Here is a 576,716-nt window from a genome sequence, read left to right as displayed (position 1 = left end):
TACCAGGGAATAAAACCCCGGGCCCAGATGATTTGGGAAATAGCTATTATAAAACATTCCGTGCACAGTTACTAGGGCCTCTGACCCGCCTCTTCAATGTCATCAGGGAGACGGGCTCGGTCTCAGTGGATATGGCGAGATCTCTGACTATCTTAATCCTAAAACCTGGGAAGGACCCCCAGAATGTTCCAGCTACCGCACAATTGCGCTCCTGAACATGGACGCGAAATTATATGCCAAAATAATCGCAAACAGGCTGTCGAGAGTTCTTCCAGACATTATCCACGAGGACCAAGCGGGGTGCATTAGAGGAAGACGCACCCAAGATAACGTAAGGAGGGCCATAGACATAATCGAATGGGGGGTAAGAATGGAACAGAAATTTACGAGTGCAGCCCTAGACGCAAAATGGGCATTCGATTAGCCTAGACTGGGAATTTCTAAGACTGGTCTTGGAAGGATTTGGATGTGGATCAGTATTAAGTAAAATGATCTTAGAAAATTTCCAACGCTCCCCCACATTCTTGTTGGTGAATGGCCAGAAATCCAAACAGGTAGACATCCGGAGAGGCACACGTTGAGGATGCCCATTATCCCCACTAATCTTTGCAATGGCGATGGAGCCCTTGGCAATCCAGTTCAGGAGAGATCCCGACATAAAAGGGGTACTAGCTGGGGCAGAAGATAGCACTGTATGCGGGCAACATTATGCTATACATGAGACACCAGGAACACACTACCGAAGGCCATAGAGAAACTAGGGGAGTTTGCTACCACCTCCGGATTTGCAATAAACTACTCTAAATTGAAAGCATTAAATATAACGGAGGAATCTGAAGTAATCGAAAATATGAGAGAGAGGTACCCCTGATCTGGGAAAAAGGCTCCTTGGAATACCTTGGGATACAGTTGGTGAGAGATCCTGAGAATTTATATAGAACAAATATCCCACCGCTCTGGAAACAACTAAAGGAAGACTTGCAAAGGTGGGACAATCAAGAACTGTCATGGTTCGCAAGGATCGCAGCAATAAAAATGACTCTCCTGCCCCGTCTGCTATATGTGGTAAGCTTGATACCCACTGAGATCCTGCCCCGTCTAATTAAAGAGCTTCAAAACGCAATCTTTAAACTCACATAGGGGGAAAAGCGACCCAGAATACAAAGGTGCATCCTGGCGCGTCCTCTGCTGCTGGGAGGTCTGGGGATCCCGGACATTGGGAGGTACATCATGGCTGCACAGTTGGCCCCAATGCTCAACTGGTCCAAACAAGGGAACACAAAAGGCTGGTGTAGGATCGACCAGGCAGCTACCCTGATCCCATTATTGGCGCTTCAGGCACTAAACCCAAAGCCCAAGAGCTGGAGAAGAAATTATTGGAAGCTACCAAGGTGTCCCTCCAATGCTGGGACAGTGCAGTGCAAACAAAGATCAGACGGGGGTTTAGGCCAATTCTCCCCAGTAGCACACAATATAGACTTCACCCCGGGCTTACAGCCGAAATTCTGGGCAGGATGGAAAGATGCGGAAGCCATGACCCTGGGAGAAATGTTTCAGAATGGAATCCCGATTCCCTTCACATAGTGTAAAAAGAAATTTGATATCAGTGAGCGAGAAAGGTTCAGGTACACCCAAATAAGACACTGGATCTCCCATCCAGCGGTGAAAAAAGCCGCTACAAGGACCCCAACAGGTCTCGAGCTAAATATGCAGGAGGGAGGAACAGTGAGAGGAATATCAAGACTATACAGGCTGCTTGACGGAGCTCAACCAGCAGACGACCTTCCATACAAAAGGAGTTGGGAAATGGATATTGGAGAATCCATCTCAGAAGTGGAGTGGTGCCAAATATGGCACAGAGCCCACAAATCCTCTAAATGCATGGCGATAAAAGAAGCAGCGTATAAACTTTGTTGCAGGTGGTACATGCCCTTTTACAGACTACATGAAATTAACCCTGAATATCCCCTGGACTGCTGGAGACGATGTGGGGGGGGAGGGGACATGTATCACATGTGGTGGACATGTCCTAGAGCAATGACCTTCTGGAAGGAAGTACTAGCGCACATCAAAGACATAACCAACAGAGAATTACCAATGTTGCCCAAGATAATCCTACTGGGGGCGCTTGCAGAGGGACTGTACGCAGCATCAGGTCACACCACCTCCCTGATTACGCATCTACTATCGGCGACAAGAATGACGCTGGCACAACGATGGAAGACGAAGGAGGGACCAACGACGCCATGGTGGTGGGTCAAGATATGGGGGGTCATGGCGATGGAGAAAGTAACCGCCATAAAAACAGGGAAATACCTGAAATTCTTGTCCATTTGGTCTACCTTTCGGGACTTTGTTAGAGAAAGGGACGCTCTATTCTACAGACCACAGTCTCTCATAAACATTCATGTCTGCTAACGGCCAGGAACACAAGAGAAGCAGGACTCCATATGGGGAAAATTAGAGGAGGAATGGGGAAACTCTGAGACTTAAAAGAAAGGGTGGGGGTGGGGCGGTGGGGAGGAAAGACCTAGAATAAAGGGGTAAAACTTGGGGGTTACAGTTGTACGACAGTCAACTAAGTTATAATATGTCATTTATGGGACACCCCGGCACTGCAGTAGGAATCAATAGATCCCTGGACAAAGGCAAGATGGCCACTGTAGCCTATTGGCTTCTATTGCCTTTACGCCTTGTTTCCCATAGTCCTGGGAAGCCCTGACTCTGTCCCTTTCTCCATGACTGGCTGTTGGGTGTTAAGACCATATACGTCTCTGGGGCTGCCTCCTGTCAGACTGACTGGAGCCTTCCTAGGGACTGTGTTTTGGGTACACCTTTGGGGTGGGACCTGTATGAATGGAGTATGAAGTCAACTCATATTCTGTTTTGTGGGTGTCCGGTTTTGGTTGTGTGACACAATGCATGGGCCAGCTCTGAATGAAACAAGTGAATGCAGTGTAGTTTTCTGAATGGCTGGGTGCTTACTCCAATCCACATTCTGTGTTAGGGGTGTTTGGTTTGGGAGAATTGCCTGAATGCCTGTGAGCCAGACTGGCTACCTACCTACCTGCATGAATGCACTTGTGTACGATTGGCTGACCGACCCTGGCTCAGATTGAATGAATGGGAAACAAATGTGTATAACTAGGGACCCCTTACTAATCAATTTGTTCTGAAGCAGTTGGGAAGAGGGTCAGGGTGGTTGTTCCAAACCCCCAAGTGTTTTTGGATTAGGCAGAGGCCTGGGAGTGTACGGTAGGGGCTTGGGGAGGGTACGTGTTGGTGTGGGGGTATCGCATGGGACTGTAGTGTGGGGAAGGTAGTGCTTGCTTTGGCTTTATAGTACATTGGAAATGAAACGCCATCTTAGATAATAGTAGCCATATTGAAATCAAGGCCTAACTTTGCACTGCAGCCAAGACTGCAGGCCTAGGCCACAAATATGGAAATAAATGTGTGCATGCGAAAATGGCCCGAGCGGGAGCCCATGTGGAAGAAGATGGACAGAAGAGGCTGGGACCAATAGCCTGGCATCCCCTATGGAGCAGCTAGCATATGTATAGGGTTTCACCAACCAGCCATTCGGATTTGTAATGTATGTAACTTACGTCACTGATGATGCTGTGTGTGTCTTAATGTGTTGTTCATGTTGATTCTGCAAGACCACTTCATGGCATTCGGGTTCTTTACTATTGCGTGCTTGTTTTTATGAGAATAAACCTTGTTCTCCTTGCAAGAGGTGTACTTGGCCTTTTTCCCCTAGTGGGTTGCATTTTTTCTGGTGTGAGCGTTGAAGGGCTTCTCAAACAAAGTTGAAACCTGAAGCTTGGATTCTGGGTCCAGTCAAAGGAAGGCGTCTGCAGCTGCATTTCTTCAAGGAATCCAAATATTACTGAGCTGACACAAGGATGGAATCAAGAGAGGACCTGGTTAGGACACCTCTTCCCGAGCTCCGAAGGGACCATTGTGCACCTGCTACTCTTTAGAAGTACCCTGGAAGCCAGTCATGTGTGCCTGCGATTCGAAGAAGGGGGTCTTCAAGATTCCAGAAGTGGAGTGCTTGGACATGTTGATCCAAAGAAGTCCAGTTGTGTCACCCAGGGTCTGCAGGTGTGTTTGTGACCGCTGGAAGCCAGATTGCCATGTATCGCCCAGAAGACTGAATACCCTGGCATAGTCTGGGACATCTCTGACATGACATCTGACCACTTTTTCTTACCGAAGAAGATCCCAGCTCACTGTGCGCAGATGAAGGTCTGCTGGTGGGTTTCCTGCCACCAAAAACTGAAGATGTCCCGAGGACCCAGCCTTGGTGAGGGTCTGTAGTCCAGTCTAGTGCTCGAGTCCAGGTCAGCAGAAGCCATCCAGATGTCCATCCTGCGGCTGCAGCATTGAAGATCCAAAGGTCAGTAAACCGAAAAATCCTGAAACCTGATGCCTGCTTCTGCCACTGCATCCATCGTCACCGAATGGCTGTAGAAGAGCTGGTGGACACATTTACCCTAGCTCCTCCCCCCTTACCACAGTCATACTGGAACAGCAGGAGAAGGGCTCTATGTGGGACTCCTTGTGCTATGCCCATAAAGTGTATGAGATGAGATGCACTCAGACAGCCGTATCAAATGTACTATCGCGCTGAAAGTGTGGAAGGATGCCGTACTGAAGGATGTCGGCATACTCCATTAGATATCATGGAGCGCTGAGTGAAATATGTTGTGGGTTAAGTGATGTCATAAAGAAGATATATGGTGCCATGCTAAAATGATAAGAAAATACAGAAGAGTGACGAGGTAACTGAAGCATTAAGAGAAACATGTACGAAACTATAAAGTAATCATGAATGGAAAAGAAGTTAAGGTAACTTACTGACCAATAAGTGTAAAGCCGCAGTAACACATGGTAGAAAAGATATATAGAAGCTTGCTATAAAGGAACATATAACATACAGGGATGGCCATTATTGGAAAAAGGACATCGGCTCGTGTAAATATTCAATTCAACTATCTCAGAAGCGGATCAGGGTTGGAGAGTCAGGAGACGCTGCAAGAACAACTTTGTGTGCAAAACAAAGGGCACTCTATGTTGGCTTGGGATCAGGGAGGCTATTTCCGAGGAATAGCTGCAAAGCACAAAGGGAGTCATGGACATGAGACCTATTTCTCTAAGATTAAGGAAGAAGAAAACATCTGCAAGAGCCATGTATTGGACAATTAAAAGTGTATAAAGTCTATGCAAGGTTGAGTGAGCAAGTCTCTAGAGGCCAAGAGGAGCAATGACACCCAGTATAATTAAATCATGTAGCAGTAAAAAAGAGGCTGAATTGGACACATTTGTGGTCTCTTCACATATGACCCAGAAGTGGAAAACAATGGCTATTCGTTAAGCCTCGAATGAAGATAGTGATGTGCTTTCACTCCTTTGAATGTCCTAGAACAGAGAACAGGCTACAAGGTCAACTACAGACAGGAAACTTTGGCTCATGGATGAACTGATGAGAGTAGGGAGAAATCTGACGTTATCCAAGCACATGGGTTTCAGTTTCCTTACATGCTGCTAGCCGAGTCGAAAGTCCAAGGTTGGGTGAGAATGCCAACCAGTGGGTGTATGGGGAAACCTGCTATACAATGTTGCATACACCAATCAGCTGCCATTTTGTTTGCTGTAATCAGTATTATATGTCTGCAGAGTTAGTTTGAGCGTTGTCTTACAGATAAGAGACAGTCAATGAAGTACTAACCCGTATGCCTTCTATAAGTAGATATGTTCCCCATATCAATCCCTCCTGTTGATAGGTTTTATGGTTTGCCACATAGGATGATGTCATAGGTGATGCATATTGGGGTATAAGACCCCTGTGTATCAAGTTTGTGTGTGAGTGTGCAAGCATCAGTCTGATGTTTGCTAGATAACCCTGCTTTATTAAATTAAGAATAAAGTAGTACTTTGCCATATTCCTTGAGTCTGTCCGGTTATTTGGTCGAAGATCTTTATTGGTAATACCATCTAGCACAAGTGACGCTTCAGGGTGCCAGAGCACAAGGCATTCAAGGACGCCAAGGGTTTTATCGTCTTCAGCCAGGCCTTTTCGGAGTCCACAGCAAGTTTCACCTTTGTGGGACATTCACATCCAGATTAACGTCCCGCCAAAGGAGATCACAGCGAAAACAAAGTGCTGCCTTTGGAACACTGCCTGGTTACTCTTTTTATCTTGGCCTCAACATCCCAGCGACTCCTTCTTGCAAAGGGGGTCCATCTTCTAGGGGTCCCATCGAGTAAAGCCAAGAACCTCCACCACTTTGCCTGCCAAGGCATGAAAGGTACTGTGATGAGGAAGAGCATCTTCCAGCCTCAGTAATCATCCAGATTTCCCAGATTCGTCATGGATCCTATTCCCCTGTGGCATCTCGGGTACTTTGGGGTGATGGAACCTGTAGAAATAAAGCAGAACATTATTGAACAATTATGGACTGGGCCGTAATAGATAAAATAAGGCACACCCTACCTTTTCCCTTACAGGTTGCCCAGCTGGAGCGGATCCTCACACAATATCACTATTTAAGTCTAAAGAAAGTATACTGCCTATGTTCTGAAACTAATCTGCCTTTCTTCCTTGATCTATGAAGTTACACCTTGCTTAGCAATTCACATGCTTTTTGAAAACTGTCAGCAGTTGGTACATTTTTGATAAATATTGTGTGGTACCACATAGAGTATATATATTATTGCCATTATTAGAATAGTATTGCCAGAGTACAAAGTGTTATTATGTATATATTCATCTGAACCTTATTTTATATAAAGAAGCTGTGTTATCACCTAACCTATTGTGTGGGCGTCTGGTGATTCACTGTACAAGAGCCAGCCTGCATCGCCCCCTGAGAGCTTAAGCCTTGGTTGCTTGTCCATAGCTAACATATAGAGAACGTTGGCTGGGGTGCTCTGTACCTCTACCTCAACCATATAGAGGGCAGATACCCCCCTCCAGCCTTGAAGAGCCTTGGAATGCCTAATCAAATATCAAAGGCAAGGGTATCAAACACATGATGTGGAATTTATTCTTCAGGTTCAACTATTCACATTTCTGAAAAATAACAGTATGATTTTCTAATCCTGTTGTTTTATTCTGATCCATCAGAGGCGAATACCATCTCAGTAGGCTTCTTCTCTTTTAACATAACCCCCATTGTCTAGAAACATGTGTGCAGCCATAAAATATCCTGCTACACTAGATTATTACAGGTTGAACATTTTTGTTATTATACTGCAAATTATTAAACTGAACTTCCACACAGGAATGCATTCAACAGTAATCGTCGGTGTCACATTTTGATTGGAAAGTCCTTCATTATTATTGAACCTTCTCAAAGCTTGACTTTAATCTTGTTTACCATGTTACAAAATATAAACTTGTGGAGCTTTAGCTGCTTCTCCTGAGCTGAAAGGGGTCCTCAAGTAGTTCCCAACTGCATAGTATGCTCAATACTCTGCACTTAACCTAGGCCCCTGACGGACTGGGCGCACTCGTCCCCCTCCCCCTCCCTTGCACGACCTTGAATGTACTAGGCCTTGCACGTTTCTGTCCTGTTCTCCCTCTGTCTCCCTTCCCTAGCTTGGTTGTGCCTGAAATACTTGTGCATAGGCGCATTAGTGATGACCAACCACCAATCATTCTGAATGTCACCAAGCCTAGTACGGTACTTCTCTGCATGTCCCTTTCCCTTGCCCTCCCTTCGCTCCCCACTATTTGTCATGCACTTTCACTATTTCACAGTTTGACTGTATGCTCTTGTCATCTCCCCACGTCCCCCTGCCCTCTCCCTTCTCTCATTCCTTGCTGTCATGCACTTGCACTAGCAGAAATGCCTCTGCCCTAGTATGCTAGTTATTTTGTTTGATTGCAAGGGGTAAGGCGTTTAATGTTGGGACAGGCTGGTCCCCTGCGCAACCGATCATCTGTGGTCAGGGTTTGCCCTGCGGCCTGATACAGGGTTATGTCGGGGAACCAAACTCTAAGGATCCCAGGGGGGTTTAGAAGGTCAGCATGGGTTGACAAAACCCTGTTAAATGCAGGCACTGGCAGGGAGTTGATGCTCCACTACTGTCGGTAGTTATTCACAGATCAGTCTTGAGTTGTGGTTGTGCATTGATATTTATTAGTTCAGGTGCAACATAACACTTGCGGCACATTGTGCCTGGGTGATGAAACAAAAAACAGCCGACGCGCGTTTCAACCGAAGTCTTTCTCAAGGCAATGGAGAGGCTATAAAATCCCTAAACTCTTCTTTTAATCGGAGATTCATCAATTAACTTCACCAATAGTTGTCTTAAAATGGACAATTTAAGCACTCTGTCTTACACCTCCCTTGAAAGTCTTACTCTGGCTTCAGCAAACACTGTTTAAAAGTATTCATGAAACAAATGATTTTGTAACAAAGGGCTACCATGCTATAACAACAGCGTGACCCAAATCATGGTACTGCTGCTTATTTGATCTTCGCTTGGTCATTTGACAACATCTTAAGGTTATGTTAGGGTAAACCCATCATTTCACAGGAGGATATTGTGGTAGGTCAGGAGAAGGAGAAAGGCCCATTTTTGGCATTCTTGCAAATGTTTTTATTGAAATAATAAGTAAAAAGACCTCACTGTGCCTAATCTGTGTATTTTCCTGCCGAACAAAACTAACTAGTGCTTGTCGTCGGTTGTGAAGTCCAAAGCAAACAGTTTGACCTCTGCCCAACACTAAGATGCACTGACCTGCCCACTAAGACAAAGCAACTAAAGCCCAGGAGAATTACTCCCTTCTTACACAAAGGCTCTCCCAGCCTTAGTATATAATTCTTAGATCGTTTTTGGTTATCTCTTGTATTGGCTTGTGCAGTTCCTTTAGGGGACTTTTCCAAATCTGTGATTCCCCTTTCTATTTACTTAGTAAACGTCTCCTCCTCTGTGTTCTTGGCCTTTGAATTTCTGTTATGTTTTTCTCAAGTGTCTCTGAAAGTCTCTTTCTCTGTTATCACTGGGGAAATAGAATCCCTCTTTACGCTGTTCATGCTCTCGATATTCCTATGTTTCTTTAGTTCTTCCTAAGTAAGATATCCAATATCAGGATTCTCTTTTTCTGGTATACTGATGTTTCTCCTTTGGGCAAGTATAATATACCCAATGGTTATTCTCATCTTCGTGACCAATTTGTGTATTACTGAGACTAGTAAGATGAGTCCTGTAATGATTCTCACTCTTGGTTCTCTTTCGTGTCATTGGGATGACTTGGGTAAGTCTCATGATGAGTCTCACTCTCTCTGTTCTTTCTCGTATCACTGTGATGAGTAGGATATTGGTACTTGTTATAGCCGTGTTCCCTCCCAAGTCTCCCGCCGTCCACGTTGCCTTTTTTCCCACTGGTATGCAGCACCAGACCTGCATGAAGGATAGGGACTTCTCTTTGTTTGGTCAGGACTGTTTGTACTCTCCCTCTGACTCTGCTTCTTGTGTGCGGCTCCGCAGGGGCCAACATTACAGCGGTCTTGGCATTGTCAAACTTCACAGTCCACCTCTCATGGGTCAGGTCACGCCATCACTCAGGACTGGCTCTCTCTCTTTAGGGTTTCTTCCCCGGCTCTCCTACTTTCTGCTCTCTGGGTTCTTCTAGCACACGCCAGCTGGTTGCTTCCTCCTGCGGAGGATCTCCAGGTCTCAGTCAGCTTCCACGATACTGCTGATTTAAAACTCTTGGGTTTGTTCTCTTTGACTGGTCCTTATTCCCCTTTTTTGATACATTCACTTGTGGAATATAGTTCTCTTTCTCTTCCAATTGAGCACTGCATTACTCACTCATTTCTCCTGGTCAAAGTATTGCTGTTTTCTGACCACTGAGCGATTGGTATTGCTTGCATACTCTTCTTCTTCGCAGTAATTTTACCAGATATTTCTTGAGGTGGGATCATGGATCTTATGTCACAATAACAAACCGTGGCTTGGTCGGCTGGGTCTAAAAAGGAGCATCTCTCAGTGAGGTCCCACCTGCCGCCACCCCTAGGGGGAATATTGCATAGCGGGCTCGCCACCCTAGCCTCACAAGGAAAGGCTCCCCCCTGGGGAGAAGTGACTGAATCCCATGATTTGTCACAATATGGCTGCAGTACATACAGCCTTATCACACAGATGCACAACAAACAGCTCTCTTATCACAGCAGGTACACAAAGGTACCTCATCTCCAAGAGATACATTCTCGTTTTATAGCCTTCTCACAGAGAGATACCACAGGCACCTTAACTGAGAAATTCACTCCAGGTATCGTGCATTTACAGAGAAATAAAGGCATAATCTACAGTTGTGTTGTCATAGAGAGATGCATGCTCACTTTGTAGACCTTCACAGAGAAGTGTACACAGTAGTTACAGTTGCCTTATCATACAGAAGATCCAGCCACCTAACCATAGGAAGGTGGACACTAGATGCAGCGTTCATATCACAGATAAGCCCGCACTAGGCATGACTGCTGTATTTTAAGCGATGGGCCCATTCATCAGGTGCAGTCAATTTATAGCTTACCAAACAAGTTGTATTTGTAGAGCAAACATTCTCCCTCATGGTGCCATTTTATATACTGCCTAAGGTTTTTTGAAGGGTTGTGTGTATCTGCCAGGATTCGAACCAGTGACCAGAAGGTCAAGCACGAATGCCTGCAGCGGGTCCATTAGCCCACTGAGCCACAGACCTTAACATAATTGGAGATGCGCATACACTATGTAGAGCCATCTTATCACAGAGAGAGAGGTACATGTGCTGATATAGGTGCCTTGTCAGAGAGTCTTACCATCTAGTGCTTGATCACAAGCAGTTTGAAATAATTTTAGAGCATTGAACAAAGGTTTTGTCTGTAACTAGACCTCTTGCAGCATCTGGCGGACTGCCTTAAGATGGGGCGGGAATCCCAGTATTAGTGAAACCTTTGTTTTGTAGAGTTATTGTGCATTTTGCTTGTAAATAACTCGAATCAGATAAGAGGGAGATTCCACACCACGCTGCCGTCAAGTAGCATTTTGCATGACCGATCAGATCGCTGAGTTTATAAGGTGTTTTTGTGAAATTATTTTTGAAAACAATGTTACCTATAGAAAAGACTCCCGTCCAGTTCATGCTGGATCGGCAAACACAAGAATTTGTGGTAATGAGAACATAATTGTTCTATATCTTCTTTTGGCCTGTGCTGCTTCATCACTGGGAAGCCTATGGGAAGTTACAGCCAAGTACTTTTTGGCCGCAAATATTTTGTGGATGAGTCCTTTAATTTAGAAACAGACTATTCTTTCCTGGAACGAAAACCGTGCACCACTTCTTGAGGGACTCTGCCCTTCAAGTTGCCATAAACTCTGGTTATTATGAAGGTCCTAGTCCCACCAGCAAATGTCAACTATGACCAACATCTTTGATTTGGGTGCCGTTAGCCCTGCAATATAACACAGCTGTTTCCAAGCAGTTAGCCTGGTAATCAGTTAAGACTGTGTTTTGTCTCAAACGAGAAGTGGGAAGAGCATGTAAGGTGGATTCTATTGATACCAAACCATCCAAAGTTTGCTGCTGTTGCAGGAAAGCTCCACATGTAATAATTTCCCACCTAAGGAATACGTTACGTAACTGGAACAGCTATTCGCCAGTATTTGTATGTTTCATAGATTCACATGCTGTATGAATATTCCCCGTCAGACCGGGAATCCTTGGTAACAGAGAGCAGTTTATATTTAAATTGTTAAACCGCAATCATTTCAGTGTTCACCTGGAGTTGTTTTGAATCATCTTACTGTGGATCCAATGGGCAAAATGCATCTCGGCTCCTCCCCTACAGGCTCACTTCCGATTAGCATAAAGCATGGGAAAGTGCCAAGATGGACCAAACCGAGCCTTAAGGGGGATAGGAGGGAGAGTTACATGTGGACCCATGAAAGATGCGAGTACTGGAGAACAGGAGCTACAGGTAATTAACTTATTCCTTCTCCAGCATTGGATCTTTCATAGATTCACATGCTGCATTATTAGATTACAAAGCAGTGCCCATAGAACCATAGAATACAAAATGACAGGAGGAAAGGGCTCATCTGCAGGAAAGCTCGCCTCTCAAGCGAAAAGATGGCAAACTAGAGCCTGTCCATCTTCTCTGCCGAGTATCTGTTGATGCAGTACAACCTTGTGAACGTATGTACCGATCTCCATGTCGCTGCACTGCAGATGTACTACATCGGGACCCCGGAGAGGAAATCCATGGTGGAAGAGGCGGCCCTGGTGGAGGGTGCCCTCTGCCGGCTCTGAACTGGTCTGTTGGCAATGCAATGGCAGTACAAAATGTAGGCAGACAACCATCTGGAAATTGAGGTGTTTGAAAGTGTGTTGCCCACTGCTGTGGGACCAAAAGCTATGAACAGCTGGGATGGCTTGCAAAAGTGTTGGTGTGGGCCACATAATATTTCAGAGCCCTGATAATGTCCAAAGAACATTCCGCCATAGTAGACAGTCAAAGAAAGTGGGCAGGACTAACAGCTTGTTAAGATTAAAGAACGAGGGAACCTTTGGCATGAAAGTAGGACTAGTGTGTAGCTTAACTTTAGATTTGTGCAGGACCAAGTACTGCAGTTTACAGGACCGAGCTTGGATCTCCCCCATTCTCCTGGCAGAGGGAATGGCAACCAAGACCGCTGTTTTCCAGCACAAGAATTTGATGTCTGCCTTGTTTAAGGGCTCAAAATTGGGCCCCGTAAGTGTAGAAAGAACCACATTGAGTTTCAAGGCAGAGACGGACATGCGCGCAGGTGGAAATGCACACAAAAAACCTTTGAGGAATTTCTTGAGTAGGCACTGCGACCACAGCGTGGGTGCACCCGAACCCGAGATGCAGATATATCTTGATATAGCAGCCAGGTGGACATTAATTGAGGAATGTACCAAGCCAGTGTGTGCCAGTGATAGCAGTTATGGCAGCATGTCCTGCAGCTGGAAGCACAAAGGATGAACATTGTTCTTTGCACACCATGTTGTAATTGTCCAGCACCCAATCTTTCTTCTTAAGTCTTTCCTTTTTGGGAGGAGCTGTGAAGGGATTCTTCATGGTCAGAAGGCCATCCTCCCAAATGTCGTCCAAAACAGGGATTGAGACAACAGCTTTTCTCACTTGTTCCCTCCACTGGTTTAGGAAACCTTCATTTCTTTGCTCCGTGGGAAGCAAATCGAACAGCCTGCTGGCTTTGGACATGATGGTATGGAAAGTACTGATTTAGTCAGGGGTCAGGCTCCTCCTCTGCTGGGATGAGGTCATCAAACTCATCTGTTGAAGTATGAAGGTATGCATCCCCTAACAAAGCATCCTCATTTGATTGAGTGCCCAGAACATCTGGAAGAGGGTGAGGAACTGTTACTAGGACACGGCCATGGTGCCTAGGAGGTGCAGGCAAAACCGGAGGCAGGTCTAGTGGGACCTCAATAGGTGGCATTAGAGGCACCCTGGACTGTATCGTTGGCACTAAGGTTTTTAAGGTCGATAACATTTCCATTGAACAATCAGGTGGAATGGGAGCAGATGGAGGTTGATGTGCGGTGGACGTAGCCTTGAGCCTATGGGCCATTGACTGTACCATTGCTGGAGATTTCGTCCATGAGTGCTTCACTGGTGGTGTTGTCGATGTGGCCTTAGATGATGCCGTCACTGTGACCATGACCACTGGTCATTTGAGTGGATTTTTAAATGATGCCCCGTTCCACAGGGGGAGCCTGAGGATGGGGGGAATCATCCTCATGAGACCTTGATATCTTGGAAGAGGGAGTACATTCTTGGGGTCTGTGATGAAGAAAGGCGTGATTCCAAATGGAAGCTATGTCTGAGGCAATGGTACTTTCATCTAGCCAAGGCAGTCACCTTTGACGGCGGTGCTTGAGGGTTTTGCTGGAGAAGGAGTCACAAATGGAGCAGGAATTCACATTGTGCTCTGGATACAGGCAGTATAAGCACTGCTCATGCTAGTCTTTCACATAATACATTTTCAAATGGCAGGTGGAGCAAGTTTTAAAAAGACACTTTTTTTTTTTAGCTTTTTGATCGGCCATGGTGTCAGAAGAGACTGCAGAGATCTATTGACTACGAAGCAGGTAGAATTTGGATTGAGACGTGCTTGAGTGGGCTCCCCTCAAGAAGATCTAGGACCCAGGTGCCTTTAAAAAAAGACACCAATAATCAGGATATATTAGATGACCAGCTATTGTGAAATTTCACAAGAATCCATCGGGTTGTCATTGAAAAAAACGTCAAAGAAACACAGAGAACTGGTACAGGACTCCCAACACTTGAACGTGTGGTAAAAATCTGAAGTGAGTCTCTAGGGGAGGAGCTGAGGTGCACACTGCACATTGGATGTAGGCAAGATGACCCAAACCAACTCAGGGGAAAAAACAGACCGTAATACGCAACATCAATAAACTTCAGCTTCAAGGCCTACTCCAGTTCCTTCAAGACCAAGCCCAGCCTTTCCTCTAGGAGGCATTCTAGTGCTTGAACACATCTAAATTGTGATGTGGTTGCGGACATTGACCCACCTCGATGTAGCAGGATTACAAATAAGGATCCTGAATCTTCCAGGCTTTCATCTTTAATCCAATTGAGACAGCGGTGCCCTTGACTTATCTACGGGAGATGTGGTTGCGTGATCAAGGCTACAGCTCTGTAAGAGAGCTTTTGTGGGGTGGTACCAGGAACAATGTCACTTGATAACCAAACTTAATAAATAGGAAGTCTGAGTGAGTGGTATTTATGTAAAACAGGGGTACCTCTGTAATCGCACATTCGTATGTGTACAGTACAAATAGGTGTCTAGGAAGAAAACCATAACCTCTGACTATTACAGAGTGCTGCGCAAAATAGACTATTGCAATCATCGGAACATATAGGGCCAAAACTATCCAATTGGGTATTGGGTACACATTTTCTGTTTTTCATTCCGAATTCCTCTTTCTACAGCGGACTAGGAACTTCCCTAAACGTGTGTGTGTGTTTGTGTGTCTGTGTCTCTATACAAAACCAAGATCAGGTTCAGTGGAGATGACAGTATTGAACCCTATGCCCAAGGCGCTTGCTTGGCTGCGGTGCAACCTTCCATGAAGAAGGAAGTAGTGGAACTGCTGAGGACATGAGTGTTTGATAATCCAGACGGAAGGCCCGAAGGACCTTACTAACTCTTCAAAAGGAACCTGAGTAGTCCCATGTGCAAGTCCTAAATCCTCCCTCATTGTAGCTGTAAAGCTCCAGGACCATTTCCTCTTGACCAATCACTACTAGGTCCATCTACCCCTTTTTATTGTATGAGATTCCTGTAATAGGCATTAGTTGAGCCAAGGAGAGCTAGAGTGATCCCCCACTGCCTTGGGCCTTACCTTAAGGCTCGTAGTAAAGCTATTAACACAATGCATAGTAAATTAAGTTAGACTGATGTTTTATTTGTGGTATGTTTTGGCATAATATTGCATTCCACTGTTTTGTGTCCATTAATTGGTTTAGACCCGAATGTAAGGAAGATGGTTAATGCTGGGCGTTCACAACCCGTTACTGATTTTTGTGAATACTGTGGTTTCCAATACTTTGCCATTTGGGGAAAGGGTATTCAGATCATTCCTGGCTTTCCTGGCCAATCCTACAGCAGTATTCCAATATTTCTGCTCGGGCTCTACCTCTGCTAGCCGGGGCTCCGTCACTCCAGGTTGATGCCTGTGGCTGAGGGCAAAGGTAGCCATACTGAAGGGACTGCATAGAGGACTGTAGCCACATTATTTGGTGGCTGTGGCGTTAACTTCTGACACTAATTTGCCTGATCACTGAGCTCCTGTGACTACCAGTTGATGACTGTAAGAAGACTGCTGTTACCAGTCTCCTGATCGGCTGCACCACATTACTTACATGTAGCTGTCATTTAGTGTGCACCATCTTATAGTCTAGGTATGGGGAATGCCTGGGATAGTTGTATACATCTGGATTGCAGTAACCCAATTCCTATGTGATACTAGGTACTGGACAATTTATTTTACCTGTGCTGTATTTCAGACCCTGTTCTGTCTTGGAAAGTGGGCCTCTGTATGGCTTGTGCGGCATTGGGTGCTCTGTGTTGGTATATTTGGGTGCCTGCATCATGGACATTGTTGTAATGGAGATTACTGACGTCTTGAGGGGCCTATTTTACCTACACCAAAGGTTATCTCTTATCTTTCCACAGGGTTTCATCCTTCCACCCATGTCAAGTTACGATACTGCGGTGCCTGCTGTACGTTGGACCTCCTTTACTAATTTGTGCCCAGTGAAGAATTATATTTGTGTGTGGTGGTAATGAGATAGCAAATCACCTTCTCAAATACAGCCTCAGTGACAAGGGTGGTAGTACTGTTCCTCTGGATAGGCTACTTGCCGAGGGACTTGGGAAGGCACAGGATGTGGTTGCCTGGTGCCTCTTTTTGATGTACATAACTGAGGTGCTTGGATACTGTTTGTAGGCTGCGGATAAGTTATCACTAATTTATATTGCTCTTATTGCCGGGCCCCATCAGCCTCTAGGAGCGTTAGCGAGGGTTGGACCTGTGTTGCACAGCATCAACTTTTCTCCAGGCAAGCATGTTGCCCCTGAGCTATCCCCTGGCCTTTCTTGCGGGTGATGGGGCATGTCTGTTACAGTCCTGTAATCTCCAGAGAGGCTGGCTTCACCGTCTTACATTGGCCTTTACAGCAGCTTGGTAGTCATCAGAATGATAACATCTACCTCCTGAGGAAGACGTTGTGACAACCACCACTACACATCGAAACCAGTTGAGATACATTTTACAGGGATGCGATCTTTGTGCTTTGTTCGTGTTTGATCCACCCTGACAATAGATTGTTTGTCAATTGATTCTATTGCTTGTGAACACGATAATAATGTTTGTCATTGTGGGGAACAGTTATGAATTCCTTTTCCCCATATGTTTTTAGTATGGGTTTCTTGTCTTTTAGCATTTTGGATGTTTGTCACTGTATGATGGGTTGTGTTTGAATGTTGCACCATGAATGGCAAGTATGTGTGATGTTTTAGCCTATTTTAGGCATATTGTAGCTGCTGTTTTGCTATGTTTAAGTGATTAGTGTTTAATAATTTGTGATTTAGTCACCATCTTTTCAATTTTGTATCACTTTAAATAAATTTGATACAGCACTAAATATTTCTTTCGCTGGACATATTTTTTCTGTTTATTGATGATATTATAATACTCTGGTCCAGAGGCTAGAGTTTTCCTGCTCCTTTCAGTTTTTTGCCTTAATCTGAACAGCCATGTAGCCCTGTTTCAAGTCTGGTAAAAGAGGTACAGGCCTGCTGAAAAACAAGTCTCACAACCAGCACCCTTGATTTACTTCTCCGGCATTCCTATAATGCGTAAAGCCAGGGCTTAGACGGTAGTTATGGCAGCATGTCCTGCAGCTGGAAGCACAAAGGATGAACATTGTTCTTTGCACACCATGTTGTAATTGTCCAGCACCCAATCTTTCTTCTTAAGTCTTTCCTTTTTGGGAGGAGCTGTGAAGGGATTCTTCATGGTCAGAAGGCCATCCTCCCAAATGTCGTCCAAAACAGGGATTGAGACAACAGCTTTTCTCACTTGTTCCCTCCACTGGTTTAGGAAACCTTCATTTCTTTGCTCCGTGGGAAGCAAATCGAACAGCCTGCTGGCTTCGGACATGATGATATGGAAAGTACTGATTTAGTCAGGGGTCAGGCTCCTCCTCTGCTGGGATGAGGTCATCAAACTCATCTGTTGAAGTATGAAGGTATGCATCCCCTAACAAAGCATCCTCATTTGATTGAGTGCCCAGAACATCTGGAAGAGGGTGAGGAACTGTTACTAGGACACGGCCATGGTGCCTAGGAGGTGCAGGCAAAACCGGAGGCAGGTCTAGTGGGACCTCAATAGGTGGCATTAGAGGCACCCTGGACTGTATCGTTGGCACTAAGGTTTTTAAGGTCGATAACATTTCCATTGAACAATCAGGTGGAATGGGAGCAGATGGAGGTTGATGTGCGGTGGACGTAGCCTTGAGCCTATGGGCCATTGACTGTACCATTGCTGGAGATTTCGTCCATGAGTGCTTCACTGGTGGTGTTGTCGACGTGGCCTTAGATGATGCCGTCACTGTGACCATGACCACTGGTCATTTGAGTGGATTTTTAAATGATGCCCCGTTCCACAGGGGGAGCCTGAGGATGGGGGGAAATCATCCTCATGAGACCTTGATATCTTGGAAGAGGGAGTACATTCTTGGGGTCTGTGATGAAGAAAGGCGTGATTCCAAATGGAAGCTATGTCTGAGGCAATGGTACTTTCATCTAGCCAAGGCAGTCACCTTTGACGGCGGTGCTTTAGGGTTTTGCTGGAGAAGGATTTACAAATGGAGCAGGAATTCACATTGTGCTCTGGATACAGGCAGTATAAGCACTGCTCATGCTAGTCTTTCACATAATACATTTTCAAATGGCAGGTGGAGCAAGTTTTAAAAAGACACTTTTTTTTTTTAGCTTTTTGATCGGCCATGGTGTCAGAAGAGACTGCAGAGATCTATTGACTACGAAGCAGGTAGAATTTGGATTGAGACGTGCTTGAGTGGGCTCCCCTCAAGAAGATCTAGGACCCAGGTGCCTTTAAAAAAAGACACCAATAATCAGGATATATTAGATGACCAGCTATTGTGAAATTTCACAAGAATCCATCGGGTTGTCATTGAAAAAAACGTCAAAGAAACACAGAGAACTGGTACAGGACTCCCAACACTTGAACGTGTGGTAAAAATCTGAAGTGAGTCTCTAGGGGAGGAGCTGAGGTGCACACTGCACATTGGATGTAGGCAAGATGACCCAAACCAACTCAGGGGAAAAAACAGACCGTAATACGCAACATCAATAAACTTCAGCTTCAAGGCCTACTCCAGTTCCTTCAAGACCAAGCCCAGCCTTTCCTCTAGGAGGCATTCTAGTGCTTGAACACATCTAAATTGTGATGTGGTTGCGGACATTGACCCACCTCGATGTAGCAGGATTACAAATAAGGATCCTAAATCTTCCAGGCTTTCATCTTTAATCCAATTGAGACAGCGGTGCCCTTGACTTATCTACGGGAGATGTGGTTGCGTGATCAAGGCTACAGCTCTGTAAGAGAGCTTTTGTGGGGTGGTACCAGGAACAATGTCACTTGATAACCAAACTTAATAAATAGGAAGTCTGAGTGAGTGGTATTTATGTAAAACAGGGGTACCTCTGTAATCGCACATTCGTATGTGTACAGTACAAATAGGTGTCTAGGAAGAAAACCATAACCTCTGACTATTACAGAGTGCTGCGCAAAATAGACTATTGCAATCATCGGAACATATAGGGCCAAAACTATCCAGTTGGGTATTGGGTACACATTTTCTGTTTTTCATTCCGAATTCCTCTTTCTACAGCGGACTAGGAACTTCCCTAAACGTGTGTGTGTGTTTGTGTGTCTGTGTCTCTATACAAAACCAAGATCAGGTTCAGTGGAGATGACAGTATTGAACCCTATGCCCAAGGCGCTTGCTTGGCTGCGGTGCAACCTTCCATGAAGAAGGAAGTAGTGGAACTGCTGAGGACATGAGTGTTTGATAATCCAGACGGAAGGCCCGAAGGACCTTACTAACTCTTCAAAAGGAACCTGAGTAGTCCCATGTGCAAGTCCTAAATCCTCCCTCATTGTAGCTGTAAAGCTCCAGGACCATTTCCTCTTGACCAATCACTACTAGGTCCATCTACCCCTTTTTATTGTATGAGATTCCTGTAATAGGCATTAGTTGAGCCAAGGAGAGCTAGAGTGATCCCCCACTGCCTTGGGCCTTACCTTAAGGCTCGTAGTAAAGCTATTAACACAATGCATAGTAAATTAAGTTAGACTGATGTTTTATTTGTGGTATGTTTTGGCATAATATTGCATTCCACTGTTTTGTGTCCATTAATTGGTTTAGACCCGAATGTAAGGAAGATGGTTAATGCTGGGCGTTCACAACCCGTTACTGATTTTTGTGAATACTGTGGTTTCCAATACTTTGCCATTTGGGGAAAGGGTATTCAGATCATTCCTGGCTTTCCTGGCCAATCCTACAGCAGTATTCCAATATTTCTGCTCGGGCTCTACCTCTGCTAGCCGGGGCTCCGTCACTCCAGGTTGATGCCTGTGGCTGAGGGCAAAGGTAGCCATACTGAAGGGACTGCATAGAGGACTGTAGCCACATTATTTGGTGGCTGTGGCGTTAACTTCTGACACTAATTTGCCTGATCACTGAGCTCCTGTGACTACCAGTTGATGACTGTAAGAAGACTGCTGTTACCAGTCTCCTGATCGGCTGCACCACATTACTTACATGTAGCTGTCATTTAGTGTGCACCATCTTATAGTCTAGGTATGGGGAATGCCTGGGATAGTTGTATACATCTGGATTGCAGTAACCCAATTCCTATGTGATACTAGGTACTGGACAATTTATTTTACCTGTGCTGTATTTCAGACCCTGTTCTGTCTTGGAAAGTGGGCCTCTGTATGGCTTGTGCGGCATTGGGTGCTCTGTGTTGGTATATTTGGGTGCCTGCATCATGGACATTGTTGTAATGGAGATTACTGACGTCTTGAGGGGCCTATTTTACCTACACCAAAGGTTATCTCTTATCTTTCCACAGGGTTTCATCCTTCCACCCATGTCAAGTTACGATACTGCGGTGCCTGCTGTACGTTGGACCGCCTTTACTAATTTGTGCCCAGTGAAGAATTATATTTGTGTGTGGTGGTAATGAGATAGCAAATCACCTTCTCAAATACAGCCTCAGTGACAAGGGTGGTAGTACTGTTCCTCTGGATAGGCTACTTGCCGAGGGACTTGGGAAGGCACAGGATGTGGTTGCCTGGTGCCTCATTTTGATGTACATAACTGAGGTGCTTGGATACTGTTTGTAGGCTGCGGATAAGTTATCACTAATTTATATTGCTCTTATTGCCGGGCCCCATCAGCCTCTAGGAGCGTTAGCGAGGGTTGGACCTGTGTTGCACAGCATCAACTTTTCTCCAGGCAAGCATGTTGCCCCTGAGCTATCCCCTGGCCTTTCTTGCGGGTGATGGGGCATGTCTGTTACAGTCCTGTAATCTCCAGAGAGGCTGGCTTCACCGTCTTACATTGGCCTTTACAGCAGCTTGGTAGTCATCAGAATGATAACATCTACCTCCTGAGGAAGACGTTGTGACAACCACCACTACACATCGAAACCGGTTGAGATACATTTTACAGGGATGCGATCTTTGTGCTTTGTTCGTGTTTGATCCACCCTGACAATAGATTGTTTGTCAATTGATTCTATTGCTTGTGAACACGATAATAATGTTTGTCATTGTGGGGAACAGTTATGAATTCCTTTTCCCCATATGTTTTTAGTATGGGTTTCTTGTCTTTTAGCATTTTGGATGTTTGTCACTGTATGATGGGTTGTGTTTGAATGTTGCACCATGAATGGCAAGTATGTGTGATGTTTTAGCCTATTTTAGGCATATTGTAGCTGCTGTTTTGCTATGTTTAAGTGATTAGTGTTTAATAATTTGTGATTTAGTCACCATCTTTTCAATTTTGTATCACTTTAAATAAATTTGATACAGCACTAAATATTTCTTTCGCTGGACATATTTTTTCTGTTTATTGATGATATTATAATACTCTGGTCCAGAGGCTAGAGTTTTCCTGCTCCTTTCAGTTTTTTGCCTTAATCTGAACAGCCATGTAGCCCTGTTTCAAGTCTGGTAAAAGAGGTACAGGCCTGCTGAAAAACAAGTCTCACTGATTTTTGGAGCTGATTAATCTTTGGGGCTGGTGTTATATGTCTTCCCGTTGGCTCCATTAAGGCGAATGCATTCTCCTTATTGGATCATGCTACTTGTGGAGTTGCCTTGCTTCTACTACACGCTGTAGATATCTGCTGTGACTGGGCTCTTAGACACATAATATCTCACCATATGGTATGACAGATAGTTGAATTATTTGGCAGAATTGTGCTTTTGGTGATAGAAGAATGTGGCTTGAGGCACATCTCATATATATTCTAAGGATAGTTTGAGGCTATAGGGCCATTGCAGATTTCCCTCAAGCAGTAATGGCGAATGCTTGATTTAAAAGGTTGCCTAAGAAATGTATCAATCTGCTGTATCGTAAGTTTGTGTCCAAATGGAATTGTGTTTGTTTGAAATTGTACTACAAATCCATGTGGTATATATTATCATGTGATATTATCTTATTTTCTTTCGAGGCCATGTCAGTGGCTATGATTCGCCATTCAGTGGATATTGTGTAGACAGAGATTCAAGCCCTTAATCCTGTGCAGGTGACAATCGTAACATTCAATCAGAAACTCTACTCATTAGCAAGACAAATCCACTGGAACTGACTAACAGATACATGTATTACAATGTGTAGTGGGCTCCATATTGAGATGGCAGTTCTCAAAGTACTTGGAAATCTTCTGGATCAAAGTGGGTGGACTGGAGTGCTTAATCGGGCTGGTGTTACCACAGCTGGAAAAGTTGATGCACTTTTAAAAGCGTCCCATGCAACATGCACCTGTAGGGCTCATGAAATCACAACCAGCACCCTTGATTTACTTCTCCGGCATTCCTATAATGCGTAAAGCCAGGGCTTAGACGGTAGAAGCTAAATACCAACACTAGAAAAGTGGTTCAGGAAAGAAGTGTTACATTACCCTAGTTCCTATTCTAGTACATCAATGTACACTTGGACCTTCTTTTTATATGACAGCAATACGAGGGTGAGATTTTATTTTATATATATAGAGGTGCTATCCAAAATCATTCCCTGGTTCTTTTCTTGGACCATTACCCACTATGCAAGAGGCATTCTTGCCCATTCGCCTGAAATTATTTCATTTAAAGTGCTCCACTGTAACACCCATAAGGAATTCATGCAAGGGAAGTGTATCATGAAGCAGTCAAAACATGCACATTCAGCTATTGTCATTGTTTGGGCCCATGAGCAGAATAATTCATCCGTCAAAGGTGACAGCGGAGTGTAGAGCTGACAGAAAACCCTGCAGCTCTGCATCGTTGGATCGTCTCTGGTCCTGAGATACCACGCTTTATTGAAGAATTTGCTAAATCAACTAACAATAGATGGGGCATGGATTAGCGTCACCATGAGGCCAAAACAAATTCACCGACGGTGTATGCAAAAGATACCAAGTCTCTTAACTGAGCAGTTGAAGAAATGGAAAACCCATTTAGTGAAACCAGCTGTGATCTTATTGCCCGTGGCAGTAGAAATGCCCTACATCCAGCAGTGGCAAACACAATGCACAAGATTGAGAAACCTGGAGTTGTCCAATATAAGACCTATGTCAGTGAGAGGCTTGTTAACCAAACTTATCACAGAGCCTAGAAGATGCACCAACCTCTATATCTTCAGCCATCCTCCAAGCATAGAAAGGTCGAGCAATCAGTTACAACTCACATCACTAAAGAATGACAGCTCACACTTTTCTAGATTTTACATTGTATTCTAGGTAGTCAATGGTGTTCTCGATGACTTCGTTCAGCATTACTATTGTGCCCAAACTCCAGCACTATCAAAGACGGGGAGTCTGAGAGCTGGAGCCAAGGCTGATTTATTGTGCTACCTGGATCAGCTCATATCCTGCAGAGAAAATATCTCTAGCCCCAGGATCCAGGTTGCCATCTTTGATGGTGCCATAGTCAACATGCTGCGACAAGGGTTTGCAAAATTATTCCGAGCTTATGTGACCAATGTTTTCATGCCCTTCATCAAATAATAGCTTCAATCTGTATCAAGATTAGAAATTGTCCGGGATCATGTGCATAGGCCTGAAAGCTTGAAGAGTGACACATGCAACAAAAGGGGAAATGGTGTTCGGAAACATGCTGAGGCAACAAGTCTGGTGCCAAAAAACTGGCAAGAGTTTTTTCAAGTTGATGAAAACAAGACTGAATAGTTCTACTTGGCAACAACTGCCATAGCCATTGCCACAAACAAGAAGGTGATTACCACAAATGATAACAATTGGTGAACATATTTGAAAAATGGCTGCCAATTTTTTTTACAGGAAAAATCTGTGATGGCCCTATTGTCACAAATCTTCAATAAGGCATAGTTAAAAAATGTGCCAAAATTCACGTTTCTCTCATCGAAGACACGATTGTTTCACCTACCTGCAGGACTTTCAAAACAATACATTGCCCCTTGTCTCTGGAAACATTTGGGGGCTGGTTTCTCCCACTCGGTAGAAGTTCTACCAAGGCCGGTGTGGCCTTCAGCTGAATGCGGATGAAATGTTTAAGCGTGCACATTCACGATCATTCATTAAATAATCTATTGATGCTACTCCAGGTCACTTGGTGAGAGTACTATTCTCGAAATTACCAAAAATCTTACATATGCAATGTGAAGCAACTACGGGCTAGTGATGTAAATTAATACTACAACATGCAATGGATCGTTACAATAGTGCATGAGGAACACAACAATTGCTGTCAATTTCTATACTGCAAAAACAGCTGAAGCAATATACTTATGACATTATTAAAAATAATCATACTCTAAAATGAAAGGCACACTGATAGTGAAAACGAGAAAAGAAAGACAGCAGGTTATGACTGTTCAGGAGCATGGCAAAACCGGAATTCTCAACACTGCACTATATAAATTGTTAATATTATAATTCGATATGGGACAACACTTTGTATTATCAAACCAAGTATGGCTGAGACTTTGTCTCTAACGTACAGTGAACTGACTCACTGTCGGGTGGTCAAAATGTTGGAAGTTAAGGGAAACAAGGCATTCAATAAGGATCAGATACGTGTCACCTGATAAAATGAGAAAAATGAAAATGTGGGCTCCGGTTTTCTGGTTGAGCAATTTACAATTTTGACAACAGAGTCGACTACATCTTTTCCTGTTTCATTTTTCAGTTTTATAACCAATTCTTTCTAGACAGTTGGCTTTTAAGGACTAAACAGGTATGTACTCTCCTGATTAAATGTGGCTCGCAAAGAACACACACTTACATGATAAATCGACCTACAAATATCTAAGAATCTTAGTAAAAAACAAGTTTGAACAAATAATGATTCAAACAAGTGCCGTAGCATTAAGGTTACACACAGAAATCAACAACAGTCACTCAACCTGTTGAGCTACGTTTACAGCTCTGTGCCGCACGCCTCATAATTCAACTTGTTGGCAATATCACTGCATTACCAACAGTGCAGTTCCTGTAGAGGACGTGAAAGCAAAATATTGTTTCATCTTCAGCAACACTGACAAGGCTTCAGCTCCATTTGGGATGTACAGTCAAAAAACAAAAAGTGTACATGTCTTTGTGAGGGCAAAGTGAGGTTCCAGCGACCACTGCTAAAGAGCAGAGGAGATTGTTGTCCCTTTTTCCCTATGCACCGCAGGGCCATGCACGGACGGTAAAATACATGGCTAGTGTGTGCAACACACTGTTTGGCCGTAAAAGTTCTCATTGGAGTGTTTGGGCTGCACACCTTGCGAGCATTCACACAGGAGCGAGCAGTGATGGTTGAACGTCACTGCTGGAGAATAATTCCCCAATTGATTTTCAGTCATGTTTTCATGTTCCGTGCTGTATGTACTTCATGCCCTACGACACCGAAGCTACATATTCCACGACCACACACACCACTCGCAGAATGGCATGGATTACATGATCAACCCTTTCACCAAATCAGGGTGAGCGTGAAGTGTGTGCACCAGCGGCAAATTGGCCATAATCACTCCAAGAAACACATCCAGGAAAAACGTATAAGGATACCAACTCTGTGGCAGTGGCCATATGCCAATCAGGTGGTACCGCTGTTCGACAATCACAGAACCCCTATTGCAAAAAACAGACGCACATCTGACGACTTTGCGAAGACAAATAACCAAATCTGAGGCGCGTCCAGTCCCCAGAAGCTCCCGGATAGTAATAACATCCCCTTCCGAAAGAGTGATAATGCCAAACCATCAAAGGATAGAAAACCAAATCTTCTCTGAGGATAAAAGGGTGTTTCCCAGACTTTTATGCCATGAGGATTGACATGATGATCATATGCCAAGCAGTTGGGGCCAATGATCTGCCCCGCTAATCAAGTCACAAAGAGGAGGATGTTTCCAATGTGAAAAAATTAAGAGTGGATTTTTGTGGTGGGCACGATAGTTCCTAGTTACTAGGACTGGTTGGCGACTTTTCTTGGTAGTCTGAAACTGAGCTAATCCACTCCACAGTAGCAGACATTGTGGTCAAAAATTGAAAATGTTATTGCCTGATATGGGATCCTGAAAGAGTTAAAGACGGATAGTAGACCACCTTTTGAAAGGGAGGAATTCTGGAACGGCACTTAATGGCTAGGGATAAAGCAGGTCAGCATAATGCTGTGCTGGTTCCAAGGATTTAGAGATGCAAATCATTTCATGCACAATCTAGACATAGTCATGGGATCTGCATTGGAAAGAAGAACACAACACACATCAGAGTGACTGCAGTCGGTGTTTCCTGTTACCTGCAAGTCTTTCTACTACCCTATTCGTTGTGCAAAGGAGGAGCCACTAACATTGTTACAAAACCTCACTGTGGCCGTGGAGTGAGGTAGCAGAGTGACTGCAGTCGGTGCAGTCAGTGCGAGCAGTGCAACCTTTCAGTATTGCTGCTCGCGTAAGACAATTATACAGCTGATTCTTGTACACATGAAACTGACTTTGAAACTATTGATAAGACTGTGCAGAAGGGAAACAAAGTCTATGAAGCTGCAGAGCATCGTGCCCCCCAGATGTCAGAATATCGAATTCTCCCACACATAATTTACTCTGGCATTTTGGCAAAGCATCTAGTACACAACACATTCACATGCTGCACTATGATATGTAGCTGTCCTTTTAACATTCTTGGATCCGTTAACCGGCCCAACAGTGCTTCACGCGGTTACTTGATCTTGACACCATACGAATAAATAGTGGAAAAATTCTAACCCAGACGGGGACTCTGGGCCCTCAGCCTTTGACCTGTGCTGCGGCATACCTCCTCTCACCAGACAAGCATCTGCTCGGAAATCAAACATCAGACACCATAAATCAGCCGAGGACTGCAGACAGAGGGCCTTTGACCCGTGCCGAGGTGCCTTTCTGCATCTCCAAAGCTCCCGAGTAACTGGAGTAAGTCGGGGTGTCTGAACCAAGCCCCATCTGTACTGAGAGCAGGAACGCAATATCTACCCTGGAAGGTGTGAGAGTAAGGCACAGGTCTCAAAAGGAGTTAGAAGGAACTGTGAAGGAGGTGTGGTTGTCATGTCTACAACAGGCCCTAGGACTTGCATCCAACGAAGAAAGTGGCTTATCTCTGAAGGTGCTATAGTCGATCAGCTGTCACCTGAAGCTGAAATCTGCCTGGAGAAAACCGGAAGAACCGAACTCAGCAATGAAGCAGAGACTGTGTCTAACTCACAGTTGAGCGCGAGTGTGCTCCCAGCTATGCCCGCTTCCTCCCCTATCTTTACTGCTCACGATACAACTACATTGAATGAGGAGTCCTGGGGCTCCAGTTTGGACATACAACAGGAGCCCGAATCACTGATCAGTCTTTGCTGCTCGGATAATTTCGGGATAGATAATTCCTCCTACCGACAGCCCCCTGTAGATGCTGAGATGGAACATTCAACTGCCACCATTAAAGAGAGAGACAATCATGCAGCCACCGTACATACCCACCCTGACCTCATGCCCTGCGTGAATTTACCCTTAAACTCTGTTGAGATGGCAGTCCCTCGAAGAAATACTCAGGGTGAGCTCAGACAATCATTGTTGACCCTATTTCCATTATCACTGGTGTGCCTATCACCCACATTGACTATGGATGTACATACTTTTGAGACAACAGTGCAATAAAGAATTGAACGATTCAATACAGCAAGCGGCTCACCTCTCATCTGGTATTACTGAGATTAAAGCATTGAAGAACAACAGAGAAAAAATAATGTCAGTATTTGGCAGCCTTGTTCGTAAGAGTTCAACAAAGATGCTGACACGGATGGCATCAGCAACTTTAACTCGCCAGGAGCAATCCTTTGATATAGTAGACTCTGATCTGAGCTGTTCAGAGATATCTTCTCACAGAATTGTAGCCCCCTCTAGGAGGTTGCAAACCTTTGTGGCTAATAAGCACAGCTTTGTAGAGATGCTTAGTATTGGGAGGACATCTACACATGTAACGTCACCAGAAAAGCCTGCTAAACAGACGCTTTCTCCTTCTATGAATACTATTGTGCTATCTCCATTGACGATGCCAAATAACATTGAAAGAACAAGTAAAGAGGTGCCTAACACAACCATCGGGCATGACCATGAAACACTGAGTTCCCCGCATCTGCCGACGACAATGATGGAATTACAAAACACCCTCATGGCAACGCTGACAGTCTCTCTAATACCGTTTCTTAAACTATATGAGACATAAAGTGATGCCATGAAAGATCAAGCCACGCTCTTTGCCCTAATACACACTAGACAAATCCATTTGGAGGCATTTATATCCAAATTAGAAGCAGAGCAGTCTGCGATTTGGCAATCAAGGCTTTTCAACCTGGTCAGAGGTGAACAAACAGAAAAATCCAACTTGATGACGGCCCTTTTGGAAACAATGAGAACTTTAAGACAAGACAATTCTGCGTTGAGATCTCAGAGGATCCATACCACGGCTATCCCTGATATGAACATAGAGATAGCTACAAAGGATTCACAAAAAAACAAAATAAAGATGAATATGCAAAGATTGGTGGATACTGATGCAGAACAGTCAATTGTCAACAAAAACATGACTGGAACAGAGCTAGCAGCCCTTAATTGCTTGAAGTCCTTTGGCCCTATCAACTGCCATATTTCTACTCAAATCTCACACCTTGAGATGAAATGGTCTGATCATCTGAATGATACTACACCTCAAACGATAACTACACTGCCAAGTCAGAATAAGAAAACATCAGGACCGCATGCTACAGCGAACTTGAATATTCTTACACCTGGACAGACTAGTGATGTTGGACTGCCTGCCTTAGATGAACAAACGGAAGTGATTAACGTTGCCCCTCATGCATGTGGATCGAGGAAACGAGCATATTCTACAACAAAGGACATGTTCTCAATTTTCCAAAAGCAACAGCCCTTACAGCACCCCACAGCCATTGGCCCTACAATGAAAAACGTGAAGAAAACGAAAAATCAAACAAAGGCCTTCAAATCACAGTAGAATGGATCTAGATCGTTTCATAGACATCTGAAACTTTTGGCCCCTACACCGAAAAAGTCTCTTCCTGAACGCAAATGTAGACCTTTGCCTGAAGTGACATTCACCGACCAGATGGTGCTGGCCTGCCCTGTTATGTAGCTTGAAACCGAAGAAGAGGATAACATCACTAAGACCCTATTGGAATTATCTGTCTATATGATACACAAGGCATCATTTAATACTCAGAAAACTTCCTATCATGACACCTTGTAATGCGAAGACATTTCTGATACAGATTTTGTAACATCTACCCAAGAGACAGAGGCTCCAGATAAAAATGTGCCATCTAATAATATTACAGCTGTATCTCGAGGCAAGCAGTCTTCTATAATAGCACCGAACCCGCCTCACACAAGAATACCTACTGCCAGTAGGGGGAAGAGAACAGAACATGATGCTTCAGATCTTGGAACTCAATATAAGATGCCAGACTTTGAGTACAACATGCGTGCTCGGCGCCAAAATACAGTGACGATAGAAAGAGTTTATAAAGCAGTAGATGGCCTGATTTTAAATCGAACAAAAATCATGAAACTCCTGCATGCGATTCCAAAGCGTCAATGGATCGATTCTAAAGACATAAAAATAGTGCAGTTCATGGAGGAAGACCAAGCGGATTGGGTCAGACTGCACTTAACATCAGAGAAAATTGAGGCCAAACTGCTTGAACATCGTGATGCATTTCTGCTTCTTGGATTTGATATAATTACAACTGCTCCAAATAAGAACAAAAAAGAGGCAAATTATAGACATGGCAAAAACACGATAGCCAATTCTGCCACTCGAGACAGAAACATTGAAAGAACAGTAATAAACCAACCAAATCAGGAAAGATCAAACAATCGATCTATAATCAGCCGCACAACTTATCGACGGCAAGTACAGCATCATCACTAGCAACTACCAACCAGAGCTTCAGTACCATGGAAATTGTGTTCTTGGAACACAAGAGGATTTGCCCACTTGTTCGAAAAAGACAATTCAATACTCTGTAACTACGATATAATAAGCCTTCAAGAGACGTGGCTAGGCTCACAGCCCCTCTGTGACAGCTACACAATTTTCCTAAACCCAGCCATAGCACGTACAATAGGTCGCCCCTCGGCAGGACTCCTGACTTTAATAAAACTAGGGAGTAATATTAACATTGAAGAAAACATCATTCAGAATCTTTTTACCCAGATCACTGTGATCAAGACCCTACAACTCAATGATTCAGCTGCAGAATACATTGCGATGTGTAATGTATATTGGAAACCGGAGCGGTGAACAATAGCGTCTTTATCGATACTGTCATCCAAGCCATCGATTGCTTAAATGATCGCTACCGAAGAATCAATTTCATCATATGTGGAGATCTAAACTTACACCTGTTTAAAATGCCAGGAATACCAATTGTAGACCGAGACCTTCCTCAGAAGGCGATTGTATGGCAAAAAGAACTGAAGGCTCGTCTTATCTTCTCATTAAATGGACAGCTAAAAGGAGACATATCACCTATTCCGAGCTGGCATGGGAGTAAGACACAGGCATACTTGGATTACATCTTTGTCTCGGCAGCCTTACTACCTGACTTGGACAATGTGCAAATAAGCAACACTGCAAAAAGCTACCATATGATATTATCTCTTTCCTGGAAACAACCACAAGAAAGTAGACGTCAGATAAGCCTCCCTAACATGCGACTAGAGAGCGGTCTCACTAGACTTCGAATTGACTCCTGAGATGTCCAGTCTATTTCATCTACCTTTCTTAATAGTGCAGGACTGGGACAAGAACAACTTAATTATAATTGGATACTCACTCCTTTCAGACGAGCAAGAAAGATCTCGCCAATTATGGATGCCAACTACGATCACGTATACCGTTATGAGCTGGTTGAAAAAAGGAAACTGAATTGTAACGAACTCAGGAAAGTTCTCTTTCTACCCCTAGAACAGCAGATGAATGAGCAAAAGAAAATCAAGCAGAGATGCAGAAACTGGCTATTGATGTCCAAAGCTGCCCGATACCAACACAATGCTGAATCTATGCTATTTGCTTTGGCAACCGGTCTTGATCTGCACTATGGTCGTTGCTAAGCGAGAAATCAAATCAAGCAATGTACTTAATCTCCGTGTTCCCTGAAACAACGTGGGGGAGACACTTTTCATTACTCTTTCAAAGCCTGACGCAGGAAAAACAAAACGAAACACTGCCTTTCAGACAACTTCCAAGGGACAAGCGACAACCGAAAGATGGAACCTCATGTGGGATAGAGAAACGATTGTCATGCAAATTAAGAATCTGAACGCCTCCCGAGCCCCTGGCCCTGATGGTTTATCGAACCACCATCTTAAAACCAATCCAGAAGCATGGGCCGAGTTCTGTCACACTATCCTCATAGCAACTGTGTCCAAAAACAAGTGCCGGACAAATGGAAAACGGCAATCTTAATCCCCATATACAAACAAGGGGACAGATCCCTACCTTCGAACTATAGGCCCATAGCTTTATTAGATCCCCCAGGGAAACTCTTTGCAGACATGCTGCTTAAAAATCTACTTAGCTGGATGAAATCTTTTCAATGTGGAGACCCCAGACAAACAGAATTTGTCAAAGGGGTGGGCCAAATGATAATCTATTCATCTTGAATCTCCTGAACCTTGAGGCAATAAAAAACAATTTGCATGTCATCTTCATAGACCTGAAACAGGCTTTTGATTCAGTGGATTGAGATATCTTATAGGACAAACTACAACAATGGGACTGTTCTACAGATACATTGTCAGCTATCAAAACAGTTTATTCTAACATGTCAGTGAGAGCGCGTCTGTCGGTGAAATGGTTACTAACAAGGAAAATAGACATACCGTTAGGATTGAAACATGGCTTTCGTCTCGCAGCAACACTCTTCACTTTCTACATATCGGATATTGCAATATCTCAAGAAGGGATCCATGCCTTTCCACCCATCTTGAATGGCACCCCTGTACCATGGCTGATTTATGCAGATGATTTGGTCCTGCTGAATAAAACTCAGATGGGTCTACAGAGACGACTGGCCGGATTTGCGATCTATGTGGAATGCAATAACCTGATGATTAACATCGATAAATCACAGGTTATGACCTTCTCTACTATGCAAGGCTGCAAACGGAAAAAAACATTCAGTGTATTTACAATCAACACGACTCACCCAGGTCCAGAAGTATCTAGGTATCCATCTCAACTCTAGTATCTGTGAAAGAAATTGGGAGAAGATCCTTAGAGCTAAAACGTTATCATTAGCTCGGCATGGAGTAATTCTACACCAAAAATATGGCAAATTCTCCATGCGACCCCTACAAAACATTTACAGACAAAAAGTGATTCCAGCTTATGCAATGGAGCAGAAACCATCTTAAAGCTGCGCTATAACATTTGGGATAAGTGCTGGCATTACCAACCTCATTTCCAATAGCCAGGATACGTTTTGAAATAGGTCTGAAACCCATACATGTGCACGTTTTATGTAACTCATTGGACTTATTTTGAAAAACAATAGTTGATGATGATATTCCTGCCAAAAAAATGTTGAGGCCACATCTACCCACCTCAAATAACCTCATGTTCAATAAATGGAAGACGATCTGTACAGGATTAATTCATGATCTGGAAAGCTCACTAAATACACTAAAACAAAATCCACTAGCAGTAAAGAAAAAGATCAACTAGCAGTAAAGAAAAATGATCGGCTGCAGCCAAAGGTTTACGTTTGGCTTGTATATCCCTGGTAATCCATAAATTAAAGCGTAGTCTTAGAATACCATTGTGAAGTTTGAGCGAGGGACACTGGCATGAGGGCAAAGATCATAGTTTTTTATGTGGGAAGCGACATCCCTCTATATCATGGTACGAGAGACACAATGTTCTAGTGGTTATCCAATCAAACTCAAACAATTTTTATTTAGCTTTATCTGGATTGTGTAATAATAATTCCAGTGAAACATCTGCCGAATTTAACACATGATAAACTTGATAAATTATTGATTAGTCGCAAAAATGTATTTTGTTAGAGTTTTCAACAAAACATTTAGAGTAGTCGAGACCAAACATTTCCTAAAAAACAAACACAAGCACCAGTTGTACATAGCCTGCATAGAAACTAAGCCTAGTTCATACCTTATCCAGGCGGCGGGTATGCAGTTCGGTAGATGTAATATACGCCGCCATTATTTTGCTTCCCATTTTGAAAATTGAAGGGGCGAATTGACATTTAGTGTTTCTAGACCATATAAGAGAGCCGGTATTATAATAATAATAATAATAATTTGGCATTTATATAGCTCTATGAACCCTCAGGTATCTGAGCGCTGCTTATTATTACCCACGGTGTGTGGTGCTCATTTATCAACCTCGGAAGGATGAAAGGCTGAGTTTGGCCCCGCTGGGATTCGAACCTGCGTTAGCAGGATCAGCACAGATGCCAAAGCGAGCGCTCTACTCGCTGTGCCACTTGACCAACTGTATTGTTTTTATGTTCCAGAAGTGCCATGCAGGCATAATTGAGAATTTCCCATATTTGTACATAATGATTCTGGCTTCTGAGATGGATGAAGTGAGCCTCGTTTCTAGTCGTGCTAAATGGCCTGTTGCATGGTAGGGGCCGTCAAACAATATACCAAGATATGTGTATTGAGGCACCATTTTTATGGGAGACTGATTGAAGGTCCAAACATATGATAAAGGACCGAGACGCCTAGGTGAATATGCGACAATTTGTGTTTTACTTATGTTGATTTTCAACATTTTTTTTGGGTATAAATAAAAAAAGCGTCCAAAAGGCGCTGCAATCCTAGTTGTGTTTTTGAGATGAGGACTAAATCATCTGCATACTTAAGTGTTTGGATGGGTTGATTGTTAAGTTTTGGAGAATACGACACCATATCAGTCAAAGCAAATCTGACATCTTGGATGAAATAGTTGAAGATTGCAGAGGCTAATATGCATCCTTGTTTTAGACCCCGTGAGGTGCTAATCTGGTCGGATAGTAAACCATCCAACGAGAGACGAACTCGGATGGAAGTATGGGAGTGTAACGAATGGATAACATCATCCAATGTTACAGGGCAAGGATCTTTACAAAGCTTTGATAGTGGGAGCAACCGACTCACTGAGTAGAAGGCAGCATTAAGATCGACAAAGGCAAAAAACACCTGCTGTTTATGCACATGACATTGCATTATGATGGAGTTAAGAGCAAATAGATTTATAGTTGTACCCATGCCTGCAACGAATCCTGTCTGGTGGGGGTCACGAAGCTGAGATTGTAGAGTCCAGGCATTGAATTCAGAAAGAATCAGTTTGGTAAAAACTTTCCCTGGCGCATCCAATAAGGCGATGGGCCGATAGTTGGCAGGCACACTACGATCACCCTTCTTGAAAATGGGAATGATTATTGAGGTTTTACAAGATAGAGGGATGGAGCGTGTTGTTAATATGTCCTCAAATATGGTATATAGAATGTTTGCCCATTCATCTGGGTGGGCTTTACACATGAAATTTGATAGCCCATCCGGACCCATCGCCTTAGAGGAACTAGCCTGCATGATGATAGCACAAATGATTTCCTCAGACATCTGTAAGTGCCATGGAGAACAGGATGTAGGTGTATACACTATTTTTGCAAAGGCTGGGTCGGCATACAAAGAAGAAAAAATGGGAAATCCAGGCTGATTCATGGACGCCGTTGATATGTGCGTCTCCCTGGAGATTACATCTACGGTCATTCAGCAATTGCCACATATCGGCAGAGTTTTTGTTGGGCATGGCGGTTTGCAGTGTCTCACTGTCGTGTTGAAATTGTGCTGCTTTCCTGTGCCTTAACCAATTTTTGTAACAGCATTTAGCTGTTTTTAAATGCTGCCAGCACAGAGGATCTTGTGATGATACTAACTTTTTAAACTCTACTTTTACACGGTGAGTATCTACATCAAAGGTGTGTGGGTGTCAAATTTGATTATGACGTGGAATGTTAATGGTCTTCATGAATGGTTTTAGAAGGTCAGAGTATTGCTCAGCATTGATTTGCAATGCATTATATTCCACTATATTTTTGAAAGTAGTTAATGTAACTGGGTTCCACCGGAGACGACTTCTTGCTGAGTTAACTGTCGCCTCTACTTGCACGACCGGTTTATCTCTAATTTTCATAAAGTTCCATTTGATATCTGCAACTAATAGTCTGTGGTCACTATGAGGTTGGTCACTGATGACAAATTATTTTACATTTTGGAACAATCGGGAACTCATGTAAATGTAATCGATGGTACTTGTACTCATCCCACAATGCCATGTGTAATTAGAGGGCAAATCCCCCTCAACGGAACCGTTGAGCATGTGAAAATTGCGATCTTGCATGATATTAATCCATCTCTGAGCATCACGAGTGTTACCAGACGGATTCCAGCAGTCCAAATTAAGATCACCCCCGATGATTGTGTCAGTGATTGCGTGGTTCACCAGTATCATGTCCAAAATCATGGTTAAGCCATCATAAAAGATGTCATCAGACATTATAGCAGTATTTCGATAAATATTAACTAATGCTATCACCTGGGTGTGACTAGTAATTTGCACTAGCTGGATCTGGGCCCCAACAGATGACCATGGCTTGACACTAAGGCCACTAGAAATGTGCACCGCCACAAGAAGGCCTGAAGATTGTCTGCTACCACTGGGGAGAGCTGGAAGCAAGGTGATGTCATAGCCTTCCCATAGTGGACAGGTGATAAGCCAGGTTTCTTGTAGTGCTATCAGATGATGGGTACCTGACAAGTTAGCAATAGATGAATGTAAATGGGAATTACCCCTGGTGTTCCAGCTAGCAATTTTCAGAATATCGAGGGCAGGTAATGTTGGTGGTTAATCTTAGCAACTGTGAAGCTACAAATGATAAAATGCATAAACGTGTTTGTTTGTTTTACTACGTATTGTCATATGACAATGCCTATTTTTGTGATTCATTGTAGTTATTTTAAATGTAAATAATATGATTTTATATTCAATAATTCTATGTATGAATTTTATGTATTTTCTATTTCAACCGTTGATTCAATTCAGCTAATACAATTTATTTAAAAAAACAAATAAAATAAAAAGATCCAAATTGAACATTGGATACAGACCCAAAATAAAAAGTCACTCTACCAGTTGTCCATTAATTGCCCCTTTGACGCTCGAAAGCTGAACCAACTTCCTCCATATCTTTATCTCTTGCCCTCTGCAAAACTATGTGATTTGTTCCTTCGATTGAGGCTTAACCTACTTCCTACACGTGGAGTCTTGGGTCAAATGAAACAGTTGTGAGGTTTACCAAACACCTGCCGGTTTTGCCATAACAACTCACAAGTGGAAACATTACACTATGTGGTGATGGCATGGGAGGACTTCAATGAGATAAGATACAGATTCATGCAGCGTCTATCTCGAGTCAGTACCAGGCCCAACCCTGAGGAGCGATGGAACTTTATACTGCTGGGCAAAGAAAAAACTGATTTTTGCAGTGCTCCAATTCTGGATTGTACTTTCGAAAGGGCTTGTAGACATCAATTGGAGCAATGGGATACTATTGCTTTGCCTGCATGTTCACTGACTGCCTTTTCTCATCTTTACGGGCACCTGCTTTCTCTCCTTCTCTTTTATATGTGAATGATGATAAAAATGAAAGTGTTTGTAATAAACTAAACTCATTATTAATAATAACAACAACACACATCAGTCACATGTTCTCCCTTGGCACAGCCACTGAACATCCAGTAGCAGTCCCCATTCCAACTCTCTTTGTGGGCATGATGAGAGACTAACTAAAGCTGATTGCTTAAAACACAATAACAAAGTGAGTCTGAAAAGATATGCCAGGAAACAAGCCATGGAAGCAGGCAACAGTGCTAATATGCATAATGGCACAAAGACAAGGGGCGACTATGACAGAAATTGGACCAGATGGGCAAGTGACCTAAAATTCAAGAATCCTCAAGCGGATCACAGGAAGCCCATTGGAAGAAGAGATAAATGAAATGGACCCAGACCAAAGTTGATTATTAGCAGATGATGACGATGACAGTGGGCTCAAAGGTCTAAATACCACTGTTCCAGTGATGGCCTAAAAGGGGATGGGAAGGAAACAAGTGAATAACTGGCCATCAGTGAATGGTGCTGAGGGTATCAGGTGCAAGAAACAAGTGTGATATCAGAAACACAGATGTCCTAATGGGTAGCAAAGGGGGATTCAACTCTGGAAGGGGCTCCACCCATCTGTTGGAGGTCAGCTGAGACCAGCATATTGGCCATATCAGGATGCTTTCTGGGATCACAAGACTAGATACAAACCAGGGCTTCAGTTTAAACCATTTACTAGGGGAAATTACAGAAAGTGGCAAAATAATAAAGAGCTTGGAGAAAGGGGTCTTTCCATCTTCCCAAAGGTTTTCCCTAACACCAAAGGACACTGTTTCTCAAAATAGACTCTGCTACCAAGCACCAAGGGATCTAGCTGTGGGCTTCCGTCGGGAGGTCCCAAATCCCCTTTTACTGTCCAATCCCTGTCAAAGAGCATCTCTCATATGAGGTCTAGGCAACTACCAGGTTCCAGGTTAGGACCGTAACTTGATGTTACAACTTCCCACTTTTGAGGTCACAGGGATGGAGGTGTCTGTGTCAGCATAATGAAGGCAGGGGTTACCAGGCCCAACCTGACAAACCTGTTAATCTGACCAGCCCTACCAACTGGAATCGTTTTTCCCTCTTCCATACCATGTTACATGTTTAGACATCGTCCCACTGTGGGTTCGACCCCTTCTGATCGGGGCCTCACCCCTAACCCAACATCGCCTCTACTTCAGATCTCTCTCTGTTTCCTTCTCTCTCAATGCCACCAACTTCTGTCTCACTTGAAATACCTGTCGCTCTCTTAAGTGCTACTGTACATCTTCTCTGCTCTTCACACACTTTCTACCACTCTAGAATTCCTTTGTCAAGCTCCACGTTGTTCTCCACCTCTGGCTTCTCTCTAGTCTCCTTATCACTGACTGTGTCCGCCTCTCCCTAAAACTTTATATCTTGGGTCCAATACCACTACTCACAATGCAACACCTCTGCCACATATTACACCTCGTTCCACATTTGTCAACAATCTTACTCCAGCTCCTGATAGCCGACCATCAACTCTGGTCTCTCTAAACAACCATCCCCCAACTCTTGATGACTAACCGCCTCCTCTTCTGATACAACCTCTTCAGCCTTCTCCTAACTACCACCAATCTCTTGCTCTGATGTTGTCAACAACCATATCACTTCCACCCTCTTCATCTGATGTTACCACCTCCTCAATTGTCCCACCTTCTATCACCTTCTCTACTGCCACTGTTTCCACCTCAACTGTACTACTTCATAACACCTCTGCCTTTCCCAGCTCCTCTAACTCTTTATAAGCAAAATGACAGTCACCCACCGTGGGCTACCCGTGTCTCCACCTAGCTTTATGGGTGATTGTCCTGCCCGCCAATCCACTCACTGCGCTATTGGGGTTCTCCCAGTGGCTTGTATGGCCCATTGACCTAGCTCCTATAACACCTCTCCCTAGTCACTTACCACTCATGTACCCCACTCTGCTTATCCAGTACCCCCGCCCCCTCTCATCTGCTCTAGTTTTCTCAGTGTCCAGCTCTTTCCAGAGGCCCCACTGTCTTCTTCTTCAACAACAGCCACGTTGTCTGGGGCTGCAGTTCCTTTTATGCGGACCACAATCTGCCCCCTTGGTGTGCTTCAATCTGTGAGCTTATAGAAGTGAAATCCCCAAGTCCTGACTTGATGATTTCTGCATGCTACATTTTGTAGTACTGTGGTCCTTTTAATTTTCTCTGACCCACTAGATCAAGAGATCATGTGATCTGAGCTGTATCCCTGTTGGCATGCTGCGTTCGCTCTCAAATGGTAAGATAAATACATTTATGAAGTGTTTTCCCTTGCTGCAATTGCTTTTGTGCAAGCCTGCTTTGATAGCATGTGAGGACTGCTGTCTAACGTGTGGTTCTCTTTCTGAGGTGCCAGGCTTCTGTGGATATTCTTCAGCGCAGAAGTTACTTTCTTGTGGTCTGGGAAAAACATTTGAAATTGCCCTCTGGTGCAACAAAGGCTTGGAATTACATTCTAGATACACCCAATGGAAATCCTCTGGAGCAACCACCTCATTATACCCTTCGGGATCCAACCACCATCAAGGATACCTGACATTTTCCCTAATAATTCACAAACCCAGCAAAGTTATTGGAGGACTATTAACAGTGTGGACCTAAACGGAGAACTGGAAACAACAAAACCATCACTTACTGACCTAAACGCAACCAGCATAGAAGAAAGGACCGATGAAATCCTGAAAAGGATCACAAAAACAATAGATGACATCACACCGGAAAAACCTTTCTATCCATCACGAAAGAAAAAAATGGCAAGATGGTTCATGCCCCATTTGAAAGCACTGAATAAAGCAAACAGGAAACTAGAAAAAGAATGGAGAAAAAACTATGACCAACATAAAGAAAATGCATACCAAAGACAGATTAGACTACAAAGCCGAAAATGCTCAAAGCCAAAAAGACATACTACAATTAATGGATTGCCAAAGCAGGCAACACCCAGAAGGAAATGTTCAAGATCATAAACAAGATGAGAAACCCATATAAGTGCAACAGCACACCGATCCCCACACATAAACTATGCGAAGACCTTGCTGACCACTTTAAGAACAAAATCACTAACATTCAGCTAATCCTACAAAGCAATCCAAAAAGTCCCACAGACCACCTCAGCCATCCACCATCAGAGCCAATGACCAGACTAAACCTCTTCCTGACAATCTCAACAGATACATTCAGCAACTTGGTGAGCAAAAGCAACAGAGCGGGTTCCACAGCAGATCCCTGCCCACCAGACATCTACAAAGCCATCCTTGCCCAGCGAACACCGGCACAATACTACTTCAACCTCTCACTAGCAACAGGATCAGTGCCACAAGCCTTCAAATGGGCCTACGTTAAACCACTCCTTAAAGATACCTTGGGAAACATGTAAAACCTTACCAATTATCAACCAATTTCAAATATACCATACCTGGCAAATCTACTAGAAAGCTACATCTACAAGCAAATCTTGGAATATGTGGAAAACAACCAGCTGCTGGATCAGGCACAAGTAGGCTTCAGGCCCATTAGAGGGACCTGAACTGCGCTACTATCTATCTGGGACGACCTAAAGACCAACGCAGACTCCAACAATAATTCTGCTTTAATACTACTCGATCTCTCAGCAGCATTCAACACAGTCATCCACGACACTCTCATCAAAAGACTAGAAAATATTGGAATCAGCAACACTGCTCTCCGCTGGTTAAAATCCTTCCTGACAGAAACAATCTGGCTAGAGCCATTCAAATCAGCACCTCAGAAAACAACATATGGAGTCCCACAGTGCTCATCGCTTTCACTGTTACTTTTTGACATCTACATGACCCCACTGATCAACCTATCAAAAACATGGCCTCATCTGCAACAACTATGTAGACACTCAAATAATCTATAAGATCAATGCCAGTGAAGAGCAAAACCCAACAATAACCAACTGCCTCATTGAACTAAATCAATGGATAAGCACCAACAGCCTTAAACTCAACCCAGACAAAACCGAAATCATGATTATGCCCAGCAACCTGGCAAACAACCAGCACGTCGCATGGTCCGCCAAACTAGGCAGATCACCAGAACCATCCACGGTGGTCAAAAATCTATGAATCCTAATGCACAATGAGCTTACACAAGAACCACAAGTAAACACAGTAGTTAACAAATGCTTTTTCGGATCTACTCACAATAATGAAAATACTTCCCCTTTTCTCCTACACACATAGAACCCTTGCCATCATATCGCTCATCATGTCAAGAACAGATTACACCAAAAGCATCTACATTGGAAAGTCAGAATACCTGTTGAGGAAGCTACAACGAATACAGAACGCAGCTGCAAAATTACTCCTTAAACTCACAAGAAGAGAACACATCGCACCAGCACTGAGAACGTTGCATTGGCTGCCAGTAAAAAAAATGCATCTTCTTCAAAACACTCTACATAACACACAGAGCGATCCACAGCCAAGGAGCGGAATGCATACAGGAGAAAATTACCATCTACAAACCAACATGAACACTAAGATCCAGCAACGACTTCTGCCTCGAACACAATACTCGGAACAAACATTTGGAGGACCAGCACTTTCTTAAATAGCAGTGAAACTCTGGAAATCGCTTCCAAACGAAATAAGAACAACAGAGGATCACCTCAGGTTTACAAATCTATTAAAAACATAGCTCTTTAACACGCAGAGCTCAAGAAAACTTCGGAGCAACAAAAATCCATCCACCACAATGCAAGAGAAATCCACAAGAATGCATCACCCAAATGTCAACCACGGACACACCAGGAACAAGACTAAGCGAACGGGCCAACCCATTGCAGCAAACCCAACTAGCTCAAAACAAACCCTACTAATAACTCTCTAACCCTCTAACATTCAGCACACCCACCACCTATTACATAACCGACTTCACAAAACCTCAGATACAAAACACCAAAATCACAAACTCCCCACAACACTCAACGCGCACAGGAAATATCTGCATACAACACACAAATTCCAATCTACCAAAATCATGCTAGCACACAGTGACTGTTTTCCCCGAACTGAAGCTACCAACAGCACATCAAAGCTCTCTTGTACTTTTCCCTCTCAACCCCACTAACCTCCACAACCCCCTTCTTTTTCAGATCCACCTAAGCACCTAGAGACCATGAACATTGGCAGCAGAGCGCGGTACAAGTTCCAATAACAACATGCGTAGATAATTCTCTCTTTTCAGTAAACAATGTTGCCTTTCACGTGACCGGTGTTTTCTTAGGCTACCAATGCTTTCCAGGGTAGCTAGAGCCGACTGTGTACCTGTGGCTTTTTGTATGTGTTCCCTTACAGCCCTTCTATTGATGGTAATGTTGCTCAGTGGAGGTACATGCATTGCGGTGCTTGTATGCAAATAATGCAGATTAAAGAGAAGTGTGCAGTGGTTTCCCTTTGCTAGAAGATATGTTGTAAAGGGGAGAAAATGTGTTTCCTTACTTCAGCTGTCTGCCTACGGGTCCATGCAGCCTGGGCACTTCAGGAGGGGTTGGGTGGTCACAAGTGAAAACGAGTCCAGCCAGAACTGAGCGACCTGTGATTATCCCCTGATGCAGAGGGGGTGCAATGGGGACTTCAGGGCAGGGGATCCACTATATAGCTCCTCTGGGACCACTACCCTATAGCTTGGGGGATCACTGATCCTATGGCCACAACAATGCTAGCCCCAGTGTCAAACAGGCGACCTCATTACAGCCATTGAAGAGAGCTGGGCTCACACCTAGATGGTCTACAGCATCAACGCCCTCCTGGGTTGGTCTCTGCTGTGTCAGGGTGGCCATGCTGCATGGGATCACTTTTCTCCTCCCTTCACTATCAGTCCAAAGGCTGCCTCAACAGCGACATAACAGAACAATCACGCATTCGCATAACTAAATGACCTGTGATACTTGCTGCAGCACCTCTCTCCTGAAGTCATCATAATAAATAGAGGGTTGGTTACTAGTCATCCAAATCTACACAGCTCATGTTCACTTGCAGGATAGATAACTTAATGGGGTTGGTCATAGTTGCTGAGATCTCTGTTAAACTACAAATCACATGTCCAGATCCAAGAAAGAAAAACTCAGCTTTTCATTCTTCGGGGGATGGTAAAATGTGTATCATTAACATGACTAATAATATATATTAGAAGTAGGGTAGCTGGCAGTATATAAAAATATACATTATTTTTTGTTCCGTTTACTTTTACCATCGCCCTTGCACATTGCCTTTGTGTATATTCTGATTTACAGCAAAGTGTTTCGGAGACATACAATTAATGTATTACCTGGTGACAGAGGAAGGATACCTATAGTTGTAGATGTTTTCTTTCTCTTTGGTACTGTTGCTGAGCAGAGAAACGTCCCCAGTGCTGTGCATGGAAGGGAATATTTTCAGCATTGTGAAACTGGGTTGCAGTCTCGAAATGCCTGTGATGCTGTTGGCTTCCAAGTCCTCCCATGGCTGAATGTGTGTTTTGTTGACTACACTATCTTTCTTACACTTCCCATGGAGCAGGGCCTATTCCCTAGCACCAGCCAACTAGGCCATGTCAACATAGGTCATGTATGTGTGGAGTTGGGCACAACATTCAGTGGGCACACACGTCCATAATTGGCAATCAGTTATATCAGTGGCGCCTTCGTGCATCATCAGCCCCTGACCCTCCTTTGCTGCCCAGCCCTGCCTTGGCCCCGATTCTCTGGGGAGTGTGAGGAACCTGAGGGCGTCCTCACTTCTTTCTCTGCAATATCCTCTGCTCAGATGGACAGGGAAGGGCTCTCGCTTTTGGATCCCGACACTGGGGGTGAATATGCGAGGGAGAATCACCTGGGTAGAGGAGATTTGGGGAAAGAAAGGGGGTTGTCCTTGGGTGAAATGTGGTATCCCCCATTTCCATTCCACGATAAACCTTCAATTCCAGCAGATTTTATGAGATATTGTTCCCCTTTTTCCTTTTCTTCCTTCCATGATAATCATAGAAAATGCCATAAAAATAGTGACACTAGGAAGAGGTTGAATATGAGGATGTCTGGGAGTGAGACATGGTATCCCCCTTTTCCTTGTGAGAACAACCCTTATCCCCCCCCTACCTTTGTAGGCTATTTGCAATCACGTCCTCTCACTTCCCCCCAGTCACACCATTCTATCACTGTTTTGAGGAAGAGGCAACTAGGAAGTATGCACACTAACATTCAGTTACACAACGATAGTACTGGGACGAAGAAGAAGCTTGGAAACTATTACCACGGTCAGGCATGTCCCAAGAACATAAGTAATTGGAGTAAGGCATTGAGTGGAAGAGCTCACACCTGCAACCTGTTAACAGGTCGCAGGTGCATAAAAGGTGAAGTCACCAGTGGAGAATGGGAGACCAGCAGAGAGAAGCCTGGTCGGGTGCTAAGGTCCAGAGAGAGAAGAAATTCAGGTATGAAGGAGGCTAACAAGGAGCGTCCTGCCTGGAGACCAGGTCAGCCCTCCCAGAGCCTCCTTTGTCATCTGCTCGGAGCCGGAGCTGTGTAGCACGTAAACCCCAGTGGCGCTGCATGCCACCGGTAGCCGCGAGTGAGAGGCGGAGCAACCCACAGCAAGACTGCCGAGGGGCGAGGGCTGCTCGCAAAGACACAGAGATGTGTGTGCGGAGCGACAAACAGAGAGAGAAGACACCTGGAGGAGCCGCTAAGGACTGGTGAGGGAATCAGCTGGAACACTCGTACTGGGGTGCTCATGGGTCTACTACAGGGCAGATGTTACTGCTGGATGAACAGAAATATATGTACAATTGAATGTGAACCCAAAGGAAGAGGTTTTATTGAACAAAGCAAGCAAGTTGCAAACAAGTTGAACTTTAAGTGAAAGAAGGTGAATAAATCATTATTGAATACGGAATTGTAGGAAAGCTTTGATGAGCATAAGAATGGAATGCCAATTTGGTTGAAAATCATGTAATGAATAATGAAAGACAACTAATCATACTGAATAACGTGGAAAACTAGTAATGGGCATTGTTAAAACTTGTAAAAAGTAAGGTGGTGAAAGAGAATGAGCACCGCAGAGGGAATTTTGTTTAAGGACACATTGTGGCAAAGTCAAGCCATAGCGTGAATTGTGTAGAAGAACACATTGTGGCAAAGCAAATAGACTGACAAAGAGAAACCAAAGTGAAGGTGAATCAGAGCATAGGTGTAGTGACAGAGCAACCTGGGGGGCAGGAAAGCCAAGTGTCATCGGTTGCATGACCTGTAGTGGGTGGACTGTGTGGTTCAACAACTGCACCTAGACCGAGGATACCCTGTCTGAAAAGCCAAGGAGAATGCAGATACCAAATCTTTACTGATTAAATATATTGCTAAAGTGAATACTGAAGATAGCAATCTGTGTAAAATAGTGAAGAGTTTGAATGCATTAAAAGTTGATCTGGAATTGGTTTTGAGTATTAAGAGACTGGAAATAATTGTGAGTTGGCAAGCTGTACAAGCTAAAGTCTTGGGAAAGGGAAACCCAACACCTTTTGAACTGTGTTGTTGCCTTGGGGAAGTGAACCACAAGGCCATCCTGGAACTGTGTTGTCTTCTTGGGGAAGGGAACCCCAAGGCCATCCTGAAACTGTGTAGTTGTCTTGGGGGAAGGGAACCCCAAGGCCATCCTGAAACTGTGTAGTCTTCTTGGGGGAAGGGAACCCCGAGCCTTTGTGGAACTGTTGTTTGAATTTGGGGTAGGGGAGCTGAAATGTAAACCAATAGCTGGAAGAAGCTCAGAACTTTATTTGGAACACTACTTATTTTGGTGTTGAGATGCCTACACAGTGTTTAGCTTTAGTTGTGACAGCAAGTATAGGGAAATCCCACCTTAGCATAGGGCAAGTTAGGCCTTACACCATCCTGACATTTAGGTTTATAAATACATTTTGTTTGAAATTTGAATCTGTTGTCTGTGTCTTGCTTCATGATGCCTTTACAGAGGCCAATCAGTACACAACTTAAAAAAATGACAGGCAGCAGCAGTGCACGTGTTGCACTACTGTAGCCAATCATCTCTCAGAGTTCTATCTGGCAGGTAATGCTTTAAGTGGGAGGCAGAATTGTGGGGAGGGCTCTAGTTAGGGTGTGTGGCCTAAGTAGGGGTGGATGGGATACTCCTCCCACCTCTACTCAGGCCACACTCCCTAACTAGAGCCCCCCCCTCACCTATGGGCGGTGAGGGCCTGGAAAATCCTTGGCTCCCAGCAGCAGAACTGGAGTGCACTGGTATCATACCTACGGTGCACCCAGCCTCTCCTTTTTTATCCTAAATCATGGGCACTGAGACCCGCTTGCAGGCTGCCTGTGGGGGGTCAGAGCCTGTGATTAAGAAACAAAAGTAGAAGCCAGGCACACCACAGGTAGTATACCAGTGTGCCCGAGCTCTCCTTTTGTTTGTTTCTTAATGAGAGGAGCTAATCACCAGCAGGCAGCCCTTTCATTCAAGGAGTCATGTGGTTAAAGGGCTGCCTGCGGGGTGATCATCCGATGATTCAAATGTCATAAATCATGATCCAAGTCAACAGGGTTTTTCTGAAAGTGGGGATGGCCCAGGCTGCGCAGTGGTGGTGCTTCCTGGAAAGACTGTACATTGGACTGTGTGCGAAATAAAAATGTTGCTGTGGAAATGGGTTCGGGAGAGAGCCTAGCTTGTTCTCACTTTGAGCAACTCCCAATGCTAAAAAATAATCCACCACTTGTGACTTTACCAAAACGTTATGATAATGTATATGGTCTGCTTTGTAAACACATTGTGCAAAGGGTTCACATCAAGTACAACATGTGTTTTACTAGTTTCTGAAGGCCTGTGATATGATGATATGATGTGGCATTTATAACACGCCTGTACACAAGTGTTTCTAGGCGTTACAAGACAAGGAGGGAGGACAAAATAACAATGTTACTAGGCCTTGTGTCAAACAGATTGCGCAAGTGCAGGGAAGGGGAGACGTGTCAGTGGAGTGACGAAGGGGGAATTGCAGTTAACTCACAAGTGCAGCTAGCGGTGGCACATAAATGCAGAGCGAAGGGACTGTAAGGTTGCAGATAAAGACCCTTAAGTGCTGGGGAGCCCAGGGGCAGTGCAAGGGCAACTGGGCATGCAGGAGCCTGGGTCTGAGTACAGAAGGTGACCAGTGCGCAGAGCAGTCAGGTGCTACAGCAGGGGAGAGGAAGAGCGGAAGCGGAAGCAAAATCTAAGGTCTTGAGTTGCTTTTGGAACCGGAGGTGGTTCTGCTCAAGTTTGAGAGAGGCAGGGAGGCTGTTCCAGAGGGAGGCCCCAGCCAAGGATATAGATCTGCCCCCAGCTCTCTGCTTGGAGAAGCGTCTTACCCTCAGAGAGTTGGAGGTGGATGAGCAGAGAGCTTGAGAAGGAAGATGTTTTGGAAGAGAAAGTTGGAGGTAGAGCGATTCCAGGCCCAAGAAAGCCACGTGGACAATGCAGAGGGTCTTGAACTTGATACTTGCAACCACTGAGCTAGTGAAGAGATTTCAGAGCTGGAGAGATACGATCCCTGGGCTTGAGGCCAAGGACAAGTCTCGCAGTCTTGTATGTAGTGCCTGTATGCTGTCCAGGAATTGTATAAGGGAAACTCAGAGCCGAGATTCAATTTTCATGCTCCCCACTCAGTGCAGTGCCCTTTTGTTTTAGGTCCTCATAGTGTTGTGGAGACTGAGCCCCACTTATGCCATTGCTGAGCTCCTGGGTAATTCTTGGTAGCAGATAAATCGACTTGTCTCAATTTAGCGTAAAAATAAAGAGAGGAAACATATCATTTCCTCATCAGCAAAGGATCACATTGAAGGCTGCCGGATAAGGAAGTGGCATGGCGTTTAGGAGGCGGGGGCATCAGAGGGGTCGGTGGAGGAGGCACGCATTTGGCAAGCAGGCAGGAGAGGCATATGTGATTAGCAGGTATGCTCTCAGTAGAAGAGGCAGACATAGCACAGGATATGTAGTTATTGGGCGTGCTGCCCTATTCCAGAATCACAATGATTCAAATGCAGTTCAGAGGTTTGCAATGCTTTCATTTCGTTTGCATGAGCAATGGGCAAAAGTGGTTGTTTCCCCAGCCCCAAAGAATCCCTTCCAGTGACCCAGATTGGAAATCATCAGCCGAAACCTTATTTATCTTTGAATATACTTTTTAAATGATGTTGTGAAGCAACACACTATGGTAAAGTGTGACTCCCGTTCCGAAGAAGTAGGTCAGTAAAAGACCAGGTAATGCACAATGACATCACCAAACAAATACAGACACAGCCAACCATAACAGAGACATGGGGAATGCAGGCCCCAGAGGGTCATTACCCATGTGGTAGCTGCTCTTGTTGTCAACCAACTAGAACGTCCACTGAAATAGAGCTAGGTCTAGAGAGCCAATGGAAACAAAGAAAGCTGACCAATTGTAATTCCAAATTTGTAGTGTATGTCATCTGGAGCCCCTGTAATAAAATCTATATAGGGAAGACTGAAAGAAAAGTTAAAACTCGGATCACGGAACATAAAAGCTGCATGAAGAATATAGTTCATTCAGCTCCCTTGGTAGGACACTTTATAGAGCGAACACATAAAGCAGAGGACCTCAGGTGGTCCATTGTCTATCAGGTCCAAACCAATAATAATATCAATCTGTCCCATGCGCTTGCGCGATCTGAATGACACCTGGCCTAGTAGGATCGTTGTTTGTCCTCCCATTGTTCCCTCCCTTGCCTCGTCGCGCCTTGAAACACTTGTGTATAGGCGCGTTATAAATGCCATATCATATCATATCTGGAAAGGAAAAGACTGATATTGAAAGAAAAAGAGCTGACCAAAAGTGCTGAACTGGGACTAAATAAAAGAACAGAATAAACCATATGTCTCCAATGTGGTCTGAAATACCAGAGACATAACTTAACAAAATGAATACCACACATATCATTCTGCCGGCAGTAAGCGATTAAACACAATGGATGGTAGGATGATGACTCTATATGACAAGCTCTAGATAAGAATTAGACCTAGAATGAAAGTGATGCCAACTAACTTAATAGTATACCAGTTATGTGAATCAAGAGAGTCATGTTGTATATACTAAACAATCTCCTGTAGACCTGTGGATCGTGTGGGTCATAATGATGCCATCTGTGTTAACGACCTAGGAGGTATATTTAAAAAAAAAATAATAATAAATACAGACAATGATCTCAGTGCTACTGGGAGATGCGAAGTGACGTTTAGTACCCCGAGTGTAATGGATTAAAAAACACACGGCACGGTATGTCATGTGTAACAACTGAGTTACTCACTGGTCTGAGAAAGTGTAGAGTCCCTGTAGCAAGTGTAGTCTACAGCAGTGAGCCTGTATGCCCACTATGTACCATCTTCGTTTGAGTTAATATTAAAAAGACCCGATCTGATTCACTTTAGAGTAAGGGACCCGGCAACATTATATGATCACGTGATTACGCGATCACGTGACATGGATGGTAATAGGAAGATGCCTTTAAAAGAGAGCCATCAAAATGGACTGCAGAAGCCAGTCAATATACGGACAGATTGGACAGCATTTGCCACTGCAGGAGTCTGTTGGAAGGCAGAGAGCACAGCCGCGAGGAGTTGGAATGACTCTTTATTAACAGAGCGCTCAGGTAAGCGAATAGAGCAACATTTGCTGATAGGGTAGAATAGTTTTAATATGCTAAAATCGATTCAGTGTTCCCGATGGTAGTAGCCACATGAGCCAGACCATTATGTTGTTTGTCTACTATCTTGAGCTGTAGAGCGTTAAAAGCGACTCTATGGGGGGTTTTCGATGGCAATTGCTACTCGAGCTAGACTGTTAATCTGTCCCTATTCTGTCTTCAGCTGCAGAGCGTCAAAAGTAATTCTATGTCTTCTAGATGGCAGTTGCAAGTCGAGTCAGATCATTAATTTTCCCTGATACTATTCTCAACTATAGAGTGTTGAAAGTGATTCTATGCGTAGTTCTAGGATAGTAGCCATCTGAGCCAGACCACTAATTTGCTCCTATACTCTTTTCAGTTGTAGAGTGCCTAAGATATTGCAGAAAGTGGGTCTCCAAGGCTAAAAGAGAGATTCGCTACCTGCTGTGGTCTCCAAACCGACAGAAAATTTGAGGTGTTTAGAAGGAATAGGCTCTGGCTAGCCTGATCACCAACTATAAACATCAAGGTAAGAAGCTTTGTTGCTGCTATGATATGCTACAACATATGACTTAAAAGCCATAGTAATGAAGTCTTATATATATTTAACAGCTGTATAGACCACGCGGTCTGGTTGAGTAGACATCGCTATTTAATATTGGTGGACTGATATACAGATGTAAGAAAACAAATGCCTCTGATCGGCTTCGGAGTTTGCACATTTAGACGCAAGGTAATCCTATAGTTTATGGACCTCCTAACAACAGGTTGCATGCTCCCTGTCCCTTAGAAGTAGCAGGATGACTAAGAAATGTTAATGTAGAGTAATGCAAAGTGGCCCCAACATTGTGGCTAACATTCAGAGAAATGTGCTTAGTATGGTGTTTAATTTATGCCTAGAGTGTTCTTCCCATGGGAAAATGAGTCTAAGGTACATTGGCAGGAAGGAGTTGTCAAGTTAATGGTTCCCTTCCGCTGTGATGTGATACATAGCATGTTGTATTTATGATATTACAACAGAGAGTGGTCAAATAATAAAACCATCTTCTCGAATACTTGCTTCCCACAGATACCTTTCAGTGTTTTTGCCTAGATGAAAGAAGAAAGGGTTTGGAACAGTTGACCATCCCCTTATGAATTTGAAAAGACAAGATTAGTGTGCACATTACAAATTGGTGTGGTACTCACCCCTGTAGAATTTCCTATTTAACTGTATAAAAATATAGGGAAAGAAACATGTTGGGTGTATCATGAATGTTGAATGAGAGGAGTGAATGAGTGTCGGATGCACGAAGTGTGAGAGGTATAGAGACTTGTGTAAAACACCATGATTATAGATGGAGTGACACAATAGATCTTTGATGAGAAATTTTTGCACGTACGAAATATTAACCAAGGAATTGGAGTTCCAGACAAATTGTTCTTGATGTGCTGCACGACTTTTGTATAAATCATAAAGTGTTTTTTAGAATTTTGTTGAATTATAAGATATGTGAAATGTGATATATCTTTTCTTTTACTGTGTTTTATAAAAAATATGAAATAAATTGATATTTTCTGAAAAAAATAAGGAAGTTGTATGTTGTAATTTAATAGAAATAGAGACATACTAGTGTGCCAAACCCGATTGGGTGTGGGGAAGCAAGTGACCCTTTGAACAAATTATATTGTTATTATTACTATTTCGAGAGGGCTGTTCTAAAGTGGTCCATCTGAAGATTACCTCTAGTCTCTCTGAGGTGTCTGAGTAAAGTGCGACTCCCATCATAGAGGCACATCTTGCACAATACAAGCACGAACACTGACCCTTGAATGCCACTGCTGCTCTTGTATGGACTCCACTCATGCATGGAGTCTGTCCCTTTTATTAAACATATGCGATGATGCTGGTCACATACATCATCATGTATGATATGGTGCATGCTTGCTTGCAATCAGACACCCCAAAACATAACATCCTTCCCAAAACCAACAGTTCAACTTGCCCATCTTCTTATCTATTGCACTTGATTGGTTCATACACTATAGAGTCCAGATATTTTCTCAGTAGACTCCTGGTGGTTCCCGTTGAGTATCTCACTTCATTAGACAATCGGGGTGAGTGTCTCGCTTTTTTTGCAGGGCTAGCTCCTGCCTTCTCCCAGTTTATTCCGAGTTCATCAGATAAGGCAATGCTTATGTCAGCCACTTCAACCAGTGGTTCACAGCCAGCCTCATTCTATCCATGGTTTTGTAAGGGGAGTTCTGCACCTGGCGTGCTCTTGACAAGCCTCTTGAGAAAACTGGAGTTCTTCATCGCTTGTTAGCTTCCATCATGCAGTGGGACCATATTTCCTTTGGGGGCTGCCACCATCCATAGAAGAGGTTAAAATGACACACAAAGTTTGTGGCTGGGATGACAATTTTGAATAGGAACCATGTCTCCAACGTGAAAGTCTATCCACCATCCTTGGCTCTCCTTGTTACTTGCCTGCAGTTGCCTTTGTTCGACCACTAATTCATCAATCACCAGAAGACTCTTCAATGGGTGTAACTGTAAATTCCCCTGAATATGAGGATTCATCACAGCTCATCCCATGGAAGAGTGAAGTGTGCTACAGTACTCCTAGAGGTATCCGAGGAGAGCTATTTCCATGCTTCCTTTTCATTGTGGGCAAGACGAAAGGTTTGTTCAAGTTTCATATGAACCATATCACATGCCATTGGCTCTCAGCGGGCCATGCCAGGGTAATCCATCTGTGAGAGATGTTCACGCTACACAAAAAGTCTTGAAAGTTCTTGCCTTGTAACTGGGGACCATCGGCCAACTGTACCGACTAGGAGATGACAGATCTTCTCAAGCATGGGAATGACTACACTTGTTGCAATGGAGGAGGCACATTCCAGTGGCACTCATCCACCACCACCAAGAGGTATCTATCCGAAAGGATTGTGCTACACTCCATGCTAACCCTCTACCAAGGGATTACACTGCATAGGGGCATTACAATCATGGGGGCAGCATACGTTTTCCTGCTGCTTGGCACCATAAGTCGTGGCCAGCAGCAATTCCAATATTTCCTCCAGATCTGAGAACCACACCTTTCACACAGCCATGCTTTTGCTTTTGCTATTCTTTGGTGGCCAACATGTACAAGCGCAATTACCACTTCCACACAGAAGTGTCTACTTCATAAACCCGGTTAAGCCTTTCATCATGGCTGCTCCGCTCGCCCATTGCCTCAGCTAATGTGAACCAGCCTTCGTTTTCACTGCCTGTTGTCCTGATTGGCTGGGCACTTAAATTTTCTCCAAAGCTAGGCCAGAGCCAGCAGGCAAACGCTGGCCCCCTCAAGGGCCGACCTACTTAAGGTGCTTGATTTCGCGCTCTTTCTTTCTTCATTGCCAGGTGCTGGGAGCACCTCCATTATCCTGGCCGCACTTCCACACAGAAGTGTCTACTTCATAGGCCTGGCGAGGCCTTTCATAATGTCCGCTCCACTCGCCCATTGCCTCAGCTGAGTGAATCAGCCCTCGTGTCACCTCCTGGTGCCCTGATTGGCTGGGCACTTTTATTTTCTCCAAAGATCAGCCAGAGCTGGCAGGCAAACGCCAGCTCCCTCATAGGGCCGCTGCTAAGGGCCATGTTGCTCCCTGTTAGACCCTGCCCGCGAGGCCCCGACCACTGCAACCTAGCTGATCACATTCTTGCTGCAGGGGTTGCCGGACCCACAGGTAAGCTGTCACATCCTGCATATGGTCTGCACATTTTCCTACTGCCTGTACTCTTGCCCTCCTCTTCACCTGCTATACTGCTCTATGTAACTGCTTTCTTGCTCCACCTGTTTCTATTCCGTTAGTAAGCACACCTCGTGTTCAGCTCTGTATACCCTTCCACCTCTGCCAATCTTCAAGGTCTTAGCCCCCTGCTGATCTCTGTGCCCTGGTTTGCTTTTACATCTGTGCATCTCCATTTTGTGCTGTACTTGTGCTCTCTGGCCAAACCGATTTTAGGGGTGCTTTTACATCTGTGCTTCTCCATTTTGTGCTGTACTTATTCTCTCTGGTCAATTCCCTCGTCTGCCCCCCCACCCCTTAGTCCCATTCCTTGAATGATTTCCATCGTCTCGGGAAGACAGCTCAGGTGCAACATGCTCACCTTGGAAGCAAGATGACACGGAGCAACACAGGTTCGATCCCCGGGTCAGCGCTTATAAACCTCTAGGTATTAAGCACGTTATAAATAACCTATCATATCATTTCCATTCCTTAATTGTGTGCTGTGTCCACTTGGCTCCCCACCCCTCTTGTTCCCCCTTCCACTGTGGTTACTATTGATACTGCCGTGTGTCTCCTGCCTTGTGCTCTTTTACTGCTCCTTTGTGTGACCCCCCCTTTGCACGGGGTTGTGCACCCCTCCTCCCTCTCTCTCTCCCATATCCTCTAACTTTCCTCCTCGCACCCTCTGTGGTGCTCTCCATTTCCCTCATCTTCTCAAACTGCTACTCTATCTCCTATCCTATCCCTCTCACTAAGTCTGGAAGGAAAAAGTTCAAGAGGGATATCCTGGTCTCCAACCCTGACCTCCCTATCACTGAGACCTACATAAGCGCTTCCTCGAGACAGACTCTCACCAGCATTCTCTTTGTCGTTCCCTCTCCAGACCTATGGAGCCCATATATGGTCTTGGCTCTCTCTCCTATCTCTTCCTCTCCTGTTAATGGTGGCACGTGGGATGAGGTCCTTTTGGCCTCCTTTCACTTCTCCAAGACCATCCTTAATGTCTATCTGAATGGCACCGTCTTGGTCCAGGGCCCTCAGCCCAATCTCCTCCTTTTTGATAGGCGTCTCCCGATTCTTATCAACTTCCTTCCTTATCCTGCTACTCCTACTAGTACCTCACTGGCTCCTCTGCCAATTCCTTCTTCCACCACCACTTCCTATCGGGCCCCTTTACCACTTCCGCTGGGTGTACCTCAAGCCTGTACCCCAAACAAGAAGTCTTTCAAATGTGGCAACCTGCTCCACGTCGCTTTTCTCAACTCTCGCTCTGCTGTCAAACACTCGTCTGACATTTGCAACCTCCTCGAAGAACTTGACCTGGATGTCCTCGCTCTTACCGAGACATGATTCGCGGCCAGCTCTGTCACAAGTTTTGACAATCTATTCCCTGAACACTACAAGATCCTCTCAGACGCCCTGAACTAACCGACCCTGAGGTGGAGTTGTCTGATCTATCTGAAGTGGATCCCTGCTTCTGTCATTCCTACGCAGGGCTACTCCTCCTTTGAATACCTGGTCTGCATGCTCTCTATCTCTGCTGGCCTCTCTGACTGTGGCCACCATCTACAGGCCACCATCCACAGGCCAGGTTGCCCTCTTCGTCTCAGAGTGGCAAGATATCTCCTCTCCTCTTCTCTCCTTGCCTCTACCTCTCAACTTCTCCTCCTCAGAGACTTCAACATCCACCTGGATGCTGCTAATCCCTCCTCTGGGCTCTTCTGCAACCTCTGCAACACCCTCTCTCTCTCTCCATTCTACCCTCTGGTCCGACACACTCGGCTGGATACACCTTGGATGTTCTCATCTCCTCAGACATCCCCCTCTCTAACCCTCTCACCACTCCTCTTTCTTGGACTGACCACTTTCTGCACTCCTCTCATCTGAAACTCTCTGTCCCGCAGGCTAAGCTCACCCCAGCACTGCCACCTACCTTCTCAGTCATTCGGCCCATGAAGTGTGTGTCAGTATATGCCTTTGTCTCTCCGCTACTCCTACTCCTCTGACTGACTCACACTCTGACACAGCCATCTCTAACCTGTATCTTGCTATCTCCAACACTCTGGACATCCTTGTCCCTGTCATCCTGAATCTGTCTGAAGCCCACCTCCAAGTGCAACTCTTGGTATGACTCAGACCATGCCGCCCTGAAACACAAGTGCAGGGTGGCTGAGAGGAGTGGAGGGCTTTGGGCGCACCCTCTGAGAAACTGGCCTTCCGCCTGCTCCAAATGCAATACATACTCTCTGTCCTGTCCAACAAGAGACTCCACATCCAAGCATGGGTCTCTGCAGCCTCTAACAACACAGCCAAACTCTATAAAGTCTGCAAGGAGCTGGCCAATCCGTCTGTAGTCTCTGCCTCTCTTGTCCCCTCCAAAGCCCTCTGTGCAGCTCTGGATTCTCATTTCACAACTAAAACTCAGGACATCCTGTCCTCGTTCTCCTCCTCCTCTCCCTCTCCCTCTCTTGGCACCCCCCTGGCCTCCTTTCCCTCTCCTCCTCCTTTCTCATCTTTCTCTCTGACAACACCTGTTGACATTTCTAGACAAGTCCAATCTATGAAAGTGTCTTCCACAACGGTGCTCCCTTGCTAGTCCAGAACCATCAAGGACCACATTGACACCCTCGCTCCAGCCTTGGGCAATTTCTGCAATCACTCTTTCACCAATGGATCTTTACCCTTTCTCCTCAAGCACTCCCTTGTGCACCCCCTTCTTAAAAACCTTCTGCTGCTCCTACCTGCCTGGAAAACTATCACCTGATCTCTATCACTCCTTTCCAGCGAAAACTCCTGGAAGATTTGGCCATCTCCCAGCTTACTCTCCACACAAATCTGTTGGTTGTCTCCATGACCATCAGTCCGGCTTCAGAGCATCCAGAGGCATGGAAACTGCTGTCCTGAACACTCGTGATGATCTGCTTGCAAATCAAGAGTCCAGTATTCTTTTTGTCCTTATCCTCCTTGACCTTTCCTCTGCTTTTGACACAATCACGCCATGCTGATCAATCGAGTACGTGAGAAGCTAGGCATCACGGATCAGGCCCTGGAATGGTTGACCTCCTTCCTTCTGCACCGTCCCTCCCAGGTCCAACTTGGGTCCTTTCTCTCCACCACCTCTCTCTCCACATGTGGTGTTCCACAGGGCTCTACCCTTTCACCCAGGCTCTTTAATGTCTACTTGAACCCTTGGACACACCTGATGTCTACCTTCTCCTCTAACTTTCAGTGTTATGCAGATGGCACTCGGCTCTCTTTCAGGCTCCCCTCGGCCTCCTCTACCCTCTCACTCATTCCTGACTGTCTATCCACGATTCAGGAGTGGTGCGCTTACAACAATCTCTGCCTTAATGCCAGTAAGAGTGAGATCCTTCTCTTTGGGACTCCTGTTCCAACTTTCCCTCTGCCACTCTGGCCGCCTTCCTTGGGCCCTCTTGCTTCGCCTTCCTGTGAGGCAAAAAACCTTAGTGTCATCTTTGATTGCACTTGTTCCTTCTCCCCTCACATCACTGACCTTGCCAAGAAGGCTCACTAGCAGCTGCATCTCATCAGAGGTATTCTTCTCTTCCTCAATTTCCCCCCAGAAGCTCACTGTCTCCAGATCCCTTGTTCTCTAAAGGCTGGACTGCTGCAACATCCTCTTTCTCAATCTGCCGTCCTCTACTCTCTGCCCTCTTCAACTAATCCAGAGCAGGACTGCAAGACTTATCCTTGGCCTCAAGCGCAGGGAGCATACCTCTCCAGCCCTGAAATCTCTACACTGGCTCCCGGGGGCTGCAAGGATGAAGTTTAAGACCCTCTGTATCATCTACAAGGATTTCTAGGGCCGGGGCCCACACTACATCCAACTCTCTCTTCCAAAATAACGTCCTTCCCGAGCCCTTTTGCTCAGCTACCGCCAACTCTCTACTGGTCAGATGCTGCTACAGGCAGAGAGTGGGGGGTAGACCTCTCCCCTCTGCATGTGACTGCCTCTGGAATGGTCTCCCTGTCTCTCGCAAACATGAGCTGGACCACCTTAAGTTTCGTAAACAGCTCAAGATCTTCCTTTTCTCCTGCTTTCTCTCTCTCCCCTGCTGACCTACCTGTTTGCTGCACCGACTGCTTGATGGCTACCCTCAGAGTCTCACGGGGTACCAGGCTCCTCCACGATCAGTCTCTTCTGCACTGCCTCCTGGGCTACAGTGCACTTAGGGGCTGTAACTGTAACCTCTACAGTCCTGTGCCTTCTTACACTTACACAGAGCTGAGCAGCCCTGACTGCACTTCCCCCTTCCCTCTCCCCTACACTTCTCCCTCTCCCTTGCCCTACTTTTTGGGCTGTCGCACTTGCACGATCTGAATGACACAAGGCCTAGTAAGATCGTTTGTCTTGTCTTGCTTCTGTCTTGCCGCTCCTTGAAACACTTGTGTACAGGCGCGTTATAAATGACATATCACATGTGCACTAGTAAGGGTGGCACCACTATGTGTGAGTCACCCAATATCAGTTCTTCCTATGATATGAGACTGTTAGTCTGCCCTCACCCTCCGCAGACCCTGAATTGTGGCTATAGTTGCTGCCGCTTTGTCCATGTTGCCTTAGCAGGTCTTTTCACAACCATGAATTTGTCAACTCTACCATCAATTGGAAGCATTCATCCACCTCGGTTGCATGCACCAGTTCATCCATTGTGATGGCGATTGACATTACAGCCATTGCTATCATTCTGACATCCTCCACCATGCGGTCCACCACACCATCAGTTGCATCTCCTGCTCCTGGGAGCTAGGGCAGACAGTCTGCTGGATTATCAATGCCTCATTGGTTCCATATTCCCACACTTGCAAGAGTCATCCTTCAACGTCCGCTGGAAGCCTGAGTTCTGTTCTCTGCATTATCAAGTCCAGTGCCTTGTTGTCCATGACTACCTTTTGGAATGTCCACATATGTTAATGTGGAAATAACAACATCCCACTCAATTTGGGTTGTACCCGAATTGTTCGTATTACAACTGTTCGAATGACAATTGACCTTTTCACAATTGACCGAATTGTGAAGGTCAATTGTAACATATATGCAGGAGGAACCCCCCGCAAACCCCCACCCAAACCAAACCCGCCCAAAACCCTATATATATATATATATATATATATATATATATATATATATATATATATATATATATATTACCAAAGCGCGATTTTATATATATATATATATATATATATATATATATATATATATGCTGTCAATTGTGAAAAGGTCAATTGTGACCCTTTAAGTTCGGTCAATTGTTCATTCGAACAATTGTAAACAAACTATTTGGGTAATACCAATTTACAATCATGCTGCAAGTATGCTTGTTGCTGTGTTGCAGTGAGCTCTCTGGTATGGGGAGAACTTGCACCAGTACCTAAACCATATAGAATGGCTTCTACCATAATTCCGCGTGTAGCAAGAGCTTAAAATAGGCCATTGTAGTTTCCGCAGCCAGCTTGTTTCCCTTAAATCTAGTGTCCTCAAGAGCTATCTTTGCCCATGGAGAGTCGTTTTTGTGAGATTCCTGATGGGTTCTGAGATGGTGGCCAGAGTGGGAATAAACTAGCTGTAGGAGGTGGCTGTTCACAGGAAATTCCGTACTTCAGACCGGGCGATAGGGACTGGAGCAACTTTGATGCGGCCAGTTTCTTTTGGTCAGCTGAGAGGCTGGACACCTGAAGCATGTACCCGAAGAGTTAGATCTATGACATGAGGAATTAGCATCTTGTTGTGTTCAGTATCAACTCTTCTGCACACAGCCTTTGCAAAGCCTTGTACTGTCGATTGCAATGTTTTATTTATTTATTTATTTATGTAAGCATCTGTTGCAGCGTGCTGAACCCTTGGGTATGTAGGCGCTAGTTACATTGTTAGACAAAAAATAAAATACAGAGTACAGCGAATGCAAGAAACAAACTAGAAAACACGATGGGGAGCGAGGAGTGCCATGATGTCTTAAGAGTCTCGGTTAGAAGAGCAGGGGGTTGAGGGGGAGACAGGCATCTGAATGTCTTAGTTAGCTAAGGGGATCTTTAGGTGAAAATCCACGTTTTTAGTTTTTTTCTGATGGTCCAGTAGGAGGGTTCCTTTCTCACAGTGATGGGGAGACTATTCCAGAGCTGGGCGGCCATGACAGGAAAGCTCTGTCTTTCTGGTGAAGGTGGGCACTCTGAGGAGATGGCTGTTTGCGTATCTTAGGGTGCAAGGGGCAGGAGTATTTCTCCACCCATTCAGATAGGTAGGCCGGGGCAGTGTTCGTGGTGCACCTGTGTATGATGGAGAGGGTTTCAAATTCAATCCTTTCACGGATTGGGAGCCAGTGGGTGTCTTTCCTGGCCTTTGAGACGTGATCGTGTTTGGACAACCTAGGACTGCTCGGAGGGCATTGTGTTGGATGGTTTGCAGCTTGCACAAGTTGCGTTTGGAGATTCCTACAAATAGAGCGTTAAAGTAATCCAATTTGGCTCTGGTGATGGCTGTGGCTTTGGTGAGTTACGACTCTGAAGTGGAATAAATCAAAATATTGTTGCTGACATTTAAAACTCCTGGCAGTTGAATATCATACGCTGGAATATCTCCACTGCTGAAGAGACTTTCATATCTCATTGATAGTAACCATTTTAATGATAGAGCCCGGTGGGCAAAGAAAAAGTGGTGGTGCACCTTGATCCAGGGTGGAGGGGAACCTGCTGATACCCTGCATTGAGGATAGATTTTATTGAAAATGATTTAAGCCTCTTTGAGGTCAGCAATAATGTCATCAATCGTTAGGGTAGTGCTGATCTCTTTTTACTGCTTATTTAGGAAGATGCATGTGAATACTTATGCAGGAATTGCAGGATAGCTCAGGGGCAATGTGTTTGTCTTGTAAGCAAGATAATGAAGAGCAACACAGGTTTGTGTCCCAGTCGTGATTTTAGAGACTGGCCTGTGTTTATAAAAGGTCAATTAATTAAGTGCGCAGAATCTGGTTGCTTCGGTTTGTCAGCCACAACTATAGGGGAGACCCAGGAAAGGGCATGATACCTTTTGCATGATACCACACCCCTCCAGCTTCTCACTTCCTGCTTCAGGTTTTTGCTCAAATGGAGCATGAAGATTGGAACCTTTGATTTTATTGGCCCAGGTCTTGGATTGATGATTAAGAAGTGTTCTTGTGTGCTCATGTTTACTGAGGCACCTGTGTCAAAAAGTATGAATACCTCCTTGTTTCTAATGCTTATTTTGCATCATGACTGTTTCCCCTTGTTCCACCCGACACTCAGTACTGTGGAAATTAAAATACCCCCCTCCTCCTCCTCTTCTTCTTCTTTTACATTCATGATTGCTGGGCATGTTCCGCTTGTTCCAATAGAGGTTCGGAAGAAACGGGACCGAGCGGTGGGCAGTCATGTGTTGCTTGAGTCTGTGATCTACACTTTCTGACATAGTGATTCACCTTTCAGAGCAGCTGGACGTTTGACCTTGGCCAGACATCATCCTTCGTGGTACCATTCCACTGCATTAACTACAGAGGCAGATCAAGGTCTTGCAGAATATGGAGTATTCTTCACCTTGGGGTATTGGGCCTTCTCAGAGTGCATTGAAGTCTTCCATCTTAATGTTAAGTAAAGGTTCTCCCATGTAGGTAGTGATTGACTCAGCCAGCTCATGAAAGCAACCCAACTCCATAATCTGTTGAAACGTGATTCCAGGTGCAGCAGAATTTGATAGTGAAGACACGCTAAGCAGCACCTTTGAATCAGTTGCCCTTGCCCTCATTTCAAAGTAGAAGTGATCTCCAGGTGGCCATCCGGGAATTCATTTACATCCTGTCACAACTGCAAACGTTTGCAATCCATGGTTACCCAAAGACTGAAATATGCTGTCAGAGCTGTAGTCACTGCAGTGCAAGAATGATCCATGGGGTCTTGAAGATCAGATCTTGTGGACTGTTAGTGTCTATAGATGTAATTATTCTATATCGACCACCTAAATACGATTCACTGCTCAGAGACAATGTCACTGATTTAGTCTTTCCTCAATCCAAAATTACAACCCTGCTTATTATCTTGGGAGATTTAAATCTGGATGTCCATGATGCAGAAGATGAAATGGCTCACCCACTTATATATGAACTGTCAGATTATGGATTCTCCTACAAGGATTTTCCACAAACTCACACAAAGGGGCGTTCATTGGACTGGATTCTGGCCTTAAATATACATTTGTCGGATCCTGAGATTAGATGGGTGGATTGGACTGACCACGCCAATCTCTTTTTTTCCTCACCAATGTCTTTCACAACTAGATGACTTTCTAATGACCAAAAAATATTTACTATTGGGACAAAAATAAATTCATGGCTAGCAACCTGAACCCAGGATATAAGAACATGGCCACAGGTTCCTTATGGTCGGGTGGCACAGACTTCTCAAGCCTGATTGAATTCTAAAATTCTACGGTCATATCTACCATTGTGATGTGATGTGATAGGTTATTTATAACACACTTAATACCCAGAGGTTTCTCAGTGCGGTGCCGGGGATCGTACTTGTGTTGCTCCATGTCATCTTGCTTCCAAGGCGAGCACGTAGCCGCTGAGTTATCCTCCCGAGACAATTAGAGTCGATTGCCCCTCTGAAAACTAAAACAAATGAAATAAAACACCTAGGTAATAGATGGTTTAATTCAGAGCTGAAAGAATATAAATCTAAACTCACTAGCGTAGATCGTAAGTGGAGGAGAGATCCCATCCAATCGAACTACAGACAATTGAGATGTTTGAGAGCGGAATATAGAAAATCCAAATTGGAAACAAAAAAAAAGGTTATAGCTGCTTCATCCCATTCATCAAAAATCCTTTTCAAGTTTGTACCTGAGCAAACTGATGCAGGCTTGAAATACGGGGTTTCTTTCTTTCATTAAAATGATCAATGCAAGCAAACGCAAACATATTTCAAGAACAGAATAAATATTATTAGGGAAAGTATCTCTGCACTGCCTTCTCTGTTAGGACCCATAAGCGATATATCATCTCTCGCACCTGATAGTCAATCAGCAACGTCATCTTCACTTTTATTCTAGGTCTATTACACTGACACAGATTCAACATCCAGTGGTAAGCAACACCACCCAGCCACACCAGAAATTGAACAGTTTCACCTGAAAGACTTATCAGTCATAAAGATCATGAGCATCATAACAAGCCTTAATCCAGCAAAATGTCCCAGCAAATGGTGTGACGTCAAGATAAATAAAAACAGCGCAGAGGTGCTGGCGCCTTTTATTGCAAAAATGATAAATACATCCTTCAAGTTTGCCAATTTCCCAGATAACCTGAAATTGGTATGGGTGATGTATTAAAAAAAAATTCCTACAGCCAGAGATCTGTCCCAACTACAGGCGCATCTCCAATGTTCCCTTTCTGCCAAAAATTACTAGACAAAACAGCCAAGCAGCAGCTGCAGACTCGTTTGGAAAACAAGACTCTGCTAGGTGATAGACAATCTGGCTTTCAACCATTTAGGAACAGAAATATGGCACTTTTAGATGTCAAAGACATCCTTGAAAATAGCCGATGAGGGACAATTTGGCATGTTGATGCAGTTGGGCCTCTCAGCTGCATTTCACACCATAGATCATAACATTCTGTTTACCCACCTTAGTAATTTGGTGCTCACCTCGGACACGGCCACCAGATGGTTCGGTTCTTCAGCATCAAAGCCAATGATTTTCCTTCCAATGAGGAAATTGAACCTGCAGGGTCCTGCAAGGCTCCTGTCTTTCACCCTTGCTTTTAATATGAATATATGAAGCCGCTTCATGACTTATTGATGACTAAGGGGATGCGCTTTCAAAACTATGTGGGTGTCATTGAGGGTGTTGGAGTTGTCCTCATAGTTACCTGTGAGTGGGAGTAGAATCTGGGTTTCGTCTGCATAATTGGTGTAGGCTGTGCCGCGAGAATGCAGGATGTTGAAAAGTGACCTTGTGAAGATGTTGTATGGTGTCAGGGATATGCAAGAGCCTTGAGGTACCCAACATGGAATGGGGGATGGAGAAGCACTGGCATTTTCTGCAAATATTCTTATGAATTTTCCTTCTAGAAAGGAAGTGATCCAGGCGGTAGCCATCGGGGAGAAGTTGGCAGAGGTAGTGAGGTGGTGGCCCAGAATTTTGTGATTGACCAGGTCGAATGCAGCAGACAGATCCAGAAGAAAGAGAAGTGCTGGCTTTCCATTATCCCTGATCTCATCCATCTGTTTTTTTAGGTCCAGCAGGGCTGATTCCGTGCCATGGCCTGGATGGATCCCGGACTGCTGCATGCCGAGGATGTGGATGGCTTCTAGGAAATGTTGGATTTACAGATAGGCTGCCCGATCTAGGATCTTTAGCATGATGGGGACAGTTGTGATGGACCTGTAGTTTGTGGGAATAGTGAGGTCTAATGAGTTTTTTTTTTAAAGAACAGGGAGTACCCAGGCTTCCTTAAAGCTGGCATGCACTGTGCTTGTTGAGAAGGAGGTGTTTATGAGTGTAGTAATAAGCAGGACTAGAGAACCTGAGCAGTCCTTGATAATGGAAGCATGGAAGCAGGAAATACATCTCCTTTACACCTGGAAGGTTTTAGCCTTTTGATGATGGTTAGGACTTCTGGTACCGAGATCCCTTTAAAGTGAAACTGGTGGATCAGGTAGTTAGGGTTGAGGTGGTCAGACGAGGAGGTGGAATGAGGAATGGGTGTGTGTGCGGAGGTCAGCTTGAATTGTTCACGATTTTAGTGTTCAGGGTGTCGGTTTTGTTGAGCATTGCTGATTGGATGCTTGTGCACCAAGTTTCATCCTCGCTAAAGGTGGAGATGGGGGGGTTGGGCGGGGGTCTAAAGTTCCTTGAAGATGGTGAAGATCACTCTGGTTTCTGACCTAGCATTGGAGATTCCGGTAGGATGTGGATTTTGCTAATATAATTGCTAGCTTATAGAGCTTGGCAATGTTGTTGAATTCAGCTTTCAGAGTGTCTGAATGATTTTTTGCCACATTAGTTCTGCCTGGCGTTTCTTGTTGCATAATTCTAGTAAGGGTGGGGTAAACCAGGAATTAGAGTGTCTGACTAGTTTAGCTTTGCGAATGACTAACGGGGCAATGGTGTTAACTGCCATTGATAAAGTTGAGGCAAATATGTCTGCTAGAACATTAGGGTCATTTGAGAATGGAGGCTTGAGGTTGGGTGTGTCCAGCCATGGCAGGATGCTTTCTTTCGTAAGCTTCCACGAACTGCGTGCGAGAGACAGTGGTAGAGGTACAGCAGTAAGCTTGGGTTTCCTGGGGTGAGGGATGGAAAATCGATAATGAGGTGGTCAGACCATGGGCAGGTAGTGTTGAATGCAACCTTGCAGTTAAGGTCCAGAATCCAGTCCAGAGTGCGGCCTTTTATGTACGTGGGGATGTTGATGCAATGTTTGAAGCCTAGGGTGTTGAGGGCCTTGGCATGTGAGGATGCATGGGGGGGGTCTTTCCGGTCGTTGAGGCGCAAGTTTAGGTCTCCCAAGATGATGATTTTTGATGAGGTTTTGATGTTATCCTCCAAGATGTGGAGGAGGTTAATTTCAAAGCTAAGTGTAGGGCCAGGTGGGGCGGTAAATGAGGTGGATAGTAATGGTACAGGTAGGTGTGGAGGACAACTTAATAGATAGAATGTCAGCATTCCCTTCAAGGGTGGTGTTAACCTGTCTAAGGGGACGGGAGTCTTTAGCTACAAGAGCGACACCACCTCCCTTGGAGGTAGGCTGGTCATCCCGGTAGATTGTATAGCCAGTGGGAATGGCTAGGAAAATGGCAAGCTCTGATGCATCGTGAAGCCAGGTTTCTGAGATGGTCAAGGCATCAAGGTTATGGGAAATGATAGCGTCATTGATCTCTAGGGCGTGAGCGGATAAGAAACAGGCATTGATGAGGGCACAGGCCAAATAGGGTTCCTTACCTATGGGGTTAGGGCCCGACTCTTTGTGGCTGGTCAGAGTGGGGGCTGCATGGGGTATCCTAGGCATAAGGGTGTGTAGATTATCAGGTAGGATGGCAGTGGGAGAGTTAGCCTTTGTGAGGGGATCATTGGGTGTAGGGGTCTTCCATTCTTTAGGAAGGTGCTGAAGACTCACCTTTTCAGATGAGAAATCGGGTGACGATGCCTTTAAGAGGTCTTCTGGTGGTTAGTAGACCCTCTTAAACGTCGTATGTTACGTAGTATCTGTTGTGTACGTTTAAGCGCCCTGATGCCCGTGGGCTACCGGCGCTCTACAAAAACTAAATACATACATACATACATACATACATAGCTTGGAGTCAGTGCTAGGGGTAGCCGTATTAATGATGGTCTAAGAACATGTTTATAACGACTGGCAGTTCTCCATAAATTCCTTTAAAATATGGGGCAGGTGGAGGGATGCATGAGCGTATTGATGTGGGTGTGGTGCAGGACAGCCTTGGAGATTGTTATAATCTGTGCTGGGATGGATTATGGCTATGAGTGTTGTGATGGTGGTGATGTCACTAACATTCTAGGTGGAGTGTTGGTGTGGTGATGTCACTGGGACTCTAGATGGAATGTTGATGTATGTTTGGTGTGCAGGGTTCTACTGGTGTCAGTTGGACCTAAGGTGCTGGCCTAGATGGATGTCCCAGTGCTTTCTCTACTTTACAACTAAGAGAAATAAACCTACATGTAAACTACATACCTTCTGGTGTACATGATTGGGAAGGAGGCTTAGTTTATATCACTGGCGACGAGGATGGTCCCGGTGCTGCTGGGAAGGGGCAACTGGTGAGAGGCGCTGCCTTCCAGGGTGACATCCATCAATCAGGAGGAGGCTGCAGGCCGGGTGGTGCAGTGGCGGTCCAGGTCAGTGTCCGGGTCCAGCAGAGGCATTCCGCAGGCTGGGTGCCAAATTCCGGGTTTGGTCCTGCGAGCCCGGTTTCCAGGGGGCCAAAAGTGTTGGCTGAGGTCATCTTGGCTCCGGATCGCCGGATTGTCAGAGGTCCATTGGTTGCCAGCTTTGTTTTGGCTGGAGGAGGTCAGCCTGCGTAGTGCCCAGTGAAGCTGGCTGGCATTGCTGGTGGACGCTCAATGGCTGGTGGGTGCTCTGCAGGTGAGCCGGAGGTGCTGTGCGGGGCGGCAGTGGCGGTCGCTGAAGTGGCCTTGGTGTGTCCCAGGGGCATGCTGGACGCTGGGGGGGTCCAGGTTGCGGTGGCCGGGCGGCACCGTATTGATGCGAGTGGTTCCGCAGTTGGGAGGTGCGGAGAGGACGCCGGACGAAGCGTTCTGTGGGATGAGGTTTCCTTTGCTGAAATAATGGATGTTGGGCCTCACGAGCGAGTGGAGTTGTCCATGCCTGCAGCGCTGGTGTTGGAGGCTGTGGAGCGTGCTGTGTGCTGGGCGGCGCAGCAGCGCGGAGACGGCACAATGGGCCACCTTTCGGTGCCCGTGGGTGACCCTTCTGGCAGGATGCCGGGTGCCGATATGGTGAAGGTGGCAGGAGGTGGGCCGACGTCAGTAGGAAGAGGACTGGTGTTCTAGCGGGTCCAGCTGGAGAGCAACGTTCCTCTGGAATGCAACGTTGGATGCGGTGGTGGCGTGCAACGGAAATGCAGGTTCCTATTGGTCTATGGAGACGAGGCGGAGCAATTCCAGGAAGCACATAATGCTGAGGAGTGCTTTTTGAACGACGCACTGTCAGTGGGGCTTGGAGACATTTGTTTATTTTACTGTGCAGTCTCTCTTGAGGATGGCGGATTTGGACACAAATGCTGTATTTTGGGATTACACTGGAGAGAGTTGGATCCAGATTCTTGGGGACACACACAAAGTGAAGGACTCATTGGATCGGAAGACTAATCTGAGATAGGCGTTGGGTGAGGCCAGTCATGCTGTTAATGCTGTTTGTTCTCATGTTGTGGCCTCTTGGTTAGTACTTATTTGGGTTTGGTCCTGGGTCAATGTTACTTGTTTAAGGCCTGTTATGTTTATATTACATTGTTGTGTTTATGTATGTGGCCTGCTGTTAGGACATGTCCAGGGGGTTTCAGTATAGACTCGTGGGTGTGGGGCCCATGGGACATTTTAATGTTGTTTATACAATGTTTGCTTTGCAGGTTGGCTGAAGTGGACATATGGGTGGGGGTATGGCGCAGGGACTTTAGCGCCATGTCACTTGCATCCATTTTTTTGCATTTACAATTACTTGCCATGCATTTTGGTTTTGCAGTTGAGGACATGTTGGGGTTTGGCGCAGGGACATTAGCGCCATGGACTTGATCTGGTTATCGCTTAATGTGGGGTTTTACATGTTGTCCTGCAGTGTTTTGTTTGTCGTGTTCGTAGGGGCATGTCCCCTGGTTATGGGGGGATGATGCCAGTGTTTTTAGGGGCAGTGAGGTGCTGTCTGGTCATGTTTTAGGGGCAGTGAGGTGCTGTCTGGGTCATTTTAGGGGGGCAGTGAGGTGCTGTCTGGGTTATTTTTGGGGGCAGTGAGGTGCTGTCTAGCGGGCAGTGAGGTGCTGTGTGGGTCGTTTTTGGGGGCAGTGAGGTGCTGTCTAGCGGGCAGTTAGGTGCTGTCTGGGTCATATTAAGGGGGCAGTGAGGTGCTGTCTAGCGGGCAGTGAGGTGCTGTCTGGGTCATTTTAAGGGGCAGTGAGGTGCTGTCTAGTGGGCAGTGAGGTGCTGTCTGGGTTTTTTAAGGAAAGTGAGGTGCTGTTTGAGTAAGTTATGGGGACAGTGTCTTATGGAATTTCGAAGTAGGATCAAAGTATTGGCTGGAGTTTTTATATTTGCGTTGGACACAGACATGATGGCCACATGTCTGTGTGGGGATTAGATGGTGAGTGGGTTAGTTTGGTTGGGTTGCAAGGGGTTTCCGTGGTGGAGGACTTATTGTTGCTTCTTCCATGGTTGTGGTTCATTCAGCGGGTTGTAGCTGAGTGAGTTTAGGTTCTGGGGAGAGCCTGTGCTTGAGTTATTTTTTTTTGTATTTCCCATTTAAGATCTTCGTTAGATGTTGGGGTTGTAGCCGTTCGGCTCAGGGGGAGTACAAAATGGTTTCAGAGCTGTTACTTTTCTGGTGATATTGCACTTGTGATGGGTCTCTACCATGGGTCTAGTGTTGTGTTGTTGAAGAGAGGGGCATATGTCATAATCTGTGCTGGGATGGATTATGGCTATGAGTGTTGTGATGGTGGTGATGTCACTAACATTCTAGGTGGAGTGTTAATGTGGTGATGTCACTGGGACTCTAGGTGGAATGTTGATGTATGTTTGGTGTGCAGGGTTCTATTAGTGTCAGTTGGACCTAAGGTGCTGGGCTAGATTGATGTCCCAGTGCTTTCTCTACTTTACAACTAAGAGAAATAAACCTACATGTAAACTACATACCTTCTGGTGTTCATGATTGGGAAGGAGGCTTAGTTTATATCAGAGATATGACGACTTAGTCGACCTGTTATGCATTGTGGACTGTTGCCTGTAACAACTCTTTTTGTATGTGAAAACAATAAAAACATATTTTATTTAAAATAAAGCAATACCGGGCAGGCACTGTGAGGGGATCCTCTTGGCAGAGCCAAGCTTTTACATGTCAAAAGCCAGGAGTTAAAATACGGCACCTGTGAGGTTCAGTTAACATCTACTGCACAAGTTTCCCCCTAGTAATGAAGGCATTTCCCATAATGTAACACCACTTTCCTAATTTACTGAAAGCTTAAGGAAACTGCACGCGCTGCCCCCACAATCAGCTTGTTGCATCTGAAAAGCATGCCATCACCCCTGCAGTATTTCCACCCACCTCAGAATGCTGAAACTGAGGGGGGAGTGTCAGCTTTCAACGCTGCTTTTAACACGAGCTCAGAGTCAGAATTCGGCATAACAAGCTTCAAGAAGGATACTTAGATAAAAGGAGATGCGCGAGACTGTCTCAGACAGATAGATCGGTTGTCCGGTCAGGAAAGCGCTTTTCATTTGTTTTTTCCGTCAGTCCTGCTTATCAGCAACTGCAGACCACTTTGAAACGCCAACACCGCTTTTTCAGGCGTTTTCGTCTCGCAAAATGCTACAAGTCACATGATGCGTCGCTTTCTATGATTGCCTGCATACCATAGGACGAAAATAAATACGCTTGGCACTTAAGCGCTAATACACATTTATAGGAGTTAATTCGGTTAATACGTTTAAACTCACATGTAAACCCTTCAGTCCAGTAAACATGTTTCATCATCTAGATATGATTATGTACTGACCGTACTAAGTATATTTTATACATATTTAAAGTGAACATGTATAGTCAACAATATCTATTATGAGCTGCAGAATCGTGCGAAGAAAACTTTTTTTTTTTAAATTTGGTATTTATTAAGTGCAAGACCGCCATCTAGTGCTGATTGAGTTTAAAAAAACAAGCTCAACCCTTAAAACACCTATTCACCGCAATCCCAGCAATTCACAATTATTCCCCAAATAAGCCCCATAATTGAATTAATTAATAAATAACCAACCAAAACAAATATTAAATAACCATCCCAACTTACCAACTCAGCCAATCACTCCAAACCAGAGGAATGTATTGCCTTGATGTTGTCTGGCTCAATAGAAGGCAACCCTTTTAAAGGCCCCATGGATGTTTGTTTTCAACACACGGCCACCAAATATATCCCAAGCCCAAAAACAGACACCCAGGGCCCGATTCTCAACGAGGTGTTAAGTACCAGAAAAGTCGTATACATGGTTTACGATATTTTCGGTACTTAACACCTATTCTGAAGTTGGTGTATTTTACTGAGGCCGTGGAAAAACCACCACTTTGGGAACCTGTGTGCCAGTTGCTAGGATTGGCTAGAAACCAACCTAGCAACCGGCATTTTCGGAAAAGGTTCTTCTATATGGCGATTCTGGTGGCACTCTTCCATAATAACAAAAGCCTTAAATTGGCGCACAGATACGGTACCTCTTTGATGGCGGTCTGTGTCGCTGTGGTGGAGGAGTGACACGGATTGTAGTGGTAAGTGTGTCCACATGCCACGAAGCATGGTGCCTTGGCATCAGCAAAAGGCGCAGTGAAGCATGCTCTTTAGCACGTCTGTCTCTGCGCCTTGATCAGAATCAGGGCCTGAGTCAGTGTCTTGAAGAATGGCTCCTGATTTAAAGGAGCACACCTTTTATTAATCGTTGTCTTTCTCGCTGCTGCTGGCCTCATCCCTGGGTAGTGCAGATCGCTCCAAACGTCTTCCTTCTTGTCCCCACGACTGAAGATGCAGGAACCGTGAGTCTGCAGGAACTACCAGGAACAACTGCCGTGGCACCAGCTTTTCTCCAACGGAATAAGGTACTGTGCATACTTGGTCTTTCTCTCCATCTGACCAGCCGAAATTGGGGTAAACCCTTTTCCTCCACGAAGATTTGTTCTTTCTTCTCTCCTTCTTATAACTTTTCCTTCCATTTGACAATCTTTACGAACTCTTGGCATCTCGAACCTCGAACTGTTCACCGTGTGATCCTCGGCAACTGAGCATCTGCTCCATTGACACTGGTGCAGGCCTATTGACTGTAATCTGTATCCTTGAACTGGTCCTCGAGTCTCCTTGCCTTGAAAAAGTATTGCTTTTGATTTTTATTCACTTTTCCCTTGTTTTAAATTCTTAAGTACAAAGTGTGTTTTAACTTCGTGAGCATTTCTATCTGCGGGTACGCGTTGTATGTATGTATATGTATGTATGTATTTATTTTTTGTATAGCGCCGATAGCCCGTGGGCATCGGGGCGCTTAGGCAAACAACGAAAAACAAAACAATACAATAGGAACGTCTGCGCTAGTCTGCGTTAGTATCGCAACACCGATCTGTCAAATCCTAATGTACTTACCTTGAATTTACTGGCACAAGTGGAATTGTTTATGTGTGGTGTATTTTACATGTGGTTTCTAATCTATAGACGTGAAGTGTTTTATAACAGATGGTTTAATAATAAATTTACTTATATTTTTTACCTGAAACCTTGAGTCAGTGTTTGCTTGAGTCACAGTAATTGTGGTCCTTTGTGTAATCTCTGCTACTGCTCAGATACTTTTGAGATAAATCTGGCTGCTCTACTACTGCTACCACTTTAACATAGTAGTACAGGCTTGTACCAAAGGTGAACTTGTATTACCACTTGTAGTCTTAATTGTGTGTAGTGGTCCCTAAGGGCACTGCACGGGATTCTGCCTAACAGTCTGCACCGCTCCCCGCAAACCCCATCGCCACACCCCCTCCCATGCACAATATAAACCGCAAATGCATGCAACTGCAGTTTAAGGGAATGTTCAGTGCACTGCACTGAAAGTGCAAGATTCAACTGCTTCCTACACTTTTATTTTAAAATTAAACCATTCCGGTACGGTTTCTTTTAAAAATAAAAGTATAGGAACGGTAAAACTTCATTAAAAGAAGTAGAGGAGCACCGCTCCCGACTGCTCCCGCCCACTTTGACCACTGGTTAGAAGCGGCTGTTTCAGTCACAGCACGGCTTGCCGATCGGACCAGACGTTGAGACGTTGAGAGTTTCTTTCCTCTAACGTACTCTGAACCAGCAATCAGATTCAGCAGAGCAGCTATGACTATGCAGGACTGTCATATCTAGGGATAGCCTTCGTCTTTGCATGCTGTATGGTGACTCTTAGTTTATTGCGAAGTCCAGACCTCTCCACGAAATGGCGGGGTACTCGTACCTAGGTGTGGTATACACACCTGTCCATTGTGTGCTGACACAGAGCCTACCGTGGGACCAGGACCTCTCCATGAAGAATCCGTGAAATCAAGGCATTTAAGCATCCTGTGAAGATTAGTTCCTAATCATATAACCCACTAACCAAAAAGCTCAAACTCTCCGCATACTTTACTCACTCAAAAAACTCACACAACTACTTCTCGCACCGCAAGCCGCATGCACCTCACCAGACTACAACAACACATAAGCCGCACCAACAGCACCGCGGACTGACATCGATCCGATACTCGCACCAAAGCTCAGCACACAGTGTATACTGAGCTGAAGTTGCCAACAGTACACCACCCCTCTCACTATCCTACTCCCTCTTTGCCTTACTAGCCCATCCCGCCTTCTCGTTTGCAGATCCGCCAGAGAGACTGGGGACCAACTCTGTTGGCGACATCGCACGGTACAAATACCTTTAACATTTAACAGTGTTTGCTAACATTAAACAGATTGCTGCTATAATCCGCATTGACCCTGTTTTCACAACGTTGTCCTCTACACGCTACAGCTAAAAAAACTTGGAGCGAAGTGGCAGTGAAGTGGTGATGGCAGTCAGCGTCAGCAGCCTGTGGGGAGAAGACCTGCTGCTGTTACCGGCCGACATGAGGGAAGAAAAGGTGGGTGCTGCGCACTGACTGCATAGAGAATTAGGAGGGGGAAAGCAGCCAGGAACGTGAGGGCTATCCCTGTGGAAGTGATTGGAACCCCCCTTAGCCCCTCCAAGAGCGGAGCACAGAAATGGCAAATCTTGACTTATTCAATGAAAATCTTTAAGATACGCTCCCATCTACGGAGTGAAGGCAGAGTCAAACTGGTGCCTGTAGACCAAATGAGCCCCGAACAGTCAGGCAAAAAGCTGCAAATGCCTAACAAAACAAAAATCTCAAGTTACTTCCCTCCACGACCAACAAAAACCTTCAGTGAAGTGGTCCATGCTAATAGCATGGAATGGGACCTGGACCTGTCAAGGCCCTCCCTCCTGCCCCCCCATTATAAATCAGTCTGTGAAATTTCGTGACCTGTACTAGGAGAAATTGAGCAGAGATCTCACCCCCCATTATTGGGGTGAGTTTGGAAAGAGAACTAGTCACTTGAAACACATTGACTGACAGACTGAGCATGTCTCCGGATCTGTTTGACACACTGGAATCGAACTGCATGCAGCAGTCAAGTGTCCTGGAACAAGAGGTCGGACAGGAGGGTCCCGCTGGGGAAGATCATTCCTCGCTTCCATTTCAAGGGGACGCCTCCTCATGCCAAGAGCAAAATGACTCCAGCTTGAGTCCCCTAGTCACGCTAAACTTATAGTGCGTCAGTCGTTTATTTGTCTTTATGACACTGTAGCCCACAAAGTCAACATAATTGAAGGAAATTCGTTAATTACTGCTGGCACTGAGCAGGGATTGTACAGGGCCTTCTGAGGAGACATCAGTGGTTGTGTTGAATGATGTTGTAAGGCCAGGCAATATAGTGCTCCACAAGGCCAACGTGATTTTGGAAGTCACTCCAAGTCAATGCAAGATCGGGACACTCTCTCCAAAAGATGACATCTCTGTACCCCTAGCTGGTACGGCTCTAGGGCCTATGAACAAATCTAAAAACATGAAAAGATCTACTCAGCAGAGGAACAGAGGGTCAAGGAAATGTTCGTGAACTATGTTCTGTGTGACTCAGAACCTACTCACTACCAAGTTGAGAAGTAAGAGGGCTGATGTGTCCTTAATTGTGCAAACGAACTAAATACCCCGGCCGACTCACCCGGAAAGTCAGAAAATCGATGTAGAGCTAACATAATACAAGCAAACCACACAAATCTAGCTGGTTCAAAGGAACTGGAATGGCAGGTAGTGAACAGGAAGAATTCCAAGTAAAAGGGAGGTGATTCCATACCAATTGTGGCTGAAGCGGACCTGGCATCTAGTACCAGAAATAGTCTGGGGAATTCAGGCACCATTTCCACCTCAGTGCCCAGTTCAGTAATTCCTGTGGTGATTTCAGCTATGTTTCACTGATCACAAAATCTTTCATGGGGAGATCAGGATGGCTCACGACTGAAAGAGAGAATCCATATTCCCGGTCGTTCTATGGCCTCTGATGCGAGGAGCAAAGAGTAAAATAACAGGAATCTCCTTCCTTACCCTCTGAAACTTCTACTCTTCGAATCTGTGTTTGAGGAGAAGCACAATGTCCCACTAAAGAGGGCAAGAATATTGTCTTTGCTCTCTTCAATTCCTGTTTGTCCATCTGTTTGACCAATCCTGTTTGGGTAAATGCGCTGTCCATTTCGCTTCCAAACTGATTGAAAACTTAGTCTACTTGCACCAAGAGGATATTTTGTTTCAAGGTTTTGAGAGCTACTATATTGACAATAGGTTGGAGCAGCATGATCATCCCCAGCATAATTTGACAGTGACCTGCCACTTTGAAATGATTGTCTGTGGCATATGATATAATATGACATTTATAACTTGCCTTTACACAAGTGTTTTTAGGTGCGACATACTTACAGAATCCAACCAGATGCCGGATGGGAGTGGCTTGCGAATACCCTATCACCAATCCCATCGTCCCGACTAGGTTTCCAGGGTGGAAATTTTGTGTTGAAACACCCAAGGGTATAACTAATTTGTGTACAGGGCCCAGTCACTGAGGCTGACAAAGTATGACATTATTCTGTTCCAAGAAACCTGGTTATCCGAGAGTCCAGTGATTGACAGCCGTGTTATAAATAATTAATCAGCAATAACATGTGTATGGGCCATCCACGGGGAGGCCTGCTAACAGCTGTAAATATTAGTCAGGGTCGCTCCCTAAGGAAATGGCAGTGTAAATTTGACGCCCTGTTGGCCACGGAATTAATCGATCATTCGGGCTTGTCCACATTACATATGATGATAGTGAATATTTATTTTAATTCAATTTGCTCTCCAATTGAAGAAGTGATCAACGAATTAGAAAATGTGATAATGAAGTGGCAAAATATTCATCCTAACACGCCAATTGTTGTAGAGGGCGACTTTAACTGTGACTACACAGTGGTTGAGGAGGAAGTTGGTTTTGGGAGGAAAGGGTGTCTATCATAGTTGATCCAACCTTGAGACCTGCGAAGAGGGGGTCATACGGTAGGTTAGGATCCTCCTTTCTTTATAGTTGGGGGTTTGTTCAATCCAACTTCCATTTTGGTGGCATATGGGCAAAAACGCCCACCTGGCAGAATTTAGGTGCTGAATCCATAATTGATTATTTGTTTGTGGGTAATGGTAACCAAGGAAATTTCTCCTCCTTTGAGGTACTGATGACACGTCCGAGTGATCACTCGATACGTTGACTTACTTTTAATGTGAGGGCATTTTCAGCAGCAGACAACCGTGGCCCCAAAAACCTAGTCATCACGGGGAAGAACAGCAGGGTGTGGCAAATTGGGAAGGTGTTAAGAGCTAACTCCAAATTGAATAACTGGTGGGCTACAATCTCTGATGAACTTAAGAATGAAGTGACACACCCAAAGACTTTGCCCACATGCTAATTAAATTGGGTATCCCTGGTTCTGAACCTAGTACACTCCATATGGTCCTGTTTACCCTGATTCATAAGAACACATTTGTCAAATCCATCAATGACAAAAAAGGCGAGAGTTATTGAGGCTGAATATGCAAAATATGGCAGGGTTTGTATAGGGGAAAAAACTCTTAAATTGGCATACAGTAAATGCCTGAAAACCCATAGACTTCAATTATACATCAATTATACATCAGAAAAAACGATGTATATTTAAGAGATTTGTTGACAAAGATACCAGCTCCATTTGGCAGCTTTTAAACGGAACCGATGGTCAGCAACCAATCTTGCAATCTTGCTGTGTACTGGAGGGAGCGTGGTGTGAGTATTTTGTTAAGAAATTCAACCAAATTTCGGAAGACACTATCCTGATTATAATGGATCCCCAGAGACAGGTACCTGGAAGTTTGTCTTCGATAAGACAGACATAAAGATGGCACGTAATAAACTGAACAATTCTAGAGCCAGTGGATCAGATGGGGTGTCTAATCAGTGTTATAAGGAAGATCCCACTTTATGGTCAGACTTTCTATTTAGATTGTTTGCCGATATTGCAGACGTGCAGATTGTACCTCTTTGCTAACAGCGACCTTAGTCCCATTTTTCATAAGTGGCGAATTATCAAACCCTGCTAACTAATGTTCAATTGTGCTGATAGATTCCGCAGCAAAAATGCTTGCCAACCTAGTCCTAAAAGATCAAACGAAATGGGTGGAGGAAAAGAGAACACTGAGCCCCCTACAAACGGGCTTCAGAAAGGGAGTGGGAACTCTGATGAGCGCGATGACACATCTTATAATACAAAAGGGAAAATGGAATAAAAAGTGTGTCGATACATTTCATTGATGAACGTTTTGAAAAATAAGCTCTGTGCATACTTACTACTGCAATTAATTGACCTGTATAAGTTAAAGATCACTGCAACGATATTATATGGGTGTGAGTAGATCCCTTTTTCCATATAAGATTCTTTGATCGAATGGAACGGAAAATCCGGAAGGCAGTTCTGGACCCTCCAAAGTCCACTCCTATTAGTGCAATTAGGCTGGAATTGGGTCTTACATCTTGGTGGGGACAATATATAAAAAAGATCCTTATCGCTCCTCACAAAAACTGGGGAGGATGGTAAGTATTCTCTGAGCACCTACCTGCATGATGACCTAACAGCCAGCTCGGACCGTAAGTCCTTTCTGTCCAAATTTCACACACATTGTGAGGACTATATGTATGTCATCTCAGTGGACAATAAAAATACGCCTTTGTAATAAAGCAAAAGATAAAACACTGGGATGGAAATATTGACTATGAATACTTGAATAGACTATAATTATACAAAATTAATCAACATCTATTTCTTCCCATGGTTAAGCCTAGACCATTCGTCCAAAAATGTCCATTGAAAAAAACACGGGGACCTATATCTCAAATCTGGTTTGAATGCCTTCCCTACTTTGGAACTATTAGGGCCAAAAATCTCCCTGCCTAAGGAATTGTGGGGGTGTCATGCGTGCGGGTTGGCCTCATATGAAGCCCTGTCTCACCTTGTTCTGAACTGCCTTCTTTCATGAACCAGAGAACTTGACTCTTGGGCGGGTTTATTCACTCATCTTCTCGGATCCTGACACAAAGTCTCTTGGTTTGGCTAATGACAACACCCAACCAGGCAGTGATAATAGCCCTGGCTAAATTGCTCAAGGAGATATTCGAGGTTCTGAATAACATAATGCAACAGCAGAGATGGCCTAGAAAGCAATCTGGGAACAAGTGATTCCATTTTCAACGTTGAGTTGGGGACGAACGTGTTTGAGTAAAGTCGTTCTGGGATCTCTGTATGTTACAAGGGCAGAATGACCTCCTAAAGAATCCGGAGCTAGAAATGTGCTCTAGATAGTTACCCTGTTTGCCCTGGTCTCTGGCCAACTATGTTTTTGAATATTGTGGTACTCATTATTGCTTATGTGTTCTCTTTTATCTGGTTATGGTGTAAAGGTGTATTGTAATCTGTAATACACTTTTAAATAACTTTAAAAAATGGGTTCTAGAATTCCAAGTAGCCCTCCTCAGAAAGGTGGGATGCTGCCTGCAGCAAGGTCCCAATGACAAGTCAGAGGGAAGCCCAAGACACAAACTTTCAACATTCATCCAAAACCAGACAAAAACAGTTCCAAGAGGAGCGCCAAACAGAATCACAACACAGACCGAAAGGCTGTGATGTCATTAAAAGGGAAGCAAGGAAAAGAAAAATCACACTAATCCCGTTGAGTTTTCAAAAATGTGATTTGCATGTTCAGTGGCATGAGAATTAAATATTGTGCAGCCAGCAGCTGGGGGCACCTTTAGGACAGCGGGCGACTGTATAGATGTTATAATAAATATACTCTTGATACTATGCAGGTAAAGGCGCATTTAATTGCTGCCGGGTAGATAGGCGCACCACTCGGATCACGTGATGTGGGCCCCTTCAAATCACGCTGTATAATTAATTCAGGCCTGTACGGTGTGTGTTTAATTTATGTATCCACCATGCCTTGTGGTTTAGAGATGCATTTACGTTTGTTGCATTCCCTGCCATCTCAAGCACCCACCATAGGATTTCATCCTGGGTATGTTGATTTTGGACGTAATGAGAGACCCCAGGGGCTGTCATGGTCCTAGATCTGATCCTCGACCTGTGCTCAGTGATTCTCTTGTGCACCGGTTGTGTTTTGTTGGCAAAACTACACAGCTGAGAAGCAAGAAACAACAGACCTACCAGGCCTCTTATCGCTCCATACTGCGTGGGTGCCTGTCAGTTCTGACAGTGCAGCGCGGTTTGTGTGTGTCCCATGACTCTGTAATGGACCTCTCTGTGATTCGCATGACCGTGATGCCTCAGCTGGAAAGCCAAGAGTAGTAGTACCTGCAAATGCTGCGTTGCTCCCAGATGCCACTGGAGACGCCAGTCTGTTTGCGGTGCACCAAGGATGATGTCTCTGCTATCAATTGCAAGCTTGTAACCAAATAAACATTTTTTTAAGGGAGTTTTGCTCTTTTTTATTTCTATTTATTTGTTTAACTATTTATTTACTACTTTCATTTTGTTTTTTGCATCACGATGACAGCTTTTGTTATACAATCTAGTTATGTCATGTTATGTCCTTTTATATTGTTTTGCATGAATGCCATGTTGCTCTGTACAAGGACACCACCTGCTTTGAAGCAGCTAAAAGGTAACAGGTAGCACCCAATAAAACACCAACATAAATAAATGATACACGTAAGTGACACCAAGTTGATGAAAATGGTAATATTTCCCAAAATAGACCTGTATATTAAGCTGGCATGCAGGCTCTATATTCCTGTTGGAGCTAAGATCTCAATGCTGTCCTCTTAACAGGGCAACATAAATGAGGCTTATGTTGAGAAGGATAGACAAGAGTGGATAATGCACATTAATTCCCAGAAGAGCCAGCCTCTGCACAAGAGGAGTTCAGCCACATACCCCACTAAACCAATCCCCATAAAGTTCCTAGTAGGCCTCAAGAACGTCAAGGAGACTTGGTCCAGGGCTTTGGTCCCAAAGGAGCCACTGTTCAAAATCCAACCTCATTTAAAAGTGTCAACATAATGAAGCCTTTTAGGGCCTGGTAAAGTAAGTGTAAATGCTTTGTGTAATGACGAGAGAACTCCTTAAGTGCCACAGGTAACTTTCATTAATCATGGAACCCAGGGCTCCTCCTGCATCTGCTCCTCAATCACGCACACAGCCAGCCTCTCCCGTCTCTCTCTCTCTAACGCTCAGCCCTATCTACAAACTCTCACCATTCAAACCGCAACATTCTAACACGCTGATGCAAGGCAATACATAACCATAAGTATACAACACCATCCTCCTCCTTAAAATAAAGAAAGCAACAACGTGAAGAAAAACAAAATGTAACAGCATAATGAACCAAAAAAATAACAAACATTTGTTTAAACTGAAACAAAAGTTAGTAGATCAATTCATTATATAGTCTTTAGACCACACAGGAGGTCTTTTAACTCTTCCCCTTTGTGACGAAAAACTATTAAGAAACATGTGCGTACTCTCATCGCTCTCATAGTTCTCATTCTCCTCCTGTGTGAAATTCCCAAAAGTGTGTACTTCCCTTTATTCATTCATCACCTCTCTTCTCTCACCAACAACCTCACTCACACTCCCTTCTCTTTAATCCACTTGAGTATCTTCATCAAACAGTTCAACAGCTTTCCTTCTCCTCCTTTCCGTTTCTCTGTCCACCATGCCATTTCCTGACCATCGCTATATGCTAACTCTATCCATATACCACACAGTACCATCCTGAATCCTGACTGTACGTCCAAATACCTCTTTCACTTTTACTGGGTCTGAATAATTGGATTTTCCCTTCCTTACCACATGCCCTTTCCTTATTCTTACTAAATCACCTGGGACAATCTTTAATCTATTTTCTTGAAACTGTCTTACATTTTTCCTATGACATTTCTTAACTCCTCTATAGTTAGCCCAACCAGGATTTAACAAAGTATTTGGAACTCTGCCTCTCATTAACTCAAAAGGAAATTTGCCTGAATTTCTTCTGATAGAAACTCTACTACTCCAAACCCTATCTCTCAGAGCATCTTCTACAGACATGTTGTTGTGCAAAGCCAACGCTATAGTTTCTGCTACACCTCTATTACACCTTTCGACAATCCCATTGGTTTGGGGATGATACAAAGATGAAAACTTCCATTCAATTCCTAAATGTTTAGCAAATTCCACCATTTCTTTGCTTCTGAATTGTACTCCATTATCACTTAATATTGACCTGTGGAAAACCTTCCCTTCTGAAAATCTGTAACAGAAATGTTATTATCTCTGCAGTATCAGTTTTATCCACCAGATTTACCTCCATCCTCTTGGAATTGTAATCCACCAGTACAATTACACATTTCATTCCTTTCATGAAATTTCCGTATGGTCCTATTATATAAATACCTAACTTTTCCCATGGACATTCCACACTAGGTATTTTGATGGGCACATTCTTGAAACTCTTGCAACTCTTATCGCTATTTTGGCATGGCCAACAATCTCTTACAAATCCCTCAACTGCTAAGTCTACTCCTGGCCACCAATATTTGGTTCTAACATTTACCTTGGTACCTGAAATGCCAGGATGTCCCTGATGCGCTTTTTCAATTAATTCCATCCGCAAGGTTTGGGGAGGAATTAATTTGTCACTTCTCAGTAATAATTCATCATCAATTGAGTACTCATCTCTCACTTCCCAGAATTTCAAACATTCTTCATCCAGCCTTTTCTTTTCCAGCCATCCTGACCTGGTATATTCAATGACTTTAGATAAAATTTGATCCTTTCTTAATTCTTCCAACCATTCCACTCTAGAAGTCACTTCAAATACCGTGGCTAATACCTCAATTTCTTCATTAGTCTCCTTAACAGAGCTCTCAACGGTAACCTTGATAGAAAATCTGCCACTGCATTCCTTTTTCCCGGAACATATCTCACTATGAAATTGTAATCTTGTAATTTAAGACGTAATCTGGCTAATCTTGGAGACGCCTTGCACATGCCCTTGACTGATAAAACCTCTACTAAGGGTTTGTGATCAGTTTGTACTACAAATTTGCTTCCCCATAGATATTTTCTAAAATATCCAATTGCCCATACACAGGCCAGCACTTCTCTCTCTATAACAGAGTATCTACTCTCTGTATCTGTGATCGCACGAGATGCATGATTTATAATTCTTTCTTGTCCTAAATCTGATATTTGAGATAGTACTGCACCTAACCCAGTACCACTTGCATCTACTGTGAGCTTAGTTCTCTTGCCAAAAACAAGACCTCCTAATTCTACTGTCTCACTGATACGTTTTCCTGATAAAATCAGCTGCATTTTTACATTGTTCATCCCGTATGAAGTTTACATCTTTTTTCATCAATCGCCTTAATGTTTCAGTTTTACTAGCAGAGTTTTGCACGAACCTATTGTAATACTCGCATAATCCTAAAAATGATCAAACTCATCCTAGTTAATTGGGTCAGGAGAATCTCTGATGGCTTTCATAGCCTCCACCTTGGGTTTGTATCCTTTTCCATTTACCATATGTCCCAAATATTCAACTTTACTAACTTTAAACTTGCATTTTTGCTTTTCAACAGTCAAACCCTTTTCACTCAATCTAAAACATCCTTCAGTCTGCCATCATGTTCCTCTGCACCTTTCCCAAACTCAATGATATCATCTTGATATACTGATGTTCCTTTCAGTATCTTCAAAATGTGTACCATAGTTCTTTTAAAAACAGCTGCTGCAGACGCTAATCAAAAAGGCATTTGTTTATATTGATATAAACCAAATGGTGTGATGAAAGCCGTAATGTCTCTGCAATCCTCTGTCAGTGCCATTTGATGGTAGGTGTTTGATAGATCTATTGTGGTGAAAGTGTCTGCACCTCCAATACAATTTAACATTTCTGAAATTATAGGCAACGGGTACGTGTCCACAAATATGTTCTTATTCACATCTCTTAAGTCTACGCATGGTCTCAATTTACTGTTCTTCTTCAAAGCTACTACCATGGGGCTTATCCATTGTGATGCCTCAATTTTCTCTATGACATCCTCACTTTCAAGTCTTTGCAATTCTTGTTCTACTTTGCTTCGTCAATTAAAGCAATTGGTATAGGCCTTGCTTTTTTTTGTGCCACTGGCAGTGCATCTCTTTTTAATTTTATTCTGTCCGCAAAATTCTTGAGTAATCCCAATTTTGTTTGGAATTAATCTCCTGGAACTTTATCTTCTCTTTTAATCTGTTAATTGCTGCTTTTTACTAATAGAATAGGCTCATCTTCACACAGGTCTAACCTGATTCGCAATGCCGCTTAATCTCTCCATCCAAATACATTCACTCCTTTCTCTGCTACATACACCTTTATTTGCGCCTGGCAACCTTTTAATTGCGCAATGCTGGTAAACCATCCCTTCATGTGGATTGTAAACCCTTCATATCCTCCTGGGTTTTTTATATATGGGTTCTGAAAGTACATTTCAAACCTTCACTCATTAATCTTTGCCACGTTCCTTTAGTGATGATTGTGTATGGCGAACAACTGTCCACCATGACCATTACTTTCCAATTATCCAGGATAACTTCACAACTTGGGCACATTAGTTCTTCTCCAGGAGGTTCACAGACCACTATAGCTCTGTCCTCATCTGATTCTTCCTCCTGTTGTACTATTGATATTATTTTCTTGCGTCTACACACAACTTCAAAATGTCCTTAAACTCCACAATTTCCACACTTTTGTCCAATCGCTAGACAATTTCTGGAATTCGAGTAGTGTCCCAACCTACCACAGTTGAAACATCTGTCTCCATCTTTGGAATGTGATGCGTATACTCTTGAGTCGGCTCCTTTGCCCATGGTTTGCTGAAATTTCCTCTAGTTTCTTTATGTTCATTTCCTGAACTCCAATTCTTAGTTCTGTTGAATTTGTTCGTACCTTCATCTGTCTTCTCCTTAACTCGTACTGCATTCACTAATCCTTGCTCTTCTGTTTCTACTGGCTGCTTGATGTTGTTTTGTGTGGTATTCTGGGATGCCTCCAACTTCTTTGCCTTCATTTCTTTTGAACACAAATGGCTGTGCTCTACTCTTTTTGCTATCGCCAAAGTCTCGTGTAATGATGGATTTCCCACCATCCATAATCTATCTTGGATTAATGGATCTTTAGCCTGGATTATAATTCGATCCCTTATCAATTGTTGCCATTCCCAAAACGACATGTTCGGGATAATGTCTTTAAAGCTGATACATATTCTTCAATACTCTCATGTTCCTTTTGTGCTCTCGTATAGAAATGGTACCTGTTGATGACTACATTGATTTCTGGTGTATAATATTTATCCAATTGTCTTAACGCCTTTTCATGTTCATTACTGTCTCCTGCTTCATCAACAGTTAATTCAGGAAGTTCTCTATACTTCCTTTGTCCTTCTAAACCCAATGCATTTAACAATAGCATTTTTTTCTTTTGAGGTGTTAATCCCTCTTGTTCCACAGTTTTTATATAATTCAGCCAAAACTCCCTCCATTCTGCCCAAGTAACTACTGGCTGGCCTGGGCAAGGCAGGAAGTTAGCTGGTGGCTGTATGCTTATTCCCTGAATTTTCCTTGTATTGCTCTATAATCTATGTGATCTGGCTATCTCTTGGGACCACTCTCCACCTGTATACACTTTCTATTGTGTCTTATTTACTTTTGTTTTCACATAGTTTGATAACTGTGAATTTTGTTTTCCACTGGGATAAGTAAGAAGAGGATTGATCCACATTTCACATGTCAATGCTTGACTTCCTCATTGTAATGTGTAAAATCACGTGATATAGTTGTATTTTTATGTCCTTTTCTCTAATTCATTATTAATTGGGCAATCTTGGTGTCCCCTTGCATGACTTGTGAGTGTCAATCATTTCGTTCCCTCCCTTCTCACTGTTTCCATTGGTTTTTCCAGTTCGCTTCCAGAACATCTTGGAAGAAATACGATCATTGATTTATCTGCACAGAGGAACAACAATGGCGTTCCTCCGGAGCTCCTGCTATCGTCTTCTCTGCATGGGTGCTGGCGCCGGGTATCCTCGTCGCCAAATGTAATGACGAGAGAACTCCTTAAGTGCCACAAGTAACTTTTATTAATCAAGGAACCCGGCGCTCCTCCTGCATCTGCTCTGCAATCACTCACACAGCCAGCCTCCCCGTCTCTCTCCCTCTAAAGCTTTGCCCGACCTACAAACTCTCACCATTCAAACCACAAAATTCTAACACGCGGATGCAGGGCAATAGGTAACCATAAGTATACAACACTTTGCTTTCTTGCTTCCTTGAATGTGATTTCAACATACTAATGCTCACAATGAAAGCTTGGCCATATGGAGGGCTTAAAAGCTTCACCACTCTTTAGCCAAAGACTGCCGGACTGTCACTGCACACAGAAGGCCTGTCTCTCTCTACCGACCCTATTGTCTGCTTTCCACATTCACCTTCCCTTGGCTAATAGGCTTGGTAGTCCCATCATTACTATTATCGAGTCTGGCTTGTGGAAGACATTTAACATAGTCCTGGGCACAGAAAGCCAACATGCTTCAGGGGGTTGTTTGAGCACATCTGAAATCCTTCACACAGCCATGCATTAAAATTTATAATATTCTATATTAAAACTCCCCTCAAGTACATTTTCCCTTATCTATAGTCATCTTTGAACTTACTCTTAGCATTTTGCCCAATTCTTTCATGTTCCAGGCTTTTTGGATCATGATGGATCCACACGTTCACATAGATTACACCTCTCTATTCAACCTATCAGTTTCTGCCCTTTCCTGTTTGTCTTTTATTTGTTACCCCTTTTTCCTCCTCCATCAGTCCCTTCCCTGTTCCCTTCTCTTGTTTAGTCTGAAAACCTCTGGTGGGGACACAGTGCACCAATTTTCAGACATGTTTAGGTGCTCTGAAGATACTTCAGTGATCATTTGGCACGGTATTAAAACTTTGTAACATAGCATAAAGGAAAAAGTAGAACATTTTGGCAAAATGAAAATTGAAAATTATGCTAATTGTTTAGGGAGTCATGATATTGAAAATTAATTTCCCTGGCATACAATCAATCACAACTGCTTTTAAAAGGGTTTCCAGGTGTACAAGGAGCTCTGATCAACAGTCCGTTTTGGAGCAAATTCACTTGTGTTTGGAGCACATTCTCTCGCCCTTTGTCCCTGAAAGAGTGTCCCAGTACTAAGGTCCTGAAGACTCCTCAGTACTGTATAAAAAGGAGATTGTTCAGTAAACTGAGCCATTCTCCCAAAGCCTACTGGGTGTGCCCTACTGCCACTTCTTATCCTAACTAGGCATTTGCAGCTCTGGGAAATGATAATAAAGGAGTTATTTATATGCAGATCAATCCCAGAGGAGACCAACGACGGCTTAAGAGGGGCTCAGTCTCCATAAAGCCCCAGGAAACCTGAACAGGTTTGCTGTCAGGACCCAATGCCTGCTCAGGCGGCAGCCTCAGGGCTGCATACTCAGCAGGGAAACTGCATTCAGAAAGCCCCCCTATCTTGGAGGCATCTTCAAGGTCACTCACTTATTCCTACTATTGAACTGGCCATGTTGGGGTTGAGGAGCCCTCAGTGCTGATTTTTGGACTTACTGGTGTTTACATTGTTGGTTTAAAGCCTAAAAGATTCCCCCCCTTCTCCTCAGTCCTCTGAAGTGGCCATTAAGTGGCAAAAAGCACTGTCAATCAATGACAGGACTCATGGTTACTAATTCCCTACTAATCCTAGACAAAAAGTAAACCATATAAACCAAAACAGTAGGGAAAGAAAGAAATCATAAAGAACAATATCATTTCTAGTAATGCAGGCTTCTGATTAGGCTAGACTTCATTCTAACATATACATAAATACTAGTTCATGGTGTAACTTATAACTTGTAAAACAGGTCTAAAAAACTGAAACATTTATCAATACCTCATCATAAAACAACAATGATAGTCTTGATTGATAAAAAGTACACTTGCAACAAGAAATGTGTGCAAAAAGACAACACAATATTAACAGACATGTTTTAAACCGATACATATATGAACAGTACAGATACAGTCAATTCCCAGTTCCCAACATGCTTCTGACCTCTATTCAACATTTTAGGACATTTGTGAAAGGGAATTAGTTGAATCTATGATGCTTTGTAAGAGTTTTTCTACCTTGATAGTCCGTGTGGGCCATCTCTTCTATTTGGGCTATGCGTATGTATGCCCTCGGGGGTCTTCTCCATGATAACAACCCAAACCTACCTGTCATTTATCACAAGAAATGCAATGTACCTAGTATAAAAGGAAACCTGATTTCCTAAGGTAAGTCATAGCCTTATATTGATCTGTATATTGTGGAAAGCAAAATGTATCATCCATTCAATGCCAAAACTCTTAGTGTTGGCCACCATTTAACTTAATGAGACAAACAAAAGACCAAATATAATTGTATAGTCATAGATATTGTAAAGGAGTTGTATTAGAAGCCACTGACTCTCATAATCTCTACCTTGTAGGTTATCATCGTCTGGGCTGTTGTCCAATAGTCACTGAGTGACTGGGCCTCATTCCGAGTCGGGCGGTAAGGGTTAACGGTCACCGGTAACGAGACCGGTGCCGTTAAACCCTTACCGCCCTATTCCGAGTTCCCTTTGCGGGTTGGAACTTAACACCTGCTTTTTAGGGTGCCGTAATTAGCACCTTCCCCATTCCCATTGAGCCCTATGGGGCATAAATGGGAATGGGGAAGGGCCCATGGTGAATGGGGAATTACCGCCCCCGCCAACCTTGGAATGGGGCGGTAATTCCGCCACTCACCATGGCGGAGTCGGAGTGATAACGGCGTCAACCAAGGCACTAATAGCGCCTTGTTTAACGCCAGGGTCGGAATGAGGCCCACTGTGTACATATAGTGTTGTTGGGCCCTGTAGTGTAATAAAGCCACCTAAAGTGGTGTTTAAAAGATATAAATACCACCAATTAGAATGGTCAAATCGAAAGAACAATCACAGTTAATCTAAAATTGAATTAAAAAGTACCAGTGGATACTAGAGGCATTTGTAGTGGTCCCAGAAATAGATCTGGCATGGATAGACTAGACACCAAATATTTGACCATGGGTCTCATCAGCTTATAAAAAGCATGCAGGACATAGGATTAAGTCCTCCCACAATCACATGTACTGATAAAGTCATGTCTCTGGGAAGACGTGGTGGCCATATTGAGAGTACTGCTACTTATACACATTTAGACTTCACTAGAATTAATGACAGTTGCTGAACTAAAATACGTGTCATATTAAGGTATAAACGTGTTGGTGTAAAGGTTGGACATAATTAGTAGTTTTACTGTATTTCTTTTTTTCCCTACTCTTTTGCTTTATACAAAGTGCAGTACAAGCAACATGCGGGTAAAGATCCCTATGGTAACAGTCATGTAACACACGCAGCCCCCAGCAATGTGCAGCAAATGCCGTCTCACAAAATATGTCATAAGAATGTCAACAAATTCCCCCTCTCGCATCCCAGGCTCGTAACATACTCTAGAATGTGCCCATAAATGTATTGCAGACGTACTAACCTTATGTTAAGCAACTATATTCATCTTTCGCACAGTCTATTTCAAACTAGGCCAAATGTGGTCTCACGTGTTGGCAGTCCCAAATTACTATTCAGGAGCTTGCCCTGTGGGCAATCTGAATCCCCCGAAAAAGCAACCTTGATTTAACTAAGTGGCTAGAGCGCATCTCGAGCACATAACACAACCAAACACTAAGTGATGTTACCCACCTATTGCCCCTATAAACTGATTCATATAGCTGATTCCTTGGATGCCACCACATTTAGAACATACCTTCCTTACTGCAATCCCAATCTGTGCTCTGTTTTAATGGATCCACATGCACACAGACGATCTAAAATTATTCCCTTTCCCCTTCTTCATCACCCCATTTTTACATCTGTTGTATTTCACCCACTTCCCATCCTCTTCTTCTTTTTGTATGCCTACTAAGGGCTGGATACCTCAGGAAGGTGCATAATATATCAACCTCTAGACAATCCCAGGCATTCTGGGACCACTATTCTGGTGATTTGGGCAGTATAAAGCTGCTGCAACTTAAAATGACATGACAGTTATTGGCTTATTCCAGTCAGGCCACTGACTTATTAGCAGAGGCCTTTTATTCCCCTTAAATAGGCACGCCCAACCCAGTAAAGAGACATCAAAACAGGGGTGGTTAATACCCATTAAAACGATTACCAGTGAGGGCTTCACAGACACCTGCAAGTCATTGGCTACTCTTGGAGTGTCCAGGGCTGGCACAGCCACCATCTTACTTTAATTCCATGAAGCTATAATTAAGACCCTTGATTTACTAGCTCTTTCAATTGCCAACAGAATTTTAAAAACCAGATAGGATGGTTTTCTAAAAAACCTCTCTGTACTAACAAGGGAAACTTCAATACATTTGTTTCGAAAAGAAACATAAATATGACATTCTCACTTGTTACGTTCAGAGTGTACCAGATAACTATCCATAAAATCATCTAATTCTTGAACATGGAAGGCCTAAATACATTGCTGCAGCTAATCAAAGCCTATCACAAATTAACCAAACTAGATGTAAACAAAGCCAACAACAGAACATCTAAAAGCTAGTCAATGATTTGGCATCCCACTTCAGAGGCAAAGGGGTATCTATTCAAGTGAATATTTATACTCAACCCAACCTCAACCCCCACCATTTGAAGGAAAACATCGAGACATATGCTTCTACAGCTTTACACCCATCAGTGACTCAATACTTACTAACTATTTTCAGGCCAAAGCTACCCTTGCCAATTCAGGCATGCTAAACAGCATATGTCTATTTTAACCCCAAGCATAATCATTTCTTTAATGCTACTGGCATATTAAGGAGTCATGCTGTATTCCTTGAAGTTATCAACTACTACAGCTAACAACCTCACCTCCAAACATGGCATATTACCACCCGGTGGCAAAAATGTCATAGAAGCCTAACTGAAATAGTTCCTCCCACTCAACTCCTGCCATTCATCATGGAAAACCGCGTGTACCAGGATAGCCACTTTGGCTTTAAACTTGCAGGGGAAATAAATCTTGGCTTGGAGTATAGCGAAGAGGAAATTCTACTGTCCCTTCACAAAAACTATCCATCCATACTCACTCTTTTTGATGTACTGGAAGTATCAGTGGCATATGATACAACTACTTTGCCTACAACAGTGAATGGGCATTGGGAGGACCAGTCCTGAAGTGACTACGTCTCTTCCTCCAGCATTGAACAGCACAAGTGAAAATTCAACATTACACATATTATCACCTCAGTCTATGATATGGAGGAACAGAAGGCTCAAAACATTTACTTTGGTTCTTTAATATCTATTTTTTGCCCCTTTCCTCTCTCTTCGAGGAATGTAATATTCCCTTTCACCTGCACAGTGACAATTACCAATTATGTTCAGCCTAGGAGAAGGAGGAAGAAATCGGGGGCAACCTGACCAGATGTCTGGTGAAAATGCAGTCCTCCTCTATGGCTTTTAAAGATGCCCCCTCTTACAATTTACCTCATCCACTATACTACCCTGATACCAACCAGCACCCACCAGTGGATAAATTTAGAAACATCAGGGTATGGGACTCAGAAACCTTCTACCCTCTGTTATTTTACATTGTTACTAGCCATTCCTGGCCTAAGATACACCGGTCTAGCAGATCTTAAAGGTCAATATTAGTCAGTAATTCATAGGGTCACTTCCATAGCCCTTTTTAAAGATTGGAATTACCACTGATCGCTTCCAGGAAGAGGCGTAGGTCCCTGTGACTTATTAATGGTCATTGAAAAGGCTAACATATAAGTAACTGTCTTCTTTTGAATTTGAAAGGCATATTTCTATCAGATGGGATGAGAGGCAAGCTTGATAAGAACAGTGTCTAATTATCACAGATTACACAGGCCTCTTTGATGTGTCTTTGTAGACGTCTAATTGTCAGCCTTGTTCTATTGCAGAGTCCCTGTGATGGCATAAAATTGCATACTAGCATAATGACAGCACCTACTTTCAGTTTTAGCTTGTGAGGAGGCATTCATTCCACTGCGGTTCGACCTTTAGAGACTGCAACGTTGAGCCAGTAATTAACTGTTCATTGACACTGGAACCGCTGTGCCCTGTGTGAAAAGTGGGGGTGGAAAGAAGTAATTTGAAATTATTCTGAATGTTTGCAATAGTGAAAAGTGAAGATGACCGCATAGAACTCTGCTCATTCTTTTTGTTAAAATGATAGCTGCTGTTGACGTGGAAGGGCAAACAGAGGTGCATTTTGCTATTTGGACAGCAGAGTGCAGCCTACTGCTGATGAATTGCATCAGCTGAGTATGCAAACATACCTAAGCAATTTATATATATCAATTGTTATATATTTTAATAGTGCAAACGTAGCTCATGATCAATGGAGCAATGTACTTACAGGTCATAGAGTAGAACATCAGTAGTAAGAATGTATCATCTCCCCAGTAACTTTCAAAACAAGGTGTGCATTGTTCAAGCACCCATCCTTTCTAAAATGGACTATTTCAACTGTTTTATGCCAGGTCACCTTAAATCACACACATTCCTCCAATATATCCGAAATACCCTGACCAGATGACCGCAGGGTTTAAGAAAAATGGCAACATCATAGGCACTTTGAAATCGCTTCATTAGCTCCATATCTAACAAATAGTGCAATTGAAATTCTGTGACTCTGTCAGAAAGCGTACCAGAGTTTTAGCCGGGAGTACTTCACCTATTGGATGGAACATGGAAATCCATCAAAGAAACCTGAACTCAAACCTTTTAATTCATCAAAAATCTGGCAACTACAGGAAACAGCATAACGATAGTGGACTGATGCCCCAAATTGGTTAATTTTACTTTACATTACTTTACGGAATTTGTATTGCGCAAACCATGGACCCTCGGGCATCATGTCGCAGAGAAGACATTAAACGAAAAACATAAGAAGCGTCAATAGGGATGAGTACTCAATCTGAAATTGCTCACAAAGATCAGGCAAATATCCAGGTTTTCAATTTCTTCTTGTAGGGCTCTATGGATTCCGGACATCTGCGGTCAAGGGGAGTTTATTCCAAGCTTTTGGATCTGCAATGAAGAAAGCTCCACTTTTGACCTTCTTAGACCTGCATCTGGAAAGTATCAGATAATTCTGATTACTAGATCCAAGAGATCTACTGTTTACTTTATTGGAGATGAGCTCTTGCAGATACGAGGGCATTAGTCTGATGCGACATTTGAAGATGATAACAAGGAGAGGAAAGAGGGCACGCGCCTCCACCGGGAGCAAGTGTAAGTATCGTTTGGCAACAGATACGTGGTCGCGGCGAAATAGTCCAATGACTACCCTAACTGCACCATTTTTAACCACTTGTAGTCAGTTGGTGTCAGCTTTAATAAGCCTGACCAAAAGGCTACTGCAGTAATCTATTTTTGATCTGATAAATGCTCTGGCAATTGTCTCGGCACTGGCCTGTGAGATAAAAGGCCTTAGGTAAGCCGCCGTTGAGACAAGGCTGCCAACATGCGCCTTCATAGTAAGGTGCTAGTCGAAAATCACCCCCAGCGTTTTAACTTTCTTTTGGGGGATTTCGTTTTACCTCACCAATTTGAAAGCTATCATAAGAAGGGCCAAGCTTGGTCAGCATTGAGAGAGAGCCCACCATAAGCAACTCCGTTTTATCTCTATTCAATGCTAAATTGTTTCATACTATCCAGTTCTCGACCAGGGTGTAAACTCTATTCAGTTCCTTTTCGTCCTGGGAGTGAGCACCTGATATAGGGACGACACACTGTGTGTCGTCTGTGTAATTGGTGAACAACACCCCCTCCTGCTCCAAAAGGGCAAAAAAGGGGGCCATGAAGATGTTATATAAGCAGGCGGACACGCAGGCGCCCTGCAGAACACCATAGATGGCAGTGATCAGCATGGCCTGCGCCTCCTCATAGAAGATTTGATTCTGGCCTATTGTCCAGGCAAGAGCAAATCCAGCGCACTGCAACTGGAAAGAAATTAGCTACCTCTTCCAGTATAGGAACCAAGATTGAATGGTCGACCAAGTTGAACGCGGCCGACAGATCTAATAACATTAACATAGAAGAAAAGCCCTTGTCCGTGCATTCCAAAAGCCTTGATTTTAATTCCAGAAGTGCAAAACCTTGTCTGTACACCTTGGAAACAGCCTCTGCCTGTATTCAAAAGTGAGAGATAACTCCTGAACTTCAATGAAGATTTGAATACACTATTGTTTCAAACTAGCCTCATTGACATGGTACACATGTTTTTGGACACAGATTTTCATCCATATCTTTTGACACATAGAGACAATGGAAGATGGCATCTTTTTAGCTTTTTAAGTTCTCTTCCCCTACCAATTCTCTCCTTTGCCCTCACTTGCACCTCTCTGACCCAAATCAGCTCTCTAAAAAGATGTTGCATGTTATATAACTCTCTGATCTACATGGTCATGTGCATCCAACATGTGTATCCAACTGAATTATACGCATCTACTAATTGGGACTCTTAAATCATTCATGTCTCTGGGAACTTCAAAAGCTGAGAGAGGAAAATCTCACAGTCTAGCTGCATTGATCATTCAAGAGTGTATCAGGGAAAAATAATCACCCCCCATGATTTGATAGGCAATGAGGAGCCCTCGATACCCTGCCCGTATATACCATCCCCATGTCTGTGAGTATGTCAGTGCCTAAATTGGTCAGATGCACCTTGGATACAGTGTACACCCCTTCAGATGGATTCTTCCACAGTTCTGCCCATTACCATGTCTAATGATGGGGACGTTGAAGGCATTCCTTTGCCGGATGGCTTCACTTTTACAGCCTCCCCCATGGGCAAGGTTAAGAACGCACCCATTGAATGAATTGCTAAATAACCAAAAAAGACTTGGACAGGAAAAGGACATCTATTGGATGTCATGCAGCAGATATTTAACCTCTAGGTTGGCATGATTTCTGTAGTATGCGTAATTTGTTTAAATGTGAGTTTATTGTTTCAAAGCATGGACCTAGCTCGAGAGCTGCAGAGTTCTGTATAGGGTGTGGGTAGCCATTGTTTGGGCTGACGTCTTTTAACTAGTGCAGTACTGTAAGTTGCGATCTGTGCATCGGTTTGTGCATCCATTTGAATTAGTCATTGGTCAGGTGTTGTTGAAAAAGCCATGTTTCGAGAGATTCATGAAATTGGAGAATTGTGTGGGCATTCTGAGCTGATACTGGGATTGAGTTCCTGAGGGTGGGTGTGTGACAAGTGAAGGAATGTTTGTGGGTATTCTCTTTCCGGACGAGTTGTGATCTGAGCCGGTTGGCCGGTTTGTTTCTTGAAGAGTGTGTGCCACCTGATATATGGTGCTTAGCCTCCAGGCATGCTGGCTTGCTACTCATGATTGCTTTGTAGATGATACTTGCAGTCTTGAACAGTATCCTGGCCTGGAGAGGATGCCAATATAGTTTGTGTAGGACGGGGTTTATTCAGTCAATTTTCTGCAATATAAAATGTAATATGATCTGCTGCTGTGGTGGACTGCTTTTAGGGGAGCCAAGTGAGTGGAAGGAAGGCATTTTCCCCATCAGTGTGTGAGACCACAAGGGCCTGTACTACGGTACTGAAGTCCTGCAGTGGGATGAAGGATTTGATTTTGTGAAGGGTGGAGATTTGGGGACATGCAGTTTAGGCCTTCTTTGCTATGTGTTGACAGGCTGCTGTCAATGGTGAAGCCTAATGATTTTTCTGAAACCATGAGTTGCAGATCAAATCATAGGCGCTTATCATTGAGCTGTTGCTGGATTAGTTTTTGTGTAGCGGAGGGACCAATTAGGATGAATTCGGTCTTGGAGGGGTTAAGCTTGAGATAGGCAGTCAACAGCCAGGATGGTATGATGGCTATATAATCACAGAGACTAAGGATTTCCTCTGGGCTTTTTAATTTCATGTGTAACTGAGTATCTTGATGGATGGCTATATTAGGATCCTTGAGGAGTGTGCCCAGAGACTCCATGTAAAGGTTGGAAAACATTGGTGAGAGCATTGAACCATGGGAGACTCTGTAGGAGACTGGGAGCTGGTTATAATACAACGTTTTCATCTGGACGGCCTAGTGTCTGCCCGAGAGGTAGGAGGGACACCAATTCAGGATAGTGCCAGAGAATCCCATCCTGTTGGCAAGGAGGAAGAGGAGGATGTGGTGATGGACAGTGTCGAATGCAGTCGAGAAGTCAAGGAGGACAAGGAGGTATGAGTCACCCTTAACCATGATTTGGTGGGCATCATCCACCACCTAGATGGTGGCTGTCTCAATGCTACACTTGGAGCTGAACCCCGATTGATAGTCATTTAGGAAGTGTAGGTGTTTGATTCTGGCAAGCAGTTGTGTAATAACTACTTTTTCCAAGATTTTGCAGATAAACGGGAGGTTCATAATAGGATGGTAGTTGGGCAGGTCATCTGAGTCTAGGGTCCGTTTTTTCAGAAGAGGTTGTATGAGACCCACCTTGAGAGTGTCCAGGAATTACCCCATGGAGAGGGAGGTATTAAGGAGGCAAGCAAGTGCATTGAGGACCTGGTGCATCAATTTTTTAATGACTAAGGCCAGAATGATAATGTTAGAGTAGAAGGTAGGTTTGAGGGAGATGAGTGTTGTTAGGAGGACTAGGGAGAGAGAAGAGAATTTAGTTCAAGTGGGCAGTGTGCATGCTGGAGTACATGGGGGCTAATGGTGTAGTAGGTTGATTCAATGATCTATCAGATTGTGAGGGTTTTGCTCCTGTTAGAGGCTATCACAATGGTGGTGAAGTATTAAACAGTTTTGGCTTTGGAAATCAGAATCCTATGTTTGGTGCAGAGAGATTCGAGGTTGATGAGATCTCCAGGGTTACGTTTTCTGCACCACAATTTCACTAGGGATCTGGTTGAGCATTTGTTGGAGGCACGCGTGAGGGTGTACCAAGGGGCATATGGTTTGGTTTTAGCATGGCTGTTTTTTAATGGGGCATGAGTGACTACCATGTTAATTGCCAAGTTGTTAAATAATTCTAGGAGTACTAAGGCATTCCCTGTGGAGGGGAAGTCTGTGAAGTTTGCCTCTAGACTGGTGACCGGAAAGGTTTTGAATGAACGACAAGTGAGGGGATGTTATGCCTGACCTCTGTGGCCTGTGGTTACGTGGGCGATTGACAGTGGGATGACGGTGTGGTCAGACAAGTCGAGTGAGATAGCGTCTGTGCAGGTGATGAGGGGAATGATGTAAAGGCCAAGTATAGGTTATTGCCTTTGTTGTGCATGGTGGAGAGCACAATTTGCTTAAGATCCATAGATCCGGTTAGTGCTAAAAGAAAGCTTTGAGTGTTGTTGCCAGTGTGATACCCTGAGCCATCAAAATGTCTGAGAAATACGTTATTAGTGTGTGCTAATTTGGCAGAGGAGAGTAAGTTGGAGATATCATCAATGCAAGAGCCACTCCTGTGAGGTGGTCTGTAGATGAGGTGAAAGGTGATGGTTTCCTTGCAAGCTAAAGCGTACCGGCAAGTGAGTGTTTCGAACACGCTTCTGGGAGAGGGGATGATTAAGCATTGCCAATCTCTCCTGTGGATAATTGCCACTCTGCCTTCTGCCCTCCATGGCCAGTCGGCATGTTGGATGCAATAGACTGGGGTGTATAAGGACATCACAAACAAGGGGGAACTATGGGGTAAGCCATGTTTCAGTGATGAAGAAGGCATCAAGATTGTTGTACAAGATGAGATGTGACTGCTCAGTGAGCATTGATCAGTGTGAACGGGTGTGTGGTCTGTGGGTGTTGTATGGGGGCAAGGGCAATATTGATGAGGTTCATTATGGTAGCTTTCTGGGAAAGGCCAGGGCGGTTGGCCATTCGAACCATAGCGAGGTTGGGGATAGATTGTGGAAGGCGGAGACACATGGTGATGTCTTTTGGCGAGTAGTATTAGTAGCAGTGACAACTTTGTAGGTGAAATGCAGGATAGCAGGTCTGGCCCTATCAGGCCCAAACAGGTGCAGCTCTTGTCCGCCCTTTGCTGTGGACGCCAGTGATGAGCACACCTAAGGAGGGCTGTTGAAATAGGTGATGGGCAGAGCAGCTGAGTGGCAGGTCCTGGTCACGTGACAAAAGCCTCCTCAATGTTCTCTGCCTGGAGCTGACCTGGAGTCCTGAAGAAGCTGCCTGGATGGCGCAAATATTGCTGGTGGGTGGAGCAGCTCAGTGGCAGGTGCTGGTCATGTGACCAGCAGCCTCCTCAATGCTGTCTGGAAGGCAAGAGGACTGTCCTGGGTGGAGCAGCGTAGTGGCATGGCATGGACCCGTGACCAGGAGCCAGCTGAATGCTGTCTGTCTGGAGCTGCCTGGAGTCCTCAAATATCTGCCTGGACGGCATGAAAACTGGTGGTTGGATGAGCAGCTAAGTGCTACAGGGCTCGAAATCGAGACTGGATAGGTAGGAGCTAAAATCAGCTCCTGGATATCCAACATTAACCAGTGACCAGGGGCTACCACTGGGGAACAAGGAGCTAGTACACAGCGCTCTGTAAATCTAACTTCCACATAAGATGCAAACATATCATTTTGTCCAATATATATGGCCCCACTATGCTTTAAATGTTGTATAGGTGTGTCATAATGTTTGTTTAGAAATTGCTCCAAATGCACACAATTAAATTCACATGTGTGTGTATGTTCGGCATCCATTGACCTGGGAAGCCAAAAGTATCTCCTGTTGGTTTCAAGCTAACCAGGCACTTCGACGCTACAAGCAGGAGCTAAATAGCTCCTAGCTCCTCTCACTTTCGAACCCTGGGCAGGCCATGGTCACGTGACCAGGAGCCAGCTCATTGCTGTCTGCCTGGAGCTGACAGTGAGTCCTTAAGTGAATGCATGGAAGGCAAGAAAACTGTTGGTGGGCGGAACAGCACAGTGGCAGTGCATTGTCACATGACCAGCAGCCTCCTTAATGCTGTCGGCCTGGTGCTGGTCTGGAATCCTTAAATAGAGGCCTGGAAGGCATGAAAACTGGTGGTTAACAGAGAAGCTGAGTGGCAGACTTGTCACGTGACCGGCAGACTCCACAATGCTATCTGCCCGGAGCTGGCCTGGTGTTGCCCAAAGATACTGGTGGTGGGCAGCGGAAGGTCTGTGGGGAGTGGGGAGCATTGAAAAATAAATGGTTGCAATTATGACGACCAAAAGTGCACCAGCAAAGTGCACACACGTTTAAAGCAATGTCTATAAAAATATGTAGAATCGTCTGATGGCTATTAGAATATTTTTATTTATGTATGCCTTCACATTTCAAATATCCAACACAATACAACCAAAAAATAATAAGATTGTATCAATGGTACTACTTTCACGTGGGTCAACATAACGTCTTTTATGTTAGAGCTGGTCTGGCACGCCCATAAATGAGGAAGAGGAGAAAAAAGAGGGACACGAGCAAGTCTACATTCTGATAGAGCAAGGGCAACCATTTCAATATATAGCAAACATAAGAAGAAATCATGCTCTTTCCTTCCTCTGTGTGGCCACCGAGGAGGGTGAATGGTGTATTGTCACTAATTCTCAGGACCCATATGTTGTAAGAGATGATATGCCCATTGAACTTGCGTTGACTGTTTACTGCACCCAGAGCATGCTATATCAGGTGAGCAGATACAGCGCTCACCACAACAACTGGCATACATGCCAACATTGTGACGTACCTGGGAGGGAGATTTCCCCAAGGAAACCGGGAGACATGCATTTTCCCATAGGAATGCATTGGGGCTGCGGATATTTTAGGCGGGAGAGCGTGAAAAATAGCAATATTTTTCACTGAAAAATCGGGACTCTCCCGCCTAAATCGGGAGGGTTGGCATGTATGAACTGGAGACGAGGTTGCTGTCCCTCATGGTTGTGAAGGAAGCGGCACATCCAGTGCTGAGGAAAGTGCGGGAAGGCGTGAGAGCCATTATGGCTCTCACAGGACCTCTACTGGAGCATTACCACACACACACAGCGTGGTTTGAACACGTGGATGTATCATTAAATAAAAAACAAATCACAAAGACCACAGAATAACGTTTTGCTTTTGACTTAAGCAATAAAGCTCAATTGGGAAAAGACACCTATGGTCAAGGACCCGCCACCTTCCGCCATGTAGTGGATGTTGTGTGCCCGTTTAAGGGCTAGCGTGACAAGTATGTCACATGTGGGTGTACGTAATAACCACTGCATTTGTTCATTTAGCCTTTCTTGCCAATTATTCCTTTGCGCATGCCCCCAGCTGTGCTTTATTACTTCCCACAATTAATTGGCATGACACAGTATTTCATATGGCAAACTTGACCGCAGTTTTATTTCCATCACAACAGAATTATTGTGCACATTTTGTGAACTTCCGTCTGCAAGTGTGGCGCTTGCTCCGTGCCGGATTTCCCTTGCTTCCCCCTATACTTTTGTATAGTAGACCCCCAACTCCCCCGACCCTTTGTACCTGAGCCTATCCTGCCCGTGCAGGTGTCGTGGGTGGGGAGAGCGCCGTTTTTTGGGGGAAGCTGAGCCTTATTCGTTACCACCAGACGCCCCTGCCGTTTAGGCCCCCAAGAGGCGCTGGTCCGGAAGAGCGAAGACCCATTCCGGTTTCCTTCTGGCTCATCCGGAGTCTATCCTTTGTGCTTGGTTGCCCAAACACTGCCAATACCACCGTACATCATCCTGACCGTCCTGTGACAGCGACGTCCAGGTGTCACCCTCCTTCCCTGCCCTTTCGTGGGTGGGTGGGTGGAAAACAAAATCCTTCTTCATGGCGAGTCAGCAGGGTCCCACTGCCAGAGCGAGATGTTCTGCAGTCGGACCCTGCTGCTTATAAGGCGGCTCGCCCCGCCCACTTTCTTTGTTCAGCCCTTTGCAGGCTTTTGGGTTGATTTGGTGCTTTGGCGCCGTTCCGCCCCTTGTCCTCCCCTTTCTCAGGGGGAGGGTAACCAGTTGCAGGGGCAATGACCCTGCAGCGGTTACCATGCTGCCTCCTCCATTTGTTTTTTGGTTTTCCGTCGTCAGCAACATAAATGTTGGACCCTGCTGGGCATGTGCCAATTGGATCATGGGACCCATCAGCAGCACTTCTGGTGTCGGTGTCTTCTATTTGCATGTATGGGGCCTCACCAGGACGAGGCCCATCACATTGGCAACGAGGGCGGAAGATCCTGCATGCGTGCCTTCTTGCAGGCGCTCTGTGCCTTCTTGCAGGTTTTCAGTTTGCCGGCCCGCACCGGCTGTCTCTGAGCTCCCCACCAGCAGAACGGGTGAGCACAGCCTCGCTCTCGCTCTCCCTCATTCTCACTCCTCCTCCCCCACCTGTCTCGCGGGCCGTGCTTTGACCGGCACCAGGGTGCGGTGAGGGCTGTTATCCCGCTTTGGCTCCCTGAGCGGGAGTTGGAAAAAAAAACATACATGAAGAGGGAGGGGCATCATCCCACTTCGGTTCCCCAAACGCGAGCTGGAAAAAAAAAGAAAAGAAAAGGAGCAGTGGATCAAATGACGACGCACACGGCAAAGCATGTGTCGGAATGCATCCATTTGTTTCCATACCCACTGACGCACGTGCTACGCAGCACCCCAGAATGGGAGTGTGAGCCAGCGGTGCTCTCTACATTACGTGCTACTGTGCACTTGGTAGGGTTGCAGCTCCTCAGTGGAGTGCTTGAGCGCCCAAACAGGCTGCTACGGCCCTGGTGGGTGGTAGCGTGAGGTCTCAAGTGGTTGCAGCTCCACAGGGGAGTGCTTGTGCGCCCTTGGACCTCACTAACGCTGGTGCACCAACACTGGCCCAGGCACCTGTTGTGCCCATACTGGACACGCCTGCTGTGCATCAGCGCGGCAGTGAGACATAGGGGAAGAAGATGAAGTGCCTGTCATTGCCAGGATTCCACTTCTGTCTACGCACCTTGCCCCACTATAGGAATTTGACATTGCTTAGGCCCCGTTGTTATTGGGACCCAGATGGAGTGCATGGGTGAAGAGACTGGATATGTTCTTCAAGGCCACAGGTGAGGACGATGATGAAACAATGACGTCCATCATGCTGTACTCAGATGGCCCGGGTGTTCACAATATTTTTGAGACTATGCGCCCCGCAGACAACTCGTTTGTTGCTGCCTAAGCAGCCCTTCAAGTATATTTTGTGCCCATGGCAAATGTGGACTATGTTGGTGGCGTGCGCCTGGCCTGATAGGGGAGCACAAAATACGTTAACAACTCATACAAGGCTGCTCGTCGGTCAAATTGAGACGCCAGATACTGCCCGAGCCTGGAATTACGCTGGCACACATTTTGGAGCTGGGGAGATCCCACGAGGTGGCGGGCCAACTCCGTGGGTGTCCCCCATTGTGGTTGCGAGGAAGCCCAAACAGCTTGATGCCATACACGTCTGTGTTGACATGCACCTCCCGAATAGGGCCATCCGACGGGAGAGACACATAATGCCCAACCTGTGTGACATCCTGGCAGACCTCCAGGGTGTGCGCTACTTTTCCAAGTTGAATCTCAGATATGGGTACTATCAGCTCGTGTTGGATCCCGAATCCCGCTACGCGACCACATTCACTACACACAGAGGCCTGTACAGGTATAAATGCCTGAACTTTGTCTCATCGCCCGCCATAGAGGTCTTCCAGAATACTATCAGGGGGGGCACTCGCTGGTCTGAAAGGAGCTATAAACATCAGCAACGATATAGTGGTGTGCGCTGACTCGGAACAGGAACACTTGGAGAGGCTAGAGAATGTCCTGAAGCGCATCCAGCACCTGGGTCTCACCCCACACCGCGACAGGTGTGCGTTCATGCAGCGGAAAATCACATTTTTTTGTTCCAAGAAGGAGGCCCAGACCCGGTGAAGGACATACGCAAGTCTTGTGACCCGGTGACTGCGTCGCAGGTGCGTAGTTTCCTGGGGATGGCCTCGTACTCATACAGAACCTGGCCACCTTGGCGGAATCGCTCAGGAGCCTCACAAAGAAGGAGAGTGCATGGAGGTGGACTGCACAGGAGCAAAGTACGTTCCATGACAGAAAAGGGGCCCTGACAGCAGATGACACAATGGCGTTTTTTGACCCGGAGGAAAAGTCGGAGATCAGCGTGGATGCCAGCCCATTTGGCCTGGGAGCGGTGCTAATGCGGTCCAATGAAAGTCGATCAGATCGCCAGTGGCATTCGCCAGCAGGGCACTGTAGGCGACCGAACAGCGTTATTCAGAAATTGAAAGGGAGGCCCTGGGGGTGCTATGGGGCTGCAAATATTTCTACCTGTACCTCTACTGCAAACCTGTGAAGGTCATCACTGATCATTAGCCCCTGATACCTGTCATGAGTAGGTCTTCCGTCAAGCCCCCAGCGAGGATCGAGAAGTGGCTAATCGCTTTGCAGGAATATGACATCGAGGAACACCAACGCAGCGGACTATCTGTCACACCACCCTAGTCAAGGATATGGGAGTATGGAAGAGGTGGAAACCGAAGAATATCTGCATAATCTGGCGGATTCAGTGACTCCGTCTCCATGTCTATTGATGACATTAGAGAGCCTTTGGCCGAGGACGAGTGTTTCAAGATACTCCACGTGGCTGGGACTAAAGGGGAGTGGCGGAGAGTCCTCAAGAAACTGGACAAGCGCATGATGGAGGTGAGGAAGGCGCTGGAGCATATGTGGAGAGTGAGGGGAGAGCTCATGGAAGATGGCTGGGTGTTAAGGAACTCAAAGATGGTAGCCTTGTGGAAAAGTCTTTTGAGCGAGCGCACAAATGTCAGCAAGGAGTCACCAAGACCAAGGTGCGCCTCCGACTAAAGGTATGGTTCCCGGGCCTGGAAGAGCGGGTGAAGGATTTTATCTGCAGCTGCGTGTGGTGCCAGGTGGCATTGGCACACCGACGGGAGCCACACATAGAGTCGATGGAAAGGAGCTGTGTGCCAATAGCGGCCATGCACATGGGCTTTAGATCAACTTGCCGAGACAATCATTTTGTGGTCTTGGTCAACCAGTGGTCGAGGTACCCTGTGGTCGAGTTTGTCAGCTCCACGTCTCTGGAGGATGTAATACCAGAGTTGGAGAAAGCATTTGCAACTCACGGCCTTATTGTTGGCAATATGCACCAACAATGGGCCCCCATTCCAGGAAATAACTGCGAGACCTCAGTATCGTGCACCGGAAGATCACGCCGCTGTGGCCAACGGCTAATGGAGAGACATGGAGAGGGAAAATGTGAGAAGAGAGCACTGTATCAGTTCCTGTCTGAGTATCGGACAACCTCTCATTGTTCCACTGGGTTGTCCCCTGCAGAGGCACTGTTCCAACGTTGCCCGCGAGGGGCTTTGCCAGAATACTCGCTACAAGCACCGGGAGTCATTGACGATGCCGTGTTGAAGGAAAGAATGAGAGCCAATGAAAGGGAAAGGGTCCGGAGGCGGTTGCAACATGAGTATCTGGAGATAGGGGACCGGATGCTAGTGAGAACCAGGAATGCGAGAGGAAAACTGTCTTTGCCACACAAACTGACCACACTCAGAGTGATGGATGCTAAGGGGCTGATGGTGACCGCATCAGATGGGAAAACGACCACGACGAGGAACTCCTGCTTCTTCCAGAAGATGGGACAGTCGCTGGAGTGGAACCCCGAGCGACACCGAGGCCGGTGCATCCGCCAAGGTGGCAGGGTCTGGGGAGAGAGGATGCCAGCCCAGAAGGGTCAGCAACCTGCAGTGAAGGAGAGGGCTGGACAGATGAATTAAAATAAACACATCATAGACTGGGAAGAGCTCACGAACTTGTAGCTACTCGAGCTGTGTGATCCTTGTGGACGAATGAACCATTTAACCAAAGTTTGTAGAGCGATATGTTTGTCAACCTCCTGTTAGAAACCAGGATCCCATTCAAATCAACAAGCCCCAGTGCCAGTCATCACACAGGACCAGGCTAGAGAACCAGTAGGTGATCTGCCAAGTAACATGACACCTTTCAAGTAATTTTTTTAGAATATTCCTTCAGATGTGACTATACAAAATATGTATTTGTTCAAGTTGAACTTAAAACATGTTGATTATTGTTATGTATAATATTAGCTTTTGATACAAACTGGCTTGTAGGCTTCATTTTCAATATCGATCATCTTTTACATGTAAATTGTTTTTGATGTTACATCTTTTTTATTACAATTACTGTTATATAGGCAGAGACTGGAATTTCAACCGCGTAATATTCTTCTACTGCAACCTGCCTGGAGGATGAGGTATGAGAAGTGATAATGTATTGATTTATACTAATAGTTATTGATTAAAAATATCTTTTTTACATTTAAGATAACTTATTTTTTTTATAATTTGCAAAACTGTCACCAAATTGCAAAGCATTTCATCAACAATCTTGATGCATTTATCGCACAAACACATGCAACAATGAATGTAAACCTTCAGAAAAATGTACTTTGTCACTGAATAACATAGACCGCCCTTATTGCTTGCTCGTCCTCCTCCCTGCGTGCTCCTTCCCTCACCAACCTGGCCAACTGTGACTTCCTCTGATCCCTCTCTGCAAACTTGCAAACTTGCATTGTTCCTGCTCTGCAATCTCTCTCCATCTCTCTGCCTTTTCCAGTTCTTTCTCCCTTTTCTCCCTCATCCCCCTTTCTGCTGTCTTCGGGTTGAGGGTTTCGATAATCCAGTGTTTGGGGATAGAAGTCACAATGCAATGATAATACTTTCCAGTTTCTACGAGCCTCTCTGGCTCTACAACCTATCAGGCGTGCTCTGTGCACCGCCCTCCTTCACAATCACTGCCTCCTCAGGCACACCCACAATCTTGCACACGCACCTTCCGCGCACCGCCACTGGTTGGCCTCATCTGCCAATCGCAAGTTCTCAATACTAGCTCCTCGCCGTCTCAAGCTCTCCGTGTTCTATATGCAATCTACGGTTGAAGTCACCAAGCTACCAGAACAACATAAGTAACTCAAATATCACACTGTAATAGCCCGTTGCTCCCAAACCCACACCAAACCCTGCAGCTGTCTTCCTGCACTCCAGCCAGACTATACCAGTATTCTCTTGTGATCGAACTGCAGCCACTGCATCACCTAACGTGTGAAACGTCTCACTCCAGGAGACTTAACCAGTTGATTCACCTTCCGCAATCTAGGCTAGCTCCCTTGCTAACCCTCACCGGGATACCATCATCTATGACCCGCAGGAACACATTATTTACATAACTTTTGTCATAACCTTTGTCATCCAAGCCCTTGAGCCAATAGTCTTTATTATTCACCAAACCTTTTACCTCTAAGACATAAAAAAGGACTTCTACCTCTGCTCCTGTTCATATCCACTATAACAATACTAGAAAATATATCACCAATACTCGACAACGCTAAACAGTACTCCACAATACTCAATACCCTCCCTCATACCCACAGTTGCCGTTAGACTGGGTCAATACTTACGTTCCGTGGTGTGCTGGTGCTGCTCAGCAGCTCGCTCCCCCTCAAGGCACTCACATCCCCGTCCTGGTCTGCCTGGACAACTCGCTAACTTCAGGCAGGATAATTCACAAGGGGCTCCTGATGACCTGTAAACGGGCACATGTTTTCCAATCTTCGCGAAATATGCGAGGGTCCCGCAGCTTCATAGGTTCAGCGGTGAAGGAGATGACCTGGTGATACCTCTGCTACCATCTTGTTGGGATAAACACCCAGGTATGCCAGAGGGCCACTAGGAGTTTTTAGACTCTCTGAAGGCCTAAAACCTTCCACAGTACAAACAGAGGAATCAGTCAAACGGCAAGTTCAAACTGCGGTTTATTACAGCAAAAACCAACAGTGATCAGCACAGGGACAAAAGAAGTCCATGGACGTCTCAACTTCTCCTGGCTCGCAGGCCAGTTTTGTACCCAACTTATGTCAGAGTGACGCTATAGCCTGGGCCCTTCTCCAGAAAACCTATCGGTCCACTATATTGGGTACTGAGTAATAGTCCACCTATAGAGGACACTATACAAGGTAATCTACTGATTCTCGCATGTCAGGTGGCTGGCCTGGTCCATCCCCAATTCCCTGTCCATAACAATGCTGCAGTGTGAGGGTCTTACCATTGGTTCTTGCCCTATTGCTACCCACCCCTAGGATACTAAACTGTGATTGTCTAGAGCTGACGTCCCCAAGCATGGGTTCCGGAAAGGTTCTCAGCTCTTGGTGTGCCTTCTCAAGGTAACACAAATGACTATGTGTCTGCATTGGAACCTGTGTGTACCACTTCAGTTTATGAGAGTGCTCTTTTGCTCAGTGCAACACTTGTCTCCCATTGTAGCATCTTTCGTTGCAAGCATCTATCTGGCGCCTGATCGGCTCCCTTTCCCAGCGCTGGTTGCTGTCCATTGTCTGAGTCGGCCAGGTCACGTGTTCAGAGACCATGATTTGGAGCTGTGCAGCTCTGAATTATGAAGAATTATTTGCATTTATTGCAGCTGGTGCTACTGTCGTTCAGGGAATGGAATGCCATCCGTCTCTTGTGGCCTTGGCAGCAGGTCCTGTCTCACACGTTTGCTCTCTGTTCAGTCTGAATTCAACTCAGCTCAGCTCTTGCTGAGAGGCTTGTGGACTGCTGTAATTTTCCTAAACCATTATGCGGTTCCTACAGAGTTCGTGCTATTCTATATTATCCGTAGGTTAGTCACACTTAGCTCTGTCTGGTCCCATAGGTCCTCCTCCAGTTACATAAGGTTATTTGCATGTAAGCATCTGCAAGCTTTACTCAGAATCTCTTGCTTCTTGTGGTTTCTGCGTTGCTGCATTTAGCTAATGGCAAAATAATAAAGTAATGATAGTATGTATATGTATCTGTCCTCCTCCTATAGAACTGTACGCTCCTGTTCTTCATGTATTCGAGTATGTGTTAATGTCCCGAAGAGCGGATGGCACATGTGCTTCATGTCTAACGCTGCTAAGTCGTGGTGTCTCTAATGACGTCAGCAACTTGGCTTCTTGGCGCTTTAGTCGATACTGTCAATTGATGTATCTTTGCTTGCAGCCTGGGCTCCTCATCCACTCTGGGGTAGACTTGTACCACTCTTGGGCTATAGGGCTGGCTGAGGGGGTACCTCTCGACATACTTATCAAGCATTGGAGCACTGGGAATTGGTCCAAAATAGTATGGGTGCTTGCGGTGTCTTCTGGCCTTCTTCTGTGTCATATATCTTATAGGAGGGGAAAGAGGGGGAAAACTTCCCCATCCCTCTTCACTGCTTGTACTTCCTGCTTATCCATTCCTAATTTCGAGCCCTGTTTGTAATGAATTTACAATAGTTTAAGAATATAAGAAGAACATTGGAGCAACAAACATATAGAAACTCAATGTCTCCAGAGCTCTGGTCCTCCCCAGGCTGGACTACTGCAACAGGCTGCCTAAATCCTCCCTTTGCCCCCTTCAACTAATCCAGAATAGGACTGCAACACTTATCCTTGGCCTCAAGCCTAGGGATCGCATCTCTCAATGCCAAACACATCTCTACTGACTCCCAGTGGCTGTAACTATCAAGTTAAGTCCCTCTGCATCAGTCACAAGGCTTTATGGGGCCAGGGACCCTGCTACATCTGACTCTTTCCCTAAATATCTCCCTCTTAGACACCTTTGGTCATCTAGCTGCAATCAATTTACTGCATATCAAATTCTATTCCAAGCAAAGAGTGTAGGGTAGATCGCTTGCCTCTGCAGGTTCACCCCTCTGTAATGACCGCCCTGCCCTACTCAGGCTTCTGCCTGTTCGCCTTAAGTTCCAGAAGATTCTCCAGACCCAACTTTTCTCGTCTTCATTCCCCTCCTCCCCCCTGCTAATGCCCCCCTCGGTTGCATTGAGTGGCTGCCTGGTTCCTTCTGAGCTCTACAGGGCACAAGGCCTTCTTCGACCAGTATACCCCAGCACCCTGTCTTCCTGCCCAACCTCCCCACAATAGGCACTTGCCCTTCTGGGCCCCTTTTCCCTGACAAATCTGGCAGGGTTGTGCATCCCTACCAGGCCTGGTCCACCCCCATCCTTCCGCTTTGCATGTGGTTCTCATGCCCTGCCCCCTCACTCCCACACTATTTTGTCTTGTGGCACCTTAAAACACAATTTTTTGTATAGGCACTTTACAAATAACCGATGAATAAAAAAATTCTAACCATGGCGGAAAGTAGGAATTATGTTAAGTGGGCGCAGATAGCAATAGAACAAAGGTTTATGTGCCACAGAGTTAGCTATCATTGCAATAACGAGCAAAGGAATATGTCTTGCCAATGTGCACTATGAACATGTGCATGTGGCCTTTGCACATTTACATCTTACTGTGGAGGCCCACATGTGGAGAACAACCAAGGGTGCATGTATCCAGGCAGAAATCAATATGATATCTGGAATAGACATACACAGAAGTCAGTAAGCCTTTCAAAACTGCACTCATACAAAGCATGCTAGAATGTTAGTGATGTACATTTATTTTGTTTTGATTGTTGACTATTGCACATGTTGCCCTGGCTGCAGCAGTCTAGCCAGCCTGGTGTGAAATTGCCTCTTTTCCCCACCTCCCTTCCCGGTCCGTTCATGCCGTCTCTATATATTAACCCACCACTTTTGTATTCGAATTCTGTTCATTTCAGAAAAGAAGTGGCCCACTTTGGCCCAAAAAATCTGCCCCATTTTCTGCCATTGTACTATTGAAGTATAGGGAAATCCAAGCCTGTCTGCACCTCACCTAGGGTCAGCTTTGAAAGAATACATACATGTTGTGGGACCAGGCGCATTGATACCATTGAAATGGAAGTAAATATTTTCATATGTGGGATAATTGAAATATTTTGTTGTTTTTCACTGCACAGATTGCCATAACCCTGTTCCATTTATTGGTATGTGTTCCCAAAACGAAACTCCCTCTGACAAGCTATACATGCTGGATGAAGGGTTGCATTGTTATGTGTCCTTGAATCTACTGCACTAACAATTTGAAGGCCAAAATGTGTCAAATATCCACAAAGAAGTGATAATATTCACGATATTGAAAGCTTACATAGGAATGTTATGTTTCCATTACTGAGATCTGTCGTTGGAAGCGGTTGGTCATCCATCAAATAGGGAGAATGGAAACACAAGACACAATGTAAGCAAAGGTTTAAATAATATTTAGACAAGTGAGGATGGTAAGTGTGCTGTATGCTACATGATTTACATTGTGATGGAGGAATGCTCAATTTTATGCAAATAATAGAGATCGTACATGTTAATTGTAACTTAAATTGATAGTTAACGTAAATATGTACTATGTTTATACAATTATAAATTGGGTACTGAAATATATTTTTGCATTCTCCATTTTCCATAGTTATATAATACCGCTGTGCACCTGTCATGGATACACTTTATCGGTTGACGGCTTCTTTAACCACAATTGGACAGTAATAATCAACAACACATCTGTGATAACCATTATCTGGAATGGTCGCCAGACACCAATCTGTTCTTTTACTATTGCAGTAATAAGGAGCAACATGGCAGCCTGTAGGTTCTGAAAACGTGCATATGTGAAAGTGTTACATTTGAAATTTAAACCACTAATTTCTTCTCTGTAATGGAACCCCATGATCCTCGATCAGAAATCGGTGATGGAAGATAATAACGTTCTTTGAAGAATGCAAAGACTGGCATTAATCGATTGATAAACAGAATTGGCATTCTAAGATCGCCGTGAGAACTATGCAATGTTCACTAGCTATGACCTCTATTGGACAAAGCTACCCATATTTTTGTGTTCTTGGACTTCTTTTCAGAGTTATGTCAAAATTATAAGTACTTGTTATGCTCCTGACTATTGCTGTTTTCTTCTAAATAAACTGTTTTTATTGTTTTGCATCTGTGTGTGTTTATGTTCCTGGTTCTGCGTTAGATAACATTATGACGTTGGTGATGACAGGGTACATTTGGCTATGCTGCCCACTAACGTTATTAAAATAGGTGGAGCTCATCGTGAGCGTATAGTGATGTCAGCATTAGGGGCGGGTAATCTGAACTAGTGCCGCGAGGGCTCTTGAATTTAGGGCGATGGATCAACGGATAAGTTTAGCACAAGATGGCGGTACCTGACCTGCCATTTTTTTCACATGTGTAAGAAAAACTTGGGTAAGTTGCATTGGAATTTTATTTAATAATGATGGATGTATGCTCTAAAATACACACCCGATCGATTAGGCCAGTAACATTTCTGACTGAACTACCCCTTTAAGTACCCGCCCAATTGTCAGAGATGGAGCCGGTTGACCACCATTGTTGATAGGCCTGGTTTCATCTTCCCACAGGTGTTGCACCATTAAAGCAGGTGGAAGATGATGATAGTCATGAGGGCTCTTTTAGCTGGAGCCCACGTCTCTGATACTTAAATAGCAATGCCCTCTTTCTGCCAGCCCTGGTTCTATGTGATATTAATTCTGCAAAAAAAGTTGGGTAAACAATATTTGCTTTCACCCACTAATCACCCTTTCCAACATACTCTAGGACTGTTATAATTATATAGACAAACTCCAGTCCTAGAATACGGGGGAAAGTTCTGTATTTCGTGATCAAATATATTCTCCCAACAATGTTATTTTTTTTTAAACAATACTATCACTTGCTAGCATCCAAAAGAGCCCTGTCTTACTAGAATAGCCCAATTGCAACGCTCCTGCTCATGTTTCCTGAGTTCTCCAAGTTTCCTCCTGACTAATTTTTGGCCTAGAAATGGGATGACATAGTAGGGATGCCTTTTGCAAAGTGTCCACTTTAAGCTATATAGATGAGAATTGTCTCCTTGCCGCAAACTTGGAGCCTGAGGCTAAATCTTGTAGCTGCCTTGATATAGGTGCACATGATCGAAAGGAATTGTTTTTCCATCATGGTGAGCTCTTCAGAGCAGTCAGAGCACTCATCCGCTGCTGCCCAAATGGATGGGAAATCATGAAGCATTGGCTGTGTTGTGTAAGTGGCATAGGTGGATGCCTTAACCGAGAAGTTCCTGGGTGCATAACTTTGCTTTAGGGATGTCTTAACCTCTTTGTCCGCTGCATAAAAGGGAGCTGCATCTTCAGAAGCCATTGTTACTTTTCCTGAAAAGGTTGGGGGATCAAACCGATTTTTCGTGCAGTGGAGTAGATCCCTTCAAAACCTTGTGAGGGTATAGTTTACACAGACATGTAGGTACCCTAGATCTGTCAGGGTTCTTCAACCTGGGTGTGAGACATTCTTTAATTTGGGAAGGTCTATGATCTACACTTGTGTCAGCCGAAGCATCCTATGCCCCTGGTGGGAGCTCACTTATTTATTTGTATTTATTTATATTGCGCATGAAAACAGGCCCGTATGCATAGTAGCGCAGACATGACAAACACAACATAAAACAAAATCATAAAGGTATCATATCAGAAGAAGAAGGGAATACCATGAATCCGAATAATAAAAGTGTCTTCAGGGCTTGTTTAAACTTAGGAAGAACTTCTGGCAGTACAGTCTCTGCAGCAACCTCAATGGTAATTGGACCTGGCTCCAGGGCACCATAACGAGGGTGGGTACTACTGGAGCCGGTTGAAGAGTTTTCTGGTGCGGCACCCTTTACATGTTTCCTTCAAAGGGTCCTACCCTTTATCCCTCTCTTCATGTCGTGGGAATTTCTTCACATTGAGGAATTGAGGACAAACATAGCATTTTTAATTTTGGATGATGGCAGAATCGCTTTCCACAACTGGGGGCGTAGCTTAGTCAATATTATTGGGGGTGGAGGAACTGTTTGGATTTTATGGATCCCAGTGATTTCATCGCTGCGAATAAACATTGAGGGCGAAATTATATTTTTTCTTTCAGCCTCTATCCAACACTTTCCCCAAATATTGTAGCACTGGAGTTTATTTATATAATTGCACCAGTCCTAAAATATGTTGCGAAGGGGGTTTAGAGGGCTGAAATAAATATCGTTTACCCCTCGATGTTTATTACCAGCGATTAAATCACATATAACAAATTCTACAAGCTATGTAGTGTACCCAATGAAAAGGAGAGTGCGGCGAGTTAGTTACTGGCACTTTATTATGCACTTTTAATAGAAACAATATCTATATACAGTTGTGACTGCTGGGCTTCAGATCTTTTTTTGTAATGCCTTTTATTTGCAGGATGTATATGTTTAGTCACATCATTTCATGTCTCCTATACAAAAATCTAATTTGTGTTCTCAAGCCCACACCCTAACCACCCTAACACCTGCATTACTTCCATTGTAGTATCATTTGTTTCACATAATCCATGAGGAAAGAACCATGGCTCAAAATTGGTGTAGCTATGACTGACATAAGAGTCATTTCAGTCTGTGAAATGTGTCATATACATAGTCAGTATTATTATGTATATTACAACACTGCAATCTGTTAAGCAAGGCATGATTGAGTCTCTGTTCAGTGCATACCTACAAGAATCACTTCAAGGCAATACCAGTTTTGTCAGATAGGAAAATTAAGGCACAGGGATCTAAAGGGATTTGGACAGGATCGATAAAAACTTTGGTCAAGTGGAGAAGCTGGGATTTTAGGCTAACTTTCCTGGTTGTATAGTTGGCAATTCACGCAGTAGACTATGGGGCAAGTGTAAGTATGGTAGTGCAGTAAATAAAAAGCAATAAGAAACGTATGCCTTTTTTACCACACCACAATACTATAGGTTTAGAGGTAAAGTAGTAGAAATACCTTCCGCAATCGACCAATGTATTTTTTTACTTTATTCTCAAAACCTGTAGCAATTACAGCAGGTGGAGTTACCACCTGGTGTAATTCCTCCAAGTCCCAAAAGTGGTCATGTGGGGCTCTATGACTTAGGACTATAACCATGTCACCACCACTCCTAATCAGACACTTTTACTGCTGATGTGAGTGACACCGTAACGGTAAATGAAAATGACAGTATCGCTATGGAAAATATTACCATACTTTTAATGACCCCCTATATTTCCTGCCATCCTTAGTTTTACATCAACGTTCATTACATTTTACATGACTGTCATTTGAAAGTTATACTAATACTATGTTTTCAAGAAAGCTGACTTGCAAAAAGGTACAAGAGGGGCTCGGTATCAGCAAAATAAATCCATGCAATTAAGCTTTATGTATTGCTAAGTGACCCCATGGCATGTATTCACAATGGTTATATTCAATTAATTTGATTTAGAACGGATCAAATTATTTATAACAAGCAGCATAAAACTAGACACAAACAGACTTAAACGTTATGCAAAAACAGCATACTTTTATAATGCATTTAATAAAAATACCAAAACCACACCATAAACATCATCTACTTACATTCATATATTTATACATTATACATACATACGATTCAACACATTAACAGGATACATTCTCAAAATGGCACTCATTTAATGTATATACATGTATGTCTGTTTGTGTCTAGTGTTATGCTGCCTGTTATCCATAATTTGATTAATCCTAAATCACAATAATTGAATGAGGCAATTGTGATCTTTTCCGTGTGCAACAATATTCTGCACATATTACGAGTTTCGTGTTGACACATGGGTGAAGGAAGACCTGCCCTTTCAGAATATACTCTATTGAATGCACCAGTCGTACCCAGTACATCTCTCTTCAAACCTCCAACTACTCTCCGTCGTCAGGGTCTGGGGTGCTGCAAACTCTCTCCTTTGGTCCAGCATGATCCGGCCACGGCATATTTGTGGGGAACTCGGAGTATTGTGGCGCTGAGAAACTGCAAGTGGTCATAAGCAAACCTGCTAGTGCTGGTAGAGTTTCTTCTTAAAGCCGTCCACCAAGTTCTGGTCCTTCTATACATGTTAGACATTTTGAGTGTTACCTTTGGCCTTGGCATAGCTGCATGTTAATGTTTAGAAGAAAAAAGTCACACCGTTATATGTTTAAAAATTCATATTTTGCAAGAGCCATTATGGTTTCAAATGTCTGCCTGTGTGGCTATCTCCAGAACCGGATCTGTGTGCCCAGCCTCCGATTGCACCAGCAGTGAAGCATCGCTTGATGAAACTAGCAGGATTTATTATTGAATATTCTCCAGTAAATGCCCCCTCAGGCTCTACCCCATACAGTCCCCAGTTGACCAGTGGTATCATGTCACCGATCAGTAGTTCTTCTCAGCCTGGAAGCAAACTGCCAAACACATCAGGAGAGTGTAGAGTAACCCTGCCACGGTCACACCAGATACAATACAACCCACTAGGTAAAAAGGCCCAGCACACCTCTTGCAAGGAGAACAAGGTTTAATCTCACAAAAATACAAGTACATGCCAGCAAAGAACTCTGCTGCCACAGAGCAGTCTGGCAAAAACAGCATGAGCAGTAGGTTATAAAGGTACACAGCGTCACAAGTAACATACATCACATAGGTTAAACATCCAGGTAGCTGGTTGGTGTGACCCCATACACATATACCCTGCTCCATAAGGGATGCCAAGTGATTGGTTCCAGAATCTTCTGTCCAACTTCTTCTTCCACATGGGGATCTTCTTCGTCTATCTTCGGGTACAAAGGCTCTAATTGGCAATATAGTTGCACAATTCTTTATTTTATAGCTTCTACAGTGCACCTTGTAACAAGAGCATGCGGGAGGCGGATACTTTGGAGGTTGAGATAACTTGTCAGAACTATGTGAACCCCCCGCTCCATTCCCAGACACGTTGGCACCTCCACAACTTTCCCACCCGCAGCTTAAATTTGTTACCCTTGCCCCTGCACCTCGCAGCACAAATCACTTGAATTGATGGTGGGGGCAGCCCGTCACTGCTCTCTGATCTTCCTGATTGATCGGCCACTTTACAGGTTTATGGTCAGGGGTCTTAGGCTGGTCAGTACACTTCTTAGTGGGTGTCAGGGACTTGGGGGTCCTGGGCCGTTATTACTTAAAGATATGGTCTTGGTGAAGGCCTAGAGTCTTAATCTCCTGCTCGTGGGATAGTTCTTCAAAGGACCCATTCCAGCCCCTTCTTGCCCTTGCAGGGCATATTCCTTAAGGGTTACATGCACTAACGATACGACACAATAAAAAACTCTGTGTGTTCACAAAATTATCGTTCTGCAGGGCTGTCAGGGCTGTGGGCAGAAGACACTGGCACACCCTTCTAATCCTCGGGACGGGATGTAAGTGTACTGGCATAAATGTGGCACTAGGCCTCCATTTCAAGATGGTGTCTAACTTCTAAAATGGAGTTCCCTCACACATGTGATACTAATACCAGAATTCACTACATTTCCACTATACTCCAGCTCTAAGGGTGTCCCCATGCCCCCCTCAATTCTGCCAGCTACCCTAGAACATCTTCTGCTATTGCCTCGTCCTAAATCGCAGAGGGGCTTGGGACATCCACCCCTGCTCCCAAAAGTTACCCCCTTTCATTAATTCTACATTAACAAACTCCCTTGCAATCCTCCTAGCCTCCTCATACCTCCATCTTCCTTTCTTGGGCACCGACACTCTACACTTTTCACCACTTAGCAAGCCCCGCCCACCTAGTGCCTTCCTGCTTGCCGCTCTTTTCCCTACTTAAGGAGCCCTCCAGCCTCTTTTCCTTTGCAGCTGGGGAGCAGTTGTAAGTGGACCTAGGTCACCTGGCCTAAGCCCTGCCCACCTAGTGCCTTCCTGCTTGCCAGCAGGTAAGCATGCACCAACATGTGTTTATACCCTCTGTCCCAACAGGCCATCCCCATCCTCTCTGGTCCGCCCGTGTTGTTCCCTTGTGCACCCCCCCCTTCCTGCACACAGGAGTCTGTCCTGATACATTCTGGTTTCACCATCACCGTCTTGTGGCCAATGCTGGATTTTACTTTTATGGATTTCATTGATTCACGGTGCGTCACCCTTTCTCAACTCTCATGCTGGGCTTCCTTTGCATCTTGTACTCATGGTGGCCCTGAATCATGCTGTTCCATCTTCATTTTGTATCCTGGCTTGCAACATTATGTGTTACTACTGACTTCTGCAATTGTATTCGCTCCCCTCTCTTGCTTCTCCACTCTTTTTGACTGCTTACTCTCTGTTCTCTCCTGCCCTCCCCTCTCCCTTTTCCTATCTCCTCCCCTCCTCCCCTTACTTTCTTCTATGCACTTACTCTATCAGAATTGTCCCTGGACCTACTATGATAGCAACCTCGTCTGTTGCTCCCCTATCCCCTTACTGTTGTCCCCCCTCCCTCCAGCACTATCTGAAACATTGTCAGGCCTAGTACGATAGCCACTTGTTTTGTTCCTCCCCTCCCTTTCTGCACCCCTCTCCCTCACCTTTTGTTTTCCTCCAGCTCTACCTAAAATGTCGTCAGGCCTAATACGGTAGTCGCCTGTCTGTTTCCATTTCCTTCTCACTCTCCCCATCCCTTCCTTATCTATGCCTTAGCACTTGCACTATCTGAAATGTCGTCAGGCCGAGTACGATAGTTAATTTCACATCCTTACTGTTCATGGTCTGTAAGAATGTCGTTGTATTTTCCCTTGTTCCCTTCCTTGCCTTGAAGCGCTTTGAAACACATTGTTTATAGGCGCTATATAAATAAACTATCATATCATATCATATCACATACCAAGGGCAAACCTTCCCCTTTTGGATGTACTGCTCTGGGGTGTAAGTAAGATATATACAGCCCCCATCTCCTTCTAAATCAACCCAGTGCTCCTCATAGTTTTCAGGATCTGGCGGTCTGTAGTGACTGTTCCAGGGGGCTCAATTCTTTGTCCTATTCTCACCATGCAGGGCATATTCGGGTCATCTGTTTGTTCCTGCCCATCTTTTGTGCCACGGGTTGTACTGCCAGATCACCAGTACGAACACCACCACTGGTACCAATATCTTCACAACTGCTCTCATCCACAACATTGCCCACCAGAAGAGCTCATCGAACCAATCACTCTTATGGATTCCTGCTTCCGTCTGCATATGTTCTCTGAGTGTATGCACAACCTATATTATCTGTGTCAGAGACCCATTCATGGCATCGTTAAAGGGTTTGTAATTACAGCAGAGTTCTTTTTTTTTTTTACAAACACCCTCTTGCATGGCTGTAAGTAGATCGTGCACATACTAGTCCGCAGTGTCAGTAACCGGATGGCTCTCAGTTGAACCTTGATTGTAATAAATCCTTGTTCAGTGTTGTTCGACAGTTGTATCAGCTCCCACCTAACTATTTGTGCAGCCATTTGGCATTGGCTGCTGTTTTTACTCCTGGTAGTAACAAAGAAGCAAAACATTTCTCTTCTTTATTGTACAGTCTATATTGATCAGGTATTTCTTCAAGCAATTCAGCTGAGTATTTCGACTGATAGTTGGATCTCTTTTTCCTCTTCAGAAGTATGTTTTCCTTTTTTCCTGGCAAGAGCCAGAAAACAGGGGCCTATAGTGGCGATGTAGAGGCGGTAGACTCTGGGGGTTGGGTGGGTGTAACCAAGATCCCTGGTCTCATAATTAGATGTGCTTCAGGGACCACGAGGAGAGCCAACTACAACGTGGTTAGCGAGCATGCGTGCCTCCATGAGGGTGGAAGGTGCAGTAGCGCCTGCTGGCCACAGACCCAGTACATGTCCATTACTGCTGTACCTTTCTTAAGATCTGGAATGTTTATCGTCACATTGCACTTTTCATTAGTCCCCAAAGAAACATTGCCTGCATTGGGGAAGCACAGTTGATATTCTTGTTTCTGCCCTTTCACTGCCTTCTTCTTTGCTTCAATCCATGTTAGCTTTACCACGTGCTTACCCAGTACTCTTAACATGCTTTGTTTACCCCCTGAATCACTTCTTTTATGTGTCAGATAAGTCCCCTTGCCATGCAGCTTATTACAGTCTCTTCCCGCTGATTGGGCTTAAACCTCACTCCTTCTAGCTACATGTATGGTCTTTGTAAGCACTACAGGCTTCTTGCACTACGGGCACATTAGTGTTCATCTGGATCCATCATCTCAAGGATGTGTGCTTGGAACATGCTTCACAACCTATATAGTGCTAGATGGACAAGACATTGAGCATCCAAAAGCAGAACCTCTTGCGGTATTAATACCTTGGGGGCTCCCGACACGTGTGGTATTAAGGCAAAAATATAGAAACTCACATTTACTCTCTGTTCCCCCACCAAGCTCATGTCCGCATACCAACTATTACTCCTCTCTGGATGGTGCACGTCCTCTATCATGTCAAAACCTAATCCTCGATATTTGTCATATTTTTTCTTAGTTTGTTTGTTTTAATGTGCTTGCATATGGCATTTACAACTTTGCATCTGTTAATATATCCATATTCATTTTTTGTGTCATCATTTTCCCATTTATTGGTGTGTTAGAGGGAATTCCCATTATAGTGTTATTGTCCGTATTCTAATATGTACCCCCACCCCTAGTACACCTCATCGGATATCCCCCACTCTTTTATATGTTCTACCCATATAAAATTAGACACTAAATAGATCCCTAAACCAAACATAAAAATCCAAAATATTTTCTATATAAAATGCATAACACACAAATACATATAGAAAAACCCAGCATTACCAAATCTGTGCTTAGCTTCATGTCGTACAGTAGTAACAGGCGCATCAACAAGTAATTGTACTCGCATTGTGAGATGAAAAGGAAACAGAGAAAAGAAGACAATTTGTCTGAAATAATAGGAATATACTAGTGCATAAAACAAAATGATAAATCAAAATGTTATTCAATACAAATTACCAATTTGTGAAATTCTATAGGTCCATCCAGTGAATTACTTTGCAAATTAATGTTCACTCTCAGTAGAGATTACTCATGTACTACTGTCGGGCTTGTCAATGGGGGGTGCGGCATTCAGAGCCCTTCGGATATCAGAAAGGTGCACCCAATATTGAAGCTCCCGGACCTTTACCGCAAACAGAGTGGCATATGCAACAGTAAAAGTCCCGTTGTACCTTGGTTCACTCGATCTCCGTAAGAAGTTCCTAACGAACACAAGATCAGCAGGGAACAATTGAAGTGGCTGTGATGTTGTCGAAGCAGATGCAGCGCTGGATGTTTCTTCAGATTGCTGTGGTGCTATCTGTTGAGAATTAAATGTAATCTATCTCGTCAAACAGTTAAGTAATCCTTAAATTCCTCATCCAGAATGGACACTGTCCTGTGAGAATCAGAGGCCTTTATTACAGAGATAGAGGCGTATTCATACGCTGGCCTGTCACCACCTCATGTGGAGATCAATGATGATCCTTACAGGGCTGCGTGCGCAAACTGAATAAAGCAAGAGGGAGACAATGCACCCAATTTCGCTTTAGGGTGGCACATAACTTAGATAATTTGGCCTTCAGCAATCCATTGATCCTCTCTACAATCCTGTTGGCCTGGGGGTGGTAAATTGTGCAAATCCGATGCTTGATGCCCAGTAATGAGGTCACTTCTTTAAAATGTTAGTTAAAGAAATGGGTGCCATTGTCTGACCACAGCACATCGCAAACACCAAAGCGAGGAAACACCACATTTGGCAGTGCATTTACCCACCAGGAGAAGGGATATACCACAACGATCGTATACCACAGAGATCATATACCTACTCCCATTGCACCTCTCTCCCATATCAGCATATTCTATGTGGCGCTGACGGAACAGCCCAGAGGGCGAGGCAGTGCACCTCTCATTGTTTGAAGGGTGTGGCCCGTACTGTAGGACTGGCATGTGGTGCAATTTATCACCATTTTAGTACACATTTTCTGCAGATTGGGGACAAACCAGCCCTCCTGTATATTTGCAGCAATGTTTTGTTTTGACAAATGAGACGGATGATGCAACTGGTCAAAGGTGACCAGCAACAGCTCATGTGGCATAACAACTTTACCTGTGCTTTCTTGTCACCACAACAAATCAGTGTACATCCTATTTTCTGTCATCCTTCTCCTCCTGTGGTGCTTGTTCTTGCAATACAATAATTTGTGCTATTAGAAGCGAAGTGTATGGAGTTGGCAATTGCTCTCTATTCAGAGATGTTAGGAACTGGAAGGTAAGCAGCCTGTTTGGCCGTCGCATACACAGCAATGTTGCTGAGTAAAACTTTGGAGGACTCAGAAAGAGCATCAATCAGTTTATCTAATAATGCTGCATGTTGAAACAGGGACTCGTCAGCCCTCCTAAACCCCAACCTTTTCTACCTTTGCAAGCCCAGAATGCACTGTTGTTGTCACATAGGCTGAATCAGAATAAATGCTCACCTGACACTCTTGAGATGCTAAAAGCACTCCAATAAGCACATTGAGCTCCGCTGCCTAAGCTGAATAATGCACAGGCAGCATTTTCTGCACCAGTACTTCATACTCACCAGCCACTAAGTGGACAACTGCTCCACCTGCATGTCTCAGGCCTGTCCACTGCTCAATAGTTGCTGAACCATCAACGAAAAGGATTCCCCCCACAAGTGGGCTATCTTTTGCTTTTGGTATGTCCTCCTCCTCAAAACCTACACAGTCTTGCCTAGCGAGGTCTTCCTCTGTACACAGTTCTGTCAGGAAAGTAGTAGGGTGTACTGTTTTGCACCACACTATATGAATATTTGAACTGAATAAAATGATAAAATGACCTCATACACAGATGCACACTGTATGGTTAACGTTGATTTGGAACGTTCCAGTATGGTAAATACGGCATGCTCCATGTACAATGTTACGGAACATCCTGTGGTAAACTCTTTTCTATTGCGAATGCAGCAACGGCACGCGCCTGCTCGGAAGGGAATTGTTCCTGTATCACAAGTTTAGTACCCCACTGTAATAGGCCAATGGCTTGTGGGCTATCATGCTTTCCTGAGTGAATGCTGCCATCATCATGTGGCCGTCAGAATGAGAGAACAAGTAAAACTCTTGGGTGTAGTCAGGGGTTGCCAATACTGGGGTAGTCGAAATAACCTCTTTCAGTTTGTTGAAGCTTGTGAGCATGTCCTCTGTCCATGTTATCTTATTGTCTGTCTTTTGTGCTTCTTGAAGGCCTTGCAATATGGGCCTAATTTAAGCAGCATACTCTAGGATCCACGCTCTGCAGTAATTATACAGCCTGAGGAACGTCTGCATTTCATTGACAGTTTTTGGCTTGGGAGCACTGCACACTGATGCAGCGTGTTCTGGTATTATTTCCTTCCCATTGACTATTTCAATTGGCCCAAATAAAGAACCCCCTGGAGACAATAATGTAATTTAGCTTTGTCCACTTTGTACCCCTTATGTTCTAACAGCTGTAAGAGTGTGACAGAGTCCCTTTGGCACTGTTGCTCATTGCCACTGCATACTAGCAAGTCATCCACGTAATGAATGATAGTGCTGGATACCTGAATGTTTCCCAAATCTGCATGTAATATTCTGTTCAAAATACTAGGGGATTCACGATACCCTTGTGGTAATCTCATGTGCTGGTACCACCTTCTGCCATGCGTAAACACAGTGAGATACTGAGATTCCTAGTGTAGGCGTATGGAAAAAAGGCATTTTTCAAATCTACAACAGTAAAATGTGTTGTTTGTTTTGTGATGCTGCACAGAATGGTTGCAGGGTTAGGAACTACTGGAAATTCTGCATGTACAGTGTTATTCAAGGGGCAGAGATCTTGGATCATTCTCCAACTTGACCCCTTTGCCTTTTTTATAGGTTATAAAGCCATATTACAAGGGGCAGTTGGAGGGCACGATAATTCCTTGATTTAGGATTGCGGAAATGGTATCTCTGATCTCCTCCTCTGCTTCTATGGACAGTGGATATTGTCTCACTCTGGGTAACACTACGCCTGGTTTAAGCATTATTCCAACAGGTGCCACTCCCTGTAAGAGGCCTACATGATGGGCACTGGTTGTCCATAATATCTCAGGAACCTGTGCTAGGTTGTTTGCATTGAAAGGGGGCACTGTTATAAGGGCCATCAAATAAAACTGCACTTTGCGGTATTGCGCCATTATCTCACAGGGTATGCAGATGGTCAGCACTATCTCTCTATCATCAACCCGATCCTCAAACAATTCTGCATCTGTTACTTCTCTTAAAGGTACTGTTGGCTCAATACATACTACTGTGCGCCATTCACAGCTGTCTGAATTGATTCCAACTACCACAATCCTGTTTTCCGACATCACCAACCCCTGCAAGTCCAGTGAAATCATTGTACCTCCCACAAGCTCCAGGGATAGAACAAGTAAAGATAAAATCAGATGGTACCTTCCAACACAGTTTTCCAACCTGGGGCGCTGCTTTAAGTAAAACTGTAATACGTACACAAACATATCAGGGAAAACAGGAATGCCATGAACCAACTCTTCACCACCTTTGGCATGTTTTATCATCATTGCTCTCAGGGCCACATTCTGGGGGAAGCACATACTATCCCGGTTATCTTTAAGGAAGATGGTCATATTAAGCTTGCTTAAGAGGTCCTTCCCTAACAAATGTACTGGTGAGGTTTTGGAATATAGTATGGGGCACGCAGCACCTTGCCTCCTATTTTGATGGATATGCCTTCTGTAAAAGGAACTATTGCCACAGACCCAGAGAAGCCCTGTGTGTCAGGCGTATCACCTGATAATGGGACGTTTCCTTCACTAATGCATGATTTAGTGGCTCTGTGTGTACCATAAAGATGAATTGTTTGTTTCCTATCTCAGCGCCCACAAAGGGGTCTTCATCTGGTTGGGTAGCCATAGAAAGGACTGGGCACGCAAGAGCTTTCTGTGGGCTGTCCTAGTCAGGATATGTGTTTGTACCTGGGAACAAGAAAGAGTTGCCTCCCATGACACTTACTCCTCGATAAGGGTGCACTGTTCCATTAGGAACAACACTGCTTCTGGGCATTTGGGCGCAATATGATTGGCCTGACGTTGCAGCTTGTGTTGAGATGCAGGGCAGTGCAGACAACTGCGTTTGAGGGGGTTGTGGTGGCATCTAGGTATACACCTGGTGTATCTCACATGGTACTGACGTGGGCATTAGGGGTGCCAGAAAGTGTTGCTGCTGTGATATTGGGCCTGCAGGAGTATACTGATTGTATCCTGCTCCTATCCTGCTTCTGCACTCTCTTACAAAATGACCCATCTTTAGGCATCCACAACATTGAACTGGTCCCTCTCCCCCGCTCAGCCCCATTCCTCAAAATCCACCTCTGCCTCCCCTTCTGCCTTGAAACCCTCCTCTTCCTCGCTGTTGACCCCCTTGGTACCGCTCAGGGTGCTGTGACTGAGACCCACCATTCCATTGCCCTCTGCCTGGCCAAAACACTGCTTTTCTTGGGTCCGTTCACACTACTGCCTGCTCTGCTGAGTCCGTTCCAGTTACTGCCATGACTGCTCCTTCAACTGCTATTTTTGCTACTTTCTTCTGCACTAGTTTCACTTCCTCAGCCTGCAGCCTTATCAGCATTTCCTTCTCTCTTTAGTTTAGTTTAGTTTTTTATTTGTAGAGCGCACCTAACCCTGAGGTATCTGGGCACTTAAACATAGAATAGTTGTTACAATTACAATGCAGTGGATGACGAGTGAAGAATCCTGATGACCAGGTTACAGATTGGTCAAGGTGGTCAAGGTTGGTCAAGGTGGCAATAGCAGGCATAGGGACCAGGTTACAGAGTAATCAGTATGTCTGCAACATGGCAGATGGTTGCAGATAGTAGCTCAACGATAGGAAACGTTAGGCTGGGAACAAGTGCTCCCCAGGCTGGTAAGCAGTGGTGATAGACATAGCAGTAGTGCAGGTACAGCTATTAAGGAGAAACGGGAAGAGCATTGAACGTAGAATGATGAGGAAGTTCGAATGTGATTGAGAGATGAGCTAATGTTGCTGGGCAAAGGGCAATTCTTTCACTTTGAATCTAAAAGACCAGTTGGTGGGTTTGGCTCTGATGACTGTAGGGAGAGTGTTCCAACACTTGGCTGATAACACCGGGAAGTTCGACCCCCCTGCCGTTTTTAGTTTATACTTGGGTATATTAAGGCAATGTATGTAGGGAGATCTGGTAGCTCTGGAGGAGCGGTACCTTGAGAATTTGTCAGTCAGATATTGGGGTGTATTAGACAAGCATTTGTGGGTGATGACAAGAGTGCGTAGTTTAATTCTGTTGCGTACTGGTAACCAATGTGAGTCCCGTCTAATGGTAGAGATGTTATTGGAGTGCGGTATGTTCAAGGCGCATCAAGGGCATTATTCTGGAGAGCTTGTAATTTATTCAAGTTGCGATCAGTACAGCCTAGGAATAGAGTGTTACAGTAATCCAGTTTGGACAAAATCAAGACCCTAGCTAGGGTGAGGCAGCTGTTTGTGGACAAAAAGGGTTTGTAGGCGTTGATTAATTTGTTGCTGTAAGCTGTGGTGGAGGCTGTGCAGTTTACTTGCTTTTTGAGGGAGGGGTTGGAGTCAAGATAAATGCCAAGGGTTTTGACCTCCTTGGCGACATTGTTGATATAACCATCAATGTTGAATGATTTGTATCGAGGGTCAAGTTTGTTTAGACAGACTTGGGTGCCAAAGATCAGAAATTCCATCTTGTCATCGTTTAGACAGAGGCTATGTGTGGCCATCCATGCCTGTATTTCAAGATAGATTTCGTTTAGCTTTACAGAATCTTTTTCATAGCAACCAGTGAGTGTAATGAGGACCTGGGTGCGATCTGCATAATTTGTGTAGGTGTCACCCAAATTATCAAGACGATCAAAGAGGAGCTCAGTAAAGATAATATAAAGCGTGGGTGAAACACAGGACCCTTGGGGGACTTCGCAATGGATGGGTACTGGCTCAGCAGCTGCAGTGAGAGCGAAGATCCTAGTTGTTCTATTTGAATAGAAGGATTGAATCCACCTGGCGGCATTCAGTGAGAATGCTGCAGCAGTGGAAAGGTGTTTAGTCAGGATTTGATGGTCGACAAGGTCAAATGCTGCTGATAAATCCAACAGGAGCAGGATGGCCAAGTTTCCCTTGTCTTTGGCTTGTCCTTTTTGGTTTTTAAATCCAAGAGGGCTGTTTCAGTACCATGCCTAGGTCTGAAGCCGGTTGTCGCAAGCCTAAAAGATGGTTGTCTTCCAGATGATTTTGAATTTGGAGATAGGCTACTCTATTTCAAATATCTTTAGGAGCAATGGGACTGTCGTAATGGGTCTGTAGTTTGTAGGTATGTTTGGGTCAAGGTTGGGTTTTTTGAGGGGAGGCATAACCCATGCTTCTTTAAGATTGTTGGGGACAGAGCAGTTCTTATTTTACATTTTTTTTCATTTTAAATCAAGGTAGGTTGACAAGCATACATCGTAAATAGTAGCAAAGATGTGTTAACCGCCAGCCCCCTCCCCTCGGGCCCGTCCCCTCCTCCCTCCACTCCCCTGCCAGGCCTCCACTCCCCGTGCCCTCCTCTCTGCGGCCTCATAGTTTATGTGTCCCCTTCGGGTTCCTCCTGGGCTCCCAGGGTCCATCGGGCATTGATAGGCTTATAGGTCAGGGTGGGAAATCGCTGGTCATATTCCAGTACCGGACTCCAAATGTTCTGGAACCTGTGAAGGACCCCGGCCTTTGCTGCCGTCACCTTTTCCGCTATCAGTATGTCCCCTAGTTTTGTCCACCAAGGAGCTAAACAGGGGCTGTCCGGGGACTTCCAGTAGCGGGCCAGCACCGATTTCCCGGCTAAAAGGCATTGGGTCAACAGTTTCGCCTTATTCCCGAAGCGTGGGTAGATCGCCGGGACTGGGATCCCCAGCAGAACGGGGCCTGGCTCCAGTGGGATCGTTGCCCCCGTGATTTGTGTAATTGTCCCCAGGCATTGTCTCCAAAATCGCTGGATTTTCGGGCACATCCACCACATGTGGAAAAAGGAGCCTGGGTGACCACATCCTCTCCAGCAGGAGGGGTCCACCCTGGGATTCATGTGATGGAGCCTAAGAGGGAGGTAGTACCACCTCAGCATGATTTTATATGCACATTCCCTATTGGTGACACAGGAGGACGAGGAGTGTGCTCGGGTCCAAATGTCTACCCATGTTTGGTCTTCTATCGGGTGCCCCAGGTCGGCCTCCCATTGGGCCATGCAGCGTGTTCTCTCGACCAGGAAATTGCCCAAAAAGCGTCTGTAAAAGGTAGATATCCTACCTCGAGATGGGGGGTCCTTGAGCGATAGTTCCATGAAGTTGGGGCGCGCGTTGCTGCTTGTAGGATTTGGGGCTGTGAGCACCAGTGGCGCAGCTGTATGTAGGTACATCTGTGCTTTTCCTAAAGTTGGAACTTCTCCTTGCATCGTTCGAACGTGCATTGGGCGTTCCCTTCGTACATCTGTTCCAGGGTCTCAAGGCCCCCCTTTATCCAGCGTTGAAAATTGCGCGGGTTGGATCCGGGTGAAAAAGCTGGATTGTGGAAAATCGGCGATTGCGGGTTCAGGCCTCTCGGGACGCCCTTCCGTTTTAGTGCCCAGTCCCAGGCACTCAGGGTGTGTTTGGTTGCCCGCAGGAGGTCTCCCCAATGTGTCCTGAGGGGGGCCGGGATGTGTGGCAGGAATCGCAGGGGTAGAGGCAGCCGTGACTGTTCCAGTTCTACCCATCTGGGGCGGTTTGTGAGTGTTTGCCATGCGTGAACGTGTGCCAATTGGGCCGCCACTCTGTAGGCCTGCAAGTCCTTGACTCCGAGCCCTCCCATTTTGGAGGCACCCAGTAGAGTTTTGTAAGGAATTTTAGGTTTTTTACCCCTCCATATAAACTTCACCATTTTCTTCTGTAGGTCTCGAAGGGCTGGTGCAGGGATTGCCACTGGGAGGGAGGAGCAGGCATAGAGAAACCTCGGGAGAAGGTTCATTTTGCAGGCTGTTATTCGCCCCATTAAGGAGATCTCCTGGGTCGTCCAACGTCTCAGGTCTCCCGCCAGTTCTTTAAATAGCCGGGGAAAGTTGGTCTGGTATGTTTCTTTTGGGTCCGCCGGGATGTAGACCCCCAAGTAGGGGATGGCTCTGTTTTCCCACTTGATCGGTCTCATCTTGATCAGTGTCTCCCGCTCCTCCGGGCGAGGCCAATGCTCAAGGCTGTTGATTTAGCGAAGTTAACTGAAAAGCCAGATACCTCACCGTAGCTGCTTATTTCCGCCAGGGCATGCTTCAGGGAGGAGCAGGGTTCTGAGATCATTAGCAGGACATCGTCAGCGTATAAGGCGATTTTGTGTTGGGAGGGGCCGACCTGCAGGCCTGTGATCTGGGTGTTTTGTCTTATTTTCTGGGCAAAGGGCTCCATGGTAAGTGCAAATAGCAGAGGTGATAATGGGCAGCCCTGCCTCGTACCACAGGACAGCGAGATCAGGGCCGAGATGGATCCGTTGGTCCTCAGGAATGTTTTGGGTCCTTTGTAGTTGGCCCAGACCATTGTCTGAAAAGCTGTTCCAAAGCCAAAGGCCCCCAGGGTGCGTTTCATGAATGGCCAGTCCACCTTGTCAAATGCCTTGGTGGCATCCAGTGCCATCAATACTCATTTTTGGGATTTTCGGGTGGCGATGTCCACCAAGTTTAGAGTTCTCCGGATACTGTCCCCTGCCGACCGATTCAGGATGAAGCCTGCTTCGTCTGGCCGGATTATCTCCGGTAGGATGCGACCCAGACGATTCGCAAGGACTTTGGAATACAGGTTTGCGTCTATGTTCAATAGTGCTATCGGTCTGTAGGAGGCTAGGTCTCTCGGGTCTTTCCCTGGCTTGCGTAGAAGAACAGTGGTTGATTCCTGCATCAAGGGGGTCACCGAGCCAGAGTTTCTGAAGGAGTTGAAGAGAGTTACTAAGGGGGGGTTAGCTGGTGCTTGAATAATTTGTAGTACCTTGTCGAGAATCCATCTGGGCCTGGTGCCCGTGTCTTGAGCGATTTGATGGCTTCCTCGACCTCTTCTTCTGTGATCAGTGCCTCCAGAGATTCCCTTGCCGAGGTGGAGAGTTGGGCAGTGCTGTGCTCTGCGGGTATTCCTTCTTTTTGAGCCGGTCTCGCGGAGTAGCCGTCATGACCTGCGTTAAGTGGGCTACCGCCAGTTGCTGTTTATTAGATTCTAAATATTGGACAACTCCCTGGGGATCGCGCAGGCCGGAGATAGTGTTAGTTTGTTTTATTTTGGCCAGTTTGGCTACCAAGAATTTGTTTGCCGTATTATTCTTTGCGTAGTAGGATTGTTTGGCCTTGGCCATTAATTGTGCGGTCTGTTCCGCGTAGTGGGCTTCCAGCTTCTTTCTGGCCATGCGTAGGGCTCGCTGTGTTTTGGGGGACTAGCCTTTTCCTTTGTGGATCTCCTCCGCCGCTTTCAGTCCTTCCTCCAAGGTTGTCCTGGTCTGCCGCCTGTTCCGATGATAGGCTACTCCCTGTGCAATCAGGACGCCTCTGATCACTGGCTTCATGGCATCCCAGTTATTCGCTGGGGAGGTATCAGAAGCTGGATTTTCTTCAAGAAAATTCTTGATCGCCGTCGTGATTCTGTCTCTCACTGACATGTCATTGAGGATCGGGTCGTATAATGACCATTTACGGGGAGCGTTAGGGATGGGGTTCTGGGCCTGGATCTCCATGATCACTGGAGCGTGGTCAGATAGAATTCTTGAACCAATGGACACTTCTTTGACGAAGGCGAGAGTTTGTGGGGACGCCAGGAGGAGGTCGATCCGCGAAAAGGTTCTGTGGACGTAGGAGTGAAAAGAGTAGTCTATTTCAGTGGGGTGTAGGACCCGCCATGAGTCCACTACTTCCAGGGATCTGAATAGGTGTAGGAGGCTCAGAGCCTGGGTGAGGTCGTTCGGTGTGACTTATCTCTTATCGGGTCTGGTACTCCGTTGAAGTCCCCTCCTATTATCACCTGGCCTTCTATGAAGTGTGAAAGAGACATGCTCAAAGAGTCGTAAAAGTTTGATTGGCCAGAGTTAGGCGCACATATGGAGACAAAGGTATATAAGTCACCAAGGAGGAGGCATTTGACTGCTATGAAACGGCCTACTGAGCACGTTTTAGTGTCCAGGATTTGAGGGTGTAGGACTCTCCTGAAGAGGATTGCAGTGCCTCCTTTTTTAGACTCTCCCGAGGCGAAGAATTGAAGTGGATACATCCGGGAGCGGAGACGCCCAACGTCTGCTCGTAGCAGGTGGGTCTCCTGCAGCATGGCCACCGCGGCCTCCTCATCTTGGAGTTTTTGCAGGATATTCTTCCATTTGGCGGGAGAGTTCAGCCCATTGACATTGAGGGAGAGGAGTCTTAGGTTTTGGTGATCCGGGGCCAGATTCTCCCCCGTTGACTGGATTGGGGGCAAAGGGTCAATGGCACCTGGGTCAACCGCCATCGCTTGTGAGAGATAAGAAGGGGTCAACCTGCACTTGGGATTTTAACACAGGCCCCCAACGGGGGGCCGTAACTTTAACTAGCGGGTGGGCCGACATTGTGTGAGTGGTCCCACCCTTGGCCAACGGGGCCAACAAGCAATACAGTACTGTGAATTTCCAAGGACTCAGAGTTGGAACGTCTCTTGGAACGGGCATGAGCTGTGGATATTGCTCGCTGCCGCAGTTAATGGCGCATGTTCCTTACCCCGAAGATGATGGTTCCTTACGGGGCAGGGTCAAGCGGTTGGTGAGAAATGTGTGGTGAGCGCCTATATCTTCAGTTATCTCTTCCGGTTGTTCCGCTGCACCTTTGACCATGATGGCCGCCTTGGCTTCGGGGGGGGGGGGTGGGCAGGTCTGGGCCTCCAGTCGGCTCTGAGTTTAGTGGGGGAGATTCTCTAGGTGAGGTTGGGTGCATGATTTTATTTGCATCTTCCAGGTGACTGACACGTCGCATCACGCCTTTGAATGAGAACTGCAAGGCCATTGGAAATAGCTATCGGTAACGCACCTTTTGGTCTTGGAGAAAGAGTGCCAGGGGTCGGAGCGCCCTTCTTTTCTGGAGGGTGAGCATTGAGAGATCTTGATAAATTTGGAGCGGAGAGCCCTGGAAAGAGAGTTTGTCCCTGGTACGGCTGATCGCCGAGATGGCCTCCTTAGTAGAGAAGAAATGGACCCTGGTGATGACGTCTGGGGGGAGGTCTGAGTCTATTCCCTGGCGTGGGCGCAGTCTATGGGTGCGGTCTAATACGAGTTGGGTTTCATCGAGATCTGGGAGCAAGGACCGAAAGAAATCTCTGACGTATTCCGCCAGGTGTTTGTCAGGTACAAAGGACGGAATTCCTTGGATCCGGAGGTTGTTCCGACGGGCCCTGTTTTCGAGGTCCTCTTGTTTATACTCTAGGATCTCGTATTTATCTTGTAGGGCTCTGATTGAGCGCTGCACCTCCCCTAGTGCGGTCGTATGTTCCAGTGAGCGATCTTCGACCTCGCTCAGCCTCTGCTCCACCTCAGTCACCCTCTGATTGGTCTGTTCCACTTTGGTGGAGAGTTCTGCTAGGCATGAGCGGAATTCGAACTTGATGTCCGCCATAAAAGCCACCGGGTTTGTTTGCGGGGTAAGACTGGGAGGGTCCTGTTTCTTACCCTTTTCTGTCATCGAGAACATAGTAGCTATGTCCGAGTTTTTGCCGGTCTTCGCTTGTTTCGTCATGGCGGCTGCGGCGGAGGTTCTGCAGGCAATGAAGTTGGGCAGGGATGTGGGCCGGGGCGCCCCAGGAAACTCACGGGAGGCAGGTCGCGGCGAGGTCGTTGGCTTACACCGGCGGTTTCGTTGTACAGACAGGGGGGCCTTATGTGGGACGCATGGTTTTAGGGCGCTCCCAGTCCGCAGGTGTGGGTCTGCAGCTGAGGGTTACCGCCCGCTGGAGCGGGGTCCTGGTGTCTTCCGGCGGAGTAGGCTGGTGGGGGAGGCCTGGGTTGTCTGTGTCCAGAGTCTTTGTTTTTTGGTGCCCTGCAGGGCTGGGGCAGGCGGCACCCGCCTCGCCGGCTCCAAGATGCTTATGGAGTGCGGGCTCGCCGCGGGCTCTTCTGCCGCGCGTAATGCTTGGGCGCCGGGGGTGCTCCCTCCGGCTAAAGCTCTGCCGGCCCCCTCACTGTTATGTTAAGTCTGGGTCACGATGTGCATTCGGCTTCGGGCTGCAGGCTGCACCCGGGCTCTCCTCTGTTTCGAGTCCTGGGTCAGCGTAGGATCCGCCTCCATTTCTTGGCTGCGTCTGAGCTCACGGTGGTGGCCGCCATCTTGCTTCTTCCGAGGGTTGCAGGGCGCTATGTTTCAGACGACGAATTCGGGCGCAGAGCTTCCTTGCAGGCTCTTCATCTTCGGACCGCTTATGCTCTGGCGGTTCCACTCCTTATTGCTAGTGTCGGCGAGTCATTTCAGCCAAGGGAACCGCATGAATTCTGCTGTGGCAGCGGGCGATCCACGGACGGCTTCAGCAGAGCTACCACATCGCTGGCGCTCCAAGCCACGCCCCGACAGAGCAGTTCTTAAAGGATTAGTTAATCAAGGCAGTGATGAATGGTGGCAATTCTTTTGTACCTTCCTTGATAACTGGAGCTGCGCAAGAGTCTCCTTGGCAGTTAGAAGGTTTGAGGCTCGAGATTATATTTGCAACTTCTTCCGTGGTTACTGGGGAAAAGTGGAATGGGAGACATGAAGGCAATTGTGGGATGGGCGGAATACGTGAATGGGCACTGGGAGTGAGGCTATTCTTTTTGGTCTCGCGTTTGGCTATCTTGTCTGATAAGGCTTTCTGGATGTTAGCACACCCAGGCCTTGACCTAAATGCAGTCTTCAGTAGGCGGTGCAGGAGACTCCAGTTCTTTTAGAATAGAAAAGAGTTCTTCAGTACCAGATTTAGCTTTCTGAATTCTAGTGTTGTAGATCTCTCTTTTAGTGTTGGTAATGGCAGCTTTGTAAGTAGCTGTAGCAGTGGACTTGTTGGGAATAGAGGGGGATTTTCTCCAGTTAGCTCCGGAGGTTCTTTTAATGTTGCCTAGTGCTTTTAATTCGTCAGAGAACCATTTATTTAAATGAGCTGCCGGTTTAGCCTTTCTCCATTTTAATGGTGCAATTTGATTTAGGGCTTGCTCTATGGTGACGTTGTATAGGTCAACCAAGGAGGATGGGTCCATGTCTGAGCTGTGGGGAAGATCAGTGATGGGTTGTTGTTACGATCCGCGCAGTACCGCCCACCTCCCAGCGCAGCACAACACCACCCACCTCCCAGCGCAGCGCAACACCACCCATCTCTCAGCGACATCTTACCTACGGCGGTGGCCTTGGCCGAGCACCCCCCTTCAGAGGCCATGGTGCCGGGCTCCCCGGAAGAGGAAGGCGGCGCGTGACAGCTTGGAGACTGTGGCCGCGATGGCGCTGGGGTGGATTGAGCCTCACCACCCCGGCGTCCTGGTCACCTAGGCAACGCCCACGTGTTGCCATAGGAGCGGCCCGCTCGTCCAATCATGTTGCTGCTCCCCGGTTGCGAGGGTCACGTGATACGCTGCGTCGCTCACGTAACCCGAACACCGGTTTAAAAGAACGCGGAAGCTGAGTCTCCGCGCTTCTCAGCTGTTTTCGGCGATTCGAGTGGCGTTGTGTTGGATCTTGGAACTCTGGTTTTTGAACTCTGGCTTCTGATTATTTCTGGACTGTCTTTGCCTGCTCCTTGGATTTGGTTGCTTGAACTATTGCTTACACGGATTTTGGAACTCTCTGGCGTGAATCACTGGACCTGCTTACGGATTTCGGACTTGGCTTTTGGAACTTTCAAAGATTGTCCCTGACTCAAGGGTGTTTTGGTTGGACTTCGGCTCAGCACCACGTACAGCCCCTAAATGTGGGGGTCCTGAACACCTACTTTCCCGGCTGTCTTCCCGTCCTGGTTACCCTTCCTGATTGGTAGGTCCCACTCCATTATCTTGATTATTGATTATTCCCATATTCTTTACCGTGTACTTACACTCACCTGCTTTTTCCTTTGCAGTACCTGGTGCCCGTATTCACGGCCCCTTCGCCGGAGCTTGGGGACGGAGGTACCCATAGACATCGCAGAGGTTCGTTGTAACAGACTGAGAAGCCATTTCTGCTTTGACTATGGATGCCGCCGCCGGGGACCAGGTAGCTGCTCTGGTACAAGCTATTACGGTTCTCAGAGCCGACATGTCTGCTGCCACGGCAGCTATTCATCAGCGGCTAGACACCATACAAAGCGAACGTCATGCACTCCCCCCTGATCCGGAATTCGGGGACAATATTCCCCAGATGATTCCACCAGCTCCTGCTCCGAATTCTACCCCGGTCTATGTTCCCACACCGTTTCCTTTGGCCCCCCCCGAAAAGTTTCATGGAGACCCCAGTAAATTCCGTACATTTATTAATCAATGTAAACTCCATTTCTTGCGCTGCCCCTTAGCCTTTCCCGATTCCACAACGAAGGCAGCATTCACGCTCTCACACCTGGGAGGCATAGCAGCCGCCTGGGCCAACCCACTGTTAGAAACAAACAGTCCCGTATTATATGATTTCGATTTGTTAATCACGGAAATTACAAGAGTGTTTGATACTAGGCACAAAGCACAAACCCGGGACCTAGAATTATTAGAATTGGTTCAGGGTAAGAGTTCATTAGTGGATTACATTACTCGCTTTAACCAATTATCAGTAGAGACGGCATGGCTGGAAAATAAAAAGGCTGTGGTGTTTTATCGCGGCCTAAATGAGGCAATGAAGGATGCACTAGCAGTAGTTCCTTCCCTGCCAGCTCAATATCCCGAACTCGTGGATCTGACACTTCAGGTCGATGCTCGAAGGGCTGAGAGAAGAGTTGAGGCTAAAAGACCCGTTCCCTTTTCAAATCCCAATACCAGCGATTCTCCTCCTGAACCTATGCAAATAGGTGGGGTACGTAGTCCCATTACGGCTACCGAAAGGGAACGCCGTCGGACCTCCAACGCATGTTTTTACTGCGGGTTGAATGGGCATTATGTCCGGGAATGTCCTCGACGTCCTAAATCTAAGGCGGAGGATTTTCGGAAAGCCCGTCCCTAAATGAGGGGGTTCGGACGGGTCCTCCCTTTTCTTCCTCCTCGCCTGCAACATTTGCGGGACCCATGCATATTCAGGCCCTTCTCTTTTTCCCTGGCAGCACTCCCCATCAGGTGTGCTTGGCAATCGATTCAGGAGCCACGGGGAACTACATTGACATCGCCCTCGCTGCCTCGCTTAACTTACCCATCCTGAACAAACGACGACCGGAACCTGTGCAAGCCGTTGATGGTTCATCACTCATTTTGGGCCCCATTAAGCAACAGACAGCTCTTTTAACCCTGGTCATCCACGAAAAACACAAAGAAACCTTGTCATTTGATCTTATCACGACACCACAGTACGGTCTCATCTTGGGTCTTCCGTGGTTGCGAACCCACAACCCTATCATTGATTGGACCCAGAGTAAAGTGTTCTTCGAATCCCCCTACTGTCAAGATCATTGTTTGGTATACCCAGAATCGGTGACCTCTCCTTCCCAAGTGCTGGGTGCTTTGGCTCACTTGCAGCTCACGGATGTGCAGGATATGGAGTCAGATCCTCCTAACCATGTCATAGGAGTCACCGCTTCTGGCATACCTGCAGAATACAGGGATTACCTGGACGTTTTTGATAAAGGAAAGGCTGAAGAACTCCCGCCCCACAGACCTTATGATTGCCCCATCGACCTCATCTCGGAGGCCGCAATTCCTTGTGGTCGGATCTATTCCTTGTCACCCACGGAAGATCAGGCTCTCAAGGACTACTTACAGACCGCCTTAAGAATAGGCCACATTCGGCCATCACAGTCCCCTGCTGCCAGTCCTATCTTTTTCGTTCCTAAGAGGGAAGGGGACCTACGTCCTTGTGTAGATTACCCGATTCCTTTAATAAACCCCCTTTTAGACAATCTTACTCACGCGGTACTGTTTACCAAGCTCGATCTCAGGGGGGCCTACAATCTTATCCGAATTAGAAAAGGGGACGAGTGGAAAACCGCTTTTTGCACCCGACATGGACTCTATGAATATACCGTTATGCCTTTCGGACTCTGCAATGCCCCGGCGACATTTCAGAGATTCATAAATGACATCTTCCATGATATCCTAGATATATTCGTCATAGTCTATCTAGACGACATTCTGATATACTCCTCTTCTTTTTCTTTACACGTAACTCACGTTAGAGAAGAACTCCATAGACTCAGGACCAACGCCTTATTCGCCAAACCTGAAAAATGCCTCTTTCATGTCTCCGAAGTGGATTTCTTGGGGTTTCACATCACTCCTAAAGGCCTTTCCATGAATGCCACCAAGGTTGATGTTGTCTTGAAATGGCCTGTACCCACGACACTCAAGGCTTTGCAATCAATTCTCGGGTTCGCAAATTTTTATAGGAGATTTATTGCGGGGTTTTCCTCCATAGCTGCACCACTTACCCGCCTGACCAGCCCTCGAGAACCATACACTTGGGCGAAAGCACAGGATCTGGCCTTCGAGACATTAAAGGCAGCCTTCACTTCCGCTCCCATTCTGCAACACCCAAACCCGGAGCTGCCTTTTATAGTGGAGGCAGACGCCTCGTCATTCGCATTAGGTGCGGTGTTGTCGCAAAATTGTCCCATCTCGGGGTTATTACACCCCGTTGCCTATCACTCCCGCAAGTTCACCGCTACCGAACTACATTACACTGTAACCGAAAAGGAGTTGCTCGCTGTCAAAGACGCATTTCAGGTTTGGAGACACCATCTGTTGGGAGCAAAAGACCAAATTGTTGTTTATTCTGACCATCGCAACCTGCAAGATCTGGCGAACCTGAAATGCGTAAACAGTCGACAAGTCCGTTGGCACCTATTTTTCTCCGCCTATGACTTTGTCATACGACACCGTCCTGGCATTGGTCATGGTAAAGCAGATGCTCTCTCACGCCTACAAGGTGGAGAGTCTCTTCCTGTGTTTCCTGAACACATCTTAGAAAAAAATCATGTCATCTGTCTATGTACCCCTTCAATCGACCTAGTCAGTGCCATTCGCACTTGGGCTTCTACGCACTCCGATGAAATGAGTGACTGGGATTTAGAATATCGTGAAGGGTTACCCTTCATGCAAGGCCTCTTGTTTCTCCCCACCACGGACACACGCATTCAGGCTCTTGAATGGTCTCATGACGCCCCAGTCAACGGACATCCGGGACAACAAAAGACCCTCACACTATTAAGGAGATGGTGTTGGTGGCCGTCCATGCGTCGAGATGTAACCAACTATGTTCTAAACTGTCCAATTTGTGCCCAATGTAAAAATACTAGAGGACGCCCGTTGGGTCTGCTTCAACCATTGCCCATTCCTCCCCGTCCCTGGCACACTGTAACCATGGATTTTATAACTGATCTGCCGAGGATCCAGGGTCATGATACCATCTGGGTTGTGGTGGATGCATTCAACAAAATGGCACGTTTCGTTCCATGCACCGGCATCCCATCAGCACCAACACTAGCCAGATTGTTTTTCCAATCAATATTCTGTCTCTTCGGATTACCTTCAGTAATCATTTCCGATAGGGGCTCCCAATTCACCTCTAGGTTTTGGCGGTCCCTCACTTGCCTCTTGGGAATTGATGCTCGTTTCTCGTCTTCATATCACCCCGAGACTGATGGCCAGACCGAACGCTGTAACCAGACACTAGAACAGTATCTCCGCTGCCTTTCTCTCCAACATCAATATACCTGGTTCCAAGTTTTGCACCTTGCAGAATTCGCATATAACAACGCACCTCATTCTGCCACTGGTTTCTCTCCGTTTTATTCCATGTATGGGCAACATCCCCGAGTCTTTCCCATTCCTGACTTCTCCAATACATTAACTCCTGCGGCTGCTGACTGCATTAGGGATCTGAAAAGCGTACATGCTCAGACCCTGGTGCATTTAAAGGACGCCCAGACTGCCATGTGCCGTGCGGCCAATAGACATCGTGCCCCGAGCCCTTGTTACTCGGTTGGGGATAAGGTGTGGTTGTCCACCCGTCACCTAAGGATACCTGGTTGCCGTAAGCTCCTTCCCCGTTTTGTTGGCCCGTACCGTATTTCGAGGGTCATTAACCAAGTGGCCTTTCGTCTAACCATTCCTTCCTCTTGGCGCATTCACCCGGTGTTTCATACTTCCCTGTTGAAACCTTGCCGACCCCTCACGAGACCACTACTACCGCCGGCTCCTCTTGTGCAAGGGTCCTCCGATGAATATGAGGTGAAGGACATATTGGGTTCGCGCCTTCGTAATGGGGTCTTGTACTACCTGATTGATTGGGCTGGCTTCGGCCCGGAAGAGAGGTCTTGGGAGCCTGCGTCTCATGTTCATGCCCCCCTGCTTGTATCACGATTCCATCGAGAGCATCCGTCCTGCCCACGTGGACGTGGGCCTTTGGGTGGGGGTTCTGTTACGATCCGCGCAGTACCGCCCACCTCCCAGCGCAGCACAACACCACCCACCTCCCAGCGCAGCGCAACACCGCCCATCTCTCAGCGACATCTTACCTACGGCGGTGGCCTTGGCCGAGCGCCCCCCTTCAGAGGCCATGGTGCCGGGCTCCCCGGAAGAAGAAGGCGGCGCGTGACAGCTTGGAGACTGTGGCCGCGATGGCGCTGGGGTGGATTGAGCCTCACCACCCCGGCGTCCTGGTCACCTAGGCAACGCCCACGTGTTGCCGTAGGAGCGGCCCGCTCGTCCAATCATGTTGCTGCTCCCCGGTTGCGAGGGTCACGTGATACGCTGCGTCGCTCACGTAACCCGAACACCGGTTTAAAAGAACGCGGAAGCTGAGTCTCCGCGCTTCTCAGCTGTTTTCGGCGATTCGAGTGGCGTTGTGTTGGATCTTGGAACTCTGGTTTTTGAACTCTGGCTTCTGATTATTTCTGGACTGTCTTTGCCTGCTCCTTGGATTTGGTTGCTTGAACTATTGCTTACACGGATTTTGGAACTCTCTGGCGTGAATCATTGGACCTGCTTACGGATTTCGGACTTGGCTTTTGGAACTTTCAAAGATTGTCCCTGACTCAAGGGTGTTTTGGTTGGACTTCGGCTCAGCACCACGTACAGCCCCTAAATGTGGGGGTCCTGAACACCTACTTTCCCGGCTGTCTTCCCGTCCTGGTTACCCTTCCTGATTGGTAGGTCCCACTCCATTATCTTGATTATTGATTATTCCCATATTCTTTACCGTGTACTTACACTCACCTGCTTTTTCCTTTGCAGTACCTGGTGCCCGTATTCACGGCCCCTTCGCCGGAGCTTGGGGACGGAGGTACCCATAGACATCGCAGAGGTTCATTGTAACAGTTGTAGCAGTGGTAAAAGGTTATCTAAGGTTATGTTGCGTTTGTTCCTGGACAGGGATTGTGGTGCAAGGGCAGCATGGGCGTTGTTGTGAATGCCTTTCGGTAGGGTGAAGGTGATGAAATGGTGGTCTGACCAAGCATAGGCTCCATTATTGAGGATTGTAACGGAGCAATTGAAGTCAGCCAACCAGTCCAGCATTCTACCTTTGGAGTGGGTAGGCTCGTTAATGCGTTGTATGAAACATCATTGAGTGATAGTGTTGTCCAACGTAGAGGCGTTAGAATCGTTTGTGTCATGGAGACCTAGATTGAGGTCACCCAATAAAATGATTTGCGAGCCCGGTTTGGTATTTTGGGTTAAGCGATGGGTAATGTCTTCCTCAAAGGAGGAGATGGCTCCTGGGGGTCGATAGATGAGGTGAAGTAGGAGGGTGCGAGTGTCAGAGAGTGGGAGTTTAACCGAGAGGAGTTCTGCTGTAGGGAGGCCAGTATTTGAGAATTCTCTGAGGTTCAGGTGAGATTTGGCTGTGAAGGCCACTCTGCCACCTTTACCAATGCCTCTGTCTGATCGGATGATTGAGTAGTTGTCAGGAATGGCTAGTGAAAGGGTGGGACCTGCGGCAAGGTGTATTCAAATTTCTAAGGCGAGAAAGTCCAGTTGGTTGGTAGTAATAAGGAGAGGCAAAAGAAAAGGTCAAAGTGGTCATACAGGGGTCTAGCAAAATCCTCTATTCAGTCCAAAGTCTTTGACCAACAAATCATTGGAAAGTTAATGGAGGAATACCTTTTAGTGAGAAAGGAGAAGGAACTGTGTGGTTGGCAAGAGTGAACCAGACGGAGAGATGCTGACAGGAAGGGGCGAGGCATGATGCCCTAAAGAACAGTGTGATGACAAGAGTGAACCCGACAGAGGGGTGTCCACAGTGCATGGTTTAAAAAGACATTAAGACTTCTTAATGTAACAGGTGCAAGTGTTTTTGTGAAAAGTCGTAGCGAACCCATTGGAGGGAGGCTAACTGTTCAGAAGGGTCTGAGCCCAGAAGAGGGGGATCCAGCGGTGAAAGGCCATCACCCACCGACCTGTGAATGCAACAAAGAAAATCTTTCGAATATAAGCCAGAATGAACCCAACGGAGGGAGGCTAATAATCGAGAGGGGTCTGAGCCCGGAAGAGGGGGACCTAGGGATGAAGAATTATCCCCCAGGTGCCATCTGGCCCTCAGAAGCAAGAAACGTAACTACCGAAGGTCCTGATATCACTAGGAACTTTTTGTGGATCTGAGCCTGGGAGAGGGTGATTCAGGGATGAAAAGGCATCACCTATGTGCAAGCAGAAATGAACTTTTGTTTATTATTCTGAACACATCAGGCCCTCGGAGGCAAGAGACGTTTGGTGGAAAAGAGGCTCAACCGCCGAAAGTCCTAATAGCTGAGAGTGGAACTGTTGTCTTGTGCTGTGAAAGCTTGAGCGTGTGCCGTGCTCAGGAGTCCTGCCTTGATCCTGTGTTGAAAACATAGGGAGAGGGACCCCTGGCTATCACATCCTGACTTATCATGCGTGACCACTTCTTTCTTTCTTGAGCACCTTATTCTACACTCTTTTTGTATTTAGATGTAAGGATTGGCAAGAGTTCTTTTTTAGTATAAGCCCTTTTTATTTGACAAGACGCCACTGGGACTGCCTTATTATTATTTGATGGTCGTAGCTTGCTCCCATCTTTGATTTAGGTTTAGATTAGGCATTTTTCCAACCTACCTATACAGTTTAATAAACACCCTTCAACTGTGATCACTTGTGTCTGTCTTTATTGTTGCCACCATGAGATCCCTATAAAGGTAAGCACAGCATTATAGCAACACAGTAAATCACTGCACTTACATTTGCCCTTTAAATAAACAATGTTTCAATAACATCTGCTGTCTATGGGCCTCATTACACGGATGGCGGAGAACCATGGCGCTGTTAGCGCCATGGTTCATGCCGGTAAAATACCGGCACCGCCTTGGCGGAAAGGGAAATTACCGCCCCATTCCAAGGTTGGCGGGGCGGTAATTCCCCCTTCCACCATGGCCCTTCCCCATTCCCATTTTTGCCCCATAGGGATCAATGGGAATGGGGAAGGCGCTAATTACGGTACCGCAAATTGCGGTACCGTAATTAGCTCCTTGGGTCCCTTTGCGGGTTGGTTTTTAACGCCTGCAAAAAGCAGGCATTAAATCCCCCAACCCGCAAAGGGACCTCGTAGTAAGGCGGTAAGGATTTACTGGTACCGGTATTTTACTGGTACCGGTAAATCCTTACCGCCATCCGTGTAATGAGGCCTTATGTCTTTATTTCTTCCCATTACTGATGTTAAAATGGCACATAACCCCCAACTAGCTGTGCCCTAATTTAGCCCAGGATTACACACAGCAGAACGGCAATCCTGTGTTTCTCTGGAGATCTGAACAGGGCGATGGTCAGAATTTTGTACATCAGGAGAATTTTTGTTAAACAAATACGAGACACAGCAAACTCCTCAGGGTTTAGGACTTGTCGTTGCGCAATTCCACAGGTTTATGATCTCTAGAGAAACAATGGTCTCCTTTGGTATATGTTAGGAAAGATTCTCTTTACTGCACCTTTTCTTCCATCTTTATGGAACCCCTAAACGTTTTGCTTTTATTTTTGATCCTGACTTGTACTTTTTTGCAATACAGTGAAGCCTTAAGCTTCACTGCACTGGCCTTTGCTCACATGTTATGGGGAAACTGATATGTCCTTGAGGCTATCAGCACTGGGAAACAGTGTTTCCCTTAGTCGTGTTACTATGTTGCTACTAGTGGTTACTTTTGTATCACTTGTGGTAACTTTTTATCATTGCACAAATCAGCTTACACTGCAGTACAATGGGGTGTATTTTAGTTTTGCCCTAGACTAACACTGAGACGATTTCTGGTTACTCTAGATGTGCTTAAAAGATGGGCTGGTGGCAGCAGTGACTTTTCCCCACTTTTTGGGGAATTTTGTTTTAGCTTTACCGCATTTACCGCGTTTGGCTACTGACTACGGCTACTGGTCAAACATGGCCGTGCCACAAGATTTCTACCTGTTCTTTTTGTCATATTGTTGTTTAGCCTTCTTGATGGCCTCAGAATCCAGGAAGATACTTGTAAGGACTTCCAGTGCTTGGGAAAGCAGCAGCTTTTGGCAGGCTACTGGAGGGCCTCGTGTGTTTGCAGGCAGGATGGGGGCTGGGTCAGTCTGACCCTAATTCACATCTTGGTTTCTGTGTGTCTGAGTGGTATGCATGAGTGTTCCCGCCAGCTGTCCTGATTGGACCACTGTGGTGTGTGTGTGTGGGCTAGTTCTGCTATTGGCTAATGGGAGTTTCGACTCCTACCAGGCTTTTAGGATAAGAAGAGGACCCATGCATGCATTCTTCAGAGATCCGGGTTTCTGCCTGAAACCTGGCACACCCTCAGCTACCACTGCAACAACACCCTCTGCAAAATGTCGGCGTCCTAGCACAAAGGGGACCCGAAAAAGACCGGAAAGTCCGACCTCAGCTACTGAGTCCTGTTGCATCGGTGTGCGTGGCATGCACCGTCCGAAACCTTCTTGCTTGACACGAGTCCGGTCCCGAGAGGGGTGCTGCATTGTTTGTTTTTGCATTCCTCGACTGAGGGTCCTTGCACCAGCAAAAGATCCCAACCAGAGTGAAGCTCGAACCTGCCATCCCTGAAAATCGAGGACCACAGATTTTGGTGAGAAACGCATACCAGGACACCCTTCCTTTGTCCTACCAAGATTTGGGAAGATTCAGAGTAAGGGGTTAAGTTACAGAGCATTTAACCTACCCCTATACTTCCATTATAAGTCAATGGGCTTATTTTTCTTTATTTTTATTTTTTAATTGAATTAGCGGAATTAAATCAACTTTTCAATAACAAAACGATATTACAAGTGAAGTAAATGAACAAAAATAAAAAAACAATTCACACCTAATTTACAAGAACATCAGCAGCAATTATAATCTTAAATAAAGTAAAACAGAATATATCTAAAATAAGTCTGACAATTAGTTGATTAACAACATGAAATCTATACATCCAATTTCAACAGAGCCAGAAAATTGACCATTGCTATTTGTATAGAAACATTGTTAGTACGGAGTAAGGTAATCCATCGTTCCTCGATGTCTGACATTCCTAAGTAGATACAATGGTGTCTAAAAGATTTAGAACGTTCAGATATTAATGCTGGACACATTGACAGTAAATGCTCTAAGGTTTATTTCGTTGATTCATTTAAGCAAATCCGACAGTAGTGTAATTCTTTGGGAATCACTTTACACCTCACAAGGATTTCTCTGGTAAGCCAGAGGTTGAAGCGCAAGCGAAGAATCCCAGAATGTATTTTGGCTGAAGGACATTTTAAGAGATATGGTTCTGGACACCCAAGGTTTTTGTGTCTAAACCTCTGGAGCATTGCATCTTTATATTCTAGGCATGCAGTTCTTGTATTGATCCAATCATAATGATAGATTAAAGCCTTGGTTTTGTCAGGGTTAGTAATTAGGACCTCAAGAGACACATCAGCACATAACAGAATGGAATAAACACCTTTCAACCAGTTTTAACAAATGTGTGATTGGTGGCAAAGACATAGTTTGATAAATATTTCAACAAGTTATTATTGTCAGTGGGCAGAAGACATTTATGAAAACAAAGCACAAACTTTCCATTTATATTGTGCATGTAAAGAGGTTAGCCCTATTTCATAGCGTACCCAAGGTCCCGGAACACATTGCGTGAAGTTAAGTACGCCTCTCCAAAACTTAGCCTCTAATTTATTCAAAAACTCACTAGAGTATATTGCTTGTGTTCCAAGGTCATACAAAATACATGGAACCACTTTTTGTTTCCAGAATAATACAGCTGGTTTAAGTGTGAAGGCACCATATCAATGTAATATCACTTTGGTTTGAGAGATCGCTGTGTTCAATTTCTGAAACACAACATCTCAGTGACCTTTGGGCACAATAGAGCCCCCAAACACCATACCCAAATATGTATAATTTGAAACTATTAGCAGTTTGGTTTGATTGATCGACCATACACATTTGTACTGACTTGCTTGGCTGAATAGAAGACGATTTGAGTTTTCTTAGTATTAATACTCAACTCATTTTGTTTGATGTAGACATTGAAAACATCAAGCAATTTTTGTAAGCCCCTAGGAGTTTTTGAAACGAGGACTAAATCGTCAGCATACACATACATGAGAGTATGAATCGGAATCTCGTTCAACCTCGAGGAGTCAGAGACCACTGGAGCAAAAATGTGTCTGACATCGTGTAAAAAAGAATTAAAGATTGCTGAAGCAAGCAAACAACCTTGCTTGAGGCCACGAGCAGTGACAATTGGAGTGGATAAAAGACCATCCATGGTCAATCTGATGCAGATTGAAGTTTGAAAGTGAAGCAAAAAGATTATTTCAAGTAAGGTCTGAGGCCAATTATCTCACTTAAGTTTGGATATTAAGAGATGCCTGGAGATGGTGTCAAAGGCCGTGTGAAGATCAACGAAAGCGAAATACACTGGTTGTTTTAGAGTTTGGCATTGCGCTTTGAAGGCGTTAAGGCACAGCAGGTTGATATTGGTGCCCATGCCTGCTAAGAAGCCTGACTGGAAGGGATCTCTTTTGTCGAAGGCCCTGGTCCATGCATTGAAATCACATAAGGCTAATTTGGCTAAAAGCTTGCCGGGCGCATCTAAAAGCGCAATTGGTCTATAATTGGCCGGTTGGGTACGATCACCTTTCTTGTGGATCGGGACAATTATGGATGTCTTCCACAAAGTTGGAATAGTACATGATAGGAGGACCTATTGAATGAGACCATTCAAAATTTCAGCCCAAGCGGATGGATTTGATTTAAACATGAAGTTGCTGAGACCGTCCGGGCCCATGGCACGGGAAGAGCTGATCTTACTAATATATTCTTCAATAATTGTTGGAGAACATTCTACTGTCCATTGATTTGTGGTCTCTACAGCAAGGGAATAATTAGTAAATTTAGGATCTGCATATAGGTTAGTATAATAGGAGATCCATTGAGCCTCTGAGACAATATGTGACTGCATTGCGGGCTGAGTGCAATGAGCACAACGACTGAAAACTGCCCAGGTCTCTGCAGAGTTTTTATTAGACAGCAACCTGAGCATGTGTTCGCTATGATTTTGCAAGAGGTGACCTCGAAATTGACGTACCCAATCATGATATCGACACTTGGAAGTTTTCAACTGTTGACTCTGCATAGGTTGTTTCGATGACAGAATAAGTTTCTTTTCACGTCGGTATTGTGATTTCCTTGTTTTTACTTCGTAGTTGAACATATGATTATGTAGTTGGTACACCTGATTTGAAACCTTACTTACATTTCTAAACGGTAGTAGTAAATTAGGATAGTGAACAGGAGTAAGTGCTTTGTTGTTTTGATCAACCATTCGCTTTAACATCATTAGATTAGACTGTGACCAACGGAAACAGGTTTTCGCATTATTGACTACTAAGTGTTGGGGCAATGTCCGCCTATCAGAAATAATAGAAACCCACTCGATCTTTAATGATAAGAGGTGGTGATCACTCTACATTTGAGGGATGACCTCAAATGACTGAATTTGTCCACTCAGATTGGAATTAGTGTATATGTAGTCAATTGTGCTACTCGCCGCTGCCCTTTGCCATGTCGGGCGAGCTGGACTGTCACCTGATGTTGAGCCATTAACCATATGGAAGTTTCGCTCTGACATGAACATAGACCAGCGTTTTACTAATTCAGCGTTGGATTTCCCTTTAGGATGGATGCAATAAAGATTAAGATCACCCACTATGATGGTATCTGTGATATCGGCAGTAGTTGACACAACATCAAGCAATCTTGTCAACCCAGCATAAAAGGCCACATCAGTGATGCTAAGTGGATTTCGGTAGACATTGATAAGGGCAATACTATGAGGGAGGTAAATAATTTTAACCAACTGCATACAGGGAGACACTGCGTCCCAAGACACAATGGAGAGACCTCTGGTCAATTTAAACCCTACCAACAGCCCTGAAGATGGTCTGCCTTTAGACCCACTAACGGCCAGCAACAAGGCAACTTCATAATTGTTCTAGGCAGGGGTACTCAACAGCCAGGTCTCTTGCAATGTTATAACACCATATTCTATAGAGAAATTATGGATTGAGTATTGTAGATGTGAGTGTCCCCGTTTGTTCCAACTAGCAATGGTAAAGGAGTGGCATTGAACATCAACTGATGGTTATGACACCCTTGCAGATGTTGACAAATGGTTGGATCTACTTGTGTTGCTCATCTAAGTGTTGGTATTTGTCTGTTGATATTCCTTTCTGGAATTCATCCGAGTCGGGTCCTGGGCCACCAAGAAGCCCATCTCAAAAAGTTGCATTTTTGCCTTCCAGATTGTGTTTAATACCACCCCTGATGGAATCCACAGCCTGACTACCGAACATGTGATGTCCGATAGGAATTCTATTTGCACAATATCAGCGGAAGTAATGTCCTCCAATTCAACAAGATCGGAAAAGATATTGAGGACGATGCGTCTATTTAGATCATATGTACCAAACTTCCCCTCCCTGCATTTCCAAATTAGTGAATGACATCTTGTGTTGTTTGGATAGGTATGTCGTGAGAGAGGGCGAGGTGTAGCTTGCGGATTAGTATTTTGATTTGGTATCTCAAATTTGGGTATACATTCAGTAGCGCACGAATAAGTGAATGGCAGAACAGCAGGAGCATGAATGGGTGCCGTGCTTGATTTGGTAATAGCCAGCGCTGCCACTGCGGATCTGTTACGGGTTGGCAACGTTGGGCTAAGTAATTATCCACTGCTTTGTGCAATAGATCCAGAGGGAGAGTAGTGACCGATTGTCCATCTATGCATAAAGACTCAATCGATCTAACTGGCTTGGACAATGGTAGAGTATTTGAATTTGAGCAACGATTTGGAAGAGGAGACTTTTCAGATTGATGTAGTTCTCGATTTAGATCATTCAGCGGTGGATAAGACAGAGGGGAAGATTGCGCCAATGTCTCTGTTACTGATGTGCGTAACTGTTGGACAAGTGGAGCTAACTAATTTGTTGCTGAAGTTGGATTAGCTCCTTCTTTCTCTTCTACACTTTGGGGGACTTGGTCCCCTTCTTTCGATTTTGTGTCTTTCTGGGAGGAAACTTTAAGTGTTTGGAAAAAGGAGCTTTAAGTATTTTGACAATGTCTTACATTAGCGGCAGGTTTCAGACAGACAGGCAGAGGGCCAGTTGTTTTCTTGGGTTTTTTGGCCAATTTCTTTTTTTGATGTGGCTGCTGTGGTGGGGCAACCCCAACTTCATTCACAGGTGATTTGATTGATATTGGGGTTGTGGCAGGGTGCTCCGGTACAACTTATCCAAGAGTCCTGTGTCGGTTTGGTAGCGGCCAAAGGCTTGCGTACCTCGCTGACCTGAGGAGCATGGGGTAAACGTTCACCTGTGGTTCCTGCAGTAATAATTGCTTTGAAGGATGGCAGGGGGCCCTCATCCAGAGCTTGTCGGGGAGGTGGAGATCCGATGGTAATAATAGAAACATTATCAGGCGGACAGTCAACCTTAGTAATGTCACGCTGCTCTGGAGTGAGAGAACGAGATATGTAGGCTTCAAACCACTGTGCTAACTGGTCAGTTTGAATAGTTTGTTTGGTGATTTTTGCATCCATGCCTTCGAACAATTTAAAAAGGCTCTGTAGAGTAAAGTTAATAGCATTTAATGCTACTTCAGTCATGGGGGGGAGAAGGCAATGACGGGGAAGCCGCTAGAGCGGCCACTCAAGGCCTCTGCGGGCTTGGATCGACAAAAGAAACCACTGGAGAACTTGCTGAAGGACCAGAAATTGAAGAATTAGAAGGCCTAATGTCGTGTTGCAATATTGAGCTCGCAAACATAGACGTCGGTGACTCACACTGTGTGGCATGAATGGATAAATCTATGTCATCGCAGCCTGAGAAGGACTGAGCACCCCGGGAAGCAAGAGCTCTGTCTAGCGGGGCGGTAGAATGCGGAAGAGGGGTATGGAGCATGGTGAGGTCCGAGAGTGGATGGGACGCTGGTCTGCTATTAGGTGTTGACAAAATGGGCTGGGTTGCCTTGGATTGGGCATAATTCCAGGAAGCGTGCAAATCCACCTGAGGGGAGCTCACTAAGTTTACTGGGCGAGCTGCATGAAAAGGGGTAAGAGTTATGGATTTGTGTGTGGCGCAAAAGGCGCAACCTATGGGGGTCATGCTTGATTTGTGAAGCATATGGGCAGTATTAGGCATACCAGATTTCAACGTGTATGACATAGGAAACTAATCAGCTAACACAAAATAAGAATAATACCGTACTAAAATAGCAAATAAAAATACAAAATGATAAAATAATAATTTGAAAACTCAAGATTAAGGCTTGGTACTTACAACAGAACAAGAAAAGGGTGGCGTGTCACTTGAAAAAGGAAATAAGAGGAGCACTAAGCACTTGCTGCGCAGCTAAGCAGCCAAGCAGTACTCTCACAGTACTCCCACGAGTGCGCGCACCCGGTGCCCGAGTTCACTCGTAATATGGGGGCTGGCCAACACTGGGAAGAAAGCAAAAAAAAAATGGATCACTGATATGATATGGTGCGAGTCACTGGGGGTGGAGATAGCAACGCTGGGGGTGGAGGTCCAGCAGAGTGACTATAATCAACCAGTCCGTAAATAAAGTCTGTTGTGTGCCGTTTTCCAAAGCATTTTTCGAGGTGAAGCAGCAGTGTAGGAGTCAACGGGCAGCATGCTGCAGCCAAGCAGTACTCTCACAGTACTCCCACAAGTGCGCTAATGTCAATGGGCTTATAATAATCCTATTTCTAATACTATTGGCTTTACCATTACTTGCCTTGGCAAGAATTCTGACTGTTGGGGATTATTATGGGCACTTGTCTACATTGAACCCTAACTCTATAAGAACCCTTCACTGGACCCCAGAGACCCTACCTGCATTTTTTCCCGCATCCTAGGTTCTGTGGAACTGTATCCTGAACAATAGGGCACAAGGCCCCAGGCAACTTAGGGTTGGATCATTTCAGTTAGGGATCATCCCTGTGGATCTTTTGGTGTATAATACTTACCTATCCATTCCTCTGCAGGAGTATTTGATTTGTATTGTGCATTTGAACCTGTGAATGTATATATGTATTTAGTTGATAGTATTGTGTGTTAAGTCTACCTGCTTGTATTAATTTTCTTATAGTGTGTTTTGGCCATAATTAAATAACTGTATTTTTACACATCCTGTCTAAGAGCAATTTTTGACTCCCATTGTGTGACCTCATTGTGCACCCTTTACAAGCTCACCCCTCTGAAGAACTTAGCCTAGACCGCCTATCACTGCTACCTAAACTGGTTTGGCTACAGATTCCCAGAGTTGTCCCTGCCACAATATAGGTTGGCTTTCTATACATGTGTCCATAAGGCCAGAGTTGGGTTTCAAAATCAGTCCTAACAGTATATACGTCACTGTGTAATCTCAAAGGTTCTTGTCCTGCTGCCACAAAAAAAGATTAAAACGTAGGTGGAGTAGGGCAGGACCGTCCCTGGATTGGGCTGCTCCAAATAAATAGTTTAGAATTCTAGCTTGCCCAATTGCGCGACTCTCTATATTTCTCCATACTTTATACTGGGCTCTACTAAAAAATGTATGTACTTCTTCATACCTCAATCGCAACGCACATATTGGTGACTATGAACCTACTCTGGATGATTTCTTTTCTTCTGCAAGGCAGTGTACTGGCGACCCCCGATCTGCTGTGGATGGATTTGACTATGATTTTCTTTCATCCACAGCACGCTAGTTGGTGACTTTGTTACTATTGCACATGTGCAAAAATATCACTTTCTTTTTTGTTAAAAAGTGAAATCCAGAAGCTTTTCTGATCCAATTTGTGGTGTAGACCAGCTCAAAGTAAGCGCTAGGTGTGTGCCAAAGATCTCAAAAGTTGATGAAGACAATGTCAAGATGCACCTTGTGAAAAAGTCCCCTATGTTGTTCTGGAGACATCTAGTGGAATGACCAAGGGAATGATGGGTCCTGGGCCGGTGTATGTATCAACATATTTCTGCTGGTAATTGAAGTGGTAGACATTGGTATGAACAGGTCACGGGTTCCTCTATGTTGCTTATAAATGCCCTGCGAAGCAATATCTGCGGTGAAAAAAGACAGAATGTATGATCATACTATTCCTGAAATTCCTGCTCAGCTGACATCCGATGAGCAGAGGGATGGCTCTCCAGGAGCCAAGCTCTCACACGCATATTCGAGAACACTTATTACCCCAATCCAAGATGGTGGATACTGCTCTTTAAGTCAATGACTGCCAAGTGATAAGAAAAATATTCTATACGCAGGGGTGGACTGGGAACCAATGATCAAAGTGGCCGCATATGGGTCAGACTGGGACAAGAAATAGGCCCGGACACCCAAAAAAAATGGCCCACCCCTCGCCTCAAAAAAGTGGCCCTCAAATCATCATCCGTGAATTGCGTCGATTTACAACTTTACAGAAAATGCTATCCCAAAAACTCACACTTGGATAAATTACCCACTTTTCAAAATGGCTTTGCAGGACACTTTATGCGCAGAGGCTCAAAAATGGTTTGTAGCGTGCAAGATTTTATACAGCGCCATTTGTTTGCACCAACATATGGATACTTTTGTTTACATATGACTGTTGTGATGTTTAAATGTCCTGTCCTCTCTGGGTCCAGAGCAGTCGACCATTGACTGATGACTGCACACCTAGAGCACATTATTTTATAGGCTTTGCCATTCTTGTATGTCACATGTATTTTAGGCTTGGCCGTTTCAGGTCTGTTTTTGGTTTCGTTTTTCCATAATGTGTCCATGGGTATGTAATACATGGACGGGGCATTAATGCCTGTGCCCTCCGGACTCGGCCTCACCACAACTCCAAGGGGAACCTAAGACAAAATTGTGTTGCCCCGGCACCCTGATCCACCAGAGAAAGAGTGTGTTTGTGTGTTTGTGTGGCAGAGAGGGGGTGGGCGTTAGATTTGAGTACTGCATAGCATACACTGTCCAAATCTCGTGTGCTTTGAGCACCTGGGCATTTGATGACAATACCTGGGGAGAAAGAAAACAATTTCTCTATGCAGAAGATGTTTTATCAAAATTGTTTACTGAAAGTTTAGCAGAAGTTAATAAGTCGGACTGCTTGGCTAACATTATTTGTATTGTCAGAACTTAAAACATCTAGCTATCAGTGGTCGAAGTGTACAAAAAGAAGTAGTGGAACTATGTTCCCTACTGGTCTGCATCGCTTCCCACAAATCCCATTACCCCCCTCTCACGCACAATACAAACTCCAAAACACATGTGCCTGCTGCTTAGGGAAACGTTCAGTTTCAACTTCTTCCTACACTTTTATTTTAAATGAAACCATTCTGGTGTGGTTTCTTTTTAAATAAAAGCATAGGAACAGAACAGTAAAACTGAATTAAACGAAAAGTGCTTATCACTTACCAGTAGTGACGGTGATGGCATCGGCGAGGATGGCGCCTCCAGAATCCAGACGATGGCAGCTCCAGCAGCAGGCTCCAGATGATGGCAGATCCAGCAGCAGGCTCCAGACGATGGCAGACCCAGCAGCAGGCTATGGAAGAGTCTTCGCAGATTTGAATGTGTGCGTGCTGAGTCTGATGCATTGGCCCTTTGCAGTGTCCCCGGAGCAGAGGAGAGGAAGGATAACCAGACGACAACGTGGCGGGCTGCTCCGGCTCCTCAAGATGGCGTGGGCTAAATGCAGGCCAGCCACCCAAGAAGGCCTGCTGTCCTGTCCTGCTGTTTCCACGTAGGTGGGTAGAGCCAGACGAGTGCTCAGGGTGTCAATGAGCTGCTTCGCCCCCCCTATTCCATGCTGTTGCGGGTGCTTTTTTTTTTCTTCCCCCCGCCCAGGCATGGGCAGAAAGAAACCGGCCCACATGCACTGATTTCGGCCTGGCCATGGGCCGAGTGGCCGATGGGCCAATCCGACCTTGCTCATTGCCAACCACGCTGCCCATCAGCAGCCTCTTGGACATCACATTACAGCAATCTCACCTGCGTCACCATAGACCTATTGGCACTCGGTCATCCACCACTACACAAAAACTGATGCAGGCCAATGCCCACTTGGCAATCAATCATGCAGCAGACATCACTGATCTCACCTCACACATCTTTGGCGCCATCCTAATCATTGAAACTATCACCTCACATGGGCCTATCTACCTCAGATGAACAAGCACTGCAACTTGTTACTCCAAGAACTCCACACCAACCTGGTAAACAACTTTAGCCGCCATTCCCTGTTGAAGCAATGCATCATCAAGTCTAATCCTTTCAGACCCTGATAGACTCAGTAATTCAAACTCAGCAAAATAACCATCATAAAACAAGAAAAGACTTGGTGACAATGCCACAGCACATCTAACCTCACCCTGCTCAAGGAGCTCTGCATGACACACATACGAATAATTAACACCACCAAGGCCAACTAATACTAGAACACCATACCAAGAATGAAAGAAACGCCCTCTTCAAAGTCTTCAAGCATTGCATCAACCCCCTACCTGACCCACTTATACCACACTCAATTGAAAAATCCACTGCCATCAACTCTTTTTTCCTCAACAAAATCAGTATGAGCTGCAAGCACATACCAATACCACAACTGACAGCACATCACATATCCTATCTAACAAAACCACCACTACCTGGACAAGTTTCAATACAGTACAGTCACCATGCAAAACCTGATTTCCACCCTAGCATCTCCCAAGGCCACGTTGTATGTGGACGACATCCTCACTTTGTCCATATTCAAGACCCTTCCATCTGAAGCACTCCTGGCTTCACTAGCAATTATGAAAAGCTCCTTCGCTCAAGGCACCTTCCCCTTGACCTTCAAGATGGAACAAATCCTCCAGATTCTCAAGAACCCAACACTGCACCCCAATGACCTCAGCAAATGCTTCCCCGTCACCCATCTTCCCTTCCTAGGTAAGATCCATAAGAAAGCTTTTGCCACACAGCTCCACCAGCACATAGCAAAACAATCTCCGTCAGTCCTACCAATCTGTGTTCCTACCCAGATGCACGACAGACACATCTACTATCAAGGTTTGTTTGTTTATTTGTTTGTTTATTTATTTATTTATTTAGTATAGCGCGCAAAACCCAGGGGTAACAGGGCGCAACAGAGGTCAGGAAGATAGGATTGCATAAAAACTTGGTTACAGAATAAGATAGGCATGAGAGAAAGAGCATTGCATTTACAGTTACATTGTGTGGGATGTGCATATATACATATAATTGAGCGAAAGCTTACAGGTTTACATATTAATACTGTGCATAGGGGCAGTTCGGTTGCATTTACATATTTACAAATTTAAGGCTGTACATGGTAGTCAGGTTATAGCACTGGCATGATCAGATTAGATGGCAGGGTTAGTCGTGAGGATCATTGGCCCGCAGCCAAGTGAGGGTGTTTCGCCTGAAGCTAAAGTAGGATTGGTCAGTCCTAATGTGGAGTGGGAGGGCGTTCCAGTGTTGGGCTGCCAGGACAGGGAAGCTGCTGCCGCCGGTTTTCTTTTGTCTGAAATTGGGTACTTGCAGGCAGTAGGAATTGATCGATCTGGTGGGGCGGGAGGACGTTTTTTTCTTTATTCTGGATGCGAGATAGGGGGGGGCTGTGTTGTTTAAGCATTTGTGGGTGAGTGATGCCGTTTTGAGGGAGATGCGGTCATGGATTTTAAGCCATTTGTGTTCTCTTCTTTTGTTGGAGATGTGTTCCTTAGAGGGTAGGTTGAGGGCTGTTCTGAGAGCGTTGTTTTGTAGTGTCTGTAGTTTGTTGGTTATGCATTTGTTGGCTCCTAGGTACATGGCGTTGCAATAGTCCAGTCTGGATAGTATTAGGGCGTTGGCTATGATGATGCAGCTAGCTTGGGTGAGGAAGGCTCTACTTGCCCTAATTAGCTTGCATGTGTAGGCGGTGGAGGATGCTAGTGAGTTGACTTGTTTTTTTAGTGACATGGTTGCATCAAGGTGAAAGCCTAGTGTTTTCACTGTTTTGGCCACTGTGATGGTATTGCCATCAATGTTGAAGGCCTTGTAGTTAGAACTGAGTTTTTTGAGATTGGTATTGGATCCGAGGAGCAGGATTTCGGTTTTCTCATCATTTAGACATAGACCGTGTGTGGCCATCCATGCCTGAATGATGAGATATATTTTGTTTACCAAGGCCGTATCTGAAGCGTAGTTGCCTGAAAGGGGTATGAGGATCTGGGTGTCATCTGCATAATTGGTATATGAGACACCCAGTCTGTCCAGCTTGTCAAATAGGGGCTTGGTAAAGATGTTGTAGAGGGTGGGAGAGACGCAGGAGCCTTGGGGCACCCCACAGGTTATTTTAATGGGGTCTGCTGAGGCTAGGGTGGAGAAGACCCTCATAGTTCGGTTGTCCAGGAATGATTGGATCCAGGCTATAGCCTCTTTCGAGAAGTGGGCTGCTGAGGCCAGGTGTTCGCACAGGACTGCGTGATCCACCAGGTCAAATGCTGCCGACAGATCGAGGAGTAGTAACATGGCAGTGTTCCCTTTGTCGTTAATCTCATTGATCTGGGTTTTAAGATCGATTAAGGCTGTCTTGGTGCCGTGCTTCGGTCTGAAGCCTGATTGGTGGGTGCCTAGTAGTTTGTGAGTTTCAAGATATTGCTGAATCTGCAGGTATGCTACTCTATCTATTATCTTTAACAGGAATGGCACCGTGGTGATGGGCCTGTAATTGGTGGGGATAGCGGGGTCTAGGGTTTGCTTCTTGAGGAGAGGCAGGACCCAAGATTCTTTGAGGTTGCTTGGTATGGTGTTGGAGGAGAAAGATGCGTTGATCAGCTTGGTTATAAAGGGGGCTAGATCCCTAGCAGCATCCTTGATTATCTGGGGAGGGCAGTTGTCGCCTTTGCAGTTAGATGGTTTAAGTGAGGCTATAATTTTTTCTGTTTCTGGGATAGATATTTTGGTAAATCTGAAGAGATTATGGCCTGGGCGGTTGGCTGTTTTATCGTGGTTGCTGGGAGATGTTTCATTGGTGGTGAGAGAGTCTTTTTTCAGAGCGATTTTGGTTTGGAGACTTTTGATTTTATTAGTTAGTGCGTTTTGGACGCTGGTGCACCATACTTTATCCTTAATTATATTGTCTGGTGGGGGTATAGGGGATTCTAGTTCCCTTAATATAGCAAATAGTTCTCTGGTGTTGGAGCTCGATTTTTCGATTCTTTCATTGAATAGTTTCTTTTTGGTGAGTAGGATTTCTTTTTTGTAGTTGTTTGCACAAAGTTTGAGTTGTGATTTGTTCTCTTCTGTGGGGGAGTTGCGCCATTGGCTTTCAAGTTTCCTTTTGTGCAGTCTAAGTTCTTTCAGATGTGGGGTGAACCAGGTGTTCAGGTGGGCTTGCTGTTTGCTTTTTTGCAGTTTTAGAGGGGCAATGATGTCTAGTCCTTTTTTTATGGTATTGTTATAGTTTTCTACTAGGAGTTCTGGTTTTAGATTATCGGGGAGAGCATTGAGGGTTGGCAGTAGTAGTGGTAGGAGGTTGTCAGGGGTTATGTTTTTTTTTGCTCTAGTGGGTAGTGGTGGTGCCATGATTTTTCCTTTGATGACTTTTTTATTGAGAGATAAGGTGAAGTCAATGAGGTAATGGTCTGTCCAGTGCTGGGGAGTGGTTTTGGTAATGACGGTGTCGCAGTTTAGAGTGGCGATCCAGTCCAAGGTCCTACCTTTATTATGGGTGGGGGTGAGCACTCTTTGGATTAGGCCGTGTTCATCTAGCATGTTGGCTATGGCTTGTGCTGATTTGTCGTCAGGGTCGTTTAGTCCTAGATTCAAGTCGCCTAGCAATAATATTTGGGTGGTGTCTTTTATGTTGTTGGCTAGGAGGCTGGATAGGTCTGCTTCGAATGAGCCAATGGGGCCGGGTGGCCTATATATTAGGAGGATGGTTAAGGTGCGACAGTTGGAGATGGGTAGTTTGGCTGCTAGGAGTTCGCAGGATTTGAGAGGTGCTTGAGGCAGTGGTCTTAGCTCGAGGTTTGTTTTAGCTATGATGGCTAGGCCGCCTCCTCTGTTGTTGGGCCTGTCCATTCTGATTATTTGGTAATTTTCTGGAATGGCTATTGAGAGTGCTGGGCCTGCTGCTTCGTGCAGCCATGATTCAGTGATAGCTAGGAGGTCGAGGTTGTTTGAGGATAAGGTGTCTGCTATTTCTGTGGCGTGGGCCATTATTGATCTGGCGTTGATCAACGCTCCGGATATAGTGGTAGTGTTGGGTGTATCCTGGATTGTTATAGGGATAAGTTTGGGTAGGGTGGAGTTGTAGCAGGGTGTGATGTGGCTCGGGTGGATTTTGGTGTGTTGCAGGGTGGGTCTCTTGTTGTGGTAGATGGGCTCGTAGAGACGGGGTAGTCTGGCTCGTAGTCTAGTCTTTCTTTCTAGGGTTGGACAGGGTGCATTTTCTGCAGGGTACATGGTTATGGTGGCAATGAAGGTGGTAAGGTGTAATATATGTATGAGGAGATACAGTAGGGTGGTTGTTTGGCTCTTGCTGAGGTACATTGTACGGTTTGGCATGTGTAGTTAGGCAGGGGGTTTACCTGAATTCGCAACTCAGGCTAAGAATGGCATGTGCAAGTAGATGCAAGTAGGCAAGGGGTTCACCTAAGAACAGTAATCACATTTAGGTTGAAAAATGGCATGCGCAAGCAAGTGGTCCGTTAGCGACCATAAGGCACAACATAGTTCAAGTGGTCCGTTAGCGACCATAAGGCACAACACTGTTCAAGTGGTCCGTTAGCGACCATAAGGCACAACACAGTTCAAGTGGTCCGTTAGCGACCATAAGGCACAACACAGTTCAAGTGGTCCGTTAGCGACCATAAGGCACAACACAGTTCAAGTGGTCCGTTAGCGACCATAAGGCACAACACAGCTCAAGTGGTCCGTTAGCGACCATAAGGCACAACACAGTTCAAGTGGTCCGTTAGCGACCATAAGGCACAACACAGTTCAAGTAATCCGTTAGCGACCATAAGGCACAACACTGTTCAAGTGGTCCGTTAGCGACCATAAGGCACAACACAGTTCAAGTGGTCCGTTGGCAACCATAAGGCACAACACAGTTCAAGTAATCCGTTAGCGACCAAAGGGCTCAACTGCATAGGATCATGGGTACCTAGATTAAGTTAACAAGAGGGTAGGTACAGTTCAGAGACATCTAGATGCGAAGAGGCACAGATGGGCGATCAGCAGCAGTGCAACGCAATTTGCTGGGCACAGTGTAAAGTGTTCTAGGGTGTAGCCAGGTGGCACGTTCATGGGCAGGGGCAGCAGAGATATATGCGAACGTGTGAGGTGGCAACAAGTTAGGTTAGGCGAGAGCGTAAGTAATATTCTGTAAAATTAGACTTTCTATGCAGCAGGTGGCTTACCTGGAGCAGCACGGGCAGAGTTTGTGGCCCCTGGCTCCTGAGGCTCCAAACAGGCACACAACAGGCCTTAGGATGGCCTTTGGGTTGGCCGGCGATCCGCCTGCCGGCGGTTCCTGTAGTGAAAACGAGGTTTAGCCTCGCTTTCGTGCCGCGATGCGCCCGGCATGGGCAAGTCAGGCACTTGTTGGGACGGGGTCAGGCAGGCCCTGTCCCTCGGCGCGCTCGCTTCCTCTTTCTCCTCGGGAACCTCTGCTGGGCTGGGGTGCTGGGGGGGCTCCTGCCCTCACCCCTCAGGATGGATGTTAGGAGTGGGGGGGTGTGTGGCACACAACAGGCCTTAGGATGGCCTTTGGGTTGGCCGGCGATCCGCCTGCCGGCGGTTCCTGTAGTGAAAACGAGGTTTAGCCTCGCTTTCGTGCCGCGATGCGCCCGGCATGGGCAAGTCAGGCACTTGTTGGGACGGGGTCAGGCAGGCCCTGTCCCTCGGCGCGCTCGCTTCCTCTTTCTCCTCGGGAACCTCTGCTGGGCTGGGGTGCTGGGGGGGCTCCTGCCCTCACCCCTCAGGATGGATGTTAGGAGTGGGGGGGTGTGTGGCACACAACAGGCCTTAGGATGGCCTTTGGGTTGGCCGGCGATCCACCTGCCGGCGGTTCCTGTAGTGAAAACGAGGTTTAGCCTCGCTTTCGTGCCGCGATGCGCCCGGCATGGGCAAGTCAGGCACTTGTTGGGACGGGGTCAGGCAGGCCCTGTCCCTCGGCGCGCTCGCTTCCTCTTTCTCCTCGGGAACCTCTGCTGGGCTGGGGTGCTGGGGGGGCTCCTGCCCTCACCCCTCAGGATGGATGTTAGGAGTGGGGGGGTGTGTGGCACACAACAGGCCTTAGGATGGCCTTTGGGTTGGCCGGCGATCCGCCTGCCGGCGGTTCCTGTAGTGAAAACGAGGTTTAGCCTCGCTTTCGTGCCGCGATGCGCCCGGCATGGGCAAGTCAGGCACTTGTTGGGACGGGGTCAGGCAGGCCCTGTCCCTCGGCGCGCTCGCTTCCTCTTTCTCCTCGGGAACCTCTGCTGGGCTGGGGTGCTGGGGGGGCTCCTGCCCTCACCCCTCAGGATGGATGTTAGGAGTGGGGGGGTGTGTGGCACACAACAGGCCTTAGGATGGCCTTTGGGTTGGCCGGCGATCCGCCTGCCGGCGGTTCCTGTAGTGAAAACGAGGTTTAGCCTCGCTTTCGTGCCGCGATGCGCCCGGCATGGGCAAGTCAGGCACTTGTTGGGACGGGGTCAGGCAGGCCCTGTCCCTCGGCGCGCTCGCTTCCTCTTTCTCCTCGGGAACCTCTGCTGGGCTGGGGTGCTGGGGGGGCTCCTGCCCTCACCCCTCAGGATGGATGTTAGGAGTGGGGGGGTATGTGGCACACAACAGGCCTTAGGATGGCCTTTGGGTTGGCCGGCGATCCGCCTGCCGGCGGTTCCTGTAGTGAAAACGAGGTTTAGCCTCGCTTTCGTGCCGCGATGCGCCCGGCATGGGCAAGTCAGGCACTTGTTGGGACGGGGTCAGGCAGGCCCTGTCCCTCGGCGCGCTCGCTTCCTCTTTCTCCTCGGGAACCTCTGCTGGGCTGGGGTGCTGGGGGGGCTCCTGCCCTCACCCCTCAGGATGGATGTTAGGAGTCTGAGGTGATTGAGGATGGCCATTCTTGCCTCCTGTCTCTCTGTGACCTTGCAGCTGAGTTGGACACAGTAAACCACCCAATACTCACTGACATTTACATCATCATATGAGGGTCAGGGAGAAGGTCCTCAGCTAGATGAAATCCTACCTCATTAACCACAACCAATTCATGGATTCCACCAGATCACCAACACTACCCATCCCCTGTGGAGTTCTTCAAGAATAGAATCCTTACTCTCCCCCATGATGTTAAAGTTTTACAAGGAACTTCTTGGAAGCCTCCTGGCTCCACACAACATCCACATCTTCCAATACCCTTATGACACGCACCTCTTCCTCACAATCTCCTCCCTAAAAGACATCCACAGGCTCAAGACCTGCCTCGCATTGATCCAGTTCTGGATGTCCAGTTATTACCTGAAGCTCAGACCCTTCAAGATGGAATTTCTACTACTGAAAAACAACATTGAAATCCCTGACATCCAGACTTGGCTCTCTGCTATAAACCTTGAGGGATTCACATCCCAGCTGACTACTTGCAATAAGTCTCTTGTATTCTGCATCAACAGACAACTCTCCTTCAATGAGCAAATAGCAAGGACGGCATAAATAGTTGGTACCAACTTCCATCCTGCTTAAAATCAATCCCTTCATCCTAACAAACAACTTCAGATCTGCTGTCCAAGCCTTGGTCCTCTCCCAACTGGGTCGTGGCAATGACTGCCTGGAAGGCCTTCCAATGACCACCTTGGCAACCCTGAGATATGTCCAACATGCTACAGCATGGCTCATCAAAGAGCTCCGATGGGGGAGAGCAGGAGGTCGAGTTCCCGGAGGTCAGATCTGGAGGATGTATCCCCGGTTTCACATCGGAGGACTGCGGTTCTCTGCGTCCTCCATTGTCAAGGCTGACGTGTGTGCCGGGTTGCGCATGCACGATAGACGGTGCCCGGTCTTCCGCGCATGCGCTTGTTCCCCATGGCTCTGGTGCACGGGCTTGCGCTTCAAGCCTCACTACCATCCGCATGCACGGATTGGGGAATGCAGGCTTGCACGCCAGGCCTCGATGTCAGGACGGCCCCTTATCAGACGGTCGGACCAGGAACGGATCGCGTCTCAACGCGATTTGGTTCCTAATCCTCCGCTTCGCTCCTGACCGTCTTAGTTTCCTGTTTGCTGAGTTCTGTCTGACCTTCATGGTGGGTTCCTGTTCCTGGGTCCTGCTCTCCTTGCCTCGCTTCTTCCTTCTGCCTTGGGGTTCTTTCAGCTTCTGGCTCCCTGGGTTCCCGGCCCCTTGGGTCTCTTCCTGTATCTGGCTCCCTGGGTTCCCAGCCCTCTTGGGTCAGCTCTTGTAGGGGTTCAGCTCCCTCTTTCACAGACCTCCCCTGGTCCCTTCATTCAAACTCCTTTGACTACAACCGGTGACTGTCCTTCCTGGACTTACCTTTTCTGTGCCGTTCCTTGCCTGCCGCCTGTCTCAGCTTGGGAACAACTCACCGTAGAAGGCTGACTCCTCTGAGTGTTACACCGGTCTACAACCAGTCCAGCTACCATCATACTAGAAGGCGGCCTTCCCTGCCAGTGCTTGTGCACTGTCTTGACGTCACGTAAAAATCAGTGAAGGCCCAATCGTGGCGTTGGGAGCCGGTTCCCCTTTTAGCTTTGTGTTCTCGGGTCAAGGTGGGGCTGGTTCCCTGCGTTACCTCTTCCTCGCTGCTTCTACACATTGAACAGACTGGCTACTTCTTCATGCACTCCTTCTGGGAGCCCAGGTACGCAGCGTCCGCAGGACGCATATCTTAAACCACATCATTCTGACCCTCATCAAACTACACTTGCTGCTGCTGCTGCAACTTCAAATACAGCTTCATCGTCTATTTGGCTGTCGCCCTCAAGTTCCTCCCAAAGACTCACGATCCACCAGAAGCCAGGACATGTGCAGACTTGAACTATGCCGGTGCAGGAAGGAAAGAAACAGAACAAATGCCTTCTCTGTCTATGCCTGCAGACTTTGGAACCTTCTCCCTGTCAACAGCAGGCTCACTCCCTCACTTCTACAGTTGTTGAAGGAGCTCAAGACCCTCCTCTTCAAGCAATGCCTCGTCCCCAACACCTAGGTCCACAAACTCTCCACTCCCCACCCAACCTGAGACGGGGGCCATCTACCCCCGCCCCTTTTATCTCCCTTGATTACTTGTAGATCCCTTGCTACCTAATAGCCCACTCTCCCCTTCCCTGTTGCTAGCTTCCATCTCGTACTGATCCTTTGCAACCTGCTTCCCTCGTGGTGTACTTCCCCCTATGGTTTGTAAGGGGCTATGTTGCTTCCAGAAGCTAGGCCCATACTCAATAAATACCCTAATATAATAATAACAAAGCTGGGAGTGATGAGCACCTTAGAAACCCAGCTATGAGGCTTTGCGCTTCATAAGCACATCTGGCACGTGGGTTTTGTAATTCTATACCAGATGTGCCCTAACCAGGAGAAAGACACGTGTTGAAAACCTGCCTTTATTGGCCAATGTAACTTAGTGAGAATTGCTATTTCGAGACTATAAAACGTTGTTTTGCTTGTATATTTAATGGATTGCCGAGTTTGCAGTCTTTAAAGGCGAGATTCATCGCTCAGATGCATTTATTTTTTTATAAGAATCTATATGAACTATGGGTATATGCTTGATTTTTTCACTTATTTGGTTCTTACTATTTGAAGATATGAACTGATTAAGATGATGTTTAAATAGGCTTCAGTATTAATTGTGGTTTTCATTTTTGTATTTTCTCATGTTATGCATAACCTTATTGGGAGTTGGCATTTTAAAAGTATATCTGGGAGCATTGGGCATTATAACTGCACAGCTTTTGTTATGTACAGCCACTGGGCCCGTTTCTTACCCCTGAGAGAGTACACTAACTTTTAAAGTCCTCTGAAAGCAGTGGCAGTTCTCATACAGTGCATAGGCGCCCAAAACACAGAGCAGTGCCTAGCTGGCAGTCTTGGAAGCTATATGGGTCTATCTGAAGTGCTTGGTGATATCGGAAGCCAGCTTCGACTGTTGGACGCAATAAAAGTACAGATGAGATCCCTGGGCACTATATAAGCTAGCATGGTTGACCATTCCAAAAGCCTAGCCTAGCTGAAACTGGCGTCCCTGTGGCACTATACATGTCCAGTTGCCCAGTATAAGCTCTTCTGGGATGCTCAGACCATTTGCATGAACAACTGGGATGGTGGCGCTTAAGCTGATCAGATAGTGGTGGGTGCTATGTCACAGAAGCTGGGAGTTTCAGATGCTGTGTAAGCACGACTGGGAGAGTTGGGGGCTTCATACCCTGATTTGTGAGCATTGAGCAGCAATTAAGCCAAGTACTGTAGGGCTGTTGGGCATTACATTTGAGCAACTGAGATGATGGTTATTTATTAGCCCAGTGGGAGACGTGGACGCCTTATAATCCCAGTGCTGGGAGTGCTGGGTGCTTTATTAGTACTGAAGTGAGCGCCGGGCGCTATGTAGGTTCCTATTGAACTACACGGCTGTTTCTATGTCTGGTCGTTGGAGCTTTTCCACACTAGCAGGGTGGTGCGGCCCTCTCTCCGACGCCCCGATGGCAGTGCTAGTAGTTGCCACATACAGCGAGTTGCTGTTGCGTCCAGTGGTAGGCCCTTCCTCGCCCCCACCGGGTTGGCTTAGGAGAGAGCACATCGTGTCTCGTCACGCCGCTATCAGTGACCCTGTACTTTGGCTGCGGCCGCTCGGTCAGCCGCTCACAATCACCCGAGCAAATATTGACTGACCAGGGCCTTTGGATGAGGGAGATGCCGGGCGCTCTGCGGGACCAACAAGTTACAGGCCTACGCTTTACCAGAGAAGATGGGAGACGGGGGCGGGGCTGGTGATAATCAGAGGGCCAGGGTCCAAGCCTGAGCCTGCACTCAGATGTGCCCCCGACCAAAATAAGTAACCGGAGGCAATATGAAAAACTACAAGTTATATAGTGGGCTATCAAAACGCAGGGTCTATTGGTGCTTAAGTGAGATGATAGAAGTTCTACCGAGGCGAGAATGACGCAGTAGTGCCAAGATTGAGACTTGTGGGTGGGTGCAAGATTTAAGATCTCTTTGAAGAGAGCTATAGCCGGCGAATTAGCCCAGGGAGCGAGGATGTAGTAAACCCCGAATTGTTACAGGGGGGTTCACTGCATGTCGAGACCCACTCAGCCATTTCAGGAGTATCGGACTGGGAGAACACCATATGTTAAAAGGCCGCGGCTGCGCTCAGCCTCGTCCGGTGATTACCCTGCATAGGAGAATCCTGGGCAATCATGCTTGACCAGTTTAGGTATTGGCCCATTTAAGCCCTGATCCGGTTCTGGTATGTCGGTTGCTTTGAATAGCGCTTACAACCAGTTCTAAAGTACTGGGGGGTGAATAAAAGAGTGGGAGGAGACCGGAGATAGGGACATAAGTAGAGTTCGTGTAATGTTAGCCTACTTGTTTATATAGTGCTACACCACTGTCAAACTGTTTCAAAGCACTGGGTGGGGGGAAGAGATTAGAAGAAGTAGAGCAGGAAAAGCAGAGGGAATGATACAGTTTAAGGGTGTAAAACAGTATCTATCTCAAATTGTGATTTGTCGACAGATATCATTGCTGGCTTACCAATATCGAGCAAACAACATGGCATGGCAGCATTGTCTATGCCACCTTGGCAGCGAGACTTTGGGGAAGATTGCAATGTTGTCCGCTGATGGTACCAGCAGCGTAGGGTGCTCCTTTCATAGAGTATATTCGATTCATTTCGGGGTTTATGTTATGGTTGTTGCTTGTATGCTCCTTCGCGGTGATGTCAAACCACTCCAAAGCCCTGAGGCTGGAGAGGCACAAACAGAGGGAAGACGACAACATCATTTTATGTTTTTTTAGTTGCTTGTACAGCGCTTAACAGCTTAACAGCCTAACAATGCTGAGGATGAATAGTGTAGCAGATGAGAACCATCTCTGGTTCCGGAAGCACCTCAAAACCTTTCTCTTTGCTTCTGCTGTTTCTCCTCCTCTCCTCTGCTGACCTCCTGGCTGTAACCGGAACTGCCCTGGCTACCTGGTCACCCTCTGATCTCTGGCCCAGGTCCTTCCCCCGCCAGTGTCACACACCTGCACTGCCCACCTGGCAACCCCTGCACTTGGCAACTCTTTCTTTATCCCTACAGTCCCCCTACCAGGCATTGACCCCTGATGACCGCACTTGCCACTTGCTAGCTGTTTACTTATTTATTGTTATCATATTTCCCATGTACTGCACTGTCCCTGTCCCCTTCCCATGCACTTGCGTGATCTGAATGACACCAGGCCTAGTAGGATCGTTGTCCGTCCTCCCTTTTTGTTCCCCTCCCTTGCCTCGTCGCGCTTTGAAACACTTGTGTATAGGCGCATTATAAATGACATATCATATCATATCATATCATGAAGGCAGTCCTGGCCAGGCCTTATCTGCATGTAAGAGAGTGGTAGGCGGATGCATCTCAGAAGTCCTGTGCCTTATATTCCACAGAGCGGCCACTCTTCGACGGGACCCATCCAATTGCACAGGTTGAGGAAAGACTCTGAGACTCTTCAATGGGATGAGAGGTTTTGTTCGACCAGGACCGGTCTTGCCTACTTCAGCGTTCCAGGTCCTAGTGCTCTTGATAATGTCTGTGGTTCAGTTAGTATTCGACCAGGACAACCCTGCTCAAGTCTATTCCTGGTCCTTAAGAGGGTAATCGCCATGTCTCCAAATTATCATTGAAAGGCAAGCTCTATTAAAGGAGGCTTTCCTTCGAAGTAACTGGAGAAAGGCTTGCAGCTCTAGACCTCATGGATACATCCATATAGGTCCCTATTAGCTTCCTTGGCAAAGTGTCCCTATTAGCTTCCGTGGCCCAAGCCCTCAGTCCTTCGTTTGAAATTACCCATCCTCTCCTTCAGCCTGGGACCAGCCTCAGATGGGTTCACCAGGAGTTGCCAACATTGGGGATGGGCTGGTGAATGCACGGGGATGAAGTTGTCATCTACCCTTTTCTTGGGGTTCCATTCTGAGCAAGTGTCGATCATAAGATATCCAGGTCTAATGGCGGCCTAACTGGTCATGAGTCTTCCCGAGATTTAGGAGGTCACTTCCAACAGACTCACGATCTGCAGTTTCTGGAATCTGTGTGAAGACCAACCACAGAATAATGGGCTTTCCAGAGGCCAGATATATGCACTTCTCCAGGATTCTCACACACCTGTCTCGCGAAGGAGCTAGCACAGAGAGGGTTGAGGATGTAGGGTTTGAAGACAACTGCTGTTTTTCTGACCTGTTTGGAACCAATGAAGCAGAACACGGGCCTTCACCCCCTCCTGGATTGACTACACTGGTCTGAACCCCAAGTTAATTGGACTTTGAGAGGTAGGTCCCTTTGTTCCTCAGATCAGGTCCTCTCTACAGCCATGGTTAGGTCTACCAAACTTCTGAAGGTGCTCCTCTCATTCTTCCCTTCCCAGCTTTTTTAGCAACTGAAATAGGCGCATACGGTCAGGGGAGATGGTGCTGGTAGGTACTACTATGAAGAGACGGTGGTCTTGTGAGAAATGCTTCAGGCCTTCCAACTGGCGGGATTCGGAAGCCTTCAGATACCTCCTTTTGTTCCTCTACTCGTGAGCAGATACGGGTGACTTGAATGCTAACTGCTAACACCACAGCATTGGCTTAGACAGGTCACCATGGAGGTACAGGGTCCTGTCTTCTGGTTCACAATGTCTTCTGTACTGGTTCCTGGGTGGGGAGGGGCTTGTTTATTTGGTTGAATACCAAACTCTATGGACATTTAAACCATGAGCCTCTTGTGACAGGGCATTCCTTAACAATTCACACCCCCTGGAAACGTTCCTCTCTGAGTTCCTATTCCAGTCATTGGTTGATTGTCTGACCTCGTGGGGCACAGCCTTCCAATTTCACATTGCAGACCATCATTCATACCCCAGTTTCTCCTAGAGGGTTTCAACCTATGTTTCACCCACTCATCTCTCAGACCTCATTGCGCAGCTGTCTAAACATTCAGGGGTCACAGAGTTGAGTTAGGTCCTGCCAATGATATGTATTCTTGAGGTGCTTGAGTAGCTTCCTGCTCGCTCTGAGAAGTTACCCCTAACTGTCTACAGGACCTGCCCCTGGTTTTCAGGCTCCTGCTCAGGCACAATTTCAAGCCTTTTAATCTGTGATCTTACCTCAAGGACCATCCACTTGGTCGCCATCACTCCGCCATTGAAGAGGAGACCTGGAAGCATCTAATAGAGGGTCCCCTATCGAGGGTTTCATCCAACTCCTCTCAGGCGACCCTGCTTGCAGCCTACGGGGTCTCCTCTTTCCACTTGTCTTGAGCCATGGTCCTTCGGGGTCCACTTCCTTCATTGTTCTGCGGCCTCCATGATGCCTATGGGTAGCAACAGGGCTTGCAAGGTTGTCTTATGAAAGCCATTGTCTGCAATTACTCTCTGGTAGGTTCTGAACCATTTACACAATTTTGGGTAGATTTGTCAACTTCTTTGAGAGGGAGCTGAGGGCACTGCTCTTTAGATTCTGCAAGGCTTCCCCAGGCTATTACTGGCTTTACCTTTGGGGCCAGGCCATACGTGTCTGCTGTTCCATTGGAGCTTTTTGCTTTCCTTGTGCATAGTGGGTAGTGGGTCTAGCAGTGCATAGGGGCCTGTACTTTTATGATTCAGCAGTTGGATGTATGCTAATTAGTATATTTGATGTATATTGACTAGGACGAGGAAAAGCCAATCAGGGGCTAATGCTCTGATTTTTTACTGGTAATCTTCATTACACCTAGTCCTACTCAGGCCTCTCCTTCCCTGGGATTTTTCATCACCGCAACTGTTATGGTATTAGAACACGATGATTGTGTTTAGGTTGACCATCCCAGGGGGAGGTCAAAGTAAGAGGAGGAAAACAGATATAGAACAAAAACTGGAGGGAGGTAGACTGCCTCCAAAAGTATGTACTGTGATGAAGAAGAGCAGCCCTACAGATAAGAGATTGTACTACATAAAAATAGGCAAATACTCCCAAAACATAAAAATAGGGAGTAAAAATACTCCCAACAAAAAATGGGAAAAAGACATGTATAATCTTGTGTCCCTGCTTTCACCCTTACAGCGCAATGGATGTGTTTGGACCAGTCGTGCATGTAATATCACAGGAAGAAACTACTATTATAACTAGCTGATGGGAAGAAGTGAACCTGTTTTTTTAATGTGCCTGAATAACTAGGTGCAAAAAAAATATTATTACAAAAATATTTCAGTTTTTCAGTTATACCATAAATTTACTTGCTTATAAAATACTCTCATTGGCAAGTGGACTTACATTTTTACTCCCTAAAAATCATTTTACTCCCAACTTTAAAGAAATAGGAAGTCAAATACTCCCACTTCCAAATCTTATCTGGAGCGTTGAGGAAGAGTAGGAGGACTAGATGGATTGAAGATTCCTGGCAAGTAATCAGAGCATCAGTGCGTAAAAGAATCTGCACTGTAGGCATCATGATTACTCGGAGTCATTTCTCCCCAATACCAAGGAATAAAAAGGAGCTAATTTGATGATCCCGAAGACAATCTCGGGTAAGGGTGTCCCTAAGGATGAGGCTTCCCTGCAGACAATACGCAGCTCAGTCTGCTGTCCCTCGCCTGGGTCTCTTTTAAGCGATTGATAGGTTCCTCTGGGAATATTTGCTTGTATACCGCCTTTTCCAGGTGCATTCCCTCTCTGCAGTTACCTACTTATGGCAGAAGGGTGAACCCAGATAACATGTGCTAACAAAGCTGGTCCAGTTACTGTACATTGACCAAGTTAAGCCTGTGTCATATTGCCATCCAAAAGGTTGACACCATAGCCTATCATACCATGTGCTACTCACACTGCTGAGATGCCTCACACACATATTTGCTTAACTGACCTGCCTCTGTCCAATGAGGTCTCTAAAGTATACATCCTATCAAAGACTGACCCGAACCAGCCACTTCCCATTGAGAATGAGCACCCTAAAGTGCACACCTTATCAGTACCTAACCGGTCCACCACTGCCTACTAAGAGTCCCCAAAGCATACAACATATTTGAGCCTCGCTGGTCCCGCAACTGTTCACTGTGGTCCTTAAACCAGACAACCTATCAGAGTCCCACTGCACCCCACTGAGATTCCTAAAGCACACACCCCATCAGAGCTTGACTGACCCGGCTCTGCCCATAAGGTCCCTAAGCACACAACCTATCAGATCCTGACTCGGCCAACCATTGTCCAATGAAGTCTCTAACACACACACCCGATCAGAGCCTGACGCGCCATCCACTGCCCACTAAGGATCTCTAAAGTACATAAACTACCAGAGCCTGAGTTGGCTCACCGCTGTCCAATGAGGTCCCTAAGGCACACACCCTATCAGAGCCTGACCATCCCACCACTACCGACTAAATATCTGTAAAGAAAACAACCTATCAGCGCCTCACTGGCCCACTACTACTCACTGAGGTCCCAAAAGCACACACCCTATCAGAGCATGCCTGGCCTAGAGCTGTTCACAGAGGTCCCTACAGAAGACACCATATCCGAGCCATACCAGTCTACCATTAGACGGCCATTAGACACAAAATGGGGCTATTTCTCTGCAAGTACGGCTAGAGTGGCGGTGCATGCAGTTATTCAGAGGCTACCTTATGCCGCCGGGAGGTACCTTGTTTGTCAAATTGAATGAGCTTTGGCTAAACCGCTCATGTAAGACTTTGACTGCGTGGGTGGGTTCCTGTTTAACATCACTATCCAAGGTTGAATCCACAGAGGATGAGATGACCCACTGTACTCCCTGCACAAGGTTAAGAGAAAAATCTTTGAAGATGATTGGACTGTCAATAGACAATTGCCAGCTGGTTATAAGGTCTTCGATCATTTCAAATGTGTTGTCAAACCTTATAATGTCCTTCAGCCATACTTACTAAAATACCCGCTGAGGAAATGTAGGGAACTTTTATTGAGAGTGGAATTAAATGTGTTGCCCACTAATGATGAATTAGGAGCAAGAGCTTAATTAAGTTCCCAAACAAGATAGATTGAGCCGATTCTGTAATGTTGCAATTGAATCATTATATTCAATTTATTCTGTCAGATGTGAAATTACAAGCATTTGGCAATTACATGATAAATACTGGTGCCCCCTCTTGGGAGTGGATGTGGCTTTGTTTGTACATGCTTTGAGTGTTTTTATTATTATTAATATTAGAATCTTAAATGTATCTTGCTGCTATGTGATTTATACACATTGTGAATTTTAGCGAATTTTCTTTTTGGTTTTAATTAGGAAATGTCTGAAAAGTTTCTACGCATTTGTTTTTCTGTTGTTTTTGACATTGTAACACACAATAAATAAATACAAATAAAAACTCTACCATTACTCACTAAGGTTGCAACGGCAGACACCCAATGAGAGCCTGACCAGCCTACAACCACTATACACTGAGGTTCCAAAAGCAGTCACCCAATCAGAGCCTGATTCCACCAACCTTTGCCCAATGAGGTGTTGGAAGCACAAGCCCTATCAAAACCTATTTGCCCTCCACATCCCCATTACCAACTAGACCTCCCCAGCCCCCCATCAAAGCCTGACTGGCCTACCACTGTTCACTGAGGTCCCAGTAAGGCACACACCCTTTCAGAGCCTAAACAGCCTACTAGGGCTCACTGGGGTGCCACAAGCATACACTCTATCAGAGCCTGATAGGCCTTCCACTGTTCACTAAGGTCCTAAAAGCACACACACCCTATCTGAACCTGACCGTCCTACAGCTGTTCACGCAGGTCCCGAAAGTACACACCCTATCAGAGCCAGACTGGCCTATCACTGCCCGCTAAGGATCCCAAAAGGACACATTCTAGCAGAGCCTGACAGCCCCACCACAGCCCACTGGGGTCTCTAAAGCACACACCTTATGAGATCCTCACTGGCCATCACTGTTTATTGAGGTCTTCAAAGCTCACACCCTATCAGAAACAGACTGGCCAACCACAGACACATTCTCTCAGACCCTGACTGTCACACAGCCTATTAGAACCTGAACAGCTCACCACTGCCCACTAAGGATCCCTAAAGGATACAACCAATCAGAGCCTCACCAGCCCACCACTGCCCATTGAGATCCCTAAAGTACACATCCTATCAGAGCCTCACCAGCCCGCCGCTGCCCTTGCAGGTTACCAAAGAACACAACCTATCAGAGCCTGACTTGGCCAACCACTGTCCAATAAAGCCTCTATATCACAAATCTGCTTGAACATCTATATCAGAGCACTAGATCCGTAGCGCTAGCCATATCGCATCATTTTGTGCACTGCTATACCTGCACTATTATCTACCGGGCCCCTGTTCTTGTGATTTATTGCATCTTTATCTGTAAGCCCCCAGTTTTTTTGACATTACTTGCATCATTATATGCCTTGCCATGTTCTTGTGACTACCTACATCAGTATTTGCCAGTCCCTGTCTTCGTGATTATTTGCAATACTAATTGTTAAGCCTCTGTCGTTTAGACCCATGTTTCAATTGAAACACCACACTATAGCCAACTAGTTGCTGCACTGCCACAGATCCCTTTACCAATCTTTGCTGTAACTAGGTTACCGCCCCCTACACACACTTGCTCTATAGTGCATGTGAGAATATCCGCCCCTATAAACTGCTACTGTCAGCCATACTTATCTCATAACACCCCCAACTCATCCTAGCTTCCTTCTAACCGGGAAACAAATAGAGATTAGTCAAACGCATATAATCAGAATTTTTGTAATTGCATTCACCTACACTGGTGTAAGTAACTATGCATGAGCCCAAAAATATCACCGCCTTACTATCATTCATCCACTACATCTTCGCTACCACTACTACAGCCACTACCATCCATCTCTTTTCATCTAACACACTGCACCATGGAAAATTGCATCAAGCCTACCACCTTTCTCCCACAACTGCCTCTCCCCACAGGGATCAAACCCACTTCATTCCTACCTTCACTCATGACCTTGGTCAAGACCCTACCTTTCAGAGTTCCTACGCTACCTGCAGCAACCGGCTCCCATAATAACATCCACACTCCAGATGGCACCCGTCAAATCCTCATCAAGAGCAGTCCCAATACTAGTCCTAAATCTCTCCTTGACCGCTCATCACATATCTCTAACAGCCCATGCCCAACCATAGTGAGAAACGGCAGACTTGGCAGTAGACTAAGCATAGCATAAATAATTCCTTGTGACCATCTGCCCACAAATAACCAACCACACTGTCATAAAATACTCCCTTCCATACCTTGCATACTCCTCAAAGCTCCCAAGAGCACCAAACTGACGCCTGTCACATCTGATCACCCTGTCCTTATTAATACTTCCACAACCATCCATGGGGCATTGATCAATGCCAGATCACTAGTAGCCCATGCAGCAGACATTGCTGATTTAATTCTATAAAAATTCTGGACTTCCTAGCAATTATGGAGGCCTGGCTACATGAAGCAGCAGTCATCTCTCTCCTCATTGATATGCATTATAACTTCACAGTCCTCAGAGCTGATAGAGAATCTGCTAGAGGACGTGGCATTGCCTTTATCGCTAAAACCTCATTGGTCTTAGAATGGCATCACATACACATACTGAATCCTGTGAATTATTGACTGTCAAATTTCCCCTCTCTAACTCATGTACCGTCACAATGCATCTGATATACAGACCCCCGGGACCTATTGGCTCCTTTGAAGAAGAAATCACCTCCCTCCTCTCCACTAACACTATGCCAGTGTCACAAATCCTCTTACTAGGTGACTTCAATCTCTGCCTTAATGACCCTAAAGAGCAACATGCTATGGCTCTGGCCAACTCAGTGGCCGATTTAGGTCTCACTCAGAGAGCCCTCCTCCCCACACATAAAAAAGTAAGAGTCCTAGACTGGGTTGCTGACGTTAACTGTGTAACTATCATAACATCCATCGAACCACAACACTAGTCTGACCACTCTCATTTATTCTTCAGGATTGTACACCTCCCAGTAGAGAGAACCTTATCGCCCCACCTATGTCCACTAGAAATAAAAATAATATTACAGTGGATAATCTCCGACCTTTTCTCTAACCGTTACTCAGTCCTTTACCTGCCACTTCTGATCCAGCTGAACTAGTGGACCTCTATAATAAAACTATCACTACAGCCTTAGACAGCATCGCACCTCTAAAAATGCACAAAAGTCATCCAAAAGCGCACCTGAACTCATGGTTCACCCCTAAGCTTAAAGACTTAAGAAATTAAAAGAGGAAGTGTGAAATTACCTGGAGAAATAACCCTTCCATCACCAACAAAGCCACCCTCCAAAAAATCTCTGCCAATTACAAAGAAGACATTTTACTAGCTAAATATGACACATACAACGAAAGGATAGATAAACCAAGATCAAGCACAAGAGAACATTTAACCATTCTAAGAGAATTGGAATCTCCAACTCCACCTACTGATAACTGTACTAAAGACAAAGAATGGTGCACTAAAATGCAAGATGCCCTAGCCTATAAAACCACGTTGCTCCAAAAGAAAACAGCCATAAAAAACTTAACCTACCACCTCAATCCAACACCCCTAAACTCAGCCCCATGCTCCCTTAACCACATCATCACTTCAAATTCTCTGCAGTGTCTACCCAGGAAGTGAAAAACATTATATCCACACTCAAACCCTCCAATTGTCAAGGAGACACATGCCCAGCATATGTCATAAAGGAAGCGGCAAGCGAACTTGCCCCATTTATCACCAAGCTAATTAATGCCTCCCTCCTCACCTGTACTGTCCCCACTAATCTAAAAAAACTCATGGGTCCTCCCACTCCTAAAAAAACCCTCCCTGGACTCTAACATGGCCACCAACTTTAGGCCTATTAACACCTTCCCTTTTTTTATTAAAGATCATCGACAAATCTGCCTATAACCAAATACAATCATACTTGGAGACTAATAAGCTCCTGGGACTCCGTCATTCTGGCTTTAGACCCCCAACATGGCACGGAAACAGCCGTGACTGATCTGAAGATCCAGATTGATGATCTGAACGACAAAGGAAAATCAGCCCTCTTGCTCCTGTTGGAGCTGTCAGCTGCTTTTGATCTGGTTGATCACAAGCTGCTATGCAGTCATCTCTCCACAGCGGCTCATTCCTTAGCAGAAGCAACAGCTTGGATTGAATCCTTTCTCAAAAACAGATCTATTAGAGTTTTCTCAGCATCAGCGGCTGCTGATCCTATTCCCATATCTTGTGGAGTCCCCCAAGGATCATGTGTATCGCCTACTTTGTATAATGCATCAACCAAACCACTGTTCGATGATCTTGACTATTTAGATGTCACCTATACCAATTACGCTGATGACACCCAGATCCTCATACCCCCGACAGGCAATTACAACATTGACCTTGCTCTTATTAACAAAATCTACCTCATCATTCAGGCCTGGATGGCCACACACAGCATTTGCCCCAATGATAAGAAGACCAGGCTATCCTCTTAGCCACACCTACCAATCTGAAAAAAAATAGTAACCAATACCTTTCCTTCAATATTGATGGCAACGACATCAAAGTGGCTAAAGAGGTAAAAACATTTGGTTTTTACCTACACTCCTCCCTGAGTCTGCGCAAACAGGTCAGTGCCACAGCATCTGCAACAGCATATACCTGCAAACTCATCCACGCCTGCAAACCCCTCCTCTCCACCAAAAGCTGCACCACACTGGCCAGAGCATTAGTATTATATAAACTTGACTACTGTAATGCATTATACCTAGGTGCCAGCAAATAAGTTACTAACAAACTCAAAATCTTGCAAAATAATGCTCTCAGAACTGCCCTGGGCATATCCAGAAGGCAACACATTTCTGCCATTAGACGAGACAACAACTGGCTCTCCATAAATGGGAGAATTCAACTTAAAACAGCTTTCCTAACCTAGAAATGACTCAATAGCTCAGCCCCTCTCTACCTTGATGAGAAATTCTCCAAAAACAACACAATCCGTCACACCAGATCTACTAACTCTGGCTGCCTAAAAGTGCCCAGGTACAAACTAAGTAGTAGTAGTAGTAGATTCCCTGTAATGGCTGCTCAACTCTGGAGCTCACTACCTACCTCCTTAAGAACAGACTAGTCTTCCTATAAACTTAGGAAAGAAACCAAATGTTGGCTCATCTCCAAAGACCTGCCATAGGAGACTCCTTCACCCTTGTTTCCCCGCTCTGTAGTCCTGCACTCTGTATGTATGAAACTCTTGATTAGACAATGCAGATTGATCTGAACGCCAACAGGTATAATTTGTATATTCTGTGTAAATATGATATTTATGTAACCTCCACATTTCTGTATTGCCATTTGTGTTACTAGGAAACTGCATATCCGTGCAAACTGCGCCCAGTTACCTCTGGGTTGGGAGCGCAATATAAATAAAGAAACAAACAAACAAACAAACCCTATCAGAACCTGACAGGCCCTTCACTCACTGTTCACTAAGAATCTTGAAAGTATACAACCTATCAGAGCCTCACCACCACACCACTGCCCTTTGAGCTCCCTAAAGCACACACCCCATCAGAGCCTGACCCCCATTGCTCATGGTGGTTGCTAAAGCAAGCACTGTATTAAAGCGTGACAAGCCAACCACTGCTCACCAATGTCCTAAAGGCACACACCAAGTTAGAGCCTGACTGGCTCAGCACTGTTCACAGACATCCCAACAATACACACACAATTAGAGACTTACTGACCTACCATTGTTCATTGTGGTCCTATTGAAGCACAAGCCCTATCAGAGACTAACTGACCTACCACTGTTCACAGAGGTCCTTAAAGCACACATGCTATCAGAGCCACAACAGCCTCCCACTGCACACTGAGGTCCCAAAACCAAACATCCAATCAGAGCCTGACCTGCCTGATACTGTTTACTCTGCAGTGCTTAATTTGTACAAAAATATATGCCAGAGCCAAATATTTTCTAGCACATTTGGAACACATTGGGTAGGGGGCCGGTGGGGGGGGGTGGGAACTCCCCGGCCACTGGTGCCACCATCCACGGCAGTGCCCCAAAGTGTCAGCATATTTAGGGTATAACCTGCCACTCCTACCAGCTATTGTGGGTGATGGATGCACTACTCATGGCAATGTGCAATTTATAGATACCAATCAACAGAAAATAAGATAACATACTAGTTTAAGGCAAATGTTTGATTGATTCTTTTTTTTTTAATGTAACTTTTTATTTGCATTTTTAAACACAACAGATCAAACATAGGTGTGCCCCCCACTCTCCATCCTCCCCCCCCTTCGGACCGATGGTAGTCCGTATTTGAGAGGTGTCTCCCTGAAGCGATCTGATCCTCGGTGTCAGGGGTCCATACTTAGCAGCGACCTTCTGGTCAGACCTCGGGAATATCTCCCTCGCCCTAGCCCCTTCAGGAGCTAATCCACTATGCCCAGGAGGCACATTCTCCTTGAGCACCATGTCCCCCTCACTCCCTCCTGCATAAAATCCAATAACCTCGACCAATCTGTGCGAAATATTTTGTGTTCCCCCTGGAAGGAGTAGGTGAGCCACTCTAGGGCTGTAAATTTCCAGATTTTCGCCACCCATTCATGGTCCAGTGGAGGGTCTTTGGACTTCCATTTTTGCGCAAGCACAAGTACGCCCGCCATCATCATAATTACGTATAGCTTGTGGTCCGGCTTCGAAGGGAGCTCCTCCATGGTCCCGTCCAGGCCTATCAATGCCAAACCTCTATTTCCTCTGCCCTTCACCCCCAGGACTTGCTCTATTGCCTGTTGTATGCCCCCCAGTATCCGTCTATTTTGGGACACTCCCACCATATGTGGCTCCACATACCCTCCCCACCACATTCCCTCCAACAGTGTTACCATTCCCCCGGGTACATTTTGTGGCGTCTTATAGGCGTTAAATGCCACTGGACGAGCATTTTTCCCCCAGATCTCCCGTACTTGGAGGGATCTCATGAGTTTGGGAATGTATGCCCATGTTTTTGACCACTCCATTTCCTCTATTGTGTGTCCAGTGGGTGCCTCCCATCTTTTCATGTATGGCCTTGGGGGGGACCTTCGCCCGATATTGGTTGTGCGTATATGGACACCACCACCCGTCTGTCCCCGGGGTCTGTGTTCAAGTATTTTTCAAAGGGAGTTAGCTGACGCGTCCCTGCTTGTTTCATTATGGGATAGAGTAACCAGTGCCTCAATTGGACATAACGGTATCTCTCCCTCTCCCCCAGGGTGAAGCCTGATTTGCATTGTTCAAATTGTTTGACCTGGTTCCTCTTAATCATGTCTCTAACCTTTAGGCATCCCCCCTGCTGCCAGGATATGAAAGTGTACGTTTTGTGACCCGGGGTGAATTGTGGGTTGTCCAATAACAGCATGAATTGGGATGGATAGGAGGTGATGTGTGCCCGCTTCGTGGCCTCGTCGCATGAGTCTCCCACCAGTGAGAGGATGGTGCTGCTGTACATTTGGGGCGGTCTATCCGCTTTGGGTTTTCAAAGAATCCCTTCCAAGTTTTCCCCTGCTACTGCTCGGTCCATTGGCCTCCATATCTTTCCCCAATCCTCGTTTTGCCAGTCTTGGATAACTCTCATCTGGGCTGCCAAATAGTAGACCCTAAAGTCTGGTACCCCATAGCCCCTATAGAAGAGGGTAGTTTTATGAGTCTGGCGGCCACTCTCAGAGCTCTGTTATTCCACACAAATGTAGTAATTTTTTTATGGATGTGAACAGGGCTGGCGTTACGCAAACTGGGAGGGCCGACAAATAGCATGGTAGTTAAGGAAGTACAACAATTTCTAGGACATTTATGCGCATAGCCATGTTATGGATATGGGGCTCCAGTCAATCAATTTTGTCTTGAGCTTCTCTAGAAGGGGCGGATAGTTTGCTTGATACAGTTGCTCTACTGATTTGGCCAGTTTGATCCCCAAGTAGGTTATAGAGTGTTCCACCCATCTGTAAGGGGAGCCCCTTTTAAGGTCTTGTACTACTTCATTCGGGAGCGTGAGATTCAGGACCTCCAACTTGTTTGCTTTTATTTTTAGCCCGGCCAGCGCCCAAACAGGTTAAGTTCCCTTTCTATCACCCCCAGAGAGAGCTGTGGTTGGGTAACGGTTAAAAGCATATTATCCACGAAAGCTGCAATTTTGTGTGTCTCTCCTGCAAACGTAATTCCCACTATATCCTTATTGGCTCTTACTGCAGCTAGAAAGGGTTTTAAGTGGATAGTGTATAGTATGGGGGACAGCGGGGACCCCTGCTTGGTGCCTCGCTGGACTACTACTGGGTCTGAGACTTGACCATTTATGGATAGCCGGAGAAGTGGGTGCTGATAGTTGGCCCTTACCCTGTTCATACGTTTGTTACCAAATCCCATCTTGTCCATGGTTGCGCATAGGAATCCCCACTCCACTCGGTTGAAGGCTTTCTCAGTGTCTAAGGCCATGAGGAGAGCAGCGATTACCTTCTTATTTGCTTTTTCAATTAAGTGCACTATACTCCTAACATTGTCCCAAGTTTGTCGGCCCCTGACGAAGCCTGATTGATCTGGCTGGACTACCTGGGGGAGAATTTGGTCAAGCCTTTTCGGCAGAAAATTTGTGTGGATTTTGGCGTCAACATTGATTAGAGCGATTGGGCAATAGGAACCGCATTCTGAAGGATCCTTGTCTTTTTTGGGAATGAGGATCAACTTCGCCTCCTACATAGACTTGGTGATAGCCCTGTATAGGCCGACCTGGTTGAATAGATCGGTCAAGTGGGGTATTAGCGTTTCCCTGTGGGTCTTGTAAAACTCAGCAGAGAAGCCATCTGGTCCTGGGAATTTATTAATAGGTAAGGTTTTTATTGCCACCCGAATTTCTTCGCTGGTTATGTCCTGCTCCAGGGCCTCCCTTTCCCCCTCAGTTATTTGCACCAGGTCGATCTTTTCTAAGTAGGATTCCTGTAATGATGGTAGCGGGTTGTCTGGCCCTTATAGCCTGGAGTAAAATTGGACAAACTCTCTCTCAATGTCCTTGCTATTGGTGCTAGTCTTGCCCCGTTAACTTTAATTTTCAGGATAGTTTTACCCTTTTCTTCCCTCCTCAACAGTCTGGCCAGTAAGTGGCCAGACTTGTTTGCCTTTATATAGTATTTTTTTTCAGAGATAATAGGTTTCGATCCGCTGCCCTTATTTGTATTATACTTCCTTTTTGTGTCGGCGCTCAGAGATGTCCCCATCCTGGACATTATCTCCTTCAGTTTGGCCTCTAGACGAGCCTCCTCTAACCTTAGCTCCCTATCTCTTCTTGCTTTCATTGCGATGATCTGTCCTCTTATTGTTGCATTGAAAGCATCCCATCTGGTCTCTGGGGTCGTTTCTTCGACCTTGTTGGACTCGAAAAAATCCTCAATTTCTTCTGCGAGCTCTTGGACCAGTTTCTCATCTTTAAATAGGGGGCCCGGGTAACGCCACTTCCACAGGCCGGCTGCGCATTGGTTTATTTTTAGATTTAGGGTTAAGGGCATGTGGTCAGACTGTATGATCGTCCCAACTGTGATCCCTACCATATGACCCAACAGACAGCTTGAAAGCCATACATAGTCTATCCTAGAATGCCTGCAATGGGCGTGTGGGTAGAAGGTATTGCCCTCCTTGTCCCCCTCTAGCTCCCTCCAGGCGTCTCCCAAGGCCAGGTCTTGAATTATCACCCTGAGCTCCTCTGAGGATATCCCTTGTACCCCTAGCACTTTGTAGCTTCTATCTTTTGTGGGGCCCCACGCTATATTGAAATCCCCTGTTAAGACGATGGGGGTATTTGCACATTTTCAAGTCTGGTCAGAGCTTTTTGGACAAATGCATCTTGGCCTGTATTTGGTGCGTATAGTGTCTGTACTGTGTTGGTTTCCCCTCACCCTGACAGTGCTACTGCTAGGTGTCTCCCCTGGTCGCCAGTGTCTATCCCATTCGGGGCCAGATCCAGCCTGTCCTTTAGAACTAGGAGTACCCCTCCTTTCTTGTTGGATTGAGTAGCTTGGAAGAGTCTCGTGTACCCCCAGAATTGTATTCGTCTATCCTGGGTATGAACGTGGGTTTCTTGTAAGGTTACTATGTCTGGTGTTCCCTTCTAAGGTATCTCTCTATCCTTTTCCTTTAGGTTGGGGAATTTAAACCGTTGACATTTAGGGATATGATCTTGAGGATGTTGCTGCTACCCATTGTCGCGTGTGTGTTTGCCGTCTGATTGTCGCATGTCTGGGACTGCCCCTTTGATTTCTCCATCGTTCCCCTCTTTCCCCCTCCACTGTAGACCTCCAATCATACCAGACCTCCACCCACTCTCCATATCCTCCCGCCCCCCAACCCTAGGCTGGGTATATTCAACTGGCTTCTAGCCCCCTTCGAATCCTTGTCTCGAGAGTTGAATCCTTGAGTAGCACCAGAATTGCCCTGCACGGGTTCTCCCAAACCCATTCCCTCTGCTCTCCCTTTCCCAATGGATCTCTGTAGGTCTTGTTTACTTAACGTAACATAACTTATCTTAACTTGCGCCCTCCCCAAGCGATATGTCAAGAAGTAGGTTCCTTGGTGCTACGTATTCAGTTGGGAGTGTTGTTGTGTGGCTTGTTCTTGTCTTGCTCCTTCCCTGTTGCTGGACTCCTGAAGAGTGGTTGGTGTTCGCCCTTCTTGGGCCTGTTAGGCCTAACTGTGGTCCATTCCCAGGGTCTGTGTTTTGTTAAGGGACCGATGGGCGGGTTGGCAACTGGCAGTCTTCTTCAATACCGAGGGGGGCGGCTCCTTGTTCGTACGTCGTAATTCTTTGTTGTTTCCCCTGCCAGTCAAAAAGTACCCCGAATGGGTAGGTCCATCTGTAGTGGATCTCCCAGTCCCTCAGGAAGGCTAGGATTGGGCCCATTCTTCTCCTCTTGATGAGGGTGGATTGTGCCAAGTACTGGTAGAGGAATATTTCTGCTCCATTCTGTGTGATCTGCTTCGTTCTCCTGGCCTTGGCGAGTATTTTGTCCTTGGTGGTGTAGTCCTGGATGGCAGCCAGAACATCCCTCTGTCTCCCTCCTGGTTCCTGTCTACGGGAGCCCACTCTGTGGATCCTGTCAAATTTTATCTTGAGATGGGCGTCGGGTTCCAGGAGGCCCATGAAGATGTTTTAACCATTTCCGCGAGATCTTGATCCTGTGTATCCTCTGATAGGCATATGATGCGGATATTGGACCTCCTGGACCTATTTTCCAGGTCCTCAGCCTGTAATTCAAGTTTGGGGTGGCCGCAGCCAGGGTTTCCAGCAGGGCGGCGGATTTCCTCACATCTTCCATCAGCTCCTGGATCACCCTTTCATTAGTGTCCACCCTCTCTTCCATTTTGTTGATGTCTCTTTTAATCTCCTGCAACCTCTCCGCCAGGTCATCCCTCAGAACATCCATTTGTTTTTGTACCGCAGAGGTGATCTTGTCCCCAAAGTCGCTGAAACATTGCTTGAACATGGACTGAGTTATGGGTCTGTCCTGTTCTTCCTGCATAAGATCTTCCCCTGATTCTGGGGGCCATTGTGCTGTGTGGTGTCTTCCAGGGGGTGGGGGTGGAGGTCTGAGTCTTTGGCCCATATCTTGGCAAGAGCACTTTCCTGGGGTTTTTTGTTGCTTTTTGCTGCTTAAGGGGGTCTTTTCCCCCTGGTTTTCGACATTGTGAGTAAATGAATTATGTGCTAATGTCCTTAGTGTCCGCTATGTTGGCTCTTGGTGGGGGCTTCTCGTGCTTTGTTGGGGGTTTGGATCTGCGCTTTGGGCTCAGGGGTGCTCACCTCTGTGCCGCAGCAGCCTTCTACGTGAGCGCTGTCTCCTTTCCTAGTGCGGTGGGGCTGTCGCGGCTGATCTGTTCGATGATCCGTGGGCCTGCTACTCCTCAATTGTGTGCTCCTCTTGGGTGGCGTAATGTGCGCCGTTGGTGGGCCCAGCTGGCTCTCTTCCCTCTCTGTTGCTCCAACTGGGCTGGGTGGACGAATCCTGAATGCCCCCCGCTCCTAGCATTGACGGGATGCTGTGGACAACATTCCTGGAGGACCCGGGTGCTGTGATTCTGCTTGGGACCAATTTGCGGTGATACCCGCTGCTTCTATATATCTGGCCTGCAGCTCTGCCCTAGGGCTGCCCCTGTGGCTCCCGGCCTGTCCCCACTATCCGCGCAAGCGGCGCAGTGTTGCTGCTGCCCCGGTGGTCTTACAAATGCATTTTATGGTGTATTTACAGTCCTGTGGATCGGGAGAGCGTTGGTCACAGTGTTCACAGCATCGTGGCCATCTTGGATCCCCTTCAGCGATTCTTCAAACACATCATCATTGTTAACATTTTGCTCGGATACAATAGGCAGTAAGTGGAACATGTTGACCGTCTATCCACAGGAAACAAAGTAAAGATGCTTCCCTCCTATGGTAAATTAATTGACAAATGCAAGAAAAATAATTCCTGAATGGATGAACTTGCCTATCAAACTCTGCAGCAAAATCGATGTGTATGGTTTGGTGCTCATGGCAGACACTCCTCGTAGGCGGTGGACCTTTCTCTGGCTTAACCCCTGTGTTGGTGCTGCTGGCTGGTGATTTATTGTCAACCCACACTGTAGGGTCTCTTCGCCGTTCTTTCTCTCCTCTTTCTCGCCCGCGGCTCTCTTTTGCCGTTCTGGTTCTCCTGTCTTTCTTTCCTTTTCTCTCAAATGCCGCTTACCCTCTCCGGCTGGCACCAAGGTTCGCTTCTGTTCCTTCATTATTTCCCTCGTCCACCTCTCCTGGAAACTTCTAAGGACTTACTTCGCCTCCAGACCCCTGTCCAGGATCCTTGCATCAGACGTCCTCCTGCTGACATCGGATCTGCAGGTTTTCATCGCTTCACTCTCCGGACCTGTTGGACTGTTATTTTGTTCACCGAGGGTTTTTTTAAGCATCCGCTTTTTTCCCTCATCTATTCGGTCCCTGCGGGAAGGAAGCCTCTTGCTTCCCTGCTTGGCAGGGAATCAGGGTGGCTTCCCACCGCGGACGGCCCTACCTCTTCTCAAAGAAGAAGAAGATCGGAAAGAAGGCTAACCGCCGCGAAACTTCTTCAGAGGATTCAGGTGAGGAGGAAGGGGAGGAGGTAGTGGATATAACTGATACGCCTTCTAAGGCTACAGAGGTTGACAGTTTGCACCGCCAACAGTTAAGAACCATGGCCTCTCCCAAGCAGGTGCAAGAACTGCTAACAGCTGTCCATAATCTCACTCAAGAATTACAGGCAGTAAAAACGGAAAACACTACCCTCAGACAAAGGTTGGACCGCTTCGAGCAGTCCCGCAGCGACCTTCCTCCCATGCCTTTATCCTGCGGCAAATACGACGGATCACCCAACAAATTTAAGGAATTCATGGAGGCTTGCGTGATTTATTTCACATTTAGACCTCAGTCTTACGCTACAGACCAAGCCCGGATAGGGTTCCTCATCTCTAATTTGACCGGAAATGCCCTGTCATGGGCAGCCCCTTTGGTAACCAGTGCCAGTCCTCTCCTTCAGGATTATGCTGGGTTCACTGCCCAGTTCAAACTGGCGTTTGAACAACAAGAGACTGCATTAGTAGCCAGTGAACAACTACTAGATATCCGTCAGGGAAGCATGGACCTTTTGTCCTATATCTCCCGCTTTAAAAGGGTGGCCGCTGATGCGGGTTGGCAAGAGAATGCTCAGTACACAATTTTTTGTCGAGGTCTGAGAGAAGACCTTAAGGATGAACTTGCTAGGGTTAGCCGCCCTTCCACACTCTCGGAGCTCTGGGCTACTGTCCTCCAGCTCGATTTTCGGTTATCCGAAAGATGGTCTGAGCGGCAGAGACAACGTGGGTTCCACATTTCTGTTAACCCAGCTCCATCCTGCTCCGTTCCCTTGGGTTCAGCTAAAGACGAGCCCATGCAGATCGGAACCACCAGGGGACCTCTTACCCCCAAAGAACGGAAGCGGCGCAGAGACCTCAATCTATGCATGTACTCCAACACCCATGTCTTAAGGGACTGTCCAGACGTACCTCCCCGTAGGTCGGGAAACGCCATACCTCGGAACTAGTGGGGACCAGTTACCGAGGGGGCTATTCTGGTCCCTACGTCTCTCTGTCTATCACACCTACCATCAACCCCTCCGAAGATAATCGCCTCATGGTTATTGCAGTCCAGTCGAACCACTTACATCAGACATTCGAAGTCCTAGCACTACTAGACTGCGGGGCAGCTGGATGCTTTATGGACGTCATCTGGGCTGACAAGACTGGCATCAGTCGTCTGGAGAAAGAGGAAGACCAAAAGGTTGAGGGCGTTGATGGTACACCCCTAAGCTCCGGTCTCATCACTCATGCTACCTCTCCCATGATTATGAAGGTTCTCCATCATACTGAGACCATCCAATTCGACTTGATCCGAGCAGCTAATTTTCCCATCATCCTGGGGGTTTCCTGGCTCCGGAAGCATAACCCTACTATTGATTGGACCAAGAACCAACTGTCTTTTTCTTCTAGTTTTTGTAAGAAGTTCTGCTCGATACAACCCTTGGCTGCAACAATCCACACTCTTCCGGATCCTCCTACCCTGACAGATGTTCTATCCGTGAACAATATTCCTAAGGAGTGTCTTCATTATCAGGAAGTTTTTCATGGTGAAGGTCTTCAAGACTACCTCCACATCGGCCTGAGGATTGCCATATCACCCTGGTGCCCAATGCGGTGGTACCGTTTGGCCGTATGTTTTCTCTTTCCCTCAAGGAGAAGAGAGTTCTGAAGGACTACCTGCACTCCAATTTACAACACGGTCTCATCCAACATTACAACTCTCCTGCAGGGGCATCTCTGTTTTTTGTTCCGAAAAAAGGTTCGGATGAATTAAGACCGTGCATCGATTACCGGGGCCTCAATCAAGTGACAGTAAGAGACCGTTACCCCATGCCTCTCATAAAGGATATTCTAGAGGCGGTGCAGGGAGCACGGATCTTTTCAAAGATCGACCTTCGAAGAGCCTACCATCTTCTGCGCATCCATCCTGGGGACGAATGGAAGACTGCGTTCCGGACTCCGTTCGGTCATTACGAGTACTGTGTAATGCTGTTCGGCTTGGTCAATGCGCCGTCTATCTTCCAGCACTTTATGGACAGAACATTCTCTGATCTTCCTTTTCATTGTGTCATAATCTACCTCGATGATATCCTGATATACTCAAAGACCGCACAGATCCATAGTACTCATCTCATCCAAGTTCTTAAAAGGCTACAGGACCACCACCTCAAGGCCAATGTAAAGAAGTGTGTCTTTGGAGTTCCTCAGGTAACCTACCTTGGTTTTATCCTGTCCGCGGATGGCATCCGCATGGACCCAGCTAAAACCGAAGCTATTTTGCATTGGCCTACTCCGGAATCAGTGAAGGATATCCAAAGGTTCCTTGGTCTTGCAAATTTTTATCGCAAATTCATTCAGGGATTCTCGGAGACGGTTCTCCCCATTACCAGGCTACTTAAGAAGACTTCCAATCCTTTTTCCTGGACTCAAGAAGCTGATCTAGCCTTCTTACTGTTAAAGGAGAAGTTTTGCTCTGCCCCCATCCTCCGGCAACCGGACCAAGGATTAAGATTCATTGTGGAGACCGATGCCTCGTCAGCTGCTTTGGGTGCAGTTCTCTTACAGGAGCATGCTGGACTCGAATACCCAATAGCCTATCTTTCCAAGACCTTGAATGTCAGTCAATCACATTACTCCGTCATTGAGAAGGAGCTACTGGCCATGAAGACTGCTTGTGAAGAATGCTGACATCTTCTGCAGGGGGGCATTCATCCATTCGAGATAAGAATGGATCACAAAACCTCAAGGTCCTGCAGAATATGGAGTGCGTCAATTCACGCCAGGCCCAGTGGGCCCATTTTTTCTCTCAATATGACTTTCTCCTGACCTATCTACCGGGATCTAAGAATATCCTAGCAGATGTCCTTTCTCGAAGGCCATGTTCCGGTGGTACAACCAGAGAACTTCCCAGTTGCTTCTCACGGACGTAAAATTCATATATACAGTAGATGCCTTCTTGGAGGGGTACGTAAAGGCACACAGTCTGAGGGTCTTCCTCTTACCGTTCTCCACTCAGATGACATCACCATCCAGAATGGCCTGGGATTCAAGCAACAACGTCTCTACCTGCCCGATTCCCAGACTCGACGCACCGCACTAAGATGGTGCCACGACGATCTTGTGGCCGGTCACAGGGGGGCGAAGAATACCCTGGAACTTCTTCGACAGAGTTTTTGGTGGCCAGAAATGTCTAAAGAGGTGGACTTGTATGTTCGCTCCTGCCCTATATGCTGTAGATCTAAGCATTCTACCCAACGACCCATTGGTTACCTACAGCAGAGTGAGGTACCAAAGAGACCCTGGAGTATTATCTCGACTGACTTCATCGTGGAACTGCCTGCTTCAGAGGGATGTTCCTGTATTATGGTCACGGTTGACTGTTTCTCTAAAATGGCCCATTTCACACCCTTGGCTGGGTTACCCACGGCAGCGGAGATGGCAACCGTGTTTGCCAGAGAGATCTTCCGCCTACATGGCACTCCCAGTAAAATTATCTCGGACAGGGGTTCACAATATACGTTACGCTTCTGGAGTGAACTTTGTAAGAGGCTGGGCATTGACCATGCCTTATCGTCAGGTTTCCATCCCCAAACCAATGGACAGACAGAAAGGACAAATGCCACTCTTGAGCAATATCTACTTTGCTTCACCAACAACCAGCAGGACAATTGGGTTAGCCTTCTCCCAACTGCGGAGTTTGCCTACAATAATTCTGTTCACAGTGCCACTGGTCTTAGTCCTTTCTACTGCTCTTATGGGTATAATCCCAACTTTACTCCTTCCTTGTCTCTTGCTCCTTCTACTGTTCCTTCTGTGGACTCTCTTCTCCTCACTTTGCAAGAGGCCCATAAGACTGCCATCGATAGTCTACGGGCTACTATCTGGTGCTATTGTACTTAGAGTAACCCCAAGCGCTTGCCCTCCCCCGCTTGGCAGAAGGGGACTAAGGTATGGTTATCCACCAAATACCTCCCGCGTTGGCTTCACCCCTCTAAGTTGTCTCCCAGATTCCTGGGACCTTTTTCCATACTGCACAGGATCAACCCTGTTGCCTATCGGCTTTCTTTGCCCAAACACATGCACCGCCTGCACCCTGTTTTTCATTCCTCTCTTTTGAGGGAGTTTAGGCCAGATCCCTATCACCGCTCCATTCCGGCTGTACCGCCCCCGGTTGCTTTGCCCCCGGAGGAGTATGAGGTGGCCTCCGTTTTGGACTCCTGCTTGCGGGGTGGTCGCCTGGAATATCTCATCCATTGGAAGGGGTACCCCAATTCTGAGGACTCCTGGGAACCTGTCTCCCATGTCCATGCCCCGTCTTTGGTTCAGAGGTTTCATCGTCTCTTTCCGGGCAAGCCGGGGGGGTTCTCCATTGGAAGGGGGCATACTGTCATGCCGCCGGCGTCTAGTCGCCGGTGGGGGCTATGGAACGCCTGGCGTTGGCGGCGCCATTAGGTCGTCCATTGTTTTCCTGTCCATTTCCGGGTTCTCCCTGCTCTAGTCTTTCTCTGTCTCCCTGGTTTCGCTGCTTAAGCACCGCCCACTTCCGGGTTCGGCGCGTTGCAACTTTGTTTCTTTTCCTTGTTGCTTGCTCCGTGTGCTTTTTTCCTCCGTGCTTACCTTGCTGACCCTTGGGCCTCCAGTCGGCGTCTCTTCGCCGTTCTTTCTCTCCTCTTTCTCGCCCGCGGCTCTCTTTTGCCGTTCTGGTTCTCCTGTCTTTCTTTCCTTTTCTCTCTATGCCGCTTACCCTCTCCGGCTGGCACCAAGGTTCGCTTCTGTTCCTTCATTATTTCCCTCGTCCACCTCTCCTGGAAACTTCTAAGGACTTACTTCGCCTCCAGACCCCTGTCCAGGATCCTTGCATCAGACGTCCTCCTTCTGACACCGGATCTGCAGGTTTTCATCGCTTCACTCTCTGGACCTGTTGGACTGTTATTTTGTTCACCGAGGGTTTTTTTAAGCATCCGCTTTTTTCCCTCATCTATTCGGGCCCTGCGGGAAGGAAGCCTCTTGCTTCCCTGCTTGGCAGGGAATCAGGGTGGCTTCCCACCGCAGACGGCCCTATCTCTTCTCAAAGAAGAAGATCGGAAAGAAGGCTAACCGCCGTGAAACTTCTTCAGAGGATTCAGGTGAGGAGGAAGGGGAGGAGGTAGTGGATATAACTGATACGCCTTCTAAGGCTGCGGAGGTTGACACCCAGAATGAAGGGAATCTGCCCAGTGCACACTGTCCCTTGTTGTGTGACAACTACTGAATGAGAGTTAAAATAATAAAGTTTCCAAAAAACCTCATCATAATCAGACTGAGTCTGAGAATAAACATGCTGGGGCTCAGAAATAAGCGCCAGGGTTGAGCCCTGGCAAACACCCACACAAATTAAGCACTGCTGAGGTTGCTACAGCATACACTCAATCAGAGCATGACCAGCGCAACCACTGTCAAATGAGTAGCGAAAGCAGACACACTAGCCGAACCTTGCCAGCCCCTTGGCAGTTGCCTAAAGGACACAATCTATCAGAGCCTCATTGAACCACCCCTGTCCAATGAGCCCCCTAAAGCACACATCCAATCAGAGTTTTAATCGCCCACAGCTGGCCACTTAGGTCTTTAAAACACACACCCTATCAGAGCCTGTGTGGCCTACCACTGCTCCCCGAGTACCCTAAAGCACACAAAGTCACAGGCTGACCACACAACCACTGCTCATTAAGGCCCCTAAAGCAAACACCCAGGCAGAGCCTGACTGTCCAGTCACTGCTCCCTGAGGACCCTAAACACACACCCTAAAGCATGACTGCACAACCATTGATCACTGATGCCTCCAAAGCACAGGCCCTTTAAGAGCCTGACCGGCCTATCAATGCTCAGTGAGATCCGAAATGTACTACCCATTGAGGCACACAAGGCTCGCATGTATAATGCACTGATCGGCCAGTAAGGGTTTGGGATTACAGTACAGGAAGGTCCTTAGTTTAATGTACATGGAGGGCATTGGCTTAAAATGCAAGAAGGGGGTTGAGTCAGAATGCAGGGAGTGTTTGGGAGTAGAGAACATAGGGTTGGAGTACTGGTAGGGCCCAGGGACAGGGTACAGAAAGGCCATGGCTTAGAGTCCTGGGAGGGCCATGAGTTGTGTGAGTGTCCAGGGGAGCGGTATGGGTAAGGGTGCATGGGAGAGTCCTAGTTTAGAGTACTGTGAGAGAAGTGGGTTAGAGTAGAGGAGTAGGGTCCTAGTTTAGAGCATAAGGAGAAACGTGGATTAGAGTACGGGTGGTCCTATGCTCGAGTATTGTGTGTAGCACTGGTTAGAGGAAGGCATTGGGAAACTACATAACGTATTCTAGTATAGAGGGCAGGGAGAGTCCAGAGAAGGGACTTGGGTTAGATTACAGACAGTGCCTGGGAACTGAGTACAGCAGGGTTTGTGGTGTGGGTTGGGGGGGAGGGGGCTCATGGGCTAGAAGAGTACAGGGGGATGCGTATGTGTAAGAGAACACGTCCACTCGTATGCTCGAACCCAGGGACGGTCATTAGCTTACAGGACAGAGAGTACCGTGAGGTAGAGGGTAAGGGGGCAGGCGCTGTGTCAGAGTAGTGCACTGAGGATACTGGGTTTAAGTATAGGGAGGGCCTTGGTGCAGTGGTCATGAGTTAGAGTGGGCAGATGCACGGGTTAGATTCCTTAGGGGTATGCCAGGGTTAGGGTACAGCGAGGGTCTCGCCTGGGCCCCCGCTTAGGGAACATGGGCATGCGCGTGGGCAGAGGGGAGGGTGGCAACTCCCACTCTAACCTCTGAGCGAGAAATGGGGAGGAGGAACTCGCAGGACCTGTGGGCGAAAGGGTCCACAGCGTCCCTGACACCAGGTGACATCTCTGGAGATTTCCTCATGTCTGTGTAATATTAACCAGGCCGGACTCCGGCCATTTTCTGCTCTGCGCCCAGTCGGTGCACGGTCGAGTTGCTGCTACACCATGGAGAAGAGGAGAACGCCGGTGCCCAGGGCCCTGCTGCTGGCCTGCCTCATACCCCTCGCTCTCTCCGTCAACGGTAAGTGATGCCACTAGTGAGCGTCTCCCACCCGGCCACCCGGCCACCCAGTGCACACTCTCGCACGCAGGTGCTAGTTTCTCAGACTGTGCAAGCTTCTCACTGGCCAAACGTTACAAGCTCGCAACTCCCAGTACCTGTATGAGCTTCGGACACTGACAGCTTCTCTCTCACCTGCCAACCAACCAGTGCCCGCTTTCCCCACGGATTTCTACTGCCAAGTTCTTTCACTGCGGTTAGTGACATCTTCTCGCACTGCTTTTCAGTGCCAGCTTCAAAAACACCACCAAAGTATCAGAGCCTGACACCGCACTAGGGCCAGCTTCTCACATTGCCCACCCACGTCAGCTTCGCACACTGCTTCTAGTCTAGCGTCCGTTTTTCAACCTGCTGCCAGCTTATCACATTGCCTACCCGTGCGTGCCACCTTGCCATTCAGCACACCGCCACAATCTCTCACTGGCTGCCAGTGCTAGCGTCCACACTGCACCTGCTGCCAGTTTATCACAATGCCTACCTGTGCCACCTTGCCATTCAGCACACCGCCATAATCTCTCACTGCCTGCCAGTGCTAGCGTCCACACTGCACCTGCTGCCAGTTTATCACAATGCCTACCTGTGCCACCTTGCCATTCAGCACACCGCCATAATCTCTCACTGCCTGCCAGTGCTAGCGTCCACACTGCACCTGCTGCCAGCTTATCACAATGCCTACCTGTGCCACCTTGCCATTCTGCACACCGTGCCAGCTTTCCTTCTGCCTCTAGTGTCAGATTGTACACTTGTTTATCAGAGCCATAATCTCTCACTGCCTGCCAGTGCTAGCGTCCACACTGCACCTGCTGCCAGCTTATCACAATGCCTACCTGTGCCACCTTGCCATTCTGCACGCTGTGCCAGCTTTCCTTCTGCCTCTAGTGTCAGATTGCACACCTGCTTATCATGGCCATAATCTCTCACTGCCTGCCAGTGCTAGCGTCCACACTGCACCTGCTGCCAGTTTATCACAATGCCTACCTGTGCCACCTTGCCATTCTGCACACCGTGCAAGCTTTCCTTCTGCCTCTAGTGTCAGATTGTACACTTGCTTATCAGAGCCATAATCTCTCACTGTCTGCCAGTGCTAGCGTCCACACTGCACCTGCTGCCAGTTTATCACAATGCCTACCTGTGCCACCTTGCCATTCAGCACACCGTGCAAGCTTTCCTTCTGCCTCTAGTGTCATATTGTACACTTGCTTATCAGGGCCATAATCTCTCACTGCCTGCCAGTGCTAGCGTCCACACTGCACCTGCTGCCAGTTTATCACAATGCCTACCTGTGCCACCTTGCCATTCAGCACACCGTGCAAGCTTTCCTTCTGCCTCTAGTGTCATATTGTACACTTGCTTATCAGGGCCATAATCTCTCACTGCCTGCCAGTGCTAGCGTCCACACTGCACCTGCTGCCAGTTTATCACAATGCCTACCTGTGCCACCTTGCCATTCAGCACACAGTGCCAGCTTTCCTTCTGCCTCTAGTGTCAGATTGTACACCTGTTTATCAGGGCCATAATCTCTCACTGCCTGCCAGTGCTAGCGTCCACGCTGCACCTGCTGCCAGTTTATCTACCTGCTCCCTAGTACCATCTTCTCATACTGCCTACAAGTTCCTTCTTCTTACGCTACATATAGCGCCAGCTTCTCACGCTGCCTTCCAGCCTCTTTTCCCAGCCTCTCACATTGGCTAGGAGTGTTAGATTCTGACACTGCTCCCTGTTAGCTCCACTCACCGATTCCCAGTGGTGACTTCTTATCCAGCCCACCAGCCCCAGCTACTCAACCTGTCCATCAGTGCCAGCTTCCAGCAGTGCGCACGGGCGCACGTTTCTGAACGTACCCACCAGCACCAGCTTCCAATAGGAGTCATCAGTGCTACTGACCACACTGCCCTTTCCACAAGTGCCAGCTTCACACACTGATCATCAATGGCAAGGGACAAAATATGCTGCTCCCTTGTTTCATTGCTTTGTGTGCAGCTGTTGGGCCACTTAGAGCGCTCTGCTTTTGCTCATTGGGGGCTTGGTCGCCTTATGGACCCAGTCCTCTTAATCTTCCCATCCAGGCCACTCTTACAGAGGCTGCTACCCGGATTCCCGTCTCTGGGTGCTGACTGCTTATCCAGAAGACGAGCATTCCCCTTGTTGAGCAGGTGACTGGATCTCCCACCAGTGGATGGATCTTCAGTCGCCTCGCCTCTGTAATTTGTGCAGATGAGCGTAATGTGGAGAACGGGTTCCCATTATGGGAAGGGATGGAAGAATTTGTAATCTGACGCTTATCCTCTTTCTTATGTTCACATCTCTTAGCACTGGGTTATTGCTCATGTGATTTTAGATGGCCCAAACCAAAGATGGTCGTGGGTCCTTCCCTGTGGTGAAGATTTCTATCCCAGAGATTGCTTTACTGGGTGAAGGGCTGGATCCTGTCGCACCCTCTTCTTCTTGATCTAGCTGTCCCCAGGAAGCTTCTTCAGCATTTACTTTGGCATCGCTTGCCCTGGGTTTACATTCAAGATGGCCTCTAGATTTTGCACTCCTTCAGTTGCAGGGGCTTTTTCTTTAGTTTGATGTGAAACCATATTTGAGGACTTTCATCCAGCAGTTTTCTTTTAGGTTTCCTTCTTGGTTTTTGGGCAGCCTGCTGGCAGATGCCGTTTTACCGTTTTGGCAATGCTCGCTTATCAGATGAACAACAAGACAGAGACTCAACATTTGCCATGATTACTCTCTCCAAATACGTCACTGGATTTTGCTAGAGATTATGTATGAATATTTTCCTTTCCATCTCTGCTACAGAAAAGCAGACCCCTCTGGCACCTTGCCTGCGGAGCTCTTCCTCAAGTGTGGATGATGCTGTGGATGAGTTGGTAAGGCATTCCTACACATAAGGCAGACCCTCTCCACCCTACACTTCACGAAGGTCCTGAAGAACACTCTGGCACGTTGCCTGGGGAGCTCTTCTTCAAGTATGGATGCTGCTGTGGGTAGGTTGGTAAGGCATTCCTACACATAAGACTGACCCTCTCCATCCTACACTTCACAAAGGTCCTGAAGAACCCTCTGGCACCTTGCCTGGCGAGCTCTTCTTCAAGTATGGATGCTGCTGTGGATGAGTTGGTAAGGCATTCCCTCACATAAGACGGACCCTCTCCACCCTACACTTCACGAAGGTCCTGAAGAACCCTCTGGCACCTTGCCTGGCGAGCTCTTCTTCAAGTATGGATGCTGCTGTGGATGAGTTGGTAAGGCATTCCTTCGAACATAAGACTGACCCCTGACCCTCTCCATCCTACACTTCACGAAGGTCCTGAAGAACCCTCTGGCACCTTGCCTGGGGAGCTCTTCTTCAAGTATGGATGCTGCTGTGGATTAGCTGGTAAGGCATTCCTACACATAAGACTGACCCTCTCCATCGTACACTTCACGAAGGTCCTGAAGAACCCGCTGGCACCTTGCCTGGGCAGCTCTTCTTCAAGTATGAAACGCTGCTGTGGATGAGTTGGTAAGGCATTCCCTCACATAAGACTGACCCTCTCCATCGTACACTTCACGAAGGTCCTGAAGAACCCGCTGGCACCTTGCCTGGGCAGCTCTTCTTCAAGTATGAAACGCTGCTGTGAATTAGCTGGTAAGGCATTCCTACAGATAAGACTGACCCTCCCCACCCTACACTTCACAAAGGTCCTGAAGAACCCTCTGGCACCTTGCCTGGCGAGCTCTTCTTCAAGTATGGATGCTGCTGTGGATGAGTTGGTAAGGCATTCCTACAGATAAGACTGACCCTTCCCACCCTACACTTCACAAAGGTCCTGAAGAACCCTCTGGCACCTTGCCTGGGCAGCTCTTCTTCAAGTATGGATGCTGCTGTGGATGAGTTGGTAAGGCATTCCTACACATAAGACTGACCCTCTCCATCGTACACTTCACGAAGGTCCTGAAGAACCCGCTGGCACCGTGCCTGGGGAGCTCTTCTTCAAGTATGGATGCTGCTGTGGATGAGTTGGTAAGGCATTCCTACATATAAGACTGACCATCTCCATCCTACACTTCACGAAGGTCCCGAAGACCCTACTCATCAAAGAACAGCTCGCTAATCACGCCACCCAATCCTATTTCTCCCCCTCTTGAGTTCTACCCTCTCCTACTCGCTCTACCTCTCCCAGCTTCCCTGCTACTCCTGCAACCTACTGTGAATTATGTGATATGGTCGCGCAAAAATCCCACGGAAAAAAGACCGATCTCTGAAGAAAAAAAAATTGCAATTTATATGCAGGGGAGATCCCCCGTAGCCCAGAATACTCCCCATACAATAAATAATTACCCCAACCCACCCCCCCAGATATACATGCGTGAAAAGTGCAAAACAATTTAAAACAATTTGGTCTTTTTCGCGCAGTATTTTTTGCGGCGACCCTCTCACTGGATGCGGAACTCGCAGGGTGCGTCCCTTTTGCACAGCAGTCCGTTACTTTAGATACATGCTATATGCCTACATGCTGGATGCACATGACATTACAAAAAAGATACATATCATTCACGTGCCCTCCTTAAGAAAGTAACACGTGCAACAATTCTTCCAGCTCAAAGGTTAGGCCTTCTTACCCTTTTCTGCCATCTTAATTAATTTCCAGAGTCAGGTATTTTTGTTAAATGTATTCAGCATACCATTCATAATGCAGCAGCACATGACTGCATTTTTCCAGATTGTAATTTGCATCCTTGATTTTTAAGGCAGATATATGTATAGTTCCAAACACGTTTTCCTGTCATCTTTCGTTTCTGATCAATATTGGTGATCATATGTTCCTATTATTGTGCGCAGGGTACACGTTGCGGGGACATGTCAGTGGACAGCGCTCACCATACAATTTTCAGAGAAGTGGCCCTTTCTCCCTTAGGCTAGCTGAGAGGGATGGGGGAAGGTGTCCCATTTAAGTGGGGGCCTATGGAACCGAGCCTCCCATCAGGGTCTCATGCTGGCCTGAGTTTACTTGTAATCATTTCGTCTCTCTTTCTTTTGAGCCGCGTTTGTTATCTGCATCTGAAAGCCAAGTCTCCACAATGCCCAGGATTGGTTGTTCAATATTTGATTCCCTTCAAGAACACACCAACTGGATAGCATTGGTTTTCTTTTCGGATCTGTCTTTTCAATTTTCACAATGATCGCTCGTTTGACACACAAAGGATATATTTGCTCTGCTGAACCCCAGATTTAATGTTATCGTGCATATCAACACACTGAAAGCCTCTGCCAAATAATGACTAAAACAGGGGTTATCAAACAGGACCCCTTGAAGTGCACCTTTTGGACTTTAAAGTAGGAGAGTTCAGAGATCTCAAGTGGCCCCTTGTCAGATGGAACTTGCTTGACTTATCCTGCAAACAAAGCTCGCACAACTTTGCAACCTGGTACTTGTAGTCCAGCGTTAATAAAGGGAAAATACCACTACACGTATATTATAGGAATTAATCATGGCATGAACTTGATGCAAAGACTTCCAGAACATCACTTACAAACTCTGCAGATTTTTGAAAATAAGTGTGAATGAAAAAGGAGTGGCATAGGTCAAAGAAGTGGATAGTATTTTGTCAACCTTATTCGCCTTATTCAAATTCAGCCTTTTCACCTCAGCAGTCACTTTACATGCAGAATCCTACCAGTTGACACAGGAGAAAACATGTTCTACGCTACGGCCAATCAAGTGAATTTATCCAAAAAGGCTAAATTGGCCCCCACTAGGGCTACACTTCCCCTTCCTCACATCCATCGATGTTGCCCTTTCTGTATGCTAATTAGTCCCACGATTACCTTTCTAGCACTTGTGCCCTGATTATGGCCTCCATGATAACTGGGATAGAGAGCTTCTTCACGCTCGCCCCTTGTAAAGCGGCCATTACAGCTGACATAGAGAACACAGCCAGCAATAATAGGGACTTATTAAGACAGAGGTTGATGAAGCACTTGATTTTAACAGATTATATAAATATCCACTTTGAAAAATCACCAGTGAAGTGCGAAACAAGCGTCAGCTGTTCATCTTGATTCTGTAATCAGGGATGTCTTTTCCACTGCATGACTCAACAATGCAAATTAAAACCAATAAACACCCAGCCATGAACTGATTAGTTGTTAATGGCATGAAGAATATATTATGCAGTTCTTCAACTATCATGACTTTGGAAATTAACGAAAAATGCATGTGTAACCCAAATCCACTGTCTTCACTGTTCTTTCGCTCTCTCTTTCTTTATTACTTCATTCTTTCCCTTTCTCCGCTTCTCTTTCTTCCCCCTTTCCCTCTAGCTCTGTCCCTCTAGCTCTTTCTCTCCTTTTCTTACTTCACTCATTTCCCCTCTCTCCCCATTCTCGTTTCCTCTTTCTATCTCTTCATCTTTCTCTCCTTTTATTGTTTTTCTTCTTACTTTCCCACTCTCTCCACCTTTCTTTCTGTCTTCCAAACTCTTCCTTTCTTTCATTCTCTTTTTTCATCTCTCATTCTATCTTTACTTCACTCTTTCCCTCTCTCTCCCTTTCTCTTTCTTACCCTTTTTCCTTCTCACTTACTTTCTATCCCGCTCTTTCTCTCTTCCACACTCGTATTGCATACTATATTTTCTTCACTCTTTCCCTCTCTCGCAGCAATCACTCTTTCACCACTGGATCTCTCCCCTCTCTCCTCAAGCCCTCCTTAGTGCACCCCTCCTAAAAAAACCTTCTGCTGATCCGAACTGTCCGGCTAACTATCGCCTGATTTCTATCACTCCTTTCCTGGGCAAACTCCTGGAAAAGCTGGCCATCTCCCAGCTTAGTCTCCACACTGAATATGTTGGTTGTCTGCATGATCATCAGTCTGGCTTCAGATCAGCGAGAGGCATGGAAACTGCTCTCCTGAACACCCTTGAAGATCTGCTCTAATCTTCACTCCAGCATTCCCTCTGTCCTCATCCTCCTTGACCTTCCTCTACTTTTGACATGGTCAATCACGCCACCCTGATCAATCATCCCTGAAATAATCTCTCCACTGGCTCTCGGTGGCTGCAATGATCAAATTCAACACCCTCTGCATCGTCCACAAGGCTTTCTGGGGTTGGGGCCTGCACTACATCCCACTCTCTCTACTGAAATACCTTCCTTCTACAGCCCTTCGCTCAGCTACCTCCAACTCTCGGAGGGTCAGATGCTTCTCCAAGCAGAGAGGGGGTCGGGGTAGATCTCTCTCCTATGCAGGCGCTTCCTTCCAGAATGGCCTCCTTGCCCCTCTCAGTCTTGAGTCGGACTAACTGAAGTTCCGGAAGCGGCTCAAGACCTTCCTTTTCTCCTCTGCCTTCTCTCTCTCGCTTCCTTGCTAACTTACCTGCCTACGGCGCCGACTGATTGCTTGGTACCCTCAGAGTCTCATTGGGTACCAGGCTCCTCCATGATGGTCAAGTGGCACAGCGAGTAGAGCGCTTGCTTTGACATCTGTGCAGAGCCTGCTAACACAGGTTCGAATCCCGGCAGGGCCAAACTCAGCCTTCCGAGGTCAATAAATGAGCACCACACACCGTGGGTAATAATAAAGCAGCGCTCAGATACCTGAGGGTTCGTAGCGCTATATAAGTGTTAAATTATTATTATGACCAGTACTCCTTGCACTGCTCCTGGTTTACCGCGCACTTGGGGGCTGTAACTGTAACCCCTACAGCCCCCTTGCCTCCTTGGACTTACCCAGAGCCGCGCTGCACTTACTCTTAGCCTGCTGCCATGATCGCACTTTTCCTCTACCCTCTCTCTTACACACCCCCTCTTCCTTCCCCCTGCACGTTTTGTATCACACTTGCACGATCTGAATGACACAAGGCCTAGTAAGATCGCTTGTCTTGTCCTCCTTCCCTTGTCTTGTGGCGCCTAGAAACACTTCATATTAACACCATATCATATATCATTCAGAGCTGGAACCATTTTTGCATATTTGTTCCATTGACATACAATCAACTGAGCAGTGCAAGATAGACATTCTTATGCCACTGACTCTTGGAACAACTTCACGGGCTCTAATGAGGAACTTTTACATTTCTTCATGTGAAATTTAAACACAACTGGGACCAGCAGACATCTGTATTGGATGGACACCCCCATTTTTCAACATTTTGCTGCGTGTTTCACTCCCTTCGCCGTCATATGAATCTGCATTGCACATATAGCACATAGGGTCTCAATTGTGTTATTTTAGTTTTTCACTCAAATGCCTCTTCAATTGGGGCAACATTCGTGCTCTGCCCATTGAGCCTTAAGCGTGGCCACAGTCAAGGCAATCTGGCAAAATGGGTACCTTTTTTTCAGCCTGACTTTCCTATTATTAAGGGGAGAGATTTCATCAACGGTGGAGCCACCATGCAAATTCCTGGAAAAGCTTCCTAAGTATTATTGTCAAGTGTGATGAATCTGTGAATCTGGTGGCCTCATCACTGATTTCCCCATGGTGGCCTCCTCCTGTGGGGCCAAGGGACGGCAGCCGCTGCCTGATCTGGATCCTGGGGGTGACTGTATAAGGAAGGATCATAGAGGAGGAGACGACTACCAGGGGAAGGTGGTTACTCCATTAGATGAAACGCAGTGTTACTCCTTTGACCGGAGGAAGACTCTATAATACTGAGACCCTGATGGCTTACTGTCACCTAACAGTTCCACCCTATAGCAGAAGTCAGAAAAACTTTCCTCTAAATCACTCTAGGCAAGCCCCCATTTATAACTCAAACACTCACAACTCATATATAACATCTTATGGTTCTTATGTGAAACATTTGAACAACCACATCCAACAAATCCAGTAACAACTATGTACTCCAAATCCCATATACCCTCATGTACTGAGGCGATGGAAGAAGAGGAAGGAGTTCATGCAGACAAAGAGAAGCCTGATGTCTAATGTGCGGGCTAGTTGTTTTGCTGGACATAAGATAAGCGGGACATTTAAAAATGGCAGAGAGAGTGGAGAAGAGAGCTGTGCAGGAGTGGACGAGGAACCAGTGATTTAAACGGAAAACAAAGAATTAAACAATAACAAAAAAAATCGCTAATATATATATATATATATATGGGCGATGGTGTAAAGGGTTAAAAGGTGTGGGGGTAGTTTGGGGTGGGGTTGGAACCATGGAGAAAGGAGGGTTTGGAGTCGCAGGCCCCCCTCAATTAAAAAAAATGTGACATTTATTTTTCTTCATTAAAATTTAAGTCATTATTTTTTAATTTGTTCAAATCACATCACATTTCTCTGACTCTGCCACCTCCTGGATCAGATCCTTCCTGGAGAATAGATCCATGCAGGTCTTCTCCCCCTCTGCCTCCGCTGATCCTTCACCTGTCCACTGCGGTGTCCCTCAAGGATCTTGTGTCTCACCAACACTTTACAAGATGTTCACAAAACCGCTCTTCGATATTCTTGACTATCTGGGTGTCACCTACACTAACTACGCCAATGACACCCAGATACTCATTCCGATCACCGGAGACCATACAGTGGATACAAAATCCTTAAATTATGTCTAACAGGTTATTCGGGCGTGGATGGCACAACATGAGCTCTGTCTCAATGATGATAAAACTGAGCTCCTCATCTTGGGCTCCCATCTTTGACTTAATAGACTAGATCCCTCATTCAAATCGTTCACCATTGATGGCAATACCATCAAGGTATCCAATGATACTAAAACCCTAGGCATCGATCTTGACTCTACCTTATCGCTCTCCAGACAAACTAATGCTGTAATCTCAGCTTCCGCCTACATGTGCAAACTCATTACAGCCTGCTGACCTTTGCTTACTACTGCTAACTGCACCATAATTGCCAGAACACTCATTATGTCAAAGCTTGACTATTGTAATGCCCTCTATTTAGGGACAAGCCAATTAAACCTAAATAAGCTTCAGGTCACAGAGAACAACGCCATCAGGGCAGCTCTAAATATTCCCAGGAATCAGCACATCTGTGGCACCAAACGCAACTTACGTTGGCTCTCAGTAGCTGAAAGAATCGCCCTTAAAACGCTCCTCTCACCCACAAATGTCTGGCCAACCAGGCTCCCATCTACTTGGCTAGCCGATTCACACCTCACACCTCTACCCGTCCTTAGAGAATTGCCCAAGCTCATTGCCTCTCCCTTCCCAGGTTCAAGCTTCAGAAAGCTGGTGGGGTTAGTTTCCCGGTCCTAGCCACCAAACTGTGGCATACACTGCCCAACCGCTCAGATCGGAACTTTCCTTCCATTCCTTCAAGAGCAAAGCCAAACTGTGGCTCTCTGCTCAAGACACCCATTAATCCCCTCCTGTCACTTTGGACATCAATCTTCCACTAGAATGACATTGCACCTTTGTTGATGCCATTGTCCGGCACGCACTTTGATTGTAAATACTGTGTATGTAGCCTGGATGTAATTCTGTTTATATATTTTCTATATTCTTGTATTGTACATATATTCTGTATCTTGTCCTACTACCTTTTGCTGTATAATTTGTCACTGTAACTGAAGATATGCGCCCAGATGCCTCTGGGCAAGGCGCGCTATACAAATAAACAAAATACAAATACATGTAACCCGAGGAACCCTGTGCAGGGGCTCCTGACCGTGAGCTATCCGGACCAGTGTGCCGGGATGGAAAGCGGAGCGCAGAGAAAGGGAAGCCATGGAGAGGCTGGTGGCTGAGCAGAAACTCCAGGGAATGTGACTGCTTAAGCAAACATCTCTCTCCGTTCCAGGGAAGCCAACGGTTGCTCACGGAGCCTCGTCGGATAATGACAGAGCATCTGCACATTCCCTATGGGAAAGGGACAGAACCATGGAAGCGCAAGCAAGTTTGGAGATGCAAAGAAGATCCAGTGAGTCTGCCTAGAGCAGCGTGGGACCCCAGGCTTTACAACACGCACGCCAGCAAATGTTTGAGTGTTTGAACTGTATGAAGTTGCTAATGACAGAAAGGCACAAAGCTTGTTTAAATGCGATCAATGAAAAGCACAAGCCCAAATGCCAAAAGGAAGAATGTTTAAAAGCGAACAAAACAAAATGCTGCAACAAGCCACAGGCAAGCACGGATGCTTGAGATGTCAATGTGGGGGAGAGGTGAAGCAAGTACTTTGGTAGGCAAATATACCAAGCACCTCAAAGTATATGCTACTGTGGTACAGTGAAAAGAACAGTGAAACAAATATGTCCTGCTAGATTAATACACCAGGCAATTGGGAAGCAAAGCCTGGGAGAGGTAAAAAGGGGAGGGGAGAAAGGCAAAATCATCACCTCGGGAACATTTGCAGAAGTCCTGGCAGACTAATACACCGGCAGTTGGGAAGAAAAGCCAGAGAGAGGAAAAGGGGGGTGGGAGGAGAAAGGAAAACCCTCACTCTGTGACCTTTTGCAGAAGTCCTGGCAGGAGTAATTTTTGATTCTAAGTCCTAGCAGGCCAAAATACCAGGCACCTGATGTTGTATAAAGAGTTTGACACTGTGGGATGATACCTGGCAGGGGAGTATACCCGGGAATCTGAGAAACCCATGCGAAGTCCTGGCAGGCAAGAATACTAGGCACCTGATGATGGGTAAAGAGTGTGACATGGTGGGAAGATACCTGGCAGGGGAGTATACCAGGGGATCTCAAAATTCCATTGAAGGATTCCTGGGAGGGGAGTATACCAAGCAGTCTACAATAGTAGCAAGAAGAGATAAAGAAAGAGTGTTCTGGTATTTATTGTTTGAACAAGAACTTTGTCAATCCAGTATCCAGTACTAAAGACCCAAAGAAACTGTCAGATAAAGAGACATTTGTTGACACAGAGGAATTATTGGATAAAGCCACACTTTTTACCATCCTACCTAAGAATCCAGCTTATGGGACTCACCCCCTGGATTCAAGGATCCTTCCTTGGAAACCCCTTTTGTTGGAGCTATCCTCATATCTTTGGTTGTGATCACTTTTTGCTGATATCAAGTCAAACACAATTCCATGCACCTTTTTGTTATTTTGTTTCTAGTGTGAGGGTCAACTTAGAATGTTTTGGACACAAGGAGGGCTTTTAAGTTACTGACTACTTGACAGAGACATATCCTTAGTTTTAGTTTTCCAGCTAGGGAAACCCCTCTTTAGAATAAGGATAGGGAGGTGTTTTTCCAATCTATTTCTGTTTAATAAAATGTCTGACTTTGAGAATAACACAACTTTGTGTCAGCCTCTCGTTTCTGACCCGTCACACAACCTTTTGGTTCAATTAAAGTGTCTAGGGGCAGCATGCTTGAACCTGGTGCTTTCCTCCCTTCTCAAGCCCAGCATGGCTTCTGCTAGAACCATTTTGAAGGAACACGATTTTGCTTCTTTTGGAACCGTGTAAGCTCTTTCCTCATTTCAGTGAATTCTCAGCCCTGGAAGAATGGTTTGAAGCTCATAGCTTTTGGGGTCTAAGACAATGTGGTCTGGCAGCTGTTGCTCTGATGTTTCTGTGTAAATTTTTATATTGGGAGTTTGCCATTACTTTACAATTAGAAGCCCTGCATGTTTAAAGACATTCTCATTTCACTTGTAAATTTGCTCATTCCACTTGTTTTGTGATATTCTTTCATTCCCCAGTGCTGGATCCTTTCCTCTTTTCTATCCTCAGGGTTAGCCTTTGATTTTATCTAGCACCATCTGTCGCACCATCAAACTCTGTCCTCTATGTATGTTGAGCTTGTCTCTTGTGGGATAGATTTTGCATCTTGATGGATTTGTGGGCTTGTCCTGCAATACTGTGTCTACACTTTTTTTCATCTTTGGGAGACGTCACCATCTTTCATTGGTTGCTCAAGTGTTGTTGTCTCTGGTTCTGACAGCCGGCCATTCAGCCCTTTTTTATTTTCTAATGGCCTTCTCACCTTTTTAGTAACATTCCCATCTTAAAGGCTTTGTTGTCCTCCCGTATTCCTGAGGAGGCGGTGGCCATCTTCTGTTTGCCCCCCATTAAATGCTGCTGGCCTCTTGCACTGCTCAGCCCCTTGCAATGTACTTCTTCTGCCCGAGTCTCCAGACTTCCCCCAGATCAACTAGTGAAGTCACAGTAGAGCTAAACATGGTCTTAGAACCTTAGTGTCCACTTTGCTCTCTGGGTCAGACTGTTCTCGATGAGCCAAAAAAGTGCTTACCTTATACAGGAGAAGTTGGCACCACCATGTGCCTGCATTCGGAGATTCGCAGATGCAAAGACTGCTCCTTTTGGGTTTGCAGCATCACCAATTACCCAGAAAACTTTCTTCTACACTCAGATAAACAATAGCAAGGAAGTATTCACAGCAGACAACATACATACACCACACCTTTCGGCTTACTGCACAAAAATACCCAGACTCGCTTTAAAGTGGAAAAGGTCGCTTTAATGCGACAGGCCACAGCTCACAAAGTAACGCAACCTTGGCTCCCTGGCCTTACAGACTAAATAACCGTTGTAACAATTGCCAAACAATTAAATAAATAAACAATTTCCAGTCCCCCACAATTAAATAATTAAAGTATTTCAAATTCCTCCCTTCATCCTTTGCTCCCTTCGGTCTCCTTAAAATCCTCTCAACCTTCATTCCTGCTTTCCCCCTGGGGTCAAGCCCCTCCTTCTTCAATACCCATTCCCCCTCTTTGTACCCCGGGGTAGCCCGTTCATGGAAACAGCACCCCCTTCCTTTACCGCGCTAGTATCCCATTGTGCTACCCCCACCCCTCCTCTAAAGGGCCATGTCCCCGGCACCAAACAAACCCTCCTCTCAGGTGTTCTTTCTGCCCCACCTAAACTAACCTTTCACTATAGCCAATTTTTATTATCCCCTTATCTCACTAAATCACTGCTGTAACTGCATCCCAGTTGAGTCCCAACCATCCGTTATCTCCCCTAATTCCCTGCCCATTAACAATCCGATGGCCAAAAATCCTTATCTGCGGCAACTCACCACTCCTCCATGCCTCCATCTGAAAAAAGAAAATTGTTATGAGTTCCTCCTTCTCGGCTAGGCCCCATCCTGCAACCTTCTGTTGCCGCCCGCCAACCTCCTGAAAGCATCATTTCCCAACCTCTGCCCTCTCCCCCCCGGGCCACCAAAGCCCTCCTTCTAACCCTCCACCACTTGTGCTGCCCCCTCTGCTGACCCATCCCCGTACTGGAGACCACCCGTCTTCTCTCCCATATCTCTCCCCCAAGACAATCCATTCTCACTGGGCACCCCCTCCTTACTCCCCCTACGTAAGCACCCAACAGCCCTTCTCTCCTGATCCCCTGTCATTTGTGCATCTTTACCCACCTAATTCTAAAATAAATGCACCTTACTCCACTTGGACCTCCTTCCTCTGTACTCCTGTTCCCCCCTCTGTTCTCTCTTGACCAACCCTCCCGCACCTTCTGTCCATTTCCCAAACTGCACCAGGGGCCCTCATGTACCCCTGTCCATGCAGGCCCCCATCTCCTCACCCCCACTGCACCAGGGGCCAACCTGCACCCCTGTCCATGCAGACCTATCTGCACCTTACGTCCATTTTACCATGTTTCCCAAACTGCACCAGGGGCCCTCGTGCACCCCAGTACATGCAGTTGCATCCCATCACTTCCCCACTGCACCAGGGGCCATGAGCACCCCTGTCCATGCAGTCCAATCCATGTAACCTGCCCCTCCAGCACCTTACGTCCTTTTCACCATGTCTTCCCCACTGCACTGGGGGCCCTCATGCACCTCCGTCCATGCAGTCACCTCTCATCACTTCCCCTCCCACTGCACCAGGGGCCCAACGAGCACCCCCGCCCATGCAGTCCAATCCCCTAAACTGCCAATTTGCGTAGCCTCTCGGCCCAATTATCCTTTTGAGTGCCTCTCTTCTTCTGCTCATACCTCGAGCACCAACTCTCATTTGCCCCTTTTTGCCCCCAAAAATACTTCAAACAACCCAAGCCAAATTTGCCATTCCCTTGACCGCACCTTCCTACCTCCTCCTGTGGTCTGTGTACGGAGTTCCCACCCTATTGTGTGCCCTGTCCTCTACCCACATGCGAACCTAGGCCACTACCGTACAATCAAAAATTGCGATAGCCACTTCCCTTCTGTCAATCTCTCAGTATTATTTCCGTTCCGCTATCACCCTCTCAAGCCCCCCACCCCTAGCCTGCTCACCTTGTCATGCGGCAAGTGTGAGGATCCGGCTGCCGTATCAAGCTCCCTCCCTAGAAAAGTGAACACCCCCACCGGTTCTTCAGTTATCTCCTACCGCCCATGGCCCTCCCCATTCCTGCCTTCATGTCTGATAAGACCTCCATGACCGCCGACATTCCTGGTCTCTGCCCGCCCCACTGAAATCGTCCAGCTAATGCACCCTCTTACACAACCGAAGCTGTAAGAAAACCCACTACAACAACTGCTAAAACGCACCCACCACCCATGCACATAAACATGTCCAGCCCCTAGGCAACACTATGTCCACATAATTTTGGCATTTAAACTGCCTCTGCCCCCCAGTCCCTTGGACCTCACTTAAAGCCTTCACAAAATCATTCCCCCAAAATGTTGGCCCCCTCCCGGGCTGGGAAAACTGAGCCCCTCCTCCATCCCGCAACTCTAACTGGAGTATGGACCTTCCCCCCCCAACTCTTTGCCCTATTACCCGCCCTCTCCCACTGTCCCCTGATTGAAAACATTGCGTAATCGGATGCTGCCCCGCGCATCCGCTGCACTCGTGCCTGAACTTGCACACTGTCCTTGTGCACCCTTCCTTATTGAAAGCCCAACATGCTGCTGAGGGCTGACCCCTGCCTCCTCCCCCCACCCCTTCCGGGCGGGGTGACCATGAAAGGGCCAGTAAGGCACAGGTAACCCGCTCGCTGTATGCAGTGTTGGTGCTGGCCGCGTGGGCGCCATCCACTGCAGCCAGAGATCCATGTCAATCTCTCCCTACACTGCCTGGCTATCGACCGCCATTCTTGCCCTAAACTCCTCGTCATATCTTACACATGCAAAGCCCCCGAAACTCATAAACGCCTTCCTTATTACGTCCATGTATTTCAATAAGGCTACACACCTCTCAGGAAACTTCTCACAGTAAACACTTGCATATATGATGAAGCTGATGTCCAGTTATCAATTGTAACTGGCACCTTGGCTCTTGTGGCCAACTCCTTCTCTTCCTTCTTGGAGCCTTCCTTCACCCTTACCTCCCTGTGCAGGAGTTTATAAATGTCCACAACTTCCCCAGCCCATATCTTTTCTTTTGTTGACCCCATCAAATGTGCCCCCAACTGTTTTCTAATGCCCATTTAAGGCATTCTTTTGTCTTTCCCAGTACCTTCCGCAGTCTTTTCTTTTGGAACCTCCACTACCCCTTGCGCCAGAGGCCCCGCCACTTTATCCGTTTGCACTTCCACCGAGGATACACATTTTCCCTTCTCCTTTGCCACATCCCCGCGGCCTAATATGTTATGTTATGTTATGTGCTTGCTTATTTTGTGCCGGTAGCCTGCAGGCATCAGGGCGCGGGAACCAAGGAAGTGAAAAAAAAAAAAAATGAAAAACACGTCACTCTCCTCATTGAGTAAGGTTAAGAACCTCGAGGGAGGGACTCTATTAGTCATTGAAACAACAAGGTTTTAAGCTGTTTCCTGAAACTCTGATAGTTTGCTTCTAACCGTAATGCCATCGACAGCTTGTTCCAGATGTCTACTGCTTTCATGGGAAGGATTTACCTTGCCTAGATACATACTTTGCCCCAGGAGTATTCAGAGAGCCCCTGTCGTCTGATCTTAGACATCTTCCAGGTGAATAGAAGGAGAAGTGTTTTTTAAAATAGCTTGGGGCAGGTTTTTTAAAAAATACTTTATATCCCTCCTTGACCCCTGCACCCCAGCTCCCTATCTACCTGTCCCCCACCTTGTGCCCGGCCTGTGCCATGCCGCCGACCATTCCCGTTCCTGCTCACCTCTTTCCGCCCTGCCGTCACCTAGCCGCAGCATCCTGGCCTCCACTCTGACACTCCTCATCTGTTTTCTCACTGGGCTCCTGCTGCAGGGACAAATATTATCAGCAGACTCTTCAAGCCCATTCCCCCTCTGCCCTCTTGCACTTCTACCTGCCCAAAACTTACCTTCCCCTTCAAACCTTAAACCCCCTTTCACCCTTTCCCTTCCCCGTAAACCACTATGCTCTTCTTCCTCCCATTGTCCAACATGCTCTTCCTCCCAATCATCATACCCAATGCAATACCATTGTTGGTGCGAGCTCCTGCTCAGGCCGGGCAGCTCCTCTTCGGGTGAGCCCAGGGTGGCAGCCCCGCCGCTCCTTCGACGTCTTCTTTGCGGAGCCGTGCCAACCCCCACCTGCTCTTCTCTTTTTGGGCGAGTGGTCGTCACCTCCAACCTTTGGTCCTGCGTGCTAGGGGCCGCGCTGCGCCCTCTAGTCTGCTCCCGCAAATCCTGAAGAGGGGCCGCTCTTAAACCCTCTCCTGTCTGCTCCTCCGGAAGCGAGGGGGCCGTACCATGCCCTCCACCCGAAGTCCTCCTAGCCGGGGAGGCCGTTCCACACCTCTCCCTCTCCTCACTACTCTCTAGCGACCGCTCCCTCTTTCTACCCCTCGCACTCATCTGCAGGTATTTACCTCCCTTATTCCTACGCACTGTCGCCCCCTTCTGGACCCCGGCACCCCTATCCTCCCCCCTGCCTGCCCTGAACCTTTTTGCAAACTCCTATCACCTGCATCCTCCACCCTGTCGTTATCCCCCAAACCCATCCTTGACCTCTCTCCCACCTCCCCTGCACCCCTAGACACTCTACTGGGAATCTCCCTCCTGCTCCTCCTGCCCCCTGTCTCCCAGGCTTCCCCTCTACCAGCCGCAGGGCTACATGCGAACACCACAGCCAGCGCCCCATATGCCGCAGCTCTCCATTGCGGCCTCCCCCCAGCATCCTCCTTTTCAACCGTAACCTCCACCACCCCCCCCTTCAAGCTAGGCCTTAGACGCCTTGCTGATAATCGCCAGGGTCTCCCTCAAAGCCTGGGCATCGATCAGCCCTTTCTTTTTTGCCCCTTGACCCACCATCCTTCTGAAGCAGCGCTGCAGCACCCTTGCGCACTGCCCGCTGACCCACCTAACAGTTAGCCCCCGAGCCACTTTCTCCCAATAGAGCTCTGACCAGCAGGGGAAGAAAGCTTCTTATTTGAAGCCCAGAAACTCCCCTTGCCCAAAGGAAACCAAAATGGCCCTTTATAAAATATATCCCCTAATAATGTTTCAGCCAATTATCTGGCTGCCTGCTAAAAACCAACTCTTCCTCTTAGGGCAGACTTTATGCTTACCCTTAATTATGGCCCGAACCCAGGCTTGCAGCTAAACCACTGGAGGGGTAAAGCAGGCTAATATCCCTGTACCACCAATAAAGCTATCCTTTAATTGCCTGGTCACTAACTCTCTTTTCTTTATTTAGTAATTTTCTTTTTCTTTTTCTTTTTTCTTTTTCTTTTTTTATTACAGCCCCGGCCCCCAGCTTAATAACCCCCACAAACAAAAAGGGGGGAGGGCAGCTGCTGCGCCGACCGTGCTCCCAAACTGCCATCACAGAAACCCACAGACTGCACAACCCCGCCCCCTGGTGGCTAGCTGACGGCACTGCACTCCTGAGCACCGTCAAACGCTACCGGTGTTCAAAAGCAGCGTGGCCCCTTTAAGGGCTCTCCACTGCCACACTTAGCCGCACCCTGATACCATATAGAAACACCCTCAGGCGAGGCGATACTCGCACCCACAAATCCTGGGCCAACTAAGCCCACCCAACCGGGGGCATCACCTGGGGCGAAATTGCCCAAAAGCAGCTTGCACCCGCCCGACCGCAGCTACCTTCTAACGAGAAGCCGCGGGAACCTCTCTCCCCCAACGCCAGTGAAATGGACAATGGGACCATATTGGCGCAATCTACCCCCGCACCTCCTGAGTACTACAACCAAGGAGACTGCTTGGCGATGCGGTAAGGGGGGTACGGTACCTCCGGCTATGAATATATCTTTTTTTTCTTTCTTTTTTTTAGCAGTCAAACCTCAACGCTAAAACTAACTGCCCCCGCTACCTAACAACAAAACCCTACCTCACCTCCACTAACCGCCCGACAATACCTAATCCCCCGCACTATCGTGAGTGGGAGTTTAGATTCTATTAAAGACAAGGAGGCGAGTATTATGCCAACAATCTTTACTACTGACATAAAATAGCAGCAAGAAATATTTTTTTGTTTAACATTACCTTTTTTCATTTATAACAAGAAAAACACAAAGTTCAAAGAACACATTGGAAACTCCCAATCCAAGATGGGGCTAGCCCATAGTCCAACATCCAATCAGGATGAACCCACACCCATAAATGTCCTTTCTTCTAACGGCAACTCCTCTTCTGAAGCTGCAATGACGCTTGAACAGCAAAACATAAGACCACCAGGAACCAAAGAAACAGTCCAGCTAACATCCAGGCGTGGTCTCCAAAGAACGTCAGTCGAAGAAGGCACCCAAGGTAATCAACCCGAAGCTGAAAAAAGGAGATAGATGTAAAAAACAACCTGGGTGGGTGGGCGACATAATACTCGCCTCCTTGTCTTTAATAGAATCTAAACCCCCACTCACGATAGTGCGGGGGATTAGGTATTCTATGGCATTTTTTTTTTCAACTCTTTACTTCTCATTTTCAACAATATTCAACAAGCAGTATCATCAACATAAGTCATTGAACTGCAAAAGATACAATAGCAGGAAGCAATACAGCAGAATTGCATACCATAACCCCATATCCCACCATATCAAAATGTAAAATTAACTTAAAACCAAACCAGATATATCAAACAAATAACAACAGACAAACAAGACTACACAAAACAACCACATAAACAACACAATTCCCCCCCCCTATATGTAAAGTACCTGAAAGTAAACCATTTCACTCCACTCTATAATTCAACCTGGCATTATCCATAAAGGTCATTAAAACTCTCCCACATTTCATCATAAAGTTCTGCCTTGTTTTGTTTACTAAACATAGTTTTTTCAAATCTTGCTAAAGCTCTAACATCCAAAATCCACTCCTCCACTGTCGGTATTCTATGGCATGACAAGGGGGCTCATATTATGCAAGTTTAAAGCCCTTGCATCACATTAAAAACTACATGATCAATCTGCTTATGATAAAAAGTTCTAAAAGTAGATTCCCTGGACCAGTCAGCCGCTTTGAGAATGTGCTTCAATCCTCCCCGAAGGAGAGCGGCCTTAGAGGCCATGGCGCCTCTAACTGAATGAGCCCCGAAAAAGGAAATGTCAATACCAGATTCCTGCATTATCCACCTAACCCACCTAGCTAGGGAAGCAGAGGACACTGCCTTGTAAGGCTTACCGTATGAAATAAGCAGCTGAGAGGTACCAGGGAAACGCAAATCCACAGTTCTATCCTCAAAACATTTCAAACAATGAACTACACATAATTTAACATTTTCAGGAAATGCTGGATATGAAACAGAAGAAATCGTATTTTTAGTTCTCCTAGTAATAAAAAAGGTTACTCCCTGTGGCGGGAAAATCTTATTGTCCACATCCAGTGCTCTAAAATCCGACACCCTCTTAATAGAGACCAGGCACAAGAGCATTGTTAACTTTGAAAAAAGCTGTTGTAGGGATAAATCTTGATTATGAGGCCATGAAATAAACAAATCCAGAACCTTACTAACATCCCACAAAACTGAATACCTAGGTTTAGGGGGAACCTTAACCCTAATGGACTTAAGAGCCTTCCTGACCAGGAAATGTTTACCCACTGGTTCTCCCTTAATCGCTGACCTAAACCCATTAATTGTCCGATTGGCCTTACCCTCCTTAAACAATTCTACCAGAAAGTTTACTACGTCTACTGGAGGAGCAAAAACAGGATTTAGGTGCCTAACCAAACACCACCTAACCCAGTGGTCCCATGCTGATGAATAGCCTGCCTTGGTGGAGGCTGCCCAGGAATCCCTGATGACCTCAATAGAGACCTGCAAAAGACCTCTGAAGCACCAGGACGTGCTGAAATCTTCCAAACCAAAAGGGACAGATGTCCCTGCAGGACCAGGTTGTGAGGGAGACCTGCCGGGTCCGTCAGGAGGAGGGGCGAGGGAAGTCCACTGCCAGTTCTAGGAGAGCGGGAAACCAATCCTGAGAAGGCCAAAACGGGGTCACCATTACCAAGGAAGCTCGCTGTCTGCGTATTTGCACCAGAGCCCTGGCTATCATGGCGAAAGGAGGGAAGGCATAGGAAAGATGGACCGACCAGTCTTGAAGAAACGCATCGGTGGCCAGTGCCCGAGGGTCTGGTCTCCAACTGTAAAAACTGGGAACCTGACAGTTGAGACGGGAGGCAAAGAGGTCCATGTGAATGGGACCCCAAATAGATTGAATCAATGCAAACACCTTCCTGTCCAGTATCCAGTCGCTGTTGTCCTGAAGGTAACGGGAATTCCAATCCGCTACAGCATTGCTCGACCCCGGAAGGTACTCTGCCTGAAGAAGAATGGGGAACCCACCAGTAATTCTAGGCAATTTATATGAAGTAGAGACTCCTGATTGGACCATTTCCCCCCCGTGGAAATGCGACCTACTCTGGCCCCCCAGCCGGATCTGCTGGCGTCTGACTTGAGAACCACATCCGGAGAAGGCCCAAAAATCGCCCTGCCATTCCAAGCGTTCATATGATTGAGCCACCACATTAGTTCCAATCTGGCTTCCGGATCCAGTTTTACCCTCTGAGCATAAGACAGGCTCTTGCGCAGGTGTCTTCCCTTGAGGTGCTGAAGCGCCCTGTAATGCAGAGGAGCTGGGAAAATCGCCTGAATAGATGCTGATAACATCCCTACTACCCTTGCTAACTGACGAAGGGAAACCACCCCCAGTCTGAGAATGAGGCGGATCTCTTTCCGAATCTTCAAAAGCCTGGAGTCCGGGAGAAGAAGGATGCACTCTTTGGAATCGATATCGAAGCCCAGAAATTGGATGCAATGAGTAGGACAAACAATGGACTTCCTTGCATTTAGAACAAACCCTAGATCTTGCAACAGGGAGATTGTGAGATCTAACTGGTCCTGAAGGACTTGGAGATCCTAAGCTAAGAGGAGAATATCGTCCAGATAAATGATGCTCCTGACCCCCTTCGACCTGAGAAAAGCCATCACCGGCTTCATTAGTTTGGTGTAACACCACGGGGCTGATGATATGCCGAACGGGAGAGAGGCGAATTGCCAAAGGCGACCCCCCCCCCAGTGAAACTGAAGGAACTCCTGATGAGGGGGAAACACAGGGACTACCAGATATGCATCCTTGAGATCCAGTTTTACAATCCAATCCCCAGGAAGCAGAATATCTCTCAGAAGATGAATACCCTCCATTTTGAAGTGATGGTAAACCACAAAGGCGTTGAGAGCCTTGAGGTTTATCACCGGACGGAAACCCTCGTCGGGCTTTGGGACCAGAAAAATCATACTGAGGAACTGGGAAGCTCTGAATGTGGCTGGGTCCACCGCACCCTTGAAAATCAGATCCTGAATTTCCGCATCCACCAGTTTTTGCTTTTCCTGATTGAACACCAGAGGTGGAGGGAGAAAAAGCTGACACGGAGGGGAGTAGAACTCTATCTGAAACCCCTGCACTGTCTGTAAGACCCAAGGATCTGCTGTAAGATTTTTCCAATGCTGAAAAAATCGCACCAACCTGACCCCCAAACCTCTGTGGGAAGAAAACCTTACGAGACGATTCAATACCTGGAGCGGATCGCGCTCTACCGGAACCTCTGCCATTCCGACCTCTCCATTGATTTCATCTTTGGGGATAGAAGGTCTGCGCACCTCTAGCAGAGGATGAATGATGGGCCCCCCTAGAGGCGTATTGCTGAGGTCTGGCAGAGCCCCTGAAGGAGGAACGGCCAGAGGAGCGGACTCTTCCTCTTCCGGCTCTGTCAAGTCAAAAATTTGTGGTGCAAAAACCTTTCTAATATTCGTCTGGGCCTTGTCCAAGGCTGTGAAAGTATGGACGTAAGCTGACAGGTCCTTTAAAAACTTGTCTCCAAAGAGGTTCCCTTGGGCTTTGGGACCAGCCTCCCCCTCCGCCATATCCTGAAGTTTGGGATCAATGCGCCTTAGTAGTGCCTTGCGCCTCTCCTTAGAAATACATGAGTTAGCATTGCCGAGCAGCCAAATTGAATGCTGAACCCAGCCTCTGAGTGCTTCAATATCCATTTGTGACTCATGAACAGCCGCTTCCTCTGCCAGTTCGAAAATTTGGGTCAAGGGCCCCAATACATCCAGGAGTTTATCCTGACAGGTCTTAAGAGCCCCATCCACCCCCTTTTTAGGATCTTTACCCCTTTGGGAAAGAAAGGCCAACATGGACTGATCAATACTGGGGGTTATCGCCACCTTATCCAGGATGACGGAACAGGGGCATTCTGAGCGCAGCTTACTCCTATCCTCATTGGGGAGAGCCCTCCTAACCCAAGGATGAAGGAAAGAGGATACCGCCTCTGATGGACGCCACTCCGCTGAGCGTGGATGTTGTATTAGAGAGGGGTCAAAGAACGGAACACCACTGCCATCTAACAACTGTTCCCTAACAGGTTGTGACACATCTGGCGCGGCTACTTTTCTTTTCCTCCTCTTAGGAAGGGAATCAAAATCCTCTGAGGACTCAGGGGATGACAACGGGGAAGACCCCACTCTAATAGGGGTAGAAGTCTGGGACACCCCCTTACCAAACGTACGTTTGAAGGTCCTAACCGGGGAACCCAGGGAAGAAGAGCTTAAAACCGGGCTAGATTGCCCTTGCAAATGCTTGGTTTTTGAAGTGCACTTCCTGGGGGCTATCGAGGGACCCTGCACAGGGCCCGGATGGAAATCCGAAATTTTATTTATGAGCCTGTCAAAGACTGAGGCAAGGGTAGAATTTAAATTCCCCAGAGACCAATCCATAGACTCCCTTATTGCTCTAGAGACTGAAGGAGGAGGAGCTACTGAAGGGTCCCCAAACCCTCTCATAACCCCTTCTTCACTGGGCTTGTCTGTTTTATTCGAAGCAACCCTGACCTGGGTACACGCATCCACATAAGGCACCCCTTCAGATCCCTTTGTAGACTGCATTATGAAAAGGGAAAATGTAAGAAAAACATATATATGAAAAAACACCCAGTCACACCCCGAAGTGCACTGTGACTAAAAGGAAGGACCTAGCAGGTCTGACAAAAAACCTCCACTTAATTTAAGTGGAACGCTATAATGTGTAAACACATATGCCAACTATCAACTGGTGCTGGAAAAACCTGTAGAACAGACGCAATTCAAAAAATGAAGGCAAAGCCCTCACAAACACGCGTGTGCAACGCGGTACAAAGTGAGAGAAAAATAACAATAACGAAGTCAAGCAACGCCGAGCAGGCGAACGCTTCAAGGAGAGCTTCTGTCACCAGAAGCGGGACTACGCCACTTCGTTCTAGAACGCTCGGAAGCGAGCGGAGAGGAAACACAGAAAGAAATAAATGCACACGCGCCGAGCAGGCGTGAACAATGCCCAGCTGGAAGGAGGCGCGAGCAGCGCTTGGCGGCACACCCCTCGCCGAGCAGGCGAGGCTGGATAGTAATGTCGGGGAAGGAGGGGCGGGAGGCGGGCAGGCCGTACAAAGGGGCCGACTCAAGGCGTGACAGAGGCGGACGAAAGCCTCATGCCGAGCGGCTCCTAAACCCAAAGAACGCTCGAACAAGCGAGCGTAAAAAAGTACAAAGCACTTAACAATAGGGAACAAGTAACACTGTAACACTATAACACTAAACTCCTCCACATTAAAGAAAAGGACGAGAGCGTATCAAGGACTTATCTTGTTGCGTCAGCAGCAAAGAAAGAGGAGTTGCCGTTAGAGGAAAGGACATCTATGGGTGTGGGTTCATCCTGATTGGATGTTGGACTATGGGCTAGCCCCATCTTGGATTGGGAGTTTCCAATGTGTTCTTTGAACTTTGTGTTTTTCTTGTTATAAATGAAAAAAGTAAATGTTAAACAAACATTTTTTTCTTGCTGCTATTTTATATCAGTAGTAAAGATTGTTGGCATAATATGAGCCTCCTTGTCGTGCCATAGAATTAGGCCCAGACGCAGGGAAGGCACGGGAGCAGTCGACCTGGACAAACGCTCGTCCCAACTGTCGCCTGCTCCTGAACCTTCCCTGCCCCCTATATATACCCCGGGGCGCTCTGCACGCACTGGCCTGTGCAGCGCCCAAAATGACCCTGGGGGGAAAAACTTCTCTTGCCCCCCCTCACCTCCCCTTTAGGCCATTTGCACATTTGCAACCGTGGTCCCTCTAAATTCTACATGGAGATAAAGGACGATGGGTGAGGTGAAATAAGGTAAATTCCCATGGTCCCTAGGGGCTTGTGAGGAGGCAGGGTTCTATGTGTTTTTACCCCCGCTTTTTCAATGTGGTATATTTTTGGTGACCTTGTTTTACTGTTTTTTGCACGAAAATAAAGGGGGGACCCCACGCAGCTTCCCTTCACACCAACCACTCCCTACACCTGCCTACCACTCGCCCCCCACCCTCTACCCATACCATATTGCCTCACCCAAACCACTCCTTTCATTTTCACGGCAAAAAATGGGTAAAACAGTTGCGGTTAAATAAAATCAGTAGAAAGACTGGATATCATGAGACAGGTGGATATGTTTTGATAAAGGAGAGGTTGCACTGATGTAAAGGAGAGGTTGTTAAGAGTGGGCAGGTGTGGAAGATGTGATAAATATGCGAGAGTGCCGTCATATATAGTAAATTATGTAATGGAAATCAATGGAGGATGCTATGATGTAGAGGAGAGGCTGCCGTAAAGAACACAAGAGGATATGATATGATACGTCATTTATAACACGCCTGTACACATGTGTTTCTAGGCGCGACAAGACAAGGGAGGGAAGACAGAGGTATGACAAGGCAAACGATCTTACTAGGCCTTGTGTCATTCAGATCCTGCAAGTGCTGCGACATAATGTGCAGGGGGAAGGGAGAAGGGGGGGTGCCAGTGTAAAGAACAACAGAGGATATTGTGATATATTAAAGAGCATGTTGTGTTGAACAGGAGATGATGTGGTGGGCAAACGAGGATGTTGTGATGAATAGGATACGTTTGTGTGATGGGCAGACGAGGATGTTGTAATACACATGAGAAGAAGCCATGATGGACAGAAGAGGATGTTGTGCTGAACAGGAGATGGTGTTGTAGTGGGCAGAAGAGGATGTTGCAATGGATAGGAGAAGCTGCTGCGACAGACGTGAGGATTTTATGATGGGCACAAGAGGATATTGCGAGAGGCGGGGATGCGAGATGCAGGAGAAGACGTGATGTACAGGAAAGGGTGTTGGGTTTGGCAGGAAAGGATGACATATACAAAACTGAACAAGGAGGGCCAAAGGGCAGCAGAACAGTACAGTGATTGGTTTGCAGTCAATGTTTTTCCTACAGATGTTGGCGACGTTTGGCCTATGCAGTTCCTTATGTGGACTTTTGTTTTCCCTGCCACAGTGTTCCTTGATGGGCATCAGGCGCAGTTAGTTCTTCACCGTTCGCGGCGAGCCAATCAACTTTTTGAGGAAGTGAAGGCTGGAAATATGGAGCGAGAATGTATGGAGGAGATCTGCAGCTACGAGGAAGCCTTTGAGATCACGGACGATCAGCAAAAAACAGTAAGTGTGAATGTGATGGCAGCGAGGAACCTGAGTGGTCCACCTGAAGCCTACCTGTACAGGGACTGAGGAAGGTTTACCCCATCCTGTTATCTGAAATATGATTGGGAATTTGAAAATAATTGAATGTAACTGTGTTAACTTATTCTGAATGCTGTGACCACCTACTGCATGAGACAGGGTACTTAAATGTCAAAGGTTGCAGGACAAGAGGGCTTATGTTTCCTATCAAAAGGGGTAATGCTTGGTCAGGTAGACTTACAGAATCAGATGGTGCTTAAAGGCCTGACCTATCACGGTGCTTTCATAAAACCATTCAATGTTTATTTGCATAACATACACACACAGTGGGAACTTGGGGTTCTACCTCAAGGGACCCTCAAGACCACCACTAGACAATCTAATACAGTCACCCTACCAAGCAGAGGCCTAGGGATGGAGCATTCACTGGGCTGTGGAAACAGTGCATGGTGAATTGCTAGTGCTCAGAGCTGTTGCTAGGGGAGTAATTACAGAATGGGAATATTTGGAGAAAGAAACCACTATGGTGGCCTGTTCATCGTGTGCAGGGAGAATGCATCAAAAGGTATTGTAAGAGTTCTACAAATTAGTGAACATGTGGAATTGACCTTACTTTTTTACCAGAGGTTCCATCTAATGCTGTGTCTATTTAATTAATATCTTCCTGGTAGTATCAATCTAACCGTTAGAGTTCTCTTTTCCCAACATCGGTGGACTTGTATTAATAACCTGACGCCTCCTGCAAATCAAGCACCTGCAACTGGATGTGTTTCCATAGTAGCCCTAAAGACGTCCATTCAAAATGGCGGATGTGAACTTCCCAAACATCTTCCATACCTTAATTTGCTTATCACTGGGATCCCAGGCCACTGTGAGAAATGCGTCCCGTATCTATGGGAGCAGTTTTTTTCTCATTGTTGTGGGTACAGGAGCAACGTTTCCTTATCTCTACGGGTGGCAAGGGCGCAACCCTTGTGCAGGCGCTGAAGCACTTTGCTCACCGTCAAGGGAGCAATGTTTGCTCATCCCATGGGTACAGGTATCTGGTGGCAATGTCTCCTTATGGGAGCAATATTTCCCCCCAATCAAAGGAGTAATCCTTTCCTCATGGTTGTAGGAGAAAGGTCTCCTCGTCATTATGTACATGTTAGCAGCATTTCTTCGCAGTTATGGGTGCAATATTCCCTCACCATTAACAGAATAGCAGTCATGTTCCTTCATCTTACTGGAGTCATGTTCCCTGATCTTACTGGAAATCGCATGGTATCAAATGTTTCGTCATCAATGTACATAGCAATATTCTTTAATTGTTATTGATATAGTGGCCTGGTTTCCTTACAGTACAGGAGCAATGGGCACGATTATGGGAGCAGTGTTTGCTCATTGTTAGAGGAGTAATGTTTACTCGACGCTAAGTGCATGGGAGCACTGTTTCCTCACATAATATAGTACCGATGTTCCCTGATTGCTAGACAAACATTTCATTTTTGAAATGAAGATGAAAGCGATAGTTCGTCATCATTATTATTTATTTATATTTCTTTGTTTCTATAGCGTGTATGCCTAAGCGAGCACTGGTGAGCAAAATAGCTATGTCATTATGGGTAAAATAGTCATGTTGCTTGGGATCAGTGCTGAATCATCCTTCTAGAATCAATGGGCCTCATTATGAGTGCTGCGGAAAGGCAACAACAGCGCCGGTAGTGCTACTGGCGCCGTTGTTACCTCTCCACCACACTACGAGTTCTGCTTGCGTGTGCTGGACTGCACGCCTGCTCTGACTAGGCGTGCATACCGGCACCCGCGAGCAGAACACATGATTGCACCGGCACCGGCACCGTTATTAACGGTGCCAGTGCAACCATGCTCCCCACTCCGATTCTGCCCTATGGAGATTGGGAGGCTGGCCAAAACGGCACCCGCAAATGGCCAATTACCGGGTCCGCCAAACTCGGCATGACCAGGGTATTGCACCTTCGCGGGTGCCAGTCAAACAACAACTCCGGCGGCAGCCGTGCCCTTAGTAAGGGTACGGCTACCGCCAGAGTTTTAGTGCGGGCCAACATGTCCTTATCGTTGTTGGTATGGGAGCACCGTTTCCCTATTTTCATAGTTTGGTCATCATCCTAAGATCAAAATGTGTCTTTATTATTAGTTTTTATTTATTTGGGATTCACCGTATGTAGTGCTCAATTCTACCAAGTGGGCATCTCCTGCACCCAGGACCCAATAGTAGGATCAGCGAAAACACTAGATATTTTGAGTGACTGAAAACAACAAGGGCAAGGTGGCTGTCTTCTGCATGGGCCCCTCTACATATACCCTGGATTATGGGGCAGCCTGGCAGGGAGCATGAGACCTCAGGAAGCCAACACTAGATGAGGTGTATTGCAGTCGCTCTTAGATGCCATCCATACGGGTTCAGGCCGGGTGAAGCTGACCTGGCTCTCTGTGACAATCTAACATGTAAATCGATGGGCCCATAAGGAAACTGAGTGCAAAGCAGAAAGAAGATGTTACACAAGCTACTAGTCAGCAGGGGGAAACACTGGAACACTTGTGGCAGCTAAAATAATTGTAGGTAATTAGGAGGCATAGATTTCATTGGATTGCTTATGGAGCTGCCAATCAAATGCCCAGATGCTGTAGTTTCTGTATAACTTCCCCCTTTAACTTCTGCGTAAAAGCGGGGCCTTTATTGTCAGGAGGTGAAGTGTGCATGGTGCCTGTCCTGCTTGTTATGTGCAAGGCGGCACTACGGGCGCTGAGTCAGAAGATCTGAGGGTAATCCTGAACATAACCTCCACTTCAATATGAATAGGAAACCTACATAGAACAGACATGTAGTGGTCAGTAGCCATATCCCAGGTCATAGCAGGGGATGTCGAGGGGCGAAGGGGTCTGACCAGGATCACAAACCTTGGCTCAAATCGTTGTATTTCAATGCCTAAAGTAATAATGTCTTGTAGAGTTTACTTACAAAAAACGCACATTTCTAATTAAAGCCACATGACAGCATGTAAATCATTATAGCGAAATCTTAAGCCAAAAGAATATTGTTGTGGATTTAATGTTAAACTATAACTCCCAGAATGCAAGTTAATGCCAACCTGAAAAATCTAGTTAATCCCACAGTACTTTCAGTGATTTAAAACATGTAATAAAATAAGTTGTGAAATAAACAAAGATAGATATGTGTGGTCCTTCCGCATCCATCCCACTACTAGACTGTGTCAGCAGTTGCTGCAGCGCCAAACATGTGACATGGAGCAGCAGCAGCAATGTGATGGGCTGGTGGTGGGCCAATCTAGGTCTAGCACTGAACCGGCCCGGGACGTGAGGCCCGCATTGTGGGCGGCGCCCGCCGGTCCCAGCCCCGGCATTAGGGGGCCAAGATTTTTTGGGCCCTGGCACTTATTTTTTTTACAAATTAAGCACGGGTTCAGGGTAAAGGCTGAAGCTGAGCATGTAGTCTTGTGAGTCGTGGGCAGCTCAGCCGAATGTGAGAGTCAACTTCATAAGTAGAGAGATACATGTGGGCTATAAGTCTCTATAATCTGAGGATGTCAGTCTGAGAGAGGGCCTTCAAGAGTTTTTTCGGAATCATAGCATGCATAAGAGGAGTTGGTTTTGAGTTACCAACCACACGTGTGTAGGTGATTGCTGGAGTTGAAGTAATCTAGAGAAAGTGCCATGCAGCCGTGTGTCCATGCAGGATTTTATTCTCCAGTTTCTCTCTCTTGAATCAAGCCCTTTACTGTAGCTGCCACCATTGCAAGATGTTCAGAGCTGTGTGATGTGGTCTTGATGTCTGAGATCACAAATGAGATGAACGCCACGGTTATCGAGTCTGTAGCTACAACAGAGACTTTTGTGGGAGTCATCTGGATCAGGAACCATGGAGTAATTGCTTCCTCGTTGCTATGAGCATGGAAGCAATGTTTCGGTATCGTTATGGGAGCAATGTTTCCTTATTATGGGATCAGGAGTAATGTTTCCTTATTATGGGTACAGGAGTAATGTTTCTTCATTGTTATCAGTACATTGGCAGTGTTTCTTCGAAGGTAAGCTATTGGAGCAGTGTTTCCTCATTGTTTTGAGAACAGGATAACATTTAACTCTGTGTTATGGGAGCAATAGTTACTCATTGTTATGGGAGCAATGTTTAATTTGTAAGGGTACAAGAGCAATGCTTTCTCGTTATCAGTATGTTGGCTGTGTTTCTTCCCATGTATAATTATTGGAGCAATGTTTTCTTTCCTCACTGTTAGGAGCACAGGGACACATTTTGCTCCATGTTATGGGAGCAATGCTTTATCATTTTTATTCAACTAGAAGTATGGAAGCAGTGTTTCCTCGCCAAATTGGAGCAATGTTTCCTCATAACTGAGGGTAAGAGGACAATGTTTCCTTATCACTATGGGTAAGAGGACAATGTTTCCTCATCAGTATGGATAAGAGGGCAATGTTTCCATATCACTACGGGTAAGAGAACAATGTTTCCTCATCACTACGGATAAGAGAACAATATTTCCTTATCGCTACCGGTAAGAGGACAATGTTTCCTCATCACTATGGGTAAGAGGACAGTGTTTCCTCATCACTATGGATAAGAGAACAATGTTTCCTTATCACTACAGGTAAGAAGACATTGTTTCCTTATCACTACGGATAAGAGGACAATGTTCCGTTATCAGTATAGGTAAGAGAACAATGTTTGCTCATCAATATGGATAAAAGAACAATGTTTCCTCATCACTAAGGGTAAGAGAACACTGTTTCCTCATCAATTTGGATAAAAGAACAATGTTTCCTCATCACTACGGGTAAGAGGCCATTGTTTCCTTATCACTATGGATAAGAGGACAGTGTTTCCTTTTTACTATGGGTAAGAGAACAATGTTTGCTCATCAATATTGATAAAAGAACAATGTTTCCTCATCACTACGGGTAAGAGGCCATTGTTTCCTTATCACTATGGATAAGAGGACAATGTTTCCTTATCACTATGGGTAAGAGAACAATGTTTGCTCATCACTACGGGTAAGAAGACATTGTTTCCTTATCACTACAGGTAAGAGAACACTGTTTCCTCATCAATATGGGTAAAAGAACAATGTTTCCTCATCACTACAGATAAGAGAACAATGTTTCCTTATCACTATGGGTAAGAGGACAATGTTTGCTCATCAATATGGATAAAAGAACAATGTATCCTCATCACTACGGGTAAGAGGACATTGTTTCCTTATCACAACAGATAAGGGGACAATGTTTCCTTATCACTACGGGTAAGAGGACAATGTATGCTCATCAATATGGATAAACGAACAATGTTTCCTCATCACTACGGGTAAGAGGAAATTGTTTCCTTATCACTACGGATAAGAGGACAATATTTCCTTATCACTATGGGTAAGAGGACAATGTTTCCTCATCACTATGGGTAAGAGGACAATGTTTCCTCATCACTACAGATAAGAGAACAATGTTTCTTTATCACTATGGGTAAGAGGACAATGTTTGCTCACCAATATGGATAAAAGAACAATGTTTCCTCATCACTACGGGTAAGAAGACATTGTTTCCTTATCACTACAAGTAAGAGAACACTGTTTCCTCATCAATGTGGATAAGAGGACATTGTTTCCTTATCACTACAGATAAGAGAACAATGTTTCTTTATCACTATGGGTAAGAGGACAATGTTTGCTCATCAATATGGATAAAAGAACAATGTTTCCTCATCACTACGGGTAAGAAGACATTGTTTCCTTATCACTACGGATAAGAGGACATGTTTCCTCATCACTACGGGTAAGAGGACAATGTTTCCTCATCACTACGGGTAAGAGGACATTGTTTCCTTATCACTATGGATAAGAAGACATTGTTTCCTTATCACTACGGATAAGAGAACAATGTTTCCTTATCAGTATGGGTAAGAGAACAATGTTTGCTCATCAATATGGATAAAAGAACAATGTTTCCTCATCACTAAGGGTAAGAGAACACTGTTTCCTCATCACTACGGGTAAGAGGCCATTGTTTCCTTGTCACTATGGATAAGAGGACAATGTTTCCTTATCACTATGGGTAAGAGAACAATGTTTGCTCATCAATATGGATAAAAGAACAATGTATCATCATCGCTACGGGTAAGAGGACATTGTTTCCTTATCACTACGGATAAGAGGACAATGTTTCCTTATCACTATGGGTAAGAGGACAATGTTTCCTCATCCCTATGGGTAAGAGGACAACGTTTCCTCATCACTATGGATAAGAGAACAATGTTTCCTTATCACTACAGGTAAGAGAACACTGTTTCCTCATCAATATGGGTAAAAGAACAATGTTTCCTTATCACAACAGATAAGAGGACAATGTTTCCCTATCACTATGGGTAAGAGGACAATGTATGCTCATCAATATGGATAAACGAACAATGTTTCCTCATCACTATGGGTAAGAGGAAATTGTTTCCTTATCACTACGGATAAGAGGACAATGTTTCCTTATCACTATGGATAAGAGGACAATGTTTCCTCATCACTATGGGTAAGAGGACATTATTTCCTCATCACTATGGATAAGAGAACAATGTTTCCGTATCACTACAGGTAAGAGAACACTGTTTCCTCATCAATATGGATAAGAGGGCATTGTTTCCTTATCACTACAGATAAGAGAACAATGTTTCTTTATCACTATGGGTAAGAGGACAATGTTTGCTCATCAATATGGATAAAAGAACAATGTTTCCTCATCACTACGGGTAAGAGGACATTGTTTCCTTATCACTACGGATAAGAGGACATTGTTTCCTTATCACTACGGATAAGAGGACAATATTTCCTTATCACTATGGGTAAGAGGACAATGTTTCCTCATCACTACGGGTAAGAGGACATTGTTTCCTTATCACTATGGATAAGAGGACAATGTTTCCTTATCACTATGGGTAAGAGGAAAATGTTTACTCATCAATATGGATAAAAGAACAATGTTTCCTCATCACTATGGGTAAGAGGACATTGTTTCCTTATCACTACGTAGAAGAGGACATGTTTCCTCATCACTACGGGTAAGAGGACATTGTTTCCTTATCACTACCGATAAGAGGACAATGTTTCCTTATCACTATGGGTAAGAGGACAATGTTTCCTCATCACTACAGGTAAGTGGACAATGTTCCCTCATCACTATGGCTAAGAGAACAATGTTTCCTTATTACTAAGGGTAAGAGAACATTTTTTCCTCATAATTGTGGGTATTGAAGCAATGTTTCCCCGTGGTTATGAGCATGGGAGCAATGTTCCCCCAATGAAGTGGGCTTAGAAGCAATGACTTCTCATTACACGTCAACAGTGTTTCCTCATTGTTATGTGCATGGACGCTATCTTTCATCATCATTCTGGGTATGAGAGCAATGTTTTCACATCGTTCTATGTGTACAGAACTACTGTTTTCTCATTGTTATGGGCACAGGAGCATGCAGCTGTACACTCAGTCATGCTTGGTACCAGTTAAAGATTGCCATCTTTGGCCTATAATACTTCGGAGAAATCTGGTAAAAGCGGACCTTATTTTTAAAGTACCTTTCCAGCACTATTTAAATGTAGCTAGAATTAGGGACTGAACTTCATTTACCACTTCGTAGAACTGTCCTCTTTTCACAGATGCACATCAACTGTTAAATGGAGTGGGATGAAATGCATTTCTGTTGAATATAGTTCACATGCACAGGGCCTCAAACCATAGTTTTGAGGATGAAAATATCGGTTTGTACATGGAGATAACAATAAAATCAGCAACGGATATTGAAAGCGGTATATGTAGTCAGCAAATTCCAATATCTCAGTTGTTTACAGAGCGATTATGTATTAACATGTGTAATATGTATTAACACTGTGTACGACTGCTTACCTGCAGGAGTACAGGGATGAGTAGTAGTTTCCAAACTCCTACTCAGCCCCACACTACTACTAGAGCAAAAATCATCTCAACCATAAAGGGGAAACAGGTACAACTTGAACGATATACCCACTTCGGCTCTTTAGGGTGGTATGGATGGAGGGCAGGTTTCAGGCTTCAAGAGGGCGTGGACCAGCATCGAAGCATCCAAAAAGACAATGGTAAGTATAAACATAAAAGAAATGTCTGCTAAAGGTTCGATAAAATATGACTTTAGTAAAACTAAAAAGACAGAGAAGCTATTATAAATACTAACAACCCGCCCCGTCATGTGATGCACAGAAAATGCAGAGGTTGGGATAAATTGGCAATCAGGGCATTGAAGAACAGGGGTCTGTAGGTGATTAGTCTTGTAGAAAAGAATATGTCTTGAAGGTGTAAAGTAAGTTCATAAATGTCACTAGGATCCATATCATGAGGCCAAGTGGACAGAATCACTTATATATACCTTCTTATCTTCTTTACGGGTCTCAACAGTGTTGAGCCCGGATTCTGAGCGCTTTCCAGCGAGTTGTGTTCAGGTTGGACAGCTGGCTTGATTGAATGCAAGAACGTGGTGTAATTTTACAAGCAGCAATGGCTCATATAGCTCGAAGAAGCTTAGCACAGGCAGGCAAGGTTCGAACCGGCTTAGTTTGAAGGCTTAGCGGGTGAGGAAAGCAGAGATTCAGCTTCAGTAGCGAGCTGGATTGACTGGATCCAGCAATGTTTGGGTTGGCATAGCTCGAAGCAGATCCAAGCGGTTTGGAGTTGAGAAAGTGTCAAAGCCTGTTCTGTTGGGGTTTTTGCAAGGCTGAAAGTTGCTCGAAGTGCTTGCAGCAGGCCAAAGCATCTAGAAATTGCAGAGAGAGCCAAGGCACCTTTGGTCCTCAGGGTGCTGTGGAGTCCTTCACCGAGTCACTGAGGAAAGGTGAGTCTGTCTTCTGCCCTCCCAAGCCAGGAAGGTCACCAGGGATGATTGGGTCCCCAGTGCTCAGCAGCAGCAAGGCTTTTCCTCCAGTGGGTCACTTCAAATGTTCCACTGAAGTGGTTATGAGAGGAGTTTGCACTCGCCTTGAAAATCCTTGTGTTTACCCAATGGATGGGAACTTTGGCCAGCCTTTTGTTAAAATGGCCTGTAAAGTCCCAAATTACACAGAGGTTTTGGAGCCAGCTCCAACTGGACTCAAAGACGGAAATATACAAAGTGCAAGGCAAAATCCAGCTTTATATCATCAAAATAAATCACGGGCAGCATACAAGCATTGAATTCTTGGCTCTCTCGCTGGTTACATAAAAACATGCTTTATATATTCAACATTTATCATAACTGTCATCATACTGTAATCTCAGTTACAAAAACCTGCGGGGAACTGGGATTGGCTACTACTGGTGTAAGGTAAAGTTTTCATAATGATAAATCCTATTGACCTGCGTCAACCCCAGAACATTTTGCTGAACTGGTGGATTATTTTACTTATACCTCTGTGGGTGGGAACCTTTTTCCACACTCACAGATTCTTTTACTCTTTTTTGGGTGTCATTTTAAAGACTCTCCATAGTGTCTTTTAAAAGCTATTCACTTTCACACATTTTAAGCAATAAGTGCCTCTTGTTGCTGGGTTGCCCTAGGGAAGAGGTCCCCAATCTTTTGAGGGCATTGAGCAAAATTTGTATATCAAATACAATGGTGAGCAACATCAATTTTTTGAAAGAACATATCAGCGCTTAGTTGGTAGAAAAATGATTGCAACACAAATTAGAAATAATCAGGCCTTTAACTTCATTTGACATTAAGTGGTTGTTTACAGGAAATGCTGAGTAAATTGAGTGGTCAGTAGGACATTTTTATACACATAAGACCAAGTCCAGTTAAAAATCTAGTAGGACTAAAACATTACCGGGGGTTTCAGGTTCTTGAGTAAAATACTTTTTGATAATACAGTGCAAATGTTTGGACAGTACAATTGGTCACAAATGGAGCACTGAATTTCAGGTGTACTTTAGGATTCTGCCTGGGGATTTTCTGGGATCTTTAGTGGCAAATTGTACATTCCTAAGCATACAAGATCAGCTTATTGGTGATGCCTAAAGCTCAACAAGGAGGCATTGAAAGGAATTAATAATTCACTAGATATTAAGATATTCTCTTAAACCTGTTAAACAGTTCAGAGCCCACAAAGGAAAGTGTCCGTTTGTTAGTCTTTGGTTGAAACTATCCGGGACAGAGCTGTTGGCAATCTGTCCCCAGGTTCAGGGAGTGCAGGTTATATATAGAAAGGCATGCCCCATGGTTCGAAGCAGAATGTAGAATTTAGAAAAGAAAATTGAACCATGATTTAATGAGTGGTGTGTACACAGCTTGGAAGAGTTATTGTTTCAAAATGGCATATGAAAATGGCCAAAAGACAAACAAAAAAAGATTTACATTGTTAAACAATGGGAGTTTTTTTTGAAGGACACCAAATAGTTTTGTGTTTAATGCAGTTGTCGAGACATGCATTATGCCATCTCCTGGGACAAGTAGTCCTTGGACCATCAGCCCCACACAGTTATAGGGCAATTTCCTTACTGGACATTGCCAGTAAGATATTCTCAAAATGTTTGTTGCTCAGACTGGAGGAGTGGACTAAAAGTAACATTTACTTTAAGACCTCTCAAACGGGTTTCAGGGGATGGCTTAGTACAGTGGAATACGTCTTTGCTCTGAACACCATCATGGAGAAATACAGTCAGGTTAAGGAAGGGAGATTATTTTTTCTTTTTTTAGATTTGGAGAAAACATTTTTTATTTGATGAAAACATAGTGTGGCGCAATTTACATTTTATTGTGGTCCCTAATGGTTTTTATTGTGGTCTCTTTTGGTTTATTAAATCTTATCCAACTATCATATGCAGACATCTCAGCATCTGTCCGATATGCAATATTGGAGATTTATACATTGTTTTTCTCCACCAATAAAGGTGAAAAGCAGGGATATTAGCTGTCCCCAATTTATTCCTTCAGACATTGATTCTAGTACTTCTCTTAATCCACCCTCTATCAAGGGTTCATTTTATAGCTTGCTTCTTTATGCCGACGACACAGCTGTTTCGGACTTAACACTGGCAGGTCACAAACAAATATGATGAAAACAAAAATGATGGTGTTTGGGAAAAGGGTGAAAACTTGTAGCTAGTGTTTAAATGAATGTAGAGAGGAGGTGCCAGTCTCATTTTTATTTGAGCCTACTCTTCTCTAAGAGCAGTGCTTGGGTCAATTATTTTAAGAAGGCAGTTGAAAGGGCATCATTAAGGATTAATGGGCTTTTTTAAATTTGTATTTCAAGTTTGTAGCATTCTGATTGGACAAGTGCATGGAGTAATATATTGCAACGGTGTGTTCCATTATTTTTATGAAAGGAAGCAAAATCTAGGGTGGTTCAAACTGTCATGTCCTGGAGGGGTTGCAAAATAAATTCCTGTGCCAAATAGCAAGTCTCCATGCAGACAGAAACACCTGATATCGCCTTATGAGATGAATTGGGGGTGTTCAGTTTGAAGGTGTCAGGCCACTTAAGATTTTGTAAACATTTTTGAAACGCATATCTGGGGTTTCTGCTAATCATAGAGGGAATTTCGGTGTAAGTGCGATTGCAGCCTTCCCTGGAAAAGAAAAAGACTTGTGGTACAGAGGCACGCAGTGTTGTAAAGCACTGTCCATTTGGATGGGGGTGGGGGGACATAACTAAATTTGGCTTATTAAGTCAACTCAAAATATCTCTTAAAGCAAGAGCTTGTCCAACAGGGAGCGAGGCAGATGTCCAAAATATCAATTGGCTTCCCTCTTTAGCTTTATATGCAGATTTAGTACACATAAAATGGCAAGGAGAAATCTGTGAAAGAAGACCCCCAGAATTTTGGAGGCTGATGCTAATGGTACAATTGAATGTACCCGCCCCTCAATAAATTAAGGTGTGCAGGAGGAAGCACAAAGTGTGCCTGCAAAATCAGAGTTGATGAAGATTTGGTTCATTTTCCATTAATTTGTGGTTGTTTCTCTTTTGTGTAAGCGTGGACATGCAGGGGAGCTATGTTTTATATAATTAATTGTGATGAGGGTTTTTATATATAGCTTGTTGAAATATGCTAAAACTGGGTTTCTTTCAGCTTGTTCTATGTGAATTATATGAAATATGGATTTTTTTAAAAATGTTGCTAAATTAATGGAGAAATACAATTACATAAATATTGATTAATACTGGTCACTACACGGTAGGCTTCAAAGATCACTACACTGGGGCTTTGGAGGTTACCTCCTAAGAATTATTTTGTCATGTAGTGCATTTTAAAGCTCACGGGGCCTGATTCATTGGTGAAAAAGTAGGTAGGAATAAAAATTATATTTTTCTGAAGGATTTGGAGCTTCTTATCTCTTCCCAAAAGGGATTTTACACAAAGCTTCGAGCATTTCATGACCACTTCATAGAGGAGTGTTGTGGTGGTAACTTAATTGGCTTGTTAATTTATTTATTAAGTCATTTAATTGGATTTGAATATTGGGCAAATTAATTATGAAATGTGTGGCATGCCATTTACCTTATCTGCCCATTATCCACATGCCAGGTGGGCAGAGTATCAAACAATGACTATTTGTCCACTATGTAGGACACTGTGTAAAAATAAATAATGGTCACACTAAAATGTATATTTTGAATAAATATAATGCATGGTGGCATCATACAAAAATCTGACTTGTACAAATCGCATTGCATGCAAATTGTTCATTAAAGGTAAGTTGAACATGCATGCCACTTATTTGCCCATTATGCTCCTACTAGCTGTACAAAGGATAGGACCATTTTCACCGGGACCAAACATGTTTCAATCATATTGCTCAATAATACATTTGTCAGATGGGCAAATTATCTGAAGAGGACAGGGTTTTAACAATGACACTGCTATAATAACGACATTTACTGAAAAAATAATTTGCATGGTGGGAACGAACTCAAATCTTGCATATATAAAAATAAGTCATCTGGAACCACAGCAGACTCATTGCCCAACATTCTTGCACAGTCCAGGACTCTGTCCTGGCCCTACTGCGACTGAAGTCTCATCACTTCAGCACCTCCTTCTAGCCCTCCACAACATGGCCCAGAGCAACTGGCGAGCAACAATTTAGGGTGCTGCGAGCAACATGTTGCTCCCAAGCTACACGTTGGGGATCACTGCCCTAGGGGCTTCCCTTTTAACCTTCTCTGGCTAACCTTGTGAGAATTACAGTTCCCAAGGGTAGAAAGGATCTTTGGATCCCTTTTTACATTTTGTTAGGTGAGACCAACAATCCACCGGAGAGACTGATGTGTAACCGGAGCCTGCTATAGCCCTTACTTCCAATCGACTTGGGATCCTGCAATGGATGACCCCGACCAAGAGCCTGGTGGGACCCACTGAACTCATGAAGACCTGCATTTTCAGCCATCCCAGTTCATGCTGCAACCTTGCAGGGCTGGAATACCACAGTACCCTGTGACCTTGAGCCACCTGGCTTTGCGCTGTCTTCCAAATTCCAAATCTCACTGAAGCTTCGTGGGCACCCTGTTGGATCCCCTATAGGCATGATTGAAGTCCATAAATTCCCCTCACCAGAGTGCTGGACCTTGCAAATGACAAGAATCCGACTGGCGATATTCTGTCTTCTTCTGTGCTCCTGAAAAGGAGCCACGTCTAACTGCAAATAAACCCTAGCCTGAACCCTTCTGTGGTGATTCCTGCTAAAAAAGCCCCACCAGGGTCCTGTCTTCTGTTCTCCTGACAAGGAATGCAGTGCCTGGGTGTTTAGCTGCAGATCCTGCAATCCCTACTTTGACATCCTCTTCTTCTGTGCTAAGTAGTCCATGTGAAGAACATCTTGTTTAGAGCCTTCTTCATGATTCCTGCTGCAAAAGTCCTTCCAGAGTCGTCTTGTCTTCAGTCTTCTTGGTAAAGGAATTCAATGACTGGGTTTTTGGCTGCCGCTCCCGAAGTCTTCTTGCTGGAACTCTTCTTCACTGATAAGGTAATGTGCTGGCTTGAGTATTTACTTACTTTAAGCCTGAGGGATTCTTGTGTATCCCTGGGGTGCTGCTGTGCTGGGGAGACCACCCATCCAGTTCACCCAGGCCCACTGCTGGAATCCTTCTATGGTGGGTATAACAAGTGTTGAAAAATGTACCTACTTGTAACAGAGTTAGTTGGCAACTTTAAACTCTCAGAGTGAATAGTTACAAAAAGTTATTACTTACTTTAGATATGTTCTGCCATACTGAAAAGTATATATGGGATTTACTTACCTTGAAAAGCTGTGTGCCTTCTTAAATAAGTGTTCTCAGAGTCTTACTTTCCTTAGAAACTGTCTCGACATTCTAACAGAAAGTAGATAGAAGGTTAACTTCCTCACCTTTGAATTGGGTTCCCCTCTTCCCAAAAGTAATGCTGTTGGTTTTACTTTATTATTCCTGATAGGATAATTGTATGAGTGCCCCCAATTGGGTCTTGCTCCCCCTGATTTGATGTTAGTCTATCCATAATAAGTGTGCCTAGGTCATACTTTTAGGTTGCTGGTAGCTCCTTACAAAAGTATGTAGGTTTTAATTACCTTGAGTATAACTGTGTTATTCTAAAATAAGTTACAGTTATTGCTTCCCTTAGTCTGAGAACTGAAAAGCAACTGTAATTGAATATTACACCCCAAGGTTCAACTCCCCTTGAATAAGTGTGTTATTCTGAATCAGAGTTATAGGTTTTTACTGTTCCAAGCATAAGTATTCCACTATTCAGAAAAGTATATTGTCCAGTTGATTTACTATGTGATTTCTTGCTAAGCATCACAGTACAACTGTTAGGGTCTACTACCCTTGTATTATTGTAAGTAATCCAAAAGTAACTATTGGTTCTGACTTCCCTAGAAGTACTTTTAGGTGTTCCCATTAAGGTTATATTCTTTGGTCTGTACACCATCAAGCTTAGTGTTGTGTTTTTGTAATGTGTTTATATGATCTGTGATAGTACTTATTTGCACCAAGATTTATCTGGGCCTACTTATTTTTGAATACACCATTTACTTTTTACAATACATAGTGTTTTAGTGTTTCTTTGGACCATTTGTATTACAATTTCCTTGGCCCGCACCTGGCTTACAAGGGATGGCTGTACTCTTATAAAACTTTAATTCATCTGGGAGTATCCTCCTTGTGTCCTAGGAATTGCTACCTCGTGCTTTCACTGCGGCGTCCTGACCCTCCTTTAATACGCAATAACCTTGGCTGTGGCTGCCAGCTCCTTCCTGAGGTGTGCACAGATCTGCTTTTTCTGATTTTAGCATTTTGAGTTCTCATGAAGCCTTGAGGCCTTTTGTTTAATTATAAGCATGTTGTGGCTTCCATTTTTGGAAAAGATGGCTGCCCATTACTGTTGCGTTTCTATTTTAGTGAGCTATATTCACATGTCGTTCATGTTGCATTCAGCGTATACACTTCTTATGTTAGTATTCTTCATGTCGTATGGATGCTATGTTAACATAATATTCTTCATATATTATATAAGTGCATATGTTAGCTAGTGCCTGCGTCCTTCATGTTGAGTGCATATTTGCTTCATACCTAGTGCATGCACATGTATTGTCACAGCATTAATTTGGTTACTCGTGCCGTCTTCAGCATAGATCATGTCCATATCCTACTGTACCTGCCTGGGATAAGGGCGGAACGGTTGTCTTAGTAAGCACCAATTATCACTAGTGCAGTATTTAGGTGGGGGATGGGCAAAAGCTATGGACATTCCCCCCTCTGGTCAAGTCCACAACCATACTCTTCCTTCTGGTATCACCCAGATAAGGCTCCTTGGGTATCCATATTTTAGTCACCTGCCTCAAGCAGCCTGTATGTCTAACATGTTTGTTTACACTCCACGTTATTTAGCAGCATTCCCCATTGCAATCACAATATACCCACTGCTCTGTGTAATTGTGAGGGTCCTGAGGACAAATACATTTTGATCGTGGTGGAGCGATAGGGCTTTCCATTGCTTGGGCACAGTGGAGGTCATCTGTTTGGGTATACCTGTGAGCATATAAGTTGATTACTATTTTAATTTATACAGCCTTTTTGGCAGTCTTTTTGCATTGTTTTATTGCACTTCTTAGAACACCGAAGGCAAATAATGCTAGTACTAAATGGCCATCAGAACTTCAAATGCATTAGCCAACCAGGAGGGGACCCATGAGAACCGGTAATTAAACCGGTCATCATCAGCAATATCGTCTACCTCCTACAGCATTCTAGTGTGCATTTCTGCTAAGGTGGCTATGGCCTCTAAGAGGGTTCCATTCTCCTCATCGGAGGCGGATGTGTACGTGTAGCAAGAAGGGATAATATTTGCGCACTCCCCCCTTCATGGCCGTTATCAGATCGACAATGTACCTGTTCTGGAGGATTGTGAGCCTTATTGCCCTTAGCTCTTCTCTTATGGCATTAAAACCTTTTACTGTTGTGTTTACTGTCTGCAACAGCTCCCAGCGGGTTATTTGCAACCATTTTGCATTCGTGTTGGCTTGCAATCTGGCAGTAAAGAGGGATGTAAAGAACATCTCAGTTCTGCTCAACAATTTATGCTCATCTGGTATGGCATCATATGCATTTTCCATCTCCATTGAATTATAGTTGCTCCTCTTCATGCGTGCAAGTGCTCTTATGTCTTATGCTCTTATGTCTTTTGATTTTAAGGAAATCACCAATCTGTACTTCACTCTGGGGTACTGCCAAGGCTGGTGTAAATATTACGACCAGGGAACACAAGCTTCCCAAATTTGGAGGGAGCTGCATATACGCCCTTGAACGATAAGCCCAATAGGTGCCCAAAAATATGGTGATGCCTATTTTCATGCCTGGCACATCGGAAATGCTTTTGCACCCTTTGTTTTCCCCTACTTTCACTGGGCCATTATTCCTGAAACATAATGTGGCATTCTTCAAGTGTATTATGGTTAGGAGGCCTGCTTCATCCTCTACCCATGTGAGCAATTTGGAATATTCAGTCCATTCTTTGAGGCGCATATCATTTGCATTCTGCACCACCTATACTGGTACTGGCAGGAGTGCTTGTGCTTTGCGCCCCATCATTCCTTCTAGCCAACCTTCTTAAGTAAATACCTGTTAGTATATTAGTAACTGCGGTCTTTCCCAGCACCCAGGTATCTCTTTCCCTGCTGCATTTATGCACTGTAATAACTTATTGTCCATTATTTTAACCTCTCCACGATTCAGACTTTCTAATGTGTATTGCATCATCTTATTTTTTCTCCCTGATCATTGCCTTTTATTTGATCTAGCTATCCTCATAAGGAAACGTCTTTTTTGGTCATCTATCGCAAGGTGGCCCATTTTCCTTGCAATTGCCCCCTAGTTTTACAAAGTGCTAAGTGTGTTATGTAGTGTGCTCTACGTGTGGGTATTTCTGTGGCTACACATGTCCTGGAAGCACTCATGGCATAGGGAATGAGAGAACACACATAACACACATAACTGCTCTCATCAGACATCTCTCTCCCTACTTTGCTCATGTGCTGGTACCACAAATTAATAGTGACATGGGCAGAATCAGTTATATATTTGCTGAGGTGCCTAGAGTCATCTATCACACTTATATTTAGTCTCCTCATCTGTGTGTTTACTATAGGGAATTGTTCTGGTGTCATTTCATTTATCATTGTTACAGTACTTATGCTGATGTTTACTAGTCTAGCAGTATTATAAATGATCATTCCTCTTGCTGTGATAAAAATATTATATAAAGACTACAAAATGTAAATAAACAATGCTATTATCATTATTGCTTGGGTATCTAGTTTCTGCAAATCTGTACAAATAAATCCTCTTCTCGGCGCTAAAACAGAATATCTTATATTATTCAACATATGCATCATTTTAGCAGGATAAGCATTTATTTTTGTATTCTTAAAAACAAGTGTTCACAAGATAAAGCCTGTCAATATTGAGAGAACATGTCTTTCCAAGATTATGTAAATCTTTAGATTGAATAATAATATAGTTATGCAGAGGTTCTAAGCTCATAAAAAGGGATAAGTGTTCATAAAAAAGGACAAGACCAAGAAAAATAGAATTGCTATAGGTAGCATCTGTTTTTTCTTGTTTACTGTAAAAGTATCATGCTTTATTTTAGGCAAGCATGTTAAAGGATGTCGAACTAACGTGTCTGTGTATCTATATAAAAACCAATCTGTCTTTTTATTCTTCTTGTTGCTGGTTGGCTCTCATCCTTCACCTTGTTTCCATTTTTCTCATGTTTTCTTCAATTTCGTGGTCAATTTTGGTGGAGGGGGGTCTCTCCTTTGTAGGATTTGACGTCGCCCAGATGCAACCAGGAATACCTTCTTTGAACTTGCACTGCACTTTCACTGCAGACTGTGTAACCGCCCCCACTACGAATGGTTCCTCGAAGCAGGGCTTGTGCCACTGTAGTGTAAAATTCCTGCATAGGACATTGTCCCCAGGAAACAATAGCCGTTACAAATTTGGAGCATATGTGCATAGTCGATATGCAAATGCTAAAATGGTCCATTAGGATGGGGTGTTGCTCATCTCACTGTTCATAGAGTATGCCCAGCAGTGAACCTGGCTTGTTAAACAATTTATAATTAAATTAGCGATGTGTTCTGTCAAATCAGGACAAAGCAGTCCTCTGAAATCAGTACTGCAAGACACTCTCTTGATGTTTGTGCCGGGTAGTGCAATTGGTCCAGTGCTCCTATATGTAGTCCTAGGGGTATGACTGGTTTCCCGATGATGTCCTGTCTCTGCATTGCATCTGTGAGGGACCATGAGCATCCCCTTTGTATCCAAAACTCTTGCTCTTCTAGTAGTGCCCTTCCCTGTAGCTTGGTAATTTGTGCTATTGGTAGTGTATTACAACCCTCCTTCATTACCATGTTGCGTGTTAAGTGTGTATTTGTTTGGTGCAGTCACAATGTCAAAAATTTTGGGGAAAAAAGGCTGCGCTTTATGCTTCAAGTTCGGCGGCCTTGTTGCCATGAGAAATCAAATCTGCACCTCTGGTGTGTGCTGTGCATTTCACCACAGTGATTGCTGATGGGAATTAGAGTGCGTCTATGAGTCTGTCCAATAGTGGCACATACTGCACTGGTGTGAGGTCTGCGTGCAGGAAGCCCCTCCTCTTCCAACGTGACAGTCCTGCATGTACTGTTGACATCACGTAGGCGTACTCGGAATACACCATTACTGCCTCTTCATACGTTTCAAGTGCAAAATCAGCGCTACCAATTCTGCCGCTTGTGCTGAGAAAGGCACAGGCAATCTTGCACTTGTCACTGACTCAAAGCTGTTATTATCTCTTGCCTTCACTACTGCTGTGCCACTGGGCCTTTGGCCAGTGCTCTGGTCTATTGACGATGATCTGCTAATGAAGAGATTTATCCCCCTCCTAGAGTATTTTCTTTGACATGTGGTATTTCATCATGGTATTCAGTGAACTTAGTGCAATCATGCACGTTATCTCCTTCCTTTACTGGTAATGCTATAAATCTGGCTGGATTTACCACACAGCACGTGACAATTTTAATCAATGGGTTGGATATCATTACTTCATAACTGGAGGCTCTCTGTGTGGTCAATGTGCTTTTGGGCTTTTCAAGTGTGGAAAATAGGGCATGCTCAACGTATAATGTAACTGTGCAGCCCATAGTTACACTGGCAGATTTCTCAAACACAAAGGCCACTGTCACCAATGCTTGCTTGCAGGGATATTAACCTCTCAAACTGTATCTAAAATGTCACTGTAGAATGTTAATGGTTTGTGTCCCATGGTCCCTGTGCAAGGACAACCATCATCACTGCTCCATTTGAATGGGAGAATAAAAATAATTTGTCATTGTATTCAGGGATCCATAATATGGGAGTTGTGCTAACTGGTAGCTTCAATCCATCAAAGGCGTCTATCATCTCGCATGTCCAGGCTATATCACTGTTAGCATTCTGCGCCTCCTCCAGTCCTTTTAAAAGTGGCCTTTCTTATGTACTGTAGTCGAAAGCAAATGCCCTGCAATAATTGCAGAGGTCTAGAAATTGCTGTAAACCCTTTCACTGTCTCTGGCTTCGATGTCTTCATGATTGCATCTGCTCTTTCAGGTGTCACAATCTGTCCTTCTTTTGATATTAGCTGGCCTATATATAGGACTTCTTACTAGCAATATTGCATTTTCTCTTTGTCAACTTTGTACACTTTTGTCAGACAATACCGTCATCAGCTTTACTAAGTCTCTCCTGCACTATTACACTGTGTTGCTGCACACTAAAATGTCATCTACATATTGTATTACTGTGCTGTCAAGTTGTGCATTTCCCAAATCCATCTGCAGCACTCCGTTGAAGACCGAGGGGGATTCACAGTACCCCAGGGGTAGCCAAGTATGCTTCAATTTAATTCTGCGGTAAGTGAACAAGGTCAAATACTGCAATTCTTCATGCAAGCGGATGGAAAAGAAAGCATTCTTCAAATCAATCACTGTAAAATATTTAACTTTAAATGAGATGTTACATAATATTGTGCCTAGATTTTGAACTAATGGGAACTCTGCCTCAACAATATAATTCAGGTGGGTAAGTCCTGGATAAATCTCTAGAACCCCCCTGTTGCTTTTTTCACCGGGTACAAAACTGTGTCACATGGGGATTCTGAGGGCACGAATATCCCTTGTCGCGCTAAGGCGGCACTAGTTTCATAGATACCTTCATCAGCTTCTTTTGACATGGGATATTGTCTTACTCGTGGTGAAATAGCTCCTTGTTCAATTTAATTTTGGCTGCCCCCACTCCTTTTAATAGATCAACATCATATGGACTGTTAGTCCACAATGTTCTTGGTAAATATTCTATTCTATAAACATTGCTTTCCTCTCTGTCTCTTCATCTGCCAACACAGTGTCGTCATAGTCATCACCTTCATCGTCGTCTCTGTGTTCAAAATCTAGTCTCCCAAGGGGATAAGTCCTATATGTTCCACTCATCACCTCCTCCAATATATTTGTTCCCAAATTTACGGAAATCCTCGTCTGCTCTCCTTTATGCTGCTGGTGCCATTCCTCCTGCTCTTGTACAGATTGCCAATCCTCCTTTGTATTGCACCTTCCTCCCCTTCATCTGGAAGGGTATCCTTTTTAAAATTCTCATCAACTTCCCTGCAGCGTCTCCCTAAGCTTCTCTCTCTTACTCTCTGTTCTTGTTTCCTATCTCTCTCTCTCTCTGACTGTGACCGTGCACCCCCTAATAATATCACAAACTTCTTTTTGTCGTCTTTCCATACCTTCTTTCTGCATCTTGTTGTCTCTCCCTGTCCCTTTCTTCATCTCTTTTCCTGTCTCCTTCCCTCTCCTCACTTATTTGTTTCTCATTTTTGCTTTCTTCTTCTCATCTCCTCTCCCTTTTTCTGTCTGCTTCTTGCTTCCTTTCTCTCTCCTGTTCTTCTTCATTTCTTCTTTCTTTCTCTCTCCTCTTCCTGCTCCTGTCTTTCTCTAACTTCCCTTTCTGTTTCTTTGAAAACGCCCATGCCATTTACATCCAATTTGAGAATGATCTGTCCTCCTGCCCATTCATTCATTATAATCACCATCATAATCATCCCTGTTGCCTTGCCTTCCTCTCTCTTTCTGGACCTCCTCCCCAGCTTCTGTCAGTTTTTCTTGTAAGTCACAGCGCTCATCATATTTCACGTGTGTGGACACTGGTCTTTGCTTACTTATTTTTTCTCCACTTATCATATCTCCACTATTGTGCGTGGGGCGCAGATGTTTTATTAGTATACCCAACCGCTGCTTTTAATGCTCGCAATGGATACAATCCCTGTGCTTCCAAAGACGGGTCACTGCTCTGTGGTGGAGGAGGAGAAGCTGTGGGTGCTATGCCCCTTCATCATGCTGATGAATCATCCATTCTTTCGTGGGTGGCTCTTCTATCTCCTCCCCATACATTTTCCACAGTTCCAGAATGGCTAGTCGATTCTGTAACTGTTTTCCCTTATACGCAGCATGTAAAAAAGGTGCACATATGTTGCAGTACTGTCTTCGAGTGAGTTCCTTCCTGCTGCCCGCTGTGTCTTGCACCCACTGTGTGTGGTATTTAATTATTTTGTCCTTATACCAGGGTAATGCTTTGCACAGGTGGAGAATGGAACTGTCTCCCATGATAATATGTCACAGCTCAACTTACCAAATTTGTATTTAAATTCTCACTCACCCTCTTTTACCTCCCTTTTACACCCTTCCCCAACAATACCTGTCTTGTACTTAATACTTCTGCGTCTCTCTCTGAGACCACATCTCCTGCATCACCCAATGCTTCAGAGTGGCATCGCAACAACACTCATGCTCTGAGCAGCCCCACTTTGCTGCTCCCTCCAAACCTTTTGAGTGACACCACAACCGTCACTCACGCTCTGAGCAGCCCCACCTTGCTGCTCCCACACTGGACCACCCTCCTCGATCCACACCACAACTTCACATCCTCCACAATGTGTACCAATATACTGAAAAGTCCACTTATTACAAATCCTAAGCTATTTTACAACATAGCACCAGCAATCACTATACAAATAAAAACACTACGGCGGTCTTCTCAACTCTTGGTGAGGTATTTGTTCCTTCTTATTATTACCCTGGAAAAAGGTTTACCATGTGATCTTTTCTGACCCTTGCCAGAAGCTATCTCCTTTACCATTTATCTCTTTATTTCATCACAATCCCCCAATATACAAACAATCCCCTCCCCTCATTTTGCCAGGCCTATGTCATACTTACATCTGTGGATCTGCTGAAGGTCTTTGGTGTTGTGTCTCCCCTAACAGCCAGCTTCCCTCCACCCTATGTGTTAGCTTGTATTTGGGACATGACTATTAGTTATTCTTTGGAGTGAAATGCGGTCTAAGGATGGGAGCAAGAGTAGAAGGTTTAACTTATTAAACACTAAACAGAAAATAAAACCAACATTCTTGCAAAAAATAAGATCAGCACAAATTAATACATTTGTAACATACACCCGCAACATAAGTTAAATACCAAACATGCAATACATTCTGAAACATGCATTAGAATTTAAACAGTATTCCTAATGCACACATAAAATTAAATAAAAACAAAAAGAATACACCCACGCTTACTCAAAGAACTTCATCCCAAAACCATATACTCTTACTCCGATCTTCATAACACGTTTCACCCAAAAAATAGCTTTCACACGCTAAGCACAAACAAGTACATATAAAAAACATCCCACTGAGTTGTCTTTTTTTAATATGTGTAGTATGTGAATTATGATGACAGATTTCTTTGGAGTGGGAATATTTTAAGTAAAGCTGATGGTGTTTTCCGCTGCTATCTGTGTTGTAGTAGTTGTGTGAGGGAGCCTTGCTTTTCTGCTACACAGAGTGTTGCTGTTTTTGCGAGGGAGACTTGCTATTTTGCTACCCAGACTGTTGGTGCTTTTGTCAGGAAAGCTCGAAGTGTTGCTGTTTTTGTGGGGGAAGTTTGGACTGTTGCTAGCCACTTGTTGCCCGTTTTATGAGGCAACATTCTTCACAAAATGCGCATGGCACCGTTAAGGGAGTGTAAGCAACCCTCACAAAGGGTACAGCACGAATAACAGCAGTGCAGGCTTTGCTGAGGGCAAGGAAACAGCCAGGTAGACCACTCAGTGGCTCAGTGTATCTGCTGCATTGGTTTGTTGTCAGCATATCGACACCTAGCAGGTTGGCCCAGCATTGATCCATCTTGGGTTGAAGAAATGAGTAGCACTGAGTTGAGCGTACGTTCTGCAAAAGAGTCTTCAATTTAGCAGTGCTGGCAAATGGTTCCAGTCCGTATAGGGTGAGAGCAAGCAAAGGGCAGAGAAGTCCTAGGGCATGTAAATGGCACATCACAGACAACAGCAGAGTAAGCTTCCCACATACAATGGGTACAGCACAGATAACAGTATTGTAAGATTCCCCTCACTATTGTGGGGGAAGCGTGCGAGCAGTGCAGGTTTCCTCTTACAAATGTGGTTCAGCACATGCCGTAGCCTTGCCACCTTCCCTTAGGTACACCACAGCCAACAGTCGTACACGGGTCCCCAAAAACGGGTTCAGCACGGGAAGAAGCAGTGCCACCTTCCCTTAGATACACAGGTTAGATAGTGGTCTACCCTCCTCCCCACTTACGAAGTGGTTGCCCTTCCCGCAGTACTGTCTACATTTGCTCCAATGATCGACCAGTGAAAGGGGGTAGACGGCCTCTCTATTGCCCTTGTTTATCATGAAGTTCCTCCAAAGGAGCACCTTGAGTGCAAACTGCAATGGGAAGGGTCTTGGAAAAAGACAAATATTAGCCCAATGGTGGCCTCAGGCTTAGGGCCCTTGGGCTCCGAGGAGCCTGTCTTCAGGCAAGACTGGTCAAACTGCTATCTTGGCCAAAGGCCTCCTTTGATAAATACACACTTAGTGCCTAAAGCCAGACACTAGGGTCTCCTCAATGAGTCCACAAGCCTCTCTCTAAAGAACACACACCTTTGCGGCTTCTGCAGTTGGTCCTCATGTGACAGGTCTGCTCTGCATCCTATCTCTATCTTTCATCAGAGTCTTTGTTCTGCGAGTGAGGGCCTTGAAATGCTATTTGGCAGTGGCCTGTGAACACACCTCAGCAGCCACCATCCTTGAACAATCAGATTGTTGCACATACCAAGCCGATTCTTCAAGGATCGCTACTGCAGTGAGGCATCCCCTTGCACTTCAAATGGAAACAAATTATCTAAGAGGATGCCTCTCAGAATGGACAAACTTGCTGTCCGTTTCGATCTCAGATCTTGTAGACATATATATCTATAGGTCAAAAGAAGACATAGGGCCTCATTACACGGACGGCGGTAACCATGGCGCTATTAGCGCCATGGTTGCCGCCGGTATTTTACCGAGTCCGCCTTGGTGAATGGAGGAATTACTGCCCCATTCCAAGGTTGGCAGGGCGGTAATTCCCCATTCACCAAGGCCCTTCCCCATAGGCTATTAGCGGTACTGTTATTTGCCCTGAAGTTCCTCAGCGGGTCCCTTCCTTAACGTGCGGTCTGGCCACACGTTAAGGACGGGACCCGCTGAGGGACCTCGTAGTATGGCGCTAAGGGATTACCGGCACCGATGCCCTTACCGGTGCCGGTAATCCCTTAGCGCCATCCCTGTAATGAGGCCCATATAGTGGTGTAAGGCATCTGGACGAAGATCACTGAATCCTCCTACCACCCCTTTATGGGTAGTTGCTGTTTCATGTACCTTAACTATCCATGTACCTATCGCTGGAAGATTAAGCTGGCAGTCTCAGGGATGGGGCCTTTGGATGGGGCCTTTCTTTAGAAGCTTGGTTTGAATGTTGAGTGGCATAGAAAGCCACCATGCTAGCAGTAATATTTAATATGTATTTGTACTTTTATTTGGGTTTATATAGTGCAAGCTTCGATAGGAAGCAACAGAGCGCTGCACAAGTAATTTGGGTTTAACATAGTTCAGTGGAAGGGGAGGGTATAGGTTGCAGTAGCTTGGAACTCCCATATTGCATGGTGGTATATGTCGAGGAGTAGCAGCTCCTAAGTGAGCCATAGGTATTCCCTGAAGACGAGGTCTTGCATTACATATTTTCAGGTTGCTTGGTTATTCAAACGTCACCCTGGCATTTGTCCAATGAATTGGGGCCCTTGGTTTGCTATTGAGGTTTTTGAGGCATTTGGTTGTGTAATCGCTGGTTTAGGTGGCATTTCCGAGAGTATGCCAATACTCAGCCCAATTACATTGGGTGGCTTGGTGGTTGATCCAGCTGCTTCGATTTCCAATGTATTGATCTCTGCTGCATGAGGCCTCTGTTTCTATCTCTCTCTGCGTGCTGCTCCACCTCATGAATGCTCTGCTACCTTTACTCAGCAGGTTGCTTCTTCCTGGGCCATTCTGAGTAGCTCCTCGTGAAGATGGCGGTTTCTCTAGTTCTTGTTGGATCGGGTGCTTTTACTGGAATAGTTTTGCAAGTCGGAGCTTTACAACTTGAGAACAGGGGTCCTGGGGTAAGGATTCAAGACTGGCACACTGGGCTGGTGTGTGGTAGGGAAGGTAAGCTTGCCATGTCAGATAGCGAGGCAGTAGAGGACCTCAACAGAGACTCCAGAATTATTCCACAGGTTCAGGGAATTGCCTGTCTCTCTCTTACCTTTGCAGCAGCAGAAGTCACCAGATTAGTGACCATGAATAGAATAACCCATTCTTTAATAAGGCTGTGCCCCAATGGTTACCATCCAGGGTGGTGTTATTCCGTTACATCTGTCACAATCTGGTGCCACAACCTGCAGGGTCCATGTAACATGTTTGCAAGCAGCCATGCCTTTGCCAGTGGGGCATTGCAAACCACAGCTACATAAATAAATCCGTCTTTTCAGAATTCACTGGACTAAATTTCCTATCCTAGTTCAGTTTTTGTTTCATGAGGTCTCACACTCAATTCTCACTGCCAGCATGTCCAGGACTACACTGCGCCATACCTTTCAGCAACAGCTCAGCAGACCCAAAGGTGGTTCTCGGCCAGCTTCCATGGCTAGGCGATGGCCTCAAGAGGTTACTGAAAAGGCAACAGAGGGCTCAGAAGACTCCTTGCTCTACATTCAGTAGCAGTGTTGCTCTACATTCAGTAGCAGTGTTCTGCCTTTGACACTGTTGATCACTCTGATCTCCTTAATACTCTCTTCTTGGGATTTGCGATCCTTGCCTGGATTGAATCCTACCTTAAACCTTGCCAATCCTCTGTCTCCTGGAGCAACAATACTCCCAACTCAACTCAACTCAACTCACTCCTCTAATTGTTGGTGTTCTACAAGGCTCTGTCTTGTGTCCACTCCTCTTTACATTCTACACCTCTGCTTTTGGGGCACTAATCTCCTCCTTTGGGTTCTCGTACCAACTCTTCGTAGACAATACCAAAATCTTCTTCCCTTTTCCTGAACTCTCCTCTGATCTTTCTATCAAAATTTCCAATGTCTCTCTGCCATTAAATATTTGATGGCTTTGCACTCTTATGTTCAAATCTACCAAAACCGAGGTGCTCTTCTTTCTGGCCAGAAGCGCTCTCTCATCTCTTCCTCTGCCTATCCAGTTCCCACCTGACATTCTCCCCTACTCTTCTTCATCTAGAAACCTCTGCATCATCTATGACCCGTCTCACACCTTCTCTACTTGAATCTCCAAAGCTGGAACAGCATCTGGCCTCAACAACTTAAATATTAGGAAAATCAGGCACCTCCCTCCTGTCAACACGGCCAAGCATCTCTCAACCACTGTTGTCTTCTCTAAACTGGACCACTGTGCCAGCATCCCCTTTAGTCTCTTCAACTATGCTTTCTGTCTTCTCTTCAAGATTATTAACTTTGCTACCATGACCCTCTTTGAACTCCCTCACTTCACACCTACTTCCTCGTACAGTCACCAGGCTGGATGGCTGACAATGCAAAACAGGGCCGGATTTCAATTTCTTCTCCTGGTTCACAAATCTATACACAGTAAGGCACCACTGTATCTATCCTCCTATATCCAACTCTATAAGACTTTTTGTAATCTGTGCTCTGCTTCCTCAACTACCCTTGTGGCTCCTCGCCCAGCTTTTGCTTCCTCTCGCTTCCACCCCTTCTCTCTTCTTGCTCCACTCGCATGACATTTTTCCCCCAGACTTCTGAGAAACAGTCCACATGGATTTGTTCAAAGCCAAACAAAAGACCTACCTCCTCGCCACCGAGTTACCCTCTTAACCTACCTCTCACCTGGCTGCAAGCTAACAGTTTTCCCTCTCCTCTAACCTGCCTCTGTCCCTCACTTCCTCTGCCTCCAGTCTAGCACTTCACCCATCATGGTGCCATCCCGAGCACAGCTTGCTGTACTGCCTACCTGAATGTAAACATTTCCGCTGTTCATTATCCTTAATCTAGGTGTGTCTACTTATGTATTGTCCCCGGTGACTGTTCCATTTACTCCCCTTCATATCATGGTCAGAATGTTCCTCAGACTCACCCCATTGTAAGAAGCTCACTGCTTCCCGTCAAATCTGATTTCTTGTTGTACGTTCTTTTGTGATCAAAAGAGCATTGTTCCTCCTGTATATAAATACATAACAAGACCAAAGCTCTACAGGAGATAGTTGAGGTGGCCTAAAACGTACTATATTGCAGGAATATCACAGCAATACCACTGTCAACAAAGCATTGGCAAGTCCAACAGTTTTGGCACTGCCATTATGATTCTACCTACCCATAAAATGGAACCATCTGGCAAATGGTGGGAGTATCTAGACATATAATGGCGCTGCCTGGCAAATAACTATCTAATGCTTATAAACGACTCAAACTCTTTGCTTTCTCAATACTTTGTTTTAACAGGAATTCAATGCAACGACACACATATTCCTTACAAATCAAGTGGTCGATGACAAGCTTGGTTAAAACAATTTTATTACACTACAGGTGTCTGCAACCTGTGGCTCTCCAGATGTTTTGGACTACGACTCCCATGATTCCTCACCCCCGAATATGCTGACTAGGACTTTTGGGATGTATAGTCCAAATAACTGGAGAGACAAAGGTAGCAGACCCATGTACTAGGAGCTGAATTACAACTGCAATTAAGCCATTACCTCTCAGAAGACTGCTTAGAGTTTATTATTATTTCTTTTTGTAAATTGGTTTTATTGTTTTTCAAACCAAGAGAATGCAGTTTTCATTACAAAGGATACAGAATAATTCAACTCTTTACATTTGTACATACTTAACGACTAACCACAGCTTGACCCCCTCGCCCCTCCCCCCATCCTGCAGGCCTTGAAGCGACAGTTGGTCTAAGGTAATTTTTACAGTCCAGTGAAGGAATTCATAGGCAAAGGAATTTTTGGAAAAGTGGCATTTGCATAAGACATTACAAAATTAATATTAGAGCAGTAGGCAGATCATTGCAGTGGCGCTTTGGCTATATCATGTTGCACACTCAACTTTGTGCAATATACTTGGCTCGGAACTCAGACCATTCATTGTCAATGGAAGTGCGGTCACCATGAATGGCTGCTGTTAACTTGTCCATGTTGAAGATATTACGGGAGACGTTGATCCACTCAGCTTTAGTTGGTAAATTAATTCTTTTCCATACAGTTGTAAGGCAGGCCCTCGCTGCAAGCAAGAGCCCATGCGTCATTATGGGCAATTTGGTTGTTTGTTCTTCTGTTTCGACCAAACCAAATAGGATCAAGAGTGGGTGCTTCTCCCTTTCCTCTCCTTCAACCTCTTTTATCCAACTGAGTAATTCGTCCCAATATGCCTGGACCGCCCTACATTCCCACCACATGTGCCAGTAGTCCGCTTTCTGGCCACAACCCCGCCAGCAGAAAGGACTCACATCCTGATACATCCTGGCTATTCGGAGTGGGTCGTACTGCCACCTATACAAAAGCTTGATCCCGTGCAATTTGTACTGGCAGGAGATAGAGGTTTTCGAGGTCCTTCTACAAATCTTGAGCCATGTTTCTGGGGTGAGATGTCTCCTAAGGTCTTTTTCCCACTTTTGTTTCAGAGCTATTGAGGGGTTTGTGTTGACTCCAACTAGTGCTTCATACATTGCACTGATGAGTCCCTTGGAGCCTATGTGTGTGTCTAGAATTTTTTCAAACAGTGTGAGGTCTCTCTGTAGGGCCTCCCTCCATACCTCCCGGGTCATAACACCCTTTAGTCTTAGGTATTGGAAAACTGAGAGCCGACCTATGCCAAGAGCTTCTTCCAGCTCTTGGATAGTGATGAAGGCGTTATTCCTCCGTAATTGGCCTGCCCTTTCAAGCCCTGCCTCGTACCATGATTCGAAACTGCCTGGATCGGGAATGTCATCTCGGATGCCCGGGGCCCACAAATGCACCAGGGGGGAGGGCCATGTTGTGACTCCTTTCATTCCTTTGTTTGGTTTCCATATGGCCCATATGGTCCCGAGGATGGGGTGGTTTTTGATGCTATTTCGTAATTGGGGCCCAGGTACCCATAACCATTGCCCCACAATAAAAGTACGGAGATAGTAGTTGTTTAAGCCTATCCATTGGGGGTCTTTTTGTCGTCTGACATGTGGGATTAGTACTCGCAGTTGTGCTGCTCTATAGTACAGCTCTATGTCTGGGAGGCCCACACCGCCCTCGTCTTTCGGGAGGTGAAGTAAGGCAGCAGGGACCCTGGGTTTTTTGTTTTGCCATAGGAAGGTATGTAGGACTTTTTTGGTGGTTATAAAGAAGTCCCTGGGGAGTTGTATGGGGAGTATCTGAAATAGGTAAAGCAACTTTGGTAGGATTACCATTTTAATGGTGTTCAGTCGGCCCATCCACGAGATGGTGAGCCTTGTCCACCGTTCAATGTCTTTTTGTATTGTGCTTAGCATCAGGGGGAAGTTGGCTTCAAACAGGTCACCCAGGTTACGAGTCACATTGATGCCCAGATATCGCAGTGTAGTGAGACTAACCTCCATCCCTAGGGGTGTAAATCGCTCAACCTCTGAGTCCCTACTCTTGTCTAGCGGGAGGTGGACCGATTTCTCTGTGTTGATTTTCAGGCCCGCCAATTGACCATATTCGCCAATTATTTCCATGGCCGCAGGTATCGAGCTCAGGGGGTTCGTTGTATGCAGGAGGATATCGTATGCATATAGGCCTAGCTTGTATTCCTGATCCCCTACTGTAATTCCTCCCACCCTTTTATGAAGTCTAAGCTTCTGTGCCAGTAGTTCGAGAGGCAACACAAACAGTATAGCGGATAATGGGCAGCCTTGCCTGGTGCCTCTCTCTAATGGGAACCACCTCGAGTAACCACCGTTCACCACCACAGAGGTCCGGGGAGCTGAATATATTGCCTTAATGGCACAACGTAGTTTGGGGCCAAGACCTCTCCACACTAAAACTCCTTCTAAGAACTCCCAATCGACTCTGTCGAAGGCCTTTTCGGCCTCAAGCGACAGGAGGGTGGGGTCGTCATTCCCCCCCTGTGCCGCGTGTAACAAGTGTAACGTCTTCCTCATCGTGTCAGCTCCCTGCCTCCCCGTAACAAAGCCGACCTAGTCTGTGTGTATTAATTTCGGCAAATGCGTGTCTAATCTGGCCGCTATCACTCTTGCATATATCTTGGCATCTATCTTAAGGAGTGATATGGGGCGATATGACCCACAGTATTTGGGGTCTCTGCCTTCTTTTGGGATAACCGTTAGAAGGGCCTGAGCAAAGGATGAGGGTGCCTGCCCTGTTTCGAAGATGTGGTTGAATAGAGTCACCAGGAAGGGGGTAAGGAACGTAGTGAACGTCTTGTAAAAGCCAGGGGTGAAGCCATCGTCCTCGGGCGCCTTTCCTGACTTGAGGCGTTTAATGGCATCAGCCACCTCCTCCTCAGTGACTGGAGTGTCAAGAGCTTCCGCCTCCGAGCGTGTAAGCCCTGGGAGATCTGCCTCTTTGAGATAGGCATCTACACTCCCCGGTGGGGGAGGACGGTCACAGGTATATAAGTCTTCATAAAAGAAGGCAAATGCCTCTCGTATGCCCTCTGGGGAGGATTCTGTTGTATCTACGAGAGTGCCATCTGTCCTCTCTATCACGTCTACCCATCTTTCTGCCCTTTGCGCACGGAGCCTTGCCGCAAGAAGGGCATCAGCCTTGTCTCCTTTTTCATAGTACTTTTGTTTCAGGTATTGTAAGGTCTGCGTCACCTTGTTCATCTCAAGGGCTTTTAGCTCCTCCCGTAATGCCTTAGCTTCCGCAAGGTGTGTAGCTCTACGTTGAGGAGATGTCTGGGCTAGACTCTCTGCTTCGCCTAATTTCTTTCTAACGTTAGCCTCCAGCAAGGTGCGCTCCCTCTTTTTCCTCGACCCCTCCCTGATTAGGATCCCACGCCACGTGGCCTTTGCCGCTTCCCAGACATTCACTTTCGCGACTTCACCCGTATCATTGGTCATGAAGAATTGTTTGATTTCATTTTCCAATTCCTCCCTGAAAACCACATCCGACCACAACGTTTCGTTGCACCTCCACTTAGTGTTGCGATGGGCAAGGCCATCCCAGTCTAGATCCTCCATAACCATGTCATGGTCAGACCATGCAATGGGATGTATGTCTGCGGTGTGGAGTATTCTCATCAGGTCTTCCAAGAGAAACAGATAATCTATTCTTGTGAGCGTGTCATGAGGGGTGGTTCGAAAGGTAAATCCTTTGTCCATTGGATGTAAGTGACGCCAACTGTCCGAGAGGCCGTACAGGCCAAGCATCGTTTTAATTTCTGCATGTTCCTGCGACCGGGGAGGTTGGGAGACATTGTCCAGGCAAGATGGCGTGGGGGAGATCTCCTGACCAGTAGCTTTTTAATTGAGGTTCAGGCCCCGGAAGGGGCAAAAGATTGGTGGTTGTGCAGAGGAGGGCACACGCCCAAAGATGGGGGCCCAACCCTCTGTACTGTCCTCACTTCGGGTGCAAGTCCCTCGCCCCGATTTCCGTGGCTGGCTGTGGCGTCTAAGTCTCCCAGGGCACTGCGCTTGTCCTACGGAGCAGCTGGGCCAAGGGCGTAGGCCGCGTACGATATATACAGCGGCCCGGGTGTCTGGCCTTGATGTGGGGGCCCACTTGAGGCCGCCTATCGCAGTGGCCCAGTTACGGTGGGCGGTACTCGTCTGCACCCCAAACGCTATCTTCGGCCCCGGGCCCTTGATGAGGAGAGTGCCGGGGGGATAGGGAGGACCCCTGGCCAGGCAAAGCGCCGCTGCGTGCTCCAAGGGGGGGGGGGTCACTTACCCTCTCCACAGTTTCCTTTCGCTCATGGCCCGGAGCTGCTCGGGTAGCTCTGCAGGTAGTGCGGCCACACTCTCCCACCCCAGAAGGTCGCTCGGCTCGCAGGCGAAGCGGGACAGGCGGAAGGGCTGCGGCCGCCGAGGGTTCGCAGCAGGGCCTGCGTCGTTCACAGTCGGCTCGTGGAGGGAGCCGGGTTCCTCGATGTGGCGCGTAGTCGCGTCCCGCTTTCCAGCTGCTGCGTGTGCGGCAGAGAGGTGCCTTGCAGTCGGATGGACTTTACTCCGGGATGGGAAGTCCGTTTTTCACCCAGACTTCGCTCAGCGGATGGGGGGCCACTTCGGGTGGTATGAGCAGCAGTTACTTCTCCACAGGGGGGTCAAAAGCGGGGGCTCAAAGTGCTTTTTGGGACCCGAGGGTGCGGAGCTCACACGGCGGTGCTTATCGTCCGTGCGCCCACTGGTGGCCAACCCCGTTTATTTTTTTAAAAGGCAGTCCCATGAAAGCCCATAATTTGTGTTACTGCATGACAGAGCTAGTTCAAAGAAATTCCAGGAGGATGTGTTTCGGGTGGAGAGGTACCAGTAGTGGGCTGGACTGGCAATGGGTATTACCTTTATAGCTTTGGCTTTAGAAGTGGTAATGAAGCACCATCCAATACACAAAACTAAAAAAGGACAATTTCCGGTCCAAAGTGCTTTCTTTAAGGGGAGACAGAGCTCAGGGGTGCACAGAGGACCTTCAAGACACTCAATAGCGGGGCATCTGCATGCAACTGGAGGCAGATGCATCTACCCACAACAGCAAGGCAGACCTGAAGGCTCACCTGACTCAGCTTCCTGAACCAAGAGGCAGCTCCTAAGCCAATATAGACTCTGGGCAATAGAGGGCACTTGGAGAGAAGGGTTGGCCTGACTTGTAGGAAGAATGGCAAGAAGAAAATCAAGTGGGGCAATCACAGGACATGCAGGTAGGCAAGTTGGTGCAACAACACTGTCTAATACATGGAAATACAGATCCAGCTTTCACAGTCTGGGAATTGAAACCCAAGACATTCAGTTATTGAATAGTCGCAATGCCTCTGGTTAGGTGGTTGGCCCTGGCAGGTGCCAAAGAGAGTTTGAACGCTTGCAGTTAATCAGCTCACATAGCAGCTCAGAAGGGGAATTTCACACACACATACATATGCACCTATCAAATGACTGTGCATGTTCGATGTTCTTGGATATATTTATGCAGCAACAATCAATGCACAGAGTTCAGTCCCCCCCACACAATTAATAGCGCCACACCAATAAACCTGTGATGTAATTCAATCTAGCCCCATCTGTGATTCATATAGAACCAACAAATGTCTGAGGCGGCTGTAAAGCTCAGCGTTGCAGTGCGGCTTGACGGTTCTCATGCTCATCAGTAGGTTTTCAGCCATAAGCCGTACGAGAAGCAGGCAAGAGCGCTGGAAAGCCTCGCTAGCACAGTAGTGAGGAGAAAGCTGCTGTGTTTATGTGATGTCTCCCTCTATTGGAATACATCCTTCAGATGATGACAGATCTATCAGCAACTCTGACCACCGTTCATTCTCTAGCTTGAACTTTGAGAAAAATCTCTCATTCAAGCCTTGGAAGCTCTTTCAGGCCAAAATTACCACAGAGCTTAACAAGTGTACCAATCCTTGTGATTTTAGGGCATGGCTAGATTATGTGCAGAAATCTGTCAAGACACATCACTTATTTAAAATTGAAAAGTTCTGCCTAACTGACCCTCAAGCATCTTCAGTGGCACATGTGGTTATCGATTAACTGGACAGCTTTTGTCCAACGGACCCACCTGTTGAGAATTTCGATAATCGGGGTCAAATCACACTGGGTATGTTTGTGTGCTTGAACTGTATTGTAACGGCGCCAGTGAAGACTACTTCTACCCCAATATCCTTTACAAGAAATGAGCCCCCACTGACTGCTAATATTGTATCTCTTGCCACCACCAATAAAGCTCAGATGCGCTTGGCTGGTGTGACTGGGTCTGCGGATATTGCCTCCAAACCAGCTCATCTATGGAGTCTGCGTTTAAGAAAGTCCCATATGACATTTCCTAAGGATGGCCCAAATAGAGACCCGGTCACTGACCATAGGAATTTCATAATCACCAATGTTGAAGAGCCTTGTGAGAGAGAACCAAGGGAAGCACTAAGAACTAAAGTACTGGCATGGCTTTGTCTAAGAACATGCCTGGGAGTAGTCAGAAGTGCCGATCTGAAGTTTTTATGTAGTGTAAAAATGTATGGCTGGTGTACCCTGAAGAACAGAGATTGTGTATTGGTTGGGTGTGGAACCAGTAACCTCCCTGGGTTTCTAAGTATTTGTAAATATATGCCAATGGGATCTTCAAATTTTAGACTCGTAGTCTGATACTTAACCACTATCAAATGCCCGCTGCTAATGGGGACCCCTACAATGTTATTTGGTTGCTCTTATGTATCTTTGCTTATTTACTCTGTTTATGTTGTCTGTAAGTTTTGTTTTTGTGTAGTGTTCTGAGACCTATGGGCATGTAGCACTCTACAAGAATTGCAATAAATAAATAAACCACGTAGATTCCTCACCATTTATCAATAGGTAAGCCAAGAACCAGGCCTGCGCATAGAAAGAATATATATTTATTAATGAATCCGAAAAATTAATATTTATACAACATCACAAGAAACGCCACTTTCTCCGTGGCACCAAAACAAAGCTTCAGGACCAAGAACTCACTTTTTGGGAACAAACATTAAGAAAAGATCTAAGATTATACCACATGTGCGTTTTCACTTTTGGGTCTCCTGTAAATAAAAGACATGTCAAATAAACAGTTTAATCCTTTCATCACACACACACATTACTTAATGCCAGCAATGATGCAGCACCTTAAAGCATGACAAATTATACGCTTGGCAATCCTTTCCATAGGGTTTAACTTAAATCACATGTAGCACTTTGCAATGGTAAAATACATTTTGACAGGCGCAGCACTCTTTATTTAATGCCCCGGCGCGCTTGGCAATGCATTACAGTATTGGAGCACAGCAGACTTTTAATAACAAATACTTTTAATATATATAGAGCCCTTCTTCATTCGCCCCAATACAATGCCGAATCTCTATTCTATCAGGAGTCACTTTCCCACTCTCAGTAGAGTATGCTTTTCACTCAGGGACCTCACTTTATTTAGACACTTTCTGCCCCACCACAAACATCCAGATATTCAGTTTACATTCAGCACCCCTCTGCTTTAAGGCAGGGTCTGAGAAAGTTTGGCAAAAAGACATATAAGTACCCCAATTACTTTAAAATACTATGGGCCTCATTACACGGTAGGCGGTAAGGGTTTACCGGTACCGGTAAGGGCACTGGTGCCGGTAAACCCTTACCGCCTTACTACGAGTTCCCTTTGTGGGACCCGACCTTAACCGCTGGTTTTACCAGCCGTTAAAGTAGGGTGCCGCAAAGGGACCTTGGTGCTAATTACGGTACCGCAATTTGCGGTACTGTAATTAGCGCCTTCCCCATTCCCATTATGCCCATATGGGGGCAAAAATGAGAATGGGGAAGTGTCTTGGTGAATGGGGAATTACCGCCCCCGCTCACCTTGGAGTAGGGCGGTAATTCCGCCATCCACCAAGGCGGACACGGTAAAATACCGGCGGCAACCATGGCGCTAATAGCGCCATGGTTACCGCCTACTGTGTAATGAGGCCCTATATTTTTATCCACACTGGAAGCAATGTTGTTGATTTCATATTTCAACAACATCACCCTGTGTCAGGTGGTTATAGTGGAATTAATTGCCTTATTATTTGGTAAGAAAATGCAAGGGACCTGCTTCGTCTGCAGACCCAATCAACAATGGAAGATATTAAATCAAACAGATCTCCCACAAGACTTGGTTTGGTTGGACAAGTTTACTTGCATAGAATCTCTATAGGTTTTCACTCTCAGGGAAAAGACATGAAGACTGAATCTCTCATAGGGAAAGGACAGGTACCCGGTCAGATGGCCTCTCCAGGTTCAATCATGGATACCTCCAGCATTAATCCCCTTTGATTTGCCTCTTCTGGCATGGGTCCCAGCTTCTGGCTATCTCTGGTTTTCTAGCTCTCAGGCAATCTTGGTTCTCAAAAAGTCCCACTTAGATCACCTTATACATCTTTAACCACTTCCCAAATTATCTAAACTATCAGGTACTAGCTCATTGGTTAGTGATTTGGCTTCCACATTTTTTGTCCACCCCCATTGCAATCATTGGTTCATTTAGTTACTAGGTATCATCCCTATGAATGTATGACTGCCCTAATCTAGAATGGCATTTTCATAGTTTCAAATATGCAGTGAAAAACTACAGCATGGTAAAAAACTTTAATTTACAAATAAGTATCCCATAGTATATATTTTTTATATTTGTCTTATCATGCCAGACTTGTATTGATGTATTGTATTCATCATTTATATAGTGAGCTTTCCCCATTTGTATTGCTTGAAATGCATTGTGTTTGGAACAACCTTGGTGACCTTAGTCAATGTGTGGGAGATTCTAAGAGTTAATTTAAAGATGTGCGTGTGCATTTTGCCAGGTTAGGATTTAGGTGGGCAACTAAACTCCAATAAGCAGCCTGGGGGTTGGGCACGTGGGCAGGTGCCGTTGGTGGTTTATATGCACCGGACTTGCATAGCCATAGCTGCATTCTAGAGTACATGGATGGGTGGCCATGCCTGCGGCCAGTGTGCACAGACGTGGTGCAAGGTATGCATACCTTACACTCGAAGGGAGTTCATCCTCAATGTTGTTTTTCTAGGTCCAACGTGATTGGCTGGTCTTGCCAGTTGTGGTCTCCTTAGATTGGGAGGATAGGGTGAAGTTTGACACAGTGTTCTGCTGCGAACGCTGCCAGCTTCCATGGAGGTTTGTGTGTATAGGTGTGTTGTTGGGTTTGGCCCAGTGTTTCTGTGCGCTTATCGACAATATAGAGTGCGATAGGGTTTCAAGAGGAGGAAGGAAAGAGGCAGGTTTTGAGGGCCTTTCTGAATGCCAAGTGATTGTCATTGTTGTCGATGTGCAGGTGCAGAGTATTCTAGATGATCGGCGCTTGGACAGAAAAGGAGGATTCGCCCAGTCTGGTGGAGCTGTAATGTGGGACAACTAGGAGAGATGCCATGCCAGATCTGAGTGTCCTTGAGGGGTGGTAGCGAGTGACTTTGTCTTGGAGGAATTCCTAGCCAGTCTTGTGGATGGCACTGTGAGTGATGCACATGACTTTAAAAGGGAGCCAATGGAGAACTCTTAGTGTATGACTGATCTGTTCTCTGGGAGGGATGCTAATGAGCAGGCGGGCCACAGCGTTTTGGGTTCTTTGCAGTTTCCTTAGCTGAAATGCCGGTTCACCTGGAAAAAGGCAGTTTGCATAGCCTAAGTGGGAGAGGATGATCCAGATGTTGGCAGTGAAACGGTGAGAATAGGTGAGGTATGGGAAGATACGCCTGAGGATCTGTTGATGGAACAAACAGGTTCTGGATACGATACAGAGTTGATGTGTTAGTAGAGGGATAAATCTGTGTCCAGTGTGAATCCAAGGTTTTTCACTGAGTTGGTGATTGCCGGTGGGGTCCTAGGGATTGAGGCCAGGGAATGGGTTAGGGAATGAGTGCTGTTTTCTTGCAGACTAGGATTTTTGTTGTCCCAGGATTGAGGATGAGGTGGTTGGTTGTCATCCAGTAGTCAATATCCGAGAGGCATGATGACAGATCTGGATGTTTGGCGGCTGGCGAGTTCGGAATTTTAAGGATGATCTGGTGTTGTCTGCGTAGTTGCAGCAGATGAAATTGTGGGAGTGGGTTCAGATGTTGAAGAGGAGGGGAGATAGGGATGCTCCTTGTGGGACCCCTTTTGGTACTGGTCATGAAGTAGAGGTGAAAGGGTGGAGGAGCATGATTTGTGAGCAATTAGAGAAGAAAGAAGAGATCCAAGCGAGGGCAGTATCTTTGATTCCTAAAGAGTGTAGCCTGTCTAGGAGAATAATGTGGCCGATTTGTATTTGTATTTGTATTTATTGTGTTTTATATAGCGCCTTTGTCCAAAGCACTTTACATAGGACAATCAACAATATAATGAATCAGAATGCAAATCAGCGTTTAGGCGGCAGAGAGGTCAAGGAGAATGAGTACAGTGCAAACTTCTCCATCCGCTATTCTTTTTAGGTCGTCCCAGATGGACACTAGGGAGGACTCGATTCCTCTGAGCTGTCTGAAGCCAGATTGGGCAGCGTCTAGGAGGTTTTTGGCTTTAGTGAAATGGCCGAGATGTTTGTATGCTGTCTGATCCATGAGTATGGCTATCAAGTGGGTGTTGGAGATGGGCTGGTAGTTCTGGGGGAGGAGTGGGTCGAGCATAGGTTTTTTGAGGAGGGTGTTGCTTTAGGAGGTTTTTGAAGGTTTTGAAGGTTCCCAATGTTAGAGAGTGGTTGAGGATGGAGTGTGAGAGACTCCCTGCACAGGTTGAGGTTAGACTGTTTTTGAGGAGGGTGGGCGGGCAGGGATCCTAGGAGGAACCTGATGGGCGGCTTTGTGCTTGCAGTGAGAGGAACTCCTGGTGTGAGATTGGAGTGAAAGAGGCAAAGGTTTGTATCGGGAGGGGGTTTGGACAGGGGCAGGCTGTGAATGGGTAATGGGCGGGGGCATTATTTCTAATCTAGAGTGTCTGTCCATAGTGATGCTGTGGATGTGTTCTGATAAGGCATCGCATAGGGATTGGGAGTTGGGCGGAGGGGGGGCAACCCGGAGAGTTGAGTTCACAAATGACTTAATGCAGTTCCTTGCTGGGGTAGGGAGAGTTTAAGATTCTGCTCCCATAGAATGCTTTCTTGGTTTTATGATTTCCAATCTGTATGCCCTTGTTATTCTTGCTAGCGCGATTTTGTTCTGGGTGGTTGGGTTAGTTCTCCAGGTTCGTTGTAGACAGTGCTTGATGGTTTTTAGCGATTTGAGGCTGGCTTTATACCGCCATGGTGTGGGGCTTCATCTCTGAGAGGGCCGTGTTGTTGGGGTGAGGGGTGCGAGGGCGTTAGAGAGCCAAATGTCGAAGAGTTTAATCTGAGGGCCTTCCTGGAGGGAGAGTACTGGGATTGAGGTGAGGAGGGAGTTGGCTAGATCCGGGGTGATAACGACTAGGTTCCAGAGTGAAGTGATAGGTGTGGAGGTTGGTGGTCGAGCGTGGCCTTGGGCGCGGTCCGCAGTTTACAGGGGTATGGAGAAGAAGATTGCTGAGTCATCAGTCCATGTTAGTGGGCGTGAAGGCAGTATGGATATGATGTTTGCGGTGCTAAAGACCGCATCGAAGGTGTGGCCTCCAGTGTGGGTGGGCGTGGAGATGCACTGTGTTAGGTTGAAGGCTTCTAGGTTGTCTGTGAGAGACCGGGTCATAGGATTTGAAGGGGAGTCAAACCAGATTTTGAAATCACTTAGGATGGTAAGTGTTGGATGTAGTTTGAAGTTAGTTGTCTGAGCATCGCAGAGTGTGCCTGCAAAGTTTTTGTTGTAGCCAGGGGTCTATAAATGAGTAGGAAGCTGTGTGAGGTGGAGGGTGAGTTTTACAAGAAGGGGTTCATTGTCGGTGGTGGGAGCTGAGCTGTCCTTAATAAGTAGTGGAAATTGGTGTTTGTGTGGTATCAGAGGTCCCCCACCCCTTCTTGATCTGTTCCAAACCACAAGGTTGTAGCCGGGTGGGAAGGCCTTCTGCGCAATGAGCTCGTAATTGTCAGCAAACCAAATCTCTGTGATGTTAAGGATATCTGGGTGAGATAAGGTCAAAGATGTTGAATTTGTTTTTAGAGACTGACCTGGCATTGATGAGGAGGCAAGAGATTTGATGGGTTTTGTTTTGCAAGTGCAGGGTGGAGTTGGGCTGGGGTTTGTAGGAGGAGAGTGGGAGAGGGAGGTGATGGCAGGTTGAGGGAGGGGGTCGCCGGGGGCGCATGGAGGTATGGGGCTTGATCGTGGTGGGTTGGGGGAAAGGGGTGGCCAGAGAAAAACATGGAGGGAGTGGAAGGGGGGGTTTTGGTGGACCAGGGGGAAATGGGGGAGGAGGCGAATAGGGCTAAGACCAGGTTCAGTGCTGGCAGGAGGCTTGGGCCCTATTGCGAGGTGCAGGGATTGGGATCTGGGTTGGAGCATGGGTGATGCTAAGCGAGGCCTGAGGTGGCCTAGGTCTGGGCCTTTCTTTGACTTTCAGGCAGCCCATGGGGTGTGGGTGCGAGTGGGCCGGGCAGTGGAGGTTGGGGTTTTGGCCAGGGCTGCTCTTGCTGTGCTAAGAGAAGGGAAGCGTGAGTTGGAGACATGGATGCTTTGTTGTTTGGGAGAGGTACAAGATGAGGGCGCAGGTGAATAGGTAGCGTGGGGGATGGAGTAGAATGGTAGGCTTACCTGTGTTGCTGGGTGGTGCAGTATGCTCACGGGGTCTATGTTTTCAACTCCTGCTCTCCATTGTGCCTCTCTCGCTTGTGTAGAGCAAGATCTATGTGGAGGATGTAGCAGGGGAGGGAAGGGGGGATGGTCAAGAGTGGATGAGGAGCATATACCTTGTTGTTTTGAAGGGTAAGGCGGGCTGCCAGACAAGGATGAGGTGGAGGGTTGGGAGGTTGAGCTGTGCGTTGGAGAGGGTCTGGTTAGGGTGTGGTGGGTCTTGTTAGGAATACCGGTTTGCCAGCATGCAGCTCTGATTTGGGCAGTGTGTGGGATGGTGTCTATCCTGTGGGTCAGATGTAGCCTTAATTGGGAGGTCACAGGTGTGGGAGTAGGGAGGTGGGTCTGGCCGGTAAGTGTAGAAACAGAAACACCTAGATTAGAGACACCTGAATAGAGGAAGTGTCGAAACAGGAACACCTAAATTTGGGACATGAATGAAATGAGTGACATGTCGGCACGAGTTTGCACATTCGAATGACAGTTTCTTGTGAATTACTCAAAATTGATAAAAGTCAGTGTCACAAAATTTTACATACAGTTAAATAATTCACTAAGCTACTATCTCCCAACATCTCTGCTTCATGACATTTTCTGGAAAGCTATCATCCCATTTCAGCTTATAACTTTAGTTCTCAAGGTCAAATTATTAGGGGAATGGTCTATTTAGATGGGTCTGTTCATAAGCCTTTTAAGGATACTTGGACCATTAATGTGAAATATATGGTTCCCAAGATAATGGACAAAGTGTGATCCGCCATGTAACCTATGGCAATCTACTGATATGCATAATGCCATATCCACAGAATAGTACAACAAACTTCACATGTGATTTGGCCATCTGCTTCCTTTGTTGACACAGTTGTTGCAATAAAAGCCATATACAGTCTTTCTCCCAGAGCTAATGACTCATTGGTTGCTTATCTTTAAGAGCAGAGAAGATTTATTCACCTCCATGCTCATGGGAAATCTCTCAGGGACAGGTCTGCTATCATTATCTCAGAGCAGAGACCACACATTTTGATTTTATTTTCAAGGATTATTCATAGTTCAACCCATTACGGGCTGCCTTTTGTTTTAACTGGCCATCTGTTGACCTAATAAACCCTTTAGTCTGGCACAATCCCTGCCCCTTTTCTTATCTCTGTGAGCTTTAAAGACATACACTGATTCTGATCCGGATAGGGGGAGGCATGCAGTACCTGGGCCTTCGAATCTCATGAGGCAATGTCATCAATCACAGCTTTTCTTCATGCACAGAAAACTGGTATTTTTCAATGTTGCAATTCCTTCACACATTGACCTGCCCAAATATCTTGCATCATGTCATCATTGTCCAACTTTAAGTTATAGTTTAGATTAAACTGGCACAGGAGTTTCACTGGTAAACAGTTGCTTTTAATCCCAGATGCAATTGTCTTCATTTTTCCATGCTGCAGAATGAGTTCATTCCTATTTTTCCATGGCAGCTTTCTTTTTGTGAAAAGTGCCTTTCCTTTTTCATAATGTAATGAAAGGTAGGCCTCATTTCTTTTCAGCCTTGTCGTTCGCACACCTGACATACTTAATTTTAATCTTTCTGTTTCTGAAAACACTGTTGATGTATTTGGCAGTGTTGAAATTTTCATTCTGCCAGTCAAAAGTTTGCTTTCAAATTCCAGGACAGTATTTCTGCATTTTTAGTCCCCAGTTAGCCGAACGCAGTTTCCTTTTGTCTTGGGATTATCTTTGCACCACACAATGTGATCTATTTAAATCATTCAGTCATCTAACAGTGTATGCCCACATCCAAACTCCAGCTGTGTATCGTGATGCAGAAGGATTACAGGATGTCTGAGTATCAAACGTCATGCCTGTATGTTCACCAGTCCTACTGAAGAATAATGTAAGTCTCAAATCGCAAAAGCCTCTAGCCTGGATATATAAGAATGAAGAAAAATTATAAATAATAACAATAAATGTGCTGATTGTTCATTGCATTGACCATCTATCACCTTTCGATTTACGAATGTAGAGTTCTACATGGTACCAGCTTTATTCCACAAATCCAGTCTCTGCCTGGCCCAAATAAGCCCACTGTATATCCATTCTAATCCCCACAAAATGGACCTCATTACGAGTACATGGTGTGGTAAAAAGAAGAAGCAATAATTATGTTACAGCTGATTTGTTTCCAGTAAATAAATGGCTTGTGCTTTTACTGCAGTGCTGAATTGTCACAAGTTTCTCCCCTTCTCACCTGTTTTTCCTTTCTTGTGATGCTCTTGGACGTAGCTTCAATCTTTTTTACTGTCCGGGATTTGTATAACCTTGGACGCGGGTCTTCAGAGTCCAGCGTGATGTAGCAGCCTTCCAAATGGAAGCGTTCAGTCTCCGGGCGAGGAACCAGGAACCAGACGAGTCGGCTCGAAAGGAGGCAGAGCTCCGACTCTGAGCACAAGGAATTTCCAGGAGAATAGCCACGAGATTAAGGTAAGGGGAAAGGAATGAATGAATACCAGGAAGGAAGAAAGTAAACAAGATATCACGGAGAGAGCGAAGCGAACTACGGAAACGCACGTCTAGCTACACCAAGCAGTAGCGTTGAGACGCGCGGAGCCGTGGAGGTGTGGCCTTTTTCTAGAAAGCTGAACGTAGCATGAAGAGGCTGGTGTGCAGCGCTCTGGAAGTGTCGGCCATGTTGGTAGAATCGCAGAGTTTACACTGCGGTGCACCATGGACCATGAAGTCCAAAATGGATGGATTTGGTGGATCATGACAGCATGCCTCCTCCTAAACCCGGCACCTCTGGGTTCGCCTGGGTGGATCTGATGATATCTTTGTAACAGACGAGGGGCATTCATGTTTGAGAGTGGTTCCCAGGTGCGCTCACTGGGAGGGTATCCTTTCCATTCAACTAGATACTGGAGTTGGCCGCGTCTATATCTGGAATCACATATCCTGGAGACCTCGAATTCAAGTTGTTTATTGACGATCACTGGAGGGTGTCTAGGAGCAATTCGGGTGGATTGTACAAATGGTTTTAGCAAGGAAGTGTGGAAGACCGGATGAATCCTTTTCCAAGAATCCGGAAGCTGGAGTCGGTAGGCTACAGGATTAATGATTTCTTTCATGGAGAAGGGTCCATAATACTTGGGAGCCAATTTATTTGGTCGTAGGTGTCGAGGAAGAGGTTTTGAGGGCAGCCAGACCTTGTCTCTGATCGCGTAAGGGGGGCTTGGTCTTCTTTTGGTGTCTGCATAACGTTTGACATCTTTCCTGGCCTTTTCCAGTCATTCCTTGGCGTCTTTGTGGACATTGATTAACATTTCAATCCAGGAATCAACCGCAGGGACTGGGGTTGGATGAAGCAGGATAGATGGTAGAACCGAAGGATGAATTCCCTGGCTGCAGAAGAACAGGCTGGTTTTGATGGCTGAATGATCCGAATTGTTGTAAGCGAACTCAGCTACAGGAATAAGAAGAGACCAATCATCCTGTACTTTAGTGGAAAAACAGCAAAGATACTGCTCTAGGGTCTGGTTGGCTCGTTCTGTTGCTCCATTGGTTTGTGGGTGATATCCTGATGACATTGCATGCTGAATTCCCAATACTTGACATAGTTGTTTCCAAAATTGGGATATGTATTGGGGCCCTCTGTCAGAGATGATTTTGGAAAGCAGTCCATGAAGTCTGAATATGTGTTCCAGGAAAATTCCAGCCAGTTCAGATGAAGATGGTAGCTTGAACAAGTGTGTAAAGTGAGCAATGTGTGTAATCAGATCGATAGTAACCGTTATGTTCGTGTATCCTCTGGATGGGGGTAATTCCACGATAAAATCTGTGGCGATGATTTCCCATGGTCGTGTTGGCATTGCTGGTTGGTGTAAAAGGCCTGCTGGTCTTCTGTTCTCATGTTTGTTTTGGTACAGACTGCACAGGATTGGACATAAGTCCTTACATTGTCTTTCATCTGTGGCCACCAGAACTGTCTCTGTAAAAGATGAAGGCTGATGGTGAGGCCTTGATGTCATGAATGGAGGGAATCGTGACATAGCCTTGTGATTTTATGTCTGAGTTCCTGTGTGGGTACTGCCAGCCGGTTTTCTTTGAAAAGATATCCATCTTTCAGCTGGAGGTTCCTAAGATTGTTCCTTTCGTATTCCTTCCAGAGATCGGAGGAAGGTGTCTTAGCATGAATGTCCTCCAGGAGAGAAATAGCTTCAGCTACAATTACAGAGTCAGGAAACATCTTGGGAAAGGAGCGTGCTTCGAGAGGCTCATAGTCAGGACGTCTGGACAAGGAACCGGCTATGATATTATGTGTTCCAGGAAGGTGAAGAATTTGAAACTGGTACTGGGCAAAAAGAAAAGGCCCAACGGGCCTGACAGCTATTTCTGCACTCCAGGGATTGTAACACTTGTAAGTTCCGATGGTCCGTACAAACTTGAACTGGGTGTTTGGCTCCCAAAAGGAGATGATGCCAGTCAGTGAAGGCTTGTCGGATGGCTAGCAACTCCTTCTCCAGGACGGAATAATGGGTTTCACTGGGAGTCAAGGTACGGGATAGATAGGCAATGGGATGTTCCATCTTGTCATCTAGTTCTTGTTTCAAGACTGCTCCGATGACGTAGTCGGATGCATCAGTCTCAACTAGGAAGGGTCGGTCAACATCCGGTTGAGCTAGGATGGGAGCTCGAGTGAATTCCAGTTTCAATCGTTCAAACGCCACCTCCTGAGCTGAGGACCACTGAAACGGAGTGTCTTTCTTTAGGAGTGTTACAATAGGATGTACAATGTCAGAAAATGCGGGTATGAATTTCCTGTAAAAGTTAGCACGCCCCAGGAAGGATTAAATGTGTTTTACAGTAGTAGGAACAGGCCAAGACAGGATGGAATCAACATTGGAAGGATCCATTCCGATACCTTTGGAGCTAAGTACAAACCCAAGGTAGTGAACGGTTGGCACATGGAAGAGACATTTTTCAGGTTTAGCCAGGTACTTATGTTCATGTAAACATTGTAGAACTGCCTTAACATGCTCTTGATGGTCCCGAGGTTCCTTGGAGTAGATCAGTATATCGTCTAGGTATACAATCATGAAAAGGAACAACATGTCAGAAAAAACCCGATCCATGAAGCGCTGAAATACTGCGGGGGCATTGGCGAGACCAAAGGGCATTACCAGATACTCAAAATGGCCAAAGGGAGTTCTGAAGGCTGTTTTCCACTAGTCGCCTTCCTTTATACAAATTAGATGGTAGGCTCCCCTGAGATCGAGTTTAGTGAAGATGACAGCACCCCTCACTGCCTCCAGGATGTCCGAAATAAGAGGTAATGGGTAGCGGTCCTTGAGGGTGCATTGGTTGAGGCCACGTAATCCAAACATGGCCTAAGCTCCTTGGAATCTTTTTTAGGAACGAAGAAGAGTGAAGCACCAGCTGGGGACTTGGAAGGTCAAAAAGTCCCATTTATTAAATTGGTGTTCAAATACTCACGGAGGACTCTCTTCTCCAGTTCAGACAAAATGAACATTCTTCCAAAGGGAATCACCGCTGAAGGCTCTGTATCAATGGCACAATCCTCAGGTCTGTGAGGTGGGAGAGATTGAACAATAGCTGTTGAAAACACATCTGAGTATGTTTGGTATGCTTGGGGAATCTGGATGATGTTGGAGAAAGTTACTGATGATTGCTGAGGTTCCTGGGTTTCTTCTGGGGAACTTGGCAGTGTGGAAAGAGATAAACAATGGGACATGCAATGTTCTGAACCAAGAAACAAGGATCCTGCTGCCCAATTGATGTAGGGATTGTGCTTCTTTAACCAAGGCATCCCCAAAACCAAGGGGTAATGAGCCGATTTAATGATGTCAAATTTGAGGATCTCCTGATGATTGTTTATTGACAGCAGTAAGTCCTTGGTTTGGTGGGTTATGGGTCCGGAAGACAAGGGTCTGCCGTCAATGGCTTACCGGTTATACCACTTCTTTGGTTTCTCGTGGGATGTGATGTTTGACAACCCAGTCATGGTCTATAAAAATTCCCATGGCACTACAATCCACTAAGGCCAGGATGGAGTAGGATTCCTTCTTGGAGAAGGACAAGACTGTTTGCAGGATCACAAGAGTGCTCTGTCCAGGAGATTTCAAGGAGGGAATAAACGAGGAGCTAACATCTTTCTCCCGAAGCTGTGCTCCACCTGGGATCGGGAGCTGGCGTTTCCCGAACACTGAGGTGGCGCTATAGGACATTCTCTTACAAGGTGTTTATCAGAGGCGCAATACATGCACAGCCCGGTATTGATCCTACGGATCCTTTCCTTGGGGGGATATAGGTCCTTGGAAGGCTCCTAATTGCACTAGTTCAGTTCTGAGGCTTGCGTAACTGTTGCTTCTTTAGGACCGGGCTAGTTCATGACTGGCTTAGGGGATGTTGATTTAGATTTCCTCTTCTCTACCTTCCTTTCCTGAATCTGGAAATCAATTTGTAGGGAGAGATCCATGAGGGCTTGAAAGGAACTAGGGCGAGCTACTCTGGCTAATTCGCCCTTTACCTCCTCATTTCAACCTCTTCGAAAGAGGGTAAAACTGGCCCGGGACCAATCAGCCTCTTTGATTAACTGTCTGAAGTGTGTCACGTATGTGAGCATGTCCTGGGTCCCTTGTTGGAATTCGAGTAGCCTTTCCTGAGCACTGTAAACGAGCTCAGGGTGATCAAATATGGCCTTAAGGGCTTCCACAAACCCATCGTAGTCATCCAGGAGAGCATCGCCGGCGTTGACTAAGGGAGTAGCCCAGGTTAAAGCATTGCCAGTGAGATGAGATATCATGAAGCCAACCTTAGCTCTTGGGGTGGGAAAATAGTATGGTTTGAAAGTGAAATGTACCAAACAGGAATCTAGGAAGGCATGTAGATTTTTTGATGATCCGTTGTATTTGTCTACTATTCCCCCTAATAGGACACTTTCCTTGGTAGCCGAATCTCTGGACAAAACCAGCTGCTTTAATGCAGCATTCTCAGCTTTAAGGTTCTGAACTTCAGTGGTTAGTTCTTGCATGCCTCTCATGATGTCCTGGACTGCGGCTTCGATATCTGTCTTTGTATCAGGTTTGAGGCGTCTCAATCTGTCACAAGTTTCTCCCCTTCTCACCTGTTTTTCCTTTCTTGTGACACTCTTGGACGTAGCTTCCTTCTTTCTTACTGTCTGGGATTTGTATAACCCCGGACGTGGGTCTTCAGAGTCCAGCGTTATGTAGTAGCCATCCAAATGGAAGCGTTCAGTCTCTGGGCGAGGAACCAGGAAGCAGACGAGTCAGCTCGAAAGGAGACGGAGCTCCGACTCCAAGCATGAGGAATTTCCAGGAGAATAGCGACGAGATTAAGGTCAGGGGAAGGGAATGAATGAATACCGGGAAGGAAGAAAGGAAACAAGATATCACGGTGAGAGCAAAGCAAACTTCGGTAACGCACGTCTAGCTACACCAAGCAGTAGCGTTGAGAGGCGCGGCGCCGCAGAGGCGTGCCCTTTTTCTAGGAAGCCAAACGTAGCATGAAGAGGCTGGTGTGCAGCACTCCGGAAGCATCGGCCATGTTGGTAGAACCGCAGAGTTTACACTGCGGTGCATCATGGACCATGAAGTCCAAAATGGGCAGATTCGGTGGATCATGACATGAATTCCGAGCTCTGACCTTGTAGTGGGGGATTTTCCCTCCAGCAATATTATGCTGTTAAATCCTTCGTTTTAAGGCCAAAAATCAGCAGACATGCTGTGATAGAAATACTGCTGGGGGGTCATTCTGAAAAAATCTGCATGGAGTCATATGGACTCCAGAAATGTAGAGTTACACCGCTATACCATCAATTGCAATCCCATGGTAATGCCACAGGACCAAATGGCAATATCTGTAAACAAGTTTGGCGATAATTTGGTATATTTCACACTGATTTGCTGCCAAACTCGTAATGAGGCCCAATGTCTTTTGGACAAAAAGCAGGCATCACTAGCTTTCCTGTAGTGTGCTACATTTCATCGCATTTAATCCGATCTTTTTTCCCAATTATGGTAAATAAGTGGCAGGCCCTATATGTAGGATATGGCCACTCTTCTCTTTACAACATTGGATGGAACAGATATTCATTTCCTAATCCTAGCCAATTTCTTCATCTATTTGAAAATACAAACAAGTACGTTTTAGGATCTTTTGAGCAGTGCTTTGCAGTAATCATGTTTATTGTATCCTTGACCTCAAGATTCCTGTAGTATGTATGCAGTAGAATTAACAAGAAGAGTATTATTGGATGCTTCTTTGTGTTGTAGGAGACTCAGGTTTTATGAGTTACATCTTTGCCTACCATGGTATGACATCACTTTCTACCAGGGGTTCCTCTCCCGCAGTCTCAGGGAGTTCCCCTGCACTGCAGAGAGTTTCTAGAGCCCCAACAATGTTTCTGATAAGCTGGTTTTCACCCTGAAATATACACTGTAATAAGGTCTCCTGCTGGTTCTTGGAGCCGGGATCTTGGCTTTCTGGGCATGGCGCCTCCCTGAAGTAACGGATGACGATTCTGAAGCGGTATGGGGAGGATTGCTGAGGGGCCTTCACTGCTACCCACCAGTTGGTAGGTGGTGGTTATGTGCAGCCCTTATGTGAATCCCCTCACCAACCAGAGAATCCGAGCAGGGAAGAATTCACGAGGCTGCCCTTTTAGGGTTCTTTCTCTAAACAAGAACGATTCATCAGAAATATCCAGTGACTCAAGCATCACACTTAAAACACAACTGGTGATACAAGTAAGGTCAATTTCACAAGTTACACTGAGATTTAAAACTGCTGTGTCTATTGACATTCATGCAGCAAAGAACCAGAAACATCAGAGGGTGTAACTACCTGAGCTCATGTTGGATATTATGTCACAAGGTGAGGGTAGAAACTCCTGCTGCTGGATATTATGTCATCGATAAGAAGTTTCCCAGCATTGCATTCACACACTTGCGGCTCGAATGTTACAAACCATTGTCTCCTAGTCAAGAAATCACTCAGCATGGCTACAATGCGTTCGGTAACTCCACAGTTTCTCTTACTTACTAAAGCATTGTAGATACACAGGGTGTTTTGCAGAGTCCCTAAAGCGTAAGAGGGGAATACAGAGGAGCTAAATCTAACCCAGGAAAGATTGGGGTTGAAGACAGAGGGTGTAAAGAACGCCAAAATAAGATCTAGACTGTGGCCGGTGCACAGAGCCCAGACCTAGCACAGGTAAGCTTAGAAACCACAGCCAACCCAAAATCTGCCCCCATTTACCCAACACTGTCGGAAAGCATCAGAGCCAAACACTGGGGTAGGAAACAAGCCCCTACATAAGCCAGGAACTCAATCGAGTCAGTGGTGGTTATTGGAGTGCCATAGTTGCCAACATGACCCATTCCAATTTGTAGGTGCTTATCCAGCCCTGGGTTTTTCTTTGAATTCTGGTTCTTGTAGTCTGAGTTTTATAATGGGAACAGTGGAACTAAAAGTCCCAGAATGCAAAGAACAAAAACACAGGACAGGATAAGCACCTACAGATTGGAAAGGGTCATGTTGGCAACTATGGAGTGCATCAATGCAGTTGTGAGTATTGGAGTGCATTGATGCAGGGGTGGTATTGGAGTGAATGGATTCAGCAGGAAGTTGGATTTTGTTGGAAGGTGTTGACATGACTATCAAAGAGGTGTTGGAGGCAAGAAGGGGAGAATGATATGGAGGGGGTGGTTACAGCAGGTGGAGGTGGCTATCAGGAAGAGGTAGTTGCCAGATGAGATGGCTATGTCAGGTTGGAGTTGGTTATCAATCTGGGGTGGCTATCTCAGGAGGCAGAGGTGGTTATGAGGTGGTTATGAAGTGGAGGTAGTGACATCAAGTGGTGGAGGCGGTTATCAGGAGCAGGTGGTTAAACCCAGTGGGGAAGGTGGTTTTTGTGAGAAAGTGATTACATCATGTGGTGGGTGTGGTTATCAGGAGGAGGTGGCGGCACCAGGTGGAAGTGGTTTTTAGGAGAACATGATTGCATCAGACAGAGGTGGTAATGAGGTGGTTGTATTGTTGTTTATTGTTTATTATTTATATTGTGCACCCCACCCTAAGGTATCTGGCCGCATTACAAGAATATGCATGTTCATGGTTACAGGGTATATAGTACATACACTACAGATGGAAAAGGCAAAGTATACATACACAGGATACAGTAAAGTATGTGGTTTGTGCCTCCACGGCATTACATCAATGTCACATTGCGTACAGGGCGTGAGGTGAGTGGACTTAAGCGAGAGGTAAGGAATATACATGTAGTCGCAACAAGCTCAGTTGAAGTGGCTGCAAGGGGAAGTATATACAAATGGGTGTAAGAGGGGGTAGTGTCTAGACTGGTGTATTTTTGGAGATCAGCCAGAATGTGTGTCTTTTCTGAATTTGTGGAAGGGTTGTTCAGTGCGCAAGGTCGGAGGGAGGGAGTTCCAGAGTTGGGCGGCCAACACAGGGAAGCTGCTACCTTCCACTCTTTTTGCTTTGTATCTCGCACCCTTAGGAGTCCGGAGTTTGTGGACCTGGGAGGTCTGGAAGGGTTGTGTTTAACAAATCTTTCTGCCAGGTATTGGGGGGCAGCTTTGTTGAGGCATTTATAGGTAAGCAAGGCTGCTTTGAGTTGGATCCTTTCTTGGATGGAGAGCCAGTTGTTATTTCATCTAGTAGTGGATATGTGTTGTCGTCTGGGGATACACAATGATGTTCTGAGGGCATTATTCTGCAGGATTTGGAGTTTGTTGGTGATGGTTTTATAGGTTCCTAAGTAGAGGGCATTACAGTAGTCGATTTTGGATAAGGCGAGCGCTCTTGCTAGGGTCATAGAGCTATCCGAGGATAGGAAGGGTTTGCAGGAGTGGATACTTTACAGATGTAGGGGGTGGATGAGGCGGTGGCACTAACCTGTCTGTGCAGACTCAAAGAAGAATCTAGGTAGAAACCCAGTGTCTTGATCTCGTTGGCTACAGACATATAGAGACACTACGGTGAAAGAAGACGTGAAATAGTCCTGGAAAGACGGGTCATAAGCTGAATCGTGGAACCCAGAACGAGTGGGGGAATAAAAAGAAAAGACACAGAAAACTAGATGCGGAGCGCATGGCATTAAGGGAAGGATTGGAAGACCGGTTCTGGTCCAGCTAGCAGAAAGCTAGACTGCAGAAGCTCATAGTAAACATCAATATTAGGAACCGGATCCACAATAAGACCAGGGAAAGAGCATGGATGCTCCCCCAGAGAGTATCTGGTAGTCAGCACCTAGGACGACATAGCAGAGTAACTATCTAAAGGTGACAGTCCAAGAAGACTTAAAAGAAGAAGTGAACAACATTGAGTTATCCGTTTGATGGTTGGACCTCATGGAAGGACAAATGGAACTTCATTGATAGTTGATCCTTAGAAAAAATTCTAAAAGACAAACATAATTGTATATTGAAATGAAATGTGGTTTGAAAAAAAAGTTTTTACCCCTGAAGAATTTCCTTGTGAGTTGTATGAAAGTGTGTAAGGAATGAAACATGTCGGGTATGGCTTGAATGCAGTATGAAAGTAAGCATGGGTGATCTGAATATAGAGTGAATTGTTTGATGGACTGGGATGTACTTCTCTATGAGAGAGGAGAGCAACCAACAGATCCTTATGAAATTTTTATTCTGAAAAATTGTTAAATAATGAAATACTATAGGTTATTAGATGTGCAAAGTGAAATTGAAAATCATTGAGATATATGTTTGTTGTTTAAAAATTGTGTAGCAAATTTCTACAATTGTAGAATAGAAAATTATAAAAAAAAAGGTGTTTTATTAACAATGTGTCTAAAAAAATAATAAATTACTATTTTTTTATACTAATTGGTGTGGTATATGATAATATAATGAGTATAAATCATATGTAAAAAAGAAGAAACCACAATAGGATAGTGGGCAAGCAAGTGATCCTGTAAACATAGTGTATTGTTTAATCAAAAATTCGATGGAGGGCTGTTTATAAGTGGTCGGTAAAAAAGTACCTCTGGTCTCTTTATGTTGATTGTGTGTTGACCTCGTTGGCCACCATATCATTACTGTCTATGTTGAAAGAGTGGTATAAGTTGCTCAATGTCGATTGGGTAGGCTAGTAAGAGTAGCTCTGTCTTCTCATCATTCAAGCACAGTCCATGAGTGGCCATCCAAGCCTGAATGATGAGGTAGATTTTGTTGACAAGGGCTAGATCGGAATTATAGTCCCCTGTCAAAGGTAGGAGGATCTGGGTGTCATCTGCATAATTAGTGTAGGTGACACCCAGATGGTCCAGATCGTCAAACAGAGGTTTGGTGAACTTATTGTACATGGTCGGTGAAACACATGAGCCTTGTGGGAAACACTTGAACCTGCAGAGGAGGCGGAGAATACTCTCATTGTGCGGTGACTGAGGAATGATTGGATCCAGACTGTTGCTTCTGCTGAAAAGTGAGCAGCGGTAGATAGGTGTCTACATATTACCTTATGATCAACCAGATCAAAGGCAGCTGACAGATCCAGCAGAAGCAGAAGAGCGGATTTACCTTTATCCCTCAGGTCATCGATTTGGATCTTTATGTCAATCAGGGCGGTTTCTGCCCCATGTTGGAGCCTGAATCTCGACTGTTTAAGTCTGAGTAGTTTATGGTTTTATAAAGTAGGTTTGGATTTGGTTATAGGCTGCCTTGCCAATGATTTTGAGAAGGAAAGGTACCGTGGTGATAGGTTGGAAATTAGTAGGGATGCTGGGCTCAAGTGTTTTTTTTTTTAGTAGAGGGAGTACCCATGAATTCTTCAAGTTAGTAGGGACTGTGCCTGTGCGGAATGAGGCATTAATGAGGATAGTAAAAACGGGGACCAATTCTTTAGCTGAGCCTTTGATGACCGCGGCTGGACAGGCAGTCACCTTGCCAGTTTGAGGGTTTCAGTGAGGCAATGATGTTCATTACTTCCAGGATGGATACTGGAGTAAATTTAAATCATTGCGGTAGGTTTGGCAAGATTGGGATAGGTTTGGTTGAGGTCTGTTGAGACGTCAGCAACTGTTTTTTAGCTTCGATTTTCTTTTGAAGCAGAGAAATTTTGTTGGTTAGGGCTTCTTGAATTTTGGTGCACCAGATCTTGTCTTTAATGCAGTTATCGAGGGGATTGGGGATTCAAGCTCTCTTAAGATTGTGAATAGTTCTCTGGAACTTGAGCTAGCATTTTCAATCCTGTTGTTGTAGGTTTCACATTTAGCAGACATAATTTCTTCTTTATATTTGGTGGAAATCTTAAGCAAGATGTCTTTGTTGGTGTGAGAATGGGTTATTTCTCCAGGATGTTTTGCATTTTCTTTTTTCGTTTCTTAGGGCTTTTAGTTCTGGTTTATAACACAAATTAAGATGTGCTTTGGGTTTGCTTTTGTACATTTTTAGGGGGCAATTTTGTCTAGTGCTTCAGTTAAGGTTGTGTTGTAGAGTTTCACTAGTTCTGGTGGGTATGGATGGGGCAGTGAGGTGTTCAGTGTTGGGACGTGAGCGATCTTGAAGTTCAAATATGAGGAGGAAGTGGTCTGTCCAAGGTTGAGGCTCGTTGGAGGTGATGGTAGCAGGGCAATTAATGTCTGCTATCCAGTCAAGGATTCGGCCTTTATTGTGGGTAGGGAGAAGGACTCTTTCGGTAAGACCAAATTCTGCTAAATTATTGGCGATGGAGGTGGCATGGGTGTCAGAGGAGTCATTGATGCCTAAATTGAGGTCACCTAGCATAAGGATTTGAGAGTTGGGCTTTGTGTTGGTGCACGGGAGTGCACTAATTTCTTCCTCAAAGGAGCCTAGCGGACTGGGAGGTCTGTAAATTAGGTGCATAGATATGGTTCTGCAATTTGTCAGGGGGAGTTTTACGGTCATCATTTCACATGACTTGTTAGGGATGTGTGTGGCAATTCTCAGACCCAATGTGGTTTTGACTATAAATGCCACCCCACCTCCTCTTGCTGACTCTCTGTCTGTTCTAAGGACTGTATAGTTCTTAGGAGTCGCTAGAAGAAGGGCTGAACCGGCTGCTGCATGTAACAATGTCTCAGTTATGGCGAGGAAGTCCAGATTCTTATCTAGGATAAGGTCGGCGATATCAACTGCTTGGGCAACTAGGGATATTGCATTGACCAGGGCCCCTAGAATGGTATTAGGGGTGTTTTTGTGGGCAGGAGGTGGTGGTATGACCAAGGTTGGTCTGGTCTTTTTTGTGGTTTTGAGTTTGTTTTTGGGTGGGGGGTGAGGTGGACATTTGTTAGTGGGCAGTGGTGCAGAAGGTATTTTGCAGGATTTCCCAAATCTGTTACCAAGTCTGCTGTTTCGGATTATGGATGGGCAAGGAAGGTTGATTATCTTGGGTTGGGGTACGACTGGTGGTAGGTTCCGGGTGACTGGTGAGGGCAATGTGAAAGGCCTAGAACTAGGATTGGACTTCAATATTTCCAGTGGGGGCAGGAAAGAGGTCGGTTTGATGGGTGTTGGTATGTTCAAGGTAGGTAGGAAGTAGGTGGGTTTGATATAGTTTTTGAGAATAGGGTATTTGGCCATGATTGTGTGCCTCATAGGCAAGCCAGATTGTAGATAGTTGTTAGTAAGTGGGAGTAAGGGAAGGATAATACCCATGAGGAAGGAAATCAAGGTGAAGGTGCGCTAAGGCTAGGTTTCTGGTGGGTGCATGCATAGTCATAGGTGGCCACAGAGTCGTCATTTGCTGTGGACAGCTATATTATAGAGCTGTAGGCAGCGGCGGGGGTCTAATAGATGATGCAGTATGTTTTGCTGAGATATGTGCTGATGGTGTGCTTTCCTAGACATATAAATTATACAATGCCCTGGTTCAGTGTCAACTGAGCTTGAGTCTGAATACCTAAAGCGGTCCGAATGAGCAGTAGCAGAGGTGGTGGTTCGTAAAATAACATGTACAGTTTGACACTGATAACAGCACATGGCGGGAAGGCTTGTATCAAGTGTGCAGTTGGGATGGATGCAACCGCGTGGGGAAGGCTAGTGAGTGGAGATCGGTGTCACTAGATAATCAGTGCAATACTAATACGGATGCTGCTAGCTGATTTGCGCTAAGCAAACAGTGCAATCCTAATACAAATTGGCAGACGCAGTATTACAAATGGCAATCAAGGCAGTCCTAGTGCGATGGGCATTTACGGCGTTTCACTAGGCAGTCAGTGCAATGCAAATGTAGTTGGCAGACGCTGTGTTTTGCTGGACAATTGGAGCAATCTTAATACAAAATGGCAAAGGCAGTGTTGAACATGGCAATCAATAGCATGTGAACATATATGCATAGAAATAACACTAAGCAACATATAGCACAGCGAGTTTGATCATGAGGGAAAGTCGTCAATAGGCTACTGAGGTAGTATTAAGAGAGGCTAAACAGTACAATGGAGGCATATTGTGACCATATAATACATAGTACACGCCACATCAAAACGACAATGGCTCGGATCAAGTCAAACATATTGTATGTGGTTTTTCTAGCAGGCAGGTGCTAAGTATATATACACGCCATCAAGAAAGAATGTCATTAGTATGCCTGCATATAATAGTGCGGATTTGATTACGAGCACGTCAATAGGCTATTGACGTAGAAATGACTGGTCAGAGGCTAGGCAAATGCATAAAAGTGCAATTATGGCAGATTAGGACCATATACTATTGCATCGCTGGTCACGTAGTGGGGTCAATAGAATGAGGTAATGCGGGTGGTCCCAGGGACAACGATGAGTCTGGAGCAGGTATGGTCACTGTTATGGATGCGCTCGTAGGAGAGGCACGCAAGGCAGGTAAAAGGTATACTAGGCAACACGTCGAGAATTTAGAAATCAGATTAGCGATAATGTACTGAGGCGGCAATTAAATTGGCTGCATATAAGTGGCCCGGATTGGTGCTGGGATGATTAAAGGCGGTGGTAGCTGTCGTCGTTACTTCCACTTTCCTGTATTGCGGGGAAGTAATGTTTGTGCCCGGCGTTACGGTTAGGCAGGACAGGTGGAGATTAATGTCTGTAGATAGCAGTTCGAGGCTTGCCTAGCAGTGCGAAATGTTACCAGTGTTAAGAAAAGAATTGTACCTTGGTAGTAGATCTATGCGCTTGGGCCATCACAGAGGTACATCAAGGTGGAGCGATATGGTGATGGTTATCAGGAGATGGTGGTTACATCAGGTGGGGGTGGATAGGAGGTGGAAGTGGGTATCTCAAGTGATGGAGGTGGTTATCAGGAGGAGGTGGTGACATCAAATAGTGGAGACAGTTAGCAGGAGGAGTTGGTTAAATCCAGCTGTGGGGTGTAGCTTTCTGAAGAAGGTAGTTACATCAAGCAGTAGTAGTGGTTATCAGGAGGAGAAGATGACAACAGATGGAGGAGGTGGCAACATCAAATGGCAGAGATGGTTATCGGGAGCCAGATCTGTGGAGAAAGGTGATAGATGCAGCTAGGCAGGACCAGGTCAGGTCCAGTTAGTCCAAGAAAGCTGGTGGAGCTAACAGCAAGCATATCAGAGAACAGTTAGTCAAGCAAGCAGATATAAGTCCTATCTAGATGGCCTAGGCACAGATAAGGTCAGTAGAGGTTGGGGTGGATACTCCTGGCTCCATCTCCCTCACACAGCAAAGTTACAACCTGTCTACTACTGGTCGAGAAGACAAGAAGGATCACCAATAGAACACCTAACACCAGTGAACATCGTCAAGAGTTTGGAGACCTTTGGGAAATCGGCAACTATCTGGAAAGAGGTATCAGGGCATGTGGCACCACAGACTGCTCCAGAGACCTTTTTCAAAGAGTGCAGGGGATAGGGAAATCCTGGTAAACCTGACACACCACTGGCAGGTGAGACATTATCACACCCAGTGTGAAAGACATGTGTTGGTTTTGAACATTGGGACATGTTTTCCCCTTTTATCTTACTTTAGGCAAAAAAAATAAACAGCTTGGTAGTTAAGTCTGCGTCAAGTAATTTGTGCAGTCCACAGTGCCTATATGACAGCACATACATACAGTCGTACCAAAAGGGACAATGGTGCTGGCACCAGGTTAATTCTTAAAGGGGAAGTTCACTCAAAAATGTTATTGTCTCAAAAGATCGGCCATAATGAAAAATATATGTGACAAATATTTTTAAAGAAAGTTTCGATGTAAAGTTTTGAGCAAATAAGGCTCAAAGGCAAACATGTCAATCACTAGGAGGCAACCATTTTGTGAAATTAATGAGCCTCCTGTGCTTGTGTTAAACTCTGCTCTCGCTGAAATAATGAAGCAAAATCCCCCTACTGGGAGCTTTTGCTTATTATAGCCAGAGAGCAGGGAATGCAGTCAGGATCCTTCCTGCCGTGTGCTGCTGGTAAGTGCTTCTTTGTGTTTTTTTAATACTTTGCCTGGTTCCCCTGAGATGGGGGAGTCTGGGAAACAAAGCAAAAGTCCAGGCAATTATAAATACAACCCTGTTGTATTTATGATTGCCGTGGCTTTCATTTCAAGTCTCCCAAGTTCCCCCGAGCCGGGGGAGCCCGGGAGACTCAAAGCAAAAGTGCCGGCAATTATAAATACAATGTTTTTGTATTAATGATTGCAGTAGCTTTCATTTCAAGTCTCCCGAGCTCCCCCGAGTCAAAGCAAAAGTACCTTTATTATGAATACAACGTTGTTGTATACATGATTGCCCTGGTCTTCTTTTTAGGTCTCCCGAGGAAACTTAAAAAGAAAGTACCAGCAATTATAAATACAACGTTGTTGCATTTATGATTGCACTGGTTTTCGTTTCAAGTCAAGGCGGGGGAGCCCGGGAGACTCAAATTGAAAGTACCGGCAATTATACATACAACTAAGTTGTATTTATAAGCTGCACCTTTTGTTTTCAGAAAGTCCAGGCAATTATGAATATTTTGCCGGCATCCGGCAGAGTATTCATAATTGCTGCGACTTTAGTTTTCAGTTTTGCGTGCTTGGGAAACTAATAAAAAAACTATACAAGAAAATCACAGCAATTAATGAAACTGTGCCGGCAGGCGGCGCATATTTATAATTGCTCTGCCTTTCATTTTACGTTTTCTGTGCTTCCCTGGGCTTGGGGAGCACAGAAAACGAAAAATGAAAGTGAAGGCAATTACTGTGGCGGCTTCCTCTCTTTGTGTTAAGCCCTGCTCTCTGGCAGCAGTAAGCAAAAGCTCACAGTGCTTGATTATTGCCACCAGAGCAGAGCCTAACATGAACAGAGGAGGCTGTTTTATATCACGAAATGGATGCCCCCATGTCAAAATTTTGAGCCTCATTTGCTCAAATTTTAAATAGGAACTATGGCCCATCTTTTGAGACAATAACATTTTTGAGTGAACTTCCCCTTTAATTGCATTTCCACCAGGAGCAGTTTCCAGGAGTATAGAAGTAGTGTTGCAACCCCAGAAACGATACATAACATTGCTAATACTGCCACAAATCAAAGACTAGGCAAATGGTAGCTTTTCTTACTGGAGAGTAATCTAGAAGGGGAAGAGATGCAATATGTCTGTCCATACAGCAGGGCTCAAAGGCAACCTGTTGCTTCCACTTCAGAACTGTTGCTTAGGAAGTTCAAGGCCCTCTGCCTGGTGCACCAGGCATACTATCATCAAGGGGCAGAGTATCTGCAAGTCAAATTCTCGCCCTATAACCCAGGCCGTACTTAGTGGTCGAGGACAGCCAACCTTGTGTCAACCCTAAATATCGGCTGGCACGGGTTGGTGGTTGGGATTTCTCTTTTGCAGCAGAAACCCTTTGGAGTGACCTCCCGGCAGTTCTACAGAGCTTGGAGAACCATCTCCAATTTCGTTCTTGCCTTAAAATGTTCCTCTTTTAAGCCGGCACTGTGGTGTTGTCCTTAGTATCCTAGAGCCAAGATACCCTCGGGTGTACGTGCGCTCTATATGAATTGCTAACATAACATAACAAGAATGGCAGGTGGCTCCTAGACATTGCATTTGTACAACGTTTGAACTGGGAATGCCATATGCTCTGGGGAACTCTTGCCCTGAGGTACTGTCTTGCAGCAGAGCTGTCCATAACGTTCACAATGCCTCATGGCTTTCACTCCTAATGGTAGAGCTAGGAGACCTTGCTCCTCAAATAGACATACATGTATGTCCTTGCACTGTGCCCTTGAGGCACTTAGCCAAGCACAGGTAGATAGCCCTTATGCCAGGTAGACCCCATATCTAGGGTTAGTGCCTGAATGCTCTCATGGGGGGCTGGTTCTATATACCCTCAGGAATCTATTCCTGACCATTCAACACTTTGAAGCTTCATCTACTCGGCCAGATGCAATGCGCAGACAACATGAGCAGCAGGAATACAAGGCTAGGCATGGGGAGGCTGCAGGGCATTTGCTGGACTCTAGCAACACTTCAAGGTATGGGGGATAGCTCAGGGGTAACGTTCTCGCCTTGGAAGCAAGATGACACGAAGCAACAGAGGTTCGATCCCCAGGTCCGCGCTTAGAAACCTCTGGGTATTAAGCACGTTATAAATAACCTACCATAATCATATACAACCAGCCTTGGTGCAGTAATAGAGGTTTGAGTTCTTAGGCAGGTGGATCCTGCAGTTTTGTCAGGAAGCTGGTGACAAGTGGTACAGCTCATGAATGGTTCAAAATGGTTCTGTTGGGGTCATGGAGCCATGTAAATCCAAAGTTAGATTGAGTCAGAACGCACCCTGTATAAGAACGAGCGGGCATGTCATATATTTTAATTAATTGATCTCAATCAAGGTGGGAATTCGGGATTGAAGCAGCAGCGTCTCTTCGTTGGCCCACCATATATGTTCTGACTAGAACACAGGACATGCGAAGGGACTAACTCAGTGGATTAACCATGGTGAGAGTAGGGATACATGCAGAGAAAAATCCCATCCAGGCATACTTGCATTCACAGCATGTCCAACTCCCTCTGTGGGTGCTGGAGTTAGGTTTCCATTGCTGCGTAACTTTGAATTTCATTTCAAAAGGGGATTCTGACAGTTAGCTCCTATAGATACAATTAAGGCAATATGCAACCACAAAATGCATACATTAAATTGTTTTCCCAGTGTCATGTGTCATTAATACCTGTATGTCCTTGTGTGGGATATTAACCTTTTGTACTCTAATATTGGTGATTTCTTTTTTTCATTATGTTACATTGTATTGTGACAATGGAACAGGATCCTGAATAAATGAAATCAACAAAACCAAAACATTTATAATCAAATGTAGTCATCCCATATGAAGTTATATGTGGCCAAATGGAAAGAAATACTTTTCTGTGGGATGAGCTACAATTCATATCTCCAGCACTCAGTTTAAAAGAATCTTTGTGGTTTCAGATCAGAACCACTCACAATGGCTCAACTAATAGAGGTTACCTTGAGGTTGTGGGTCCGGAAGTCCCTGTGCTTTCGCTCTGTGTATCTTTGACATTCCTGCCTGGTTTACTCAACTTTTTCACCGAGGAATGCTTATTTGAACACTCATCAAAGACTCAAATACCAATAGTGGCCCCTGAAAGACACACAGAAGCTGGTAAAACTGGAATGTGGAGGCCACCAGTGATGCAGTCGCCATAATGCTTTCATGGATGTAACCCTGTGATTAGTGCCTGGTTTTACTGCCAAACCCCAATACACCTTAAAAGAGGAGGGTCTGCTCCTTTACTACCTAGAGAGGAGTCCCAAAACATGATGAAAGATCCTAAACCAGACAAGGTCTGTGGAGGGGCCTTACCTGAACCTCTATGTTGCCACAACCCATCCTGGCAGCAAAGCTCTTCCCTGGTAAAAACAAATTAAATAAATCCGCCCTATACTTGCATTTTCATAAAATAGACCAGGGAACGCAATAAAGCTTTGATGAGCCAGAGCCGAAGGCAGCTGTGGGGTATCAGTCATCACCTAAGAAGCAGGAGTGATGTACGAGGACTCAGGAGATGGGGCAGAGCCTTGCCACAGCTCTAAATTCCACAGGATATGGAAAGTATTACTCATTATCCATTGTATATTATTATTTACATATCTTCACAGTGTTTTTACTGCTCCTTTACAACCATTTCCGAATACAAATCATTCTTTGTGTGGCATGGGGAGTCCATGGCAAGGCCCTTGTAGCTGTTAGTGACAAGCTAACCAGCTCTTTTAGACTACAAGCATAGCTGAAAATTCCCCAGCAATTTTGATCCTGGCAAAGATACCCAACGCGAGGTTACCATCACTCAGCCCATCTTCGGAAAAGCATCCAAGTGGTTCTGAGGCAAGGTCCTCTGTTTTACATCGGCCCTATATCTACCATTTACATGTTTGTCTCGCCCACTACTTCCTATAAGAGGCTAAGCTCCAGTTAAGTTAATGCGGGTTCAATGTGTGACCCATGAGGCACCCTCACAAGCTGGTGTGATGATCCATGAGACAATCCACAATTGCACCTGCTGCTCAAGGTCGCCATAACTGTAGGCTTTCAAGACAAAAATGACCCAAGGCTACAGCTAATGGAACAAAGGAGAGATCAGTGGCTTTCATGGGTGTAATTTTAGGGGGGGGCAGGGGTGTTTGTCCCCCCCAACTTTCATGGCACAAGATTTTGTCCCCATTCATTTGGATGGGGCATTTTTTTTTCACATCACATGCCCCCGCAACATTTGCAGCAACGTTACTCCACTGGTGGCTTTGCCTGTGGCGTTGTACCACCCAAGCGAGAATCAACTAAATAGGAATGCCTGCCACAGGGCATCACCCCAGACACAGAGGTCACATCACTCCACATACATGATGAGCTCCCCAATGTCTTCTGTGGGCTGTCCCGGCCTGCAGCACCCACCTTACCAACACAAAGCACCCCACACCCCCAGTGGTAGCTATTATGAGATGTGTTGTGTGGAGCTGGTGATTAGTGATGGGGGAAATTCACTAGTGGAAGCTACATCAATCAAACACACAATAATTGGATACTAAGAAATGGAGCCAGAGTGAATAAAGATCCCAAACTAGATAAGAATGAAACAGGCGTTTAGGTCATCTAATGACATTTATATACAAGTGCACACCAGGCTGAGGGACAGCTAGCATGGAAATCGCAGCGAGGTGCCTCAATTGCACCTGCAGATCAGGTGACTGCTGCCTCATAGAGAGTCCAAGGCTGCTGGCTACAGAGTCCAGTGCAGTGTTCCCCAACAGGGAGCAGGCCAACCCCAAATCCCATAGGCATCCCTAGCCTAACACTGTAACCCAGCAGCCATGACAGCCGTGGACTTAAAAGGGTGACCAGTGTGGGGAAGAGCTTGGAAGGCGAGTGGACCACAGATTCTGGCATGACCCTTGAGCATTGAGGACAGATCTCGAGACATGCTGTATGCTAGAAGTTTCCCAGTTTCCAGAAACATAGTGTAACAAGACACAATGATTTCCCAGGTAGCAAGAGCTCATAATGAAAGTGGGCAACATTTGGAGTGCTGCATGGTGCAACCTGAAATCTCAATTCCCAAAAGACAGTAAACACGTGAGAGTCAAGAGAAATAATGTGTTCTATTGCCCAAGAGACATTGAACAGGTGACTTCCAAGAGAAGCATTGTACGCTGGACCTTGAATCCACAGTCCCACGAGACACTGAATAATTGCGAGCAAAGAGAAACATTTACCCATGGGTCTTCATATCCAGAGGCCCAAGCGACAATGAACCAGTGAAACCCCAGAGAAGCCCTGCCTTCGGGGACTTGGGAGACCAAAATCCCCCAAAACATAGAGGGTGCGAAACGTTGGGACGACTCGAATGCAAAGCATGGAGTTCCACACCACCTGACACCCTACCCAGGTTCCCTTATCAATAAGATTTTCGAGTTCTATGCCTCGACTCATGCCATCATTCATTCCATACTGTCACAACTGAGTATAGGGGATAAGAGGATAGTCTCTGCCATTTTGTTAGTGGCTGGTTTGGAATGGGGCTGACGAGGGAGCAGTCTCCAAAAAAATGTAAACTCTGATTTCACTTTTACGTAACAAAAGGCTTTCAGTGTGGGTAAGCAGTGTGTAATTAAGGTGTAGCTTCTAATAATGTTTCAGTTCCTGCACTCCATCCTTCCCTCCCCCTTTCCATTAGAGTACTGTACTTCTTCTCCTTCTCCTCCTCACCCTAGATTCTTTATCTCCTTCCCAACCTTTTCCCCTCCTTTTTTCCATTGATGCGTTCCTCTGTCATTCTGTCTATTGCTGGACTCTCTATTTCTCCAAATCCATTGTGTACACCCAGAACTTGTTCTACTTTCCTTTGTTGTAGGATCTGCTTCTCCTCTCTAATCCTACTGCACGTCCTCCTTCTGTTTATGTAACTCTTTTCAGTTTTCAGATAATTCCTTTATTTCTCCCCTCCTTCTCTATTCCTAAACTCAACATTTTTCTTTTAACTTGTTATGTATGTATTCATCCTCGCTCTCCAGCTCTGAACTTCCTCGTTTTCCTCTATCCCTCTAAGTTCTGAACGTCTGCTTCAGTTTCTAACTCTCCATGTCTGTGTTCCTACCTTGTATTTCCACTTCTCTGTCAATGCCTTCACTCCCTCCCCCTCTTTCTTTGCCTGTGCTCCTTTCTTCTTGCCTCTTTTCTCTCTCTGACACATTTCTAACTCCTGTAAGGATGTATGTTCTTGGATAGACTTTTGGATGGAGACCATGGACCAGCAGCACTCTCGTCTCTACGTTTTTGATCTCAACTACAATCACCAAACACAGAGTGGAGGATGTTACTTGCAAGTAAAGCAAAGTAAAACAACTTTACACATAGGCCTCGGGCCTGGCTGAACGGGGTTGACAACATTAAAGGACATTTACATTTTAAGCTCCACTCAGTGTACTCTTTGTTGTTTCCTCTGTCCTTGGAGGTCATGGTACACTCTGAGATTACAAACTGTGCTCTTAACATGATTGTTATTCAGTAATCATATTACAAAGTGTGCTGTTAAATACCCCGTTTTTAAAAGGTATGTTGTTGGGGATCTCTCCCCCATACACTCCACCCAGTTAGGCGGTGGGGCTTGCTTGCTCTGAGTAACGTGGGGTTGGTTTGAGAACATTGGTTCCCAGTCTAATCCCTGGCTAGTCAATGGCTATGTTTGGCCCACCTATCTCCTTCTCCAGGGGCTTTGCTTCTTTCTTGATCAGCGATTGGTGCCTGGGTGGACCTGGGATACTTGCACCCATACATTTGTACAAATACATATCCATTAAAAAGGTACCTCCAGAGTAAATATGCTTCACCTGCGGTCTACATGCTAGGGGTTCCACAGTGATGCGGGGGTTGGAGCTGTGGATCTATGGCTCCCTCCCATGTACAGCAGAGCTCGCCCTTCTCTAGAGTCAATGTGCAGGTGGGGATGTGGGTGTTATACTGGATGGTCATGTGCTCACCTCCTAACCTGACTTTCTCTTCTGTTACAGGATATCTTCTGGGCCAAATATCAAGGTAAGCGTCTGCTCTACTAGCACTAACACACAGCATAACTAGCAAACATGCTCACGTATCAAAGGAAGGCTTGCATGCACATTAATACACAAACTAACACAGATGCCCTAACACTCGCACAAACTGCCAACATACACATGTGAACTCACATACAACCACATCAAGTTAACATGCTAAGAGTATATGTAGCCTTTTAATTTTCCCTGATGTCAATTCCTGCCTCTGGCTCGCGGCCATAGTGGAGCAGACTGGTAGCTGGCAAGATATGCCATTGGATTAATGCGCCAGCGGCAGAGATCTATGTGCAAAAGTCGATAGAATCCCAACAGAGCAAGCCTTTTATGCTTCCATGGTCAATAAACTTGAATACCTTTGAGTGAGTCAGAAATGATCCCCATTGTTTAGGCTGAACGGACTGTGCAGAGATTCTAACCTAGACCAACCAAACCATCTAACCAGCTATAGAGGCGTCCATCCATGAACGGTGACTCTACCAACTCTGGTCCTTTTCATTTCCCAATGAAATCCTACCACTTGCATCTGTATGAATTCACAATAATTTCCAAAACAAAGTACAAATTATTTGTCTCTTCTCAAAATGAATTTCCCCATCACACTACCTTTCTTGCAGGGGCGTAATTTGATGTCAGTCCTTTCAACGAAAATTGTTAAACAAATATTTGAAAGATTTGTGGATTCAAATTCGATCAGATGTCCAATAACTTAGTATGCTATGGTTGAATGCATTACAAGACCTACGTGTCTCTTCCGCAGAAGCTCATCAATTCAGCAAGTCTCCCCCTCCAACCCTGCATGTCCCTCGTATCTCTGTTCTATGGCCTCAACGGGGACCGGGCAGGCAGACCCACTCCTCAGTACTCTGCTCCATTTCCAGCACCGATTCATGTCCGGGGAAGTGAGCACCAGTAGTCGCATTGTGGTGTGCAGTCCTCTCTCGCTGTATGTATGATGCGTCCTGTATGTGGACACGAGGAGAGGAAGAGGAAGGTGAGAGAAAGTGCATGGAGGAAGAGCACGTGTAAGAAGCAAGAAGCTATCGGAGGAGCTCTCCTATGACATTTCTGGTTCCTGTATGCAACGCTTCTGTTGTCTCCTCTGTAGGAAAACCCCCTAGGTGCTCACACCCAAAAAAATACAACCCACTAGGGAAAAAGGCCCAATACACCTTTTGCAAGGGAAACAAGGTTTATTTCCACACAGAAATGGGAAGCGCCAACAAAGAACTCTGCTGCAGCAGAAAGTTCTGGTAAAATCTGCATTAGCAGTACATTATAAGGGTACATAGCGTCATCAGTGAGATCATTACATACAGTGGAAATCCGTGAGGCTGGTTATTGAGACCCTTTACATAGGCCTCCTGCTCTAGGGGGGATGCCAGGCCACTGGTCCCAGCCCCGTCCGTCCATCTTCTTCCACATGGGTGATGCTGCATTTGTCATCGGTCAAAAGCTAGGTAATTGACAATTTATTTGCAAGGTAAACAGCACATCTTTATGTAGCAGTGGACCTGGTACAAGCAAACAGAGGTCTGGGGAAAGCTGAGGTCATACTAACTCACACACTTCATTATCTCCCAGACAGGCCAGCACCTCTCCAAGATTCTCCACCCTCGTTCTGGGCTATCATTTCATCCCTCCCTGCACCTCGCATCACAAATGACGTGACCCAGACGTGAAGGCAAGAGAGCCATGCTTTCTGATTTTCTTGGCGATTGGGGGTCTAACAGTTGTATGATCAGTGGTCTGGAGGCTGGCTGGTACCTGGGAATTCAGGGGGCTGAAGGCTAAGGCATTGGGTATTATAACTTAGAATGTGGACTGGTGGGGGTCGGAGACGCGTGCCCTCCTTCTTCTGGGATTGTATCATACAGAGATGTACAGCCCTCCTCCGGTACCTGATCTTTCCATCTAAACCCTTTCCATCTAAAATTATTCATTGAATTGCCTTTCCATCGAAAAGCATATTCATTGAATAATTTTCAATGGTTAATTTCGATAGATAGGGTTAGGGTTAGAGTTAGGGGTTAGGGTTGGGTACTAGGATTAGATTTAGGATTACATTAAGTGTTAGTTTAAGGGTTAGATTAAGGGTTAGAGTAGAGTTAGGGGTTAGGGTTAGATTTAGGGTTAGATTAAGGGTTATATTAAAGGTTAGATTAGGGTTGGGTTCGGGTTAGGGGTTAGGGTTGGGGCTAGGGTTAGATTTAGGGTTAGATTAAGGGTTAGATAAGGGTTAGGGTTGGGGTTGGGTTAGTGTTAAGGGGGTGTGTGCATGGGGGTTGGGGGGTCTAGGGGGAACCCCCCAATATACAAAAAAAAGTAAAACATTACAAGGAGCTGGCCAGTGCCGAAATTTCAGCACTGGACAGCTCCATGTAATGTTTTAACATAGAAAGTAAAAGCGTTGAAATGCTATCTTTTACATTTAAAAGTACATATCCATACGATGGAAAAGTTTCGATGGATATGTACTTTTAATGTTAAACATGGACTTTCGATGCATTTATTTTCGATGCATATTTTTTGATGCATTGTCTTTTCGGTGCATCTTTTTCAATGGATTAGCCATAAACCCCCTCCTCCCATTGCCTTGCAGGTCACATTCTTCCTAGAGCACAAAGGTTGCCAACTTTGTTACAGCGATGAAGGGTTTATAGATCTCTGTGGCTCTGGCCTTTCTCATCAGAGCCTGGTACACAACCTGGTATTTTCCTCATGTTCGCAGCCTACGCTTGGATTGCTGGCTGCTGGGCTGCGTTTAAACCTTATGTTTCAAATATGGCTGCTAATATTTAAGATGGGATTTGTTCCCGCATGTGCACTACACCTATAAAGCATGCACTAATGTGATTGTGTAGAAGCATTTTAAGGGCCCCCCCTCCTCTCTGGTCTCTTACATTCCCTTCCTCGGTCTATGCCTTTTTCTGAAGCGCTTGGGGTGTGGGAAGACTGTGTCCCCTTCCGAACACCTCTAAGACCAATAAGAAATCAAACCTTCACAGTTTACAATCCACGGATGACATTTGTGAAGGAACATCATTAAGGGCGTCTGTGTTCCACGTAATTTTTCCGGATACCTGTGCACTACATGAATACCCACAAAGCAGCCATGCAACCCATCCTCCACGTGGGCTGTGGCAAGGAGACAGCTTTGAGAGTAGGGTGTCAGAGACTGGAGAGACACCTTGCCCTCGCTAAAGAGCTCGCCTGAAGGAAATGAATGCAGGCTTTCGCAACCTGATTTCTTATAAACAGGAGATTGGAACTTCTGCACCTGCAAACCAAGGCTCTTGAACAACCTATTTGGGGACAACTCTGTTCATCTGTACTGTTTTGGCCTCACCACTCGCTACCAACCTTGGACTAAGGTGATCACTCGTGTTGCTCCTTCTTCTCACTGTCCCATGGATGCAATTGGGTCTTTCCAGTGCTTGGACTCAAGCCGAGCCTCTTAATCTCCCCTTTACCAGAGTCATGGACAGCAATAGAATGGCCCTTATTGGACGATGGATTATTCCCAAAAAGTGGAGGAACGTTGAACCCTTAAATTCCCACCCACTTCGACTTCTATTAGTCCCGCTTGGAAACAGGTCATTTTGAAAATAAACCTGCACAGCACATTCCCAAGGATCTCCCAGTACATGGCCACATAGGCTGATGACCGTTCACCCGGGCACTTTCTGCATGAAAGAATTGTGAACCAACTGAGACTGATAGATAACTCAACAACTTGGCATAGCATAACTTTGCATTTAACAACATTTCCAACACAGTACAAACATTCCCTGTCTGCTTAGATGATGTATCACTTTTACAATAAAAGGGGCACTGCATAGTTTTCTAAACCTAACAATTCAAACCTGATTCTTTCATTCTCAAATTTGTCTTCATCTGCCTAGGATGCCAGCACTGGGTGTTGGTGGATGGAAAATCTTTGAATTAATCATAATAACTTGCAACTCCTATGTGCAGCCTTCCATTCTGTTTTTTCGGCGTTGTGTGTCTTTACAGAAGGCACACATCACTCTTCAGGGCTGCAAAGTCAGCCTTAGTGGCACAGCTATACCCAGACTTGGGCCCTGAGCCTGCTGTTCCTACACTCTTAATCTACACCTCAAAGATGAAACACGGCTCGGGTTGATTGCAGTCTCGTACATGGGGGATGTGATCTGGGATTTCTGGCTGGACCACACCTTGTGGGGTTGGACCAAGCCGGGTGTCCTTTGTGGTTTTCCCCATTCTGTAATATCAGGCTGAAAAACAATAGAATGCAAGACTACACAGATCAATTGCTAGTGGTTATGATTAATGCAAGGCATTTCTATCCATCACTCCTCAGTTTTAGGAGGCCACGGATGCCTTCCCCATGTGAAACATGATTTTCAATCAGAACCTGGAAGCCAACTGAAACAACCTTCCCCCACTTGTCCCAGGAGAACCCCCTTGGAAATGATTGACCCTCATACATAAGGTCTCTCCAGTATCCTCTGCAATGGTGTTCACAAGGCAGGTACCCAGTTCCCTCAATAGTGATCTGAAGTTCATCATAATGTAACATATGCAGCACTTCACAAACCTGTGAAAAATAATGAAGGTGTCTCCGTGGGGGCTCTTGTAAATAAAGACATTTCAATCACAAAACATACCTCTGTAAGATATAGTAAAACGTATGACTCTACACTTTTTAGAGATACCCTTATGATGATTCACAGATAATGGCACATACGAGTAAACGGTACATTCATTCTAATGTGTTTATCTGTCTTTTTAATGTATGTTTGTTACACAGTTTCTAATTGATCATACATGTTTTGCCAGTCATCAATCACGGAATGTAATTTAAAAATGACCAGTTAATAAAAAACTAAAACAAACATTCGATTTCCTGCAATCAAGAATTTATAATGTGAGCTTAGTCTTGAAAGGATGCAGGATTGGGGAACCTCAAATCCCCATCACGCATGCCACAAACATTTTACAGCAAAAATATATTAATATAATTAATATAACACACTACCTAATTGAATCAGCAAGTTTTTCTCAGTTGCAATCTCTTCAATGTCTCCAAGGAATGTTCATAAGGCACTAGGCTGATCTCTAAAAAGGTGATGCGTGACATGATATGCTACGCATGCACGATATGTGCAGGGAATGCTCACACGGCACTACGCCAGTCTCTAAAAGGATGATGATTTACATGATACGCTACGCATGCACGATATGTGCAGGGAATGCTCACACGGCACTAGGCCAGTCTCTAAAAGGATGGTGATTTACATGATACGCTACGCATGCACGATATGTGCAGGGAATGCTCACACGGCACTACGCCAGTCTCTAAACGGATGGTGATTTACATGATACGCTACACATGCACGATATGTGCAGGGAATGCTCACACGGCACTAGGCCAGTCTCTAAAAGGATGATGATTTACATGATACGCTACGCATGCACGATATGTGCAGGGAATGCTCACACGGCACTAGGCCAGTCTCTAAAAGGATGGTGATTTACATGATACGCTACGCATGCACGATATGTGCAGGGAATGCTCACACGGCACTACGCCAGTCTCTAAACGGATGGTGATTTACATGATATGCTACACATGCACGATATGTGCAGGGAATGCTCACACGGCACTAGGCCAGTCTCTAAAGGGATGGTGATTTACATGATACGCTACGCATGCACGATATGTGCAGGGAATGCTCACACGGCACTAGGCCAGTCTCTAAAAGGATGGTGATTTACATGATACGCTACGCATGCACGATATGTGCAGGGAATGCTCACACGGCACTACGCCAGTCTCTAAAAGGATGATGATTTACATGATACGCTACGCATGCACGATATGTGCAGGGAATGCTCACACGGCACTAGGCCAGTCTCTAAAAGGATGGTGATTTACATGATACGCTACGCATGCACGATATGTGCAGGGAATGCTCACACGGCACTACGCCAGTCTCTAAACGGATGGTGATTTACATGATACGCTACACATGCACGATATGTGCAGGGAATGCTCACACGGCACTAGGCCAGTCTCTAAAAGGATGATGATTTACATGATACGCTACGCATGCACGATATGTGCAGGGAATGCTCACACGGCACTAGGCCAGTCTCTAAAAGGATGGTGATTTACATGATACGCTACGCATGCACGATATGTGCAGGGAATGCTCACACGGCACTACGCCAGTCTCTAAACGGATGGTGATTTACATGATATGCTACACATGCACGATATGTGCAGGGAATGCTCACACGGCACTAGGCCAGTCTCTAAAGGGATGGTGATTTACATGATACGCTACGCATGGACGATATGTGCAGGGAATGCTCGAAGGCACTAGGCCAATCTCTAAAAGGATGATGATTAACATGATACACTGTGTGTGTACACTATGTGCAGGGAATGTTCACTAGGCTCTAGGCCAAGCTCTAAAAGGATAATGTTTTACATGATACACTATGCATGCACACTATGTGCAGGGAATGCTCACATGGCACTAGGCCAGTCTCTAAGAGGATAATGATTTACATGATACGCTATGCATGCACGATATGTGCAGGGAATGCTCACAAGGCACTGGGCCAGTCTCTAAAAGTGTGATGATTTACATGATACGCTATGCATGCACGATATGTGCAGGGAATGCTCACACGGCACTAGGCCAGCCTCTAAAAGGATGATGATTTACATGATACGCTACGCATGCACGAAATGTGCAGGGAATGCTCACAAGGCACTAGGCCAAGCTCTAAAAGGATGATGATTAACATGATACACTGTGCGTGCACACTATGTGCACGGAATGTTCACTAGGCTCTAGGCCAAGCTCTAAAAGGATGATGATTAACATGATACACTATGCGTGCACACTATTTGCAGGGAATGTTCACTAGGCTCTAGGCAACTTTCTAAAATAGTGAGGAGGGCAACAATAATGATATATCAGGGAATGTTCACAAGGGTCTAAGTCAGTCTTCAAAAGGGTGATGGGTAAAATGATACGGTATGTATATAGGGTATGTACAGAGAATGTTTACAAGCCTCTAGGCCCTTCTCTTAAAGAGTGATGAGGGCAACAGTAGGGGTATGTTATAGAATGTTGACAAGGCTCTAAAACAGTCCCTAAAAGGGTGATGAGGGCAACAGTTTTGATATGTGCAGGGAATGTTCACAATGCCCTGGGCCGCTTTCCCAAAGGTTGATGAGGGAACAGTAATGCTATGTGCAGGGAATGTTCACAATGCCCTAGGCCACTCTCTCTAGGCCACTTTCCCAAAGGGTGATGAGGGCAACAGTAATGATATGTGCAGGGAATGTTCACAATGCCCTAGGCCACTCTCTCTAGGGTGCTTTCCAAAAGGGTGATGGGGGCAACAGCAATGATATGCACATGGAATGTTCACAATGCCCTAGGCCACTCTCTCTGGGCCGCTTTCCCAAAGGGTGATGAGGGCAACAGTAATGATATGTGCAGGGAATGTTCACAATGCCCTAGGCCACTCTCTCTGGGGTGCTTTCCAAAAGGGTGATGGGGGCAACAGTAATGATATGCGCAGGGAATGTTCACAATGCCCTAGGCCCCTCTCTCTGGGCCGCTTTCCCAAATATGATATGTGAAGGCAATGATCACATGACTCTAAGCCTGTCTCCAAAAGAATGAGGAGTAACATGATGTGGCCTGCATGCTTTGTATGTGCAGGGAGTGTTCATGAGACTCTAGGCAGGTTTCTAAAAGGGTAATGAGTAACATGATATGGCATGTATGCACTATATGTGCAGGGAATGTTCATAAGGCTCTTTGCCAGTCTCAGAAGGGGTGATGAGGGCAACAGTAATGATATGCTTAGGGAATGTTCACACAGTTCTAAGCCAGTCTCAAAAGGGGGATGAGGGCCACAGAATTGATATGTGCCTGGAATTTTCCAAATCTCTAAACCAGCCTCTAAATTCATGATCAGGGCATCCAAATCAATTTTTGCAAGGTGTGTTTCAAAGCGATAGCCAGTCTCTAACAGGATAATCAGTAGTATGATTAAGATTATTATTATTTAATTTCTTACATCGTGCATCACACCCTGAGGCCTCAGTGTGCACAAGAACTTGGACTATTCTCGCTAGCCTCGACTGTTGACTTCAGCGCAATGAGACTATTCAGAAAAATGATTTTGGCTGATTCCCTTCCCATCTATTCATTAATCAAAGAAGAAATGGAAAACGATAACTGCATTGCATTTAAAAAGTGGGCCAAAATCAGAAAAGAAAAGTTGTCAGATATACTGTGCACAGAAACAGATTTAAAAGAAAACCCTGATAAAATCAAACGTAAACTCGAAGAAATGGACTGGATTAAAACAATACAGACAGCAGCAGATAACAAACTTTTACGCCACCTTCCTCCCACGTTTAACAGACCAAAAGTCCCAATGAATTATGTCAGCAAATTTCCAGAGAAAAAAAAGATTCTTCTTTATGAAAGTGAGATTAAATGTACTTCTGACTAAAGAAATCCTCACAATTCGAGGTGTGGTGGAAAATCAGACCTGTCGATTATGCAAAAATACGGAGAGGGTGGACACCCTCAGACATTTGGTTCTTAATTGTCCCATCACTGAAAAAAACAGAACTATTTACCTGTTGCCGCTGATCACGAACCCATGGATGACCCACGAAGAAGACTTGTGGAATAGACTGATCTCTGGAGAAACCAGAAGGTGGACGGTGGCTATGGCTAACCTAATCGAATTGGCTTTCAAAGAGATCAACGAGGCCTCACGCACGGATGCCACTTCAACGCAGTGAGTTATGGAGCCCAAACAGACATGTGTCTTCTGGGCCTCTCTGTTACACTGCGGACAACCAGTTTGATCTGTGGGAAGCCTTTTTTCTGGAGAAACCTGAGATGAAAGTCTTGAATTTTCTGAACAGAGAATTTAATGCACCTTTTGATGAAATCACAGGTTTTACCTGAATACAAGTCAAATAAATAAATAAATAAATAAATAAAATAACAAACACATCACGTGCAAGAACAGATAGGAAATCAGATCAGGAGCCAAACCAAAAAGACGGTAATCAGGTCCTTTTAGTTATAGCTCTTTTGAAACTGGTGAGGCATGAAATACTACATGATGCACTATACATGGGCGACAGGCGCAGAAGATGTTTATAATGCTCTGTGCCCATCCCTGAAAGGATGCTGAGGGCAGCAGTAATGATATGTGAAGGCAATGATCACAGGACTCTAAGCCTGTCTCCAAAAGAATGAGGAGTAACATGATGTGGCCTGCATGCTTTGTATGTGCAGGGAGTGTTCATGAGACTCTAGGCAGGTTTCTAAAAGGGTAATGAGTAACATGATATGGCATGTATGCACTATATGTGCAGGGAATGTTCATAAGGCTCTTTGCCAGTCTCAGAAGGGGTGATGAGGGCAACAGTAATGATATGTGAAGGCAATGTTCACATGACTCTAAGCCTGTCTCCAGAAGAATGAGGAGTAACATGATGTGGCCTGCATGCTCTGTATGTGCAGGGAGTGGTCATGAGACTCTAGGCAAGTGTCTAAAAGGGTGATGAGGCAACAGCAATGTTTTCTGTAGGGAATGTTCATGAACATATAGGTCAGTCTCTAAAATGGTGATGAGGGCAAGATAAATTATATATGAAGCGAATGTTCATGAGACTGTAGTCTGGCATCTAGAAGGATGGTGAGTAACATGATATGGCATGTATGTACTATATGTGCAAGGAATGTTCATAGGGCTCTTTGCCAGTCTCAAAAAGGGTGTTGAGGGCAACATTAATAGCAACTCAACTCATTTGTTTAATTGCACCAGCCTGTAATTCCATGCTATTCTGTATGAGCTCCACCACCTCAGTGGCCATATGATTCTGCGCACGGCTCGGATTGAGTAAATCCAGACCGATGCCCTTGGCAGGGGTTTCACCTCTCTCTTGCTATCTCTCCTTTCCTGCGCCCCATGGAATACAGCTCAGTCCCATGACAAATTCAGTCCAGCTGTACACATAGCGTGTCCGCCTTCTCCATCTTCCACCTTCTAGCGTCTCCTATCTATCCTTCCTCTATACCATCTCCATACAATGATTTCCCTCCTTCTAGCACTCTTCAATGCTCTTTCTATCTCCTCCTCTCGGTCTCGCACAGCATGTGACGTCATGAATGATGTCATTAGGTGCTATATAAATACAAGATAAGATAACATAACATGCTTGCAGGGAATGTTCACAAGGTTCAAGACCAGTCTCTAAAAGGTTTATGAATAACATGATATGGTAAGTCTCTAAAAGGTTTATGAATAACATGATATGGTATGTATGCACTATATGTGCATGGGAAGTTCACGGGCTATTGGCCAGTCTCTGAAGGATGGGTAACATGATGTAGCATGCATTCTCTGTATGTTCTGGGAATGTGTTTTTCTGTTCTAGGCCAGCTTCTGTTAGGATGGGTGGGGCAACAGCAATGATATGTGCAGGGAATGTTCATTGAGTTCTAGGCCAGTGTCTAAAAAGGTGATGAGGGCCAGTGAAGCAATATATGCAGGGGATTGTCATGAGGCTCGAGAAAAGTATCTATATGGATGACAAGTCTCATGATAGGGCACATATGCATTGTATGTTCAGGGAATGTTCATAAGGTCATGGGCCGTTCTCTACTAAGCGGATGATGCAACTTTTTTTTTTTGGAAACTTTATTTACAAAACTATAAAATCACATACATTACAATACACTCCATAAGACATTTAAAGTACTTGAAACCATCAAAACAATTTTTTTTTAAAAACAACTAATTACATTGAAGCATATAGCCACACATAGCCCCCAGCCTAATTCACCACATCCCCAGTCACCTCCCCACAGCCCCTATTTACATAAGTTCTACACCAAGTCTAGTGATGACGCAACATTAATGATGTGTGCAGAGAATGATCACAAAGTTCGAGGCCAGCACCTAAAAGGGCGATGATGGCATGAGATAATATATGTGCTTTGAATGTTCATAAGGATCTAGTCCAGTCTCTAATAGGGTGATGGATAACATGATATAGTATGTATGCACTATATGTTCAGAGAATATTCATGAGGATTTACGACAGCCTCAGAAAGGGTGATGAACTCAAGAGAAATTATATATGCAGGGAATGACCAATCTCTGAAAGGTTGATGAGGGCAAAAGAAACAATATGCACAGGGAATGTCCATGAGTATCTAGGACAGTCTCTGAATGTGATGGAGTCTACAGTAATGATATGCGCGGGGAATGTCCATGAGTATCTAGGACAGTCTCTGAATGTGATGGAGTCTACAGTAATGATATGGACAGGGAATGTCCATGAGTATCTAGGACAGTCTTTGAATGTGATGGGGTCAACAGTAATGATATGCGCGGGGAATGTCCATAAGTATCTAGGACAGTCTCTGAATATGATGGGGTCAACAGTAATGACATGCGCGGGGAATGTCCATAAGTATCTAGGACAGTCTCTGAATGTGATGGGGTCAACAGTAATGACATGCGCGGGGAATGTCCATAGGTATCTAGGACATTCTCTGAATGTGATGGGGTCAACAGTAATTATATGTGCAGGGAATGTTCATGAGGTTCTTGGCAAGTCTCAAACAGCGATGAGGGCCACAAAAACAATGTGTGTCGCAAAATGTGGACAAGGCTTTAAAAGGTTATTTCGATTTAGGTAAAGTTCAACCATTGTTTGTCAAAGGTCGACAAGTGTTTGTTAAAGTTCAATAAGAGTTTGAAGCAAAAGCCAAAGTCCAAAGCACACAATCATTCACAGTTCCTGGTTCAGCTCTCTGCTCCACAAAACCTCTGCCCATAGGGTACGTTGCAGATAAAAGTTAAGTGATTGCTAATGTATTCCCCTTCAGCTGTCATCATTATAGACGCTCTCCAAGGTCTCGCTGGACTTGTTAATGGTTGTCCACACCCAGGCTAACACGATGGTCCTGCACACCCTAGGGAGCCTCTTGGTAAACAGTCAAGTGCTGGGCAAGTGTGTTTACAATATCTGGTGGACTGGCCGCTGCCACCATGTTTGGTCTTACATCAGCTCACTGGCTTCATTCTCCATACATTTCTCCTTCTCCCCTTCTTGACGGTTTGCTATTCTTGCTGTGGCTTTGCTGTCTCCGCCCCAGATGTCTTGTCGCTTGGCTATCAGCTTGCATTGTATTCATGGTCCGTCTCAGGGTTATCTGGAGCCCCACCAGCTCTTGGCCCTGGTGAACCAGGCCACCCACAGGCCTGGCCCAGTTGCTTTGGTCTTTTAGCCCTACTCGCCACCCTGTACCACGTCCTATTTCTTCAATTATTCTCTGCATTATGGGTCTTTGTCAGCCTACAAATCTACTCGTTTTTATTTGTCCCCTATGAACTTCATCCACCTCCTCCTTCTTCTCACCTTCTCGCTTCACTCTTCCTCCCTTCTTCCTCTCTGATGATGATTATTATTAGGGTATTTATTGAGTGTGGACCTAGCTTTGTGAAGCAATGGAGCACTTTACAAGTGATTGGGGGAAGTACATGCCATGGGAAGCAGATCACCCAGGATCAATACAAAGGAGTGAGGAGCTGACAACAGGGAGCTGAGGATGGTCAGTTTGGCAGCAAGGGATCTACAAGCAACCAGCACAGGAAACAAGGGGGAGCAGATCCCCCAGTCTCAGGTTAGATAGGGAGAAGAGGGTGTGTGGAACTCGGTGTTAAGGAGGAGCCATTCCTTGAAGATGAGGGTATTGAGCTTCTTCCTGAAATGTAGAAGCAGCGATGGTGGCAAGTCTGGTGTTCACACGGAGGAGGTTCCAAAGTCTGGGGTGTAGTCAGAGAATGTCTTCCCTCTTTTGTTTCCTTCCTGCACCAGAGTTAAAGTCTGCACAGGTCCTGGTGGATTGAGCTTCCCAGCAACGTAGCTTGGGGACTTGAGGGCAACTGCCTGGAAGATAATGCAGCAGGACTGGAAGGTGATATGTGCTTGCAGCCATAGCCACTACAGTTTGATGGGGGTTTGGGTGATGTGGTCCAATTTACATAGTCCTTTGTTGATTTGGGTGGCAGCATGTAGGACACATTTGAGGGGTGCTAGGGAGATAGCCGGTAGGCATTTCAGAGGGTATTTCCATCATCCAGGTGGGAGAGGACCAAGGTTTGCACATCAGATCTAAGTTGTTTGCTGGGATGAAGACCTTGATTTTCCTCAGGAGGGAAAATTGGTACCAAGCTGTTTGTGTCTTCCTTGCAATGTGCAGGAGAGGTATCTGTCAATGTAGAACCCAAGGGAGTTGGTGCAGGTTGTCGGCAGGGGTGTGAACCCCTCAAGGTTCATAGTGGAGAGCCAGGTCTGGATGTCAGGGTGTTCGGTGTTATTGGTCAGCCATAGAAATGTGGTCTTGGCGGGGAAGAGGTAAGCACTGGATATCCAGGTCTGATCAATGTGTGGCCAGCCGTATGCCTGTGGGTGTCTTCGATGGTGGATAGCTTGAGGTAGAACTGTGTGACATCTTCATATTCGTGGATGTAGATGTTGTGTGAAGCCAGGAGTGTTCCAAGTTGTTCTTTGGACAGGTTGACTATCATCGTGGTGAGGATGGATCATTGTGGGACTCAACATGTGCTGGGCATATTTTCTGATCTGGAGGGATCAATTTGCTTGATTTGACAGCAGTTCCTGAGGACAGTCTCCCTAATCCCCATGTGGTGATGTGTAATGTTGGAGAGTGCCTGGTGGTTTGGTTCTTGAGATGTGTCCAGTCTTGAGGGTTGAGGTAAAGGTTCCTTAATTGAGGTGACAGGTAAGGGGGGAGTGCTTCAGCCAGAAAGGGTCTTTAGTACGGAGGTAGGAAGGGTGTCTGGATATGATGCATACTTGTGGATTTCTAGTTTAGCATTCAGGTCTTCTATGGAAAGTGTGTTGAAGTTTGTTCAGGCATTGGTGGTTTTGTGAGATGTGATGTATGATGTGTTCTCAGTTGTGGCGTGGGTGCTATGTGCTGGTGGGTCATACAGATCTTATTAATGAAGAAAGAAGATGGTGGGTTTTTCAATGGAGAGTTGGTAGGGTGGGTCGGGGAGAGGTTTGATGCAATGCTTGATGGCTTTGATGGGGGCTCTGCTTTCATTATTGACCTTAGGTAAGCTACAGAGTTCTCATTGGCCTTGGTGGTAATTGGCCTTGGCAGTGGTGATCATTCATCTGCATGTAACACAGAGTTCCTTGAGTGGAATGAGGTGGAATTCACTGGGGATTGTTGACAAGTCTTTTCTTGCTTTCTGATGGTTCTTTTGCTGAAGTTGAGTGTACTATGGTGCCAGAGTATTAGGCTTGAGGGTGCGCTGTTTCACTTGTACATGGCAGTGGATGTTGGTTGCAAGAGTGATGTTGAGTTCTTGGAGACGGGAGCCACAGTCCTGGTTTATCTGAGGTAGATCGGCCCATGTGAGGTGAAGGTTGGGAAGGTCTTCCCTGGGTGATTCCAACAGGAATTTATTGAAGGATCTGATGGCTTGTTTGCTGGGTTTCCAATGGGTGTGCTCGACTGGGGTGGTGTGATTAATGTCAAACGGGATGTGAGATGGACCAGTCGAGCAGGATTGGAGAGTTGTGACAGAGGTTGAACACTAATGATGAGATCAAGGGTATTACCTTTCCTCTGCTTTGGGTCTTTCGTGTGCTGTGTGAGGTTCAAAGTGTCAAGAAGGTAGAATGCAACTTTGCCAAAGTTGTTTTGCCCAATTTCACCACTTTTTATATCCCAAAAAGTGGGGAGCAATCCCTTTTGCACCACCAACACCATCTCTATAAATATCATAGCTACATTTACAATCTATAGTTTTGAGGTTAAAAAAGGGGAAACAAAATCAGCAAATAAAAAGTTCCTCAAAGTTGCATTTAGCAAAAGTGTGTAACACCCTTTCTCTTCCTACCACCTCTTCTCTAGCTCCTTCCTCCTCCTCTCTCCGTCATGTTCCTTTTCCTTCTCCGTGTCTCTCCAGTTGCCCTCTCTCCGGCTTGCTGCCCCCCTCTCTCCTCTCTTGCTGGTCCCTTTTTATAATCCTCCCTGGGTTGTAATTTGAACCCTAATTGGGGAATTAAGAGCACATGTGTGGCACAAGGGTTTGGGACTAATGATTGATGGGGGCCAGGCAGAGCTAGATCTGTGGATGTTTGCGGTTCGAGGGGATGTGGCTCTACGGTCTAAGGGCACAAAATAGCTGTCCACTATCTTGTAGTCAGGCTGTCCCATCATGGCAGGTGTCCGACTCCAACATGGGGGCTTTCACCACTTGTGCGTTTCCCTGTCTTGTTTTGAGGATGGGAGCCTCCAACTGTCAGCAGTGGTTAGCTTTGTGGTTTGTGTTTCTGCAGTCAACTACCAGTGTTCTTTTTCTCTCTAACTGCGGCTCGTGGAGTCCTGTGACCTGGGACTTGCAGGCCACTCTTGTCATCCATGGCATGTCTACATCTTTCGTAGCCTTACTGTGTTCCACATGTGGGAGCCAGTGGAAGAGCAATAAGGTCTTGGGGGATCTCCATTTACCTTCTCCGGGTAGACACAAAGAGCAGATGTCATCTGCGCCCCCCCTTCCCCCTGGGTTTCCTGAGCCCTTCCTATGGTATTATGGGTAGTGACTCTGTCACAAGAGATAAATGCCATGACAACCAAAGATGAAGGAGAATAAAGACAAAAAGACTTGGGTTTCAACATATGTAATGTTCAGTCCAGGTATTAAGAGGACAGTCAGTTCCTAAACGCTGGGACGTCTCAAAATGGATAAAAACATGAACATTTGTTCAAGGGCAGATAACCATTTGCCAATAGAAAATAAATACGCTTTCATGAGGTGCTGGTGCGTGAGCAGAGTAACCTTTGGCCAACTCAGAGATAATTATTTTGACCGTATAGGAGGGGCCATTCCATTGTCTGATGTGGCAGCACTGCATGTGAGACTCAACATCAGACCCACACGCTGGAAAATCTTATATATACAGGATTTTTGGTAGCCAGAATATGGGAGGCCCAATTAACAACTGGCCACCCTTTTCAAAAAAACGTCTTTTAAATATCTCACTTTTAGAGTCAATCAACGTGGGAGTATTAGAGTACCATTTTTCCTTCTGCTTGGACTCTCCAATCTGCAAAGCAATAGCCAGAAGAGGGTCAGTCTCTTTTTATTTCGCCGCACCCTAGGTAGGCAGCCCACCACCTCAGCCTAGGGAGACCACACCACCACGGGGAGAGCGAGCACCGTTGGGAGGGTCATACTAGGTGTGGAAACACATGGCAGAGTTCGACGGTATTTCGGGTGAAGATAGAGTGTGATATTTGCTCATTGGGGCTGATAGAGTTGTTTAGCCCTGCTCACCTCGTACACATTTCCATAAATGCACAGGAAATAATGTGTTCGTGATCCATACGCTTTTTTGTGTGTAACACACTGCTTATTCGAATATAATTTAATATTTAATTATTCAGGCACTGATTCGTGGAATTATTTGCGTGTAAAACAGGAATTTGCGTGCCATTCTGCCCACAGAACCCCATTCGTCAAAAAGGGATTTGTGGGCAGAACGGCACGCAAATCCCCGTTTTACACGCAAATAATTCCAAGAGTCACGGCCTCGGTGTTTAGTTTCTCGGAAAGCATGTGCGTTAAACATCCAAGACATGTTTCGGATGAAAAAAAAAATACTTTCTCAAATGGTCTGAAATGCACACAAAATATGACAATGACGAACTAACAATAAGAAACCCTTACAACACTTTGTAAGGGTTTCTTATTTCTGTGGTATTTCCAAATGTACTCATAGGAAAATCATTGGGCTTGCTGAAAATGTGTCATATGGGGCCACTTTGAACATTATTTCCAGGGCCTCTTTTAGTTCCCAGTCCACCCCTGTTGGTTTGTCATTGTCATATTTTAGGTGCGTTTCAGAACTGTAGTATACTGCGAGAACACCATTCCCATTTCACCAAAAGCATACTTCTGCTAAATAATCAATGCCCTTTTAGTGTAGCCCTCCACCCCCTTACAATGTGCACTGTTCACCACCGTCCTTCATGCGTCCCTGAAGTTGGGAAGCACAGGCATACCGGCCAGACTGTGATCTAATCCAACCCTGGTGTGTGTCATTATAACTTATGTGAACCTTGGGTGAGGACTGATTGCTTAGGCTTCTCTGGTCCTCTGTGTGGCCTTTGATTCTACTGGCTGGATCAATACTAAAGATTTGTGCCCTGATGAAGGACCAAAGGGTCCGAAACGCATTGGACAAATGGGATTGGCTAATGAATCAAACACAATATCACTCAAACTGCTATTTTCGTTTATATGACGATACACACCAGAATAGCGGAATACACAACGCTCGAACCAGTGGCTTGAGGGGAGGGGCAAAGCTACCCCCCCCCCACAAGCACTTTTGAGAGTCTGACCAGCACTTTTGTCCCTAGGACACCTCTCCCGTTCAGCACCTCAATGAGGCTGACCAAAGGGAAAGGTGTCCTGCTGGCAGAACAATGTGTGCTGTCCTGAGCAATTCCTGCCCAGCTCGCTCACTGTCCTGGCAGCACGACGCCTTACCCTTTCCAAACGGGAGAGGTGTCCTGCTGCCAGGACAATGTCCCAATGTGCTCAGTGAGCTAATGTGAGCCATTAGGCACTGATGGGAGGGAGGGGGGCTATTAGCAGCGACTTTTGTCCCTTTGGAAATGGGAATGGGAGCGAGTGATCAGCATTGAGAAGGTTGCATAATGCTGCAGGCTTTATGAAATAATGACTATGGCTTTACCCAAGTGGGATTTGTTAGGCTAACATTAATCTGTATGATGCTAATGTGACTTTGCATGAAGCATGGGGGAATACAACTAAAGCCATCCCCTTATTGCTCAATATATTGTAAAGTTAATTACGAAAGGGTAGTTTCTTATGTAATGTGCGATGCTTCCGACGTATTACGTCAAATAAAATATTATGTAAGCACAGGAAATGCAAAGAGAAACCTTATTGAATATTAATCACACTGGGCCTCATTACGAGTTTGGAGGTAGCCATGCCGCTTTTAGCGGCATGGCTACCCCCAAACCAGGTACCGGGTCCGGGTTCCAGGAATAGGGAATTACCAGGCCATTCCGACCTTGGAAGGCCCGGTAATTCCCTTTCCCAGGACCAGGATCCGCACCCGGTTTTGTTAATGACGGGCCTGTTGTTAGCATCCTGGTCTGCTAGTGAGTCCCGCTAAGGACACCTGGTCTGACCAGACGTCCTCAGCAGGACCCACTGCAGACCTCGTAATGTGTTGGCCCGGAATGAACGGTGCCGGTCCCTTACCGGCACCGTTCATTCCATGGCTGAACACGTTGTAATGTGGCCCACTGTGTTTTATCTGCAGCTCTGTGATTCACTTCAGAGCTTATGTTAATATATCATGCTGTTACTTAAAAAAAAGCCTGACTATAGAGTTGCTCCATAAATAACAATAGTGCAGTTTAGATATTTTGCACCACAAAGTTATTTGCCACTTGGCTTACTTATGGCAACTTATTCTGAAGTCGCTTCCATGGTGCCTGCAAGTATCAAAGACTGATGATGCTCCTTGCGATGTCCTTTTCTGTGAAGTCACTTCTGTTGGTGCAATCCATGTGCAAATTAGGAGGTTTGCATGTATTTTGCCCCAGAGCGCCTGGCCAGAGCTCTAATAGATGAGTTTCCTGCATCTGTAATGATTCTGCAGTTTTATTTATTTTTGTTATGCTACCACTAATGTTACCAAAAAAGTAGATTGGGGCAATGGTGGGTGGTTTGTGGACACGAATGAGACCATATGGAATTGTGTGCACTGCATTTGGGGGGGGGGGGGAGTAGCAGGACTTTTTTTGTGGCTGGTTCGACCGCCCACCCCCCCCCCCTCGCCCCTCTTGCAAATCTGGATACTCCCCTGGTTTTAGTCACTTAAGTGGTATTTAGGGTGTGCAGCCCTCACCGATGGCTATCAAGTCTTGGTCCTTCTTCCTTGTTGAGTGTCCGGAGTGGGGACACTATTCAGACGGTTTGCACCCCACTTACCGAATTTAAAAGTATTACTCACCAATAATCCAGTGTAATCTAATTCATCCCATCGAGAGTCTGGAAACGAACGTTGCTTTCCTCTTGCGAGTTTTGCTGCCATGTCCTGCCCTCTGCATGTGAGCCGAGCAGTGGTGTGACCGTGGCCTGCGTACGGTTGGTGCCTGCGGGTAACGAATGCGGTATCAAGCACGTGCTTCAACAGGCGGCTGCTCTCCGTAAGCCTCTTTTTCCGGCGTTCCCAGGTGATGAAAGCTGTTGCCTTTCGCAATGTTATTGCATATTGGGCAATTCAAACAGGGCACTGCTCCCTTTGCTGGAGTGCCAAGAAACGTGTGGGTGTCTGTTTGTAGTAGATTAGATTTTGCTAGAATATCTCGTGGATTCCGATCGCGTTGGTGTGCAAATAATGGTCGTTTGTTCGAAAACTGGTTGAGTTCAGAGTCGGTCTGCAGCAGTGTTGAAATTGATTTATTTTACTTTGCGATCACACCAGGCAGTGCGGCCCGGGGTGGGTGAGATTATGTGGGTGGCATTCCTCTAGCTCTCCCTCTCCTCCGAAGTCAACATTTGACTCTCTGAAGATTAATCATGAGCACCTGCAAAACAGCCCAGTTTCTTACAATGTTGTAAGTAAAGTATAAAAGGTGCACACCTTTTAAACCTAAAAAGCTGTACTTCGGTATTTAAATATCTTTAGAGTGCATTATTAACAAAAGATTTCACTTGGCTTCTTGTCAAACGCTCAAGTGATCTTGTGGGAAGTGTCTCGCCCCTGATCAGATCCTAACTACCACCTTTCAATTCCGGCAATGTGGCATAGTTTAAAGCAATCCGAATGCACTGCGAAAATACTAAAATAAACAGAGTACAAATGGATTTCCCCGGATTGGGGAGCAGGATCCACGATCCAGGCAGACATTTTTTGCCAGATCCGGCACAATGCCAGCACTGCTCTGTTGAGCTTCGATTCCACGTCTTTATTAATCTACTCCTTACATCCCCACGTCACTTCCGTCCTCGCACTCAGGTCCTGCACTCCTGGATACAAACTACATTCCCCGACATTACACCCCCTACCCCAATTTGAACACTGACAACATAACTTTACCCCATGTCTTCAATGAGTCTGCCGGGTCTGGTTCGCGCCCTGTGTGGAAGGAGGTCCCCCACCTCTGGCCTCTCTCGCTGGCCGCCCTGCTCCACTTCATCCGGCCCTGATACCTCCAAATCTTCTCCACCTCCATGGCATGATTCACACGAAGCGTAGGCTCCTTCGTCATCCAGTGCTCGTTGTCGTCGCACCTGATGTGTTTCTGATAGTCTTTTAAAGTGCAACGACTTCCTTGTCACTTGGCGTTGGTCCACTTCAACTGTGATGAGGGAGCCTTTCTTCAGGTCAATGGTGAGGGGATCCTCATGAAAGAAAGAGCCACCTTTATTGGTCCGGCTTTTTTTCACCACCACCACATCCCCTAGCGCCAAGGTGGATGGTCGTGCATGCCTCCTGCGATCTGCATAAACTTTCATCTTTTCTTTTGCTTCGGCATCTCTGTTCCGTATCTCCTGGTCCCCTGAGGAATTCTCGTGGTGGGGTAATCTGGTGTGGACACTCTGATGACTTCGGCTGGGCACGTCCCTGTTGAACTGTGAGGGGTATTTCTGTAGTCCCTCAGAATGTGACACAGCACCTGTTCATATGGCTGTCCTGTTAACTGGGAGATCTGTCGTGCCCGCTTCATGTTGGCCATAAAGTGTTCAATCATGCTGTTAGCTGAAGGCCACAATGGGGTCACCTTCCTGTGTTTGAAGCCCATGTACTCTGTGCAAGTCCTAAAGTCTTGACTTGTGAAAGGTGGCCCATTGTCTGATTTCACCTACTTGGGAATGCCATAGATTGTAAAGATTCTGTCCAAAACGGGCATGACGCGGCGGTGAGCGGCCGTGGATGATACCACTTGGGCCTCTGGATATCTGGAGTATTCTGACAATTACTGCTAACACGTATTTCCCCCCTTGCATCAGACCAAAGAAGTCCACTGCAACTTCCTCCGATACTCGTCCTGGCAGTGGCAACATATTTAGCGGCTGCGGATGGCGGGTGGGCGTGATTAGGCAGCATGTGGGACAGTCTTGTAAAAGGTCCTCCACCATCCTGTCGAGTTTTGGAAACCAAACCTTTTGTCGCAGCATTCTTTTTGTAGAGACAATCCCTCAGTGTCCCTCGTGTGCTAAATTCAGCACTTTGCGCCTGATCTGGCTCGGTATGACTATTTTGTTTCCCTTTAGTAGTAGGTTGTCTTCTGACATGGCTAGTTCTTCCTTGACCATCAGTAGACTGTCCACGCCTTTCCTTGTTTCTTCATACTCCCCTCAGCACCTCGCCTTCGCAGTTTGCCATTTCCCTGTCCGCAGGCCCTCCTGGGCTATCTGGAATGCAATGGTGCTTTCAGCTTCCTTTGCCAGTACCAGGGAATTCATGCCTTGCGAGACGGTCTGCTGAATGAGATATCTAATGTATCTATCCAGCACCGATGGTTCAGGAGTGTTCTCTTGCCTGGAGTGACGTGATAAGAAGTTGGCTGGGTTGGCCTCCTTACCTGGTCTGTGAATTATATTAAATGCATAGTCTTGTAGACGCAGACCCCATCTCGCAATATGGGTTCGCATCTTTGCTTGTGGGTTGCCATAGAGAAACAGCAACGCATGGTGGTCTGTTATGACCGTGAAAGGCTTGCCATAAAAGAACAAGTGAAAATGTTCGGAGGCCCAAACGACCTACAGGCTTTCTTTTTCTGCCTGGGAGTAGGCTTGCTCAGTCATTGACAAACTTACGCTTATGTATGCGATGATGTGATGCTGTCCTGAGCAATCATGGCCTTTCTGTGCAAGTATGGCCACCAAACCCACTGGGCTAGCATCAACAGTTAATTCCGTCTCCCAGTCTGCGTCATAGTAGGCCATGTTCTCCGCCTTCACGATTCTATCTCGAATGGATGCAAACGCTGTCGAGCATTAGAAAGGTGTATGTTTGGTCAACGCCCTCAGTGGCTCACTTATGGTGGCAACTTCCTTTATGTACCAGGCACAATAACTTGCCAGACCCAGGAAGGATCAGAGTTGCTACACATTAGTGGGCGGTGACATTTTGTTTAGTGCATGTACCTTCTCTGGGTCAGGTGTCATTCCATTTGCCGAAAAGATGTGACCAAAGAAGCAAAGGGTGCCTTTTCTGAATTTGCATTTATCACAGTTCAACGTGGGGTGGGCCACTTCCAGCACCATGCACACCCGAGCTAAGGTGTTATTGTGCTTCTCTGTTGTTGTGCCAAAGACTAGAATGTCATCGCTGCAATTTATACAGTTCGGAATGTGCTTTATGATATTGTGCATCTCAGTTTGAAATATTTCTGCCGCAGAAGAAACACCGAAGCTCAGTCTCTTATACTTGTATAGCCCTAAATGAGTCACAAATGTGGTAATGTACCTGCTCTCTGAGCTCAAAACCAGCTGATGGTACCCCTTGTTGAGGTCAAATTTCAAAAAGACTTTGGATCCGTTGAGAAGATGATCCATGTCCATGATGCAGGGAGCCAAATTTCTCTCTCTTTTGATGGCCTCATTTGGCCTCCTCATGTCCACACCTAGGCGGATGGCATCGGAACCCTTTCTTCAGGACAGCCACGATGGGAGACACCCATGGCGTGGGCCCCGTTGCCAGTTCTATGATGTCCTGACTCAACAGCTTGTGCAATTCTTCCTCCACCTGGCATTGGATATTCACCGGGATTCCTCTATAGTGTTGGGCCACATGCCACACTTCTTTGTCAATGTGAAGAGTGATTTGACGATTCCAGAGCTTTCTGATTCCTTTGAACAAAGCTGCGTATGATTGCTTTATTTTCTCGCCGATATCGATGTATTTGTGGACCATCAGTTTATCGAGTACATGAATGAGTCCCATTTCAACGGCCGTCTTGAAGCTCATGATGCACCATGATTCGGTGGGAGTGGAGATCACATGTATTGGTATGCTAATTTTTTGTGTCTTGTAGCAACAACATGCTTCAAATTGTCCTAAACATTTTAGCGGGGTTATCGAGCCATAGGGGTAGATGTCCACTTATCCTGGGTGCAGAAAGGGTACCTGTTCACTAATTACATTGACGGTGGTGCCTGTGTCTATAAGAAATTCAGTTTGTGTTTTGTTTAGATGCATTAGGAGAGTTGGGCTATGCTTGGTTGCATTTTAATTACCCAATGCGTAGAGGTAGCCTTTCCCTCTTTGTTCCCCTTCTGAGGAACTCTGTTCGGTGTGTGTCGGGGATTGTTCAACTAGGTAATGTATATGACATCGAGATTGGCATTGCGGTCGTGTCGTGGACGTCCGATAACATCTGCCTTATTTCCCCACCCTCTCTTCCTTCCGTTTTCTTCTTTGCCTCTCTTCGAGGAATCCATGATCCTTCCTCTCCCCCTATCTTCCTCGCTGAAGAGCTTGTGCTCCCAACTGAGAGGTTTCCATCACTGTGGTCGTGAGCCTCCTGCAAGGCCTGCTGGTCGTGCTAGCATCATTCTCTCGCCTGAGCCCTCTGGCCAGGCGGCATACCGACTTGAAATGGTTCTCATCTCTGCAGTCGGAGTACCGTTGTCCAATTACCAGGCATGTGCCTTCCTGTGGGTGCTCGTATCCGTACTGATCGCAGAAAGGTTCGCTTGCAGATCTGGATGTCACTACTAGCTTGTGTATGCCTTCCAGATGTGGCACGCAGTGGAGTAACTTTGCTGAAAATGTTGGGGTGGACATTACATCTGATGAAAAGGTGCCCCAGCCAAACGAATGGGGACAAAATGGTGTGCCGTGAAAGTTGGGGGGGACAAACACCTCCGTCCCCCCTAAAATTACGCCCATAGTGGCAGAAGCCCTTTTGGACCATCAAAGGACTCTACATGTGAGTCAATCGCCATTTCTGCCCTTGCAAGCATGAGAATCACCTCTAGCAACCGTGCCTTTTGTGATATTTTTCTCCTGAATGATTGGGACTCACACTCTGTGATGATTTGAGATTGTAGCGTCTCTGTGTTGGAATAGTTGGCAAAATCACAGTGCTCCATTTTTCTGCATACTCTCATTACGAATGCATCAATCGTTTCCCCCCTTTAGCTTGCTTCGTGGTGTGGAATAGATGTCTCTTGTAATCGATATTTGTGTGGGGTATAACATAGGTGGCTAGAGCCGTCTTGAGTCCCTGAATCTTGTCGATGGAGTCGGCAGGGAACTCACCTATGATGTCTCTTGTGTCTGGGCCTGCCGCCAGCTTCAGCAGGCGTTGTTGACTTGCATCCGCCGCTGGGCCAATTTCGCCTACATATAAGTCAAAATCCTGGACCCACCTGGCCCAATCATGTTGCTGGTGTCTGTCACGTCAAAGACGCCTGGTAATTGCACTGCCAGGGACTCTGATACCCTCTGATGGCTCTGAGCTTGTGGAGTCACTGGGACCGTAGCTGGAATGTCCTGGTCTGGCATGCTGTGGTCTCACTGTTTGATTCCGTGCAGTGTTCCCTGGATTCCCTTTCTCTTTGGCTGATTCGACAAGGCCTTGCCGTGTGTGACTTCTTCCATGTGATGCGGCCACCTGGCACGGGCACTGCACTAGAGCCCCCTTCAGGCTCCTTCCTGAGGACCCCACGGCAACTCTCTGGATCTTGAAGTCACACTGTGTAGCAGCTGCCTCCTTGAGGCACGAGCACCGCTGACACTGGGCGCCTCCGTTGGGCCCCACCAACCTCCCAGCACTCACTGCCCCAGCCCTGGGCTTTGGGCCGCCTCCCCGGACTGATTGCAGCCTCCTAGCTTCCTTCCCTGCATGGATGGATGCCGCGGCACTCCTTGCCGTGGGCATGGTGAGCCACCTGATTAGAGCCACATGCGCAAGCAAGCTGTCCTTCGTTGCCAATGTAGAGTTGGGCTGCACCTGCATTGTCAGGATCGCAGCGCGCAAAATAACGAGTCGGAGACAGAGCTACAAAATTCACGTCTTTATTCACCTACTCCTTACATCGTCGGCCGGCCCTTTCGGCTACCACTTCACTTCCCTCCCGGCACTCTCGTCCTGCCCTCCTGTATACAAACTACTTTTCCTGACATTACTGGAACCAAAACAGGCCCTGGAATTAGGTTTCAAAGTGACCCCATGTTCCACATTTTCAGAAAGTCCCACCCTTTTCCTATGAGAACATTTGGAAATAAAATAGGTTACCACACAAAAGAGGCCTTGGGTGCAGTGGCCTACTGGGAAATCTCCAGAGTTCCCTGGAGCCCAGACCACCCCTGCAGGTACAGCGAGATGAAAGCAGTTGAGACGTAGAGAGGAGACAGAGCATACAAAAGGCACCAGCTGTAGCTCATGGCACTGCATGCCAAGCTAAAATGGTGGATCTCGGGTCCCTTCAGCGAGTTATCAAAATCCATATTTATTTTTTCACAGTTTGCTTCGTTGAGGAACTTTTATCAGTATTTAATACAATGATATCACAAGCTGTTGTTTACACTATAAGACAGACAAGCTTCAATTAGCTTCAAGCATGCAGCCAATAGTTGTCCTGTAACAACTGTTTCTCCTGGATCTGAATGATGGATTAGACTGTTCCCTCTCGGAGCGGTAAAGTGAACTACAGTTTTGTCAGAGGCGGGCGCAACAGTTTCCAGATAAGAGCTAGCCTACAGGAATTGTGATTTGCTGTGACTGACACTTTTCCTGGTGCTTGGGGTGCATTATTGTTTCCTGAACACTTATGTGTATATTTTCATAAAGGACGCACCACATAATTACAATGTTCTGATAGGCGATCTCCTTTAATAGCCAGTCGCTTGAAAGAAGCATTTGGGAAGCAGGGGGACAGCATTTTGATAGAGACCAATACGCTGCCGCCGGTGTCTTTTCTTTACCGGCACCCGGCAATGGACAATTACCGGGGCATTCCGCCATGCCGGACCCGGTAATTGCCCATTATCGGATGCCGGTATTTATGACTCCCTATTACCATTTGAGCCCCATAGAACTCAATGGGAAGGGGTAGGCCGGTAGCGCCGGCACCGTTAATTACGGTGCCAGCGCTACCGGGTAGGTCTGTTCGTGGGTGCCGTTCCGGCCGGCAGGTCGGCCCTGCCGGGCTGACAGGCACCCACAGGCAGACCTCGTAGTTTGCCGGTCCGGTAACAACGGTACCGGCAAACATACCGGTACCGTTGATACCGGACCGGCAACCTTGTAATGAGGCCCCAGTGTCTGTAAAAAGAACAACTGAGTTTCTTCAGACATACATCTGGCAAAAATAAAAGGCCCTAGAAGTCCTAAAGAACTGTAAAAATATAAGATGAGAAGAAATACTTCAGAAACCGATATGCCTCTTTCGGAAAAGGCCACTAACCGCAGGCAGCAGACAGAATAGTCGAGCGCTGCAGACAGTGAATTAGCCTCACTTTCAAGCAGGGGTGATGCATGGCTGCTGTAGACCCATTATGAGCAGAAACAGGCCATCCACGCGCCAGTCTCAGCCCGGGAATGCGCGCATCACTGCTGGCGCTTCCCACGTTGAAACACTCGCAGCATTCGGTTTCAGGCCGATGCTGTTACAAGCAAACAGCAGTAGTTATCACAATGCAAAATTAATATCTCAAGCGGGCGCCGTGTGAAAGAAAACTCGTTAGCTCCTTATTTCAATTTTACGAGTGGAGAGGCCTACATTTTTTGCTTCCCATAAACGGTGTGAGCAAGCGTGAGAAAATATTTCAAGTAATGGGGTGAAAGGATGCATTTTACAGCATACATTTAAAAAAGCGAATTGAATATTCAGGATTCTCCACAGCCCTATAAAAGAGCTTAGGTGAGGGCAAGGGATGGCCCAACCAACACAGTGTTGTTCCAAGAGGAGGCAGGCGAAGCCAGAGTGGTACAGCAGAAGTGACATCATATACTTGCCGAGGGCTGAAACTCAGCTGTTTGGAATGGAAGGAAGATCAGTGCTAGGCAACTCAGGGCTACATCTCTGGTGCTGGCAGGACCCAGAGCACAGAAGGTGAAAACCAGAGCTGACAAAGGCTTCAGGCCCAGGAAGGTGACCCCAGGCTGCTAGGTGATAACAACATCAACTTAACAAAAACTCGGGCAATGGGTAATACATTCTTGATGGTTAACTAACAGTAATATTCAACAAATGGGAGGTGGGTTGGAATTCTTACTGGTAAGGTATCGCCAAGCGTGAGGAGTAGTCATGTGCAACCATCACACCATTCTTCCAGGGAAGGCAACCTGCAGCCAGAGGGTGACAATGGGCCTCATTACGACCCAGGCGCTAATGGGTTAACGGCGCCGTAAAAGGCTGCGGCGCCGTTAACCTATTAGTGCCTAATTACGAGGTCCCTTTGCGGGACCCGACCTTAACAGCTGGTGTAGACCAGCCGTTAAAGTAGGGACCCGCAAAGGGATCTTGTTGCTAATTACGGTGCCGCAATTTGCGGCACCGTACTTAGCGCCTTCCCCATTCCCATTTAGCCCTGTGGGGCAAAAATGGGAATGGGGAAGGGCCATGGAGGAAGGGGGAATTACCGCCCCGCCAACCTTGTAATGGGGTGGTAATTCCCCCTTTCTCCCTGGCGGAGTCGGTAACTTACCGGCATGGACCATGGTGCCAATAGCACCACGGTCTTCCGCCAGGGTCGTAATGAGGCCCAATATCTGTGCTGAGGTGTTTTTCACATCCTAGAAGAACATCAAGAAACATGCTTCATGGAATCAGAAGTCAAGAGGTGTGCTGGGGATTTCATCCCAAAGACTGTGCCTTAGACTAAGGAACACCACACTCATATTGGGAGTCCTCTTTAGATAGGTCCTTTCGTCAACTCATTTCCTCACCCAGACTTTTTGAACATATTTCTTCTCTTTTTAGTCGTAGTTGACCCCCGTTCATCCTCTAGGGATTCACCTCTTTCTATCACTTGTAGGATATTTAGGCCTGAAGGACAAAACAAAGGACTCCTGTGCTCTAGCACCAAGAAAGCGTCCTTGTGCTGGATGGAATTACCAATAAAATGTCTCAGACCAAATAACCGGAGAGACTCAAAGAAGATGGTAAAATACTGCTTTTATCTCAATGAAGGAAAGCAGGGTTAATCATCATTCATCAAATCGATGCATGCAGGATCCAAACGTTTTCTTGATTACACTTAGTTTCTATAATGCTAGATGCGCCATCTATGACATCAACCTATGTGGCATATTACAAAAACCTATCGAGGGGTGGGATTGGATTATTAGGAGAACATGTCTACGTATAGAATGCATGAGTGTTAGCTTCTCTTTGGCGGCCCCCTTGTCTGTAGGACATGCCCTGAGCTACTTTTACATATACCTAGTATACTGATCATAGCAGAGAATAGGGCAGCGGAATAATAATTTGCAACATTGTATGTAAAAGTGCATGGCAGACTTTTTTAATTGGTTTGCAACCCACATCCAACCATGGACATTCGACTTGCTAGCAGCAGGTACATAGAAACGAAACCCAGGTGCTTTGAGATACGTCATCTGTTCCCTTGTTTCCCAATTAGTCTACCCTCTCTCATCGGTAGGCCTCATGCCAGTGTCCTCTGTTTCAAGATTGACCTTGCCAGTCTGCGCTGTCTTGGAACATTCAAGAGAGAGTAGACACACCATTATCTTATACATTATCTTATTTCAGCCTAATGTAGCACAAATTTGTCCATTTCGACAGTGTATTTAACACTTTTTGATTCAATAATACTGGGTTTAGTTGCTCCTCTTGGACTTTAGAGACTTGCTCACTCTATCCCATATAAACTTTATACACTGTTAATTGTCCAATACTTGGCATCTGTAAATGTTCTTGCTCCTGCTAATCTTGAGAAATATGTCCTACGCACATGATCTGCTCGTTGGACTAGCTTTGTACTTTGCTTTCATCTCTCGAAATGGCATCCTTGGTCTCAGGCCAATGTACTGCTTTATTTTGCAAGGGAAAAACAGCCTTTTCATCGTCTTTTCACTTCATGATCCTGGGCTCATATTTTGAGGTAGCTGGGTTGATTGACATAAGCCGTTGTCCGTCTTCTTCTAATGGTCATCCTAAACGTTGAATATACACCTCTGTAAGCAAGCTTCTATATGTTCTTTCTACCTTGCATTACGGCGTATTTACAGTTGTTGACCAGTGAGTCACTTCATTTTTCGTTGTGTTCATGATTACTGCATCATTGGGTACATGTTTCTCTAAGTGCTCCAGCGACATTGTTATTCATAAGTATTTTCATATCGTTTCAGCATAGGCTATTGTATCTTCTTTATGACATTCTTTTTCTGTCATCAGACTTTGTTTTAACGTATATTCATTCTGTTCATGGCTGCATTTCTACAGTTTAGCAAGGGGCGTCCTTCTTAGTAGCATTCCTCCACTATGTCAGCTTGTGGGTACAATCTAAAAGGTTGCCTGAGTGCTTACTGTCTCTCATATACTCGATGTGGTACAGGAATATTGCAAGGATTCATGCATGGGTTCCCAATTGTGGCTCTTCGTCTGTCATTCAAATGGGATGGTGCTAAGGGGGCGGAGACCAGATAGAAGCTGTTCACCTGCTCCGCCACAGTCCTGTCCAAGAAAGTGACTATTCGACTGAAAGAGTAGGGCTTGAACCTTTAGAAAAATAAAAATCCTTGACACAACCTGGACACCTTTTCAGTGAACCACATTGTCAACTGTCTGAAATAGCAAAGCCTTAAATGCCATGCTGTCTTTCTGTTTTTTAACATTCCTCTACACTTTAGGCATTCATCCAACCCCAACCTGGAGTCATTTGCCAAAGTAAATGTGTAGAACTGTATTCTGAGAGTATCTATTTTTCTGTTGTTCTCACATAATTACAATCTCTGGCCAAGTCATATCTATCTTAAATGCCAAGGTGCGCAATGATGTGATGTAGAGCAGTTCCTAAATCTCTGCTGTGGCAACTAAGACAGACCATATTGCCTCTTCTTTTTTTATCACTTTATTTATCATTTGGAAGTAAATCATACATAAGAAAGTTAACATGTACATATCCATTACACCAGAGTTATGCATTCAAATTGTATAATACATATAATAACAAAATAACCAATCCTAACCAAACTTGAATTTACAGATTCAAAGCCTAAAACACTACCACAAAACTATGTTTCGCAGTAGAAAATTAAACATCCCAAAACAACAGACAAAACAACACTAACACATACTACACACAACATTGAGTATAATTATAATGACCCCCCATATTTCCCATTCAGAAGATAATACACGCAGTCAATAAACATCAACTGTATAACTCATTGAAGGAACCCCAAATTCTAAGATAATGCTCCTCCCACTTCTGTTTTGCTAGCATTATTTTCTCATAATCAGACAGGGTACGGACATCGATCAGCCATTCATCCACAACCAGGTTTTTTCTTGACTTCCAAACTTTTCATATTTGTTTATCCGCTACAACTAATACCCTGTTAATCCATCCTGTTCTTCCACTAACCATATCCCCGCTCTCTCTGCTTGATAATAAAATCATCAAATAAAATGTTCGTGGTAGCGAGTCCCCTAGCACCAAATCCAAACTGTTCAATACATCATTCCAAAAGGCAGATACTCGTGAGCAGGCCCATAGCATATGGAGTAGGTTGCCCCCACTAGATATCATTATCCAACAATCCTAACCTGGCCATTCGGGCAGGGGTCCAATACAATCTGCAAAGGATTCTCTGTCTAATATACCTCAGCCCTAAGTCCATTTCTGACTGTATCCTTATACAAAGCAGATGTTCCCACTCCTCCATGCCTCTTTTCTAAATACTCATTCATGTGGAATGCAACATTAAGTGCACTCCAACAACAAAGAATGTCTTTTCCATTTATGCAGACAGGACGCATTGGTTATCTTCACATGACTGCTATGCTAATATGTATCTTTCTGTTATGGAATTGTGCAGTAGCACCTCAAGGGTTCCAAGTGCTGGATGGATTACCACAATAACTAATCTCAGGCCCAAATAATCGGACAGACTCAAAGAATATGGTAAAATACTACTTTATTATCATCTCAATTAAGTAGGGAAACCTGGCGAGCATAGCAAATCACAATTCACACACTGTCATCACATTTCCATTACACAAAAGGCTTTATAACTCGATGTACGTCAGCTATGATGTCATCCTACGTGGCAAACGTAAAAACCTAACGTTCGGAGGGATTGGTTAAGGGAACATATATACCTATAGTCTGCATAGGCGTTAGTAACATTATTGGCTGCCCCATATCAAGTAGGCATGCATTGAACTACCTCTAACTACGTATAAGACAGATAATAGCAGAATAGCAGCAGCGGATAGGCTTCTGTAAAAATGTATGGTCCACCATCACATAGGCCCTCATGATTGGTTGGCACTCTCTTCCAACCTTGGACATTCAGCTTGTTAGCATCACGTAAGCAAATCAAAACCCAGGTGCTGGGAACAACATCAGAAAACTGCACATTTGACTAATAAGCTCACAATGTCTCATCAGTTAGGCCTTAAACCAAGGCTTCTTCTTTGTGGTTGACCTTGCTGACTGTTCTCTTCTCCAGAAGTTTAAAGGGAGTGAAGGTACATTGTTATCTTCGTCTGGAGCCTTATGCATAGTCCTTGTTTCCTGCACCTGCACCACGTGTGAGGAGACCACGATTGTGTCCATTCTGTCCTCTTATTTAGTGCTATTTCATTCAATTGTATTAGGTGCTATTACTCTCTTCAGCTTCTGGAGACATGGTTGCTCCGTCTTGCATATGCTTTCTGCATCTCTGATTTTTCAATACTTGGCGCTCGCAAATGTTCACTCCTTTTCTTAATCTAAGAGAAATATGTCCTGCGTATGTAGCTTATCCTGTTTTACTTCTTTCGTGCCTTTCAGTTGTCTCTTGCTGTGGCTGCCTTGATCCTGAGCCAAACAAATATTCTTTGTTATTGTTTGTCAGCTCTGCAGCCTTGTTTTTTCTCCTTGAGGCTTTTCGTTTAATATTATACAAAACCGACATCCATTTTCTCAACATGGTTGCTTTACTCGCATTATATTTCCTATATTACCAAGCTTCTATATGTCTTATCTACCTTGTGTTTCTGTGTGTATACATTTACTACATCTCGTCTTACTTATCTTCTCACTGTATATGATTTCTTTGTATTCACATGTATGTTCACTCTGTTACTTCAGTCACATCATTCTTTAAGTATTCATATATCGTTTCAGTACGCCCTTGTCTCTTCTCTTCATAGCATCACTTTACACCTGTCAGACGTAACTTATAGTTCTTATATGTCCAGTGGCGTCTGCAGACTTCCTTCTACCGCATCAGTTTTAGGGTACATTTGGTACAGTTGTCTGAGTGCATAATGTCTCTCATATCTTCGGTGTGGTATTGGGATGATACCCTGTGTCAGGCACAGTGTCTCCTTGTTGCTTTTCTAATATCACATAGGTGAGGGGTTGGGGGTCTAATGACATATACATCTCTCTCTCTACAGAATGCACAATCTTTTCTCCAAAAGTATAACACTGTTAACTAGCATATGGGAATTATTATGGAGCTCCCCTCAGCCAACCAAAATGGGCAGAATGCAGTCATTAACTACTGGTATTGACTGCATTCCTGACATAGTCACGTCAGAAGCTACCAGGGAATCAACAGAAAGCAACTATCTGCATTAAAAAAAAACACAGTGTAATTTCACAGAAAGATTTCTTTCAAGAAGACAATGCAACCGAGTTTAACACAAAGTGGAATATAAAATATGGAATAATGCTTTCATTTTTTTTAAGGAAAACCTGTTCCCTTTCAAATACAAGCTGCAGTTCAACCAAGTTTACAATCAAAATACGTACCTTATGAAGACAGCTTAGGTATTTAAATATCACAAAATAAAACCACATTTCATTTAATAACAAGTCGTGCGTGCATTATTCACTATTAAATTTACGTGTTTAACAAAGCAGTAACAAATGACACAAACACAGGAGTCTCAGTTAACATGTATATTTTAGACATTTTAATGATCTTTATGAATGTCTGGTCTTCTCCTTGGGATAGCTCCTAATTGACTCTTCTGGCTTGTCTTCTCCCTAGGTTAGTGCCCAGGCCACCCTTTCGGTGTGTCTTCTCTCTAGGTTATGTGCAGACCACTCTTCTGGCTCATCTTCTCCTAGGATTAGTGTGAAGGCCACTCTTTCGACTTGTCATTTCCCTAGCTTAGTGCTCAGGCCACGCTGTCAGCTTGTCTTCTCTCTGAGATAGTGCCCAAGCAACTCTTTCAGATTGTCTTCTCTCAAGGTTAGGGTTCAAGCTACTCTTGCGGCTTGATTTGTCTTTCACTTCAGCTTCTTCCACTATCAGGTCATGCAGGCTGCTTCCTGCTCACTCCTGATGGTTCGCTCCTCCGATCTATAATTGCCTTCTTTTGCAGCGGTTTTCCAACTCTTCAGGGTTACAATTTGCCTGCTCTACTCTACGTATCACTGCCGTCTAGGGGGTTGGCCTTTATGTAAGGGTTAGATTGAACAGCTTCTCTTTGAGTAGCTGCAAAGGTCAGGTGTGATGTTTCAACATGCTCAGTGGCGGGTAGGGTTTCTAATCTATGTCTGGGATTTAATCTTTTAAATAAATCAGCTGCCATTTTGGATTTCTATCCTGTATGGGATTTTAATCTGTTTCATTAGTGCTACTATATTGCTCCTTCACACAGTCCGCGTTGGCTGCCTTCTGTACTGAGCAGGTTAGTTTGTATGTGATAAAGTCCTTTTGTGTGACTGAGAGTTTTTAAAATGGTTTCTGCTGCATATTGTTTTGCATGGTTGTTTCTCCCTTTGATTTCAATAGAGGTTTAGGCTGCAGGAGCCTCTCTCAGATGTTGTTCTGGCTGTAGAAAAAACACAAGCTTCCCTTTCCTCAATTCTCTCTGCAGTGTGGGAAAGGTGTGGGTGTGCACGTGCATGTGCGTGTCTAGTCGCTGTACAGGGGATATATCCGTTTCTCTCGGTACGCCTGTATGTTAGATGGAAGAGAGTTTCCAGTCTCACATAATTCTTCTCCTCAAGGCTAAGGTACTTCTGTTAGTTGATTAGGGTTTCGCAGTAGTCTTCCTGTCCTTGGATCTGTTGCTGAATTTCCTGATCAGCTATAGGATTTTCCTCTGTGAGAAAGGGGCATTCTGGGAGATGTGGTCCTTTTTTGTTTCTTTCTCTTTTCAAAGATCTGGGGTTTTATTCTTGGGATATGTTCATAAGGGTCCTTCCTGGCCTCAGGTAGTGACAATAACCCTCCCAGGCAATGTTCCCTCTAAGCTGTGTGCATGTGCGCTTGCCCAGTTTCCTTCTGAGAGTCACTCAGAAAAATGTTAGCAGCGCACACAGAAAATTCCCATCTTCACAAGAATTAATAAGGCAAAAGCCACAGACGTTACCTGGCATTTGCTTTCTCGCCCAATGAAACAAAATTATACTAACTAGTCTTGATATTCTGGTCTTGACTATTTACATTACACTGCTATGAAAACGTGATCTCAAACCCTCAAACAGAATTCACCCTGAGGAGGTTAAAACGAAAATGAAAAAGTAGCTCCATGAACAGAGGATCTTATTCAGATATGCCCACATAGATCAATCAAATAACCTTTCCTCCCCACCCACGACTCCTATACTTGACTCTACCACATTTGTACCCACCCCTGTCCACATTTCGATGTTACTGGACAACCCTGACTCTGCCTATGTTGGCTATGCGAAAGGTTCCAGATTTGCAGTAGTAAAAGCATCATCCACACTGTGTAACCCAACTGTGAGCTCAAACATTAGATACTGACTGTAAATTAGCAGGTTACCTAGATGTGTATTCTCAGCCCATGCTTCCTATTTATACATATGCGCCACAAAAGCGCTTTGAAACTGTCCCCTTGCAAGTTAATGCATTATTAAAATCAAATATTAATTTGCCCTTTACTGATTTTGAGTAAGCAAATGTCAAACTCTGTATCTCCTACTTTAGCATTGCTAACATTACCCTATAAGTGGAGAACAACATTGCAATATCATGTTCTTGGCCTGCAAGGGATAATGGGCAAGGACTATGCCTGAAATGACTCATGCATTCTAGCAGGGCAACGGATATTCAGACGGCTAAAATACATTTTGCACAATCTGCATCCTTTCCAAATGTTCAGCGTTCCCATGGGTATAGACCTTAACAAATTATACAGAAACTCTTTGCTATAAAAGAAAAATTGTTTCACTGAGCACTTTTATAATCCTACCCAATAATAGCATGGTGGGGTATGTTGCAAAAAATCTTGTATGCAATGCAAATGTCAGGGTTGCAAGCAGGGCTCTGGTTAGATTGTACTCCCTACATGGAATCAAATGATTTTTCATTGAGTAAAAAAGTGATTTGCTTTGCCAATAGGGATACGTTATGCCTATTAAAAGATGTTTCTTCCCCTTAAAATTCCTCTTGAAATCAGGCAGTAATATTAGTAGAGCGCCTTCCTATGCCACTGCTCTGCTAGACACTGCTTCGAAAATATCAATGGAGCGTTGTGGGTTGAAGCAGTGTGTAGGCTCCTATATGTTCATTATTTCCCCTTTTTATTGGGCACATTTTGCTATTTTTAGGGAGTAAAAATGGGTGGTAATATGCCTCTTAGCTGCAAGACTGGTTTTGAGTAAGTGTTGTCACGGCTCAATTCACATGACATTTGAAATGTGGATGGTAAGCAGTGGCACAGGAGTTCTTATCATATTCTCTGGTGCAGTAATTGGCATCCTTACACAAATTATGTTTTCCGGGCCTTTGAATGACTTAATTACAGTGGAAGTTCTTTTTAGTTACCATTATTCCATATGCATATATTGTATCCTGCCTGAATCATTTTCCAGCCACATCCGTTATGAGTGATATTTGTTTTTTATAATACAGATTAGTTGTTTTCTAATGGAATAAAACATCTTCTGCATTTTGCTAAGTACTGTGGAAGATCCTTAAGTCTTAGACAGGTTGATCTCTTTATAGTCACATATAAAAAATAATCTGTTTTAGTATGTCTTTGAAAAGGGTTATGTATATTACACCTTTTACACTGATTTGTAAAGAGTTGCAGTGGCTGGAAAAGAGAAACTCCCATACGCTTTGGGAATGATAGCTCACTAGCTACGCATGCTCACAATGTGGCTTACCTTGTTAGTCAGATGCACACATGGAAAATCATGTGTGCACAAAGGCCAGCCATTTCCGCATGTAGAGTAAATCATTAAAGGGAACATGGCTTCCAAGTCCTAATAGCGATGATCGGGAGGACACTTTGCACATTTGAGTGTACGTACATTTCTTCAAAGCTTCAAAGCTTGCTACTAGTAAAGTGAGGCCTTAAAATATATATTTACTAAATACATTTGCACCTTACAAGATTGTACCTGTGAAATCCTTTTGGGTTTATTCCATTAGTTTATTTTGTTAATTAAGAACTTGTCTCAAATATTTACCACAAAGAAGAGATGAAGTTCCAAAATCATATGTCTCTAAAAAATTGAGTTGATTAACTTGCCTCCAAAATCTGTGGTCCTTGGTAAACACTCACATTACATTCTAACAGTTTAGTCAGAGAAAATAATTTGTTTTTTAATTTGTTTAGTTTCAGATATGTTACTTAGCGTTTTTACTATTGTGTTTTCATATGTATATCTTTAATTATTGGAATTAACACATTAAGAGTGATATGGTATTGATGACTGGCAGAGATAAAAGATATCAATTTAACAAAATGTACAACAAATATGAGTTTAAAAGTGACATCTAGTTGTATAATGATTAAATTGATGGACACATTAGACTAACGTACCCATTAGATAGCATGCTTAAAGGAACAACATTCAACAGGCCTAGTGTTAGGAATACCCAACCCTCTTTAAGAGTGTAATTGAAACTACAAACATTAAGAACACTATCTTCTGGGTTACTTTCATCAAAGGCATTTAGTAAGCACTTGTAATGCAGGGTTTCTGAGCTTCCAGGGTTCCGATGTCGGGTGGGCATCCAATGCTTCTGGGAAATAATCCATGCATTTAGTAATCACTTGTCGTGCAGGGTTTCTAATCCATGCATTTAGTAAGCACTTGTCGTGCATGGTTTCTGACCTTCCAGGGCTCCAGTGTTGGGTGGGTATCCGACGCTTCTGGGAAATAATGCATGAATTTAGTAAGCACTTGTCATCCAGGGTTTCTGACCTTCCAGGGTTCCAGTGTCGGGTGGGCATCCGATGCTTCTGGGAAATAATCCATGCATTTAGTAAGCACTTGTCGTGCAGGGTTTCTGACCTGCCAGGGTTCCAGTGCTGGGTGGGCATGCATCAAGTTACACTTGTTGAAATCACAATACTTTAGATACTCCTCAAGAACTGAATGAAAACCCCCAGAGCACATGGATCTACATGTTAATCAAGGTATTGTGGTAATACGATGGAAATTGATCGCAAAAAGGTATCACATATTTGTTTGGCAACTGCCTTTTAACTACATGCCATTGAATTAAGTTACTTCAAGAAAGGTAGTGAAATGTGCAAATTCAGTTTGAGACACCTACTTTTATTTATTTATTTCATTTGTTATACGCCCAGACCCTGAGGTATCACGGCGTAGTTACAGAAAATAGCAGATACAAACCTAAGGTTGAGCACAGCAATGCAGGCAAAAGTACAGCTATACATTTACATACACTTATATACAAGAACAGGGAATTAGGTCTGAGATGGTAGGGTTCTATGTTCATCTTAAAGCTGGTTGAATAACCAAGTTTTAAGCGATTTTTTAAATTGTAGATAGGATGTTTCATTCTTGATATTGGTGGGTAGGGCATTCCAAAGCCTGGGAGCGAGTACTTTGAAACTGATTCCCCTTGCTTTTTCTCTTGTGTATGGTGGGATTTCGAGATTTTCACTAATGTTCGATCTGGGGAGTCTAGTGTGTTTTTTTTGTGACTGTGTTAAGGAGGTATTTTGGAGCTTTGTTGGGGATACATTTGTGGGTGATGCTGAGGGTTTTGAAAATTATTCTGGCTTTAATGGGGAGCGAGTGGTTTGCTCTCCTGATGTTGGAGATGTGGTCAGATTTCTTCATGCCTAGTGCCGCTTGAAGGGCTTTATTCTGCATGAGTTGGAGTTTGACTAAGTTGGTGTTGGATGTGCCTAAGAGGAGGATGTTGCAATAGTCAAGCTTGGAAAGTATGAGTGCTCTAGCTAGTGTAATGCAGTTTCTGGCAGTGAGGAATTTGCAGCTGAGGGAGATGAGTTTGGATGTGTAGGAGGTGGAAGAGGCTAGGGTGTTGATTTGTTTGGTCATGGTTAATGAGGCGTCTAGGTATACGACGAGTGTCTTCACTTGTTTAAGTAGTGGGATTGTGGTGCCATAAATGATTAAAGATGATTAAACAGGCTGCAGGGAGGCAATTTTAGATGATGATCCTAGTATGAGTAACTCTGTTTTGTCATCATTGAGACATAGGCTGTTGTGGCCATCCAGTTTTGGATTAGTGAGTAGATTTTATTAATAAGCAATGTGTCTTGCTCGTGATTACCTGTTAGTGGGATGAGGATCAGAGTGTCATCTGCAAAGTTGGTGTAGATGACACCCATAGCATCCAGCGCTGCAAAGAGCTGCTTGGTATAGGCGTTGTTGAGGGTGAGGGATAGGCAGGAACCTTGCGGGACGCCTATGGGTAATGGTATGGGATCTGCCGATTCTTTACCAATGGCCACTCTTGAAGTCCTATCTGCAAGGAATTATTTAATCCAGTCTGTGGCATTGTTAGACAGGTTGAAGTTGTTTGTTGGCTAAGGTGGCACAAAGTTTGTCGTGGTCGACCAAATAAAAAGCCGCCGATAGGTCTAGTAGCATTAGCAGGCAATGTTTACCTGATTCTCTAGTGGCATCCATTTGGATCTTCAGGTCGAGTAGGGCTGTTTCCGTACTATGGTTAGGGCGGGACCCTGACTGTCAGTCCCCCAATAGTTGGTTGTCTTCTGAATGGTTTTTCAATCTGGGAATATGCTATTTTGTCGATAATTTTCAGGAGAAATGGGACAGTAGTTATGGGTCGGTAGTTGGTGGGAATTAGGGGACCAGGGTCAGATTTTTTTTTAGGAGGGGTGTTACCCAGGCTTTTTCTATACTGGCAGGGACTATATTAGAGCTGAAGGAGGCGTTAACAAATTCAGTAATGATGGGTGATAAGGTAGGGCGCATAGTTTGACTAGATGAGATGGGAATTTGTCTTCTTTGCAGTTGGAGGCTTTGAGTTTAACTATTGTGTCTAACACTTCTTTATTAGAGACTGGGGTGAAGTGAAAAAGGGTACATGAAGTGGTATTTGGAGGGTTAGTGGTTATGTTGGGATGAGTTTTTTCAGCAAGGAATGTTTTTTTACTGTTGATTTTCTTTTGTAAGAGCATAATTTTAGAGACTAATGCATCTTGTATTGTAGAACACCAAACTTTACTGGTATTATATGGTGCTATAACTTGGGAGGGGTTCTCTCAAGCTCTCTGAGGATAGAGAATAGCTCTTTACTGTCAGAGCTGGCATTGGTTATACGATGGTTGAAGGCGTTGGCTTTATGAGAGATTATAGCTGATTTGTATTTTTTGTTGGCTGTTTCGAAGGCCTTTGCTGATTCAGGGCTGTTGGATTTCCTATGTAGGTGCTCAAGCGATCTTTTCGTACGTCTAAGAGAGACTAGTTCTTCATCAAACTAGAAACAGTAGCGTTTGTCTGGTTTCCGAGTTTTCGTGGTAACAGGGGTGAGTGAATCAATGGTGTGGGTGAGACTTTGTTGGTAAAAATCTGCTAAATAGTCGGGATTGTTTGTGTTTGGGATAACATTGGCTAATGCTGTGCTCAGGAATGGGGATAGGTTGTCTGCCGAGAGCTTTTTAATGTTTCTAGTTTCGAAGGTGTCAGGTGGTTTGGGACTGGTAGGGTCAGTACTGTTATATTCCAATGTGAAGCTTATGACAAAATGGTTTGACCACTCTACAGGGAGGATGGAATCAATAGTGATTTGAGAGTTAAGGGTGAGGATCCAGTCCAGCGTTCTGCCTTTGGAGTAAGTGGGTTCATTGATCATCTGAACAAGAGTCATATCTGACATAGCTGTGTGGAAGGCAGAGGCGTCCGTGTCGAAGGGGTCACTGTACCCTAGTTTGATATCCCCTAGGATGATGCATTTGGTTTTGGGCTTGATGATGGGCGTAAGCAGTAATGGGATGTCTACGTTGGGGTGGGTGTTTTTATTAGGTGATCTGTATACCACTAAGAAATTGATGATGGTTTTTGGGTTCGACGTAAATTTGACTAGTAGTAGTTCATAACCCTGTACTTGTTCCAATGGGCAGGCTCTGAATTGCAGCAAGGTTCTTGCTATTATGGCTACTCCACCTCCTTGGAGGTTATTCCTATCTGTTCTAAAGATGTTATACTCTTGGGGGATAGCAATGGCTAGTAGCGGGCCTGCGGCACGGTGTAGCCAGGTTTCGGTGATTACTAGCATGTCAAGTTGTTGATCTTCGATGATGTCATGGATTTCTGTGGCATGTGCTCCGAGTGATCATGTATTCATTAGTGCACCTTTTACCTTACGAGAGAGGCCATGGGGTAGTGTGGTCTTTGCATTAGAGGGCTCTTTAGTGTTTTTTATCTTTGTGATTGGTTTATTATATTTTTTGGAGGAAACTTTGACTTGGCGGTTATTAGGCGTTGTTTCTGTTTTGGTAGAGGTGTCTGGGGTTGCGGTGGGCCTGGGCGCTTGATGGTTAGATCTGGTTCTGGCTCTGAGTCTGTTGAGTCTGTTGAGGCCCAAGGAGGGTATTGTTTTGTTGTTGGTCTTAGTGGAAAGGGGGTGTTTAGTTAAGTTTTGGGTCAGACTAGGATTGGTTGGATCAACTGGAAAAGTGGCATTGGTCCTTGCGATATTGATGTGTGCAGTTGTGGAGGGGAATGGGGGAGGGATGGAAGAAATGAGGTGGGGCAGAGAACTGGGTGGTGGTGCTGGCATCTTAGCCTGGTTATGGCTTCATTGACCTTGATGAAGTGACCTCCTGTGCAAGGCACAGAATGGGGCATTATGCAGAACGGGAACATTATAGTGGTCAGGAATGTTAACATCATTGGGCGTGGATGGGTAGATAGATGGTGGTGGTGTGCAATAGAGTAATGTGGACAGAGGAAGATTCCTACGAATTTGGAATGTGTTGGAACACAAATTGGGAAGAAATACAGACAATGTAGTTTGAGTTCATTGAAAAAAGAAAAGAAGCCTTCTTTTGTGGTGAAACCTAAGGTGGCAATAATTCAGCCCTGTCTTCTTTTGATTTACCTGCCGTGCCAAGCTGGGTACCAGACCTTGATGAGTGAACACACCATGAATAGAAATGTTGTTTTGAATGGAATTAGATGGTTTATAGTCATTCCATTGAATTCTTACCATCGACAGACCATTCCATCGGAAAAAATGCCTCAAATAAAATTGCATGTAATGCATTCTTTTTTTAAAAAAAAATGTTTAAACTAAACCCTTCACCTTAAAAAAAAAACATGCATTTGATGCTTTTTTTCGATGCAATTTTTTAGATGGAAAGGCATTTGATGGTATTGCATTCAATGCAATGACCAGATACCAAATGAGATACATGGAGTTCTTTTGAATGTTTGAATAAATTGGAGGGCTTGCAGCCAAGTAGAGCCTATTCGTATTTAATTGTTTATGTAAGCACCCCAGTGTTCTGGCACCGGTATGGTCTCCACTGGGGCCTGTATGTAATTCTGATGGGTTACTGGGTTACTGGGCTTGTAATTCCTCAAGATTGCTGACTGCTTATGCAAGTCCCCCAGTTTGCTGACCCTCTTGTAGTCATCACTGGAGCCTGTCTGTCCGTCTCCCAGTTTGCTGGCCCTGTTCTAGTCCTCACTGGAGCATATCTGTCCGTCTCCCAGTTTGCTGGCCCTGTTCTAGTCCTCAATGGAGCATATCTGTCCGTCTCCCAGTTTTCCCGGTCTGTTGTAGTCACCCTTTGAGCCTGCCTATGCACAACCCAGTTTGTGAACCTGCTGTGATCTCTATGGATGATGAACCATTTTGTTTTGTTTCTCTGCAGCCTGTGAACCCGAGAAGAAGAAGCCGAGGGATGTGATTTCTGACTGTGTAAACGGTAAGCCTAGGCGGGGCAGGGAGAAGAGGGAGGGAGCAAAGTATGTGGGTAGCGGGGTCACAGGGTCTAGAGAATAAGGCAGAGGAAATGAGCTGGACATGCCTAGATTCAAACTTACCACGGCAGGAGGAACTAGTTTCCCAGTTAAAGCTGCTCAAGCTTGGAACACACTCCCTATTGACCTCAGACACCCCCTACCATACGCTAGATTCAGAATCAATGCTCTCAATTGGCTTCGAGCCAATGATTCATAACCTCCTCACTCTTTGACAACTTTTGTCAAACACATGTGACTTACTTATCCTATTACTCATAGCTATATTTATAGGCTCTCACTACCTACGTTGTGCTAGCCTGACTCTTATCCGATCCACCCTTCTATGCTCCTTGAATAGCAATGACTACCTCACCTCACTTACTCCATCCACCTTATATCAAATGACTGTACTGTATCATGCATTGTACCTCACACTGTAGCTACATGTATGTACTAAATTAGGACAGGCAATGTAACTAAGCTTTGAGATTTCTTGTACTGCTGCGCCCAGCTGCCCAGGGGCTTGGTGCGCATTATCAAATCAATAAACAAACAAACAAACAAACAAACAGAGGGTGAGACAGCTGAGAAGGGTGGGGTGGTCGATGAGGGGCAAACAGGTGATGTACAGATAAGACAAAAGGTTTATGGGGATGGCGCAGATAATGAGTGAAGTGACGAAGGATACAACAGAGGCACATTTATTTTCTTTAATCAGCTTTGTCCACCTCTGCTCTGGTACCCTCACTCTAACCCTTGACAATCCTTGAATTGCTCAGGATTCTACACTCCTCACAGTCTAGAGGTCACTGTGATCTAGCAGTTAAACAAAAAGGTGATGTTTGGAAAGTTTTGACTGAATCCTAACCTCTGGCTTTGCTCTGGACAATCCTTCAGACCATTATTGTTCAGCCTCTCATGCCACTATGTAAGAGGAAATAACAAATGTAAATCAGCCCTGTTCTGACCCCGAAAAGAGCAGTCCAGCCCAAACCACTAGGCCACATCCCTTCTGCACGAAACCACAAACAATCCCAGACATGTTTCAGGCTCATGTGCCATTGTAAGAGCATTGCTAGTGGATAAGATGAATTCAAAACCTTCCACCCATCACATGTTTTTGGTTACTGTGATCTATCAGTAACATAACACAGTTCTAGGAACAGCTAGACAGCCACGCCTCCCCCTGCCTTACTAATAACTATGCATAACAAGAGTTTTAACGTACAACATGGTCCCCTAAGATTGACAGGGGCTTACTAGCCCAACCAGTCATGCAGCATGTCCCCTTCTGGGGTTGCGGTACAGAAGTATCTGGGGACGGGTGCACTTCTAAGGCCACTGTAGCAGTCTCCTCGTCACTTGCATCTGAGGAAACAACTCCAGAAAAATGGCTGGATTTGCCATCATATCAGGATTCCATTCCATGCATTTCTTCTAACATAGTAGAACTCTCCTGCAGTTCTATACAGTACCATTATACACCCTGACATCATTACTGTATACTTCAAAGATCTAGGGGCTCAGGAAGTTGGATGACATTTTTGCCAGCATGAGACCCTTCAGTGCCTTCACCCAGTCCCTCACAACAAACCTTGTACCTTTACCTTGGTCATAGTAAGCTTTATATTTCTCTTGTTTGGTTCATTTTGACTCTTACCTCATCAGTGGTCACTTTTCCGTTGGCTACTCTAAAATTTACCCAGGCAGGGCTGAGTTTGCCATTTTCTCCCCTGCCCCTAATCAGCTTGAATGGTGAGACTCGTGTGATTGAGTGTGACATGCTTTGCAAGCACCACGGGAGTTTCTTCACAGTCTCCTTCCACTTCATGCTACTAGCTATGGCTAAGTGCAGGTTCTCAGTCATCTGCAAGTTAAGTCTTTCCACTGCCACAATTATCTCAGGGTGGCACACTGCTTAGTACCTCCAAGTAAAGGCCTTCTCCTTGCTTAGATCGTAATGGCTTTTGTTCTGGTCTGTAAGTACAGTGTCCCATTGTCTAAGCACCTAGGGGTAAACGTCCCTCCAGAAGATGAGTTCTAGAAATTCAATGACTATTTCTGCAATAACTAGCTCTGCTATCTTAATCTCGGGCCACTTGTAGAAGTTGACAGGTATGACTATTAGACCTTTGCTTGTTCTTCCCAATGTTTTGTATGGCCCCTAAATGCAATTTCCTAACCCGACCAATAGACCATCTGGTGTTCCCAGAGGGCGCAACCTTGTTTTGTAATCTTGATACTTTTGTCTTCATTTGCATATTACTTATTTTCCCTGACATCCCTCTCTAAATGGATGTCAATTCCCACCCACCAGTAACTTTCCAGCACTTTCCTCTTTATTATTGTTACCTTTGGGTGGCCTTCATGAGCTGTGTGGACTATTCGTTCCCTCATTATCTCAAATGGTACTAGGTGGTGGCCTCTTATTACTAACCAACCACCTGTGGAAATGTCCTCCATAACCTCCCAGAACCCACAGGCCTTGTTCTGCCTCCAAACATCTCTTGTCCAACCAATCCTTGACCAAACAGTCCCTTGCCAGCCCTAGAGCAGGACCCTGGTGACTAGATTCTGTCCACTGAGCCAACCTAATGTCTCTTTGTCCTAATTCACCATAGTTACCTCAACTAAGGTAATCTCCCTTGTTTTTTGTTTAGGGGGATCTGTTTCTCACAAACGGGAGAGTAATAATGAGCTATATATAACAAAGAGAAGAAACAGATTACCCCACTCTCCGCCTATAAATATAGGGTTGTGTGATATTTTCTATTGTACAATACAGGACTTCATTTTCTCTTCAGAATACGGACTACATCTCAGTTGTCACATGACATACCGGGACACAGTTAACATTGCAGATGAACCGCTCACCACTATTTACTTATCAGAAAACATAATTTTTAATCAATATAACAAAATACATGTTTATATATACATAAAAACAGAGAATAATTATTCGCAAAAAACACAGTTAAAACACAGATTTATCTGTAAAGGGGTTATTTGTCATCAGTACAACACACCACATTAGATTGTAGCAGTTAGATTAAAGACTTCAGTTGTTTTCTAGTCTTATACAGTAGTCAACATGTTTCGGCCCTTGGGTAAAGTTGGGCGCTATCTCTAGTGCTTGTCAAACCCTTGATATTATGGCCTTCTTCAGGACAAGTAAATTTCTTCAGTGTAATGTATTCACTTTTGTACACCCCATATACAAGTATGCATATACCTAAAAAGAGAAAACATTTAAAAACAACATGTTATCTTGTGATAGTGGTTTCACAACATCTGTACATTGCCCTTAGATTGATATTATTTACAAATTCATTAATTCAAAACATATTCTCGGCAGAGGCCAGATACACATGTCTTGTTTTATACCCTAACAATCCATATTTAGGTAACATGGGAGATTTGTCAAAAAAGATTGTACACTATTTGTTTCACCATAACATTATTCTTACATGCACATTTTTGTCAAAATGAAAAACACATACAAATATCATGCAACCCCTACTTACATTCAATATAGGCGTGAGTGCACCCCAACTTAATTCTAGCCTGTGCTGTGTTTACATTTCCAGAAATTGTGGTTCCTTGGTAACCAGGTAATTTCTAATTTTTATTAGATCTATCATTCCACCCACAATAGAGGTTCTTATGGCATCTACGTCAGATACAGCTCTAGATGGAATGGATGATAGAGAAGGTACAGAGAGATATTTCAAAATTACCAACCTCATACCCTATATTTTCTCTGAAGATATCTACCTCATTTTTTCTAAGTTCTTAAACTTGAAAATGTATTTTTTTATTTTTTAACAAATGAAGGCGAGACTCTATATATAGATATTAGTAGGATCCAAAATAATTGTATGCGACTTCCCTTCCTATCTGCTATTCAGTTGCAGAATCTTACCTTTATACACTTGTACAAAGGACTTAGATGTGTGTGTGCTCCACATCCCAAATCGTAGCCCCCCCGCGGGGCAGTTACACCACAGCTGGTGTTGTGTGGAATGCGCATAGCCTAAAAAGACAAGAAAACGTGGAGCATGAGTCCACAGTTCGGGGCGGTTGACCGATCTATAACAGTGTTTACATCCAAGGTTTTTACATATCCTACAAACTTTTCCTTCATTCTTCACGGACCTAATGCAGCAGCGCTTCAGAATGCAATTAACGCATGCATTAGCTGGTCTAACACAACTGTAAAGAAAGGCAGGCGAAAGCGAGTATAGCTTCCCTTATTGCAGCCACGCACACGTGTAGTGTTCAAGGAGCTAATTACACAATATACATGCGTGTCTAGAGTTTTCTAGAAACAAGCCGGTTCTAACTCAGGGAGTGCCGGTGGCAATAGGACCTTCTAATTTACCTACCTTTCCATCAACTATTTGACGTCCTGTCGTAGTTTTCCGAGTTGCGGAGGAGAGCCGCGAAAATTCAAAATTGCTTCCTTTCTGTCATTCGTCTGACGTGCTGCCGTGGCCACAAGGTTACCTTCGGGGGGAGGAACACAAAGGCGTCAGGCAGCAGCGTCTGTTTTTATCAGAATGCGTCTCTATGTCACGTGATGAAGGTGGAAGTGAAGCCCTGCTTCTGTAAAAGGAAAAGGATGCTATTAAGTGTAGGCTTACCTTCAGATGTCCCAAGAGAAGGGGTACCATGTGTGTTACAAATAAGTGTCTTGCCTCACTCGTCACAGTTGTCATGAATGAGAAGACTATCAAGGACCACAATACCCATAGTGCACCTCACCAAGTCTAACACTGGGAAAGAAAAAACAAATGATAGCGTGCTGCCATAGCATGCTACCAAGGACCCGATGTATCAATGCTCATGCATGAGTCAGAATGGAGAAACCAGGCTGTGAACATTAAATCATACCAGAAGGGAATTCCATTCTACAGCTACATTTAAACCGCAAGTTGCAGTATTGAGGGAATATATCCACCGTTGTTCGCTCATACCGAGCAGCCTTTCCCTATTTCCTCCTCTTTCTGTTGAGGGAATTAGCTGGAGTACAAACCAGCTAATGTGCCACAAAAGGTTAATTAGCCACTTTGTTTTTCAGGCACGATTTATGTTCACATATGCGCTGTTTCACGCTTCTTTTTGTTTTTCCTATGTATATTAGGTTACATGGACACTTGACTCCATAAATAACCCATGAGGACGAACAGTTAGAGAAATCACGAAAGGTCCAATTTTTCACATTTAATTAAATAGATTTTAAATGACTGGTTAAGCGACATCCCACGCAGTGGCCACATTTAAAATGGCCAATCACTGCGGGAAGGTGTCAAAGAGTGCTTTGACTAAGTGTTTCTGATTTTTTTGGGATATGTGTGCACTAACATATCTGTAACATTTATTTAGCGCTTAAAAGCGAACCTTGGTGTGATGAGATTGAAGTCAGTTGTTTGTAGAATATGCCAATTCTTCTTAATGCTCTTTCTCAACGTATTACTGATTGGGCTAAATGTTGTTACACACGTAATTTTGTCCTCTTTTGTTTTGGGTTCAGGGTTAAGGCACTGCTCCCTGTTAGAGTGTTGGGCTCTTTTGAAAGCAGAATGGATGACTTTCTTAGGGTATCCTCCCATTTACAATATCGATTTTAGGTCCTTTCCTTCTTTGATATAGCCTGAAACATTCTAACAGGTTCTTCTTATCCTTAAGAATTGACCCACCGGTAAATTATCATGTAGGGCCAGCGGATGGAAGCTGTTATATTTTAAAAGAGTGTTTTTATCAGTGGGCTTTCGATACAGCTTAGTAAAGAGGTGTCCTGTATCTGATCTACAGATCAAGAGATCCAGGAAAGGGATCGCCGCCTCGTCGACAGACATTGTAAATTTTATATGTTCATTTTGGCTATTCAGCCAAACTAGAAAAGTAGAGAGTGTGGTCCTGTTGCCCTTCCATACCATGAACACATCATCAATGTATCGGTACCATCGGCCTATTTGTTCTTTAAAAGGGTTGTTGATGTTATAAATGGATAGGTTTCCATGAACAAATTTGCCAAATCTAGGGCAAATGTGGCCCACATACTGGTTCCATGGATTTGGTGATAAAAAGTTCCCTCAAAAAGAAAAAAGTTCTCTGTTAAAGCAAGTCTTATACATTCCAGTATAAATGCAGTCGGGACTTTTTCTAAAGTAGTGGTCCGTTTGTTCAGATATTGTTCAACCACTTTTAGGCATTCGGTTTGTGGTATACTCGTATACAATGCTGTGACGTCTAAAGTCAGCAGTAAGATGTTATTTTCATACACTTGGTTCTGGATAATATTAACCATACTCGTGGTGTATTTTACGAAGGATTTCATTGTTCTCACGAAAGGTCTCAAGAACCAATCTGAATACAGAGATAACGGTTCCAAAATTGAATCTATCGCCGAGTCAATCAGTCTACCTGGAGGTGTCAGCTCATTCTTATGTATTTTCGGGGGTAGGTAGAACGCAGGGATGGTAGGGTTTGTTTGTATTAGATATTGATGTTCTTCTGGTTCGATCCATGACTCATTCAGTGCTTGGTCCATCAGACTTTTGATTTCGTCTCTGAGCCGTGGTGTTGGATCTCTATCCAGTTTCCAATAGAAAACTGGATTTTGGAGTTGTATACTGACTTCACTATCATACAATAGTTTGTCCCACAGGACGATTCCTCCCACTTTATCTGCTGGTTTTGTATGGAATGTCTGGTTATCCTGTAGTGTAATCAAAGCCTCTCTTTCTACCCGAGACATATTGGGCCTCATTACGAGTCCGGCGGTAACCGCGGCGGTAAAACCACCTGGTTACCACCGGACTTGTATTACCATTCCGCCTCCGTGATTCCCGGAATTACCGGGGCATTACAACCCCGGTTTTCTGGGAATTACGGAGGCGGAATGGTGTCAATCCCCATTCCCATTGAGTCCTATGGGACTCAATGGGAATGGGGATCATGGAAACACCGGCAGCATCTTGTAATGCTGCCGGTGTTTCCTCGTCTGCCTGCAGGCGGGCGGTGTTAAACCTGCCAGGTCAGACCTGGCGGGAACATCACCTCCCGCCTGCAGGAGTTGTGATCGCCCGGCATGGAAACAACAGTGGCAGCGGGTTTACCGCCACCGTTGTTTCCATACCGGGCAATTTGTAATGAGGTCCATTGTCTTTATGGCGATTATTGTGTTGTAGAAATGTTTTACTTTCCTCATTGATCTTGTTTTCAAAGGCTACTATTGCTGGGGAGACCATATTATTTAAAGGAGTGAAAGTCGAAGGATGTTTTAAACCGTTCACACTTGGTGTTTTATTCGAGACTGGTTTATCCTTGAAAAAATATTTCAAGCGGATAAGGTGAAATAATTTTTGTAGTTCGAGCTGTGTATCAAAATCCTTCGCTTTGGTCGTAGGTACAAAACTCAATCCGTTTTTCAACACTTGTGTTTCAGGTGTTGTTAGGAGATGAGTAGACAAATTGAAGACTGGAATTACCAAGTCGGGGGGGGGCCTCTTCAGTTGCGGGTTTGTATTCTGGGGGCCCCTGGTGCCAGTTGCGTGGCTTCCTGCCTCAGCCCTGTTGAAAATGGGGCTGGTTATTAGGGTTAGTATTGGTCGCAGAAGAGGTACTGTCGGAGTCACTGCTCATAGTATTTGAGGTATTAGAGAAAGTGACATATTTGTTTTTTGTCTATTTATATTTCTCCCTTTATTTTGAGCCAGTTTATTTTGACCTTGATAATACGACTCTATTAAGTACGGGTACGTGTTGGTTTCTTTGTAGGTTTTTGCATCCCTTTTATATTTTCAAATCTTCTTGTTCAAAGTTTTTTGTTTAATTGACTCCTCAGCAGCGGTATCGATTATCAAGATTAGAAGATCTCTTGAACATTTGCTGCCGACCGCGCTAAAACTGCCTTTAAATTTCACGTTATCCATGTCACCATAGAAAGGACTTCTATGTTGTTCCACATTTATATTCGTTTCCTGTGTCCTGTTGAAATACTTCCGGGTTACTTGGGGCATTTATGCACTTTTTCTTTGGGCGTCCAATCGTTTAGGCGTCATAAGCAAAAGCAGACATAGCTAAGGGTAGGAGTTAATTTCTTTCTCTATTTTATAATTCACCCATGTTAATCCTGGTTTGCCACTGGGTGCCACCAAGCATAACACAAACCAAGCGCATCTCAACAAACATTTCAAACCTCATCACAGCGCTTCACTGAAAAAACGAATTATATACACCCACATTCTCCACTTAAACAATGAAATCAATGACCTCATTAGCACACACTCTCCAGACATATTCTTTCTCACTGAGACATAGCTAAACCCCGCCAAACATTTTTGCATCTGCTCACACAAAGCAGGGGGTGACATTAACATAATTTACAAAGACCCACTCACACTAACAACACCACACACACCCACCATACACTTCATCGATAGCCAACTCCAACAACATCCCCACAAACTACCCCCTAAACCTCTTCCAATCTGGCTTTTGACCCGGCCACAACACCGAGACTGTAGCATTACACATCCTCGATGACCTCAACAACATCACAAAGAACAGACAGCCCTCCTCAACCCCTTCTCAGCCTTCAATCACATTGACCATACCATTCTCTTAAACATCATATCCCACAGGATGAAAGTCTCAGGTACCGTACTCTATTGGTTCTCCTTCCTCACTGACAGGACACACTGTCTTCCTGCCCCCCTATCTATTGATTCAGCCCCACCTCTGTCAAGTACAGGGTTCCCCAAAGACCCCCCGTCTCCACTCCTCTTCAGCCTATAAGTAGAATCCCTCGGGCAGACCCTTAACAACCACAATGTCGATTTCCACCAATACAAAGTTGACCTACAAATACACTTCCAAATCTCAGCCCCCTCACAACTCCACACCCTCAAAACTGTCTCTCCACTGTATGCCGTTGTTTACCTGTGATGTAGATCACGGGCAAAAGAGGCCAAATAGCCAAGACTGCAGACCACTGAGGATGGCCAAGCCCCACCCCACACTGCACATGAATGTGCACAGAGGCTAACAGGTCAGAGCAGCCAGAAGCGGGAAGACGCAGCTGTGGACAGCAGGCAAGTGTGTGTTTGTATGTATACATCTGTGTGTGTGTATGTGGGGGAGGGGTGTGCTTTGTGTGTGGCACACTGACTAAAAGTAAATTCTGCCAAAGTGGGAGTAGGGGAAGTGGGGGAGGACAAAGGATTTGGGTGTAAAAAAACAAAGATATACCTTTCTGACTAACTTTCACCTGCCACTTGCTGGCCGCACTACCATGGTTTAAAGCCCTTATTTATTATTTATTCTATTTAATATTAATTTATGTTTTTCTCTCCTCTATTTCGCACTTTCCACTCCCCTCACCCTGCACTTTTCCTCCATTTTCCTTTCCCTTGCACTTGCGCTTTCTTAAATGTCACTGGGCCTAGTAAGATCAATGTTTTCTGTTTTTTTTTATCTCCCTTGTTCCCCTCCCATTCTGCCTGGTCCCGCTCAGAAACACTTGTGTACGAGCGCAAGTAAATATCATTTCATTTCAAATAACCATGTTCCCATCTGTTGAAGGTCGTAACAAATCAGCCTTACCAACACTGCCTTTTTGGAATGCAGCCTTCAACTGGTGGGATTTAGACATAGAACCCTCTCCATGAGCACCAACTGGATGTCCACCCACTTCCTGAAACTCAACTCATCCAAAACAGAATATCTGCTCATCTGCCACTTAAGGCACAAACCTGACCACCCCACTTTGATCAAAAAACTGACTGTGGACTACCAATACGTATCCCTCTCCTGGTGTGGGCCTGTCCAAACCCTAGGCTTTACCATTGAGCCCCACCTTTCTTTAAAACATCACACAGCTGCTATCACCAAACAAAATGCGACCTGCAACTAAACCTCCTCTGAAAGATAATACACATCCTTTTCCAGATGACTACCGCACTGTAGTCCAAAAACTACTTCTGTCCTGGCTGGTCTGCAAAAATGCTATCCCCACCAAACTCCCCAACAGCACCCTTACCCACTGAATGCCACACAGAACACAGTGTCAATACTCATCCTTCACCTACCCAAACACTCGCACATCACCCAGCTGTTACCCAGCTCCATTGGCTACCCATACCCCAAAGAACCGCCTTAAAAGGACTCTATTATAGAGAAAGCCATCCACCTAAATTCTCATCATACCTTCACAACAGACTGAAACCCATCACCGACACAAACACCAGCCAAGCTAGCCAAAATATCCTACACCTTCCACTCTCCAAACTAACATGACACAAAAACAAGCATCCACCCAGTGTGCACCCATAGCTTGTAACACCCTACGACTTCACACCATCCATCACCACTTTCTGAAAGGTTCTCAAACATAACTCTTTCCTCACACGTAATCCGGCCTAACCAGCTCCCCTGCCATTGCCTGGATATCCTAATCTTCCTGTCCTGCCCTGAAAAACATTGCAACTTCTTTCACCTTTGAACCTACTAAGTTGCTCCGAGACACTCTGGAAAAGGCCAGCACTGAACAAACATGCAAATAAAAGAAATTCAAATATGATATTCCTGTTCTTGAAGTCCTTCCCCTACTTGCCTATTCTGCTGAGTAATTGTGCTCCTGCGAAGGCAGACTTAATCTCGCTATTCTTTGGGCATTCCTGTACAGACACTGGACTGTCAAAGCCAACATCAGTGGTTTGTTGTCAGTGCAAATGGTAAGGTTACTCCAGGTCTACTTTCTGAAGTGTTTGGTTGCCTACAGCAGGCAAGAAGCTTCCTCTCAATGACAGAGTATCTCACTTCAGTCTCTGTGCCAGACCATGAGGCAAATTAAACTGTGCCCTTCATCTCCTCTTTTCTTTGGGATAGCACTTTCCCCAATACCTTGGTACTGGAGTTGTCTATGATGATGGATCCTCTTGTCAGGCTAAAACCCCCTGTGTGCCATGTTTGAGTCCTTTTACTGCATCTTCACACCCCCTATTCCAAGAAGCAAGGTTTGCATGCCTCTTGAGTAGTGATCTGAATGGGTATGTCATGCTTGTGACAGAAGGTACACATTTACTATAAAATTCCACCGGACCAAGGAATAAATCGTGCCCATTTAGCCGAAACCCTAGTACCTGAGTCAATGATATAAAACAGTTCAACTTTTGTACAAATATATTGTCACTTCTACAACTGTTCTTCGATTTAGATCCAATTCACATTTTTACCAAACACACAGTATCATTGTGCTTTGTAGTGCATTAACACGATTTGACAACTACAGTGCAATTTCGACAGAGACATTTTGATTTAGTTCTTACTTCTTTTAAAGAAATGTTTGTTACTTTATGTGTTCTTTTGTTGTTTTAAGTACACATGTGTTTAACGTTTGCAGTTAAGCCTTGGCTACCCTATGCTTCTTGTATGCCTTGATGTCTATGTGCCTCATTACGAGTGTGGCGGTCCGGAAACAAGGGTACCGGTAAACTTACCGGCACCCTTGTTTCCGAGCCGCCACACTACAAGTCTGCCTACAGGGGCCGTTGCGCCCGACTGGTCTGACCCTGCCGGGCGCCACAGAAGCACTGGCACTGTTAGCAATGGTGCCGTTGTTTCCGAGTCCCCATTCCCATGGAGTCTACAGGAATGGGGACTTATCAAATCCGACTTGTAATGTCCCGGTGGCACCAGGAAGTCAGATGCCGGAAACAGTGTTTTGGGGTCAGTGGCAACCCACCAGTGGCACAAGCAAGTTACAGCCGACCTCGTAATGAGGCCCATATGTCTTTGAGTATTCATGATCATTTAAAAACACTATATTTTTGTATCTATTCATTTTGCGTACTTAAATACTTTCATTTGTATTTTGGCTTAGAATTTCTTTTGTTAGTTACACAACCCTTGTCCTTGCCCCAACTCATTCAAGAGCATTTGCCTTCTGTTGATATTCAAGGAATAAATCTCAACTCATGCTTCGGTGGCGGGCCTATGGCTCTTCTTTAGGGTGGTTAATTTACGTATTTTCTGCTGCTTTGTAAGGGACTAGTATTGCGATCGACCCAGAATGACTCTCAATCATTCATCATGTTCTACTGAACTTCTTATGTGTGTCCTATTAACAGCGCAGAACACGCACACACCTTGTGTCCCCTTGAGTAGATGCAACATCTACTGCTAAAACACAGCTCCAGCTGATGCTGGATGACAGCAGCTTTGACTCTTCTATGAGTGGAATCTGGTGATAAGCGGCAGACAATGAAATGGTTGTAAACACGTACTCATTTAACATTGAACTGATAGCCATTTAGCAGTTTCCATAGGTTATATCCTGTTCCTGTTATGCCTCTTCTAAAAATGGAATGGTTTTCAGCCAGTGCACTACAGGCGTAGCAACCTTGTTGAGGTCCATCTTTGGTGAATATCCCTTCACACTGAACAGAGTTTTTGAGAGCACTCGAAGAAACCCATTTTCCTTTGACAAATATCCAGGGGCCAATTCAGTGGCTAGAACATGTTCCTAGCGGTTGAGGTTGACCTTTAACACTACCTGGTCCTTTTACGCTAGCACATTGACCCACTTGCATGCAATTGACCCACTTGCATGCAATGTCTACGTGATCACCAACACGCGTTGCTTAAATTCAATCAGAACTTGCTTATGGGCATGACTCAAAGTCCACAGTTAACTCCAGAACCACTTCATTGTTCTCCTTGCGCATGGGTGCAAAGTGGCTTCTGAGGCTTCATGTGGAGCATTTCTGTCCAAAAGCTGAGCACGCCTTGGAGTTGGCATACGGTCCAACCTTACTACAACAAAAACACTTAATTTTGCATGAATTCATTCACAGCCTCTCTTGTACTAGTGCATTATTCATGTGGATTATAATTTGATCCCTAATCAGTTAACCAGGTTTGATACCCATTTCAAAATTAGAGGAGACAGCTAGCTCCCACAAAGCCTACATATAGGCAGCAATACTTTCACCGACTCGTTCTTACAGGTGTAGAATTTGTGGCCGTTAATCGCCACATTCGTCTTTGGTTAATAGTAATAGTTCAACTGTTTGATTATGATTTCATAGATGTTGGCTCTGTCATATGCCTCTGTGTCAGCTAGAGAAGGAATCTCCATATAAAGTCTTGCTCCCTCCAGTCGCATGGAGTGCAGTGATAAGCACTTCTTTTAGGGTGTCCGGTCCATCTGGTCTCTAATGCTGGCAAAGGCTGCCCAATATTCTTTCCATTCCAGCCATGAAATGGCTGCTTCCCTTGGGTTGGGCACAAAGAGGTATGAAGGGTTTATTGATATATTCATGGTGTTGAGTCCTAACTGGAATGTGGGTTAGAAGAGCACATGTACTATAGTCTTGTATTTACTCACACTGCCTACATTTTGAATCAAGTGTTCGGTATAGCATGCTTTATTTTACATAGAAAGGTGCAATAGATTACCTCCTCAGTGCTCCACAAATGCACTCTTCACATGGGAAATGTAGTCTGATTCTCTTCTCCCGTCTCATAAAGGGCCAATGGAATACACATTGCCACAGGAAAAATCCCAAATTTCCTGTGTCACAATGAACTTCTGCCCTAGAACAATGTGCTCAGGCTCCTTCTTGGTCAATCCCTACAGGCCATGTAATGTCACAATGGGGCTCACAGAGACAGTTTATCATGCAATCCAGGTGTTCATTTCAAGTGCTCACACCTCAGCACTCACACGCCAAAGCTCAATGTAAGCGTGCTCTGCAAAGCGGGGGAACTTTAAGTGGAAGGTAGGCCCGGCAGTCATGTTCTTGTGATATAGCATCAGGGCAATACAAAAGATATTTCTAACGTCCTAGGTCATGGCGCATCATCCAGTCTGTTGCAGGAGGTGTAAAAATGAACAGCATACTCACCACTGCTCCCTCAAGGCTGATAGTCCTCCCTGAGCACATACACCAGAACTTGTTTTTGCCGGTCCAAGACCCAAAGTGCAGCAAGATGTAGGCACATAGCAGATGGGTCTGTCTAAATCATCACCCACAAGCTTTTTGGCACATCTGAGTGTTGGGTCTGCCTGAATCATCACCAGTTGAAGTGACAGAACACCTACGGCTCTGTTTACCTCTGCTCTGCTGCTCTCAAGCTAACAACTGCCAAACCTAGAATGCCTCAGTGTTGTAGACCCCTTACAGTTTAGATATCATTGTGCAGTGGCATAACATATTTCCAAGAGCAACTAAGCCTCAACAGGGTGAAAGGACACAGAGGTGGGATTAAGGCAGAGAATAAACTATGGGGTCAGAGAAGGACCATTCGGAGTTGTGATGTGAGGATAAGGTACAGCAGAGGGACGCAGGGGAAGGGCTGGGGACAAAGGTTGAGAGATAGAGGAAAAAGGATTGGGGCTAAGGGCAAGGTGGCAGAGTATGGAGGGCAAGTGTGAGTGGGTAGAGGATGGGTGAGGGGGAAACAAAGTTAAGCTGGGACCCAAAATTATGGTTTGGGGCAAAGATTGATGTGGTCAGAAATAGAGATTAAGGGGCAGGAACTAAGGATCAGCAGCTGGGGCAGTGGAGGAGGATAACGAAGATGAGGGTATAATGACCGATGATAATGGTGAATACAGGACATCAAGAATGAAAACAGAGGGCAAAGGGGTGCCTGTGACAGAGCATGACATGGCAGGGTTAGAGGATGAGATGGCAGAGTAAAAGGTGAGTATGTGGTCAGTGTTGTTAGTATTTTGTGAACTTTCAATAAACTTGAAGATTGACTGAGATTTAGCCAGCTTTTGGTGCTGTCTCCTGCCGATTCTGCCTATAGGGATTGGAGAAAAGATCATTTACTTTCTTGTTTGGTAGTGAGTGAGGGCAGGGGACCTTTCTGGAATACTCGTGAGCATTAGAATTAAACAGGCACCAGCACAGAACACAGTACAGAAGGAATAAATCAAGGCCCTTACCCTGCAATTAAAACACAGAATAGATGTCTAGTAAAGCTAAAACATAAAAACATAACCAGAATACTTTTATTTTGTTACACCTTTGTTTTCAACATTTTGGCAATTGAAAATACAGACACATCAGAAATATATGTTTAAAAAAACATGCATCTACAATAACCAGATTAAGGCAGGCAATTGTAATCCTATGCTTCACGCTCTTTCTTTAATGGATTAAAATGCATCTACTATAGTTATCATATTTTTATATAGTTTAAGCCATGGTTAGGCACCAAGTAAGACATAATACAGGGTCCTTGTCACCCCTGTGCCCAACATTTTGTCTGAAATAAATATTACATCTACTATTGTGCTAAAGCGTAAGGCTTGACAGGATCAGGGTTGTCACCAATATGTACTGAAGAAAAACGTCTCAGTGAGTGAACACATGTTATCCCTTTATTAAATACATCATAAAAATGATAATCCTATACAACTCACGCCATATGAGCTTTCTCAGGGCTGACCTAGAAAGTTTAGAACTTCAATTAAAAACATGCAAAGATTACAACCAAGAAAATAACATATCAAACACAGAAAACTGAAAGGAATTTTAAAGTTGAACATGTGAACAAGGTTAATTACAAACAAAAAATAGGAAACAAAAACCAAAGAAAATTTAGATAGGGTGAACACGCTAGTTAGTTACTTACATTCATTAAGTTAGGCACATTATTAATAAAATCAATAAAAGAGATTGTTTTTAGAAACTAGGCATGTAGATAAATATGGCTAATTGTAACTGTGTTTCATTGGTAAATAAAAACTTCACTTAAATGTAACTTTCCATTATTTAAGATCAAATGTCTATGGTACTAAACACGATGTGCCAATAACCCAAAAATCAAAACGTTCTTTGCACTGCTTTAAGTTTATATGGTGTTCAATGGAATGTTGTCATCATATGTAGTTAACTATGAAATTATTTGGTATGATTAGTATCTGATCAAGCAATTATTTAATCCTTCTACATTACTTCATATCTGTTTAGGATGATAAAGAAAAGGCTTGCTTGAGGATTTTATGAACATTTGTTTAGTTATATCCATTCATAAAGGTTTGCCAATGAAACATATTATTTCTAAAGTTTTTAAGTAATAACTGTACATATATTTCAATACCAAAGTTCAATTATTTTATTTCTACCTCAAAATTTTATTTAGGTTGTTGGAATAATCGAATATAAGCTGCACGCTGTAGTGATGAGACAGGAGTCAGGTGTACAGTTAATTCAAGCATTGTATGTTACATGTAATCAGCTGTCATCATCAAGATTAAGTTACATCAACAACACTACCTACTAGACGTCTATTTACTCAGGCCCTCAAGATTAAATGACACTTAGAATACACATACCTCTGACATGCCCAGGGTTCCATGCATCGTCCCATTCGTGACATCATTCACTCCTGTATGGCAGTGTGATCTGTGCAGTCCAGTGGTACAGGTAAGAAGCACTTGGTGCAGAGGATACAGTGAATCCAGGTTGAGTATATTGCCTGTTCAGTGTTGGTTCTATGACCAGCTGTTCGACGTTTAGTGTGCAGAGGATGTCGGAAGAGTTATTATTTTGTTTTCTTTGCTGTTTATGTTCCCCCCGCAGATTGGCGTCCCCGAGAAAGATGGGTGGTGACTGATGTGATGAGATCTGTGATTTCGTCTATGAGGTCCTTGTGGCTTTTCCCACTGTGTGAGTGCAGGAAGTTGAATGATGAGCATCCCTGGCTGGTGAAGATCCAAGAGATCTTGTGAATAACTGAAGTCTCCTCTATTGTTTCCTGAGTGGTCAATGTGCTGTATGCTGTATCCTGAAGGGATAGGAATGTTGAAAATGTGTGTGCTGGAGGGGAGGTACCAGGTCACTGTGGTGAAGAAACTAATACTGCTGTTTGTGGTGATGAGATCAGCAGTGTCTGTGGCATGAAGGATTGAGTGTGCACCAATAAGCATGTGGTTGCATGATTGCATGACTCATGAAGGGGTGGTGGGATGTGAGTGAGGTTGTGCGGGTCCAAAGCCTGTGGATGTTGGGTGGTGGGTAGGTGTTTGTTTGAATGGTTGTTGGTGGGAAATGGAAGTGGTAAATGTTGGCTAGTGCACATGGGTTATGGCAAGTGATATTAGGCCACATCTTTAAAGAGGCAAGTTGAACTGTGCTGTGCAATTATATGATATGATATGGCATTTATAGCGCACCTATACACAAGTGTTTCAATCTTACACAGCGGTATGTTTGAGGGGTCAGAAACATGAGGCGGACAACTTGGTAAAGGTTTATAACAAGATGCCATTTTATTAACTCAAAAGGGTTTGACAAACGCCTCACTATCCCTACCCTAAAGAGGATTTCCCTGCCTATCAAATAAGCTAAAGTAAACACTCTAACAAAAGGAATCTGTTCCTCACACTTATGCATACATCAAACTCATCAAGGGAATATATGGCAATTCAAATATAACAGAAATAACAGTTATGTTCAACATAAACTAATACCTGTGTAGCCTTGTAAACTGGGTTGGATCCTCTTCCCCAGATTCAAAGCAGGATTGTCAATCAACAGTTCAAAATAGAAAAGTTCACTTATTATTATAAAGTTTTTCTTGCTCCAACAGACTTTCTCTTGGACTTTGACCATCAATTCAACTAGATGTCGAGTCTTTATCTCTCTACTTGTAGCAAAGAGTTTAACACAACTTCAAAAACACTTCCACATTCATCTGTGTCAACAATAATGTTTTGTCAGGATGATTCCACAACAGTTCACAAAATGCATTTATGGTCTTGACACTTCTTCTTCCCAACTTGTAACCACAACACAGTACTTCAATGACTTCTTCCTGTTCCACTAACCTGCCAGGACTACCACTAAAAAGTAAATGGGCCTCATTACGGGTCTGGCGGTAACCCTGCCGTTGGTACTGGTGGGTTGCCACCGGATCCGTTATATTTTACCGGTGCCTGACTTCCCAGTGCCATCAGCACATTATGAGGGAAGTCAGGTGCCGGCAAATTGTAATTCCCCATTCCCAAAGAGTCCTGTTGGACTCTATGGGAGTGGGGACATGGAAGCACCGGTACCGTTGCTAACGAAGCCGGCGCTTTCGTGGCCATTCTGCCTACCATGGCCGCTGTGCCCGGCAGGGTCAGAACTGTCAGGCACAGCGGCCACGGCAGGCAGACTCAGAGTTTGCAGATTCGGAAACAAGGGTGCCAGTGAGCTTACGGGCACCCTTGTTTCCGGAACTGCAAACTCGTAATGAAGCCCTATATCCTGGTATACTCGCCTGCCAGAACAAAAAGCTCCTAACACTACTACAAGTACTTCTGTGGTGAGGCTCACTTCAAATCATTTGGTAAAGTCTTTGACTTTCAACAACATCAAACTTTAATATTTCTTTTGGGAAAACATGATACACATTGGTGCCGTTTGTTCCACTCTTGTGATTGCCACATGCAATGCAGGTAATGCCCCTCCCCTCCTGAATACTTTCTATCAGGAGGCCTCCTACCACTCTTCTTATCCCACTTTTACATCAATCAAATGCTGACAATGTCTCACTAGCTCTTCTTTGGCTTAGACAATGTTTGTTGAGGTCTTTTCCAACTATTGCCTCTTCCTCACTCTGGCAATAAGGTTATGATTAGCTCGCTTCAATATGTCGCCTTCTTGGCATTGGCAATGGTGATTAGTGTTAACTGGTTTTAGTATTGTCCTCTCTCGGCTCTGGCAATAACGTTGGCCTTTATAATAATAATTAAAACCTTTCTTTTCTTGTCTGTTCACAAAGTTCTTATCACGCCACTTTAACTTCTTTATGTCAGTTTGGCATTCAAAATAATCATTAGTTGCCAGCAGGCAATTACGGAGCGTACCAGGGTTACCCAACAGTGGTGAACTCACTGGTTTCTGCTTTTTCATCCTCTCGCTCTGTTGCCAGAGTGTCTTCTGCTTCCTCTGACGCTTCCTGTGTGGCAACCTGCTTTGATTGCCCTTCCTGCAGCCTGCACTAGTCAGAAAGGAACATTTCTTGCTCCTAAAGCACTCTGGTGTTCGCCTGCCACCGGAGCCCAACTTACAATAAGGAGAGCCTCTCTCTCCAGTGGGAAAGCTTCTTGCAATCACACTTCCCTTGTTGTCTAGTGCCTCTGAATCACTCTTCCTCATCCCAGTACTTTGGGCATTGTGGGACTCGAAGTCCCCAAGTTTCAGATTACTTCTTTTATTCTGAACATTGTCTTCAACTTTACTCACTTCACACTTATCATTAATCATACCTCCAAAAAGAGTTTTAAAAGGGCTCAATGATTGGTTCAAATTAAAAGGAGTGTTAGCTTCATCAGAATTTAGGATATTCATATTCTGATGTCCTTCTCTTGTTGTTTATAAGAGTTTTCACTACTATAAATATTTGTAACTTTGTGAAGGGAAGCTTTACTCTTGATAAATGATTGATTCAGTTTCAAGGGAGAATCAGATTCTTAAGAAGCCAAAGTATCAAGGTTCTGTCTACCACGTTGCCTATGACAGTTTTTACAACCAACAAAAGGGATAGCTTTGTGAAGGGAAACCTCACTCTGACAACAAGCCATTACATACTCTGGTATAACGAAAATCTCTCCCTTTCAGGAATTAAAATACTGCGTCTCTCCCAACGGAGTTCTCCTATTCCCTTGGGGCCCTTCTCCTCCCAGGTGATCCTCCCGACTAATACCACCCCCACGGTTAGGATTAGGAAGTGGCTGCCTTCCGCTGCCTAACTGGGAGGAGACTTTAGGTAGGGTCTTTGTGAGGAGTCTGCAGGATTCATCACATCTGGGAGAGAGGCCAGGCCAAGCCACATCCTCCTGAAATTATTATGGACTCACGGTAGACAGTTCTTTCTTGGTTTATGGTGCAGAATACATAAGATTGTTGAACTGGGCACAGGTTCTACAATCTTTGCTGATCTTCAAAAACAGAGTGCACAAATAGCAAAGTAAACCTGCGATTCAGCAGAAGTGGGTGGATGCTTACACCAAGATGGCCCCGGACCGGACCGCACATATGTAATTCCCTCAGGATGTTTTTGCATTGAGAACTGAGCATTTTGAGGAATTCTGGGTATGCCTTCCTCTCCCCAAAGGGGAGCCACCCCCTTTGGGGCTAAGCAGGTGAGCCGGCTAAGCTTAAAAGCCCTTTGGGGACTGGGCAAGCAGAATCCCACTGGAGGGGATCCCCCCTTTCGGCATAGGTGATTCCCCAAAAGGGATATCACTGATTTTCCATCTTCTCAAAGTCCCAATATGTTTGTTGGCTGAATGGGTTTCAATTTGTGTAATGGCTTGACACTTCCTTCTGGACTGGCTGAGGTGGTTCCTGACCTTGCGTGTGAAGCAGACTCGCTTGGAGCGAGAGGAGGCTGGATCAACCCATCCCTTTCAGAGAGTGATGAAGAGGCAATCCGATTTGAAGCAGGAGATAGAAGCCCACAGAACTCAAGAAGGACAGCATCCTCCTCCTAGGAGTTGTGGCCAGATGACAAGGCGTGTAAACTAGGCGTGGTCAGGAGAGCTGCGGGCCAGATCGCCAAGCACAGACAAACCTCACGCTTCAGGAGCCGGAGAGGCTGGACAACATTGAGCAACGCAGGACCGCGAACACCGGAGAAGCGGAGTACCAGCTTAAAGAGACACCAAAAATAGGGCCCTGCCGGAGACATGATGGAGACAAGGGCAAGCCCCACCCAGTACGTGACACCTAGAGCGGACCAGCGAAGACGTAGTGAGGTAGCAGAACTCTTCCAACGCGCACTGCCACAGGAATAGAGAAACGCTGTGGCTTCAAGTGATCAGAAGAGGGGAGGACCAGTCCAACAAAACCCCAAGGCAGGGTGAGAAACCAAAGACCCCAGGCAGGGGAAGAAGAAACAACGCCCCAAGGAGGGATGAGAAACTGGAGACCCCTGAGTGGACAAGAAAAAACAATGCCCAATGGCAAGGTGAGAAACCCAAGACCCCAGGGTGGAGTAGAAGAGAGGAAGCCGTAAGGCAGGGTGAGAAACCTGAAACCGCAGGATGGGGCAGAAGAAACAAAACCCAAAGACGGGGTGAGAAAACCGAGACCCCAAGGTGGGGCAGAGAGACAGAGCCCCAGGGTGGGGTGGAAACCCCAACACCCCATGGTGGGGAAAAGAACCGGCAGCCCAAGATGGGAAGAGAAACCTAAAACCCCCAGGTAGGGAGAGATACCTAAGACCCTAAGGAGGGACAAAAGCAACAAACCCACAAGACAGGGTGAGAGATTGGAGACCCTAAGGTGGAGTGAGAGAAACGAGGCTTAATGTCGGGTGAAAGAGACTGTTTATCAAACTGACATGAACAATACAGAAGAGAAAAAACTGGGGAACTCACTCAAGCTCCTGGCTCAGCCTCAGGGGTGCAGAGCCTTTATTGAAAAGGACATACAATGCGGGGGGTTAGAAGCCAACCACCAGTCACTTGCTTAGGTCCTAAGCCCAACTATGTTTTTATTGTGTTTATAGGAATCTTTTCTAAGTGGGAGGGACAGAACGAGGTAGCTTAGGATTCCGGTTGGAAGAATTTCTTATTGGTGAAAGACATCCTGACGAGCACCCCTTTCTGCATTTTTCTTTATAGAATAGGTCCAAACGCCTTAAAGATAGTGACAGCTTAGGTTTATGGTGACTTAACAATAAAGAAAAGTTTCAGAACATTACCACCTTGTCTGTCTCTTGGTTCTGATCTACCACATCATGTTCACAGCCATCCTTACCCTGAGACCAGGCTGAAATTATGTTTTGGAGAATGTAATCGTCATGTCCAAGTGGCCATTTGACACCAACGAAGTGATGGATATCACAGCCATTATATCCTTGATTCCAAATCCTCAGGCTGTTCCACACAGTCGATGTGGTTCAATGTTGCAAATATTTTAATGTTAGGGTGAGTGTTGTAAAAAGTACCAAGCCTATTATGCATTATGTACTTATGGATTCAAGCCTGTAACCATTGCATCACATATGTGACATATTTAAAGATATGTGGTCATTCTTTGGGGCCAAAATGCCCAATGCATCTGATTTTGTTCTCCTCTGTTCGCGTAGCTGTCTGCAACAGCAGGGATAGCGCAACTCTTACCCACATAGAAAGAGATTGAGACATAGGGTGAGATGAGCGAGACAGAGCGATGTATATAGACAGAGTAAGATAGCTAAAAGAGAGAGAGAGAGAGAGAGAGTGAAAGACAGAGGGCGAGAAATGGAGTGCTGAGTCAGCATATCATACATAGGATATTTTTGTATTTGTTTTAGAAGGTACAAAGGAGTATCATTACTTCCTAGAGAAAATCAGAGCTAAGAAAGTGATCAAGTAAGGACTTCCAGGTTATGCAATACAAAGCAGGAAAGCCTGCACTTAATTGTGACAGGACTCCTTGTCACTACTAAGGTGAATCCTTTCCTGTCCTTTCAGTGCCTTGCTGATGCATACCCATTTGGCACTGGTGGCTAATTTTTCCTAGTGCAACTTTTCCTCAACCCTGCACCTTCTCAGAAATCATGGGTCGAACAAACCAGATTTACACCCTCATTCTGAGCTCTGTGGAATGTGGGTGAAGGACAGAGAAAAAGAGTTCTCCCGCATTCATTCTCCTCAGTCCAGAGTTCCCCATTCTGTAGCTTGCAGGTAGGGCAGACACCTCTGGCAGACACCTGCTGACAGTGGAATAGTCATGCTACTGCAGTCTCTTCTCAGAGATCCTGTTCCCCCACAGACCTGGTACAGTGCCCCCTTCATGGTACAGCATCCACCTGGTGCGGGAGACTACCAAAGAAGTGCTTTTGCATTTCTTTTTTCTGCTGCAAGGAGGGAAGCTGAGGATTCCAGGGCCCTTTCCCAAGGGCTTGCACACACTCATAGACAATGGCTGATCTTGATCAATATCTATCAAGTGTGGCTCAACCAGGGAATCCCATTGCCAACACATGGATGCACAAGAAGACACAATAATGTGCGAGGATTCTCTTTTCAGGGGTAATGATGGTCCTAGGGACTGCTGTTAAATCTGCTTCTAGGTAGACTTTTACATGGAGTTCCACTTTTACTGCAGGAGTGTAAGGTCACCAGTTAAGCACCCAAATCTTAACTGGGGCACCAATGATCATACATTGAGGTTTCTAAGTATCAAACTTTGCACTAGCCGCCATCCACGTGTCAACAGCGGCAAGATTTGAAGTTATCCTAGAAGCCTCTGCATATGGGCGTGTACTAAATTGCAATTGTGTGTCATCAAAATAGCTGTAACAATCTCACCAAAAGATCTAAGCATCCACCAGAGTCTTTAAATAAATATTAAGTAACAGTTTATAGGCATTGAGGTCTATATAATGTTGGGCAGAAAGGCTGAGCAGTGGGACAAATAAATAAGAGAGAATACATATGCATTTGAGTCTGCATAATGTTGGGACAGGAAGAGGTGGGGCAGGTCCATAATACAGAGACTGTAAAGGCATGGGTGTAAGTCTAATGTTGGAACAGGAAGTTTAGAAGAGGGACATGTTAATAAGAGATGGAGGGCATAGGTATCTGAGTCAATATCACGTTGGGAAGAGAGGTTTGGGGTGGGACATGTAAAAAAAGGGAAAGTGCAGAGGCATGGATGGTCAGTATGATGTTGGGACAGGAAGCTTAGAAGTGGGGTAGGTCAATATGAAGGAGAGTGTATAGGCATGAGGGTAGGTATAAGGTTGGGACAGTAAAATTAGATGTGGGACAGGTTAATAATAGGGAGACTGTATAGGCATGGGGTTATGTATCATGTTGTGGAGAGAAGCTTAGAAGTTGGGCATGTTGATGTGAGTGGGAGTGAAATAGGCATGGGGCTGGTAGCATGTTGTGAAGAGAGGTTGAGGGTGGTACAGGTTAATAAAAGGGGGAAGGGTGCATACACATAGAGGGTCAGTGTGATGTTGGGGTGAGAGGCTGAGGGGTGGGATGGAGTGGTAAAAGGGAGTGTGTATCAGCATGGGGGTCAGTATCATGTTTGGAAGACAGTTTGAGGGGTTGGCTATGTCAATAAGGGGGAGGGTGCTTAGGCATGGAGGGTCAGTGTGATGTTGGAATGAGAGGCAGAGAGATGGGTTAGGTTGATAAGAGGGAGAGTATATATGCTTGACGGGCAGTATCCTGTTGGCCTCTCTGATGATGTACACATTGGGTGGCCCTGTCCTCCCTGAGTTCTGTGTGCTGCGCACAATTTAAGGCAGCAAATGAATCAACCTTCCTGAAGATCCCATGCAGAGGTACAGAGATCCCGAGCATGGGATGAGAAAACAACCATTAACAATATCTGGTTTTTTGAAGGTAGCCTTATTTTATTTCTTAAGTGGCTTTTTCTTGTAACTTTTTTGTAAAAACAAACATTCAATTAGAATAAAGGATATAGGAAAAGAGTAAAGCATGGAAAGTACAGTCAAGCATCAGAGTTTTAACGTCACATAATTTCAATCAAAAACTTGGTAAAGAACTGTGTAATAGCAATAAGAATAAGAAGGCAATTTATCACAAGTCTGCGTAACTAATATGCAGAAACACCTTATGTTTTAGCAAAAGCATGGAATAGAGGTATATGTCATATTACTTCATATTGAAACATAACCTTTTAATTAAAATGGTATCCAGTATTATATTTTGCAATTCAATTCTTTTACAATAGTTTTAATAATGATGGCCAGCCACGGCTGGTCCAAGACCGAAAGAGACTGGTCCGACGTCTGTTTAAAGAATAAAGATAGTTCTGTGTGTTCCTCGAAGGTGGTCTTGCAATGGGGGACCACGGGGGACACTGACGTTTCGATTGGTATTTATTCTCAATCTTCTTCTGGGGCCTTAATAATGAAGGTCTCCCTGTACCCGGAAGCTGTGTGGAAACTCATGTACTTCCAGTGGTCGATGGGGGTGCATGGTGCAATTAGTGTCTTGCAGGAGTAGTCACTGCATAAATGTGGGAGGCATCCATGTTCGTATCTGGTTCCCAGGTTCCAGTGTCTGGATCAAACCCTGAGTGAAAAAAGGCTCGAGTACGGCTTGGCTGCGTCCGCCGTCTCCGTGTAACAATCGCGATGTGCTGCCTCTCTGATGAGGCAATATTGATTCCACCTCTCCCTCTGATTGTCCTTGTCTGAAATTACAGGTTCTTGCGCCCAAGGCATTGGTACAAACTACAGAGGGAGCGTAGATGTCACGAAATCTGGAATTGAATGCCAGTTCTGGTCCAGCAATTTCCCTCACAAAACACAGTAAGTACTCAAATTCTGTCTGCCCGCTCTCACTCATCGCGTCTAAAGTACGTAAGCCTGGTTCATCATTTTATTGACTGACAACTGTAAACATGAGATGCTAAAGTACAGAGATAGTACAGAGATGATATCTACTCACAGAGCTCTAGAAGCAGGCCCGGCTCCAGCAGAGGGATGGGGGGCAAGGCCACCCCAGAGCCAGCCTCTGGCCCCCCATAGAAAGGAGGCCATGTTAGTGGTGTTATACACCACTGGTAACCGAGGGATTGGGGGTTGGATGTCACTCTAAACATTCATCAGTAACCTCAGAGACATCATTTTGAGAAGCTGAATTTCAGGAGGCCCAGTCAGGATTTGTTTTCTTGCCCTAGACAATGATTTATGACCCACAGCCATAAAAGTACAACTGACCAGGGAGATGAAGGGCCAGTCACACCTCTAAGTGAGGTAGCACAATTATTCAAGCAGGCTGCCTACAACTATTTTCTCAAACCTAAAATCACAATGTTGGTTTCTGTAATTTAAAGTGTGTTTTTTGTGGGAATATTGTGTTTTTTCACATCATGCTTAATAAAATGGTTAACTATATCAAACAATAAATGACAGGTAAAGTTGCTTGAACACAGATTTCTGCAGAAGGTGCGTCAACTGACTGGGGGCCCTGACAAATTCCATTCAAAATATATATTCTGCTGCATTAACTACTTGAGTATAAGTGAAAAGATAATGTTGGTAGTAACAAAAATGTAATTCTGTAGTGGAGAGTGTAGTAAAATCCAAACGTGATAGATGCAAGGCTTTGAATTAAACATTTCCACTAACGTTGTTCTTCGCAACATTCCATGCCATAATTCTGTAGTATGTGCGATTAGAGAAGGGGACAAGCCATTAGCAAATGACTTTTGGTGCTGCCGCTAAGAGGTGCAGTTCAATCTGAATTGCCAGGCCTTGTTCCCTCTCCACTGAAACACAAGCAACCACACATAGGCCCTGTGGTCTAGCAGTTTGGGAAGGGCTTCTGACATTAGTGACAGAGCCAAGGCCGATATGCAAACAATGGTATGGAAGGCTGGCCAGAGCAATGACGGGGGTTCTAATTTATTCAGAGACTTTTTACCTATTAGATACAACAAGAATGCATTCTGTGGAACACAGATAGGATGGCAATAAAATGTGCGGAGAAACACACATCCTATGGGTGTGTCTGGTCATTTAACCACCTAACGACTAGCCATGGCTATGTCAATGCCTCACCACCAAAACCTAACCTTTCTAGAACTCTTTGAGCAAGCTCTATCACAAAGTAACACCAAACGTGTTGTTGTATAGTGCCTGTCAGTGTTATATCTAAGCATTCTTTTGAGTGTTTAATTACTTAATTGCATCTGTAAATGAGCTCCTGGTGTAGTACAATTCTCTTTATGTTTTCAGCCAAGTGATTTTATAAGCAATATATTTGTCAATGCCTCTGCGACTTGCACTGAAGTCCTGTCTTAAACAAGCAATCACAAACCCAGCAGTTTTGGCTTGCATATAGGTATTAGCAGACATGTGCCAGGCAATGTCATCATATGCCCAGTTACTGGCACCATTTCCCAGCTGTTCCCATTTTATGACAAGGTGGTACCCTTATGGCAGTGCTTGGCAAATGCCTATCAATGCCTAATCAAAAGCCCAAGCTGTGGGCTTTGCCAAAGAATGTTTGCTTCCGTTTGTCTCCCTAAGTGAATATGTATATGCCCAGATGTGGGGGTTACACCTAGGGAATCAAGCTGCAACTCACTGAGCTGGTGCAACAAGGTCCTACCTGAAAATAAGGGTAGGTTGTCAAGTATTGACCAGTTTCAGATCTTCTCATGCATACTGACCAGTGGGACTCTGACCTAAATAGATTGTAGCTTTGTTTGGAAGCTTAGTCTACTCTGACTGAACATTTCATGATTCAAACTGATAAGTACTGACTTCATAACCTCATTCTGTTTGAGTAACTTTACAGAGTTTGCATGCAAACAGAATGTGTGTTATGGGGTTTGTTTGGAAAGTATGATGTAAATCCTGGGTGCTGGGTGTTTAGACAGTGCTGGAAATAAAACATGAACACCCGTAAAATAACAAAAAAGAAGAGCGTTTTCTATAATGTTGCGGGCAAAGTATAAAAGGTGTACATCTTTTATAACTAAAAGCAGTATTTAACTATTTTCTAAAGAGTGAAATCAGTGGTGGATTTAACATTTGGACAAGGGACACATGCCAATCCTCCCCCTGCTCTCCCTGCTCTACTCTCTCCCCTCAAATACAAACAGCCAGGGCTGATCAGGCCCACCGAGTGAGATCTTATCTTTTTAACGTGTCTCAGAGACAGATTATTTACAAAAGGAAGCAATTAGAGTTGGCAAAAGGTAAAAAGGCAGTGACAATTGCTGTGGCACTTTAAACAAAAATTATATAGGTTTTTAAGAAGCTATTTAAGTGTGATTGTTGGGTGATTAGTAAGTAAGGGGATACAGACCAGACCAAGTTCTGTGAAACAATAACCTTGTCATGCATTTCATTTCACTTTGTGTATGTATAAGATTTTTTGTAAGTTCCCATTAATTGCTATGCTGGAGCTTGTAGGCTTCTATTCAGGATGGGGAAAATAAAGTTAAAGTCATAGGGGATATTTTTCCAGATCAAGTGGAGTGGAAGAAGTGGCGCTAAATGCATGTAACTCCACTTTTTATGAGCTGCAGGATTCTGTATGATTTGACAGGTGAAGTTGGAGAGCGGATCGGAATTAACAAGGTCCCCCTACCAAATCAGATTGGTATTCCACCAGCATGTATTTTTACGTTGGCAGAAAACCAATAGATTCCTCTGGGATTTGCCTGACTTTTACACCTGGAATAAAAGCGGGCAGGGTGCAAAGGAATCTAGCACTGATTAGACGTGAACTCAGCCTTACCTCATTAAAAACTACTGTATCCTGTCGTCGTCTTATGTTTTACAGGAAATGTAGACTACCGGAGACCTCTTATATCTACAAATTGATAAACCAGGAAATGACAAGTGTTACATGTATCATGCTAACTAGATGGAAGACTGAGAACCTGGCTCTCCTAGTAGACACAGAAAGCTCTGAGGAAGAACTAATAAACAACCCTACAAAAGTCATTAAAAAAAATAAAAGAACTGGACTGGATAGTAACACTAGACATCGCTAGTAAAAACAAATTTACCACACATCTACCCCAGATCTTTAAAAAACTGGACGTCTTGCAAAATTACATCAAACTGTTTCCTAACAGGGAGGCCTGGATTACCTTCATGAGAATCAGACTTAATCTACTTGAAACAAAAGAAATCTTGGCAATCAGAGGCGTAACAACTACAAACCTTTGCCAATTCTGTAACGACTCAGCGATCACAGAAACAATTCGCCATCTGCTTTTGAGCTGCCCTGCATCTTAAAGCATCCGTTCCAAATACCTGCCTAGTACCCTATCATATTTTTGTCTTAAAGATGAAGACCTCTGTTGGCAAAAACTGATCGGAGGGGACAATTCATCATGGCTACTGGCGACGATCAACATTATGCAGCACATAGTGAAATAGTTGTTTCCTTTAATTCCTGTGACGCTAGTATAAAGACGAACTGATGAGTGTAACAACTACAGAATTAGTAGATAAAACAAAGCCTCTGAAAACCAGTCTTAATTAACTTCTTAACAGACTCAAGATCGTTAAAATTGAAGGAATGATTGAATTGAAATTCTTTTTTTTATCTTCTGCTTCTCTTTTTGTAAAAATCTATTTTTAGATTATAAAAAAATACAAAAATAAAAAAGGAATCCATTGTGGATGGCTCCCCCAATCGTGAATTGTGGAAGTGATTTGCACTTTTCCAGACACATAGGGCCACATTACACGGTAGGCGGAGAACCATGGCGCTATTAGCGCCATGGTTCATGCCGGTAAAATACTGGCACCGCCTTGGTGGAAAGGGGAATTACCGCCCCATTCCAAGGTTGGCGGGGCGGTAATACCCCCTTCCACCATTGCCCTTCCCCATTCCCATTTTTGCCCCATAGGGCATAATGGGAATGGGCAAAGCGCTAATTACGGCACCGCAAATTGTGGTGCCGTAATTAGCTCCCTGGGTCCCTTTGCGGGTTGGTTTTTAACGCCTGCAAAAAGCAGGCGTTAAATACCCCAACCCGCAAAGGGACCTCTTAGTAAGGCAGTAAGGATTTACCGGTACCGGTAAAATACCGGTACCGGTAAACCCTTACCGCCTACCGTGTAATGAGGCCCATAGTGGTAAAGTAAAGAGCAAAGGCCATTTTTGCCTGTGTTTTACTCTTCACTGGTCCAGCACTTGGTGGAAACAATTAAAATTAATGAATGGCTCATTTTACAAAAAAGTACAAACATGAGAATTCTGATCTGTGCAATTTAGGATTCAAAATAAAATGCCCCCCTAATCTTTTCATCAACATGTTTCTACAATGATGAATACATTGTCAGGTTAGTGTATCATGTGACTTGTGGATTTTTAAAGTAATCTGTATAGAATGTAGTATTATTTTATGTATTCGAAGCCAAAATTCAACACATATTTGTACCAACTTGAGATCGGAAGATGTGTGGTCAAGTAGCTACATTTCCAGCTAGGCTCAAATTATGGATTTAACACTTGACCAAAGTGTGTGATCATGGGCATATTTTTTAATTTCACTATGCCTTATCTGTTAAAATTAGGTGCCTCTAGAAGTGATTCAGTTTACATTATAATTTATTCCAAAAAGCCTCACTCATGGTTTAATAGATGGGAAGCACAGGGATTAGGACACACACACACACATCTAACTTTGAAAATAACCAGGCCACATTTATTGAACACAATTGTGTCATTCAATAGGAAATCAAAGTAAACACATCAAACAAAGAGTCATTATGGACAATTGCATATTGTATAACCAGTATGTAAACAGTATGTACCAAACAATGATGTACGGGGCACACCCCACCAGGAGCAATACTAGGAGGCCACAAACCCCTCAACCAGGACTGCCTGCCTCCCGATGAAGCCCTTACAGCCCTAGCACTCCCTTGCACTCTCAACTCAATTAAAACGTGCTGCAAGAATGCAACAAAAAATAACATTTTGTGTTTAAAATGTAATTTTGCACATGGACCATTGATGGGAGACATTCAGAGTGGGCCTACTGCAGGGGTTCAGCTGGAAAGGAGGGGGTTGTGGAATGGGTGGGTGAAGGGAGGATTGTATACATGTGTATGTTATTGGAGGATATGTTGTTGTGCTCGAAATATTGTTAAGATCAACAAGACTACCTGTATTGATTGGACATGATATCTTCTGTTCTTGAAATTTAAAGAAGTTTGAAAAAAATGTAATTTTGTAGGAAACAAAATCTCATATTCCTTGCTTCAGTATTCTGGGAGGGGGGGTCTATCTTTCACAAGATGGAGGGACCATAAGCATCTCCTCCGGGGCCTTCTGGGAGTAGCCTCAGGGAGATATTGTTGGGAGGACACCATCTGAGATGGTACAAAGACTGGGGACCTCACTGTTCAGCCATCTCAGAGGAGGAGGAAGAGGAGGAGGAGGAGTAAGCGGCATCACCCTCAATTCTCCCAAGCCAGTCCATGAATGGCATGCTGGGCACTGGTGTGAATGGGTGGGAGGGGAGGTAAATGGGAACGTGGTTAGGGCAGATGAAGGAAGGTGACAGGACATTGAAAGGTGAAGGAGGATCTGATATAACAGAAAGGGGAGAGCAGATGGAAAGGGAACATAGGTAGATTGATGTTGCAACCCTATTTTCCTTGCTTCTCTGTTGCTATATACAGTTTTTCTGGGAAGACATTTTCTGCTGGATCACGGATCTGGGAAATTTTGATCAACTGCAGCACTTTGTTGAAGGTACTCCCAGACCCACACCCTTTGCAATGTGGGCCCCCCTGATCACAAGCCTGGCCCACCCAGATGAAAATTCCTAGAGTCGGGCCTGTCTAGAAGACTCTTATTGTAGCAGTGTGCGAGATCACAGTGCTGGAATATTGGGGATGATGCAAAATAGCAATGAATGCATAGGTCAGGATTGAGGCGTATTGCAAGAGGCTGTGTGATGTCCCAGTAGAGGAAAAGTAGCGGATGCTTCAGTTTAAAATTGAGGCGAACTGGCAGGACGTTGGGTTAGTCCAAATACTGGAATTGCAGGGGATGTTGCAGGCCAAGCTTTGGAGTGGGGGTGGGCAGGTACTAGAACAGCTGTATGATGTTTTGTGACAGGGCTTACAGGCAAACATGGTAGAAGTAGAACGAACGTAGAGGCATTTGAGATTGAAGGCCATAGAGGTAGGTGGATGGTTTGTCACCAACATTCCATCAAAGTGAGGTCCTGGTGGCATTCAGTCACATTTACATGCTAGTTTGTCGATGCAGAGTTGTGGTCTCAGCCACCAGTGGCATGGAAGAAGACATACATGCTGGACAATGAGGGGGCTGAAGAGTGAGGATGCATTCATGGATTGTATGGTCTTCGGCTGCAGTGTGTTTGAGCAGAGAAGTTATGTTAATATTTATTTTGGTATGAAATCATTAGGTTTGGCTCACAAAAGCATACGATTTGCTTAATCTGGAGCGTAGCATGTGCCACAGTATCATAAAACCACACAGAGCACACTCAGGTTTGCAGCAAAGTCCCTAGTTAAGATCTGGCCCCTGACAAAATCGGACTTACTTATACTGAATGCATCATCATTGGTAATTGAACAGTCACTATAATGATAGCCTATTTCCTTCCAGAACGCTGAATAGCCTTCCTTGAAGAACAAGTAATCCAAAAGACATCTAAGCCAGACACTACATACAAAATTCCCATCATGGTAGACCTCAAAAACCAGCCCAGAAACTATCGACCAACATGTGTACCCTGGGCTTCAACCAAATGATGCAAGGCCCCAATAGGTGCAGCCATCCATATCAGCATTCTTGTGGTCTTAGACCTAGTCTTGGCTTTGTTATAACAGGATTCACACCAAGTCATTATGTCTGGACTGGTCTCTTCTTGGACACTGGTCAATCACCTATGCTCAATAAAACTCCAACAGCAGTAAATCTACCACTACTATCTATAACCCATTCACAAATGTCATCAATATAGCCTTTAAAGCCTTTAATAACACCTTCACTGAACCACATCCTCCCAATTTAGCTATCGCTATCCCTGAGCATTATTACAAGACCTTCACTTGGAAATTGAAAGAACCCTTAACATACTGACCTCAGCAGTAATTACAAAAAATAAAGATGGATCAAAATGGTTCAATAAAAGAATGTCAGTCCTCAAAAGACAAGGAAGGAAGTTGAAGAGAATTGACAATGAGGATAATCTCTGCTCAGGGCATTCCAGCTAATCAGAATGTGCAGAAAATTCTGTCTGTATGCACGGTCAACAGGTGCCTACATCACCAAGAGGAATTGTGGCTCAGGTGGATTGGGCCCCTATTCCTCCCCATGGCATTGTGGATGTAAGACATACGAGAGCCACTGAGAGCTAGAGCGCTCGTGCAGAACACTTTAACTCAAGTCAAAGCTTTCAAAACTTTTTGAATTGGAACGTGAAACGCGACGAGGATGCCCGTTGTCTCCTCTCTTATTTGTGCTTAGTAGTGAACCTTTGGCCATTAAGCTGAGAGCTGAGAATGGCCTGCAAGGTATTGATTGTTGGGGTTTGAAACAAAAAGCTTGGCTGTATGCTGATGACTTGCTATTGGTCCTTAAGAATCTTGCTGAATCGTTGCCTGTACTTATGAATGTTCTGGAGGTCTTTCATCGGTGTTCTGGATACAAGATTAATTGGGTGAAATCGGAAGTTCTCCCCCTTGTACCATTATGTGACAAACATTTGGTTACTGGGTTGGGCTTCAAGTGGTGTGCTGAGAAATTGATGTACTTGGGTGTTTGGATTTTGCCAGCGATTGCTAATTTTGAGAGAGTGAACATGAACGTGGTGTGTGCAACTTTCAAATCGGATCTGGATAGATGGTCCTTGCTGCATCTTCCCCTTTGGGGGAAGGTGAATGCTTTAAAAATGGTGTCAACTCCTGGAGTGAATTATGTTCTGAGTAAGGTTCCATTGACGATTGAGAAAAGGCATTGGAGGGAACTGGATAGGCTCATACAAGGTTTCTTGTGGGATCATAAACCTCTGCGCCTGAGGATAAGTAAACTACAGTTGCCCTTGTCTAAAGGTGGGCTGAGAGTGCCAGACTTCAGGGCATATCATCTGGCCTTCATGGCCTGTACCTTATTTGCCTGTCTTAAATCAGATGGTGCGGATTGGTTTGGTGCAGAGTCTAGCCATGTGAGTCCGTTGTCACCTAGGGCTCTGTTGACGAGTCAGCCGTGCAGACAGAGGTTGGAGAATCCGTTGACTATGAGTCTACGGACTTCTTGGTTGGCTTTGAATGAGTGTTTGGGTTTTAATGCATTGAGAGACCCGAATGCTTCACTTTGGCTGAATCCGAGTGTTACTTATGAAGGGAAAGTTTTGTTCTGGCATGAATGGTTCCTTGCTGGGGTTCAGTGGATTAGGGACCTTTTTAATGGTATGACTTGGATGACTGCTAGGGAGGTCAGGTTGAAGTTTGATATTCCTACATTTTGTCTGGCAGACTATCGGAAGATCCGGAGAGCATTGGGTGACGTAAATATGGAGAAAGGGATCCATTTGGATTTGCTTGGTTGGATACCGGGGGTGTGTGGTTGTGGCTTAGTCAGCTATGTTTATAAACAAATTGTGTCTATCTTCAAGATGAATGATGTTGTGAGACTGGATTGGAACCGAAGGATTGGTGAGGACATTGCGGAGGATCATTGGTCTCAAATTTGTGAGAATGTGAAACTGTGTTCTTTGAGTCTGGTTGAAAGATCGCGGCAGATCAAAATTCTGCATAGGACTTATTGGACACCGGAGAGACTGTTGGAAAGAGGAATGAGTGATAACTCTGACTGTTGGGCGTGTGTACATGAGGTAGGCACCTTTGAACATATGCTGTGGGAGTGTCCAAGAGTGAGGGGTATGTGGTTCGAATTTGATCAGATTTGTGAGAAGGTTCTCAAAGAGAGAGGTCACATGGATTTTAAGACCATTGTTCTGGGCAGTACTGATGTGCTGGAAGACTTGAGTACCTCCCAGAGAAAGTGGATCTTTCGGGGAGCAATGGTGGCAAAGAAACTGATATTGAGGCACTGGAAAACCTCTACTCCTATTACAATTGAAATGTGGATTGCCGAGATGCATATTTTGGCTGATATCGAAAACAGACACAATAATTAATGATTAGGTGATGGAATGTCATGCTCTGTATGGCTCCAGAAAATGCCAACACAGGGAAGGCTCTGACCATTCTAAGGTCACTTCTACGTACCTAAGTATAAATTTATAAAGCATGACCTTAGCCGGGAAACAACATACAAATAGAGGATTCACCGACGGCACACAGGTAGGGAGCAGAGGCTGCTGGGATAAGTAGGGGGAGCAATGGTGAGGGGAGGCCACAGAGAGAAGAGATGTAGAGTTGAGCGGAACTTTCAGATACATGTTCTTTGAAGAGTAGGGTCTTCAAGTCCTTCCTGAAGTGTAGGATGCAGCGGGCAGTCGGATATGTGTTGGCACCTTGTTCTAGAGAAAGTTTGTGTAGCATGATTACACCGGTTTCCTAGTTTCTATCCCATACAGCTCTTTGTTTCCAGTCTAATGCTGTTGCTTCTGGGATGTGTAGCCTCCAGAGATGGTGAGTTTCTCAGCCAGGTAGAGCTGCGTTGTTAATGTGTCTGCCTTGCAGGTGATACAGGCTGTCTTGAACATGATGTGTACTTGAAGGGGTAGCAAGTGAAGCTCCTTCTTATCCAAACCTTCCTTTCTGCCCCTTTTATTCTTGATGCTCGGAAGAAACCTATGTAGTGTGGTACAATCACCCATAAATCAAATTCAGTCAGCGCTAGCCATTCCTGTAGGGTTATTCATCAGCTTGACTACCCAAGCTCTGTCAGAATCACAGTGATGGAGAATTAAGGGTGATGGATGTCAGGGTAGAGGTGCTCTAGCAATACTCAGAGGGATCAATGTCAGAGGGAAAAGTGATGGAAGCACCTTCTGATAGGGCAGCACGGCATCAGTATAGCCAACAAAAAGCTGGTAATCTTTTCTGCCATACCTCATCTGACAGACGTAGTAGCTGAGGACTTGCACCGGGTCCAGCCAATGGAATCACTCCTCTGCCATGGAAGGGTAAGGTGGAGGCAAAAAAAGACAGGAAGAGGGATCTTTTGAGAGCGAGGACGATGTTAATCCGAAACGACTTTCAGAAGGAAGGATGGTCCCAATATCAACATCACATTCTCTTTGGGGAAAACCAAATAGGAAGTTTAACAGACAAAGGTGCTCATTATGAGGTTGCTGGTAGGCCACCGTTGCTACCAGCGGTCTACCGGCAACCTCGGCTTCCTGTTTACACCGCCCGATATCCTGGTAATACTGGGAAAATCCAGGCGGCACAGGAACAGTAAGTTCCCATTCACGTGGAGTCCAATAGGACTCAAATAGGACTCCACAAGAATTGGAATACTGAAGCACTGGCACCGTTAGTAATGGTGCCGGTGCTTGAGTGAAAAATCTGCCGGTAGGGGCTTGAACTACTGGCAGGTCAAGCATGCCGGCAGTTCACTGCTGCCACCGGCAGACTTGTAGTTTGCCGGTCCAGATCGGCAAACTTATAACAAGGGCAAATATCTGGAGCCCACTTACCCACCTAGTGGAAGTGATGGCAATCTGGAAAATCACCTTAAGGGTGAGCAACCTTAAGGAACAGGAAATCAGGGGCTCAAACAGAGCACAGCAATATGACATGTCAACACTAAATTTTACTCCAAAGCCAAAACTGGCACCAGGTTGAAAATCTATGCCACCTACAGGCATAAATGACCTTGGAAGCATGTGTCTGAGCCTAGAGGTGTGCATCCAGCATGTCATCTGATAAATTCCACTCCTTATTATCTCAGCCTCTCAGCAGCCAAGCATGAAGTTTTAAGCTGTTTGCAGTTTGGCTGTAGTACCCATCCTTCCGACTGGAAAAGCAGATCCACTCTTTGCAGAAGGTGCCATTGAGGGCAGATGGACATGCCCATCACCTCTGAGTACCACGCGCTCCGGGCCCTGTCCAGAGCCATCGAAATCAATGTGGACCTAAACAGGCACAGCCTCCTGAGAACCAGCAGAATGACAGGAATCAGTTTGAAGGCATTGAGAAGGTTGAACATCCACTGGATTGTCAATGCGGCCTCTAGAGCACCCCGATGAGGACATTTACTGGCGCAGAACAACTGCCACTTCCTGTTCACTCAGGAAGTGACAAGGTCCACTTGAGGAGTGCCCCAGAAGGCAAAGATACCCCAGAACTTCCTGGCAGTGCTCCAACTCATGGGAGGCCGAATTCGGTCTGCTCAAAATATCTGCAATGACTTATCCAGACAAGATGAGTTGCTGTCAGGTACACATCATTCTCTAGAGCCCAGAAACACAGTTGTATTGCTTCTCTGCACAGAAGCAAGAACCCTATACCATCTCGCTTGTTGAGGGAGTACATGGCCACCATGTTGTCTGTCAGGACCAGCACATGCTTACTCTGCACTGAAAAGAGAAAATCGACTAGGGCCAGACCAAACACTCTGAATTCCAGCAAATGGATGTGCTCCCAGGACTCCAACGGAAACCACAGGCCACTCACCATCAGGTCCAGAATGTAAGCACCCCAACCTTTGAGAGAAGCATCTGTGACTACTGTCAGTTGTAGCTGGGGTGGCCGAAACAATGTTCCTTGAAACAGGTTGTTTCATAGGGACTACCACATTAGGTCTCACAGAACTTTCTCTGAGTCTTGCGGAAGGTCAAATGTTTGTCCCCAAAACTGACACCAATGACAACCAAGAAGCCACTGAAGTGACCTGATATGCAACTGGGCCTTCGACACTACAAGAATGCAAGTGACCACGAGACCCAGAAAGCGCAGGAAGGCTGACACGAGAACTCTCTCCTGTGATTGGAGGACATGAACAATCATGACAAAGTTCAACACTCGGTCCTCGGGAGGGAAGGCCCAGCTCAGGCAAATGTCCAAGACCACACCGATAAACTGGAGGGACTGGGATGTGGAAACCTAAGACTTTTTGAAATTGAGGGAGAATCCCAAGTTGTGCAAAAGGCTGCACTTGCGGAACAGATGTGCCAACGCCTGGTCTGGGGAGCAAGCTTGGATGAGCCAGGTGTCCATATGGGGGAAGACATGAATGCCTTCTCTCCTGAGACAAGCCACTACCACTGCCAGCAGCTTGGTGAAGACCCTGTGCATCGAAGACAGAACAAATGCAGGACCTTACACTAGTAGTGGCAATGGCCCACTATGACTCTAAAGTACTTCTTGTGCTTTAGGTGATTGCGCACATGGAAGTAATCATCCTGGATAACCAGCGATATCATTCAGTCCTGAATGTCGAGGGCTTGAATGAACTGGGGTACAGCAATAATCTTTAAGTTGTTTTTGTGCAAGTATGGGTTCAAGAACCATGATACAGTATGAGTTGCAAGCACCATATTTCTTTAGCACTATAAAAAAGACTAAGTACAAGCCGTTGCCTCATTGTGGGGGGGGGGCACCAATTCAATAGCACCTTCCACCAGATGCTAACAGACTTTCTCCATCAGGAGAGTATGCTGAGGCAAGCGTTTGCTGAAGGGATGGTGATTTGTAGGACGTAGAGCAAAATGGAGGCAATATCATGGTTCATGACCTGTAAGGCTCAGGCATTGGACGTGGTGAGACACTGATACATGCTGAACATGGTAGACCTCCTCTACAGGGGTCATATAGTGGAAGTCTTCTTCACCGAAACTGCACACTTAGGGCTGCTGAGGTTGACAAGCCTCTTCTTGGAGAACCTCGACAACTCCCACTGGTTGGGTGACATTGCAATTTTTGTTTGCCTCAGGGAGTTTGTTCCATCTCCCTGTGGGCATACTCCTGGGAGCAGCAGGCTGTTGTTTCTGAACCACAGACTTGGTAGACACCCCTGAGGATTGGAAATTCTAGAGGCACTCAACAGCCTTTGCCCCAAATACATTGTTGCCGCCAAACGGCATGTCCAGGAGTTTAGCCTGACCCTACAGTGTGAAACCCGATGTCATCATCCGGGAGTACCTCAACATTGTCCCCGTCACCATGTAATGCAGTCAGGTGGATCAAAACCTGACTGAATAATTTGGCAGGATGTCTCCCTGCCATCATTGATCAGGGCCCCAAACCCCCTTGTATCTCTCCCATGGCCAGGTGCTCTCTGGCACCTGAGAATGTGGAACAAAGGCCAAAAGAGAACTTACCCAGGTAGTGGAGGCATTTATGACCCCTAGGCCCAAATTGCCCGAGTCAAAAACCTTTTTTTCCAAACATCCTGTCTGTTACTTTCCCGGTCAGGAGGTAAGGAGGGGATGGAGGACGTTGTGACAATTCACCAAGTTATTGTCACTTCTCCCCAGGGGGAGCCCTTTCCCATGAGGCTATGGAGATGCAGCCATTACTCAATAGTCCCCCTAGGGTGGCTTAATGCAGGAGACAACCACCTAGGGTACAGCCTGTCCTGTTGAACAATGTCACACCCCAACCTTCCCTAATTCCAAACCACTTCCTTGAGAGTAGACCACTGTATTACCGTAGTACAAGAGATACAGCCAAAACAGAAAACACCAGGAAGAAGAGCACAAAAGACAAAGATTACTGACTGTGCGAGTACTGATACAAGGTGGCCCTGAGGAGGCATAAAGATCAAGGTGACAAAAGAAACAAAGGACTTTGACAATCCACCAGGGAGAGACTGGCAACAATATATAAGAAGAGATGATGGACTAAAGAACTTAGGAGAAGCAGCAGAGGTGGAGACTGGCCCGCGCAGGAATTTCAAACCTGGACGGCACACCCGAGGAAGAGGAAAATGGAGGATGCCAGCAAGCAACTGAGAGAGTCCTTCTTGGGTCTCGCTGGAACGGACGCAGACACGAGACCGAGGAGAAGCATAGGCGAGTGGAGCTGCACCCCAAGACACTGCAGTTTAGCAAGAGCGGAAGAGAGAAGCCCGAAGAGCCCCAGAGGTGAACCTCAATCACAGGAAGCCCCAGTGACATACGGAAGCCCTAGTGAAGGTAATGGTGGAAGGGACACAGGGGTGGCAGCGAGGCTGGCTCAGGTGACTTTCCCTCGGCTCACAAGCAGTAATATGACTTTTGGGCCAGAGAAGGGTCAGCAGTGAATCCAAACTAATCTTCCTTGTAGCAGTTGGAGATAAGTCCGCTGACTACCAGAGAAGTGTCTGTGATCCCAAAATAAGTAAACCAAACATCTGAGGAAGACGTCCTCACAGCAGTGGCACAGATAAGCTCGCTGACCAGCAGAGAAGGATCTGCGACCCAACATAAATGAAATAAGCATCAGTGGAAATCATCCTCATAGCAGTGGCAAGGATAAGCTCATTGACGACCAGAGAAGGGTATGGGACCCTAACGCCATTGAAACATGCATCCGAGGAAATCTTTCTCATTGCCGTGGCAGAGATAAGTCCACTAGAACCCAGAGAAGGACTTAGGACTTTGCGGATACCATGGAAGAGTTTGAAAGATACAGAAAATAACTCTCAAACACCAGGAGAAGGGAGTCATTTTCCTGGAGGGGAAATTAAAGCCCTTTGAATATACTCAAGAGACACCAGAGGAAGGGAGTCATTCCCCCAGGCATTGTTGTGAACTACATTGGAGTGCACAGACCAATACCAGGAGAAGGGAGTCATTCCCCTGGTCCAGAAAGTTGAGTTGTAGAAGGTTTGTTGGAACCACAAACCAGAGTCATTCTCTCTAGAACTCTTTTTCAAGAGAATATTTTGGGTACAACACATGGATACCAGGAGACAGGAGAAGGGCGTCACTCTCCTGGAGAAGGAACTTTCTGTTGGAATATATTATTCTTTAGTTGTAGTTTAAGGAATAGAAGTAGGTTGTGACACAAGACGGTGCGGTTTAATTTTGACGGACATTCTCACAGATCATTTAGCATTAGTTTGAGGCAGAGAAACATCTCTTAGGAGATAGGGATAGTGAAGGTTTCTTTTACTATAAATAAATGTGTATAGCCACCAATATGCCACCCTTTGACATCCCTACAACATCTTTAGGCTCACCCTGGCAGCCAGAACCACAAGGCTTTCAGGGGAGGCATGCAGGAAAGAAACGCTGGGTCTGCGGGCACTTATCTATGTTCCTTCACCAGCTCCTGGTCTACTGTTTGGACCGAAGGAGGCTTAGTCCATAGCTCAAGCACTGAAGACTCCTCTGCTGGATTAAATGGCTTTAGGGTCTCTCTTTGCAGTCCTCCATCAATTCAAATTGGACGTTTGGTCTTTAGGGGGCCAATAACTCTAAAGTATTCACCACCTTAGCCATCAGGCATTGGACGGAAGCCTGAGACTTTCCCACATTTGATGCAGGTGTTAGGCAAAGTTTGTATGCAGCACCCTCTGGGAACACTACAAACAACTCTGACCACAGGTATAGGAAACCCAACCTTTGGTATAAGCTTGTACTACACAGTTTTGGTAGCGTGTTGAGCAGCCAGGCTTATCTCAAGAGGGGTCAATGTGAGCTGTAGGAGAGTTACACAGACATTCACAGCGACAAGTATTCAAATAAACACTTACACTCAAGGTTTATTGAATAAACAATTATTAATTTATCAGTCAGTTAAAATAAGCCTTATTCAGAAGGGAGCAATATAATAGTAACACACAAATGCACTTCAATACTGTACAGTCTTAGTTTCTAAATCAGTTAAGACCCTTTTGGGATGGCCCACAGACCTATACTCTAAGTTTGACCTCAATAGATAGGGTGCTGGGGCCATTAATATCTTACTGTTTGCATTCAGAATACTGTTATAAGTTGGTAAAAGGAAAAGGTTATTAGAAATACAAGAGACCACAAATATTCTTAAGCAGGCAAATACTTTTGGATCCCCACAGCAGCGTCATTCAGTATAACAGGCTAGGCCAAAGTGAATGTGCAAAAGTCTTACATAGGATGAAACACTTCTGGTAGGTAAGTAGAAAAGTCTGCACAATGTCTTAGAAGTCTTTGAAGAAAAGAAGAATCAAATGTAGGGCCACAAGCAGTTAGACTTGTGAGGGGTAAAAGATGCAAGCAACTCTACAGCAAGAGGTAAATTCTCTCACACTTTGTACAGTACCTTTGAATTGAAGAAAAAGTGCAGCAGATGAATGACTTCTGTTCCTGTACAGCTCTGCAGATCTCACAGTTACTGGGCCTCAGCCGTGGGGACAAGAAGGATGACTTCTGGGGACTCCTGCACTGCAATGGGACATTCACTGCTTGCAACCGGCAACACCACCCCATCCGTGCCCCCTAGTGACTGTCTTTTTTTAATATAATGGTTTTGTAGCTTGAAATCAGTGGCTGTTCAGTGTTTCAGCTCCTCGCGTCTACCGCAAATAGAAACACTGTGGTTCCTGGCTGTCGAGATGGACTTTCCTTGCTTCTGGGGTCCCGCTCTCTGTTGAGGAGGCTCAGACTCGGTCAGTCCTGCTTCCTGAGAGTCCGGAGGATCTTTGTGAAGCTCTAGGCCAGCTTAAAAGCAACGCACACAATCTGGTGTTCCTCTCCCTGGTTATACGGTTTCCAGCAGCAACTTGGTGGAAATTCAACCAACTCCGAGAAGGATGTCCAGGTGGCTTACTTTGGAGTTGATTGGTCCCACCAACTCAAGGGGACAAGTCGTTATTGCAGGGGCTTCTCTGTTGATACGAATTTGGAGTTTCAGCACAGAAGCAGGGCTTCACCGGGCAAACCAACGTTCCAGGAGTTGCAGCACGCGTACTCTTCAAGTTCTTCTTTCGTTCCTTGGTCCAGTGGTCGACTCTGCCTTCCAAGCCAAAAGCCTCGCCTTTTATTGAGTTCTCTCCCATTCATTCCAGCCTAGCTGTCAATCACCCAGCATGGTGGCTGTCCTTGCCGGACACTCAGCCGGCCAATCACCACAGAGTGCATTTGGGTCTCCTAGGAGACTAAGTACAGGGATCTTCGGGCACCTCCCTCACTTGCTACCTAGCCCAGACACCCTGGAGCCAGAGGTGGGCTTCACTCGTGAATCCCACCAAAGGCAAAGCGAACAATGGGACCAAACCTGGTTTGGCGCACAGAGTAAATCTCAAGAAGGACCTTTCCACAAAGAAATGGTGAAAAAAGAACGGGGCCATTTTGACAAAAATGGCACCCTTGGGTGCTTTACTGCGGCTGCGAACGCAGAGATAGACAAAGGGGATACTAGGTAGCCCCTCCAGCACCCTATTATAAGGTAGTGTATGTTGGGTCTAGAAAGTTATAAAGGTAAGTAAAGTCAATTTCACTTTACGGTTCTGGGAAACAGTAGTTTATCCCAGAGAAGGTATTTAAACCTTGGGGAAATCTAACAGACTTCCCTGTGCCACTGCACTGAAGGTGCTGTGTGACACAATGTAAAAGATGATGCCTATGGAGTTTGTCAGACTCCACAACCAAAAGAAACGCAAGGCTCAGAAATTCAGAAATCACATTAAAATGCACGAGAGAGTGGGAAAAAAAGGCACTCACTCTCTCCAGGTTGAAAAATCAAGTCCTCAAAATCCAGCAAAGTTGCTGGGGGTCTCTAAGGTTTAGGGAATTAGCATGTTTTTGAGAATTATACCTAACAGCAGGTGGCATATCCAGCTTCAGAGATATGTCTAGTCCACTTGCCTCTTTCAAATCCGAGCAAGGTCCATCAATGCACCATCCTTACCATAGAACTCCTCAGGGACATCCCTGGCTTCTCTAGGACAAAAAGGTTCAAGCCCAAAAGGGATGGATCATCTCCTTCATGAACAAAGTCCTCCATCTTTGACATGAATGCTCCCACAGGAAGTGGAGCATGCTCACAAGGAGTCCCGGTTCCATCAGCACCAATCAGTGCCAATGGCGTCATAGAAAACACATCAGGTGCCAGAGGACCGACATCAGAAGACGAAGCAGTGCGGCATAGGGACAGGTCTTCACCATGTAAGAGCCTCAGCCATGCCTGAAAGCTTATGCCAGTGATACGTAGCAGGGTCTTACTAGCTTGTCTGAGCATGGTGGACCCTGATGACGCCCACAAGGCTTAAGCTGCCAGCACCAGATCCTTGGCAGAGATGTCTGGCATCTTGAGCCAAAAGGCCTCCAGTTGCTCTGGCGTGGAGGATTGGGTTGGAAAGTTACCAATGTCTCCTCTTCTTCTAATTCTTGCGGGTCAGGAAACACTTCAGTAGGATGCTCTGCCCCAGTTACCTCGAACAGGTCCATCTGAAGCCTTTTTCCTTGTGGAAAAAGTTGAAGATCTTCTCAGCACACACCCGAGGCTCCTTATGGTGCATCAATTGACACGGCCCATAGGCTTGTGCGTTGTGTCCTTTCCACAGACAATATAAAAAGATCCTTTAGGGGTCATAAATGGTCATCCGGCATCAGCAGTCGATGCAAGGCTTAAATCCAAAAGCCTTTGTGGGATTCTGCATGACTCGAAACCAACAAACTTCTAACAAAGTGGTTTTTCCTGAAGCAAGCAGAGTGCACAGAAAATAAGGAACTAGGTGCATGGTGCCTCGACATATATCATGGCCCCAACATCATGTCCGGTGCAGGACACAAAGAGGAATGGAGCAGAGAAGATGCGGCGCTGCATTACATGGTGGCAGACACGTTTCCGAAGAGCATCTGCCCTGGGAGATAGATATCATTGACGAGTAATCATTTAGAAATGCCAATGTATTTTCTATGGTCTTTTAGCCTCCTTCGCCTTCTCCATGGATCATCTCTACATTGGTGTAAAGCACGGGTATGCAACTTACAGCTCTCCAGATGTTTCGGACCATGAATCCCATGACCCCTCGCCCTTGACTATGCTGGCTATGGCCCATTAAAGTTGCATGAACATCTGGAGAGTCGTATAATGCACAACTCTGGTGTTAAGCTTGACATGTAAAGAAGAATAAAGAGCCAGTGAAACTGCTTTGTCGGAACCCAATAGATATCCTGAATGTTCATAGAAGATGATCTGTTGGCCAAAGATCTCAAAGTATCCACATGGCTCTACACAAAATGCAATGGGTGTTGTGCCTGAATAATAATGTTCATAGCAGGCCAATTAGCCTTAAAAGTACAGATCCTGAGTAATACCAAAGAGGCAATCCCAAGGAAGGAGCTGCCCACTGTTCACCTCAATAAACTGAGTAATATCAGTATAAGAGCGTTAGCATGAGTTTCTGTATATCAAGTATGAGGTTTTTGGGATATCCTTGTGTGAGCATGAGAACTGGACTGGAAAATGTTGGTCCAGGTTAGGCTTGAGGTGCACTGGCGACTGTGTGTCAATCTCTGTTCTGCAACTGAAGGTCATTTGTAGAGGAGTGGAGACTTGAAGTGGGAGCTTCGGGTCATGATTGAGGTGCATTAACTAAGTGGCTTTCAATAGTGGAGTAGCAGGTCAGCAGTTTGGTGCATTGGAGGATCTAGGTTTGAGGTGCAGAGAGTAAGCAGATACTGTTTGCTTAGACTACCATTTGGCACGTATTATGGCCATTTTGATCAGCATAATAATGACATTTGATCAATTGTCTCTGCTTCACTCCTTTTCAACAGAATAAATCCGCGCACACACCCAAACTCCAGCCTCACCAAAAACTACTGCCGCAACCCCGATAGGAACCCAAGTGGCCCGTGGTGCTACACGAGAGACAGTAAAGTGAAGCGAGAGGAGTGTGCCGTGCCAGTCTGTGGTGAGTGCTGGGCCATCATGGAGAGTAGCAAGCCTTTCTGTAATGAGCAGAGGGCCCATCTGGGGTGGGAACCAGGCTTGAAGTGTTGTTGCTGTTTGATAAGTGTAGTGGCCGATTGTGGTTAAATCTGGTTTGTCTCTGGAGGGCTGCATGCCCTTCTGTGGTGAATGAAGGCCCATTTGTGTTATGTGCTAGGCCCATTTGTAGCGAACATGCAAACACGTCTCTGGAGGGAAGCGTGCTGGTCAGTGTTGAATGAGAGTGCAGGCTCAGGCTCAGTTTAAGGGGTGGGAAGATTAGTTTGCAGCTTGTGGCGGCAGCGTGTGGCATTCCTATATGCTTTGAGTGCTTTGTCTGCCAATGGTGAGGACTAGGCATGTCGTTTGTGAGGGGTGTGGTATTTAATGCCATTTGTTGCCATTTTTGCGATAGGTTCTGGGCCCCTTTGACTGAGCAGTGGGTCCCAACTGTGGTGAGTGGCATGGCTCTTCCAGGGAGAGTGGCAGCGTCTAAATGTGTTTTGAACAACGCTCCTGTGTGTGGTGAATATCGTGCATGTCAGTAGTGATCATTAGGAATGTTTGTGGGGTGAGTGCTGGGAGGCCGTTTGCTGTGATTGGTTGGTGCATCATAGCAGGAGAGTTCCCATCTGTGCTCTGCCGGTTTGTAAAAAGTTCTGATTTAGAGTGCAATGATGCACCACATTAAAGGTGATATTGGAGAGCATATGCAGACGGGTCCTTCCAAATGATCAGTGGGGGGACAGAGTGAAACACATATGCAGCCCCAGATGGGTCCTCTCAATTGCCCTAATGCCTCTCAACTGTGCCTGCTCCCCCTCTTGTACCCGCTCCCACTTTTTGCATGTTTTCTCTCTACTATGCCTGTTTCTTCTTCCTTGTGAATGTTCCTTCTCAGCTACCTGTTACTTATCACTAGTTTCAACACTGCTCCATCTGTCCCCTCCCTGAATGACTAAATGCCTCTTCTGCCTCTCCCAGCCATACTCTGTATGTACATGCCTTCCTCCCTCTGAATGCACCCACCCTGTCTGTGTGCCCGGGCTGTATCTTTCATCACTCCTCTGTCTGTTATCAACCTACTTGCCCTGGTCTTACTTTCCTCTACCCGTACCCAACCCCAACGGCTTGTGTCCTACTTGTCCCCTCTGCTCCCAAACCTACCTCTGCCTGTTCTCGCCCTATTCAGTGATTCCCTGAAGTAGCCACCAATGTCTAGCTTCCTGCACAGATTCCAGGATGAGTGGGTTGTTTCCCATCTCTTACACCTGTTCTCACCCTGACCTACCTGTACCTGCCATGCGCCACTAGCTTTCCTAGTCAACTATTGCTGCTGAGATGGACTTGTTTTCTCTCTCCCTTTCTGGCTCCTTCTGTTCCTTTCAAATCACACATCCAATTCGTTGGTGCACTCTCTTGGCATGAGGCAGTCTGCCCACATTGGGAGAGATGCCACCCTGCTGCACTCCTGCACCACGTGTCCAACGTTATAGATATGTCTACCTTCATCAGATGGGGTTAAGGGCATCGTCGTGCCATCCTCCCCAACATCAACTAATTTACATCTACTCATTTACCTCCTCCTGATGTAATTTGACTCATGGCCCCTCAACATGTGACTCAGCGTCCATTAGGAACCATTGTCAAGCAACATCACAGAGTCAAGCATAAAACCAGCTCACCCTTTTTTAATCCGAGCCTAAACACCAGAACTGAACACAACATCACAAACCCCTTTCTTGATATACAACATTCGTTTGTACCTGTTCTGGAAACACCCACATACCCCAAGAGCGCCAGGAGAGTTGCACCCACCAGTCCGGAACCAACTCACATATTGGCCTCTGCCTCTTTAGGGCCACAAAGTGAAAACCCCCAGTAGAAGACTCAGGAGATGTGCCATATGCCCAAGTCATAGCCCTCATTGCACCTGCCAGTCTACCCATGAAGCCATGGCTGAGTGTCCCTTTAACCACCCTGTTGAACCATTCAACCAACCAATTTTGCTTTGGGCTGTACAAAGCTGTGGTAATATTTCAGAATCTTCTAACTTCCTCACACCTCAATGGTGCCCCAAGCTAATATGAACATTCTCTCTCTGGGCAGAGAAGACAACATAAAAAAATGTACTCGCTTTCAACCTCCGTGTCAAGTCCGGGACACTGTTGCCATTCCCTGGCAAACCTCTTAGTCATGTGCCCGTCTAAATGCCAGTGTGAGTTATATCTTTGGCATGTTTAATTTGCTGCAATATCATCAATTGGAAGTGAGATGTACTGAGCACTTTCTTAACTTGTGGGTTCAAGGATAAAGAGGAGTCCAAAGCACTCCTAAAGTTTCTACTTTTGTTTGCGTTTTTATCGAATGGTGAATAATCAACAAGTCTGCACCAGTGCACAACTTAAACATCACAGGCAACAGTTGCCCCCATCTCATGCCCCCAACGTCCGACCATACCAGTTCTCCTTCCCGATATGAGCGACACACTTGCTTCCCATACATTTTCTGTTCAGTTTGCCTCCCAGACCATTTCACAATCAATGCCCACAAATCCAGATCACTTTTTTCTGCGCCCATTCTAATGTACACTTGTCCAGCACCTTCAAATCATTATCTGGCATGCCAATTCAGGCCCCTTCTGATGCCACCGCTATTCGGAAGGAGTGTACCCAAAATTGGGACAGGTCCTGCCCTCCTGCCACCAGACACCACCTCAAGACTGTCAACACTTGCCACCCCACTGTAGCCTTCCCATCCTCGTGTATGAATAGCTGGCCCCTCACCATCCCAAACCCCTTCCCCTAAAATTCCCTCAATGCCCTACTGGGCAAATATCCCCGGACCAGCCCAGCAGGACCATAGCCCCCTTTAATCCTTGGTCCTTTGTACTTGGTCTGTCTCACAAGCGCACCCTTCCCCCCACACCACTTGACATTGACCACCCCAAGGCCCAGTATTACACTTCCACCTACCAGTGTAGACAAACCAAATTCCCAGAAGAACAACATTGAGAACAGAGACTTAAGAAGACTATCTTTGCAGATATGTATTCGCACATCTCATGTGTCTGTCTGTTCAAACAGCTCTCTCAGGATGCCAATAGATATTGGTCTGCAAGAGTCCATAGGCGTGCCCTGGCATCAGGCCAGCCCCTTAAACAGCCTCCTCCCAATTTCCCTGCTATGGGCTCGTGACGCCTAAAACACTTCCCACAACAATAACCCACCCCCCCCCCACACCACCCCCCAACTTTGCTGCTATAGTCAATGGGAACCGACCCATCACAATCGGTGACATCATGTAATGCAATACATCCCTTTGCTTCAACCCAGAGACCGCATCCTCCATCCCCAACCTCACCCTACTTTCCAAAAATTCCACCCCTGCTGTTCTTTGTTCCATATGCATGAAGTCTTCCGGGGTCCCTTCTAATCGGCATAGGCACAGGAGTGAGTCCATGGCATCTCTTCCACTGTTAACGGGGAAACGCAAAAGCAACACAGTTGCTCACGCCTGCCACATGTTTTGCACAAAACACAATAATCCCCTGAAGGTACAACAGTATCATCCTCCTCATCAATTTCAACACCATTTGTTCCTGCTGGACTGTTTCTCATTAATGGTCACTATGCTCTTTCTGTCCACCATCAATGTAAGACTCTTGTTGGCCCATTCCTCGTTCCACGGGCACAGCATTACAACACTCGGAGAAATTGCAGAAGGTTGATGCTATGTTGTTGCGCACAGCTTTCCACGCACCACCTGCTGTCCCAATAAATCCTCAGCCTAGCTGAGCTCGCCATGTCGGAATACATTCGTGCCTAGGAACACCTGTGTACAGGCGCGTTATAAATGACATATCACATCATATCATATATTCGGCTAAGAATTTCCTCCATTCCTCCATGCGTGCTGTAACTCTGATCCTGTGGGGTGACCTCCAACTACCTGGAAACGTCAATGCCCAACTCTCCCAGGCACCACCATCCTGCACGCAAAGTGAAGGTACTCGAGCAGCTGTTGCACCTCATGTACTTCACATGTGTTGCAGCCTGTCACACCATCAATAATGTCTCAGATCCGCTCCATAGCCATGGAGTTCAATTCCACTGCTGGGCCCCCGGTCTTCTCAGGTACCAGGGGGATGCCCAGTTCCTCTGTCAGGCCCAGAAAGGCTTCCAGCAGCTCCTCGTGCTCACCTGCCATTGACTCCTACTCACCACAAGAAAATCACCTCAGTAGTGGACCTTCTGTCCCGAACCTTTTAACTTCGTGAATGAAGAAATGTGCTAAAGCAGTCAAACAGCGTGAATGCAACCAAATAACTGTGGCATCCAAACAATCTATGGACAACAGGTTATCCACTCTATGCACAACAAATGAAATCCTCGGGGTGACCCGGCAACAGGTGAAATGCTTACTTGAACGTCACACTTTGCCATCACAGCCCCCTACCCATAGCTGTGCACAAGTACTATAGCCACAGCCGCACTGTGATATCTTGCCGCGCACATGTAGCTTCAATGTAGTCATTTACCGAGACACCCTCAGGGCAAGACAAATGATGTATCAGTCAATCCTCACCCCTCTCCTTTGGAACTATCCCTACCGGCTATATAATCAGGTCAGGGATGGGACCAACACTGAAGGGGCCCTCAACCACCACATTCAGCAGTTTCTTTTGAACCAGTTCACTTTGAACCTTAAAACCCATTCTCCTCCTTCATAGGCATGTAAGGCCTTCCCTCAACTGTTTGGCGGGCTCCATATCCAGGTAGTGGTCCAGCCAATCTGCCAACCTGTCCACCTTAACTGGAGTTCCTGTGATTTCACAGCATCCTCCCACCACCTGTCTCAGCCCTCGCTCTACAGTCAATCCACAGAATCTAGCACTGCACCACTGGTTGCTGGCCACTGCATTTCTTGTATTCGTATTTGTATCTACAATGCACCCTCATGCACGACCCTTTATTATATTGCCCAACATGCTACACCAGTCCCCCCTTTGAAGAACCCCAGCCCTCCCAACTCGCTTTGGCTGGCCTGTCCTTAAAAAGATACATGCAAGCCAGCCACAGACAACCCCTCGTTAAATGGCCCAATATGCTACACCACTGCCCTCTTCGAAGCACCCCAGCACACCCACTCCTCTCTCGGTGGTCTGTCCTTGAAAAGACACATGCAAGCCCGCCACAGGCCAAGTTGATGCCATCCACAGCTGGCACAGCTCAGAATCCATCATCTGCCATCATGCTATAGGCTGGTCGACCCCAATCGAGATCTATGCTCTTTTTCGAACCTCAGCCAAACGAAACCCACATAACTCACTTGCAACTCCCTAATAGAATACATGAATTTAAACAATGCATAGCACCACTCAGAGAACTTTTTTCAATAAATAATGGCAGATCTCCAGTTTTCAATTGTCGTCTGTACTCTATGGCGCCTCGCCAAATCCAACTCCTCTTCCTTAGACCCTTCCTTGCACTTAAAAACATCCACAGACTCTCCCATCCAGTCTTTTCTTTCATCAAATGAGACCCCAGTGGTTTAGCCATTCCCATATAGGGCAGTTTACGGTCTTTTGGAGGCAACTTCTCCACACCGCATTTAGATTTTTCCTGCGGCGGCACTCATGGCCCGTCTGCATACGGCCCCAACCCCTTCTCATTTGTCGTCCGATTAGTAATTGAGACCTTCCGTTTACTGTCTCCACTCCCAAACATAATGTCCCTTTTTTTCCCCACTCCACCCTTGATATGATCGGTTATTTATAACACGCTTAGTACCCAGGGGTTTCTAAGCGCGGACCCGCGGATCGAACCTATGTTGCTTTGTGTCGTCTTGCTTCCAAGGCGAGCACCTTGCTGCTGAGCTATCCTCCCGGGAACACCCTCTTCTTCCAGGCTGAGTCCACTCTCTGAGAAACCACCCCGCCCCTTCTCCCCCAGACTCACTTGTTTGCCGGGCCCCTCTTTTGACCAATCAGGTCACTTCTTTGGCCACAGTGTTCATGTTTTGGGCTTCTTCCACATGTTTTCTTAACACACGTCACTGTCTGCAGGCAGTCAATGTACCCCATATGGGATAACCTTTCTCAGCTCCACCACCCCACTCATCCTTACACCTTCATCGTTTGCTGCAGAAAGTCCTCCACCTCTGTGTCCTTTCTTGGAAGCTTGAATTGACCTCCTGGCCATTTTGATGCAACCACGCTCGAAGGCCACGCACGAGCCTTTCTTCCTGACACAGGCATGACCCCTTCAGCCACCTGCACCATCTTCCCAACGAATCTTCATCCCATCGGCCCTTTCGTTTGTGACCTCGTGTGTGGGCATTCCACGCTGCCTGTGCTTTTCCCCACACCAGTGACAGCCTCCCTATTCATTCTGGCCGCTTCAGCCCCACCCGACCAATGGGACCCCTTTCCCTTGAAGTCTTCTTAGGGGATCCACAAGCCATCAGCGCTGTACCCATCCTCACTGGGGCAGTGCATTTTTCCAGCCCCCGTCCATTGCTGGCCGTATCCATCTCCCACTCCTCGGGAAAACCACTCTGCCATTTTTAACACTGTAATGGTGGCCGCAGTCTCTTCTACTGAAGGCATCGCTGCGTGAGCTGCAATCACTGAACGTCTAGAGATGGGAAATGGAGAAGCCATTGCATGTGCTCTGTGGAGCCGATGCCCTCAGACATCACCATGTCTCTCGGTGCCTTCTACCTAAAGCACCCCGTGGGTGGATGAACTTGTGCACCACCCAGAGAGCCCCCTTTTTTGTTGAAGTCCTTGCTCTTATCAGCAGACCGTTCCACCATCCTAGCTATGCTCACAACTTGCTCTAGCGTCAAACATTTCACCAATAGCAGATCTTTATTGAAGCTTCTCTGTTTAGCATCATTTTACCCCTTGATCCTTCATGAGAACTACAGCACAGGGGCTGGTTTCACATTCCCCTGCCAGTCCCTGCAGCGCTTCTGATTTGCTGCCGCCTTTTCAGCTGCACATGGAGCCTACCAAAAAAGAAAAGTCTCACCATACAATGTCCCTCTTGAGCCCACAGTGCTGCTCCATCCACTGACACCACAAAAGCAGCTCCAACATCTCTTGCCAATTAACCCACAGCTGTGGGGCGCAATGTCTCAAAGGCTCTCCTCATCCAAGTGCAAGGCAGTTCAGGACTACCTCCTATTTGCATGGGTTGTATACTAATTGACATTTTCACAACTGACCTCGGGAGAATTGACCTCATTTAGAAGGTCAATTAGGTCATATATGCGGGGGAAGCCCCCCGCAACCCACCACCCAATGCAAAACCCCCCGCAACCCTTCACCCAATCCCCTTATATTATTTATAATCCAAAACCAACCCAATACATATATAAAATAACTAAAATAATTTAAAGGTCAATTGTGCAGAAGGTCAATTAGGACCACTATAATTAGGTCAATTGTGCAAAAGATCAATTGTAAAAGGTTAACTTGGGTAATACCTTTGCATGCAGCATCCATTCCTTTCACCCAATGACTCCGGTGTACGTGTCAAAGAGTTTTTCCCAGCGATCCTATCACACCCCTTTCTCACTCGAGGTGGCCATGGAAAGAGGCAGCGCGTTACCTCGATTCCGTGGTGATGGCAAGAAAATGCAACAAAATAAATACAAAAAATGTATACAATAAGTTAATACAATAAATAAACACTACAAACTAAAAAACTACCCCTCACCCACAGACCAGAATGAGTACGTTTCCAATGTCTTAACAGCTCTACTTGCAGACTCTGCGTGGGCAAATCTTCCAGACGGGACCTCCAATTGACCTCTGTTGCACCATAACTGCAGTTGGAGTCTACTTTGCCCTTCACCCACTGCCAATATGAACAGGAGAACCTCCACTATTTTGCACAGTGTGGTTGAGCCACAAGTCTCTAATGTATTGGGCTCTCTCTCCCAGCAGTGCGAATGCCCCACAGCGGGATGAGGCAGGCGGCACGTCACAAAACATCCATGGCATACATCACAATGTGGGTGGAGGGTGCTCTGGTTCCAAAGAATGCCTCACAATGGACCGAGTGTTTTGGGAACGGAGCATGGGTTTGGGGCGTGCGTGTCTGGATGCAACACCCTATCTTGTAACACCAAGACAACGGAGTGTTGGCTCTTCGTATCTCAGCACGACTGCATCAACCTCCGGCACTAGCATGCAGGCACTGCTTTCCTTGCTGGGGGCCTCGGGGACCTCATGTCCTGGCAGCCTTCCTCACAGGTTGCATGCCTCGACAAACGTGCCATCCATTCCATGCCCTTATCCCTGCTCCGCACAATGTTGCACTGCTGGCACTGTTGCTCTACTGCCGTCACTGTTGTTGCTGTCACAAATGTAATAATTCTCTCTTCTATCACACTGGCTGACCTATACTTCTCTCCATGAAAAGGCCGATATTTCCCCAATACTCTAACCCCTCATCGCAAGTGTGGCAGTGAAGGCAGGTGGTGACTTCTGAAGGTCACCGAGTTTACTAATGCTGGGACACCACACAAGGAGCAGGGAGTGTGTGCTGCCCGCCCAGTTGCATCTGCCCTCTAACCATTCTTCATGGAACCCCATCCTATTCCATGCTCCATGTTCCACCCTCATCACTCTACCTAATCCCTACACTCTGCTTGTTCTGGCTCCTCCTGTTCCCACTCTGCTAGCTCTTCCCGTCCTGTTACTCCTGTTCCAGACCTTCTCCACGGGTCCCCACCCTGCTTGCCTTGTTTATGCCCAACACTGCATGTCCCTGCGCGGCTGTGTCTGTTCCCTCTCTTCCTAACTCTGAATCTTTGATTTTAGGGCAGAACCGGACCACAGTGCCCTACCATGTCACGCAACATCCTCAGCAAGAGAAAGTCCAAAAGGTGCCGTGTGAGGACTACAACGGCATGCTGTACACGGGCACCCTGGCGGTCACGGTCTCTGGCCTGCCATGCTTGCCCTGGAATTCCCAAAAGGCCCAGGAGCTCAGCACTACAAGGAAATTCACAGCGGACGTTAAACTAGTCGAGAACCATTGCCGGAACCCAGATGAAGACTCAGAGGGTGTCTGGTGCTTTGTAGATCATCCAGAGAAGAGCTTTGAGTATTGCAGCCTGAACTACTGTGGTGAGAGATCTTCTATTCAGGTTTCAGTGGGAGGGTACACATATCTCTTTACTCCCCTTCTGCCTCATATCAATATGTGCACCTAGTGGCACATGACACCAAGGCAGAAGGGCGTTTCATTGTTCCAACTCCCACCTCTGTCGCCTGCTCTAAAGTGGGGCTGGGAGGGGCATTAGTATTAGTCACCAATGGCACAGCAACAGGGCCTGTACATGACGCATGTGTGTGGGTCAGTGATGCAGCAGCACAATGATAGCGCTGTCTGGCACAGGTTTGCGCTTCACACACAAGCAAGACCTCTTTCAAAGCTGGTATAAAACCTGAATGATATATTTATTTATTGTTTATTTGTACATCGCTTATACACAAGTGAAGTGCTTCAAAGCGCGTCAAGGCATGAAGGGAGCAAGGGAATACAGTAGTTATTTTTAGGCCGTGAAGTTTCCAAATCATCTAACAAAAAGTAACTAGCGTACTAGGCCTGATGGCATTTCTCCTAGTGAAAGTGCAAGAAGTGTTTTGGGCGCAACCAAACTAGGGAGGGAAGACAAAGGGGGGGGGGTACAGACAGGTCTTACTAGTCCTAGTTAATTCAGGTTATGCAAATATACAGACACACGTGCCAGGGGGCAAGTGCGCCCAGTCCAGCAGGGCCCTGGGTTAAGTGCAGAGAGGTTACACCTCTCATGGAGCGTATGCTGCAAGTGCAGTAGTCTGACCATAGTGCAGAGGCCAGGAGGCAAGTGCAAAGACTGTTAGGGGAGCCTGGGACCTATGAGGCTCTGATGGTGAGCAAGGCGAGTCAGTAAAAACTTAACTGATTTAGAAAGGGAAGGAGGAGTGAGGTAGGAGAGAAAAGAGAGGAGGTTAGCAAGGGAGAGGAAGAGAGAAGCAGGAAGCAAAGAGGAAGGTCTTGAGGAGTTTCTGGAATTTAAGGAGCTCCGGCTCAAGGTGGAGAGAGACAGGGAGGCAGTTCCAGAGGGCGGCACCTGCAGAGGATAAAGATCTACCCCCAAATCTCTGCTTAGAAAAAAGGCTTACACGCAAAGAGTTGTAGGGAGACGAGTAGAGTTAGCAAGGCGTGAGCTGTGTTATCAAGGTTAAACTCCCTAGGTCTTAGTCTTTCAGTTTATAATGATGAAGCAGTCTCTGGGGAGTACTTTGATACCTGGGTTTTTGATCTGGCGGGGGAGAGTGTAAATGTGACAAGCTGGCAGAGTTTTCAGCAGGTGGCTCTGCATGGAGAGTGGCTGGTATTTCTTTGTCCATGGCACAGTTGCCATAACAGCTATTAACCACTGGAGTTTCTGGAGATCCATGGGTATCCATTTTGTCGATTGAATATACAGGGTTCAGGGTACAGGGCTTTAAGTGCCTCTTCATTTGCGGGATTGCTATCAGGGTGGTTTCAAGGGGGGCACATGCCTTTCCTGGAAGATACCACCTTTTTCCTGGACGTCTTGATCTCCCGGGCAGATGGCAGGTCTTTTGGTGTGTTGTTTGGCAATCAATTGTGTTTTTCCTCTATCGTTCTTTTGTTGCTTAGTCGACTACTCCTGTAGGGATCCAGGAGCTGGTTAACTGTATGGTGGTTGTGAAATAAGGATGGTAGCCCGGGCCCATCCACTGGATGGCTGTGGGGTATTTGATAGTGCCTCAGGAATCTATAAAATTCGAGTTCTCACTGTTGAGCTTTGTTCATGAGCGATGTGGATGACTCTGTTTAGGGCACTCATGAATCTGTTGGTATCAGTTGACTTCTCTCCAGCACAGGGTGAGTTGGTTGTGTTTAATGCCAACCCAGCCCAGGTAGACCTGGAATTTCACCCCTTGGAACAATGGTGTGTTCTCTCATGCGCACCTTAGGGACACCTTTAGTTGTTAAGATCTTTCGCATCTTTGGATTCATGGCACTGTGCTTATAGGCCCTAATGAGTCCACCTGTGGGTACCTTGAGTAGTTGTCCATGGCACTAGCAGGTGCAAAACACATGGCAGGTTCCAAAAGACTGCACTGACTTTGTCCCATTGTTTGTGCGCTATCTGCTGATTGAGGGGGCTATTGACTTCGTCAGTGGTTTGGCGCAGGAAGGAGGTTCTTGGGATGTCCTCTTCCAGATTCCTAACTCCATGGAGCCACGTTTTCATCTTAAGGTGTTGTGGTAGGTCCGAAACGAGAGACGGACAAGGGGGCATGGTCTTCGAATACCTTTATCCTTTATGTAACATAAAAAGGCCTAACCTTCCCCTAAGCATCAGTGCCGAAGCCCTGCTCCAAAAAGAAACAAGTAAAAGGGTACTTGTCTGTATGTCTTACATAAATGAAGTCATCTCTCCAGAATGCTATTCTAAACTAGCTTCCTTCCCTTTCTCTAAAAAGAAAAATACAACCCTGAAGACACTTTGGGACATTGTCCAATTGAAGGGATGGCTGGTTGATTCTAACCCCCAGCCCTTTTGTCCCTTTATCATAGGCCCTTGAATTATTTTCCTGAAGGAGCCCTGTCCCGGGATTCGAAGTAGGTCTTTCTCAGACTTTCTCCAATTTTAGGAAGACTTTCGTCTTTTTTGCGTCTGTTTTACTCCACCTGGGTCTGGGATTCTCTCAGGCCCATGCTCCTCACTCTGGGACTCCACTTCTTCTCGTTCTCCACTCTGGTGTTCTGCTCTTTTCCATGCCGCAACCTGGTGCTGTTCTCTATATGTGTCCCCTCTCTGGGGCTCTGCTGTTCCTCCTCTATTCTGGGGCTTGCCTCTTTCTTACTTCCCATTTCTGGACTTCTCTGCTGTCTCCACAATCTGGGGTTTCTCTCCGTCTTAGTCCCCGCTCTGGGGCTCTTCTGTTCATCTCGCGCTCCGGGGTGCCTCGCTCTCTTGATTCCCACTCTGGGACTGTTCTGTTCTCTCCTGGCGCAGGGGCTCTTTCCCCCACTCTGGGTTTTCTCTCTCTCTTGCATCGCGCTCTGGGGCTTCTGTGTTCCTTCCTCACTCTGGGACTCTTTTCCCCCCACTTCTGGGTTCCCTGCACTCTTGTTCCCCACTCTGGGACTTCTCTGTTCAATCCCCTCTCTGGACATCACCTCTTTCTCTTACTCTCTTGCCTTGCCGCCCTCCTCCCATACCTCTGAAGTCACCACTGCTTCAGAGGTAAAACTGCTTCTCTAACATTCAAATGCCTTAATAATGCGGCACGAGCTACCTAGCAGAGATTTAAAAGAAGAGTCACATCCAGACCTACTAGAACAGCCTACACAAATTGCCTATCAGTCCCCCCCTTCAAAATGACAACAACCGGGGGAAATAGTTTCCCCTTCAAAGCGGCCCAACTGTGGAACTCCCTCCCACCTACTCTAAGAACTGACCAATCTTACCCACTCTTCAGATTAAACATGATCAAATGGCTCAAAGAAAATGACCCATAAACTAACTGCACGAGTTACTTGACCTAGCAAATTACTGGACCCATGCCTCCCGCTGCGACGACTCCTTACCTGTATTACCTGAATGTTGTACCGACTCCATTTTTGTAATGCACCTGTAATATTTACTGTATACAAATCTATTTGTATTTTGATGCCTATGAAACTTTGTAACATGTAAGCCTAAAGCATTCTTATCTCCGCGCCCTGATACCTTCGGGTCTGGGGGGCGCTACAAATAAAGAAAGAAAGAAACAAACAAACAAACCGCATACCTGTTACTGGTGATCCCTGGGAGCGGTGTGTAGTCCGCCAGGCTCTCTTCTTGCCACGGGGCGACTTAAACAACTCATCAATTGGACTCCACACCTGCTGCTCGTCTTTCCCTATTGCTCAACATGGAGCTCTCTATGCTGCTTCCCCACGGGGCATTGCATCAGGCTTCTGTGGTACATCTTTCTCGGGGTCACACTGGACGGTCCCCATTACTCGTCCGTGGGATCTGGCTGAACTCACGTGGTGCACGCCGCCAACTGGGATGCCATGCCTGGTGTTCTCTCTCTCTCTCCTACCAGCCACACCGCCTCTAAGCGCTGTAGCACAATTGAACTCTGCCGGCTTTGCAGAATCTCCATCCTGTTCATGCGTGATATTCTAGTGCATAGTTGTAGCCTTGTAATTGGAGCATTCACTTCTCACTCTTGGATGGCAATAGAGGAGCAGTACCCTGAGATGAGATGAGCAGGTTATGGCCTGCTGTTGCCTTAAATCCCTATCCCTAGATGTTTAGATGCAAGTGTTTCATTTCCCAGAACAATGCAATAGTTTCTATCTCCTGGAGTACCATTGTTCACTGGGGGTGAGCACCGAGCTGGAATAGGCAACAGTTGGAGTCCTTTGGAACTTTTCGGTCTGTACACGGTCAGTGCCAAGTCTACACAGGTTGCCAGTGGCAAAATGTTGGTGTCTTTTTCTAATGTCAAAGTATTGACCTAAGGTTTGGTCAGTTTGTGCCCGGCACTTGACCCCGATGAGGTCATGATAAAGGACATATATCTAACACTTCAAAACTAGATTAGGCAAATTCGTTTTTATTTGCTCCATGTAGTATGTTGTTTTTTTGTTCTGCCGTTACATGAAAAAGACGGTTTTGTGCATTTAGTCTTGCTTTGTTCACACATTTATCTGAAGAAGAATTTGTTTTTCTGTGATTTACACCGTACGTCTATGTACTTCTGTATGTATTAATTGCAACATGAGATAAAGAAAGATAAAAATCCACCAGCAAATTGATAAATGCTGAATAAAGTGTTTTAGAACGTGCATGTGTTTTTGCATGATTGAATCAGCAGATACATTGACATCATTGTTGAGGGTGTGAGTGGGCAGATGGAAACATGCCCGTTAACCATTGACACCTTAGAAAAGTAAGAGATTACTTACATGAATTGGAGTAAGTTTGTGAAAAATATACATGGTATAACGCTTCTGTATTGCAAAGTATGGCATGACGGCATATTTAGTTCTCTGGCATTCTTATTAGGGCAGCTCTCCCCATTCACAATCCATAGTGGCTTTGGTAATGTGGTGTAGCAGAGACGTGAGCATTGCAGTTTAAGGATGAATCACACACAGTAGACCCTGGAAGCCGCATATCTCTCGAAAGGATTTTTGGAGCTTCTATAAAATCTATCTTTAGGGGGTCCAATGTGATGGACTGTGGCTAAACACATAGACAACGAATTCTAATTGGTCCTGTAAGATTTCACACTTCTCTTTATGCAGAATCAGGGCAAACTCAGCTGCTGCCACACAGCTCTCAGTCATGGTGTGTGTTTTTTGATTGGTTTGAGAGGTTGTTACTTATGTTGATTGCCCATTTAAAGCGGTCTAATGTCCAGCACATAGTGTTATGGAAGACCTACGTGCCAGGCGATATGCCAAAGTTCTGGCTCTGACATCTTTGTCACCCCAGAAGTGTGAAACACGTGTTATTGGGGACAACTCTTTGCTACACTTTAGCTAGTAGTATAATCCTGTCAGATCTAACTAGGAGAAGACTGTGGCCCCATTAGGTCTGTGAATAGGTCTTCGATTGGGGGACTAAGTTGTCTTTCACTGTGGATCACTTTGTTGGGCAGGTGCATGCCTACGCAGATGCAGATTTACCTGTTCACTTAGCCTTCCTCGTGAGCATGATCGGTTAAGCCATGCCATGGGTCTTCTATTTTCGTAAGAATGCCATCATTCTCTGAAGGGAACCCTTTGGTGTTGTGTGGCTCTGGTTGGAATTACTTTGTCAATGCAGAGCTTAGAACCAGTTTTGTTCATGGAACCAACACCAGAAACTGTATTGTAAAAATTGAGTAGGCGATCTAGGGTGGAGCGTGTGGATGTTAAAAGTTATGCTGAGGAGAACAAGTCATACTGTGGATTTGCATCTCATCAACATGTCTTAGCAATGAACACTCTCGCCCAAGTTTGGCCTTCAACATTTCACTCGGTAGGGGTGAATATTACAAGTAGCAGGATTGCGTGGTGTACCCAAAAGTGAAGAAGTGTGTGAGTTGTAGCAGTAGGACTGGGGTAAGAAGTCAGTTTTACTTCTTGGGTAGTACATTTACTGATGCACATGTATCACTGAGGGCTCATCCTTTTGCCATCTATGAAGATCTAGTAGTTAGGAGGTGAGTGCCTTCCATTGTTGCTGGTGTTGCTGATCACATTGACAAAGAAAAAGTCTTGATCAATGCATGAGCACTTGGCTTTTTAAAAACAAATTATATTTATTGAAGATTTTAAAATTTGAATCTCCACATACAAAACAGATAAACAACAACACCCCCCCTCTGGCCTTTTCCCCCCAACTGCCCCACCACCCCATGCCCATCCTGGGTCAAGGGATATCTCCCCCTGAAATGTCCAACAACTAATCCGAGTGCAATTCATAAAAAGTCCAATATCATTAGGTTCTGTGGGCACTGCTGGATCCAAACGTCCCCTTTTAAGCACACCAGGACCAACCCCCAGTCCCGCTTAAATGCCTCCTGCTCGCCCTGTATCCTGTAAGTGGCCCATTCCATTGCAAGGAGTTTCCAAACCTTTTGCAACCAATCAGTGCTCGACTGAAGCTTACTTTGCTGCCTGGCTCAGGGTGGCCCAACTCTGGAAGCAATTAGCCAAATCATGAATGCCTTCTGCTGCTCTTTGGATGCCAGGCCATCCATCGCTTCCCCCAACCTCATCAACCACTCCCTCCACCCCACATCCAGGCCATGCCCAAAAATCTCTCCCACCTGTTTAATGACTTCCTGCCAGAAGTGCTGGATCCCTGGGCAATCCCACCAAATGTGAGCCCACATTCCCTTATCCGCGCACCGCCGCCAGCAGCTTGATGCAGTGCTAGGGAACATTTTGTGCAATAGCTCAGGCGTATAATGCCACTACAGCATCACACTGTACCATGTCTCTCGTAGCTGGATCGTGCGTGTCAACTTGTCTATGTTTTGCCAGGTGCTAGCCCAGTGTTCATCCGTTATCTACCAGCCCAGAGTCGCTTCCCACTTGGTCATATAGGGCCATCTTGGGGCAGCAGGGTCATCTGATACTAGCCTGTATAGAGAGGAGACTACGCTTTTGGAACCATCATGGGTGGTTATACATTTCTCAAAGGGCGTCAGCGGCCTAGTCGCCATCTCCTGAAGCGTTGGACTGACCACCCATTGCTGTACTTGAAAATATTGGTGTCTGCCCTTCTCTCTTAGCCCAAGACACTGTTTATGTTGCTGGAATGTCAGTATACCCGTGCCCTCGAACATATCCCCCACTTTCAGGCACCCACCTTTTTAGGGAGAACCGTGGGTTTTCAAATAATGGTGTGAAGGGGGTAGGGATGAGTGATAGAATCCCCCATGCCACCAGGGGGTCCTACACGTCCATCAACGCCCCCATAATCTGACTAATGCGCATGTTAGGCGGCCTACTAGCCCTGTCCACCCACAGGAATCCTTGCAGCGACATCTGCGCAACCGCTCTTCCCATCCGCACCCAGCATTTTTTCTCATGCCCCGTCAACCATTCTCTAATGACCATCAACTGGGATGCCTTTTAGTACTTCCTAAATTTGGATATACCCAGTCCCACCCACACCCTCACCACCACCAGAGTTTTGAACACTACCCTACCATTGGGCGCCTGTTTCGCCATATGAATGCCACATTTTATTTATTGAGGGCCCTGAAAAAAGGCCCAGGAAGGGAGATGGAGGGCCTGGAAATAGTATAGCACCCTAGGCAGAATCACCATCTTTACCAAGGCTATTCGACCAAGCCATGAGATATGCAGAGGGTTCCAGCTGGCCGTATCCTCCCTCACCTTGCTCAAAAGGGCTGGGTAGTTTGCCCCGTAAAGCTGATCTAGCGATTTAGTGATGGTGATCCCCCCCGTACCTTATCTCCCGCTTGGCCCATCGGTATGGCTGTTTGTTCTGGATTCTGTGCTCTTTCTGTCTGGTCCAAGGCCAGGCTCAGGATCCCGGATTTCTGAATGTTTACTTTCAGCCTGACACCCTGCCAAATATCTCCAGTTCCGTCACCATCTCTTCTAAGGAAGTCACCGGCTCTGTGAGTGTTAACAACATATCGTCAGCATAAGCCATGATCTTATGCATTTCACCCCCGAACTCTATGCCCCTCCCCTTAGTAGCCACTCTAATTCTAGCAAGAAAGGGTTCCAGTAAGATAGCATAGAGGAGCGGGGTGAGCGGGCAACCCTGTTTCGTACCCACGACTAAGAGGAATCTGTCTTGAAATGTGACCATTGATGGCAAGCCGCACTGAGGGCGAGTGGTAGTTGGCCTTAATCTCCTGCACAAAATACAGTCCGAAGCCCATATGGTTGAGAGCTCGAAATAGGAACGTCCATTCTATGCGATCAAGCGCTTTTTCCGCATCAAGTGCGACCACTCCCATGGTATTTGCTTAAGCTCGATCTTTTCTATAAGGTGGCAGTCCCACCGAATGTTATCAAATGTGTGTCTCCCTGGTACAAAGCCAACCTGGGCCCATCAATCTGGGAAGCAGCGGAGCCAGTCTCCTTGCCAATATTTTGGTGTAGATTTGTGCGTCGATATTCATCAATGTTATGGTTCTATAAGACCCACAGCAAGTTGTATCCTTTCCTGGCTTGGGGAATACCACCATTTTGGCCTCCATCGACTTGGTGACCGCACCTGTAGTTTTGAAAGTGTTAAACAGATGCATCATCCTAGGTGCTAACTGTGCTCTAAATTTTTTAAAGAACAGGGCCGCCTACCCACCTGGGCCCGGTGCTTTCCCAAATAGTAGTAATAAAGTTTATTCAGCATTAGCCATTTACAATCATTAAACAACAATACATTACATATAAATAATAATTTAAAACCCTAAACCTAATTTTAAAAATGGTCTGCCATATATTTTGATTCCTTCTTTTAAAAACATGCAAACATCAGATATGAAATACAAATCATTCCAATTCATATATTGGGACGTTGTGTTCAAAGTATCCCAGATACCAAACTTAACAAAATCATTTTTAAAACATTGGGCCTCATTACGACCCTGCCGGTCCGGTAACAACGGTGCTGGTAGGCTTATTGGCACCATTGTTACAGGACCGGCAGAGTTCAAGTTTGCAGGCTGGATGCCCTCCCACCTGCCAGGTCTGACCTGGTGGGCGGAACGGGACCCGCTCGCAGTCTTTGTGCTACCGACCTCCCCATTCCCATTGAGTCCTATGTGACTCGAATGGGAATGGGGAGTTACATTTTCCGACTCATGGCTTCACGGACCGCCGGGGCTGTAAAGCCCTGGTGATTCCCTAAAGCCAGGTGCTAGAAAAAATTCATAACTCCAGCAGCAGCCTGCCGTTTTTACCAGCATGGCTACTGCTGGAGTTGTAATGAGGCCCATTGTCATCTAAGGGTAATCAGGAGGGGGCACATTAATAAAAAATGGAGTATATTCTCCTCGTTTTCTGTCCCACAAGAGCATTCTTTACTGCCGCCCAGCCAGGACATTCTAGCTGTCAATGGTAGGCTGTTTAATCAAACCATTCATATTATTTTTCTATGCTCTGGGGATTTCAGGGAGCTTATAGCACCTCTCTGACAGATGCTCTAAGTCAAGGCGACATAAAATGACATTGATGAGAGAGGATAAGCGGTTCATCGTGCTCGCATATTCAAGTCTAATGGCCTTTTTCCTAAGGTCGATCTTCAATTTGGCTAGGCAATTGATTTGGTTAGGATCAATGCCCCACTTGTTAATCTGTCTTTTGCCAAAATTGCACCATGTATATTTGTGTAACGCTCACCTGATTCCCGTAGAGGCGCCTGTCTTGACTGGGCGTATACCGTATCTGCAAAGGTGATGTGTAACACACGGCTGGCTCTTTGGGCTGGAACTCTGTGCACTGTATGTCTGACTTGAAGGGTAAGATGTCTGCAGATAGAAAATATGGGATTAAGGAACTGGGTTATTGAATGTCTCTCTCTTCTTCCCTTTCTCTTCTCCTGTAGAACCCCAAAGGTTAACGCTCTCACCTTAGGTAAGTGCACGCCGTGCTCTCCATCTGCCTCGGGGCAGGGTGCTGTAACCAGTTTCTTCACTGGATAAGGGGAGCAGGCCTCTTGACTTCAGAGGACTGCTGTCCGTCGTTTACTGCACGAACGGTAAGTTTCGGGTAATTCTAATGTCTTTAAAGTCTTTAGTAATGATGTTTCTTGTTTTGCAGGGTTCCGGCGATGGCGGATGACGGGCTGAAGTGAGTTGAAGATGGAGCCCGTGTGATGAATAGAAGCGCCTGGAAGCACGTAAGTAAGCGCTTGTTGCCTGCTTCACGATGCGCTCTAACTGTCTTTTTATTTTGCAGGTACAAGTTCGGAGCGGCTGCAGGGTGCCGGAATACCCACTGGGTTAGATGTGGAAAGGAGTAATGGCACGTGAGTATTAAAGTTCCCCAATGTCTTTAAACGCACCTTGTTTTGTCTTTCAGATGCGGGATGCAGCGCCGAAGCGTTGGTGACAGCCGATGGACCAGGTAAGTGAAGAGCTGTCACTGAAGACCGTAATGCTAACCTGTTCTTTCTTGTCTTTATAGGTGTTGCTGAAGACTGGATTCAGGATGGTAAGCCTTTTTCCTTAGGCCCAGGATCAGATGCAGAAGACACGATGAGCGTTCTGCTGCAGAGGATGCAGAATAACGCAAAGCAAGATTCATCCATCGGGTGTGGTTTAAATAGCCTCCTGTAGTGCTTAGGTGTCTCCTTCCACAGCCACGCCTAGGTAAGAAAAGAGTTCCTGCTTTCCAGAAGAGTTCCAGTGTTCTGAATCTAGGGAGTGGCTCCTGCCCCACCCAACAGGAAAAGTAGTTCCAAACAGAAGAGGATCAGAGGCTCAACTGGCAGGCAAGTAAGCAGCATGGTCTGCTGCAGGTAAGTCCACCCAAGCATTATGAGCCCGGCGCTTCCAGCGCTGGGACTGGGCATATTTATGAGCCTGGTGCCACTGGCGCCAGGACTGGGTCCAAAAGGTCCCAATTGGGACTGGTTGGCACTCGGAACCTGGGTTATGGATCTGCTTCCAAGGGAGTTGGGAAAACCCTGACCTTTTGGAAGCAGAGATCATGACAGTTGTCCTTTGGCTGGTGACGAATGGATTTCCTGAACTATTTCTCGCCTTGCAGGGTTTGGGGTATCAAATGTATTAGTCTTGATATAGAATTCCAAAAACGTGCGCACCGCTAGTACTGCTTTACTATTAACACTCAGTTCTGCTCTTAGAGCGTCCCCTGGTCCATTAGAGCCAATCCCTACTATGTTCCTTAAAAATTAATTCTGCACCACGTCCAGCCTAGTACAGTTTGCGTGCCCCATATTTCACACCCGTATAATATGGATGTATGTATTTTGATTTCCATGACCATTAAGCATTTATCCAATCTCTTGCCCCCATACTTATAGTAAAAGCGAGTCAGCCCTCTGAGGCTCGTTTTAGCTTCCTTTCAGACCAGGAGCCACTCTGATGGAACAAGATTCCTAAATAATTGTAAATCTTGACCACTGCAATATTTACATTATTTATAGCCCATACAAACTTATTTTTGTGGTTGCCAAATTGCACTATTTTTGTTTTTTCCAGGTTCAGTTCGAGATTATGTGCCTTACAGAATTTAGCTGCATAATTTAAAGACTCTTGAAGACTACTCTGTGTTTGATCAAGCCAAGCCCTATCATCGGCATACATTAATGCCCCATATTTTGTCTCATTTATTACCCGGGAGGGGGGGTTAATCTTTGCTAATGAATTGTATGGTTCAAAGTCCAATAGAAACAAAATAAACAGTAATGGGGCGGGCCGAGGGGGAACCTTGCCTGACCCCTTTATTAGTAGTGAACACCCTAGAGTAGACTGTCAGACCTGGGCATCTAACAACCGTACATGTATCTGTGTATAAAAGTTGGATTAATTTCAGTAAGCCTGCATGGACCCTTAGCCTGTCTCATTTTTTCCATAGAATTGCCCTATCTAGAGAATCAAAAGCTTTCGATAAATCCAGTAAAGCAACATATAGACATCTCGCCCTGATCTTAGTATATTTTTCGATGATGGTATTTAGGAGGAAGCAGTGATCCATTATATCCTTTTCTGAACCCTGCCTGGCTGGCTTTCGGGCAACATTTTATTAATCTCTGCCCATTTTTTGTAGTCTTGTCAGTATACATTTTGAGAACATTTTGCTCATACTATCAAGCAGAGAAATAGGCCGATAACAGTGGAGATTGCTGCTTAGTCCCTTTTTGAAAATTAGGACGATTAAGCTCTTTTTCCAGGACACCGGAGGTAGCTAAAAGTACGTTATCACATTAAAAACTCTAGTCGATTTAGGGACTCACCATGCAGAGAACCATTTAATAACCTCTGCCTCGATACCATCCGGCCCCAGAGCTTTTCCCCCCATTTGCAGCCCCCAGTGAGGCAATAATCTCTTCTACTGCAAATTGTTCACAGCCCTTTCCTATCTATCCCAGCCTCTGATGAGCTAAATAAAATACCTGAAAAATGCAACACCATACTTCAGGCTTGATTATGTTAGCTTCATTATCCCTCAGTGTTGTCACTTTAGCCACCAGCCTCCAGAAACCCTGTATGTTATTTTCTTGCACCATTTGGTCCAGGTAATCACATTACTTTTCTATATGGTCCACTTTTTACATAAGCTTTTGTAACCCAATTTTAGAACTTCGAGTTTTCCCAGCATGGAGATCCCCAGTCCTAGATTCTTGCACTCTGAATCGAACCATGGTGCATCCACTCTCCTTCTGGTTCGAATATTCAGTATTTCAATTTGCTTTTGCTCAGGACGCTTCACTATTTCTTGCATTAGGATTTCAAAGTTATCAATTATTTTAAGGTGTTCCGCATAGGGATTGAGAATAGCTGATTTTGAATCGCCAATATTTGGGCTGTTCTTAGTTAGAGTTGGTTTTGGTTTGAACTGATTCTCACCAGCCATTTCACCAGGGCCATCTATGAGGGTCTCCCACTTAACCACTAAAGGGTTGTGGTCACTCATCGGGTGGTTGACAACCCTAAAGTCAGAAGTATTTTTGTATTCAAAATAATGTATCACCCCGTAATTTATCACTGAGCACTGCCCCCCTGATCTAAAGGTGGGTCTCAGTGGGGTATCTCCAGGACATCTTCCATTTAGCTCCACCAGCCAGGCGTGTCTCATAAAATCATTGATCAGGAGTCCTCTGGCATCTTGTTTTGGGAGGAGGGGACTATGCCCTGGAATGCCACACATTTTTGCCAGAGTGGAGCCCGATCTTCGTCAAATTCTTCCTTGACCCCTAGTTTGGCGTTAAGCTCACCCAATAGCAGGCAGCTAAGGTTTTTATCCTGTAATTTTAAACAAATTCCCAGATACCTTCTTTGGGTGAATATAGATGTTCACAAAACACAGTCTCTCGTCTAAACTCAGGTTGATGTCCAGGAAAATGATAATACAGTCTTTATTTTCTTGGACATATCGCTCTACTTTATAACCTAAACTCTTACTAATCGGGGTCGCAAAACCTGGCCATAACTGTCTTGCTGCAGTCGAGAATACATAAACAACATCAAATTATTTCAATAAACAATTATCGTCAACCAACCATGTTTCTTGCATGCAGATTACGTCATGCTCTTTTGGCCATGTTCCCCATTCTAGATCACCAAGTTTGTTAAAAATTCCGGCAACATTCCAGCTCATTAAGCGAAAAGCTTCATTTTCCTCTAAAGAGCTGCTCTGGTGACTAACAGTTGAGGCATCATTAGGGCAAACTTGCGGGAACATGTGTGATGCACCCATATACTGATTTGCATGCCTGGGCCGAGAGTCTACTTTGAACCATTGTATGGGGCAAACAAGGCATTTGTCTCAGGTTGAGTTCTAGTTCACCACTGGATTGATCCATGATGAGACGGTTATTACCAAAGGTGGTGGGATGGCTGTTAGGTTGGCCAATACTATCCCTTCAGTATGAAATACCCACATAGGGTCGAACCATGTATCGTGCAATTGACATGCTTTGTATCCTTGTACACCTCAATACCTCTGTATGACAATGGTACACTACAATTTATTATACAGGCCCCAAAGATCATTTTTGCCATCCCAAACCTAACATAGCACCCTCCACAAAACAAACAATCTGATAACATTCGAGTGGCAGCAATATTAAAAGAGAAATGGATTCCCAGGATGTCAGAAAGGGCCTTTATTAAGTCTCTTTTGTAGGAGTTCTTATTTCCATGTGTAAAACCTTTCAAACAACATATAATATTCTAATTCCTCCATCTCTCCAGTGGATCATATGAATTTTTAGATGGCACATTTCGTTCCTCTCTCGAGGCAAGGGTAGAGAGATTTGAGGTACTGTCCTGGACAGCTCCTCTCATTTGCTGCACAGTGGGCCTATTAGCTCCTGTTATGCCCACCCCAGTATCCTCCTCCTTTCCAGCAATCATTTCTAGATTTATTCCAGCTATATTTAGGCCAGGGCTTTTGCTCGTCCTTGCAACAGGTCCACCGCTTCCCAGGAAGGGCGACTGTACAGTTCTCGCTACCGACAAACTAGTTTTGCTTTTTCACAGGGGGGCTAAAGCCACTTAATCCACTCTATCCGCCTCCCTACGTACGTCTGGAGCTGTTTGAAAGGCAACATCCTTCTTTTGAGCAAACAGACACCTCTTTCCACATTAAGCTCACTCAGCAGTGTTTGAGTACGCCAATTTGGTGATAATGTCCAGGCATTTGTCTAGCCGTAAAACGTCCCCTACACACTGTTCTTGTATTAGATGCAGTTGACTGCTCATATCGGTGAACAGTACATTCAACTGTGCCAACTACTTCTTTAGGTGATTTCACTCAATCTTAGCTGCATCAGGTTTGAGTCAATGTTAGACACGCTAGTCCCTTCATCCAGGTCAAACCCAGAGTACGAGTGATTTCCCAGATTTTCCACCACTTCAACTTCTTCTGTCAGTAAACTGCTCTGTAGTCAACTGGCATAATCAAAAGGTTGTACATCGCTAGCTAATTGAATTGATGCAGCTATACGTCCCTCAGAGGCAGACCTCCCCTCTGTCCTTAGTTCAGTCAGTTCACTTGGCCTAGAAATAAGATTGTCCAAATTGGCCATGCAATCTCTAATAACCCCACATACAAAGGGAATAGGTGTGGCTGCAACAGCCCTCTGATGTGCCAAACCCTCGACATGCTCCTTCTCCTGATATTGAGTGAGAGTTAGGGTATTTGTTGAGACAGTAGAAGCTGTATCAAGAGCATTATTAGAGGGATGAATCTCCAGTCCCAGCACTGGTGCTACTGATAGGTTATCAGCTACAGAAGTCCCATATTTGGGGCAGAGGCATTTTTCTTTGTACAAATTATCTCTATACCGTTCCAACCCCTCTATTCCCTCCAGAAGAGTGAGATCTGAGTTAGCTTGTTCTACGACATAGGTGTCTGTTCCTTTTGTTTGTTCGCCTACCTCTGCAATTAATGGCATTCTTGGTAATAGGCGAGATCCCAGTCCTTCAGCCATATCCTGGTGCAACTCTATTGGAGCTAGCCCTAAGGCCTCTGGGTATTTTCCTATAGCCCTTTCTGAGTGTTCGTCCAGTTGCCCTGCCCTAGGCATGACCCTTGTTCTGGGTGATCCATGTCCATGCCCGAAATATTTTCGGGAGCGGCATTGGTCTCCCCAGGATCTGCCAAGCTCAGTAAAGACTGACTAGCTTGGCTCCTGAGCACCCAGCTCATTAGTGCTTGTGTCCCCTTGTTCGACTGGGGGTTAGGGGGCAGGGGTGGCAAGTAGCCCCTCTACCCTTGGCAATGCCTCTCCGGGACTTATTGGTAGTTTTGCTGGCAGCAATCCACTTTAGTTTTGAGGTTGCCCCATACTCTCTGCTGTTTTCTGCTCTCTGCTGTTACAGGTGAGGTATGGGGCGTTGTTAACGTGAAATGCTGTGCTTTAGACAAAACACACATTTCTAGTCATAGGAGAAAAACGGGGTGGGGATTTTGAGGGCTGGATCAAATATGCCCATAAGGATAGGTTATTAATAGCATACATTTCTATTCATAGGAGGAAAAGTGGGGGGGGGGAGATGGGGGTGGCTAGGGACTGGGTCAGATATGCCCATAAGGGTAATCTATCATTTGCATATAAATCGCATATCACCCTCACTCACAGCCACAATGGACAGATGGACAGACCTGGCACAGACCTCTAATGGTCAAACCAAGTGTTCCCCACGGCGGACAGAGTCCTGCAGGGTGCGGTGTGCACTCGCTGCTAGGAACTGGCTACGAAAGTTGGGGAAATTGCACTTTGCTGCGGCAAGTGGGCTCTAGGCTGTAGGGCCCTAGGCAACCCCTCTTTTCCTCCTTTCTTGCCACCAGCACCTGCGGTGTGTTAAAAGGTGCTCCCAGAAGCTATTCCCACAGCAATCCTAAGGATCCTTGTCGATTCTCTGCCTCAGCTCTGCTTCGGTTCCCAGGGATCACAAGTCTTCACAGGGCTCGGAAGCTCGCAGACTCGCACACACAGACTCGCTAGAGGAAGGCACCTTACAAAGTGAAAGCAAGCGTTGTAAACTGTCAATGCCCCCTAAGCAGCTGCTTCCGACTTACTTGCCAAGGCAGAGCGACTTGATCACTTCTTCCACCACCTCAAGCCGATATCCCCCTCCAGGGAATCCCTATCTGTGCTAGTGAGCCGAGTCAATGGAGTCGTCTCCAGGTAAGTGCCCTGTTCCTGCTCTTCAAGGCGTTCTGTAGAGTTCAGGTGCCCGTAAAAGGCTGCAAAGACCAGCGCTATTGCCTCACTTTCTGTCACCATTTTCCCTGTCTAACCAACTACCTTCACGACTGTCCAGACAGCCACCTTTCCCCTTAGCTGTCGGGCTAACAGTCGATCAGCCTTGTTCACCCCTACATAGTAACGCTGCCTTGCAGCCAGAAGGGACTTCTCTGCTCTATAGGTCCGGATCAGGTTCAATTGGCCCCAAACATGCAGATACTCCCAATGCAGTTCCCACAACTGTTTCCCAATCAGAGAATGTCTTATTTAATTCAGCCGGTGCTCCAGATTCCACTTGAACCGGCCCACTGCTTTTCCCGGTGGTCGGTCAAAAAACCGAAAACAAAATATCGAATCACAAAAATCCCGAATCCAAAATCTCGAAAAAAAAAAATCTCGAATTATTTATTTATTTATTTATATGTATTTGTGGGTTCAGGTAAGTATAAAAAAAGGGTAAAAAAAAAAAAAAGAAAAAAGGGGGGTTGGGGGGGAACCCCCCCATTTCGAAATAAAAACGTATTAAAAAAAAAATTCGAGATTTTTTTTTCGACATTTTGGATTCGATATTTTTGTTTTCGATATTTTGGAATTCGGTTTTTTCACTATAAACCGCTTTTCCCACATAGCTTTTATTGCTGGGAGCTCTCCCCTCAGCACCGCCTTCAAGGAATCCCATATCGTTGCCTGGCTCACGTCTGGGGTATCATTTTCCTCAAAATATTGGTCTATTTTTTGCCCCAACCCGCTCTGCCAAGACTGTGTCCCCCAGAATGTCATTGGGAAACCTCCACCCCCAGATTTACCTTCTTATCCCTGGGGTGCTTGATGAAAGTTAAATGGCGCGTGATCGGATAGTGATATTGGCCCTAGATCCATACCCACAGCCCTCCATATAAACCATGGGGTCACCCAAATATAGTCGATCCGTAACAATGTACAATGGACATGGGAATAACACATATATCCTTTTTCAGCCCCACTTAACAGCGGCCAAGCTGCCAGTCTCTCCATTCTCTCTATCAGGGCCCCAACCAGCACCATGGCTATCTTTGTATCCCCCGCCCAAGCTCCTTTCAACCTGTGGGTCCCAAGCTAGGTTTCCCCCTCTGCAAACGCAGCTGCATGTCTTCCTGGGGTGAACTCCAGGTTGCCGCCTACAGGTGACAGTGGGCCCAAGCCTGTGTGTGTCAAAGAGTTCCCCCCTTCTTACCTGAGTCCGTTCTTTACTGGTGTCCTTGATCGATGCCTTCTTGCGGATGGACCGGGTCTTGAAGAAGGCTGCCCGATTCTCTTCCGAATCCAGAATGCGTTCAGTTTCTGGGACGTCGAATCCAGGAATCCAGGAGGCAGTGGAAGCACGCTAGCCAGGAATTCAGGAGGTAAGTAGAAGGGGGAGGACTAGGAATGGATAGCGGGATTAGAAAAAGGAGAAGAACCGCGAGCTACGGAGCACACGTCTGGTCGCTACTTCGCAATAGCATTGAGACGCGCGGAGCCGCCAAAGGCGTGGTCTGTTAGTAGAAAAGGCTACGTCCAGCGCATGGAGCAAGAAGGGATTACGCTGGACGGCCATGTTGGGAGTATTAATGAGTGTAAGCCTGCTGTGACAGGGACCAAGAAGCCCAAAAGGGGTGCACTCTGTGATTCATGACAGCATGCCTCCTCCGAAGACCTTTCCCTCCAGGTTTGCCCGGGTGAATGAGATGAAATCTTCTGAGCAGTGGAGGGGCCTTGATGTTTGACATAGGCTCCCAGGTTCTTTTACTAGGGGGATATCCTTTCCATTCAACCAGATATTGAAGCTGTCCCCTTCTATACCTGGAATCACAAATTCGGGACACCTCGTATTCCAATTGGTTGTCGACCAGTATAGGCGGAGGTGTGCAGGGTTTCCGGGAGGATTGATAGTAGGGTTTCAGCAAAGATGTGTGAAAGACTGGGTGTATTTTCTTCCAGGAGTCTGGCAATTTTATCCGATAAGAAACGGGATTTATAACTTCTTTGATGGAAAATGGTTCATAGTATCGAGGGGCCAATTTACTCGGCCGTAGATGTCGGGGTAGTAATTTTGAGGACAACCAGACCTGGTCACCGATTGCATAAGAAGGGCCTGGTCTTCTTTTGGAATCTGCATATTTCTTTGTCTGTTTTATGGCCTTCTCCAAGAATTCCTTGGCCTCCTTATGTATATTGACAAGGGTTTCGATCCAGGAGTCAACTGTAGGTACTGGTGTAGGTTGAGGAAGAACAGAAGGCAGGACCGATGGATGGAAACCTTGACTGCAATAAAAGGGGCTGGTCTTAAGTGCCGAATGGTCGGAATTGTTGTAGGCGAATTCAGCGACGGGTATCAGGAGGGACCAGTCATCCTGAACCTTGGTGGCAAAGCATCGAAGATACTGTTCCAGGGTTTGATTGACACGTTCTGTGGCTCCGTTGGTTTGAGGGTGATATCCTGAAGAAAGGGCATGTTGGATTCCTAAGCATTGACAGAGACTTTTCCAGAATTGTGAGATGTATTGAGGTCCACGATCCGATATGATCTTGGAAGGGAGTCCATGCAAACGGAATATGTGTTCCAGGAAGATTCCTGCTAGTTCAGTGGAGGATGGCAGTTTATGCAGGGGTGTAAAATGAGCCATATGAGTGAACAAGTCTATGGTAACCATAATGGTAGTGTATCCACGGGAAGGTGGTAGTTCCACAATGAAGTCCGTAGCGATAATCTCCCATGGCCTGGTTGGCAGTGTAGGTTGCAGTAGAAGGCCCGCCAGTCTCTTGTTATCATGTTTATTTTGACTGCAGACAATACAGGATTGAATGTACTGCTGTACGTCGTATCTCATCCTAGGCCACCAGAATTGCCTTTTTATAAGACGGAGGGTATTGGCGATGCCACGATGTCCGGAGTGTAGGGTATCATGACAGAGATTTATTATTCTTTGTTGTAGCCTTTTTGTAGGGATGACCAATACATTGTCCTTGAACAGATACCCTTCCCGGACCCTTAGATTCCATTGAGTTTTCTTAGATATATCCTTCCACAGATCAGAGGATTGGGTCTGAGCTTGGATTTCATCAAGGAGGTTGACTGCTTGGGCTACAAAGATCTTGGGGGGAAAACATCTGAGGATATGTCTTGTCTTCAATGGGCTCGTAGTCTGGTCATTGAGATAAGGCGTCAGCAATTAGGTTTTGTGATCCTTGAACATGAGTGATGTGGAACTGGTACTGGGCAAAGAAGTAGGCCCATCGCGCCTGACTACTATTCCTACACTCCAAAGACTGTAGAATCTGGAGGTTCCGGCGGTCCGTACGGACCTGAACTGGATGTTTAGCTCCCAGAAGTAAATGTCGCCACTCAGTGAAGGCTTGACGGATGGCTAACAATTCCTTTTCCAGGACCGAATAGTGTGTTTCACTAGGAGTCAAGGTTCGTGAAAGATAAGCAATTGGGTGTTCCAGTTTATCTCCTAATTCTTGCTTCAGGACCGCACCTATGGCGTAATTAGAGGCGTCCGTTTCTACTAGGAAGGGTCGACTAGTATCGGGTTGGGCCAAGATAGGAGCTTGTGTAAACTCTGTCTTCAGACGCTGGAACGCCGTTTCTTGTGGTGTAGACCAGCGGAAGGGAGTGTCTTTCTTCAGGAGAGCAACAATCGGTTGTACTATCTCGGAGAAGTTAAATATGAACTTGCGGTAGAAATTTGCAAGGCCCAGGAATGATTGAACTTGTTTCACAGAATCAGGAGCAGGCCAGGTCAGTATGGCCTTTACCTTTGAAGGATCCATACCGATTCCTTCTGGGCTAAGGATAAATCCTAGGTAATGAACGGAGGTTACATGGAACAAACATTTTTCGGGTTTGACTAGGAGTTTGTGTTCTCTAAGTCTCTGCAATACTGCCTTCACGTGCGCTTCATGTTGTATAGGGTCCTTGGAGAAGATCAACATGTCATCCAGATATACAATGACGAAGAGAAACAACATGTCAGAAAACACCCTGTCCATAAAGCGTTGGAAAATTGCTGGGGCATTAGCTACTCCAAAGGGCATGACTAGATATTCATAATGGCCAAAGGGTGTTCTGAAGGCGGTTTTCCATTTGTCCCCTTCCCGGACACGAATCAAATGATAGGCGCCCCTGAGATCCAACTTGGGGAATATTACTGCGCCTCTCACGGCTTCCAGGATGTCCGAAATCAAGGGTAACGGGTATCGGTCCTTGAGGGTGCATTGATTTAGGCCGCGATAATCGAGGCAGGGTCTGAGTTCCTTGGTATCCTTCTTGGGAACAAAGAATAGGGAAGCACCAGCAGGAGATTTTGAAGGTCTTATGGTGCCACTTTCAAGGTTGGTATCCAGGTATTCTCTTAGGGCCTTTTTCTCGGGTTCGGAAAGGATGAACATCCTGCCGAAGGGAATCACTGCGGAGGGTTCTGTATCTATTGCGCAGTCTTCAGGTCTGTGTGGGGGTAAGGCCTGGACTATGGCAGTTGAAAACACATCAGGATATAGTTGATAGGCCTCAGGAACGTGCATGACATTAGACACCATGAGTGATGTCTGTTGTTCCCTTGTTGGTTCCTTTGGGTTTGTTAACGGAGGTTGCAGGGATAGGCAGTGAGACATGCAAAACTCTGAGCCTAGGAATAGAGAACCCGCTGTCCAGTTGATATATGGATTATGTTTCTGTAGCCAGGGCATACCCAAAACCATGAGGTAATGAGCTGACTTAATGATGTCAAACCTAATCAGCTCCTGATGGTGATTTATTGAAAGCTGGATCTCTTTGGTCTGCAGGCTTATGGGCTCTGATGTGAGGGGTCTTCCGTCAATAGCTTCCACAGGTTGCATGGTGCTTCGTGGTTCGTACGGAATTCGATGTTTAGTAACCCATTCTTGATCGATGAATATCCCCAAAGCTCTGCAGTCTACCAGGGCCAAAATGGAATAGGTCTTATTCTTGGAGGGTGATAGAAAGGCCTGTAATATCAAATTATTTTTTTCCAGGAGAGTTCAAGGATGGAATTGATGTGGACCAAACATCTCTCTCCCAAAGCTCTGCTCCATCTAGGATCGGGAGCTGGCGTTTCCCGAACGCTGAGGGGGTGCTAGAGGGCATTCCCTAACCAAATGCTTATCCGAGGCACAATACATGCACAAGCCCGTATGAATTCTTCTCATTCTCTCTTGTGGGGATATGGGTCCACGAAAGGCCCCAATCTGCATGGGTTCTGGGTCCGTGACTGGGCTTGGGTTGGTGTCCGTTCTGATGGTACTCTCAAATGATGCCTTGGGAGAAATTCCCCTGTTTTTTTTCTTTTCTGTCTTCCTTTCCTGGATACGGAAGTCAATTTGCATGGCAAGATCCATTAGTGCCTGGAACGAGCTTGGTCGTGCCACTCTGGCCAGCTCATCCTTAATCTATTTGTTCAATCCTCTCCTGAACAGGGTAAAGCTCGCCTCAGCGGACCAGTCACCTTCCTTAGCCAACTGTTTAAATCGGGTCACATACGTGAGCATATCCTGGGAACCTTGCTGAAAGTCTAACAGGCGTTCCTGGGCACTGTAAACCTGCTCAGGGCGGTCAAACATGTTTTTAAGGGCCTGTATAAACCCATCATAGTCGTCCAAGAGGGCATCACTAGAGTTAACGAGGGGAGTAGCCCAAGTTAAGGCATTCCCGGAAAGGTGAGAGATTATAAAACCCACCTTGGCCCTGGGGGTCGAAAAGTAATAGGGCTTGAAGGTAAAGTGGACCAAGCACGAATCCAGGAATGCACAAAGGGTTTTTGCTGAGCCGTCGTATTTGTCCATGATACCGCCCAGTAAGACACTTTCTTTTGTAGCAGAATCCCGGGATAGGACCAACTGTTTGAGAGCGGCGTTCTTCGCCTTTAAATTCTGTACCTCGGTTGATCATTCCTGCATACTAAGCATCAGGTCCTGCACGGCAGCCTCCATATCAATATCAAGTTCGGTCGGGTGGCGTCTCAAACTGTCAAGGAGTTCCCCCCTTCTCACCTGAGTCCGTTCTTTACTGGTGTCCTTGGTCGATGCCTTCTTGCGGATGGACCGGGTCTTGAAGAAGGCTGCCCGATTCTCTTCCGAATCCAGAATGCGTCCAGTTTCCGGGACGTCGAATCCAGGAATCCAGGAGGTAGTGGAAGTACGCTAGCCAGGAATCCAGGAGGTAAGTAGAAGGGGGAGGACTAGGAAGGGATAGCGGGATTAGAAAAAAGAGAAGAACCGCGAGCTACGGAGCACACGTCTGGTCGCTACTTCACAATAGCATTGAGATGCGCAGAGCTGCCGAAGGCGTGGTCTATTAGTAGAAAAGGCTATGTCCAGCGCATGCAGCGAGAAGGGATTACGCTGGACGGCCATGTTGGGAGTATTAATGAGTGTAAGCCCGCTGTGACAGGGACTAAGAAGCCCAAAAGGGGCGCACTCTGATTCATGACAGTGTGGGTATCCCATCTTTTAGTTGCTAGGTTTCAGCATGCAAGTGTGTGGAGTGTCGAGGAGAAAAGTGGAGGCTTGATCGGGCAGCCGCCCAGTTTGACGAACAGCAGGCATTTCAGGGGGATCGGGGACGCCGTTTGTTCAATCTGTGCCAATTGCAGGGTCTCCCCGGACTGCCCCCATGTAAAGGTGTGCGAGAGGTGAGAGACCAGATAATATCGATAGATATCAGGGGCTCCTAATCCACCCAGGTTCTCTTTATGTTAGGAGGACTTTCTTTGCCACCCAGGGCTTGCGATGTAGCCAAATGTAGACCAGGATTTTCCCCTGCAGCAGTGTCGTTTCTGAATTGGGATTGCGGTAGTGTTAGGCAGAATCCTGTGCAATGCCCTTAGGGACCACTACACCCAATTAAGACCACAGGTGGCAATACAAGTTTTACCTTTGGTACAAGCCTGTACTACTATGTTAAAGTGGTAGCAGTAGCGGAGCAGTCAGGCCTATCTCAAGAGTATATGAGCAGTAGTAGAGATTACACAAAGGGACCACAATTACTGTGACTCAAGCAAACACTGACCTCAAGGTTTCAGGTAGAAAAATATAAGTACATTTATTTTTTTCAAACCATTTGTTATAAACAAGACACTTCAATTAAATTCAAAATCACACGTAAAATACACTACAACTAACCAATTCACTTTGTACGGTATAAATCAAGGTAAGTACCCTGTGTTTGAATGGACCGGTGTTATGAAACAAGTAACGTGTACAATTGCAATCACTTTTCGACAGTTCGGTCTACTAAATAAACGTGTATCCTCGGCAAGAATTGCTACCGGGGCAAAAACACACTTAGCACTTGAGATACCCAGAGGGAGTTGGGGGCAAAAATCATAGGCAATATTTTTGTCAGGCAAACAGAATCGAAGAACACTCATAGACAGAAATTCAAGATTCAAGAGGCCGGAGCCAGGGTCAAGTGGAACCGGGTTCCTGTTGTCGAGGATCACACAGTCGGACAGTTCACGATTCAACGTAGCCAAGAGTACTTAGATATTGTCAATGTTTGGAAGCAAAAGTTATAAGAAGGAGGGACGATAAGGACACGCCTTGTAGAATGAGAACTAGGGATTCACCCAAATTACTCAAGCAGGACACTGTACCTTGTTCAAAATGAAGAAGCTGGTGCCACGGCAGTTGTTCCTGCTAGTTTCCAGCAGACCCACGGTTCCTGGAGCTTCAGCAAGAAGGACGACGATGAGGGGGTCTGCACCACACAGGGATGAGGCCGGCAGCAGCGACGACGAATAAAAGGTGCGCTCCTTAAAAACAGTAGAGGCTCTTCAGGTGGCTATCCGGACCACTACAGCAGTGTGCAGCGATTTCAACCACGAAGGAAATCCTCTGGCTGTAGAAGATGAGCTGGTTATCCCCACCAGGCTCAAGGGAAGAAGACTCCGGACTGGATCTTCTCTTAGTCGTTGAAGGGTAGATAGCTCAGGACTGCAGCAGGGCTTCATCGGGACGGGATAGTTGCAGCAGCTGACTTCTTCTCTGCTTCTCTTCGGTTCCTTGTAGTTCCAGTGGCGGCTCTCTGACTTCCAGCCCAAGAGACCTGCCTTTTATGCGCAAATCCCCCATTCACACAGCCTGGCTGTCAATCACGCAGCAGGGGGGTTGTCCAGCCCGGACAACCACCTAAGCTAATCATGGAAAAGTGCGACTTGGGTTTCCTAGGATACCCTGTGCAGGGGGTGACTACACCCCTCCCTCACATTCAGCCCACCTAGAAACCCAGGCGGCTAGAAGAGGGCTTATTGGCAGAAGCCCGCCAAAAGACAGTGACCAAAGAAGGCAAACCTGGTTTGCTGCACAAAGTAAAACACAAGAAGGAGTTTAACAAAAAGAAATGGTGAATAAACCGCACCGGAGCCAAAAGAAAAAGTATTTGGTCAAGCGGGTTTAAGTTCGAGGCTAATACAATAGCCTACAATACTACCACGTTTATATAAGATAACAGCGGTAGGAAGGTTTAGGGTAGATACCACTGCCACCAGCCAATTCTAAATGTTAAAAGAGCGAAACAATGCTCTAGGAGGTACAGATAAAAAGGGCTAAGGATTAACCCTTTCCAGTACTCTATGTAAGATGGGGTGTACTGGATCTGTGGTTACATGACTAAGTAAAGTTAATGGCAACTTTACTCTTTTCTGGGGGACAGCCCATGGTCTGCTGGGTTCCCCCAGCCTTGGTCTGCCTGGCCTGGGTGCCCCCAGGCCAGGACATAACATTGGCGACGAGGGATTGAGGTCCCCCGTGCCCCGCAGTGTCTCGTGGGGTATTGGCCACCATCAAGGAAGAAGAGCAGCGTTGGCCGCGAAATATGGAGTGGCAGCATCCGCTGCATGGAGGAGAGGTCGGGTGCCCCCCCGCCCCTGAGAAATGGTGCTGCTGCATCCAGATGGGGAGGTGAGCTGCCCCCCCCCCCCCAACGGGAGGAGGAGGATGCCCAGCCAGCGGCCTCTGCCGCAATACCGCCATGGGCCCTACGCTCCTGACATCCGACCATGTGAGAAAAAAAATGACGGTGTTCGTGGCTGTCGGCGCACCCCCAGGAAAGAAAATGTCTGGTGGCCTCCGCCTCAGGAAGAGCCCCCATGTGGTGTCAGCTGCAACAATTGTGAGGCGCCATCAGCCGCGGAACATGGAGCAGCTGAAACTGTGGGAGAGGCGAGCTGCCCCTTCCCCATCCCCCGCACGCCTGCCAACATCCTATGGCCGCAAGGGAAGCGGCATGAGCCGCATCATGGAGAGCAGCGCTCCTGCCCCGCGGCGGGTAGAAGAAAGAGGAAATGCTCCGGAGGGGAGCGAAAGAATGCGCTGCTCCATGGCCCTCCTTAGACCTGAGCCCAAGGGCGGTGAGTGTTCTGTGCTCCGTCTAGGAGCGAGTAAGGAAAGATACCCGGGCGCCATGAGGGTAATGCAAACCCCCGCATGAGGCCTAATCAGGTACATTGATAGGCTGAGTAGTGTGGGTTCACCTTGCTGCTCTTACCAGATCCCTAATAATAAGTTACAGACAACTTTGTGTGTATGGAAAATTTGTAGGCCGTAGGCATTTTATTTTTTCTTACAGAAAATCCATTATAACAAAACATTACATATACATATGCTTTTGGGCACATTGTGTCCAGTTCCGAAGCCGCTCAAGGCTCCTTCTGAGTCTTTGTTATCCCTGAGCCTTCGTTCCTGGGCACATGCCGCCTACGATGTTTCTTGAATCGTGTACTGAAAGAGTACTCGGCGTTCTTTCCTCTTGCTTATTCCTTTTTCTTTCTTGGACCGTGTACCGAAAGAGTACTCAGCGTTCTTTCTTCCACTTTTGCACCATCTTGTACCGTGTACCGAAGGAGTACTCGGCGTCCTGGCTCCTGCCTGCACATCCCCACCTCTTCCGTTTCTTTTTGCAGGGTGGGTTGGGTGGCAACGTTTTTCCTTTCCCTTCTCCAGGTACCAAGAGCCTACCCGAGAGAGGTGAGCTCTTACCTGGTTTGTGTCGCCTCTCCTTTTCCAGGCTTACTTATACCCCCCGGCCTTTTGTTCCTTCCTGGGGGCAGCCGGGTTACCCCCTGACCTCCTGTTGTTATATTCCGCACCTACCCAGGTGCTGCTTCCTGCCCTTCCTGGGCCTTTGTTTCTTGTGGCGCCACTCGGACGCCCCTCCCTACGCTTTCGCACCATTTTCCCCCCACCCCGCGCCTAAACTCCCAGACCCTCTATCGTTCCGCATTTCATGCGGCCCGGGGCCTGGGTCATAGGCTGAGTAGTGTGGGTTCACCTTGCTGCTCTTACCAGATCCCTAATAATAAGTTACAGACAACTTTGTGTGTATGTAAAATTTGTAGGCCGTAGGCATTTTATTTTTCTTACAGAAAATCCATTATTTTTTTATTTTTTTTTTTTATTGTAAAACTTCAACTTGATATTTTCGTATCATGTTTTTGTTACATTTCCAAAAGAAAAAAAATTCTACTTCGTCCATCTCCACCGTGGGTATTCTTAGTTAGATTTAACAATGAATGTTGTAGTTTAGGGTAACACATTTTTATGGTAACACAGTTACCGGAAAGAGCAGCCACCAAGAGGGCAGATCTTTCAGATACTGGCGGCCTTCAGTTGGGTACTGACTTTAGGGCTTCATCAAAGAAGTTGATGAGGTTGCAAGAGAGCTTGATATTATGACCTGCTGTTGCGTTATCCCACCAATCATCGGGTTCCTCGGATTGTGTTTTAAATTCATTTAGATGCACCTCACGGAGATCTGTCAGCATTGGGCACAGTATAGCTAGGTGCTTTAGAGATTCAACTTCTGTGGTTTTGCAAAAGCGGTAGTAATTATTTGCTGTTTCATTATTCTTTTGCCTCCAGAGCGTCTCATTAGTATTTAAAGCGTTCAGTCGCAGCCTTAGAAATTGTGCCCTGTGGTGGCGAGACGGACAGTTTGTGAGATATTTTGGTTGAAAATTCAGTTTAACTTGACTTCTGGAAGTGGGCAGGGTTGATTTAAGGGCTAGGCGGGTATTGTAGGTTGTGATCCAATCCCATTCCGCTATCTTCTTCTTGGCATGTTGTGGGCGCTTGACTAGCTCTTCCTCCGATATGCCTGCGTCAGCCATGATAGAATTTAGTTTGAGCTTCCATGTGTGGATGAGGACATGGTCGGTGGTTTCCAGCCCCAGCTTAAAGATGTTATATGCTGGGATGGTAGAGCTGAGTAATATTTTGCGCAAGGTAGATAGAGATTTCCAGACAATTGTCATATACATGGAATTCAAAGCTAGCTCATATCTCAGAGCCGACATGGAGATTTGATTCGGAAGGCTCAGGACACGTCTCCAAAACTTTCCCTCCAGTTGGCACCATAGGTTGTGGTTGATATTCAAGGCTGCTTCGCTGCCAAAAGTAATAGTTGGGATTACTTTTTGAAGATAGAACGTTACTACGGGAGCGATAGAAAATTTCCCGTAGTCAATATTTATTTTGGCAGCTTGGAGACTCAGGATCTTTATTTTGTCCTTCAGATCACCGGTCCATGCAGCTTCGCAAACCGAGTCATTGACCATTACTCCAAGGTAGCGAATAGACTTAACTACATTTAGCACTTTTTTTTCTATGTGCCATTGGAAAGACCTGTCTTTTTTTGATCTACCTTGGCCGATGCACATGATTTTTGTTTTCTCTGTGTTTAGATAGAGCTCGTTAAAGGTTAGAAACTCATGCAGGCGAAGAAGAAGATGTTGAAGGCCAATTTGGGTTTGATCAACCAACACTATGTCATCCGCGTATACCAGGTGATTAATGAAGGTTCCGTTTAGCTTGGGTGGAAAACAATGAACAGACTTTAGCCACTCGGGTAAGTCAGCTATAAAGAGTTTAAAAAGGTCTGCTGCGAGGGGGCAGCCTTGTTTGACGCCTTTAAATGTTCTTATTGGATCTGTAAGATCGCCTTGTGAATTGACTCTGACTTGGATGGACGTATTGGAGTGTAAGGCGATGATGGGCTCTAACAGAGACTCTGGGCAATGCCACAGACGTAGTTTTGCCCTTAGTTTGGTCCTATTTATGGCGTCAAATGCTTGTCGAAGATCGACAAACGCCAGGAAGATTCTTTTTTTCGCCTCCATCGCTGACAGCTTTAAAAATGATAGTATTGTCAGATTCACATCAGTCCCCACGTTTTTCGTGAACCCTGTTTGGCGACAGTCAAGTTTTCCTGTTGAGATTGCCCAATTCACCAGCTGTTGGCGCAAAAAGGATCCGAATACTTTCCCAATAGTATCTAGAAGGGCAATCGGGCGATAGTTCGAAGGGTCGGCTCGACATCCCTTCTTATATATCGGAACTACAATAGCCCTGCACCAGGAGGAAGGCAGTTTCTTGCAGCTTGTAATCCGACAAAACAGCTCGTGAATAAATTTCGCCCAGTGTATACTGTGTTTTTTGAGCATGAGATTTGATATTTGGTCTGGCCCAGCAGCTCTTGAATTTTTCAGCTTGGAGATTGCATATTCAATCTCTTTGCAAGAAGGTATGATGTCCCAGGTAGAGAGTGTCACGTCAGGCTGCGGGGGATCTTCAGACTCAGGTTTTTCATACATTAAGGTAAAGTATTCGCGCCATTTGTCGCCGGTGATTTCATTAGAAATTGCTGGCGATGATTTGGAGCGGCCCTTATTCAGGATGGCCCAGATTTCACGGGTATTTTTCTGTACAAGAAGTTTTAACATCGTTTCTGCTCGACCTTGATCGATGATGGTTGAGTGTGATCTTAGCCAGTTTCGATAGTCTTGTCGTCGGGCCTTGATCTTCATTGCCTTGCAGCGTAGATCGCACGGCTCTCTTTTAATTTGCCTGAGATCTTTCCTTAGTAGTTTTTTTGCCAGTCCGATTTCAGAACTATATAGATGTTTCGGGAGTGATCCGTACGTTCTTGAGTTGGAAATTATTTGACTGTGGTCCATCAGCAGATGTGTATATTCTACTGTCTCAAATTCGTTTACGCTGTGGCATAAATTAGCGATAGCTGATCCATTGATTACTAATCGATTGCCTGCTGCATTTGTTTGTAATTGAAAAGAATATTTGTCTGGCGTTTTGCAGAGTTCTTCATGCCAAACAAGCCGCAGCAGGTTATGATCGCTAGATGACATTGGCCGTACTTTGAGGGAAGAAACCTTATCGAAGAGGTCCGCCGAGGCCCAAATATAGTCGAGGGTATTTGTTCGAGCCATGCTATGCCACGTCGGATTTGCAGGAGAGTCGCCCTTTGTTGTTCCATTTAGCATCTGGCAGTTGCGTGCCAGAAGTTCCTTTGACCAAGTTTGGCCTTGCTTAGCTACTTCAAGGTCCGGAAGCCGGACATTTAGTTTAGTAAGTGGATCATATTTAAACCAACTGCAGTTGAGGTCGCCGCAGATAAGTACAGAAACATTGTTGTGTTCTACAAAAGTGTGATCTATTTCATTCAATATTGACTGAATGAAAGATGTTGAAGAAATCATGGCAGGATTCCAGTATCCATTTATTATTAGAAGATGGGAGACGGTGGCTCTTAATGAAAGTTTGAGCAAAGTACTTTGCACGAATGGGTTAGGGTTCGTGGAACTAACGAGCGACCACCAGTTCTGGATTTTCAAAAGAGTTAACAAGCCTGCAAATGGTCGACCCTTTGGGTTCTTTCTAGCTGGATTTATCAGCGTAATGAATCCATCACGAGTCGGGGGATCCCGTAGCCACGTTTCCTGTAGACATAACGCAAACACATTCACCAAGGATTCTTGGAAAGTGTTAAACAAGTGCGTGAATCCTCTCGTGTTCCATGACAGTAGAATCAGTGCCTTTTGTTTGACGTCGGCTCATTGTTGTTTGCGTGGTCCATTTGGGAATCGTTTTGCGTTATTGGCTCTTCTTTCAAATGATTGATGCGTGGCAGCGTCTAAAATGTCGGGTGATGAAACTAGAGATTGGCGCACAGCCTGACGCCTGGCGGTGCCGTTACTTGCTTCATGGTCACGATTTATCTTGGAAGATGAAGCGCCTCTCGTTGTGAGAGGTTCAAGGGTGAGATCAAAGCCGTAAAGTAGGAGATCTTCATTTGCTTGAAGTAGCATATTTTTTACCGCCGTCGATGAAATATGGAGAATCACTTGGTCGGAAGACGCTTCTGTTATATATTCCACAATTTTGATGTCGTCTGACGAGATGGCTCGCAGTGGAGGTATACATGCGAACAGTTTTAGGATGTTTCCTCTATTTAGGTTGACTTCGTTGCCGTCTGAGTGGATATTTTGGAGACGGAGTTTCCACTTACTAGTTTGAGGCTCAAAATTAGCAGGACCGGGAGCGCGCTGCATTGGAGGCAGGCACAGTTTTAGCTGATTCGACGTGTGTTTGGGATTTAGCCTACAACTTAATGGTTGCTGGGCTTTCCTCTTTATTGAGGGTAAAATTTGTCGGGCATTGGTCCTTGATTGTGCGATCTTCGATGTTTTATTTGTTTCTAGCTTCTCCCCCATTGATGGCCCGGTTGATATTACAGCTGGAGCTACAAGAGAAGCATTGATGGAATTCTCAAAATCAGCTGAGTAGGTCGATAGATCACATAGGTCAACAGAGGAATCTTGAGAACCGTTTATAGTGGAAGCATCGTTGGAGGCTATGCGCCGTCGTTTTATTGAGGTCCTTGAGGGACTCGGTCTAGCACCTGTAGATCTTGATGGTGCATTGTTTGAAGGTTTTATTAAAGTCGCTGAATGAACATGCCGAGTAAACAGGCTTGTCTTTTTGGGGGTTGTTAGATTCCTTATAAATTTTTTTTTTTTGATTTGCTGTTTTTGTTTAGGATGAGTGCTTTTTTTGTTAGAAAGCTCTGCCTCTTGTCCGGCAGGCTTTTTCAGATAAGTTTCGACGTTTGTAATGATAGTTTTTGCTGGCCCTTTGAATATATTAAATGAGTTCACTGATTTGGAGGTTTGTGCCGGTACATGTCCTTGTAACGAGATTTCTTTTATTGTGAGGCTGCTTGTTTGCGGGACTGGTCCCTGCATTTCCGAGGTTGAAACAGAAGTGTCATAAGAGGGCGCCGGAAGGCTCATTGTTGGATCATACAGCGATGGTTCTTTTCCGAGTGTCGCAGGTGCGGTCGAAACTTGAGAACGGGGGGATCTTGATGGATTTTCTTGTTTCTTGCAAGGGTCTCGGGAGGCCAGGGTTGTGTTTTTTCGCATCCATTTCACGGCGTCCAGCAAGCCTTCCATTAGAGAATCGTTTTGACAGTGATGACGAGCAGCGAGATCGCTCAACCTGTCTTGCCATCGCGCCGCATTTTCATTATTTGTTGTCATTTGGGCTTGAAGGAAGCACGAGAAGTGTTCAAGTTTATCGAGTTTTGCCGTTAGGTTCGAAATGGCAGCTCCTTGGGCACTTATTGATCCTATCAATGATTCAAAAATTTTGGTGAATGGAGCTAAGGCAACAGCCGAGGCAGCTAAGACGTTGTTATGTATCTGAGAAAGCGCTTCGGGTGAAATGCCAAACGACTGAGGTGCGGAGTCTTGGAGGGACAAGGAGCCAACAGAATTGTCTAAGTTGTAATGCGGATTAAAAGTGGTAAATATTTTTGCAGAAATCGTCGGATGAGCTTCTTCACCGAACTGAGATGGCCTTGGGTGTGGGGTACTTGCATTCGGCGTTGAATTTTCACATACAGGAGGTATGACGGAGGTGCATTTAGCTTTTAGCTCGGCGACTCTTTGCAGGCGACTTGCCCGAGCAATCGCACTCCGATCGCATGGAATGGGGAGTGGATTGAGTGCGGGGGCCGGTGGCTGAGGGGTGCTAAGTGGTTGAACGGCGCTGAGCTGGTCGTTTGCACTCGAGATGGAAGAGCGACCAACGTCTGGAGCTTGACATGCCAAAGCGCTATCGTTGTCAGATTCGGTGCATTCAAAGGCTGTTCCTATAGCAGTACGACCTGCTATTTTTAGAGTAGGAGGATCAGTTCGGGAATAAATTGGATTGGTGGTGACCAAGAAACGTGAGATATTAGCAGGGGCCATCATTAAATTTGCGGTGCTGACCAGTGCGCTCTTGGGGCCACGCGACTGAACCGGGAAGTGACAAGCGCTTCCCTTCTGTAATAGAATGTCATTGCCTGTGGGGCGACAAGTCAGCCTCACAGTTGGCGTAGAAGGTCGTTTATTGTCCAGAGCTTGTTTGGGAAATAAATTGTTCGTCGCAAGGTTTCCCGACTCAAGATTTGGGATTGTTAACAGTTCTTCATCGGTCACTAAATGTGACAAGATACCTTTGTCTGTAGAAAGACCAGCAGCATTCATGGAGTTGTTGTTATGAAAGGGTGTAGATGCCATTATGGCCGGTTGCGTCGTTCGTAATGTTTCAGATGTCTTAACATCGAACCGAGGCGCCGGAATGTCCCCTAACACGTTCATCGAGTTCGGTGAGTCCACCTTACTCGCTCTGTTTGCAGTATGTCTGTTTTATTGACAAGTGAGATTTCATCATTAGATGCTGGATTGTATTCTAAATTAATGGAGAGGAGTCTCGATGAATCAGGATTGTCTGCCTGTGTTGCTAAGGCATGAGATGGAACTATGAGCAATACAGGTGGAGTTAGAGCATCAGTCTGTGCGCATTGCTCTTCGAGAGATAACAAGACTAGGGGCTCTGAAGAGCTGCAAGCTTCTGTTGGTAGTGACTCCTTTGTAGCCATAAGTGCACGTCCCGTAGCTTTACTTACCTTTGTGCCGACTGCAGCTTTCATCATCGACCAAGGGTTTGTAGAGCGCCGTTGCTGTAAGGATTTTTTTCGGGTCTGGGGGCCGTCTGCCGATAGAGTCATTATTTATGACGGCTCGCCAACAGTACGTGGAGTGAGGCCACCAGTGCCTAACAGTCGCTTAACAGTCACTGGGCTTTACTCCTGACGGGCTTAACGCCACAAGGGTGGTAGCCTCTGCCCTTTGAAGGCCGGCCCGAGTCACGTGATGGGGTCACGTGCCGGTGTTGCCACGCCTCCTCCAGGAAGCGTGTTAGAGCAGCGTTCCGTGTTAGAGCAGCGTTCGCAGCAGGAGCAGGGAGCAGCTGAGGATTTCCAAGTGCTTTTGTGGTAAGTTCCACGCACTGAGCGGGCGGCAGCCTCTGCCCTTTGAAGGCCGGCCCGAGTCACGTGATGGGGTCACGTGCCGGTGTTGCCACGCCTCCTCCAGGAAGCGTGTTAGAGCAGCGTTCCGTGTTAGAGCAGCGTTCGCAGCAGGAGCAGGGAGCAGCTGAGGATTTCCAAGTGCTTTTGTGGTAAGTTCCACGCACTGAGCGGGCGGCAGCCTCTGCCCTTTGAAGGCCGGCCCGAGTCACGTGATGGGGTCACGTGCCGGTGTTGCCACGCCTCCTCCAGGAAGCGTGTTAGAGCAGCGTTCCGTGTTAGAGCAGCGTTCGCAGCAGGAGCAGGAGCAGGGAGCAGCTGAGGATTTCCAAGTGCTTTTGTGGTAAGTTCCACGCACTGAGCGGGCGGCAGCCTCTGCCCTTTGAAGGCCGGCCCGAGTCACGTGATGGGGTCACGTGCCGGTGTTGCCACGCCTCCTCCAGGAAGCGTGTTAGAGCAGCGTTCCGTGTTAGAGCAGCGTTCGCAGCAGGAGCAGGGAGCAGCTGAGGATTTCCAAGTGCTTTTGTGGTAAGTTCCACGCACTGAGCGGGCGGCAGCCTCTGCCCTTTGAAGGCCGGCCCGAGTCACGTGATGGGGTCACGTGCCGGTGTTGCCACGCCTCCTCCAGGAAGCGTGTTAGAGCAGCGTTCCGTGTTAGAGCAGCGTTCGCAGCAGGAGCAGGAGCAGGGAGCAGCTGAGGATTTCCAAGTGCTTTTGTGGTAAGTTCCACGCACTGAGCGGGCGGCAGCCTCTGCCCTTTGAAGGCCGGCCCGAGTCACGTGATGGGGTCACGTGCCGGTGTTGCCACGCCTCCTCCAGGAAGCGTGTTAGAGCAGCGTTCCGTGTTAGAGCAGCGTTCGCAGCAGGAGCAGGAGCAGGGAGCAGCTGAGGATTTCCAAGTGCTTTTGTGGTAAGTTCCACGCACTGAGCGGGCGGCAGCCTCTGCCCTTTGAAGGCCGGCCCGAGTCACGTGATGGGGTCACGTGCCGGTGTTGCCACGCCTCCTCCAGGAAGCGTGTTAGAGCAGCGTTCCGTGTTAGAGCAGCGTTCGCAGCAGGAGCAGGAGCAGGGAGCAGCTGAGGATTTCCAAGTGCTTTTGTGGTAAGTTCCACGCACTGAGCGGGCGGCAGCCTCTGCCCTTTGAAGGCCGGCCCGAGTCACGTGATGGGGTCACGTGCCGGTGTTGCCACGCCTCCTCCAGGAAGCGTGTTAGAGCAGCGTTCCGTGTTAGAGCAGCGTTCGCAGCAGGAGCAGGAGCAGGGAGCAGCTGAGGATTTCCAAGTGCTTTTGTGGTAAGTTCCACGCACTGAGCGGGCGGCAGCCTCTGCCCTTTGAAGGCCGGCCCGAGTCACGTGATGGGGTCACGTGCCGGTGTTGCCACGCCTCCTCCAGGAAGCGTGTTAGAGCAGCGTTCCGTGTTAGAGCAGCGTTCGCAGCAGGAGCAGGAGCAGGGAGCAGCTGAGGATTTCCAAGTGCTTTTGTGGTAAGTTCCACACACTGAGCGGGCGGCAGCCTCTGCCCTTTGAAGGCCGGCCCGAGTCACGTGATGGGGTCACGTGCCGGTGTTGCCACGCCTCCTCCAGGAAGCGTGTTAGAGCAGCGTTCCGTGTTAGAGCAGCGTTCGCAGCAGGAGCAGGGAGCAGCTGAGGATTTCCAAGTGCTTTTGTGGTAAGTTCCATTCCATTATAACAAAACAATACATATACATATGCTTTTGGGCACATTGTGTCCAGTTCCGAAGCCGCTCAAGGCTCCTTCTGAGTTTTTGTTATCCCTGAGCCTTCGTTCCTGGGCACATGCCGCCACATCTGAGTGGGTGTCCTTTACACCCACTCAGGTCCCCCCCAAAAGCCCGCTACCTACAGCCTCTTGCTTGGAGTGCCCTAAAAATGTTGTCGGAAAAAAACCCCATCCCCACCTTTGATAGGTGCACTCCATCTTGGTGGAACATGTCCGGGTTGCTCCGGTGTAAACCATGTCTTATGAAGTGTAGACCTGTACTCTTGCAGTACTTCTCTACTGATTTGTTTAATTTTTTCCTCGCTGTCTCGATCGCATGTCTCTTTTGTGCCCCATGCCAGATCCTTCTAGGTATTATCTCGGACATAAAAATCTCTGTCTTCCACCAGCTGCGAGCCAAGCTATGCAGTGACTCGCAGCTCTCTCTTTGTAATTTGCCCCTGTTCGTGCTCACCAGATCGTTCCCCCCTAAATGTATAACCAGGTACTCGGGGGGGTTCCCTGTAACCTATTAAGTCCGACAGCCTGTTGTGGATGTCCGCCCAGTGCATCCCCGGGAGGCCCCACCATGACGTGATTGTGTTCCTGAAATGTAATCCTTGATTCACCTCTTCCAGCCACCTGCCTGCCCGGGTCACAAAAGAGTGCCCCACTATCCAGGCCGATTCGTAGGGTCCGACCTCTGTGAAAACGGGGAGATAAATATCATATCAGTTCCTCCCTTATTTTTTTTTTTTTATTGATTGATTCAGCTGTAAAAACAACTTTTTCAATATACAAATGATATTTAGTACAGTCATCATAACAATGAACTTTAAACAATTATGTTACAACGTACAAAGATTTTTTTTTCTTTAAAACTGTCAGTAGAAAAATCGATCAATAAGATATAAGATACCCCAAACATTATAGAAAAGACAAAAAACAAAAAATGAAAAATAAAACAACGAGATACGGCATAACGGCCATCTAAGAATAATTAACGGTCTCCAATTTTAGCGCTTGAATGAAGGTCGTTAATGCGATCTGTAAGGGGTATTGATTGGCACAAAGCAGAAATGACCACCGCAATTCCTGGGCAACCGCTGCCATAGACGACAGCAGGTGCTTGAAGTGCGTTGATCTCAATACAGCTAACTGTGGGCAATAACAAACTAAGTGTTCAAGAGATTCAGTAGTATTGCTTCGCATGCAAAAACGACAACCACTTAACGTGGCAGATCTTAATTTCCTCCGTACCTGAACCTGATAGGTTGGCCATAGATCAAAACGGGCCCTTAAATACCCTGCTCTTAATTTGGGTGAGGGAAATTTTAATAAATATGGTTCAGGACATTTCATCAATTTTGGCCAAAAACGAAATTTACAAGGTTGACAGTAGGTGTTACATTTGTCAATAGTGTTCGACCAATCAAGGTTATAAAGTAATTTTTTGGACCTTGCCGGGTTGTTTATGAGATTGGGGATGGAAATATTTGCTGATGCTAGGGCTTCTAAGCAAAAGTTTATCCATGAGTTTGTGAAGTTCTTCTCTGCTGTCAGCATGTATTCAGCAATTACCTTTAGGAGGTAGGTGTTATGATTTGCCATAAGGCATTTGCGGAATAACATGCAACATCGCCAGGTGTAGATTGCGTACAAGGAGGTCAAGCCCAGTTCATACCGCAACCACGAACACGGCACACACTGGGGGAGGGATAATACTGACCTCCAGTACTTTCCTTCCAGCCTCGTCAGGAATTGCATATTGTAGTTCAGTAGGGTTTCTGCCCCATATAATATCGCTGGTATGGCTTTCATGGACCAGAAAATAAGGGCAGGTTGAATGGTGAATTTTCCAAATTTAAACAGGATGATTTTGGCTTGTGAGATTGCAGTATTTAGTTTGGTATCCATTCGTTCTATTTGACTGGTGGGTTTGACTTCACCAGTAAATTCAATACCCAAATAGGTATAATTTTTTACTATTGTGATGGGGGAATTGTTGATCGACCATGTCAGGTTATATTTATGTAGCCGCTTTGCCTTATAAACCACAATCTGAGTTTTATTTAAATTAACTACTAACTCGTTCGCAGTAAGATATCGATTAAATGCATTGATTAAGTTCTGAAGACCGACTGGGGTCTTGGAGATAAGTACAATATCATCTGCGTAATTTAAGTTAGTAATTTTGTGTCCTTTCAAAGACGGCGCATCGGAGCAAGTCTGTTGCAGAATTGGCGTTAAATCATGAATAAAATAATTAAAGATTGCCGCGGCTAGCAAACAACCTTGTTTTAGCCCACGATCTGTGTTAATTGGGGCAGATAAAAGACCATCTAAGGTAAGTCTCACCCGGATCGTGGTTGCTGTATGGAGCGCGTGAATAATATCATGCAGGGACGGAGGACATGTGTCCCTTGCAAGTTTTGCCATCAGGAGGGTTCGTGAAACCGAATCAAAAGCTGCGTGTAAATCAATAAACGCGAAATAGATAGCTTGATTCTGCTCCTGGCAATGTGCTTTGAGTGCATTCAAGGTCAACAGGTTCACACAGGTGCCCAGACCTGCCACGAATCCTGTTTGATGGGGGTCGCGTTTAGCACAGGAATCGGTCCAAAGGTTAAATTCGGATAACACCAATTTTGCAAAGAGTTTCCCCGGGGCATCTAAGAGGGCTATTGGCCGGTAGTTACAAGGGTTAGAGCGGTCGCCTTTCTTATAGATTGGTACAATGACAGAGCACAGCCAAGAGCTTGGTAGGGCATGATGGATCAGCACTTCACTAAAGATGGCATGAAGATTTTTGGCCTATAATTCAGGGTTTTCCTGCAAAATGACATTGTGAAGGCCATCAGGCCCAGCAGCTCTGGAGGGGTTTAGGTTTACAATCAGATCTTTAAGTAGGGATTGTGAACACCTTATATTCCACATGTTGTCGATAGACTGGATCAAGATATAGACTGGTGAAATGTGCTATCCAATCCCCCTCCAATACCGCACCAGTTTGGGCGTAAGCTTGTGTTAAGTTGAGATTTGTGTTAAGAAGGCGCCATGTTTCAGCCGAATTCTTGGAGAGAATCGACCTAAACATTGTTTCGCTATCTTTTTGGTATAACTGCGCTCGCCAAGCCCGGAGCCAGTTCTGATACCTACACCTACTAGCTCTAACTAGGGTGTGACTATTAGGGGGATTTGCTCTCAGAATGAGTCTTTTTTCTTTACGAAATTCGGCCTTACGTTCTTTAAGTGCTTGGTCGAACTGGTGTTTGTGTTTCCATGTGTTCGGATTAACCACTATGGTGTTATGAAACGGTTTTAGGAGATCAGTGTATTCAATCAACTGCTGTGGGTGATCAATACCACAAATTGCATTCGAAAATTGTATTAGAGACTTCCTGGACCATTTCAAACGGTTTTTTGCATTATTAGTGGTGAGATTTTGTGACGACCATTGATTTTTTGGTTGTTCACCAAAGCAGCTCAATTGTAATGACAGGAGATGGTGGTCACTTGCAGGGTATGTGATTATTTCAAAGCAGATAACCTTGCTATACATAACATGATCAAAATACATGTAGTCAATCGTACTTTGACTTGTACCTCGCTGCCAAGTCGGTTAGGGCGGGATGTCACGATTAACTGAGCCATTCACTACTCGCATGTTATGTTCCAGCATGAGATGAGACCAAGTGGATATAGCCTTAGAGTTCCTCTGAGTTTGGGACGAGATACAGTCCATATTTAGATCGCCCATGATGAGCACATGAGTAATATCCTTTGCAGTTGCGATTGCATCAAAAATCGCTGATAACCCTTCAAATAAGGCTGTGTCTGCTAAGCCTGCTGGATTGCGATAGATGTTAATAAGGGCTATGTTGAAATTGTTATGAGTGATCTTAACTAATTGGATGAAGATGTTAACATGCATCCAAGGCTCTATTTTATAACCCAATTTTTGATTAACTGCCACCACAAGGCCCGAGGAAGGGCGACCACGTGATCCCATCTTTGCTGGTAATAAACAAACATTGAAACTGTCCCAAGTCGGAGGGACTAAATACCATGTCTCCTGAAAAGCAATAATCGCGTAATCAGATAATGATTGAACAGAGGATTGCAAGTGACTATGGCCACGAGTGTTCCAGGAGGCTATTTTAGTCGCCTGGGCTGAAGAGCCTATTAGTGATTAATTGTAATGTGCATGTGTGTCGTCACGAGCACTAACATATATTTGTGGGTGCTTTGTAGTTGTCAGTTTTGGGCATTCGTTCGAGCGAGCTGGGTCTTGGGCCAAAAGAAAACCCATTTCAAATAGAGATCGTTTGGCGAGCCATAACGTATTCAAGACAATGCCAGAAGGAATCCATAGTCTCACGATGTCTGTAGAGACCTCGTTCAGGTATTCGACCTGTGCGATGTCTTGAGATGTCAAATCTTCCAGTTCATAGACATCGCTAAAGATGTTAAGCACACTTTGTCTATTCAGGTTATATGATGGATGGGATCCTTCTCGACATTTCAGAATCAGGGTGTGACAGTTAGATGCCGTCGCGCGTGATTTTCGAGAAAGGGAAGTGTTGGTGTGAGGCGCACCATTACCATCAAATGGGGGAGGCAATCGAGTCACCTCATCGCGCGGCGGGGCATTCATCAAACCTGTGGAACATGGTGTGCGTTGTGAAACAGCGTGCAGCTTTAGGTTTGATGGTTTCATCTGAGGGGCCACAGGGGAGGACCAGGTGACTGACTTTGGTGGATTACTTTGAAAACAATTTGGCAATGGCTGAGATGGGGCCCAACTCCGTTCATCCATGTAGGAATCTAAGGCTTTACGCATTTCTCTCAACAACAGAGATCTTTAACTTTCATGGGTCACAACACTCGGGACAGATGTCTCTGAGACACACGGGGGAAGTGAACCAACAGGGGTTGCTGACTCAGGAAGGGGGACAGAGTCCAAAGCCTGCACCAGTTCGTCCAGTGGTTCATGGGCTGCCAGAGGCGGAGGTTGGAGTGCGTCAGTGGGTATCAAAGGGTTTTTTGGAGGGGATCCAGTAGAACGCTGTGGTGCACCAACCGCCTCTGGTGTGGGCATGGTTATTTTCTTAAAAAAAGCATTTAGGGATGCTTTGGTCATGCGAACCGCCGGTTGAATTTTGTGTTTCATTTTAGATTGAGAGCGTGGTTTCACAGACTTGGTTTTGTGACTAGGTCTTTGGACTGGAACAGACGTGCCAGGAGGGACTGGGTTGGCAATAGGCAAGCTTATGTTGACCGGGACCGCCACCACATCAGGAATCACAGAGTCCGGCAGACTAACCCATGAAGTGATTTTTGGATTAGCATTGGACGCTGAGTGTGGGGGCGACACCGATGTTATTATATGAGGAACGACTGGCACAGTAGGGAAATTAGTGGGACACGTTAGGTTGTCAGGCCAGGATGACGCCATGTGCTGTGGTTCAACACATGGTGAATCTGTGTTTCGCAAGATAGGTGTAGTAGTAGTTAGTTTAACTTTTTGAGTCCATATAAGTAGATCATCAAGCTTTGAGTCTTGTTTAGATATTTTAGCGTCAAGGGCCTCAAAGAGTTTAAACATAGCCAACAAGGTAGTATTTATTGCGGACAGAGTCAATTCTACCAGAGCTGGTTGGGGTCCGGGCACATCAAGCATGGGATTAATCATCGGGCGGCGTGGTGTGGGATGAACATAGGATATAGAAGAGATAGAATGCGCAATGGAGGGCTGTTCACCATGTGAGCAAGAGGATAGGTTTAACGAATTACGTATTGAAATTGGTGAGTCACATTGTGAAGATTGAGACGATGTGTTCTGACAGACCACTGGCGTCTGGTCCAGAGGTATTATAGGTGTTGGTGATGTGAGGTCTGCGTGGGGGAGCTTTTGACATGGTGAATTCAACATTGTATGATCCGATATTTCACCACCCGGTAAAGAGTCAGCAAATGTTTTCAAGGCTAGATGTTGGCCAATAGCGCTACCATAAGTGCCTATAGTTTTGGCCTGCAAAGGCAGTGCAGGGGTCTGGACAGTGGATTTTGGTGTAGATAAAAGAGGTGGTTTGAACCGACTGGCCGCAGCACCTTTTACAGAGCACCCCACTGGGGTCAATACAATTGATTTATGGGAAAGCAAGGTTTTTTGCGGCATGTGTAAGTTGGGAGTAGCGCCAATGCCATTAGTTAGCGCAGGGGGCATGCCCGTCTTTAAAGAGTAAGTTAGCGTGCACATATTTAGTGGATCCGCTATTAAAATGTAAAAGGTATAAAAAAAATAAATAAATAAATAAAAAAATAAAAAATAAAAAAAGCCAACAACACTTACTAAGGAGTCGCAGGCTGGGAGTATCGCGTTCCGCGTCAACCGCGGCAAAGCGGGTAAAGCGGTACTCAGCCGGTACTCGCCCGTGTGCGCGCGCGCTGTGCGCGTGTGCAAAGAGTTTGTAGGGGGCTGACTCTACGCCCAGCCAATTGCTGCGACTGGGGGCGGGATCAGGCAGCAGCAGGTGAAAGTGCCAAAACAAACAAGGGACCACCCTAGAAACAAACAAAACAAACAATCAAACTGAGGTCGGGAAATTGACAAAGTTCATAGGGACAATAAAGTTCGCTCTCTTGCAATAGTCGCCGTTGGGTCACCTTGAGGAAGAACACAGTTCGCGTCCAGAACCAATCCGTGGATCGCAGGAGCCGAAAAAAGCAGCAAGCAGAGCGGGTAAAGCGGTACTCAGCCGGTACTCGCCCGTGTGCGCGCGCGCTGTGCGCGTGTGCAAAGAGTTTGTAGGGGGCTGACTCTACGCCCAGCCAATTGCTGCGACTGGGGGCGGGATCAGGCAGCAGCAGGTGAAGTGCCAAAACAAACAAGGGACCACCCTTGAGGAAGAACACAGTTCGCGTCCAGAACCAATCCGTGGATCGCAGGAGCCGAAAAAAGCAGCAAGCAGAGCGGGTAAAGCGGTACTCAGCCGGTACTCGCCCGTTCCTCCCTTATGTATCTCTTAAAGCATTGCGATTTCCATCCCCCAATTCGTTTCACCCCCTTCGTCCCCAGGCCCCCCGCCCACGCAGAGGTTGCTGCCCCTATCCGGAAGGAGTGTGTCCCAAACTCGGCTGGATCCCATCCCGCCTTTGCCACTGCTTGCTTCAATTCCGCTTGAAACTGATACCTGCTGAGCGCGCGGCCGTCCCTATGTATCAATAGCTGCCCGTCAGTTTCTGGTCGCAGCTCTAAAAATTCCCTGGTGATGCATCTGGGACAGTGGTCCTTCTCTCTGATGCAATTGAGATATATCGCTCTCCCCCTTCCTGTTTGGTCTGTCTTAGATTTCCTTAGCATTATTGACATGCCTTTGTCGCCCATACTGATATCTTTCCTTGCCAGGCCGTCTCCTGCCATTGTATTCCTGCCCACCAGTTCCCCTATTCTGAAAGCATTGTAGTACGCTAGCGCGAATGCTGCCCTGAACAGCGCAGTTTCGTATGTGCTGCTGCATATATTGGGTAGCACTTTCAGTAAAATTATCAATTTCCCAAAATTTACCGGCCTTCTGCTATCTGGCTTCATCCCCTCTAGCTTCGCCCATCCCCTCATCGCATATTTTATCTTATCGCTGTCAGTCGGGTCCGGTATGCCCGCCACTTTTGCAGTATATGCCACCGCCGCCAGATGCGCTGCTGCCCAGCTTTTCTTTTTACCATTGGCAAATGCCCCTTCCAGGAATTCACAGATTCTTTCCGTTGATATTTCATCCACCACTTTTACACCTCTTTCCCACAACACATCTTTTACCATCTTTGCGTACCGCTTACCTGTCTTGTATGTCAGGGCATTCCTGGTCAGCTTGTCGATGATCCTTTCTTTTTTCCACTCTTTTTCCACCACTTTTGAGTCGACCTTGAGGCCAACCGTGCTTTCCTTTCTAGCGCCTTCAACGGGACCCATGCCTTTCGTGGCGTGGGCGTCTTTTCTTTGTCGGCGTCCGGTCTCTGCTCTCTGAATCTCTCCCACTGAAAACGAGAGATTGCATCAGCCACCACATTTTCCTCTCCTGCGATATGCCTCGCCCTTATGCATGTATTTAACATCAGGCTTTCCAATGTGATTGCCCTCATCAATTCCAACACTACACTGCATGATGCACTTCCCTTGTTTAACACATGCACTACCGCCATGTTGTCCGACCATACCGCCAACTCCTTATTGCTTAGCTCCTTCCCCCATGCACATAACGCGACCCATATCGGGAAGAGCTCTAGTAGCGTTATGTTCTTTGTCCATTCCGCCACCTGCCATGATTCCGGCCACTCATCTGCACACCATTTTCTCCCCAGTATTGCTCCAAAACCAAAACCACCGGCTGCGTCAGTGAATAACACTCTTCTACCTTCCTCATTCACTGGCGAGCGCCATATCACTGTACCCCTGAAGTTCAACAAAAATTCCGCCCAGACTTCTAAGTCTCTCTTGATTCCTCCTCCTAGCCTGACCCTGTGGTGCCCTTTGGTAGCACCTCTTGTCTTCAGCTCGATCCTTCTCTGGAACACTTTTCCCTGCGGTATGACTCTCCCTGCGAAGTTCAGTTTCCCTGCCAGTGCTTGTAACTCCTTCACGGTTGCCTTGTTTCTTCCTCGTAACTCCCGTATTGTTTTGATTAGCTCCGTCACTTTGTCCTCTGGGATCCAACACCTCCCCTTGTTTGAGTCGATGTCTATACCTAGAAACTGGATCACCTGTGTTGGCCCCGTCGTTTTCTCATCTGCCAGAGGAATGCCCCACTCACTCGTTATTTCTACGAATTTGTCCAGTGTTGCCTTGCACATGTCTGCCCCTTTGGGGCCGACAAATAAAAAATCATCTAGGTAATGCACCATCATGGACTCCCTCATCTCTTGTGCCACTGCCCATTGTAAGAATGAACTCACCCTCTCGAAATACACGCACGAGATGGCACAACCCATTGGGAGGCACTTGTCAATGAAGTATTCCCCCTCCCAGTGCAAACATAGCCATTTTTGTGATCCGCTGTTGACTGGCAACAGGCGAAATGCCGATTTAATGTCTGCTTTCGCCATCCATGCCCCCTCCCCTGCTTTTCTGACCAATTCCACTGCATCTTCGAAATCTGAATATGTTACTGTTGCTTCGCTCTGCGCGATGCCGTCGTTCACCGAGGCCCCCGGGGGGTAGGATAGGTGCTGTATCAACCTGTACTCCCCTTCCTCTTTCTTTGGCACCAGCCCTAGCGGAGAGCACAAGAATTCTACAAAGGGTAGGGCCATGAATGGGCCCTCCACCCTCTCTAGTTCTACTTCCTTCATGATCTTCTTGGTCACTATCTCTATGTTTTTCCTTGCTGATTTCAGATTCCTGGGAATGTCTCGCGCCCCTTGGCCGGTGAACGGGATGTTGAACCCCTCACTAAAGCCTTGCCTAATCTGCTCTGCCGCTTCTTGGTCGGGGTAATCACGGAGCCACTTTTCCATTCTCTCGATCTTTACCGGCGTGGCCCCTTTCCTGTTCCAGTTCTTATTTCCGTGTCTCGTCTCTTCTGCCGCTCGGAGCTGCAGCCCTTGTGCACTTGGAACTGCTGTGGTCTCCCTTGCATTCCTCGCATTTGTGGCTGAATTTGCACTTCCAACCCCAGCTGCATGGCACCCCTTTTTCAAAGCTCCTGCATTGCCCTGGTTCTGTCCGAGCCGCGCCCGGGCTACCACTGCCCCCCCCCTTGTGTTGTTGGGGGCAGGCTGCTCTGCCATCCTCTCTGTTGCCCGAAATTTACACTCCGAAAACTCCGCTCTCTGTATCTGTCGTAACTGGAGTCGTATCTTCGGTTACTAGATCTGTAATCTGTTTTGTAATCGCTCTGCCAGTCCTGCCTTCTCTGCTGACCACCTGTATTCCGCTCCTTGGAATCCCATTTTTCTTTCAGCACATTAAAGATGTAAAGGTTGAAATTTTCTTCGTCCCAGCCCATGACCGGGAAGCAGTCCATCTCTTTTCGGAACTCACGGTCGTACTCTAGCCCTGCATCCCCCCCAAACGCTGCGTGGACCTTCAGCACCCTCTGTTGATGAGCAACTAACGCTACCCCATCCTCCGGGAATTTCTGTAATATGATTGTCGACATTATTGTAAAGGCCGACATCCAATTATCGAAGTTCCTAACTACTGGCCCCTTTTTGAGTAAACTCTTTTCATCCTCTTTCATGTCTTCGACTGCCACGTTCATCCCCCTTTTTTGACAATCTAACAACGTAAATATATCGATCAACTCCTTTCTCCAAATGTTTTCTTTTACTTTGTCATTTATGTACCAAGCCATCGCTTTCATTGACCTGCCCTGTGCATCTTTACCCATGGTTGGCCTGCCATACTTCGTCATGAGTGGTGCCCCGTTCTCTACCGTTACTGCCGTTGTTGCTGCCCCTGCCCCTATGTTTGGGCCTACCGTCGTGCTTTGCAGCGTTGCCACAATTGGCGCTCCTTGTGGCACTGGGACTACTGGTGCCCCTTGCGGTGTCGGGACTGGAACTTCCTTTGGCTCAACTGGTGCCCCCTGTGGGGTAGGGACCGGGGCCTCTTAAGGTTCTATCCCTGCCCCCCCTACCCCACTCCGCTTTTCCTTGCTCACCACTCCTTTCCACTTTACCCAAGCTTTTAAATGATCCCTTTCTTCATCCTCACTGCTGGTTTCCTCTGACGAATTACCCAACCATTCTTCCTTGCTCTTCTTCCCTCGTCTGCTTTTTCTGTCGTTGGTTCTGGGCAACTTACCCGAAACCGTGACGCAATTTTTTAACATCTTTACTATTTTATTCCCAACATTATTATTCACAGTACCTTTCTTTTTTTCTTTTCTCTTTTTCTTGCCCATCGTATCCGTCTCCTCCTCCGTTCTCCCGGTGTCCGCTCTCCCCCTCACTGCTGCTGTGTTCGATGAACAGTAGGGGTGATGCTGCCTTCGCCCTTTCTTCTTTCTGCATTACTTCCAGCACCCATTGGGCTCCATACTCCTTCTCCGCTTTTCTTGCCCAGTCTGAGAATTCCCGGGCCCTCTTCGCTCTCCCATCCGCCATCTTCCTCGTCTGAATTCTGCCGGTTCTGGCAACTGCAAAGACTCTCCCTCACGCTCGCTCCGGTGATGTCTCGGTTGTCGCGTTAGCCTCAAGCGACGAACGCTGCATAAACTGCGTGCACCCGCAAGAGCTCCGTTTATTGAAGGGTCGAAAGCGCGTGAGCCCGCAAGAGCAAACGTTTTTCCTTTCCCTTCTCCAGGTACCAAGAGCCTACCCGAGAGAGGTGAGCTCTTACCTGGTTTGTGCCGCCTCTCCTTTTCCAGGCTTACTTATACCCCCCCGGCCTTTTGTTCCTTCCTGGGGGCGGCTGGGTTACCCCCTGACCTCCTGTTATATTTCGCACCTACCCAGGTGCTTCTTCCTGCCCTTCCTGGGCCTTTGTTTCTTGTGGCGCCACTCGGACGCCCCTCCCTACGCTTTCGCGCCGTTTTCCCCCACCCCGCGCCTAAACTCCCAGACCCTCTATCGTTCCGCATTTCATGCGGCCCGGGGCCTAGGTCAATTGCGGCTGTGCACAGTAAAGTTATCTGAGTGGGCAAATAGCCTTATGGCCTGATGCAGTTCAGGGGCCCAGTGGGGGGTGACTAAAAAATAAAAAAAGGGGGTAGGGGGGGCAGAAGGGACAAAAGAAGGAAAAGGAAAGGAAAATAACACGGGAGGGTTGCAGCTCTCACAAGTGCTTGTGTGCCCTCCTACGCCTGTCGCCCAGACACCCTGCTACCAGTGTCTCCCTGCCAGCCGCCCCCAGGTGGAAAGAGAAGTGCAACGAGTGGCCCTCAAGGCTGTGGACTTTGGCTGATGTGGCTCCTGGGCCTCCCCAGGTGCGGCTTTTTGCCGGCTCCTTGACTGTGGTGTGACTGTCCTGAACTAATACTGGTGAAAGGTATAAACTGGTTTCCCGCAACTCAGCGAGTGCGTAAGATGGACACCATAGACATTCCCAGGAAGACTGGGAGCCTACAAACCTGGACTTGCTTAAAATGGCCCAGGCATTGGGCAATATAAATTTGTGAACATCCGTATGTGTGGAGTGCTTTATGTGGTGCCAGGAGCTCTCATTGGTGTCTTTCAGTGGCCTTAGACCTCACTCACCCAGGTTAATAAAGGGTCCTTTGATAATGTGGTGAAACCTTCAACATGCCACCAACCATAATATGGGTATATGCTAAAAGTGATCGTATGTGTAACTGTCCCAAGTGTTGAGGTTTGCATATGTTTAGATGTCCAGTAAAGTCTGTTATTTGTTTGTTCCCTATGGAAAAGGAGGAACGTAATGTTTCACCCCCTCCTGAGGAGCTTGGTATCTCCCAGGAGCTTGTGGCAGTAACCAAGTGACTGTTCTCAATAAAAACTAATGAGCCGCTTCCCACTCTTCAGTCCTCAGAGTAACTGAACCATGGTGTGTCGTGTCGTTATTCTGCAGCTGCTGCGTAGTTGGCTGAGGGCCTGCCCTGCCAGGCCTTCCACCGTGACAGTGCCCCTGCTAGGCAACGCTGTCACACATGGCCATCTGCCATGTCTGTAGAGCCCCTGCTGGGCAACTCTACTGGTGGAAGTCGGGGCCCCTGCTGAGCAACTCCAGCGTCGTAGGCTGGTGCAGGCCTGGGTGGCCCCAGGCCTAGGAGAAGCCTTTGTGCTCACGGGCTGACTGGGTGCCCCCAGTCTGGAGCTGTCTGCTGGGTGTCCCCAGCCTGGATGTCATGTTGGGTGCTCCCGACATGTGCAGGATGATCATCCCTGTACATCAACATGCTGGGTGACCGCAGCCCATGGCCTGCTGGGTGCCCCCAGCATGTGGGCTGGGTCCGCCCCAGCCTTGGTCTGCCTGGCCTGGGTGCCCCCAGGCCAGGACATAACAGCGGCTATGGGCTGCCAGCCCTGCTCCTAAGGCATAGGTCATGCCAGGGTCGCTCTCTGGAGCAGAGAATGCAGTCGCTCACCACAGCGCGGGATGGAGGATCACTGGAGTGTTCAGGTCAGCCGCTCCTCCCAGGCTTCCTGGGAGTGCACACGGGGAGTCACTGGTGGATGGTCTGGGCCGCAGCCCCGCTGCTGCATGTAACACCAGAGGGCCAATGGTCTCCACACTCTGGCGTCCACACTTGGCAGTGGTCGACAGCCGTGTGCTGCACTGTGTGCTCCCAGGTTCGCCCGCCCAGGGCATCACACAGGACTGGTCGCCGGGACCCATGCCTCCCGGAGCAAACCAGACACCGCAATGAGCGGCCGTCAGGTAAATCCGGGACCAGCCGCCACCCTCTCCACCGCCACACAGTCCCACTTCAGAACGCCGTCGGCCTCGGGCCTGTAACCATAACAGAATGAGCGCGGCAGGGAGGAGGCCACGGCACAGACCCGAATGAACACGGCCCGCTTGCCACGTTCCAGCAGGCTGAAACTCCGGCTCCCGACTCCTCACCAGTTCATGTGCCCCCGCTGATGTTCAGGAGGCTAACCATGGCTTGCAACTGGCTCTAGCAGGCATCAGTCTCCCTGTTCCGGCAGGAGGCTCTCAGACGGCCCTGCTGATGCCCCCAGAACATCTATTAAAATAAGATGTTTTCAATATTTATACCATTAGTTAAAAAAAAATTTACTAAAATAAAAAATAAGGCATCAAGTCAAAAAAGGTCCGTATAATCTCCATTCCTGTTGCAGAGATATGCTTTTACCATGCATGTCAGAATTTCCCATCCCAGCAAGCTAGCTCCTGGGGTTGACGAGCATGCTAACGGGATCTCCATATAATATGCCAGGCACAGCTCCCTCCAACAAAACAACAGATGATGTGTGGGGTGCCACTCTCACTATTCCAGCCACCCCCACAAAAATCGAAAAATATTAGTCACAACTTTGCTGTTTAAGACAGATGATAGAATGCATGTTTTGGCACAGCAAAAGTATTCCTTCTACTGGCACTCTACAATAATCTGAGAAGTGTTCATGTATCAAGTTGGCTTCTGTTGAGTTTCATTGTCTCCTGGGGGCCCAATCTCCATTAATCTCCAGACTTTGAAGGTTCAGCCCTGAGGAGGACACCGCATGAGAGGAGAGGGGAATCGGCCAGTGGTGCCATCACAAGGCTGAATTTAAAGCCCTGGCAGGACTAGGTCTGCAAACACAGCATACCTAAAATATGTTGCTACTTGAGGGGCCTATAGTCCCTCTGGGTCAGGGTAAATAATGTTCATCCCCATGTACCCTTGCATAGCTATCTGTAGTGGTTCCACTGACTGGTGGCAGCCTTTATCTAATTTTAAGGGGTACAATTCTATTTCAAATTGGGGTGAGCCTATGGCGAGATCCCCATGTAAAATCCACTGCATTGCTCTGATGGCATTGAATGAGTTATGAATGCGACCATATATTGTTGCGCCTCTGCCCATGAAGTTGCAGGGCAGCAGAAATGGCTACAACCAGTTTGGGAATAGTGCCTGATTCAGATCTGAACCCCCGTGTGCATTCTACCTTAGAAGTATCCTGTGAAGTTTCAATGTGCCGGTGGCCACTAAAATGTTTGAAAGAATACAGCTCTGTGATTGGGGCTGGGTTCCACCGCCCCACCCCGATTCCACATACAAGTGGAGGGCTTGTTCCAGCTACCTGAAAAAAGATTTTGACTCAGAGATCAGATGTGAGAAAACCCAGATGTAACTGGCAACATTTGTGGTAGTGAAGCTCTCGACAACTGTGGAAATCAGACTTTCATCTGCATGGGAGATATTGGGGAGTGTACCTATCTCTGCCAACACATCGGTACCCGATTTCTTGAATCTTCAAACTCTCTGCCCTTAATGAAGCCTTGGCTGCATGAGATGCATCGAGCAAAGAATATTTCCTCGCAAGTAGTAGACCTGTTCCTACCCCAACTCTGGCCCATACATACAATAAATACCCTGAGTGCACTATACTGTTGTAGTATAGGATGCTATTCCACTAACATCTAGTAAACTGAGTTTGAGGACCTGTTGAATTGTTTTAGGATTCATTTTGCTAAGACTAAGGGTACTGTTTGTATTGCCATCCTTCCAATTTGAGAGCATATTCCCTCTATGGTACAGACAACAAAGTGGTAAAAGTACCAGAAACGAGATTCACCATGAACCTGAGACAAGCGGATGCTAAAGTGACAGAACGAACAAACAACAACCACCCAAAGAGCTTCCACTCGGAGTAGTGCCATCTTTACAGAAGTACGTTGCTGGAGTCATCCTGCACCCTTCGATCAGAGAGGCTGCATCTCCAAAGGACCCTAGAGGTTTGCAACATACCCCAGCTTCAGTGCTCTGTCGTCAATGGCTGACAACTATCCGGTGTGGTGATGATTTTTGAGGCTTGGTTCTGTTGTTTCCTGGGCAGTGTCTGGCTCTTCTAGTTTTTTGAACTCAGAAACACCTGAAAATCACTGATCACCAAGTCCATGAGCATTTGACAGTCCTTGTTGCGAAAGCCTATGGGCCTTCCGAGTGCTACCCAAGACCTTTACAGATCTTTTGGAAAGACCCGGGCAGTCCCAAATGTAAGTTCTTATCCCCGTTATATCTGTGAAATATCAGGACCATAAATTGTCAACCCATCAGAACTGTATTCAACCCCCAGATTTTATTTTCAGGGAGACCTGTACCACAAATGAGCTGTGATGTGTTAAGCGGTCTCCCTGTATCACTCCTTGTGAAAAGTGACTGTGCCCAGCCCCGGTGAACCTAAATCAACCCTTATCCTAGCGATTAGAAGTCAGAGTTCACTTTTATTCAACAACTTGTGGCATTCCTTGTGTTTAATCATCTTTCACTGTGCAGAGTTTTAGTGGCACACTGGGCGTTAGTAAGGCACTACGCAGAGCACCACACAAAGTCGAGCACACACTGTCATTTGCAAAATGTGTGCTTTGCGTAGTAATCATAATATGCAGCCAATTGCACCCTCCCAGCACTCGACTCACCCTACCCTTTGCACCCCGTAGGGCACTTAACTACTTCTGCCCCTCAAACCCTGCAGGGTACTTGACTGTCTCTACTCTTCAAGCTCTGTGTGATACTTTCGTATCTCGGCTGCCCCTTAGACCCTGAAGAGCACTTAACTGCCTCTCACCCTTTCCCCACAGGACACTTGTCTGCCCCTTGATACTTGATTGTTTCTGCTCCCCCACTCACTCCGCATGCCACTTAATTGCCTCTTTCCTTCACACCCTACAAAGCCCTTGACTGTCTCCTCACACAATGCAGGGCACTGGACTGCCTGGGCTTTCCTCTTTTACCCAGGGCACTTGACTTCCCCAGGGCACTTGACTCCCTGTTCCGCTCACGCTTCCCCAACAGCGTACTTGGCTGCCTCTTGGTACTTGACTGTCTCTACTGCCCGTCTCACCCCACATGGCACTGGATTATCTATTCCCTTCACACACTAGAAGGACCTGGACTCCTTCCCCCTACACAATGCATGGCACTTGACTGCCTCAGTTTGACTCTACTTCCTCTGTGCCTCATCCCCCCTGAGGGAACATGACCATCTCTGTCCCTCAAACCCCAGATGGAACTTGATTGTCTCTGCTCCTCACACACTTCACTCTGCACTATTGTTAAAACAGGAGCTGTTTCTGATCGCTAACCTGTTCTTTTTGCCTGGCAGATCATCCCTTGGATCAGGAGGACACCCAGGTGCTAACTGGCCGAACAACTACTAAAGTGCACCAGACCTTCTTTGATGAGAAGAGCTTTGGGAGTGGTGAAGATGGTGAGTAAAATCAGGGCTCAAGTCGGGGGAATACGTGGGGGGGGGAATCCACCCACTTTTTTCAGAGGGTGGACTCAGTCCCCCCCCCCTAAAATGAGAAACTTTGAATGTCGCCTGGGTATGTATGCATTACAGCCAACCACAGTCGTCAGGTTTGTAGGCGGCACACTTCACGAATGCACTATGTAACCTGATGAAAAATAACAAACACTAAAGGTAAAATGTCAAAAAAGTGTGTGTGTGTGTGTGTGTCCCAATTTTACTCAGTGGTCAATTTTTAGGACTTGACCACTGAGTAAAATTGGGTACTGTTCATACAATAATAGGGCATTATAGAAGAGAGGAATTGTGGATAAAGACGCAAGGTTTAGATTGTGAGGAGCTGTAGGAAATAGGGCAGAAGGGCTGGCTAAGGGTGCTGTAGCAGTGGAAGAGCTAAATAACATACAGGCTGCACCCAATCCCTTGGGCCTCTCATCCATGTACCAGCACACCCTCTTCCTGAGCTGAGCCACAGCTTGCACTCGCTACAGCTTCCTGAAAGTAGTTTACAGTGGCAATGTTGGCATATGTTGTGGGCACAGTATTTTATACGTTTTTGCAGTCAGGAAGCTGCCATGCATTCCGGGTGAAACATCATGAGCGTGATTTCTAGTGGCAATGTCGCATATATTGTGGGCGCATCATCATGAAAGTGATGTACATTGGCAATGCTGCCATATATTGTGGGTATGCCATTATCAAAATGATTTGCAGTGGCAATGTTGGGAGATATTGTTAGCACAGTTTTATATAAGCGATTTATAGTAGTAATGTTGGCTTATATTGTGGGTACAGTTTCATGAAAGTGATTTATCGTGGGATTAATGTAATATATTGTAGGTGAACCATTATGAAAGTGATTTGCAGTGTCAATGCTGGCATCTGTTATGGAAACATGATTCATGAAAATGTTGTAAAATGTTCTTGTTCACTGTTGGCAATCTATTGGATTTTCTCATCTATTCCTCTAGACAACCGATTGCATATTGTATGGCTTTTTAACCCATTTTATTCCAAAGGTATGGTGTAAAATGCACAATTCAACCCATTATTGAACATTATCTAGGACTACCTCACTATGCTCAGTCACATGCACTAATTTGTAAAAAAAAAAAAACAGCACATCTGAAGGCCCTCCTCACCCACTGTGACAGCACAGAATGCTCCAATGCCAATATTAAAAGGCACTAATTCTGCTGCTTGGGCTGATAAATGGGATGTCAGGCGTGCGCTTGTCACCACCTCGCTTCTGCCGTCCACTCGTAATCTCACTACTGCTGTCCCAGTATGTCTTTCCCCAATTGTTTGGTCAATTTCTGATGACCCGTCAATATAAAGCACATCTCCCCCCTCAAGTGCATTCTCCTGTACTTTTCTAGTGCCACTGAATTGTTCTATGTTGGCTGTGCTTATCTTGAGAGCTGGGTTTGACAGTAACACCTCGTACCCTGAAGCTCTCTGTGTTGTCAATGTACTTTTCAGTCTTTCCAGTATTGCAAAGAGAGCATGCTCCACATAAAGAGTGGTGCTGCATCCCATGGTAACACTCGCTGATTTGTCTACTGTGAATGCAGCAGCAGCCAATGTCTTTTCACACGCATAGTGTCCTCTCATTACTGGGTCTAATTTCCCACTGTAGTATGCGAGAGGCTTGTGCCCCCATGCTCGTCTTTTGTGTTAGTACTGCAGTCATAACCACTACATTTGAGTGTGAGAATAAGAAACATTCACTTTGATAGTCTGGGATCCCTAACACTGGAGCTGTGCATATTGCTTCTTTCAGCTACTCGAATGTCTCAGTCAATTGTTTTTTCAATTTTAATGCATCCTCCCATCTTTGTGCTTCTTCAGTGCACTCGATAAGGGCCTAGTGTAAGTGCTGGAGTCAAATACCCATGCCCTACAGTAGTTGCATAGTCCTAGAAACTGGTTGTAGGTTTTGGTGTCCTGGTATTGCTTCTGCTCTTTCTGGTGTCACTATTCGGCCATCTTGGGATATCATTTGTCCAATGTACAACACTTCTTTCTGGCAATATTGTAATTTGGCCTCGTCTACCTTGTAACCTTTGTCTGCCAGTACTGTCAACATGTGCACGGAGTCCTCCCTACACTGTGTCTCTGTCTTGCTGCAAATCAATATGTCTGCGTACCGTATAACCGTGCTCTCTAATTTGACATGTCCTAATTCCATTTGGAGTACTCTGTTGAATATAGAAGGTTATTTGCAGTACCCTTGAGGAAGTCTTGTATGTTTCCACTTCTTATTTCTATATAGAAACAAAGTTAAGTCTTGTGAGTCTGGGTGTAATGGTATAGAGAAGAACGCATTCTTAAAATCTATGGAGTGAAGTAGGTAACTTCTGTGGGGATGCTACACAAAATTGTCGCTGGATTCAGAACTAAAGGAAACTCGGCTTCTACAATGTGTTTCATAGGGCGTAAATCCTTTATGAAATGCCACAACCCCCTGTTGCCTTTTTGACAGGGTACACCGCAGTGTTTCACTGTGATTCTGATGGTACTAGGATGCCCTGCTTCACTAGTGCTGTAATGGTCTCAGATATCCTTGTCTGCCTCCCTCGACAGGGGATATTGCTTAGCCCTTGGTAAAATGGCTCCTGGCTTCAGCTTTATTTTTACTGTTCCTATCCCTTTCAGAAGTCCCACATCAAAGGGACTAGTGGTCCATAAGATGCTGGGGACCTTTGCCAAATTTTTCTTGAGAAATGTCGATGGTGCTTGTAGCATCATCGCCATTCTCTGTGGTACCTCTCTGTAATGTATTTTCACCCAGTATGTAATGCTGATCTCAAATACTATCTCGTGGTCTGATCTGTTGTCTTTGAACAATTCTTCATCTGTAACTGTGAACTCATAGACCTAGGGCCGTTTAAGATGAGGTAGCAATACTTTGAGATGGATGGGGATGCTGAAGTTACTCAAACATCAATAATCAAACCGACTCAGGAAGTTGGCAAAACAGTGCTGTTTTATTTGTAATTATCTAAAACAGGGAGTTACAACGGGCATCATCAGACGTTCGCTCGATTTCTCTCGGAGCATTTATAAGCTCATAAAAAACTCATAAGTGACATCACACTACGTGGCAAACTACAAAAACATACTTGGGAATGTGATACGATTACAGGGAACATCTAAGTACACGTTCCATACTAACGGGGGAAGTGATTGGTTCTCTACTGTCAGGTGGTCAACTAAGTACATCCCAAGTGCAAATCATCTTTCGTGTCACTCTAATACTCAACACTTTATTGGTTATACAAAGTATAGGGCTCTCGGATACATGGCCCTCTACCATTGGTTTGGCACCTTTGTACCCCTCTGGAATATTCTACATGCTAGAAGCATGAATGCTACCATTCCAGGTGCATGGACGGTCGGCGTGATCATGCCTCCCCTTCCAATTAGCCCCACATCTATCATCACTCTTGCAGTCTGCCAGTCAATTAGGCTTTGAATGTGGCCTTGTAGAGGCTCTCTGCACCTGAGAAATAAAAAGAGTATATTTCCGGTTTCGGTGTAGATCGACCCAAAGTCTATTTTGATCTGACCATGTGACTGGGAGACCGCAGTTTCAAGCCTTTTGCAGCATTTAATTCTATTAAATCATGAACTCTTGATGCCTTCAGTGTTTTTTTCATTCCAATTCAAACAGAAGTTTGTTTCTTTCTCATGTTCACTGTAACTACAGGATGGACCGCCAGGCTCACGGTGGCCTCGTCTTCTTGGTGCTGGGCCAGCCAAGCCTTTCTTGAATTTCTCTCTCGCCATCAGTAATTTTCCATCTACGCCATACTGAAAACTCTTTCCACTCATGGGTTTCAGCCTTGCTTAAAGTGCACTGTGGAATATCCAAGTTCTATACATTCCTATGTATTATACATTGGTGCATCGCAGCAAAACTATGCACTACGTAGCCAGACTTATAGAATGTCTATATTCTCCTTGTGCCTCTTTTCCAGGTGTGTCATCTTCTACTCCGCATGATGTCACTATTCTTCTACTTCATTCATTTTCACACTTCTTCTGGGACTTTAACCAAAAGGCCATTATTTCTTTGTGAATGCATGTAAGGTTTTCTTACTGGATACAGCAGCATAGGGGCAGAGCTTTTGGTGGGCGTACTTGACTCCACCTCTACAACTGTAGTCAATCTGTACTCTTCTGCTACAGCGATTACTGATAGCCATGGTCGTCCTGTGTTGTCTGTCCCATGTACTGCTATCCATTCATCCCCCACTATTACTGCCTCTAATTCTAGTGGCACTAATGTCCCTTCCTTCTCATCTATTGGTATTTCTGGTCTGAACAAGTACAATTTGGAATGCGCCATATTTTTCCCTGAATCCCAGGGAGCCATGCTATTATTATTTCAGCACCATATCGAAATAGCTCCTCATCTGCTGACACCCCACCTCTGTACCTTGCGTCCACAATAAGCTTGAATAATCTCTCTCACATTTATAAGGTGTATCCCTGGTGTGGAGCACACTATCCCCTGGTCAGTGAACGAGATGGTCATGTTGAGTTTGCTCATGATATCCCTCCCCATTATGTTTACTGGTGTCTGTTGTGAGTACAGTAAGGTTAGAGCCAAGTCATGTTCTCCTATAGAAAGTGCAATATCATCTGTAAATGGAACCAATTCCGTCACCCCAGAGAATCCTTGAGCATTCATGGCATCGCCTGACATACTATACTTTCCCTCCCGGATGCAGGATCTAGTTGCCCCCGTGTCTACAAGAAAGGAAAATGTTTTGTCACCTACTGTCACCCCTGTGCGTGGTTCCGCCACATGGTTGGGTGTAATAGATAGGATGGAACAGATCAGGTCCATCTGTAGGCTGTCCTATTGAGGGTATAATGACATTCTTTTTCCCAAGAATGAGTTGCCCCCCACTACAGTGACCCCTCCCAGTTTCCTGATCGGAGTCGTTGTCATGGAGTCTGTGCGTGCCAGTGTCCCGTCGTTTGGCTGTGCCGTGTATGATGGCTCCATGTTATTCTGCATTTGCAGTATTTGTGGTGTCTGTGAATACTATTGCACTGGCGCCTGCATCTGTGGTGTCTGTGGCATGGGCTGTTGCGTCTGCGGGTATCTGTCCTTGATGTTGTGTTTGGTCTGGGGCATAGAACTCATTCTGTTCCCTTGAGTATGCTGGCTGTTATTGCATTGCCCCATTCTGCGGCGTTGCCCCATTCTGTGGCATTCCCTCTCTGCTGCCACATACCCATGTGTCCTATTTTTTTAAATGTTTTCATTTTATTTGTATGTAATCTAAAAATAGATTTTTACAAAAAAGAAACCGAAGATAGAAATTAAACATTTCATTCATTTGTTTGATCCAGTAGAAACTCATAAGTCTATCTGTTTGAAGTCCGAGGGTTTTTCTGCGATTTACAGTCTCGGCTATAATTTTGCAGCAATTTATTCGTTCCAGAAGGAGAGAAGGTTCTTTTGATTAACTACAGCTTCAGAGGCATTTGGGGAAACAGCTCCTTGACTATATATTGCATGATGTTAACCGTCGCCAGTAACCATGATGTTCTGTCTCCGCCTATCAGTTTTTTTCCAGCACAGGTCTTGGTCCCTAAGAGAAAAACTCGATAAGGTGCCAAGCAAATATTTTAGACGGATACTTTGCGTCGTTGGGCACATCAAGAGCAGGTGTCAAATGGTTTCTTTGATTGAAGGGTGGTTGCAAAAGCGTCACGAGTTTGTCGCTGCCAGATCTCTGATTGCCAAGATTTCTTTAGTTTCGAACAGGTTCAACCTAATTCTCATAAAGATGAATCGAGCCTGTCTGTTTGGAAATAGTTTGATATAGTTCTGTAGGACGTCCAATTTTTTGAAAGTCTGGGGGAGATGCACGGTAAGTTTATTTTTATTGGAAGTTTCAAGTGTTGCTATCCAATCTAGTTCTTTTATCTTTTTTATGGTTTTTACTAGGTTGTTTATAAGTTCTTCCTCTGAACTCTCTGCATCCGCTAGAAAGGCTAGATTTTCCGTCTTCCACTCAGTCAACATGACACAGGAGGAACCTGTCATTTCTTGGTTAATCAATTTGTAGACATGGGGAGTCTCCGGTAATCTGCATTTCCTGTATAGCATGAGCCGGCGACAGATGACAGTAGTCTTTAGCGATGTAAGGCTAAATTCACGTCTGATCGAGGCGAGGGGAGTGAATTTAGGAAGGCCTACCACCGTTCTCCAAAAGAATGCTTTCAGCTTTGGCCAAAGGTCGATCGGTAGGTTAGGCATGGTGTCCACGCCATAGATTAGGAACGGAATCACCTTTTTTTTTATAGAAGTCACGAACCAGGATTGTCGAGAAGCGGCCATACTTTATGTCAATAGCTTTTCCTTGCGCAGTAGGTTTTTTTGATTTGTTGTGTAGAGTGCTTTGCATGGCTTTTTGTTTCCCAGAACTGTCAAGGGTTACCCCATGATATTCAAAGTTGCTTACTCTTTCCACTGCAGTTACACCCAAACGAAGGATCACCTTGTCCTTTTTCGTGATGGTTTTTTAAGATATCATCATTTTGGTTTTTCCTTTGTTGATGTCCAAATTGTTCTCTGCCATATATTGTTGTAGGTTATTCAGTTGACGCTGCAGACCTATTGGTGTGAAATCAATGAGGAGTAGGTTGTCTGCGTATAGTAAGCGACTAATCTTCTCACCCCCTATTTTGGGAGGAAATGAACGTACTGATTTTTCTGAGTCCTGGAAATCGCCTAGGTAGGTCCAAAACAGGACTTGGGCCAATGGACAGCCCTGCTTCACACCTCTGGCTGTTTTAATCTTCGCCGAGAGGGACCCCTGGTGGTCTAAGCGGACACGCATCGAGGTATTGGAATATAGAGCTTGTATTGGCTCCAAGATGTTGCTAGGACAATTCCATGAAGATAGTTTCGACCATAATCTAGATCTGTCGACTCGATCAAAGGCCTGGGAAAGATCCACAAAAACAACGAATAGTCTAGTTTTCCTGCTAAAACTTTGCTTTTTAGGTTGCTCAAAGCGAGTATGTTAGCATCTGTACCCATGTTCTTTTTGAATCCTGTTTGCAGATGGTCTTGGCAAGCGGCATTGGATACCCAAGTTGTAAAGTGGCGAAGGAGTAAAGAACCAAATACTTTGCCTATCGGGTCTAGAAGGGCAATAGGGCGATAGTTAGCAGGCTCAGCCCTGTTACCCTTTTTGTAAATGGGGATTACATTTGCCGTGTTCCAAGAAGGTGGAATCGTTCTTGAATCTGCACATCAACCAAAGATCTTATTCAGTAGGCAGGTCCAGGCTTTGGGATGAATTTTCAGGTCAAGGTTCAATATACCATTGGGTCCCGGGGCCCTAGAGGCCTTTATTTTTTTTAGTAGGTCAAAAATGTCAGCCTTATTTATCCAGGGTAAATCCGATCTCCCGGGATCTGTGGTCTCAGTGGTGGATGATAAGAAAAGGTTAGTGAAGTAGTTCTCCTAGGTTCGTTCTCCAATTCCATTCTGTAAAGAAGTTAAGGGATCGGTAGAAGTAGAGCGGAGCAAGGACCAAAAGTCTTTAGCATGATTCCCATTTATGGCTGTGAAAATGCTTTCTGCATCGTGTTGGTATAAAATGCTTCGATGAGCTCGCAGCCATGCTTTATAAGCTTTTTTAGCCTCAGAGGATGCAGTTAAGGCGGAACTCGGGTCTAGTGTCTTGGCCTGTCTCAGGGACCTCCTTAAGTCACGCTTTCGATCTACCACCAACTTGTCAAACACATGTTTTACTTGTTTGTCTTGGTGCTTTGGCTTCCGCGACTGGACTTTATAAGCTGTTAACAAAGGAGTATAATCTACTCGAGTTCGATCTTCGTTCTCGGTCAGGTCATTGTATTCCGCTGTCAAGGTTATTATAGCTCATTCTGTTAATTTTAGCCTTGTCGCTTGAGTGTTAGATTCCAAGCGAGCAGACATTTTCTCATATGAAGGACTTGTTGACGCACAGGTTGTTTGAAAAAGGTTATTGTCGCTGGCCAAAGTCTTCACCACCTCGAAGGTTAGAAGCACTTGGAGAAAAGGTTGTGACACAAAGATATAATCAATTGTTGAGCAGGAATCTTGTATTTCCCAAGATGGAATACGGCTTGGGTTTGGAAAAACCGAGTCAAGATTGAGAAGACCTCTTGACTTCATCAATTTCAGCCAATGTGAGGCCTGTGGTTCAGACTGCGTTTTCTTGGCAGACGTTATGTTATTTTCTCCTCCTTTTTTTTGTTGCTGGGCGTTCAAGTCTCCACATATGATGATATGATCAACCTGATGGGTGACCCGTGCTTCGTCAATTTCCTGCTCCAACATAGAGAGAAATGTATTTGTTTCAATTGCAACAGGGTTCCAATAAACATTGATAATTATGATGGACTCTGTTGTGATCTTTGTCTTACCCTTCTTGGTTGCTGTCGACCAATTGAGTTTTACTGATAACAACAGTTGATTTTCCTTAAGTTTTTGTGTTAAGGTGATGCCGCTTCCATTTCGGATCGCTATCAAAAGACCCGAAGTCGGTCGACCGGCAATTCCTTCAGAAAGCTGTGAGAAACTTGTTCGGAGGCCGCTGATTGCACAGACCCGAGTTCGGAGTGTGGTCAGAGCTTCAGTGCGGCTTGATTCGGCTTGATTCCCATTGTTCGAGTGCTCGAGTGTTCACGTGTCACGTGTCATGTCAGGGGTGATCAGGTTCTTTCCTCTAACCCGACGAGGACTTGGGAGGATACACAATACACGGCACCACAGCTCATCGGCTGCTGCTGCAGCTACTAGAGCCGAGTGTCTGAGGAGCACAGAGGAGCGGAGGCCGAGCGGATTGCGACCCTGCAGCAACGTGGCACCGGAGCACAGTTACTGTGCTCAGTGCAACGCTCGGAGTGCTATTTAAAGGTAAACACCGTTGCTTGCTGTTTTGTTGTTTGTGGCTCTGGATTTTCGCCAGTTGACAACGCTGCCTCAACGTCCGCAGCTCGTAACCCATAGCCTACAGCCGCTTTAATTTTACAGAGTGAAGGTGGGTAACATTTGTTGTGGCTACTGGATAGAAATCCGGATAGGAAAAAGGGGAACGAGGGAAAAAGCAAAAATCTTTTTTTTAAAAGAAGAATTTTTTTTTTTGACAACGGAAAACAGGGAGTGGATCAGGCTTGAATGTGAAAAGAAAGTAGCGGGTGTACGGATAAGGTAAACAACCTTTTCCCCTTGTTTTTCTTCTCCCTTTGCACATTATAATAACTGCTGTGACTTTGGAAAATAATGTCAAGGGTAGTGCTATCACCCTCTATTGAAATTCTTAAAGAAACTACAACTCACGTAAACGTACTTCAAAACCAAGGGAACGAGACTGAAATGCAACTTGCAACATCTTTGTTGCCAAATTTTAATAACATTAAGGATACGACACTAACTACTTTAAACAAGCAGTCGTCCCAGGAATTCACAGTCTCGGAAGATGAGGGAACGTTGATGAAGAAGGATAGGGTGTCCCCATCACTGTCAGATACCTTACCTTCAGTTGTGGCCCCCTTGTCCTCCCCCCAAAGAACTTCACACTCCATGGATTATGAAGGCGAAATGCCAACCCTTAAATCATCGTTAGAGAGGAGGCGAGGGACAGTTTATTTACTGCCTCTCCTTCTAGGGTCTTATTAACTTTTGGGGCAGACTGTTCCTTGCTCTCACAGAAATCCTTATGACAAAATTCTACTGCTAGAGGCTGGAACCCCTTGGGCCTCACATCTAGCCTAGGTTCCTATCCAGACATTTTCACTACCACCGAAGTGGCTCAATGCAATGTTGGTGCCGTCCCAAAAAGGGACTCTACATCACTAAATCCGTCACAGACGGAAATGGGAAAGGCTTCTGAGGTCCACTTCAATGCTAAGGGAAATCATATGCACGAAAGATTTGCATTACAGAAACATGGAGGCACTACTGACAGGCCTTCACAAATTGAAGCCAGACAACAGGCTCCCTTCTCAAGTAAGAGACAACGTTGCACTCCATCTATGTCGGATGAAGACCTCTTGCTGGATCTAGGAGCATCACAGATTGAACAGCAGACTAAAGGAGCCGAGCAAATTGATGCAAAGCTGTTTGCCGCGTTTGCTATCACGATGTCTCCTTTTATGAAATTAATTCAGACTCAAAATGATCAACTTCGAGATCAGACAACAGTAATTGCAATGATGCATTCAAAGTTAATTTTTGTAGAAGGATTCATCTCAGCTCTACAGTCTAGTATGGCCAAAAACACAGACCAAATAACGCACATTTTTAAAAGCATATTGGATCCTATTATCTTACAAAAAGAAAAGCGGCGAGCGGACAGGTTAAGTTGCTCCTCAATTTCAACAAGTGGCCTAATAGACCACATACGCTCTGAGGACCCAGTAATACATACTTCAAAAAATCCATCATCTTTACCTGTGCTCACAAGTGAAGTTCCTCTAGTTGTCATAAAAAAGACACATTGACGGCTACAGATAAGCCTGAAGTGAATACAACAAATTTGGAAGATATAGTTCCCGCTTTTAACATGGCAAACGACTGTACTCAACCCTTTCCTGCTAACAACAAGTCAGATAAAGTAAGAGAAATGGTGACAGGACCTCAAATACCACAAACTGAAATATATGATATGTTTAAAGTTCAAAAGAAAGGATTGAGGAAGGCGCTTAGTCCGGTCATGGTCTCAATAAAAAGGGAACAAATACTTATTTGAAGAAGTTACCATCTTTACCAGAAATCCATAATGGACAACCTAAGGACTCGGAAAACAACGTAGCCCCAGATCGGGCTAAAAAGAGTGTTCGGGGGAAATGCAAGCAAAACAAATTCTCCTTGCCAAGAAACTTACATATTCCAGGAAAAGCTTCATCCTCCTCGGTGACAATCTTTAAGACCAAGGGCCTTCCATCTCAAAGTGGGACAGACCTAGACACTGTCAGCGAGGAGGATTCTGAATATGTTTCATCGGACAGTGACTCTGATAAGGATTTGATGAACGTGTCTACTTATTCAGAAACCTCAGGTACAACGGGACAGGAGTTAAATCAACATCAGCAGGAGGTCACCAGCGGTCTCCATCAAAGGGTCCAAGGTACCCAAAGCCATACATCGAAAGTTTTAAACAGTATCCAAGAGGAAACCACGGTGGTGGACTCAAACGGATGTGGGGAACTAGGACCCCTGGCGCTTAGAGAAAAAAAGGCTAAGACAATGCCAAAATGGAGGTCTAAGCTACACAACAACGTGGAAATTTCCGACTATTCTTCAGACTCGGGTGAAGAAAGCCCTGAAACTGAACGAGAACTACACTTTTTGACAATGGAGCAGAAAAGAATTATGGCAGCACAGAGGAACTTAACGGAGGTGGAGGAAAAACACGCAAGTAAGTTCCACCAGGGGGATCCATCTGGAGACCAAAGACATTCGGTGTCATGGGCTGAGACCAGTAAGATGGTTGCACTAGTCAAGAAGACTAAACAAGCCACAATAAAAGACACAGGATCCACCAGGCAAACCAAGGTGTTTAAATTATCCTTGGAAAGAATGCTAGGATTCGCGGATAACCTTGTCATGAACAGAAATAACGTAATGAGGCTTCTTCGATGTGTATCAGCTCTGGATCTAGTCAAATCAAAGGGCATCGATCTAATCGAATTTCCAAGTGAGTCCTGTCTTGACAAGGTGATCCTCCATATAACATCACAATTCACTAAAAATCTACTGCTTAAAAAAGGGCCAAAATTGAATGCTCACGGCTTTGTATTGAACGATTTGGACTATCTGAGCACAACTACCAGTGAATTTGTCTACTGGCCTGAGGGAGAAGGTGAAAAAACACTCCATCCTGTAAAGCCCAGGGTCCCGAAGCACAAAGAGGGAACTGATGTATTCAAAATTGACATCCATAAGGGTAGCAGGCAGGTAACCGTGAAGAAAATGCCGGGCCAAAAGGTAAATAGTGAGGAAGACTGGACTTGGTTACCGGGAGCACTGGCAGTTTCGCTATAACGCCAGAATAGGAACGACATCAACTCCCCCATTACCAAGAAAATAGCTAGTTGGAACACTAGGGGTTTTGCGCACCTATTTGGCAGAAGTGATCTAAATTCAATGAAATACAACCTTATTTGTCTCCAGAAGACCTGGTTAAGGGAGACACCTGTCCTGGAAGGCTATGAAGTACATATAAACTCAGCAACAAAGGGGGAAAAAGGACGTCCAATGGCCGGTCTCCTAACGGCCATAAAAAAATCGAGTGGTCTTAATGTAATCAACTCTATAAACGTAAACTCTGAAATTCAAGTCACTGTGGCTCAAATTACTTCTCCATATTGGATACCAAATAAACAGACATTTCTAATCTGTAATATATACTGGAGAAGTAGCCTAGGGGTAAAACATAGTACCAAAAAGATTTTGTTAAGGGAAATTGACGAAATAAGGACAATTTGGCCTAACTCGGTGCTACTTCTATGTGGAGATCTTAATATCGAGTGTTTTGATAAGAAAGGTGTCAAAATAGAAACGTTAACAATAGATGCAACTACAAATATAAGAAGGGGCCTGGATTTAGAGGCAGAGCTAATTGAAAGAAACATCTATATGGTTAACGGCAATCTGCAGGGGGACAAACCAGCCGCAGCACCATGGAAGAGGGGGACACAAACAAGTACCATCGATTATTTTTTCGCCACAGAAGATCCATTAGCAAAACTGATTTCACTGCAAGTGATACCTACAGACGCAAGTGACCACAATCTACTTGAGTTCGCATGTACCGACTGGGCAGGTGGAGATCCCTTGAAGGAATACCATCAAGAAGATTTGAATTTTGAGGTTTCATCGGGAGGAAATCGCCTATGGATCAATAAAAGAAATCTGCTGCTTATAACAACGTCCTTGCTGGCATTGAACTCAGATTCACATTGTGCTAAGGGGGGCATATTACAATACCCAGGCTTTCTACAGGCATTCATAGAAAAGCCAGCATGCCTATAATAAGCAGATCGCCGAAAGAAAGCAACTGGTAAATAGACTGGGGCGACAACTGAAAAAACATAAAACCATTTATAATCTAACTTTGTTCAAAAAAGCTAAAATAACTTCAAGAATTGGTTATATCATTACAAACAACTAACCATTCAGCAAGAAGGCGAAAAAACGCTGCAGCTCGCCATTAGTAAAAATATAGCAGGCGTGTGGAAATTAAATCAACAAACTAACTACCCCGGAGGGTTCGAGAACTATAAATTCAGTTTCTGCGCATGCATGGGAGACTCATTTCAAACTTTTATATGCAGCAGAAGGTGGTGAGCAAATTGAGCCACTACTACATACAGAATCTCTATGGGATTTTAAATTTGATCACCAAGAAATAGTAGACTTGATAAAAAATTCAAGCTCGCCAAAAATAGCCGGTTACTCTGTGGGATGCTTACTATTTGCAGATGATCTGCTGCTCCTTGACCAGATGGAAATAGGACTGCAGAGACAACTAATGGATTTGTCTCATTACATCGATAAAAATGCCCTAAAGATAAATGCAAAAAAATCCAAAATACTGATTCTGGGAGACAGTGGAAGGGCGAGAAAGCGGAAGAAATGGACCTGGACACTAAATGGAGAACAGATACCAGTAGTTGCTTCTATGGTGTATCTGGGGTTGTCTCTAAATAACAGCCTGAATGACGCTCCAGGAATAGCACATTTGAGAAGTTAAGCTAAAAATTTGGCATCGCAAGCTTTACTCATCAAAAAACGATACTGTAAATTTTCCATGGTACCTATTTTGGATTTCTATAAAATGAAAGTGGCGCCAATACTAACCTATGCTGCTGAAGCCAATTTATTTATGGATCCCAAAATTTGGAATCAATTGGAAAGTATCTTCTGGAAGAGGGTCATGGTGTTGCCCAATTCATTACCTATTGGACGGTTTCGAAGGGAATTGGGCCTGACTTCTTTACACTCATATATGGAATGGAAATCCTTATCTTTAATGAGGAAATGCCTGCAACCACCAGCAGTGAGCGGCTTCTCGATGATCAAGGAGGATATGGAGGGGCAGCAGATAGCAATTCTAAATTCCTGGTATAAGGCCTGCTCTTCCATATTGACAAACATTGCTCTTACTGAAACGACTCTCACTGAAAATCCAACGAGGGTGAAGTATAAATTGTTGGATTTGGATTGGATCCGGATGGAGCAAAAAGTGAAATCCTATAAATCGTTTGCTGACGATCCTGAGGAACACTATAAAAGAGGACATGTAATGTCCTACCTAGCCAGATTTCCCTCAAAATTGGAGCGGCAAAACTTTCTGAGATTCCGTTTAAATCTTTACCCGACACGGGAGGTTACAGCAAGGAGAACAAAGGCCCATGAAGGAAAAATTTTCAATTGTCGGTTTTGCAATAGAAGAAAGGAGACTTTGCAGCACCTAGTGCTAGTATGTGAGCCCCTAAAATCTATAAGAAATAATCTCCTGGGGAGATTTATAGAGGAATCATCAACGAAATCACAGGAGGATTGGTGGGCTTCCATAAAATGGGGCGGACGGCTTTCTCTGTCTTTAGCCGTACTACAGCTGGTTAGAAGAATCTTCACTCTTATGGAGGTTACTACAAGCCTGGCTGTGGATTGACTTATTTTTTTCCTTCTTCTCTTTTTTTCTTCTTTCTTTTTTTTTGCAGAATGGGCCTTTGAGGGCTATGATGATTTTTATCTGTTTTATATTTTTATGTTTTGTACATGTTTGCATCTAAGGTTTAATTAAAACCAAGTGACGTGTAAATAAAAAATAAAAAAAAATCCTTTTTTTGCTGGTGCAGCACTAACTTCGTAGCCATCCAGAGACGGGGTTTGCAAGAGCCATGTCTCTTGCAGACATATGATGTCATAGTCCCCCAGACAGATATCTCCTGGCATGGTTAAATGCTGAAACCCTCTGGTGTTCCATGAGCACATTCTGATCGTTTGTTGTTTCTTATCAAGTTGGCCAGCCGTCTTGGGTTGGTGTTGTGAATCTTGGGTGGCTATCTTTGTTGTTGGAGAGTTAAGGCTTTTGGAAGCCATGACCACATGGTTTGAAGTGTTCGTCTACTTTCATTGTTAGGCATTTGTGGTTGAGAATCATTCTGAACTAGCCTTGTTATTCCCAAGAAAGATTTCTTAGGTACATCTTGAGGTTGAGTGCTGGTAGTTACAATCTTTCTTGCAGCGTCCTTCGAGGTGGAGATGGGGTTAGGTTTAACTTGTGTCAGACAAGGTGTCGTAGAGGCCCCAACATCGTCGGTGGTACCTGGTCCAGATTGCACTCGACGGTCTTTGGAGGCTGTGATGGACCTGGCTGACCCTTGTCCAGCATGGTTGTTAGTCATCTTTAGGTGTCCTAAAGAAGGAGTTTTTCGGCGAACAGTCCGATTCTGTATTGTCGGTTAAGTATTCTGATCCTTTTGTAAGGAATGCCTGATCTTTCTGGTTGACTCAATTAGGTCATATCCCAGTCTTAATAGGTCTTCTGTGGCAGCTCTCAAAAGATTGTTCACTGTTAGAGAAGTGATATATAAGTTAGATACCGCCTTGTGGTGGTGGTCACTTGGGTCAACGATTTTCAGGTCAGAAGACCTTAGCCCACAAAGTGATGGAATATATTGAAATAATTCGACAACCGCTCTTCTATTCAAGGTGACATCATCTTGGTTGCCTGGTACCTGTTCTAATTTCAATATCCATTTAATTTGATTGTCGTAGGGCGATTTCAGGCGTTGAGCTTTGGTTCTTGACCTATAGTGGGTACCTTTGGCGTCATTAGCTGAAGTTCTTTGCTGCTTGTCACTAGATCTATCCAATTTTCAATGAGGGCCCTTAACCATGGGCTCTTTAGGTTCAAATTCTGAGGACCGCAATCTTTTGCGTTTTGAGTTTTCGTCTAGTTTGCTGTAAAATAATTGTTTTATCTTAGCTGGTTCAGCTAAAGCTTTTTCTCTTGTCGAAGGCTTTTTTTGCCTTTGTGTTATAAGGTGAGCCTTTCTTCGAGGTTAAGAAAAGGTGGCGTATCCGGGGGCACTCCTTCAGTTGTTGCTTGAAGAGAGTAAGGAACAATTTTTTTCAGTTCTTGAGGGACATTAAGGTCTTGCGAAGGTGAGTGTGAAAGGTCAGATGGATGAAGGGTAATGTTCATCATCTCTGTATCTCTTAAGAAATATTCAGTAGAGATCGGTGAAGTGCTTGTACCACATTGCCCCTTCTGTTGAAGCAGTTGGTTTTTAATGTTAGTTGTGACTTGAGCCGGATTTTCCCTTGAGACTTTCAAGAGAGGTACTGGAGTCGTCCTGTTAGTTTTTGTTGCTGCTATCGGTTGAAAAATCGATTCTAAACAAGGTTTATCGCTTGATGTTTACGTTCGTCCTGTGATTAACAAGTAATTCGTTTGTTACAGGTGAACTCATAGTTGTTGTTGTCAAATCTATGAAGGGGAGTTTGTGAGCCCTCTGATTTGTACGTTTTGTCAGTACTTGCTGGTTGTTAGAGGCTGACAATGGTACTTGTTGGATAGAAGCCAAAGGTAAATAATTGTCCATGGATGTAGGTACTTGGTTAGCTTTTAAGTCCTTGGCCATAATGTGCCCTTCCAAAAAGATTAGTTTACTTAACATCATTGCTTGTATAGATGAGTGATCCTTCAATGTATCACTTATTGACTCGTAAAGCTTGATGAATGGATTTAAGCCAATTGTTATTGCCAACATCAGAGTACACATGTCCGGTTTCTTAGATGGTATTTCCCTATTCGGACCTGAGTCGATGAATTTTGGCCTAGCCTTAGTTGGTGAGCATAGCCTCAAGTGTGTAGAAGTTCTCTCATGTTCGTAAGCTGTGCTCGGTGAGTCTACTAGAGATCTACGAGATGAGTGTTGATGACCCGAATTCGAGCGCCTGGGCACAGCTAGTTTTTCAGAAGAGATTCGTCGATTGGGAGTGTTTGTTCTAGGGAGGTACTCAGTCATAGGAGAATGAGAGCTCGACTGGAGTCGATCGGGCCTACTGGTGATTTTAGTGCACACTTTGGTCGGATTTGTGAAAGGGCCTTCCTTGTTGGTTATGTTCTGAACATCTTCTACTGAGGTTGGATTCGGGACCTGGGTCTTTTCGTGTAGTATAATTTCGTGCAGTTCTGCAGAGAACACTGGTGCCTGGGCCTTTGTTGGTCCAGTTACTTCCTTTTGGTTATTTCCGTCACACGGTGGAATCTTCTGGGGGATTTCAACTTGAAGATCAACTGGGTTGGTCAGGAAGTCTATTTTCTCAGGATCTCTTGGGAAACTGGGTTCACCAAGACCTGAATTTTCCAGTGGAGACATTGAAAGAAGTATAGGGGGAGTTGTCAATTGAGAATCTTTTTCTGAGGTCGGCAAAAAATTAATTTGATCCAAACATAAAGCAATCTACTGAGTGAGGAACTTCTTGAGTGGGGATCACATAAGGTGTACTCTCGCGACCCGTATGTTAGTGCTATTAAAGTTGGCAATGGTTTTCTTATTTTATTATTTTATTCTTGTGTCGCAAGGATGTAGGTCAACACGGAGACATAGAGTCCCTCAGCTCCGTTTGTAAAGTAAGCAGTAGTTTGTTTGTGCCTACACCTCTTTGCGCCAAATTTCTGATGTAAATGAATAAAAGTACGTAGTCAAGTTTCTTCAAGTATATTTTCTTAATTTATTTGATATATGTTCTGCCCATATGGATGACACGTGTTTCGGCGTTCCATTGGCGCCTTTTTCAAATCCGGGCCTTATTGAATGTAATGCGAATCTCTCTTTCCTTATTTCCGGGAATTCGTTTTTAGTTGAAGTGTATCACGGTAGTTCCAGGGTTAAATCCCACCTACAAAATTCTCTTGCTCATGCCTCAAGGCTTGAGGCATGAGGCATGAGCAAGAGAATTTTGTAGGTGGGATTTAACCCTGGAACTACCGTGATACACTTCAATTAAAAACGAATTCCCGGAAATAAGGAAAGAGAGATTCGCATTACATTCAATAAGGCCCGGATTTGAAAAAGGCACCAATGGAACGCCGAAACACGTGTCATCCATATGGGCAGAACATATATCAAATAAATTAAGAAAATATACTTGAAGAAACTTGACTACGTACTTTTATTCATTTACATCAGAAATTTGGCGCAAAGAGGTGTAGGCACAAACAAACTACTGCTTACCAAACATAAAGCAGGTGGTTCTCCGTTGAACTCCCATCTTATCTTGTCTTTTGGCAATATTTGGGCTCTCAGGACGTAAGGTCTGGGAGGAGGGAGCTTCTGGGTTGCTGTAATGATCTTTCGGTGTTTATGGGGCGGCGTATGCTCTTCCGCAGCCTCAAGCATCTCTGCATCTGCGAGTTCCTCACAGCGGGCCTGAATCGCCCTTGAGTGTTTGCTGAAGTAATCTGACAAGAGTTTAAATGGTGGATGAACAATTTTTGCACTTTTGTTTTTATTAGTATCAGATTGGCCATTTGCTTTGTAATTAACAGTTTTTCTGGTTTTGCATCGCTGTAGAGGGGCTTTTACAGCTTTCTTGGCAGTCCGCTGTGTTTGATCTACCAGCTCTATAGAGGTCTCGTGTGTCTGGGTCTTTTTCTGAGATTCAAGAGTTTATCTTCCTCCAAGGTTTGGTCTGATGCAGGTGACTTCATGCACTCGCTCATCTCCAGGTCCATCTCTACACTGGAGATGGAGCACACAGGGGTGACGTGGATCTGAGCCCTAACCGTCACCGCCCCCATGGGCGGGGCCATCGGCAGCAGAGGCTCTGATTTGCATGGGGCCCTCGGAACAGTAACTCCCAGCATCCCCGTGGAGGTCGCTGCCACAGACGCACCAAGAGGCGAGCCCCTCTCTGATGCACCCCCTGCCCTCCAATAGGTGGACACCTCTCCACAGACGATCTCCGCGTTCCGCGGGGCATCCCTGCCTAAAGGAGGCACTCCCCCCGCCTCGAGCAGCGCCGGCCTCGGAGATCGCCAGGTGGCCGCACCCGGCACCGACCCCCTCCAGGAGCCGGCGGTGAGTGTTGCTCGGTGGGGGCCTCGACGGCCAGGGCTAAGGCGGGGTGGGCAGAATCGATGTAGGGATTGGCTCCCGCTGCAATGGTGGAAGAGGAAGCCGGGAAAGGGGAGAAAGCATTTGAAGCGTAAGCCTTTCATCATCGTGACATGAATCACTGGTGTGATTTGACGAGATTTCGTCATGTAGACAGTCAATCAGTGATTGCTTTTTAGCAGTCTTAAACCTTTGAGGATTCATTGAGGACATTTCAGTCTAACTTAATTGATTTTAGTACTGTTCAGCTGTACCTGCTGTGGGACCAATGTGGCGTCAGCCCGCTTGCGAGAACTCCGCAAACATTGGCCCACATCATCGTCTTCGGGTTGGGGAGCCTGAGTGGGCAGGGGGATCTTAGCAGTCCTTGCAGCCTTGCCTGTCATGACTGCAGGACTGCCACTCTCCGCCACTCCGCGTCCGCTCCGTGGATAGAATGGGCTTTTGAAGGGGTTTCAAACCAGCACTTCCTCTGGAAACAATAGGCAGTGTAGAAAGACTGTAGAAGTAAAGTCAAGTAGCAGGACTGCCACTTTCCGCCACTCCGCGTCCGCTCCATGGATAGAATGGGCTTTTGAAGGGGTTTCAAACCAGCACTTAATCTGGAAAAAATAGGCAGTGTAGAAAGACTGTAGAAGTAAAGTCAAGTAGCAGGACTGCCACTCTCCGCCACTCACATATGTCCTATTTGTCCACACACCCAGCACTGGGGTGCTTCTCTTATTTGCCTCTGATACCCTCAGAGAACCCTTCTGGACCCTGCTGCATTTGTTGTCCATATCCTCGATACCCTCCCCGAAATCCCCCTTCGCTCTGTTGCATTTCATGCCCATCCCCACGTCCCCTTGGTTGCCCCCCTCTTCCTTGAAACCCATGCTGTGCATCCCCTCAACCCATGAACCCTCCTCCTGCGGCATATTTAGACAGTTCCTTCTGCTATAACTTCAGCTCTTTCTGCTTTCTATCCTCATGTTTTTTCCTCACGGTTTCTTGCATTAGCCTGCAATAAAGTACTATTGTAAGTTGTATTCCTGACCATGCCTTTTCTTCCATCCCCAACAACTTCTTTAGTTGTCTTTGGACCTGTTCTGTCAACTGTTTTATCCCACTGTTCTTGCGTTTCAAGGTGCCATAAAAAGGTGCCATAATATTTTGTAAGGGGTCTTCGTCTTCCCCCATTTTGCCTGTCATGTTTGCACTGACATCTGGCGTGTCTGGGTATGGCGTCTGTAGAGCTTGCCATACGGCCGTTCGGCAATTAGCAAACGGCAAACCATTGTGTGCTGTGTTCTGTGTTGTTACTCCTGGGTACCTCGCCCTTTGCCATAAGTCATCCGCAGCCTCTCCAAGGACTGTCACTAGTAAACCTTTTACGTCCCCTACTGCTCATTTCTGTCCTGCTGTCATCCTTTCCATTTCGTATATCCATTTCCCCGCGCCCACAGTCAACGAGGGTAACCTACACCTTAAATTCCAGGGTATGTAATGAGGTCACCCCCCCCTTATTCCAGTAAGGGGAAATGAGACAGTCCTGCCCCCGTCCCCTAGTCTCCTGGTGTCTTTTGGGGATGCGGATGCCCTTGCCACATCTCCCCTCCTTCGTGCTGGAAGGTCTCTAAGTCTTTGCAGATATGCAGCCAAGTCACCCAGGCTGTGCAATGTAGCCCTGAACTGTAACAGTCTCTCGTCCTTGTCCCCCATACTCTCCCTGTGTCTTTTTCTGCTGCCCACATGGAGCGCCGATCGGTGATTTTCCCTGCCGATCAACTATCAAGTTGCCCTACTCCCTCGTCTTCACTCCCCATCAAGTCATCATCTGGTGTCTCGCAAGTCACTGTCGGGATCGTCATGGAAGCTCAGTCTCCTTGGTACCTTTGCTTCCTGTGGTTCCCCGTCTAAGTCAATCAAGTTCTCACAGTCCCCCCTCACAGTGGACCCTGTGCTGGTTTTGTCTGGCAGCATAGGTGCCCTGTCACATTTCTTGCTGCGCTCTTGCTCCATTTGCCTATCCCTTCCTTCTTTGTCATCAAAGGCGGTGCATCCCAACCTTAGTCTTATGTTTCTCACTACACGCTCCTCCTCCTTGCATTTGTGCTCTCTTATGCGTCACTCTATTTGCCACTTCCTTTGTTCCCTCTTTACTAAAACTTGCCTTTCCTTTTCGTCTTCCTGCCTTCTCCTCTCTAGGTCTTTGAGCTTGCTTCTGCTCCTCATTTCTTGCGGATCCCGCTCCTTCTCTTCTGCCTTTAGCTTCTCCCTTTGCACTTTCTCACATTCTTCTTGTCACTCTTTTTCTTTTCTCTCCGCCTCTTCCATTATTTCTGCCCACTCTCATGCTTCCCTGCCTTCTTTACAACCTGCTGCTTCTATACTCGCCCCTCCTGGTTCTCCCACTGTCTTCACATCTAATTTCAGGAGTATTTGTCCTCCTACCCACTTGTTCAATGCTATATTCTCCAGCTCTTCCCTTGTGCTTGTCTAAGTCTCACTGTGCACCCCTTTTCCACTTGCTGTTTGTCCGGCCCCTTTCTGCCCCTCCTTCTTGGTATATGGTGGAGGTTCAAATATTGGATTTGAGTACCCGTCCGCTGCTTTTAACTCCCATATTGGAAATAATCCCTGTGCTCCTAATGCAGCCCCTCGCTCTCGTGGTCAGAAGGAGGTGGGGGAGTGGGAGCCGAGGGCGTTTCATCCCCCGGCCTTCTGTCGGCTCAGCTTCCATTGACTCCTTGCCTCACCACCCCCCATTGTCCTAAAACATTTTCAGTTGTGGTGTGCTGATTATAAGTGTCGGAGGCTGCTGAGGGGGCACAGCCAGAGCTGGCGTGATTGGTACAGGCATGGGAGCCAGGCTGAGCTGTACCCGGGGCGGTACCGCTGTGGGTGGTTGCAGCTGTACAGGAGGGAGCATGTCCCTTATTACGTCCCTGAGAGGAGGGTGAGGAACTTCTCTGAGAACCTGTCTTCACAAGCCAGAGGTGTGCCCGATGGGATAGGCATAGTGGTAGGGCCCGGTGGTTGCTGCGTCCTGGGCGTGCCCTGTCTCAGTAAATTGGGCGGATAGGATGTGGACCAGGTGATAGGCGTTGTCCAATCCCACCTGGAAGTGCGCTCCCCTGCCTGATCTCTGAAGGGAAAGGGCGCTGGGTGAGCCACCATTTTGTCTTGGCCTGCGGCCATTTTGTTTTGCTGTGTGCCACATGCCTGAGTCATGGTACTTGTTGAGCTGGGACCGGGCTCCGCCAGTATGCTGAGTGGTGGTGGTTGTGACCTTCCCTGCACCTCATGTCTAGGCCTCGTAGGTGGAGTCCCCTCAGCCATGGTGCCGGTAGCGCTGCATGCAGGCGCCCCCTCAAACACGGGTCCGGTATTAGGGCATAGCCCCTCGGGTTGGCACCTGGTAATAGAGCCTTGCGCCCCCTCAGTGGTAGCACCGATAGGGTCTTGCGACCCCTCGGCCGGGGGGCCTGTCGCTGGAGCAGCCTCAGTGTTCTTACTGGTTTTACGACCTGAGAGGTCCCTCCCGCTTGGGTGCCTCCCAGGGAAGGAGTCACCTTTGCGGGGTGCGAAGGAGAACAGGGCACCTAACTTGGACCTGGTCTTTCGTTTCACAAATACTTTACGGTCCTCTGGGGGAGATCTTCTGAAGAGCTCCCACCACCTCGCTAGTCGATTCTTGAGCGTGTGCAGAGTCAAGGCGTCGCATGTGGTACCGCCGTCCCAGCTGTGTTCTGGGCCAAGGCACCGGCGGCAGAGGGTGTGGGAGTCAGACTTTGGGAAGGGGCCCTCGCAGGCTGGACACCTGCTGAAGCCTGCCGTCGTCGACATGTGCCAGGGATGAGCGTGACGCCAGAGGACAGACTAGTACCTGACAATTGGAATAGAAAAAAGAAGACAAGAATACTTCGGTGAAAGCGGTCCTACTCGTCGACATGGAAAAGAGGACTGGGGAGTGGCACTAGTGGGCAGAGTCAGGGGAGCACATGATCCCAGTGCCAGGCCCCGCGCCCATCTAAATTTAAAAGGGAAGATGATTTTTCTGGTGAAAAGGGTTCCTTCTCTCGTCCCTAGCAAGGGACACTCAGACAGTATGGAGGAAAGGGGACAGGATATAGGAGTACATGTCTTGTCATGCACAATGTCAAATTTCGAAATAACTATTATTTTTCTGCTCTGTCACATGCCTCTCTGGCTCCCAACCAACTTCTCAGGTGTGCTCTGGAAACTGGTCCACTGCAACTCTCTGCCTTTCCAGGCACACCCACCAAACCTGCGCATGTGCCTTCCGCGCACCGCTACAGAACAGCTTCCTCTGTCAGTTTTTGATTGTCAAAACTGAATTCTGCACCACCTCGTGCTCTCCTAGTCCTATGCACAGACCTTGCTGGTGATGTCACCTTTGTTCTAAATAAGGGAATGGGAGAAATCAGTAACAGAGCTCACAACAATACTTTCTCAATACACAGATATTTTCAAACACCCTGACATATACCCACAGCCTTCACCCTGACTCCTAACAGGGAAAATCAATATTTCAGGTGCTCAACCTGTACCTACAGCGTTGCCTTGTAGATAAAACAACTCCAGAAGAATACTTTCCGCAATTTAAGTTAGCTCTATTTGCTAAGCCCCTATATACGGGGATACCATTATCCATGACCCGAGCTAACACGCCCAATCCATAGGGAATCCAATATATACATAACTTCTGTCATCCGTACCATTAATTCAATAGTCTAGACTATTCACCCCCGAAACTTTTACCTCAAGACCGAATGTTCCCTAAGCACAGAAATTACATCTACCTCTGCTCCTTTCTCTACTATGCGTCATAATACTTGATAATACTACACTGATACTCAACAATACTCATCGCCACCCCATACCCCACATCTCTTCACCACCCCCCTCAGTTGCTGCTCGGCCACCAGCTCTCCCCAAGGCTGCCACACCACCCTTCTGGTTTGTTGGGCTCTTCACCGGCCGTGAGCAGGATATTTCCAAGACGGCTACTGACAGCCTCTGCACGGGGCTCCTCACAGTCCTCCAGGCACAGTGATGGAAGAGGCGGCTCTATGCCGAACGGGCGTAGTGAACCCTCCTCTGCTACTACTTTGTATAGGTATGCCAGAGAACGAACCCTTCCCCGGCATACAAGGGCAAGTTAGAATTGTCCTTTATTTTTATTATTTTATTTTTAATTTAATGTATTTGGTTACATTTTAACCTTTTACATACACAATTAAACAAACAGCAAACAACTTAACAACCAATATTCTTTTTTTCTTCACATATAAAATCAAATAAAACTAAACAAAAACACTAAATCACTATTCATTACTTTCAGCACTCCCCTCATCCATCCATCCCAATATGGGTTTATACCCACCCGGGTGGCAAGATGAGAGCATAGATGTCAAACAAGGGATATCCCTTGGGAGCAACTGAGTATAACAATCCTTCAATTGCAGCATTCCCGCTCAAGAGTGTGGAACCTGAAATAAAAAAATCTTAGATTTATAGAAGGACGGTAACCCTGTAAAACACCAGGTTAAACCCCTCCAATATGCGTACCACTGCAATTGAAAAAGCCTGGTTCTGTCCGGATGTTAGCCGATCCCAAAACATACATGGCAGAAATCTTTGCAAATTTATACCAAATCTATCAAATAAGCGAGATCTTAAGTCCCAGGTTCCCCCAAACTCCATCAGAAGATGCTTTAATGTCCGGTTCTCTAGTGTATTGCACTCAGACAGCAGAACTTAATTGAATCCCTCATTCCTCTTCTTGACAGCACATCTCCAGATTGTGCTATATTCAGTCTTAATCTGAGGAATTTTTTCCTTATTTTACAGTCAGGGAATCGCACCAAATATCTTGCAGTTTCGCCCAGTTTTTTTCCCCTTTCAGGAATGAGTTTGAATCCATCCTGGAACGCATATTTTCATTTGTGAAAATCCAGTACATTGTATCCAAGGCTTTCTTTGCCTTCCATGGATTCTCAATTAGAGTCTGTAGGTCTGAATCTGCTTTAATTAATGTCTCCTCCAACCACATTCCCAGATTTGTCAGCATCTTTGATCTATTAGTTTCCATGTGGTTTCTGATGTCTGCATAAAATGCTCCCTCCTCCACTGTCTTGATCAGCCGAAATAGGGAGGCTAGCTTCCAGTCAGCCTGAACCTTTAATGATCTTAATCCCAGTTCGAATCTGATCCAGGAAACCGGGAGGCTTGCCAGAAGACCAAGCACCTTCTTCCAGATTTGCCCCTCCCACCTTTGCCAATTTGCCTGCCATAGTGACACTCTCACCGCCAAACCATACAGAACCACTGGAATCACTTTGGCCTGGTAATATTTTATCAGAGAATGATGGAGAATTTACAATATTTCATTGATATTTTATTTCATTTATGGGATAAATTGGGAGATTTTTGACTGCATGTCTTGCTCTACTTTACAATTCACTGGTGAGGCATATATTCTATAGCCCAGATAAACTAGGTCCTCCACTTTTTCAATACTCTGCCCTCCTATCTTCCAATGAGAATAATTGATCTTTTTTAATCCATGTCTGAAAACAAGAATCCTAGATTTGGTAGGGTTCAATGAAAGGCCATTCTCTCTTGCGTAGCAGTCAAGTTTGTTCAGCAGACGCTGTAGCCCTACTGCTGTACTGTCCAACAGGACCACATCGTCAGCGTAAGCCAGCCAATGTACCTTACTCCCATTAATCACCGGGCTGAACGCTGCTGCTTGCAGATACTCCCCTGCATCCGCCAGGTATAAATTGAAGAAAAGAGAGCCCCCCGTCAACCCTGTTCGCCTCCTCTTTCTACCTTAATGGGCTTGGATAACCACCCCCCATTATCTAAGCGGACTCTGATTGTGGTGTTTTTGTGGAGTTCCAATAGCATTGACAACAACCCCTCCTGCATGCGCCAAGCCCTTATCTTTTACCAGAGGTGAATCCTATTGACCTTGTCAAAGGCCTTAGAGAAATCCACCCAGGCACCAAAGAGTGGCTGACCTCCCTTACCCCCCGATTTTTCACTCAAAACATTTAGTGCCACTCCATTTAATGCAGTGGACAGACCCCTTCTAAAGCCCGTTTACAGTTTTGAAAGGATTTTATTTCCCTTCACCCAGTTTTCGATTTCCCCCAGTAGGATTCTCATGAAAATTGTACTTTCTATGTCCAGGAGGGCTATCTGTCGATAATTTGCTGGTTCCTTCCGTTCGCCCCCTTGAACAACAGTATGATAACTGCTGATTTCCAAGAAATTGGGAATCTTTTGCTACCCAAGCTTTCGTTGAAAAGCCAACTTAACAGTTCTGCCCAGGTGGAAGGATTACTTCTCAAATGTTGGTAGGTTAGCCCATTTGGCCCCGCTGCCTTAGAGGGGGAACCATTCACAATCAGGTCCACCAGAGTTTGTTCATCAAAATTAAGATTCCACTCTGCGTTTACAACAGGAAAGTCAGTTGACCCCTGTGGTTCTTCAAAAACTTTAGAGAGGTGGTCCCTCCACCTTCCTCCCGAGACCAAATTACATAGGTCACTACTGGGGTCACCTTCCAGCTGATTAACAAAGTCCTGCTTGGCAGTGATCTGTGTCTTCTACAATTAATCATGGATTGCTGCGACACAGTGTCTGTTAACAGATAATGGGTGGTGGGGTGACTATAGCCTGAGGAGTGTCCCTTAAGTGGTAGGAGTGGTGGGTGATTGGAAGGGGGAGGCTGCTTAAAGCTGCACTCATGGTGGTCATTTAAATACATTTTCCCTTGTGTTTTCCTCACACAGTGGTCATTTTGGTGCAGGCATCATCAATACAATGCACGTAAAAGGTGGCAAGCACATTTCCAGTATTGAGCCAATTGCTGGTGTGATTCCTGTGGCTAATTTTCAGTGCCCTGCTTCATAAAACTGACATATGTCATCCTCACCTTAGATGTCTCCTGTCTGACAGGGAGAAACCAGGGGTAGTCCCATTTCGTCATCCACTTCCTTTGACACGTCTGATCCTCAAGTGCTTGGGCCCAAATTGGAAAAGTGGATCTGGCATTTCAAGAACTATCTTGAAGCGCAGAACAAAAATGTTCACACGTGTGACGTCTACTTATCAAGCTATTGAGGTGGAAAATTGTGTTCCCACATGTACCACCCGAAAAATAAAATGGCTCTTACAAGAGCCTGAAAGAATACTTACGTAAATACGTTGACCCCCAGAAAGAAACATTTATCAGGAAAGGCACGTGTTCAATTCTGCATGCAATTTGCTAAGGGGGTCAAAGGACATGTTCGCCACGAGACTGCATAAGTTAGCCGCTCACTGTGGCTTTCATAAATTCACAAATGGGAAGCAATCAAGGTGTGCATCATAGATGGCTGTTCATCATCCGAATTCCGCAAAAGACTGTGAAAAGACCTGGTTCCTCTAGCCACGATTATTACTAGAGGCACGAGCTGAAGCTCAAGCATCCCAGATTGAAGTGGGAAAGCCACACAACCAGAACTAGTGCATGAAACGTCACACACCCAGAGACAAAGAAGAACCTGTTCAATAGGTGGAAACCGGAGAGAAAAAGCTAACGATGCAGTCGACATGTTCCTCGTGATGGTGCATGAAGAGCAATGGTGCAGAGGTGCTTTAACTGTGACAAAGAGAATCATTTAACAAAAGTATGCAATTCCACTCGTATGAAACATATTGCCACAGCTGCTGATGATACCAGAGGCTGCATACACGCTATGGTGTCAAAACCACATTCTCCATCACGGTCTGAAACTGACAGTGACATAGAAGAATGCATATGCATGATGTCTGCTACTGTCAATGCAAGGAAGTAGACCTTGAGATCATGATGGGGTATTCAAGGTTGATACTAGGGCTATGCTTAATATCATGTGCAAATCATTGTATAAAAAAGAAGCTCATATCTCCCTTGTCATAATCAGAATTGCGAGTCTTCTCGTGGGCAGTCCAGGGTCCGTCATGAATCATGGCAAATTCGTAACCCAACTGAAAGACAAAGGGAAGATGGTGTCCACGACATACACACTTGCTAGAAGGTGGAGAGAGCCTGGGAGCAATTTACTTGGGCATCCAACAGTCGTTGCAATGGAAAGGTCATCGAACACATTCACAAATATTTTAATTACAGTGATGACATTTTAGTGTTTGCAAACACTCTTGTGCATCATAATTATGCTCCCACAGAAGTATGCTTGAAGCTGATTTAATGCTGAACATCAGCAGGTGTGAATTTGGCCACGTTTGCACGCAAAGATCCTGACAAAGTAAAAGTCAGAGGTCAGTGACATTCGTTCTTTCCTAGGTGTGGACAGTTATTGCAGCAGAAATATTGGATATTTCGCTACCGCAAGCACACCTCCAAGGGAAATAACAAAACATGGTGCGCCATTCCAATGGTGGAGAGAATCTGAAGATACTTTCAGACAAGTGAAACACGGCATTGCATCAGCAGAGCACATTTCCCACTTCAACCCGCCTCTTTGCACTTGATTAACCGTTGATGCCAGTTCTGCTGGTCCCTGAGCTATTCTTACTCAACATAACCTGGACGTGAGTCCTCAAAGCATGTGATTGCGTATGCCAGCAGAAGTATCTCAGATGTGGAAAGCCGGAGAAAGAGGGATTGATCATATGATGGTATGGGGGCATGTGAACACTGCCACATTTTCCTCTTCGGAAAACCATTCACAATCACACCGATCACCAGGCCCTGATGCCGATATATATGGCAGCTAAAGTGTAAAAATGCCTCCAGAAATCAAAAGATGAGGCTTTAGCTTCAAGACCACGAATTTAGCATTCTCCACAAACCCAGCAAGGTGTTTAACCCTGCAGAGTTCATCGCCAGACATCAAGTGGATCCATGTTAGTAATGACATTCTCTGGTTGAGGAATATGCCAATTTCCTCTCACACACTGTGCCTTTGGGCCTTTCTGATTGTCCCAAATTATAAATAAAAAAACACAAGGTGATACAACTGTGTAAGGTACGAGACTTAATCACAACATGACAATGGCGGCTGATTTCCCGTGGCAGCAGATTTTGGGAAGAGATCATTCTGGTGGATTTGCTTGCTTTTAAACTTGTTCATGACTAATGTCCCATGTCGCCGGAGGGGATTCTCATGAGAGGGCCTCCTCTGGTCATCCCTAGGAGTCTATGCCAGAGGATTGTCGATACTGCATATGAAGGAAATTGCAGAGCACTAGCCACCAAATGGCAAATCAGAGCTACTGTGTGGTTCCCAGTAAACAATGCAGTGCTAGAGAAAGCGGTGAGCACATGCCATTTGTGTCAATGCACAATGAAATCAGAGAAACCAGAACCACTAACAGTGCTTCAGGTAAGATTTTGAGATGGGAGTATTTTACTCCCTATTTTTAAACTTTGAGAGTAAATGAGATTTCAAAGGAGTAAAAGTGGGTTTTGTCATCTACAAAAGAGTGCAAAGTATGTGATAGTCCAGCCGACCCATCACAAAAGTGAAAACTGTACGGAAATCATTATGCAGCAGCGGTCCACATCACGAGAGAAAAGTAGGGTTCTCTCAAATGAACAGATCAATCACAGTGTGCAGTATAACAAACACCCTCTCACAAATGGAGCAGATGCACACTAGCACTGAGCTTCCCCTGCATTTGAAGTAAAGGTAGAGCAGCAGCATAAACCTTTTAATGCTTCGCTCGCACAGAACACCTGATCAGGTCATCTTGAGTAAGATCCGATCAGGCTTCCCTCACACAAACAGAAAAGGTGATTCAGGGCCACAGCAATGCAAACTATCAACATGTAAAACAGGTGGAGTGGAACCGTGCCAGTTAAAGAAGGGTAGAAAATGCCTACACAGAGAACAGATAATGAATGGGTCTATAGAACAGGTGCAGCATAGACTTCAGGATTGCACACTCCCCTCCAACTATAGAAAAGGTATGCCATGGACCTTGGTATAGGATTCTTTCCTCACATGTAACAGGAACATCATGGGTCTCAACAGTACATGTTTACCATCAAGAAGTCGGTCACCGCAGTAGAGGTTCCACTCACATAGAGAAGAAACATCATGGGATGGAGCAGTGCGAGCACACCCACACTGAACAGATACATGACTGGCATCAGAAAGGTAAGCTACATTTGCATAGAACAGGAACAGCATAGGCCTTAGCAATCCAAACACCTGCAAGGTGGTAAGTTATGTTACGTTATGAGAACTTATATAGCGCACGGCCTCCCAAAGGCATCATGGCACTAGAGATGGAGGAACAGATACCCAACAGGCCACCAACAGCGGTAATCTAAAACAGATACGTTTTTAAGGCTTTCCCAAAAGCCAGATGGTTAGGCAGTTTTTTCAGTGCTGGCGGAAGGTCATTCCATAACTGTGCCGCCCCCAAATATGAGAGCGACTAAAAGGGGGAACGCAGAGCAAACCTGCCGACGCTGATCATAAAAAGCGTTTTGGAAGGTAGTGAATACATTTAGAGTGAAGATATTTTGCCCCCTGATCATGCAGAGCCCGATGGACAATGCAGTGAGTGATCAAAGCTCTCCTTGCATAGACAAGCAATAGCATAACTAGCATAACAGCAGTGAGAGCACCACTCACATAGCCCGTCCATTGTAGGGGAATGTCGCCCAGTTTCAGAGGTATTGAAGATGAATTAATAATAGCCTCACCCAGGTCGGACATGTAAAGATTGAACAACATTGGTGGAAGAATGCAACCTTATTTTAGTCCTTGTTGGGTGGAAATCCAACTGGATGTCCTACCGGGTTAGTCCAGCCAAATCTTAACCCAGGTGTGCTTGTGAAGAGAAATAATCACATTCGGCAAACCTGGCGGAATGTCCCAGCTGCAGAGCTTACGCCACACCCTACCGCTATCAACCGAATCAAATGCAGTACTAAAATTGATGAATGCTGCATAGACCGGCCTCCTGCGTACCATCCCTGCCTGCTGAATGATGGTAACCAAGGCTAGGGCATTAACCATTAATTGCCTCTGCTGTCCAAGCTCCTCACAGATAGAACTACTATAGCATTGATAGCGACAAGTTCAAATGTGAAGGCTAACTCTGCTTCCGGAATCAGAAAATCTCCCCATAGTAGGAATTTAGAAGAACAAATAATTTGTGTACCATTTCTCGGCCACTCTACAGCTGGTCCACTTCCTAAAGCAGTTGCAGAAGAGGATGTCAATATAACAGTAGGATAATTCACTCAATATGCCTTTCATTTTCACCTCTATAAAGGTCTGCACATTTGAAACCTTCTGTGTATATTTTCATTTTTAAGACAAAAAGGAACCTAGCCACTACACTGTAAAGTAAACATGCCTTATATTATGTGTTTTGTGGTTGATAGCATAATTGTCTTGTGATGCTTAATGAAAGCCCGCGTTTACTGGAACTAGTAGTGTTTAATGGTCTGCCAGTGTTGTGATACAATAGCGCATAGGGGCAAGTGCTCAATGCTAAAATCTACATCTTGTCTCATGGTCAAATGTTTGCTGGCCCAAGTCATTAAAAGGACTATCGACTGAGCTAATAATAATCACAGTGCTTAGAAGTTGGAGGGATCATTTTGATTACCACTACATGGACAGGTTTTGCAGAGTTTTCCATTTCATTTGTAAATGCAACCATTTTATTGTTCTCTTGTTATAGTGCTTGCACTGGATGGAGAGTCATGTTTTGCATGTTTTAAGTGTAGTCTTGAAGTTCTGAAAGAGGCTGTGACCCCTGTTATTGGTATAACGAAAATCACTCACCCTAGAGCAAGGGCCCTGCTGCCCCTGACCATTTATAGTACCATTTACCACATTCACTCCAAATTAAGGTTGATTAGAAGTTTAAACTAGACATTGAATACTAATCTGTGCCCCAGATAAGGTTTTATGATGGGGAGGGGGGGTGGGGGGGTGGATGTTTTACAAATTGTTTTAACAAAATTAAATTGTAAGAGTATAAGTCAGCAAGAGTGTAAATAGTATGCGACAAGGATCTAGCACATTACTCAACTTAAAAAACAATAGAACACATAACAAAAACAGTTGTCTAGCAAAGATGTCTGGTTTCAAACAAATTATTACATGTGTGGAAAATGTGCTCCTACACATTATACGCCACATAGATGCAACTTTATGATAAATGCACACAACACAGGAACTCCGAAAAATCCTTTTGTGCAATGCATGCAAGCAAGCATTCACTGAAAAAGCATAATTTGTTTTTTAAAAGGATATTTTCCAATTGTTAACTGTTTTCCATCTTATTATTTATGTTATTACTTATATGGTCTGGAGGGTTGCCCAGAGCATTGCCAGTGGTTAAGATTCATTCTAAACCTTCCCGCCATCGCCTCTTTGTTTTTGCTTTCTCACCCCGAGTGGAACGGGTATGCCCAGACGTGGGTCCCGTGCCTGCTGGGCCTAGAGACCCACGCTACTCCTCACTGATGAGCCCCAACAAGGGTGAAACATGTTTGGGGATGCTTGTGGTCTCGTGCAGAAGGGATGTGGCCTAGCAGTTCGGGCTGGACTGCCCCTTTTGGGGTGGGGCCAAGCCTGATTTGCATATGGTCTTTCCCCTTCTGTAATGGCTTGGCAGGCGAAGAACAGTGGTCTGGAGGGTTGCCCAGAGCATTGCCAGTGGTTAAGATTCATTCTAAACCTTCCCGCCATCGCCTCTTTGTTTTTGCTTTCTCACCCCGAGTGGAACGGGTATGCCCAGACGTGGGTCCCGTGCCTGCTGGGCCTAGAGACCCACGCTACTCCTCACTGATGAGCCCCAACAAGGGTGAAACATGTTTGGGGATGCTTGTGGTCTCGTGCAGAAGGGATGTGGCCTAGCAGTTCGGGCTGGACTGCCCCTTTTGGGGTGGGGCCAAGCCTGATTTGCATATGGTCTTTCCCCTTCTGTAATGGCTTGGCAGGCGAAGAACAGTGGTCTGGAGGGTTGCCCAGAGCATTGCCAGTGGTTAAGATTCATTCTAAACCTTCCCGCCATCGCCTCTTTGTTTTTGCTTTCTCACCCCGAGTGGAACGGGTATGCCCAGACGTGGGTCCCGTGCCTGCTGGGCCTAGAGACCCATGCTACTCCTCACTGATGAGCCCCAACAAGGGTGAAACATGTTTGGGGATGCTTGTGGTCTCGTGCAGAAGGGATGTGGCCTAGCAGTTCGGGCTGGACTGCCCCTTTTGGGGTGGGGCCAAGCCTGATTTGCATATGGTCTTTCCCCTTCTGTAATGGCTTGGCAGGCGAAGAACAGTGGTCTGGAGGGTTGCCCAGAGCATTGCCAGTGGTTAAGATTCATTCTAAACCTTCCCGCCATCGCCTCTTTGTTTTTGCTTTCTCACCCCGAGTGGAACGGGTATGCCCAGACGTGGGTCCCGTGCCTGCTGGGCCTAGAGACCCACGCTACTCCTCACTGATGAGCCCCAACAAGGGTGAAACATGTTTGGGGATGCTTGTGGTCTCGTGCAGAAGGGATGTGGCCTAGCAGTTCGGGCTGGACTGCCCCTTTTGGGGTGGGGCCAAGCCTGATTTGCATATGGTCTTTCCCCTTCTGTAATGGCTTGGCAGGCGAAGAACAGTGGTCTGGAGGGTTGCCCAGAGCATTGCCAGTGGTTAAGATTCATTCTAAACCTTCCCGCCATCGCCTCTTTGTTTTTGCTTTCTCACCCCGAGTGGAACGGGTATGCCCAGACGTGGGTCCCGTGCCTGCTGGGCCTAGAAACCCACGCTACTCCTCACTGATGAGCCCCAACAAGGGTGAAACATGTTTGGGGATGCTTGTGGTCTCGTGCAGAAGGGATGTGGCCTAGCAGTTCGGGCTGGACTGCCCCTTTTGGGGTGGGGCCAAGCCTGATTTGCATATGGTCTTTCCCCTTCTGTAATGGCTTGGCAGGCGAAGAACAGTGGTCTGGAGGGTTGCCCAGAGCATTGCCAGTGGTTAAGATTCATTCTAAACCTTCCCGCCATCGCCTCTTTGTTTTTGCTTTCTCACCCCGAGTGGAACGGGTATGCCCAGACGTGGGTCCCGTGCCTGCTGGGCCTAGAGACCCACGCTACTCCTCACTGATGAGCCCCAACAAGGGTGAAACATGTTTGGGGATGCTTGTGGTCTCGTGCAGAAGGGATGTGGCCTAGCAGTTCGGGCTGGACTGCCCCTTTTGGGGTGGGGCCAAGCCTGATTTGCATATGGTCTTTCCCCTTCTGTAATGGCTTGGCAGGCGAAGAACAGTGGTCTGGAAGGTTGCCCAGAGCATTGCCAGTGGTTAAGATTCATTCTAAACCTTCCCGCCATCGCCTCTTTGTTTTTGCTTTCTCACCCCGAGTGGAACGGGTATGCCCAGACGTGGGTCCCGTGCCTGCTGGGCCTAGAGACCCACGCTACTCCTCACTGATGAGCCCCAACAAGGGTGAAACATGTTTGGGGATGCTTGTGGTCTCGTGCAGAAGGGATGTGGCCTAGCAGTTCAGGCTGGACTGCCCCTTTTGGGGTGGGGCCAAGCCTGATTTGCATATGGTCTTTCCCCTTCTGTAATGGCTTGGCAGGCGAAGAACAGTGGTCTGGAGGGTTGCCCAGAGCATTGCCAGTGGTTAAGATTCATTCTAAACCTTCCCGCCATCGCCTCTTTGTTTTTGCTTTCTCACCCCGAGTGGAACGGGTATGCCCAGACGTGGGTCCCGTGCCTGCTGGGCCTAGAGACCCACGCTACTCCTCACTGATGAGCCCCAACAAGGGTGAAACATGTTTGGGGATGCTTGTGGTCTCGTGCAGAAGGGATGTGGCCTAGCAGTTCGGGCTGGACTGCCCCTTTTGGGGTGGGGCCAAGCCTGATTTGCATATGGTCTTTCCCCTTCTGTAATGGCTTGGCAGGCGAAGAACAGTGGTCTGGAGGGTTGCCCAGAGCATTGCCAGTGGTTAAGATTCATTCTAAACCTTCCCGCCATCGCCTCTTTGTTTTTGCTTTCTCACCCCGAGTGGAACGGGTATGCCCAGACGTGGGTCCCGTGCCTGCTGGGCCTAGAGACCCACGCTACTCCTCACTGATGAGCCCCAACAAGGGTGAAACATGTTTGGGGATGCTTGTGGTCTCGTGCAGAAGGGATGTGGCCTAGCAGTTCGGGCTGGACTGCCCCTTTTGGGGTGGGGCCAAGCCTGATTTGCATATGGTCTTTCCCCTTCTGTAATGGCTTGGCAGGCGAAGAACAGTGGTCTGGAGGGTTGCCCAGAGCATTGCCAGTGGTTAAGATTCATTCTAAACCTTCCCGCCATCGCCTCTTTGTTTTTGCTTTCTCACCCCGAGTGGAACGGGTATGCCCAGACGTGGGTCCCGTGCCTGCTGGGCCTAGAGACCCACGCTACTCCTCACTGATGAGCCCCAACAAGGGTGAAACATGTTTGGGGATGCTTGTGGTCTCGTGCAGAAGGGATGTGGCCTAGCAGTTCGGGCTGGACTGCCCCTTTTGGGGTGGGGCCAAGCCTGATTTGCATATGGTCTTTCCCCTTCTGTAATGGCTTGGCAGGCGAAGAACAGTGGTCTGGAGGGTTGCCCAGAGCATTGCCAGTGGTTAAGATTCATTCTAAACCTTCCCGCCATCGCCTCTTTGTTTTTGATTACTTATATGGTGCCACACGCCCATGGGCCTTACTCCAATGATCCTAAAATGCTAGGACAATAAATATGCAGGCAAAATGCCCTTCTCCAGACACAAAACACAGCAGCAGTTCAACAGAAATAAACCATTTCTCATCTCACTGTTTGCTTTGGCAAGCTCCGTGCACTCAGTTCAGAGAAAAATGTCAACCATGTGCATGGTCTGCAGTTTCACCCATGCAGATAAGAATCAAAGCATGTTTTCTGACTTTGGTCAAGTCACCTGCACTTTGCAGTGACATCTGCTCTGAACTGGTGCAAAAATGGTATGCATTGAAAGATAAAAGGTGTCGTCTTTGCAAGATTTTAATTAGTAAAAGGGCCTGGTAGGACACTTATCCGGAGTCCTGACCACTAATCCTGTTTAAATTGCCTTACATTGTGTGGCGTATGGTAGCTATTGGTTCCTTTAGCGGTCTGTGAGATAGTAACTATCATATAGTACTACTGGTTGTATATTTTAGATTCACAGTTGTTTGAGTCACCTCTAAAATGTGAGCATCTGCAGTACTCCCTGTCTTGGATAACATATTCTCAGCATGCGGCATCCAGGTGGTCCTCAAATCAGATAATGGCCTACCCTTCATTGGGCATGTGCTTTATAAAATACATGAAGAGCAGAACATGGAAAATGAAAGATGTTTTTGTAATAATGATTTCTTTGTACCTAGTTATCCATTCACATTCAAAGTTACACATTTGCTTCTTCCCATCAGGCAGTAATAGTAGTTTCTTCATGTGGTAATACATGCGCTACTGGTCCAAACATATTAATGGAGCTGTGTGGGTGAAAGCATTTGCCTATTTTTAGGGAGTAATAGTGGCAGATACACACCTTATCTGTAGGGCTAGTCACAAGCAACTGGCATGATAGAAAGAGTTATGGGCAGTCTCAAGAAAGTTGTCCAATGTTGTGAGACTGCGGCCATCTCTCTGAATCAAACCATGGCGCAATGCTCCATGATTATCTGAACTCTCCTCATAGCACTACAGGAGTAGGCCCTGCAGAACTGATGCTCGGGAGGAGACCCTGCATGTGACTACTACACCTACCTCTGAAGAAGCCTGAGCAGCATGCAATGGTGAGAGACAGTCTGTCAGAGCAAGAGTCAGATGAAAGCATATTCTGATAACCAGCAGCATGCCAAATCATCTCAGATAACGGCAGTCGACACCATGTTGGTCTACAGGCAGCAGAGGAAGAAATCAAATTCAAGTTTTGACTTGTCTCGTCTAACTCTCACACACGCCAAAGGTCCAATGGTAACTGCAAGAACTCTAGAACGAGTGGTCAGAAGAAGCGTGTTGTGTCTTACTTCAATGTTTATATAAAAGGGGCCTGGTAGGGCTTGATCTTCCAGGCGAACAATCACATATATCAAAGAGCAATGATCAAGGCCTTTATGTCACACTCTGTTGCATCAATTAATTTACATTAAATATACTGATTATTTTACCATAAATGTAATTTGTATTTACAATACAAAAATTGTTAAAACAATTGTCATATCCACATTTGCGCTACCACATTTAGACATCAAGACATATTCGTGTAACCCACTTTAACAATTCATTTCATTTATCAGACACAAAACAATCCAATCATTATAATTGTGGGACCTATCATCCACAAAGGTCCAACATCCATATGTTGTATTTACAACCACAACCCTGGTTAGTTCCACAGTGCATTCAATCCTAAATTGTGTTTTACATATGTATGACCTGCATCTTATTTGCAGTGTCGTTTTACATTAATCAAAAGTCGACACAGTGTGTATCGGCCATCTCCAGAAACATTAATGATGTTCTAATCGCTTGCAGCCTTCATCAGGACGTCACCAAATATTCAAAATACCCTAGTGTGTATTCTGTGTCTTGGTAGTAGCCAGGACCGAAGGCCGAATAGCCCACTTAATTAGTTGAGGAATTAAGTATTTCACCCATGCCTGCTATGTGCAGGTCCTTATCCCCAGTAGCTGGTCTCCGGTACTCTGGAGATTGGTTGTTTCAAGGCTGGGACGGACTGAGCCTATCCCAAGGGAAGGTTGTTGATAGCAGGGACATTCAAACGCATCAGAACAACCTGATGCAATGAAGACCAAGGGAAGATGTCACATCCTCCTCTCATGAGTTAAGTCATCTGCATCTCATGCAAGGAACATTTTTCCCCTTCTGTGATTGTCTCATGAAAAGGGATGGGAGAGCTTGAGACAGGAGGACGCTCAAGGAAGAGAGAAGGAGAGAACAGTCTTGATGCTGCAAGCTGAATAAAGAATTCCTATAATACTTGATTCTGTCTCTGCCTATTATTCACTTTGTGTCCTCACCAAGGAGGAGACGATAGACAGAATACTGAATGGTGAGGGATCAGGGGAGTTATAGTGCAAAACATCTGGTGAGTCGCACATTGCAGATCCCTAGTTTTAGCAGAAAAACTTTTAAAAAGTATCCAACTAGAACAGAGCTATCCCAATAAAAAGCATTTTTTAGTGCAAGGTAGTAATGGCAAGGAGATCATGTGAGGGTGCCGGTAGTTAGAATAGGGAGTGATGTAGACTAGAAGTTATGTCATGGGTGTATGACGAGTGTATGAAGAAGGGGAATGAAAGCTGGCTCTCAAATATAAGCAAACAGAACCAAGTTTATATCTTTGCATGTTTTCTTGTCATATTATTTAACCTGATAATGTTGAAAATCGTCCAGTCTTCTTCTGCATTGGACCAAAGGATCAGGGAACACTGTTAGATGAAGGGTGTTAGATAATGCTGGGAAGTCCTCATGGATTCCTTTGACTCCTCCAGAGTCATCCTTAATGTCTATCTGAATGGCACTGTCATGGTCCAAGGTCCTGCCACCTCCTCCAAGATCTGGACCTTGATGTCCTCGGTCTTACCGAGACATGTTCATGGCCAGCTCTGTCACAAGCTTTTACACTCTCCTCCCAGATGGCTACAAGATCCTCTCCACAACCAGATCCACCCGGCCCAGAGGCGGTGTAGCCCTGATCTTTCCTGAGTGGATTCCTGCCACTATCATTCCCACACAGACCTACGCCTCTTTCGAATGCCTTGTATGCAGGCTCCTCTCTCGCCTAGCCACTCTCTTACTGTTGCTACTCCCCATCAGCCCCCTGGTCAAATCACCTCTTTTTTTCTGAGTGGGCGGACTTTTCCTCCTCCCTCCTGGCCTCAACCACTCAACTCCTCCTCCTTGGTGACCTCAACATCCATCTCAATTCTCCTTGTCCCTCATCTTTGCTCTTTCGTGACCTCTGCGATTCCCTCTCTCTGTCTACCCTCCCTTCTGGCCCAATGCATTCTGCAGGTCACACACTTGATTTCTTGATCTCCTCCGGCCTCCCCCTCTCGATCCCTCTGACCACTCCTCTCTCCTGGAGTGACCACTGCCTCCTCTCCTCTCATCTCTCACTCTCTTACCCCCAAGCCAAGCCTACCCCAACACTGCCACCTACCTTCTCGGAGATCCAGCCCATGAAGCGTGTGTCAGTTGAGGCTTTCGCTGCCACCTTCTCTCCCTCCCACCCCCTCCTCCTCCTCCTCTGGCTGACTCACACCCTGACACTGCCCTGTCCCTTCTCTACTCTTCTATTTCTGCTACTCTTGATGCTCTTGCCCCTGTCATGAGGATCCATCTGAAGTCCAAAGCCAAGTGTAATTCCTGGTATGACTCTGACCTAGCTAAAACTTAAACATGAGTGTAGGGAGGCTGAGAGGAAATGGATGGCTTCTTGTTCATCCGCTGACAAACTGGCCTGTCACCTGCTCCAAAGGCAATATCGACTCTCTGTTCTCACCAAGAAGAGAGTCCACATTCAAGCCTGTGTCTTGGTGCCATCTAACAACTCAGCCGAACTCTTTAAAATGTGCAAGGAACTGGCCAACCCTGCTGCAGTCTCTACACCTCCTGTTGCCTCCCAGGCTCTTTGCAATGCCCTCGCCTCTCACTTTATCTCAAAAACCCAGGACATCCTGTTCACCCTCTCCTTCCCTTCCCTTCCTCTCCTCCCCCCTCTCCATCTGCGCTCACTGACCCTCCCTCAGCCACCCCCCCTTCTCATCCTTTCTTCTTTTCTCCCCCGATGAGGTCGCTAGACAAGACCGATCTAAGAAAGCCTCGTCAAAACAGGTTCGTCCCTTCTCCTCTAAAACCATCAAAGACCACATTGACACCCTTGCTCCGGCCGTTGCCGACGTTTGCAGCCACTCCTTTGCCTCAGGATCCTTCCCCTCCCCTCTGAAGCACTCCCTTGTGCATCCTCTTCTCAGGAAACACACAGCTGATCCTTTCTGTCCAGCTAACTATCACCCAATGTCCATTACTCCCTTACTAGCCAAACTCCTGGAAAAGCTGGCCATCTCCCAGCTTAACCTTCACTCAGATTCTGTTGGCTGTCTCCATGATCATCAGTCTGGCTTCAGAGCTGCCAGTAGCATGGAAACTGCTCTCCTGAACATCCGTGAAGATCTGCTCTCTAATCTTGACTCTAACATTCCGTCTGTCCTCATCCTACTCGATCGATCTTCTGCCATTGACCCAATGAACCATACCATCATGCTCACTGTCTCCGTGATAACCTGGGTATCAGTGGTCAGGCTCTGGCCTGGCTGACCTCTTCCCTCTCGAATTGACCCTCCCAGGTCCAACTTGGGTCCTTCCTATCATCTATCTTCCTCTCTACCTGTGGTGTTCCCCAGGGGTCTAACCTCTCGCCCTGGCTTTTCAACCAATACCTTGCAACTCTCGTCCACTGCATTGCCATTTTCTGCTCAAATTTCCAGTGCTACGCTGACGACCTCAACTCATTTTCAGGCTGCCCTCGGCTACCTCCTCTCCCTCTCTCATCTCTGATTGCCCAACCGCCATTCAAGATTGCTGTACCACCAATGATCTTAGTCTGAATGCCAGCAAGACAGAGATCCTCCTCATCGGCAGCCCTTCACCACCCTTTCCCCTCACTCTCTGGCCTGCCTCCCTTGGCCCTCTTCCTACCCCCACCTGCGAGGCTAAGAACCTCGGGGTCGTCTTTGACTCCACACTTTCCTTCTGCGCACACATCTCTGATGTCTCTAACACATCAAACTTCCTACTGCACCTCTTCAGAGGTACTCTGCCTTTCCTTTCCTTCCCCCAGAAGCATATTGTCTCCCAAGCTCTGGTTCTCTCTAGGTTGGACTATTGTAACAGCCTCTTTCTAAATCTACCTGCCTCTACTCTCCGCCCTCTGCAACTAATCCAGAACAGGACTGCGAGACTTGTCCTTGGCCTGAAGAACTGGGATTGTATCTCTCCAGCTCTGAAATCTCTCCATTGGCTCCCAGTGGATGCAAGGACTAAATTCAAAACCCTCTGCATTGTCCACAAGGCTTTCTGGGGCCTGGCTCAAAAATACCTTCAGCTATCCCTCCACAAATACCTCCCCTCTCGAGCTCTTCGCTCCTCTACCTCCAACTCCCTCAGGGTCAGTCGTTTTTCAAAGTAACGTGCTGGGTGTAGATCTCTATCTTCGGCTAGAGCCTCCCTCTGGAACAGCCTCCCTGCCACTCTAAAACTTGAGGAGAACCATCTCCAGTTCCGGAAGCACCTCAAGACCTTCCTCTTTGTTTCTGCCTTCGCTCCCCATCTCCCCTGCTGATCTGTTCTCTCTTGGCACCGTGCACCTGGGAATCCTCTGTCCTCCGGGCCCAGATACCTGCTCACCCTGCCACCCTCCCGCACTGCCTCCGGGCCACCCCTTGCACTGGGGTCTGTATCTGTACCCATACAGCCCCCCCTTTATCTTCCTGCACTTATTAGACCTACCCTGCCGGCTGCCTTAAACCCAGCACTTTCCACTTGCTGGCTGCACTACCACTGTTTGTTGCCTCTATTATTTATGTATTTATTATTTAGTCTGTTTCTCCTTTGCTCTGTACTTTCCACTTCTCCCCCCTTCCATGCACCTTTCCACTCCCCCTCTCCCATCCACTCCCGCGTTCTCATTGTCACTGGACCTAGTAAGATCGTTGTTTTGTTCTCCCCTGTTCCCGTCGCTTGCCTTGTTGCACTCTGAAACACTTGTGTACGAGCGTGATAGAAATAAAATATCAATTCAATAGCGGGATTCCTGATAAGGGCTATGTAAGGTAACATTCCGCAGGGTCAGGTTTGAAATGTACTGCATCCATAGGCAAGTGTGCTCCCCCTTGCTAGTAGCACCTTATGCCACCACCTAGTGTTGCCTTGGCAGAGATTTAGCACACCTGTGTTGTTGGAGAAGAGTCAGTAATGCAGTGGAACACAGGACAGGAATGACATGGTCACTGGCTGCTTGCCCGCAGCGTATGGGATTCATCCTTTATTTGAAAAAGTCGGGCTAGCCTGAGAAAGCTGTTACAAGAGAATCGGTGTGATCCAGGGAAGGAAACCCTTGTGTGCAGTACATTCAGTGATCCCCTGATTATATAACCTTCTTTGAAAAGCACAGCTGTGTTTGGCGAAAGAGCTCAAATAAGCAGTGTGATGCAGTGCTGTAATAAAAAGGTCTATGCTTACATGCAGTGTTTGCCATGAATCCCTTTAATAAGAGGTGGACTGTGGCAGATGCTCAGGAGAAATAGCGACTGTGTGATTGAGGCGAAAATAACACGGCTCGTGCTTGACTGGTGTGTGGGATCCAACCCTGTTTGAGCTGGGCTGTGGAAGCTGTTTTCAGAGGTGCACTGTGATCCAGGGCAGTCATAACATGGTCTGTGTTTACGTGCAGTGTGTGGGATCCGTCCTCTTTTTGAGAAGGAGAATAAAGCCGACAAAAGCGAGCAGCAACTGCTTGATTCCTACATTGGAGGACGAGTCGTCCATGGAGAAGATGCTGAGCAGGGAAGCGCCCCCTGGTAACGTGTCCATGTCTTTACACTTGCTCATGCCTTTCTCGTATATGTTCCTGACTCTCTTCAGAACTCATCAGTCTCCCGCCTAAAAGCTTTGGTTGGAATTCTTCTCCTCCATCAACAAACACTTAATTTTACAGGTGCTTTTTTATTGATCACCCACCCCAAGCTGCTACCTGATGTACTCCTTCCCCTGGAACTTCCTTTGGCTCAGGCACAGTACAGGGTAACACGTATCAATTTGAAGATGGGAATGTCCAGAGAAGTATAGCTCAAATATTGTATCTCTCTTGAAGAGAAGTTCAGTCTTTGTGTACAGCAGAGGGCAAGTTAAAAGGTAGTCTGTCCCAAGTCTTAGGGTGGAAGCATTCACTACGACCTAACGATTAGGGTGAGGAATAACCGTGTCACTTGGGTTTGGTAAATTACATATTCAACGCTTAGTCACCCATATTTAAGCGGATCATTCTCTGCTCAACCGCTTACAAGACTCTCTAAAGAAACTGTGGAAGGGAAGGGTGATGGTATTCCTGCAGCATGTTTATCCAGTGGGTTCGGGGACAGGGGGGGTGGGATATGTGGTCACAACCTCTCTGATGCCCCCAGAAGCACGGGCAGTCATTCCTTTCTCAGTGAAGATCCTTTTGACCTCGAGAAGGACAGCTAAATGCTGGTCATACCTCGTAGTTGGTATCTTTGACTGTTTCCGATTGGTGTTGTCAGATGCTCGACGGCGGTTACAGTTAGAGGCTACAGAAGTGGTGTCATGAGGCTCTTTGACTTCTAAAGGTGCACATAGGATTATATTTACGATGAAGCAGCTAGGGCTCACAAAAGTAGGGTTACTAAGGCTATAGTTTGTTGATCTTGTCCATGGCAGGCACATCTCGATTGCCAAAAGAGTGCAGGAGGTCTCAGCAAAGGTATTTCAGGTATGTGGGCACTCCTCAGATTGCAGCCACTTTGGATGGGTAACTTGGTTCCTAGTCCATAGTCTTAGGCAGCCCAAGTCTCCATACTCTGTCAGCTACCAGTACTCTTGTCTTGTTGTGGTCAGTGTTGGCGGTCTCCGGATGCCGCCGTCCGTGAGCCCCCCACCCCCCGTGATACAGAGACACGGAGACAGCGTGGTTATCAGTGTGGGCTCCCCGGTGAATGTGTCTGTCACCGGGAACGCCCTGTTTATTTAACAGCGCACGCGACGGAGTGAACGTCACCCCATCGCGTGCGTACCCTTAAAGGGCCAACGCCACAGTCAGTATGGATGTAGTGACTGGATTTAGCAGTGCATTCTGAGGCTGCCAGGATCAAAGCTTGCAATAAGGCTGCTCCAGCATAGTCGATTGGAGTGACAGGAGTCTAGGTCTTGCCCCGATAGCTGACCATCAGGTTCCTACAGGGGTTGGGCAGTGCTTCACCTTCAAGAGGGTGGTGAAATATTGCTAGTTCCTGAAAGGCTTCTCTAGTCTTCAGGTTGGGGTTGTCTTACAACCTTAGTTCTTCTACATCTTCCTAGAGCACAGCCTCCACATGTATGGTTGCTTGGGGTAAGGACCCAAATCATCCATCCATACCTTTGCCTCCACAGTCAGTTTGTGTGGGCTTCTTCCCAGGCACATCCTCCAGATGTAGATTCAACCTTGTGTACAGACATGCCAGTCGAACTGGTCACGTCCGTCATGGCCTCTAAACTCCAGTGCTGCACAGAAAAAACATATGGCCACATCTGTATCACAAGCACTCTCTCGTAGGAACAGTATCCGGCTGTAGGACCCTGCACTGGATTTTCCACACACACATAGTTAGGCTCTTTCCTAAAGTTCAGTGATGCTGTATCCCCAAGAATTGATCAAAGTTACTGCCAACCCATGGGCTCTTCTCAGCCAGCTATGACCATTTACTTGCATGAGGAAATGATGTGCCTTGACCCTAGGTGACTTTGGGCCACATTGCGATTTCAGCGGTGTGGCCAAAAATGTTGGTATTGCAATGGTAACAGAGTTAACATTGCATTACTTCCGCATTACCACACCACTGAACTACGGGTTTGGAGGTAAGGTAGAGGAAAAACCTGCAGCATAATTCCTCAACTTTACACACAAAAAAAGTCCACATCACTGGTGGTAATTCCACCACAATCCCTATGGAGTCCTATGGACTCCAATAAATGGGGACTAACACCACCTAGCACCACTTGTAATCCGGCGGCAATTCCTCCAGACCAAGTGGTGGTAATGGTAAATCCATTTGGTGGTATCCTGGCGAATTTATCATCGATACCATCAAACTTGTAATGAGGCTGTTTGTGTTCCGCTGGGGGCAGTTACTGAGACATTGCCTTCGAGCTGCCGTCTTTCCTTATCACACCCACCATCGCTCTGTTCCACAACCTGCATACTACATCTCCCCTCTGCCCCCCTCCCCAGGTCTTTCCTTGAGTGTCTCACCTCGTGATACCTCTGATGTTAGTGCACATATGTGTTGCTTTCAGGGTCCTGATTGTCCCCTTCCTATCCTTTGTATCTTTCGGAATGCCCACAGATCTCATACATCCTCATCCTGTAGGTCTTGTACACATTGTTTGCCCTTTGGCAGCCCTGCATAATATACTTGTTCTTGGTATAACTCTCTTCTCTTTATGTTTTCCTTTACCGACTATCCGTTTTGATCAATACTCTCCTTCCTTTCTTTTTTCTCTCTCATTCATTCACACTCTCTCTATCTCGCTCTTTTTATTTCATATCTGCGTTTCTCAGTCCTGGTGTAACTCCACAGGTGCTCTCTGCATCTCCTGTATTCTTTGTTGGTCTATGTCCTGGTGTAACCGTCTGGGTGCTCCCTCCATCTTCTGTATTCTTCGTTGGTTTCTGTCTTGGTGTAAATCTCTACAAGCTTTCCCCATCTCCTTGATTCTTTGTTAGTCTGTCCTGGTGTAACTCTCTGTAAGCTCTCTCAACCTCCTGTATTCTTTGTTGGCCTCTGTCCTGGTGTAACTCTCTGCATGTTCGCCCCATCTTCTTTGTGCGTCTCTGTCCTGGTGTAAATCTATGCTTACAAATTAAGAAAATTGGTACTTATCAAGTTGCACCAGGCACATTTATTTGAATATGTTAGGTTTACACATGTTTCGGCCTTGAGCCTTTTTAAAAACCAGACGAAAATTAAATAATTCTGAATATATTAATAATGTGTACATGGTGGACAGAATTATAGGGGTTGGCAAAAGGTAGGATTCTAAGCTGACAGAAAACAAATCATAATGTGTATGCATTAGTATGTGTTTGCAAAAAAGTATACATCGGCAGCACGATTAGACCGCATAAAACTAGAATAAGGGAACATATCTCCTCTATTAAAAGCCAAGTCGCTAGACTACCCCTGGCCTAACACTGGCAGAGGAGCCATCAGATGCATGATAAGCATGAAATAAAATGTCTAGCCTTGAAGAAAGTAACATTGAGCAAGAGAGGGGGAAACAAGTGATGCCTATTGATGCAAACAGAGACAAGAATTATGGAAATTGGTTTAAGCAAAGACAATGAGTTGATTTCTATAAAGTGAAGTTGTCTTATAATAACTTTTTAGACAGACTAAAATAAACTAAGATACTAAATAAGTTGGGGGACGTGTCATCATGTAAACAGGAGATGCTGACTAACTTATTAGAAACACTAATTGACCCAGATTTATAAAAGGTATCATGCGCAAGAATTGAAAAAGTTAACCAAATGTAAATAAGGTAATAAAGAATGCCATGATACATAAGGAATCAATACCCATTTTTATTTTTAAATACCTATTCATGAACTGTGTAGTTTACACCAGGATCAAAATTAAGCAAATAGACATGAGGCATATGTAGGCCGTTGGTATATGACTATGCCGGGAAAAAAATAGGCGCCCGGCTGTTGTAGGAAGGAACTACTAATTACAATGTAGATAAAAGAGTAAGTCATGCAGTGGCCGTGGCTTAGCCCATGCGCATGTATTTAAAGGATCTTCAAAATGGCAACCGCGCTTCTTAACACGGAACACTGCTGCAAGGAGATCGAACTTCAGGAATTAAGGCAAATCAAGGAGATTTTGATAGATTAGAGATATGGATGCACATATTGGTGAAATTTTGAACCTAGTGAGGATTTAGTCAATGTATTAGAAGCAATATGGTTTCCACAGACTCTAAAAGCAGTTGGAGGCGGAGCTTATAACCTTTGAATGGGAACCTTCAGAGGCATATTGCATGCAGAAATGAACCTAACACTGATGGTAAATAATTTTATATGTGTAGTAACTAGCCCGATATTGTGGGGCAATCTGATGATACAAACCTTGCAACCTGTAGGAACAGCTGGGGGTGTGATTCATGTACTTATGGAGCTAGTTAGATTGAATCAACACACAATTACAGAACTAATTGAACCTATCAAATGGGGTAAGACAAGAACCCTAAATTAAATGGGAGATCATGATTAGTCGGTAGGGAACCTGATTGAAACGTTAATGAATGATGTTTTTATTGTAGAAACAAGGTATTAACCCGAGATTGGGAAGGTTCTTAAAAATTCATTAAATTGGTGTGAGATGCAATTAAAGTTATTGGGGTGAGTGAGACCAAAACATACCATGTGATTGTAGGATGTATTAAATTAATGAAGAATCTTTCGAGCAAATATCAAAAGACTAATGAAATATCTGATTTGTTTTCTGTCAATCTTTGAATCCTACCTTTCACCAACCTCTATATTTCTATCCACCATATACACATTAATATATTCAGAATTACTTAATTTTTGTCCGGTTTTGAAAAAGGCTCAAGGACGAAACACGTGTTAACCTAAGGACATATTCAAATAAATGAGCCTGGCGCAACTTGAGAAGTACCAATTTTCTTAATTTGTATGCATGAAGGAGGGGGTAATACTTCTTGGTATACATCAAGAGCGACGGGCAGAAACAAATTTAAGTGTCCAAGGCGCTGAGTGACTCTCTTTAATACCCCAAGATTTTCTTTCAAGCTAAATCCTTGCACACCTTACTCATCTCCTGTATTTGTTTGTCTCTGGCAAGGTGCAGCTCCCCATGTACCCCCCCACCCATCTCCTGTATTGGTTGTTGGTGCTGGTGCTGTCCTGATTTAAAACTCTGTGTGTTCTCCCCATTGCCTATATTCTTTGTTTGTCTCTGTCCTGATGTAATTCTGCGTGCACTCTTCCCAGCTCCTGTTTTCTATGTTGGACTCCGTCATGGTGCAACTCCCTGCGCACTTTTCCCCATCTCCTGTATTGTTTGTTGGTCTCTGTCATGGTGCAATTCTCTGCTCGGCCTCAGCTCTCCAGTATTCTATGTTGATCTCTGTCATTGTGTAAACATCTCTCCAATCCTCTTTTTACAGGCAGGTGATGCTCTTCAAGAAGCAGCCGCAGGAGCCGATCTGTGGAGCCAGCCTCATTAGTGACCGCTGGGTCCTCACGGCCGCACACTGCATCTTCTTCCCACCATGGGACAAAAACTACACTACAGAGGACATTTTGGTGCGAATCGGCAAACACTACCGAGCAAAGTAAGTTAAGAACAGCTGGGTGGAACAGGTGGGTGGGGGGGGAAGAAGAGGCTTGGCACATCTAACCGGGAGAAAGTGGTGGGGAAGGTAGTTAAAACTCGAGTATCAGAGCTTATTGCAACAACAAATAGAAAAAGATCCTCAGCAATTCCAAGTGCCCATAGCTCTACAGCCTGCTTAGTTCACTACCCCTGTATGTCAGTTTCCTGGTGAAGGAGACCAAACCTCATGCAACAGCACTTTAAAGTAAAGCATGAGTTCCTGCATAGCTCCTCCGTCTACTCAGACCTGCATCCACAGACATATGTTCCCACTGCCTCAGTTTCTTTAATTAAAGAGACCAGATTATAACAAGTACAGATGTTATGGGTCATTGCAAAGTAAAGAGGGGCTTAACCTCCTTAATTCCTACAGTGAATACATTGCTCTTACTATTCCCTCCAGCAACCTTTTCTTCTCAACCTAAGGAAGGATTCCTCTGCATAGGACCAAGGCAGTGTCAATCTCCTGAACGAACCAATCTACATGTGCTTATCCCAAGCTGTTCATGGGCTTCATAGAAATCAGAAAAAGAGGAGGGGTCACCTGAGATAGATCCAAAAACGAGTTCAATATATTCAATCAAGACTAATTCCAAATGGTTCCACCCTAAATGAAGCAGACCTGGCCACTTTTGGAGTGCAGAAATAGACATATTTATTGAAAATGCACATTCATAATGAAACCATCAATTATCATATATGTTGTTATAAATCAAACATTCATCACATACACACCATTTGAACATTCATCCTAACTAGTCATACTCCCAAACTTGCCATATATTACACATAATATAACCTTGTTGTTTCATCAACAATGCACAAATTCATTATAACATCAAAGACACAAAACACTAAAAACCATAATCATAACCTCAAATGATGATAATCAATGAATTCCTTGAAGTAGATAATTCCATGCCGAGCCAAGAAGTAAATCTTAGGATCCAAACTCAGTTGTCAGAGCAAAAACAATTAGATGGACTACTAGCTGAGGTTGACAAAGATTGTAAAGCACTATACAACTTGTCTTCACGACCTTCAGAAATTGCTAGTTTTGTCTATACAGGAACACATCCCTATGTTGATGAATCTTCTTCAGGTCCAAGGTCACTGACACTGTAAAACAAACCAACAGCACCATCAGTCCCTGCACCAGAAAGTGTTCACACAGACCAACAAACAGATCGGGTGAAACATCCATTACCTCCACTGAATTCGGAGAGACAAATCCCACGCACTGGGCATAATAGCCAATTCCAATTCATTATTGCAAGCCAGACTAATTTTTGCCTGAAAAACATTTTTTTTAAAGTTATCATGTGCAAGGTATCTAATTCCCTTGGACATGTTTAGGGTAAACACTCAACTTCCAGCCATTTACCTGAAGTGTCTTTCTGCAAAAGCCATCCATTCTCGTGCCAGGCTGAATCTCGTTGCCTTTTCATCTTCCATAAAATACCGTCCATCAACGCTCCCCACTCAGGGTGAGTGCGAACGCTCTTATGCGTCAAAGCCCATGATGATTCCTGACTGTCACTTTATCATAGGGCAGCTGTACAACATAATATAAAATAAACCACTCTCAACCCCCACTCTCTAACGTACGAAACAAATGCTGCATGCGTTTCTTATTCATTGCTCTAGGCCAATGTAAAGTTACCAAAAATGCGGCAGCCTTTCATTTAGCTACTTCAAACGCCACCCACCATAGATGTCCGCAGAGTCTATTTTGACCACATGGTGTGGTCGTCAATTTGTTTTTAACGTCTGATGTTCCTATGTTCTCGACGCTTATCAATGAAATCGCACATCGATCGTCATTAGGAAAAACCTGAAAACAAAGCTTCCGACGTAGTCAGAAATATGGAAATGTCCCCACTCATACTTGTTATTGTTATTTTGCACTTATATAGCGCCTTATATACCATTGGTATGGTCTGAAGGCGCTGGTAGGTTGAACGCCCTTGGGAACCGAAGTTCAGATCAGTAGAGAGAGTAGGGAGAGTCAAAAGGTGCGTGTGTGCACCGGATATGTGTGCAGCTCGTGCGGTACATGTGTAATAGCTGATGGTAGGTGTGGTGGTTGAGAGATCAGGAGAATGTGTTCGTTCTGGCAGGATTTATCCGGAACGGATGTGGCTGCGTTAGGCCTGAGGAAGACGCCTGGCTGGGGTTGTGAGACCAGCAGTGATTACATAGAATGATGTGGAGTAAGCGGTGGATGTTCGTATGAGAACAGTTATACCGAATGGTGTCATAGTATCTCTGTGTTCTAGTTGAGTGGTGATGTAAAGGAGAGAGTAAGCGTGGGGTGTGGTAAGAATGGTTATATGCTCTTTCAATGTGCAAATGTGCAAACACTTTCCCAGAGAGGCTACCGGGCGAACTTCTAAGTACAATTTTCCATACAGAGGCTATTGGGAACATGTCTAAATTCAGTTTATCAGCGAGGCTACTTGGTACACTTCTAAGTGTAACTCTCGCGGAGGCTATTGGGTACACTTCTAAATGCAAATTATCACAGAGCGTCTACTGGGCACATTTCTAAATTCAATTTTTCAGAGAGGCTATTGGGCAAACTTCTAATTGCGACTTTCCAGGGTGTCTATTGGATACACTTCTATAATCAACTTTCACAGATGCTATTGGTAGCACTTCTAAATGCAGCTTTCACAGCGTGGCTAATGGGCACACTTCTAAATGCAGCTTTCACAGAGGATATTTGGGCCCATATCTAAATTCATATTTCCACAGAGAGGCTACTGGGCGCACTATTAAAATCCATTTTCCAGTGAGGCTATTGGGAATAATTCCAAATTCAGTTTTCCAGCGAGGCTATTAGGAACATTTCTAAATTCAATTTACCAGAGAGGCTATTGGGCACACTTCTAAATGTAACGCTCATTGCGGCTAATGGGTACGCCTCTAAATTTCACAGAGGGGTTGTTGGGAACACTACTAAATTCACAGCGAGGTTATTGGGCACACTTCTAATGGAACTTTCCAGAGTGTCTATTGGGTACATTCTAAATGCAGCTTTCCAGAGTGTCTATTGGGCACATTACTAAATGCATCTTTCACAGAGGATCTTGGGCACACATCTAAATTCAATTTATGTATGTGTGTAGCTTGTGCGGTATTCGTGTAATAGCTGCTTCTTAGCGGTAGGTGTGGTGTTTGAGGGGTCAGGAGTATGTGTTCGTTCTGGCAGGATTAATCCAGACCGGATGTGGCTGCGTGAGGCCTGAGGAGAACGCCTGGCTGGGGGTGTGTAACCAGCAGTGTTTACATAGAGTGATGTGGAGTATGTGATGGATGGTGGTATGAGAACAGTTATACCGAATGGTGTCATAGTATCTCTGCGTTCTAGTTGAGTGGTGGTGTAAAGGAGAGAGTAAGCATATGGCGGGTTATATGGTCATTCAAATGTTTTCTAAAATGTTCTAAAGAGGCTATTGGGAACACTTCTAAATTCTACTTTCTCAGAGAGGCTATTGGGGACACTTCTAAATTCAACTTTCACAGAGAGGCTATTGGGCACACTTCTATAGTCAGTTTTCACAAAAGGCTATTGGGGACACTTCTAGGTTCAACTTTTCACAGAGGCTATAGGGCACATTTCTAAATTCTACTTTCACAGAGAGGCTATTGGGGACACTTCTAAATTCTACTTTTCACAGAGAGGCTATTGGGAACACTTCTAGGTTCAACTTTTCACAGAGGCTATTGGGCACATTTCTAAATTCTACTTTCACAGAGAGGCTATTGGGGACACTTCTAAATTCTACTTTTCACAGAGAGGCTATTGGGAACACTTCTAGGTTCAACTTTTCACAGAGGCTATTGGGCACATTTCTAAATTCTACTTTCACAGAGAGGCTATTGGGGACACTTCTAAATTCTACTTTTCACAGAGAGGCTATTGGGGACACTTCTAGGTTCAACTTTTCACAGAGGCTATTGGGCACATTTCTAAATTCTACTTTCACAGAGAGGCTATTGGGGACACTTCTAAATTCTACTTTTCACAGAGAGGCTATTGGGGACACTTCTAGGTTCAACTTTTCACAGAGGCTATTGGGCACATTTCTAAATTCTACTTTCACAGAGAGGCTATTGGGGACACTTCTAAATTCTACTTTTCACAGAGAGGCTATTGGGAACACTTCTAGGTTCAACTTTTCACAGAGGCTATTGGGCACATTTCTAAATTCAACTTTAACAGAGAGGCTATTGGGCACACTTCTAAATTCGACTTTTCACAGAGGCTATTGAGGATTCTTCTAAATTCACCTTTCACAGAGGCTATTGAGGATACTTCTAAATTCAACTTTCACAGGGGGTATTTGGCACACATCTAAATTCAACTTTCTCAGAGAGGCTATTGGGCGCACTTCTAAATTCAACTTTAACAAAGAGGCTATTGAGGACTCTTCTAAATTCAACTTTCACAGAGGCTATTGGGCACACTTCCAAATTCAACTTTCCACAGAGGCTATTGAGGACACTTCTAAATTCAACTTTAACAAAGAGGCTATTGAGGACTCTTCTAAATTCAACTTTCACAGAGGCTATTGGGCACACTTCCAAATTCAACTTTCCACAGAGGCTATTGAGGACACTTCTAAATTCAACTTTCACAGGGGGTATTGGGCACACATCTAAATTCTACTTTTCACAGATGCTATTGGGCACACTTCTAAATTCAACTTTTCACAGAGGCTATTGAGGTCTCTTCTAAATTCAACTTTCACAGAGGCTATTGGGGACACTTCTAAATTCAACTTTAGCAAAGAGGCTATTGAGGACACTTCTAAAATCGACTTTTCACAGAGGCTATTGAGGACACTTCTAACATGCTAACGATCCCATTTCTATCTAGATGCGACGCAAGCTAGAGTTAAGAATCCTGAGTGAGGCACATGCTAACAATCCCATTTCTATCTAGATGCGACGCAAGCTAGAGTTAAGAATCCTGAGTGAGGCACATGCTAACAATCACATTTCTATCTAGATGCGACGCAAGCTAGGGTTCAGAAATTCTAAGTGTGGTGCATGTTAAGAATACTAATTTTTATCTAGATGCGGTGCAAGCTAAAGCTCAGTTCCCTACACGTGTGGCACTAGCTAAAATTGGCAAGTAGGTTCATGTGCATCGTAAGGCAGTATTTACAATCCATTTACAGTGGTCGCAAGTCTTCCTAGGTATGTCTTGATTTAAGTCTATGGCAGTCTATGCTATGGAAGGTAAGGTAGAGTGACAGGGATCACACAACATGGCCGTCAACTTGTTTTTAACGTCTGATGTTCTTCCGTCCAACATTTACCTATGAAATCGCACGTCGGTTGTCATCAGGAAAAACCTGAAAACAATACTTCAGACAGACTCAGAAATATGGGAATGTATCCCTCATACTGAGGACCTGCCAATACAACAACCCGCTTATTGGCGCACAATGCTGCCTATGAATACATGTGCTGCCTGGTAATTCTAGGTCAAGACAGAGGCAAGCATTATGCTTCATCCTCCATTTTATTCCTGTCTCCAGCAGTTTAAACAATAAGCCATTTTTTAACATTTCATCTGGAGAAAAAAACATTTTTTTTCTTTTTGACTTTTTTCAAACAAAAACTACATTTCCCTTCTGTCCCAGGTCCACTGTAGTTTCAATGACCTGTCCATGTGACCATAGTGCTTTCACTTCCTGTACTCTCCCTCTTCTTTCCTGCTCTCAAAGCAGATAAGTACCTTTCTGTCTAGCCACTAAAAGGTAATAAAGGAACCACTCTTGCTCTCATTTTCACCCTGTGAGAAAATGATTGATGTGAATGGCTGGTCTGATATCACCACGTTAAATTCAAGTTCCTAACCAATCAATCACATTCCACTACTCATTTGGAAGATTTAGGCCATCAATATAGCTGCCCGTTTGTTACATCCAATGTTGTTCCCTTGCAGCCAATTTAACCTCCAGATGATATACACTACGACTTTTCACTTTCACTTCATATAAACCATTCTGAAAACAGTAATGGCAGAATGAACCCCAAGGGGGATAGTCTCAGAAATGCCCCAGAAGATGCTTTGGCCCCAATGCAACGCTTTGTTATGTACACTGCCCCTTTTACCAAAGTGGTGGTCGCTAAAGCCAGAGGCTTGTTCGGAGTACAGGTTGTGCCCCCAATGAGGAAACAAGGCATGTGTTTGTGGAGATGAAAAGAGCTAATGGCAAGAGTATGAACATGAAATGGAGGACCATGTATCGTATAGTCAGAGTAAATTCAACCAGCAATTGATCACTTTAACAGTCATTTTCCCGGGTGAAGGCTGCCACACATAACGCAATGTCTGCCCATGGAGAAAGAGACGTTGCATGACATAAATACAGATTCATTCCAATGTCCTTTCCATCTCAAGTCAGGACTAGTAAAGAAAGAGAGAAGGAACACTTCCTGGTTGATGTGGAAGTCAGGTGGTTCATTAGAACCAACTTGTCTTTGTTGAAGATCTTGATTGGTTCCGCTTCAGACAGCACCTGAATCTCACCAATGCTCCAGCAATTAGAGATTGCAAATAAAAGGTTGTGTCCACATATACAGCTTAAATGGAGGACATGGAGAAGCAGAGAGCTTGGGGAAAAGCTGTACAGGGAGAGGAGCAAAGGTACTGCAGGACAGGGAAAACAGAAGGCAAGGATAAACAAAGGGGGTAAAAGCGAATGTGACGAGGACACCATTGCCCTGAGTTGAGAGCTCTAGTTGGAAGGAGGATGGGTTTTAGGAGGGGTGGGAGACGATGTGTGAGGTGTTGGATGTGATGGGCTTTTAGAGACTAAAGAAAGTGGTTGATGCAGAGGTTAAAGATGAGATTAGTAAGGAGATGGGCTGTAGAAAGGGCTCGGGAGAATAGCAGGAGATGTGGATTGATGGACTGGAAGAAATGATTTTAGCAATGAGGAGGATTAAGACCATGGAAGCAGTTGGATTAACACCACATTTTAGATTGTGAAAGATGTGTAATTCTGAATTAGCATGGAGAATTCAGCAATCTACTGGAAGAAAATGAAAGTATCCCACGATTTGGTTTAGAATCCTTGAACATTGATAAAAGAAGTCAACACTGATAAAAGAAGACATCACAAAGCAGAAGCCCCAGGAAGCTGCTAGCTCACTAACACTACCTATTTAACAATCGTATTGTAGTTCAAGTTGACCAGCGTTGAACGTTAGGGAAGGTCACAATAATTCTGGAGCCAGGACACCTAACCTCTGCTTTCCCATTCAAACAGATATTGTGAAGCTGGGCAAACCGATTTAGCTGTACATAGGTCAGTCCTTCCATATGCTACAACTGGGAACACTGCAAAACGGAGTAAACACTATACCAAACAAGCATTGGCAATGCCAACAGTTTTTACTACTGTGTGGGCATGGGAAAGGTATTTCCCAGGCACTGCCGTGGTGATACTAACTGATCATCGATGGAAGTAGCTGCAAAAGGTGTGAGTAACTGAGCAAATAACAGTGCCCGGCAAATAACTAATACGTATACACAAGCAAAAACTGTTGACTTTGCCAATACTTGTTTTTTACAGAACTTCACTGAAGGACACGAATATTGCTTATACATCCAGTGGCTGAATGAAGACCTGGTTAACATATTTTATTTTTATTTGCATTTGGTTTGTTTAAACCTTTACAAAAAAACAAGAGAAACATAATAAAATCAAGAAACATAAATAAAATCCAGTCCAACATCGACGTTAATAATAATAAAATTCAAAGATACCAAATAAACAATAGAAACGCACTTTTCCTCATATCCCTACATAGAAGACAAGTTAACATTAAGATATACCCCAGAAAACATCAATTACACATGTATATACATATGAGAAAAGAAAAGTCTCTCTTAAGGAATAAAAGTCAAGTAAAAAACATATATAATTCTTATATCATAATCCATATACAGTACAGACTAAGTGTAGGAAAAATAAAAAACGAGTTGCAGTAAATACATACTACAGATTCAAGCTTTTAATAAAACCTGATAATGCTAAACCCTCATGGATGGTGTGGATATTAAGGCACCATTCCATGCCCAATCTTCATTGTACAAAATGGAGTTCCCTTTAAGGGGCTCCAAAAATGTTACTCTCAATGGCTGTAATAACACATACTCCATAACCAGATGTTTTAGAGTCTTCAACTTGGCCGAGCAGAACCTACAACTGGCTTCGCCCAACGGGATTAGCAATCTCCTTGCTAAAATGTCCCTAGTAGGTAAGACATTCAAGATCTCCACAGATGTTCCAATCTCATCGAGAATGACTTCTGATCTGGCCTTGAGCGAGATCAGGGTCAGTGAAAAATCTAGATTTCTACCCATAAGATGGTACAGTGTATTTGGCATTGCAGTTTTAATTTTTGAGTACAGAGAGAGACAGGCCCACTGTACCCGTGCCCACATCGAGACTGTTCCTAATTTGAACCTGATTGCAGACATAGGAACCACATTCGGGACGCCCAAAATTCTTCTCCAAATGCGGCCATCTATTCAGTTCAGGGTTCCCCTTACTTTCTCAGATTGTAGTTCCAGGCCATAGGTTAATTTGGGAATAATTTTGCTTTAAACAAAGATCAAAGCTGGTTTCAGGGAAAATGTCCCAAACCTTCTGTCAATCTTTACCATCTGAGCCTCCAATAATTTAGCCTTATGTACATTGGGCTCAGTAATTACCTTGGAGCCCCGATAGGCTGAAAAGTTGAAACCAAGGTATCGCACTGACCCAGCAAGTTTCAGGGGAATCCCACCCAACTTTTCAATAGACCCCGAGGTCTTTGCCCTCGCTTTCCTGAAGGATAACATTTTAGTTTTGTTAGGATCAATTATTAGTCCATTGGCTTGAGCATATACTTCAAAATTTGTAAGAGACTGTTGTAAACCCACCCTGGTGAGGTCAAAGTTTAATAGGTCGTCTGCATATGCAAGCCATATAATTTTTTCCTTGCCAATCCTTGGAGCAAGAAGACCTTCCTTCATTAGCGAGACGTCGGAGAAATATTGGTTGAAGAGCAAGGGGGCCAGTGTACAGCTGTGTCTAAACCCTGGTAGGATAGAATTCTCTTCGAGAGATCCCCCCTTTGGTTTAAACGTACCTGGATCCCACAGTTTTCGTAGACACCGCTAATTAATCTCAAGAGCCCCATAGGCATGCCTCAACTGGCCAGCTTTTTCCACAGTCTGCCTCGATCTACACGATCGAACGCAGCAGTCTGGTCAATCGAGGCCATGTACGTGCAGCCCCCTGATGTCATCCACGCCGCTTCTTGCACGCACTTAAGGGCAAGCCCATTAATATTAGTCGAGTGGCCCTTCCTGAAACCAGTCTGGAATTGATCCAACAGATGGTACATACGTGCCCACTCCTCAAGATGAGATCGCAGGAAAGACGAAAAGATCTTACAATCAGCGTCGATGAGTGAAATAGGTCGGTAATTCGATGGGTCAGTCCTGCTTCCACAATTGAAGAGTGGGACAACGTGGGCTGTAATCCAAGAGATTGGAGTCACACCTGTAGAAATAATGTCACTTAACTCCAGGTACAAGAGATGAGCCCAGGTAGATTGATTGTCCTTAAAAGTACACATTTTATTACACCAGTAGCGTGTGTACAGCTCGATTTAATTCATTAAATCTCAGATGACTGCTTTGAAAAAACATACACTTCGAGCACAACGTTTGATGTTGAGGCTTGAAAAAAGTAGCTCAAAGAGGTCCCAGGAGGATGTATTTGGGGGGGGGGGCAGGACATGGGTGGGAATAGAAGGATTAGCGTGGCCATGGGCAGTCAATGGGTGGGTAAATAACCAAATAACACCTGCAAGCTTTGTGTCCCTCCTCATATGCCATTTCTCCCTAGCGGTACTCTATGCAATGGTTTTGGCTTATAGGTGGTGCATTAGTACCACCCAAAAGACCAAACTAAAAACCAAGGCACTGCGTGCATAGAGGAAGTGTTGTTGCAATAGAGGGGGCCAGCTAGGCAGACAAGTACTTCAAGGAAACTCCAAGGTATGTGGAAAAAGAGGAACATGACTAATTATATGCTGCTTTAGATGTACACCCATGAAAGGCTGTGAACGGTTGCATTTCTCTTTTATATAGTCTAGCTCATGAAACATGCATGTGCATTTCAACAGAGGGCATTGATGGAGAGTTCATGAGTTCCCTAAACAGTGAGTGAAAATATACATCAGAAATGGATAGCAGCCCCTCCTTCCATTGCCATCAAACATCCTCTTGCTTTCATCAAAGGTTTGCCTCAGGGTGCTAATAGCAATAATAACCACCTCCACTGGCTTTATTTGGGCAGTGTGTCGTTACCGGCCGAAGAGGTTACCATTGCTTCAGAATGGCCTGTATGAAGGGCAAATGGGCAAAAAGGACAAATAGGACAAGTAATGTGAGCTTGTCTTCGGCTCAAAGGTAGTCAAACTTTGAGGCAATTGGGTGCATTTAAAAAATAACATATGGGAAAATGAGAGCAAACACCCCACCACTTATTCTCTAGGCCCTGAACGGCAACACATTATTGAGAGAAAAGCTGGAGGGGGGGGGGGTCTATGGACACTATTAAATGGGAGTGGGTTTTGAGCTGTCGCTCCTCTGTGAGCAATGCCTTGCCATACCAGGAGTGGGAGTCCTTGAGGCCTTCAGGCAGATTTAAGGGGATGGTTATAGTAGTGGATTCTAATTATGTTGAGGCTTGGCCCACCTGGCAGTTAATCTGCATCATCCAGCCTTGTCTGCCCTTCTAAAACTGGGCTGAAGATATCTGATCCTGTTAAAACTGGGCAGCACAGGGTTGTTGGGTTCAGCAGGGTTGCAGAGCCCCCTTACCAGTTTACATTTACAATAGGTGAGGATAAGCATTGGGTATCTACAGCTCAAGGCCTTAAGAGAAATGGCACAGCTTTGTAATGATTGTCTGGCGCTCATAGACTGCAGGTACCAGGTGACTGAAGTTCAGGGATTGCATGCAGCAGGTGCATGTATGCATTGGGGGTCTCATGCTCAGAGCCTGCAGGCAGTGCCTTTGGGGCAAGAGACAGAACTCTGCCCAATACGTCCTACACTTCTCCAAAATGTGCTTCAGTGCTATAGAAAGGGAGACAATACCTAAGAAAGTGAAAGGGGAATTATACAGCTGCGAATAAAAACGTAGGAAAAGAGGTACTGGGGCCACATTAAGTGGAGTGCTCCATAGACTAGGATCTCACTATACACAGCCGCATAATGACCACCATGGAAAAAAGGTGTCTGGACATAAGAGTAAAACAGTTTAAAGTGGTAATAACAAGTAGGTGCCCGTAAACTGTTAAAATTGCCCTCATCCTATGCAGAGACCCAAGAAAGTAAAACATCAGCTCCTTATATGCCTTCCCACAATTTGACAGATGTGAGAGCCCCAGTCTCCGAGCGCATGGCTCCTCCGTCCAACTGTACACACAGAGATCCAATCGCCTCTAAGTGCTCAGTTCTCCCTCACTGTAGTCCATGGGACGGTACTCAGATTCACACAGCTGTATATTATGCATTGTCTTGGTTCCGGAACCGCCAGTTGTGGAACAGCGTGCACTGCTAGGGAGGATTCCATGCCAGAGTCCTAAGTTTCTCATAACTCACCCCACCAGGTACGAGAGGCAGATAGAGAAAATTGCAATGTTGGAGCGGATCATCATTCACCCCAAGTACAACTGGAAAGAGAATCTGGACCGAGACATCGCTCTGATCCAGCTGAAAAGACCCATTGGATTCACCAACAACATCCATCCAGTCTGTCTGCCCACCAAGGAGATCGTTCAGACGTGAGTATTCTGAGGGAGTGGGTGGGTGGAGGGAGGAAAGTGCAGGCCCACCCAGGTGCCCACCCTACAGGTAAATCAGAATGGGGAGCTGTACAGCTGGGGTACCTAAGAAGGTTCTTTTGTGTCCCACCCTGGTGTCCAACCTACTGCACAATACATCAAATCATAAAGAATGAATGCTTTTTGTTGTATTAATATTGGTGAAATTCGGCTTTGAGTATTTGGGCATATTCCGGCTGAAAATGAGATTTCGACTTCGGTCGAATACTTTACTATCACTCGAAGCCGAATAGTTTTCCCTACAATATACATGAAGTACTGCTTTGACTGCGTGCCTGGAATCCTTCAGTCATGTCATGTTTATTCTTTAAAAGGATCATTAAACAAATGCTGTTGTCACTTTTTTGACTGAGTACAGACAGAACAGAGGCGTGAAAGTGCAAATATAATCCCTGCCCTCCATGCGCTGGACGCACTTTCCTCTGGTGGTTTGCTGGGGGGCGAGCGGGAGTGAGGTTGGGCTGAAGCAAAACTCGCAATATTTTGAATGTATCTCTGCTCTCCCCTGCATTTTGCAATTGAAAAGCATTGAGCTGGAACAATAGTTCATGAAGTCACTATTGGAAAATGGTATTTTTGGTTATATGTGACTTTACCGATTACAATTACAGAGTGGTACATTTCATTGCGGGCAAAACACTGAACATTTTAAAATTTGGACCCCACCACCCAAAGCCTCTTTTTTTACCCTTACAACACCACCCCAACCACACCCGACCCATTTTAAGACCTTTACCCCACTACCCTTTATTTAATTAATATTTGCAGTGTTTTTATGTGTTATTGTCTGCTCTGTTATGTACCACTCTGTAATGTTTGCAATAAAATGACTGGATACCATATTTTCGTTAGGCGTGTATTGATTACCTGTGTGAGAAATCTGAAAGGTATAGGTTCCAATCCAAATAATATAATTAGGTGATTTAATATAGCTGTTGCAGAGGTCCCAGTAAGTTCCAAACCCTGAGTAAAATAGCTCAGGATGTAGTGTGCCTGCAGCAAAGAACTGTATACAGCCTGCAGGCTAAGGTTATAGAACTTTCTTGGTGTTGTGAAAACATGGCCAAATGCTCCAACCACAAGGCTGCCAAGACTATACTGAACTGATGATCCCTAATAAGGGTGAAACCAGGTATATATTTGTCCTGACAGTCTTGCAAAATGTCTGTTGATCAAGCTATGTATAAAGTAGCACTGCCCTCTTAGACAAAGACAATTTCTTGGAGAAAAGGTTTGCATTTGGGTTAATTTGCATACCCACAATGCCATGCTGTTGTTGCTCAGAACTGAAGGTGTACTTCCAGCAATGGCTACTAGTGGTGCCGTGGAATGTGTGACTTGGCTCAAATGGACTGTCCTACTTTCACATTTCAGGTGAAGGTTTTTTTCAAACCTTTTAAAATCCACCATACATTTCTTGGTGTTGGGAGAAATAAATATACATATATATATATATATATATATATATATATATATATATATATATATATATATATGTCTGTTCCTCAGGGTTGAGTGTCTTTGCACGAGTCCAGTGGGCCATGCTGGGAGTCATTTCCTCCATTGTTCATGTTGTCACTGTATCTGGGTCAGTCTTGCGGACCATGCCCATATGAATATGTGACATTTGCGTTTTCTCCAGCGCCTACAAAATACAACTCTTGACTTCAGATTTCACTGACAATGTTGTTGGAGAACACAAGGTATCAGAATTACCATCAGGAATCCTAATTTGATTCTGCACAGGTTTTGAGGCTAACCTTAAATCTTTACAGTGTTTATTAATTTCTGAGCCGTATAGCTTGGATCCCTCAAAGGGGTAGGCGTGCTTTTTGGCACCAGGAGACAAACTTTGGGTAACATGAAGGGACAGACTCTCTGAAATCAGGAAACAACAGACAGTGACCTGCCAAGTCCTTAGGCATAAGCCCCTCCTAAAATAAATCAATAGGGTCTTTGAGTGAGTTCATGTGACAGTTCCCCAACTCACCCTGGGGGTGATCCCACATCGCAATCCTCTGGATCTATCGTCAACAAGCTGAGGGTATTATCTGGCCCCTTTGATCGCCATACTGCTGGTACCCAGGGCCGTAGAGGGAATCCCATCACACCAGCTAGCAGGGTTGATAGGGGAGGGGATCCAGCTGAGCGTGGAGAGCGGTCGCCGGTGGCCTGAGGGGATCAGCAGGCCTGGATAGCCCTGCCTGGGCCTCCGTGAATTTTGTGTTCTTTGTGCTTTAAAAGAAAAGGAAAAAGAAAGTGAATTGTTTCCACGCGCTCCCAGCGCGGTGTTTGGCCTGCTTCTGCTCCCCCCTCCCACTTCCTGGTCTTCCCCTCCCTCCCCGCCTCCCTGCCCGCCAACCCCCCCCTCTGATTGGCTGTGTGCCTGCCTCCCCTCTGGCCTACTCGACGGCCGTTCCCCACGCTCGCTTCTTTTCTCCAGCTGAGCGTGGAGAGCGGTCGCCGGTGGCCTGAGGGGATCAGCAGGCCTGGATAGCCCTGCCTGGGCCTCCGTGAGTTTTGTGTTCTTTGTGCTTTAAAAGAAAAGGAAAAAGAAAGTGAATTGTTTCCACGCGCTCCCAGCGCGGTGTTTGGCCTGCTTCTGCTCCCCCCTCCCACTTCCTGGTCTTCCCCTCCCTCCCCGCCTCCCTGCCCGCCCACACCCCCCCCCTTCCTCTCCCTCTGCCTATAACCTCCCCCCTCCTGGGCAGCCCTCTGCCCGGCAGCCCCCGCGGCTAAGGGCCCCAGGCCAAGGGCGACTCCTACAGTGCGGCTCCCTGTATGTCTGCAGGTGTCCGCAGGGGACGCCAGGCGCCAGCTCCTCCGCTCTCCGGCCCACCCCTCCTCACCTTGCTCACCTCATCCGCATGATGCCTCGCCCCCCCTATTCCAATTTTTTGGTAAACTAGAGTGCTTTTTCTCCCCTCGCAGGATTCTCAAACTTAGGTGGCCCTGACCTACTACGCATTACTGTTTGCTCTGCATTGTGTTAAACTAGGGTGTTTTTCTCCCCTCGCAGGATTCTCAAACTTAGGTGGCCCTGACCTACTACGCATTACTGTTTGCTCTGCATTGTGTTAAACTAGGGTGTTTTTCTCCCCTCGCAGGATTCTCAAACTTAGGTGGCCCTGACCTACTACGCATTACTGTTTGCTCTGCATTGTGTTAAACTAGGGTGTTTTTCTCCCCTCGCAGGATTCTCAAACTTAGGTGGCCCTGACCTACTATGCATTACTGTTTGCTCTGCATTGTGTTAAACTAGGGTGTTTTTCTCCCCTCGCAGGATTCTCAAACTTAGGTGGCCCTGACCTACTACGCATTACTGTTTGCTCTGCATTGTGGTAAACTAGTGCCCTCCACTCACTTCCTGTCTGCATACTCGTGGCGTCCGCTTCCCCTCCTACTCCATGGTGCTCTCTATCTCGCCTATCTACTCTAACTGCTTCTCCATTGACTATCCTGCTCTCCTCACTAAATCCGGTAGGAAAAAGTTTAAAAAGGACATCCTGGTCTCCAACCCAGGCCTCCCTATCGCTGACACCTACACGAGTGCCTGCTCCAAGGAAACTCTCACTGACATTCTCTTTTTCGTGCCTTCACCTGACCTATGGACCCCTCACATGGTCGCTGTGCTCTCTCCTTTCTCCACCTCGCCCATTAATGGTGGCACCCGTTGGGATGTCCTCTTGGCCCCTTTCCACTCCTCTAAAGCCATCATTAATGTCTATGCTAACGGGACCGTCTTGGTCCAAGGCCCTCAGGCCAACCTTCACCTCTTTGATAGACGCTTCCCATGCCTCATCAACTTCCTCTCCGCTCCCGCTGTCCCCCCTCCTCTGTCCTCGGCTACCTTGCCTCTCCCCTCCCTCCCTGCCCCTTCTCTTGCTCCCTCTTCAACTCCTTCTCTAACACCTCCGCAGGGCGTACCTCTGATCTGTACCCCTCCCCGGAAGTTTTTCAAGGGTGGCAACCTTCTCCACATTGCCACTCTAAATTCTCGCTCTGCCATCAAGCACTCCTCTGATATCTGTCGCCTTCTTGAGGAACTGGACCTCGACGTCCTCTGTCTCACTGAGACTTGGTTCACTGCCAGCTCTGCCACCAGCTTCGACACACTCCTACCTGACGGCTACAAGATCCTCTCCGTGCCCAGGCCCAACCGTTCAGGGGGTGGTGTTGCCCTTATCTTCCCTGAGTGGATTCCTGCCACTGTCATTCCTACGCAGACCTACTCCTCTTTTGAATGTCTTGTCTGCCGACTCTCTCTCCTAGCCATTCCCTTACCGTGGCTACTATCTATCGGCCACCTGGTCAAATTTCCTCCTTCCTCTCTGAGTGGGCTGACCTCTCCTCCTCACTCCTGTCCTCAACCACCCAACTCCTCTTTCTCGGTGACTTCAACATCCACCTCGATGCCTCCTGTCCCCCCACTGGTCTCTTTCGCGAACTCTGCAACTCTCTCTCACTCTCTATTCTCCCGTCTGGGCCTACTCACTCTGCAGGGCACACTCTTGATGCTCTGATCTCTTCTGACCTTCCCCTCTCCCTCCCTCTCTCCACTCCTCTCTCCTGGAGCGATCACTTTCTCCTATCCTCCCACCTCTCCCTCCCTACCCCACAGGCAAAGCCACCCTCTTCACTGCCACCCACCTTCTCGGTCATCCGGCCCATGAAGCGCGTGTCAGTTGAGGCTTTCGCTGCTACCTTCTCGCCCCCTCCTCCCCCCCCGGCTGACTCCCACCCTGACACAGCCCTCTCCATGCTCTATTCCTCTATATCTGATACTCTCGATATCCTTGCCCCCGTCATGAGAATCCGCCTGAAGCCCAAAGCCAAATGTAACTCCTGGTATGACTCGGATCTCGTCACCCTAAAACGCAAGTGCAGGGTGGCAGAGAGGAAATGGCGTGCTTCATGTTCATCCTCTGACAAACTGGCCTGCCGCCTGCTCCAAAGGCAATACCGGCTCTCCGTTCTCACCAAGAAGAGAGCCCTAATCCAAGCCCGCATCTCTGAGGCATCTAACAACTCGGCCGAACTCTTTAAAATCTGCAAGGAGCTGGCCAACCCTGCTGCAGTCTCTACCTCTCCTGTCCCCTCCCAGGCCCTCTGCACTGCACTGGCCTCGCACTTCATCTCAAAACTCAGGACATCCTGTCCTCGCTCTCCTCCCTCCCTCTCTTCCCGGCTCTTCCTCTTGCTCTCTTGCAGCAGCCCCTCCGCCCTCCTTCTCTGCTTTTCCACCTTTTTCTGCTGATGAGGTTTCCAGACAAGTCCGATCTATGAAAGCCTTGTCTAAACAGGTTCACCCCTGTTCCTCCAAAACCATCAAGGACCACATCGACTCCCTGGCTCCTGCCCTGGCTGACTTTTGCAACCACTCATTCGCCTCTGGAGTCTTCCCATCCCCCCTAAAGCACTCCCTTGTGCACCCCCTCCTCAAGAAACCCTCTTCCGACCCCTCCTGCCCGGCCAACTATCGCCCACTCTCCATTACTCCCTTCCTGGGCAAACTCCTGGAGAAACTGGCCATCTCCCAGCTTAACCTCCATGCTGAATCTGTCGGTAATCTTCATGACCATCAATCCGGCTTCAGAGCGGCCAGAAGCACGGAAACTGCTCTCCTGAACATCCGTGAGGACCTGCTCCTTAACCTCGATTCCAACACTCCCTGTGTTCTCATTCTGCTCGATCTCTCCTCTGCCTTTGACACTGTCAACCATGCCATCCTGCTCAACCGTCTCCGTGATAACCTGGGTATCACTGGTCAGGCTCTGGCATGGCTGACCTCTTTCCTTTCCGGTCGACCCTCCCAGGTCCAAATGGGCTCCTTCCTCTCTGACATCTTTTTCTCCACCTGTGGTGTCCCCCAGGGATCCAACCTCTCTCCCTGGCTTTTCAACCAGTATCTGGCACTCCTTGCCCACCGCATCGCCGCTCTCTGCCCCCACTTCCAGTGCTATGCGGACGATACCCAGCTCATTTTCAGGCTACCCTCGGCCTCCTCCTCTCCTTCCCTCATCTCCGACTGTCTGTCTGCTATCCAGGAATGGTGTGCTGCCAATGACCTCTGCCTTAACGCCAGTAAGACTGAGATTCTACTCATCGGCACACCCACTCCCTCCTTCCCTGCAGCTCTCTGGCCGGCCTCCCTTGGCCCCCTTCCCGCCCCTACCTGCAAGGCTAAAAACCTCGGGGTCATCTTCGACTCCACACTCTCCTTCTCTCCTCATATATCTGACGTCTCTAAGAAGTCACACTACCAGCTGCACCTCCTCAGAGGTATTCTTCCCTTCCTCTCCTTCCCCCAGAAGCTCACTGTCTCCCGAGCCCTGGTTCTCTCAAGGCTGGACTACTGTAACAGCCTCTATCTTAATCTGCCTGCCTCCACTCTCCGCCCTCTGCAACTTATCCAGAACAGAACTGCGAGACTTGTCCTTGGCCTCAAGCCCAGGGACCGTATCTCTCCAGGACTGAAATCTCTTCACTGGCTCCCAGTGGCTGCGAGGATTAAGTTCAAAACCCTCTGCATTGTCCACAAGGCCTTCTGGGGCCTGGGGCCTAAATACCTTCAACTCTCTCTTCCTAAATATCTTCCTTCACGAGCCCTTCGCTCATCCGTCTCCAACTCCCTCATGGTCAGCCGCTTCTCGAAGCAACGAGCTGGGGGTAGATCTCTCTCCGCAGCAGGGGCCTCCCTCTGGAACAGCCTTCCTGCCTCCCTGAAACTTGAGGAGAACCATCTCCGGTTCCGGAAGTACCTCAAAACCTTCCTCTTCGCTTCTGCCTTCTCTCTCCCTCTCCCCTGCTAAACCTGCTTAACTCCCCACTGAATTCTGCACTAAACCTGCATCTGGGCCACTCTCAGCGACCTCGGTCCAGGGCCCAGCCACTCTCCACTTGCACTGCCTCCCTAGCTCCCCCTGCACTGTGGGACTGTCACTGTATCCCTACAGCCCCCCTTCCCAGCACTTCTCAGCACTTGCTCTGCACTTACCTCGCACTTGCCACCAGCTGGCCCTTTTTATTTATTATTTATTATTTTATTACGCTACTTACCTTGTACTGCACTTCCCCCCCACCTCCTCCCCCTGCACTTTCTCCTTTTCCCCTTACCTCTGCACTTGCGCGATCTGAATGACACCTGGCCTAGTAGGATCGTTTGTCTGTCTTCCCCTTGTTTCCCTCCCTCCCTGCCTCGTCGCGCCTTGAAACACTTGTGTATAGGCGCGTTACAAATACCATATCATATCATATCATAGAGAATGTACCCACTCAGTGCGCATGTGCTGAAGGGCAGCCAGGTCATTTTACTGCAGCTACAGACTATTGGATATTGTCCCTGCTTGCTGCAAGGCAGATAGGCCTACCAGTGTGTGCATCCATTTTAAATGACAATAGTTAAGTATATTGCAATAATTGACTGTTTTGCCAACCACCCCCAGAGTAGTGGTCCTGCACTGTGGGATGAAACCTCCAAGGTAAAGCATATGTGAAAACCCTAATTGTTTGGGAGATGATGATGATGAGGTTTGCTGGTGAGATACATGGTGATTGGCTGGTAAGTGAGAAGATGATGAGGTGACTGCCGCACACTTCTACCAGTATATAGATGTTCTCCCACATGCAAAAGCAAATCATTGCGGTAGTACAGTTCTGGCGGCTGCTTGTAGTATCAGGGCAATTTGTGGAGGGTACAGTAGCCACAGGGAAACCAGGTAATTGTGTTAGTAGGTGATTGGCATGCTCTGCAGCACTAAGATGTTACAACCCTTCGACTAGGTTATATCAAAGATGCATGATTGTTCATGTTAAGTGGTTCACAAACTGTTGCCTCAATCTTTCAATCTTTTAAAATTGCTTCTGATAATCCTCTTTCTCAATCTTTCCACTCTGTCCCTTCAGATGGAACTAAATCTCCCTTCTCGCTCCTAAATTCTTCCACTTCAACATTCAGTTCTCTCCTCCAGATGGTACCCAATTTCTCTCCAACCTCAAAACAACTTTCTCATTCTCTCACGATTGACCTCCTTTGCTTTCCATAAACACTTCTTCTCCAGTTGAGAAATCTAAGATTCTCTCTCCAACATCAACAATCCACTTTCACTAACCTCCAACTCGTTCTCCCAGGTGACGGTCCTGCTTCCTTCAACTTCCCCACGACTATCTCCAGCCTCCAAATCTCTCCACCGGCTCTCTAAGTACTCTACTTTCTGTCACTCTCTGCCAAACTCCTTCTTGCAACTTCTATTCAAACTCACCACCCTGACAGATTGCACTGCCAGCCTTTTACAATAGAGTCTCCCCCATTTGGGTGGTGCTCAAGGTTAGCGGGGGGCAACTGTGCACTGAGGGCTATGCAGCTTTGTGGTTGGCCATGGGCTTGGCCTAAGGTTACATGAAGGCCTGCCCCCATCTTGGATTTCAGAAAGGCCATTGAAGTGTGGAGTTACTTTTCCCTCCTTCTTGAACCCCTGCTGCCTTGGTCTGCTATAATCTGGCATCCTCTGTTCTCAGAGTGTGTGAATCTGGAGTCAGAAAAACCTCTGGTAAGAATGAGAAGCTGGTTGTTCATCATCATCATAAACTTCATTCAGCCGTGGGCAATCAAAGTACAGCTTAACAAAACAATTCTAGAATTTCAACATAACAATACCACAATGAAGGGAAGATGGAGTAAATAGGGGACAACGAGCGCCATTTGCAGAACCGAATACCCAAAACCCATCATCTCCCGGCCGACCTTGTACTCAGGGGTGTTAAGTTTGCTCCAGATAGATACATATTGGATGGGGCGTTTCCAAGGGGACTTACAGGTCCCATATAAGGGTGTGAACTCAAAACAATCCCGCTATTGACAACCCTGCCATGGCGCCCAGACCTTCCCAGGACGTCCCTGGACATTTGCTAATTCCTAAAGGACAGTTTAACAGAGTCAGTGTACGGATCTCCCTCCATGGACATTCTTAGGCAACCCATCATGTCTTCCCTGGTCGCAAAGGGACATTTCCCCACAGTAAAAAACCAGGGGAGGCATTTATTAGAAAGGGCATCCCTCAGTTCTTTCCTGCCAGGGAGCAATTTCGGTACCCCATGTAGATAGACAGTGGTTTTTCTTTCCTCCCCATACAAATGTGGCTTGCGCATACACCCCCTTAATCGATAACTGCACACACTGAGTCTTCCCCTTCTGGGGCTGCTAGTCTTGGTGCACAGGACGTACGGGCCTCCATCGGGATTGGTTTATCGCATATTGTGTGGAGCTCTCTGGGTGCAGTGAGGGCCGCTGAGCCATAGGCCATCTGATCCCTGGCCAGCATCCAGTTTGCTCGGGACTGTGGTGGGACTGGGGTCTGTGCCAGAAGACTCCTCTAGCGAGCCCTCCTTGGTCTTCCCCTGGGCCTCAATCAGAGACAGTAGAAGCTTTTTTATGGCTTCCAGTTCGATGAGAATCTGTGCACAAGGGCATGTCCCCATGTTGTGGCTCCCTCTTTGTAGTTGACTAAGACAGGGTTGACTTCCATAAATAGGTAGCTTTGGGGCCATAAGTGGGGTTAGGCATAGAAAAGAACTAGACCCTGATAGCGCTACCAACATGTTCTCATTCCAGGTGCTACAATTGGAGCTGTGCTCCGTTGCTCCATCCATCTCTGTGCCCATCGAGTCCAGGGCAAGGGGATCAAGAGCAGACAACGGGAGGTCAAGAGTGAGGTCCAATGACGGCAGGGTGGCAGTAGCTGGCCATAGATTCTGTCGGGAGGTGCTAGGAAGGGGTGAAGGGCAGACTGCAAAAGCTGAGACCAACGGAGAGGCATGAGGTTCACAAAACTCCCCTGTTGCAGGGTACATGGCTCCAAGGCCAGAAACAATAGTCGTAAAATAGCTCTCCCGGTTCCTTGTGATCGAGGGTGTGCCCTGCAGCACAGCAGAGATTGGCACAGAGGGAATGGAAACATCAGCGGTAGACCCCGGGGGTTGACTGATCTCACTTGTTGTAGGGTAGACTATCCCCATAAAATTAAAGGAGCAACTTAGTGATTCACAAGTAGGCTTCTTGGTAGTGTCAATGACAAAAGCAGCCGAAGCTCTGTCGATGCCGGGGACACGGTCAGAAAAACAGACAGTGGAACTAGGCTGACTTGGTGGATAGTGCCCCCCTTTCCTGCCCACCACCCGCATCTTGCGTTTGGAATTAGGCTCGGTCTCAGACTCCATAAGTGTTGACACACTTGAAAAAAGGGCAGACTTGCAGAGGTACGGCAGGGGGAGGGTGGGGGGGACCACTGCTTCCATTGCCAATGTTTAGTGATGGCTAGGCATCAGAAAGTAACAGGGTGATTGAGCTCCCCCCCAGAACACTGATGTCCTTGGTCTCCCTGCTATATATATCGGCCAGCTCGATCTCACCTCTCAGTCCGGATGGCAGGCAGAACATTCAGACAGGCCCTGCGGGTCCGCTAACACCCCCGCGGGTCACCAACACCCTGCGCCCTTGACCCCACAGGCTTCACCCTGCCGGACATAGGAGTGCAGCTGATGTAGGTGAAGGGGGCGTGGCTTCGGGTATGGTGGCCCTCCTGGGTCAAAACAAGCAGGAAAATGCAAGCCGCGGGTCGCCAACACACCGCGCCCTTGACCCTGTGGGCTTTAACCTGCCAGACTTAGGAGTGCAGCTGATGTAGGTGAGGGGGCGTGGCTTAGAGTATGGTGCCCCTCCTGGGCCAAAACAAGCATCTGGTTGTTACTTAAGCAATGCCTTTGTGTCTGAGAATTAACAATTTTGTAATCCATGTGACACTATAGAGACAGAGAGAATATTGTTGGATATTGTTGGATTTTCTACTTCTTCGCGCGGTCGACACGCATCAGTTCTTTATTGTTCATGGGTGACTTCATTTATGCAGTGCTTCAGTGTGCTGCACGAGTATGAGTCAAAATAAGAGATGTTTCCTTCGGTATCAGTGCCAAAGGAAAAAAGTACTTCTTCGCTCGTCAGTAATTTATTAAAAGTTAAAATGTTGTTCCCTTTAGGGGACAGGCTTCATTTCCTACCTTGGAGGTTTGGGTCTGGCTAGGGAGCTGGAATGGGGCTTTGACAGTGTTAGCCCTATGAGAAGGAGTCCCTTTAAGGAGCTTAGACAACCTCCCTCCTTGTGGTCACAGGTGTGACCGCCCCTATGCCTCCCCCTTGATGGTCTTGCACCTCGGTGCTTGTAGGGGGTGTGTGAATGGTAATGTGACAACCCCCAGCGGGACATGGGCATCTGTTTTTGGTGGTAGGATTGCGAGTGCACCTATGATTGACCTCTAAATTGTCATGCGTGTTTGCAGGACTGATAAAGGATGTACTCTTATGACTGACCCTGCCTTAGTATGGGAAACTAGATTGAGTGGTCAGGGCCTCCCCCATATTCCTCCTCTTGAGTCTATCACCCACTAGCTCTGGTGGCCACCAGTACCTTTGACCAATCCACTTTCAGTCCCGAAGGTCAGGCAGGGGACTTTGTCACACTAGTTTGCAAAGATTGCCCATAGATGTTAACAGGACACAGTCTGTTGACAGCTTGTTGTTATAATGAAATGTAAAATAGATATTACCAGCAACTCAAGACGCATCAGAGAAGGTCACCGTCTGTCTTGAGTGAGTAGTGGACCACACCAGAGGATTGTTAGGCCCAGGTTCAATGACAAGAGGCTCAGAGAAGGAAGGTTGCAGGGATGGAGTAAGGATTCTGTAGCAGTAGTTCTTGCGGTCAAAGAGGCCATTGGCCAAGGGTCTGCAGAATGCTTGATAGCATATTCAATTTCGCTTTCTTTTATTTTAAGCAACTCTACCAGGTTTCAACCCACAAGGTATTTGTCATACTGTCGCACAAAGTCAGGGCTCTTTTTAAGGCAGTAGCCCTCAGTTCTCCTGTCTTTCAATCCTTTCTTCGGGTACACGTTCTTGACAGAAAATGGTCACTCAGTCTTGGGGTTGACAGTGTCCCACACTTATTTCTGGCTATGTGTGCCTTTCTTCTTCTACAGCCAATGTCGCCATGATTATGCAAGTTTACTTTTCCCTACCACCACTCGTGTCGTAGGTGGTCATGATGTTGTCAGGCATCTGTTTTTTTCTGAATCGTAAGACCTGGGAGTACTATCCCTTTTCCTCTCCTTCAGAGGCTCAGCTTTTCTTGGGCCTCCATGCACTCCTGGGCACACCGGGCTGGCATGGCTTCTTAGTGACGCAGACCTCAGTGCAACCATCTGGCTCAGTTTTCTTTATGGTGTTTTGCCGTGACCTTCCCGAAAGAGAGTTCTCCTCCTCTTCCGTCATTCCTTCATAGAGGGCCTTCTAACTTCTCCATACGCATACACCAGATCCGTCTGTCTCTGGGGAGGGCTCAATCCTTCTAATTATTCACCCTCTTTCCTCTTGGGGTGCTGCTCCCCACCTTTTCTTATTTCATCCTCCTTTTTCTCTGTTGGGTGCACCCTTTGGCTCCCTTTTCCCTTCACTGCCTTCGAAATCTGAGGCTTCTTTCCATGTCTTTTTAATTTCAAACACATTCCTCCCTCTCTGTCGGTTCTTTTCTATCTCCTTTTAAGGTTCCCCTCTCTTCTTTCTTTGAAGGCTCCCTTCTGCTCCTTCTTAATCGTGCAGCTGCCCTTTTATTTTAGTGCTCTTTTACACTTCTATATGGCACTTTATTTGGGTGTTCTTCTCTCCCTCCTTTTTCCACCATGCCTCTGCTCTTTCTCCTCTTCCCCCTCTGCTTTCGGCCCTCCTTCCCTGGACTTCCTTGACATTCCACCATGTTCCATTCTTTCTCTTTGGTAGAGCAATCTATCCCTCCTCATTTCACAATGCTCTCTTTGCTCCACTCCTTTACTCTCCTCTTTCCTTCTCTTGCCTTTTCCCTTTACCTCCTTCAAGTTCCTCCTCCATCCTCCTGACTGCCTCACTTCTGTCTCCTCCTGGTTGCCTCCTACCCACTCTCTTCTCCGCTTCCTCTCCACTTTGTTCTCTCTCCTCCCGGGGCTTTTCTTTCGTGCTCTTGCCTTCACCTCCTTTACTTTTTCTTTGCTTCTCTGCCTCCTCTCTGCTTCCTTCTTTCTCACTCTTTCTTTGTCCTCTGGTTCCATCCTATTTGCTGGCCTATCCCTCCTGGGACATCGTCCTCTTTCTGTTATTTTGTCTCTTCGTTTTTCTTTTTGTTACAGTCTCCAACCTATCCCTCTTTTGGTACCATCTACCTCTGTGTAACGTTTCTCCTCTTCATTCTCCCTCAAATGTCCTTATACCTGAACTCAGTGCTCCAGAAAGGATTTTGAAGTGGGAGTATTTTACTCACTATTTTTTAAAGTTGGTAGTAAAATGATTTTATAGGGAGTAGAAATGTTAGTCCAATTCCCAGTTGGAGTATTTTACAAGCAAGTAAAATATTTTCACTGGAAACAGAAATGTTTTTATAATAATTAGTTATTTGCACCCAGTTATTGATGCACATTAAAATATACATGTTTACTTCTTCTAATCAGGCAGCAATAACAGTAGTTTCTTCCTGTGGTACTCCATGCACTACTGGTCCAAACAAATCCATCTAGCTGTGTGAGTGAAAGCTGTGGCACATGGTCTTGTGTCCATTTCCTAGTTTTGGTTGGGTCTATTTTTACTCCCTATTTTTATTTTATTGAAGTATTTGCCTGTTTTTGGGGAGTAAAAGTGGCTGATACACCCCTTCTCTGTAGGTCTGCCTGCTCCTGACACATTTGCATTTTCACTAGCTTCTTCCAAGATCTCCCCCACACACCCTCTGCTTTCATGTCATCCCTTCCTTATAATAGGTCAAAAATAGGGCAAGGAAAGAGGCCTTATTTTTTGTTAAAGGGGGGCTTGACTCAAAAAGGCAATTTTCACAAAGGGAAACAAGAGTCAAAAGCTACCCCTTTTCAACCGTGTAAAAAAGGTAGGCCTATAGAAAGCAAATAGCTAGTTTGTACAAATACTGGCTATTGAAGGTCACAGACTGGTTTGGAAGGAGTTTTTTGATAAGTCAATTTATTCATGAGTTTAGACACACATCTGAAATCTCTCCCTCTCTCCCCCTCTCGCTTACTTTTCTCTCGCTCCCTCTCTGATATTTCTTTCCCTATTGCTCGGTCTCTCCCACTTGAGCTATCAGTAGTGCCCAAGAGATTGCCACTCCTCCTGTTCCCTCTACCACGAAGCCTGTGCTTTTAGGAGGACCTCTCTCCCTCCCCCACTCTCTTTCTCTGTCTCTATCTCATTCAGTTTTCTTCTCCCCCTCCGACATCGACATTGTGAGTTCAGAAGGCTCTTGCTTTTGAGATGTGCTGTCTCCGTAGGGTTCAAGATTTATTTTCTTCTTCTTCTCCTCTTTCATATGTATATATATATATATATAGAACATGGCCACCTTCCAGGACCAGCAGACATTACTGTCTCTCCACCATGAGCCGTAGAAAAAGTTGGAGTGTCTCTTCCACATGCAGACAGAGCCAACTGGGTTTACTGGCTCCAGTTTCCACAAATGGGCTTAAGAAGTCCTTATTTCCTCCCCCGACTTCTACCATCTGCACAACCACCTTTACTCCCTCTCACGTCCAGATCCTCCATGACGCCATGCCACATGCTTGCGCTTCCTCTGACTGTGGGTTTAACCCCTTTTAATCAGGGCCTCACACCTACCCCTGGCTTGGGTCAACTGTGCCCGCTCATTCCTTCCTGCTCTTGCTAGCTACCATCTTGCTAGCCCTTTGTGCTTTCGCCTTGTGCCCAACCTCCTCCTGTTGTCTTTGTCCTACCACCTCCTCATCTCTTCCTCCTCCCACAGCCTTCCACCTACCACTCTGATATCTTCTTCCTACCACCTCCTGATATTATCTCTCATCTTGTCTACTTTCTCCTCTGCTCTCCCCCGTCTCTTTCTCAACACCTTTGCCTTCATCTTTCCTGAATTGCCAACTTACTCCAAACTCCGGCCGCTACCTTCTCTAAACACCAACACCTCTTCTTCATTTTATATGATATGCTAGTGGGTCCTCCCATTGGGCCTGTCTGGGTGTTGGGGCCTGCACCTGTGTATCCTTTTTAGTGTGACTATGTCATTGTTTGCTGTGGAATTGCCTTTCGCTCCCAAAGGTGTGGATTATGTCTTAACATGTAATCAAACAATAACTCGTAACTAGGCTCGGCAGAGCTGAGGCAACCCAGAAGGAGGACTTGGACTAGAGGTCATACTTTTCAAGGATCTTTAATCAACTTAAAAGAAAAAAGCCTCACTAACCCTATTGCTAAAATGGGAGTTCTCTTCCTATTATTATTTATTATGGTATTTATTGAGTGCAGAACTAGACTCGAGAAGCAATGGAGCACTTTACATAGGTATACACCAATAAAGATACACAACGGAGATCTTTGCAGAGGTGTAAAACATTACAGATGCATAACAGAGCGCATTTCATTGGTAACAACTGAACAGATATACAACAGGGGTAGGATACAGAGGGGGACAGAGAAGGGGTACAGCTGTACCGGTTGGCTGGGAGGAGAGGGGCGGGTGGCGTCTAGCGAGTCAGGTGGTAGGTGGAGACGGCTTGTTTTCTGGTGCTTTCCTTTTTGTAGCGGCAGATTTCAAGTCTGCACGTGTTCTGGCTTCTGGTGGCGCGCTGTCCGCCAGAGATGCAAAGTTTCTCTGCGAGGTAGCTGGGTGACTTGAGGGTGACTAGCTTATAGATGATGCAGCAAGACTTAAAGGTGATTTGTGCGTGCAGTGGGCGCCAGTGAAAGTCGATGAGGGCCTATAAAACTAAGGTGCTCGTCAAAAGAAAAATAGTCCTGCATCCAAACATATCCACTAAACTGGCCCTACCAGTTAGAGAAACATAAAAGATATGTGGGTGGAGTGCCCTGCACTCAGTGTTAGATAATGGAATATGTACAAGGGGTTCCAGGAATCTCTTCAGATTAACAGTTCTCCTGATTTCACAGTTCCTAGCAGTTTCTCAATTTCCACAACAAAACAAAGTCTTATGCTCTAGAAAAAGAAATGTCCAAAGTAAAGGTTTTTAAGTTCCAGAAGAAAAACCCAAAATGTCGCAAGTTCTTTAAATGGGGGATATTTCCCTGATCCTCCTTAGCTCAATCCACCACTTACGTTGTTCTTTCCCCACTAGATTCAGGTTTTGGGAGACTCGGGGCTTCGCTCGTGTCTGTACTTCACTTTCTTTAGTGGGCACCTCTGGGTCTCTTGGGTTTCTTTGTCCCAATACTTCACTTAGCTCTCAGGAATATCTGTAACCCCTCTCCTCCACTAGGGGTTCTCTCAGCCTCACAGCCTCTGATCTCCCTAGCCTCACAGGGGCTGGCCCGCCAAGAGAAGAAGGTACAAATACCCTACATTCGTCACAGCCTGCAATGCCAGAGAAGAGTGGGGTAATTCCTTTCTAACAGAAACACTAAAATCCTGGTGAACTTTACAAACTGGGGCGATTGCTACAGAGGCCCGAGGGTCTAACTACTCACATTGAGAGTGAGACAAACAGAGCAACTTTACAAAGACATCCAACAGCACAAATAAATGCCTAACATGTTCCTGCATTCCCTTTCCTCTAGGTTGATGCTGAATAAACACAAAGGGCGTGTGACTGGCTGGGGGAACTTGCAGGAGATATGGACTTCTGGAGGGCAGGCCCTCCCCCAGATACTACAGCAGGTCAATCTGCCAATCGTGGATCAGGAAACTTGCAAAGCATCTACCAAAATCAAGGTCACAGACAACATGTTTTGTGCAGGTAAGGGGCTGACCCATCTGTAGTCCAAGGAGACTATGGGCCTCATTACACGGATGGCGGAGAACCATGGCGCTATTAGCGCCATGGTTCATGCCAGTAAAATACCGGCACCGCCTTGGCGGAAAGGGGAATTACCGCCCCATTCCAAGGTTGGCGGGGCGGTAATTCCCCCTTCCACCATTGCCCTTCCCCATTCCCATTTTTGCCCCATAGGGCTCAATGGGAATGGGGAAGGCGCTAACTACGGTACCGCAAATTGCGGTACCGTAATTAGCTCCCTGGGTCCCTTTGCGGGTTGGTTTTTAACGCCTGCAAAAAGCAGGCGTTAAATCCCCCAACCCGCAAAGTACCTCGTAGTAAGGCGGTAAGGATTTACCGGTACCGGTATTTTACCGGTACCGGTAAATCCTTACCGCCATCCGTGTAATGAGGCCCTATCACTAAAGTGTTTGCCATGTAAATAGTTGTCTCACTAACTTGTAACAGTCAGTGGTTTTAGGGATGATGCTGATCGTGCACCTCAACACACTCGGGGGAGTGCGAGGGAGTGATACATGAGATACCTTGAAAAGATAGAGTAAGGCCAGCAAGGCACAGAGAGATGGGCAAGCAGATTCTGGATGGCAGGAATTCTGGTCAGAATGCACCTTCCAGGTAAATAAAAGTAAATGCAAACATGAATACTGGCCTCCAGAAAGAACAAACATGACACATGAATAGAAAGCAGCACTACCGTTAGTGACAGATGTGTGCAAGATAGCACGAGGGATAAGCCTGGAACAGAGTGGACTGATTTGCATTCATATACACAGCAGGGACACCCAACAGTACGTGTTTTGTTTCTACTTGTACTTTGCAGCACAATATCTATTTTACAATTTAACATGAACCCTCAGGGTGTTTTCATTAAACCAGCTAGGCGCATAACATTTGCAGCATTTCTCTGTTTATAATTACAAACACTTTTTAAATGCAACCTTCAGGACTCATGCACTAGCCTCCCACCTCCCACATCCACATGGACCAAGCTGACCCACAATCATGTGCAGGGGCAGTAAATACTGATTAGGTACTGCGATTTTCAAACACACAATGAAGCCAGCAAAGTAAACTGATTTACAGCATATTCCACACTTGAAAGTTACAAAATGCTTACATGCAGACTGAACAGTTCCCAACCCCAAGGAAACTGTCTAAAATAGTCAAACAGTGCTCAGAACATCAGAAACACAGGACTACAGAAATCTGTGGCAAACGGAAGGGACCGCTATATGTGGTCAGAGGTAATGCTACACTAGATCACAGAAATAAATCACACAGTGGGAGCCAATGGAAAAGTGAGCACAGCAATACATATTGATGGCACAGGTTACTGCACCAGGTATAGGGAAAGTGCATAAATCAAGGTCGAGGCATCGGTATGTGAAAAGGGGAAATGCACAGGGAAAAGGCAGGGGAGAAAACAAAGCCAGGCAGCAGACAACCAAGAGGGGCTACACATGAATGGTTCTACCCAGCGCCTGAAAAATACTCACAAGCATAGATTGCTGTAAGCAGCTTCCTGCGTTAAGCAGGATGGTTAAATTAAGTCAGGGGCCTCAGCACCTGTAGAATTCCCAGCAATAGCAGTATGGAAAGCAGCAAGACAGCACAAAGGGGTACTCAGGCCCTGGCAGGGGGACAGGCCTCCAGCAGCAGGGGGAGGAAACATCAGGCAAGCCTGCCAAAAGCGCACAGGCTGACCGAGAGTCTCTCCAGAAGGCCTCCAAGGAAAAGGCCACTCCCAAGTTAAAATAGCCAAAGGGATAGACAAAGTGGATGTTGTGGCAGGGAGCCACTGGGACAGTAGCATTCTCTATAAAGGAGAAGCAACTGCAAATCTATACACACTGAATTTCGAATGAAATGCTAACACTACTAATGTTAACATGATATAATAAAATGAACAATGAATGAACATTCACAACATTGTCTATGTCCATAAATTTACATAAATAAATGCAGGTTCCAGGAGGTGTTCAACTGATATCCTGCAGTTAGGCACAGGCGTGCAGTCTTTTCCTGAGGTGGGGATGAGGCCTTGAGCATTACTGCATATTGGGATAAGGCGAGTGGAAGAAAACACTAACATTTTCTAACTGTCACAACAGAAAAGTCTAGTAAACAAGATATGGGGATTTGCCTGGCCAGCAAAGCTGGAGTACTGGACAATTCCAGCCCACTGAAATCAATGCAGTCCATTGAACACAATAGCTATACATCAAAGTTATCTAAAAGCACATTTTACATAAAGGTTTTCCTTTCGTCCCAAATCAGTTTTGCAGTGCACATTCTCTTTGTCATGTCTGTTCTAGGGTTCGCCTGCACCTGTGCCAGGCCTCAACTATTTAACTTAGGTGTGTTTTTCTACTGTTTTTAAAGTTGCATTGTGAAAGTATTTAAAATCTAAGTGTCGGTCGTCCTGCCCTATTGTCAACTTGCCCCGTCTGTCCGTCTCATCTTCTTGCACCCTGCCCTGTGTACTTCCCTAGTGTTCTCCCCTTCCCACTCCCTTCCTCTTCTCTCCTCTCCTCGCCGAATCTATGGTGCGCTCTGTCTCTCCCATCTTTTCTAACTGCTTCTCTATCGACTATCCTGCTCTCCTCACTAAATCTGGTAGGAAGAAGTTTAAAAAGTACATCCTGGTCTCCAACCTAGGCCTCCCTATCGCTGACACCTATACCAATGTATCCTCCAAGCAAACTTTCACCAACATCCTCTTTGTTGTTCCCTCGCCAGACCTATGGACTCTACATATGGTCGCTGTGCTCTCTCCTCTTCTCCCATTAATGGTGGCACCCGGTGGGAGGCCCTCCTGGCCTCCTTCCACTCCTCCAAAGTCATCATTAATGTTTACTTGAATGGCACCGTCTTGGTGGCCCTCAAGCCAACCTTCTCCTCTTTGATAGATGCTTCCCGCGCTGCATCAATTTCCTTTCCTCTCCTGCTGTCCCCTCTCTCCCCTCCACAGCTTCCCTGCCTCCACCTGCTCTCTCCTCCTTGGCTACCTTGCCATCTCCTCTCTCCTCTTCTGCCCCGCCTCGGGCTGCTACTACACCTCCGCAGGGCATACCTCTGATTTGTACCCCTCCCCAGAAGTCTTTCAAGGACGGCAACCGTCTCCATATTGCCACTCTAAACTCACGCTCTGCTATCAAACCCTACTCTGACATTTGCCGCCTCCTGAAGGAAATTGACCTCGATGTCCTCTGTCTCACTGAGACATGGTTCATGGCCAGCTCTCTCACAAGCTTCGACACTCTCCTCCCTGATGGCTACAAGATCCTCTCCGCTCCCAGATCCAACTGTTCCAGGGGGGGTGTAGCCCTGATCTTCCCTGAGTGGATTCCTGCCTCTATCATTCCTACGCAGGCCTACTCCTCTGTCGGATGCCTCGTCTGCAGGCTCTCTCTCTCACTCCTGGCCATTCCCTTAGTGTGGCTACCGTCTATCGGCCACCTGGTTAGATCTCCGCCTTCCTCTTTGAGTGGGCGGACCCTCCTGGTTTCAACCACTCAACTCCTCTTTCTTGGAGACTTCAACATCCACCTGGATGCTTCCTCCTTCTACTGGACTCTTTCTTGACCTCTGTGACCCTCTAACTCTATTCTCCCCTCTGGCCCGACTCACTCTGCAGGGCACACACTGGATGCTCTGATCTCTTCGGACCTCCCCCTTTCGATCCCTCTCACCACTCCTCTCTCCTGGAGTGATCACCTCCTCCTTTCCTCCCATCTCATCCTCTCTACCCCACAGGCCAAGCCAATTCCAGCACTGCCACCTACCTTCTCGGTTATCCGACCCATGCCGCGTGTGTTAGTTCGGGCTTTCGCCGCCACTTTCTCCCCTCCCCCTTTGGCTGACTCACACACTGACACAGCCCTTTCCATGCTCCACTCTGCTATATCTGATGCTCTCGATGTTCTTGCCCCAGTCATGAGGATCTGCTTGAAGCCCATAGCCAAGTGCAACTCTTGGTATGACTCAGACCTCGTCACCCTTAAACGTACAGGGTGGTTGAGAGGAAATGGCGTGTTTCCTGTACATCCTCTGACAAATTGGCCTGCCGCCTGCTCCAAAGGCAATACCGGCTCTCTGTCCGCACCAAGAAGAGAGCCCACACCCAAGCCCGCCGCGTCTCAGCGGCATCTAACAACTCGGCTGAACTCTTTAAAATCTGCAAGGAACTGGCCAATCATGCTGCAGTCTCTACCTCTCCTGTCCCCTCCCAGGCCCTCTGCACGGCCCTGGCTTCTCACTTCATCTCTAAAACTCGAGATAGCCTGTCCTCTCTCTCTTCCTCTCCTACTCCTCCCTCTACTCCCTGCTTTTCCTCTGGCCCTCCTGCGGCCACCTCTCCTCCCTTTCCCCTGTTCTCCTCAGACAAGGTTTCTAGACCAGTACAATCTATGAAAGTCTCGTCCAAACAGGTGCACCCCTGTTCCTCCAAAACCGTCAAGGACCACATCGACACCCTGGCTCCTGCTCTGGCTGATTTCTGCAACCACTCCTTCGCCACTGGAGTCTTACCCTCCCCCCTGAATCACTCCCTTGTGCACTCTCTTCTTAAGAAACCCTCTGCCGACCCTTCCTGTCCGGCTAACTAACGTCCAATCTCCATCACTCCTTTCCTTGGCAAACTCCTGGAAAAGGTGGCCATCTCCCAGCTTAACCTTCACACTGAATCGGTTGGTTGTCTCCATGACCATCAGTCTGGCTTCAGAGCTACCAGAAGCATGGAAACTGCTCTCCTGAACATCTGTGAAGACCTGCTCTCCAACCTCAATTCCAACACCCCCTGTGTCTTCCTCTTACTTGATCTCTCTTCTGCCTTTGACACTGTCAACCATTCCATCCTGCTCAACCATCTCCATGATCACCTGGGTATCACCGATCAGGCCATGGCTTGGCTGACCTCCTTCCTCTCCGATCGCCCTCCCAGGTCCAACTTGGGTACTTCCTCTCCTCTATCTCTATCTCTACCTGTGGTGTTCCCCAGAGGTCTAACCTCTCTCCCTGGCTGTTCAACCAATACCTGGAATGCCCACCGCATTGCCGCTCTCTGCCCCAACTTTCAGTGTGATGTGCATGATACTCAACTCATTTTCAGGCTCCCTTCTGCCACCTCTTCTCATCACTGACTGTCCACCATCCAGGAGTGGTGTGCCGCTAATGATCTCTGCCTTAATGCCAGTAAGACTGAGATCCTCCTCATCGGCACACCTGCGCCCTCCTTTCCTGTCACTCTCTGGCCGGTCTCTCTTGGCCCTCTTCCTGCTCCCACCTGTGAGGCTAAAAACCTGGAACTGCACGGGAGCCAGTACAAGATCCTTCATAGGTCTGCTAACCACAATATTGGATGGGTTTCTTGAGGAAGGGAATTGGTCCAATATCATCGTATGTGGAGACCTAAATATCAACTGCATAAATAACAGCAAGGGTCCAGACAACGCACTAATAAAAGAGTGGTGTCTGGAAACGGGCCAAAGAAAGCTATTCATGATAAATGGAAACACGATAGGAGACATACCTGCTGCGCCGACGTGGAGAAGAGGCGACCAACAATCCACGATTGATTATATTTTTGGGTCAGAATGCATTCACACTCGAGTTAAAAGTATGCAGGCGGTTCCAATGAGTTATAGTGACCACGACATGCTGAGAATGATTTTAATCATGCATGGCAGACCGAGCTCCCCTCGGTGGATGAACATGGTCGAAGTTGAATCAAACAGGGTTGAACAACTCAGCCGTTTCCCAAATTGCAACTCAATATTGCATGGAGGGAAACTCGGTGGAATACCAAATCTTCTAATCCAATTTGTAGAAAAGAGGTAGGGTCTAAAACATCCCGCCTTTGTACCAAAACACAAATTTGATTTGGAAATCTTAAAAGAAAAAACGGCTAATGCGCGGTGAAATTAGAAATGCCTCGCGTGTGGATAAAAAAGTATTTGTGATACAAAAAAGAGCCATCAAACAAAAGTATAAAAACTGGCTTAAAGTGCATAAACACCTAATGATGCAAAATGATGCAGAAACAATGATGGAAAAACTGAAAAACAAAAACTCAGCTGAGCTTTGGTGAATGATCAATAGTGAGAATGCTCCTCAGTCGGCACTTCAAGTTAACTCGGCGTCTGAAGCTGCCTAGATATCGTATTACACCAATTTATACAGCAGAAAAGGGAAAAATCACACTTTTGAACCGACTACACTTCTTCATTGGGATCTCATCTTTGAAAAGGAAGATACCCTGAATACAATTAACAAAGCAAGTGCCTCAAGGGCTCCTGGCCCTGACGGGTTGACAAACTATACTATGAAACAAAATCCCGAATTATGGACGGACATCTGCCATCCTATTCAAAAGGATAACCATCCAACGCTGTACTCCAAAGTCCTGGAAAAGTGTTGTAATTGTGCCAATCTTTAAAAAGGAAAATAGAGCTAATCCGAAAGACTATCGTCCGATAGCTCTCTTAGTCGTCAAACTGGAGGGAACCAAAGGCTTTATTTCCAACCTCAGGTTAAGGGGAAGTGAGTACTGGTAAGAACAGCCAATCAGATATCTGAGGTGTATGTAAACAGGCAGAGGGAATCCAGATGTTGGTACCACTTTCAGTTCACCCAGGCAGAAGTACATTTGCAAGATTTGAAGGCAGCGTACCTACGAGGAAAAATTGATCAAACGGCGGATTGGCTGGGAAGGTATTTCCCCTTGTCGATGGACTTCTATCTGCGGCTGAAGATCTTCAACTGGATTGTGGGTCAGTGCATTGCGTACCCACAATACAATACCCCTTTATACACTGCAGGACAGTAAAAGTGTTAAAGAGCTGTTTTCAATTCTGTCAACGATGGACACCAACAGGAGTAGGCCAACTGTTCTATTCCCAGGGTGGTGCTGAATCTGGTGGTTGGCCCCGGCAGTTTCCGATCTGGGTTGGTTGAACTGCAAAGGGTTACTTTAATTTTAAACGGATAAATGCATCAGTAGGATTCCTGGTAGATTTATTGGCCAATCCAGCCCTACTTGACCATGTGTCCCTCCATTCTCCACGCAAACACTGTCTGTCCATGATCCCCATTACTTCTCATATGGGTGAAAAGAAGCTCTGCTGTTAATGGAAAAACTGTATAAGTGCCCCTACTCTCCCCCTTCCAGCAAAGAGAACTAAAAGCCATTCGCTCACTGCACCCCCCACAAAGGTCTAGAACATCTTGGGCAGGCCAGAGCAAACTATTTCTTGTTAATCATTCTCCAGACCTGAAATAGCCACAACCCTTCTAGGAAGGTGCACTCAATGGCACAATCCCCCATAAACAGGAAACACCACCCTTCTATCATCACAGTATTTTGGTTAGGCCTACAGCTCATTTGACTGCCACCATTATTTGGATATTGAAAAGAAGACTACATAAATACATTTATGACCATAGAAACTAACAAAGTCCTTGAAGACCAAATTCTGAAAGACAACTAGAACCTGAACGAGGTGTTGAGAAGCCTAAAAGACACCTAGAATACAACCTAAAAGTATGTTCATGAGTGACAATGAGAAATCAACAGACAGCCAATATCAAGAAATGAGTAAAGAGGTGGAAGAGCAGGATCTAAGAGGCTGAGTAATCCTGATAGAGTGAGGAAGTGAAGAAATTCAGTTTAAAGTGTCTGTACAATAAAATTAAAGGCCAACAAGAACGTCCCCAGAACTGTGGAAATGTTTGTCTAAAGTAGTGGAACTATTAAAGGTAAAGATTATGAGGTGTGGAACTTGTGGCAGACCTCAGAATATGGTGAATTCCACCTATGAAAGTGGTGCTTTTATGCAATGTAAAATCAAGTGGTACCAAGAAGAATGCAAGAACCATGCCCACTTGTCCTCTTGTAATATGGATGGTTGGGTTATTTTACCTCAAATACTCAGCAACTTCAGGAATTGAAGTCTGCAGGTCAAAATGGTCTGCGCTGTGCGGAAACGGGCAATCTTCTGAATCCTGACTCCACTGAAAGATGATTCATTTATCACTCCAAGTATGGGTATGCAGAAAGCTGCCATTCCTAGCTGCCACAATCTTTGACACAGAATGAATTCTATGCTATCTGTTCACATCATCATAAACTCAAACACACTGCAGATAAAAGTGACACACACACATTCCTCATGTTCAATGAGAGTTAGACCATTTATAGCTACATCAGATTAATCCTAGAACCAGCGTAGTCCCCCTTCTCAGTCATTGTGTGGAAAGACTTGCACAACTCCAAGACTTGACACCGGGCAATATACCAATTCTTGACTACACTTTAAGAAACCAAGAACCTCATGACAGGCCAGCCACTCTCCACTTTGTAACTAGTCAGTCTTCCCCATAAGGCTCCTAGCACAACCCAAAAGCTGTCATGTTGCCAGGAGGGCAGAGACAGAGTAGGATGGCATACACTATTCTCTAATGTGGAGAGGGTAGTAGTGTGTGGCATGCTATCAATCACAAATAAATAAAATACAGTCTGCTGTGTCTGAAGTGCCGGGGTGTAGGAGACTTCTCATACGCCAAGGCCAGGACAGTATAATGGAAGCTAATCTATTCCAGGCAATTTGTCAGGTTTCTCTACTGCCTTCTAAGGTTTTGGGCGCTTTCTAAAACACTCAATACCCCTTTTATATAAAAGGGTGCCTGCCAGGGTTCTCAGAAGCTACTTTCAGCATTGGATTTCCTTTGCAGTAGCCATGTACTGAGAGTCTATAGCTGTTTATATGAGCCTCTCAGTACAGCATCACAACGCTTCCTCCTCCAGCTTCCGATGATGACTCACTATTCTTCAGCTTTCCTGCTCTTCGTATACCCCTCTTCTTGAGCCCTAATTGGTAGAGACCTTCCTTCCCATTTCTTTCAAATTCCACTGGCTCTAGGGGTTTCGGCCCTGCCCCTTTTCCACCATGCTTTTCTTTCCAACCCAAGTCACATGACCCGGGACTGTAAGGTGATCTAAACTTGGTTGGCCATTTTGGATTTTGTCAGTTATTCTGTCTCTTTGGTGGAGCCATCACATGCAGCTGCTACTTAGTGGGGCAAACTGGTCACTAACATGCTTGTTTAGGTAACTTTAACATTTGATCAACTGGTGTTATTGTCATTATGGCAGCCCTCAATGCTTGTAAACATTACACAAAACGTGGGAGGACTATTTGGCAGCATAGAGTGACTTAACACTAGCACTGCACATTGGAAATAAACACACTAAAAGGGCACAGGGGAACATTAAAAGGAGTACTTTGTGGGGTGTTGTTCCACCACAGTAGGGCACTAGTTGTGGCATTCTGCAGATTAACTCAATTTTCGGAGCCTTACAAGGGTCTGAACTTACTAATGCAAATTCAACAGGACAGTGGGTCATCGGGGGATGGATTATTAGGTAAGCAGAGAAAGAAGTGTGTGAAATTCTTTGAAAGTCAAGCAGCAATGCCATAACTGTCAAAACTGATAGTACTAAAAAAAGACTAAACTGTCCCCCACCCCTCGTTACAAGCACTATCAATAAACCAATACATGTCAGCAACACTTATGGCTTGATTCCTGTGTGTTTTTCTGCAGGTTACAGTCCTGAGGAATCTGTAAGAGGAGATGCTTGTGAGGGGGACAGTGGTGGTCCTTTTGTCATGAAGGTAAGTATCTGAGTGCAACGTTGGCTAAGTCTGGACTTGCGATAAAGGTGTACGTAAGGGATTTATAAAGCGTGAGCACCATACACAGGAGACGCACTTGAGATTACAGGTATGTACTGGGATATCTCAGGAGATGAGATGGATAGGGTGCCACAGTATATGGTGGGAACATGTCAGAATAGGAAGATCCCATAGCATTCATGGGGCAAGGTGTAGGACAGGAACAAAATAGCCTCTATAGCAAGAGTGTCACACTATAGAGAGCAACCTTTCCCAGTGACATGTCTGCCTCATAGAAATGGGTGAAGGCTATACCTTGAGGCAAGGGTGTGTCACTGCAAGCTATAGGGTGGCAACACAGTGGCGTGTGTTCTAGCACTAGAGAGGTGGTAGAAGACCCTCAAACTCTGAGTAAAGAAAGGAAGGCAGAGTTTGTTGAGACAACCCCATAATAGAAACAACACTTCAGTTGATGAGAAGTACAGTTGACAATAAAATGTGAGCTTCTTTTCAAATTTCAAGGATACTCAGATAAACAAGCTGAATAAAGGTCAGCAGACACCTGAAAGTAGGCATCAAAGGTAATATGGGGCAGACCAGATTCACATGAATGCTTATTCTAGTGGTTGGATGTGTTTGATGTTCCTGTAGAGGCATTATACACTCTTATGTGTGCCATATACTTGGAGGCTCTTTGAGAACTGGACCCACCACCCATACTCGGAGGGCTTTGCAGTACTCTATGATCTGAGGGTTGCAAACCCTGCTAGTGATCGCCACATGCTCGTCACATCGTGTCTGATAATTTGAGATAGTCAGTTGGTTAGTTCTTGAGTGAACTGAAATATTTCTGGTGTTTCTTCTCATTGCCATCATGTATTTGAACTAATACTTACTCACAAATCCTATCCTAGAGCCCATATGATGGACGCTGGTACCAAGTTGGCATTGTCTCATGGGGAGAAGGCTGTGATCGGGATGGAAAGTACGGATTCTATACCCACGTGCATCGCATGCGGAAGTGGTTGCTGAAGGTCATTGGAATGTTTGGGAGTTAGGAAGAGAGCACTATTCTACTTTACCAAAAAATAAACCAGATCACAAAAAAAAATGCAAAAAAAGTTTTTAAAATGTCTGATAAATATGAACCAATAAAACAAATCATACTTAGGTGAAAAAACTTAATGCTTCTGCACATTTGTATTGTAGCACTATATCCAGAACTGGCTGCAAGGAGTCATACTGGAAGTGTAACAATGGCAGTATGATCTATTGAATCTATAAGGGAGTATGCTGCTGAAAATGTGAAGGTTACCCTTACAGAAACATACTGAAAAGGATGTATTTTGTGGTTGGCATCAGTTCAAATGTTGACAAAAGAATTCTTCATAATAGTTTGCACAGATGCCCATGTGGCAGCCTTCGATATCTCTATCAATAGGATATTTCTGGGGGGGTGGAGAAACATTTCCTCTACTGCCAAACTGGCTGAACAAAGTTACATTTTCAGTATGATATATGACAGTGCCAAACTGCCAAACAAGAGGCAGCATGCTGTGTGATAGATGTACCTTTGGCAGCCCATTTCCCTCCCAAACCCCATAAGTACTTGGGTGGGGAAAGAACAGAGGTTTTGCTTTTCCAAGCTAAAAAATGCCAATTTCATCTGCAATCCAGACTAAAGAAAGTGTTCACTGTGTTATTTGTTCTGTGGGGAAAACCTAGAAATAGAACTGGTAAAACAGGGGTCTGCAGCATGTGGCTTACCAGATGTTTTGGACTATGAACATATGATCCCTGATTATTGACTATGTTGGCTAGGATTGATAGAAGTTGTAGTCCATAAGATCTGGAGAGCCTAAGGTTGTAGACCCCTGTTGTAGGGAATGGCAATTAACCAGTTGGCAGTGACATGAAGAGTTAACCAGAGGGCGAGCCCCCATGCTGACAGTGCAAAGGCCACCTTTAATATCAAGTATTTTACAATGCAGGTGTTAATGGATTCTGATAGAGTGCCATGAAGCAGGTCTAATGGTAGGCAGAAACAGGCACTCCAGAACCTTTATTAAGCGCACAGAGCTTCTTGCATGGTCCCTCATCTCTGCCAGGGCATAACAGGATCACGTGGGCCTGCTAAATTGTATCAATATCCCTGATTGCAAACAAGAGGTGGGCCTGCGGAAGCACACAGGGATGTGGTATGAATACGTTCATTGACAGCTTCTATGTTAAGTGTCTTCCCCGTGGAACTTAATCTCATATGGTTGGACAGTATAGGTAATAAACTAGGTACACCTTTGCACAGTTCTTTCTAAATTTTAGTTTTAAACAAAAGTACAAAGTACTCTCTGTAGGGCTCCAAGACAGCAGACCAGAATATTTTGTGTACCACCAAACAACGTCAAAAATATGAATGTGCGCTATGGTATTGAAAACTTTAGAGCCTCTGACTATGTGAAGCTTAAACGTGCGATTGGTGTTGTGGATTTCTTTTTTGTTTGCAGTGAATTTGGAGGGGTCGAGTGGGGGACTGGCCCGTCGCCTATATAAGGTGTTTGTGTCTTGCTTTCAGGGAAATGATTCTTTACGAGAGGAATGGGGCAGGAGGCTCGGCTTGGATGTCACTGAGGATTTGTGGCAAAACATGTGCATGAATGTGAAGTTGTGTTCGTTGGGACTCACAGAGCGATCGGGGCAGATTACAATTCTGAATCGAGTCTATTGGTCGCCTGAGAACTGTATAAAAGGGGGTTGTTGGAGAATGCGGAATGTTGGAGATTTTCGAGTGAGATTGGGACTATGGAACATCTAATGTGGGACGGTAGGCAGGTGAGACTGTTCTGGGGTGAGATTGAACGGGTGTTTGGTGAGGTGATTGTTGGTCTCCTTCTTCTGGATTTTAGTGTGATTATTCTGGGGAGTGATGTGCCTTTGGAGGATCTCACTCTGAGTGAGAAGAAGTGGTTATTCAGAGTGGCGATGATTGGCAAAAGAATTGTCTAGACGAATTGGAAAAATGCTTTGACATTGGACATTGGGACATGGTTGTCTGAAATGCATGACCTGGCGAACATGGAGCGGGTGCTGTTTCGGAGAATTGGCAAATTGGGTTTGTTTGATAAAATATGGGGTAGATTTTTACAGCTGATTTGACTGTGCATTGTTGATGTCGGGTAGGGGAGGTTTAATGATTCATGTATCTTGATTTGTACATTTTACTGTGTTCACAGCTGTGATTTTTCTTTGTTCTTTATATTGTTAAGTTTTATTATTCATTGATTGTCTTGCTATCTGTAATAGTGGTAATGTAAATAAATGTTTTTAAAACAAAGTATGAATGTGCGACAACAGCTTTCCCACACTTCTGCCCCAGTCGGCACTAAGATACTCAGTGCTTTTCTCTTTGCCCATGCTAAAGAGCTACAGAGAGCGATGGGTGGTGGATGGGTTTATCTGGAGGAAGGGGGACTAAGGACTATCAGCACTAGAGTCACTATAACTTGCATTTACTGGTAGGTCTATTTTACCTTCATCTTGACTCATTTGTACAGTGCTCCATTGCTTGCGAGCTAGGTTCCTCTTTACATCACTATACTATACATACAAGATTTTAAAGAATGAAAGTCAGATTATGGTGGCGTGCAGTCCTTTTGTATAATCATTTTAACCAAAACATTTCTTCGGGAGGGCTTGGCCAAACAGAACGTCTGAACATGAGCTAACATTCATTGAGAGTTGCTTAGGACACCCATAAGCAGCTGCCTGCGTGACTCCCCTACTGATTGTGTTCAGAGGGTTCCATGTGTTAAAATCGTGGCAAAAATGGCCGTGGACACAAAATATTGTGGCAAAAAGGCTGTAGTTTTGCTGCCGCAATCCATGTAAAGGATGAGGGGGACACCCCTGCAATCCCCGTACCCATTGTACCATTTAAGGGGATCAGGGGACACCCCTGCAATCCCCTGCTCCCCTTAAATGGTGTAATGGGGTGCACCTTTAACGGTCAAACCACAGCATTTTTGCCGCAATTTTTTTTTTACAGGCGTCATTTTGCTGCAATTTTATCACTGCATACCGTTCAGAGGGACAGGTTGCTGAAAAGCTGCTTAATCCACCCAAGTCCGAACAACACGAACATGGATACCCTCAAAAGTAGTAATCTCAATTTTAGAATGTCATTCCAAGATGTCAGATATCACCCAGCTACCAGCTACTAATATAAGTTTGCCTGCCACTAGAGGGACCAAAACAAAAACATCCAGAAGACTGAATGTTTTTCTTGAGGTCTAATTAGACACCTATAGACATCTTATGTAATTAGTAGAGAGATTCGTAAAGAAGTAAGCAGCATCTCTTAAATGATGTACAGTAGAAATCCAACAGAACCTAAGGGAAAAGCATGTGTCCAGCTCCCCCAATCTGGCCAACTATCTCCCATTACTTCCCACCTTGCTCTCTATGATCCCTTGGCCTTCTTAACCTCACAACCCCTGTCTGCCATGAGCAGCCTCCCACTCTTTCACACTCTTGCCTCCCTACCATTGGAACTCCTTACCACTTTAAGTCAAGTGTACTCCCACGATGATGGGGTTCCAGACAGCTGTAAAACTATGCTTCATATAGAGGTATATGGGAATCACTCTCCTGCTTGATCCTCCTTGATCCACAATTGCATCTGGTTGAATATACTGTACACGGTTTAACTACATGTCGTACCTATGTGACATATGCACATTACGTGCCCTGTCCTTGTCTGTTTTGTCTGAATGCATTTATAATTATTGTATTTTTGTAGCACTTTACGCCAAAGCGCTGAACAAACACAGAGGCATGCGCAAAACAAAAGAGGTGATGGCTGGAAGGGTTGGAATTAATCCTAACCACTGGCATTGCTGTGGGCAATCCTCCAGACCACCGCCAAGCCATTACAGAAGGGGAAAGACCATATGCAAATGAGGCTTCGTCCCACCCCCGAAGCATCAGTCCAGCCCAAACTGCTAGGTCACATCCCTTCTGCACGAGACCACAAGCATCCCCAGACATGTTTCTGCCTCACAAAAAAAGATTAAAAACATCTCAATCAAGTGGAAAGAAAATATTCTTGAAGAGTTTTGAAAAGATGGAATGCAGAGATAGAGCGAAGCGATGGGGGAGAGCATTCTAATATGTTGGAGATAGTAGAGAGAATGAGCGAAAGGGAGAAGACACGCAAGAGGGACGAGGAAGAGAAAAGAAATTGAGACTGGGACGGAGCAGGGAGTAAAAGCAAACAAGAAAGGTAGTGTGGAGGAAGAGCATAAAGACATTTTAAAACAATGCAAAGGGGGCCCGGCCAAGCCGTGAACATGGCTGGATGGTTCCTCGTGAGCTCCCCTGCCTCTGGGTGGTGCTGATCCCCATTCCACCCAGATAGCTTGCTAAGCGCCCGGAGAGCGAGTCCCTCACCCCCGTAGGAGTCCTGGTTATGCTGGCCCGGGGGATTATGTCACTAGGTGCTGGGAAGATCAGGACGGGACACCGTATCAGTTCGTTCCTCATGGCCAAGATAGTGGCTGGGGTGGACTAGCCCCAGTGGTGAGAGACTGAAGGCTGCTGAGCAGTCCTGGATTCTATGCCTTTAGGGGGTTGGTGTCCCGGCTACGCCGCAATGGTTGGCTCAGCAAGGAGTGGGCAAAGGTCATTGGCACTCCAGTGGTGAGTTGGCCAGGTGGGCCTTGTTGGCTCCCGGGACGCCCCCTGTAGCTGGTGGGGGTTCCCGGGAGCAGCCTCTGCTGCAAGGGAGGGAAGTGGTGGCCGTCTTCGCGGGCATCAGCTGAAGGTACTGTCTGCCCCTGAGGGGCCAATCCGAGTCGGTGCCTACAGTCATGCACGGCTGTGCACAGGGGAATCCTTCAGCTCGCTCCCTGGGGCTGACCTGAAGTCCACAAAGTGTGTGGTGACTGCCTGCAGTCCCCTTGAGAACCTTGCATAATATGACATTGCCATATCTTGGTGGCTCTACATGGATCCCTAGAGAAGTGAGGGGCTACCACAGTATACAGCAAGGAAGTCGCACAAACAGGCGTGAGCGCGCACCCCCCCACCTCAATCCAGACACTTAACAGTGGCTTAACATGTCCAAACTTTCCTGGAAAGCCCCCTGAAAAACAGCAGCTCTTGACAATGGTTCAGGTGCACAACGAGTCCCTGCATCCAGACCACATGGAGACCATAGCGACAAAACAGGATCTGCAGCTCCTTCTACAGGAGTTAAAGCATGAAACTATAGGTTGGAGAAAGTCTCCCATTCGATTTTGGAAATAGAACACCGGCAGGAGGAAATGGAGAATGCAATCTGTGACCAGGTGCATTAGCAAGAGGAGCTAGCAAATAGAGTTACAGGTTTAGAAGAGCAAATGGAGGTGGTATGCTCATGTCAGGAGGATGCTGAAAATCACAGCTTGGCGTAAAAATATTCACCCGAGGGGTATCCCGAAAGAGGTTCCAGATAAATAACTGAAAGACTGTCTGGAAGCTTTTTGGTCAGCTTCTGGATCTTGAGGACTTCTCAAATTATTCTCGACAGAACGCATAGAGTCTACTCATCCTTTCAACAAAGGAAGAATCTCCTCCCCAACGTCTTGACATGGGTGTACCTTTTTCAATGGAAGGAGAGGATCATAAAAGTGGCCAGGCCATCAAAAACAATTCTGTTCCGTGGTGCAAATATAGCCTTGTTCCAAGATCTATCGCAATCAACGTTGACCAGGAGAAGGTGACTGAGCATGGTAACCCAATGGCTCTGAGAGAAATAGATCAGCTGTCAGTAGGGGTTCCCAACAAAATGATGTTTCACCTGGAATGGCCAACAGTACGCTGTGCCGAACGAAGAGGACGCAGATGAGTTATTGAACAAAGAAGACACCAGCAGCTGTCCGCTGGTGCAGAAGACCGGCCATGGTGAGGGCCCCAATCATGATCGGATCTAAAATCCAGATCCCAGAGACCCAAGAAACTGACTGAAAGTAGAACACTGCAAACTCGATGAAAAGAAACCTGCTGAGATGCAAGCTGTAGTCGGCGGCTCCTTAGGGTCTCAGGATAGGTGTGCGGAATGCTCTAGGACTCCACATTAACCTCAAGGCTGTTTAGAGTCACCTCTTTGTATGGGGCAGGATCCCAGAGACCCAAGAAATGGACTGACAAAAAGAAACACGCTAAAATGCAGGTTCCTCTGGGTCTGAGGATTGGTGGGTAGAGTGCCCTAGGACTCCAAGCTAATCTCATTGCCGTTTATGGTCATCTTGCTGAACGGGGTAAAACAGTGGGATGCAGAAATACCTGGGGGAGGGGTGGGGCTGAGTACTTCCCGGCTCGGAATAAATGCCCACACTGAGGTCGAAAAGACACTTGAATTGATATCTTTTTCATGTTGTGGTTATGTATCTCGTGGAAACATGTTAGATTTGTTTGGTTTCTCTGGTTTACACTGCAAGTTCCAATCAGTACAAGGTTGATAGGGGTATTGTGGCACTGTTCAGAGAAGCTGGAGGGTAGAGGGCCCCACTCACATCATGGTAATTCACAAATTAGGAATGACATTGTTACAATCCATTAAACTTTGGTCCCTCAATATTAGCAGCCTTAATTCTCAGATGAAGTTAGTTGCAAAGGATCTATCGAATGTTTACCTTCAGAAGAGTCATTTGCTCCCAACATGTGAGGAAGCTCTTCCACGGGTCATTTCACCCAACCTTTTCTTGCCTCAAGCGGTAGTAAAAATGGAGGGGTGGCAATTCTTATAAGAGGGGAATTCCCCTTTATCAAAGAGGCAGTATTGCGGGATGCTGAGGGAAGGTTCCTAATGGTTAAGAGGACTATGAGGTACCATGTGTTAACCCTAATAACAATTTGCGGCACCAACGAGAACCAATATCTTTTCCTTACCGGGCTCATCCTAGTGTTGGGTTCCTAATGAGAAGGGAACCTTATGGCGGGTGGGACTTCAACTACGTGATAGACCCAGTGCTGGACAAGACACTCCCACTGTTGGCGGGAGATACCAGAAACTGAAAGGTGTTCCCTAGGATACTCAGTGATTTCTCCCTGGTCAAAACATGGAGGTTCTTTCACCAAACTAGCAGGGAGTATACCTTCTACTCCGTGGCCGAGAGAGAATTCTCCAGGCTAAATATGTTCTTGATTTCTAAAACAATGATCCCTAAAACAGTGGAAATTTCCATAGATACTAGAATCTCATCAGATCATGATTCTGTACAATTAATTCTGGAGTTGGGTGATTTCTCTCCTCCTCAGCATAAGCCCTGGCAATTTAATGACCTGACCTTACAAGATCCAGTAATGTTCCAAAGTATAAAGATAGTCCTAGAGAACTATTTTAAGGAGAATGATATGGGTAACATTGAACAGAGGGTCTTATGGGATGCAGCAAAGCAGTGACTAGAGGAGGGATCATAAGTAGATATGAGGCTTTTGCAAAAACTTGTGAGCCACTTAGAGAATCGCTAGAAGCCAATATTAGGACATGTGAGATTAATCGTAAATAGAAGGGCTCCTTCAAATCCTTGAGAGAGCTTAACATTGTGAGAAACATCCTGGATGCCCACTTGGTGGGGAAGGCAGCCCAATCACCCCTGAACACCAAGCAATTCTACTATGTGAAAGGCAATAAAGCCAATAGGTTCCTTGCAGCCAAACTATGAAACCTCTCCTCCAGGAATTATAAAATGACTCAGACATACTGATCACAGCGGATGAAGGTAAGGAGGAAATCATAAAGAACGTCTTCTCACCTCTCCAATTGGAGGCTCCATTGGAGGGGGGCTGTGGATTGTTATCTGGATCCTGGATCTACTGACAATAACTAGGCAGGACAGGGAACCCCTTGAAAGCCAGAGCAGAGGAAATTGAGGTCATCATAGGGAAGCTCCCTACAGCTAAGGCACCGGGCCATGATGGCTTCTCCAACTCCTTATACAATGCGTTTACAGCTATTTTAATTCCTAAACTACTGAAGCTATTCAACTCTTTCTTAATATCAGGGATGGTTTCTGACTCTGTGGCAGAATCTTCCACGTCTCTGCTCCTGAAACCCGGGAGGGACCTCACTGACCACTCGATCTCGCCTACTGATGCCAAACTCTTGGCTAAAATTCTGGCCAACATGCTTGTGGTAGTACTCCCGGCATTAACTGATCCAGACCAAACAGGGTTCATAGGAGGGAGAGATATGCATGATGACATTACACGGGCAATCAACATCATACAGCACAGATCTCAATTGGGGCCGAAGTTTGTACTCCAGGCACTCAATGCCAACAAGGCCTTTGGCAGCATCAACTAGATATACTTGTACAAAGTACTGGGTAAATTTGGGTTTGCTCCCAATTTCACAAAACTAGTGGTGGCTAATTTTCAGATCCCATATACCAGAATAAGAATCAACGGTAGATTTACGGGGCCCATTAAAACAAGAAAGGGGACACGCCAGGGGTTTCCCTTACCAATCCTTATTTTTGCCCTGGCCATCGAACCGTTAGCTAATGCAATTAGGGCTAACCTGAAGATTGAGGGGGTCTCTTATTTTGGTTCCACGCACATTATCACTAAATGTGGACGAAACCTACCAATTCCCTGCTACAATTAGAGAAGGGGATTTCTCAGCTTGGGGAGATTTCGGGCTTACAATCAATTACCAAAATCTCATGGTCTGAACATAACAGAAGCAAATGAGCCATTGGAAAATTTGCAAACCAACACAATACACCTGGTCAGATAACTCGATCCACTATCTAGGCATCCACTTGACTTTGATATGATTCATTATATCGTGCCAATATCCCGAACTTATGGAAAGCAGCCATGGATCAATTGACTAGATGGGACTTTCAGGAGATATTGTGGCTAGGCTGGATTACTGCAGTCAGTATTACTCTAATCCCCAAACACCTACATGGCTTTAGAACCTTGCCTACAAAAAAAAAGATGATGCTAACTACTCCATCAATAAAGGAATCAACTAAACACCACACCAGCGCCCTGTAGTGCCTCAGTTTAATTTTCATCCAATATCAGAGAATGAACTAACTAAAATTATTGAACGGATGAAATCCTCCCCTTGCAGAGGAGATGCATGTTCATCCATGATCATTAAATCATGCTCCCACGTCTTCTTAAAGCAGTGTGCATTTTCATAAATGCCTCCTTGAAGGAGGGAAAGGTACCTGTTGAGTTAAAATCAACAATGGTTACTCCTTTTCTTAAGAAACCTGGGCTGGCTAGGGATAACCCACTTAACTTTCGAACCATATCTAATACGCCGTTTCTACTTAAGATACTTGATTGGGTTGCCTATAGTCAGATTGCAGAGCATCTGGACCAACATCCCATCCTCCACTCCCATCAGTCGGGCTTTAGGAAACAATACGGGACAGAGAGCTCACTTTTGGAGTTGAAATCCAAATTCCTAGCCCAGATGGATAAGAGTGGGTTGTCTCTGGTCATCTCTTTAGATCAGTCAGCGGCTTTCGATTTAATCGAACATACTATTCTCATTCCCAGACTGAGGTAGGTTGCTAACTTCTCCGATACTGCGGCATCTTGGATTGCCTCCTTTCTCGAGAAAAGAAGTAGCAGAGTGTGCTCTGATTCAGCTGAAGCAACACCATTACCTGTACTATATGGCGTCCCACCATCACCTCGCCGTGTCTATATAATCTCTTCATGGAACCTTTCTTCGTTATGTTAGAAGAGGAGGTGGTCATGTTTTCAAACTATGCAGATGACACTCAATGTGTAGTCCCCTGAACTGGGTACCACGAGAAAGACGAGCTGGAGGTGAAGAGAATAGTTCACTAATTGAAAAGTGGATGCTGGACAATTACCTTGTCCGCAACCAAAGAAGACAGAACTTATGATTGTAGTCAGCTCTTATGCCCAGAGTAAACTCAATCAAGCTTATAGCTCTTTTAGATTGGGAGACAATATTATACCGCCCCTGTCTAAAACAAAAATCCTCGGAGTGACTCTAGACCAGACATTAAACACGAAGGCACATGTTACAATGGTTGTCTCTGGATCAGTCTATTATGCCAAATGGTTATCGCAACTGAAAACTATGATCTCCTGGGAAAGTTCAGAAACTACTGCTCGAGCAATAATTGGAGCAAAAATTGATTATTGCTGCAGCCTACTGCTGGGCATTAGCCAGCATGAATGAGTGGCACAGAACTGGGCCGTCAGAGTCGTTCTTGGACTATCTGGGCAAGACCATGTATCAGATGCCAGGCGCTCGCTTCACTGGTTACCCATCGAATCGATTATCAAATTTAGAGTCCTGGTTATAACATTTAAATGCAAACTACAAATTATGCCTCCATATCTGCAGTGCTACATCAAGGATAAAACCAACATCAGATCATCGAGGTCGGGGAAGCAAAATCTTATAGTCCAAACTTGATGCAAAACCGCAAAAGCCGAAAATTGAGCTTTCTTCTTGAAAACTTCTATTCTCTGGAATAAACTGCTGGAATATATGCGCAGCCATAACTCCCTTCAAGCCTTCAAGAAAGACCTGAAAAAGCTGCTGTTTTCTTAAGACCTTCACTAATCTGAGTTTTCTTCTGTAACCAGGACAGACATTTCAGTTATACTCCTCTGTGTTCCTGATTCAGATATTACCCTATCTGAATGTCCCTCTATGCAGTCTATGTATAACTTGTCCGCGCCTTCATGCCTGCGGGTCATAATAAATGCAATGTAATGTAATGAGGTGGGCTGGTCTCAAAATGCTATAGGCTCTCGGAGACGGCAGACCCGGAGTCGCTGCTCCCATCATACATGGCAGCATGGGAAATAGACTTGGAAATCTCCATCCCCCGGATTCTTGGTTGCATACCTGTGAGCAAGCTAGAAGACACTCCAAATGTGTAACTATCAAAGAATGTGCGTACAAGCTATGTTTCCACTGGCACATGACCCAGAGCAGACTACATAGGATCTGCACCCACATTTCGGAGCTCTGTTGGAGGGGCTATGGCAGGATGGGCACAATGGATCACCTATGGTGGGATTACCCAATTATTCAAACCTATTGGAAAGATATTCTAGTGAAAATTAAGCACATGTTGGGCAGCACGATTCCTTGGGATCCACTAATTGTAATTTTGGGTGACTCACGAAGAAGGTAACTATCCCATTTTGGGCACCAGAGCGGCTCTAATCATGCATTTATCTGCGGCTCGATTCAATTTGGCCCAATTTTGGAAATGCCAGGAGAGACCCAACATCACCACATGGTGAGCGAGAGTATGGGGGGTTTGTAGCGGAAAAGATCCTGGTCACGGCTGTGGGATATATTTACCTACTCAGCAGTACTTCCTCACATCATCCAGCTGCACTTCAGCAGTTAACAGCAAAATGGCTGCGCTGGATCCTTGGACCACCATTGCCACGCATCAAAACTGCCTTTGACAGCTACAAAATGATGGCTGCACCATCTTGCCAAGCACCTATTGGGCAGGATGGAACAAGGGGGCACACTGAGAAAGCCTGCCAGTGTGTTTCTTACATGCACTAGGAAGAAAATTGAGAAGTAGCACTGCTTTGCTGCATGATCCACATTCCCTTGAAAAAGGAAATATTTGGCCTTTATAATGATGTCGCCCTGACGCTATTTCCATCTGTTCAACATCACCCTGCTTTCATCAATGAGGCCCTGCCATGCCCACCCATATTTAGATTGTGCTAAAGCAAAATAGAACATTATCCTTGTATGACAGGCTGTGTCAGCCAAATGTGAGAAATCAAAAGAAGCTTTGTTTTCAGTCGCACAGGAAAACGCTTCACTTTTGAGTTACAAAATGTCAAATATTAATGCTTCAAAAGAGACTGTGGCTCTCTGGGCCTATGTCAATTTCAATGAACCTGTGTCTTAAACAGATTATTGTTGAAGTGAAACTGACTGCAGCTGAAAAACCAAGTGGGAAATTCAGAGAGAAAGCCTTTTGAAATGGTCAGCCCAGCAGACTTCACCATGTGTTAAAAGGCGCTTTTGTAAATAAGGGAAAATGCCTGTTTTAAAGTGTAATGTTGAAAGAAGGCCCTGTTTTGGCCTAGCAATGTAAAGGGGGGTTTGCTGGGTAACATATATGGGATCTTTATTCAACAGGCTTGCTTCTGATAAAACAAAAAAAACTAAAATAAAGAAATAAATGTTTTTGGCTGTGCTGGGAAATCAGCCCAAACAGGATTCTGCCATGGCCCAAGGGACATTTGGATGCTGATAACAGCAGTGCCCTATCCCCAAGAGAAGCCACAGCAGATTCTAGGACACATGAGGGCTAATTGCCACCTTTGAAAACTTTGAATGGACCAAGACAAAGAAATGTCACACGCTCTTCAGACATTTGTCTGGACTTCAGCTTGAGACAATAGATCTGGGACACCAATGTGTGAAGTGGGGGAAATGACCATAAACATTCAATCAAACTGGGAAAACCCCATGGCCACCCTGGGCTGAAACTGACAGTTGGTGGTAGCTGAAGAAAAAAAAATGTTCCCAGTTGAAGGACAAAGGCTGACCGTCTGTATCAAAATGCTATTTGATGAATAAACCTTTAAGACTGTAAATTCTGTAACTGGACAGCGCAGAAATGTAAAAGTTGTACAGTTTAAATGTGATTTTTGTGGCTTCTAAACAAGATACCGCGGCCGTCCATATCATGTATGGGACACAAACACCAGGAGAATGTAAATCATGGGGAAAGTACATATGGTGGAACGTTAAAAATGTATAGAAATATGCCCTATGGTAATATGCACACACCTAAAGTTGTGGGATTTTGGGTGAAGCGGTTCTCACGGAAATCGCGAAAAATTATTAGACGACGAAACAAAGTCCTATGACCATGAGAATTGGACTGCCATGCTCTACGTAAAATATGTAATCTGCCTATGTAATTTGTTAAGATGCCACAACTGTAAAAATGTGCCATTTATGTCAAAACTGGGTTGTGGCAAAATTAACTGCGGGAGGTTCTGGACATAGTAAATCCACATCATAAAGCTGATGTCATGTCTCTAAAAGTCCAACCAGCTGACAGGAAGGTGGTAGCAATCACCCCTGACCAATCCAGTTGTTTATAGGCATGCCCAGCTAAGCCTGCCTCACCATATAATCCTAAAATGTCACCATGACTTATAAATAAGGGTGGCTGACAGAACTCTACAGACTCTCTCCTGAATTTCCAGTGCCTGCATATCCTGACATTCCAGATCCACCTTTGCAAGATTCCCGACTCAATTGCAAGGCCAAAGCATAGCTGATCCTATCCAGCCAGGCCAAAGCTTAGCTGATCCTTTCCAGCAAGGCCTTGATCCAGAAATCCCCCTAAAAACCCCATAACAAAATGCCACTAACTTCAGGGGAAAAGGAGAAAGGTGGCTGAGCCTGTTTTGGGATTCTCCAGTGCCGCCTGCCCAGCTGTCTTTTGCCAGGAGAGCCCGCTATCCGGTGAACCGAGCCTTGGAGTCCAGAATGCTGTTGGCTGTTCCTAATCCCAAATCCAAGAGCGGATTGTGAGTATTTCCTCTCCCACAGCAATCCATAGCCTACCCCATCTTGATACTTTGTTTTTGTTCTACTCTCTAAGTAATCCTATCCATACCCTGGCAACGTGTCCAAAACTGTTAGAATTCTCTGTGCACCCTGTCCTTGTTTTTCTAGTGTTAGCGCAATTCTTTCATTCACTTCATCTTGTAACTCCTTATCAATATTTGGAATAATTTAAATTAATTTCCAGACAGATCTGAACGCGGGGTGAAAGGATTAAGTTGCAAATTAACCTGGGATTGTACTGTGTCTTTCTTTAACAATCTAGTCTTAATAATCTAGTTTAAGCAAAACTTTTCCTTTCTTTCCAAAACCGATTTTCTCTTCTTAATTACTTCATTTTACGAACACTAAACCTCCTTTCACCTTGAAAATCTCATCCAGTTCTTCAGCTATATTCCCTGTGATGCACATTCATATTGTCCCTGTGATGCAAATCTATTCCCCAGCCCAAAAAGCGCATTGCAATTCCGAGTATTTCACCAGTTTTTCATTTAAACCATTTTGATATTTCAAACTGAAAAAAAGTGTAAACGCAACTTTTCCATGTGTGATTTCGACAGCATTGGGTTCTCACTTCCACATTGCTTTTGAACTGTATGCCTTTTGTGATACCTTGCCGTATGGTTGCTAGTGATATAACATCCTTGATACTGTGATAAAACATATGTACATCATTATTTAATTACACATATAATTAACTATTTGTTAAAATACAAGTGTCATTTTAGGCCATTGCAAAGGGTTAAAATCTGCGAGGTAAGGTCGGATTTTGATTCTGTTCGCTGCCTCGTATCCCTGACCACCTGCTGCTTCTTTCTATCCACTCAGAATTAGATTAATTGTGGGTGGAGGGAACATTGCAGGGGGAAATCTTAACTCTGGTGCTATCTATCCTAATTGAAAAAGTGCCCCTATTCAATTGTGTTTTGGATATGTTCTTGTAGAAGGTTACCCAAGCGTATTTCAGCTGCTTTTATTGTTATTATCACCCCATTGGTGTTTGCTGCCCATATACAAATTGTGTGATTTCTTTGAAATTAAAATAAATAAACATTGTATTTCCACCCACCAGCCTGGTTCATGGTCCATTGTGACTCGGGGGTATTTGTAAAAGGGGGTGTGAGACGGGTCGAGTATCGGCTCAATTTGAATTTGTTGAAAATAAAGAGAAAGCATTCCAATTGTGCGCTACATCTTAGGCTAAGACCAATATGTGTTCCCGATTGAAATCCTTGACATGGCAAATAGGAGCACTCTCAAATTCAGACAAACGTGAGGCCCATTTATAAAAAAAAACAGCTTTTCTGGAGACAACACCCAATGAAACATGGAACCTTGATCTAAATGGTTATGTTAATGATTGAATTAGGGGTTTCCTAGTTTTATACCACAGGAAGAAGATGGCCCTAGAATCACTTCGGTTAATTGTTGCTTTAGCACTAACCTACACACCTCAAGCATGAATTCTGGTTATTCTATGGAATGTATTATCTATGGTTTTGCCAATCCCCAATCCCTCTGATTATGTGATGTATTCAAACTCTGGAAAAAACTTGATTTCTTTTTTCTTCTTTGTATCGTTGATTATCTGAAAATTATGAAAATACAAAGAAAATGAAACAGTACGCAGGAGTCAAAGCCAAAGGAGAGAACGTAGAGCGGGGTAAGTAGATTCACAGGGAGAAAGATGAAGAAGTAGGTCAATAGAAGAATTGTTAATTGAACGGAGAGTGGCAAGTCTGTAAGCAGGGAGACCAAGAAGAATAGAGGAACAGCAGAAGAGCTAGGAAAACATTTTTTAAAATGTTTTTTATTTGTCATATGGTTATTATCCAACCTTTGACAAAGCAAAACATTATACATTCTCACACATTTTCCCCCCAAAAAATACAGAGAGAACAAGAAAAAATTATATACAAACAATTTGATAAAACACACAAATAAAAACATTAGACGCCGAATTGATAAAATACATACAGTTGTCACCATAATAAAAAATGTCATTCAAGTTTCAATGATCTTAAAAAACCATTGACTGCTAAAAATGATGAAGTTGTGCGACCCGCTAAGCAGAGGTCCCAAAACGAATTCAAGTGGTCAGTGGCAAGCAGCGGGGCAAAACTCTTAAAATAAACCTCTTGCTTTCCCCTAAGCTCTGAACAACACACAAAAAGATGCTCTAACGTTTCAACTACAGAGAATGTATTACAGAAGAGACATGCCAATAGCAATGGGGACACAGGAGTAAAATGACACAAAATATCCCTGTTGGAATTAAATTCCATCTAAAGCGGATAAAAAGTCGCTGCACCGATGGCTGGGGATAAGTGGTTAAAAACAGTGAAGTAGTCTTGGCAGATTTATAGTCAACGTTCAAGTAGCTCAACGACTCATACGAGTGCATAGGGCCTCATTACAACCCTGGCGCTAATGGGTTAACAGCGCCGTAAAAAGGCTGTGGCGCCGTTAACCCATTAGTGCCTGATTACGAGGTCCCTTTGCGGGACCCGACCTTAACAGCTGGTCTACACCAGCCGTTAAAGTAAGGACCCGCAAAGGGACCTTGGTGCTAAGTACAGTACCGCAATTAGCGCCTTCCCCATTCCCATTGAGCCCTATGGGGCAAAAATGGGAATGGGGAAGGGCCATGGAGGAAGGGGGAACTACCGCCCCACCAACCTTGTAATGGGGTGGTAATTCCCCCTTTCTCCATGGCGGAGTCGGTAAGTTACCGGTATGGACAATGGTGCTATTAGGACCATGGTTTTCCGCCTGGGTCGTAATGAGGCCCATAGAGTCCATTGTGGCTGCCCAATCCTGTGTATACAGAATTTCTTTAACTCTATCCGGGTTTTCAATTAAGTCTGTCAAAAACAGATGCAACCCAGAGAGTATTTTAAGACAAACATCTGAAAAAGCACCAATATATTTATCATCAGCTTTCTCAATTATCCACTTCAAATCTGTATAGAGGCAGGGATCCAATTCGAGGTCATAATTTTGTAGTAAAATGCTAATTGCTTCCAATACGCTCAACTCTTTAAAGAGAAAAGGCCCAAATCATATCTCATGTAAACTGTTTGAACATGTAAAACTTGTCTCCATAAATTTGCATCAATTAGCGGAAGCAAGTCAAATGCCCATTGATAGTTGGACGTCCGAGAACTGGTTATACCTGAATGGGACAAAAACAGAGCTTGTGATCTTTGGTTCCAAACAAACTAGGGACAAACTGAGCACAGGCTACAGCAGCTTCTTTCTAAAAGACAACACAATTAACATCCAACAGAAAGTCAAAACCTTAGGGGTTCAATTGGAAGCCTCTCTAAATGCAGATGCTCACACAACTTATGTGAAACATACGTGCAATTATCACCTACACCTCCTGAAGAACATCCGCCCCTACATATCTGAGAGTAATTGCGCTATAATCGCAAGAGCTACCATCTTGACTAGACTACTGCAACTCCCTTCTCATTGGCGCTTCCTACTCTAATCTTTTGAGATGCCAGGTGATCCAGAATGACGCGGTCCGAATTGTGACACTAACAGAAGATCTCACATCTCAGATCACAGGAGGAGTTTGCACTGGTTTGCACGGATTGCTTTTAAAATGGGCTCCCTGGTTCCCCGCTTACTCTTTGGCTCCATTCTTGATTATCTCAAATCCTTTGCCCCTCCATATCGGCCCACCAGACCCCTTAGGTCTTCAGGCTTACTGTTGATTCAGGGTCCCACAATGAAATTCACCGGAGGTCTAGGTAGATCCTTTCCAGGTAGAGCAGCAAGTCTCTGGAATGCCCTGGCCCTTGCTCTCAGACTCAACCCTGAACTGCTATACTTTAAGAGGGCTTTAAAAACAAACTCTTCTTTTCAATTGACTGACTCATCTGATTTATACCCCTGGCTCTGCTTGTCACGTTTTTTATTGTTCTGTACTAATCGTGTTTATGTTTGCGCCCCAATGCCCGCGGGCTGGTGAGTTTCTTCTTTATTTTAGTTACACAAGCCACCACCTTTGTTTTAAATCAGCTAATTTGTAGGCTGTGAGCTGTCGCAAAGGATGTAAATGCATTTATCAAACGTTGGAGGCCCCTGGGAGTGAAGACAAATATCAGGAAATACGCATAGGCAAGCCAGGTAACCTCCAACTTGTTAACTCTGGGGAACGCCAGGGCGGCCTTAATAAGGTAATTTCCAATGTCACACAAATAGAGGTTAAATAGGCAGGGTGCAAGAACACAACGCTGCCTAGCCCCTTTTACTGCTCCCATTATCCTGGACAATGAGCTGGTGCGGTCCAAATGCATCTTAATATTTGTGTTTCTATGCAGGGCGATTATTAATCGGAAAAGCCCAAGTGGGATACCACAACCCTGTAACTTTGACCACAACAGCTTACAATCTACTGCATCAAAGGAGGTAGATACGTTTATCATTACCAGAATGATCAAGTCCGTTATTTTATTCCAGTCTGGACTTAGAATTGCCTTTAGGATCAGGCCATTCAGGTCTGTGTTATGGTTCTTGCTAAAACCAGTCTGTCACTTTGGTAGGACTCCAAGTGCTCTAACAGTATAACCGAGAACACTTTACCGTCTGCTTCCAAGATACTGATTGGGCGTTAATTAGGTTAGTTGAAACGTGAGCCCTTTTTGTAAATTGGAACAATGTGTGCAGTACACCATGAGGGAGGGAGTAACCAAGATTCTACAATAACCTTAAAGAGGGTCGTTAAAATCGTTGCCCAGGTTGCTGGATCTGCTTTAAAGAGAACGTTACAGAGATTATTAGGCCCAGGATCTCGAGAAGAACTGATATTTTGAATAATTTGAAATACTTAGTTGTAGTCAAATGAGAGAGGCCAACCATCATTGTCCATAAGAGGTAAATCGAACGAGTTGTTGCCCACCATACCAGCAAGAGCAAAAGCCCCTTCAAAGTGTGCAATCCATTGCTTTCCGATATTGACACCGTTCTATGATAAAATGGAGTACCATTTGTGTCATTAAGTAGTCCAGAACGCTCAAGTATCTTTATTCTTCAAAGAGTAAAGCATCACTTCAGCATCTAGCTGTGAGTGAGATGCCCGGATAAATCTTCTACCGCAATCTATAGGTATGTTGTATTTGCTTTATTGCTAACTGTCTTTGCTCAATACAATGTGAACCTGTGGCTTTTCATTGCCCTAATCTCTGCACGCATAGTCCTTTTCTTCTGGATTATAACGGGATTGAAGGATTGCGAATGATTCCTAGTCAACTTTTTACCCAGAATATTGGGCCTGATGCCAGAGCTCAAAAGAGCTTTCACAAAGCCTTCAAAACTCTGGACTCCAAAATAATCTCATTGCCAATCCAAACAGTTTGTGTTAACAGAATTTAGTGCAACTATGTTGACTTTCTTTACCAAAGCGGTGTTCCAACTCAGACGGTTAACAGCCGGGTTAATCCGAAAAGAAAGGGCATTCGTTTGGGGAAGATCACAAGCCACAGACTGGAAGAAAAAAATTGGTTGATAAATGGTATACTCGCGAAGATGTAATCAATAGTAGAGTTTACCCTCCCATTGTTCCATGTGAATTTACTGGGCTCATCCCCATTCACACAACCATTCAGCAAGTTTTGCACCACACTTTGCCAAACTGAGTCTTTGCCCGGAGAAGACTGAGACATTCGTTCACCTCGTTGAATAGAGATGCATCTAGCATTAAAGTCTGCCAGTAAAATTAGTTGACTTTCCTTGTTCTGCTCCAACCAACCATTTGCGTGGGAGACTGCTTCGATATAGATACCTAAGGGTCCCAAACCAATATGCCAGTACATATTCAGTAGCAACATGTTCCAGTGATATCCAATCTGAGTCTAATATGAGCAGCCAATATTCCAAACATTAGTGAAGTGGAAGTAATGATGGATATCGGGCTCGAGGTTTTAAACATAGTCAACAAACCCCCAAATGGTCTCCCCAAAGCACCTTTTTGCACTAGCGAGAGATCAAATCCCATGTACCTAATTACATCCAATTCCTTAATGAGAAGATCGAGAACAATTTTCTTTTCACCCTTATCCAGTATAAGGCTTTTACAAGACCACTGAAGATACTATGCCTGGATCTATACAGAGACTGTTAACAACAGACATTGGGCCTCATTAAGAGGTGGGCGGTAAGGGTTAACGGGCACTGGTAAGGAGACCGGTGCCGGTAAACCATTACCACCCTATTCCGAGGTCCCTTAGCGGGTCCCGCTACGGGCGCCTGGTTTTACAAGGCGCCCTTAGAGGGAGCCGCTAAGGGACCAGGGAGCTAATAACGGGCCCGCTATTAGCGGTCCCGTTATTAGCTCCCTCCCCATTCCCATTGAGCCCTATGGGGGCTCGAATGGGAATGGGGAATGGTTCTCGGAATGGGGACTTACCGGGTCCTCCAAGGTTGGAATGACCTGGTAAGTCCCTATTTCGAGAACCCGGACCCGAAATGCGGTAAGGGGGCAGCCATGGTGCTAACAGCACCATGGCTACCTCCTACCTTGTAATGAGGCCCATTATCTCATTACTGTTTTTTTCTGGTTTTAGATAGTACGGCTTGAAGCCCCACCCCTCTTTGACACAGTAGCTACAAAAAGGAAGGTGCGCACGCTTTTCAGAAGTAGCTTTTTAAAGTAGCGCAGTTTGCTGCATTGCGCGCAGCAAGCTGCAAATGAGGCTTTTGTGTCGGCAGCACCGAAGTTTGTTTTCAGGCGGATAGCAATAGATAAATGTGTTTCCTTAGCGCTGAACTTCTGCTTTAAAGTAAGCGTTTATGTATGGTTGACATAAGTGCCATGATACGCAAAACATAAAAATAACCTGGGCTGTGTAAGGTAAAATTGTAAAAATATATGGAATTACGGTCCTTTGCTGTTTAATCTATTAAGCCATTTGGTAAAGCTGGTAAATTTATAATGAAGACCAAAGCTGATGCTCCATTGGTTGAAATGACAAAAAGACCTAGTAGAATGTGTAAACGTAATGTCATATCAAAACCTGGTTTCCAAGAAGACTACTTTCTTCAACAAAATTGAGAGTTCAACCTGTGTAACGTCAACAACAGATGTCTGTTGCGGAGAAGGAGCATTTAAGAAATGAGCTGGTAGATGATCTAATGCTTAGACTTCCTTGTATAGGCGCTAGGCTGTTTTCACTAGTGTTACAAGGGCCAAGCGAAATACCTACTTTGAAGGATGTAAAGGTGATTACTAACAGAAGCACTATAGTGACAGAGAATGAATGTCGTGAGATTGCAATATGGGAGAGGCGCAACATACTTGATTCAATCCCTAACTATGAACCATTATGTAATAATATACCCAGAACCAAAAGTCATCACAAAACAGAATGGCTAGAGATGAAAGAAGATATTGTCCTTCCACCCATCCAGGTTAATGACACATGTGATAAAGAGAACACTTTAATACCCTACATATTGAGTAATGATGTGTTGGTGCACAATACACTAGACAGATTTGTTGTTGATCCAGTAGCTGGATTGATAATACGCATTGATGACCACTCCCCAGTCAGGGAAGTCTTAGATAGATTGCAAACACCGATTTTAAACAATGATAAAATGAATACTAGCACTAATGCCTCCCTGAACAATGTAAGCTTTGCTGTTATGAATACTAAAGAATTATTCGAGGCTCTAGAGAATGTTCTCACTAATTTAGTGGATACATGTGAAAACATTGAACGCAAACTATATGTCCATTCAGTTCTCCTTCACAAAAGTATCAATAGAGGTAGAAGGACGCTTAGAGATGTAGGTGTCAACACTGATGTAGCGATTCTTAAGACCTGTCCTATGCTAACTTCAGAAGGCTTATGCCAGCCTAACATAGATACAGCGCTTTCTAAGTCTACTGATGGATATACTATCACCGAAATGACAAAAGATATAAATAATAGCCGTAAACACATCAAAAATAAAAAGGGAGGGAAACACACAAAGAAAAAAGTGTCTCAAGTCGCTGTGTATAGTGGCAGAACTAGTAGAGGTTTTAAAAATGGCTGTATAGTCAAAGAAGTGGCTGTTGCTAGTATTGAGGATGATCTTATGATAACTCCATCCTCATCTATTTCCACTTTACCTATCCATCCCAAACCAACTCCATTAACTAAGGAACATCATTTTGTGGGTGTACACACAGTGGCCATCCATGCCCAGTCTGGGAAATCGACAACAAAAAACAAACTAAAGAAAACAGTGAAACTCAGATCCACACCACAGATTGTTAATGCCCTACCACCTATATCGCCTCTGATACTAGATAGTTGGTTAGGTATGTCAAAAAAGAAGAAGTTAGACAACAAATAACAGAGTGAAAGTATGTGGTGTATCAGATGCAGTCTTGATTGAAATTCAAAAATTATTTGGTGAGTCAGTCACTGAGAAGCTTGATAATACATTATCAAACATTAGACCTGAAGTGACCGCAATAAATAATAAAGCCAATAAACTGATGAACAAAGCAGTGCGATTTCAAGATATGACGGCAATAGATGATAATATCCCGAATTATAAAAAAGATCCAACAAACTTTATTAGAGCACTACAATTTCAAGCTATTAATATGACAGAAACAATAGAGGTTCTGAACAAACGTAGCATATTGGATCTATGTGCATCCATTGTTCCGCTGTGGATGGTGTCATCCAAAGACTTTAAAATTGTAGATCAAAATAGTTACTTTATTGATGGTGACCACAAATGTGTGGTGTGCTGACATTGTCACTCTGGAGTATATTCTTATCCATTGCGACCTGTTTGACAAGCTGGGCTACATATGTAAAGAAACACCTATGTGTAAAGTTAAGAACCAGAAGCTGCCGATTGCTCTTAAGCTTAATAAAAATTGTGGATCTGTTCTAGCTGATAATCAGCCAACCACCAATGTCTCTGTGATCCCAACCACATCTAAGACAAAGCATACAACAGAACAGAGAGAGGATCTAATGGCTAATGGCTATTGGCAATGGTTACCAATGGCATTTAAACCCCATTTTGAACAACGATCCTAACAACATTGATGTGATCCTATCCTGGAACACAAGGGGCAACCAACACTACACAAGAGATGATGGGCTGTTGGCTAATCTGTATTGCTTTTGTATGATTGCACTACAAGAAACTTGTCTCTATAAACCATGTGATTTAGATGGGTGGTGCACCATACAAAGCTTGGTAGTAAAGAGACGAAGAAGTCACCCTAAAGGAGGTCTGTTAGCTGCTATTAGACATCCGTGGATTGGTCAGAACACTAGTTGGTCCACTGAGATGGTGCTAGCAGTGCTTGTTAAGACTAAGCTACCCGAGTGCTCCACTCTGCTACTAGTTAACATATACCATTCCCCTAATGGGGCCTGTTATAAAACTAATCTTGCCACAGTATCTAGAATCTTAAAAGAAGTTGACTCTGACATGCCTCTTATGTTGATTGGAGATTTTAACGCTAAGATAGTGTTGCCTGACAGCCAAGAAACAGATGAGCAGTGCTCTGGACCAATAGATTATGGTTTTTCTAATAGATATGGAAGACCCTGGGCCTCTTTGTTTCTTAAATACCATCTGGAAAATGTTGAATGGTAACTCAAGTGGTGAAGTCAATCATAGTGCTACTTGTGTGAGAGGTTCCAGCCTATCTACGATTGACTATATGTTGGTGAATGAAAGAGCCAATACTCTGGGGATTGATATGGCCATAGGTTGTAGAGAAGAAAGCTACCATCTTCCACTTAATTTTTTGATATTATACACTAAAGAAGAGACTTCACATCAACTTAATGGCAATATTGGTATTAACAATGCTGCTAACCGGATTACATGGAATCTGACAAAACTTGAAAAAGCCAAAGAGATTGCTGAATTTGAACTAACAGGCTTTATCTATCAGCTGGTGAATACAGCCGATGAGTCTACTAACAGAATTATAACAAAAATGAATATCTGGTTACTAAGATTAAAGATGTCTCAAGCCATAAACGGAAGTATGCTAGCACTAGTGAAAGATGGAATCCTTGCCTTGAGGGAAAAAAATCCCTTTGATTGGTCTATACACAAAGCAAACCAACAACTTAGACAATCAATTAAAGATATAAAAAATGTGCAGAATAGTGATGCTACAACGCAGATAAGATTGGAAAAAAAACAATACTAATGGTGATTGTGTCACTACCAATCAAATAAGGCTGAAGAGACATGGCGTGCTATCGCCGAGTGTGCTCAGAAAAACAATCACCAGGGTGTGGGCTGTTATGAATGGTGCCAAGAAGAGCTCTCTACCCATAAATTGTGTCACTGAAAGCGAATGGACCACCCATGTAAAAAATACTCTTGGAACACAGGTGGTAAAAGGAGAGGTGATTGAAGTGGAGGAGTCGAGTTGGCATGGTAGCTACATGGTGGCTAGTCTAAAGAAACTGATAGAACAGCTACATACATCTAGAGCGACTGGCCCTAATTGGACTCGTAATGCGTAGTTGCGGATGGCTCCAGAGAAATGGGCAAATGCGTTGTACATCCTGTTTCGCTGGCTAGGTAAATTTGGTATAATCCCTGAGTCTTGGCACGAAAGCATAATTCTCCCGGTACATAAGAAAGGTGAGTGTTTAGATCCTAAAAATTACAGAATGCTTGCCATGTTAGATATACCTGCTAAAATAATTGCAAAAGTCCCATTGATTGAACTAAATGAATGGATAACTGACCATCATATCCTACCAATCAATCAATCTGGTTTCAGAGCTCAATCCTCAACCATCCACAATATTCTGAATTTAGTGACTGCAGTCGAGTATTCTTGGGTTGTCCGGAAATTACTGGTCTATGCTGTATTCACAGATTTGACTGCAGCATTTGACACCATTGTGCGTGCAAGGCTATGGATTAAATTAAGAAAACGGAGGATCCCACCAGGTTTACTAAGGATGGTTCAACTGATTGACTGGCTTATTGGCACATGGGAAAGAGGCACACACACACACTAGAGATGGGACACTGACACACTGATTCAAGGGGCGATTTATGCAGGCAGATTCTCTTATGAGAGAGAGAGCTGATCTGTGGTGTGTGTGATGAGAGAGAGGGAGAGAAATGTTGATGATGGAGCTTGCTGACAAATAGTTTGTCACATGTTGCTATTAGAAATCTGTTATTAGCCACGCATTGTTATTTGGCCGCATTGTTGTTACTAGGCTGCAATGCATTTAGATTCAGCAGGACTGGATAATTGTTATTAGATTGCTTGCATAGAAGCCAGTAGATTACACCCATGCTTTGCTAGTACTGTTTATCATGCTCACTGCTGTGCATGAAAAAAAGTGTTTTATTGTTGAATTGATTCATGTGTTTTCTTTTTGTCTTATGTTATTTCATCTTGTGTCTATTCTTAGTGTTTTGGTATGTGTGTGTAGCATAGCAATTTGACAGTAAAACAGTGCCAGTGCACACCGCCCTAAGATCCTGAGATAGATTAGCTGGGATATATTTTGCAGACAATAACGGGGGCGGGGTCAGATTGGTCCACCTCCCCCTGGGGTAAATAGAGTTTCATTTCCACAATAAGGATTGCCAATTATAAGCTAGGATGGCTAGGCTACGCTGACAATCTTGTGCTGCTCGATTACACTCCCACCGGCTTACAAAATAAATTGAATGTTCTGGTGCAATATGCTGGAAAAAATGGTTTAGAAATAAACATTTGTAAAACCAAGGTGATGGCATTCTTAGGCAAAGTGAAACATTCTCAATCCAACAACTACAAGTGGTTTGTTAATAATAATGAGATCGAACTTGTCGAATGCTATAGGTGTTATTATAGACCACAAATTAACTTGGAACCAACACTGGTCTGAAACCAAATTGAAGTGTACAAAAATCGCAGGTGCACTTAGTCACTTTATTGGAAGACAGGGTGGTTTCTCTGTAAATACTGTTCTATTGTTATATTCCTCTAAATGTGTATTGTGTCTCATTTATGCTGCTTAGATTTGGGGAAAGAAATTTAAAAATGAACTTAAGTTTGAAGGGAAAATGTTAAAACCGCTTTTTTGAATGCCGACATTCGTATGTTGTGAATATATTTTATTAGGATGTAATTTTAGATATGCTAGTGACATTTTAGAATATAAATCTGCTATGTTATTTGTGAAGTTGAGCACTCTTACCAATAATACATTTATGGTAGAACTAATGAAAATATTTAACAAGGTTGACAATTATCGCAATTTAAAGGCGATTAATTCATTATGCTTGATATATGTCAGATGGGCAAAAAAGAATACTTCCACATGGCTATATTTCTCTCACGCTAAGGTTAAATGTTTAATTAAAATGCCAATTTATACCTATACCAAAGAACAAGAAATGATCAATTTAGCTACCAAGACTAATAGTCTATTTTTAGAACATTGGACTGTGGATGCAAAAAAAACCAAATACCAAAATACCTCATTGTACCACTGTCAGGGCTTATTTACTTTTAACAAACGAGACACTATGGAAATTCTTGGTGCTAAACTTAATATTGTAAGAAATCTGAGACTATGTAGATTATGTGGCACTGAAAATATAGAAACTGCCAAACACCTTAAATGTTATTGTGAGAGCCTCAATCATCTGTGGTATAACTATTTGAAAAGATACAATAACACCAGCACGATAGAAAATATAGAAGTGCTATGGCAAATCCTGTTAGATGGTAATGACATGAATCTTATCTTCCATATGATGAAATTGTATGAGCTAATTTTAACCCGTTTAAAAGAATTGTCTTTTGGTATTATAGTTTTAGAAATGGTATATGTGATGTGTTTTTAGATATTGATTTATATATGTTATTGTAAGATGTGTATGTCTGTAATATGTAAAGCCGGTGACGGCTAGACGCATATTTAAATAAATAAAGATATAGAACCACCCAATCTGTTCTAAACCGATCTACAAAAAATACCCGGTCAACATCAGAAGAGGAAATAGAGATCAGAGAAGGAAAAGAACGCAACAACCCCAATACATTAGATCAGTTCAAAACAATGGATTTATTCTCAGGAAGAACACTCTCAAGCAAAACCAGCAACCCCTGAGAGTAACTCCCAGAGTACATACTCTGGGAATCAGCCTCCACCCCCTGCTTGTTCTCACCACTCAGTTTGCTTACTGCAAGCGGGCCAATAGGCACCCTCCCAATCTAACCACCCCACAATCCCTTTGTAGCTCGGTGAATTATTGGCGTTTGGATCACAGAAGATTTTTGAAAAGCATAGGATGTGATTTCTAGGCAGTTGGTGCTGTTGTTAGTGAAGCCACAAAAGGGTTAAAGATTAAAGAGGAATCTTTTTGTGTCACTCCTTGTTTAAGAGAAACACATTCCATGCAGATATAACATCACATCTAGGGTAAGTGTTAGAACCTCCCAACTCGGCATCAAAGTCCCTTACCATCTTAGTCAAACCCCTCCCCACTTCATGTTGGAGTTTAGGGGCATTTTGAGGAGCCATCTCGCCGGAAATATCTTGTACAGTCCGAGGATCTGCCTGCAACTGGTCTTTAGTGTTTAATATAGCAGATCCAGCCAATGGCAACCTACCCACCCCGGAAGTAGTTTGTAAAGCCCTAGGGGAGCTCCAGAACCCAGTAATTGCCCCTTACAGCGCTGGAGGTTCCCTTCCAATGCTCCAACTAGATGACCTTCCGGGACACCATACCTCTAGGAACTATCCGATGAACTACATCAGCCTCTAGATCTTAATTTAGCTTTAACCTCTGTTTTTTTTCTTTTTTAACAAGGAATGTATTTGTTTTTAGGATGCTTCCCTGTTCTTGTTTGGCAGTGAAGTATTTTTAAATTTCCGAACTTGTATTCCTAATTTCTTAGAGGCATGATGCAAGGGCGCCTCCCCAACCACATTCACTGGCAATACAATATTTCCAGGGTCTGTTGCCCCCCCACCAATTAAGATCAACGTACCCATCGTCCACCCCCACATTGGCATGGTCTCCCACAGTTAAATCGACCAAGTCAAGGGCCATTATTGGGTGACCTGATGAATGAGCTTGCTCTGAGTTCACAATTATTGGTTGCACAAGAACATGGCTCGGAAATGAAGGTGGTAATATACCAGGGCCATTGGGCCCTGATTTGGACAATAGGCAGTCCATATCAGAATCTATTCATATTAAGTCTAAGTCTGTCTGGTGAGACTTCACAGACTGCATGACTGCAGCCAGATCTACTTTATCCATCCCAGGTTGTTGAGCATATCTCTGTATACAGTCATTAGCAGTCACATGAAGTTTCACATTTTCAAACTTAAACAATAACGATTTAAGTAGCAGTGAATGTGTCTTAGATTCTGTTTTTAATGAGTGGTAAAGTGAGACTAGTATAGCTGGAACTTGATTTATTTCCCCCAAAGCTTCAGGGACTGAAAAATCCTCTAGGCCGTTAGTATGCTTAGCAGCTGCAGACAACCACCCAGTGGGGGCAAATGCAGACAAAGAGAAAGGGGAAAATTAGGAATCCAGAGCGACTTGGGCTTTCCTGTGGGCTTCTGTATGCACTGATCCAACTGTCACACAAGTCAATGTAGGCTCTTATTGAGCCAAAGATTTCAGAATAGTGGGGAAGAAGTTATTAATTTTCCCTTGTTTCGCTGGCTTTTGCCCCACAACATCTACAAACCTTCCCACCGTTTGCACAACATTGAATTCACTCAGCGCTATGCCCATTAGCACACTCTCTGACAGTGAAGCAGGAGAATGCAGTAGAAGTAACAATAGGGTCCGCAGCATACCCTGGTCAGATATTATGAAGTGATTAAAAGCCAAGTACGTTGAGAGCAGTGACCCACTCATTAGGTGCATAGTCTTTGTTGTCGACAAAAAGGAGGAAACGAGCTATGGATCTGTGCCTTCAACACCAGAACCACACTCCCTTATTTCCCCAGCAACAAGCAGCGTCAGAGCATCGCCACTCGAAAAGTCAACACAACAAACAAAGGTTTTCTAACCTTTCCACATGCGAAGCAGAAAATCCTTGTAGTTATCTGTCAAAGAGCTTCACAAATCGATTTCCGGACGGGGGCAACTGAGTCCGCTGAGAGTCTAGGCCCCGCTCCTAAATGCTCTAGAACACGACTGAACACTTATCAGAACACTTTGTTAAGACAGAAAAATACAAAGGAGGAAAGCAAGGACATAGTAGGAATTGAGTGGTGAGAAATTGACGAGATTTGCAGAAATTGTAAAACTGAAAACGACAGGACAGATAGAGCAGAAATGTGTGCAGAAAAGGGCAAGGAAGAATTGAAAATAACACCCAAATTACTGCTAGCAGAAGAAAGTGCAATAGAAGGAGGAAAAGAAATAGAAGAAAGTGGGAGTGCGGGGATAGTGGAAGCAGGAAAAAGATAACCTCAGTTTTAGAAGGATTCACATGAAGATAATGTGCCGCCAACCATGAATGAATAGCGAGAAGATATGAAGAAAGAGTACATCTCAATGCAGGGGTGAAAGAAAAGAATAGAAAGATCTGGGAATCAGCCACATAAAGATGATGGGAGACTCCAAAAGAAGAGATGATAGGGGTGAGCGGGATAGTATAGAGAGTAGAGAGTACGGATGTGTGTTGAGGTACACCGTAAGTAAAAGGGTGGGTATAAGAGGATTGACTAAGCAAAGAGACTGAGAAGATGTGAGCAGAATGATAGGAGCAGAACCATTCCAAGACAGATCCCCAAATATGTAATATTTCTATTAACCCCCACCTCCACAACCAGATTCATGTGTTAACTATTATATAATTGCACCACTATTGTAAAGCACCCAGCAATGGGACTGCACCACCGCTGTGTGACCTTTTTGAAAGGTACTTCTGTTTGAAGCCCAATGGGGCCCATTAAGCTTATGGTAGTGTGATAAAAGAAGTGTCAGTAAAAGAATTACTACCACCTTTACTGCACTACCACACCACGACTTTAGCGATAATGTAAAAGAGATATCTTTAGCACGTGGGTGGAACGATCCCCTCCACAGTGGTGACAAAAACAGGGGGAATTACTGCAACATTATTACCACTAGTGGTAATTCCTCCACAATCCCCACAGAGTCCTATGTACTCCAGAAATGGGGATTAACACTACCATTCCGCCACCTGTATTAGGGCAGATTTCACCCACTTACAAGTGGTGGTAACGGTAATCAAGTTTATCATTAATCCTTTTGGAATTAATGCCAAACACTTAATGGGGCACAAGGTTCCTTCACAACTTAATACAACCCAGCTATACACAGCATATCATATGCTGATCTCTCGAGAACGATCCAGTCCTGGCTCCAGGAATCTTTTTCTAGGTGGGCCAGGTTTGTGATCAGGGTGGGGGGACCAGCTACCATTGGGTGTGGTTGAAGGAGTACCCTAAAAATGTGATGCCATTAAGCCAGATTTCTCAGATACATTATCCAGCAAAATATGTCTGCCCAGATCTGGAAAAATCGACTTGCACCCTTTAATTGGTTTTGACTGAAGTGCGTACACATGGATTCAAACCCAGGTTGTTAGGACCGAGGTTGGCACATTTAGCTGCAAGACCACTTGAATGTCTGATAAAGGTGCTTGTTAGGATTGCGCTCTGTGACAGATTTAAGGCAAAGGGATTCTTGGGCACGGCCGACAGATGGACCAGGGTAGGTGGGGCATGGGTGTGGAGCTTATGGCAGGAGTAATTAATGACTGTCACAAGTGCAATAATGTTACATGTTTTCAAGTTGTCTTTTTCTACTATTGGAGCTGCGTTTCTAGGGGTATGACTCTGGCTAAATACAGCGTTTTCATCTCACCAGGTTTTGCTGATATTAAGTGATTTGCTCAGGTTCACTCAATGTGTTCTAGTGGGAAATCTGCTCTCACCCTCCACCTGCTCATCCCTTCCAAAATCACAGGCTCTCCAGTACCCCTTCCAAAGTCTTCTGCTCTCTTCCTCCATCTGCTCCTTTGTTTCCTTTTATAAGCTCCCTCACTACTTTGACCTTCCATTCACTACTTACTTCATCTTCCATCCGCTCACCCAACTCCATCGAGAAAAATATTGCCAAAGCATGAAAAATGAAAACTGTATACTGCAAAACCCGTAACAAGAGTCTGAGAAAATAATCCCAATGAATTGTCCCCTAAGAACAAAAGATTTGTACCTTTTTCTAACATGATGCTATAATTGAGCTGTAAAAAAACAGTACATAGCTCCACCCTTTCTATTCCATTCACTCCTCCTTCAATCCTCCCAGTCACCTTCCATCAGCTTCCCCTAACCACCATTCCCATTTACCACCACTCCCATCTAACCCACCCTACTTGCACCATGTCTTCTTGGTCTGGCTCGGGAGAATCGATGATGCCTGCTGCTCCTCTGTAGGGGCTGAGCAATGAGGCCCCAGTCCCGATTCCTTTTCAAATGGTTTGCGCTCAACAATAACTCCCTGAATAGAGTGGCTACTCCCAGCATGCCAAGCAGGAGGTGCTTGTGGTCCAGCCATCTTGTTATTAAAGGCAGACCTCTCCTCCTCCTTGATAAACAATGAAGCAAGGAATAGGACTTTTTGGCCCTAATTCATGGAATGATTTGCGCGCAAAATAGGAGGCATGTGTGCGAAATCGCTCGCAAACGCCTGTTTGTGTGTACATGGAACACTATGCGCAAAGCTTACCAGGGACTTGCGAGGAATCAGCGCCGGTCCAACTCGTCACTGCGACACCACGAACGCCTTGCGCGAGACTCGTAGTGAAGAGGCCTTGTGTTCTGCGCAGTCATCTAAAAAGGGGGTGGAACATGTGGAATGGGGAACAACAACCGAAAATATGGCCGTAACGAGGGATGTACCAAAGTAAAATCCTCGCAATGCCCATACGCGTGCTAAAAACCCGTATTCATGGAATTGAACAGGATTCTCTGTCATGCAGAAAAAGATGCGCTAATCCGGAAACACATACACCACGCGAAAGCGCGAACAACAAACACGCGTATACAGCTACAATGAGTGTACCATTTGTTGCAGCAGTGATCGTAGAACTTTGCAGGAGGAGGAGGATGGCCAGGTCACAGATTTTCCTACCTAGGACCATCCTTTTTGGAATGCTTGATGACCAGATCTATGGCAGGTATAGGCTTCCACCTCATATCATATTAGACCTGGTCACGGAGTGGGAGGATGACCTTACATTACCCACCCTGTTCTCCCAAGCACTGAGTCTCTTGGAAAAGGGGCTCAGTGTACTGCATTTTTTGGCCACTGGATCATTCCAGCGGACAACTGCCATAATTGGGGGCATTTCACAGCCAACGCAGTCACGCTGGAAAAGGTGCTCAATGTACTGCATTTTTTGGCCACTGGGTCATTTCAGCGGACAACTGCCATAGTTAGGGGCATTTCACGCTGCCTACACCAGGTGTTGGCAATCATGGCTGCACGCCCCTCAGTCCGCAGGCACATCTACATGCCCAGAACACCTGCAGAAAGGCAGGCTGTGGTCCAGGATTTTTAGGGGCTGGCACACTTCTCTGAATTGCTTGGTGCGATTGATTGCACCCATGTGGCTCTACGTCCACCTAGGGCTACAGAGCACATCTATCGCAATCGCAAGCACCAGCATTCCATCAACGTGCAGGTTGTATGTGATACCAAGGGTCTTATTACTTCTGTAAACTATCCAGGATCCACCCATGATAGCTTCATATTCAGAATGTCACCCCTACACTGGGCCCTGGAAGCTGGGAGGCATGGCAACACGTGGCTCATTGGTGAGTATGAATGTCTGTGCACATGCATGCATGTCACACACACACACACACACACATTCAAATACACAGCAATGACAAACATTTTTACCTCTACAAGGGACACTGCCTACACTCTAAGCACATACATGATGACGCCAATACAGAACCCTGCCACACCACCCCAGGTAAGATACAACACAGCCCATATTGCAACTTGGGGCATAGTGGAGCGCACATCCGGAGTGCTCAAGACACGTTTCCGCTCCCTTGACCACTCTGGTGGTGAGTTGCTATATGCACCACCACTAGTGTGCAGGATCATTGTGGCAGCATGTGTCCTGCACAATGTTGCAACACAGCGAGGTGTACCGGTGAACATGGTGGTGCCCCCACATCCCCAACCACATGCACGGCGGCTGCGCAGGGAAGGGCAAAGGGCATGTGCCGAGGCTGCCCATACCCAGCTTCTCGCACAATTTTTCACCTAAAATCCAACCCCTGTGGAGTGCACACAGGCCTGGAACATGCCAGGTGCCATTCAATGATGACAAAGGTTGGCCCAGCTGCTGAGGGACACATGTACATGGAGGGGCATCCCGGGTGTGCCAGAGTGGGAACACAGAGTCTCACTGTACGCAGATGATCTATTAATATACCTGCGAGACCCCAAGACGACATGCCCAGTGGTGACACAGCTACTCCAAGAATATGGATCTTTTAGCAGCCTAAAGGTGAATTGGTCCAAATCTACACTATTTGCACTAAATCATCTAGGTATGGAGGCTCCCAAGCCCTGCCCATATAGAGTCGCCTCCGACCACTTTCAATATCTGGGCATCCGGATCACAAGAAATCTTAAGGATTACACACTTAATAACCTGCAACCCATCACAGAACGGTTCACAGGGGACGTGCAGCACTGAATGCCCCTACCCCTGACCCTGTTGGGTCGGGTGGCACTGATTAAAATGCTAACACTTCCCCGCTATCTGTACATACTTCAGAATCCCCCACTACACATACCTACGAAGACGTTCCAAAAAATAGACTCCATACTTATGAAACTCCTATGGGGCAGTGGGAATCCGAGAATAGCTCTCCAAACATTGCAAAGGTCGATATGGAAAGGTGGCATTGGCCTACCAAGGCTACAGACGTATTACTGGGCCAGCCAGATGTCGGTAATAAATGATGCATTACATACTGAAGCCACAATACCGCACGTGCGAGCATTACCTCCCATAGAGCTATATGCTGCAACACCCAGAGCAACCCCTCGCGATATGTCATCACAGACGTCTCGTTTCTGGGCAGAGTCACACGCTTTCATAGGCTGGGGAGACAAAGTCACGCCAATACAAACGCTATGGAACAATAGGAACCTCCCTGAAGTAGCTAAATTGCCGAAATGGCCAGCGTGGGTGAGATATGGCATTGAAAAATTGAGAGACATTATAGTAGAAGGAACTATTAGAGCCTATGATGAGCTAACTTCATCCTTTAACCTCCCAGAAGCAGAAAGAAACCACTACACACAGCTCCGGCATGCACTACAACAACACCTTCCTATCCTTTCTGACATGTCAGAATACACCCCACTGGAACGAAACATAGTCACAGACCACATGCGGGCGAAAGTTACCACAGTTATGTACAATGTTATTACCTCCTTTGCCACACCAGAACTGGCACGTTTAAAAACAAAATGGGAAACTGAAGTCGGGGAGATCATGTCAGAGGACTGGGTTCAGATCCTAATGAAAACACTGTGAGGCTGCCATATCGACCAGGCTACGATTAGTGCCACTGAAGATATTACACAGAATCTATCACCCGAGGGTAGCCCTGTACCGCTGGGGTAAAATAACAGAACCTAATTGTCTACGCTGCCATGGAGAGGGGGAACCTTCTATCACATACTATGGGAATGGCCAAATATTAGTCATTATTGGAAGCAATGTTGCGATATCCTTACAAGAGTTCTGGGACAAACGATCCCCAGAGACCCTAAACTAATGTTACTGGGAGTAGACAGCGAGATAGACCTGTCAAGATATGAAAAGCTCTGCTTCATGATTACAACAGCATGGGTCAATGCATGCTACATGTCGATTACAAATGTATGTAATGTTTCCTGCCTTGTTCAAAAATAAACATATTTTAAAAAAAAAAAAAAACAGCTTTGCTATGGGAGCAGCGGAGTTGCCGCAAATAGCCCCATGGATTACAGATGTACAAATTTGCATTGCCATAGAAAGGAGAGTGTATAGAGCCAGAGGCTGCCCCGAAAAAGCGGACAAGATTTGGCAACGATGGGAAGACACAATGTGAAATTTTTGAACTTGTGATAACGTAACACCATTGTATATAGGATGTGGACATTGTAGTAGAGAATCCACTATAAAATATGTATTGTAAGTGATCTATTTGAGTGCGTACTCCATCAAATGTTATGGTTGTTGTTATAGAGAGCTGGCCCGCTAAGGACCAGTGGTTGTATGTTATAAAACCAATAAAATATAATATTTTAAAAAAATGTTGAAAAAGGGGCAATCATTTGTGCCCTCCATGTGTGTGTCCTTGGAAGTGCTACATTGTGTGCATCCCTTAGAACTAAAAATAATTATATTCATTGGCTATCCAAAACAAAACACATAGATGGACTATGCCACTACCACCACTACCACCATGCCAAACTAGACATCCAATGTCCTGTGTGGCACATACACCACCCCACATTAATGTTCAATGTCATTTGCAAATGTAAAGCACACAACAGGCTTTGGCCATTGCAGCGCTGTTACAGAAGGCTTACTCAGTTACATAAGTCCGTGTCAAAACATGCATGTTGCCTAGCCCCATGTTGCAGGGTGGCAGCATCACACAAGTGCAGAAAGTCAATTTAGGTGGCTGTGGCTAGGAGGAGAGGGAAGAGGGGAGGGGGAGGACAACAGGAGGGGTTGGGGAATACACAACATCACAGGCGACAAGGCGTGGGAGTGGGGGCATACACAACATCACAGGTGACCAGGTGTGGGGCATACATCACATCACAGTTGAGCAGGTGTGGGGGTGGAGGGCATACAGCACATCACAGGCGACCAGGTGTTGGGATGGGGAGCATACACCACATCACAGGTGACCGGATGTGGGGCATACACCACTTCACAGGTGACCAGGTGTGGGGATGGGGCTGGGGGGGCATACACCACATCACGGGTGACCAGGTGTGGGGGGCATACACACAGTGCCCCGTTCCCATGTAAACACCACCAAAGTATCAGCAAATGCCATGCACTCACCTGTCCGTGGAACTCACCTGCCTTGCATACGATGCACACAATCGTGAGACATTCCACCTACATGTAATGAAATGCAAAGTAACTCCACAAAATACATGTCATCCATTATCCCAGTTGACACCAGAAAGAAAATATACATACAACACAGAGTGCAGGAGCAACACAGGGTGAATGTCCATTGGCATAGAATTGTACAAGAGTACAGTGTAGCACACCAGAGAGGGAGAGAGAGAGGCACAGAGAATGAATAACAAGGAAATGACAGATCAAGGAGTACATGGGCCGGTACACCAATGGATAATGACATCCTGCACAGCACAGTCGGCATGCCCATTCACGTTTCCACATAGGTAGGTAACACAGTGACATGAGCTCCAATTAAATTACCACAACCCCATGTGAGCATGCAAAGAACACATAAGAGAACCGACACATGCATCAAAGATGGCCAACAAAGAAGCATGCAAAACATGCAAGACAGTGCAAATGCTTACCAAATAACAGTGTCTGGATGACTTAAATCCCACATGGCCTTCACCAGTAAGTGTGTTCCTTAATTTGATAAAGGAACCACATTGTCTGGTGGAGGGCATGAAGAGCATGGACTTTGAATGGTGCAGTATGTCTCACCCGGGAAAGCAGTTACTGCCACATCACATATTACTGGAACAACATGTGCAAACATATCAAAACAGACATTGTGCAGTATAATTGACACAGCACACACGTGCCATGGAAAAACAAAGCTATGATTACCTGCCCATACCACCCGGTGCACCGCCATGCCAACATGCTAGATTAGTTCACCAGCCATGCCTGCACGTACACCACTGCACATGTATAGTCCCTGAGGAGTTAATGTCAAACCTCAAGGGCAATGAATGCAAAAAAAAAAATACAAAGACCACAACCAGGAAAGGGCAAAACAAAATATGACATGCCAACATCTGGTCTGGGTGGGGTTGAAATCAAGAAAAAAATGTTGATTTTGGACATGGGCGGTCGACCCAGGAGGGGGGAGGGGCAGGGTGCATTTCAACAGCCACATGTGTGGAAGATGAAAAATTATTCGCTACATGGGTACATGGACCGCACGGCTATCACGGATTGGAAGGGCTGTGGCTGTTGTTGCCACCTTCCTGTGTAGGATGCGAAGGTGATGGTGGTAAATGAGGTTGACTATGTAAGGCCCTGGCCAGGTCCTCGATGGCAGCGGACAGGCGGGACCCAGATGAATGCATCTGGAACATGAAGGCTCGGAGGTCCGCATGCAACACCTCACGGGATGCACAGAGTTCCTCTGAAATGGAATGCCATCTGCTGTTGGCACTGTGTACTGCCTCTCGCATTCTTCCATTGAATCTCTGAGGGCCAGTAACTCTCGCCTCAGGGCTGCCCTGTGGGCCCGACCCTCTGCAAACAGACAAGCCTGCAGAGACCACAGGTCGGCCCATCGGCTCCTGTTGCTGGCCACCATGTGCAGCCAGTGTGAGCAGCATGTGAACCGCAATGCCTGCAGCTGGCACGCTTCTTGTGTTTCTTGGGAGACTGTGGAATTGGCCACCCTATCCATGCCCTGAGTCAACACCTCATAGAAAGCAGCCTGTTGCTGTGCAGCACTCAACATAGACTGCTCCCACACATCATCCCCAGCCATGACACGTCCACCACATGTGCGTCCCCTACGGCTGCTGAACCCAAGGGGGCATATCCCTTGATGTGAAGCCGCTGTCTGTGGCTGCAGGCCTGCATCCATCCCTTGTTCATCCGTCCCAGGACCGGAAGCCAATACAGCAGAGAGTGGCCTTGCAGCCGTAACCACCACAGACGCATGTGGTAACACTGACTGGCCCTGTGAGGGGACGTTACCCCCTGTAGACGCACGGGCTACATAAGCACCATCACTTGATGCAATCACCTCTGACAGCATACGGGAATGGAAGCCCGGCTCACCACCAGAGCCACTGGTATCATTGGAGGTGGAATCATAGTGACTCGTGCCCCAGATGGACTGTAGCACCAGTGGATTCTCATGGGCTGCCACAACATGTCCTCCACTGGTACTCGGTTGGGTCTCAGCCTCCCGTTCCTCCTCTACCTCCTCCCCTAAATCTGGTGGCTCATCACCTGCACATGGACACAAAGACATGAAGAATCATGTTAGTTGTCATCACAATGCTGTTCTGCAACACATCTACATGCATGTCAACATGACATAATTTGCATTCATACACTATGCACAAAAATCCCTGAAATCAAAGGGTCTGCACACTTGCCACCACATCCCATGTCCCTAACCATGTAAGCACTGCAGACATTCCCAACAGACATGTGGTGTCCCAGGTGTGTGATGTGGAGAGTGTGAGGACATGTGCTTGGACATAGGAAGAGGGGACAGTGACACACAAGAGGAACAGGCCATGCACCCATGGGGGGAGGGGCTGTCCAGTGTGGCAGGTCAACATGGATGACTCCAGACTGATTTCTTACAAGGGGCTCAGTGCCATAGCTGTGGCAGGGATTTGCACAGTGTTACAAAATGCTCGGACACTCATGGCACAATGTCCCGCACGCTGACAGTGTGCATGGAAGGTATGTGTAGCATAAAGCCACCTATAGACATGTGTGGATGGAACCGATACTACATGCAGTGCATGATGAATATTGCGTGCCTTAAACATAAGCACTTGACTGGCATAGCTGAGTTACTAACATCACTGATGTACATAGCCAGATGCACATTGTGTTTGCATGCTGGAAATGTGTATTAATATCTGACGGTTGAGGAGGACTACTGTCACAAAGCCATGTTCAACCGATGTGCAGCACAAGTGTAGTATGCACTCTGCAGTACACTAAGCTCAAGTCAGTAGACCATGGCAAGGTTCACCCATGGCAGTCATACAAATGCAGGCAGAAGCGCCACACAATCATACCAATTCATTCATTCTACATACACACATTCTGGGTGCACACGCTTCTTCACTCACCGGACATTTCCTTGTACTATGGCAGGCCTCCCACACATTGGATCTGATCCACATGAATCAACTCGCTCTTCATGTGGAGTGAGGTCCCCCTCCTGCTGTTACCCACCTCCAGTCACCATAGCAGAAGCTAGGTTGACACCCAGCTTGCCTTTGGTTCGGCGGCTGAGGTCATTCCACCGCATCATGACCTCACGAGTAGTGCGCCTCTCATTCCCCAAGGAGTTGATGTGATCCGTGACTCGCAGCCAGTGGATCATACGCTGAACAGGCATATGGGTGCTCTCTGGTCCCGTGCACATGTCACGGTAGTGGTTGCGCATGTAGTCCACAAGGATCTAGGGTTCATCATCATTGAATCTCCTCTTCCTCGCTGTGGTGGTCTCCTTTGCTGTACTCTGGGATTGAGCCTTTCCCTGTTCTGCACGCTTCTGCCTCTTGGAAGGTGGTGCAGACCCTGTATGACTGGGACCACTCAGGGCATTAGGGGCTGAACCACTAGTGGTCTGGGTCATGGCATCACCCATTGACGTTGGGTCATTCACTGGCCCTTTAGGTCCCTGACCCAGGGTGCTGAGGTCAGGTGTTTTGCGTTGCCGCCCCGTCCCCTTGGGCACACGGACATCAGCTGCCCCCCTGTGTCTGTGTCCCTGGCGGTGGACGACAACAGGTTCTGCGGTTGCTCCCTGATCCTGGTTGTTGGGGAACAGAGCTGCCCCTGCAGGTGCCTCAACCTGGGAGCAGGCGAGAGCAGATGACCCTGCAGGTGCCTCAACCTGGGAGCTGGGCCCAGCTGTTTTGCATTGCAGTACCTTGCCCTTGGACACACAGGCATCAGCTGCCCCTGTGTGTCCGTGTCCCTTGGGGTGGTCGACAACAGTTACTGTAGTTGCTCTCTGACCCTGGTTGTTGGGGACTGGAGCTGCCCTTGCTGGTGCCGCAACCTGGGAGCAGGGGAGAGCAGATGACATTGCAGGTGCCTTAACCTGGGAGCTGGGTCCAGGTGTTTTGCGTTGCCGTCCCTTCCCCTTGGACACACAGGCATCAGCTGCCCCTGTGTGTCCTTGTCCCTGGGTGTGGACGACAACAGGTACTGCAGTTGCTCCCTGACCCTGGTTGTTGGGAACTGGAGCTGCCCATGCAGGTGCCTCAAACTGGGAGCAGGGGAGAGCAGATTACCCTGCAGCTCCCTGACCTAGGGTGCTGGGAACAGCAGCATCTCCTGCAGCTCCTTGACCCTCTTGGGGGGGGGGGGGCGGTGCACAGCTCTCCCTGCACCTCCCAGAGCCTTGCCACCTCTGCCAACTTTCCCTCTTGTGGCCTATCCCAACCATGGTACAGATGGATTAGTACTATGGGAGGCACAACAAGCAATTGTCCTGGGCAATTGCAGTGAGCAGCCAGGGTACGTGATGTAAAACATACTAGTATGGTCCAGCAAGGCTCACTATTATCTCTGTTGAAAAAATAAACGGTACGCGTAACGCACAGTCACCCCAAAGAACATGTACGTGACCCCCTCTTTAGCTCACGTGAAAAGAAAAAGCGGTATGCTATGGCACCCAGCAACACAAAAAATGCATACACAAAACCCACGAAAGCACTGTGATGGTAACAATGGGGGTACGTGATACACAGGGGCAGCCAGAGAATCAATAATGTGTACGCAACTCACCGTTAGCCTCAGAAAAAGAAAAATACACACGCGTGTGCGCTGAGGCACATCCCCCACCAAAATAAGAGGTTTGCAATGTCACAGTAGTGAACAAAATGCGTGGCACCCCAAAAATCTCCAAAGTCCACACGTCCATCTGCTCCAATTCCCACAAGCTGTGTGATGTTTTCCTATGCACTCCTTTATCCTGATTCTGAACGCCAACGCCCAACATTCAGCGCATGTCACGTAACTTACGCGCTTAGGCCTTTTCCTCCAATTTCACGCTAACGCGCTGTTTCCGCATGTGCAGAATACCCATCACTCTGTTTCCGGCTGCCTGCACAAGTAACACGGAAGACCCACGCTCCTGCCTACCAGCCAATTTACCTGCCTCCTACTTCCCTGAGCTGCCATCTGCTGCTGCCTGCCCACTGTGTGTGCCTGCTGCCCTCGTGCCCTGGAATTTCAGTGCCTGCTCTACAGCCATTGCCAGTGCTCCTGTCGTCGGCCCTGTGACCACATCAGCTGATCCAGAAGACTCCCAAAGTGCCAGAACACCGCTCCACAGCCCAGCTCCAGGACCACCTTGCCCACCCACACCTGCCTCAGGGTAGCCATGGCAGCGAGGCAGAGGGGTGTCAGCTTCAGTGCCAAAGAAGTTGGCATCCTGGTGGAGCAAGTCCTGGGGCATTATAATGCCCTCTTCCATGGACCAACGCAAGTCGGCAATGAAGGACAGAAGATGATCTGGGATGGCCTCGAGCAAGGGGGCGCCGGGGCCAGTTGAAACCCACAAACATGCGGGTCCTGGAGAAGTTTTACCCGGAACTGCACGCACAGGTTATCCATTTGCAGCACCGTCTGGAGTCGACTGGTAAGTGTCCATGTGTTGCTGTCCTCCACAGTGCATGTGCATTTTGATGTGTGGTGGAAGTGTGCACCTTGGCCTTACAGCAAGTATGTCTCTTGTACGGATGTCTGTGTGCATGTCCCAGACAGTGTTGCATATGTGTTTTATCAGAAGCATTCTTGATTCCAATGGTGTTTGTTAGGTAAAATTAAAAGAAGTACCCTCTGTGACCACCATATACAATTAGGACTACAAGTGCAAGTCAAACCAACCTTTGGTATAAGTCTGTACCACACAGTTTTTGATAGCGAGCTGAGCAACCAGGCGTATCTCAAGAGTGAATGTACGCAGTACGAGAGGTTACCCAGTGGTCTTTCAATCACAGTGGTTCAAGTAGACACTTATACTCAAGGTTTCTTGGTAAAACACTTATTAATTTATTACACAATCATTTAGAAAACATTTCACTAGAAGGAGGCAACTTAATATTATATACCAATACACTTCAATACAAAACTAAGATTTGGAGACAGTTTGAGCTCACCTGAAGTAGGAGCAAAATAGCAGTTCAGTTACTTAGAAGTGGGCAAAAGAGACAAGTTAAGTAGAATAGATCACATATACTTGTTAGATAGTGCAAATAGTTTCATTTCACCAGAAGAGTTCAATTCAAGTCAATAGACCTAGACCAAAGTCAATGGGCTAGTGTTCTGGACAGGAAAGAGCAGTTCTGATATCAAACGGTAAAGTCTTTGCAAAGTTTCTCAGAAGTAGTTTAGGTGAAAAAGAATCATATGTTGGGTCACAAGCTGATTAGGCCTGCAAGTTGGGAAAGATTCACAAACTTTCACTGTGAGAGTGGCATTCTCTCAATTGGGTTGGCACAGTACCTGAGTATAAAGAAACAAATGCAGCTGAAGTTATTGGTTCCTGGCAGTTCCTGCAGATCTCACTGTTCCTGAGCCTCAGTCGTGGGGACAAGAGGGAGGACGTCGGCAGACTCCTGCACTGCACGGGATTGTAAAAAAAGTAAACAAGATGGAGTCACTTCAGTTCCAGGAGCTGTAGAATCAAGCACACACGCTGGTGTCCCTCTCCCTGGTTAATCCTAACTAGCCTTGAGAATGGTATCCAGGTGGCTTACGAGTTGATTGGTCCCACCAACTCAAAGGAAGAAGTCGTCCTTGAAGGGGCTTCTCTGTCGAGATGAAATTGGCAATTCGGACCCGCAGCAGGGCTTCACCGGGAAAACCAATGGTCCAGGAGTTGCAGCAGCCGTCCTCTTCCAGTACTACTTTGGTTCTTTGTTCCAGTGGTCGACTCTGCTTTCCAGTCCAAGAGACTCGCCTTTTAAACAGTTCTCTCCCTTTCATTCCTGCCTAGCTGTCACTCACCCAGCAGGGTGGCTGTCCTTGCCGGACAGTCAGCCAGCCAATCATGCCAGAGTGTATTTGGGTCTCCTAGGAGACTAAGCACAGGGAGTTTCAGGCACCTGCCTCACTTCCTGCCCACCCCAGACACTCAGATGCCAGAGGCGGTCTTCACTCCTGAAGCCCGCCAAAGGCACACGGGCAAAGGGACCAAACCTGGTTTGGCACACATAGACAAACATTATAAGGACCTTTCCAAAAAGAAACAGCGAAAAAAAGAAGACCGTGACCTGTTTAAACAAAGTGGTTTAAGGCGCCACCTTGAAAAACATGGCTCCCGTGATTTTTAGCTACCAGTGTTCGCGGTCGGGAAAGATCACGGTAGTTCATTGAAAAACCGCTGCCACCAGCCTTTTCAATAGGAAAGGGTAGCATTTGACTGCTACATGAGTATTTAGACACAGGGGATACTATGTAACCCCTCCAGCCCTCCATTTTAAGATGGAGTGTGCTGGGCCTATGAATTTGGAAAGACTAGTAAAGTCAATTTCACTTTAAATTCTCTGGGAAACAGTAGTTTATCCGAGAGAAGGTATTTTAACCTTTGGGAAGTCTAAAAGACATCCCTCTGTCACTGCACTGAAGGTGTTGTGTAACACACATGAAAAGACTATGGCTGTGGAGTTATCTAAAACCCCATATTCACAGAACACAAGTGTAAAACACACATCAAAACAGAGTGGGAAAAAAGGGTCACACTCTTTCCAGGTAAAAAAAATCAAGTCCTCAAAATCCAGTAAAGTTGCTGGGGGTCTCTAAGGTGAAGGGAATTAGCACATTTATGAGAATTCTCCCCAACACTCATCCCTCCCAGACTAAGGAACAGGAGGATTAAATCCACCCCTGAATGAACCTCCTTACTCCAGTCGGTCAAACATTCTGGAGAGACCATCAGCATTTTGGTGATTACACCCTGACCTGTGTTCAATGGTGAAATCAAACCCCTGTAGGCTGATTGACCATCTTAACAATTTAGGATTCTCCCCCTTCATCTGCATTAACCATCTCAAGGGTTGGTGGTCAGTCTGAATCAAAAAAGTAGATCCATACAAGTATGGTCTAAAGTCCTTCAGTGACCACACAATAGCAAAACATTGTCTTTCAATGGTTGCCCACCTTGTTTCTGGTTCCTTCAGCTTTCTGGCGATGAAGCAGGTGGAGTGCTCCCTACCTTTCTCATCCAGCTGACTCAGAACTGCATCTATACCTCTATTGGAAGCATCCGTTTGCACAATGAAGGTTTGGCTGTAGTCAGGAGCTCTAAAGATTGGAGCTTGACAAATGGCTTTCTTAAGTCCTTCAAATGCATTGGTGCACTCCTCATTCCATCTGACCTTTTTAGGAGATTTAGGTGAGGAGATCTATGGACTCATAGTTCTCTATGAAGACGAAGCTAGAAGGGAGAGGCTATGGACTCATAGTTCTCTATGAAGTTCCTATAATAATCAATGAGGCCTAGGAAGGCTATCAGCTGGGTTTGAGTAGTAGGGGTGGCCCATTCTTGTACAGCTTGTACATTGCTAGGCAATGGCCTTATTTCACCTCCTCCTACCTCATGTCCAAGGTAGACCATTTTGCTCTCACCAATTTGACATGTACTTGCATTTATGGTTAGATGGGCCTGCTCAAGAGCCTGCAAAACATATCCTAAGTGGTCAACATGTTCTTTCCAAGTGGGGGTGAACACTGCAATGTCATCCCAGTATGCAATGCAGACGTCCTCCATCCCATTCAGAACTTGATTAACCATCCTTTGGAATGTTGCAGGTGCATTCTTTAGTCCAAAAGGCATTACCTTAAACTGGTAGAGGCCTGTTGGGGTTGAAAATGCAGTTTTCTCCTTGGCATGGTCTGTCAGGGCTATTTGCCAATAGCCTGACATTAGGTCAAATGTACTGAGGTACTTGGCTGAACCAAGTTCGTCCACCAGATCATCTGTCCTAGGTAAAGGAGGGGCATTAGTCTTAGTGACTGCATTTAGAGCTCTATAGTCCACACAGACTCTCAACTCCTTGGATCATGCCCTTGGCACTAGTACAACTGGACTAGACCATGGACTGGTAGAGGGTTCTATTACCCCGAGATCAAGCATCTTGTTGAGTTCCTCCTTTGTGTGGGTTCTGACATTATCTGACATCCTGTAACCTCTGCTTTTAACAGGTAAACAGTCACCCTTGAGAATATCATGTTGGCCCCAAGGGGGTCAAGCTTGGTGATAGTGTAAACAGGGAGGCAAACTGATTTAAAACAGAAACCAGCACTCCTCCTGTTGTTCCAGTGTCAGATTAGAAGAGAGATTAACTCTATTTTCTCACCTAAAGGTTGTCCCCTGAGGAGATCAGGTAGAGGTTCACTCTCTTCTTCCTCTTGAGCTGAAGCTAGAAGCAAAGCTCCCACTTCTGGTCTGGTGACATAAGCCTTTAGACGGTTGGTGTGAAAGACCCTGGGGGCCTCCTTAGGATTGCCTAAGTCCACCAGATAGTTGACCTCTCCAGGTTTTCCCACAACCTTGAAGGGTCCTATCCATTTGTCCTGCAAGGCCCTCTGTCTTGTAGGCATACATGCCAACATTCTGTGACCAAAAATCTGTACGAATCTTAAAGTTTCAAAAATAGTCAGGCGAGGATGTAATGATAGGAATAGGGCGCGTCAGCAGCCCATTGTCATTGAATGAGCCCGCCGCTGCGGGTGCATTCAATGACAATGAGGCGCCTGCCATGCCTTATGCCATCACGCCAGCTCGGGGGAGCCCTTCAAAGACTTGCCGGAGTTGACGTGGTGGGGGGCTAATGGCGCCTTTTGCCAAAGGCACCCGCGGGGGAGGGGCGCTTTTAGGCCACCACCATGGGTGCCTTTGACATTAACAGCCTGCATGCCACGCCTTCTCCCGCTACGCCAGCTCGGGGAAGTCCTTGAAAGACTTCCCCGAGCTGGCGTGGTGGGGGGCTAATGACACCTTTTGCCAAAGGCACCCGTGGCGGAGGGGCGCTTTAGCCCACCGCCGTGGGTGCCTTTGACATTAAAAGCCTGCATGCCGTGCATATATATTTTTTTTTTTACAAAAAAAAATCGGTATTTGGTGTCAAAAAATCGGTAGGCGGTAGGACTGCTTAAAAAAAGCGGTATCCTACCGCCTAAATCGGTAGGGTTGGCAAGTATGTTGTAGGTACCATAACTAAAACTTGCTGGTCTTGAGTAAAGTGAACCATGTTGGCCTTCTGGTCATGCCAATGCTTCACCAGAGCCTGACCTGCTTTTAAGTTATCAGATGCTTCTGTCATCATGTGTGTCATTCTCCTCCGGAGACATAACACATAGTCAGTGACTCTCACTGGCTTGGGAGAAGGAGCACTCTCCAACACTTCCTTAATTAGGGCCAATGGACCTCTAACTGGATGACCATAGAGATGCTCAAAGGGACTAAATCCAACTCCCTCCTGAGGGACTTCTCTATAAGTAAATAGAAGGCATGGCAGTAGAAAGTCCCACTTTCTTCTAGGGAGTTCCGCTAAAGCATCTATCATGCTCTTCATAGTACGGTTAAACCTCTCTACCAATCCATTTGTCTGTGGATGGTAGGCAGTTGAGAACTTGTAAGTCACTCCACCATTTTTCCACATGGCCTGCATGAAGTGGGACATAAAATGTGATCCCCTGTCAGAGATGACTTCCTTAGGAAACCCTAGCCTGGTAAAAATACCACATAGGGCCTTAGCAACAGCCTGAGCCGTAACAGTGCTCATAGGTATAGCTTCAGGATACCTAGTAGCATGGTCTACTACAGCCAATATAAATCAATTGCCTGAAGATGTTGGAGGGTCTAAGGGACCAACAATGTCGATTCCTACCCTCTCAAAAGGGACTCCCACCACTGTGAGGGGCACCAAAGGTGCCACATTCTTGGCTCCACTCTTGCCAGATGTCGGACAAGTGGGACAGCGCCTAAAGAATTCATCTACATCAGACCCCAACTTAGACCGAGTAGAAATATAGAGAGTGCCTTTCCTTTGTCTTCTTGAAGCTCAAGTGACCAGTCAAAGCAATCTCATGGGCTAACCGTAGGAACAGGTGTCTTGTCCCTAGAGGTACTACAAGTCTTCTGTAGTCCTCTGAGATAGACTCAGTTGGTTCACTGTAGAAGAGGCCATTTTCCCAGTATAACCTACCTATGCTTCCCTGGCTCTTGCCCGGCCAGCTGGGAAGCTGCCTGTTGGCGAAGACCTTCAAGAGTAGGACACTCTCTCTGGCCTCTGCTGAAGTCTGCCATACAGGGGCCACCTACTGCCAGTAAAGACTGCAGCTCAGGATGGTCTTTAGGATACAGATCTCCAACAGGGGCAAGGTCTTCTTCCAGCTCGGAATCTTCAGCAGCTGATTCAACCTTTCCTGGTTGGTCCTCACACTCAGCCTCAGTTGGTGGAGCAGTCACAGGTGTGACTGTGGACAGTCCTCTCTGGGATGTCCTTCTTGGTAGCACAGGAGTGCTTTCTGGCTTTTTCCTTGAGACTTTGGGTTTCCCCTTGGTCTCATTCTTCTTTGAAATAGCAGTTAGCAGCTCCTGTGGGCTAGGAGTTATAGATTCTTCTGTAACATCCTCTGGAGAGCCATTTAAGGTACTCTCTCTGGCCTTCCTTATCTGCTCCTATTTCCTCTTACTGGGAGGCCTGGGGGTGCTTAATACAACTCCAAGAGTTTTGAAGTCATTCCCCAACAGGACTCTCCCAGGCACCTCACTTTTTACACTGACAGGTATCTTGACAGTCATGTTGTTGCACTGGATGAGAGCTGGTAGTCTAGGAAGCATTTGGTCAGGGCCTCCAGAAAGTTTAGTAAGGCTTTTGGGTGCCCTAGCAACATCCCCAACCTTGAAAAAAGCTTCATCCACTACAGTAATGCTGACCCCAGTGTCTCTAATATAGCAAGGGTCTCATGACCATTTACAAGTACACTGTCCTTGTAATATTCTGTTGTGTTATCTGGAATTGAATTATAGATATCTAAATTCTGCTGTTCCCACAGACCCAGGGACACTAAAGAAACACTGGCAAAGACTACAATGGGGTATTCAGCCAGTACTTGAAAGTTACCACTTGTCACATCTACTTCTTCCTCTGGGGAGAAGGCTAAGGAGACAGTGTGGATCCCTGAAGGTGTACCCTTGCATCTGGGATCCCCTTTCACATGGTCAGTAGACCCACAAGCATGGTAGTCCAAAGGAGGTAAACAAGCATATTCTCCAAATGTTTTGACAAATGGGGGTCTCTGCTGACCTCCCTCTGGTTTGGCACCAGAGGTTTCACTAGCCTGATTTGGTTTCCCGTGTGGCTTACCCTTCTTATGTTTGGGGCCCTCTTTTGGATTGGAGGTATTAGAATTCTCTTTGCCATTTTTCTATTGCTGCTTCCCATCATCCTTCTTCCGAGTCGCCCCAGAATCCTTGTTAGTAGCCCTGTTGGCAACCTACAAGTCAGCAGACGTTGCTAACCGCTTTGGATCAAGTTCCTTAGAGTCAGCCAAGTGCTGTCTCAGCTCAGGAGAGCAGGCATCAAAAATAGATTCCAACAAAAATAGATTTCTCATTCCTTCAAAAGTGTTAACTCTGTAACCCGTTACCCAACCATTTAAGTTCTTCAAACATTTACACACCCAGGTAGCCCAAGGGTTACCATCATGCTTTTTGAGGGTCCTAAACCTCTTATGGTACTGGGCAGGAGTTTTCCCAAATCTAGCTATCAAAGCTAGTCTCACCTTCTCATACTCCAATATTTCAAGTTCCCCCACTTTCATTACAGCATCAGTTGAAACCTGGGGGAGCCTAGACAGAAGCCAAGGAATCAACCGATTCCCTGTGAAACCCTGAATCCCATAGTTATACTCAAAAGCAGCCAACCAATCCAAAATATCAAGTCTCACCTCATAGATACTCACAGCTTATTTAGGCATGCAAGGTCTCTTAGAACTAGCAGACCTAGAAGACTCTGGGATAGAACCATTTTCAAGAGACAATTACTTCATTTCAAGAGCATGATGCATTTACATTTCTCTGAGTCTGATTTCTTGATGTTTACTTTCAGTTTGCATTTGAATTCTTTTTAACTCTAACTCAAGTCTCATTTTTTCAAGAGAGACAAATTCAAGAGAGACAAATTCTCAGTACTGGACCTGGTAGTGTCCCTGTGGCTAGAGGTTGAGGGCCTAACGCAGGTAGAGGTGCAGTGGGGCTCACATCCTGAGACTCCTCTGACTCCTCTAGCTCATTAATACTCTGAATCATTAATAGCCTCATCAACACTATCCACATGTGCTTAGGGGGTAGGAGTTATAGCTCTACCTCCCAGTCTTTGATGATTCAACAATTTCTCAATCAATTCATTTTATTGGCTTTAACAGAGAGAGACCTGACTTTACACATCTTTCAGTTGATCTACAGTAAAAATGATCGGGGCTTCCTGCTTGAAGTTATCCATATTTGGCATTTATAAAACAATTGCTTTTCTAGTGGTGCTTAGCCTTGTGAAGGTTATTTGAACAAAAGTAAGAGCAGCACTCTCAATGTAACAACTATACTTTATCCTCACCGCTGTACACCAGTGTTAGGCAGAATTGCATGCAGTACACTATGGGACCACCACATTCAATTAGGACTACAAGTGCAAGTCAAAACAACCTTTGGTATAAGTCTGTATCACACAGTTTTTGGTAGCAAGCTGAGCAGCCAGGCTTATCTCAAGAGTGAATGTGAGCAGTACAAGAGGTTACACAGAGGTCTTTCAATCGCAGTGGTTCAAGTAGACACTTATACTCAAGATTTCTTGGTAAAACACGTATTAATTTATTACCCAATCCTTAAGAAAACATTTCACTAGAAGGAGGCAACTTAATATTATATACCAATACACTTCAATACAAAACTCTAAGATTTGGAGACCGTTTGAGCTCCCCTGAAGTAGGAGCAAAATAGCAGTTAATTTACTTAGAAGTGGGCAAAAGAGACAAGGTAAGTAGAATAGATCCCATATACTTGTTAGATAGTGCAAATAGTTTCAGTTCACCAGAAGAGTTCAATTCCAGTCAATAGGCCTAGGCCAAAGTCAATGGGCTAGTGTCCTGGATAGGAAAGAGCAGTTCTGGTATCAAACGGTAAAGTCTTTGCAAATGTTCTCAGAAGTAGTTTAGGTGAAAAAGAATCAGATGTTGGGTCACAAGTTGATTAGGCCTGCAAGTTGGGAAAGTTTCACAAACTTTCACCGCGAGAGTGATGTTATGTCAAACGGGTTGGCACAGTACTTTAGTATAAAGAAACAAATGCAACTGAAGTCGATGGTTCCTGGCAGTTCCTGCAGATCTCACTGTTCCTGAGCCTCAGTCGTGGGGACAAGAGGGAGGACGTTGGGGGGACTCCTGCACTGCACAGGATCGTTGAAAAAGCAAACAAGATGGAGACACTTCAGTTCCAGTAGCTGTAGATTCAAGCACACAAGCTGGTGTCCCTCTCCCTGGTTAATCCTAACCAGCCTTGAGAAAGGTATCCAGGTGGCTTACGAGTTGATTGGTCCCACCAACTCAAAGGATGAAGTAGTCCTTGAAGGGGCTTCTCAGTCAAGATGAAATTGGCAATTCGGACCTGCAGCAGGCCTTCACCAATCAAACCAATAGTTCAGGAGTTGCAGTAGCCGTCCTCTTCCAGCTCTTCAAGTCTTTCGTTCGAGTGGTCGACTCTGCTTTCCAGTCCAAGAGACTCACCTTTTAAACAGCTCTCTCCCTTTCATTCCAGCCTAGCTGTCACTCACCCAGCAGGGAGGCTGTCCTTGCCGGACAGTCAACCAGCCAATCATGCCAGAGTGCATTTGGGTCTCCTAGGAGACTAAGCACAGGGAGTTTCAGGCACCTCCCTCACTTCCTGCCCACCCCAGACACTCAGACACTAGAGGCGGTCTTCACTCCTGAAGCCCATCAAAGGCACACGAACAAAGGGACCAAACCTGGTTTGGCGCGCAGAGACAAACACTAGAAGGACCTTTCCAAAAAGAAACGGTGAAAAAAGAAGACCGATACCTGTTAAAACAAAGGGGTTTAAGGCGCCATCTTGAAAAATATGGCTCCCGTGATTATTAGCTACCAGTGTTCGCGGTCGGGAAAAATCATGGTAGTTCATTGTAAAACCACTGCCACCAGCCTTTTCAATAGGAAAGGGTAGCATTTGACTGCTACATGAGTATTTAGACACAGGGGATAATATGTAACCCCTCCAGCATTCCAATTTAAGATGGTGTGTGCTGGGTCTATGAATTTTGAAAGACTACTAAAGTCAATTTTACTTACATTCTCTGGGAAACAGTAGTTTATCCCAGAGAAGGTAGTTTAACCTTTGGGAAGTCTAAAAGACATCCCTGTTTCACTGCACTGAAGGTGCTGTGCAACACACATGAAAAGATGATGCCTATGGAGTTATCTAAAACCCCATATTCAAAGAACACAAGTGTAAAACACACATCAAAACACATGAAAGAATGGGGAGAAAAGGCTGACACTCTTTCCAGGTAAAAAAATCAAGTCCTCAAAATCCAGCAAAGTTGCTGGGGGTCTCTAAGGTGAAGGGAATTAACACATTTATGAGAATTCTCCCTAACAGTGTTACTTTTGCAATGTGTGTTGTGATGCAGCATATTACGACATGAACATGGTTGCTTACATGTGTCTGATACAAGGCCTTGGAGAGGTGTGACTTATGTGTGTTGTTGTCAACATCATGAACAGGCATGTTGTACATGTGTATGTATCTGAGATGGGATTGTATGACTGGCCAACACTCCAGGATGGATGTAACTGGTGCGTTTGAATGTGTGCAATACTCTTGCTGCCTGATTGACGTTGAGGGGACTCTGATGTGATAGCTCAGTGGACTGCTTCAGGACTGTCAGGTGATGTGTATGGGCATGACGCATGTGTGTGTAGGATGCACAATATGTAGATGCTGACAGTGCCTTGTCCAAGGATGTGATTGTTGTGAAGGACAGACATGCATGAGCATGTGTGTCAAATATATGTTCATGTGTGTTGTGGAGGGTGATGAAGGTTGTGACCTTTGCCAGTGCACCTCATGTGCAAATGTTTTGTGCCAAACACACAGATACAGTGCCCTGATGTTTGTGTTCTATGTCTCCCTACCCACAGCAACGTTGGAAGAAGAGGACGGAGAAGGTGCTGTGGAGCAAGGCAGCAGGGATGCCTCCACCAGGCACAGACGCAAGGCCCAGTCACGCCCCTAGCTAATTTCATCTTCGGGGAGCGAGGAGACTGGTGCTGCGTCAGAGGCATCGGCTGCAGCTGCTGACGGGAGGTCCAAGAGGGCGAAGGTGGTCGTGGACCCCTCTGCAGCAGGAGGGACAGGTGAGCTCGCACAGGGGCAATGCAATGCGGAAGACGGTGGAGAGGCATCCAGGTTGGTGGGGGTGGAGGAGTGTATTGCTCGCCTCTGAAAAGTGCACGGAACTACCATAAATCACCAATGCAATTATAGAGCAAATACTTCAACCCAAAAACACACACAATAACTCACAGCCACGCACGCTTTAGAAGATAATCAGCTCTTTATGGCTATTTAGTCAAATATTACAAGTACATAGAAATAACTCATAAAACTAACATGGACATAGATCACAGAAATAATAAAGAAGTCAAAGAAAGAATAAATCACCGTGAGCATATTATTATTCTTCATCTCGCCCATTTACGGCTGGAAGACCCTGAGGACAGCCAGGACGAGAGTGCCACAGCTCACAGGAAGGCCAGACGGAGCGTCCTTCTCTGGCTGAAGTCTCACCTGACCCCTCCAGGTTTCCGCCTATATAGGCACTCCAAAAAAAGGAGTTAATTCTCGAACCTTCTGGAATTGCACCTGCGCAGTTGAGGGACAGCCGTCGGTTGCCAGCTGGGTCAATCGAGAGCTCCCCCCCAAGGAATGCAGGGCCTCCCTGCTCTAAAAACATTCTCCACGGAGAACAGTTTCCCAGCAGAAATGGCCTTGATTGCATACCAAGTTTGAAAAAAAAGCATGTTTGTCTCAGCACTGTGAATCTAACACTTCAGCAAAATGTGTGCAGCCTTTCACTGCGGAGTGAAGTAAATATCCAACATGGCTCCGAGCACTCCCAGAATGCATTGTGCCCCCGTGCAATTTTGAACTTAGCATAAATTGAGCAGAACATCTCCACCCTTTGGATATTTATCTTCCGTAGCCATGTGGCACTGAAACTGGTCTTTAAAACCTACAAAATGTTAAAACTAAATTGGGAAGACATTGAAGGCAATTATAATAGCCAATATAATAAAAATGCAAGCAAAAATATAATGTAGTGTACCCCCAATATCAGGTATCCATGAAAATAATCAATCCCACCAGCTTCTGTTTTGATCTTGAGATACTTGAGAAAATGAGATCCCTCAAACCTCTAATATGACTTTCAATGGATCGTGAGTGGTCACTCAAATTGAAGCAACACATACCTTTAAAGGCATTACACCCTAAATTATGTTTCAGCAATAAGTAATCAACAGCATCTCTGTTCTCCAAAGTAGATTTTCTAATAACTTGACTATCAAGGAGCAACTCTTCTAAAGCTTGTGAAGTATGATTAAGACTCTTAACTACTAAACACGCTAATTTCATCAAAGATTTATAACCTCCAGCAGCTAAACCCCAAACACCTAATAATGAAAGGGTTAATGCTAAAACCTCAGCTTCTGATAGCAAATGTACATGTCACTCACAGTCAGGAGATAATCCCATAGATTCAAAGGTTGACCTTTTACCTCAAGTTATCACTGAGTGTAAAGGAAACATCATTAATCCTAATCGATTCAAAGCACATGGACCTCCAGAAATGTTAGCTGGAATACAAGTATATGTAATGTTACCACGTGAAAAGAGCCATCCTGTTTCAAATGCTATCATCTCTAATTAGAGCTCACACACTTGGCAGCATTACTACAAATCAGAGGCCTTAACATACGCACAGCTAACTTTGGTGTGCGCATTCCTTTTATCTCAAAATATATTATGCTCCGGCTTGCCCAACCCTGCTCACAGCGCCATAATGTATTGCTCTCCTCTGAAAAGTGCACGGAACGGAAATGGCCTTGACTGCATACCAATTATGAAAAAAAGCATGTTTGCCTCAGCACTGTGAATCTAACACTTCAGCAAAATGTGTGCAGCCTTTCACTGCGGAGTGAAGTAAATATCCAACATGGCTCCGAGCACTCCTAGAATGCATTGTGCTCCCGCACCATTTTGAACTAAGCATAAATTCAGCAGAACAAGGAGGAGGCGGCACCATAAGCCCAGTCCATGGGGCCCGGCGGGGGTGATGTGGTGGGTGTGACTGGTGCAGTCCAGACTCAGGGGCAGGAGGCTGTGCAGGTTGCTGTGCAGGTGCCTATGTCTAATCCTGCCCCTGGGCCTGCACCTGCATCAGTATGCACCTGTGGTCATGCCCCAGGCTGGACCCATCCGCAGGTGGCGGATATTTCCACAAAACAGAAACACCAATACATGCGTATGTCGCCATTCGAGACAGGGTGGAACCAGTGCTAGCCTGTATCGCGAGGCGTATAGGCATCATTCGTGATGATGTGCAGGCTTACAGTGGTGGGTTTGCACATCATCACAATGAGGTCTGGCGTCTCCTGAACTGGCTAGCTCACTTCCTGGTCTCGAATTGGGTGTGTGGACTGGCCACTTCTTCAACCCCCTCCTCATTTTCCCCCTCTCTGCACCAGTCGTCCTCCCTGGTGCCTTTCGGTCCAGATACCACTAGGGCCCCCTGTGTACCTGTCCCACCCCCAGCGGCCCGTCTGGTGGAGATCACATCCCTGCCAGAGTCGGGAGTCGACGTAGAATCAGCCAAGGTGGTGTTATGATCACCTGGTCTCTGCGGTGGCGTTGGGGCACGGTTGCAGCCCTCCCTGAACTTGAATCACCCCCTTCAGGCCTCTCCCTCAGTAGAAAAGCTGTGAGCGGTGGTACATGGTGATACTGTTCCTGTGAATTATGGAAGATAAGCTATCCGTCCTGCTACTTCTGGCAGGGGCGCGTTGAATGGGATCTAGTTCCTTCAGTGATCTCTGGATTAGTCCAGTCCAGCTGTGACTATGCTTCTCCTTATGATTAGTAAGTCTTTCTTGAGCTCTTGTGATGCTGTTCGTTCTCTTTAATGTCTGTATATGTTGCTCCTATTTATGCCTGCAATAATGTCTCTCTTATGTTTTCTTCCCTTATATGGAAATGCGGCCTCAATGCAGCTGTGAGACGTGAAACGTGGCCGGATGGAAGATGGATGCAACCGCAATGCTCGACAGCAGGTAAGTGATGGTTTAAGGGAAAGCGCGAAGTATGGCGAAGCGCAACCTTAAACTGACTGTTTTTTCGATGTCTAACCTTATCTTCTGTTTTTCCTTGCAGGTGCTGCTGTCGACGAGGGAGTGTGTCGTGCTGCGGTGCCAAGATGAAGATTTCAGCGTTCCAGAAAGTGTAAAGATGAATACTTGGTTCGCCGAAGAGATGTACAGGTAAGAACAGTTTCCCCAAGTTAGTAAGTATGCTGGCAAGAGGCAGGATCTCCAGGAAGCAGGATCTTTCAAAGGTAAGTCTGACCTCAGGCGATGGTGAGCGTTACGCTGCTTGCATGTGCAGAATAACGCGAAGCGTCTGTCTTGAGGATTGGGGCAGCTTATATAGCTGAGATCGTACGAACGCCCATTAGGGCTGGTTTACCAGCCACACCCTGCCACTCCTAGAGAGTGAGCACGTGCAAAGGCAATCCATTAGCAGCCACACCCAAGAATACACTTGGGGCTGCTTAATGGAAGGTTAATGCATCTGAAGTGCTATGTCCATAATAAAAGTCTTTTGGTGTTAAATGGATGTTCTTGTTTACTTTTGTTCATGAGCCTGGCGCCAAAGGCGCCAGGACAGTGTCCACCCAGGTCTCCTTTGCATGCGACCCTTGCATGCCTGTGCCCCCACCTTCATGACCATGACAGCACTCCCCCTCAAGGCCCCTCTCAAGCGTGGTTCTCCTCTCGGTCCTGGTTTGGTGGGATTATTGCGATGGAACTGTCTGATTAAACGCAGAGCATGGGCGTGTTCACTGGGTTCCCAAGTTCGGTCTTGAGGTCCGTAACCTTTCCAGTCAATTAGGTAATACAATTTTGATTGAACCACCTTGGAGATTTGACTTCATATTCTGTTTCTCCATCTATTACTTCGGGCTCTGGCGGAGAACTAAGCCGTGTATTGGATTTCAATGGTTTGAGGAGAGAGACATGAAATACGGGATGAATTTTCATGTGAGATGGTAATTCCAATTTCATGGCGACAGGATCGATTATGGAATTTATAGTATAGGGGCCCAAGTATCTTGGCCGGAAAGCTCTTGGCCCCTTTAGGGAATATATTTGGATGCTAACCACACCTTTTCTCCAATCTGGTAGGCGGGAACTTCCTTCCGATGTCGATCAGAAAACAGTTTTTGTCTTTCCTTAGCCTTGGTCAGATGCTCTGTCGCCTCCTTAAGACCCTGAATGATGGTTTTATGCAAGTTTTTTATGGCTGGCATTTCCAAGGTATCGGGTGGATCAAATACGGATGTCCTAGGATGTCTTCTGTGCACAGTGTAGAATGGAGTTTGCCCTGTGCTTGTGTGAACTGAGTTGTTGTATGCATACTCAGCTATCCAGAGTATATTTTTCCAAGAATCCTCGGACTGTTGTAACATACTCCTGAGATATTGCTCTAAATTTTGGTTGGTTTGGTTAGTTTGCCCATCAGTTTGAGGGTGATGGCTTGTGGACAACCGAAGATCGATTTTGGCAATCCTACAACACTTTCTTCAAAAGGCAGAAACACATTGAGTTCCGCAATCAGATACTAATATTGATGGAAATCCATCAATCCAAATCAAACAATTTGCTCTAGGAACACAGAAGCGAGAGTTGATGCAGTTGGGAGTCCCGTCAGAGGGATGAAATGGGCCATTTTGTAGAAAAAATCCACAACGACTGATATATGTTGTATCCATTGCAGGGTGGAAGATTCGTGATGAAGTCCATCGACAGGGTATGCGAAGGTGCTGCCGGTACTGATAGGGGATGTAGTAAGCCAGCAGGGTTCCGTTTCTGAGACTTGTGTTGTGCACAGACACCACAGCTTTCAATAAATTGGGCACTGTTTTTTCGCCAGGTTGGCCACCAGTAGTTTTGTTTTACCTTAGCCTGAGTTTTGCTATTCCTGGGTGTCCTTCCACTAATGAATTGTGGTAATTTGTGATTATTTGCTTTTGCAGTTCTTGGTCTTGGACATATAAAAGTCCTTGGAAATACGGTAGATTGTCTTCGATGGTGTACAGGTCACCTTTTAACAGCCATTCCTGTTGTGTTGATTGATACATCGAGGATTGCAAACTTGTTCTTCGGTCATCCACACACTTGGTGGCAGATATTCTGGTTCGAATTCTTTCCTCAGGAATTATGGCCACGGGGCTGGATGCTGTAAAAGCATCTTTTTCTTCACTCATGCGTGACAGAGCTTCTGCTTTCCCATTGTGTACTCCAGGTCTATAAGTGATAATAAAATCATATTCCGTGAAAAAGAGACCCCAACAAAGTTGACTCGAGGATTGTGCTTTGGCGGTTTTCAAGTATTGCAAGTTACTGTGGTCCGTGATGACAGCAACCGCATGTCTCGCCCCAAGAAGGTAATGTCTCCAGGCCTTGAATGCTGCTTTAATCGCCAGTAATTCCTTATCTCAGATGGCGTAGTTAAACTCTGGGGCTGAAAATTGCGGGACCAGAATGCGACGGGGTGTAGTTGTCCTGTTTCAGGGTCTCGTTGTGACAATACTGCTCCCATGGCTATTTTTGAAGCATCTGTCTCAACTATGTAAGGTAGGTCTGGTTGTGGGTGTCGAAGGACTGGTGCTGTAGTGAATGCTAGTTTCAACTTCTGGAAGGCTTCTTCATCTTCTGTTGACCAATGGAACTTTGGATTTTTCTTTAACAAGGAGGTAATTGGATGCACAATTTGTGAAAACCCAGGTATAAACCGACGATAAAAGTTGGCGAATCTGAGCAAGCTTTGCACTCCTTTCGTGGATGTTGGTGAGGGCCATTGAAGGATTGCATCCACCTTTTGTGTATCCATATGTACGCCTTGTGGTGTGAGCATGAAACCGAGAAACTCAACCTCGGTTAGATGAAAAAAAATAATGTCAACTTGGCATACAATTGGTGTTGTCGAAGCTTCTCTAAGACTGCCCGGACATGGCCTACATGTTCTTCCATGGAATTTGCGTAGATAAGAATGTCGTCAATGTAAACAAGAGTGCAAACGTCCAGTAGTTCACAGAGTACATCATTCATAAAGAATTGGAATGCCGCAGGGGCATTGCATAGCCCAAAGGGCATGACCTGGTATTCAAAGAGGCCATATTTCGTGTGGAAGGCCGTTTTCCACTCGTCTCCCTCTTTTACTCTTACAAGATGGTATGCTCCTCTTAAATCCAGTTTTGTGTAGATTTGAGCATGTTTCACTTGGTACAGGAGCTCTGGTATAAGTGGTAAAGGATATCGA

General features: G+C 45.7%; 1 protein-coding gene and 1 long non-coding RNA gene across 2 annotated transcripts; one reads left to right on the top strand and one right to left on the bottom strand.

Annotated features, from left to right (window-relative positions):
* Positions 1-188,279: 188,279 nt before the first annotated feature.
* F2 (coagulation factor II, thrombin) lies at positions 188,280-518,616 on the top strand. The gene is made up of 14 exons (XM_069623200.1): positions 188,280-188,463; positions 215,082-215,242; positions 281,095-281,119; positions 323,536-323,589; positions 348,817-348,922; positions 368,731-368,867; positions 377,721-378,029; positions 430,488-430,592; positions 473,265-473,391; positions 478,781-478,948; positions 490,690-490,863; positions 507,548-507,726; positions 517,366-517,436; positions 518,351-518,616. Exons 1-14 carry the CDS (start codon positions 188,388-188,390, stop codon positions 518,492-518,494), a joined length of 1,836 nt encoding a protein of 611 aa, XP_069479301.1. The 5' UTR covers positions 188,280-188,387; the 3' UTR covers positions 518,495-518,616.
* On the bottom strand, positions 326,602-501,601 carry LOC138503452 (uncharacterized). Its single transcript, XR_011279637.1, has 3 exons — positions 501,331-501,601; positions 327,549-327,659; positions 326,602-326,858 (listed from the first exon to the last, which is right to left on the bottom strand). It is a non-coding gene; the product is annotated as an uncharacterized lncRNA (long non-coding RNA).
* Positions 518,617-576,716: the final 58,100 nt, after the last annotated feature.

Source organism: Ambystoma mexicanum, chromosome 11 (genome assembly GCF_040938575.1).
Source record: "Ambystoma mexicanum isolate Mex_15411 chromosome 11, UKY_AmexF1_1, whole genome shotgun sequence".
Taxonomy (NCBI): domain Eukaryota; kingdom Metazoa; phylum Chordata; class Amphibia; order Caudata; family Ambystomatidae; genus Ambystoma; species Ambystoma mexicanum.
Note: the sequence above shows the minus strand (reverse complement) of the source record. Positions and strands in the feature narration are given on the sequence as shown.

Coding starts and splice junctions, on each gene's coding strand:
- F2 (XM_069623200.1), top strand. CDS start 188,388: ATGGAGAAGAGGAGAACGCCGGTGCCCAGGGCCCTGCTGCTGGCCTGC. Junction 188,464..215,081: donor CCTCGCTCTCTCCGTCAACG/GTAAGTGATGCC, acceptor TCCCTGCCACAG/TGTTCCTTGATGGGCATCAG. Junction 507,727..517,365: donor AGACAACATGTTTTGTGCAG/GTAAGGGGCTGA, acceptor GTTTTTCTGCAG/GTTACAGTCCTGAGGAATCT.